The 576716-nt window shown below is 44.2% G+C and overlaps 8 protein-coding genes, 3 non-coding genes and 3 pseudogenes across 28 annotated transcripts; 8 read left to right on the top strand and 6 right to left on the bottom strand.

Annotated features, from left to right (window-relative positions):
• The first annotated feature begins 2347 nt into the window (after positions 1–2347).
• LOC100385770 (lysosomal-associated transmembrane protein 4B) lies at positions 2348–63300 on the top strand. Its single transcript, XM_008982944.5, is given in 8 exon segments — positions 2348–2483; positions 2486–2862; positions 32469–32580; positions 41856–41929; positions 42626–42748; positions 45672–45770; positions 48586–48681; positions 62088–63300. Coding segments are annotated over 8 exon segments (1095 nt in total). The 3' UTR covers positions 62166–63300.
• A 148632-nt stretch (positions 63301–211932) lies between these two features.
• Positions 211933–254411, top strand: LAPTM4B (lysosomal protein transmembrane 4 beta). Its single transcript, XM_054246390.2, has 6 exons — positions 211933–211974; positions 223752–223825; positions 224493–224615; positions 229597–229695; positions 235796–235891; positions 254216–254411. The coding sequence occupies exons 1-6, from the start codon at positions 211962–211964 to the stop codon at positions 254291–254293; spliced, it is 483 nt and encodes a 160-aa protein (XP_054102365.2). The 5' UTR covers positions 211933–211961; the 3' UTR covers positions 254294–254411.
• LOC103788696 (cytochrome c oxidase subunit 7A2-like, mitochondrial pseudogene) lies at positions 231628–231971 on the bottom strand (annotated as a pseudogene).
• A 5962-nt stretch (positions 254412–260373) lies between the features above and the next one.
• On the bottom strand, positions 260374–261445 carry LOC108588602 (small ubiquitin-related modifier 2-like; annotated as a pseudogene).
• An 11000-nt stretch (positions 261446–272445) lies between these two features.
• MATN2 (matrilin 2) lies at positions 272446–445989 on the top strand. 12 transcript variants are annotated; one of them, XM_035277626.3, is made up of 19 exons: positions 272446–272615; positions 285620–285778; positions 337836–338405; positions 350590–350712; positions 370976–371098; positions 388423–388545; positions 401229–401351; positions 411560–411682; positions 415270–415392; positions 415648–415770; positions 424456–424578; positions 426856–426978; positions 430542–430664; positions 436892–437305; positions 439591–439743; positions 441662–441733; positions 442462–442539; positions 442909–443007; positions 445440–445989. In XM_035277626.3, exons 2-19 carry the CDS (start codon positions 285637–285639, stop codon positions 445493–445495), a joined length of 2814 nt encoding a protein of 937 aa, XP_035133517.3. In that variant the 5' UTR covers positions 272446–272615; positions 285620–285636; the 3' UTR covers positions 445496–445989. The 12 variants fall into 12 exon arrangements, with proteins under 12 accessions (XP_035133517.3, XP_035133515.3, XP_035133518.3 ...); XM_035277624.3 differs by having other exon boundaries at positions 442405–442539; XM_035277627.3 differs by having other exon boundaries at positions 272446–272961.
• On the bottom strand, positions 344832–346639 carry LOC128929914 (developmental pluripotency-associated protein 4 pseudogene; annotated as a pseudogene).
• On the top strand, positions 409763–411075 carry LOC144579791 (uncharacterized). The gene is given in 2 exon segments (XM_078353489.1): positions 409763–409940; positions 409942–411075. Coding segments are annotated over 2 exon segments (1044 nt in total). The 5' UTR covers positions 409763–409892; the 3' UTR covers positions 410938–411075.
• Positions 445990–449405: 3416 nt separating the features above from the next.
• RPL30 (ribosomal protein L30) lies at positions 449406–455956 on the bottom strand. Its single transcript, XM_002759367.7, has 5 exons — positions 455927–455956; positions 455770–455822; positions 455364–455509; positions 453295–453425; positions 449406–452552 (listed from the first exon to the last, which is right to left on the bottom strand). Exons 2-5 carry the CDS (start codon positions 455788–455790, stop codon positions 452503–452505), a joined length of 348 nt encoding a protein of 115 aa, XP_002759413.1. The 5' UTR covers positions 455791–455822; positions 455927–455956; the 3' UTR covers positions 449406–452502.
• Positions 452781–452912, bottom strand: LOC118148695 (small nucleolar RNA SNORA72). The gene has a single exon (XR_004735611.1). It is a non-coding gene; the product is annotated as a small nucleolar RNA SNORA72 (small nucleolar RNA).
• A 1151-nt stretch (positions 455957–457107) lies between the features above and the next one.
• On the top strand, positions 457108–457215 carry LOC118148677 (U6 spliceosomal RNA). Its single transcript, XR_004735596.2, has one exon. It is a non-coding gene; the product is annotated as a U6 spliceosomal RNA (small nuclear RNA).
• Positions 457216–471244: 14029 nt separating this feature from the next.
• ERICH5 (glutamate rich 5) lies at positions 471245–499123 on the top strand. 3 transcript variants are annotated; one of them, XM_008983430.5, is made up of 4 exons: positions 471444–471655; positions 492271–493224; positions 497067–497179; positions 499006–499123. In XM_008983430.5, the coding sequence occupies exons 1-3, from the start codon at positions 471598–471600 to the stop codon at positions 497177–497179; spliced, it is 1125 nt and encodes a 374-aa protein (XP_008981678.2). In that variant the 5' UTR covers positions 471444–471597; the 3' UTR covers positions 499006–499123. The 3 variants fall into 3 exon arrangements, with proteins under 3 accessions (XP_078209614.1, XP_008981678.2, XP_008981680.1); XM_078353488.1 differs by lacking the exon at positions 499006–499123 and having other exon boundaries at positions 471245–471655; positions 497067–497463; XM_008983432.5 differs by lacking the exons at positions 492271–493224; positions 499006–499123 and having other exon boundaries at positions 497067–497463.
• On the top strand, positions 489518–489624 carry LOC118148647 (U6 spliceosomal RNA). The gene has a single exon (XR_004735568.1). It is a non-coding gene; the product is annotated as a U6 spliceosomal RNA (small nuclear RNA).
• A 7752-nt stretch (positions 499124–506875) lies between the features above and the next one.
• Positions 506876–523449, bottom strand: RIDA (reactive intermediate imine deaminase A). Its single transcript, XM_035276505.3, has 6 exons — positions 523300–523449; positions 513522–513627; positions 511017–511071; positions 510684–510752; positions 508947–509002; positions 506876–507442 (listed from the first exon to the last, which is right to left on the bottom strand). The coding sequence occupies exons 1-6, from the start codon at positions 523362–523364 to the stop codon at positions 507380–507382; spliced, it is 414 nt and encodes a 137-aa protein (XP_035132396.1). The 5' UTR covers positions 523365–523449; the 3' UTR covers positions 506876–507379.
• Positions 523450–523565: 116 nt separating this feature from the next.
• Positions 523566–566509, top strand: POP1 (POP1 ribonuclease P/MRP subunit). 5 transcript variants are annotated; one of them, XM_078353482.1, is made up of 17 exons: positions 523566–524118; positions 529523–529666; positions 533484–533651; positions 534238–534413; positions 536137–536385; positions 539859–539946; positions 540386–540573; positions 542751–543007; positions 543130–543223; positions 546275–546386; positions 547001–547120; positions 552964–553079; positions 555214–555405; positions 556835–556989; positions 562758–562897; positions 562991–563120; positions 564312–566509. In XM_078353482.1, exons 1-17 carry the CDS (start codon positions 524103–524105, stop codon positions 564964–564966), a joined length of 3000 nt encoding a protein of 999 aa, XP_078209608.1. In that variant the 5' UTR covers positions 523566–524102; the 3' UTR covers positions 564967–566509. The 5 variants fall into 5 exon arrangements, with proteins under 5 accessions (XP_078209608.1, XP_008981675.1, XP_035132394.1 ...); XM_008983427.5 differs by having other exon boundaries at positions 523566–523663; positions 562758–563120; XM_035276503.2 differs by having other exon boundaries at positions 523566–523667; positions 562758–563120.
• Positions 566510–576716: the final 10207 nt, after the last annotated feature.

The raw sequence follows: 576716 nt of genomic DNA, 5'->3' as shown, positions 1-576716 counted from the left end.
TCCTGGGTTCAGGCAATTTTTCTGCCTCAGCCTCCCAAGTAGCTGAGACTACAGGCACGCACCACCATGCCCAGCTAATTTTCGTATTTTTAGTAGAGACGGGGTTTCACCATGTTGACCAGGATGGTCTCGATCTCTTGACCTCGTGATCCACCCACCTCCGCCTCCCAAAATGCTGGGATTATAGGTGTGAGCCACTGCACCTGGCCTGAAAAAGTATCTTTCAAGGTAGCATTTCCCATTCTGATCCTACATCTCTATTATTTCTCAGAGCAAAAATGCTGGTCCAATATTAAAAGTGGCTGTGAGCTGGGCACGGTGGCTCACACCTGTAATCCCAGCACTTTGAAAGACCGAGGCAGTTCCCAGTGGATCAGGAGGTCAGGAGTTTGAGACCAGCCTGGCCAATATAGTGAAACTCCATCTCCACTAAAAATACAAAAAATTAGCTGGGGGCCAGGCACAGTGGTTCACACCTGTAATGCCAATACTTTGGAAGGCCAAGGCAGGTGAATCATCTGAGGTCGGGAGTTCAAGACCAGCCTGACCAACATGGAGAAACCCCATCTTTACTAAAAATACAAAATGAGCTGGGCACAGTGGCTCATGTCTGTAATCCCAGCTACTTGGGAGGCTGAGGCAGGAGAATCACTTGAACCTGGGAGGCAGAGGTTGTGGTGAGCCGACACTGTGCCCTTGTACTCCAGCCTGGGCAACAAGAGTGAGACTTCGTCTCAAAAAAAAAAAAAAAAAAAAATTATCTCGGCGAGGTGGCAGGCGCCTGTGGAGCCAGTGTGGAGGCTGAGGCAGGAGAATTGCTTGAACCCAGAGGCAGAGGTTGTAGTGAGCCAAGATCGAAGGCACTACTGCACTCCACCCCGGGCGATGGTGGGAGACTCCGTCTCAAAAAAACAAAACAACAAAACAAACAGTGCTGTGAGCTGGTCTGAAGTGAGTTATCTCAATTGATTGTTCATGGTCAGTTACAGATGGAACTCCTTGTTCTACTCTTTCCCCTATTGTCACTACTGCATTTGACTAGGATATATATATCATATATATATCTCATATATATATATCCTATGTATATATCTCATATATATATCCTATGTATATATATCATATATATATCCTATGTATATATATCATATATATATATACATATCTCCTATTATCCTATGTATATATATGGCTTTAACAGTAGTTCGAGGGCTAATATCGGACAAGTGTGCTTCTAGACAAAACATGATTTGGGAGGAAATAAACTCCAAAGCAGAGCTATCTTTCACTATCTCTAACACTGTGTCTGTCTTGCAGAGACCTTGTGTAACTGGTTGGATGACTGTTTCTCTTTCTTATGTTTTGAGAGGGGTCTCACTCCCGTCGCCCAGGCTGGAGTGCAGTGGAGCAATGAGCCTCGAACTCCCGGGCTCAGGTGATTCTCCCGGAGTAGCTGGGACCACAGGCTCGCGCCACCACGCCCGCGTAATTTTGGTAGTTTTTGTAAAGCCGGGGTTTCGCCATGTTGCCCAGGTTGGGACTGAATCTTTAGAGCTGCACTCATGATTAAAAATGCTACCCTAAGCACAGCGAGGGTGTCCTTGAAACACATCCTATTTTCTGGGAAAAGATTACTATCACAGTAATTGAGCTGGGAAGCAGAGACAAATTGCTGTCGGCGGCGGTTCAAAGTACTGCAATTGACTGGAATCGCACCGCGCAGTCTTCCTTCGTCTCATGCAAGATAAGAGTGATAGGAACTGTCTGTATTGATTACCTGCAAGATAGAAGTAGAAGGGGGCCGCCGGGTGCGTGGCTCACGCCTGTAATCCCAGCACTTTGGGAGGCCGAGGCGGGCTGATCACCTGAGGTCAGGAGTTCCAGACCAGCCTTACCAACATGGTGAAACACCGTCTATATAAAAATACAAAAACTTAGCTGGGCATGGTGGCGCTTGCCTCTAATCCCAGCTACTCAGGAGGCTGAGGCAGGAGAATTGCCTGATCCCAGGAGGCGGAGGTTGCGGTGAGCCGAGATCGCGCCATTGCACTCCAGCCTGGGTAACAAGAGCGAAACTCCGTCTCAAAAACAAAACAAAACAAAACAAAAACCAAAAAATTAGGTGAGCGTGGTGGCGGGCGCCTGTAATCCTAGGTATTTGGGAGGCTGGGGCAGGAGAATCACTTGAACCTGGGAGGCGGAGGTTGCAATGATCGGGGATCACGCCCTTCCTCTCCAGCCTGGGCGACAGAGCGAGACTCCGTCTCAAAAAAAAAAAAAAAAAAAAAAGAGTAGTAAAAGGGAAGAAATCCACAAGGAACTAGACTAAAAGAATCTCAACACCGGAATGAAGTTACACGAATGGCCAGATGAAATAGGGAAGGCCCGTACCTACACGGCGGGCCGACACGGGGACTCAAGCACCCGGCGGAGGGTGCATCGCTGATGAATTTATTCACCCGGGATCGCAGCTCCTACAGCGGGCAGAAGCCCGCGGTGACGTCACGGGCCCGAGTCACGTGGCCGAAGCCGCCCCGCCCCCTCCCCGCCCGCGCCGCCGCAGCCTTCTGAGCGCAGGGTCTCGCAGCAGCAGCTGCTCGCAGCTCCCGGGGGATCGAGGAGGGAGGCCTGTGGGCGCACGGGCGAGTGGGCCGGGACCCGGAGCGGTTGAGGAGCCGGCAGCAGCAGCGCGGCGAGCCCCGGACGAGGCGATCGGCGCTCCTGAAAACTTGGGCGTGCGCTCGCGCCGCTGCACCCGCAGCGATGAAGATGGTCGCGCCCTGGACGCGGTTCTACTCCAACAGCTGCTGCCTGTGCTGCCATGTCCGCACCGGCACCATCCTGCTCGGTGTCTGGTACCTGGTGAGTGCGGGTCGCCCGGCCGTGGGCCCCAGGACCCGCGTTGCTTCTGCGCCCCCAGCTGGGCTCCTGGCCCGGCCTCGCGGTGGGGTGAGGCGCGCGCTCATCCGCCTAAAGTTGTATTATTAGAAACTTAATTCTCCAGGCGCCGCGTTCGCGCTTTCCCGGGTTAGGCCAGCGCCGACGGGGGGAGGCCGGGAGTTTGGGGCGCCAGGGGGCCGGGGTCGCGGGGTGTAGAACGGCACCCGACCCACGGCGCCCAGGTGGTGCGGGGATCCGGCCTCCAGCCTCCGCGCAGCTTCGCGGCGTCGCGCACGGCGCACCCGGGGCCAAGAAACTCTGAGCTTATCTGCGGAGCACGTGTTTCCTTTCTTCTTAAAGCCCGTGCGCTTTGTGTTTCGACGGCTGCGGGACGACCCAGCGGAGGTGACGGGGCATATTTTGAAACTCCGTGGTCAGGGTTGCAGTTCTCAGTGCCGCGTCTCCGCTCGGGTGTTGTCCTGCAGTTTCACGCCCGTCGCATGTTCGGATCCTGTGCTGAAGTAGCTGGGGGTTCTTGGCATCCTCTTTTGAATGGGTCCCCCGCCCATGTTTTAAAGCCCTTACTCCTGGAAGGAATGTGCGTGTGATATTCCATCTGCCTGGGGAAGCCATTTTACATCCACATTTTTCCTGCCCATGGGCAGGTGGTCCTCGGACCTTTTCTTGACAGACTGATCAGGCAGATACGGCATTTTTTTCCTGGTTGGAACGTTGAACATTTTCTTTATATGAGGAGCAGTGATTTTCAGAGGTAGGGAGGAATCCTGATGCAGTCTTGGTCTGCACCTGCCCTGCGTTAGTTGTTGGCACCCCTAGAGTGCAGCAGCACTTTGTCGGAGTCCACTGCATTTTGGGTTTTGTGCCATCATGGTGGAGAGTTAGACCCGAGCTGCTTTGCAGTGAATACCACTGCACCTCGAGGGAATGTCCTGAAAATGGTAGACAAATGGTATATATAACTTTTTTTATTGAGAAAAATTATTATTAGTAGTAGTATTTTTTTGAGACGGAGTCTCACTCTGTGCCTCGGGCTGGAGTGTAGTGCCGTGATCTCAGCTCACTGCAACCTCCACTTCCCGGGTTCAAGCGATTCTCCTGCCTCAACCTCCCGAGTAGCTGGGTTTACAAGCGCCCGCCACTACGCCCAGCTAAGTTTTTGTATTTTCAGTAGAGGCTGGGTTCACCATGTTGACCAGGCTGGTCTTGAATTCCGGACCTCATGATTCACACGCCTCAGCCTCCCAAAGTGTTAGAATTACAGGCAAGAGCTACCGTGCCCGGTGGAGAAAAATTAGTATCTCTTTAATAATGAATTAGGGGTGTGTGTGTGGTTTTTTTTGTTTTTGCTCATTCGATATACGGACTGTTTGTCGAACTGTGAACCCCTTCCCTTGTACCATTTTAGGCAAAACATTTCACCCCAGGCATATGGTGTTCACTGTGCTATTTATAGTTGCAGTTTCCTTTAGTCAGTGCCTATCATGGCCACACAATAGAAATTTTTGGCCGGAGTATATTTCAAACAGATATTTAGGGTCTGTGGGTTCTTCCTGTGCAGTGTAAATACAGATGTAACATCAGCGTATTAGCTCAACCTCGACTTTGCTAAAAGCCAAGAAATTCTTTACAGAAATTGAAAATTACAGCAAAAGGATAGTAGGTGGCTCAAAATAGTTGGTGTTTTTATTGATGATCAAGACAGACTGTTTTATACAAGTGTCTCCCTTCCTTGAAAATGTTCAAATCTTTCGACTTGCAAGTACATCAGTGAATGTAATTTGCAAAATCTAGGGCACTGCATTAGGCAAATGTACTACGTGATCTACAGGAAAGATAAATCCTGCTTGAGCCCAGTTGTTGGCTGCAATCCAACCAGACAGTGTTGGTGTGATAAAAACGAGGGTACTCAGCATGCTTTGTCTACTGTTTGAGCACACTCTGTGGAAAGTAGTTATTGGTGTGCTTGTCCTGGCTTTTGGAAAGAAATGGCCTTTTGAAAGATAATCAGAAAGCTTTCTAGCAGATGTGAATAAAAATGTTGCTGTAGGTAGACCCTATTTCTGCAAAACCTGGCGTAAGTACTGATAATCTCCTAGTCTTTTGCATTTCACAAGGCAATGTAAGCCTTTTTTTTTTTTTTTAAAGTAGTGAATTTCACCGAGACCTTTAAATATCATTTGCTTGTCCAAAACTTTGATTTTCGTGAACATATTTAAGACAGTGTTGTATGGCTAGGGAGCAGGACCACTGTAAAACAAGGCACCTTCCCTCGTTTGCCCTACCCGCTTCTCCCCAGCCATCTGGATGGACTGGGGTCAGTTATCAGAAAGTGGAGAGTTACAAATTAGCCAGATGTGGTGGCTCACGCCTATAGTCCCAGCTTGAGTCCCAGAAGTTCAAGGCTACAGTGAGCGGTGATTGGGCCACTGCACTCCAGCCTGGGCAACAGAGAGTAAGCCTTGTCTCTCTCTCTCTGGGTTTTTTTTTTTTTTTTTTTTTTTTTGCGCGACAAAGGCTCCCTCTGTGGCCCAGGCTGGAGTGCAGTGGTGCTATCTTAGCTCACTGCAACCTCCGCCTCCCGGTTCAAGCATTCTTCTGCCTGACCCTCCTGAGTAGGTGGGATTACAGGTGTGTGCCACCACGCCTGGCTGATTTTTGTATGTTTAGTAGAGATGGGGTTTCATTATGTTGGTCAGGTTGGTCTCAAACTCCTGACCTTGCTGTGATCCACCCGCCTCAGCCTCTCAAAGTGCTGGTATTACAGACGTAAACCACTGTGCCTGGTTGCCCTGTCTCTTAAAAAAGAAAAAAGGAGGCTGAGCACGGTGGTGAGCTCACGCCTAATCCCAGCACTTCAGGAGGCCCAGGCTGGTGGATCACGTGAGGTAATGAGTTCAAGACCTGCCTGGCCAACATGGTGAAACACTGTCTCTACAAAAAATACAAAAATTAGCTGGGCGTGGTGGCGAGCACCTGTAATCTCAGTTGCTTGGGAGGCTGAGGCAGGAGAATCACTTGAACCTGGGCAGCAGAGGTTGCAGTGAGCGGAGATCATGCCACTGATCTCCAGCCTGGGCGACAAAGTGAGACTGGTCTCTAAATAAATACATAAAATAAAGAATAAAAAAAAGAATAAAAAAGAAACAAAAGGGGAGCATTTTCACAAAAGGCAGATATTTAAATAAGAGTTCACAATAAGGGCTTTTTTTTTTAAATTGCATTTTAGGTTTTGGGGTACATGTGAAGAACATGCAAGATTGTTGCATAGGTACACACATGGCAGTGTGATTTGCTGCCTTCCTCCCCATCACCTATATCTGGCATTTCTCCCAATGCTATCTCTCCCCTAGGGCCTGTTTTAAATAATTTCCTGTTTTACAAGATAGGTAAAGTGGATCTTTTTTATTTGTTTTCTCATTGTTGATTCTTACCAAATACCATTTACTAGTGCTCTATCAGATACTTTACTATATAGTTTGCATAAGGTTAATTTTTACACATTCCTGGTGTGGTAGATTTTCTTATTCCCATTTTACAGATGAGAAAACTGAAGCTAAGGGAACTTCGGTGATTTACTTGAGATCTTCAAATGCCATGGTTGGTTTATGGTCTGAGTGATGTTTTAATCTGTTTTGTTTTCTCTGTTGTACTTATAAAAGTTGTGGATGTGTTTTGGTTTTGGCTTGGAATAATAAAAGTTTCCTTCAGTCCAGAAATAACATCTATTGGCTTCAGGTATTTATCTGTAAATCCCAGCACTTTGGGAGGCTGAGGCGAGCGGATCTCCTGAGGTCAGGAGTTTGAGACCAGCCTGGCCAACATAGTGAAACCCTGTCTCTATTTAAAAAATACAAAAAATTAGCTGGATGTGGTAGTGCATACCTGTAATCTGCTGAGGCAGGAGAGTAGATTGAACCCAGGAGGTGGAGATTGCAGTGAGCTGAGATTGTGCCATTGCACTCCAGCCTGGCAACAAGAGCAAGACTTTGTCTCAAAATAAATAAAAATTCTGTGCCAAGCTAACTTTGGGAGACTTCAGGTATTAGGGATCATTTTTTGTTTGTCTCTCTCTTTTAATTGAGTTGTGGTTTACATACTACAAAATTCACAGTTGTAGCAGTTTATTGAGCTGACAAGTGCCTGTGTAATGTAACTCCTGTTCCTTGAGAACATTTCCAAAACCCCAGAAGGTTTCCTTGTGCCATTTCCCAGTTAATCCCTGCCACCTGCCCCCATCATTGTAGGTAAGTTTTGCTTTTTCATGTAAATGGTTATGTGGTATGTACCCTTCTGTATCTAGCTTCTTTCACTTAGCATAACTTCTTTCAGATTCATTCAGTTTCTTGGAGTGTTGCTTTTTATTGCTGAGTATTGTTTTATTGTATGAATATACCAAAACTTGGTTATTCGTTTGCCGGATATTGGACATTTGGGTTATTTCTAATTTGGGGCTGTGATAAATAAAGCTGCTCCAAATAGTCTTGAACAAGACTTTGGGGATTTTTTTTTTTTTTTTTTTTGAGATGGAGTTTCGCTCCTGTTGCCTAGGCTGGAGTACAGTGGTGCAATCTTGGCTCACTGCAACTTCTGCTTTCCAGGTTCAAGTGAATCTCCTGTCTCAGCCTCTCAAATAGTTGGGATTACATGTGCCACTGTGCCCGGCTAATTTTGTATTTTTAGTAGAGGCAAGGTTTCTCTCTTTCGTCAGGCTGGTCTCTTAACTCCTGACCTCAGGCATGTGCCACTCTGCCCGGTTAATTTTGTATTTTTAGTAGAGGCAAGGTTTCTCCATTTGGTCAGGCTGGTCTCTTAACTCCTGACCTCAGGTGATCCACCTGCCCCAGCCTCCCAAAGTGCTGCGATTACAGGTGTGAGCCACTGCACTTGGCCACTTTTTTTTTTTTTTTTTTTATTATACTTTTAAGTTCTGCCATACATGTGCAGACCTGGTCTTTCAAGGAATCCACTTGTTCACATGAAAAGTCACAGCTTCCTTGTATACTCAAGTAAAGGAAACCAGAATATCTCACCCAAAAGTATACCTATTTGGTATATTTCAAGTTAGTGTTAGAGAAACTGCAAACAAGAATAGCTCTGAAAAGCTTCCTTTTGTGGAGATTTGCATCCTTAGGGAAAATCTACATTAAAACAGCCAGGCTTTCTCTGAGTACACCTCCTCCCCACCCCATCCCCCAGGTTCAGACCTAGGAAGGATTAACTCATGGGACAGAGAGATTGAGAGTCTCACACCTTTGGAGGTCTGATAGAGAAGTTTACCGTACTACAGGCTAGCAACTATTTTTTCTCAGGGCTGCCACCTGTGAGGTCTCATTTGCATAACAAGACCACCTTCCTTAGCCAGCCCTTTCCATCTCTCCCTCCCGTAACGTGTTTTGCCATGATCTAAACTCCTATTCTTTCTTTAACCTCGGGATAGTATTAAAACTTAAGCTATCTGGCCCTTCCTTTGAGTTTTCTTATTCCTGTGACTCCTGTGTATGTGTTTGCATGTAATACATTTGTATGCCCTTTTTTGCTGTTGATCTATTATCAGTTTGTTTTATAGGCTGAAATGATCAAAGCTTCAGAAGTTGCAGAGGGGAGAGAATTTTCTTTACCCCTTCACAAGCCTGATAGATTCTCTTCTTTGCATCCTGAGAAATTCAATAACTATTGATTGGTCTGAGTATAGGATAGTAAGACTAAGATCCTGTATTCGTAGAGTGGTTGATAGTTTTCAGTGTGCTTTCACATTTGTTCTTATTTAGACCTCAGAGCAACCCTGGGTCGGGCGTGATAGGTGGTGAGAGGTTCTTTTACGGTTAATCGCTTCTTTCCAACTGTCAGATTCTGTGATCAGCCCATAATTCTAGGGCTGCTTTGTGGTACTTGTATCATCTTTATTGCCTGGTGTTTTTTCTAGTATGTTAGATTGTAGAAGACTAAATAGTAGGCTAAAGAGTTTAGATTTTATTCTGTAGGCAGTGGGGAATTGTTGAAGAATTATGAACAGGAGTGACATGATGAAAGCAGTTTTTAAGTTAGATTAAAATGGCAGGCTGTTTCACATGGCTGGAAAACGAGACAGAATGTGTTCTATATAGCTCTCTAGACACAAGCTGTAGCGGGTATCAGCTCTTAATTGTGTGAATAATATGGATAGGGATTTTTACCAGTTAGTGATACAAGTCTCTCTTGCCACCTAGATTTTCTCCATCTGATTTAAGGAACTGAATAGATTTAGGGAAGGATGTTGGATTTTTAAAGTACAGGTTTTCCCTATCTAATAAAAGACCAAGGGCAGTTCTATAGAATATTCATTGGTGGAGATTTCAGTGGTATTCAATATCTTTTTAAGCTTTTATCACACTTTTTTTTTTTTTTTTTGAGACAGTCTCACTGTGTCACCCAGGATGGAGTACAATGGGGCCATCTCGGTTCAGTGCAGCCTCTGCCTCCTGGTTCAATCGATTCTCCTGCCTCAGCCTCCCAAATAGCTGGGATTACAGGCCCCACCACTACACCCAGCTAATTTTTGTATTTTTAGTAGAGACGGGATTTGACCATGTTGGCCAGGCTGGTCTCCAACTCCTGGCCTCCTGATCCACCCGCCTTGGCCTCCCAAAGTACTGGGATTACAGGTCTTAGCCACCTTATTACACCATTATGATAAATGTTCATTAGCCAATAAATAAAGATTGCTATCAAAACTGTTTATTAATACTCTTCTCTCTGGGATTTCCTTTAAATATGTCTAATGTAAGTAGCCAGTTTATTTGGGCCAGGCTTGAGGATTGCAACCCCAGAATATAGATTGGTGTTGCCCTGACTACACACACAGGTTAGCAGCAGTTATAAGTTGATTTTTAAAGACTGAAGGGAGGGATAGGAAGTGTGCTGATACAAAGTTGTTTGTCAGGAATTGTTCTTGGTTTATAGAAACAACATTGGTTCCTGATTGTCAATCCATTGTTGAGCTATGCATTGTTAGGTTAATTTGTAGCTACTTGTGGCAATAGCAAACAGTTTCAAGAGATGAAGATAGAACTCAAAAGGGAGGGAGGGGGTGTAAAAAGTGATTGCTGTATCATTTTAATGTTTCTCTGGGCCTGATAATAAAGACTTGCATTCCTTAGATGAAAGTTCTTTTCTCAGTAACTTAACAAAGCATGAAGTGTTACATATTAACATGAGTTTTGCGCCCTACAACTCAAACATAATACAATGTTTGGGTGAGTAATATATTTGTTTTGTCAATTTAACTTTGAGTCTTGGCCCTGAAGGAAGAGGGCACAGTCATAAAGGAATGCTACTGGGAGTGATGTGTGAACCCTGGCAGCATAATTCACTGCTTTGCCCTTTTCCTCCTCCTGGTTCCTAAGACTTTTAGTAGAGCTTTTGGAGACTTAATGAGAGTTGTTGAGTTATTGGTCAACTCATTTTGCTTGAAGCAAAGTAAAAAGCAAGCAAAGACTACCCTTCTTCAGTTGCTCTTCACATTTTAATAGTTTAGAGTTGTCTCTTTGCAGTTACAGCTTCCAAGGGAAAGTGTTTCACAGTCAGGGAAATATGTGGGAGGTTAAAAAAGAAAAGAAAACATACTTGAGGAAATGTAATTTCAAATTATTAACAAAAATAAGATTGAACTAAAAAAAAAAAAAAAAAAAAAAAGGCCGGGCATGGTGGCTCACACCTGTAATCCCAGCACTTTAGGAGGTCGAGGCGGGCAGATCACAAGGTCAGGAGTTCGAGACCAGCCTGGCCAACATAGTGAAACCCTGTCTCTATTAAAAGGAATGCTAGTGGAAGTAATCTGTGAGCCCTAGCTGTGTAATTCACTGCTTTGTCCTTTTCCTCCTCCTGGTTCAAACAAACAAACAAATTAGCCAGGCATGGTGGCGTGTGAGATCGCGCCACTGCACTCCAGCCTGGGAAACAGAGCGAGATTCTGTCTCAAAACAAAAAAAAAAAAAAAAAGAAAAAGAAATTAACCTTGAGCTACTAAAATTATGCAGCCAGTTGGTTCTATGGTGCAGAGATGGTGAAGCAGTAACCCTTAGTGTATAGTAGGTACTGAGATCTGTGTTGCTCCTGGGGGTTGCAAAACTGACTCACCTCCAAAAAAAATGGCTGAGGATGATGGTATGTGACTCTAGTTCCAACTACTTGGGAGGCTGAGGTGGGAGAATCACTAAAGCCAGGGAAGTGCTGAGGTTCATACCACTGCACTCCAGCCTGGGTGACAGAGCAACACCCTGTCTAAAACAAACAACTGGAGGTGTCACAGGTTAGAAAGAAAGAAGCACTTGAGGGAGTCATCTAGGTAAGGCCAGATGAAATGCATCAGTTTGGCTCTCCCTTACTGATCCCTCAGTCTTCCTGAAGAAGGTTTGATCTTGTCAGCACCCTAAAGTTAAGGCCTGATTCATACTAACTAAACTCATAGCAGATTGGCATGTAAAGCCAGAATGCCAAATATTTAGTAAGAAAATATAATTGTCATTAAGACGAATACTCTAATCCTTAGGCTTATGTATTCTTTTAGTGGACACCAATCATTTGAGTAGTTAATGGCTTTTCATTAAAGCAGCCTTGGTGAGTCCAGCTTCACAAGAGGTAACAAGTCTCTAGGCCTGGATCTTCTAACGAACATCCTTAAAAAGGGGGTTTGTCTCTTGTACATTCTTGTTGTCAGGTTTTTTGTTTGTTTGTTTGTTTGTTTTGTTTTTTAGGGTTTTCTTTTTTTGTTGTTGTTATTTTTTGAGACAGAGTCTTGCTGTCGCCCAGACTGGAGTGCAGTGATCTGATCTTGGCTCACTGCAACCTCCGCCTCCCAAATTCAAGCAATTCTTGTGCCTCAGCCTCTTGAGTAGCTGGGATTACAGGCATACACTACCATACTTGGCTAATTTTTGTATTTTTAATAGAGATGAGGTTTCACTATGTTGGCCAGGCTGGTCTCGAACTCCTGTCCTGAAGTGATCCACCTGCCTAAGCCTCCTGAAGTGCTGGAATTATAGGCGTGAGCCACTGTGCCCAGCCCAGGTTCTTAGTTTTGAACCCCATCTTTGATCTAGTTGCTGGTCTAAGAGTTTTTTTATTTGTATTTATTTATTTATTTATTTATTTATTTTTGAGTTGGAGTTTCACTCTTGTCGCCCAGGCTGGAGTTCAATGGTGCAGTCTCAGCTCACTGCAACCTGTCTCCCAGGTACAAGCAGTTCTCCTGTCGGCCTCCCAAGTAGCTGGGATTACAGGTGCGCCACCATACCCAGCTAATTTTTATGTATTTAGTAGAGAGGGGGTTTCACTATGTTGGCCAGGCTGGTCTCCAGCTTCTGATCCACCTGTCTCAGACCTCCCAAAGTGCTGGGATTCCAGGCTTGAGCCACTGAGCCTGACTTATTTTCCTTTTTAAGGTAGTATTGGCTTCTCTGAGAGCTGTGTTTTTTTCTCTCTTTTGTTTTAATATTTACTGTTTTTGTTTTTGTTTTTTTTAAGATTTTAAGACAGAGACTTGCTCTGTCACCAGGCTCCAGGCTGGAGTGCAGTGGCTCAATCTCTGCTCACTGCAACCTTTGCCTCCTGGGTTCAAGCAATTCTGCCTCAGCCTCGCGAGTAGCTGGGACCACAGGCACATGCCACCATGCCCAGCTAATTTTTGTATATTTTAGTAGAGATGGGGTTTCACCATGGTCTCAATCTCTTGACCTCATGATCCGTCCACCTCGGCCTCCCAAAGTGCTGAGATTACAGGCGTGAGCCACCGCAGCCCCCCCATATTTACTGTTAATATCAGTTATGGTATAGATAAAGTTGCTATAACAAAGAAATGTAAAACTGCAGGAAGATAGAAATTTATTTCTCTCCTATTAACAGTGCAGGGAGTGTTGGCCAACATTGTTCCTTGTGGCCATCCAGAGACCCAGGCTGGAGGTCAGGTGTAGCTCCACCATCCCAAATATTGTGCATGGGTTCCTTCTCTGGTTCAACGCAGGCTGCTTTCTTTGTTTGTCTTCATGGCTGGAGACGTTACCAGCACCATGTTTGTGTCCTGGCCTGGTGAAGGGAGAGAGGCGCATCTGAAGGACAAAGAGCTTATTTTCTTTCTTTCTTTCTTTCTTTCTTTCTTTCTTTCTTTCTTTCTTTCTTTTCCTTCCTTCCTTCCTTCCTTCCTTCCTTCCTTCCTTCCTTTCTTTCTCTCTCTCTCTTTCTTTCTTTTCTTTCTTTCTTTTTTTGATACGGAGTTTCGCTCTTGTTACCCAGGCTGGAGTGCAATGGCGCGATCTTGGCTCACCGCAAGCTCCGCCTCCTGGGTTCAAGCAATTCTCCTGCCTCAGCCTCCCAAGTAGCTGGGATTACAGGTGTGCACCATGATGCCCAGCTAATTTTTGTATTTTTAGTAGAGACGGGGTTTCACCTTGTTGACCAGAATGGTCTCGATCTCTTGACCTCGTGATCCACCCGCCTTGGCCTCCCAAAGTGCTGGGATTATAGGCATGAGCCACCACGCCTGGCCGGAGCTTTATTTTCTTAATGATGTGAAATGGAAATTGCATGTGTCACTCTAACTTACATCCTGGTGACCAAAAACAAGACATGTGACCTTAGCTATAAGGGAGGCTAGGAGATGTTTCTTTAGCTGGGGAGTCATACAACTGATAAGGGAAAACAGTCCCAGAGGACATCAGATGCCACTTATTCTGGACCGAGCATAGAGAGTCAACACCTAGACAAAAGTATGCCAAATTGCAGGGTTTATTGCCGGCGACCACGGAGGACTCACGTCTCTCCAACCCATGGCAGAGAAAGAAGGGTGACAAGACCTTTTTAAACCCGTAAAACCACCTTGGGAGTGGGGGTGAGGGGCGGGCATGGGTGTGAGGGGCTTCACACATTCCTAGGGCTAGTGGATTCTGCAAGCCACCTTCTGGGCAGAGATGAGAATGAGGGGTTTCCAGACATTCTGAGGGCCAGGGGACTATTTGACATTCTGATTGTAACTTAAGTGGTTCACAAAAGCCAAGATTAGCATTCATCTACACATTGTCTGGGTAGGGTGGAGAAATCACAGTCCTTAATTACTTATTCACATTTGGGTTATAGAGAGCAGTTTCAACCGAAAGCTGAGGCATGGTTGAGGTATGCAGTTTTATGGGGCTTTTACCATGTCACAAGGGCAGCCTTATTTCTTATTTGTTTTTTGTTTTGAGGTAAGATCTCACTCTGTCACCCAAGCTGGTCTCAGACTTGTGGGCTCTAGCGATCCTCCTGCCTCACCCTCCCAAAATGCTGTAAATCCCTGAGGGTCCACCCCGCTGTTGCCCAGTGAACGTCCTGTGCTAACTACTAGAGGCTTTAATTCCAGTCTGTAAGGTAGTACTTGTTGATTCTTAGGACTTCAGTTTTCCTCTGTAAATTGGAGTTACTAATTCTAAAAATAAATAATTCTAAATAAATAGTTATTTTAAAAGTAACTGTAAGTCGGGCGCAGTGGCTTATGCTTGTAATTCCAGCACTTTGGGAGGCTAAGGCGGGCAGATCACGAGATCAGGAGTTTGAGACCAGCCTGGCCAACACAGTGAAACCATGTCTCTACTAAAAATACAAAAATTAGCCGTGCGTAGTGGCGTGTGCCTGTAATCTCAGCTTCTCAGGAGGCAGAGGCAGGAGAATTGCTTGAACCCGGGAGGCAGAGGTTGCAGTGAGAAGAGATAGCGCCTCTGCAACAGAGCAAGACTCTGTCTCAAAAAAAAAAAAAGGAGGGGGAGGGGGAAGGGAGACTGTAAGAGGGCCAGGTGTGGTGGCTTGTAATCCCATCACTTTGCAAGCCTGGGGTGGGCGATTCACGAGATCAGGAGTTTAAGATCAGCCCGGCCAACATGGTGAAAACCTGTCTCTACTAAAAATACAAAAGTTGGCTGGGCATGGTGGAGGGCACCTGTAATCCTAGCTACTTGGTAGGCTGAAGCAGGAGAATCGCTTGAACCCAGGAGGTGGAGGTGTAGTGAGCCAAGACCGTTGCACTCCAGCCTGTTCGACAGAGAGGGATTCTGTCTCCAAAAAAAAAAGTAACTGTAAGAAAATAAAATCTCAGGAACCACCCTGCCCTCCAACTAGTTATGCCAAGAGGAGGCTTAAGCCTGAGAACTGAGTCACGCAACACTACTGTGCTTTTTCCCAAACAAGTAACTGTAATTTCACCACCTTGTGTCACAGGATCATGCTGCATAAGCCAGGTTCTCACAATAAGGGGTGTGCGACCCCCTTGTAGACCCCTGCCCGGTACCCGACCCCAAATAACAGCTCGAGAGTTGGAAGCCGAGTTCAGGTTTATTGGGACCAGCGGGCAGGCCAGGAAAGGAAGGAGAATGGGGCTGGCTGCGACTGCGCAGGTGGGGTAGGAGGGTTTTATAGGGGGGGTGGACGGGGCGTGGACACAGGGCTGGCGGAGTGTTGTAGGAGCTTAGGATAGGCTGGCCATCTCTGGGCAGACTGCTGAGGTGGCTCAGAGGGTTACGTGTCGGTTCAGGATAGGCCGAGGCTTGGCAGGCTTTTCTCAGGGCAGCAGGAAGCCTGGGGGGAGGGTGGGGGCAAGAAACCTGGGGGAAAGATGGCAGGACTTTCTACCGAACAAGGGGGAAGGCCTTACGCCTCTCCCGATGGTTGCTTTCACAAATTGCTCCCCAGGAGATTCCTTGCTGGACCCTAAATGTTTCAGGATACATATCCCCCCTATAAAACAAGCACCTGCCAGTTGTAACCTTAGGTCTGCAACACAAGTTTAACTCCTAAAACTGAGTTCTGTTAAATCTCACGCTGATAATGTTGATTACAAGCTTGTCTTCTCAGGTACAGAACAAAGACAAGGGGGTGATCACTCACTTTGAGGTGGCTGCATAATTGACTCCTTCCTCTACTGGTCTTTTCCAGTGTTTACCTTATGTATAAGGTAGATGGCCAGGTGCGGTGGCTCATGCCTGTAATCCCAGCACTTTGGGAGGTCGAGGCGGGTAGATCATCTCAGGTTGGGAGGTCGAGACCAGCCTGACCAACATGGAGAAACCCTATCTCTACTAAAATACAAAATAGCCGGGCATGGTGGCACACGCCTGTAATCCCAGCTACTCAGGAGGCTGAGGCAGGAGAATCATTTGAACCCAGGAAGCAGAGGTTGCAGAGAGCCAAGATTTTGCCGTTGCACTTCTGCCTGGGCAACAAGAGCAAAACTGTGTCTCAAATAAATAAAAAAATAAAATAAAATAAAATAAATATATTTACTGAGCACTAATTGGAGCCTCAGAATCATGTAATCATTTACCTCACTGCTTGCTCCACCTCCCTTTTTTTTTCCTACTTGCGCTGTTAAATACTGAGTTCCCAAAACCCTCTTTGGAAAGCGTAGGCCACAGATGTTTCTGTGGCTCCTGTTTTTCCCAGGCATGCTCTTAAACTTTGGCTCAGTAAACCTTGACTGCTTGAGATACTTGCCTCAGTTATTCAGTTTGGGCCTAACATTTCACAGAGTAGCTTAAACAAAACATATATTTTTGATTGAAACAGAGTCCGCTCTGTCCCCAGGCTGGAGTACAGTGGCAGGATCTCAGATCACTGCAACCTCCACCTCCTGGGTTCAAGCCATTCTCATGCCTCTTCCTTCTTTTTTTTCTTTCTTTTTCTTTTTTTTTTTTTTTTTAGACAGTTTCGCTCTTGTTACCCAGGCTGGAGTGCAATGGCACGATCTCGGCTCACCGCAACCTCTGCTTCCTTGGTTCAGGCAATTCTCCTGCCTCAGCCTCCTGAGTAGCTGGGATTACAGGCGTGCACCACCATGCCCAGCTAATTTTTTGTATTTTTAGTAGAGATGGGGTTTCACCATGTTGACCAGGATGGTCTGGATCTCTTGACCTTGTGATCCACCCACCTCGGCCTCCCAAAGTGCTGGGATTACAGGCTTGAGCCACCGCGCCCGGCCAGCCTCTGCCTTCTAAGTAACTGGGATTACAGGCGTTTACCACCACACCTGGCTAATTTTTGTATTTTTAATAGAGACGGGGTTTTGCCATGTTGGCCAGGCTGGTCTCAAACTCTGACCTCAGGTAATTCTCCCACCTCAGCCTCCTGAAGTGCTGGGATTACAGGCGTGAGCCACCACACCTGGTGAAATATAAAATCAAAAACATGAAATTATGTATAAACAGAAATCAAAATTTTTTAAATAGCTGTGATTATTCATGAAATGAAGTATCCAATGAGAATGCACTTTTCTTAGGGTGTGTCCATTAATGGATTCTTAATTGACTGCTAAGAATTTTTAAAAAGATGAAATGAAAGTAACATGAATAGTAATTTCAGCAGGAGAGCAATCATCTCTGTAAGACACAATGCATCTAATTTGTGAATCAGAGAAATTATGGATAAGGACATTCCATCTCAGAAGAAAATAATTGCAGACAGTTGAAGTCTGGAAGGAATGCTGATGCAGATTCAGTTTCTTGCCTCCTTCCTTCTCTTTCCTCCTCCGTCAGCAGATTTTATGGAGAACTTCCTCTATGTTAAGAACTATGCTAGGTGTTCATGATGCAATGGTGATTGAAAATAGACCCAGTCCTTGCCAGTGTCGAATCTGTGTTGAAGTAGAGGAAATAAATATTAACCAGTAATTAATATATATTAGTAATGTACAGGATCACAGGTGTGGTAAATACTACAAAGGAGAGTGTGTGGCACTATGATAAGGCATACAGGAGAGTTTGAAGACGGGAGGGACAGTGTTAGGCAGCCTGACAATGCTTGTCTTTAACTGGACAAATTAATTCACTAAGATTTATTTCAGTCAGTTTCCGTTTTTCTCTCCTTTGTTGCCATGTTTCAGATTGACTGAAGTTTTTCCTAACCATTTTCCTCATCTACTCTTTGAGAAGTCACACTCTATTTTTCTTTTTTTCTTTTTGAGATGGAGTCTTACTCTGTTGCCCAAGCTGGAGTGCAGTGGCATGATCTCCACTCAGTGCAACCCCCGCCACGCAGGCTCAAGTGGATTCTCCTGCCTCAGCCTCCCAAGTAGCTGGGATTACAAGCATGAGCCACTGTGCCTGGTTGATACTTTTTTTTTCTTTTGGTAGAGACGGGGTTTCACCAGGTTGGCCAGGATGCTCTTGATCTCTTGACTTTGTGATCCTCCCACCTCGACCTTCCAAAGTGCTGGGATTACAGGTGTGAGCCACTTCACCTGGCCTGGGTACATTTTTTTTTTTTTTTTTTAAACAGAGTCTTGCTCTGTCACCAGGCGCCAGGGTGGAGTGCAGTGGCATGATCTTGGATCACTGCAACCTCTGCCTCCTGGGTTCAAGGGATTCTCCTGCCTCAGCCTCCCGAGTAGCTGGGACTACAGGTGCCTGCCACCACACCCAGCTAATTTTTGTATTTTTATGGGGTTTCACCATATTGGCCAGGCTGGTCTCAAACTCCTGACCTTGTGAACCTCCCGACTCAGCATCCCAAGATGCTAGGATTACAGGCATGAGCCACTATACCTGGCTGGAGTTTTTCTTAACAGTCAATTCTTTTTATTTTTTTTGAGACAAGGTCTCACTTTGTCACCCAGGCTGAAGTGCAGTGACACCATCTCCATTCACTACATCCTTGATCTCCTGGGCCCCAGGACCCTCCCACCCCAGCTCCCCAAGCAGCTGGGACCACAGGTGCAAGCCACCACGACTGTATATATATTTTGAGATGGAGTTTTGCTCTTGTTACCCAGACTGGAGTGCAATGGCACAATCTCGGCTCACCGCAACCTTTGCCTTCTGGGTTCAAGCAATTCTCCTGCCTCAGCCTCCCGAGTAGCTGGGACTACAGGCACGCACCACCATGCCCAGCTAATTTTTGTATTTTTAGTAGAGACCGGGTTTCACCTGGTTGATCAGGATGGTCTCGATCTCTTGACCTCGTAATCCACCCGCCTCGGCCTCCCAAAGTGCTGGGATTATAGGCGTGAGCCACTGCACCCGGCCTCATAATATGTTTTTTTATAGATATGGGGTTTCACCATGTTGCCCAGGCTGTTTTCAAACTCCTGAGCTTCAAATGATCCACCTGCCCTGGCCTCCCAGTGTGGCTGGTGTGAGCCACTGTGCCCAGCCTAACAGCCAATTTTTTTTTTCTTTTTTGAGACAAAGTCTCACTCTGTAGCCCAGGCTGCCGTGCAGTGGCATCATCTTGGCTCACTGCAACCTCTGCCTCCCTAGTCCAAGAGATTCCCCTGCCTCAGTCTCCTGAGCAGCTGGAATTACAGGCATGTGCCACCATACCCGGCTGTTTTATATTTATAGTAGAGACAGGGTTTCACCATGTTGACCAGGCTGGTCTCAGACTCCTGATATCAGGTGATCCAGCCACCTTGGCCTCCCAAAGTTCTGGGATTATAGGTGGGAGGCACCATACCCAGCATAACAGTTAGTCACTTAATCTGTTATCTTAAAATTGTGCTGTAATTTTTCTCTCTCAAGATGTTTAGGTTTGTTACTTTCTGGTGTTAATAATGTCACCTCAGGAATCATAAAAAGGATATGGCAGATTTGAAAATAATAACTATAAACTCTAGAATGAAAAAAATACTGTTGTTAGTAACACAACAGAATTTGTTTTCACTCTAAATAGAATATCCCATTTATTATCTTCCTTGCTTAGATAATAGGCTGCCTTGAGGGCATTGCCATAATATATATTTGTTGCTTAATACTCTTTGAACAACTGAATGAATTAATTAGTGAATGAGGTAGTGAATATAATAGCATTTATTCTAAATTTTACTTGGCTGTTGATGTATGTTTCTCCCACTGGGCTACTAATGTTGGGCACAGGTACCATGTCTTTTTTTTAACTGTTTTTCTGTTCACAAAAAAAGAAAGGTACAGCTTGCTGCCAGCGCTCATTTAATTTTACATAAACACCCTATGAGGCTGAAGCACATCTACGTGATTTTCATCGTGAAAATAAAATATAAACACTGTTCTTGGAATTATTTCTAAACAGAACATCAGTATTGTCTTTCAGAAAAATCATTGTTCAAATGAATCTTTGGCCAACAACCGTTCAGGAATGATGTTAACATCACCCATAGGAATGCTGTGTTTTCTAGGATTTGACACTTTCAGTAATAGAGAATTATTATATTTTGTAAACAGAAAAAAACACTACTAAAAACTGAATGCTGTAAACAGAATGTCTTTTGCTTCCCAAACTGATGAACTAGAGCAATGTGAAAATAATAATAAAAGCAAGGTATTTTGTGGCAAAGTTATCTCAGGACAAATGCTGCAGCTGTAAGGGCTGCTGGCAAGTATTCTTGGGACAAATGGGAAAGGGGTTAAGAGTTGGGAATCTTGCTCTATTGCCTAGGCTGAGGAGCAGTGGCACCATCATAGGTCACTGCAGCCTTGAACTCATGGGCTAAAGCATTAACTCTCACCTCAGCCTCCCAAGTAGCTGGGACTATGAGCACACACCACCAAACCTGGCTGTGTGTGTGTGTGTGTGTGTGTGTGTGTGTGTGTGTATAAAATTTATTTATTTTTTTGGTGAGACGGAGTCTCCCCCTGTTGCCTAGGCTGGAGTGCAATGGCACAATCTCACCTCACCACAGTCTCTGCCTCCTGGGTGCAAATGATTCTTCTGCCTCAGCCTCCTGAGTAGCTGGGATTACAGGCACTTGCCATCATGCCCAGCTAATTTTGAGGTTTCGCCCTGTTAGCCAGGTTACTCTCGAACTCCTGAGCTCAGGTGACCTGCCTGCTTTGGCCTCCCAAAGTGCTGGGTGTACAGGAGTGAGCCACTGTGCCCTGGAATTACAACTTCTTACACTGTGCTTTTCTTTTTTTTTTTTCCCGAGGTTTTTATTTTTATTTATTTATTTTTTTTTGAGACTGAGTTTCGCTCTGTTACCCAGGCTGGAGTGCAATGGTGCGATCTTGGCTCACCACAACCTCCGCCTCCTGGGTTCAGGCAATTCTCCTGCATCAGCCTCCTGAGTAGCTGGGATTACAGGTACGTGCCACCATGCCCAGCTAATTTTTTGTATTTTTAGTAGAGGCGGGGTTTCACATGTTGACCAGGATGGTCTCGATCTCTTGACCTCGTGATCCACCCGCCTCGGCCTCCCAAAGTGCTGGGATTACAGGTGTGAGCCACCGCGCCTGGCCCTTTTTTTTTTTTTTTTCTTAAGACAGAGTTGCGCTTTTGTTACCCAGGCTGGAGTGCCATGGTTCGATCTCAGCTCACTGCAACCTCCGCCTCCTGGGTTCAGGCAATTCTCCTGCCTCAGCCTCCCGAGTATCTTGGATTACGGCACTTGCCCCCACTAATTTGGTAGTTTTGTAAAGATGGAGTTTCTCCATGTTGGTCAGGCTGGTCTCGAACTCCCAACCTCAGATGATCCACCCACCTCAGCTTCCCAAACTGCTAGGCTTACAGGCATGACCCACTGTGCCCGGCTTTAAGGGTCTTTTATTGAGGCTTTTAAAAAGGAGAGCTGACAATTACATTTTCAGTTGTTTAGATTCAAGCTCCAAGTCTCTTATTTGGGATCTGATAGATGACTTATGGGGTGAAAAGCACTTTGTATTCTTGGGGCATTTTTAGGAGCCTAACACTACTTAAGAAATTGGACAGAAACTGGATTTATTTACGTGTAAAAGTAATCATTGTTAAGAACAAGGAAAAATAGGTGACATCACAGGAACAGTTTATAAATAGAACAGGAACAGTTTGTATAGGACACAACAAAACAGACAAAGAAAGCCCAAATATAAGTGAGCATTAACTGAATTAGAGCATAAGTTTGTCTTCTCTTTTGCATTTAGATTAGCTGTGGTCATTACATAATGGGCGCCTGGCAAGCCTGAGCAGTCATCTTGTTTCTCATTTGTGGTGATGTTTTATTCTTGGTTAGAATGGATGATTGGGTGATTGCTATTTTCTCTCTTTCAGGAAGTTCTTCTTACCCAGTGTTGTTGGGGCTTTGACTCATGTTTGACCTTTTCTGTCTGTCTGGGTTTGGTAGCTACCATGGCTAATCCTCACCCTAACCCCTTTGCACAGAAATAGGTCCTCTTGTCTCCCCATTTTATTTCTTTTTTTTTTTTTTGAGACTGAGTTTCGCTCTTGTTACCCAGGCTGGAGTACAATGGCGCGATCTCGGCTCACTGCAACCTCTGCCTCCTGGGTTCAGGCAGTTCTCCTGCCTCAGCCTCCTGAGTAGCTGGGATTACAGGCACGCGTCACCATGCCCAGCTAATTTTTTGTATTTTTAGTAGAGGCGGGGTTTCACCATGTTGACCAGGATGGTCTCGATCTCTTGACCTCGTGATCCACCCGCCGCCTCGGCCTCCCAAAGTGCTGGGATTACAGGCTTGTGTCTCCCATTTTCTATTCACATCATCCATGGTGTGCCAGAGTCCCATCTAGCAATTGAGGTTTTATATACTACAGTAGCTACCTGGTGGCGCACAGACCTTCTATTAGGAAAATTCCACGCTGATTGAAAGCCACGATGGTGAGTCATTTGTTATGTGTGATGAGCCTACCTGTCATATCTTTGTTTTATCTGTGTCTCCTCTAACTGGACTGTCTCACAAGAAACCAGGATACCTGGAAGGGGACTTGTCCCCCGCAAGAGAAGCATCACAGGGCTTGAGGTACAGAGTGGGTGATAATACTTTCTACATCATTTATGACACCAGCAGGCATAGGACCCAAGACCCACTCTGGAGTAAGAGGGACACACACACTGAGCTGGCAGCCAGAACTCTGTTGTCAGACACCATGTGATATGTTACAGAGACGGAGCAGGAGAGGGCAGAAAGGCATGTAAGTATCTGACAGCATCAGGCTGTCAGAACTCCGGTAGCAAACAGAAAAACAGGACATACATGAATACCACAGAGCGAATACAAAGAGAAAGATTAGAGGCCAGATGGATAAGCTAAAAATAGGATTATTTGGACATTCTGCAAGTACTTTCAGCACAGTGTATCTAAAATCGATGTTGTCATCCTTTCACTGACCTTCCCTATTTCTGATAATGACAAGATGCATCCTGTCACCAGGTTTGAAGTCTCAGGTCTTTTTTGCTTCTCTTTCTATGTTCTTTGCATCTAGTCAGTTACTGTATCTCTAGTAATTCTACCTCCCATGTGGAAAGGTCTTGGAGTTCCAACCTTGGCTCTCTCTCCCACACATAGGCCCTAAGATAAAGTCACTAAACCTTTCCAGCTAACATAGAAGATGACCATTTCACAGGATTGTCATGAGAATTAGAGATGAAATGCCCTGTTACTTCTTGGCCAGACTATTGTGCTTTCAGAGTCAAAGGACAAAATTACAACAATTTTAGTTTAAAGATCTTTTTTTCTTTTTTTTAAATAAAGATGGTTTCACCATGATGGCCAGGCTGGCCTTGAACTCCTGACCTCAGGTGATCCACCCACCTTGGCCTCCCAAAGTGCTAGGATTACAGGCATGAACCACCGCACCCCGCCTAGTTTAAAGATCTTAATTAGGCAACACTTCATCCTATAAAATAGAGTATCCCATGAGCTAAGCAGAGGAGTTTGGCTGTATAGACAGAAATAGGCTGAAGAGACCAGTAACGAAGAACTAAAAGCAGATGCGTTGTGTCAAAGGGACTTTTCTTGTAAGGCAGGGGCAGGGAGACAGAACAATACAAAAATAATTGATTATTAGCATTGTTATAACCCAGGAGGGCAAAATCACCACTGAGACAAAGACTAGGCCAAATTAAAGGGTCTTTATTCCCTGCAGCCATGGAGGACTCTCTAACCTGTGGCCCCAAAAGGAGGGTGTCAAGGCCTTTTGTGCCTGTAAACCACCTCCTCAGTGGGAGTGGGGGCGAGGGGCTTTAGACATTCCCAGGGCCAGCGGACATTGGACATTTCTATTGTTACTTGAGTGGTTCACAGAAGTCAAGGTAAGCATGAGTTTATACATTGTCTGGGTAGGGTGGGAAAATAGACCTTAAGTTACTACAAGTCTCAGTTTTTCTTAAAATGGTGCAGGGGCCAAAATGGCATTGGTTTGGATTGCTTGCCTGTCACATTAGGGTTACAGAGAGCAGTTTCAACAGAAAGCTGAGATATGTCAAGGTATGCAGTTTATAGAGCAATTTCTATGTCACAGCATCGGGTGACTTCAGATTATCATCACCCTGAGCATGGGTGAGCGCATTTTGGTTTGGATTCTAGTCTGTTGGGGCCTTTTGTGCAGGAGCTCAGTCTGCAACTGTGGCCACCTATAATTTTTTATTTAACACCACATTGGATTCTTGCATCTAATTTAGCCTTTCCACTTCGACCAGTTTGATCTTTCTAATAACAGAGCTCTGATCAGGTCATATCCTTCCTCAAAAATCTTTATGGCATTGTCATTAACTATTGGAATTCCTCTCCTGGTTTCGAGGCCTCTTCACCCAGCCCCGTCCTACATTTCAGATTCCATCCTCTACATTTCCTTTCATTCCCCCTCACCCGGGTGTTCCAGCCACATTGAACTTGATGTCTTCAGGACGCACCCTCATCTCAGTGGCATTGCTGATACTTGGAATTGTTCTTTTCCACACCTTTCAGGCTCCACATCTTCAATTGCTACCATCTCTGTTGCAGGTCCGTGCAACCCCTGACTGGACCTCTCCTTAACTTGCATGATTCTTTCTCTGAGCTCTTGTCTTATTCACTGCTTTATGCTTTGTGTTTTTTGGGGGCCGGAGGTATTTAACTTCATGTTCTGAGTCTTGGGGAGTTCTTCCTAAGCACTTAGCAAGTATGTGTTACAGGCAATTAGTAACTGTACATGATGAGTAGACCCCACAGGGGAAGAATAACAACCTGATTAAGAGTTGACAGGTCCCTAGGGACTGAGAATACAAGGACTGAGCGTACACTGGCTTTAGAAGATCTAGAAAACTAGTAAACAAAAGCATTAATATGGTTCTTGTTAAGGTGTGAAGAGGTAAGATAGTTAGAGGGGCTATTGTATGCCAGTCTAGGTATTTTTTTTTTTTGAGGAAGGGAGGGATGAAGGAAGGGAGGAAGGGGGGAGGGGAGGAAGGGAGGGAGGGAGGGAGGGAGGGAGGGAGGGAGGGAAGGAATTCAAGCAATGACAGAGACATTGCCGACCTGGATCTAGAGGTTTACAAGTTGATTTCTTTTTTTTTTTGAGTGAAGGAAAGAAGAAAAAAATGAGTAAAGGAGAGGAAGAAAGAGGGAGAGTGAGTGGAAATATTGCTTTATTCTTAAAAAAACTGGGTATTAATAATGGCCAATCAATGTTTCATTTAAACCTATGAGTACGTGTGATGTGGTATTGACTAGAATGTTTATTTTGTGTATTTGAAGTGGAGAGCTCTATAAATATTTATTAAGTTTACTTGTTCTGGATCTGAGTTTGAGTCCTTGATATCCTTATTAATTTTCTGTCTCATTGTGTCTAAGTCTCTATGTATCTGGGTGTTAGGATAGTTAGCTCTTGTTGTTGCATTGATCCTTTTACCACTGTATCTTTGTTGCTTTAAAATCTATTTTATCCGATACGAGAATTGCAACTCCTGCTTTTTATTTATTTATTATTTATTTTTGCTCTCCATTTGGTTGGTAAATCTTTCTCCATCCCTTTGTTTTGAGTCTTTGTGTATCCTTGCCTGTGAAACAGGTCTGGATGTAACATGCCATTGAGTTTTGGCTGTGTCTTTTGATTGAATGATTTAGTCGATTTAAATTTAGGGTTACTGCCATTTGATGTTAACTGGCTGTTTTATCCATTCATTGGTGTAAATTCTTCTTTATGTTGGTGCTCTTTACTTTTTGGTGTATTTTTAGAAAGGCTAATACTGGTTGTTTCTTTCTGTGTGTAATGCTTCTTTCAGAAGCTCTTGTAAAGCAGGCCTGGTAATAAAATCTCTGAGTTCTTGCTTGTTCATAAAAGATTTTATTTTTCCTTCAGTTGTGAAGCTTAGTTTGGCTGGATATGAAATTCTGGGCTGAAGGTTCTGTTCTTTGAGGATGTTGAATATTGGCCCCCACTCTCTTCTGGCTTGTAGAGTTTCTGCTGAGAGATCTGCTGTAAGTCTGATAGGCTTGCCTTTGTGGGTAACCTGACCTTTCTCTCTGGCTTCCCTTAGTATTTTCTCCTTTGTTTCATCCTTAGTGAATCTAACGATTATGTGGCTTGGGGTTGCTCTTCTTGAGGGAATATCTTTGTGGTGTTCTCTGTATTACCTGGGGTTGAATATTGACCTGCTTTGCTAGTTTAGAAAAATTTTCCTGAGTAATATCCTGAAGGATATTTTCCAGCTTGGATTCATTCTCTCCGTCGCATTCAGGTACACCTATCAAACGTAAATTTGGTCTTTTCACATAGTCCCACATTTCTTGGAGACTTTGCTCATTCCTTTTTATCCTTTTTTCTCTAATCTTTTCTTCGCGTTTTATTTCATTAAGTTGGACTTTGACCTCTGATATCCCTTCTTCTGCTTGAACAATTCGAGTGTTTAAACCTGTGCAGACTTCTCGGAGTTCCTGTATTGTATTCTTCAGTTCCATTAATTCACTCATACTCCTCTCTAAGTTGTCTATTCTCAATAGGATTTCATCAAACCTTTTTTCAAAGTTCCTAGTTTCTTTACGTTGGGCTACAACATGTTCTTTTAACTCACCGAAGTTTGTTATTATCCATTCCTTGAAGAGTGATTCTGTCATTGGGATGCGCTCGTTCTCCATCAAGCCTTGTTCCATTGTTGATGTGGAACTGTGATCATCTTTAGAGGGAGAGGCGTTCTGATTTTGAGTGTTCTCAGCTTTTTTACGCTGGTTTCTTCCCGTCATTGTAAGTTTATCCTCCTGTCGTCTTTGAAATTACCAACTTTCAGATTAGGTCTCTTGAGTGGGCGTCCAGGTTGTTAGTTCCCAGGGCCAGAGCAGCGCCGTTAAAACTGATGGTGCTTTTCTGCCCAGGATTCTCCTGTCTGGCTTCCTTCCTGTGTCCGTAGTGGGTGACTCTGCCTTCCCGGGGCTCCAAACCTCGTTCAGAAGGGGAACCAGTCTCGTTTACTCTGTGCCAAGCCCTGCCGCGCCGAGGTGCCGTCACTGCCGCTGCCCCGGGCTCTGGTGTTGTGCTGGGCTCTTGTGGGTCCTCCGAACCTGTTTACTCTGCTCCGAGAGCTGCCGCGCCGAGGCGCCGGCGGAACCGCTGCGCTGGCCACAAAAGTTGCGCTGGTGACCTGTGTGATTCCTCCACTGGGGATCTTCTGCTCCGTGAGTGACCAGAATTTGTCTGAAAGTGCGGCGTTGTCTAGTTCTCTGCGCCTTCACTGAGAGCTGCAGTCCCGAGATCGGCCATCTTGGATAGGTCCGCCCAGTCTAGGTATTTTATGTATATTTGGTCATTTGAACCCTGGCCAGATGACATTCTTCCCTTCTGTAATAACATGCATGACTTCTTGTTATATTTAGAATAAAATACAAAAGACCTGGCCAGTTGGTGGCCTCCATAAGTAGCCCTACAGGATCCCAGACTGACACTGCACTCTACCTCATCAGCTTTCCATTTTCTCTGACCAACTCCTTACTCCACTCCCCTTTAAAGCTTTTTGCTCATGAATCCCAAATTTATGCTTTTTCATTTTAACTTTAAAACCCTACCCCATTCCAATAACAATAATAGAGTACATTGCCCTTGTGTGGTTCTTTATAGTTTTTCAAAGCACATTTTTCTTAATTCATTTGATCTTATTTCAGTCCACTATTTTCCACATACCTTTTCTAGAGTATCGAGGAGTTGGGTGCAGTGGGTCACACCTGTAATCCCAGCACTTTGGGAGTCTGAGGTGGGTAGATCACTTGAGGTCAGGAGTTTGAGACCAACCTGGCTGACTTGGTGAAACCCTGTCTCTACTAAAAATAAAAAAAAAAAAGTAGCCAGGTGTAGTGGCAGGTTCCTGTAATCCTAGCTACAGGTGCCCATGAGGCTGGAGAATCACTTGAACCCAGGAGTGGAGGTTGCGGTGAGCTGAGCTTGTGCCACTGCACTCCAGCTTGGGTGACGGTGCGAGACTCTATCTCAAAAAAAAGGGTATAGAGGGATTGAAATGCCAAGAAACCTCGGCAGTTTATCAAATAACATCTTTGCCAAACATCATAATGCCAGTTGTGGGACTGGCCTGTGCTTCCTTTAAGCCTTGGAGTTGTTATGAAAAGTTTTCTCCAAATAGAGTTTTGTTAATCATACTCTTTAAGATGTGTTATAAAATTTCTTAGGTCTTTGGAGAGAGATAAACTGTTATAATAATTACTGTGGAGATGTTACTGGAAAGGGGTCCTGATCCAGATCCCGAGAGACTGTTCTTGGACCTCATGCAAGAAATAATTTCGTTGGAGTCCATAGAGTAAAGTGAATGTAAGTTTGTTAAGTAAGGAAACAAAAGAATGGCTACCCCATAGGCAGAGCAGTAGCTTGGGCTGCTCGACTGATAATACCGTAATTATTTATTGATTATATGCTAAACAAGGGGTGGATTATTCATGAGTTTTCCAGGAAAAGGGTGGGCAATTCCCAGAAATGAGAGTTCCTCCCCCTTTCAGACCATGTATGGGTAACTCCCTGATATTGCCATGGCATTTGTAAACTGTTATGGTGCCGGTGGTAGTGTCTTTTAGCATGCATGCTAATGTATTATAGTTAGAGCATAATGAGCAGTGAGGACAGCCAGCGCTCACTTTTGTCACCATCTTGGTTTTGTTGGGTTTTGGCCGACTCCTTTACCATCACCTGTTTTATCTGCATGGTCTTTGTGAATTGTACCTTGTGCCGACCTCCTATCTTATCCTGTGACTTAGAATGCCTAGCTTCCTGGGAATGCAGCCCAGTGGGCCTAAGACTAATTTTACCAAGCCCCTATTCATAATGGAGTCGCTTTGGTTCAGATGCCTCTGACAGAGAGGGTAGCTTTTTGTTATATACTCTTTTTTTGTTTGTTTGTTTGTTTGAGACTGAGTTTCTCTCAGTTACCCAGGCTGGAGTGCAATGGCGGGATCTCGGCTCACCGCAACCTCCACCTCCCGGGTTCAGGCAGTTCTCCTGCCTCAGCCTCCCGAGTAGTTGGAATTACAGGCACACGCCACCATGTCCAGTTAATTTTTCGTATTTTTAGTAGAGACGGGGTTTCACCATGTTGACCAGGATGGTCTCGATCTCTTGACCTCGTGATCCACCTGCCTCAGCCTCCCAAAGTGCTGGGATTACAGGCTTGAGCCACCGCACCCGGCCCTTATATACTCTTTTTGTACCTTCAGAAATTTGGTTAAACGCATGCTTGTTGTATCTGTTTAAATTAGTTATATGTATATATAAACGCTGGAAAGTTGCTGTTCTCATTATAGTTTTTTCAAAAAGCAGCCAGCTTGTATTTGACAATTTGGAAAATACAGGAGAAAAAAGTTATTCCAGCTGGGTGTGGTGGCTCACCCCTGTAATCCCAGTACTTTGGGAGGCTGAGGTAGGTGGATCACGAGGTCAGGAGTTCAAGACCAACCTGGCCTAGATGGTGAAACCCTGTCTTTACTAAAAATACAAAAATTAGCTGGGCACAGTGGCAGTCACCTGTAATCCCAGCTACTTGGGAGGCTGAGGCAGGAGAATCACTTTAACCGGAGGGTAGGTTGTAGTGAGCCGAGGGTGTTTCCACTGCACTCCATCCTGGGCCACAGAGTGAGATTCTTGTCTACAAAAAAAAAAAAAAAGATTACTCCAAATCCTACAACGAATTGGGATTGTCATTAAAAATGAACTTTTTTTTTTTTTTTTTCCCAAACAGGGTCTTGCTCTGTCACCCAGGCTGGAGGGCAGTAGCACAATCTCAGCTCACTGGAACCTCCCGCCTCCCAGGTTGAAGTGATTCTCCTGCCTAAGCCATCTGAGTAGCTGGGATTACGGGCACCCAACACCACACCCAGCAAATTTGCATTTTTAGTAGAGACAGGGTTTCACCCTGTTGGCTAGGCTGGTCTTGAACTCCTGACCTGAAGCGATCCACCCACCTTGGCCTCCCAAGGTGGTGGGATTACAGGTGTGAGCCTCCGTGCCCGGCTAAAAATAAACTTTTTTTTTTTTTTTTTTTTTTGAAACGGAGTTTTGCTCTTGTTCCCAGGCTGGAGTGCAATGGTGCAATCTTGGCTCACTGCAACCTCCACCTCCGGGGTTCAGGCAATGCTCCTGCCTCAGCCTCCTGAGTAGATGGGATTACAGGCATGCGCCACCATGCCTAGCTAATTTTTTGTATTTTTAGTAAAGACGGGGTTTCACCATGTTAAGCAGGATGGTCTTGATCTCTTGACCTCGTGATCCATGATCCACCCGCCTCGGCCTCCCAAGGTGCTGGGATTTCAGGCATGAGCCACTGCGCCCAGCAAAAATAAACTCTTGAGTAGACGTTCTGTAAAACATTTACACTTCCTATAAACAGATACTTCTAAATATGTGGATTTTTGTTTATTTGTTTTTGAGGAAAGGTCTTACTGTGTTGCACAGGTTAGAGTGCGGTGACCACATCAGCTTACTGTAGCCCAAACTCCTGGGCTCAAGTGATCCTCCTACCTCAGCCTCCTGAGTAGCTGGGACTACAGGCATGTGCCACCATGCCTGGCTCATTTTTTGTTTGTTTGTTGAGATGGGGTCTCATTATGTTGCCTAGGCTTCTCTTGAGCTCCTGGGCTCAAGTGGTCTTCCCACCTCAGCCTCCCAACATTCTGGGATTTACAGATATGAGCCACTGTGTTCAGCCCAAATATGATTTTTGTGGTAGGAATGCTGATAGTGTTAGAAGGCTTTTCTCTGTGTATCAAGGTTTTTCATATCTGCACTCCATTTGAGAAGCGTAAAACATAGAACTCTCATAAGTTTCTGAACTTAGAATAAATAGCGAAGAAGTAACAAGCCAGTCTTCTTACTTGTTACAGGTGCTATGCACCTGTAGTCCCAGCTACTTGGGAGGCAAAGGTAGAAGGATTGCTTGAGCCCAGGAGTTAGAGGCCAGCCTAGGCAATATAGATTCTCTCTCTCTCTCTGTTTCGTATGTTTGTTTTTTGGAGACTGAGTCTAGCTCTGTCACCCAGGCTGGGGTGCAGTGGCACAGTTTCAGCTCACTACAACCTACCCCTCCCAGGTTCAAGCAACTGCCCACTTCAGCCTCCTGAGTAGCTGGGATTACAGGCACATGCCACCATGCCCAGCTACGTTTTTGTATTTATAGTAGAGACGGGGTTTCACTATCTTGGCCAGGCTGGTCTTGAACTCCTGACCTTGTGATCCACCTGCCTCAGCCTCCTAAAGTGCTGGGATTACAGGTGTGAGCCACCACGCCTGGCCAACACCTTGTCTCTTAACAAACAATAACCCGCTCTTAGCTGATGCCTCACTTAAACTCTGTGATCCTTGCTACCCCAGCCCCATCAAAGTTGATACGCTGTGTATTATTCAGCAATGACAGTTAGGAAGAATAAAGGAAATAGAAATGAAGAGGTAGAATGGTCAGTGTTTTGCAGTTGGTTTTGTGTGCAGCATAAAGATGGTAAACTCAGATGATGAAGTTTCATGTATGGACGGTAGGCTTGTAGAGATTAGGCTTTGGAACTAGATTCCTGGATTCAGATCCCATCTCTACAGCTTCGTAGCTGTTCCTGGGCAGCGTTTTTTAACCTCTGAGCCTCAGTTTGCTGTGTATAAATGGGAATAATTTAGTACCCACTTCATTAGGTTATTTCGGGGCTTTAGAGAAATTCCACATAAAGCACTTAGCTTAGTGCCTGAGTGTTTTTTATTAATTATTAATAGCAAGGCCACTTTTTAAGCTAGAGAACAAACAAGGAGGAGCAGAGGTAAGAGATGTTAAAGAAGACGATTTTCGTTTGGAGGAGCTGAGTTTGAAGCAGCCAAGGGCAGTATCCAGAAGACAGGACTGCTGGCCTGGCCTGGAAAGGGAATTACTTGGGCTGTTGCAGGAGTGATGATGCTGGATCCACTATGTAGCTTTGCATTCATTCTCTGAAACTGCTTCCTAGATGGCTTCAAAGCTCCCAAAGCTCCACTGGTTCGAACCTGTGAAAAATGTTTGATGAACTGAGACAACTTGGGGGTTACTCACCTTTAGCTCCAGATCATAGTTGACTAACTGGAAAGTTTTTGTGCTTTTTCCAACCACGGGCACCAGGGCTGCTGCCTGTGTGTGTATGTGTTCCCTGCTCTGTGGTGCCTGGGCCAGGGGAGAACGAGGTGAAATCCCGCTGTTGTCTTCACTCCAAGCCTTGTGCACCTGGCTGCAACTGAATGGGCTGGCAGGATTTCTGCCTTGGGAATGTCTGTCTGCTCCCTCCATGGGTGGGGCTTGAGAGTCAAGCCACCGAGGATGTTGCCTGGCACCAACCTGACTATGTGGTCAGCGTAGTTTTCTTTGATAAGGACCGCATCCTGGAGTTACTTACATTCTCTTTTTCTTATTGCAGATCATCAATGCCGTGGTACTGTTGATTTTACTGAGTGCCCTGGCTGACCCGGATCAGTATCGCTTTTCAAGTTCTGAACTGGGCGGTGACTTTGAGTTCATGGATGATGCCAGTAAGTAGTAGATACTTTGGTATTTTCAAGGGCGGGGAATCTGACTCCAGTACTTCCTATTAAATTACAAATATTGACTCGTGAGCCCATTTGAGCTGATACATAACTTTCTGTCATCATAAATCAATAAATACTTATGTGGGTCCAACATTCTGACTGTCTTCTAGGTGCAAGAGTCTAAATAAGATCTTTTCTCATCTCATGTTAACTTACTCATTTAAAAAACTTGCATTGTCGTAGACTTTCTACCATGGGCCTTTTGGCCTTTTTTGAGAGGACGAGGTATAAATGGCAGGAAGGAAAGTGAAAAGCTCATGCTTATCTCCTTGTGTCTTCTATTATGTTTCAGTATTTGTTTTTGTTCTAGGACGTGATTCTTTTCCATTCTAGAAATGACGTTGCAGATTATTTGGGGGAATTTAGGATGTGTTTCCAGTGAATGGAAATATGTACAGAGGTGTGGATGTGGGGTAAGTAGGGAGGAAGCTAGGCTCCCAGCTTCGAGATCACTGCAGCCTAATCATTTTATAATCATAATCATGCTGAGTCCATGGCAAAGGAGAGGGGCAGTGCTGTGCATGATCTGAGACAGAAGAGAGTACAGATTTATTTCTCATTGGCTTTGGAGACTTCAAATGAGTTTTTCGTAAAAAGAGTTGGAGCAAATAAGAGGAGAGTGAGAGAGTGGCTCAGCACGCAGTTTTAGAGCTAGATAGGAGGCATTCGAAAGACATGGTGAGGGCTCTGTTTCTCCAAGTGAGAAAAAGCTGTTCAGTGGTTTTAATTAAATGCATTAACTAATGTGTACATTTAAAATCCCTTTTGTTGCTGAGTGGAGGGTGCATTTGGGGGACTGTGTGTGAGCACAAAGGCTGGGAGAGTGGTATTGGGGATACCACCTAGGCTGCACTGGGGATAGAGAACAGGGAGGGATTTGGCAGAATTTGCTGGTTTGGGCGGTGAAGGAAATGGAGGAATCAAAGATAATTTCTGCTTTCGAGCTTGAGGAGGTTACCTGCATCTTTACTCAGCTGAGAAAGTCCGGAGTCAGGAAGTGGGGCAAAACTAGACTTTAATTTCAGTAACTAGCTGAGCACGGTTGTTAGGGATTGATAGGTACATTGTGTTCCCACCCAAATCTCAACTTGAATTGTATCTTCCAGAATTCCCCTATGTTGTGGGAGGGACCCACGTGGAGTTAATTGGGAGCTGGTCACGTTGAGTCATGGGAGCCGGTCTTTCCTTTGCTATTCTCGTGATAATAAATAAGTCTCCCGAGATCTCATAGGTTTATCAGGAGTTTCCGCTTTTGCCTCTCCTCATTGTCTCTTGTCATCGCCATGGAGGGAATGCTTTTCACCCTCTGCCGTGATTCTGAGGACTCCCGAGCCAAATGAACTGTAAGTTTAGTTAAACCTCTTCCCCAGTCTTGGGTGTGTCTTTATCAGCCCCGTGTAAATGGACTAATACAGTAAATTGGTACCAGTAGAGTGGAGTGTTACTGAAAAGATATCTGAAAATGTGGAAGTAAGTTTGGAACTGAGTAAAAGGCAGAAGCTGGAACAGTTTGGAGGGTTTAGAAGAAGACAGAAACATGTGGGAAAGTGGCAAGGTGCGGTGGCTCATGCCCGTAATCCCGGCAAATTGGGAGGCCAAGGTGGGTGGATCATGAGGTCAGGAGTTGAAGACCAGCCTGGGTAACATGGTGAAACCCCGTATCTACTAAAAATACAAAAATTAGCTGGGCGTGGTGGTGCAACCTGTGATCCCAGCTACTCAAGAGGCTGAGGCAGGAGAATTGCGTGAACCACAGGGGCAGAGGTTGTGGTGAGCCCCAGAGGCAGAAGTTGCAGTGAGCAGATATCAAGCCACTGTACTACAGCCTGGGTGACGGAGTGAGACTCAGTCTCAAAAAAAAAAAAAAGAAAGAAAAAGAAAATATGGGAAAATTTGGAACTTCCTAGAGACTTGCTGAATGGCTTTGACGGAAATGTTGATAATGATGTGAATAATCAGGTCGAGGCTGAAGTGGTCTCAGATGGAGATGAGGAACTTGTTGAGAATTGGAGCAAAGGTGACTCTTTATAACCATCTGATTTTTTTTTTTTTTGAGATGGAGTCTTGTGCTGTGGCTGTCTGAAGTACAGTGTATTTCAACTCACTGCATCCTCGGCCTTCTGGGTTCAAGAGATTGAACGCTTGCCTCAGCCTCCCTGTGGCTGGGACTATGTGCCAAGCTATTTTTTTTTTTTTAAATTTTAATAGAGTGGGTTTTTGGCCATGGTGGCGATGATGGTCTCGATCTCCTGACCTCATGATCCCCCCACCTCCTGACCTCATGATCCCTCCACCTCGGCCTCCCAAAGGGCTGGGATTACAGGCATGGCGAAACCCTGTCTCTACTAAAAATACAAAAATTGTTTGGATATGGTGGCCCATGCCTGTGGTCCTAGGTACTTGGGAGGCTGAGGCAGGAGAATTGCTTTAACCTGCGGGGGGCAGAGGTTGCAGTGAGGTGAGGTAATGCCGCTATACTCCATCCTGGGCGACAGAGGAACACTCTGTCCGGGGGTGGGGGAAAAGAAAGTAATTACAAACTATATATTCAGTCCTTTCAAATATATAAAATACAAGAGAAACCACAAATTTACTGGAATTAACATCCAGGACATTGTAAAACAATTACTATTTTGAAGTCTTAAGTACCAGCAAGCCTTTCAAGGTAGCTAAACTTAGCCTATCATGTCAGATAGTCATTACCCAGCTTAATCTCTGGTGATGAGAATAAGGCCTGCAGTGTTACTATTCGATCCAGATAGAACCATAGCATTAGCATTTAAACTTCTTTTCCTAACTTCAATTACCTAAGAAAGGGAATCCTGCTACTGGAATTGTGTAGCTTTAATCTGAGAGGAAAGAAAGCAGAGTGACATTCATTTGGCCGGGCGCGGTGGCTCAAGCTTGTAATCCCAGCACTTTGGGAGGCCGAGGCGGGTGGATCACGAGGTCAACAGATTGAGACCATCCTGGTCAACATGGTGAAACCCCATCTCTACTAAAAATACAGAAAATTAGCTGGGCATGGTGGCACGTACCTGTAATCCCAGCTACTCAGGAGGCTGAGGCAGGAGAATTGCCTGAACCCGGGAGGCAGAGGTTGCGGTGAGCTGAGATCGCGCCATTGCACTCCAGCCTGGGTAACAAGAGCGAAACTCAGTCTCAAAAAAAAAACAACAACAAAACAGTGACATTCATTTATCATTAATTAAACTCACTATTCTTTCTGGAAGAATTCATATGAGTAATGGGGGTCATTCAGAATAGAGAGAATAAGAAATGTTAGACCAGGCACAGTGGCTCACACCTATAATCCCAGCACTTTGGGAGGCTGAAATGGGTGGATTGCTTGAGCTCGGGAGTTCGAGATCAGCCTGGGCGAAACCCTGCTCAACTAAAAAAAAAAAAAATAGAAAAATTTGCTGGGTGTGATGGTGTGTGTCTGTAATCCCAGCTATTTGGGAGGCTGAGGTGGGAATTGCTTAAGCCTGGGGACAGACATTGCAGTGAGCTGAGATTGTGCCACTGCACTCCAGCCCAGGCGACAGAGCCAGACCCTGTCTCAAAAAAAACAAAACAAAAAAAATTATGGAAGTTAATACAGCAATTTTATCTTGATATGTTTTTGCTGTGGTGACACCTATCTGAAGATTTCATCCAGCCAGACAGAGCACAACTCTTTCTCTCTTTTACATGTGATTCTTTCCCCCCCTGTGATCTGGTAGAAGAAAGCTAATTTGCGGTTTATATTAAAATGAGGTGTATAGGAGAATCTACTGGAATAAAAAAAGAAAATACAAAGAAATAGCTTAAAAAACTTTTTTTTGAGACAGGGTCCCACTTTGTCACCAGACTGGAGTGCTGTGTGACACACAATCTGGGTTTACTGCAATCTCTACCTTCTGGACTCAAGCGATTCTCCTACCTTTAGCCTCTCAAGTAGTTGTAACTAGAGGCCTGAGCCACCACGCCTGGCTAATTTTTTGTAGAGATGGGCTTTTGCCATGTTGCCCAGGCTAGTCCTGAACTCCTGAGCTCAAGCAATTCGTCCTCCTCGACCTCCCAAAGTGCTGGGGTTACAGGCATAAGCCACCCTACCCGGCTTCAATTGACTATACTGGGAAAGAATGTGAAACTGTCATAGACTGGAAGAGACACAGTTAAATGCAGTGTGGGGTCCTGGATTCGATTCTGGAAAAGAAAAAGAACACTGAGGGGGAACAGATGAAATTCAAATTAGTTGGCTGGGCGTGGTGGCTCACGCCTGTAATCCCAGCACTTTGAGAGGCCAGTGCGGGTGGATTTTGAGGTTAAGAGATCGAGACCATCCTGGCCAACACGATGAAACCCCGTCTCTACTAAAAATACAAAAACATTAGCTGGGCGTGATGGCACGCGCCTGTGGTCCCAGCTACTCGGGAGGCTGAGGCCCAGGAATGACTAGAACCCAGGAGGCAGAGGCTGTAGTGAGCTGAGATTGCGCCACTACACTCCAGCCTGGTGACAGAGCAAGACTCCATCTCAAAAAAAAAAAAGAAAAGAAAAAAAAAATGAATTCAAATTGGTTGTTCAGTTTACTTAATAGTGTTGTACGAATATTAATTTCCTGGCTTTGGTGTTATGCTAGAGCTAGGTAAATTGTTAATAAGGGAAGCCGGGTCAAGGGTATAGGTGAATTCTGCTGTGTTTATAACTTTCTTATATGTCTAAAATGACTTTAGAATAAAAAGTTAGAAAATGTAGTTCAGTCCACTGACTTAGAAGCTCAAAGAGTAATGATTGAAAAGCATGTATGTGTGACATACGGTGTTACACACTCAGCTTTGAGTAGAGGTAGATTTCATGAAATTTTATTTGTGAAATTTTGTTTGGCAAAGATTATAACCTCAGATGTCCGTGCTATGCATAATATCAAACAGCAGTTCATCCAGATTAATTTCTAATTAATTTTGTGGCAGATTTGTCTTTCTAGTCAAACTTATCGTCTTCTCTGGGCAGACAAAGTTAGCCTGAAGAAAGAACAGCCAGATAGGTTGTCAAAAAATGATGGCTACTTATATATACAGTCCCTGGGTTTAGGCTAAAGACACCACTGCGTTTACTGGAGAAAGGATGGTCTTTTTAATAAATGGTTCTGGGTGAAATCAATAAGAGAAAGATACACACCTCCAAAAGAAGATATCCATACAAGAGTATTCTCCACATATAAGTTTCAGGGAATTGTAAATTACAACCACAGTAGTAAATTACTGTGCCCCTTCAAAATGACCAACATTAACACAGTTGACAAAAACCAATTGGTGTCAATGCCGAACAACGGGAACTCTCAAATCATGGCTGGGAATGTAAACTAAATCAACCACTTTGGAAAAGTAAAGCTGAATATGCATCGACATTATGGCCTCAAATTCCATTCCTTGATACATGTACACTCTAGGAGTGAGCGCCACACAACCCAGCCCTAGACATACACCCTGGAGAAATGGCTGCTTCATAAATCCATCATCAGCCGTGTATAAAAGTGGTCATAGTAGCTTTATTTCTAATAGCCAAAAGTTGGAAACAATCCAGATTTCCACCAATGGTAGAATGGGCACAAATGAAGCAATCACAGATGAAACAACATAAGCAAAAGGTGATGAGATTCATTGTACTTCTGTGTGTATGCTTACACGTGTATGTGTATGTTTGAACGTTTTGATAATAAAAACAGAAATAGGAAACGGCAACTAAAAAGGGTGACGAGCCTGGGGAGGGCCGGCTTTCCTGATGGCGCTCAGCATCACAAACTAAAGCTCACTGTTCCCGGGCATGGAAAGAGCCCTGGGCTGCCTCCCTGCTCTCTACTCACATACCGTATCTCCCTTGGCAGCCTGCACAGCTTGCCGGCTTGTGCACAAAGATCCTGACGACCTTGAGGAAATGGAACTACAGCAGCAGGGGAAGCTGAGCCAGGGGAACCACCCTGGCCCTTTATTTTCATGACTTTTTAATTTTATTTTTTGAGACAGGATCTCGCTCTGTCGCCCAGGCTGGAGTGCACTGGCACAGTCTCAGCTCACTGCAGCCTCTGCTTTCTGGGCTCAGGCAGTTCTCCCACCTCTGCCTCCCGAGTAGCTGTGACCATAGGTGCACACCACCACACCTGGCTAATTTTTGTATTTTTAGTAGAGATGGGGTTTCGCCCTGTTGCCCAGGTTGGTCTTAAACTCCTGGGCTCAAGTGATCATCCACCTTGGCCTCCAAAAGTACTGGGATTGCAGGAGTGAGCACCGTGCCTGGACTGGCTCTGTATTTCCATTCATCCTCCTTCCTATTCTTTCAACTGTTTATCTTTTAAACCACATGGTTCAAAAGGAAGCATACTTTACATCTTGACTTTTATTTTCTTTTTTCGGACTTAGAACAATTCTAACTTGACTTGCTTTAAAAGGATAATTCAATGAATTTTTTGTTTTCTGTTTTTTGTTTTATTTTTGGGTTGAAGTCTCACTCTGTCACCCATGCTGGAGTACAGTGGTGCCATCTCGGCTCACTGCAACCTCCACCTTCCAGGTTCAAGTGATTCTCCTGCCTTGGAGAACGGAGCTACTCCTCCCGAGTAGCTGAAATTACAGGGGTGCCCCACCATGCCCAGCTAATTTTTTGTGTATTTTGTAGAGATGGGCTTTCATCATGTTGACCAGGCTGGTCTTGAACTCCTGACCTCAAGTGATCTACCTTCCTTCCCCCCGAATTTTGGAATTACAGGCGTGAGCCACTGGCTCATGCTCAGCCTGGATACTTACTTTCAAGGAGATTTTTGCAAAGGTATACCTTTTTCGGTATGAGAAAACCACTAGAGATGGTAACTTGGATAATCTTGGAAGGCCATAGTTACTGGAGCTGGGAATGAGACAGCCACCTAGGTTTAACCTTTTTGTGAGGAGCAGTGACATTTGGACTAGGTCTATCACCAACCCAAGACGAGCTCAGAGTGGAAGGCACCCTCACTCTCTTCCCTCATCTGATCTCATTCCCTCACCAGAGGGTGGAGGGCAGAGGAGCTGTATGTGGAGATGCCGCACAGATCACTGCCTGGGGCAGAGAACAGGGTGTTGAAGAGTGGATTTGGAACAGCACTGGAAGCCAGCTGGTTGAGCCACTCCACTACTTATCTTGATGTTCCGCCTAACCAACCAGTTTTCTTGGTGTATATTTCCCTACATTGCTTACAAGAATACTATATAAAGCTCTGCTTAATGTCTTACTGAAATCCTAGGATGCTGTATTAGGGTTCTCTAGAGGGACAGCACTAATGGGATATATTTAAGGGAGTTTATTAAGGAGAATTGACTCACACGATCACAAGGTAAAGTCCCATGATAGGCTGTCTACCAGTTGAGGAGTAAGGAAGCCAGTGATGGATCAGTCTGAGTCCCAAAACCTCAAAAGTATGGAAGCCGACAAGGTGGCCGTTAGTCTGTGGCCAAAGACCTGAGAGCCCCTGGCAAACCACTGGTGTAAGTCCAAGAGTCCAAAAGCTGAAGAATTTGGCTTCTGATGTGCGAGGGCAGGAAGCATCCAGCATAGTAGAAAGATGAAGGGCCAGAAGACTCAGCAAGTCTGCTCGTCCATCTTCTCCTGCCTGCTTTATTCTAGCCGGGCTGGCAGCTGATTAGACGATGCCCACTCAGATTGAGGGTGGGTCTGTGTCTCCCAGTCCACTGACTGAAATGCTCATCTCCTGTGGCAGCACCCTCACAGGCACACCCAGGAACAATATTTTGCATCTTTCAATCCAGTCAAGCTGACTCTCAGTATTAACCATCACAGATGCACTAAGCCTATTTGCCACTGGCTGAGCAGGAGCTAGATCAGCTCTGGTGTCCAGTATTCCTCTCTTCCTGCTCCTTTCCTCACCAGCTGCTTCTCCGATGCATATTGTTGTTGTTGTTTACATTTTAATGTTTCTGAAATCAGGATGTGATTTGCAATTTAGCAGAGATTTAGTGTAAGGATCCTTTTTTCCCCTCTAGATCTTTATGTTGAAAATATTCAAAGCTTTCATTTAGAAAAGTTGCATGTACAATGAAAACCAATATTATTTTTCTCATTAACAATAATTTGTTCTGCCAGATCTAAGAAAAGGGGTTTAAAAAACCCAGTAGTTTGGAGTTCATTTTTATAGAATTATTTCTTATTAAATATTGAGTAGGTATAAAAGAATATTTATTAAATATTTATTACCTGTAGCAACTAATGGTGCTACAAGCACTTGTGTACCTGGTAAGTTGTTTTAAGAAATGTTTGGCTGTGTGCAGGGGCTCATGTCTGTAATTGCATAGTGCCAATGCCCAGGCAATCGAGGCTGCAGTGAGCCATGATCGCACCACTGCAACTCCAGCTTGGGAGACAGAACAACACCCTTCATTTATCAGAGACTGACTAAAGAAAAAAAGAAGGCTGGGGTGGTGGCTCATGCCTATAATCCCAACACTTTGGGAGGCTGAGGCTAGCAGATCACTTGAGATCAAAAGTTCACGACCCACCTGGCCAACATGGTGAAACCAAAAATACAAAAATTAGCTGGGAGTGGTGGAGCACACCTGTAGTCTCAGCTAGTTAGAGGGCTGAGGTGGGAGACTCACTTGAGCCTGGGAGGTGGAGGTTGTATTGAGCTGATATTGCACCTCTGCATTCCAGCCTGGGTGACTGAGTGAGACTCCATCTCAATAAATAAATAAATAGATAGGTAAATGGATAGATAGATAAAAATTAAATAAAATGAATTAGATGGTATGACTCTCTTATAGTGAGCAAGAGTGGGACAAAGTGGGACAAAATGAGAGAGGTAGACATGCTCTGAAATCAGAACATCAAGGCCTTGATAAGTGGAGATTTTATTTTAAATAAGATGGGAATCTATGAAGACTTTTATTAGAGCTCTGAGGCACACATGGATTTATAAAACAGCAGTTAGACACCTATGTATCTCTAAAGTAATACCTAATCATTATTTATATAGTTTAGAGGACGAGAAGACCAAACATTAAAAAATACCTCTAAACCTGTATCCTTTTCTCTATTTTCAAATAATCTCTTACCTAATATAAAGTTTTTACTAACTTTTTACCAGTTTATTTACAAAACACCTTTGGGGAGAGACTAAAAGTGTTCAAACAGTGGATCCACTACTGACTGCCTTTTTAAAAAATTTCTTTTTACTGTTTTGGCAGACATGTGCATTGCCATTGCGATTTCTGTTCTCATGATTCTGATATGTGCCATGGCTACTTACGGAGCATACAAGGTAAGCAGCTTCCAGTACGATGCTGGCCTTTTCCTCGGTCTCTTACATGTTTCATCTGTGCTGCTATCTATAGTAAGAAAGAAGTGACTTTCCAGCTTTATGTAAGAATCTCTGAATAATGTTTAAATCTCTTCATTTGTATTAGATGGTACTAGGAAAAGCAATAAAATCAGTATTATAGTCCTGGAAATTTTTTTTTGTTTGTTTTTGTTTTGTTTTGTTTTTGGGGACAGACTCTGTTGCACAGGCTGGAGTGGAGTGGCAGAATCTCAGCTCACTGCTACCTCCGCCTCCCAGGTTTAAGCAATTCTCCCAAGTCAACCTCTAGAGTAGCTGGGACTACAGGTGTGCGCCACCACACCTTGCTGATTTTTGTGTTTTTTTGGTAGAGACCTGATTTCACCATGTTGGCCGGGGTGGTCTCGAACTCCTGACCTCAAGTGATCCACCCCCCGCTCAGTCTCCCAAAATGCTGGGATTACAGGTGTGAGCCACCACACCCCACCTCCTGGAAATGTTCACTGAAGCTTGTTTGTTGACTGCTTGTATTTGGCATAGCAGTTTACACCATGACCTGGTTTAATGAATTTCAATTTTTCCATTTCCTTTTAGAGTAATAAAATATTTCTTTGTATTTAACAAAATAGTATTTTACAATATTGAACATATTAACTTTCTGTTTTCTGTTCTTTTTAGCAACACGCAGCCTGGATTATCCCATTCTTCTGTTACCAGATCTTTGATTTTGCCCTGAACACCTTGGTTGCAATCACTGTGCTTGTTTATCCAAACTCCATTCAGGAATACATACGACAACTGGTATGTGGGCCTCTTATTTGCCGCTGCTTTTCATTAGGGAAAGCTGGTTAAGTAAGGGATGTAGAGTTATAGAGACACAGACATTAATTTCAGAATTTTTAGCTTGCAGCTGGGTTACTGATAGAATTATTTATTTATTTAGTGATTTATTTTTAAGATAGAGTCTTGCTCTTGCCACCCAGGCTGGAGTGCAGTGGCGCGATCTTGGCTCACTGCAACGTCTGTCTCCTGGGTTTGAGTGATTCTCGTGTCTCAGCTTCCGAAGAGGCTGGAATTACAGGCATGCACTAACATACCTGGCCAATTTTGTATTTTTAGTAGAAATGGGGTTTCTTCATGTTGGTCAGGCTGGTCTCAAACTCCTGACTTCAGGTAATCCACCCACCTCGGCCTTCCAAAATTCTGGGATTACAGGCCTGAGCTGTGCCTGGCCTGATAAGAAATTTTTGAGGGCTGGGGTTATTATTGGTGGCAGTAATGGTGGTGTTTGGTGTACCTACCTAAATTATAGTCTAGTTACTGAGAATCTTGTTTGGTAAAATGTAATTTTCTCAGTTATGAACAAAGGATAGCTTTTTGCTCTGCTAGTGTATTGAAAGTAGAACTCTGCTCAAAAACAAACAAAATAATTAGCTGGGAGAGGTGGCACATACCTGTTATCGCAGCTACTCAGGAGGCTGAGATAGGAGAATTGCTTGAACCTGGGAGGTGGAGGCTGCAGTGAGCCAAGATCACGCCATTGTGCTCTAGCCTGAGCAATAGAGTGAGGCCACATCTTAAAAAAGAAAAAAAGAAAAAAAAATCAAAAGAAAGTGGAACTCTGCTTTACACTAGTTCCCACATTCGTTTGACCCTAGAGTCCCGTCTTTCCCAAGCATTATTTTGGGACTAGTTTATGGTTAAATGTCCTTTGTGACCATATGAGTGAATATTAGTGGCAGGGTATTAAGAAGCTTATAGTGGTTATGAGGTTGGAATACCTCTGTAATTTTATTTATTTATTTTTTTGAGATAGGGTCTCTGTCACCCAGGCTGGAGTGCAGTGGTGCTTTTTGGCACACTGCAGCGTTGACCTCCCAGGTTCACATGATCCTCACATCGCAACCTCTTGAGTACCTGGCACTACAGGCATGCACTAGCATGCCCAGCTAAATTATTTTTGGTATGTTTTGTAGAGATGGGGTTTCACCATCTTGTCCAGACTTGCCTCAAACTCCTGGACTTAAGTGATCCTCCAGCCTTGGCCTCCCAAAATGCTGACATTACAGGTGTGAGTCATTGTACCACGCAACTTTATTTTTATTTTATTTTTTTATTTCTTGAGGTAGAGTCTCGCTCTGTCACCCAGGCTGGAGTGCAGTGGTGCAAGCTCAGTTCACTGCACCTTCCTCCTCCCGAGTTCAAGTGATTGTCTTGCATCAGCCTCCTGAGGAACTGGGACTACAGGCACGTGCCGCCATGCCTGGCTGATTTTTTTGTATTTTTATTAGAGACAGCCTTTCACTATTAGCCAGGCTGGTCCTGAACTCCTGACCACAGGTGATCCCCCACACCTCAGCCTCCCAAAGTGCTGGGATTACAGGTGTGAGCCACCGTGCCTGGCCTAATTTTATTTTTTGAGATGGAGTCTTGCTCTGTTACCCAGGCTGGAGTGCAGTGCGTGCAACTGATCTCAGCTCATTGCAACCTCTATCTCCCTGGTTCAAGCGATTCTGCTGCATCAGCCTCCCAAGTAGCTGGGATTACAGGCGCCTGCTAACATGCCTGGCTAATTTTTCTATTTTTAGTAGAGATGGGGTTTCACCGTCTTGGCCAGGCTGGTCTCTAACTTTTAGCCTCAAGGGATCCACCCACATCAGCCTCCGAGGGTGCTGGGATTTCAGGTGCTAGGTCCCAGCTAATTTTTGTACTTTTAGTAGAGATAGCATTTTACCATATTGGCCAGGCTGGTCTTGACCTCTTGTCCTCAAGGGATCCACCTGCATTAGCCTCCCAAAGTGTTAGGGTTACAGGTGTGAGCCACCACTCCCGGCCCTTTCTTGTTTTGTCAAAGAATGACCAAAACACCCAAACTCAGCCAGGCATGGTGGCTCATGCCTATGATCCCAGCACTTTGGGAGGCGGAGGCCTGTGGATCACGAGGTCAAGAGATCGAGACCATCCTGGTCAACATGGTGAAACCCCGTCTCTACTAAATATACAAAAAATTAGTTGGGCACAGTGGTGCGTGCCTGTAATCCCAGCTACTCAGGAGGCTGAGGCAGGAGAATTGCCTGAACCCAGGAGGTGGAGGTTGTGGTTAGCCGAGATCGTACCATTGCACTCCAGCCTGGGTAACAAGAGCAAAACTCCGTCTCAAAAAAATAAAAAAAAAAAAAAAGAAGAAAAAAGAAACTCCATCTGAAAAAAAATAAAAAAGTATAGATGAGACCGAGACAGACAGCAGCTGAAGCCAAACGGAATTCTAAAGTATTTGGAAGATTCTCTATCCAAGTCTTTTTTCTTTTTTTCCTGAGACATGGCCTAGCTCTGTCGCCCAGGCAGCTGGAGTGCAGTGGCATAATCTCGGCTCACTTCAACCTCCGCCACAGAGGCTCAAGTGATTTGCTCACCTCAGCCTCCCAAGTAGCTGAGCTGGGTGAGAGAGAGAAACTCCATCTCAAAAAAAAAAAATTCAGAACTTGCAGAGAATCCACATTTCAGAGGTCCCTGGATATACAAAATGTCCCTGGATCCAGGCTGGTGACTTCTAACTTGTATGTGGTAGGAGGGCAGAGTCATGCTAGAACTTTTGTATTGGTCCTAAATAATAGCTGTCTGCTTTAATCCGTTGCTTTCTGAGAAGCGTGTCTGAATTGCTGCCCAAGGAATACTCTCTGGAATGATGAACGAGATTTGCTAATGAGGCCTTTTTCTTTTGCAGCCTCCTAATTTTCCCTACAGAGATGATGTCATGTCAGTGAATCCTACGTGTTTGGTCCTTATTATTCTTCTGTTTATTAGCATTATCTTGACTTTCAAGGTAAGCATGAAGATTTTACTTATAGTCTAAAAGTATTCAGTATATTCCTGAATGCCAAAGAGGTAAACAGACTTTGGTCAGTTTGTTGTCTTTCTTTGGACATCCAAATTGCTTTTTGATTTCCTAAGATGACAGTTCTTTATGTCTACATTAGAGGAAAGCACTAACCAAAATTCCACAGCTTGATCAAGGGGTCCACAATATATTTGGACAGAGATAAGTTAACATAATGTTATACATTACACAGTATATAATACTGCAACATCCATTATGAAATCTGTGTAACAGATATTCTGTTTTAATTTTTTTGCTAAAGTGTAGTGTTTTCTGAATATTGTTCTGTCTCAATCCATTATATGAATATAATTATTTAATGAATTACCTGTTGTTGAACATTGAGACATTTTTACTTTTTTACTTAATAGGGCTGCAGTGAATATATTTAAGTACAACCATATATTTATGCATCTGTTTCCTCAAGGTAAATTTCTTAAAATCCAGTGTACTGATGGTTGGAAAGCCTTTGATAGGTTGTCAGATTGATGCCCCCCAACGTTAAATGACTTCTACTTCCAGCAGGAGTGCATCAATTCTTTTTCATCTTGGTCAGTCTGTTTGTAAAAACATCACGATAACTTGTGCTCGTGAGCTACTAAAAGGTAGAAAACTCCCTGATTGTTTATGCTTTGAACTGTTGTTTCCTTTACTTGTTTCTTATTTATTTTTTGTGAGGCAGGGTCTCTCTGTGTAGCCTGGGCTGCCTCCTGTCTTGGTCTCCCAGAGTTTTGGGATTACAGGTGTGAGCCACTGCGATGAGCATGCTTTGAATTTTTAAATCTCAGTGCCTTTCATTGTCTTAATCTTGGCATAAAATTACCTCCTTCTTCAAAAATCATTCCTCAGTAAACTTTAGAAAGCTGCATTAAGGCAGAAAATTCATATAGGTACTATGATGAAAAGGAGTAGTAAGACAGTGGTTCATTGGAAATCATTTGGCCAGGTGAGATGGCTCACACCTGTGATGGCAACACTTTGGGAGACTGAAGTGAGAGGATCCCTTGAGTCCAGTATGTGAGGCTGTCGTGTGCTACGACAGTGGCACTACACTCCAGCCCAAGGAACAGTGAGACCCCGTTTTTTTTTTTTTTTGAGACAGAATCTATTGTCCAGGCTGCCCAGGCTGGAGTGCAACAACCTCTGCCTCCAGTGTTCAATCGATTCTCCTTCCTCAGCCTGCCAAGTAGATGGGATTACAGGCATGCCTGGCTCATTACTGTATTTTCATAAGAGATGTGGTTTCACCATGCTGGAGAGAGTGGTCTCAAACTCCTGGGCTCAAGTGATCCACCCACCTCGGCCTCTGAAACTGCTGGGATTACATGTGTGAGCCACCATACTCGACCCCTTTATTTTATTGCTGTTAATACCGCATTGTATGTATGGTGCCACATTTTGTCTATCCATTCATCAGTTGAGGGGCATTTGGGTTGCTTCTGCTTTTTGACTTTTATGGATCATGCAGCTGTGAACATTCAAGCTTTAGGTGGAGGTATATTTTAATTTTCTTGGGTATATAATATATTTATGTATTTTATTCACACACGCACACTATATATATATATATATATATGTAATACGGGTGGAATTGCTAGGTCATCTTGTAACTCTGTTTAACCTTTTGAGGACCTGCCAGACTCTTTTCCACATTGGCTACAACTATTTTACATTCTCATAAGCAATTTATTTCCTTCATTTTAGCAATCTGGTTTCTCTGTGTGTTTAAACTTCTTTTAATCAGATAATTTTAATGTTAAGGGATTTTGATACTGCAATTACAAATGGTGAAAGTACAGAGCTCATAGCTTAATCATCTCCCATGGACTCACGTTTTATTTCTAAGCAGTGTTTATTTTTGACATTATTTTTAAGTATCTTTGTCGGATATTTCATTAATAAAAGGGAAATGTTTTAGTGAATTTTATTGAGTGAGATAAATTTATATGCTATGAAATTTTATAAACAAAATTGGTTATATTGGCTGGGCGCGGTGGCTTAAACCCGTAATCCCAGCACTTTGGGAGCCCGAAGCGGGCAGATCACGAGGTCAAGAGATTGAGACCATGCTGGCCAACATGGTGAAACCCCATCTCTACTATAAATAGAAAAAAATAAGCTGGGCATGGTGGTGTGCGCTTGTAGTCCCAGTTATCCAGGAAGCTGAGGTAGGAGAATTGCTTAAATCCGAGAGGCGGAGGTCGCAGTGAGCCAAGATCATGCCACTGCGCTCCAGCCTGGCGCCTGGTGACAGAGTGAGAATGTGTCTCAAAATAAATAAATATGTAAATAAAAGAGTGAAAAATTTAAAAAAAAATTGTTGTATAATAAAATTGCAGATGATCATGTAGAATAAAAATTTCCAAAGAAGCAGTTAAAGTATGGTGATAAATGGATTAATACATTCGATGGTTCTGTGAATTCAGGAGCAATAAATGTTAATTGTGTGCTAGTTCTTTCCAGACACCTAGTCTTAGAAATTTCTTGTTCAATTCTCAACCCCTCTCCCTGCCACCTTCCCGCAGTACCCTCCAGGCACCCCCATTGGTGTGATAGAATACGGCTCCAGTAGCACAGTGCCAAGAAGTTACTATGTCCAATATTTGTACTTTTAAGGACTTCTGGTTTAGTAGAGTTGTTACAACATGTGAATTTATTGCTTATGTCAATAAAAGTTTTATAATATGGCTTTATCTGTGTGGTATTTGAAATTACCTGCAGTTTGAAAATTAAAAATCTGATAATCACTCGTCATTTTCAGGGTTACTTGATTAGTTGTGTTTGGAACTGCTACCGATACATAAATGGCAGGAACTCCTCCGATGTCCTGGTTTACGTCACCAGCAATGACAATACGGTAGGTTTGATTTCACTTATGGTAGAGATCTCACCCACACCTCTGCTGTATGATGATCTTTAAATGTTTCTAGTGTCTGCTACATTTTCATTGTTACTGAAACATACTCATGAGCTGCTTAGTTATCAAAAGATTCATGCCCGTTATCAAAACATTTATTTAACTTTAAAGTGGAATGAAATGTATTTTATTTTTCTTACAGGACATTAACATGTAGGTGGCTCAACTCTGGTTTATTTTAAAACATATTACAGATAGTATATATACCTTACCATAATTATGTATCTTAAACATGCATTATTAAGCCATGATATATAATTCTACGTATCACTTCTGCATTGTATGACGTTATCTTATGTCACTTTATATGTGAAGATAAACAGATACGATGCTTAGAGGTAGGTTAAAAAAAAAGGAAAACTACAAGGTTACTATGTCTTCATAACTTACCCTTTGTATGTATTCTTAGTAAAAGAATTTAGATGATCTCTGTTCTACTACTAGTTGTTCATACTTTAAAATGACAAACCTGCCATAAAAGATCTTTGAAAATGTGTCTTTACTGGAAGAGTCCATGAAAACATACGGACTTTATGTAGATTTTCTTGAAATTTCCTGGTACATGGTAAGCTGAAGGTATAAGTCCTCAGGTGTCTCCATCATCAGTGTTTTCAGCATAGGGCCTGATGTCATGCTCAGGACCAGGAAGTGCTCCATGTGCAGTTAGTGACAACAATGGCAGTGGATGACTTGTCACTGTGTGGCACAGGACAGGATGGGTGGGTCAAAACAGGATCAGACAGGACAGGATGGACTGGACATGTGAAAGGAACACAAACGGTAGGAGGTCACATTTATGCTAGAGCAGAGTTTTATCTTTTTTTCTGGTGACTTGCTCACTCTGACCTTACCAAAATCATCCAGCCTGTTCCTCACTTTACTTGTGTATAAAATGAGAATAAAACAATTACAGAGTTTGTATGAAATATATAGGTGTAAGCTGCTGTATTACTGAGAACTCTGTGGGATTTTTAAAGCATGTTATACATTATCAGTTTTCCTGTATGCTCACCACACATTTCTTGAGTTCAATCAAATATGCATGAGCAATGGTTTGATAGACAGCCGTGACCAGATTCACAAAACCTGGCACACCCAGATGTTGAGGAGGCTTGGTTTTGGAGTCCGCAGAATTCTGTGTATAAATTACAGTAATCACGTGTTCTATTCATCCCCTTTAAAAAATCACTCCTGGGTCTGTAACTCTCTTCAAAGAAATATCTACTCAAAATTTTTGGTGTGATTTTGATTAAATTACTGGTTTAGGAATTTTTCCCCTTTTCTCTGCGTTATCAGGTATTTTTGTTTTTTCATTTTACCCATTAAACTGTTTGAGTCTCGCCCAGGCTGGACTGAAGTGGCTCGAACTCGGCTCACTGCAACTGCAACCTCCTCTGGGAGCCCCGCCCAACTGATTCAAGTGATTCTCTCCTGCCTCAGCCTGCGGAGTAGCTGGGATTATAGGTGCCTACCACTGTGCCTGGCTAATTTTTGTATTTTTAGTAGAGGCGGGGTTTTCCCAGTTTGGCCAGGTTGGTCTCAAATTCCTGACCTCAGGTGATCCACCTGCTGCAGCCTCCCAAGGTGATAGGATTATAGGTGTGATACTGTGGCCGGCCTGTTTTACCCATTTTTTGCAGAAGGCAAATTGTTGGGTGGTTAGCTGTCTATATATTTTTTTCCGCCTTTTTCTTAAAAACAAAACAAAAAAACTCCATAATTAGTATCCTACTGAACTAATGAAAAATGTAACCAAGGTTTGAGATTTTTAAGTTTGAGGAACCAATAAAGTTGTGAAACAAAATACATCAGAACCTCTTCGTAAGTTTCATGGCGCATAATCTCTTTGTAAGTTTCAGTGCTTATAAAGCCACCATCTTTTAGAATTATGTCAGAGCAGAGAATAATGCCCATATTGCAGGTGCTTGTTTTGATATTGTGGTGTTATGAAGTGAAGGAGATGCATCCACAGTTCCTGACTCACAACTTCATAGCCATTGTTAGTCTTTGGTTGTCTACCCTAGGTGTGTCCGGCCCTAAGGGATCTCTGATTTACTCCTCCCCTAAGGCAGGATTCTAATCTCCCTTCCTTTCTAACTGTGGGTCTTAACACCTTGCTTAGAGACAGTCCAGCCTCATACCCTCAGGGAAGGAAAGCTGATCATCCTTAGGAACCTGGAGGTTCCTTGAGGGTGGTACACCCAGAAAGGGCATTCCACGCCCTTACCCCATAACTACGAATCTCTTCATCTGTATCGTTTGCAGTAACCTTTATAATAAATCAGTAAACCTTAGTAATGGTTTCTCTGAGTTCTGTGAGCTGCCGTAGCAAAGTAATCGGATCCAGAGTCCAAAATGTCATGGGAGCCTCAACTTGAAGGCTGGTTGGTCAGAAGCTCCTGAGGCCCAGACTTGCAGTGTGTCGGAGCGGGGAGGGAACACTTTTGAGGGCTGAGCCCTTAACCTGTGGGATCTGACTCTATCTCCAGGTAGATAGACCCAGTTGCTGTCTGCTGCTTGTTGGAGATGCAGTGGTGTGATCTCAGCTCACTGCAACCTCCACCTCCCGGCTTCAAGTGATTCTCCTGCCTCAGCCTCCCTTGTAGCTGGGACTACAGGCGTGTGCCACCACGCCCAGCTGTTTTGTATTTTTAGTAGAGATGGGGATTTCACCATTGGTCAGGCTGGTCTCAAACTCCTGACCTCATGATCCACCCACCTCAGCCTCCCAAAGTTCTGGGATTACAGGAGTGAGCCACTGTGCCCAGCCAGTCTATGATCACTTTCTTACTGTCTGATATGACAAGATGCTCTAGGCTCATCTTGTCTCTTTCTTGCCCCAGACGTGGAATGAACCATTTCTCCAGGCAGCCCTGCCTATGTTTCCTAAGAAATGACCTCTGGAGACCATAATCTGGATTTCTAGGGTTAGAGGACCGGCTTTTTGTTTTGCTTTTGGCTTTTTAAATCAGGGCTCTGCATGTTTAAAGATTGCCTAGGACTAAAGTAGTTCATGTTAGTATTATCAATTAAGAAAACCAAAGTTACTGAAGCCTCCCCCTGAGACTCTAATGGGGGCTGGAATGATCTAGAACTATCATTTTCCCTGGTCTCGGTAGCTATGTGAAGAACCTCACCATGTGTAATAATGTTTGTCTTTTGTTCACATCTTCGTTGGGAATCCACAGTTACATAGTAACATGTCATGCCTTGCTTTCACTTACTTTTAAATATTAGGCCAGATAGCTTTTCTCCCAGACTGAATAGTTTCAGGTCGACCTCTGTGGAAGATACTGGGTTCTTGCTGGTAGAAAATAAAAGTGCTTTTTTCTCCTCGTCTCTAAAACAGTATGCATATTATTACGCAGATGTGTTGTTTCCCAGATTCTTCTCGGAGGGAGGATGGAGAAGAGTGATTAGGTATCGGAGGTCATTCCCCGGGTTAATGTGTCCTCCAGTTTCCCAGCTAAACCAAACCACATGCTTTGAAAGGAATGCCTAACACAGAAGGTCACAAACTCTGTTTATGATGCTTTAGAGTCATCCCCTGCCAACCGGCCCCCAGCACCCTAGGCCTTTGAAATCAATACCTAACTATTCATTTTATTGAGTAATCATCTCCAAATGACTTAATAGTAGTCCTTAATAGTAGCACTTGTCAGTACCTAACAAGTGCTGGCGCATTTTCCTTGAACATTTAAGGTATACCAAGGTGCCCTTTGAGTCCCTGCAACTCCCTGGGGCCTCAGCAGTGCCTTGGAGGACGCTTCCTCTTAGGGAAGTGTTATGGAAATGACATGGTGGGTGTATATTTTGTAAAAGGACACTCTCTACTGCTACCAAAATTTGGCCATAAAAGGAAAAACATTTAAATACAAATCATACAAATCAGGGTTCCCCAAGTCCCGGGGGCCCCTCACAGCAGGAGGTGAGCAGCGGGCCAGCAAGCATTACAACCTGATCACCACCTATTAGATTAGCGGCAGCATTAGATTCTCATTGGAGCACAGGCAATATCGTGAACCACACATGCGAAGATCTAGGCTGCATGCTCCTTATGAGAAGCTAATGCTTGATCTGAGGTTCATGAACCTCAGAATCAGTTCTGAATCTGTTCCATCTCGAAACATCACGCCCTCTCCCCAACAACCCCTTGGAAAACTTGTCTTCCATGAAACCAGTCCCTGGTGCCAGAAAGTTGAGGACTGCTAATATAGATTATGGTAACTTAATTTCATGCAAATTAAGTTTTTTGGGTTTTGTTTTGTTTTGTTTTGTTTGAGTCTTCCTCTGTCAGGCTGGAGTACAGAGGTGCATTCTCTGCTCACTGACACCTCTGCCTCCAGGTTCAAGCAGAACTCTGGACCTCAGGTGGTCTACCCACCTTGGCCTCCCAAAGTGCTGGGATTACTGGCGTGAGCCACCACAGCTGGCCACAAATTAACGTTTTGAAAACTATTTTTTTTTTCTTTTCTTGTAGAGACGGGGTTTTCACCATGTTGGCCAGGATGATCTCGATCTCTTGACCTTCTGATCCACCTGCCTAGGCCGCCCTAGGTGCTGGGATTACAGGCGTGAGGCACTGCGCCCGGCCTTGAAAACTATTTCTTAAACCTATGCTACCTTGTTTACTAACACTAATAAAAGGCCTAGATAGTGGTAAGATTCAATACTGTTATAGAATATCCAGGAGACTGGAGAGACCAATGGGAGAAGCAGGAGGATTTTATTAAGGTAGCTGATGGCTCAGCAGATTAGCATCCCAAGGTTGGGCCCCGATAAAGAAAATGGGGTACTTTTTATACATCCAGGATGATGTAGCAACTAACAGGTTTGAAGAAGCCAGAACAAAGAACACTTAAGTAATTTGTAACATGTCCTGTGATGTACATTTAAAAAATAGCATGTTTAGAAATGCACTGTACATTCTTTGGGTGTTATCGTGCCCTGTGACCTTGCAGCTGGTCAGCAAGAAAAACTGGAGCCTTGAGATGCCTGGGAACTTTGCTGAGAATGTGGGGAGAACAGATAAGGGAGGTTTTCCAGGAAATCAGTTAATTTTAAGCAGAGGTGGGGGTTAGGTTTTCTATTAAACAATACACTACACAGCAAAATTTATTATATTGCAATTATAAATTATAAGGTTTGTTTTTACTATTACTGCTATTATCTTCTTCAGTATTATGTTAAATCTAAATGTAGGGAACCGGATTCCTCTGGAATTGTGGTGCTGAAAAAGCAGTGAGATTGATATTTAGCCAAGATGGTGTAAGAATTCTGATTCCAGATAAAAGAATCATAGTCTTGGGTAATAACAGGAAAATTAAGGGAAAAACAGAAAAATTTTAACTTCATGGCATTTATTATTCTGTGTCATGTTGTAGGCACTTATCCAGATTAACATTACATGCAAACATACTGTTTTGACTGCAAAAATCAAAACAATTCAATTCAACCTTGAATTCAAAGGCCTTTCAATACATATGGGCCTTCTTTTGCGTCTAACAGTTTGAAAGATGCAGTTGAAAAAGGTGAGTGTGGCTACTTTGGTTTCAGAAAATAAATATAAAGAAAAAACATGTATATATATATATATATATATATATACACACACATATAAGGTGAGTGGTGACTGAGGCAAAGGCCACATTATCTTCCCAGTATCTATTTCCCAATAAATTCTCTTTGAGGCACCTGAGATTAATTAAGGCTGACCTTGGAATGTCAAAAACCACAGAACAAGGTGTTGCCTGACTAAGGGGAATGGGAGGGGAGTCGGATTTAGTAGTGGTCACAATGACTTTCAAAATTGTGCGTGAAAAATTTGATGTTTTCCCTCCTGCTACTTTTTTTTTTTTTTTTGAAATAAGAGTCTCACTCTGTTGCCCAGTCTGGAGTGCTTGGTGTGTTCTTAGCTCACTGCAGCCTCTGCCTCCCGAGTTCAAGCTGTTCTCCTGTCTCAGCCTCCCCAGTAGCTGGGACTACAGGCCCACACCACCACACCTGGCTAGGTTTCACCACATTGGCCAGGCTGGTCTCAAACTCCTGACCTCAGGTGATCCGCCCAACTCGGCCTCCCAAAGCACTCCTGCCACTTTTAGTAGCAGGTTATTACTTCCTAGTGTAGGGTGGATATGATTAGAAACAAGTTCTTGACTGCATAATGTTTATTTTTTTCACATCATAAAAGTCATAATTAACTTTCTGAAATGGTTTGAAGAAGGCTTTGTCTAAGAGTGGTTACTAGGTTGTCTGTTAATTTAACATGCCTTTCAGTGTTGTACACACCAAATTCATGCACATTAAAAACAGCTCACAAAGAGACAGAGTTTTACCACTGTTATCTGTGTAAATGAAGCAGAGGGCCGAGGGGGCAGTGAGGGGAGCGGGGAGAGAAAGAAGATTCTTCAGGAATTGGACTGGAGGAGTTTGGAACTCTAGCCCATCATTATTGCCTTTCAGGCTTCTTGCCTACTAAGTACTGTAATATAGAAGAGAGATCTAATTACCAATATCTCAATTTTAGGTACTACTTTTTTCTTGTAATTTAGTAACGTAATCTCTCTAAGCATTTTCTTTTCTTTTGAAAAGCCCAAAACAAAAGTGATAGGTTGATATGGAATGGATTTGGTAAAATCCCAAATAAGCTGAGAGAGCACTAGGAGACTGTTTTCAGAGGCAGGGTTAGAGGCTTCGAAGGTGTGGCCCAGGGCAAGAGGGCAGGGAGTGAGGCGGGCAGATGGGAGAGCTGTTGGAGGTAGTTAATAGTTGATCATTGAGGGAGCTGGAGTGACAGGAGCTGTCTTGTGTGTGACTATCACTTAACATATATAATCATGCACTTGCAGGGTAGGGTAACACCTTGAACGTCATCTGACCCAGCCATCTCTTTTTGAGATGGAGTTTTGCTTTTGTCTTCCAGGCTGGAGTCCAATGGCATGATCTTGGCTCACCACAACCTACACCTCCTGAGTTCAAGTGATTCTCCTGCCTCAGCCTCCCAAGTAGATGGGATTACAGGCATACACCACCACGTCTGGTTAATTTTGTATTTTTAGTAGAGATGGAGTTTCTCCGTGTTGGTCAGGCTGGTCTCGAACTGACGTCAGGTGATCTGCCTCCCTTAGCCTCCCAAAGTACTGGGATTACTGGTGTGAACCACCAGGCCCGACCTCCAGCCACCTTTTGATGCCCTCCCCTCCTCAACAGTTTGCCCACTGGTGCCATCCAGCGAGGGCTGAGTGACTGCAGTGATACTCTGCCCCTCTCTGCATCTCTTAAACCTCCCTGCTCTAGCATTTGTGTCGTAGGTTTTTCCACAGCCAGGGGGGTGCTGCCTGCCAGGCCCTGTGCCGAGTGCTTTATGTAGATTAACTCAGTCATACAAGAGTCCTTCACGTACTAGGTCTTATTTCTGCATTGCAAAAGAGGAAACTGAGGCACCAAAAGGTTAACTTCCTCAGGTCACCCTGCTAGTTGAGTGGCAGGAGGGGGACTACCACCTTAGCAGCCTGGCTGCAGGCTATTCTGACCCACTCACCACCTCCTGTTTTCTAGTTGGGACTGCAGCTGGGGCCACGTGTTCTCACTGCAGTGTCTGGCTGTATTGCCCAGGATGAGGAGTGCAACATGTAGACCCTTGTTCATTTAGACAGTTCTTGAGTACCGTCACAAACTTTAAAAGCAGTGGGGTTTTCTGGATTTTGTTTGTTTGCTAGTTTTTAACTTTTCATGCAATAGAAGGGAGGGGTGGGTGACTCAGAGAAAAGAGTTGGGAGAAAAAGAAAAGTCAATTTTTAGGGCAAGGCGGGTGGATCAATGAGGTCAGGAGTTCAAGACCAGCCTGACCAACATGGTGAAACCCCATTTGTATTAAAATTACAAAAAATTAGCTGGGTGTGGTGGTGGGCATCTGTAATCCCAGCTACAGCTGAGGCAGGAGAATCGCTTGAACCTGGGACAGTAAGTAAATAAGTAAATGTATGTAAATTTCGCATACCAGGGCAGCTTTCTCATCTATATAGTTGTGCTCCACAGTCCTGCCTCCCATACCCCAGCCCCTCCATCTCCCAATGTTGTCATACATGCACACAGCTTCAGATAGACTTACCTGTTGGTTCCAGTATCAAAGCATCGTGGTGAGATTGGTCTACATGCCCCTGAGATTTTTCTCCCAAAACCTTTTCCTTGGCTGTGATTCCGAGGTTGAAGCTGACAACATGTGATGTTAACTCAGCTCCCATTTCTTTCCTTCTGCATAATATCCTTCCAACAATAAAATTTTTTAAAATCCTGGTCTGCTAGAAATTATCTCTGAGCCGTATAACTTTCCAATTATTTCATCCCAGAGCAACATAGAGAAAACTACATGAGCCCTTGTAAACGCCTGGGGGATCCCAGTGTGTTAGAGAAGACGTCTGGAGCAGTCGGACCAACACATGGATGTTTGAAAGTTATTCTGGAACTTGAAATAAACTTAAGTTTTCATTGTGAACCATTTTACTATAAAACACAGAACTTATTTAATAAGGTGCCTCAGAGTCCACATTGATTTTACTCTAGGGACAAATGAGGCATGGAATTTTATCTTTTTACAGTTTAGGAAAGGTTTCTGGGAATGTATTTCCCTTTCCATTACTACAAGGGAGGTGGCAGGGAAGGATGTGGGGCAGGGAGGCAGGTGAAATGGGAGTCTGATATCCACAGTTCTGAGCAGTCCCTGCACCCCTCCTTTTCCAGCCAACATTTTGCGCCAGCAGCTGGGCGTGCTGGGATTGGAGTCCCCTGGAACGGTTGTTGTCATGTACAGTAGGTGGCATAGCGCATTTGGGTTTTGGGAACATGGAGAGGCAGCTGCTCTGGGATGCCTTTGATAGGGTTACCGAGGTGATAGTGCACTGCTTATTCCATTTCCTCAATATTTAAATATCCAATATTTACTTAACTATTAAAATACTTAAGTGTGAAGAATCATTTTAACTTAGTTTCGGTCACTATTTTGGTATTTTCTAATTTTTGGATCCAATTGAAAATATTTCTAATGTGAATTCTATATTTTGGGTACAATCTATATCAAATAATTTGGAGAGTTCCTTTGCTGAGAATTAAAGTTCCTTACATTTAGATTTAATAGGCTGCCTCCTATTATGAAGCGAAGAAAACAGTTTTACAATAAACTAAGGATAAAATCAACCTCTGCCTTGTTTGCCTTGGAAATGATTCTTTATTCTAGGTGAGAGGAGAGTTTCTCGTTAGAACTCCCCAAAATGTGTTTATATTCTCATCTCCTGGTGTCTTAGATTCATGAATATAAGATGTGATCAGTTGTCAATAGCACTATTATTTTAGGTGCTTCTGTGAGGTGCTGTCAGTTACAAGATACAGCCAAAATTCCGAGATGTTAAGATGTACAGAAGTGTATACATTAGAATAAAGAAATACAGAGTTGTGTGTCTGTATTTACTTATAGCATATATCATAGGTGGCGGCATTCAATAAGTTTGGAAAACTTATTGTAGATACCTTTTTTTTTTTTTTTTTTTGGCACGATGGAGTCTCTCTCTGTGTTGCCCAGGCTGGAGTGCAATGACGCACTCTCAGCTCACCGCAACCTCCACCTCCTGGGTTCAAGCAATTCTCCTGCCTCAGCTTCCTAAGTGGCTGGGATTACAGGCATGCGTCATCACGTCCGGCTAATTTTTGTATTTTTAAGTAGAGATGGGGTTTCGTCATGTTAGTCGGACTGGTCTCGAACCTCTGACCCTTTAACAACACGTCAGCCTCCCAAAGCACTGGGATTACAGGTGTGCGCCACCATGCCTGGCTTATTGTAGATGTAATAATAATAATAATAATAATTTTTGAGACAGTTTCACTCTTGTTGCCCAGGCTGGAGTTCAATGGTGTGATGTTGGCTTGCTGCATCCTCTGCCTGCTGGGTTCAAGTGATTTTCCTGCCTCAGCCTCCCGAGTTGCTAAGATTACAGGCATGCACCAAATTTCTATAGTTTTCGTCCAGATGGGATTTCACCCTGTTGGCCAGGCTGGTCTTGAACTTCTGACCATATGGCATCTTAATGGGCACATTCTGTGTTCATTGATCCTATAGTTATTTTCTCAGATTTTGGAGTACTTTACATATCCTTGTAGTAAGGAGAAATAGCAAGTGCTTTTAGTCAGTAGACTGCAGTGGAAACTGGCAATGCTTCCTTCACCAGCCCTTCTTTTATATCTCACTAGCATCAGCATCACTTAGATAAAAAGATTTACAACCAATTCCATGTGGAGACCTTTTGAAACTAGTTCAAAGGCATCATCTGGAGAATATTTTGCAATCAGTATTTAGTACGTGTTGAAGGAAAAGTGAAAACGAGGGTGTCAGAAAGTTTCACGAAAGGAGAAATTCTTCTCCAGGCCTCTTGAGCTTTGGATTAAGGGTCAAGGCAATAGAATATTTGAAAGAAAAGACTATGAAGATGTTAAAGTATTTGCTGGGTGTGGTGGCCCACGCCTGTAATCCACGCACTTTGGGAAGCTGAGGTGAGAGGATCACTTGAGGTCAGGAGTTCTAGCCCAGCCTGGGCAACAGGGAAGACTCCATTTCTATGTGTTAAACATTTAAGTCACTCTACTGTGTTTTAGGATAGTTTATCTAACGGTAAGTATATGAGTCAGTTAATTGTTTAATGCGGTGGTGGTGCATTGTGCTGAAGCTCAGTCATGCTAAATTTAATATTTCTGGTGCTGGACACAGCTGTTTCCACTTGTTATAAGTTGCTGTATCTAATGTACACACATGTATGTGCACTGGAGGCTCAGTCCTAGAGTCAAATAAGCAGAGACAGAGAAGAGAGCTGTTGCTTAGTTTTAGAGAATACTTTTTTCTTCCCTCAGCTCAAACTGACCCTGTGGAACTGCTAGTGGAGATGCTCTTGTTAGATACTGGCTAGAACTTGTCAAGGTCGTCCATGAGGCTCTCTTCATGTGCTGACCCTCGCCCATCTTTCCAACTTCATCTCTGCCACATTCTCCCTTCAGTGTTGACTGTAGCAGACCCCTTGCACTTCCCAGAAAGTGCCTGGTCGTGTGCTTCCCTCTTCATTCCCTACCGGAATGTCATCCTCCTTACGCCACGCCACACCAGGTAACCTCCTTCTCATCCTCCTGAGCACCCATCCTCGACTCTGCAGCCTATATTAGTCATCCCTGTCTCCTTGGTTCATATCTTGTCAGTATCCACACGTGGCTCATGTTGAGTCTTACTGTGTCTGCCGTCTCCTAGACTGCAGGTCCCTGAGCAGACAGAGACATGCCTTCAGGCTCGAGTTGCTGTGACTGAGTGCCCTGGACACATAGATGCTCAGTGGGTGCTGGTTTGTTGGGCGTGGTTTCCTGTTGTGCCTCCAGCATGTGTTCTATCCTGAGCCTATCTTGCCTACTCCATTCCTTTTCCACGTGGGCAATTCCGAACATTACCCCAGTGTCTGTACCTTGGGTAGTACCTGATGTATAAAGTATTTAGCACATAGGCAAAGGTCACTACCTCTTTCAGGAACAAAGGCTGGGGAGCTCCTGGGCGTGACTCTAGCGCATTACCTTTGCCTGTGTGTTGCCTGCTGGCCATTCATCTGCTTCTTGCATCCCAGTTCCAGAGTCCTATTTAGCTTGACTTGGGCTGGGCCTTGTGGATGATTCTCCATTACCTCCTGACCCTGTTCAGCCAGGCCAGCAGAGGTCGCTGGAGGAGGAAGTCCCTCTCCCGTTCCTGTGTGCTTTTGTGGTGTTCAGACCTTGTTGGCAGTGCCCCCCAGGGCCCAGTGCAAGTGGGGACAGCGGCAGCAGCACCTTTTCATGACAGGCCTGCCAGCATCCCCTGCCTCTCAGGTGGCTTCCCGCAGATGCTTCTGTGCACACCTGGTTCAGCCGGAGGCTTCTCCACGTCCAGGGGGCTTCAGCCACACCTTCCCCAGCCGTGTTTCAGCCCAGCCTCAGGGACCTCCGTCCTAGCATGTTCCTTCCCTGAGTGCCCTCCTTCAATCCTATATCCATTAGTGCTCTCTTTCCACCGTTAGTCAGTTCCCTGTTCCTCAGTCCCCTGTTAATAATTCATTAAACTTCATTCACATCACTGTGCGGCTTCTGCATTCTGATTGGACCCCAGCTAATACAGATGCCCTCTGCCTAGTTGGCTGAAGGAACCATACAGGCTTTTCAGGGGCCAGCCTAAATGGCACCTCTGTCACTCTGCAAACATCTGAGTTCCTGCTGTCAGATAGGCACTGGACCACCCTCAGGGAAGTGAGACCCAGCTTCAGCCCCACAGGAGCTCCAGGCCTGGGAGGAGAGCAGTAATGAAGTGTGTAGAGCTAGAGAGGAGGGGCGTGTGTGTGTGTGTGTGTGTGTGTGTGTGTGTGTGTTTCCGAGAGTGCAATGTGACAGAAACTTGAAACAAACTTAAAATTTTAGTGTTGTTCTTGTAGGAGCTAAAGGGACAGATAAATGAAAATTCATGAAATTGATGAATACCACTTTGAGCATAAATGACATCCCTAATAGAAAATCCAACCATGTGTGGTTTTGTTTGTGGCTAGTCTTTCCCTTTCCACCAATCACTTGAGGTTAGTGAGGTTTTATTTTGTCTTCTCATCTCTGAACTCCTAAAGGGCAGGGACTGTCTTTTACATTAATTATCTTGTACCTACAATGATTGTTATGTACTAAATGTGTAATAAATGTTAGTTTACTGAATGAAGGGTGATTATATTGAGTTGACATTCTATTCTATATTTCATTTCTACTCCAAGAAAGCCCAAATCAGCCAGTGTGTAGACCGCTAACTCTCAGGTATCCCTATTTCATAGTCATGAAAACTGATGTTAAGTAACTTACCCAAGGCTACGCTGATAACGTGTGACTGACCCAGGTTTTGAGTCCAGGCTGATACCAAAAGATTGGTGTTTTCACTACACTTTGCAGCTCTCGCCATGAGTGTTTGCCGGTGGTCAGTCAGGTGCCTGTCGTATTTGTGTGTGCACACTGACACACTCACCTAGGGGTCCTTTTTCCTCTTCAGAGCCATGACCATTTCTTTATTCCTAGAGTTAAAGCCCACTGGGCATCCAGGTACGCATGGACAAGATTCGAAAAACTCAGGGCTTGAGAGTGTCTCTCCATTTGCTTCTTGAAGGTTTCAGAAAGTCTTTTAATGAAGTGTATCCACTTACTAGAAAATCAAACTTGGTACAAGTTGTGGAATGTGTTTACTTGCATAAAAGTTCAGTGACAGCTAAGCCTCAGGAACGTGCGTGCTCTTTAAACACTAACTTACTGTCCCTCTTTCTTCTCAGGTGCTGCTACCCCCGTATGATGAGGCCACTGGGAATGGTGCTGCCAAGGAGCCGCCGCCACCTTACCTGTCTGGCTGAGCAGAGCTGAGGGCAGCAGCTTGACTTTTTTGACATCTGAGCAGTAGTTCTATTATTTCACTTTGCGATGAGCTCTCTGAGCTTGTTTGTTGCTGAAATGCTACTTTTAAAAATTTAGATGTTACGTTGAAACCTGTATTTTTCCGCATATGCTTTACTAGAACACTGTGATAGATGAGCTGTTGTAGAATTCTTTCTATAGGATTTGGGGTGTAATGGGCTTCACTAACCTTCCCTATGCACTGAAACTTCCCCCAAATCTGATGAACCCAGAGTCAGAGAAGTTCGCTTTTGTACCTGCTGGGCTCCAAAGTTAGGCCGTTAGTCACACTTTTTCTCTCTACTGCCTGTATTTTGAAAGTGTAAAATAGAACCAAAAATAGACAACATTTTCTTAAGCCATTCCAGTGCAGAGAACAAACCCTTATGGAAGCAGGAATGTCAATTGTGTGATCATTGTTCTAATTAGGTAAATAGAAGTCCTTATATATGTATTACAAGAATTTGCCCCCTAGCATCATTTATGACTTAAGTTCAATGACGGTTTGCACTTGGTAGTAAAGGACTTTTCTCCATGGCCTAAATTAAGACCATTAAAAAGTGCTAGGCTGTGGGAGCAGTAACCATCTGATGACTATTCTTGTGCATCCGGGTCCAGGGATATGGGCGACGTGCCTCGTCTGTATTAGAGGGTGTGACGGGTGTGTTTGGCGCTGCATGGGGTCTGGTGCTCCTCTCCTGGATTCACATCCCTACCCAGGGCCCGCTTTCACAAGTGTTCTGCCCTATCCTGGTTCAAGGAGGTCATCCAGCTGACTTTACCAAGCGGAATTGGGATAGATTTGATACAAATTTGTATGACAACATGGAAAAGGGTTTTCCTCCTCCTTTCCCTCCAAGGTACATTCTACCGCTTTAAAATTCCAAGTATACTTAGTGACCTTTTAAAATGTAAACGTTTTCAGAAAAATGAAGGTTGCTTTCCTTGTATGCGTTTATTATCTTGACTACCTGAACTGCAAGGGATTTTTATATACTCATATGTTCCTAAGTCAGCAGCTCTCCCGTTGGTTCATTATTGAATGTGCTATAAATGAAGTCTTTTGCAATTAAAAAGAGGTTTGCCCACATCCAAGACGACCTTGTGACTCTGGTGATTGTGTCTGAGGACCTTTCCCCCAACATGTGGCCAGGCAGATGCACACAGTTCAGCCTAAGGGGTAGGCTTTATGGTTTGATTGACACACAGTGTTTTTAATATCCCAGTGCTGATAAAATCAGCATCTTAGGTCAAGAGGAATGGAGGACAAACAGACTCGAGCTTCCAACATTCCTAACCATGTGTTCAGCTGTTTTGCATATGATTGCTTTAAGTCCATATGCACTTTCAGTAAGCAGGTAAGATTTTGCTACATTCCAAGGGAGATTAAAGTAAGAAACGTAACGGGTATTTTTTATCCCAAGGAATCAGCCTAAGTTATTTTTTATTTTTTGGTGTATCTCATTGGCATTCAAGAGTTAAATACATGAGTTATTGGGAATGGAGAGGTTACGGGGCAGTGGCTCATGCCCATAATCCGAACATCTCGGAAGAACACGGCAAGAAGGTCAATTGAGCCCAGGAGTTAGAGACAAGCCTGGCCAACATAGTGAGACTTCATCTCTATGCAAAGAGTAAAAATTAGCTGTGGACAATGGCATGTTCCTGTAGTCTCAGCCTTTCATGAGGCTCAGATGGGAGGATAGCTTGAGTCCAGGAGGTTGAGGCTGCAGTGAACTGTGGCCTTGATTATGCCACTTGCACTCCAGCCTGAGTGACAGACTGAGACCTCATCTCAGAATGGGAAAGGCCTATCAGGTAGTTCATGATTCCTGAGAAGGCACATAGGAAATCACAGTTGATTGCATGTTGCTCTCCATGATTTTATAGCTCTTTGCCTAATCATTTTTGCAGTATGAAAAATGGTACAGGCAAGCCTCAGTGGCTCATGCCTGTAATCCCAACACTTGGGGAGGTCGAGGCGGTGTATCACCTGAGGTCAGGTGTTCGAGAACAGTCCGACCGACCAACATGGCAAAACCCCGTTTCTACTAAAAATACAAAAATGATCTGGGCTTTGTGACCTGTAATCTCAACTAGTTGGGAAGCTGAGGCAGGGGAATCACTTAAATCCAGGAGGTGGAGGAGGTTGCAGTGAGCTGACTGCGTTGTTCAAGTGCCACTGTACTCCAGCTTGGGGACAGAGTGAGACTCCATCTCAAAAAAAAGAAAAAGTATCCAGTTTTCAGCAAACGATGAGCAGCAGAGGCAGTTTTTTTTTTTTTTTTTTAAGTCATCAATAGTGTAAATACAGCTTTTATTAAGACAGAAACCTCTTAACCCAGGAAATAAAAATTGTATGTCCCTTGATAATATGTCAACATGTAGCAGGTATATTGCTTTGATAGAGGAAAGTCAGTTTAGTAAGGCACTGTGAGAGTCAGGGTGGGTTGCACATAGTTCACCAGGAATGAGAGTTGGAGCTGTGTTTGTCTCAGGAAAGGCTGAGTGTGGCATCATCCTGGCTGCTACTTGCTAGTCACCTGTCTGGGCTGCGGTGTCTCAGCCCCTGCTAGCCAAGAGACACGTTCCACTTCCTGGCCTTGATGGGAATGTCAAAGCTAGGCCTACTCAGGGGCAGATGAGGCTTCACCTGTGCCTAAGGAAAGTTCTGGCTCGGAGAAGACAAGGAACAATGGGTCTGCTGTCTGACCAGGAACAGCATAAAGGACCATGTTGTCACTTGTCTCAGGGACCCCCCTTGCACCTGGTGTGGTAGCCTTTGTGTGGTGTCCATTTTATACTTTATATATATATATATATATTTTTTTTTTTTTAATTGCAGTTTAGGTTCTGGGGTACATGTGCAGAACATGCAGGATTGTTCCATAGGTACATACATGGCAATGTGGTTTGCTGCCTCCATCCCCATCACTTATATCTGGCATTTCTCCCCATGTTATCCCTCCCCTACTCCCTACCCCCACTGTCCCTACCCTAGTCCTCCCTAACAGACCTCAGTGTGTGATGCTCCCCTCCATGTGTCCATATGTTCTCATTGTTCAACACCCGCCTATGAGTGAGAATATGCGATGTTTGATTTTCTGTTCTTGTGTCAGTTTGCTGAGAATGATGGTTTCCAGATTCATCCATGTCCCTAGAAAGGACACAAACAGTTTTATGACTACATAGTATTCCATGGTGTATATGTGCCACATTTTCCCTGTCCAGTCTATCATGGATATTTGGATTGGTTCCAGGTGTTTGCTATTGTAAACAGTGCTGCAGTGAACATAAGTGTGCATGTGTCTTTATAATAGAACAATTTGTAATCCTTTGGATATATACCTAGTAATGGGATTGCTAGGTCAAATGAAATTTCTATTTCTAGGTCCTTGAGGAATCGCCACACTGTCTCCTACAGTGGTTGAACTAATTACACTCCCAGCAACGGTGTAAAAGTGTTCCTATTTCTCCACATCCTCTCCAACATCTGTTGTCTCCAGATTTTTTTTTTTTTTTTTGAGACAGAGTTTCGCTGTTGTTACCCAGACTGGAGTGCAATGGCACAATCTCGGCTTACCACAACCTCCGCCTTCTGGGTTCAAGCAATTCTGCTGCCTCAGCCTCCGAAGTAGCTGGGACTACAGGCAGGCACCACCATGCCCAGCTCATTTTTGTGTTTTTAGTAGAGATGGGGTTTCACCTTGTAGACCAGGATTGTCTCAATCTCTTGACCTCGTGATCCAACTGCCTTGGCCTCCCAAAATGCTGGGATTATAGGCGTGAGCCACTGTGCCCAGCTGTCTCCAGATTTTTTAATGATCACCAGGCGTGAGATGGTATCTCAATGTGGTTTCGATTTGCATTTCTCTAATGACCAGTGACGATGAGCATTTTTTCCTGTGTTCGTTGGCCTCATATATGTCTTTTGTTTTTTTTATCTTTTTTTAATTTATTTTTTCTTTCTTTTTGTATTTTTAGGAGAGACGGGGTTTCACCATGTTGGTCAGGCTTGCCACAAACTTCTGAGTTTGTGATCTGCCCACCTCGGCCTCCCAAAGAGCTGGGATTACAGGCATGAGCCGCCACGCCCAGGCTATGTCTTCTTTTGAAAAGTGTGTTTATATCCTTTGCCCACTTTTGAATGGGTTTCTTTGTTTTTTTCTTGTAAATTTGTTTTAGTTCTTTGTAGATTCTGGATATTAGCCCTTTGTCAGATGGGGAGATTGCAAAAAATTTTCCATTCTGTTTGTTGCCAGTTCACTGTAACGACAGTTTCTTTTGCTGTGCAAAAGATCTTAGGTTTAATTAGATCCCATTTGTCTATTTTGGCTTTTGTTGCCATTGCTTTTTGTGTTTTAGCCATGAAGTCCTTGCCCATGCCTATGATATTACTTAACTCTTTTCAACATCCGAAGGGCACAGCAACAGTTGTTAGATTTTGCAGGAAGAGAGACAGTTGAAGAGGGGTTGAAGGAATTGCTAAGGTCACGCTGATGCACTGCCTCACCTGAGTTGAAAACCAGCTATCCATGACTGCAGGTGTCTTTCTTGGTACCACACAGACTCCCTAGAGGCTGGTCCCAAGTCTCCTCTTCTGTTAATAGAAAAATAGGATAGTCATCATTTTATTTTTCAATTCTAAAATTTTGGGCAGCTTCTCTAGTTTTATTTTGCAATCCCACTGAGAAATCTAGCAGGTTTGTATGTTACATCTTTGCTTACTCATTTTAGAAAATGGGTGAGTATATTCAGTCTCAAGCTGGTTGGCTGACTTTTCAAAAGCCGTAGTCTCCCATAGTGTAGAATCCAAAATGATAATCAGGACCTTAAGAGACATGAAGATGAAGAAAAGACAGAATAATAATAATTGTTCTGTTGACCTCTTGGCCAAGGAGCAAGACAAAAATCAAGTATAAATAACAATAGCTTTTAACTCATTGAGTTGTCTTACCTCTTAAGATAAAAGCCAAATCGTAGATGGCTAGATATAGAGTAAATTTTAGTTTCCAAAAAGGCTTCTTCAGCAGTCATATAAGTAATAAATAGATTGTATCAGAGTTCAGAACACTGTGTTCCAAAGCATGGCACCTTGGCATGCTGAGTACTTTGAACTGAAGGAGATTGGAAGGACTCAGAAGGAAGGTTTCTCTGACCTTTTCCTGCCCTCCTGTCTCCCATGCCTCATTCTTTCCTGAATTGAGTCATAGAATCCAGAGTTTCTCAGCCAGGTGCAGTGGCTCACACCTGTAATTAATTCCCGCATTTTGGGAGGCCAAGGCGGGCAGATCATGAAGTCAGGAGTTCGAGAGCAGCCTGGACAACATGGTGAAACCCTGTGTCTACTAAAAACACAAAAAATTAGCTGGACGTGGTGACAGGCACCTGTAGTCCCAGCTGCTCAGGAGTTTGAGGCAAGAGAATCACTTGAACCCAGAGGGCGGAGGTTGCAGTGAGCCAAGATCTTGCCATTGTACTCTAGCCTGGGCGACAGAGCAAGACTCTTGCCTTGAGAGAGAGAAAAAAAAAAAAAATTTAGAGTTCCCCTTCCCAAGAGTTGATTGTAGAAAGTAGAATTCCTCTCCCCAGAAACAAGCCATAAAACCTAGAAAGGTCACTCTCCTCCTTCTCCCTTGAAGCTTCTCATTCCAGATGGATCCTGCCCAATACCCAGGAGGAAAGAAATGCTACTCAGAGAGGCCAAGAAGAATCTGAACACACAGGCCTTCTGGGGTTTCCCCTCAGTCTATTATCATTAGTTCATAACCTTTTGTCCAATCACATTTCTACACGGCTATCCATTCTTCATTGAATCTAAGCTTAAAAATGCAGTTTTCCCTGGGTCTTTGTATATCTCAAGGCTCCTGTGTCACATAAAATTTCGATTGAATAAATTAGTTTTGCATCTCTCTCATTAACCTGTCTATTTCTAGAGTGTGGATTACCCCTTATTCTGGGGAGGAAAGGCACACCTCCCTTGTTTACCTGGCCTCTAGTTATCTTATTTACCTGGGCTCTTAAAAATATCAGCTACAATCAAAGGTTTAAGAGAGCCTCAAAAAATATGGTCGTTCCAAAAGTATATTTCATCAAGTGGGAGCTTCTTATATCTTCTTGGCTTCTGTTGAAACTTTTATAGTTAAATGATGTGACAAGATAATGACTCTAACTTCTGTTTTGATGATGAGATAAGATAATGATATTCTGTTTTTCCTTTCTCCCTTCCTTACTAAGAGAATTGTATTTTTCTATTGTTTGTGAATAAAAGCCTAGAAGTTTCAGAATCTGGGGAGGCAGCCAATAAATGTCACCCTCTGAAAAACAAAAATTATCTGAATAAAAAAGGATGACATGAACTGACTTCTGAGGAAATAAAACATTGACGCGATGATTGGTAAGTGGGAGGCAGTTTAGATCAGAACATTTCTCAAAGTGAATTGTCCCTAGAAACCTTCCTCAAAGAAAGAGCTCCGCGGTCAAATATTTTCTCAGATGCTGGGTTAAATAATGTTGAAACACTTTTTTTTTATTGCAGTACTTCTTGAAACCTTTAGTATGTTAATGTACATTGTGGGCTTCTAAGAGAGTCTATGGTATACACTATTTTCCAAATGTATTTTACCAGAGAATTAATTTTTGTAGAGAAACCTGCTTTGTAGAGAAACTCCCAACTAGCCCTACTAGAGTGTTTTCTAAATTTCACACTAAAGGAGTCACATTATATACCTGTTTATATTTCTATAAAGAAATCTATTTATAAAAATAAATTTTTGTTTATTCAATTAAGTTTATACAAAAGGTTTATTTATACAAATGAATTGTCACATGTCTCAGTTTGTGCTGTAATTTCAATCTGAGAATTAGGGTTGACAAGGAGAGAGAGAGTAGGAAGAATTGGTGCCAGGCTCCCTAGGAGCTTCTCTATAGCAGATGTATTATTAGTCTGCTCAGGTTATCAGTCTAAGTGGCTTAAACAACAGAAATTGTTTTCTCAAGTTCTGGAGTCTGGAAGGCCAGGATGAAGATATTGGCAGGGCTGGTTTCTTTTGAGGTCTCTCTCCTTGGCTTGCAGGTGGCTGCTTTCTCCTTGTATTTTCACGTGGTCTTTCTTCTGTACATATCTGTGTTCTAGTCTCTTCCTTTTAAAAGGACACCCACCAGTCATATTGGATTAGGGCTTACTCTAATGACTTCATTTAAACTTCATTAATGATCTGCAAATACAATTACATTCTGAGGCACTGGGGAATCAGGACTTCAGCATATGAATTTTGGATTGACTCCTTTCACCTCATAACAGTGAAACCACCTTTGCAAGATTATGACTGAGAATGAAAGAGATCTAACCTAACCATCTCCATCTTGGTTTTAACCTTTAAGCTACCCTTGTTTCTTCCTGGGTGTAGGCTGACCTAATTTAAGAGGAACTTAGTTCAAAGATAACAGCCCTTTCCCAAAACAAACTGCCTTCCTGCCTGGGGACTTATGCTTTGTAGGACTAACAAATTAGCCTCATCATTAGAAATTATGGTTTAGGAGTCATGCTGTGGGAAGCTACAAGATCTGCTGCTAAGATCAATGCTTCAGATACTTTGCAGACCCTGCACTTGATGGATCAGCTGGCACTACCCAGATCGATAAATTGGCTCATCTGATCTTGTAGCCACCACCCGGGAACTGACTCAGTGCAAGGGGGAAGCTGCAACATCCCATGATTTCATCTCCTACCTAACCAATTAGCACTCCTGGCTTCCTTCCCTTCCCCCACCAATTGTCCTTAAAAACTCCCTGAATGCACGGGGAGATTGATTTGAATAATAACAAAACTCCTGTCTCCCTGCACAGCCTGCTCTGTGTGAGTTACTCTTTCTCTATTACAGTTTCACTGGCTCTGTCTAGGCAGTGGGCAAAGTGAATCCATTGGGTGGTTACAGCAGTGGGCCCGGTACATAAAATACCAAAATCGCTACACATTCCATAGAGACCCTAACATTTCTGCACTCCATCTGGTCCTTCTTGAGCAGACTCTGAGCCTGAGTTGTTTTTTGATGAGGATGTTTCAACTAGGCAGAACCAGCCTCACAGCCAGACACAATCTCTTGAACTGTCACATTTCCCCAAGAAAATACAACAATTAATGATTCAGCCTGCTTTGTGAGAGAATCTCTTGAATATTTGGCCAAGTTGATTCCGTTTCCCTGGCCCTGATCACATTAACTGCCTTTACCTGAGAGTCCAGGGGAATGTCTTTAAGGATCAGTGACATGAGAGGGACTATTAACAATAATGGTTTCTGTGTCCCAAATCATGTTGGGAATTCTACATCAGTGCTGTCTCAACTGTTGCTTGTAACATCTCTGAGATAAAGGCGCTATTACTGCCTCTAGATTACAGATGAGGAAACTGAATCCTAATAAATGTAACTGCCATAGTGTAACAAATAGGAAACAATGTGAAGTTTCCTATGCTCAGTGCTACTATGTTACCTACAGTTTAAATGATCTCAGTTGGTTTTGTAGGGAAGGAAAAACTTCCCTTCTACTCTCTTGGGATGTGTTCCTGGGAACTATGAATTGAACTGACAAGACAGATTAACAGGAGAAAAGGCATACAACTTTTATTAACATTTTTACATGCACAAGAGGTTACAGACCCAGGGCTTGTATATCATTTTAACAAAATATACTAAGTTGTGAAGGAACCAGATAAAGGAAAAGAGGGTTAAGCCCCTTAGGCACAGTGAATTTTGGGAAGGTGATGAGGAAATGTATGGCATATAAGTAGTGTTTAGTACAGCTTGTTATGCAGATTTATTTGATGCCAAGAGTCAGGCTCCTCTCTCTGGTATGGTAGAAGGCCATACCTTAACAAAGGGAAATCTATACTTTTTTTAGGCAAAACGCGGGAGGGCAGAGAGGTCTTCCCACGTCTGCTGTTTTGCGATTACTTTCAGCTAAAAGTGATTTTTATGCCAAGGTGGTATATTTTGGGGTAACATTCATATTCCCTTCAGTTTCTGCAACACTTTGAGACAGGTCTGATTAGTCCCATTTTTTTCCTTCTGTTATTTAATTTTAATTTTTAATTTTTGTGAGGACATAGTAGGCATATAGATTTTTGGGGTACATGACATGCTCTGATAAAGGCATGCAATGTGAAATAGTCACATCATGGAGAATGGGACATCCAATCCATCCCCTCAAGCATTTATCCTTGGTGTTACAAACAATTCAGTTATACCCGTTTAGTTACTTAAAAATATGTAATTACTATTGACTATAGTCACCCTGTTGTGCTATGAAATGGTGTAGGTCTTATTCATTCTTTCTAAGTATTTTTTGTACCCATTAACCACCCCCATCTCCAGCTCAGCCCCCTACTGCCCTCACCAGCCCCTGGTAGCAATGGTTTTACTCTCTATCCCCATGAGTTCAGTTGTTGTGATTTTTAGCTTTCACAAATAAGTGAGAACATGAGAAGTTTCTCTTTCTCTGCCTGGCCTCTTTCACTTAACAGAATTACCTCCGGTTCCGTTCATGTTGTTACAAATGACAGGATCTCATTTTATTTATGGCTGAGTAGTACTCCATTGTGTATATGTACCACATTTTCTTTATCCATTCTTCTGCTAATGGAGTCTTAGGTTGCTTCCAAATCTTAGCTATTGTGAACAGTGCTGTAACAAACATGGGAGTGCAGATAGCTTTTCAAAATACAAACTTACATTCTTTTGGGTATATAACCAGCAGTGGAATTGCTGGATCAAATGATAGCTCTATTTTTAATTCATTGAGGAAACTCTAAACTGCTTTCCATAGTGGCTGTACTAATTTGCATTCGCACCAACAGTGTACGAGGGTTCCCTTTTCTCCACATCCTCGATAGCATTTGTTATTGCCTGTCTTTTGGACATAAGCCATTTTAACTGGAATGAAATGATATCTCATTGTAGTTTTGATTTGAATTTCTCTGAGGATCAATGATATTGAGCACCTTTTTATATCTGTTTACCATTTGCATGTCCTCTTTTGAGAAATGTCTATTCAAATCTTTTGCCCATTTTTTGATCAGATTATTAGATTTCTTCCTACATAGTTGTCTGGGCTTCTTATATATTCTGGTTATTAATTCCTTGTCAGATGGATAGTTTGCAGATATTTTCTCCCATTCTGTGGGTTGTCTCTTTACTCTGTTGATTGTTTCCTTTGTTGAGCAGAAGCTTTTTAACTTGATGTGATCCCATTTGTCCATTTTTGCTTTGGTTGCCGGTGCTTGTGGGGTGTTTACTCAAGAAATTTTTACACACAACAAATCCTAGAGATTTTCCCCAATGTTTTCTTGTTGTAATTTTATAGTTTTAAGTCTTATATTTAAGTCTTCAATCTATTTTGATTTGATGTTTGTATATGGCAAGAGATAAAGGGCTAGTTTCTTTCTTCTCCATATGGATCTTCATTTTTGCTAGCATCATTTATTGAAGAGAATGTCTTTTCTTCAGTGTACGTTCTTGGCACATTTGTAAAAAAAGATGCGTTCACTATGGAAAAATAAGTTCATTGTGGGATTATTTCTGGGTTGTTTATTCTGTTGCACTGGTCTGTGTGTCTGTTTTTATGCCAGTTCCATGCTGTTTTGGTTACTATAGTTCTGTAGTATAATTTGAAGTCAGGTAATGTGACTATTCAGTTTTGTTCTTTTCGCTTACCTTTATTGGTTCTATATAAATTTTAGAATTGTTTTCTCTGTTTCTGTGAAGAATAATTTTTTTTAAAAATAAAGAAACCATTAAATCTGTAGATTGCTTTGGGTTATATGGACATCTTAATAATATTAATTCTTTCAATCCATGATCATGGTATTTTTAAAATTTTTTGGTGTGCTTTTCCATTGCTTTCATCAGTATTTTATATTTTCGTTATAGAGATCTTTCAGTTCTTTGAATATCTAATTCCTAGATATTTAATTTTATTTGTGACCATTGTAAATGAGATTATTATTATTTTTTCAGATTGTTCATTGTTGGCATATAGAAATGCTATTGATTTTTGTATGTTGATTTTGTATCCTGCAAGTTTACTGAATTTATCAGTTCTAATAGTTTTTTTGCAGAGTCTTTAGGTTTTTACAAATATAAGATCATATCAGCAGGACGCGGTGGCTCACGCCTATAATCCCAGCACTTTGGGAGGCCGAGGCGGGTGGATCATGAGGTCAGGAGATAGAGACCATCCTGGTCAATGAGGTGAAACCGCGTCTCTACTAAAAATACAAAAATTAGCTGGGCATGGTGGTGCACGCCTATAGTCCCAGCTACTTGGGAGGCTGAGGCAGGAGAATTGCTTGAACCCGGGAGGCGGAGGTTGCGGTGAGCTGAGATCACGCCATTGCACTCCCGCCTGGGTAACAACAGCAAAACTCTGTCTCAAAAAAAAAAAAAAAAAGATCATATCATCTGCACACAATGATGATTTGACCTCTTTTATTACAATTTGGATACTGATTTTTTTTTACTTTCTTTTTTTACTTTGTCTTGTCTATTTTTGCTAGGACTTCCAGTACTCTGATGAATAACAGTGGTAAAAGTGAGCATCCTTGTCATGTTGCAGGCATTAGACATAAGACTTTCAGTTTTTCCACATTCAGTAAGATGCTAGCTGTGGGTCTGTCATGGATGGCTTTTATTATGTTGAGGTATGTTCCTTCTGCATCCAGTTTATTAAGGATTTTTTTTCATGAAGAATATTGATTTTTATCACCTGCTTTTTCAGCACCATTTTAGATAATCATATGGTTTTATCCTTCTTTCTGTTGATATGATGTATCACATTAATTGATTTGCTTATGTTGAACCATCATTGCATCCCAGAGATAAATGCCCTTGGTCATGACGAATGATTTTTCTAATGTATTGCTGAATTTGATTTGTTAGTATTTTGTTGAAGGTTTTTGCATCAGTATTCATGAGAGATATTAGCCTGTAGTTTTTATTTTTTCCTGTGTCTTTGTCTGATTTAGGTATCAGGATAATACTGGCCATATATAAAGAGTTTTGAAGTATTCTCTCCTTCTCTGTTTTATGGAATAGCTTGAGTAGGATTGGTATTAGTTCTTCTCTAAATGTTTGGTAAAATTCAGCAGGAACCCATTGGGTCCTGGGTTTTTCTCTACTGAGAGCATTTTTATTATGGCTTTGATCTAGTTACTTACTATTGGTCTGTTCAGATTTTTTATTTTTTCTGGTTCAATCCTGGTAGGATGTATGTGTCTAGGAATGTCCATTTATTCTATATTATCCAATTAATTGACATATAGTAGCTCAGAGTAGCCACCAATGATCTTTGAATTCTGTAGTATCTTTTGTAGTGTGTCCTTTATCATTTCTTTTTTTTTTTTTTTTTTTTTTTGAGATGGAGTTTCGCTCTTGTTACCCAGGCTGGAATGCAATGGCATGATCTCGGCTCACCACAACCTCCGCCTCCTGGGTTCAAGCAATTCTCCTGCCTCAGCCTCCCCAGTAGCTGGGACTACAGGTGCGCACCACCATGCCCAGCTAATTTTTTGTATTTTCAGTAGAGATGGGGTTTCACTTTGTTGACCAGGATGGTCTCGATCTCTTGACCTCGTGATCCACCTGCCTTGGCCTCCCAAAGTGCTGGGATTATACGCGTAAGCCACTGTGCCCGGCCCCATTTCTGATTTTACTTATTTAGATCTTCTCTTTTCATCCTTCTTCTCCTTCTCCTCCTCCTCCTCTTCCTCCTCCTCCTTTCTTCTTCTTCTTTCTCATTTTGTTAGCCTGGTTAAAGACTTGTTGATTTTGTATAACTATTAAAAAACCAACTTTTTATTTCATTGATCTTTTGTATTGTTTTCTTCATTTCAATTTTATTTATTTCTGCTCAGATCCTTATCATTTTTCTTCTATTAATTTTGGGTTTGGTTTACTCTTGCTTTTCTAGTTTCTTTTTTTTTTTTTTTTTTTTTTAATTTTTTATTGGATTTTAGGTTTTGGGGTACATGAGCAGAGCATGCAAGACAGTTTCATAGGAACACACATGGCAGTGTGCTTTTCTTTCCTTCTCCCCTTCACCCACATTTGGTATTTCTCCCCTGGCAATCCCTCCCTACCTCCGTCTCCCACTGGCCCTCCCCTTTTCCCCCTATAGACCCCAGTGTTTAGTACTCCCCTCTCTGTGTCCATGTGTTCTCATTTTTCATCACCCGCCTATGAGTGAGAATATGCGGTGTTTCATTTTCTGTTCTTGTGTCAGTTTGCTGAGGATGACGTTCTCCAGATTCATCCATGTCCCTATAAACGACACGAACTCATCATTTCTGATTGCTGCATAATATTCCATGGTGTATATGTGCCACATTTTCCCAATCCAGTCTATCATCGATGGGCATTTGGGTTGGTTCCAGGTCTTTGCTATTGTAAACAGTGCTGCAATGAACATTCGTGTGCATGTGTCCTTGTAGTAGAACAATTTATAGTCCTTTGGATATATACCCAGTAATGGGATTGCTGGGTCAAATGGGATTTCTATTTCTAAGGCCTTGAGGAATCGCCACACCGTCTTCCACAATGGTTGGACTAATTTACACTCCCACCAACAGTGTAAAAGTGTTCCTTTTTCTCCACATCCTCTCCAGCATCTGTCGTCTCCAGATTTTTTAATGATCGCCATTCTAACTGGCATGAGATGGTATCTCAATGTGGTTTTGATTTGCATCTCTCTGATGACCAGTGACGATGAGCATTTTTTCATATGATTGTTGGCCTCATATATGTCTTCTTTCGTAAAGTGTCTGTTCATATCCTTTGCCCACTTTTGAATGGGCTTGTTTTTTTCCTGTAAATCCGTTTGAGTTCTTTGTAAATTCTGGATATCAGCCCTTTGTCAGATGGGTAAACTGCAAAAAATTTTTCCCATTCTGTTGGTTGCCGATCCACTCTAGTGACTGTTTCTTTTGCCGTGCAGAAGCTGTGGAGTTTCATTAGGTCCCATTTGTCTATTTTGGCTTTTGTTGCCAATGCTTTTGGTGTTTTGTTCATGAAGTCCTTGCCTACTCCTATGTCCTGGATAGTTTTGCCTAGATTTCCTTCTAGGGTCTTTATCGTGCCAGGTCTTATGTTTAAGTCTTTAATCCATCTGGAGTTAATTTTAGTGTAAGGTGTCACGAAGGGGTCCAGTTTCTGCTTTCTGCACATGGCTAGCCAGTTTTCCCAACACCATTTGTTAAACAGGGAATCCTTTCCCCCTTGCTTGTTTTTGTCAGGTTTATCAAAGATTGTATAGTTGTATGTATGTTGTGTTGCCTCCGGTGCCTCTGTTTTGTTCCATTGGTCTATATCTCTGTTTTGGTACCAGTACCATACTGTTTTGATTACTGTAGCCTTGTAGTATAGTTTGAAATCCGGTAATGTGATACCCCCGCTGTGTTCTTTTTGCTTAGAATTGATTTGGCTATGCGGGCTCTCTTTTGGTTCCATATGAAGTTCATGGTGGTTTTTTCCAGTTCTGTGAAGAAAGTCAATGGTAGCTTGATGGGGATAGCGTTGATTCTGTAAATTACTTTGGGCAGTATAGCCATTTTCACGATATTAATTCTTCCTAACCATGAACATGGAATGTTTCTCCATCTGTTTGTGTCCTCTCTGATTTCGTTGAGCAGTGGTTTGTAGTTCTCCTTGAAGAGGTCCCTTACGTTCCTTGTGAGTTGTATTCCAAGGTATTTTATTCTTTTTGTAGCAATTGCGAATGGCAGTTCGCTCTTGATTTGGCTTTCTTTAAGTCTGTTATTGCTGTAGACGAATGCTTGTGATTTTTTTCACATTGATTTTTTATCCTGAGACTTTGCTGAAGTTGCTTATCAGTTTCAGGAGTTTTTGGGCTGAGGCGATGGGGTCTTCTAGGTATACTATCATGTCGTCTGCAAATAGAGACAATTTGGCTTCCACCTTTCTTATTTGAATACCCTTTATTTCTTTTTCTTGCCTGATTGCTCTGGCTAGAACTTCCAGTACTATATTGAATAGGAGTGGTGAGAGAGGGCATCCTTGTCTAGTGCCAGATTTCAAAGGGAATGCTTCCAGTTTTTGCCCATTCAGTATGATATTGGCTGTTGGTTTGTCATAAATAGCTTTTATTACTTTGAGATACGTTCCATCGATACCGAGTTTATTGAGGGTTTTTAGCATAAAGGGCTGTTGAATTTTGTCAAATGCCTTCTCTGCGTCAATTGAGATAATCATGTGGTTTTTGTTTTTGGTTCTGTTTATGTGGTGAATTACGTTGATAGACTTGCGTATGTTGAACCAGCCTTGCATCCCCGGGATGAATCCTACTTGATCATGATGAATAAGTTTTTTGATTTGCTGTTGCAATCAGCTTGCCAATATTTTATCGAAGATTTTTGCATCTATGTTCATCATGGATATTGGCCTGAAGTTTTCTTTTCTCGTTGGGTCTCTGCCGGGTTTTGGTATCAAGATGATGTTGGTCTCATAAAATGATTTGGGAAGGATTCCCTCTTTTTGGATTGTTTGGAATAGTTTTAGAAGGAATGGTACCAGCTCCTCCTTGTGTGTCTGGTAGAATTCGGTTGTGAACCCGTCTGGACCTGGGCTTTTTTTGTGTGGTAGGCTCTTAATTGCTGCCTCAACTTCTGACGTTGTTATTGGTCTAGTCATAGTTTCAGCTTCCTCCTGGTTTAGGCTTGGGAGGACACAGGAGTCCAGGAATTCATCCATTTCTTCCAGGTTTACTAGTTTATGCGCATAGAGTTGTTTGTAATATTCTCTGATGATGGTTTGAATTTCTGTGGAATCTGTGGTGATTTCCCCTTTATCATTTTTTATCGCATCTATTTGGTTGTTCTCTCTTTTCTTTTTAATCAATCTGGCTAGTGGTCTGTCTGTTTTGTTGATCTTTTCAAAAAATCAGCTCTTGGATTTATTGATTTTTTGAAGGGTTTTTCGTGTCTCAATCTCCTTCAGCTCAGCTCTGATCTTAGTTATTTCTTGTCTTCTGCTGGGTTTTGAGTTTTTTTGATCTTGCTCCTCTAGCTCTTTCAATTTTGACGATAGGGTGTCAATTTTGGATCTCTCCATTCTCCTCATATGGGCACTTATTGCTATATACTTTCCTCTAGAGACTGCTTTAAATGTGTCCCAGAGGTTCTGGCACGTTGTGTCTTCGTTCTCATTGGTTTCGAAGAACTTCTTTATTTCTGCCTTCATTTCATTGTTTACCCAGTCAACATTCAAGAGCCAGTTGTTCAGTTTCCATGAAGCTGTGCGGTTCTGGGTCGGTTTCTGAATTCTGAGTTCTAACTTGATTGCACTATGGTCTGAGAGGCTGTTTGTTATGATTTCAGTTGTTTTGCATTTCTTGAGCAGTGCTTTACTTCCAAATATGTGGTCAATTTTAGAGTAGGTGTGATGTGGTGCTGAGAAGAATGTGTATTCTGTGGATTTGGGGTGGAGAGTTCTGTAAATGTCTATCAGGTTTGCTTGCTCCAGGTCTGAGTTCAAGCCCTGGATATCCTTGTTGATTTTCTGTCTGGTTGATCTGTCTAATATTGACAGTGGAGTGTTAAATTCTCCCACTATTATTGTGTGGGAGTCTAAGTCCTTTTGTAAGTCATTAAGAACTTGCCTTATGTATCTGGGTGCTCCTGTATTGGTTCCATATATGTTTAGGATCGTTAGCTCTTCTTGTTTTGTTGATCCTTTTACCATTATGTAATGGCCTTCTTTGTCTCTTTTGATCTTTGTTGCTTTAAAGTCTATTTTATCAGAGATGAGAATTGCAACTCCTGCTTTTTTTGCTTTCCATTAGCTTGGTAACTCTTCCTCCATCCCTTTATTTTGAGCCTTTGTGTATCCTTGCATGTGAGATGGGTTTCCTGGATACAGCACACTGATGGGTTTTGGATTTTTATCCAATTTGCCAGTCTGTGTCTTTTGATTGGTGCATTTAGTCCATTTACATTTAGGGTTAATATTGTTATGTGTGAATTTGATACTGCCATTTTGATGCTAAGTGGCTGTTTTGCCTGTTAGTTGTTGTAGATTCTTCATTTTGTTGAAGCTTTTTAGCATTCAGTGTGATTTTGGAATGGCTGGTACTGGTTGATCCTTTCTGTGTGTAGTGCCTCTTTTAGGAGCTCTTGTAAAGCAGGCCTGGTGGTGACAAAGTCTCTGAGTATTTGCTTGTTCGCAAAGGATTTTATTTTTCCTTCACTTCTGAAGCTCAGTTTGGCTGGATATGAAATTCTGGGTTGAAAGTTCTTTTTTTTAAGAATGTTGAATATTGGCCCCCACTCTCTTCTGGCTTGTAGTGTTTCTGCCGAGAGATCTGCTGTGAGTCTGATGGGCTTCCCTTTGTGGGTGACCCGACCTTTCTCTCTGGCTGCCCTTAGTATTCTCTCCTTTATTTCAACCCTGTTGAATCTGACGATTATGTGCCTTGGGGTTGCTCTTCTTGCAGAATATCTTTGTGGTCTTCTCTGTATTTCCTGCATTTGAGTGTTGGCCTGTCTTGCTAGGTGGGGGAAATTTTCCTGGATGATGTCCTGAAGAGTATTTTCCAGCTTGGATTCATTCTCTTCGTCCCCTTCTGGTACACCTGTCAAACGTAGGTTAGGTCTCTTCACATAGTCCCACATTTCTTGGAGACTTTGTTCATTCCTTTTTGCGCTTTTTTCTCTGATGTTGGTTTCTCGTTTTATTTCATTGAGTTGGTCCTCGACATCAGATATTCTTTCTTCTGCTTGGTCAATTCGGCTATTGAAACTTGTGTTTGCTTCGCCAAGTTCTCGTATTGTGTTTTTCATCTCCTTTAATTCATTCATATTCCTCTCTAAGTTATCCATTCTTGTTATCATTTCCTCGAATCTTTTTTCAAGGTTCTTAGTTTCTTTGCATTGATTCAATACATGATCTTTTAGCTCACAAGAGTTTCTCATTATCCATCTTCTGAAGTCTAATTCTGTCATTTCTTCACAGTCATTCTCCGTCCAGCTTTGTTCCCTTGCTGGTGAGGAGTTTTGGTCCTTTCTAGGAGGCGAGGTGTTCTGGTTTCGGGTGTTTTCCTCCTTTTTGCGCTGGTTTCTTCCCATCTTTGTGGATTTGTCCGCTGGTCGTCTGCGTAGTTGCTGACTTTTCCATTGGGCCTCTGAGTGGACACCCAGAATGTTGATGATGAAGTATTTCTGTTGCTTGGTTTTCCTTCTACCAGTCTAGCCCATTCGCTGTACGACTGCTGAGGTCAGCTCCAGACCCTGCTTGTCTGGGGTGCACCTCTAGCAGCTGTGGCACAGCGAGGGATGCTACCAGTTTCTTTTTCTGCTATCTTTGTCCCAGGATGATGCCTGCCTAATGTCAGTCTTTTGGATATAGAGGGGTCAGGGAGCTGCTTGAGGAGACACTTTGTACTTTATAGGGGCTTAATTGCTGAGCTGTGCGCTGTGTTGTTCCTTCAGGGCTGTTAGGCTGCTATGTTTGATTCTGCTGCAACAGAGCTCATTAAAAAACCCTTTTTTTTTTTTTTCCTCAAATACTCTGTGTTGAGGGGTTTGGGCTTTATTTTTGGCTGTTCGATGAGGTGTCCTGCCCAGCTAGAAGGCAGACTAGCCACTGTTTGGCTGCCGAGGCTCTGCCCTGCTGTTGTGTGATTCGCCCTGTTCCTGCAGGCTCTGCTGTGGTCTCCGCCACGCCCTGCAGCGAAGTCTCTTTGTTGTAGCGTGTTGCCTCAGCAACGGCAGGATGCGTCAGCAGTGGGCGTGTATCTCAGTTGGGGCGGGTTGTCTCGGCAACGGCTGGCTGCGTCAGCAGTGGGCGTGTATCTCAGTTGGGGCGGGTTGCCTCGGTAGTGGTGGACGCCCCTCCCCCACAGAGTGTCTCGGACCGTCTGCTCAGGATAGTTTGAAATCGCGGTTTTGTTCGTCCCACTGGGTATTCCAAACGATCTGTCCCTGCAATCCCCTGGGCTGGGCTACTGTCCAAGTCTTGTTCAGTCTCAAGTCCAGCCCTCTCAAGTCTCAGGTTGCCGGTTCAACAAGGCACCTGGACAAACGCGCCCTGTGGGGATTGCTGGGTAGGGCCGGCCGCCATTGCCCCGGCTGCCGGCTTTGCCAGGTAGGCCTACTGCCTGGCGTCCCGTGTCTTTTTATACTTGGGAGTTTCCCCGTTCTGTGGGCAACAAAGATCAGTCTGGAAATGCAGCTCCGACTCACCGTTTGCGGATTCAACGCGAGCTCCAATCCTGGGTTGTTCTCACAGCGCCATCTTGAGTCCTCCCCAGATTTTATTTTTTAAGTCAAGTCTGAAGTCCAGATTTCTGCATGTCTTCCAAATTTTACATGTTGACTCAATTTATAGACAAACAAATCTGTGCACATTTAGAACATAGACCTTTTGTTTTTATATTTGCTATGAATGTGTAACTAAATGGTTTTGCATAATTCAAGTATTTGTAAGCAAAATATTTTTTCTCTAGTATCGTATTTTACCAAAAACATTAGGCCCTCATATATAACAAAAATTGCTATTAAGACTCATCATACCCACTTCAAGAATTTTTCCAACATGTATTCATTTACAATCTATTTGTATATACTTTTCCCAGATTGTTAGCCAAACAGATAGTTTATATGACTGCCAAAACTAAATTATTAAAATAATTTTCCTATGAAAATTCTTTTAATCAAAATAATTTTGATTTAAATCAAATTTATATCAACTTCACAGATTTCAGTGTATAAAGCTGACATCCTGGTTATGCCCAAGATCTATAAACTTAACAGACATACTGAGATAGTTCAAAATATAACTTCAACTAAAAACAAAAATTTAGTGTTGGCTATTATTTTAATTGAGAAAACCCAACTTGTAATGAACATTTGTTGACACATAATCACCTGTATAGTGACAAAGGGACATGAAATCATTAAAGAATCAGCTTCTACTTATTGAAAGATTACCCATAAGCAAATTTTTAAAAATTTTCTAAATGGCAGTGAATGATTAATGGTGGGAAAAAAAGGTGTTATTCTGTAAGCTGAGAGATACTGCCAATAATACTCCCTTTCACTTTCCAGTCACAGATAGAGAAAGACAGGTAAGTCAGGCTAACATTACTGAAAAGGAGAACTTTGAAGAAAGCAGCACCTAGCAAACGTCAACTCTTCTAGAGATTTTTTACATTTTTTGAGATACAGAAATGTATATATTGCACTTATCTATTCTGGGGTTCTTAAACAGGAGTGTATCCAAACCTGGAGGTTTTGTTTGTTTGTTGTTGTTGTGGTTAGAGGTAAGAGTCTCACTATGTTGCTCAAGCCGGACTCAAGCTCCTAGGCTCAAGCCGGGACTAATAGAACATGCCACTGTGCCCAGCTTCAAGAAAACATTTTTAAACATACACATTCAGGCCTTATTAGATTTATTATATTAAAAGCTTCAAGGGAAAGCCTAAAATTTTAGATTTTTAACAAAATTTGCTCAGGTCATATAATGCACAATTCTGAGAATTAGTGCAGCAAGCAATCACTTCAGTCTCATCCCTCACCCACGGCTAATTCCTTTTATCAGTTGTAGATGTGGACAAAAAAAAAAAAAAAGAGAGTAAGAGACAGTCATTTATTAAACCTACATTTAATTTTCATGGGTATGAGAACAGGAAAAAATAAACTCAAAATCCAACTTTATTTTGCTATTAATAAGCTCCTTATCTCCCACCTTTCAATCAAGACATTCTAGATTTGAGAATTTTAGACTCTTAGATCTAAGTGGCTGTTTCTGCCCAGATGGGTAATAAGTCAGTTAATAATTTGTTTCATCTTCTGTTGAAGTATTTTTCATTTTGTCACCACATATTCACTGTCAATATGGTTTCCTCAGAGTCCTTTTAAAATTAATCTCTAGGCAAGTTTCAACTCACTCTTTTTCAAACCAAAATTTATTAGCCCCACAGCTAAAGAGTACCTTGTCTCAACACATAAACTGGAAGAACAACAAACTAAAAAAAGCCTCTTCTTGGCATTTTTCCTTATTACCTAATTTCCAAATGACCTGCCTATTCCTGATGGCTCTCCTTTTCCCTTCCCATTTTTCCCTCTTAAGCCTCTCCACTGAGAGATGATACATCAGGTTTTTAGAAAACTGTCAGCAGCATCAAGATGTCTATTTATTCTAAGTTGCTTTAGGCTTTTTTTTAAAAGATGGGGTTTCACCATGATGGCCAGGCTGGTCTTGAACTCCTGACTTCAGGTGATCCACCCACCTCAGCCTCCCAAAGTGCTAGGATTACAGGTGTGAGCCACAGTGCCTGGCTGTTGCTTTAGTTTTGTTTGAGTTTTAAGATAAAGCCTATTTTCAGGGCATATTTTCTTTCCTGTGTTGTTTTACATTAATTAGAAAATTTAAAAAACCCTGCATTTAAAAAAAATTAGAAAGGTTTTTACCTTTAAGAAATTCACAGAAGGCCAGGCACGGTGGCTCATGCCTATAATCCCAGCACTTTGGGAGGCCAAGGCGGGTGGATCACAAGGTCAAGAGATCGAGACCATCCTGGTAAACATGGTGAAACCCCGTCTCTACTAAAAATACAAAAATTAACTGGGCATGGTTGTGTGTGCCTGTAGTCCCAGCTACTCGGGAGGCTGAGGCAGGAGAATTGCTTGAACCCAGGAGGCGGAGGTTGCGGTGAGCCGAGATCACGCCAATGCACTCCAGCCTGGGTAACAAGAGCGAAACTCCGTCTCAAAAAAAAAAAAAAAAAAAGAAATTCACAGAAGGAAAAAAAAATTAAAAATAAACAAAAAAAGAAATTCACAAATATTTTCCAAAGTGTATTTTTAAAAGTTGTGCCCTTTAATGCTTCTTTCAAAGTATAAGTATTTAAAATACAATTTTAAACAATTACATTTTTTCAATATAACTTGATTTGTTTGCATTCAGCGAATGCTTGAGCTTTCAAATATAAAAAATTGACCCTTACCTATGTCAAGGTTAAAACAAATATTTTGAAAAGAAAGTTGATTGATCTACATCTTGTCCATTACTTCAATATTTGCATCACGAGAAAGCAGTTTTTCTGCCAGTAACATACTCTAATTATACCCAGCATAATGGAGGCAGTAACGTCATGGATATCCTTAAGATGTGGGTTGGTGCCATGTTTCAGCAGAATGATGGCACAAGTCTCTTCCTGGCAATGTACAGCCTGTCCATATTAGATCAAGAAATAGATTGTAAATTCTAAGAATTCAAAATACACATTCCACAGGTTTCCCCAACTAGTCATATTGAAATAAGATACATTTATTTTAATTATATATATATAAATCAAACTCATGTCATGCTGAAAGAATTAACTACTATATACCTATATTAAAGGTGTTCTGTTTTGCTTGTCACAAATGTCAACCTGGCATTTTCTGTTCACCAGGAGAGTGACCACTTCCACGCAGCCACTGGCACAGGCCAAATGTAGAGCAGTAGTACAAGAGTAAGAGGACTTTTTAGGAAACTGTAGTGCAATTATCTTAAAACATACAGTCATTCATGTAATTGTAAACTTTGAATAGCATGTTTTTCCTCTTCCTTGTTTTTCTTGAAGAAAGTACAATACTTATTAGCTTTTATTGCTCACTACCTTAATAAAAACAGCAGCCTATTTCAATAGAAAGAGCTCAAAATTTGGATTCAGTTCAACTAGGGTTTCAGTCCGACTTTAAACTCTGAAATTTACCAGCTATTACTTAGCCTTTCTGTGCCTCAACTTCCTCATTAATAAAAACAACAGTAATAGCTATCTCATAGGACATCATAATGCTTAAATGAGAAACTATGTAAAGTAATTAAAATAGTTCCTACAGCAACAACTCAAAATTGTTAGATTTTTGTTTCTTGAGACAAAGTCTCACTCTTTTGCCCAGGCTGGAGTGCAATGGTGTAATCATACCTCACTGTAGCATGGAACTCCTGGGCTCAAGCGATCCTCCATACCCAGCCTCCTAAGTAGCTGGGACTACAGACGTGCACCAGCATGTCCAGCTACCAATTTAAATTTTTATGTAGAGCAAGAATCTCATTTTGTTGTTCAGGCTGGTCTCAAACTCCTGGCATCGAGCGATCCTCCCACCTCAGCCTCCCAGAGTTCTGGGATTATTTCTATTACTACTACTTAAAAATTTTTTTAATTAAGTAATATAATACAATTTTACCTACTTTGTAGGATGACTTAAAGAGAAGGTCACATTTTAACACCTCTGATGTTTAAACGCCACTTATAATTCATGATTTATTACAACTATAATTGGTAGCATTTAAAAAATTATTTTATATTGATATATATAATAATGGGGCATCATGCAATCCATGAGTTCTTACATTAAGTAACATATGGTATACACATCAGGTCTAGGGCAGTTCTAGGGATATAACTAACACTTAATTACATTTCAGTTCTTAAAGTCACTATGGGAAAAAAAAACACTGAAATAACACTTTTTTTTTTTTTTTTTTTTTTTTGAGATGGAGTTTTGCTCTTGTTACCCTGGCTGGAGTGCAATGGCGCGATCTCGGCTCACCACAACCTCTGCCTCTTGGGTTCAGGCAATTCTCCTGCCTCAGCCTCCTGAGTAGCTGGGATTACAGGCACGTGCCACCATGCCCAGCTAATTTTTTGTATTTTTAGTAGAGACGGGGTTTCACCATGTTGACCAGGATGTTCTCGATCTGTTGACCTCATGATCCACCTGCCTCGGCCTCCCAAAGTGCTTTAATTACAGGTGTGAGCCATCACGCCCAGCCGAAATAACACATTTTTTTAAACAAATTAATTCTTGGATTTTTCAAACTTGAAGCTAAAGGAAACTCATAATTCAAATAAATACATATGGATCATTTAATTCAGACTTATATTTAGAGAATACATGCAAATCAGACTTTCCTATGATTAGTATTAGTGTTTAAGACTGATAAACTTTTAAAAGGGCAGTTAAAGGTTATCTTCTACTATTTTCTAACTTCCGAAATTCTTTTGTTTGAAAGATGGGGGATAAAGTTTAAATGAGATTAAGTCCTAATATCCCCATTTCAAATCTCTCAGCTTGTGCAGACAGGGCAGGTAAACACGAAGTTTTTAAAGATGGAAGGGTCCTGAGAGATAACAGAATATGTTTGCTACATAATAGGTACTCAGGTTATGTTTGATGAATAAATTGAATGAAAGAATAGATAAATACAGATGGGGAGTTGGATTTTTAAATAAACTCCTATAAAAAATATACCGGTATATTTGATACCGAATCTCATCAAGATGAGATCCAAGATGGCTGATCACTAACAGCTTGGGATTGTAGCTCCCAGTGAAAGTGCAGAGAATGAGAGGATGCCACACTTTCAGACGAATTTTCATCGCTCATGAACCAGAAGATTCCCAGTGGAGGAGCCCCATGGGTCGCCAGCACGACTCTTGTGGCCGGCGCAGCGGTTTTGCCGGTGCCTCAGCACGGCAGCTCTTCATGCAGAGTAAACAGGAGGAGATTCCTGGGCAGAAGAGCACCATCAGTCTTATCGCTGCTGTTTTGGCCAGCACAGTGGGTTGCTTAGATTCCAGCGCTGGGAATCAATAAATTGGGCGTCTCCTCAGAAACCCAACTAGAAAGGTGGTAATCGTAAAGATGATAGATGGATAAATTTATAACAAAGGGAAGAAACAAGCCTAAAAAGGCTGAGAATACCCAAAATCAGAACCCCTCTGCCTCTACAGGAGATTACAGTTCCTCATCAGCAACTGAACAAGCCCTGATGGAAAAGGACTGTGTGCCATTAAAAGAAGTAGGCTTCAGAAGGTGGATGATAAGAAACTTCTGGGAGAGAACGATCCAAGATGGCTGATCGCTAACCTCCTGGGATTGCAGCTCTCAGGGAAGGCGCAGAGAACTAGAGGACGCCACACTTTCAGACAAAGTCTGGTCGCTCACGAAGCAGAAGATCCCCCAGTGGTGGAAACACACGAGTCCCCAGCGTGACTCTCATGGTCGGCGCAGTGGTTCCACCAACACCTCGATGCAGCAGCGCTCAGCACAGAGTAAACGGGACGGTTCCCCTTCTGACCGAGGTTTGGAACCCCGGGAAGGCAGAGTCACCTACTACGGAAACAAGAAGGAAGCCAGACAGGAGAATCCTGGGCAGAAAAGCACCATCAGTTTTAACGCCGCTGCTCTTGCCCTGGGAACTAACAACCTGGACGTCCACTCAAGAGACCTAATCTGAAAGTTGGTAATTTCAAAGACGACAGGAGGATAAATTTACAATGACGGGAAGAAACCAGCGTAAAAAAGCTGAGAATACTCAAAGTCAGAACGCCTCTCCCTCTAAAGATGATCACAGTTCCACATCAACAATGGAACAAGGCTTGATGGCGAACGGGCGCACCCCAATGCTAGAATATTGCTTCAGGGAATGGATAATAAGAAACTTCGGTGAGTTAAAAGACCATGTTGTAGCCCAACGTAAAGAAACTAGGAACTTTGAAAAAAGTTGATGAAATCCTATTGAGAATAGACAACTTAGAGAGGAGTATGAGTGAATTAATGGAACTGAAGAATACAATACAGGAACTCCGAGAAGTCTGCACAGGTTTAAACACTCGAATTGTTCAAGCAGAAGAAAGGATATCAGAGGTCAAAGTCCAACTTAATGAAATAAAACGCGAAGAAAAGATTAGAGAAAAAAGGATAAAAAGGAATGAGCAAAGTCTCCAAGAAATGTGGGACTATGTGAGAAGACCAAATTTACGTTTGATAGGTGTACGTGAATGCGACGGAGAGAATGAATCCAAGCTGGAAAATACCCTTCAGGATATTATTCAGGAAAATTTTCCTAAACTAGCAAAGCAGGTCAACATTCAACCCCAGGTAATACAGAGAACACTACAAAGATATTCCTCAAGAAGAGCAACCGCAAGGCACATAATCGTTAGATTCACCAGGGTTGAAATGAAGGAGAAGATACTAAAGGCAGCAAGAGAGAAAGGTCAGATTACCCACAAAGGCAAGCCTATCAGACTTACAGCAGATCTCTCAGCAGAAACTCTACAGGCCAGAAGACAGTGGGGGCCAATATTCAACATCCTCAAAGAACAGAACCTTCAGCCCAGAATTTCATATCCAGCCAAACTAAGCTTCACAACTGAAGGAAAAATAAAATCTTTTATGAACAAGCAAGAACTCAGAGATTTTATTACCACCAGGCCTGCTTTACAAGAGCTTCTGAAAGAAGCATTACACACAGAAAGAAACAACCAGTATTAGCCTTTCTAAAAATACACCAAAAAGTAAAGAGCACCAACATAAAGAAGAATTTACACCAACAAATGGATAAAACAGCCAGTCAACATCAAATGGCAGTAACCCTAAATTTAAATTGACTAAATTCCCAATCAAAAGACACAGCCAAAACCCAACGACATGTTACATCCAGACCTGTTTCACATGCAACAATACACAAAGACTCAAAGGGATGGAGAAAGATTTACCAACCAAATGGAGAGCAAAAATAAATAATAAATAAATAAAAAGCAGGAGTTGCAATTCTTGTATCAGATAAAATAGATTTTAAAGCAACAAAGATATAGCGGTAAAAGGATCAATGCAACAACAAGAGCTAACGATCCTAACACCCAGATAGTAGACTTAGATTCAATGAGACAGAAAATTAATAAGGATATCAAGGACTCGAACTCAGATCCAGAACAAGTAAACTTAATAAATATTTATAGAGCTCTCCACTTCAAATACACAAAATATACATTCTTGTCAATACCACATCACACCTACCCATAAGTTTAAATGAAACATTGATTGGCCATTATTAATACCCAATTTTTTTCAAAATATAGCAATATTTCCATTTACTCTCCCTCTTTCTCTTCCTCTCCTTTACTTATTATTATTTTTTTTCTTTCCTTCTCTCAAAAAAAAAAAAAAAAAAAGAAATCAACTTGTAAACCTCTAGATCCAGGTCGGCAATGTCCCTTTCATTGCTTGATTTTCTTTCTTCCCTTCCCTCCCTCCCTCCCCGCTTCCTCCCTTCCTTCCTTCCTTCATCCCTTCCTTCCTCCCTACCGTCCTTATTCCCTTCCTTCCTGCCTTCCTCCCCCCCCAAAAAATAAAAAAATTTAAAAAATTAAAAAAAAAAAAAAAGAAACTTCTGGGAGTTAAAAGAACTTGTTCTAACCCAATGTAAAGAAACTAAGAACTTTGAAAAAAGGTTTGATGAAATACTAACAAGAATAGACAATATAGAGGAATATAAATGAACTAACGGAGTTGAAAAACACAACACAAAAACTTAGCGAAATATGCGCAAGTTTGAATAGCCAAATTGATCAAGCAGAAGAAAGGATATCAGAGGTTGAAGACCTATTTAATGAAATAAAATGAGAAGACAAGAATAGAGCAAAAAGGATAAAAAGGAATGAGCAAAGTCTCCAAGAAATATGGGACTATGTGAAAAGACCAAATTTACGTTTGATAGGTGTACCTGAATACAACGAAGAGAATGAATCCAAGCTGGAAAATACTCTTCAGGATATTATTCAGGAAAACATTCCCAATCTAGCAAAGCAGGACAATATTCAACCCCAGGTAATACAGAGAACACTACAAAGATATTCCTCAAGAAGAGCAACCCCAAGGCACATAATCGTTAGATTCACCAGGGTTGAAACGAAGGAGAAAATACTAAGGGCAGCCAGAGAGAAAGGTCAGGTTACCCACAAAGGGAAGCCTATTAGACTTACAGCAGATCTCTCAGCAGAAACCCTACAAGCCAGAAGAGAGTGGGGGCCGATATTCAACATCCTTAAAGTACAGAACTTTCAGCCCAGAATTTTATATCCTGCCAAACTAAGCTTCACAATTGAAGAAAAAATAATATCTTTTATGAACAAGCAAGTACTCAGAGATTTTATTACCACCAGGCTGGCTTTACAAGAGCTTCTGAAAGAAGCATTATACATAGAAAGGAAAAACCAGTATTAGCCTTTCTAAAAATATACCAAAAAGTAAAGAGCATCAACATAAAAAATAATTTACATCAACGAATGGTAAAATAGCCAGTTAACATCAAATGGCAGTAACCCTAAATTTAAGTTGACTAAATCCCCCAATCAAAAGATACAGCCATACCTAATGGTATGCTACAGCCAGACCCATTTCACATACAAAGATACACAAAGACTTAAAGAAATGGAGAAAGATTTACCAACAAAATGGAGAGCAAAAATTAATAAATAAATAAAAAGCAGGAGTTGCAATTCTCGCATCTGATAAAATAGATTTCAAAGCAACAAAGATATAGTGGTAAAAGGATCAATATATCAGTATAAATATACTGGTATTAAAAAAATACCAGTATTTTTGCAATAGTAATCATTTATATGTTATTTTTACTTTCAAAGAATAAAAGAAAATGAAATTATTAATCTATCATTGTTTGCATATATGAGATAAATATACATGTAAGAAAAATATATGTACATAATAAAATATATACATAAAATCTGGAGACATAAAAAGATTTCCTTTTTATTTCTGAAGAGGATAAAAGTTCAAAGATAATAACACACAATAATAATAATAATGATGATAAAAAATAGAAAGTGAGAGATTATTTTTATCTGGGCAATATTTATATTCCTCTTCCCAAGAATTATTCCATTAATAATAAACTTGTACTAAAAGTGCTGCACATGCTCACTGCAGCAATCACAGATAAGAAAAGCTTTACTTAAAATGTAAATGCCCAGAAATTAGCAATGTTATCATATTTTGTGCACATTTTTTATTAACACAAGACCATAGAATGTTTCTGTGTATGTATAATCAAACTGATCCTTTTTTCCTTGCTGGCTATAACAAAATTCATCTTTGCACATCAACATACTTCTATATCTATTGTCACATTCAGTGGTCACATATTAGGCCATCCTATGGTTGCAACAGAAATTTATTTATAGAATTCATTCTATCTGTTCTTTTTAAAATAAGTACTGCAAAAAACCAAGTGCATGTATCTCTATTTCCTAAGGGTATTTTAGTATAATGGAATTGATGGGCAAAGAGTATACACATTTTTTAAATGTAGTACTTACCACCAAATAGTCTATTTAAAAATTTATCAGCAACTTAAACTTTAAGCAGCAGTAGAAAACATCCTCACATATAGTGTGGACAGAAAACGGTTTCATTCCTCTTTTAATTTAAATTCTTGTATCAGAAATGCAAAGGATTCTTTCCTAGGTACATAAGTAACTTGTAAATCTGCAAAAAAGTTCTTTGCCCACTTTTATTCGTTTTTATTTGATTTGAAAGAATTTCCTATAAAATGAAGATACACTTTTCATCTAATGTGTATATATGTAACTTTTTGTCTAATTTGTATATATAACTGATATACTTATAACATTATATATGTAATATATATGCTATACGTACCAAGAGTATACATATCACATGATATATAATGAATTCCCTGTGAAACGAAAACACTCTTCTCATCTGAATATATATATAATACTTTTCAAGTATGTTTAATTTCTCATTTTTTTCCTGATACACAGGCAGTTTTAATTTTCAGTTTGCTAAATCAACCTTCAGAATGCCTACCTCTGAGGCCATTCTTAGGAAGGCCTTTGTCAACATAAAATATACCTGTAAAATAAGCATTTGTGTTTTCTGATACTTTTCTCAGTTGCATATGTAAAAGTTTCAATCTGTGTTCCATCAGGCACTCATGTTTGTGATAAAAATTTCATTAGTTTTCTTCAAAGAGCAGGCATTTTTTCATTAATAATGAATCCTTTCCTTTTCACAACTGTTAACATTATCAATCCTTACATATATCTTATATCAGTGTTTCTGGATTTCCTATTCTGTTCCACGTATTTATCTGTATTTTCAGCTGTTATTAAACAATTAATTACAGAAATTAATAGCATATTTTAATATCTAGAAAGCCAGTATTTTTTCAGTCCATTATAAAATTATTTAAAATGTCATCACGATAGTAAAAGACAGCAGGTGTCATGCAAAAATGTTAAAACCTTGATATTTTCATTCGGTTGATGTAAAATTGATAAACAGAGAAAGAGCTCACATTTTGAGAAAAATGTGTCTTCTCATTCAAGAACACAAAACCCACCTCCCACTTCCAAGTTTCCTCCTAAGACCCTTCAGTCTTAGCGGGAAACTTGGAAACTTAGCGGGAAAATGTAGCATATATATTACATATATAATGTTATATGTATATCAGTTATATATACAAATCAGACAAAAAGTTACATACATACACATTAGATGAAAAGTGTATCTTCGTACCGTTATGTAAAACGGGCAGTTTTATCTGAGAAATTTTCGCCTACTGAAAATGACTCCCAGTATTTTTGATAGCGGAATGAGTTCTCTCAGTAGGGACCTCCTGTAATGTATAAAACACCATGTTTTAAACGTGAACGTTAAAAATAACAACGCCGTATATGCCTAACTTTGTGAGTTAAATCACTCACATTCTCCACCAGGTGCTCCAGCTGGGGAATTAGGAGGGATAAAGCAGCTGAGGCTCATTTGGATCCGAGGGTGCCCCGTGCCTTCCAAGGCCCTGTCCCAGGTGGGAAGCCGGGCCTAGGGAACCCTCCCACCCCGGGCTGGGCCCCGCTACCTGTCCCAGGTGGGAAGCCGGGCCTAGGGAACCCTCCCACCCCGGGCTGGGCCCCGCTACCTGTCCCAGGTGGGAAGCCGGGCCTAGGGAACCCTCCCACCCCGGGCTGGGCCCAGCTACCTGTCCCAGGTGGGAAGCCGGGCCTAGGGAACCCTCCCACCCCGGGCTGGGCCCCGCTACCTATACGGCTTGTCCCGGGCGTCCAGGTATCCGCTCCCACGCGCCAGGCAGCTCCACCTTCACGGCGTCGCCCCTGACAGCCGCCCTGTGAAGCTTCCATGGTTCCACCTCCCAGATTCGGAGACCGGAAGCGGTGTAGACGTGGTCCAGGGAGCCCAGGACCTGAGGTTCTGCTCTGCCTTGGCCCCTAGCTCCCGAAGCCGAGGAACTTCTTCAAGGTGGTGACTTCTCAGATCCCCAACAACCAGCTTCTGAGCTCCGGCTCCTCGCATCCCCGCCCAGAGCCAACCCCCAATCTGCGGTCCCAAATCCGCTTTCTAGCCCAGAACCTGCGATCCAGCTGGGTCCATCACAGCCTCCGACCTCTCAGACCGACTGAGCCCCGCAAAGCCTTTAGGAGCGCGCTGAGCCACGTGGCCGCCAGGCTCACGCACGCGCAGGCAGGTGGGGTTGCAGCTCGGGGCCGGCGTCCCTGGGCCCTGGGTTCTCCTGGGCTCGCCCCGGCTGCTGGAAGACCACAGATGCAGGATCGCAGGCGCGCATTTCATATCGCAAACATGAGTTCCTAATGGAATATTACCAATCCTTACATATGTCTCACATAATGCAGGAGGAGGAGGCCGGTCTGACCCAGTGGCCGCCCCATTCCTCCTCCTCAAAGGGAGATCGGGTCTGGCACGAGCACTCCTTGGCACTGGAGCGGCCTCGCTGATGGCCTGGCTTCAGTGCTGAGACTCTGGCCCTGAGGTCTGCCTAGCGGGTGTCAGGGAGCAGGAGATGGGAGATGCGTAGAAAGTCAGGGGTTGCTCCTTCCCCCACCGGCCCCCACTGCTGCCCATGCCGGATGCGCAGTGTGCAGGTGCAGCTCTGGTACTGGTGTGGGATGGTGGCTCTTCCCTTGGGTAGCGTCAGGGTCGCCGAGTGCACAGCCCATCTGGCCTGAGGGTCCGCTCCTCTTGGACACCTCTCCGGTTCCTGGGCTCCTGCGCTGGGCACTCTGCATCCACACCGATGAGACTGAGAGGCTGCTGGCAGGACTGACTGCCTGACTGCCGCCTGGGTGCCCAGACTCAGGATTCCTGCTGCTGGGGTAATGGGCCTGGTCTGGGGTGTCCAGCCACTCGCTGCTCCCATGCCACGTCTAGGCTGCAGGGGTGACTCGGGTGCCTGCGGTGGTAGGGGGCCTGGTACCTGATGTCCTCAGGGTGAAGTGCATTGCCCGCCCACCTGAGGGTCTGCTCTGCCTTGGCCTCCTCCAAGAGCGCAGGGCCCACGAGGCGCAATTTAGGAATGCTTAAATTGAAGGAAATACTCTTTCTCTCTCTTTGAGAAATAAGTGGTGATTTTGTTTTGTTTTGTTTTCTTTTTGACACTCAGCTACAGCACAAAACAAAGGTGATGCAGAGGTGAAGGCCCACAGCCAGTTTATTGATTACTTCCAGACATAAATGTTCAACATAACTGCTTTGGTTGTCACTTTCACCTCAACACTTACATATGCCTACAGATCTGTTCAATCACAACTGTGGGATTTAGAATTATTTAACACACAATTAGTTCATAATATTTTAATACCCAAACTACTTTTAATAGTTTACCATCTCTGCAATACTGAATTATTCATTATTTCTTTGTTTATAAAACGATTGCTCTAGTAAGATCAAAATCACAAAACTCATATTTCAATGGGTTAAAAAAACGTTAAAACATATTATACATAAAAGATGATAAAATGTATTTGTTTCAACATAAAAATTATGGTTTGCAAAATTTTTATGTTTAGCTACATTCCTATGATTCTTTAACTTTGACCCCTCAAATCTTATGTCCTCGCATTTCAAAACCAATCATGCCTTCCCAACAGTACCACAAGTCTTATTTCAACATTAACTCAAAAGTCCACAGTCCACAGTCTCATCTGCGAAAAGGCAAGTCCCTTCCACCTATGAAGCTGTGAAATCAAAAGCAAGCTAGTTACTTCCTAGATACAATGGGGATACAGGCATTGGGAAAATACAGGTGTGCCAAATGAGAGAAATAAAGGGGTTACAGGTCTCATTCAAGACAGAAATCCAATAGGGCAGTCAAATTATAAAGTTCCAAAAGAATCGACTTTGACCCCAGGTCTCATAACCCTAACACTAACCCTAACTCTAGCCCTAACCCATAACCCCTAACTTTAAGGCTAACCACGAACCCTAAGCCTAACGCTGCCCTAAACTCTAACCCTAACACTGACCCTAACCCCTGACCCTCTAACCCTAACCCCTAAACCTTAACCTTAAACATAGCCCTAGCCCTAACTCTAACCCTAATGCTAAGCCTTGCTGTAGGCCTAACTCTAACCCTAAATCTAGCCCTAATCCTCATCCTAACCCTTAACCCTAACCCTAAATCCTAAACCCAACCCTAACACCTAACCCTAAACCAACCAACTCTACCCTCAACCCTAATCCTAACTTTAACCCTCAACCCTATTTCTAAACCTAACAACCCTAACCCTAAAACGCTAATTCTTACCCTAACCACTGCCCTAAACCCTAACCCTAATTCCTACTCTAAACTGTAAACCTTAACGCTAACCCTTAATCCTAATCCCTAACCCTAACCTTACTCCAATTAACCTTAACTCTAAATCTAACCTAAGATTAACTCTCAGTCATGATCCCTAATGTTACTTTTACCCACTCTAATCCTTACCCTAAACTAAACTTACTCTAACCTATATATAACCCCAATCCAAAATCTCACTAAAACTTTTACCCTAACCCTTCACTGTAATTCTGACCTGTCAACCTAACCCTATTAGTCAGCCTAATCTCTCCCTCTAATATCTACTATGGCGCTCTCAACCACCAACCTGAACCTCCTATCTTGGAGCCCTTATACCATGATCTTTAACTGGTAAACTTAGCCTGTAAAGCCCTATGTCCTGATTATGTAATACCCTTACATACTAACTCTGTAAATACTAACTGCAATCTATACCCAGTCCCATCCTGATCCATCCTACACAGTGTCACACCATTTCAAGGACTAGAATCTACAGATCTATGACCTCGGAAATGCAGACTTAGTAAACCTCAACAAAATAATAGTAAATTTAAACCAACAGTATTTGGAAAGGATCAAACACCACGAACGTGATTTCTTTATCCCAGAAAATCAACGCTGGTTCCACACACTAACGCCATCCATGTAGCACATCGTATTATTAGAATGAATGGAAAACGCCCCGTAATTCTCTCAACTGATGCAGAAAGGGCTTCCAACAAAGTTCAACACATGTCACGATAAAAAAACACTCACAAACCTAGAAATAGAAGAACGTTTCTTAAACATGATAAAAAGCAATTTTGTAATACCAACAGTAAACATACTCAATTGTCTTCACTGAAAGGTTTACTCCTAATAGAAATAACAAGGCACAGATACCTACTGTCACTCTTGTATTCAATAGTATACAGGTAGGACAATTATACAAGAAAATAAAATAACAACTATTCAAGGATCGATTATCACCTGATTTCAAACATAGAAATTCCCAAGAATGTTTAAAAATTATTAGAGATTGTAAACAAATTGGGTAAACTTACAAGCACAATACCAATACAAAAATCCATTTTATTTTATTTATTGTTATTGTTTCTTTTTGAGATGGAGTTTTACTCTTGTTACCCAGGCTGGCATACAGTGTCATGATCTTGGCTCACTGAAACCTCCATCTCCCAGTTTGAAGCAATTCTCCCACTTCAGACTCTTGAGTAGCTGGGATTACAGGCATGCACCACCACACCTAGATAATTTTTGTATTTTTAGTAGAGACAGGTTTTGTCATGTTGCCCAGGCTGGTTTCATACTCCTGACCTCAGGTGATCTGCCCACCTTGGCTTTCTAAAGTGCTGGGATTACAGGTGTGAGCCACCATGCCTGGCAGAAAAATTTATTTTATATGTTTCCACTAGCAATGAATAATCTGAAAAGGAAATTATAAAAATTTAACTTTAAGTAAGACCAATAACAATAATAAGGAATAATAATCAAAGGACAATATTTAGATAAGAAAAATTATAAAACATTGCTTAAGGAAATTAAACAAAGCCCAAATAAATGTAAAAACATGTTACGTTCATGGATCTGAAGATGGTATTTGTCAAGTTTGCCGAACTGCACAGAGTAAACTACAGATTCAATGTTATTCCTACAAAAATCCCAAAGGCCTTGGGATGGAAATGGGAAAGCTAATCCCGATGTTCATATAGAATTTTAATTCACCCTCAGTAGCCAAAGCAATCCGGAAAAATAACTCCAAATGTGGAGATTCGTACATCCCAATTTCAAATCTTATTACAAAGCAATAGTAATCAAAACACTGTCATACTGGCGCAAGAATAAACAGAAAGATCAATTGAATTGGGTTGGAAGTCCAGACGTAAAACAGTATCTCCATGCTCAGATGATTTCACACAAGATCCATAACCATTAAACTAGGGGAACAATGCTGTTCTCAACAAGCCATATAAGGCAACTTGCTATCCCCATAAAGGCACAGGAAATTGTATCCTTACCTCATATCACATTAACAAATTAACTAAAATGGATCAAAGACCTAAAGATGGGAAAACTAAAAAGTCTAGAAGAAAACACAGTTAAACCTTCATGACCTTGGATGTAGCAATGGTTTCTCAGATCTGACACCAACAGCACAAACCACAAAAGGAAAAATAAGTAAGATGATTTCCCCCAAATTCAAAACTTTTATGCCTCAGAAGACACGATGAAAAAAGTTAAAAGATAAAATTGTTAGAAAAGGAAAAACTATCTTCTCCTAGTACGCTCTCAACACTCAACAGAGAACACTTCTGTTACCAGATGTGTGGGTTTTTTCCCCACACAGACCAAATCCTGGGTACCAGCCGGGTGCCCTGCCGTGCAATCCAATTCTGACACTAGTGGGAGAAAGTGTCAGACCCCACAGGCTAAGGGCACAGTCCTAGGGAAACAGGTCATGCAGCTTGTTGCTTGCAACACACAAAAGGATGGTGAACACGAGGATGATAATTTTAAAAAAAGTGACTTTATGCCAGAGCTTAGCTGAAGGAATGCATAGGCTCCTGACTTAAGGGAACAGCATCCACTTTCAGGGCAGAAAGCAGGAGCTTTGTTTTTCTTTTTCTTTTTCTTTTTTTTTTTTTTTTGAGGGAAAAAGAGAAAAAGAAGGGGAAAAAAAGAAAAAGAGGGAAAAAGGAATATTACTTCATTCCTAAAATGGGTTTCAATAATGGCCGATCAATATTTTGAGTGTTTAAAGTGGTTAATGCATATTTTATGTGTTTAAAATGGAGACCTCTATTGTGTTTATTTGTTCTGGCTCTGAGTTCAAGTCCTGGATATCGCTATCAATTTGTTGTCTCATTGAATCTAAATCTCATTATGTGTCTTATGTATCTGGGTGTTAAGATCTCTTATTGTTACATTAATCCTTTTACCCTTGCATCCCTGTAGCTTTGAAATCTATTTTATTAAGTGTGAGAATTGCAACTCCTGCTTTTTATTTATTTATTTTTGCTCTCCATTTGGTTGGTGAGTTTTTTTCCATCCCCTTGTTTTGAGTCTTTGTATATCTTTAGATATATCGTTAGATTTTGTGGATAATGAATATTTTGTGTGTTTAGAATGGAGAGCTCTATTGAGTTTATTTGTTCTGGATCTTAGTTCCAGTCCCGGATATCGTTATCAATTTTCTGTCTCGTTGAATCTAAATCTCATTATGGGTCTTATGTATCTGGGTGTTAAGATCTCTTATTATTACATTAATCCTTTTACCCTTGTATCCTTGTAGCTTTGAAATCTATTTTGTCAAATGTGAAAATTGCAACTCCTGCTTTTTATTTATTTATTTTTGCTCTCCATTTGGTTGGTACGTTTTTTTTTTTTCCAACCCTTTATTTTGAGTCTATGTATATCTTTGGATATACCGTTAGATTTTGTCTGTCTCTTTTGATTGGGAGATTTGGTCGATTTAAATTTAGGGTTGCTGCCGTTTGATATTAACTGGCTATTTTGTCCTTTCGTTGATAAAAATTCTTCTTTATGTTAATGCTCTTTACTTTTTGGTGTATTTTTAGAAAGGGTCATACTGGTTGTTCCTTTCTGTGTATAATGCTTCTTTTAGAAGTTCTTGTAAAGCAGGCCTGGTGGTAATAAAATCTCTCAGTACTTGCTTGTTCCTTAAAGATTTTATTTTTCCTTCAAATGTAAAGCTTAAATTGGCAGGATATGAAATTCTGGGCTGAAAGTTCTGTTGATTAAGTATATTGAATATTGGTCCCCACTCTCTTCTAGCTTGTAGGGTTTCCGTTGAGAGATCTGCTGTAAGCCTAATAGGCTTACCTTTATGGGTAATTTGATCTTTCTCTCTGGTTGCCCTTAATATTTTCTCCTTCATTTTGATCTTGGTGAATCTAACGATTATGTGCCTTGGGGTTGGTCTTCTTGAGGAATATCTTTGTGGTGTAAAGCAGGAGCTTTGAAAGGGGACTTGGCAGAATGGCATGAAGGGGATGGAGTAAGGAGGTGCAGGGTCTATGGGACTTGCTTTGATGTTTATCCATTAGGTGGTCTTGCTAGTACCACCATGGGCAGAGCTAGGTTGTAAACGGACTGTTGTATCCTGGCAATCTCCTGGTAAGGGAGAGTTCTGGAGGTTCCTAGTTTGTTTCAAGTTTTCGTCTCCGGAACTTATAAGTAAACACGCAGTTTAAAAAGCTTGCAGTGTAGGAAGTGTCTGGTGGAGAGAAGGTAAAGCCTATAATCGCATTCCTAAAAAGCTAAGGAGGAAGTGTGGGAAAAGGAAAAATGTAAAAAGTAATACATTTCTTCTTTAAGAAAGTGAGGGTACTCAGTTACAAAACTGTAACCACTTCAGATGCCAATCACAAACAGTAGGTTCCCAGGTTAACTTCTGTCAACTTGGCTACTGATTGGAGGTTCCCACAACACCCTTATTTGGTTCAGCAATTTGCTACAGCACATTATAGAACCCATGAAAACAGTGTACTTACTATTGCTGACTTATTACCAAGGATATTTTAAAGGCTACAAATGAACAGTCAGATGAAGAGATGCACATTGTGAGGTGTGTGGAAGGGGTGCAGGCCTCCCATGTCCTCTCCATATATGATGCTCCCAGCATCTCCCCATGTTCAACCACACAGATATCCTCCCAACCCCATCCTTTATTACGCAGGCAGATTGGTTACAACAGCGCCTTTAGGTATTCAACTCAACCAACAGCACCTCTACCTTTCACAGAGATGGGAGGGAGGCTGAAATTTCAAATCCTCTAATAACGAGCTTGGTTTCTTTGTCAACCAGCCCCACTGAGGCTGTCCAGGTGCCCCCAGCCATCAGTCATCCCATTAGTATACAAAAGATACATCACTTCATACATTCCAAAGGCTTAGCACTCTGCCTCAGGACACCAGGGCAGAGACCACACAAAAGCTCTTATTACATTCCAGTAACCCACAAAAGGGAAGAAAAAATCTGCACAATAAATACTTCATAAGTGTCTATTATCCAGAATGTATAAATAACTTTTTTTTTTTTTTTTAATAAAGACAGGGTTTCACCATGTTGGTCAGGCTGGTCTTGAACTCCCGACCTCAGGTGATCCACCTGCCTTAGCCTCCAAAGTGCTTGGATTATAGGCATGAGCCACCACGTCCAGCCTGTATAAATAAATTTTACAACTCAATAACAAAGACGAGGACTTTAATACACACTTCACCAGCAAGCACTCGAAAGATGCTTAATATCATTAGTCATAATTAAAACCATAAAGAGATACTCCTTAACTCACACTAGAATAGTTATACTAAAAAAAAAAAGTTGACAAAGAAGTGCAGAAACTTGAACTATTAAACACTGCTTGTGACAATATGAAATGGTGCAGCATATGTGTAAAATAATTTGGTGTTTCTTCAAACAGTTACAAATAGGTTTACAGTATGACTCAGTGATTCCATTCCTAGCTATTTACCCCAAAGACCTGAAAGCAGGTGTTCAAACAAAAACTTGTATGCTCTTTAAATGTGTCAAGATCGTAAATATGCAGGAAAGTCTTGGGAGCAGTGTCAGGAAAACTGGATCAGAATGAAAAAACACATTATACACCAAGGTGGGGCAGGAGGTAAAAGTGAAATGAGTTTGTGAACTGAATTATCACAGAGGAACCGTGCTGATTTTCTGATCTAGGGGTTATGTAGTGGTAACCTGGGAGAGTTTCCAGGCTTTGGGTAAAATATACCAGAGTATTTTGTAGGGCATTGCAAACCTGGTACAGCAATAACTGCTGAGGAATCTAAGAAAAGAAACAGGTTATATTTTGTACTGCTACTGGAAGTTTTCTAGAAGTATGACATTATTAAAAAGTAAATTAGTTTTTAAAATGACTATATCAATAATATTCCAGAAAAGCAGAGACATCATCAAAATCCGCTATAGAGGCTACGCTTCATTTAAAGCTGTGAACCCTTATAAAAGCCTCAATGTCAACAGACCCACTTAGTAGATATTATTATATTTATTACTATTAGAGGCTACTTACTGTGTGGATACATTAGTGTTACAGCACGGTGTGGATATTAGTGTTAGGGCATGGTGTACATATTATACTGGTGTTGGAGAACACTGCAGATATTCCATTAGCATTAGGGCACAGTGTGGAGAGTATTACATTGTATTAGAAGCAACGGTGTGGATATTAGATTAGCGTTAGGGTACGGTGTGGATATTATATTGGTGTTAGGGCACGGTATGGATATCATAGGAATGTTAGCGCACGGTGTGATTCTTATATTAGAGGCCACTGTGAGAATATATCTTAGCAGCCATATAAGGGTATAGTCATAACAATGAGATTTGGGGATTTCCTTTTTCTAGATGAATTTCTTTTTTTGCTGAGTACTCTAAAGACTCTCTTGTCTGCTATCAGGGCCGTGGAAAGGAAGCTTTTTACTCACCAATGAACAACACTTAGTTGACACGACCCTCGTGCCCTGAGGAAGTCGCAGCTCCTTGCTGCTTCTGGCACCTCAGAGGGAGGTTGGTCATGGGTTGGTTCGCGCGCCCTCTGGTGGCGCCAGAGCTCAGCACAGACACTTTTACTCAGTTTCTCGGCAGACGTGCACCCCCGCCTGGCTGCCCTGAAATACCTATAAAATTCAATATTCAGTCTATTCAATGTAATAATTTTGGAAATTCAAACAAAAATGAAGCCCACCGCAGCCATATCCTTTCCAAAAATGGTGATGGAAGACTTTGGAAGCCATGTAGAATTAAATGGATATATACACAAATTCAGAAAAATAAAAACTTACTCAAAATAGTCCAGAGACTATAATTTGAAATGCAAAACTATAAAAAATCTAAAAGAAAAATCTATGTGACATTGGGTTTGGTGTTGAGTTTTAACACACAACATCAAATGCCAGTTCACGAAACTATTGATAACACAGATTTTATAAAATTAAGTATTCTACTGTGAAAAAATGTATTCAGCATCATGCAACACACCCATGTAACAAAACTGCACATGCATCTCTTCAATCAAAATAAAATTTTAAAAAACTGTATTCAGAGAACAAAAAGACAAGATAGACTTGAGAAGATATTTACAAAATACATACATGATTCAAAAACTGGGTAAATATCTGAACAGACACCTAACCAGAGCAAATATACCAGTAGTAGGTGGGGCATGGTGGCTCCTGCCTGTCATCCCAGAACTTTGGAAGGCTGAGATGGGTAAATCATCTGAGGTCAGAAGTTCCAGACCAGCCTGGCCAATGTGGCAAAAACCCATCTCTACTAAAAATTAAAAAAATTAGCCAAGTGTGCTAGTGGGCACCTATAATCTCAGCTACTTGGAGGCTGAAGCAGGAGAATCGCTTAAACATGGGAGGTGGAGGTTACATAGAGTCGAGATCATGCCATTGCATTCCAACCGGGGTGACAGAGCAAGACTCCATTTCAAAAAAAAAAGATGTTAATAACATATCTGATACATGTTGATATGTTAATATGAGGGGAAACTAGGTTGCTTCTACATAGGAAACCTGCATTTTCTTCTCAATTTCAATATGAATCTAAAACTAATTTAAAATAAAATATTTTAAAATTGTAATTTTTTTCAAATATCTGCTTAATTATTTGTACTAATAATAAGTAGTACCTGACACTAATCAAGAGCATTCATGATGCTGCAAAGCAAATTATGCAAACAAATATATCATTTCAATGAAATGCCTTTTACACGTCTTATTTTAAAACAACACATACATGTAAACATATTTATCAGATCCTTTTTCTTGTGGTGTGGTTCACTTTCTAGGAAAGCTGGTCACCGTAGAACCAGGGAAAAAATTCATATTTTGGAGACTATTTCAATTTACAGCTGGACATTTTCACAAGTATAACTTTTTCAAATAAGTTATAATATCAAATCGATTGTGACTGAATCACTTGTTCTAATGAATGCTTGTCTTTGTTTTGTTTTCCAACATTCCTTTTAGCTACAACACAACAAAAGCAAATATTTGCCATTGGAAAAAATATTCAAAGACAGGAGGACTGTAAATGGAATTTGTGACTACAATTATTCAATGTTTCATCAGGATGCTTTCTAATACGGAGGAGTTTAAAGGGATAGTCAAAGTTATTCCCCCAAAGATGCTTTGCAAAAATTGATGAAACTAGAGAAACAAAAGTGGCAGGACATTGAATGTGACTTTAGGTGTCACTGTGTCTTGTGAGAAAAAATAATTTACCTTTTAGAGGATCACAAAATATTACTGGAAGCCGAGACTCTAGAATGTTTTTAAATGTAGATGTCATTATCACTAGCAATGAATATGATAAAAAAAAAGGACCCGTGTTTTATTTGTGTAATAAAATACCAAAGCATTATTTAATGCTCCAAGGAAAACAAGTTATGCCTGAAATACAGTTGACAATATCAGAATCAAAATAAGCTCTCTGGCCAGGCATGGTGGCTCACATGTGTAATCCCAGCACTTTGGGAGGCCAAGGCAGGCGGATCACCTGAGGTCAGGAGTTCAAGACCAGCCTGACAAACATGGAGAAAGCCCATCTCTACTAAAAGTACAAAAATTACTGAGGTGTGGTGGTGCATGCCTGTAATCCCAGCTAGTCGGGAGCCTAAGGCAAGATGATCGCTTGAACACGGGAGAGGGAGGTTGTGGTGGGCCAAGATCACGTCATTCCTCTGCCCTACTGTTTATGTAAAAATGCAGATTCCCTGAACCAGACGAAATTGTATTCAGTGGAAGGCTGATCAAGGATTCCCAAGAATGCAACATTTTGTTTTATCTACTTCTGACCTAGAAGCACCCCCACTTCCTACTTCTAGTTGTTCCACCTTACTGGACCAAACATCTTACACATATTGATTGGTGTCTCCTGTCTCTCTAAAATGTATAAAAGCAAGCTCTACCCTGACCGCCTTGGGCTCATGTTGTCAGGACCTCCTGAGGCTGTGTCATGGGCATGTTCTTAACCTTGGCAAAATAAGCTTTCTAAATTGACTGAGACCTGACTCAGATATTTTGGGATCATAATCCACAATCACCATGGTGTGACAGTTGACCACAGGATTCAGTACAGAGATGTGCTATACAGGTTTGTAGCCTGGGAGCAATAGGCTGTACCATATGACTTATGTGTGGAGTGGGCTATACCATCTAGGTTTTATGAGGACACTCTATGATGTTTGCGCAAAGATGAAATCATTAAGGACAAATTTCTCAGAAAGTATCCACATCTTTAGGAGATGCTTGAGTGCATTTTAAATAGCTAAAGCCTAGGAGAAAAAAAAAAAAAAAAGAAACTCAATTCCTGTTATGGTTTAATAATACAGCTTAATAGAGTTAACATATTTCATCTAATCTAAGATGCTAATGATTAACAGACATTACTTTATGCACCATCACAAATAAGTTGCCAATTAAATTGACTTTCTGAATAACAACAAAAATGTGAATTTACCTCTATTAATGCCAGTAAAGTAAAATGAAAATCAATTATAATTTTGATGTTTTTTTAATTTTTATTTTTTATTGCATTTTAGGTTTTGGGGTACATGTGAAGAACATGCAAGATTATTGCATAGGTACACACATGGCAGTATGATTTCCTGCCTTCCTCCCCATCACCTATATCTGACATTTCTCCCCATGCTATCTCTCCCCAACTCCCCACGCCCCACTGTCCCTCCCCTATTTCCCACTGACAGACCCCAGTGTGTGATGCTTCCCTCCCAGTGTCCATGTGTTCTCATTGTTCAACACCCACCTGTGAGTGAGAACATGCGGTGTTCGATTTTCTGTTCTTGTGTCAGTTTGCTGACAATGATGTTTCATCCATGTCCCTACAAAGGACAAGAGCTCATTGTTTTTGATGGCTGCATCGTATTTCATGATGTATATGTGCCATATTCTCCCTGTCCAGTCTATTATTGATGGGTATTTGGGTTGGTTCCAGGTCTCTGCTATTGTAAACAGTGCTGCAATGAACATTTGTGTGCATGTGTCCTTATAGTGGAACGATTTATAGTCCTTTGGATATATAGCCAGTGATGGGATTGCCGAGTCAAATGAATTTCTATTTCTAGGTCCTTGAGGAATCGCCACACTATCTTCCACAGTGGTTGAACTAATTTACACTCCCACCAACAGTGTAAAAGTGCTCCTCCTTCTCCATATCCTCTCCAGCATCTGTTGTCTCCAGATTTTTTAATGATCGCCATTCTAACTGGCATGAGATGGTATCTCAATGTGGTTTTGATTTGCATTTCTCTAATGACAGTGATGATGAGCATTTTTTAAATGTATTTGTTGGCCTCGTGTATGTCTTCTTTTGTAAAGTGTCTGTTCATATTCTTTGCCCACTTTTGAATGGGCTTATTAGTTTTTTTCTTGTAAATCTGTTTTGATTCTTTGTAAATTCTGGATATCAGCCTTTTGTCAGATGGGTTGATTGCAAAAATTTTTTCCCATTCTGTTGGTTGCTGATTCACTCTAATGACTGTTTCTTTTACCGTGCAGAAGCTGTGGAGTTTGATTAGGTTTCATTTGTCTATTTTGGCTTTTGTTGCCAATGCTTTTAGTGTTTTGGTCATGAAGTCCTTCCCTATGCCTATGTCCTAAATGGTTTTGCCTAGATTTTCTTCTAGGGTTTTTATGATGTTAGGTCTCATGTTTAAGTCTTTAATCCATCTGGAGTTAATTTTAGTGTAAGGTGTAAGAAAGGGGTCCAGTTTTTGCTTTCTGCATATGGCTAGCCAGTTTTCTCAACACCATTTATTAAACAGGGAATCCTTTCTCCATTGCTTGTTTTTGTCAGGTTTGTTGAAGATCAGATGGTTGTAGGTGTGTGGTGTTGCCTCTGAGGTCTCTGTTCTGTACCATTGGTCTATATCTCTGTTTTGGTACCAGTACTAAGCTGTTTGATTACTGTAGACTTGTAGTATAGTTTGAAGTTCGATAGTGTGATGCCTCCAGCTTTGTTCTTTTTTGCTTAGAATTGACTTGGCTATGCAGACTCTCTTTTGTTCCACATGAAGTTTAAGGTTTTTTTTTTTTTTTCCAGTTCTGTGAAGGTCATTGGTAGCTTGATGGGGATAGCGTTGAATCTGTAAATTACTTTGGGTAGTATGGCCATTTTCACAATATTGATTCTTCCTAACCATGAACATGGAATGTTTCTCCATCTGTTTGTGTCCTCTCTTACTTCGTTGAGCAGTGGTTTGTAGTTTTCCTTGAAGAGGGCCTTTACATTCCTTATTGGTTGTATTCCTAGGTATTTTATTCTCTTTGTAGCAATTGTGAATGGCAGTTCATTCTTGATTTGGCTCTTTAAGTCTGTTATTGGTGTAGACGAATGCTTGTGATTTTTGCACATTGATTTTGTAACCTGAGACTTTGCTGAAGTTGCTCATCAGTTTCAGGAGATTTTGGGCTGAGACAATGGTGTCTTGTAAATATACAATCATGTCATCTGCAAATAGAGGCAAACTGATTTCCTCCTTTTCTATTTAAATACACTTTATTTCTTTTTCTTGCCTGGTTGCTTTGGCTAGAACTTCCAATACTATATTGAATAGGAGTGGTGAGAGAGGGCATCCTTGTCTAGTGCCAGATTTTAAAGGGATGCTTGCAGTTTTTGCCCATTTAGTATGATATTGGCTGTTGGTTTGTCATAAATAGCTTTTATTATTTTGAAATACGTTCCATCAATACCTAGCTTATTGAGGGTTTTTAGCATAAAGGGCTGTTGAATTTTGTCAAAGGCCTTCTCTGCATCAATTGAGATAATCATGTGGTTTTTGTCTTTGGTTCTGTTTATGTGGTGAATTACGTTGATAGACTTGTGTATGTTGAACCAGCCTTGCATCCCCAGGTTGAAGCCTACTTGATAGTGATGGATAAGCTTTTTGATGTGTTGTTGCAATCGGTTTGCCAGTATTTTATTGATTTTTGCATCTATGTTCATCATGGATATTGGCCTGAAGTTTTCTATTTTCTTCTGAGTCACTGCCAGGTTTTGGTATCAGGAGGGTGTTGGTCTCATAAAATAATTTGGGAAGGATTCCCTCTTTTTGGATTGCTTGGAATAGTTTCAGAAGGAATGGTACCAGCTCCTCTTTGTATGTCTGGTAGAATTCGGCTGTGAACCCATCTGAACCTGGGCTTTTTTGGGTGGTAGACTCTTAATTACTGCCTCAACTTCTGCCATTTTTATTGGTCTATTCAGGGTTTCGACTTCTTCCTGGTTTAGGCTTGGAAGGATGCAAGTGTCCAGGAATTTATCCATTTCTTCCAGGTTTACTGGTTTATGTGCATAGAGTTGTTTGTAATCATCTCTGATGGTGGTTTGTATTTCTGTGGAACCTGTGGTGATATCCCCTTTATCATTTTTTATTACATCTATTTGATTCTTCTCTCTTTTCTTTTTTATTAATCTGGCTAGTGGTCTGTCTATTTTGTTGATCTTTTAGAAAAACCAGCTCCTGGATTTCTTGATTTTTTGTGTCTCTATCTCCTTCAGTTCTGCTGTGATCTTAGTTATTACTTGTCTTCTGCTAGGTTTTGAGTTTTTTAAATCTTGCTCCTCTAGCTCTTTCAATTTTTTTTTTTTTTTTTAAGACAGAGTCTCGATCCATCACCAGATGCCAGGCTGGAGTGCAGTCACACGATCTCAGCTCACTGCAACCTCCGCCTCCCGGATTCAAGCAATTCTTCTGCCTCAGCCTCCCAAGTAGCTGGGACTACAGGCACTCACCACCATGCCCAGCTAATTTTTGTATTTTTAGTAGAGACAGGGTTTCACCATGTTGACCAAGATGGTCTCAATTGCTTGACCTCGTGATCCGCCCTCCTCAGCCTCCCAAAGTACTGGGATTACAGGCATGAGGCACTGCACCTGGCCGCTCTTTCAATTTTGATGATAGAATGTTGATTTGATATCTCTTCTTGGTTCCTATATGGGCATTTATTGCTATATATTTTTCTCTAGACGCTGCTTTAAATGTGTCCCAGAGATTCTGGTATGTTGTGTCTTACTTCTCATTGGTTTCAAAGAACATCTTTATTTCTGCCTTCATTTCATTGCTTATCCAGTCAACATTCAAGAGCCAGTTGTTCAGTTTCCATGAAGCTGTGCAGTTCTGAGTTAGTTTCTGAATTCTGAGTTTTAAATTGATTGCACTGTGGTCTGAGAGACTGTTATGATTACTGTACTTTTGCATTTGCTGAGGAGTGATTTACTTTTAATTATGTGGTCAGTTTTAGAGTAGGTGTGATGTGGTGCTGAGAAGAATGTATATTTTGTGGATTTGGGGTGGAGAGTTCTGTAAATGTCTATAAGGTTTGCTTGGTCCAGGTCTGAGTTCAAGTCCTGGATATCCTTGTTAATTTTTTGTCTCATTGATCTGTCTAATATTGACAGTGGTGTGTTAAAGTCTGCCACTATTATTGTGTGGGAGTCTAAATCTCTTTGTAAGTCATTAAGAACTTGCTTTACATATCTGGGTGCTCCTGTATTGGGTGCGTATATATTTGGGATCATTAGCTCTTCTTGTTGCATTGATCCATTTACCATCATGTAATGTCCTTCTTTGTCTCTTTTGTTCTTTGTTGGTTTAAAGTCTATTTTATCAGTGATAAGAATTGCAACTCCTGCTTTTTTTTTTTTTTTGCTCTCCATTTGCTTGGTAAATCTTCCTCCATCCCTTTATTTTGAGCCTTTGTGTATCCTTGCATGTGAGATGAGTTTCCTGGATACAGCACAACAATGGGTTTTGGCTTTTTATCCAATTTGCCAGTTTGTATCTTTTGATTGGGGCATTTAGCCCCTTTACATTTAGGGTTAATATTGTTATGTGTGAATTTGATCCTGCCATATTGATGCTAGCTGGCTGATTTGCCCATTAGTTGATGTAGTTTCTTCATTGTGTCAATGCTCTTTACCATTTGGAATGTTTTTGGAGTGGCTTGTACTGGTCGTTCCTTTCTATGTTTAGTGTTTCTTTCAGAACCTCTTGTAACGCAGGCCTGAGGGTGATGAAATCTCTAATTGCTTGTTCGTAAAGGATTTTATTTCTACTTCACTTATAAAACTTAGGTTACCTGGATATAAAATTCTGGGTTGAAAGTTCTTTTCTTTAAGGATGTTGAATATTGGCCCCCACTCTTTTCTAGCTTGTAGGGTTTCTGCTGAGAGATCTTCTGTGAGTCTGATGGGCTTCCTTTTGTGGGTAACCTGAACTTTCTCTCTGGCTGCCCTTAGCATTTTCTCCTTCATTTCAACCCTGGTGAATCTGATGATTATGTGCCTTGGCGTTGCTCTTCTTGCGGAATATCTTTGTGGTGTTCTCTGTATTTCCTGGACTTGAATATTGGCCTGCCTTGCTAGGTTGGGGAAGTTTTCCTGGATAATATCCTGAAGAGTATTTTCCAGCTTGGATTCATTCTCTCTGTCACATTCAGGTACACCTATCAAATGTAGATTAGGTCTTTTCACATAGTCCCATATTTCTTGGAGACTTTGTTCATTTCTTTTTTACCCTTTTTTCCCTAATCTTGCCTTCTTGTTTTATTTCACTGAGTTGATCTTTGACCTATGATATCCTTTCTTATCCTTGATCAGTTCAGCTGCTGAAACTTGTGCATGCTTCACAAAGTTCTCCTGTTGTTTTTTCAGCTCCATCAATTCACTTATATTCCTAAGTTGTTTATTTTCATTAACATTTTGTTAAATCTTTTTTAAGGTTCTTAGTTTCTTTGCATTGGGTTAGGACATGTTCTTTTAGCTCAGAGAAGTTTCTTGTTACCCACCTTCTGAAGCCTGATTCTGCCAATTCATCACACTCAATCTCCATGCAGCCTTGTTTCCCTGCTGGTGAGGAGTTGTGATCCCTTGTAGGAGGAGAGGCATTCTGGTTTCGGATGTTTTCATTTTTTTTGTGCTGGCTTCTTCCCATCTTTGTGGATTTATCCACCTGTCGCTTTTGCAGTTGTTGACCTTCAGATTGGGTCTCTGAGTGGACGTCCAGTTTGCTGATAATAAAGTTATTTTTTCTGTTTCTTATATTCCTTCTAACATTGAGGCCCCTCTGCTGAAGGACTGCTGAGGTCCATTCCAGGCCCTGCTTGCCTGGGGATCACCTGCAGCAGCTGCAGAATAGTAAGGGTTGCTGCCAGTTTCTTTTTCTGCTATCTTTGTTTCAGAAGGATACCTGCCCAATGTCAGTCTGAGTTCTCCCTTATGAGGTGACTCTTTGGATATATGGGGGTCAGGGAGCTGCCTGAGGAGACAGTCTTTCCTTTATAGGAGCTCAAGTGCTGAGCTGTGAGCTCGTTGTCCATTCAGAGCTGCTGGGCAGGTACGTTTAAGTCTGCTGCAGCAGAAGTCATAAATGTCTTTAATTTTTCCCCCAGGTGCACTGTCCCGGGGAGTTAGGGCTTTATTTACAAGTTTCTGTCATGTTGCTTCCTTTTTACAGGGCTGCCCTGCCCAGTGAGGAGGCAGCCTAGTCACTGTCTGCCTGCAGAGGCTTTGCTGAGCTCCTGTGGGCTCTGCCCAGCTGCCGTGTGAACTTCCCTGTAGCCCTGTTTATGAGTATAGTTCAAACTGCCTCAGCAATGGCAGCCCACCTCTATAATGGTGAACTCTCTCTGTAATGGCAGACTGCCTCGGCAATGGCAGGCAACTACCTCTGTAGTGGTGGACTGCCTTGGTAATGGTGAACGCCCCTCCCCCACAGAGCTGGACTGTCCTGGGTTCAGCTGTGCTTGCTGTCAAACACTCAATCCAGAGCATTTCAGATTGCTGTTTTTTGTGCGGGTAGGACCAGCCCAGCCTGATCACCTGGTTCCCTGCCTCAGACCCGTTTTTTCTTTTTTTTTCGGTTGAACAGGTGACTCTGTCTCTCAGGTGTTCCAGTCACCTGTTGAAAAGTTGCCCATATCTGTTTGATTTCCCATGTGGTAACCCACTGTGCCAGCTGAAACAGCCATGCTCAGATTTGTGGCACTTTTTTGCCGGGGACTTTCCTGGCCTGGCTCCCTGTTTCAGTCCCCTTTTTATCAGTTGAATGGGTGACCCTGTCTCCCAGGAGCTCCAATCGCCAGCTAAAATGGTGCCCGGACTCGTGTATTTTGTGCGGAGATCCGCCACGCCAGCCAAAACAACTGCGCTGGTGACCTGTGGGGTTCCTCCGCTTGGGAATCTCCTGGTCTGTGGGCAATAAAAATCCATCTGGAAATGTGGCATCCACTCGCCCTTTGCCCTTTCGCTGGGAGTTGCAATCCTGAGCTGCTCCTAATCGGCTATCTTGGATCCCTTAATTCCATAATTCTTTTTGATCTGCAGTCTCTATTTTCACCCACAGCTGCTTCAAAATCTATTTTCTATTTTTGAAATTGGTGCATGTTTGAGAGTTTCTGTTTAATGTGTGTATACTTGGAGGACATCTTTCTTGGGAGAATATTCTTGATTCATTTTCCCTGTTTTTAGTTCCTTCCTTTTTTTTTTTTTTTAATTGCATTTTAGGTTTTGGGGTTCTTCTTTCTTTAAGTTCTGACTCTATTTTCTTTTTTTTTTGAGACGGAGTTTCGCTCTTGTTACCCAGCCTGAAGTGCAATGGCGCGATCCTGGCTCACCGCAACCTCCGCCTCCTGGGTTCAGGCAATTCTCCTGCCTCAGCCTCCTGAGTAGCTGGGATTACAGGCACGCACCACCTGTAATTTTTTGTATTTTTAGTAGAAACGGGGTTTCACCATGTTGACCAGGATGGTCTCGATCTCTCGACCTCATGATCCACCTGCCTTAGCCTCCCAAATTGCTAGGATTACAGGCTTGAGCCACCGCGCCTGGCCTGACTCTATTTTTATCTGGTTCTCGCTGGGGCTATGGGAAGGTCGGAGGCTGGCTGGAGGTTCTTCTCACACATGCCTTATGTTGTCCTGTTGAAAGTCCAGAGGAGTACTTTTTTTTATCATTGAAGTTCATACCTTAGCCAGATGGCTCTAAGGCCAGTTATTCTGTATTTTTTTTTTTTTTTTTTTTTTTTGAGATGGAGTTTCACTCTTGTTACCCAGGCTGGAGTGCAATGGCGTGATCTTGGCTCACTGAAATCTCCGCCTCCTGGGTTCAGGCAATTCTCCTGCCTCAGCCTCCTGAGTAACTGGTATTACAGGCAAATGCCACCATGCCCAGCTAATTTTTTGTATTTTTTAGTAGAGATAAGGTTTCACCATGTTGACCAGGATGGTCTCGATCTCTTGACCTGGTGATCCACCCACCTTGGCCTCCCAAAGTGCTGGGATTACAGGCTGGAGCCACTGCACCTAGCCCTCCGTATTACTTTTTCCAAGTGTATGGTGTGCCCTTTGACTACTGATTATGTACTTCTCTATCTCTGTATTCTTTCCTTTCCTTCTTTCTTTTTTACTCTCTCTCCTTTCCTTCCCTCTCTCCATCCCTCCCTTCCTCCCTTCCCTTTTTTCCTCCCTTCCTTCCTTCCTCCCTCCGTCCCTTATTACATTTCTTCCTTTCTTGCAAGACAGGGCCTTGCTCTGTCACCCAGGTTCTAGAACAAAGTGGTTTCATTATAGCTGACTGCAGCCTCAAACTTCCCGGCTCAAAAAATCTTCCTGCCTCAGCCTCCCACGTAGCTGGGACTACAGGCATGCACCACCATAGCTGGCTAATTTTTGTTACTTTTCTAGAGAAGGAGTTTTGCTATGTTTCCCAGACTTTTCTTGAACTCCTGGCCTGAAGCTATCCTCCCCCCTTGGCCTCCTAAAGCACTGGAATTATAGGTGTGAGCCCCATGCCAGTCTGTCTTTTTTTTTTTTTAGGTTCTCTAATTCAGGGTCACCAATTGACAACCCAGTGTTAGACTACTATCTCTAATTTCCATAACTTTTTTCATTTGCTTTAATGTAGTTCATTTATCCTCTGATTCACTTTGTTTTTTTTTTTTTTAAGACAGAGTCTTATTCTGTCACCCAGGCTGAATTGCAGTGGTACAATCTCAGCTCACTGCAGCCTTTGCCTCCCAAGTTCAAGCGATTCTCCTGCCTCAGCCTGCCAAAGTAGCTGGGATTACAAATGTACACAACCACACCTGAATAATTTTTGTATTTTTAGTAAAGAGGGGGTTTTTCTATGTTTGCCAGTCTGGTCTCAAGCTCCTGACTTCAGGTGATCCACAGGCCTTGGATTCCGAAATTGCTGGGATTACAGGTGTGAGCCACAGTGCCCAACTGCCATATTTTCTTTATTTTTTCTATTGATGGAAGGAAACTGAGGTTGATTCCAATTCTTCACTGTTGTGAATAGTTGTCTGAAAATTTTTTTACACTTGTCATCTCTCCACTTGAATATGAACTTAGTGCCCCACTACTGTAAGTAGAATACAGTGGAATTGTTGCTTATGACCTGCCAAAGTTAGATCATAAAAGATGATACTGTTTCCCCTTGGATCTCCTTCTTCGGATGGGTGCACTTAGAACCCATTCACCATTTTGTGAGAAAGCCCAGACCATGTAGGGAGGTTACATGTGGGTGTTCCACCAGATAGCTCCAGCTAAGGCCCTGGCTGACAGCCCACACTAACCAGGAGATATTTGAGTGAGAAAACCTTCAAGACTATTCTAACTCCATACTGTTTGAAGGCAACCACATCCTGAGCCAGAACTGCCTAGGTGAGTCTAGTCAGCCTCCAGAATTGTGAGAAGACTAATAAGCATCCTTGTAACTTTACACCTTGGGGTGTTTTTTGTTGTTGTTGTTGGTGGTGGTGGTGGTGTGTGTGTGTGTGTGTGTGTGTGTGTGTTCGTTTGCTTTCTGAGGTGGAGTCTCACTCTGTCCCTTAGGCTGGAGTGCAGTGCTGTGATCTCAGCTCACTGCAACCTCTGCCTCCAGAGTTCAAGTGATTGTCCTGTCTCAGCCTCCTGAGTAGCTAGGCATGTGCTACCACATCTTGTATTTTTAGTAAAGGTGAGGTTTTATCGTGTTGGCCAGGCTGGTCTCTACCTCCTGACCTCATGATCCACCTGCCTTGGCCTCCCAACTGCTGGGATTACAGGTGTGAGCCACCATACCCGGTTGGTATGTTACACAGCAATAGGTAGCAAATACACAAAGTCATCTTCCAAAATAATATGTCACTTCTCCACTTGACAGCATTTAACGGTTTAGAATTGTGTGTAAAATAAAGACAAAACCCAATCCTGAATCTGACAAGGGATTAATAACCCTTGAATATATAAGGTGCTCAGGAGAAACAAAACCAATAGAAAAACAGTTCTAATAATCTGATTTACATGGGCAATAGATCAGAATAGACATTTCCCAAAAGAAGACATACAAATGGCAAACGAGTATATGAAAAGGTGCTCAACATCACTGATCATCAGAGAAATGCAAATTAAAACTACAATGAGCGATCATTTCACCCCAGTTTAAATGGCTTATATCCAAAAGTCAGGCAGTAACAGATGCTAATGAGGATGTGGAGAAAAGGGAACACTGGCACACTATTCGTGGGAATGTAAATTAGTGCAACCACTATAGAGAATGGTTTGGAAGGTCCTCAAAAAACTAAAAAGAGTGCTACTTTATGACACAGAAATTCTACTGCTGGGTATATACCCAACAGAAAGAAAATCAGTATATCTAAGAAATATCTACATTTCTATATTTATTGCAACACTATTCCTAGTCACCAAGATTTGGAAGAAATCTAAGTGTCCATTAACAGGTGAATGGATAAAGAAAATGTGATAAATATACAACATAGAATATTATTCAGCCATGAAACAGAATAGAATCCTGTTATTTACAACAACATGGGTAGAACTGGAGATCATTATGTTTACTAAAATAAGCCAGACACAGAAAAATAAATTTTGCATGCTCCCAGTCATTTGTGGGTGCTAAAAATTAAAGTAATTGAATTCATGGAAATAGAGAGTAGAATGATAGTTACAAGAGGCTGGGGAGGGTAGTGAGCTAAAGGGGGTGCAAAGAAGTAATTCATAGGTACAAAAATACAGTTAGAATGAATAAGATATAGTACTTGGTAGTACAACACAGTGACAATGGTAAACAATAATTTATTGTATATTTTAAAATAGCTAAAAGAGGCCAGATGTGGTGGCTTATGCCTGTAATCCCAGCACTTTGGGAGGCCGAGGCAGGAGGATCACCAGAGGTCAGGAGTTCAAGACCAGCTTGACATGGTGAAACACTGTCTCTACTAAAAATACAAAAATTAGTCGGTCTCTGTGGTATGCACCTGTAGTCTTAGCTACTCAGGAGGCTGAGGCTGGAGAATCACTTGAACCTGTGGGAGTGAGGTGGATGATGCAGTGAACCGAGATTGCACCACTCCAGTCCAGCCCAGGAGACAGAGCTACACTCCATCTCAAGAAAGAAAGAGAAGAAAGAAAAGAAAGAAAGAAAGAAAGAGAGAAAGAAAGAAAGAAAGAAAGAAAGGGGGGAGGACTCAAGATGGCGCTGTGAAAACAACCCAGGATTGGAGCTCTCATTGAATCCGCAAAGAGGTGAGTCGGAGTTGCATTTCCAGACTGATCTTTGTTGCCCACAGAACGGGGACACTCCCAAGTATAAAAAAGAAGCTGGCAGCTGGGGCAGCGGCGGCCGGCCCTACCCAGCAATCCCCACAGGGCGTGCTTGTCCGGGTGCCCTGTTGAACTGGAAACCTGAGACTTGAGAGGGCTGGACTTGAGACTGAATGAGACTTGGACAGTAGGCCAGCCCAGGGGATTGCAGGGACAGAGCGTTCGGGGTACCCAGTGGGACGAACAAAACCGTGATTTCAAACTATCCCGAGCAGACGGTCCAAGACACTCTGTGGGGGAGGGGCGTCCACCACTACTGAGGCAACCCGCCCCAACTGAGATACACGCCCGCTGCAGACGCAGTCTGCCATTGCCGAGGCAACACGCTACAACAAAGAGACTCTGCCACAGGGCGTGGCGGAGACCACAGCAGAGCCTGCAGGAACAGGGCGAATCACACAACAGCAGGGCGGAGACTCGGCAGGCAAACAGTGGCTAGTCTGCCTCCTAGCTGGGCAGGACACCTCAACGGACAACGAAAAATAAAGCCCGAACCCCCCAACACAGAGCATTTGAGAAAAAAAGGGTTTTTTTAATGAGCTCTGATGCAGCAGAATCAAACATAGCAGCCTAACAGCCCTGAATGAACAACAGAGCTCACAGCTCAGAAATTGAGCTCCTAAAAAGAACAGACTGTCTCCTCAAGCAGCTCCCTGACCCCTCTATATCCAAAAGACTGACATTTGGCAGGCATCATCCTGGGACAAAGATAGCAGAAAAAGAAATGGGTAGCATCCCACACTGTGCCACAGCTGCTAGAGTTGCACCCCAGACAAGCAGGGCCTGGAGTGGACCTCAGCAGTCGTACAGCGAAGGGGCTAGGCTGGTAGAAGGAAAACCAAGTAAGAGAAATACTTCATCATCAACAATCTGGGTGTCCACTCAGAGACCCAATCGAAAAGTCAGCAACTACGCAGACGACAAGCGGATAAACCCACAATGATGGGAAGAAACCAGCGAAAAAAGGAGGAAAACACCGAAACCAGAACACCTCACCTCCTAGAAAGGACCAAAACTCCTCACCAGCAAGGGAACAAAGCTGGACGGAAAATGACTGTGACGAAATGACGGAATTAGACTTCAGAAGGTGGATAATGAGAAACTTTTGTGAGCTAAAAGAACATGTATTAAATCAATGCAAAGAAACTAAGGAACTTAAAAAAAGATATGAGGAAATGATAACAAGAATGGATAACTTAGAGAGGAATATGAATGAATTAAAGGAGCTGAAAAACACAATACGAGAACTTCGCGAAGCATGCACAAGTTTCAATAGCCGAATTGACCAAGCAGAAGAAAGAATATCTGAAGTCGAAGACCAACTCAATGAAATTAAATGAGAAACCAAGATTAGAGAAAAAAGTGCAAAAAGGAATGAACAAAGTCTCCAAGAAATGTGGGACTATGTGAAAAGACCTAACCTACGTTTGATAGGTGTACCAGAAGGGGACGAAGAGAATGAATCCAAGCTGGAAAATACTCTTCAGGACATCATCCAGGAAAACTTCCCCCACCTAGCAAGACAGGCCAACACTCAAATGCAGGAAATACAGAGAACACCACAAAGATATTCTGCAAGAAGAGCAACCCCAAGGCACATAATCGTCAGATTCAACAAGGTGGAAATAAAGGAGAAAATACTAAGGGCAGCCAGAGAGAAAGGTCGAGTTATCCACAAAGGGAAGCCCATCAGACTCACAGCAGATCTCTCGGCAGAAACACTACAAGCCAGAAGAGAGTGGGGGCCAATATTCAACATTCTTAAAGAAAAGAACTTTCAACCCAGAATTTCATATCCAGCCAAACTGAGCTTCAGAAGTGAAGGAAAAATAAAATCCTTTGCGAACAAGCAAGTACTCAGAGATTTTGTCACCACCAGGCCTGCTTTACAAGAGCTCCTAAAAGAGGCACTACACATAGAAAGGAACAACCAGTACCAGCCATTCCAAAATCACACTAAATGCTAAAGAGCATCAACATAATGAAGAATCTACAACAACTAACAGGCAAAACAGCCACTTAGCATCAAAATGGCAGTATCAAATTCACACATAACAATATTAACCCTAAATGTAAATGGAAACAATATTAACCCTAAATGTAAATGGACTAAATGCACCAATCAAAAGACACAGACTGGCAAATTGGATAAAAATCCAAAACCCATCAGTGTGCTGTATCCAGGAAACCCATCTCACATGCAAGGATACACAAAGGCTCAAAATAAAGGGATGGAGGAAGATTTACCAAGCAAATGGAGAGCAAAAAAAAGCAGGAGTTGCAATTCTCATCTCTGATAAAATAGACTTTAAAGCAACAAAGATCAAAAGAGACAAAGAAGGCCATTACATCATGGTAAAAGGATCGATAAAACAAGAAGAGCTAACGATCCTAAACATATATGGACCCAATGCAGGAGCACCCAGATACATAAGGCAAGTTCTTAATGACTTACAAGGAGACTTAGACTCCCACACAATAATAGTGGGAGACTTTAACACTCCACTGTCAATATTAGACAGATCAACCAGACAGAAAATCAACAAGGATATCCAGGGCTTGAACTCAGACCTGGAGCAAGCAAACCTGATAGACATTTACAGAACTCTCCACCCCAAATCCACAGAATATACATTCTTCTCAGCAACACATCACACCTACTCAAAAATTGACCACATAATTGGAAGTAAAGCACTGCTCAACAAATGCAAAACAACTGAAATCATAACAAACAGCCTCTCAGACCATAGTGCAATCAAGTTAGAACTCAGAATACAGAAACCGACCCAGAACCGCACAGCTTCATGGAAACTGAACAACTGGCTCTTAAATGTTGACTGGGTAAACAATGAAATGAAGTCAGAAATAAAGAAGTTCTTCGAAACCAATGAGAACGAAGACACAACGTGCCAGAACCTCTGGGACACATTTAAAGCAGTCTCTAGAGGAAAGTATATAGCAATAAGTGCCCATATGAGGAGAATGGAGAGATCCAAAATTGACACCCTATCGTCAAAATTGAAAGAGCTAGAGGAGCAAGATCAAAAAAACTCAAAACCCAGCAGAAGACAAGAAATAACTAAGATCAGAGCTGAACTGAAGGAGATTGAAACACGAAAAACCCTTCAAAAAATCAATAAATCCAAGAGCTGGTTTTTTGAAAAGATCAACAAAATAGACAGACCACTAGCCAGATTGATTAAAAATAAAAGAGAGAACAACCAAATAGATGCAATAAAAAATGATAAAGAGGAACTCACCACAGATTTCACAGAAATTCAAACCATCATCAGAGAATATTACAAACAACTCTATGCGCATAAACTAGTAAACATGGAAGAAATGGATAAATTCCTGGACTCCTGTGCCCTCCCAAGCCTAAACCAGGAGGAAGCTGAAACTATGACTAGACCAATAACAAGGTCAGAAGTCGAGGCAGCAATTAAGAGCCTACCACACAAAAAAAGCCCAGGTCCAGACGGGTTCACAGCCGAATTCTACCAGACACACAAAGAGGAGTTGGTACCATTCCTTCTAAAACTATTTCAAACAATCCAAAAAGAGGGAATACTTCCCAAATCATTTTACGAGACCAACATCATTCTGATACCAAAACCCGGCAGAGACCCAACAAGAAAAGAAAACTTCAGGCCAATATCCATGATGAACATAGATGCAAAAATCTTCAATAAAATATTGGCAAGCCGAATGCAACAGCAAATCAAAAAACTTATTCACCATGATCAAGTAGGATTCATCCCGGGGATGCAAGGCTGGTTCAACATACGCAAGTCTATCAACGTAATTCACCACATAAACAGAACCAAAAACAAAAACCACATGATTATCTCAATTGACACAGAGAAGGCATTTGACAAAATTCAACAGCCCTTTATGCTAAAAACCCTCAATAAACTCGGTATCGATGGAACGTATCTCAAAGTAATAAAAGCTATTTATGACAAACCAACAGCCAATATCATACTGAATGGGCAAAAACTGGAAGCATTCCCTTTGAAATCTGGCACTAGACAAGGATGCCCTCTTTCACCACTCCTATTCAATATAGTTCTGGAAGTTCTAGCCAGAGCAATCAGGCAAGAAAAAGAAATAAAGGGTATTCAAATAGGAAAGGAGGAAGCCAAATTGTCTCTATTTGCAGACGACATGATAGTATACCTAGAAGACCCCATCACCTCAGCCCAAAAACTCCTAAAACTGATAAGCAACTTCAGCAAAGTCTCAGGATATAAAATCAATGTGAAAAAATCACAAGCATTCGTCTACACCAATAACAGACTTAAAGAAAGCCAAATCAAGAACAAACTGCCATTCACAATTGCTACAAAAAGAATAAAATACCTTGGAATACAACTCACAAGGAACGTAAGGGACCTCTTCAAGGACAACTACAAACCACTGCTCAACGAAATCAGAGAGGACACAAACAGATGGAGAAACATTCCATGTTCATGGTTAGGAAGAATTAATATCGTGAAAATGGCTATACTGCCCAAAGTAATTTACAGAATCAACGCTATCCCCATCAAGCTACCATTGACTTTCTTCACAGAACTGGAAAAAACCACCATGAACTTCATATGCAACCCAAAGAGAGCCCGCATACCCAAGTCAATTCTAAGCAAAAAGAACACAGCGGGGGGCATCACACTACCGGATTTCAAACTATACTACAAGGCTACAGTAATCAAAACAGCATGGTACTGGTACCAAAACAGAGATATAGACCAATGGAACAAAACAGAGGCACCGGAGGCAACACAACATATCTACAACTATACAATCTTTGATAAACCTGACAAAAACAAGCAATGGGGCAAGGATTCCATGTTTAACAAATGGTGTTGGGAAAACTGGCTAGCCATGTGCAGAAAGCAAAAACTGGACCCCTTCCTGACACCTTACACTAAAATTAACTCCAGATGGATTAAAGACTTAAACATAAGACCTGGCACCATAAAAACCCTAGAAGAAAATCTAGGCAAAACTATCCAGGACATAGGAGTAGGCAAGGACTTCATGAACAAAACACCAAAAGCGTTGGCAACAAAAGCCAAAATAGACAAATGGGACCTAATCAAACTCCACAGCTTCTGCACGGCAAAAGAAACAGTCACTAGAGTGGATCGGCAACCAACAGAATGGGAAAAAATTTTTCAGTTTACCCATCTGACAAAGGGCTGATATCCAGAATTTACAAAGAACTCAAACAGATTTACAGGAAAAAAACAAACAAGCCCATTCAAAAGTGGGCAAAGGATATGAACAGACACTTTATGAAAGAAGACATATATGAGGCCAACAATCATATGAAAAAATGCTCATCGTCACTGGTCATCAGAGAGATGCAAATCAAAACCACATTGAGATACCATCTCATACCAGTTAGAATGGCGATCATTAAAAAATCTGGAGACAACAGATGCTGGAGAGGATGTGGAGAAAAAGGAACACTTTTACACTGTTGATGGGAGTGTAAATTAGTCCAACCACTGTGGAAGACGGTGTGGCGATTCCTCAAGGCCTTAGAAATAGAAATCCCATTTGACCCAGCAATCCCATTACTGGGTATATATCCAAAAGACTATAAATCGTTCTACTATAAGGACACATGTACACGAATGTTCATTGCAGCACTGTTTACAATAGCAAAGACCTGGAATCAACCCAAATGCCCATCGATGATAGACTGGATTGGGAAAATGTGGCACATATACACCATGGAATATTATGCAGCAATCAGAAATGATGAGTTCGTGTCGTTTATAGGGACATGGATGAATCTGGAGAACGTCATCCTCAGCAAACTGACACAAGAACAGAAAATGAAACACCGCATATTCTCACTCATAGGTGGGTGATGACAAATAAGAACACATGGACACAGAAAGGGGAGTACTAAACACTGGGGTCTATTGGGGGGAAAAGGGGAGGGCCAGTGGGAGGGGGAGGTGGGGAGGGATAGCCTGGGGAGAAATGCCAAATGTGGGTTAAGGGGAGAAGGAAAGAAAAGCACACTGCCATGTGTGTTCCTACGCAACTGTCTTGCATGCTCTGCTCATGTACCCCAAAACCTAAAATCCAATAAAAAATTTAAAAAAGAAAAAAAAGAAAGGAAGGAAGAAAGAAAAGAGCATATTGAATTGTTTGTAAAACAAAGAAAGGATAAATGCTTAAGGTGAGGGGTATTCCATTTACCCTGAGGTGATTATTACACATTGCCTAACTGTGTCAGAACATCTCATGTACCCCATAAATATATACACCTACTATGTACCCATAAAAATAAAAGTAAAGGGCTGGGCACGGTGGCTCACGCCTGTAATCCCAGCACTTTGGGAGGCCAAGGCGGGTGGATCATAAGGTCAAGAGATTGAAACCATCCTGGTCAACATGGTGAAACCCCATCTCTACTAAAAATACAAAAAATTAGCTGGGCATGGTGGAGCGGGCCTGTAATCCCAGCTACTCAGGAAGCTGAGGCAAGAGAATTGCTTGAACCCAGGAGGCGGAGGTTGTGGTGAGCCGAGATCGTGCCATTGCGCTCCAGCCTGGGTAACAAGAGCGAAACTCCGTCATTAAAAAAAAAAAAAAGTAAAGTATTTTAAGCCCCCAATCTTGGCCAAATGTAGTGTGCAAACTTGTAATTCCAGTGCTTTTTGAGGTCAGGATGTGAGGATCATTTGAGTCTGGAATTTGAGACCCACCTAGGCAATACAGCAAGACTCCTGTCTCTAATAACAATGAAAAAAAATTAGCCAGGCCTGGTGAGGTTTATGCCTATAGTCCCAGCTACTTGAGAGGCTGAGATGATAGAATCCCTTGAACCCAGGAGAGGTTGAGGCTGCGGTGAGCTATGATTGCCCCACTGCTCTCCAGCCTGGGTGACAGAGTGAGACCATGTCTCTTTAAAAAACAAACCAATCTTAGCATGATCTGACCCTGCCTGCCACCTCTATGCTTTTCGTCTTGCTCATTGTGCATTGGACATCTGGGCTTCTTTTCTGCTCCTGTAAATGCCAAGCTGCTTCCCTCTTCAGGACCACTGCACATGCTCTTCCGTGCCTGAAATGGACTTCCCACACCTCCTGCCACAGCTGGATTTTTCTCATGTTCTAGACCTCAGCTCACACATCACCTCTGCAGAGAAATTCTCCCTCACCTTGTGAAGAGGGAAACATCCTCTGCATTGCCTTGTCCTGCCTGGTTCTCTCAAAGCAGGTATCACAGTCAAAAATCAGCTTGATATTTATAGAATTGCTAGTCTGCATGTTCTCCTCCCAAATTCACGCCGAATCAGAACAGAAGCTCCCTATGGTAGGAGTCTCATCTTCTTCATTCTCAGAACCTAATCTAGTAACTGCACATAGTAGGCACAAAATAAATGTTACTAGAATGAATAAGTATTACGGGGCCAGTCAAGGTGGCTCACACCTGTAATCTCAGCACTTTGGGAGGCCAAGGCGGGTACAGGAGACCAGCCTGGCCAACATGGTGAAACCCCATCTCTGCTAAAAATACAAAAATTAGCTGAGTGTGGTGGTGCGAACCTGTAATCCCAGCTACTTGGGAGGCTGAGGCAGGAGAACTGCTTGAACCTGGGAGGTGGAGGTTTCAGTGAGCCAGAGGTTGCAGTGAGCCACAATTGTGCCACTACACTCTAACCTGGGCAACAGAGTGAGGCTCCACCTCAAAAAAACCCAAACAAACAAACAAACAAACAAACAGTAAAAGGTATGAATAAGTATCAAGGACAGGAGATTTTGTGATTTGCCACCTTTTCATGGAAATCCCACTTAACATGAATATTTTCTATTTGATGGTATTTCTATAATAGGAAATTGAAACTGAGTTAATTTTTTTAAAAATGAGGCTAGGCATAGTGATCCATGCCTGTAATTCCAGCACTTTGGGAGGCTGAAGTGGAGAATCACATGAGGCTAGGAGTTCGAGACCAGTCTGGGCAACATACATAGACCCCTGTCTCTGCAAAAATAACTTAATTAACCAGGTATGCCAGGCGCAGTGGCTCAAGCCTGTAATTTCACCACTTTGGGAGGCTGAGTTGGGTGGATCACCTGAGGTCAAGAGTTTGAGATCAGCCTGGCCAACATGACAAAACCCCATCTCTACTGAAACATTAGTCAGATGTGATGATGAATACCTGTAATCCTAGCTACTTGGGAAGCTGAGGCAGGAGAATCTCTTGAATCTGGGAGACAGAGTTTGCAGTGAGCCAAGATCAGGCCATTGTGCTCCAGCCTGGAGAAGAGTAAAACTCAATCTTAAAAAAAAAAAATTAACCATATGTGGTAGTACGTGTCTGTAGTCCCAGCTCCTTAGGAGGCTAAAGTGGGAGAAGCACTTGAGCCCAGGAGATAGAGGCTGCAGTGAGCCATGATTTTAGCTCTGCACTCCAGCCTGAGTGACAGAGCTACACCTTATCTCTAAAAACAGAAAAACAAGCAAAAAAAAGGCTGGGCACGGTGGCTCACACCTGTAATCCCAGCATTTTGGGAGGCTGAGGAGGGTGGATCACCTGAGGTCAGGAGTTTGAGACCAGCCTGGCCAACATGGTGAAGCCCTGTCTCCACTAAAAAAAAATACAAAAATTAGCCCACCATGGTGGCAGGCACCTGTAACTTCAGCTACTTGGGAGGCTGAGGCAAGAGAATTGCTTGAACCCGGGAGGCAGAAGTTGCAGAAGATACAGGGGCAAGAGTGGGAGAAGGACGTCTCGTGAGGAGCTGCCACATCAACATCTTTTGATTATTCCAGGCCACATTTTGAGTGGGACCTCTGTAAGAATGTGGCCCAGCCTCAGATGCGTTGATTCTGACACTCAGTGCTGGTGGAGGCCTTGTGATGTCACACTGTGGAGGCTTCTTGGGAAAGCGTTGGCCTTCAAAATAAACATCTTAGTGTATTCCTTTGATGCTGCAGACAATGACCTGTTTTTTCTCATATGTCTGCTCAAGATAGTTACAAATTTAGTAAAGATGGGGTTTCACCATGTTGGTCAGGCAGGTCTCCAACTCCTGACCTCAAATGACGTCCCCCCCTCAGCCTCCAGAAGTGCTGGGATTACAGGTGCGAGACACTGTGCCCTGCCCTTCTTCCATTCTTGCTCAATTTTTTTTTTCTTCTCTTTCTGCCTCCTTTTTTTTTTCCTTGATATTCTGGAAACCATAGGGAATATATATGAATCTTAATTCCAAGGGCAATTAAAAAAATTGTTTTTAGAGACACGGTCTTTCTCTATCACTTAGGCTGTAATGCAGTGGTGAGATCTCAGCTGACTGCAACCTCCACCTCCTGGGCTCAAGCAATCCTCATTGAGTCCCCAGAGTATCTGGGACTACAAGTGTGCAGCACTGCACCTCGCTAATCTGAAAAAAATCATTTTTGGAGCAATAGAGTTTTGCTGTGCTGCCCGAGCTGGTCTTGAACTCCTGGACTCAAGCAATCCTCTGGCCTTTGCTTCTCAAAGTGTTAGGATTACAAGAAGTCACTATACCCGGCCAGTTTTTTAATGCAGAAGAATCCAAGAAACACTATCTCTGATGAAAACACCAGCTAAACTCTTGAAGTGTCATTTTTTCACTCTCCATTTTTTCCCTTTCCTTGACTCTTAACATCAACTGGTTGTCCTCTGAAGTGGAGACATTTCTATTCCATGTTGGGCTAAGATCTTTGAGAAAGCAGGCAAGGAACAAGTTTTACCAGTTTTCCAGTGAGACACCCCCTGTGGTGAGAGAGGCTCTTTACCTGGTGAGTTACTTCCTCTCTTTGGTACCCAATTTTCTCATGTTTAAAATTAGGGATCCAGGCACCTTTGCTCACACCTGTAATCCCAGCACATTGAGAAGACAATGTGAGCAGATCACGAGGTCAAGAGATCAAGACCATCCTGGCCAACATGGTGAAGCACTGTCTCTACTAAAAATACAAAAATTAGCTGGGCATGGTGGTAGGTGCCTATAATCCCAGCTACTCGGGAGGCTGAGGCAGGAGAATCACTTGAACTTGGGGGGTGGAGGTTGCAGTGAGCCGAGATTGTGCCATTGCACTCCAGCCTAGGCAACAGAGAGAGACTCCATCTAAATGAATGAATGAGTGAATAAAATAGGTAAGTAAAACCACATGCCCCTTAGGATCGTTTCACCTTAGTTTTTCTATGAATTAATTAAAGAGATGTGTTTTTCTCATAAGTAAACATCCAAAAAGTTACCCAAGGTAGGTTTTCCATGTTTTCTGGAATCTTGTAATTGCCCCAAAGGATGTGGGAGTATTTGGAGGAGAAGCTCTTCCTTGCTTCCTTTCTTTATTTACTTATTTATTTTTTTAATAGATGAAATCTCTCCTTGTCACCAGGCTGGAGTGCAGGTACAGACCTGGATCACTGCAACCTCAAACTCCCGGCCTCCAGTCTTCCTCCAATTCCAACCTCTGGCATAGCAGAGACAACAGAAACACACGTCCATGCCCAGCTAATTTTTAAAATTATTTTGTAGTGACAGGGTCCCACTGTGTTGCCCAGGCTGGTCTCAAACTCCTAGCCTGAAGTGATCCTTCTGCCTCAGCCTGTCTAAGGGCTGGGATTACAAGTGTGAGACATGGTGCCTCGTCCTTCACTACTGAAAATACAAATATTAGCAGGTCAAGGTGTGGGCACCCATGGACTCAGCTACTCAGGAGGCTGAGGCATGAGAATTGCTTGAACCCAGGAGGCAGAGGTTGCAGTGACCCAAGATCATGCCACTGCACTCCAATCTGAGTGAGAGTGAGAGTCCATCTCAAAACGGGAAAAAATAAAACCACAAAGATAATGACATGTTACAGGCTTTGTACTGTGTTTAAACTGTGCCAGTGCATCTGCTCACGTGCATGTACCTGCCCACAAATTAAACCTTATCGAGCAAGGTGTGGAGGCAAACATGTATAATCCCAGCACTTTGGGAAGGTGAGGCTGGTTGGATTGCCTCTGGAGCTCGACCAGCCTCGGGAACATGTTGAAACACTGTCTCTACAATAAAATACAAAAAGTAGCCCAGTGTGGTTGTGCACACCTGTAGTCCTGACCATCAGCCCTCCAGGCTCCTTATGCAGTTCAGAGACATGTATTTGGGACATAAGTAGGGCACTGACACCTGGTTTCAGGTGACTGCAAAAGGGAATGATTCCAAGAGTCTCCATCTCACAGTAGCCTCTTTCTGTGTGGCCAGGACCCTCTAGGCTGTCCTCCAGCCACTCCTTGCCATTTCTCAAGGCATGCTCGAGCCTCAGGGCCTTGGCACTACTGTCTTTCCCCACCAATAGCCCTGGGGCTCCCTCCCTCCTATTCCCTGTCTCTGCTCTGCTGCTGCCCTACCAGAGACTCTCCTGACACAATGGGGATCCCCCTCCCTTTTCTCCCTTTCCATTTAGGGCATGGACCCCTCCTGGCATCCTGTATATTTTAGCATTTATTCCTCCCTCACCCTACTAGAATGCAAGCTACAGGTGAACTGTGTCCCTAGAGCCTGTTAAGTGCTCAATGACCACCTTTTCAAGGACCACACTTGCATGCTATCTGCATTGGCCACATGTTGCATGAGCATGTCCCCCTCCCATGTGTGATTTTATTTCCCTGACTTTGTGGGGGTGATCTTATTGTAATTCCCAATTAACAGATGAAGAAAATGAGGAACAGAGAGACTTAATCACAGGTGGGGATTGTGCCTGACTAAAGCTGGCTAACGGACATTAACCATTATTTTGTTATGGAGATGGGTGGGGACCACGTAAAAATGCAAGGCTTCAAAAGTAGACAACAACCGTCTCACTTGGTGGGGTGGGGGGGGGGGGTCACACCTAACGTGTCACAAGAAAGCTTTGGATCTTCCAGATCAGAGCCACCTTTGGGAGAGTCCCCTGAGGGGAAGCTAGGCACTCCTGCTCAGCATGATTGACAAGGTCCTTACGCCATATCTAGTGCCCAGAAGGTGCAGGTGGTTTCAGGCACTGCCACACATGGAGTCTAGACTGCTGATGTAACAGGGCAGCGTCTGAGGTACCAGGGGTTGCAAGAGAACCAGCTTCTAAAAGCAGCACTGAAGGCCAGGCATGGTGGCTCACATCTATAATCCCAGCACTTTCAGAGGCTGAAGTGGGGAGATTATCTGAGGTCGGGGGTTTGATACCAACCTGGCCAACATGGCAAAACCCCGTCTCCACTAAAAATACAACAATTAGCCAGCCGTGGTAGCACACGCCTGTGATACCAGCTAGTCAGGGAGCTGAGGCAGGAGAATTGCTTGGGTCTGGGAGGTGGAGGTTGCACAGTGAGCCAAGATTGTGCCACTGCGCTACAGCCTGGGAAACAAGACTGAAACTCCGTCTCAAAAAACAACAACAACAAAAAAGCATTAAAGATAAAATAGCAAGTTAAGACTAAAGTCTTCAGAACCCTTGTCTCAGAAGATTCTAGGCTAGATCTGAAGGTTCTGAAATACTGACTCAAGGTTTTGTCTTGCTTTAACTCATCCTGCTTCCACTTTCTTTACCCACTATACATGATTTACCACGTACGTCCTCTTTTGCCGTTGTCTAAACTGATACTCGCAACCAATGTATCCTGAAACAGCAAGTCACATGCGCATTACTTTAAAATGAAAGCAAAGATTCCTGTTATTTTTGTAATTAATAAAACTTGTATGTGTTCAGCCAAATTCCCCTTGAGAATTGCTCTCAGAATTCCTGTCCTATCCTAAATGAAAACATTAGGACAGGAGATGCACACACTGATTTAAACAAAAAAGATGAAATGATCATTTACAAATTATACATTTTTGGTAAAACAGAAATTCTCCAAATTTTCTTACATCATCAATTTTCCTTGAGTCCACAACCAGCCTATTTCGCATCAAGAGAGTCTGCTTCTTTGCAAATGTGTGAGAAATTAATTGCACAAATCACAAGTCTGGCTTTAATACCAATTTTTTTTTTTTTTTTTTGAAATGTAGTCTTCCTCTGTTGCCCAGGCTGGTGTGCAGTGGTGCGATCTTGGCTCACTGCAACCTCTGCCTCCTGCGTTCAAGCAATTCTCCTACCTTGGCCTCCCTGAGGAGCTGGGACTACAGGTGCATACCAACACACTCAGCTAATTGTGTTTTTTTGTTTGTTTGTTTTAATTTTTAATATAGACGAGGTTTCACCATGTTGGCCAGGCTGGTATCAGACTCTTTTTTTTTTTTTTCAGACTCTTAACTTCAGGTGATTAGACAACCTCAGCCTCCTAAGGTGCTGGCTGGGATTACAGGCCTCAGCCACCATGCCCAGCCTGCAATACTAGTTTCATTCGGTGCCACCCAAGTCTTATCCAGCCTTGACTTGGCCCTGTTCCACCAGTCTTACCCTGTGCCTGCACATCTAGAAGGTTCACATGCACAAGTCAGCGATACAACAGTGCAGAAAACTTCAGCAGGAATGCCACTTCTCCATCACCAAACTTGCTCTTTTTTGTTACCCAGGCCCCATCACCCCAGGCCCCGCTGCCCACTTCCAGCCTTCTTTCCATCTTGAGAGCTCAGGGAGGGCATCTAACCTACTACCCAATCAGTGAGTAGGACCTCGACTTCCAGAAGCATCTGTGATTTCTCCTAGCCAACCTCATAGATGGGACCCAGGTATACTCTACTCTGCCCAGCACAAGCTAATGGCCTAACTCCCACATCTCCCTTTTCTGCTAACATGGCCTCACTCACAAATCAGGCTGAGGATTAAGTGAAGAAATATAAGAAAGGTATTAATTAGCAGTATTTTCTAATGTTTCCCTCCCTCTACATAACCACAGACAACCAGAACCAAGGAACATCAGACACATAGAAGAAAAATATTTGTGAGTAATGCTGAGAACAATAATACTTGCAGCAAATAGTGGCTTTTAAAAAACAGAAGGGAGGGCAGGGCACAGTGGCTCACATAACTGTAATCTCGGCACTTTGGGAGACCAAGGCAGGCAGATCACTTGAGGTCAGGAATTCAAGACCAGACTGGCTAACATGACAAAAATACCTTCTCTTCTAAAATACAAAAAATAGCTAGGAGGAGTGGTGCATGCCTGTAATTGGCTACTTGGGAGACTGAGGCAGAGTATCCCTTGAATCTAGAAGGTGGAAGCTGCAGTGGGTCAAGAACACACTACTGCACACCAGCCTGGGAGATAGAGTGAAACTCCATCTTGAGAGAGAGAGATAGAGAGAGAGGGGTGGGGGATAGGTTACCCACTATGTGCTAGGCACTGATTTACACGTATTTACTGGTTTACATAGAAGTGATTTCACGAGCAGCTCGGGATTTTAGCTCCCACTGAAAGCGCAGAGAACGAGAGGACGCCACACTTTCAGGTAAATTTTTTTTGCTCACAGACCAGGAGATTCCCAGCGGAGGAGCCCCACTGGTCACCAGCGCAACTGTTGTGGCCGGCGCAATGGTTTTGCCGGTGCCTCGGCATGGCGGTTCTTGGTGCAGAGTAAACGGGACTGGTTCCCCTTTTGGCCGACGTTTGGAGCTCTGGGAAGGCAGAGTCGCCTATTCAGCTTCCTTCAAGAAGGAAGCCAGACAGGACATTCCTGGGCAGAAAAGCACCATCAATCTTAACGCCGCTATTTTACCTGGCACAGTGAGTTGCTCAGATTCCGATGCTGGGAATCAATAAATTGGACGTCCACTCAGAAACCTAATTAGAAAGGCAGTAATTACAAAAATGACAGACGGATAAATTTATAATGAAGGGAAGAAACCAGCCTAAAAAGGCTGAGAAAACCCAAAATCAGAATGCCTCTCCCTCTACGGGGGATCACAGTTCCTCATCAGCAACTGAACAAGGCCTGATGGAGAATGACTGTGTTTCATTAACAGAAGTAGGCTTCAGAAGATGGATGATAAGAAACTTCTGGGAGTTAAAAGAACTTGTTCTAACCCAATGCAAAGAAACTAAGAACGTTGAAAAAGGGTGTGAGGAAATGCTACTGAGAATAGACAATATAAAGAGGAATATAAATGAAACAACGGAGTTGAAAAACACAACACGAGAACTTCGTGAAGTATGCACAAGTTTTAACAGCCAAATTGATCAAGGAGAAGAAAGGATATCAGAGATTGAAGACCTCTTAATGAAATAAAATGAGAAGACAAGAATATAGGAAAAGGATAAAAAGGAATGAGCAAAGTCTCCGAGAAATATGGGACTATGTGAAAAGACCTAATCTATGTTCGATAGGTTTACCTGAATGCAACGAAGAGAATGAATCCGAGCTGGAAAATACTCTTCAGGGTATTATTCAGGAAAACTTTCCGAATCTAGCAAAGCAGGACAATATTCAACCCCAGGTAATACAGAGAACACCACAAAAATATTCCTCAAAAAGAGCAACCCCAAGGCATATAATCGTTAGATTCACCAGGGTTGAAATGAAGGAGAAAATACTAAGGGCAGCCAGAGAGAAGGTCAGGTTACCCACAAAGGGAAGCCCATCAGACTCACAGCTGATCTCTCAGCAGAACCCCTAGAAGCCAGGAGAGTGTGGGGGCCAATATTCAACATCCTTAAGGAAAAGATTTTTCAACCCAAAATTTCATGTCCAGCCAAACTAAGCTTCACAAGCGAAGGAAAAATAAAATCTTTTCTGAACAAGCAGGTACTCAGAGATTTCATCACCACCAGGCCTGCTTTACAAGAGCTTCTGAAAGAAGCATTACACATAGACAGAAACAACCAGTATTAGCCTTTCTAAAAATATACCAAGAAGTAAAGAGCATCACCGTAATAAAAAGAATGTACATCAACTAATGGGCAAAACAGCCAGCTAACATCAAATGGCAGTAATCCTAAATTTAAATAGAATAAATCCCCCAACCAAAAAACAAAGCCAAAACCCTTCCATATGCCGCATCCAGACCCATCTCACATGTAAGGACACACAGACTCAAAACAAAGGGATGGAGAAAGATTTACCAACCAAATAGAGAGCAAAAATAAATAAATAAAAGCAGGAGTTGCAATTCTCACCTCTGATAAAATAGATTTCAAAGCAACAAAGATCAAAAGAGGACATAATGGTAAAAAGATCAATGCAACAAGAAGAGCTAACTATCCTAAATATATACACACCCAATATAGAATACGTAAGACTTATAGATTTAGACTCCCACACAATAATACTGGGAGACTTCAACATCAATATTAGATAGATAAATGAGACAAAATTAATAAGGATATCCAGGACTTGAACTCAGATCCGGAACAAATACACTTTAATAAACATTTATAGAACTCTCCACTTTAAATACATAAAATATGCACTCTTATCGGTACCACATCACACCTACTCACAGGTTTAAATGAAATATTGGTTGGCTACTCGTTTGTTATTTTTTTCCCTCATTTTTTTTCCTGTCTCCATTATTAAGCACAATTATTATCATAAAAGAGGTTTTCAACACCCAATTTTAGACTGCATTCTAGCCTGAGCAATAGAGACACTCCTGTTCTCTCTCCTTCTTCCTCTTCTTCATTTCTTTTTTTCCTTTCTCTCTCTTTCAAGAAAAATGAAAACTTCATGAGACAGACTTCTTCTTTGCCCCAAACCTTAGTAACTATGCTATTATCCTTGTAACATCGTCATTCACAGAAATGAGTTACCCTAACTCCTGGAGAGTCAGTTTGCTGATTTGCTTACTTATCTTCACTCATTGTCCTTATCCTCTCCTAATGTTATACTCCAAACTCACACCTTACATGTCTGACTCCCTTCTTATTTCTAGATCAAGTACATTCACAGAAACTCTTTTAAAAAAAAGTAATTTCACATGTATTTGTTTATTTGTATGTGTGTATATAGATGTACATGCATACATTATCTCAATAATGTCTGTGTGGCTCACATAACCAGGTGAAGATTTTTAGAGTGAAAACTGAGGTTTCTGGAACAAGGAATTCTGTTTTAAGGCATCAGCATCAAGATTTGAGCCATGCTAGCCTCACCCAGTCACAGACTAGTTCTTTGAAATGGATCTTTTCTGTATCTCACATCTCACATCTCTCTCAATGGCTGTTTCTTTGGAGAACGCTAATAGGTACAGGAGAAATCTGAAAATGGACCTCTCACAGGAGCAGCAGCAGAAGGAAGAGAAACAGAACAGTCCCTAAGCTCAACATGCTTCTGGGAGGCTGTGACGTGCAGAAACATTAGGAAAACCAGGTCTAGGACCCTGAAAAGGCAAACGATCTATCTGACAACACATTAATAACCAGAATATGTAAGAAGCTCGAGCAAATTTAGAGGAAACATTTTAATGATCTGATTTTGAAAATGGACAAAATATCTGAATTTCCAAAGAGGACATATAGATGGCAAACAGGTTTATGAAAAGCTGCTCTACATCCCGCCCAAGTTCCCAACAGGAGCAGAAGAGGACCCAGCTTCCCAGGAACCCTAGAGAAGTGACGAAGTAGGCAGTTCTGGCATCTTCTGAGCATGGTGATGTCATCCTGGCTTTTTGGGGACTGAACTCTTCCTGGAATTCTCTGGAGAAATTTTGAATCCATCAGTCCTGACAGCCAGAAAGCAACACTGAAGGGGCCTTGTGGAGGAGACAAAAAGACAGAAAGCAAAAAAAAAAAAAAAAAAAAAAGACTGTGAGTCCCCGCTCCAAGCCAGCCCATTCCCGGGGCTCCAGTCTTACTTTGGCCTATGCTTTCCCCACCCCTTTTACCTGGACAGCTTTTGTTTCACCTTTAAGATCTGACTCAATAGCTGGGCATGGTGGCTCACTCCTGTAATCCCAACACTTTGGGAGACTGGGGAGGGCAGATCATGAGATCTGAAGTTCAAAACAGCCTAACCAAACATGGTGAAAACTCTACTAAAAATACAAAAACAAACAAACAAACAAAAAACTTACCTGGGTGTGGTGGCATGCTCACCTGTAGTCCCAGCTACTCAGGAAGCTGAGGCAGGAGAATCTCTTGAATGTGGAGGCAGAGGTTGCAGTGAGCCGAGAGTGTAGCACTGCACTCCCACCTGGGCAACAGAGCAAGGTTCTTTCTCAAAAAAGGTCTGACTCAGGAAGGGGCTCTCCAGCTTTTTGAACTTTACTTACCAATCCAAGGCACCCAGGGCAGATGGTGATGACCTGTGAGCATGAGACAGACGCATCAAAGGACATTCCAGTGTGGGCTACCAGCAGGAGCCCACTGGACCCTTCATCTAAGGAAATACTAATAAGTAACCAAAGTGAGCAGCTCACAGGAGCTAGAACACACCCTACAGTCAAGTGCAAAACTCCTGGACTGGAAATAAAATGAATCTGCTGGCAAAGTCAGCACAGGAGGGTGAAAACAACCTAGGTGCAGCCCATGCTCTTATGCCTGAGGACAAGGGGACAGAAGAGCACAAAGGGTGGAGGGCACTCGGGGCCAGAACACAAGGAGAAGCAGTAATTTCTGATGAGGAAGCGCAATGGCTCCTGAGGCTCGGGGCAAGCAGTGTCTGTGCTGACAGTAACACCTGGGCTCCCACCTTGAGGCATCCTCAGGTCCATGCACGGAGTTCACTTGGGGGTGAGATGCTCCCTCTGGCACCCATGTCCCCACTGCGCAGAACAGCATCTGCTGGGGAAGTGAGGACTGCACACGCAACCAACACCCACTCTTAATTTTGTTAAAAATAATCCTCTCGAACGAACACACCAAAGTAACAGTGCTCACCTGCTTGGGTAGGAGGGAACAAGGAATGGAGCAGAGGGGGTATGTCACTGCACGTTTACAAACTTCAAAATGTTCAAACAACATGAGCATGTCACTTACTGTTTTAATGTAACTTTAACATAGCAGCTTCTGAGCTGTAAGTCAGATGAGATGGAGTGCTTGGGCAGGGATCCTGGTGCCTGGCAGGAAACAAGAGGGCACTACAAGGTGAGCTGCATGGGCTGAGGTGGTCGCTGTCCACTGACCTAGGGAGCACAGCTGACCTGTCCGGATGCTCAGGCGGAAGCAGAGCAGCCATGACCAACAACTGAGGCTGCAGAAACACTATGGATAAGCAAAAAGGGAGTTGAGATGTGGGGAACAGAAGGTTTTCCACAATGCAAGAAATTCACATGCCAGAGGATTTTATTTCCTAATCCCTCCATTTCAACTCTGGTTCACAATTGAATTCACTATAGGTTTAAGCACATATTTGTTAGAGGAATTTCAAAGGAGATAACCAGCGTGCGATCAGAAGAAAGCTTACTTTGGTAGATCTAGGTGATGGAGTTCAAAATCAACACCAGATGAGACTGTCATTTCCAAGGAAACGCAGTGGTGATCTTTTTCATTATTATTTCACCTTCATAACTTGAATAGAAGATGTTGTTTGAAATTTCTGAAAATGTTAAATGTTCAATTAGTTACACTGAAACAATTTCTCTCAAGCAGTCTGTGAATGCTACAGATCAAGAGGAGAAGCTTGAAAATACTGTACCTTCATCCCAAGAGGACTCTTTAAATGTAATCTCTATCCTTGGAAAACAAGCAGTGAAGGATCAAGGATCAGCCTCAGCAGGAAGGCAGGATCCACCATACCACCCCCACCTCCCCGCTGAAGGGAGCGCACAGGGAGGGCTGCCCACTTCTGGAGATTCAAGTCCAGGGGGACTAAGAGGCCAGAGAGATCTGTGCAGCACAGATCTCTCTAGCCACGCTGTAGGCCCAGCTGAGTGCAGTGTGGACTGCACTCAGCTGGGCCTGCAGCTCCTGACCTCTGCAAGGCACCAGAAGCTCCTTGAAGGCCAACACCTTGCTCAGGTCATGAAGCCAAGTCCTCAAAGCCTCTCTTCTCTGCCTGAGGGAAGAGATCCAACCAGGACTCAGGAAAGGGCCCAAGGAAGCATGTGCACCTGATTTCATGTGGACAGTGGTGGCTGGAGGTACATACCAAGCTTTCGTTTCCACATGAGTGCAGGGCAGAAAAGAATGAATAAGCAGGGGCACAGACATGGCAGAAGACGAGATGTAGTTACCTGGTCATAAATTTCCAACCTCCCCAAAGTCGAGAAACCACTTAGGAGCAGCTACTGTTCAGAGTAAAAAGATATTATGTACACAAATAACTAGAAAAATCAGAAATAATAATGCTTAAACAGAACCTAAAACCATGAACACTTCAAGGCCATTGGGCTCCTAGTCTGCCTGACACATGTGAGCTGGATGAGATGGCTCAGAGCACTCACAATGACTTGGCCTTCTGCAAGCCTACTCTTCTTAGGAAAGGTAGGCTTCTCCACAGGCTGATCTTTTACCCCCCAATATTATAACAGAATGCACTATAGTTTTCTCGTGCAAATAATCACAGCTTGATACCAATGCAGTCTTATGATGGGCGAGACAAAAGCAAGCAAAATAACAGACACATACAAAGATCCTCGTGGCAGTGGCACTTTTAGGCCTGAAATGAAATTTCTGCAAATTACAGGATCATTGATGAGCTGTGACTTTAACCTCTCCAGCTCAATTCCTCCTCAGATTCCTCAAGGAAAAGAAAAATATCAACTCCTTAAAATCCGCTACAGAGACTATTCATTGGCAAAGAAGATACCCACTTTGAATAAGCTGTGCATCGGGGCCCCTGGTGGATCCTTCTTTCATTTTAAATGGTACTGCCATCACTGGCCACACAGGATCCTCCTGGAAGAGTGCACAGCATTTGTGAGCTATTTATTATCATCAGGGGGAAGGTAAATAAATGACCTTTTCTTCTGTACCTTTCTCCTCATTTTCAGAACTTTTGCAAATAGTATATGTAACTTAGGAAAATGAACACAGCTACTGGTGTGCATCTGCAGGTGTCTTCTAAATGTTATGAGGCCCCAACATCACCTGTGAGGGTTCCCAGAGCAAGAAAACTCCTCCAGTGCTTGTTTCCATAGTGAACAAACGGCTACAACATGATCAAATACATAAATACATCAAACATAAAACATAGATCAGTAGACACAGTTTCAAAACAGGCTCACTTTCCCTTTCCGGGACTAAGGTTTGGTTTATAAAGACTTACCTCTTGGCAGGGCACAGTGACTCACGCTTCTGGTCCTATCACTTTGGGAGGCAGGTGGATGGTCTGATCTTGAGACCAGCCTGGGGAACATGGCAAAACTCTGTCTCTACCAAAAACACAAAAATTAGCCAGGCAGGGTGGCACATGCTAATGCTCCCAGCTACTCAGGAGGCTGAGATGGGAGGATTGCTTGAGCCCAGGTAAGTGAGACTGTAGGGAGCCAAGATTGTGCCACTATACTCCACTGGGTGACAGAGCAAGACCTCATCGCAAAACAAGTCTTGTCTATGGCATTCAATTAGACGAGCCTGCAGAAAATAACATTAACTAACAACATCTACAGGAATTATAAAGCAAACTTTTTTTTTTACCAAAATTATCTTTGTTAGAGGATTCTACAAAATATCATATAAAGACAAAAAGGTCACTGTCAGGCAGAGGACTCCAGCAACAACCAGGAGGACACCTAGGTCTTTGGAGCAATGCCAAAGCTGTGGTTACTTCCACTGACCAAAATGCCACAGACTTCTAAGAAGCAGTTACCATTTAGAGAATCAAGAGATGTAGTCAAGGGCAGGGGCATAAGGCCTAACACCTGAAATCAAGAGGTTATGGGCAGATGGCTAAACCCATTTTTTAAGGTCAGGAAATTAAGACCAATGTGAATAAGGTGGTAAAATTAATAAGGGCAAATTGGCTAACTCAAGAGGTAAAGTCCACATTGGTAAATCCAAGTGGACATATCCAGGCAGGTAAGACAAAAACGGTAAATCCATGAAGCTGAAGCCCTGGGGTTTGGTGTAGTATAAAGTCACAGGGGAAGACCAAGAAATTAAGGATAGGTGGAGAAATCCATGTTAGGCCACACATGACTAGTGTGAGGCCAGGAGGTTAATGAAGCCAATATTGAAGGCCACATGGTAGAAACCATGAAGATAGTATCTGCTGAGTAAGGCCTGGGGATTGACAAGACAAAAACATTAAGATCCAGTGCTAAAGCCAGAGTTCAATACTGTGTACCCAAGACAAGCATATTAACATCAGAAGGTTAATGCAGTAAATAAGCCCGGGTACCTAATGCTAGCTATGTGAAGCTAGGTAGCTGACACTACGTCTGTGTGTCTTCATGGGGAAGGCTAGGAGGCCACATCCAGGACATTAAGTGGAAAGATGGTAAGGCCGGTTTTATAAAACCAGGTAAAGAGGGACAGGTGCACAATGACAGGAGTATAAAAATAGAGGAGTAAGGCCAAAGAATCAAGGCCAGGGCACTAAGGACTAGTAGCTAAGGCCATGTAGATAAGGCCGTGTGTTAAGAACAATAAGTAAAAAGCCAGTAAATTAAGACCAGGAGTAAGGCCAGAGGATAATGATACCAGCTTGAGGCCAGTAGTGGTAGAATAGAAAAGACCGGAAAATGAGATGAACTGTGAATAGCAACTGGAAGTTTGTGAAGGTAAGATCAGTTGGGTACTACCGGTTGGTTGACATGAGCTTTACACCAGTGGGGTGTGGACAGGTGGGTAAGGCAGGTGCATAACACCAGGGGATTCATACTGAATGCAACAGGCTGGGAGGTTTATAAGGCAGGTAGCTAAATCTAAGTTGGCAAAACCGCAAGGTTAAGACTGGGTCAGGAAGCCAAGAGATTGAAAAGGTGGGGTGGCTGAGGCCAGTAAGTTAAGGGCTCCCTAAATATATCTAGGTAGATAACTCCACCTGGGTAATAGTAAGAGGTTAAAGCTAGGTCAGGTGGTTAAGTCCATATGAGTTGGAACAAAAGGTTAAGGATAGTTGTGAATGCCATGTTGGTAAGCTACATTGATCATCTAGGTGAATGAGGCCATGAGGTTAAGGCCAGGTGGGTAAGTCCAGGTGGCTAATTAGAGGTGTCTAAGTCTGGGGGTGGGGTGGAGGTAAGTCTGGGGAATAAGGGCAAAGGGATAATTCCAGGGAAGTAAACCTAGAGAGGTAAATCCAGTGGTTTAGACATGGTAGATAAAACTAGCAGTTTACGGACACTTGTGTAAACCAAGTCTGGAGGCCATGTGGGTCATGTAAGGTTGGTAAGACTAGGTGGGAACACTAGGTGGCTAATCCAGGTTTTTAGGGCCATGGGGTTAAGGTCCATAGAGTTAGGCCAAGTGGGTAAGGCTAATGGGGCATGGCCACAGCCGTAAAATAAGATTGGAAGCAACAGTGGAGTAAGGCCTCATGGGCAATATCACATGGGTCCTGAACAGAGATCAAGGACAGCAAATTGAAGCCAGGTGAGTAAGAACAGGTGGATAATGGCGAGTGGGGGAAGTTTTGCCCAGGTGAGTAAGGGCAGAATGATTAGGCCATGAAATTAAAACTCAGTGAGTATGACACCAGGGGCTTAATAAAGCAAGATCGATAATACCAGGTTCATAATACCATGAGGATAAGGTGCCGTGATGAAGCCAATGAGCTTAGGAAGTTCTGCTGAGTGCGGTCAGGTTGTTAAAACCAGGTGTTCAGGCAGGGCATGGTGGCTCCCACCGGAAATCACGGCACTAGGTGCATAAGGCCAGGAGATTCATACTGGAGAGTAAGGCCAAGAGGTTTGTAAGGCACGTAGGTAAATCTAAGTTAACAGATCCATGAGTTTAAGACTAGTCAGGAAGCCAAGCAATTAAAAAGGCTGGGTGGCTAAGTCAGTAAGTTAAGGCCTCCCTGAATAGAGCTAGGTGGCTAACTCCACCTGCTCAATACTTGGAGGTTAAAGCTAGGCAGATTAGGCCAGGAGGTTAAGGCCCTATGAGTAAAACCAAAAGCTGAAGGCAAGGTGGGGATGCTACATTGTAAGCTATGTTGGTCAGGCCATGAGGTTAAGGACACATGGGTAATGCAAGGTGTCTGGAATGAGGGCATGTAGTTGGGGGTAAAGCTAGGGAATATAAGCAGGGGGGTGATAAGGCCAGGGGTGAAAAACTAGGGAAGTAAATCTAGTGGTTTAAACCAAGTGGTAAAACCAAAAGGCTAAGGACAGTTGTGTTAACCAAGTGTAGAGCCCATGTGTGTCACAGATGGTTGCTAAGACTAGGTGGGAAAAAAAGGTGGCTAATCCAAGTTGTTAGGGCCATGAGGTGAAGTCGCACAGGGTTAGGCTAGGTGGGACTACAGGGTGGCTAATCCCACGTTGTTAGGGCCATGAGGTTAAGTCCCATAGGGTTAGACTAGGTGGGGAAGGCTAATGGGGTCTGGCCAGGGACCTAAAATGTGCTGCATAAAGCCAGGGGGTCAGTTAGGCAGCCGAATAAGGCCTCATGGACAAGATCAGCTGAGGGAGGTCTTGACCAGAGATTGAGGCCAGCAAGTTAAAGCCAGGTGAGTAAGAACAGGTGGATGATGGTGAGGGGAAGGGATGGTCAGGTGGGTAAGGGAAGGACCTTCAGGCCAGGAAATTAACACTTGGTGAGTATAGCCAGGACATTAATAAAGACAGGTAATGCCAGGCTCATAATACCATGAGGATAAGATAAGATAAAATGATAAAGCCAATTAGCTGAGTAAGTTCTGCAGAGTGCAGTCAGGTTGTTAAAACCAGGTGTTTAAATCCAGCAGAATAGAAGACTATTCCCAGGCCAAGAAATCAATGAGGGAAACACCCAGTCAGATTAAAGGCAATTCTCCAAGCCAGCCAAATGATGACCCAAGGTATCATTGGGTAATGGGACTGGGGCTGGGGCTGAGCCATAGAGTTAGGGGTAAAGCTGAGATGGGCTGGGCCTGCCATGGAGTTGGGGGTAAAGATGGGGCTGGGGCTGGGGATGGGGCTGGGACTGGAGCTGCGACTGGACATGGAGTTGGGTGTAAAACTGGGGATGGTGCTGTGCCTAGGCCTGGGACAGGGAGTTAGGGATAAAGCTGAGGAGGATAAAGCTGAGGATGGGTCTGGGGCTAGGCCTGGGCCTAGAACTGGGAAATAGGGTTGGGGGTAAAGCTAGGGCTGGCTGGTGCTGGGGCTTGGCCTGGGCCTGGTCCTTGGCCATGGGGTTGGGAGTAAACCTAGGGTTGGGGCTGGGACAGGGACAGGGATATGGAGTTGGGGGGTAAAGCTATAGCTGGGGCTGGGCCTGGGCCTGGGCCTGAGACATGGAGGTGTGGGCAAAGCTAGGGCTAGGGCTGGGGCTGGGGCTGGGGCTGCACCTGGGCCTTGGTCCAGGCCTTGGACATGGAGTTAGGGATAAAGCTAGGGCTAGGGCTAGGGCTGGGGCTGGGGCTGGGGCTGCACCTGGGCCTTGGTCCAGGCCTTGGACATGGAGTTAGGGATAAAGCTAGGGCTAGGGCTAGGGCAAGGGCTGGGGCTGGAGCTGGGTCTTGACCTGAGCCTGGGCCATGGATTTGGGGGTAAAGCTGGGGCTGGGCCTGGACCATGGATTTGGGAGTAAATCTGGGGCTGGGAGGTCCTGGGCCTGGGACTGGGACATGGGGCTGGAGGTAAAGATAAGGCTGGTGCTGGGCCTGAGCCTGAGCCAGGGTCTGGGCCTAGCCCTGGGCCTGTGACATGTAGGTGGGGGTAGACTAGGGCTGGGGCAGAGCCAGGGCTTTGGCCAGGGGCTAGGCGGGCATGGAGTTGGGTTAAAGCTAGGGCTGGGGCTGGGCCTGGGTGTTGGCCCAGGCCAGGGACATGGAGTTGGGGGTAAAGCTAGGGGTGGGGTGAGGCTGGGCCTGGGCCTGGAGATTGAGGCCAGTGAATTACAACAGGTAAGAACCCATGGACAATGGCAGGAAGTTATGGCCAGTCCAGAAAGGCCTGGATTTTTAGGCAAAGTCATGAAGACTAGGCGAGTAGGGCAAGGAGGTTAATAAGGCCAGGAGGGTAATGTCAAGTTCATCACACCATGAGGATAAAATAAGGTGATGAATGCAAACAGGTTAGTAAGGTTGGCTGACTTTGGCCAGGCTGTTAAAACCAGGAATCTAACTCCTAGGCTGGTGCAGGGGCAGGGGCAGGGGATGGAACTGAGACATGGTATTGGGGGTAAAGCTGGAGCTGGGGGTTGGGCCTGGGCCTGGGCCGTGGAGTTGGGGATAAATCTAGGGCAGGGGCTGGGGCTGGGCCATGGAGTTGGGGGTAAAGCTAGGGCAGGGGCTGGGGCTGTGACATGCAGTTGGGGGTAAATCTCGGGGTGGGCCTGGGCCTGGAACATGGAGTTGGGGGTAAAGCTAGAGCTGGGTCTGGGTCTGGGGCTGGGCCTGGGCCATGGAGTTCTAAGTAAAGCTAGGGCTGGGGCTGGGACATGGAGTTTGGGGTAAATTTGCGGTTGGGACTGGGCCTGGGCCTCAGCCTTGGCCTGGAGATTGAGGCCAGCGCATTACATCCAGGTGAGTAAGAAGATGTGGATAATGGCAGAAAGTTATGGCAGTCCAGGTGGTTAAAACCAGGTATTTAAGTCCAGCTCAGTAAAGGACTATTTCAGTCACCCAAGGCTGGGAAATCAACAGGAAAACCACTCAGTAGGATTAAGGGCCTGGGCATGGGACATGGAGTTGGGGGTAAAGCTAGGGCTGGGCCTGGGGCCAGGACATGGAGTTGGTAGTAAAGCTAGAGCTGGAGCTGGAGCAGGGACTTGGCCTGGGGCTGGGGCTGGGGCTGGGACATGGAGTTTGGAGTAAATATGGGGATGGGGCAGGGGATAGGACATGGAGTTTGGGGTAAAGATGGGGCTGGGCCTGGGTCTCATCCAGGAGATTGAGAACAGTGCATTACATCCAGTCAGGAAGAACACGTGGACAATGGCAGGAAGTTATGGCCAGTCCGGTAAGGCCAGGATTTTAGGCAAAGTCATGAAGACTGGGCGAGTAGGGCAAATAGGTTAATAAGGCCAGATGGGTAATGTCAAGTTCATCATACCATGAGGATAAAATAAGGTGATGAATGCAAACAGGTTACAAAGGTTGGCTGACTTTGGCCAGGTAGTTAAAACCAGGTATCTAAATCCAGCTCAGTAAGGGACTATTTCATTAACCCCAGGCTATGAAATCAACAGAGAAACCCACCCAGTAGGATTAACGGCCTGGGCCTGGGACATGGAGATGAGGGTAAAGCTAGGGCTAGGGCTAGGGCTGGGGCTGGGGCTAGGGCTGTGACATGAAGTTCTGGGTAAAGCTGTGGCTGCGGCTCTAGGACAAGGAGCTGGGACTGGGACATGAAGCTGGGACTGAAACATGGAGCGGAGGGTAATGCTGGGGCTGGGCCTTGGCCTGGACCTGGGCAATGGATTTTGGGGTAAAGCTGGGGATGGGGGTAAAGCTGTGGATCGGGCTATGCCTGGGATATGGAGGTGGGAGTAAATCTGGGGCTGGGACTTGGCTTGCCTGGGCCTTGACCTTGGACATGGATTTGGGGGTAAAGCTGAGGATGGGGATGGGGATGGAGATGGGGCCAGGCCTGAGACTGGGACATGGAGTTTGGATAAAGCTGGGTCTGGGGCTCAGCCTGGGGCTGGGACTTGGAGTTTGGGCTAAAGCTAGGGCTGGGGCTGGGGCTGGGGCTGGGACCTGGAGTTGGTAAATCTGGGGCTATTGCTTTGCCATTGCCTAGGCGTTTGACATGGAGATGGGGACAAAACTAGGCCTGGAGCTGGGCCTGGGCCCAGGCCATGGATTTGTGGGTAAAGCTAAGGCTGAGTCTGGGGCTGGGACATGAAGTTTGTGGCAAAGATGGGGCTGGGCCTAGGCCTGGGCCTGGGCCTGGAGATTGGGGCCAGTCAGTTATATCCAGGTGAGTAAGCACATGTGGACAATGGCAGGGAGTTATGGCCAGTTCGGTGAGGCCAGAAATTTTAGTCAAAGTCATGAAGACTGGGCAAATAAGGATATAGGTTAATAAGATGATAAAATAAGGTGATGAATGCCAAAAGGTTAAAAAGGTTGGCTGACTTTGGCCAGGTAGTTAAAAAGAGGTATCTAAATCCAGCTCAATAAGGGACTAGTTCATTAACCCCAGGCTGTGAAATCAACAGAGAAGCCACCCAGTAGGATTAACGGCCTGGGCCTGGGATGTGGAGATGAGGGTAAAGCTAGGACTGGGGCTGGGGCTGGGCCTGGGCAATGGAGTTGGGGGCAAAGCTGGGGATAGAGCTATGCCTGGGATATGGAGATGGGGGTAAATCTGGTGCTGCAGCTTGACCTGAGCTGGGCCTTGGCCTCAGACATGGAGTTGGGGGTGAAGCTGAGGATGGGGATGGGGATGGGCCTGAGACTGGAACATGGAGTTTGGGAAAAGCTGGGGATGGGACTAGGGCTGGGGCTAGGGCTGGGCCTGGGCCTGGGCCTTGGAGTTTGGGCTAAAGCTAGGGCTGGGGCTGGGACTGGGGCTGGGACCTGGAGTTGGGGGTTAATCTGGGGCTATTGCTTTGCCTTGGCCTAGGCCTGGGCCATGGAATTGGGGATAAAGCTTGTGATGGGGTGGGGCTGGGCCCAGGCCTGGGCATGGGACATGGACATGGAGTTGGGGGTAAAGCTAGGCCTGGAGTTGGGCCAGGGCTATGGATTTGCGAGTAAAGCTAAGGCTGCCTCTGGGGCTGGGACGTGGAGTTTGTGGTAAAGATGGGGCTGGGGCTGGGCCTGGAGATCAAGGCAAGCGAATTATGTCCAGGTGAGTAAGAACACGTGGACAATGGCAGGAAGTTATGGCCAGTCTGGTGAGGCCAGGATTTTTAGTCAAAGTCATGAAGACTGGGCAAGTAGGGCAAGGAGGTTAATAAGGCCAGATGGGTAATGTCAAGTTCGTCATACCACGAGGATAAAATAAGGTGATGAATGCAAACAGAGTTAATAAGGTTGGCTGACTTTGGCCAGGCTGTTAAAACCACGCATGTAAATCCAGCTCAATAAAGGACTATTTCAGTAACCTCAGGCTATGAAATCAACAGAGAAACCACCCAGTAAGATTAAGGGCCTGGGCCTGGGACATGGAGTTGGTGGTAAATCTGGGGCTGGGGCTGGGGCTGGGGCTGGGACATGGAGTTGGGGGTAAAGCTGTGGCTGGGTCTGGGCCTGGGCCTGTGCCATTGAGTTGGAGGTAATCCCAGTGTTGGGGCTGAGGCTTGGACATGAAGTTGGGGTAAAGCTGGGGATGGTGCTGGGGCTGGGACTGGGGCTGGGCCTGGGCCTGGGACATGGAATTTGGGGTAAATCTAGGGCTGGGGCTAGGCCTGGCCCTGGGCCTGGGACTGAACCTGGGCCTGGACCTGGGGCTGGGGTTGGGACATGGAGTTTGGGGTCAAACTGGGGATAGGCCTGGGCCTTGGCCTGGTCCTGGGTCTGGGACATGGAGCTGGAGGTAAAGCTAGAGCAGGGGCTGGGGCCTGGGGCCTGGGCGTGGGCCATGGAGTTGGGGGTAAACCTAGGGCTGAGGCTGGGGATGGGCCATGGATTTGGGGATAAAGCTGGGGATGGAGCTGGAGCTGGGATATGGAGTTGGGGTAAAGCTAGGGCTGAGGCTGGGGCTGGGCCTAGGCCTGAGATATACAGATGGGGGTAAAGCTATGGGTAAAGGGCAGTGTGCTGATTGTACCCATTGACAAAACTAAGGGAGGTAAACCCAGGGGCTTAATTTCTGTTAGATAAAACCAGAAGGCTAAGGACAGTTATGAAAACTAAGTGCGGAGGCCATGTGGTCATGTATGATCAGTAAGGGGGGAAAACCAGGTGGCAAATACAGGTTTCTAAGGCCATGAGGTTAATACCCATAGAGTTATATCCTCTGGGAAAGGTCACTGGGATTGGGCAAGGGCTGTAAAATGATGTGTAAGGTAACAAGGAAAGGGCATGGGAGCAGTGGCAAAAAATTTGTAAGGCAGGTGGCCTGGGCCTGGGCCTGGGACATGGAGTTGGGGGTAAATCTGTGGGTGGGGCTGGGGCTGGACCTAGGCGTTGGCCTAAGCCTGGGCGGGACATGTAGATAAGGGTAAAGCTGGGTCTGGGTCTGGGCATGGGTCTTGGCCTGGGCCTAAGACATGAAGTTGGGTTTAAAGCTGGGGCTGGGCCTGGGCCTGGACCTGTGCCCGGGCCTTGGCTTGGGACTTGGAGTTGGGTGTATGGCTAGGGTTGGCCTGTGCCTGGACCTAAGACATGGAGTTGGGGATAGAGCTAGGGCTGAGGCAGGGCCTTAGCCTTGCCCTGGGCCTGGGCCTGGATCTGGGACACAGATTTGGGGGTTAAGTTGGGGCTGGCCTGGGCCTGGGCCTGGGCCTGGGACATAGATTTTGGGGTAAAGCTGGGCCTGGGACATAAAGTTGGGGTAAAGCTAGGGCTGGGCCTGGGTCTAGGACATGGAGTTAGGGGTAAATCTGAGGCTGGGCCTAGGTTTGGGCCTGGGCCTGGGTGTGGGCCTGGGCCATGGAGGTGGGATTAGGCTAGGTCTTGGACTGAGCCAGAGCCTGGGCCTGTAACATGGAGTTGGGGGTTAAAGCTAGGAATGGGGCTGGGCCTGGGTTTTGGCCTGGCATGGGCCTGGGATGTGCAGTTGGGGGTAAAGCAGGGGCTGGGGCTGGGCCTGGACCTTGGCCTGGACCTGGGACATAAACTTGGGGGTAAAGCTGAGGCTGGGGCTGGGTCTGGGGCGAGGGCTTGGCCTGGGTCTGAGACATAGAGTTGGGGGTAAAGCTGGTGCTAGGGTAGGGTCTGGGGCTGAGTCTGGGGCTGGGCCTTAGCCTGGGCGTGGGACGCAGAGTTGGGGTTAAAGCTGGGGCTTTGGCTAGAACTTGGCCTTGGTCAGGGACTGGGACATGGAGTTTGGGGTAAAGCTGGGGCTCTCTCTGGGCCTAGGTCTGTACCTGTGCCTGGGACATGGAGTTGGGGTAAAGCTAGGCCTGTAGCTAGGCCTGGCCCTGGGCCTAGAACATGGAGTTGGGGGTAAAGCTGGCACTGGGGCTGGGCCTGGGGCTGGGCCTGTGACGTGGATTTAGAGGTAAAGTTGGGGCTGGGGCTGGGGCTGGGCCTGAGTTTTGGTAAAGCTAGGACTGAGGCTAGGGCTGGGATATGGAGTTGGGTTAAAGATGGGGCTGGGGCTGGGGCTGAGGCTGTGGCTGGGGTTGGCCTGGGCCTGGGCCTGGACGTGGGCATGGAGATTAAGGCCAGTCAATTACATCCAGGTAAGAGTAAGAACGTGTGGACAATGGCAGGAAGTTATGGCCAGTCTGGTGAGGCCAGGATTCTAGGCAAAGTCATGAAGACTGGGCGAGTAGGAAAAATAGGTTAATAAGGCCAGATGGGTAATGTCAAGTTCATCATACCATGAGGATAAAACAAGGTGATGAATGCATAAACAGGTTGGCTGACTTTGGCCAGGTAGTTGAAACCAGGTATCCAAATCCAGCTCAATAAGGGACTATTTCATTAACACTATGCTGTGAAATCAACAGGGAAACCACCCAGTAGAATTAACGGCCTGGGCCTGGGACATGGTAACTAGGTTAAAGCTAGGCCTGGGCCTGGGGCTGGGGCTGGGGCTGGGCAATGGAGTTGAGGTTAAAGTTAGGGCTGGGGCAGGGCCTGGACCTTGGTCTCATCCTGGGACATGGAGTTGGGAGTAAAGCTGAGTCTGGGGCTGGGATTGGGCAATTGAGTTGGGGGTAAAGCTAAGGCTGGGGCAGGGTCTGGACCTTGGCCTGGGTCTGGGACGTGGAGTTGGGGGTAAAGCAGAGGCCAGGGCTGGAGTGGGGGTGGGGGTGAGGGCAGGGGCTGGATCTGGCACTAGGCCTGGTCCTGGGCCTGGGACATAGAGTTGGGGAAATAGGTGGGGCTGGGCGTGGGCCTGGGCCTTGGAGTTGGGGGTAGAGTTAGGGCTGAGGCAGGGCCTTAGCCTTGCCCTGGGCCTGGGCCTGGATCTGGTACATGGAGTTGGGGATAAATCTAGGCCTGGGCCTGGGACAAAGTTGGGGTAAAGCTAGGGCTGGGGCTGTACCTGGGCCTGGTCCCGGGCCATGGAGGTGAGATTAGGCTAGTTCTGGGGCTGAGCCAGGGTCTTGACCTTGGCCTTGGCCTGGGCCTGGGCCTGCAACATGGAATTGGGGATAAAACTGGGGCTGAGGCTGGGCCTGGGTCTGGGCCTAGGTCTGAGACATGGAGTTGGGGGTAAATCTGCAGCTGGGACTGGGGCTCAGCCTGAGCCTCGAACATAGTGTTGGGGGTAAAGCTACAGCCAGGACAGGGCCTGGGGCTGAGGCTGGGGCTAGACATTAGTCTGGGCCTGGGACACGTAAAGCTGGGGCTTCAGTTGGAGTTGGGGTAAAGCTAGGCCTGCAGCTGGGCCTGGGACTCGGCCTAGGACATAGAGTTGGAGGTAAAGCTGGCACTGGGGCTGGGGCTGGGCCTGGGCCTGTGACATGGATTTGGGGGTAAAACTACAGCTGGCACAGGGGCTGGGGCTGGGGCCTAGTGCCATGGAGTTGTGGGTATGGCTAGGACTGAGGCTGGGGCTGGGACATGGAGTTTGGGGTAAATATGGGGATGGGGCTTGGCCTGGACCTGGACCTGGACCTGGACCTGGGCCTGGGCCTGGAGATTGAGGCCAGCCAATTATATCCAGGTAAGAGTAAGGTCATGTGGACAATGGCAGGAAGTTATGGCCAGTCTGGTGAGGCCAGGATTTTTAGTCAAAGTCATGAAGACGGGCGAGTAGGGCAAGGAGGTTAATAAGGCCAGAGGGGTAATGTCAAGTTCATCATACTATGAGGATAAAATAAGGTAATGAATGCAAACAGGTTAATAAGGTTGGCTGACTTTGGCCAGGTAGTTGAAACCAGGTATCTAAATCCAGCTTAGTAAGGGACTGTTTCATTAACCCCAGGCTGTGAAATCAACAGAGAAACCACCCAGTAGGATTAACTGCCTGGGCCTGGGACAAGGAGATGAGGGTAAAGCTAGGGCTGGGCAATGGAGTTGGGGGTAAAGCTAGGGCTGGGGCAGGGCCTGGACCTTGGTCTGGGCCATGGAGTTGGGGTAAAGCTGATCCTGGTGCTGAGGCTGGGTCTGGGGTGGGGGCTGGGTCTGGCAGTGACCCTGGGCCTGCCTGATTCCGGGCCTGGGACATAAGAGTTGGGAAAATAGGTGGGGCTGGGCCTGCGTCTAGGCCAGGGAGCTGGGGGTAAAGTTGGGGCTTGTGCTGGGCCTGGGCCTGGAACATGGATTTTGGGGTAAAGTTGGGCCTGGGCCTGAATCATAAAGTTGGGGTAAAGCTAGGGCTGGGGCTTGGCCTGGGCCCGGGCTCGGGCCCGGGCCATGGAGGTGGGATTAGGCTAGGTCTGGGGCTGAGCCAGGGCCTTGGCTTGGGCATGGACCTGGGCCTGCAACATGCAGTTGACATTAAAGCTAGGAATGGGGCTGGGCCTGGGTTTTGGCCTGGGCCTGGGCCTGGTACATGGAATTGGGGGTAAAGCTGGTGCTGGGGCTGGGCCTGGGTTTTGGGCTGGGCCTGGGACTGGGACTGGGACATAGAGTGGGGTAAATCTGGGGCTGGGGCTGGGGCTGGGGCTGGGGCTGGACCTGGGCCCGGGCCTAGCCCTGAGACATGGAGTTGGGGGTAAATCTGGAGCTGGGGCTGGGGCTCAGCCTGGGCCTCAGATATGGAGTTGGGGGTAAAGATGGGGCTAGGGCAGGGTCTGGGGCTGAGTCTGGGGCTGGGCCTCAGCCTTGGCATGGGACATGGAGTTTGGGGTAAAGCTGGGGCTTGGCTAGACCTTGGCCTTGGCCTGGGTCTGGGACATGGAGTTGGGGTTAAAGCTGAGGTTGGGGATTGGGCTGGACCTTAGCCTGGGCATGGGGTTGGGGGTAAAGCTGGGGCTGTCTCTGGGCCTGGGCCTGGGCCATGGAGTTGGGGCAAAGCTAGGCCTGTAGCTGGGCCTGGCCCTGGGCCTAGGACATAGAGTTGGGGGTAAAGCTGGCAATACGGCTGGGTCTGGGGTCTCGGGTCTCGGTCTGGGTCTGGGTCTGCATCTGCCCCTGCACCGTGGAGTTCCTGGTAAAGCTAGGACTGAGGTTGGGGCTGTGACATGGAGTTTGGGGTAAAGATGGGGCTGGGGCTTAGCCTGGGCCTGGAGATTGAGGCCAGCCAATAATATCCAGGTAAGAGTAAGATCGTGTGGACAATGGCAGGAAGTTATGGCCAGTCTGGTGAGGCCAGGATTTATAGTCAAAGTCATTAAGACTGGGCGAGTAGGGCAAGGAGGTTAATAAGGCCAGAGGGGTAATGTCAAGTTCATCATACCATGAGGATAAAATAAGGTAATGAATGCAAACAGGTTAATAAGGTTGGCTGACTTTGGCCAGGTAGTTGAAACCAGGTATCTAAATCCAGCTCAGTAAGGGACTATTTCATTAACCCCAGGCTGGGAAATCAACAGAGAAACCACCCAGTAGGATTAAGGGCCTGGGCATGGGACATGGAGTTGGGAGTAAAGCTAGGGCTGGGCCTGGGACCAGGACATGGAGTTGGTAGTGAAGCTAGAGCTGGAGCTGGAGCTGGAGCAGGGACTTGGCCTGGGGCTAGAGCTGGGGCTGGGACATGGAGTTTGGGGTAAATACGGGAATTGGGCTGGGGCTGGGACATGGAGTTTGGGGTAAAGATGGGGCTGGGGCTGGGGCTGGGGCTGGGCCTGGGCCTGGGCCTGGAGATTGAGGCCAGCCAATTACATCCAGGTAAGAGTAAGAACATATGGACAATGGCAGGAAGTTGTGGCAGTTCGGTTAAGGCCAGGATATTTAGGCAAAGTCATGAAGACTGGGCGAGTAGGGCAAATAGGTTAATAAGACCAGATGGGTAATGTCAAGTTTATCACACCATGAGGATAAATAAGGTGATGAATGCAAACAGGTTACAAAGGTTGGCTGACTTTGGCCAGGTAGTTGAAACCAGGCATCTAAATCCAGCTCAGTAAGGGACTATTTTATTAACCCCAGGCTGGGAAATCAACAGGAAACCCAGCCAGTAGGATTAAGGGCCTGGGCTTGGGACATAGAGTTGGGGGTAAAGCTAGGGCTGGGGCAGGGCCTGGAGCTTGGCCTGGGCCTCAGCCTGGGACATGGATTTGGGGGTAAAGCTGAGCCTGGGGCTGGGGCTGGGATGGGGGATGGCCCTAGCCCTGGCCCTGGGCCTGGGACATAGAGTTGGGAAAACAGGTGGGGCTGGGTGAGGGCCTGGGTAAGGGAGTTGGGGGTAAAGTTGGGGCTTGGGCTGGGCCTGGGCCTGGGCCTGGGCCTGGGCCATGGATTTTGGAGTAAAGCTGGGCCTGAGCCTAGGACATAAAGTTGGGGTAAAGCTAGGGCTGGGGCTGGGCCTGAGTCTGGGCCTGGTGTACATGGAGTTGGGGGTAAATCTGGGGCTGGGCCTACATTTGGGCTTGGGCCTGGTCCATGAGGTGGGATTGGGCTAGGTCTAGGGCCGAGCCAGGGTCTGGGCCTGCAACATGGAGTTGGGGTTAAAGCTAGGGTTGGGGCTGTGCCTGGGCCTCGGCCTTGGCCTGGTCCTAGGCCTGAGACATGGGAGTTGGGGGTAAATCTGGGGCTAGGCCTAGGTTTGGGCCTGAACCCAAGCCATAGAGGTGGGATTAGGCCAGGTCTGGGGCTGAGCCAGGGCCTTGGCCTGGACCTGGGCCTCCTATATGGAGTTGGGTTAAAGCTAGGGTTGGAACTGGGCTGGGACTAGGCCATAGAGTTGGGGGTAAAGCTGGGGATAGGACAGGGGCTGGGGCTGGGGCTGAGGCTGAGGCTGAGGCTGAGGCTGGGCCTGGGACATGAAGTTGGGGGTAAAGCTGGGGTTTTGGCTAGGCCTTGGCCTTGGCCTGAGCCTGGGCCTGGAACATGGAGTTGGGGGTAAAGCTGGGCTTGGGGCTAGGCCTAAGCCTGGGCATGGGGTGGGGGTAAAGCTAGGGCCTGGCCCTTGGTCTGAGACATGGAGTTGGGGATAAAGCTGGGCTTGGGGATAGGGCTGGGCCTGAGCCCGGACATGGGGTTGAGGGTAAAGCTGGGGTTCTTGCTGGGCCTGGGCCTGGACCTGGGCCTGGGACATGGAGTTAGGGTAAATGTAGGCCTGCAGCTGGGCCTGGGCCTGGGCCTAGGACATAGAGTTGGGGGTAAAGCTGGCACTGGGGCTGGGGCTGGGCCTAGGCCTGAGACTATGACATAGATTTGAGGGTAAAGGTAGGCTAGGGATGAGGCTGGGGCTAGGCCTGTGTCTGCACCATGGAGTTGCAGATAAAGATGGGACTGAGGCTGGAACTGGGACATGGAGTTTGGGGTAAAGATGGGTATGGGGCTTGGCCTGGACCTGGAGATTGAGGCCAGCCAATTACATCCAGGTAAGAGTAAGATCATGTGGACAATGGCAGGAAGTTATGGCCAGTCTGGTGAGGCCAGGATTTTTAGTCAAAGTCATGAAGACTGGGCGAGTAGGGCAAGGAAGTTAATAAGGCCAGAAAGGTAATGTCAAGTTCGTTATACCATGAGGATAAAATAAGGTGATGAATGTAAACAGGTTAATAAGGTTGGCTGACTTTGGCCAGGTTGTTAAAACCAGGAATGTAAATCCAGCTCAGTAAAGGACTATTTCAGTAACCCCAGGTTGTGAAATCAACAGGAAACCCACCCAGTATGATTAAGGGCCTAGGCATGGGACATGGATTTGGGGGTAAAGCTACGGCTGGGCTGGGGCTGGGGCTGGGACATGGAGTTCAGGGTAAAGATGGGGCTGGGCCTGGGCCTTGGCCTAAAGATTGAGGCCGGAGCATTACATCCAGCTGAGTAAGAACATGTGGACAATGGCAGGAAGTTATGGCAGTCCGGTAAGGCCAGGATTTTAGGCAAAGTCATAAAGACTGGGTGAGTAGGGCAAGGAGGTTAATAAGGCCAGATGGGTAATGTCAAGTTCATCATACCATGAGGATAAAATAAGGTGATGAATGCAAACAGGTGAATAAGGTTGGCTGACTTTGGCCAGGTAGTTGAAACCAGGTATCTAAATCCAGCTCTATAAGGGACTAATTCATTAACTCTAGGCTGTGAAGTCAAGAGAGAAACCATCTAGTAGGATTAACGTCCTGGGTCTGGGATAGGGAGACTAGATTAAAGCTAGGGCTGGGCCTGGGCCTGGGGCTGGTCAAAGGAGTTGCGAGTAAAGCTGAGACTGGGGCTAGGGCCTGGGGCTGGGGCTGGGGCTGGGCAATGGAGTTGAGGATAAAGCTAGGGCTTGGGCAGGGCCTGGACCTTGGCCTGGTTCTGGGATGTGGAGTTGGGGGTAAAGTAGAGGCTGGGACTTGGGTGAGGATGGGGGTGGGGGTGGGGGCAAGGTCGGGGGCTGGGGCTGGCCATGGACCTGGGTCCTGGGCCTGGGCCTGGGTCCTGGGCCTGGGCCTGGGACATATAGTTGGGGAAATAGGTGGGGCTGGTTGGCCTGGGCCATGGAATTGGGGATAGAGCCAGGGCTGAGGCAGGGCCTTAGCCTTGCTCTGGGCCTGGGCCTGGATCTGGGACATGGAGTTGGGGGTAAATCTGGGCCTGGGACATAAAGTTGGGGTAAAGCTAGGGCTAGGGCTGTGCCTGGGTCTTGGCCTGGTCCTGGGCCTAGGCCTAGGAAATGAAGTTGGGGGTAAATCTGGGGCTGGGCTTAGGTTTGGGCCTGGGCCCGGGCCATGGAGGTGGGATTAGTCTACGTCTGGGGCTGAGCCAGGGCCTTGACCTGGGCCTGGGCCTGCAACATGGAGTTGGGGATAAAGCTGAGGCTGGGGCTGGGGCTGGGCCTGGGCCTGGGCCTGGGTTTTGGCCTGGGACTGGGACTGGGACATAGAGTTGGGGGTAAAGGTGGGGCTGGGGCTAGGGCCGGGCTTGGGTCCAAGCCTAGGTCTGAGACATGGAGTTGGGGGTAAATCTGCAGCTGGAGCTGGGGCTAATGGGCCTTGGACATAGTGTTGGGGGTAAAGCTGGGGCTAGGGCAGGGGCTGGGGCTGGGACTGGGGCCGGGCCTTAGCCTGGGCCTGGGACATGGAGTTGGGGGTAAAGCTGGGGCTTTGGCTAGACCTTGGCCTTGGCCTGGGCCTGCAACTGGGACTGGGAGATGGAGTTGGGGATAAAGCTAGGGCAAGGGCTGGGGCTGGGGCTGGGCCTGGGCCTGGCCCTGGGTCTGGGACATGGAGTTGAGAATAAAGCTGGGCTTGTGGTTGGGGCTGGGCCTGAGCCTGGGCATGGGATTGGGGGAAAGCTGGGGCTCTCATTGGGGCTGGGACATGGAGTTGGGGTAAACCTAGGCCTGCAGCTGAGCCTGGGCCTAGGACATAGAGTTGGGGGTAAAGCTGGGGATTTGGCTAGACTTTGGCCTTGGCCTGGGCCTGGGACTGGGAGATGGAGTTGGGGGTAAAGCTGGGCTTGGGGATGGGGCTAGGCCTGAGCCTGGGCATGGAGTTGGGGTAAACCTAGGCCTGCAGCTCAGCCTGGGCCTAGGACATAGAGTTGGGGGTAAAGCTGGCACTAGGGCTAGGGCTGGGGCTGGGGCCGGGCCTGGGCCTGGGCCTGTGATATGGATTTGGGATTGAAACTATGACTGGGGCTGGGGCTGAGGCTGGGCCTGGAGATTGAGGCCAGCCAATTACATCTAGGTACGAGTAAGATCATGTGGACAATGGCAGGAAGTTATGGCCAGTCTGGTGAGGCCAGGATTTTTAGTGAAAGTCATGAAGACTGGGCGAGTAGGGCAAGGAGGATCTGGGCCTGGGAGGTCAAGATGAGGGTAATGGGCCTGGGCCTCTGGCTGCAGCTGGGCAATGGAGTTGGGGGTAAAGCTAGGCCTGGACCTGGGACATGGAGTTGGGGGTAAAGCTGAGCCTGGGGCTGGGGCGGGGGCAGGGGCTGGGACATAGAGTTGGGAAAATAGGTGGGGCTGGGCCTGCACCTGGGTCAGGGAGTTAGGGGTAAAGCTGGGGCTTTGGCTGGGCCTGAGCCTGGGCCTGGGACATGGATTGTGGGGCAAAGCTGGACTTGGGCCTGGGACATAAAGTTGGGGTAAAGCTAGGGCTGGGGCTGTGCCTGGGTCTTTGCCTGGGACTGGGAGATGGAGTTGGGGGTAAATCTGGGGCTAGGTCTAGGTTTGGGCCCCGGGCCCAGGCCATGAGATGGTATTAGGCTAGGTCTGGGGCTTAGCCATGGACTTGGCCTGGGCCTGGGCCTGCAACATGGAGTTGGGGTTAAAGCTAGGGATGGGGCTGGGCCTGGGTTTTGGCCTGGGTCTTGGCCTGGGACACAGAGTTGGGGGTAAATCTGGGACTGGTGTGGGGCCTGGGCCCAGGCCTAGGCCTGAGACATGGAGTTGGGGGTAAAGCTGAAGCTGGGGCTGGGGCTGGGGTTGGGGCTGGGGTGGGGGCTGCATCTGGCCCTGGGTCTGGTCCTAGGCCTGTGACATAGAGTTGGGTAAATAGGTGGGGCTGGGCCTGGGCCTGGGCCATGGAGCTGGGGGTAGAGCTAGGGCTGAGGCATGGCCTTAGCCTTGCCCTCAGTCTGGGCCTGGATCTGGGACATGGAGTTGGGGGTAAAGATGGGGCTTGGGTTGGGCCTGGGAAATGGATTTTGGGAAAAGCTGGGCCTGGGCCTGGGACATAAAGTTGGGGTAAAGCTAGGGCTGGGGCTATGCCTGAGCCTTGGCCTTGGCCTGGGCCTGGGACTGGGAGATGGAGTTGGGGGTGAAGCTGGGCTTGGGGATGAGACTGGGCCTGAGTCTGGGCATGGGGTTGGGAGTAATTACAGCTGGGGCTCTCACTGGGCCTAGGCCTGGACCTGAGCCCGGGACATGGAGTTGGGGTAAAGCTGGGCCTGGGCCTGAGCCTAGGACATAGAGTTGGGGGTAAAGCTGTCACTGGGGCTGGGACTGGGCCTTCACATGGGGTTGTGGGTAAACCTAGGACTAAAGCTGGGGCTGAGACATGGAGTTTGGGGTAAAGATGCAGATCAGGCTGGGGCTGGGGCTGGGGCTGGGGCTCAGCCTGGAGATTGAGGCCAGCCAATTACATCCAAGTGAGTAAGAGCATGTGGACAAAGGCAGGAAGTTATGGCCAGTCTGGTGAGGCCAGGATTTTTAGTCAAAATCATGAAGACTGAGCGAGTAGGGCAAGGAGGTTAATAAGGCCAGATGGATAATGTCAAGTTTGTTATACCATGAGGATAAATAAGGTGATGAATGCAAACAGGTTAATAAGGTTGGCTGACTTTGGCCAGGTTGTTAAAACCAGGTATCTAAATCCAGCTCAATAAGGGACTATTTCAGTAACCCCAGGCTGGGAAATCAACAGGAAACCCACCCAGTAGGATTAAGGGCCTGGGCATGGGACATGGAACTCCATGTTCCATGGGTAAAATTGTCAGTAAAGCTAGAGCTGGAGCTGGGAATTCACCTGGGCCTTGCCCATGGAGCTGGGGGTAAAGCTAGGGCTGGAACTGGGCCTGGCCCTGGGGCTGGGGCTGGGACATGGAGTTGGGGGTCACGGCTGGGGCTGAGGCTGGGACATGGAGTTGTGGGTTAACTCAGGGCTGGGGCTGGGGCTGGGACATGGAGTTTGGGGTAATGATGAAGATGGGGCTGGGGCCAGGCCTGGGCCTGGAGATTGATGCCAGTGCATTACATCCAGGTAAGTAAGAACATGTGGACAATGGCAGGAAGTTATGGCAGTCTGGTAAGGCCAGGATTTTAGGCAAAGTCATAAAGACTGGGTGAGTAGGGCAAGGAGGTTAATAAGGCCAGATGGGTAATGTCAAGTTCATCATACCATGAGGATAAAATAAAGTGATGAATGCTAATGGGTTAAAAGGTTGGCTGACTTTGGCCAGGTAGTTGAAACCAGGTATCTAAATCCAGCTGAGTAAGGGACTATTTCATTAACCCCAGGTGGTGAAATCAACAGAGAAACCACCCAGTAGGATTAACGGCCTGGGCCTGGGATGTGGAGATGAGGTTAAAGCTGGGGCTGGGCAATGGAGTTGGGGGTAAAGCTAGGGCTCGGGTAGGGCCTGGACCTTGGCCTAGGCCTGGGACATTGAGTTAGGGTTAAAGCTGAGCCTTGGGCTAGGGCTGGGGCTGGGATATCGAGTCGGGTAAACAGCTGGGGCTGGGCCTGGGTCAGGGAGTTAGGGGTAGAGCTAGAGCTGAGGCAGGGCCTTAGCCTTGCCCCGGGCCTGGGCCTGGGCCTGGGGCTGCATCTGGGACATGGAGTTGGAGATAAAGTTGGGCCTGGGCTTGGCGGATTTTAGGGTAAAGCTGGGCCTGGGCCTGGGCCTGGGTCATAACGTTAGGGTAAAGCTAGGGCTGGGGCTGTGCCTGGGCCTGGGACATGGAGTTGGTGGTAAATATGGGGCTGGGCCTAGGTTTGGATATGGGCCACGGAGGTGGGATTAGGCTAGGTCTGGGGCTGAGCCTGCAACATGGAGTTGGGGTTAAAGCTAGGGATGGGGCTGGGCCTGGGTTTTGGCCTGGGCCTGGGAAATAGAATTGGGGGTTAAGCTGGAGCTGGGGCTGGGCCTGGGTTTTGGCCTGGGACTGGGACACAGAGTCGGGGGTAAAGCCGGGGCTGGGGCTGGGCCTGGAGATGGTCCTTGGACTGGGCCTAGGCCTGAGACATGGAGTTGGGGGTAAATCTGGAGCTGGGGCTGGGGCTTAGCCTGGGTCTCAGACAAAGAGTTGGGGATAACGCTGGGGCTAGGGCCGAGGCTGGGGCTGAGCCTCAGTCTGAGCCTGGGACATGGAGTTGGAGGTAAAGCTGGGCCTTTGGCTAGACCTTGGCCTTGGCCTGGACCTGGGCGATGGAGTTGGGGGTAAAGCTGGGCTTGGGGATGGGGCTGGGCCTGAGCCTGGGCATGGGGTTGAGGTTAAAGCTGGGGCTTTCGCTGGGCCTGGGCCTGGAACATGGAGTTGGGGTAAAGCTAGGCCTGCAGCTGGGCCTGGCACATAGAGTTGGGGGGGTAAAGCTGGCACTGGGGCTGGGGCTGGGCCTGCACCTGTGCCATGGAGTTGCGGGTAAATGTAGGACTGAGACTGGGGCTGGGACACGTAGTTTGGGGTAAAGATGGGGCTGGGGATAGGGCTGGGGATGGGGTTGGGGTTAGGCCTGGGCCTGGGTCTGGAGATTGAGGCCACCCAATTACATCCCGGTAAGAGTAAGAACATGTGGACAAAGGCCGGAAGTTATGGCCAGTCCAGTGAGGCCTGGATTTTTAGTCAAAGTCATGAAGACTGGGCAAGTAGGGCAAGGAGGTTAATAAGGCCAGAGGGGTAATGTCAAGTTTGTCATACCATGAGGATAAAATAAGGTGATGAATGCAAACAGGTTAATAAGGTTGGCTGACTTTGGCCAGGTTGTTAAAACCAGGTATGTAAATCCAGCTCAATAAAGGACTATTTTAGTAACCCCAGGCTGGGAAATCAACAGGGAAACCATCCAGCCGGATTAAAGGCCTGGGCTTGGGAAATGGAGATGGGGGTAAATTTAGGGCTGGGGCTGGGACATGGAGTTGGGGGTGAAGTTGTGCCTGTGGTTCAGGATGGGGCTGGGGCTGGGATTGGGACATGGAGCTGGGAGTAAAGGTGGGGCTTGGCCTTGGCCCTGGGCAATGGAGTGGGTAAAGCTTGGGATCAGGGTAAAGCTCGGGATGGGGCAATGTCTGGGATATGAAGATGGGGGTAAATCTGGGGCTGGGGCTTGGCCTGAGCCTGGACCTTGGCCTCAGACATGGAGTTGGGGGTAAAGCTAAGGATGGGGATCGGGCTGGGCCTGGGCCTGGGCCTGAGCCTGGGACATGGACTTGGGGTAAAGCTGGGGCGGGGCTGGGGCTGGGGCTGGGGCTGGGGTTTGGTCTGGGCCTGGAGATTGAGGCCAGCAAATTACATCCAGGTGAGTAAGAACACCTGGACAATGGCAGGAAATTATGGCCAGTCCAGTAAGGCCAGGATTTTTAGGCAAAGTCATGAAGACTGGGTGAGTAGGGCAAGGAGGTTAGTAAGGCCCGATGCGTAATGTCGTTTGTCATACCATGAGGATAAAATAAGGTGATGAATGCAAGCAGGTTAATAAGGTTGGCTGACTTTGGCCAGGTTGTTAAAACCAGGTATCTAAATCCAGCTCAATAAGGGACTATTTCAGTAACCCCAGGCTGTGAAATCAATAGAGAAATCACCCAGTAGGATTAAGGGCCTGGTCCTTGGACATAAAGATGGTGGTAATTTAAGGCTGGGGCTGGGGCTGGGCCCAGGCCTGGGACGTGGAGTTGGGGGTAAAGCTGGTGATGGGGCTGGTACTGGGACATGGAGTTGGGGTAAAGCTAGGGATGGGAGTAAAGCTGAGGATGGGGCTTGGCCTGGGACATGGAGTTGAGGGTAAATCTGGGGATGGGCCTGGGCCTGGGCCTGGGCCTTGGCTAGGGCCATGGAGTTGGGGGTAAAGCTGAGGATGGGGATGGGGTTGGAGCTGGGCCTGGGCCTGGGACATGGAGTTTGGGTAAAGCTGGGGCTTGGCTGGGTCTGGGGCTGAACCTGGAGTTTTGGGTAACCTGAAGCTATTGCTGGGCCTGGGCCATGGAATTGGGGATAAAGCTTGCAATGGAGTGGGACCTGGCCCCACCTTGGGCCCAAGGCCTCAGCCTCAGACATGGAGTTGGGGGTAAAGCTAGGGCTCAAGCTTGGCCTGGGCCTGGACCATGTAGTTTTGGGTAAAGCTAGTGCTAGTGCTGGGGCTGGGACATGGCATTTGTAGTAAACATAGGGATGGGGCTGGGTCTGGCCCTGGGTTTGGGCTTGGAGATTGAGGCCAGCCAATTGCACGTAGGGTAAGTAAGAACTTGTGGACAATGGCAGGAAGTTATGGCCAGTCCGGTGAGGCCAGGATTTTTAGTCAAAGTCATGAAGACTGGGCAAGTAGGGCAAGGAGGTTAATAAGGCCCTACTTATTAACCTTATTAATAAGGCCAGATGGTTAATGCCAGGTTTGTCATACCATGAGGATAAAATAAGGTGATGAATGCAAACAGGTTAATAAGTCTGGCTGACTTTAGCCAGGTTGTTAAAACCAGGTGTCTAAATCCAGCTCAGTAAGGGACTATTTCAGTAACCCCAGGCTGGGAAATCAACAGAGAAACCCACCCAGTAGGATTAAGGGCCTGGGCCTCGGACATGGAGATGGCTGTAAAGCTGGGGGTTGGCCTGAGCCTGGGGCTGGGACTTGGAGTTGGGGATAAAGCTTTGTCTGTGGCTGGGGATAGGGTTGGGACTGGGTAATAGAGCTGGGGGTAAAGCTGGGGCCAGGCCTTGGCCTGGGCCATGAGTTCAGGGTAAAGCTGGGGATGGGGCTAGGCCTGGGATATGGAGTTGGGGTAAAGCTGGGGATAGGTCTAGGCCTGGGCCTTGGCCTGGATCATGGAGTTGGGGGTAAAGCTGAAGATGGGGCTGGGACTGGGCCTGGGCCTGGGCTGGGGCCGGGGCCTGAGCTTGGAACAGAGAGTCTGGGTAAAGCTGGGGCTGGGGCTGGGACTCTTAGTTGGGGCTAAAGCTAGGGCTAGGGCTGAGACTGGGACTCAGACCTGGAGTTGGCAGAAAGGCTGGGGCTATTGCTGGGTCTTGGCCTGGGCCATGGAGTTGGGGGTAAAACTTGTGATGAGGTGGGCCCAGGCCCGACTGAGGGCCTGGGACTCGGACATAGAGTTGAAAGTAAAGCTACGGCTGGAGCTCAAGCTGGGCCTGGGCCATGGAGTTGTGGTTAAAGCTGGGGCTGGGGCTGGGGCTGGGACATGGAGTTTGGGGTAAACATGGGGATGGGGCTGGGCCTGGGCCTGGGCCTAGAGATTGAGGCCATCAAATTACATCCAGGTGAGTAAGAACATGTGGACAATGGCAGGAAGTTACGGGCAATCCGATAAGGCCAGGATTTTTAAGCAAAGTCATGAAGACTGGGCGAGGAGGGCAAGGAGGTTAATAAGGCCAGAAGGATAATGTCAAGTTTGTCATACCATGAGGATAAATAAGGTGATGAATGCCAACATGTTAATAAGGTTGGCTGAGTTTGGCCAGGTTGTTAAAACCAGGTATCTAAATCCAGCTCAATAAAGACTATTTCAATAAGGCTGTGAAATCAACAGAGAAATCACCCAGTAGGATTAAGGGCCTGGGCCTGGGACATGGAGTTGGGGGTGAAGCTAGGGCTGGGCCTGGGGCTCGGACTGGGGCTAGGACATGGAGTTGTAGGTAAAGCACGAGCTGGGGCTGTGGCTGGGACATGGAGTTGGGGGTATAGCTCAGGCTGGGCCTGGGTGAATCTAAGTTGGTAAAAACTGAGGTTAAGACCAGATCGGGAAGCCAAGCGATTAAACAGGCCTGGTGGGTAGCGCTAGTAAGTTAAGGCCTCCTTAACAGACCTACTAGGTGGCTGCCTTCAGTGGACGTATCCCCGATTAGAGGTTAAAGCTAGGCAGATTAGGTCAGGCTGTTAAGGCCGTGCAAGTTACAATGAAAGGTTAAGGCTAGGTGGGAATGCCAGGTTAGTAAGCTATCTTGGTCATCCAGGTTGGTGAGGCCATGAGGTTAAGGCCAGGTGAGTAAGACACCTCATGCAAGGTGTCTTAAGTCGAAGGGTTGGGGAGCAATGGGAAATCCAGAGAATAGAAGCAGGGGGATACGTCCAGAGAAGTACACCTAGGGAGGTAAATCCAGTGGTTTAAGGCCTGGTAGATGAAACCAGAAGGCCAGGGGCAATTGTGTTAACCAAGTGTGAAGTCCATGTGGGTCAGGTGTGGTTGGTAAGACTAGGTGGAAAAGCTATGTGGTGAATCCAGGTTGTTAAGGCCATGAGGTTAAGGACCATAAGGATTAGGCCAGGTGGGGAAGCTAATGGGGTATGTCCAAGGCCCTAAAATGAGGTGGGTAAGACCATGGATTAACAGCAGTGCAGTAAGGCCTCACAGGCAAGATCACGTGGATCTTGACCAGAGATTGAGGCCAGAATATTGAAGCCAGGTGGGCAAGAACAGGTGGATAATGGTGAGTGGGAAGTAATAGCCAGGTGGGTAAGGCAAAGAGTTTTAGACCAGGAAATTAAGACTTCTCAGAATGTCCAGGAGATTAATAAAGGAGATAGATAAACACCAGATTCCTAAGTATCAGGAAGAGGAGATACGGTGATGAAGCCAATGAGCTTGGGAAATTCTGCTGAGTGCAGTCAGGTTGTTAAAACCAGGTGTTGAGATCCGGTGGAATAGAAGACTATTCCCAGGCTGGGAAATCAATGAGAAAAACACTCAGTTGGATTAAGCACAATTCTCCGAGCCAGACAAATGATGACCCAAGGCTAACATTAGGTGGGTAAGAAGTGTGGGGAAGGCGACCTTCTCAAGGAAGGTGAAGGCCAGCAGAATAAAACTCGGTGGTGAACACCAGCTAGGTATGAGGCCAGTAGATTACGTCTTGCTGGCTAATGCCAAGCATGTGAAGAGGGTATGTGAGTGTGGCCTTAAGGTTAATGGGGTCGGGTGGGCAAGGCCTACTGAGTAAGGGGCCACCGGGAGTGCGGCCAGGTGAAGACCCCAGGAAAGGAAAGCCGAAGGCCGAGACAGAGCATAATGACACCAGGTTAAGGCCAGTAGGGCTGGGACAGTTGAGGAAGACCAGAAGCTTGAGAGTAATCGTGAAGGCCAACTGGGTAAGCTGGAGAGGTGAGATCAGCTGGGTGATTCGTGTTGGTAAGGATGGGTCATTAATGGCACAAGGATAAGGGCAGGTGGGTATGCTAGGTGCATGAGACCAGGAGATTCATAGTGGATGAGTGAGGCCAGGGGGTTCCTGAAACAGGTGGGTAAATCTAAGTTGCCAAAACTGTGAGGTTAGGACCGGGTCAAAAAGCCAAGTGATTGAAAAGTCTGGGTGGCTTAGGCCAGTAAGTTAAGGCCTTCCTGAACAGAGCTAGCTGGCTAACTCCACCTGGGTAATGCCAAGTCATTAATACTAGGCAAACTAGGTGAGGAGGTTAAGGCCATGTGAGTTGGAATGAAAGGCTGAGGAGAGGTGACAAGGCCAGGTGGGTAAGCTGTGTTGGTCATCCAGATTGAGAAGGTCGTGAGGTTAAGGCCAGGTCAGTAATGCAAGATGTCTAATTATGGGGCTGGGGCATGGAGTGGGGAAAAAGGGCAGGGAGATGATGAAACAAGGGGAGAAAACCTAGGGAGGTAAATCCAGGTCCTTAAGGCTCATTAGATTAAAAAAATAAATGAGTATGGCATAGGATAATTGCGTAAACCAAGGTTGGGGGCCATGTGGGTTACATGATCGGTAAGACTAGTCGGGAAAACTAGCAGGCCAGTCCAGGTTGTTTAGGTCATGAGGTTAAGGCCCATAGTGTTAAGCCAGGTGGGAAAGGCTAATGGGGGCTGGCCAAGGTTGTAACATGAGGTGAACAAGGCCAGGGAGCAAGGGCAGAAGAGCACTGGCAGGAGCTTCATAAGGTGGGTGGGTCAATCTTAGTGGTTAAAATCAGCTGGATTTTGAAGGGAGATTGAAGCCAGCAAATCACAACTGAGTAAGAACAGGTAGACATGGCAGGAAGTTACGGTCATTTGGGTAGGGGCAGGATTTTTAGGCAGAGTCGTGAAGACTGGGTGAGAAAGGCCAGGAGGTTAATAAGACCAGATGGATGTCAACCCTTGGAATACATTTCAGAGGATGAGAGGGGACTACTGTACCTGTGAGGGGATCAGCTCCTCATCTTCAGCTTCCTCTACTTCTCATGGGGATGCTCCCTGACTCTGAACATGGGTCTGGGTGAGTATCTGTGAAGTTCTCAGTTCAGCATACGGCCATTTTTTCAAGTTAGTGCCCCTCATCATGGTCTACTTGAGTAACTTACCTTCACAGGACTAACTTACCTGCATGCTGGACAGACAATAGTAGCTGTCAAAGGACAGCGGCCTTCTCACTTGTTCAGTGTCAAGGCCCTGCCAGACCCCAGGTCCCCTGCAGATCATTGCTCCCCATGACAACACCATTTCATAACTCCATAAGAGGGTCATTTTGCTACTGACTTCTTTCATCATGACAACTTATGAATAAAGGAACACTTGTAAACTGAACACAGTCAGGGACTGCAGGTGGGAGGCATTCCCTGCCTTGGGAAGGAAATTGGCTTTACTCACTGGTGGAGACGGGTGAAGCTGGGGCTGCTCCTCATCCCTGTGGCAGCAAAACATGTAGAATATTCAGAAGACACCTCAGAAACAGGATCTGTTAACGGCCTGGTGCTGAGTCCTGCCTCAATGGAACCCCAGCAAGTTGGGCTCCATCACAGAGGGACAAAGCCTGAAGATGCAAGCGCACCCACACACAGCCCAGGCAGGAATACAGTGATGCCTGCTGTTGTACTCACGCTTATAAATCCCATTATGTTGTTGCTCACAGCAATCAGTTGCAGCCCTGGAAGGAGGTCCTATTACTGCCATTAAAAAAAGAAAATGCACAAGTGACCACAATTCTCATAACCCTGAAGTCGCATTCATGGCCCACACAACAGGTGCAAACTCTTAAGCAAGAGAGAGACTGTGCAGAAAGGAGATGGTGCCGCGTTGACCCTGCCTCCACCACTGCTCCCGCTCCAGCTTCCCCTACTAGCCACTCAATACCCTGGCCACATGGCCCTGTGGTGACTGTGCCTGTGTGCTCAGTTCAGGAGACTCTTCCTCTGGGGATCCATAGGCCCCCAAGGAGGGCACTGATGAGAAAAGGTGTGAAGACAGTCCATTACTGTGGAAGGTCCCTGTGTGAAAGGAAAGGTGGGGTCAGCACACAGGTGGAAGGGCAGCCAGGCTGGGCACAAACCCAGAACACCTCAGTGTGACCTGTGCCAGCCTCCCACTTGTACTCACCACTCCCGGCATGACTCTTCTCACATTTTCTAATTTACTGTACACTTTACTTACTCTTTATTGCCTATATCTCCCACCTAAGTATAAACTCTGTAAGGGCAGGAATTTTGCCTAAAAGTGCCGAAGCAAGTGCCCTTCAGTCTATAGGGCCTGGGGGTGGGGGCGGGAGTGGTGAGGGAGAGACAAGCAGAGGGTGGAAAAAACTTCTCAAAGGGCTGCTCCATAAATAGTTCAGGCTTGAGGGGCCTCTGGTCCTCATCACAAGTTCTCAGCTATGCCACTTTGGCAAGAAAGCAGCCAAAGATGATCCTAAACAATGAGGTTGAGTTTTAACATGAAATTAACATTCCAATAAAAAACTACAGGTAAGAACAGGAGGTGGGGGATCTGGCCCCCAGGCAGGGGCTTCCTAGCTGAAATGCAGGTGATGCTCCAGCACAGAAGAAAACACCAAGATGGGGCCAAACAACAGCATGGAAGAGGAGAGTAGTAAGTATAATAATGACACAAAAATCCGAAAACAAGGCCACAGAACGCGGACATTACAATCAACCTCATTTGTAGATATTTGTTACCAGGCACATTGAAAACACCTACTAGATGTTTTCGATGGTGGACTAGAGACAAAGCCACACATGGACATGATAGAAATCTGCACATATTACTGGCCACAACTGTCTCAGCAACAGACTTGATAAGGTTAACGCCCACGATAACAGAACAAGTTTTTACCCATGCGTACATCTCAGCTCCATAACCAGCACCACGAACCAGTCAAAGGGCAGAAGCACTGAGACAGGCAGGAATGCTGAAGCCACCTAGTGGCGGCTGAACCAGTTCCACAAGGGAACAGAAAGACACAAATTCACCACTCTTTGCCCCCATGGACATCAATAGAAAAAATAGTACATCAATAGGTTTTCTGTATGTGACCAATTACATGGTAGATTAAGTCATTTTCACAGTAGCCATTCAAATGCAAAATACCCAGGATTAATTGTGATACTAGAAAAGTATGCAAAGCCAAGAGGAAAGCTACCTACCTTCACTGAGGGACACATTTAATGACTAGAAGAAACATCCCATGTAAAGCAGAAAACAATAATACTGCAAATTAAAATGCTAATACATACACTTCAATCAATACACAAGTTTTGGGTGTGATTTTAAGCTGAGAAACAGATTTGGGGCATAAAGCAGAGAACACTAATATTGCAATTAAAATGCATGACACATGCACTTTTTAATCAATACAAGTTTTGGGTGTGATTTTAAGGAGCTGAGAAACAGATTTTGGGCTGGATGCAGTGGATTGCACCTTTAATGGCAGCACTTTGGGAGGCTGAGGAGGGCAGATCATTTGAGGTCAGGAGTTTTGAGAGCAGCCTGACCAACATGGCAAAACCCCATCTCTACTAAAATACAAAAATTAGCCGGGTGTGGTGCTGCATGCCTGTAGTTTCAGCTACTCAGGAGGCTGAGGCAGGAGAATTACTGAAACCTGGCAGATGGAGGTGGCAGTAAGCTGAGATTGTGCCACGGCCCTCCAGCCTGGGCCACAAGTGAGACTCCATGTCAAAAAAAGGAAGAAAAAAAAAAAAAAACCCAGATTTTGGAGACCCCTGGAAAGGAGACCCACCAAGCCTACAAATACAACTGCTTTATCGATGGGAACCTGATGCCAGTGCCTCAGCTGTTTGTGCCCCACTGGAGCCCCTGGCGCCCCCTGCCACAGCATTCAGATTCTCCTTGTGAGAACAGTCTCTGCTTAACCCATTCTTCCAACTCCTATGTAGGCATTTAAGACACTCGCTCAGACTTCAGAATGAATACAGCCCACAGACAAGAAGCATCTTCCTATCTGGCCATGGACCCAGGCAGTTCCAACATGAGTGAGGCTCTTGGAGGGGAGGTTTGCTGTGGGGCTCAGCTGTGAGAGCCCCAGCCTAGAGTGGCCAGTAGCTTTCTTGGCACCTGAGGAAAGCAGTCCTCAAAGAAATCCCATTCCTACAGGTAAGGTGTGGAGACCTCCAGGACGGCCTAACCATCCTGCCATCAGAATTCATGGCCTCATCTAAAGCCCTCCGTTTGTGAGAGCTGATCTACTGGTGGGCTGATCTATTGACTTGCTTCTAACTATGGGGTCTGGCAGAAATGAAGTCAGGTCTCAAGAAACAGACCATCACTTCTGTCTTACTGGTGTATGCTCACATTATTTGAGGAAGCCAGCTACCATAATGTGAGCCCCCGTATAGGGGGCATCCACATGGCAAGGAACCGAGAGAGATGCCCACTGCACATTGAATCCTGCTGGGAAACCTGGGGAGCTCAGAGATGAAGCCCCACATAGACCAAAGGAACAGAATCAAGGGACCAGAAATAAAGCCACACATTTAAAGCCATCTAAGTTTGGATAAAGGTGGCAAAAGCACACAATGGGGAAAGGACAGTCTCATCATAAGTGGTGTTGGGAAAACTGGACATTCACATGCAGAATGAAATTAGACCCTTATCACACACCATACACAAAAACGGAATCAAAATAGATTCAAAATGCTTAAAAGAAAGACCTGTTTGTGACAAGCTTGGCCAACATGGTGAAACCCCATCTCTACTAAAAATACAAAAATTAGCTGGGCATGGTGGCACACGCCTGTAATCCCAGCTACTCGGGAGGCTGAGGCAGGAGAATCAGTTGAACCCAGGAGGCAGACGGTGCAGTGAGCCAAGATCACACCACTGCACTCCAGCCTGGGTGACAGAGCAAGACTCTGCCTCAATAAAATAAAATATCCCGTCCGGGCGTGGTGGCTCACACCTATAATCCCAGCACTTTAGGAGGCCGAGGCAGGTGGATCACAAGGTTGAGAGATTGAGACCATCCTGGTCAACATTGTGAAACCCCGTCTCTACTAAAAATACAAAAATTAGCTGGGCATGGTGGTGCAGCCTGTAGTCCCAGCTACTCAGGAGGCTGAGGCAGGAGAATTGCCTGAACCCAGGAGGCAGAGGTTGTGGTGAGCCGAGATCGCGCCATTGCACTCCAGCCTGGGTAAGGAACGACATTCTGTCTCAAAAAATAAATAAATAAATAAAATATTCAACAGACAATGCAAAACTTCCCAAGCAGACAGGTAGGAAAAGTCATGACCAAAAGTACAACCACAGAAACAGACACATGGGGTTTTCAGGAGTAACCATAAAAAAAACCTATCATTAATATGTCCAAGATATTAACGCTCAGGGTTGAGAATTTCAACAAAGGAACTAAGACCATAAAAGCCATCTAAAGGAAGGTCCAGAGGAAAAAAAAATACATTAACTGTACAGTAAATCCTCACTTAATAGAAACTGTGTCTTTAAGCAAGCATATAAACAAAGGAATCTTAACGTAGACTAATTAATATAAAAACCAGAGTTAAATTCCTTCGGTATATTTCTGATCACAAAATGTCAGCAAACTTCCAAAAAAAGATTCAAAACATTTCTAACATTATACATTAAAATAAATGTGAGCTATATATCCACTGACTATCAATAGAAACAAGGCAGTTACCGAAGTTGTGATGAATGAGTCTGTGATAGAGATTTTTAGTGGTGGTAGGCTGGGCGAGGTGTCTCGGGCCTGTATAATCCCAGCATTTTGAGAGGCCAAGGTGGGTGGATCACCTGAGGTCAGGAGCTCAAGACCAGCATGACCAATATGGTGAAACTCCATTTCTATTAAAAATACAAAATTAGCCAGGCATGGTGGCATGCACTTATAGTCCCAGCTACTGGGGAGGCTGATACAGGAGAATTACTTGAACCAGAGGCAGAGGCTGCAATGATCCAAGATTGTGCCATTGCACTCCAGCCTGGGTAGCAGAGCAAGACTCCATCTCAAAGAACATATACATAAATATAAAATAAATGTTTGTAAAGCCTCAATTGGAGGGAGCACCTCCTACCACACCATACAGTCACGATCACAAATATGATGACTGGATACTTTCAAACGACATCATTTATTGTCATGCAATTCTATAATTACCTTATGTTTTAGAGATTTTTATTTGATGGTAGTTTGTTTTTATTGGTTTTTCACTTGCTTATATTCCACTTCAGGGTCTCAGGTAGCCAGACCCTCTCCTTGTGGCTCACAGCACAAGGCGCAAACCGATCCCGGCCAACACACCATCTCATAGCAGGGTGCGCTCACATATGCCCACCCTCACTGAGACTGTGACCACAGACCCACCAATTCACCTCAGGAGTGCAGTGTAGGATGTGGGAGGAAACTTGAGTACCAAAAGAAAACTCGCAGACAAGAGGAGAACATGCTAACAAAACCCAGACGGTGACCGTGGCCCTGGTGACAGCTGATTGGATTTCTCATCAGTGTTATAACAAAATTATTTGAGGACCTGCTGTACATGAGACAAAGCCAGAGAAAATACCCAGGTTTCGGAGTTCAAGATCAGCCTAGGCAACAGAATGAGATGCAGTCTCTGTAAAAATAGTTTTTTAGGCCAGCGACAGTGGCTCATGACTGTAATTCCAGCACTTTGGGAGGCCCAGGAGGGCAAATCACCTGAGGTCAGGAGTTCAAGACCAGCCTGGCCAACTCGGTGTAAAACCCTGTCTCTACTAAAATGTACCAACATTAGCCAGATGTGGTTGTGGGTGCCTGTTATCCCAGCTACTTGGGAGGCTGAAGTAGAAGAATTGCTTGAACCCAGGAGGTGGAGGTTACAGTGTGTCAACTGCACTCCAGCTTGGGTGACAAATGAACACTTTGTCTCAAAACAAAAAACCAAGAAAACAAAACAAAAAAATCTAAGGTACACAGAACAATATAAAAAGCCCTAAAAAATGTGTAATTTGAATGGAAGAAAAAAAAAAGATGCTAGTGCAGAAGCAATATTCCAATAGAAATAGGCAAATCAATAACCTCTTCATCAAAAGAAACCCTTAAAAATTTTAAAAAAGCAAGCCAGAGACAGGGAGGACATACTTGCAATACGTAGACATGACCCAGGTGTATGTCCAAAATAAGACAAAGAAGCCCTACAAATCACCACACCAAGACAAACAGCCCCGGCTTTTTTTTTTTTTGAGACGAAGTTTCACTGTTGTTACCCAGACTGGAGTGCAATGGCACACCGCAACCTCCACCTTCTGGGTTCAAGCAATTCTCCTGCCTCAGCCTCCCCAGTAGCTGGGGCTACAGGCGCGTACCACCATGCCCAGCTAATTTTTGTATTTTTAGTAGAGACTGGGTTTCACCTTGTTGACCAGGATGGTCTCGATCTCTTGATCTTGTGATCCACCCGCCTCGGCCTCCCAAAGTGCTGGGATTATAGGCGTGAGCCACTGCACCCGTCCTAGCCCCCGCTTCTTAAAGAGATGCAACCTGTTGCCCAGGCTATGGGCACAACATGGGGTCTCTATGCAGTGCTGACCAGCTGTTCATGAACTCCTGACCTCAAGCTATCAAACCTCAAGGCGTGAGCCACTGTGCCCCCCCCAAACAACCCATTCTTTTAAGTGGACAAGAGCCTCTAACAGGCATCTGACAACAAAGGATATTTGAAAACCAGCAAGCACAAGAAAAAGTACTCAGCATGCTTAATCACCACAAAAAACAAATCGAAACCCCAATGTAACCAATGCGCACCAAATAAAATGGCTAAAAGCTGTTATACAGTGACGTGGCACCCCATGCAGTTAACCAAGGAGCAGAAGGCTCCCACGTGCTGCGTGCTCTGGAAACTGCTGGGCATGAGAGGGAGACCCCATGGACTCACCACTTGCCCTACCACGCTGCTGTGCTGCCCTGTTAAACACTCAACAGGAGCACAAACAGATGTACACCAAAGTCTGTGGCAAGGTGTTCAAAACCAGTTTGTCATCATTGCTAAAAATGGAAAATAACCAAACTCAACTTTAACAATAGAAGAACAAGCCGGGCACGGTGATTTACGCCTGTAATCCCAGCACTTTGGGAGGCACCACTGCACTCCAGCCTGGTGGCAGAGTGAGACTCCGCCTCAAACAAACAAACAAAAAACAGTAGAACAGATAAAGGAGGCATGTTCAGTGAGCAAAGTATTGCTGTTGTAAGCATAGTTGACTACTCATAGGCTTGACATTGAGCCTGAGAATCCGAGGGAGGGCACTGCCCAGGAGGATCTTGTACGGTTTGTACCATCACCTGGGTGGTGGAGACACAAGTGTGCAGGGTTTTTATTTATTTTATTTTGTTTCGTTTATTTATTTTGAGATAGAGTCTCGCTCTGTTGCCAGGCGCCAGGCTGGAGTGCAGTGGCGCGATCTCGGCTCACTGCAATCCCCCTTCCCGGGTCCAAGCAATTCTCCTGCCTCAGCCTCCCTAGTAGCTGGGACCACAGGTGTGTGCCACCATGCCTAGCTAATTTTTTTATTTTTTAGTAGAGACGGGGCTTCACCATGGTCTCGATCTCTTGACCTTGTGATCCACCCACCTGGGCCTCCTAAAGTGCTGGGATTACAGGCTTGAGCTACCGCGCCCTAAAAATCACTGAGCGCTATACTTAATAGCTGTGCATTCCATAGTATGTGATCAATCACATTTAGGTTTTCAGTCTTAAGAATCCTTGAGAAAAACAGACAAATAGCTGCAAAAGCAATAATAACCAATGCAAAAATATAATGGGGAAAAACTCACTGATAACAGCACTTAAAATAAATATATATGGGCCGGGCATGGTGGCTCACGCCTGTAATCCCAGCACTTTGGGAGGCCGAGGCGGGTGGATCCCAAGATCAAGAGATCAAGACCATCCTGGTGAACATGATGAAACCCCGTCTCTACTAAAAATACAAAAAATTAACTGGGCACGGTGATGCGTGCCTGTAATCCCAGCTACTTAGGAGGCTGAGGCAGGAGAATTGTCTGAACCCAGGAGGTGGAGGTTGCGGTGAGCCGAGATCGAGCCATTGCACTCCAGCCTGGGTAACAAGAGTGAAACTCCATCTCAAAAAAAAAAAAAAAAAAAAAAATATATATATATATATATATATATATATATATAAAATAACCTATAAATGTTACATGCAAAGTCAACATTTACAAAATGTTAAAACTTTCCTGAATATCATTATTTTTAGAACTAACGAAAAACTGTACAGGAATGGATAGTCAGACCAGGCTTTGGATAAGAACCGTTAAGTCAATTAAAACACAAATGTCTCCTAGGATAATACCTATTTTATAAAACACCCTGAGTTGTGAACCCATAAGCCACTGCATTCCGTCCCTTCATATCGAAAGACATACAAAGGAAAACCTCCACTGCTGGACCTGCAGAGACGTGAGCAGAGACAAACCCAGCTCTGGTGCCCAGCTCCTGCCCAACCCTCCCAGTCCTTCCTCCTTCGTGACCCTGTAACTCCATCTCCTAGAAGCCAGCAAGAGGAGCTGTGATGTCCCCCAGTTCTCCCACTTTCTCTCCTGTCCTGACCAAGAAACGCCAGGTGCTTTGACTGCTCTGTGACCTGGGCAGCTCATTTCTCCTGCAGGCTTGAACCCAACCTGGGACTGTGAATATTCGCAGGCACTAAACGAAGATGTTAGAATTGTTACCAAAAATGCAGAAAGAAACTGGCACCAGCCCTGAGCCAAATACCTGAATCTTTCCTATAAACTCCATACCATGACACCCTTGACAGGGACATTAACTAAGCAGAACATCCTTTTCTCTCGGTGCCTATCCAAGCATAGGCTACCCCAACCCCACCTAAGTTCCCCTAATGAACACTGGACCAACCACCCTGGAGCTTGGTGCTTCCTTCTTTGGAGTCCCAACAAGTCCCATTTTCACAGAGACTAAGGCATTCCCATGTGGGAATTCCTCTGCCAACAATTTTAGGGCAATCCAAGCTGGAGGTTCAACCTCAGGAAATGAGAGCCAAACCCAATTCTAGTATATTCATCACAGATATGATTAAATAAAGGCAAACAATTGCAAACAACCTAGATGTCTCTTCGGGAAAGCACCAAAGCCATGGTGACTTACAAACATTTTTTCTCACCGTTCTGGAGGGTAGACGTCAGAGATCACGCCCGCTTTGCGGTTGCCGAGGCTGACTCCTCGCTGAGTCCTCACGAGGTAGAAAGACAAACTCTACACTGGGACCTCCTTTAAGAGAATGTATCTCATTGTGGTGGCTCCGCCCTCAGGACCTTATCCATCCCTAATAACTTCCCAAAGGCTCCACCTCCTAACACCACCCCTTTTGAAGGATACTGTTTCATTATGTAAATTACATTCAGTTCACAGTCCAGCAACAGGATGGATTAAATGAGGGTACATCCAAACAGCATACTCATGCAACCAGTGAAAAATAATTTAGGCCCTGATACAGACAAACTCTGCTAATTTTGAGACAACAGGGGGGCTCCAAACACTGCCTATGTGACAATAATAATGAATTATGATTGTTAACTGCTTGGGGTATTTTTTTTAAAGTTCTCTTTGAGGGCTGGTGCAGTGGCTCACGCCTGTAATCCCAGCACTTTGGGAGGCCGAGGTGGGTGGATCACCTGAGGTTAGGAGATTGAGACTAGCCTGGCCAACATAGCAAAACTCCATCTCTATCAAAAATACAAAAAAATTAGCAGGGTGTGGTGGCAGGTGCCTGTAATCACAGTTACTTGGGATGATGAGGCAGGAGAATTACTTAAACCCAGGAGGTGGAGGTGGAGCCTCCCAGGTTCAAGTGATTCTCCTGCCTCAGCCTCCCAAATAGCTGGGATTATGGGCACCCACCACCATACCTAGCCATTTTTAGTAGAGATGAGTTTTGTATTTTTAGTAGAGACAGGATTTCATTGTGTTGGCCAGGCTGGTCTCGATCTCCTGACCTTGTGATCCCGCCTTGGCCTCCCAAAGTGCTGGGATTACAAGCATGAGCCATTGTGCCCAGGCTTTTTATTTTTTTTTTAAGTGGAGTATCACTCTTGTTGCCAAAGCTGGAGTGTAACAGCAAGATCGCGATTCACTGCAACCTCCTCCTCCTGGGTTTAAGCCATACTCCTACTTTAGCCTCCCAAGTAGCTAGTAGCTGGGATTGCAGGCATGCGCCACCATGCTCAGCTAATTTTGTATTTTTAGTAGAGATGGGGTTTCTCCATGTTGGTCAGGCTGGTCTCAAACTCCCAACCTCAGGCAATCCACCTGCCTCAGCCTCTCAAAGTGCTGGCATTACAGGCGTGAGCCACCTGCCCAGCCTCTCCCAGACTTCTGGTAAGCCCTGTTCTGAGCTCCTAATTTTTTCAAAGCTTTGTATTTCCCTCTTTTGAATCTGTTCAAGTTCAGCCAGAGATAGGGACAAGCATCTGCTGTATTGCCACCTTTACCCCTCACTTTTCTGTGAGGAGGGTATACCTGGCACTCTTCTTTTTTTTTTAATTTGAGTCAGTGTCTGGCTCTGTCACCTAGGCTGGAGTGCAGTGGTGCGATGTCAACTCACTGTAACCCCCACCTCCAGCTCAAGCGATCCTCCCACCTCGGCCTCTGGAGCAACTTGGACTATAGGTGTGTGCTACCACGCCTGGTAATTTTGTAATTTTTGTAGAGATGGAGTTTCCCTATGTTGCCCAGGCTGGTCTGTCTCCTGGGTTCAAGTGATCTGCCCGCCTTGGCCTCCCAAAGTGCTAGGATTACAGGCTTGAGCCACTGCACCCAGCCTGTCACTCTCATTTTACAGAATAAACTGAGGCTCAGGAAAAGTGTTTGACTAGGGTCACAGCCTGGACAAGTGGCAGAGCTGAGGATTAAATCAAGCCATGTAGATCCACTCAGAATCCTCTGTCCCATGCAGTCTCCTGCTCTGCTACAAGCCATGTTTGTCCTGGGCAAATCATTCCTCCAGTGCAAGGGCAAACAGCCTCCATGGAAGGATGGAGGACCGTAGGCCTGGGGGCCTCAGAGGCAAGTTGTCTGCATGGCCCTCTCCTGAGAATACCACCAATCCAACCGCCAACCCGTCCCCTTTGTAGGGAGAGACAGTCTTTGTTTATCTAGTCTATTTATAATTTCATTAGATAAATCTAATGATAGCAACACACTATAATAACTTTTCTTCTGCATAATTTTTTTCCTCTTAGAAAATTTAAATTTCCATTTGAACAAAAACTAAGTCACTCGGCTTGTAATCTCAGAACTTTGGAAGGCCGAAGTGGGTGGATCACCTGAGGTCTGGGGATCGAGATCAGCCTGAGCAACATGGTGAACCCTGCCTCTAGTAAAAATACAAAATTAGCTGGGCATAGTGGCCATTGCAGTCCAGCCTGGGCAATGAAAGCAAAACTCCATCTCAAAAAACAACTAAGTCACTCAAGCATATACACTTTGGCAGAGTGACCTACCATCCTTCCTCCACATCTGTCTTCCAGGGGCTTCCTGAAGCCCATAGTCCAGAATCAATGCAGGGCAATAATCCTAGCCAAATGAGTGGTGTCTGACCACAGGACCCAGGGTGGGCAGTTCTGCTATGGTAGGCCATCACCATTTATTCTCTAGTAGGAGCCTATGACACTACAAAATGTGCCATGTGACAAGCTTAGGCTCCAATAAAGGAATGCATAATCTCCTCCCCATTAGCCTTTCGGACTAACCTCCAAGTTAACAAAAACAGGGACCCAAGGGAAGCAGTGCTCAAAAAACATGGACAAAGTAGAGTTTCAAGGATCAAATGTCACTCAAACGAAGGCCTATGATTTCTCGTTTATGCTGTACATTATTTCAAACCAGATGTTTCAATTAATAAAAGACAAATTTTCAAATAAAGCTCTAAAATGTTAATAACCTCAAAAATAAATAACTGGATTTTTAAAATCTTGATTATTTTAAAAGTCACACCAGACTGAAGCCAGGTATGTTTTTATGAGTGATCCCCAAACCCTGCCATGAAGACAAATTTAGAGGTTGAACACTCACCATAAACATCTCCCTCTTCATCCTTCTTTCTTTACTTTTTTTTTTTTTTTGAGATGGAGTTTCACTCTTGTTACCCAGGCTGGAGTGCAATGGCGCGATCTCGGCTCACCGCAACCTCCGCCTCCATGCCCAGCTAATTTTTTGTATTTTTAGTAGAGACGGAGTTTCACCATGTTGACCAGGATGGTCTCGATCTCTTGACCTCGTGATCCACCCGCCTCGGCCTCCCAAAGTCCTGGGATTACAGGACTCTGTAATCCACCGCGCCTGGCCTCATCTGTCTTTCTTACAAAATATGATTGAGGCTCCAGCAACACAGGTGGCATAAAATATTTTAATTCAAACTCTGATATTTCTGAAAGTCAAAAGAAACATCTGTCCAAAAAAGGAACCATATAAAATACTTCAAGTCAGCCGGGCGCTGTGGCTCACGCCTGTAATCCCAGCACTTTGAGAGGCCGAGGCGGGTGAATCACAAGGTCAAGAGATCGAGACCATCCTGGTCAACATGGTGAAACCCCGTCTCTACTAAAAATACAAAAAATTAGCTGGGCATGGTGGCGCGTGCCTGTAATCCCAGCTACTCAGGAGGCTGAGGTAAGAGAATTGCCTGAACCCAGGAGGCGGAGGTTGTGGTGAGCCGAGATCGCGCCATTGCACTCCAGCCTGGGTAACAAGAGCGAAACTCCGTCTCAAAAAAAAAAAAAAAAAAAGAAATCAAAACTGTATATTACTGGGATGGTTTAGACAAGAAACTGGAATAAGTGGACCCACTCTCTAAGAATGGGCTTTACACCTGTAACCAAAAGACTGCAAAATGAGACAGGGCGAGGTGGCTCATACCTATTATTCCAGCACTTTTGGAGGCTGAGGCAGGTGGATCACTTGAGTCCCGGATTTGAGACAAGCCTAGGTAACATGGCAAAACCTCGTCTCTATAAAATATACAAAAAATAAAAAATACACCTGTAGTCCCATCTAGTAGGGAAGCTGAGATGCGAGGATCATTCCAGCCTAGGAGTTTGAGGATGCATTCACCCGAGACTACGCCACTGCACTTCATGCACTCCAGCCTGAGTGACAGAGTGAGACTCTTATCTCAAAACAAACAAACAAACAAGACGACAAAAGATTGCAAAGTGAATAAACATACTGCTGTTTAAATTTATTTATTTATTTATTTTTTGAGACGGAGTTTCGCTCTTGTTACCCAGGCTGGGGTGCAATGGCACGATCTCGGCTCACCGCAACCTGAACCTCCTGGGTTCAGGCGATTCTCCTGCCTCAGCCTCCTGAGTAGCTGGGATTACAGGCACGCGCCACCGTGCCCAGCTAATTTTTTGTATTTTTAGTAGAGACGGGGTTTCGCCATGTTGACCAGGATGGTCTAGATCGCTTGACCTCGTGATCCACCCGCCTCGGCCTCCCAAAGTGCTGGGATTACAGGCTTGAGCCACCATGCCCAGCCCCTGTTTAAATTTAAAATAAAGTGTTTAGACATATATCATATTTTATTATTTTCCATATTAACTCACTTCTCAGTAACTAAACATCTACAATTCCCTAACATATAAAACAAATATAAACAGCTTCTAAAAACATGATACAAGGCCAGGCACAGTGGCTCACACTTGTAATTCTAGCACTTTGGGAGGACACAGTGGAAGGATTAGGTGAGCCCAAGAATTTGAGACCAGCCTAGGCTACACAGGGACATCCTGTATCTACAAAACAATTTTAAGAAAATTAACTGGCTGGGCACGGTGGCTCAAGCCTGTAATCCCAGCACTTTGGGAGGCTGAGGCGGGTGGATCATGAGGTCAAGAGATTGAGACCATCCTGGTCAACATGGTGAAACCCCATCTCTACTAAAAATACAAAAAATTAGCTGGGCATGGTGGCGCGTGCCTGTAATCCCAGCTACTCAGGAGGCTGAGGCAGGAGAATTGCCTGAACCCAGGGGGCGGAGGTTGCGGTGAGCTGAGATCGTGCCATTGCACTCCAGCCTGGGTAACAAGAGCGAAACTCCATCTCAAAAAAAAAAAAGAAAAAGAAAGAAAGAAAGAAAGAAAAGAAAGAAAGAAAGAAAGAAAGAAAGAAAGAAAGAAAGAAGGAAAGAAAGAAAGAAAATAAATTAGCTGATCATGGCAACATGCATCTGTGGTCCCAGCTACTTGGGAGGCTGAAGTGGGAGGATCACTTGAGCCCAGGAGCTCAAGGCTGTAGTTAGCTATGATTATGCCCCTGCACTCTAGCCTGGGTGACAGAGTGAGATTCTGTCTCAAAATAATAATAATAAGGCTGGGCACAGTGGCTCACATCTGTAATCCCAGCACTCTGGAAGGCCAAGGCAGGCGAATCATCTGAAGTCAGGAGCTCAAGACCAGCCTGGCTAACATGGTGAAACCATGTCTTTACTAAAAACACAAAAATTAGTCAGGCATAATGGTGGATGCCTGTAGTCTAGCTACTCCAGAGGCCGAGGCAGAAGAATGGCTTGAACCTGGGAGGCAGAGGTTGCAGGGAGCCCAGATCATACCCAGCGCCCTGCAGTGTAAGCAGCAGAGCAATACTTCGTCTCAAATGTGCCTCAGAACTTAACGTATAATAATAAATTAATTAAATTAAAACAAAGATAAAAGAGTTTTAAAAAATAAAAAATAATAAAAAAAAGCACAATAGAAAAAAATGACTGATATGCTAAAATACTGATAATACAATTAAGTGAAAAGGCAGGTTAGAACAAAATGTGCAGTACATTCACATCTTAGTAAAGTATGCCTTTGTTACATGTGACTAAGTAGAAATCCAAGAGGAGTCTACTACAAAATCCTAACAATTTTTCCTAGGCACGAATTAACAGATAATTTTATTTTCTTCCTTCTGCTTTCCAAGGATTTTCCGAATATTCTAAAACTAAGTTTACTTTTATTTCTTCCTTTAAAAAAAAATGGTCTTAATGTCACCCTGGCTGGAGTGTGGTGGTAAGATCTCTGCTCACTGAGTCACTTCCTCCCAGGTTCAAGCAATTCTCCTGCATCAGTCTTCCAAGTAGCTGGGATTACAGGCATGTACCACCACCCCCAGCTAATTTTTGTAATGCTAGTAGAAATGAAGTTTCACCATGTTGGCCAGGCTGGTCTTGAACTTCTGCCCTGAAGTAATCTGCTGGCCTCAGCTCCGGCAGATTACAGGCTGGGATTACAGGCGTGAGCCACTGAGTCTGACCCAAGATTATTATTATAATCAGAAGAAATATTACTTAAGTTTTTGTTAGTCTTTCCAACTTTTCATGTGGAAACGCTGCTAAATTGATAATCAAAAAAAATGATTGTGACAGAAAAGGCCTCTGGTGCTACATGAGCACATGGAAGCCACTCAGTGAGATAGAAACTCAGTTTCCATGGAGAATAGACTGCAGTGACACAGAATAAACCTGGGAATGACTGAATTTCCTGTGGAGGATAAACCACAGGGGAGTGTACAGCACCCCTGTCACTCGGGAGTCAGGGGACACAGCACGGATAAGGGGGGCAGAGCAGAGCTGGGGGAAAGCTCTGGAAGGGTCAGAGCCTGGCTTGATCCTGTTCAGATTTCTGACTTCTTTCTGCTCATCCTCTATCAGAGCTGCTCACACTGTCTCCTTTTCCCAGACACTAGTGCTTAAGTGACATGTTGTTATTTAATCAGAGACCAGAGTGCACAGGACAATCACCTGTGGTAAAAGGTGCTTATCAGCTGGACTCGGTGGCTCACGCCTGTAATCCCAGTACTTTTGGTGGCTGAGGTGGGCAGATCATGAGGCCAGGAGTTCAAGACTAGCCTGGCCAATATGGCAAAACCCCATCTCTAATAAAAATACAAAAATTAGCTGAGCATAGAGGCATGTGCCCAGTTCTCAGGAGGCTGAGGCAGAAGAATTGCTTGAACCCAGGAGGCAGAGGTTGCAGTGAGCCAAGATCATGCCATTGAACTCCAGCCTTGTGAACAAAGGGAGACTCGGTCTCAAAAAAAAAAAAAAAAAAAAAGGTGCTGCATCTTAGAACCACAGGGGACTCACAGTGGTTTCATTCCATCAAATAAATTATTTTTCAATTGTGTAAATACAGGATTTGATGAAAAGAGTCCTAGGTTCAAATTTTGATAGGAGGACATAGATACAACAGTTTATTTAGATTTTGACATAGGGTCTCCCTCTGTTGCCCAGACTGGTGTGCAGTGGCATAATCAGGACTCACTGCAACCTCCACCTCCCAGGTTCAAGTGATCCTCCCACCTTAGCTTCCTGAGTAGCTGGGAGTATAGGTGCTGTCACCACACCTGGCTAATTTGTTTTTCTCTTTCTTTCTTTCTCTCTCTCTCCTCTCTCTCTCTCTCTCTCTCTCTCTCTCTCTCTCTCTCTCTCTCTCTCTCTCTCTCTCTCTCTGTCTCTCTCTCTCTTGTCTCTCTCTCTCCTCTCTCTCTCTCTCTCTCTCTCTCTCTCTCTCTCTCTCTCTCTTGTCTCTCTCTCTCCTCTCTCTCTCTCTCTCTCTCTCTCTCTCTCTCTCTCTCTCTCTCTCTCTCTTTCTTTCTTTCTTTCTTTCTTTTTTTTGTGGAGATAAAGTCTCCCTATGTTGTCCAGTCTAGTCTGGAGCTCCAGGACTCGAATGATCTTCCTGCCTGTGTCTCCCAAAATGCTGGAATTGCAGGTGTGAGCCACCAAGCCCAGCCTTGAATTCTTAAAATTATCTGTAGCACATGTGAATAGTTTGTGAACAGTATATGAACTTTAAAGTAATAATTGGCATCTGCCTGAGAACAGTGTAGCAGTTAGGCTTTTACAGGAATCTCAGCCAGCCAGTAAATATTCACTAAACAATGACTCTTTTCAGGGCCCTGAGCTACATACAAAGATACAGATTCCTTAGTTGTCAAGAACCCATTGACTATGATCATTTGAATAGAAGGTGCCTGGAGGTGAGGGGTCATCAATTCCAGTATCTAATTCAGACAATGCTGACCTCCAGGCCCTCTGGCACCAACCCCATTTGCACTCTAAGCTATTGTTGCCAATTCTCTCTGAGTAACACTTTAGAAACATAGTCCCTAGTAAAGAACAGCAGAAAGCTACACTACAAGTAAAACTAAGTATCAATTCCAAATGTAAACTGTTTGATAGCAGGAATGGGCTGGGAAGGGCGGCTCATGCCTGCAGCCCCAGGACTTTGGGAGGCCAAGATGGCCAGATCACTTGAGATCAGGAGGTTGAGGCCAGCCTGGCTAACATGGTGAAACCTGGTCTTTACTAAAAATACCAGAGAAATTACCAAAGTGTGCCTATAACCCCAGTTACTCAGGAGGCTGAGGCCTGAGAATCACTTGAACCCAGAAAGCAGAGTTTGCAGTAAGCCGTGATTGTGCCACTGCACTCCAGCCTATCTCCAATAAATAAATAATACCAAGAGTGAAGAGCTTTGAAAAACAGATATATGTGAGGGTGAGCATGGTGGCTTGTGCCTGTTATTCCATCACTTTGGGAGGCCAAGGTGGGTGGTTAACCTGGCCAGGAATTTGAGACCAGCCTGGCCAACATGGTGAAACCCCGTCTCTACTGAAAATACAAAAACTAGCCAGGCGTGGTGGCGTGGGTTTGTAATCCCAGCTACTCAGGAGGCTGAGGCAGGAGAACCACTTGAACCCAGAAGGCAGAGGTTGTCCAGGGAGCTGAGATCTCTCTCCATTGTACTCCAGTCTGGGTGACAAAAGGAAAACTCCATCTAAAAAAAAAAATAAAAGTCTTTTACATTCTGTCTTTATTCATCCATTCTATAGAAATAAAAACTGGAGGCCAGGCGCCGTGGCTCACGCCTGTAATCCCAGCACTTTGGGAGGCCGAGGCGGGTGGATCACGAAGTCAAGAGATCGAGACCATCCTGGCCAACATGGTGAAACCCCGTCTCTACTAAAAGTACAAAAAGTTAGCCAGGCATGATGGTGCGTGGCTGTTGAACCAGCTACTCCGGAGGCTGAGGCAGGAGAATTGCTTGAAACCGGAAAACGGAAGTTGCAGTGAGCTGGGATTGCGCCACTGCACTCCAGCCTGGAAATAGAGTGAGACTGTCTCAAAGAAAAAAAAAAAAAAGAAAAAAAGAAATCAAAACTGGATATTACAAGGATGGTTTAGACAAGAAACTGGAATAAGTGGACCCACTCTCCAAGAATGGGCTTTACACCTGTAGCGAAAGACTGCAAAGTGAGACAGGGTGAGGTGGCTCACACCTATAGTCCCATCTAGTAGGGAGGCTAAACTGGGAAGATCATTCCAGCCCAGGAGATTGAGGATGCATTCACCCGAGACTGCGCCACTGCCCTCCACACACTCCAGCCTGAGTGACACAGTAAGAGTCTATCTCAAAAAAAAAAAAAGATTGCAAAGTAAATATGCTGTTGTTTAGCTCTGGCTGCGGTGGCTCACTCCTATAATCCCTGCACTTTGGGAGGCCCAGGTGGGTGGATCACGAGGTCAGGAGTTCCTGACCAGCCTGGCCAATATGGTGAAACCCCGTCTTTACTAAAAATACAAAAATTAGCCGGGCATGGTGACAGGCATCTGTAGTCTCAGCTACTTGGGAGGCTGAGGGAGGAGAATCACTTGAACCTGTGAGGTGGAGGTTGCAGTGAGCTGAGATTGTGCCACTGCACTGCAGCCTGGGTGACAGAGTGAGACTCCATCTCAAATATACATATATATTTATATATTTAAAAATGTATATATTTATATATAAAATATATGTATATATATATAAAAATGGATATATATACACTATTGTTTAAATTTAAAATAAAGTGTTAAGACATATATCATATTTTATTATTTTCCGCATTAATTCACTTCTTCAATAACTAAACATCTATGATTCCCTAACATATAAAATAAATATATACAGCTTCTAAAAACACGGTACATGGCCAGGCACAGTGGCTTACACCTGTAATCCCAGCAAATTGGGAGGCCACAGTGGAAGAATTACCTGAGCCCAGGAGTTTGAGACCAGCCTGGGTGACATAGAGAGATCCTGTCTCTACAAAACTTAAGTGGAAGTTTTGCCCAGGATTTTGTTAGTCAGCAACTCCCCTATTTTAAAATTGCCCCAGTTTTTCTGCTAATAACTACCTCTTTCGACTTCTGTACCTCAGCTTATTGCTTCCTAGCTAAAAACCTTAAGGAAAACTGCCATGTCATCTAAAACCTGCTGTGTTGTCTAAAGTTCTGAGTTACTTCTGCCCCTTCACCTATCAAAACTGTGTACTTTTCTTAGCCGGGGTCCAGACTTTTGGTTGTGAACCTTTCTAGGCCCACCGGCGTAATAAAGTATGTTCTTCCATTTCCCTGAGTACCGCTTGGGTTTCTTGTCAGGTAAAATTTTCTGCAACAAAACAATTTTAAGTAAATTAGCTGATCATGGCCACATGCATCTGTGGTCCCAGCTACTTGGGAGGCTGAAGTGGGAGGATCATTTGACCCCTGGAGTTTGAGGCTGCAGTGAGCTATGATTATGCCACTGCACTCCAGCCTGGGTGACAGAGTAAAATCCTGTCTCAAAAAATAAATAAATAAAAAATAAGAAAACATGGTAGAAAAAAATGACTGATATCCTAAAATACTGATAATACATTAAGTTAAAAAGGAAGATTAGAACAAAATGTGCAGTACATTCACATCTTAGTAAAGTATGCCTTGTTACACGTGACTAAATAGAAATCCAACAGGAGTCTACTACAAAATCCCGACAATTCCTCCCAGACAGGAACTAACAGATAATTTTATTTTCTTCCTTCTGCTTTCCTTGGGTTTTCCAAATCTTCTAAAACTAAGATTATTTTTATTTCTTCTTCTTCTTTTTTTAAACAGAAGGCTGGAGTGCAATGGGGGCCATCCTGGCTCACTGCAACCTCCACCACCCAGGTTCCTGCCTCAACCTCCCAAGGAGCTGGAATTACAGGTGTGTCTCACCATACCTGGCTAATTTTTGCATTTTTAGTAGAGACGAGGTTTCACGATGTTGGCCAGGCTTGTCTTGAACTCCTGGCTTCAAATGATCCACCTGCCTAGGCCTCCCAAAGTGTTGGGATTACAGCCGTGAGCCACAACATCTGGCCTAAAATTTTTATTTATCTATCTATTTATTTATTTATTTTTGAGACAGAGTCTTGCTCTGTCACCAGACTGAAGTGCAGTTGTGTGATCTCCACTCACTGCAACCTCCTGGGTTCAAGCGATTTACCTGCATCAGCCTTCTGAGTAGCTAGGATTACAGGCGCGTGCCACCATGCCCAGCTAATTTTTATTTTGTATTTTAGTAGATACCTGGTTTCACCATATCGGCCAGCATGGTCTCAATCTCCTGACCTCACAATCTGCCTGCCTCTGCCTCCCAAAGTGCTGGGATTACACACGTGAGCCACAGCAACCTGCCAGATTATTTTCATGATCAGAGGGAGTATTACTTAAGTCTTTGTTAGTCTTTCAAACTCTTCTTGTGGAAATGCTACTAAATGGAGAATCAAAACATGATTGTGACAGAAAAGGCCTTAAGTGCTACATGAGCACATGGAGGTCACTCAGTGAGATAGAAATTCAATTTCTGTGAAGAATAGGTTGCAGTGACACAGAATAAACCTGGGAATGACTGAATTTCCTGCGAAGGATAAACGACAGGGGAGTGCACAGCACCCCTGTCACTCGGGGTTCAGTTTGGGGGACACCAGGAGAATAGCAGGGCAGAGCTAGGGGAAAGCTCTGGAAAGGTCAGAGCCTGGGTTGATCCTATTGAGATTTCTGACTTCTTTCTGCTCATTCTCTATCAGAGCTGCTCACACTGTCTCCTTTTCTCAGACCCTAGGGTTTAAGTAACACATTATTATTGAACCAGATACCAGGGTGCACAGGACAAGTACCTGTGTTAAAATGTGCTGTATCCTAGAACCACAGGGGACTCACAGTGGTTTCATTCCATCAAATAAATTATTTTTCGATGGCATAAATACAGGTTTTGATGAAAAGAGTCCTTAATTCAAATAATAGAATTTGATAGCAAGACATAGATACAACAATTTATTTAGATTTTGACATAGGGTCTCCCTCTGTTGCCCAGACTCGAGTGCAGTGGTCATGGCTCACTGGAGTGCAGTGGCACAATCATGGCTCACTGCAACCTCGACCTTCCAGGTTCAAGTGATCCTCCCACCTTAGCTTCCTGAGTAGCTGGGACTACAGGCGCTGCCATCACACCTGGCTAATGTGTGTGTGTGTGTGTGTGTGTGTGTGTGTGTGTGTGTGTGTGGAGATGGTGTGGAGAGGGAGGGGGTCTCCCTGTATTGCCCAGGCTGGTCTTGAGCTCCTGTAATCAAATGATCTTCCTGCTTGGGTCTCCCAAAGTGCTAGAATTTCAGGTGTGAGCTACTTGTCCAGTCCTGAATTCTTAAAATTATCTGTAACACATGTGGATAGAGTTTGTGAACTGTGTAAGAACTTGAAAGTCATCATGGGCATTCACCTGAGAATGTTGTAGCAGAGTTAGGCTTTTGCAGGACTCTCAGCCAGCCAGTAAATATTCACTCATTGCTGACTCTTTTTTCAGGCTCTGTGCTGTAGGCAAAGATGCAGATTCCATAGGAGTTGTCACTATCTCATTAACCACAGTCATTTGAATAGAAGGTGCCTGGGGGTGAGGGGTCATCAACTCCAATATCTAATTCAGACAATGGCTACTCCCAGCCCATCTGGCGCCAACCCCATAGGCACTCTAAGCCATGATTGCCAACTCTCTCTGAGCAACCCTTGAGAAACCTAGTCCAAGATAAAGAATAGCTGAAAGCTATACTGCACCAAGCTAAATATCAATTGCAAATGTAAATTTTTTAATTGTCTGACAATGAAAAATAATACAATGTAAATGAATGCAGGAATGGGCCAGGGGTCATGACTCATGCCTGTAACCGCAGCCCTTTGGGAGGTTGAGGTGGGTGGATCACTTGAGGTCAGGAGGTCCAGACCAGCCTGGCTAATATGGCGAAACCCAGACTCTACTAAAAGAATATAAAAATGGCCCGGCATGGTGGCTCACGCCTGTAATCCAAGCACTTTTGAGGCCAAGGCGGGTAGATCACCTGAGGTTAGGAGTTCAAGACCAGCCTGACCAATATGGTGAAACCTCGTCTTTAAAAAAATAAAAATAAAAATAAATAAAAAATAAAAAAATTTATAAAAATTAGCTGAGTGTCATGGCATGTGCCTGTTATCCCAGTTACTCGGGAGGCTGAGGCCAGATAATCACTTGAACCCAAGAAGAGGAGGTTGCAGTGAGCCGAGATAGTGCTGCTACACTCCAGCCTGGGCGACAGTGAGACCCTGTCTCCAAAAAATAAGTCAATAAATAAATAATACCAAAAGTTAAGAGCTGTTAAAAACATTTATGTGAGGCTGGGCATGGCGGCTTATGCCTGTAATCCCAGCACTTGGGAGACCAAGGTGGGCAGATCACCTAAGGTCAGGAGTTTGAGACCAGCCTGGCCTACATGGTGAAACACAATCGCTACTAAAAATACAAAAATTATCCAGGCATGGTGGCAGGCACCTGTAATCTCTGCTACTCAGGAGGCTGAGGGAGGAAAATAGCTTGAGTCCAGGATTCAAATGTTGCAGAGTTGAGATTGTGCCATTGAATTCCAGACTGCACAACAAGAGCAAGACTCCATCTCAAAAACAACAACAACAAAAATAGGCCGGGCGCAATGGCTCACTATAATCCCAACACTTTGGGAGGCCTAGGTGGGCAGATCACAAGGTCAGGAGTTCGAGACCAGCCTGACCAACATGGTGAAACCCAGTTTCTACTCAAAATATATAAAAATTAGCCTGCCATGGTGTCACGCAACTGGAATCCCAGATACTTAGGAAGTTGAGGCAGGAGAATCGCTTGAACCCGGGAGGCAGAAGTTGTAGTGAGCCGAGATTGTGCCACTGCACTCCAGCCCAGGCGACAGAAGCTCAGAGTTCGAGACTAGCCTGGCCAGCTTGCTGGCAGGCACCTGCAGTTCCAGGTACTCTGGAAGCTGAGGCAGGAGAATCACTTGAACCTGGGAGGTGGAGGTTGCAGTGAACCAAGATTTGCACCATCACACTCCATCTCAAAACAAACAAACAAAAAGAAAACAACAGATATATGTGGAAAAAGTCACCAAAAGAGTGTCAAATGTAAAATAAAATGTTTAAACATGGATTTTTTCTTATTTCCCACATTACCTCAGTTCATCAGTAACTATCAGGCTGTGTGATGTCTCATGCCTGTAATATCAGCACCCTGGGAGGTCCAGGCGGGAGGAGTGATTAAGCACAGGAGTTTGAGACCAGTCTGGACAACATGGTGAGACTTCATCTCTACAAAAAATAAAAACATAAAAATTAGCCAGGTGTGGTGGCATACACCTATAGTCCCAGCGAGGGACCCCAACTTGGGAGGCGAGGTAGGAGGACACTTGAGCTGGGAGGTGAAGGCTCAGTGAGTCCTGATTGCATCACTGCCTCTGTGATGGAGTGAAATCTTGTTTCAAAAAACCAACAAACAAAAACCAACAGTCTGCAATTCTCCATCATGTCAAAGGAACATATTGGGAACAAGAAACAAAAAGGTGGAAGTCTAGTCTCACTTCAGGGGTAGCTATTCCTAGTATCTTGCTAGACTTTTAAAAGTACTCAGTAATATAGCTGAAGAGCAAAGCATATTTTGTTTGTTTTGAAACAGAGTGGAGTCTTGCTCTGTTGCACAGGCTGGAGTGCAGGGGCGTGATCTCAGCTCACTGCAACCTCCGCCTCCCGGGTTGAAGCAATTCTCCCGCCTCAGCCTCCCAAGTAGCTAGAATTACAGGTACCCACCACCACAACCAGAAATTTTTTTTTTTTTTTTTTTTTTGAGATGGAGTTTCGCTCTTGTTACCCAGACTGGAGTGCAATGGCACGATCTCGGCTCACTGCAACCTCCGCCTCCTGGGTTCAGGCAATTCTCCTGCCTCAGTCTCCTGAGTAGCTGGGATTACAGGCACACGCCACCATGCCCACCTAATTTTTTGTATTTTTAGTAGAGATGGGGTTTCACCATGTTGACCAGGATGGTCTTGATCTCTTAACCTCGTGATCCACCCACCTTGGCCTCCAAAAGTGCTGGGATTACAGGCGTGAGCCACCTCGCCCGGCCCCAATTTTTATATTTTTAATAGAGACAAGGTTCCACCACATTGGTCACGCTGGTCTTGAACTCCTGATCTCATGATCCGCCCACCTTGGCCTCTCAAAGTGCCAGGTTTACAGACATGAGCCACTGCACCTGGCCTGTTTTATTTTTTTCAGACAGACTGTCTCTCTGGAGTGCAGTGATGCTATTATGGCTCACTGCAGCCTTGACCTCCAGGGCTCAAATGGTCCTTCCCCAATTGGCTTCTGGAATAGATGGGATTACAGGCACATGGTACTACACCTGACTACTTTTAGTTTTTTTCTGGCTGGGCACAGTGTATAAGGCCTGTAATCCCAGTACTTTGGGTGAACAAGGCTGGTGGATCACAAGATCAGGAGTTCGAGACCAGCCTGGCAATATGATGAAACCCCATCTCTATTAAAGGGAAAACAAAAACAAAAATGAGCCAAGCTAGGTGGCCAGCGCCTGTAGTTCCAGCTACTCTGGGGGCTGAGGCAGAAGAATCACTTGAACCCAGGAAGTGGAGGTTGGAGTGAACCAAGATCTCACCACTGCACTCCAGCCTGGGTGACAGACCAAGACTTTGTCTCAAAAAAAAAAAAATTTTTTTTTCCTTAGAGACAAGATCTCACTATGTTGCCCAGGCTGGTCTTGAACTCCTGGCCTCCTCCTCCCGTAGCCTCCCGAAGTACTGGGAGTGCAGGCAGTACATGAGACCCCATGTCCAGCCAAGAGAAACATTTTTAAAATGAAATTTATCTATTAATCACCAAGGAGTTAGAATTATTTTCAAATATGGCTGGAAAATATGGTGTTTCTTTTTAAAAAAAAAAAAACTAGTGTTTTGTTTTCTCTAGATATCTTTTTCTTTTCTTTTTTTTTTTTGAGAAAGTCATGCTCTGTTGCCTGAGCTGGAGTGTAGTGACGCAATCTCAACTCACTGCAACCTGTCTCCCAGGTTCAAGTGATTCTTCTGCCTCAGCCTCCCAAATAGCTGAGACTACAGGCATGTGCCACCACGACGGGCTAATTTTTGCTTTTTTTTTTTTTGAGATGGAGTTTCGCTCTTGTTACCCAGACTGGAGTGCAATGGCATGATCTTGGCTCACCGCAACCTCCGCCTCCTGGGTTCAGGCAATTCTCCTGCCTCAGCCTCCTGAGTAGCTGAGATTACAGGCACGCACCACCATGGCCAGCTAATTTTTGTATTTTTAGTAGAGACAGGGTTTCACCTTGTTGACCAGGATGGTCTCAATCTCTTGACCTCGTGATCCACCTGCCTCGGCCTCCCAAAGTGCTGGGATTATAGGTGTGAGCCACCGCTCCCAGCCTGTGAATCTTTCAAAACACTAACAGCTGGGGTCCCAACCCACTGAGTTAAGTGACCTGGGCTTCCACTTGGGACTTCTGGCTTTTAAAAACTCCCTGGATTGGCTGGGCACAGTGGTTCATGCCTGTAATCACAGCACTTTGGGAGGCTGAGGCAAGTGTACCAGGAAATCAGGTGTTGGAGACCACTCTGACCAACATGGTGAAACCCCATCTTTACTAAAAATACAAATATCAGTTGGGTGTGGTGGCGTGTGCCTGTAATCCCAGCTTCTCAGGAGGCTGAGGCAAGAGAATCACTTGAACCTGGGAGGTAGGAGTTTCCGTGAGCCGAGATCATACCACTGCACTCCAGCCTGAGTGGCAGAGCAAGGCTCCATCTCAGAAAAACAAAACAAAACAAAACTCCCTAGGTGATTAATGTGCAGCCAAGTTTGGGTACTACTGGTTTAATTAAACATTTTTACAGGTTTGGTGAGGGTTAGAGGGACGGAGTGTGGGTGGGGAGTGGGCAGTGTGGGGTGTCACAGATGCTGAATTGGATGAAAGCTTTTGTCCCTCATTCCAGGCCCTTGCATTTAGATGTAAAACATGGCATAGTATTTCAGGAGATTTACAGATCCCAAGAAGAGAATAAGGGAAAGCCTGTGGGTCTTGTAGTCCCCAAGTGAAAAAAGTCCAGCTGCAGGAGTGTCTACCTCCATTCAGGGTGACGGGAGCTTTCTGTCCTGTCCAGAATGGTGCTGGCCCTTTGTGTCAATCTTTATGTGCTGTAATAACAAAATACCCAAGACTGGGTTATTTGTAAAAAACAACAACAACAAAAAACCCAGGAATGTATTTCTTACAGACCACCAAAGAGACCAAACTCCCTCCCTCAAGCTCTTTTACAAGAACACTGAGACACTGACAAGTGCTGAGCCCTCACCTCCTGAAGGCTACACCTCTAATACATATTGAATTGTTTTGAGGGAGACCCATTCAAAGCATAGCACCCTTTGACTTAAGAGAAGCTCCGGCTCTGCTGTCACCAAGCTGACTCCCCCTAGGCAGAGCGCCAAGAAGCAGCTCAGTTGATCCCAAGGTGCACAAGTGCGCTCACCAGGCTGTGCGCCGGTGGGTCGGTGCACAGGGGCAGGACGGCTGCCCGTGTGCACTTGGTTCAGGGAGCCCAGGCTGCCCCCAGCCACGGCTACAAAAGCACACCGAGTCTCCCTGTCCACCCAGTCGTCCCACCTGTCAGCGGTTGGTCAACTCGACCCGCGGTGCAGCGCTGGGCGCTCGAGCCCCTCCAGCTGCTATTCTCAGCGCAAGCACCAGCCCACAGCGACAGAGCTAAGAGCCACCGCCCCCCCCCCGCACCCCCCAGCCCCCGCCCAACGCCGCAGAGCAGGTGAGTGCAGCTTCCTGTCGGGGAGCCTTAGAGGAGAAAGGGCACCTGGGTCCCAGGGTCCCGCCAACCGGACTGGCTATATTCTTTCAGTACCCCCTCATCCCCGGCTCTGCTTCTTATCTAGGAATAAACAGGAAAGTCCTTAGTCTTTGAAAAGACAATTATTCTCAAATACAAAAAAAAAAAAAAAAAAAAGCTGAAAAGTTAAATATCACGTTTGGCTTAAAGTAATTATACATGCTTTTTAGTAGGGAAATTCAAAATTCACAAGCCTCTTGATTTAAAGTAATTTAAATATCTGGCTTGGGATTATGTGGTTACTATCCCTTCAGAAACATGTGCCAACAAAAACATACTAAGGCTGATGGGAAAGTGGTTTACTTCCCACTAGGTTGCAAATATCTTAGAAACACACTCTTGGACCACAGCTCCAAGCAATCACTTCATCTGCTGGTTTCCAAGCTGTCCTGCCAGGAGCAGGTCAGGGGCTCCACAGAGCTCCTCAGTAACCCCACAAAAGCCTCTCCCATCAGTGGCTCCACCAGAACATCCCTACTTTTGAGTGCTTTTCCAATGCAGGGTCCAGGTAAGATTTCCTTTCACAAGTGAGTTCTATGCTAAGGAAAAATTAAACACTCTAGAATGAGCCCAAGCCCTCTCTGCAGCGGTTTTTATAAGAAGCAGAACCATTTTGTGGATTTCTAAGCTTGCTGGAAAATAAAACACTGCTATAAATGCATAGGCCCTTCTTCCTTGTGAAAAGGAAACTCCTGCCAGAGGAGTAAGCAACAGTAAGAATGGCATTGCACAAAGTAAGGGTGGCTAACTCCAGGCTTCCTCCCTGGGGATTTACATCAGGATTGCAGCATATTAGATGTAAATCCACCTGTGGGCTCCAGGGTGAAGCTGGAGGTTCAAGTACCAGGAAGCTGGGGTCAAAACCAACGGAATAACAACTAAGGAATAGGATTTTTTTTTTTTTTTTTTTTTTTTTTTAGACGGAGTTTCGCTCTTGTTACCCAGGCTGGAGTGCAATGGCGCGATCTCGGCTCACCGCAACCTCCGCCTCCTGGGTTCAGGCAATTCTCCTGCCTCAGCCTCCTGAGTAGCTGGGATTATAGGCACGTGCCACCACGCCCAGCTAATTTTTTTGTATTTTTAGTAGAGACGGGGTTTCACCATGTTGACCAGGATGGTCTCGATCTCTTGACCACCCTCCTCGGCCTCCCAAAGTCCTGGGATTACAGGCTTGAGCCACCGCGCCCAGCCTGGTTTTTTTTTTTTTTTTTTTTTTTTTTTTTTGACACAGAGTCTCACTCTGTCACCAGGCTAAGGTGCAGTGGAACAATCTCAGCTCACTGCAATGTCCGATGCCCGGGATCATGTGATTCTCCTGTCTCAGCCTCCAGAGTAGCTGAGATTACACCACACCCAGCTAATTTTTGTATTTTTAGTAGAAACGGGATTTCACCATGTTGGCCAGGATGGTCTCTATCTCCTGACCTCGTGATTTGCCTGCCTTGGCCTTCCAAAGTGCTGGGATTACAGGTGTGAGCCACTGTACCTGGCCTAAGATGCTTTAAAATATGACTTGTGGCTGGGCATGGTGGCTCATGCCTGTAATCACAATCTTTTGGGAGGCTGAGGCAGGCAGATCACCTGAGGTTAGGAATTCAAGACCAGCCTGCCCAACATGGTGAAACCCCGTCTCTACTAAAAGTGCAAAAATTAGCTGGGCATGGTGGTGGGAGCCTGTAATCCCAGATGCTCAGGAGGCTGAGGCAGGCAATAGTTTTTATGTACAAAAATTAGCTGGGCATGGTGGCAGGCACCTGTAATCCCAGCTACTGGGGAGGCTGAGGCAGGAGAATTACTTGAACCTAGGAGGTGGAGGTTTCAGTGAGCTGAGATCACACCACTGTACTCCAGCCTGGGGGATAGAGCAAGACTGTCCCCCCCCAAAAAAGACTTTTAAGTAAATAATGACACAAAGAAGACACAGGAGCAGTGTCAAAAGGCAGGTTAATTTTCTTCCCTTCATCTATAATTTAGATATTTTTAAAAATAGTTTAAACAAAATATATCCAAGTTGTTAATCACCACATTCATGATGAGGGGTGACTAATTTAATTGGTGAAATGGTTTTGTTTGTCGGTAGAGTAGCAGTATCTATATGGACCAACAAAACCATTTCACCAATTAACAAAAGCCAGTGTGGCCCATTGTTCTCTGTGGCTAGTCTCCTTTAAGAAGTGGCATGCACCTGTACTCCTAACTGCTTGGGAGGCTTGAGGACTCCTTGAGCCCAGGAGTTCCAGGGTACAGTGAGCTATAATTTGCCACTGTGCTGCAACCTGGAGGACAAAAATCCTGTCTCTACTGGAAAAAAAAGAAGAAGAAGAAGAGAAGGAAGTTTAAACTACTTCTGTTGGCACTCTTCCCCAACCCCAAGAGTAAATGCTTCCATGGCGAAAGACAAGAAAAGAACTTCTCCAATGCGATGAGACCACCCTTGAGCTCGCATACCAACACTGCCAAGTGGCTGAGAATTGCATTCATTTCCAATCTCATGAGGTTTCAGTATCCCAAGACTAGATAGTAGAAAATCTCAGTAACTCTCCAGACAAAGCTGGCTGGGGGGTTCAGAATGTTCACCCACCATGTCTGAAAAGCATCCAGAGAGATCATAATGCTTTGACTTCTGATAACATTTTGAGGTGTTTATGTACTTTTATGTGTTTTAAGGAAAAAAAAGTCTAAATAGAACCCTAAATGCAAAATCTCTCTCTGTATTACTAAGGGTTCTCAGAAGGAACACTGCATTTGTTAACCATGGTAACAACATATGTAATCAAAGTTTTGCACTGTTTTGAGCTTGGTTATAACAATGTGCTACATCCATACACACACACACAGAAAGAGAAGTGCTTGAAAACCAGGATAGGTACACTGTGGTTTCCTGGATCAAGACCAGGAACAACCCCTCCAGCTCTCCCTGAGCTCTGCTTTCTCCCTTCCCCTCTTTGCTGGTTGAGCATTGCTGGTGTCCCAGCATTGCAGTGGTCCCCAGGACCCATGTTTCAGTGCCCCAGGAGGCTCAATGTTACCAGCCCTGTCTCAAGTACCAGAGTAACATGACTGCTCTCTTACTGAGCCAGACCACCTGCCTGGATCTTTTTTTTTTTTATTTTTGTGAGATGGAGTCTTGCTCTGTCGCCCAGGCTGGAGTGCAGTGGCATGATCTCAGCTCACTGCAACCTCCACCTCCTGGGTTCAAGCGATTTTTCTGCCTCAGCCTCCTGAGTAGTTGAGATTACAGGCATCCACTGCCACACCCGGCTAGTTTTTGTATTTTTAGTAGAGATGTGGTTTCACTACGTTGGCCAGGCTGGTCTCAAACTCCTGACCTCAGGTGATCCCCCGACCTTGGCCTCCCAAAGTGCTGGGATTACAGGTGTGAGCCACCGTGCCCGGCCTGCCTGCCTTGATCTTGACGTGCATGGTCTTCTTTCTTGCTTACCACAGCCCAGGATATAGGAGGACAAATTTCACAGACGGGAACAGAGAGGCTTCAAGTTAGGCTGAGACTTTGCTTACACTCCCAAAGCTAACGCAGCACTGGGGCTGGGCTTCAACCCTTCCTCCGACTCAGCTGCACACACCGTCCTTACTAAACCAATGCCAACCCTATGCTTGCCGTTGCGTTTGCACTAACTCTCTGAACCCAAGCTTATAAATAGCCAAGCAACACGTTCTGTACGATACATTTGTTATTCCCAAAGACACAGCTGATTCCAAATAAAATGACTGAGTTTATTTTTTGCTTACCTTACAGCACATCTTGGACTTCAAGAGAGATGACGTCTTTCCAGCACTTGTGTAAATTCTGTGTTGTGGCAAGGCTCTGATCCTTTTCTTGCTGCTTCTTCAGCGTCCTAAACTTGCACATGGTAACAGTTTTTTGTCCTCCAGCAGGTATCATTGGTATTGCTAATGCACAGTGCCAGGTTGGCTTTAGTGATTTTCATCCACTGGTCTCCATGTTCCCAGAAAAAGTATTCAACTTAGTATCTATTTGGGTGGTGGGTATTAGTCTTTGCTTCATCTAAAAGTAAATGAGGAATTCAGTAGTTCCTCTGACCACTTCAATCACTTATAGACATATACAATGAAAATATATTCTTACTTAAAAAAGATGACCTGAGGTCAGGAGTTTGAGACCAGCCTGGCCAACATGGTGAAACCCCATCTCTACTTCAGAAAATTGGAGGTGAGGAGGGGCTACTGGCCTCAGTGAAGTAGGAAAATGGTCTAGGACAAGCACGGTGGCTTATGCCTGTAATCCCAGCACTTTGGGAGGCCAAGATGGGCGGATCACCTGAGGTTAGGAGTTCAAGACCAATAAGAGGAGTTCTTTCAGACTTACTCTGGAGTGATTGATCTTTGATTGACTCTGATACCAAATTGGCTACTTGGTCCACAACAGAGCCTCCTCTTCCCAGAGCTTTTGGTGAGCTTTTTGGTCAAAGCAGCCCACCTGGATTTCTCTACCTAGCCTGATTGTGGGAAACCCAGAGAAAGAACCCTACGTTCAGAGATGGGGGCGTGGATGAAGGTGTGGTAACTTCTGCCTTCGAAACCACACCCTTCATGGACCCTGGAAGAGAAGTTTTTTTCCTTAACACAGTCCCCCAGTGCTAGGGATCACTCCATAGGCCATGCCAAATGGCACATCAGCGCTTTCTCCTCTGGGTCCTGATATTGTAAGCAAAGAAACAGTGCACCATTATGGGCCCTTGATTCTGTGCAAAGTGATTGATTATTACTCATCGATGAAGTGGAAATTTGGCCCAGGATTTTGTCAGCACAAAGTCAGCAACCGTCCCTATTTTAAAAACAGCCCCTGTTTTTGCTAATAACTGCCTTTTCTGCCTCTGTACCTCAGCTTATTGCGTACTAACTAAAAAAAACCTTAAGAAAAACTGCCACGTCATTTAAAACCTGCTGCATTGTCTAAAGTTCTGAGTTACTTCCCCTGCCCAGTTACCTATAAAAGCTATGTACAGCCAGGCGCAGTGGCTCACACCTATAATTTCAGCACTTTGGGAGGCCGAGGTAGGTGGATCATGAGGTCAAGAGATTAAGACCATCCTGGTCAACATAGTGAAACCCTGTCTCTACTAAAAATACAAAAATAAGCTGGGCATGGTGGCGCGCGCCTATAGTCCCAGTTACTCGGGAGGCTGAGGCAGGAGAATTGCTTGAACCCAGTAGGTGGAGGTTGTGGTGAGCCGAGATCGCACCATTGCACTCCAGCCTGGGTAACAAGAGCGAAACTCCATCTCAAAAAAAAAGGAAAAAAAGGGTATGTACTTTTCTTAGCCAGGGTCCAGACTACTGGGTGTGAACCCTTCTGGGCCCGCCGGTATAATAAAGTATGTTCCTCCTTTCCCCTGAGTGCCGCTTGGGTTTCTTGTCAGGTAAAATTTTCCAGAACACCTTGACTTTTTTTTTTTCGAGATGGAGTCTTGCTCTGTTGCCTAGGCTGGAGTGCAGTGGTGCGATCTTGGCTCACTGCAACCTCAGCCTCCCGGGTTCAAGCAATTCTCCTGCCTCAGCCTCCCGAGTAGCTAGGATTACAGGCACCACACCTGGCTAATTTTTGTATTTTTAGTAGAGATGAGGTTTCACCATGATGGCCAAGCTGGTCTCGAACTCCTGACCTCATTATTCTCCCACCTTGGCCTCCCAAAGTACTGGAATTACAGGTGTGAGCCATCGTGCCCGGCCCTATCCTTGACTTTTAACATGTACAGAGCAACCAATAATGAGTCCTTCCTCAAAGTAAAGCCAGTGAAAATGAATAATACATGTTGAAGACTTTGTGGTCAAACATAACTCCACACTGAAGTGGGTCCTGTCCCTGTTGATTTGAATTTTTCTCCACGGGAGGTCTAATTTGGAGCTTCCCTACAGAGGATTGTGTGCTGCATCCTCAGATCCATGTTGCAGGGTTTTTTTCACATGTGAAAAAAAGATAACAGATGTGAAAGAGATATCTAGAATTGGTGTGGGCCCTGGCACCAGGCCTGGCCATGAAGAGGACTGCCCCATATATAACCAAAGCCATGTATTTTCTGCAGCCTTGCTACTTAAAACGGGGTCTGGGAACCAAGGTACCGTGAGGATCAACATCAACTGAAAGCAGCTTGTTAAGATGCAAAATCTCAGCCCCACTCCAGACCTGCAGCACCCGAACCTGCCCTGACAGGATTTGAAGGCAACTTCTGTTCACATCGGAGTTTGAGAAACAACAGCTCTAGAATACACTAGGGAGCCATGTGAGATCTCTGGGTCAAGTGTAGCATGACTTGAGGTTTCTCCTTGCCTGAGAGCTCCTCAAATAAGACAGGCCTCCCAGATTAACTAATTTCAGGGCAATTTTGTAGATTTAGAAAATTGGGGCCAGCACAATGGCTCACACCTGTAATCCCAACACTTTGGGAGGCTGAGGTGGGCAGATCACCTGAGGTCAGGAGTTAAAGACCAACCTGGCCAAAATGGTAAAAACTCGTCTCTACGAAAAATACAAAAATTAGGCAGGAATGGTGATGTGCGCCTGTAGTCCCAGCTACTTGAGAGGCTGAGGCACAAGAATCTCTTGAACCTGGGAGGAGGAGGCTGCAGTGAGCCCAGATCATGCCACACTGCATTCCAGCCTGGGTGACAAAGCTCTCAAAAAAAAAAGAAAAAGTAAAGAAGATTAGGTTTATTTTGGGTTTTGTAACACGAATATATATATTTAAGCACCTGTTGGCATTATGGCCTGAGGGGAGGTAGTTTGGATATTCATAATGGAATGAGATTCCTAAAATATAGAACAAAGCTGCAATGTTTAAACCATTTTTCTAAATGTCTGTGTAAGTCAGCATGGAGGTCATTGAATCTCCTTTCTCATCTTTACCTGTTTCAAGTCCAGTTAGGATGGGGGTAGCCCTGGATGGTGAACTGAAAGAAGTAAAGTAGACCGATGCAATGGTAACTACAAATCACACTTTCAGAATTGAAATGAGGGTTGAGGCAGTTGAAAAATAAGGGTTAGGTCTATAGTGAACTGTCTTTATTGATGATCTACAGTTTGAGTAATTAGCACAAATTCAGAACAAGTACTATTATTTAATGAGTTCATGTTTTTAACAAGTACATTAAGTATTACAAAGACCTTATGCACACTTCCTGGGAAGCTAGAATAGCTGATCATATTCAGATAATGTGGAGGGAGGTTCCCCCCAGGACAACAGGGACAATGGCATGGGGAAGGCTGGATGTCTTTCCTAGCTGATGTTTTACACCTTTCTAATTGGGTTGTTTTTTTCCTATGTAGAAGATTTCCTTGGACTTGGCTTTCAGAAAACCCAAGTTTAAAGTTCAGCTTATCAAGGGAACCTGGACAAATGATTACGTTAATCTCTTTGTGGCCTTTGAACAATACATAGAAAGTATCAAGGGATAGTTGTAAAAATGAGGATGAAAACATCTGAAGTGCTGAGTAGAAAGTAACTGAGTAAAATGGAAGCCTGTACAGTAAAAAAGTTAGATTGAAGTTTGAGTGTGGCGGCTCATGCCTGTAATCCCAGCAAGTTGGGAGGCCAAGGTGGGAGGATTGCTTGAGCCCAGGAGTTCAGGATCAGCTTGGACAATTAGCAAAACCCTGTCTCTATAAAAAAATAAAATTTAGCTGGATGTGGTGGCGCGTGCCTGTAGACCCAACAATTTGGAAGGCTGGGGAGAGAGGATAGCTTGAGCCCAGAAAGCTGAGGCTGCAGTGAGCCACATCACTTCAGCCAAGGTGACAGATGGAGACGCTGCCTCAAAAAAATAAAGCTAGCTTGGGCCAGGCATGGTGGTTCACACCTGTAATCCCAGCACTTTGGGAGGCTGAGGCAGGCAGATCACCTAGGTCAGGAGTTCAACACCAGCCTGACCAACATGGAGAAACCCCATCTTTATTAAAATTACAAAAATTAGCTGGGTGTGTTGGTATGCACCTGTAATCACAGCTACTCAGGAGGCTGAGGCAGGAGAATCGTTTGAACCTGGGAGGTGGAGGTTACAGTGAGCTGAGATTGCACTCCAGCCTGGGTGACAGAGTGAGACTAGGTCTGAAAAAAAAAAAGGCAAAAATAAAGTTAGATTGTGTTTGCATGAAGGGCATGTAGTTAGCCTAGAGGTATGATGCTAGTGCTTATTTAATTTTCTGAAATCTTTTGGAAGGTTTCTGGTGCCATCCGGGGTATCTGTGTTCTTTTGTCTGTGGAGTTTGTGCAGGAAGAGGTTTGGAGATCCAAGAGTCAGTTGACAGGTGCCTTGGACTCTGTGGCATGTCTCATTGGACTCTCTGAAAGTTATTTCATTGCCGTGGTTTTCTAGAAGAATATGAATATAATTTTAAGGTGCCACATGCACTGCTTGGACATTACAGTTCTGAGAGTTATTCATAACAAATTTCAAAACCAAAGTCTATTTCTACTTGTAGGATATTCTAAGTCTGGAAAGCACTCCCCTAAGAAATTCATGATGATGGGGAAATCCTCTTGTTTGCCAGAATTTATTGTAGAATGGAAAGAAAACGGAGTGATGAGTGAACCAGAAGCTGTAATTACCCCAATAATACATATATTTATTTTTTATTATTTTTATTTTTATTTTTGCAACAGAGCCTTGCTCTGTGGCCCAGGCTGGAGTGCAGTGGCACAATCTTGGCTTACTGCAACCTCTGCCTCCTGGGTTCAAGTGATTCTCCTGCCTCAGCCTCCCAAGAAGCTGGGATTACAGGTGTGCACAACCACACCTGGCTAATTTTTGTATGTTTAGTAGAGATGGGGTTTCACTGTGTTGGCCAGGCTACTCTTGAACTCCTGACCTCAAGTAATCCGCCCAGCTCAGCTTCCCAAATTGCTGGGATTATAGGCGTGAGCCACTGCGCCTGGCCCAGAAATACATATTCTAAAAACCAACTTGGATTAGCAGCAGAGATGTGTATCCCTTATATGTGGTATTTTCAACGTTTCAAAATAGTGCATTATGTTCTCACATTTTATAATCTGATTTCTAAGAAAACAATTGTTTTGCTACCTTATAGCTTACTCCAAAGAAGCAGCTTTGGAGGACTTTGCAGAAGTGGAGTCATGGGAGGGCATTGTCTGAGCTCTGCCGGCCCTGAGGATCTTCAGAGACTCAGAGGATCCTTTAAAAGTTCCTAGGACTAGGAATTGAAAGAGAGGAGCCAGGTTAAGGCAATCAAGTGGTGATGGTGATGCCCCGTGCAATTAAGCAATTTGTTCCTGTATTTCTTCCAGACTTGCTGTCGAACCTGGAGAGGAGCCGAGGAGGTGGGAGGCAAGGGCCAGTGCATGCATTGGGGTTCAAATTTTGTTCCACTCCTTTCTAGAGGAGGATTTGGGCAAATGGAATAGCTCCGCTGAGGTTGTTGGTCCATAATATAGTGATAAGAGGGCTTTCAGGGGGAAGATGGTCTTCAATGAGGGGAGGTATTCAATGGTATTAACTTAGTTCTGTAAATGCTGAATCAAGTCCAGGTTGGAGAGTGATCCAAGCAAGCAAAAATGATGAGGATGTTGGGTCAGTGGGTGGTGAGTGTGCATTGCAGTTTGATAACACGAAAGACTGAAACTGAGACAGAGTGGAAAAATAAGGCCGGGCGCGGTGGCTCACGCCTGTAATCCCAGCCCTTTGGGAGGCCGAGGCGGGTGGATCACGAGGTCAACAGATCGAGACCATCTTGGTCAACATGGTGAAACACCGTCTCTACTAAAATTACAAAAAATTAGCTGGGCACGGTGGTGCGTGCCTGTAATCCCAGCTGCTCGGGAGGCTGAGGCAGGAGAATTGCCAGAACCCAGGAGGCGGAGGTTGCCGTGAGCCGAGATCACGCCATTGCACTCCAGCCTGGGTAACAAGAGCGAAACTCCGTCTCAAAAAAAAAAAAAGAAAAAAAGAAAAATAAGTCTTTAGAAAACTAGACTATTTTTAGGGGTTGGAAGCCTCAATAAGGTAGAAAAGCAGGATGGAGTAAGGAGGGGCTGGAAGCAAAAGAAAAGCATGTGTGTGACTTGTGAGAGTGAGATTTCCAAGGTCAAAGTTTCAGTTACCCTCAAGCAATCACTAAACCTTCTAAATTGTCACTGTTTCATATATTGATATTGTATTTTATCAATTAAAACGCTTTTTTTTTTTTTCAAGACAGAGTCTTGCTCTGTCACCTAGGTTGAAGTGCAGTGATCATGGCTTGCTACAGCCTCAACTTCCCAATTTCTTTTTTTTTCTTTTTTTTTTTTTTTTTGAGATGGAGTTTTGCTCTTTTTACCCAGGCTGGAGTGCAATGGCGCGATCTCGGCTCACCGCAACCTCCGCCTTCTGGGTTCAGGCAATTCTCCTGCCTCAGCCTCCCGAGTAGCTGGGACTACAGGCGCTCACCACCATGCCCAGCAAATTTTTGTATTTTTAGTAGAGATGGGGTTTCACCATGTTGACCAGGATGGTCTTGATCTCTTGACCTCGTGATCCACTCGCCTCAGCCTCCCAAAGTGCTGGGATTACAGGCGTGAGCCGCTGCGCCCCGTCTAAGTAAAATTTTTAAAATCTCGTTTTCTAAAGAAAACTAACTTTGTTGACAGTAAAGTTTTAAAATTGGGAAGTTATATTGAAATGTATCTGGTGCAACCAGTGGAGTTTAAATTATTTTTAATCGAAATGGATTCTGAGGAAATTGTATGTATAGAAAACAAAGAATATAAGTTTTATCTTGAATAAAAACTCCAGTTTTCAGGGTAAGGCGGGTGGAGCTGAGGGTCAATAAGGGTGACAAAGCAAATATAATAATTGTTTCATCTCTGTAACATTTAAAGATTTGATTAAGTGAAACAAAACCCCAGCTGCTGGAGCAGAGGTGCCCGCCCAGGTTCCACAGACACCCACAGCCCAAATCCCTAGAGATCAGTGGGGCTTACAGTGAGTGTGGGGATGATTCGGATAGTGGGCGTGTTCAGCCAGGAGTGGGTTTGGTTTGGTTCAAAGTGGGCAGAAGTCTGCATCTTAGCTGTCTTTTTTTTTTTTTAAGATGAAGTCTGGCTCTGTCTCCCAGGCTGGAGTGCAGTGGTGAGATCTCAGCTCACTGCAACCTCTGCCTTCTGGGTTCAAGTGATTCTCCTGCCTCAGCCTCTTGGGTAGCTGGGATTACAGGAAGCTGCCACTATGCCCAGCTAATTTTTTGTATTTTTAGTAGAGATGGGGTTTCACTGTGTTAGGCAGGATAGTCTCAAACTCCTGACCTCATGATCCACCTGCCTTAGCCTCCCAAAGTGCTGGGGTTACAGGTGTAAGCCACTGCGCCTGGCCTCAAACTTATATTTGAAATTTAGGAAGATTGCCAAAACCCGAGAGTTAGGCCTGTTCTCACAAATTGATTTTGTTAGTTCAAATTTCATACCACTTTTTCCAATTGATGGTTCTTACACCTTGACAGATGACTGAGTTCAATATGATAAGAATTGAACCATTTCAAAAAGCACAAGTGGTGACTGCCAGTAACCAGACAATAACTGAGTTTGATCGCCCTCTTCTGTTCCTTCCCTCTGATGGAATTCTCGTTTTCCCTGGCCTCCCCGCTTGACATTCACGCAGGGCCCATGCTGCTGGATCAGCCTTCCTGCAGCCACATCCAGCTTAGAAAGATGAAGGACTTCCAGCCTTTTGGGAGATGACAGTGGGTTACCAAAATCAACAAATTAACAGATTTGCTTCCTTTGTGTATTTTTCCAATGCTCTCATTGGCTCTTGTTAATCGGTAAAATGTGTTGTTTTGGTCTCTGTAGATATTGACACTACCTCAGCATCATGAATGTGGTGATTAATATTCTGGATATAGTTTACATTATTTGATCCATAGATTCATAAATCATGGATGATGGGAAGAAAAGGAGATCTGCTTTTTGACACTGTTCTTCTTTGTATTATTTACTTGCAAGTCCTATTTAGAGCATCCTAGTCCTTGGTTGTCATTCCTTTGGCTCTTTGGCAACAGTTGATTTTGATCCCAGCTCTCTGGCTCCTGGGTCAAGGCTAAATGAGGGTCAGCAGGGTAAACTAGTTCACCAGGTGTTCACACAGCTTCAGGGCAACCTGCACCGTCTCCGCAGCCCTTTCGCCACAGGAATAATTATGGTTTTTCTCCCTCCAACGATGAGAAGGTGTGTTTGTATTTAAAACCAGGGAGATTCCTATTTACTCCTCATCTGTGTATTTCTCTTGACAAGGGATTTTTCTGTACATAATGGCTCATAGTTGGTCCTTTTGCTGTATTCCTTTAGGGGAAATGTTTCCTCTTCCTGCTTTTTCATGAGAAAGCACACTTCTCTCCATTCTCTAAAGAGAACACCGCAGCTGCTGAATTTTTAATGCATTCCTGAGAGAATGGTGGTCTCCAGCAGTCAGGCTACCTCATGGCTCGTTTCCTGGAAGTCCTTCTTGGGTTGAAGCAGCACGCTGCTTGCTGAAGATCTTGATCGCAGGGATTCACTGCTGGAATCGTGTTTTCAGGTGACAGGTGTTCTCAGCCTCCTGCCTACATGTCAGGGTTTGAGAAGTCCTGATAATGACTCTGCAGCCAGTGATGCTAACTCAGGCCCTGGGGTTGAATTCCAGGCTCTGAGTTTTGAGGTTCCTCCTGCTTTTTTTTTTTTTTTTTTTTTTTAGATATCACCCAGGCTGGAGTGCAGTGGTGGTGCAATCTCGGATCACTGTAACCTCTGCCTCCCGGGTTCAAGCAATTCTCTTGCCTCAGCCTCCCAAGTAGCTGGGACTACAGGCGCACGCCACCATGCCCAACTAATTTTTGTATTTTTAGTAGAGACAGGGTTTCACCTTGTTGACCAGGATGGTCTCGATCTCTTGGCCTCATGATCCACCTGCCTTAGCCTCCCAAAGTGCTGGGATTATAGGCGTGAGCCACCGTGCCTGGCGTGATGATATTTATATGGTTATGAGGAAAGTGTTCCCTTCACTTACAGTGACTTTAACATGAGCATAGCTGCTGGCATAGGCTGAGATGAGGCAACTTAGGATATTAATCATGTGAGCTTGCATAAATCTTATTTTTTATTTATATTTTTTTAGAGATGGGGATTTTACCATGTTGTGCAGGCTGATCTTGAACTCCTGGGCTCAAGCAATCCTCCATCTTGGCCTTCCAAAGTGCTGGGATTTCAGGCATGAGCCACCACGCCCAGCCAACGTAAATAATATTCTTCACTTTCTACCTCCATAAAAAGGGTTATTAGGATGATTATGTTTATTTGTGGTCAACTCTTAGGGACATGACTGGTATTTAGGAATCATAACTGAGCAGTTGCTATTACTTTTTTTGTCTAAAACAGATTCCATAAATATACTGTTTTTGATATTATATAGATCTAATTCACACCTTGTTACATCTCACGCTTGTAATCCCAGCACTTTGGGAGGCCGAGGAGGGTGGATCACGAGGTCAAGAGATCGAGACCATCCTGGTCAACATGGTGAAACCCCCGTCTCTACTAAAAATACAAAAAATTAGCTGGGCATGGTGGCGCGTGCCTGTAATCCCAGCTACTCAGGAGGCTGAGGCAGGAGAATTGCTTGAATCCAGGAGGTGGAGGTTGCGGTGAGCCGAGATCATGCCATTGCACTCCAGCCTGGGTAACAGAAGCAAAACTCTGCCTTAAAAAAAAAAAGACCGGACTTAATCATAAAGCTGTTTTTGTGGCTGGTCATGTTTTTGAAGCATAACTCATACTAATTTCTAAAACAGAAGAAACACATGTATTCTTGGGTATAAATCTAGTCCATGGAAGACATAATCTCATTGTCTTTCCTTATTTCTGGGTCTAGACAATCAGTAATCACCATTCCAAGTGAGGAGCAGCTACAAATCTACAGCCCCGTTCTCTCTCCTCACTGTCAAAGCTGCTGAGAACCCACACTTGACACTTGAAAAAAACCCGTGTCTGAGAAGCACTTGTGGGGCACTCAAGATTTTGGAGAAATCACTCAAGAAAAGGATAGGTGATGGGATCTAGCTTCTGATGATTTCTATTTTATCAAATGTCTAATAGGGCAAAAATCTGAAAGACGAGAAAGTTTGTCACACAGGAGGACCGGGAAAGAGAGAATGCATTCTCCTCTCAATTCAGAGGAATAAAGATTGGGATTCAGTGGGGAGGAGTAACTGAGGAAAGGGGTCACTCTAAATATTGTGTGTTTTAGGTTCTTTTTCTATTAAGGAGGAATAAATTATCAAAGCCTTAACATTACATTGTATCCTGTCAGGTGAATTGCTATGGTTTGAATATGGTGTGTCCCCTCCCAATATCACGTTGATTTTTTTTTTTTTTTTTTTGAGATGGAGTCTTGCTCTGTTGCCCAAGCTGGAGTGCAGCGGTGGGATCTCTGCTCACTGCAACCTCTGCCTCCCAGATTCAAGTGATTCTCCTGCCTCAACCTCCCCAGTAGGTGGGATTATAGATATGCATCATCACACCCACCTAATTTTTTTTTTGATGGGGTTTCACCATGTTGGCCAAAATGGTCTCAATCCCCTGACCTTGTGATCCACCTGCCTTGCCCTCCCAAAGTGCTGGGATTACAGACACGAGCCACCGCACCCGGAATTTTTGTATTTTTAGTAGAGACGAGGTTTCACCATGTTGGCCAGGCTGGCCTCGATCTCCCGACCTCGGGTGATCCACCCGCTGGGATTACAGGCATGAACTACTGACCCCAGCCTCACATTGAAATTTAATTGCCATTTTAACAGTATAAAGATGTGGGACCTTTACAAGTTGATTAGGCAATGAGGACTCTGCCATCATGAATGGATTAATGCTCTTATCATGGGATTGGAGTCCTTAGAAAGGTACACATTCAGTGCCTCCTTGCTCTCTCTCTCTCACCTTCCACCATATGATGATGTGGCACAAAGACCCTCATCAGATAATGACTACTTGTTCTTGGACTTCCCAACCTCTAGAGTAGTAAAAAAATAGGCTTTTTTTTTTTTTTTTTTTTTTTTTACTACTAGGCTGCATGCTCCTTATAAGAATCTATGTAGGCTGGGCGCAATGGCCCATGCCTGTAATCCCAACACTTTGGGAGGCTGAGGTGGGTGGATCACAAGGTCAAGAGATCAAGACCATCCTGGCCAACAAGGTGAAACCCCATCTCTACTAAAAATACAAAAACTAGTTGGGCATGGTGGTGTGCACCTGTAGTCCCAGCTACTTGTGAGGCTGAGGCAGGAGAATCACTTGAACCTGGGAGGCGTAGGTTGCAGTGAGCCGAGATTGTGCAACTGCACTCCGGACTGGGCAACAACAGCAAAACTCTGTCTCAAAAGAAAAAAAAAGTTTGGGGGGTGATTCCAGGCCTCTACTAATCCAGGAAGAGGTATAAAATCACCTCTTCCTTGGTGATTTTATACCTCTTCCTTGAGGATCCTGGTTGAAAAGCATGAAAAAGGTGCTCTCACTGATAGAATGAAGTCTTACCTGTATCACCTTGTCAATAACTGCCAGCATGTTTTTTTTTTGAGACAGGGTTTCGCTTTTGTTACCCAGGCTGGAGAGCAATGGCACGATCTCAGCTCACTGCAACCTCTGCCTCCTGGGTTCAAGCAATTCTCCTGCCTCAGCCTCCCGAGTAGCTGGGACTAGAGGCATGTGCCACCATGCCCAGCTAATTTTTGTATTTTTAGTAGTGACAGGGTTTCACCATGTTGACCAGGATGGTCTCAATCTCTTGACCTCGTGATCCACCTGCCTTGGCCTCCCCAAAGTGCTGGGATTATAGGCGTGAGCCACTGCGCCTGGCTGGCATTGAGCTTATTTTAAGATTCATAAGGCAACAAGTTAGAAAATACTCACGAAAGATTTCCTAGAGAGCACACAGGCTTAGGACATCTTTATTTATTTATTTATTTATTTATTTTTGAGATGGAGTTTCGCTCTTGTTACCCAGGCTGGAGTGCAATGGCGCAATCTCGGCTCACTGCAACCTCCACCTCCCGGGTTCAAGCAATTCTCCTGCCTCAGCCTCCCAAGTAGCCGGGACTACAGGTGCACACCACCATGGCCAGCTAATTTTTGTATTTTCAGTAGAGACGGGATTTCACCACGTTGGCCAGGATGGTCTCGATCTCTTGACCTTGTGATCCACCAACCTCAGCCTCCCAAAGCGCTGGGATTATAGGTGTGAGCCACCAAAGGCAATGTTTTTTGCATTAAAATATGAAACCTAAAAAAAATGAACAGAGCTGTAAATAAAATTAGGTAACTCTTCCCTAGAAAATGAAGGCTACCTGTGTGCTGTCACAGTCCTCCCCGATATGTGTTGCTCCGAGGAGGACCTGTGTCACCAAGCAGAAGCTGGTGGGCAGCAGGAGGGACAAGGCTATTTCATCTTCATACCCCCTGTTCCCCCAACACAGAGTATGCACCCAAGTAACTATTTCTGGGATTGATCAGTGGTGTCAGTTAAACCGTGTGGACCTGACACAATTCTCTCTCTGTTGGCAGGCTACAGGAATACTGTAAATATCCACTTTACTCTGTGTAGACACAGCCAAAATCAATCAGTATAATTGATTACTACTCTTACTTTCTCTGGAGACACAATTTTACCATGACTCTCTAATACTTGGGCCATTTGTAAAGTTCCCTCTCCTGCTGTTGACAGCTACTAATGAACTTCTGCAATTTCTCTGCAGTTCCATCAGGTGCCAGAGGATAGGACCAGAGGCCCGTTCCTCAGGGAGAGCGCAGGTACGCAGTGAAAAGGACGGGAAAAGCTCACCTTCTGGAGGGTGTTGCTGATGGCCCTTAGCAGGGTTTGGGAGTGGTGAAGGCACAGAAATATTCCTGGGTCTGGGGTGGCCACGGGGAGGTTTCTGGCGAAACTGAGGTGGTCCAGGAGGACCAGGGTGGCCACAAGGAGGAGGCCTGGAAGGGAAGGGAAGGGGCAGGAAAAGGAGCTTCAGCCTGGATGGGCTGCTGCACCCCCTTTCCTCCATTCTGGTCACCTTCGCCCATCATTTTCTGCTTGGCACTCCCTAATCCAAAGACATCCTCCCTCTACCCATTTCCAACACTTTTCCTTCAACCCCTGAGAAATCACTTGAATTATTACAAAGCACCACTCTATTCTAGGACTAGAAGCCAGCTCCCTGTGAAGGTCTGGGGATGAGCTTGGACAAGGGTGTTGAACCCTGAGCTCACCCAGAGAAAGCCTCCATGTTTTGATCAGGGAAACCCAGACCAGATGGTGAAGTGGCTACCTCAGACTTGGGACCCAGTGTTTTAAAAACAGAGGGGTGAGAAAGTCTGAGTTTTTTGGTTGTTGTTTTTTTAAGATGGAGTCTTGCTCTGTGGCCCAGGCTAGAGTGCAGTGGCATGATCTCGGCTCATTGTAACTTCTGCCTCAGGGTTCAAGCAGTTCTTCCTGCCTCAGCCTCCAGTAGATTGGATTACAGGCACCCACCACCACACTCAGCTAATTTTGTATTTTTTAGTAGAGATGGGGTTTTGCCATGTTGGCCAGGCTGGTCTTGAACTCCTGATCTCAGGTGATTCGCCCGCCTTGGCCTCCCAAAGTGCTGGGATTATAGGCATGAGCCATTGCACCTGGCCAAGCCTGACTTTAGAGCTGGCTAGAATCTGCCTTCTATTTGTAGCTAAAGGACCCTAGGCTGGAAGGCAGGAAATCTCCCACTCTGGGCCTCAGTTTCTCCTCTATGAGTGGGCATAATGGTAGCTCATCAGGCTGTTTGAAGATGAAAAGAGACTTGCCCTATTTAGCGCATGGTGAGACCCCTATTTATTTCTCTTTACAAGAGACTTCTGCTGCTGTTCCAGTCTCTCCTTAGGCGGACCCTAGTTTCTACCCGCTCTTCCCAGGCAGCCGCCCCTCCGCAATGAGCGAGCGGGACCCAGGGCCGGCTTGGTTCTCACTGCGCGCTGGACACGTGCTGGACCAGCATTGCAGGGACACTGGCCGAGCTGCTGGATGCAGACCTGTGGCAGGTGAGGGCGGTGGCTGCAAGGCTGACCCAGGTGGCCACCATTTTACAGCTGTCTGGAGGCGCGGCAGGACTTTCCCGGGACTCTGGTCTCCTGCTTTCTTTCTCTCTCTGTCTCTCTCTACATCTGCTTCTTGGCGACACGTGCTGCCCGGCGGGCCCGCGGGGCTTGCGGAGCTTTCGGATTAACTCCAGGGGTGCCCGGCTGCAGCCGTTTTGGGACGGCCCAGCCACCTCCAGCTCAGCCCAAAGTGAAAGCGACGTTTTCGCAGTTACTGCGTGGGGTCCACAGGCGGGCGGGACACGGCGTCCACCACCCTGGGGCCCCGGGCCTCTGCCCGACGCCCCTCTTCTCAGCCGCTCCGCTCCGCATCTGTGCAGCGCCCCCTGCCGACGTAGTGAGAGTAGTGCCACCCGGGGTCCTTGTCCTGCGTAGGGATGGGCCCTAACCACGACCTCCAGCCTAGTTCTGGAAGGGTTGGGCAAATCATTCATTCATCATTCGTTCCTCCAAATGGCCCGCTGGATGCCAGGCCGACAGTGAGCCGGGCGCAGAACACTTAAGGAGAACAGAACTCTTAGGGGCACTGCCACACTAAATCAGACTCAATGAGTTTTGTTCACTGAGTCTTTTCTGAGACCTGAAAAGGGATGAGAGCTGGCTGTGTGGGAGAGAACGATGGGATAAATGTACAGGGTCCTGGGAGGAAAGACCTAGAGAAAGAGTCCACGCTCAGCTGGCGCAACAGGGTCCAGGAGGCAGCAAACGCTCCCGGGGGCCCCAGCCTGAGTGTTAAAAACAAGCAGGCATTAGACAGCTTCCAGCAAGATGGCATGCCAGGTCTAGCCAGGGGAAACAGGGATCCGAACCCAGTCATGGAGGATTGAGGGAGGTGGGGGTCTAGGTGGCCTTGCAGAGTGTGCGGCTGGAGAGCTGGATGTGGCCCTGCCATGAGGGCAGGGGATGCCATACTAAGGAGTGTACCGTCTGTGCTGAGAGTAGAGGGGAGTCTTCCTGGTTTTTTTGTTTGTTTTTGAGATGGAGTCTCACTCTGTCACCCAGGCTGGGGTGAAATGGCATGGTCTCAGCTCACTGCAACCTCTGCCTACCAGGTTCAAGCAATTTTCCTGCTTCAGCTTCCCGCAGCTGGGACTATAGGCATGTGCCACCACACCAGGCTAATTTTTGTATTTTTTTTTTTAGTAGAGACAGGGTTTCTGTATCTTGGCCAGTCTGGTCTTGAACTCCTAACCTCGTGATCCACCTGCCTCAGCCTCCTAAAGTGCTGGGGTTACAGGTGTGAGCCACCACGCCTGGCCAACACCTTGTCTCTTAACAAACAATAACCCGCTCTTAGCTGATGCCTCACTTAAACTCTGTGATCCTTGCTACCCCAGCCCCATCAAAGTTGATACGCTGTGTATTATTCAGCAATGACAGTTAGGAAGAATAAAGGAAATAGAAATGAAGAGGTAGAATGGTCAGTGTTTTGCAGTTGGTTTTGTGTGCAGCATAAAGATGGTAAACTCAGATGATGAAGTTTCATGTATGGACGGTAGGCTTGTAGAGATTAGGCTTTGGAACTAGATTCCTGGATTCAGATCCCATCTCTACAGCTTCGTAGCTGTTTGTTCCTGGGCAGCGTTTTTTAACCTCTGAGCCTCAGTTTGCTGTGTATAAATGGGAATAATTTAGTACCCACTTCATTAGGTTATTTCCGGGCTTTAGAGAAATTCCACATAAAGCACTTAGCTTAGTGCCTGAGTGTTTTTTATTAATTATTAATAGCAAGGCCACTTTTTAAGCTAGAGAACAAACAAGGAGGAGCAGAGGTAAGAGATGTTAAAGAAGACGATTTTCATTTGGAGGAGCTGAGTTTGAAGCAGCCAAGGGCAGTATCCAGAAGACAGGACTGCTGGCCTGGCCTGGAAAGGGAATTACTTGGGCTGTTGCAGGAGTGATGATGCTGGATCCACTATGTAGCTTTGCATTCATTCTCTGAAACTGCTTCCTAGATGGCTTCAAAGCTCCCGAAGCTCCACTGGTTCGAACCTGTGAAAAATGTTTGATGAACTGAGACAACTTGGGGGTTACTCACCTTTAGCTCCAGATCATAGTTGACTAACTGGAAAGTTTTTGTGCTTTTTCCAACCACGGGCACCAGGGCTGCTGCCTGTGTGTGTATGTGTTCCCTGCTCTGTGGTGCCTGGGCCAGGGGAGAACAAGGTGAAATCCCGCTGTTGTCTTCACTCCAAGCCTTGTGCACCTGGCTGCAACTGAATGGGCTGGCAGGATTTCTGCCTTGGGAATGTCTGTCTGCTCCCTCCATGGGTGGGGCTTGAGAGTCAAGCCACCGAGGATGTTGCCTGGCACCAACCTGACTATGTGGTCAGTGTAGTTTTCTTTGATAAGGACCGCATCCTGGAGTTACTTACATTCTCTTTTTCTTATTGCAGATCATCAATGCCGTGGTACTGTTGATTTTACTGAGTGCCCTGGCTGACCCGGATCAGTATCCCTTTTCAAGTTCTGAACTGGGCGGTGACTTTGAGTTCATGGATGATGCCAGTAAGTAGTAGATACTTTGGTATTTTCAAGGGCGGGGAATCTGACTCCAGTACTTCCTATTAAATTACAAATATTGACTCGTGAGCCCATTTGAGCTGATACATAACTTTCTGTCATCATAAATCAATAAATACTTATGTGGGTCCAGCATTCTGACTGTCTTCTAGGTGCAAGAGTCTAAATAAGATCTTTTCTCATCTCATGTTAACTTACTCATTTAAAAAACTGTTGCATTGTCGTAGACTTTCTACCATGGGCCTTTTGGCCTTTTTTGAGAGGACGAGGTATAAATGGCAGGAAGGAAAGTGAAAAGCTCATGCTTATCTCCTTGTGTCTTCTATTATGTTTCAGTATTTGTTTTTGTTCTAGGACGTGATTCTTTTCCATTCTAGAAATGACGTTGCAGATTATTTGGGGGAATTTAGGATGTGTTTCCAGTGAATGGAAATATGTACAGAGGTGTGGATGTGGGGTAAGTAGGGAGGAAGCTAGGCTCCCAGCTTCGAGATCACTGCAGCCTAATCATTTTATAATCATAATCATGCTGAGTCCATGGCAAAGGAGAGGGGCAGTGCTGTGCATGATCTGAGACAGAAGAGAGTACAGATTTATTTCTCATTGGCTTTGGAGACTTCAAATGAGTTTTTCGTAAAAAGTGTTGGATCAAATAAGACGGGAGTGAGAGAGTGGCTCAGCACGCAGTTTTAGAGCTAGATAGGAAGCATTCGAAAGACATGGTGAGGGCTCTGTTTCTCCAAGTGAGAAAAAGTGGTTTTTTTTGAGACGGAGTTTTGCTTTTGTTACCCAGGCTGGAGTGCAATGGCGCGATCTCGGCTCACCACAACCTCCACCTCCTGGGTTCAGTCAATTCTCCTGCCTCAGCATCCTGAGTAGCTGGGATTACAGGCACACGCCACCATGCCCAGCTAATTTTTTGTATTTTTAGTAGAAACAGGGTTTTACCATGTTGACCAGGATGGTCTCGATCTCTTGACCTTGTGATCCACCTGCCTCGGCCTCCCAAAGCGCTGGGATTACAGGCGTGAGCCACCGCGCTCGGCTTGTTCAGTGGTTTTAACTAAATGCATGAACTGATGTGTGCATTTAAGATCCCTTTTGTTGCTGAGTGGAGGGTGCATTTGGGGGACTGTGTGTGTGAGCACAGAGGCTGAGAGAGTGGTATTGGGGATACCACCTAGGCTGCACTGGGGATAGAGAATGGGGAGGGATTTGGCAGAATTTGCTGGTTTGGGCAGTGAAGGAAACGGAGGAATCAAAGATAACTTCTGCTTTCCAGCTTGAGGAGATGACCTGCGTCTTTACTGAGCTGAGAAAGTCGGGAGCCAGGAAGTGGGAACAGACCTGGGGGGCAAAACTAGACTTTAATTTCAGTAACTAGCTGAGCACAGTTGTTAGGGATTGATAGGTATGTCGTGTTCCCACCCAGATCTCAACTTGAATTGTATCTCCCAGAATTCCCCTATATTGTGGGAGGGACCCACGTGGAGTTAATTGAATCATGGGAGCCGGTCTTTCCTTTGCTATTCTCGTGATAATAAATAAGTCTCCCGAGATCTCATAGGTTTATCAGGAGTTTCCGCTTTTGCTTCTCCTCCTTGTCTCTTGTCATCGCCATGGAGGGAATGCTTTTCACCCTCTGCCTTGATTCTGAGGCCTCCCCAGCCAAATGGAACTGTAAGTCCAGTTAGACCTCTTCCTCAGTCTTGGGTGTGTCTTTATCAGCCCCGTGTAAATGGACTAATACAGTAAATTGGTACCAGTAGAGTGGGGTGTTACCGAAAAGATATATGAAAACGTGAAAGTGACTTTGGAACTGAGTTGGAGCAGTTTGGAGGGTTCAGAAGAAGATAGGAAAATGTGGGAAAGTGGCCAGGTGAGGTGGCTCATATCTGTAATCCCAGCACATTGGGAAGCCAAGGTGGGTGGATCACGAAGTCAGGGGTTCGAGACCAGCCTGGCCAACATGGTGAAATCCCATCCTTACTAAAAATACAAAAATTATCTGGGCGTGGTGGTGCACACCTGTAATCCCAGCTACTCAGGAGGCTGAGGCTGGAGAATTGCTTGAACCCGGGGGCAGAGGAAGCAGTGAGCCCGGGAGGCAGAAGTTGCAGTGAGAGGATATCAAGCCACCGCACTCCAACCTGGGTGACAGAGCGAGGCTCCATGTCAAAAAAAAAAAAAAAGTGGGAAAGTTTGGAACTTTTTAGAGATTTGTTGAATGGCTTTGACAAAAATGCTGATAGTGGTGTGAATAAGAAGTTCTGGGCTGAGGTGGTATCAGATGGAGATGAGGAACTTGTTGGGAACTGGAGCAAAGGTGACTCTTTATAACCATCTGATTTTTTTTTTTTTTGAGATAGAGTCTTGCTCTGTCCCCTGTCTGGAGCGCACTGGCGCTATCTCGGCTCACTGCAACCTTGGCCTTCTGGGTTCAAGCGACGGAACCCCTGCCTCAGCCTCCCTGTAGCTGGGACTATAGGCCCGGTCAGTTTTTTTTTGAAATTTTAGTAGAGATGCGTTTTCACTATGTTGGCCATGATGGTCTTGATTTCTTTCTTTCTTTTTTTTTTTTGAGACAGAGTTTCACTGTTACCCAGACTGGAGTGCAATGGCACGATCTCGGCTCACCGCAACCTCCGCCTTCTGGATTCAAGCAATTCTCCTGCCTCAGCCTCCCGAGTAGCTGGGACTACAGGTGCTCACCACCATGCCCAGCTAATTTTTGTATTTTTAGTAGAGACGGGGTTTCACCATGTTGATCAGGATGGTCTCGATCTCTTGACCTCGTGATCTCCCGGCCTGGGCCTCCCAAAGTGCTGGGATTACAGGCATGAGCCACCCCGCCCAGTCAACCATGTGATTTAAATGATAGAAAGTAATTACAGGCTGGGTGTGGTACTTTATACTTGTAATCCCAGCACTTTAGGAGGCCAAGGCCAGCAGATCACTTGAGGTCAGGGGTTCAAGACAAGCCTGGCCAGCATGGCGAAACCCTGTCTCTATTCAAAATACAAAAATTGTTGTATTTTGTATTGTGGCACGTGCCTGTGGTCCCAGGTACTTGGGAGGCTGAGGCAGGAGAATTGCTTTAATCTGAGAGGTAGAGGCTGCAGTGAGCTGAGATTATGCCACTATACTCCATCCTGGGCAACAGAGGAAGACTCTGAGGAAAAAAAAAAAGAAAGTAATTACAAACTATTTATTCAATCCTTTGATATATATAAAATACAAGAGATACCACAAATGCACTGGAATTAACATCCAGGACATTGTAAAACTATTACTATTTTAAAGTCTTCTTCTTTCTTTTTCTTTCTTCTTCTTTTTCTTCCTCTTCTTCTTCTTCCTTTTCTTCCTTCTTCGAGACAGGGTTTCACCTTGTTGGTCAGGGTGGTTTCAAACTTCTGACCTCAGGTGATCCACCTACCTCGGCCTCCCAAAGTGCTGGGATTACAGGTTTGAGCCAGACACCTGGCCTTAATATTTTAAAGTCTTAAGTACCAGCAAGCCTTTTAAGTTAGCTAAATTTAACCTATGATGTCAGATAGTCACTACCCAGCTTAATCTCTGGTGATGAGAATAAGGCCTGCAGTGTTACTATTCGATCCAGATAGAACCATAGCATTAGCATTTACAACTTCTTTTCCTAACTTCAATTACCTAAGAAAGGGGATCCTGCTACTGGAATTGTGTAGCTTTAGTCTGAGGAGAAAGAAAGCAGAGTGACATTCATTAAACATTAATTAAACTCACTATTCTTTCTGGAAGAATTCATATGAGTAATGGGGGTCATTCAGAATAGAGAGAATAAGAAATGTTAGACCAGGCACAGTGGCTCACACCTATAATCCCAACACTTTGGAGGCTGAAATGGGTGGATTGCTTGAGCTCGGGAGTTCGAGATCAGCCTAGGCAACATGGTGAAACCCTGCTCAACTAAAAATACAAAAATTTGCTGGGTGTGATGGTGCATGTCTGTAATCCCAGCTACTCAGGAGGCTGAGGTGGGAAGATTGCTTGAGCCTGGGGACAGACGTTGCAGTGAGCTGAGACTGTGCCACTGCACTCCAGCCTAGGCGACAAAGCCAGACCCTGTCTCAAAAAAACAAAAAAAAAACTATGAAAGTTAATATAGCAATTTTATCTTGATATCTTTTTGCAGTGGTGATAGCTGTCTGAAGATTTCATTCAGCTCGACAGAGTACAACTCTTTCTCACTTTTGCATATGATTTCCCCCCCCCATGATCTGGTAAAAGAAAGCTAAATTCCTGTTTATATTAAAACAAGGCATATAGGAGAATCTACTGGAATAAAAAAAGAAAATACAAGGAAATAGCTTTAAAAAATTTTTTTCGAGACAGAGTTACACTCTGTCACGAGGCTGGAGTGCTGTGTGGCAGACAGTCTGGGTTTACTGCAATCTCTACCTCCTGGACTCAAGCAATTCTCCTACCTTAGCCTCCCAAGTAGCTTGTAACTAGAGGCATGAGCCACCACGCCTGTGTAATTTTTTGTAGAGATGGGGTTTTGCCATGTTGCCGAGGCTGGTCTTAAACTCGTGAGCTCAAGTAATTCGTCCTCCTCAACCTCCCAAAGTGCTGGGGTTACAGGCATAAGCCACCCTACCCAGCTTCAATTGACTATACTGGGAAAGAATGTGGAACTGTCATAGACTGGAAGAGACACAGTTAAATGCAGTGTGGGATCCTGGATTAGATTCCGGAAAAGAAAAGGGACATTGAGGGGGAACAGGTGAAATTCAAATTAGTTGCACAGTTTAATTAATAGTGTTGTACGAATGTTAATTTCCTGGCTTTGGTAGTCATGCTAGAGCTAGGTAAATTGTTAATAAGGGAAGCCGGGTCAAGGGTGTAGGTGAATTCTGCTGTGTTTGTAACTTTCCTATATGTCTAAAATAACTTTAGAATAAAAAGTTAAAGTAGTTCAGTCCACTGACTTAGAAGCTCAAAGAGTAATGATTGAAAAGCATGTATGTGTGACATACGGTGTTACACACTCAGCTTTGAGTAGAGGTAGATTTCATGGAATTTTATTTGTGAAATTTTGTTTGGCAAAGATTATAACCTCAGATGTCCGCGCTATGCATAATATCAAACAGCAGTTCATCCAGATTAATTTCTAATTAATTTTGTGGCAGATTTGTCTTTCTAGTCAAACTTATCGTCTTCTCTGGGCAGACAAAGTTATCCTGAAGAAAGAATGGCCAAATAGGTTGTCAAAAAATGATGGCTACTTATATATACAGTCCCTGGATTTAGGCTAAAGATACCACTGCATTTACTTGAGAAAGGATGGTGTTTTCTTTTTTTTTTTTTTTGAGGGAAGGAGGATGGTAGGGAGGAAGGAAGGGATGAAGGAAGGAAGGAAGGGAGGAAGGAAGGAAGGAAGGGAGGAAGGGAGGAAGGGGGGAGGGAGGGAGGGAAGGGAAGGAAGGAAATCAAGCAATGAGAAAGACATTGCCGACCTGGATCTAGAGGTTTACAAGTTGATTTCTTTTTTTGAGAGAAGGAAAGAAAAAAAAAATAAGTAAAGGAGAGGAAGAAAGAGGGAGAGAAAGAGGGAGAGTAAACGAAAATAATTGCTTTATTCTGAAAAAAATTGGGTATTAATAATGGCTAATCAATGTTTCATTTAAACTTATGAGTAGGTGTGATGTGGTATTGACAAGAATGTATATTTTGTGTATTTGAAGTGGAGAGCTCTATAAATATTTATTAAGTTTACTTGTTCCGGATCTGAGTTCGAGTCCTTGATATCCTTATTAATTTTCTGTCTCATTGAGTCTAAGTCTTTATGTATCTGGGTGTTAGGATCGTTAGCTCTTTTTGTTGCATTGATCCTTTTACCACTATATCTTTGTTGCTTTAAAATCTATTTTATCTGCTACGAGAATTACAACTCCTGCTTATTATTTATTTTTGCTCTCCATTTGGTTGGTAAATCTTTCTCCATCCCTTTGTTTTGAGTCTTTCTGTATCCTTGCATGTGAAACAGGTCTGGATGTAACATGCCATTGGGTTTTGGCTGTGTCTTTTGATTGGGGGATTTAGACGATTTAAATTTAGGGATACTGCCATTTGATGTTAACTGGCTGTTTTATCCATTCGTTGGTGTAAATTCTTCTTTATGTTGGTGCTCTTTACTTTTTGGTATATTTTTAGAAAGGCTAATACTGGTTGTTTCTTTCTGTGTGTAATGCTTCTTTCAGAAGCTCTTGTAAAGCAGGCCTGGTGGTAATAAAATCTCTGAGTACTTGCTTGTTCATAAAAGATTTTATTTTTCCTTCAGTTGTGAAGCTTAGTTTGGCTGGATATAAAATTCTGGGCTGAAGGTTCTGTTCTTTGAGGATGTTGAATATTGGCCCCCACTCTCTTCTGGCTTGTAGCGTTTCTGCTGAGAGATCTGCTGTAAGTCTAATAGGCTTCCCTTTGTGGGTAACCTGACCTTTCTCTCTGGCTTCCCTTAGTATTTTCTCCTTTGTTTCAACCCTGGTGAATCTAACGATTATGTGCCTTGGGGTTGCTCTTCTTGAGGAATATCTTTGTAGTGTTCTCTGTATTTCCTGGGGTTGAATATTGACCTGCTTTGCTAGTTTAGGAAAATTTTCCTGAATAATATCCTGAAGGGTATTTTCCAGCTTGGATTCATTCTCTCCGTCGCATTCAGGTACACCTATCAAACGTAAATTTGGTCTTTTCACATAGTCCCACATTTCTTGGAGACTTTGCTCATTCCTTTTTATCCTTTTTTCTCTAATCTTTTCTTCACATTTTCTTTAAGTTGGACTTTGACCTCTGATATCCCTTCTTCTGCTTGAACAATTTGAGTGTTTAAACCTGTGCATACTTCTCGGAGTTCCTGTATTGTATTCTTCAGTTCCATTATTTCACTCATACTCCTCTAAGTTGTCTATTCTCAATAGGATTTCATCAAACCTTTTTTCAAAGTTCCTAGTTTCTTTACGTTGGGCTACAATATGTTCTTTTAACTCACCGAAGTTTGTTATTATCCATTCCTTGAAGAGTGATTCTGTCATCAGGAGGCCCTCGTTCTCCATCAAGCCTTGTTCCATTGTCGATGTGGAACTGTGATCATCTTTAGAGGGAGAGGCATTCTGATTTTGAGTATTCTCAGCTTTTTCACGCTGGTTTCTTCCCGTCATTGTAAATTTATCCTCCTGTCGTCTTTGAAATTACCAACTTTCAGATTAGGTCTCTTGAGTGGGCGTCCAGGTTGTTAGTTCCTAGGGCCAGAGCAGCAGCGTTGAAACTGATCGTGCTTTTCTGCCCAGGATTCTCCTGTCGGGCTTCCTTCTTGTGTCCGGCGACTCTGCCTTCCCAGGGCTCAAAACCTTGGTCAGAAGGGGAACCGGTCCCGTTTACTGTGCGCCAAGCCCTGCCGCGCCGAGGTGCCATCACAGCCGCTGCGCCAGGCTCTGGTGTCCTGCTGGGGCCCTTGTGGGTCCTCTGAACCTGTTTACTCTGCTCCGAGAGCTGCCGCGTCGAGGTGCCAGGAGAACCGTTGCGCCGGCCATGGGAGTCTCGCTGGCGACCTGTGTGTTTCCTCCACTGGGGATCTTCTGCTCCGTGAGCGACCAGAATTTGTCTGAAAGTGTGGCGTCCTCTAGTTCTTCGCGCCTTCACTGAGAGCTGCAATCCCGGATGTTAGCAATCGGCCATCTTGGATAGTTCCCAGGATGGTGTTTTCAATAAATGGTTCTGGGTGAAATCAATAAGAGAAAGACACCTCCAAAAGAAGATATCCATACAAGAGTATTCTCCACATATAAGTTTCAGGGAATTGTAAATTACAACCACAGTAGTAAATTACTGTGCCCCTTCAAAATGACCAACATTAACACAGTTGACAAAAACCTATTGGTGTCGATGCTGAACAATGGGAACTCCCCAGTCATGGCTGGGAATGTAAACCATGTCAACCACTTTGGAAAAGTAAAGCTAAATGTGCATCTACGTTATGGCCTCACATTCCATTCCTTGATACATGTACACTCCAGGAGTGAGCGCCACACAACCCAGCCCTAGACATACACCCTGGAGAAATGGCTGCTTCATAAATCCATCATCAGCCGTGTATAAAAGTGGTCATAGTAGCTTTATTTCTAATAGCCAAAAGTTGGAAACAATCCATATTTCCACCAATGGTAGAATGGGCAAAAACGAAGCAATCACAGATGAAACAACATAAGCAAAAGGTGATGAGATTCATTGTACTTCTGTGTGTATGCTTACACGTGTATGTGTATGTTTGAACGTTTTGATAATAAAAACAGAAATAGGAAACGGCAACTAAAAAGGGTGACGAGCCTGGGGAGGGCCGGCTTTCCTGATGGCGCTCAGCATCACAAACTAAAGCTCACTGTTCCCGGGCATGGAAAGAGCCCTGGGCTGCCTCCCTACTCTCTACTCACATACCGTATCTCCCTTGGCAGCCTGCACAGCTTGCCGGCTTGTGCACAAAGATCCTGACGACCTTGAGGAAATGGAACTACAGCAGCAGGGGAAGCTGAGCCAGGGGAACCGCCCTGGCTCTTTATTTTCATGACTTTAATTTTATTTTTTGAGACAGGATCTCGCTCTGTCGCCCAGACTGGAGTGCACTGGCACAGTCTCGGCTCACTGCAGCCTCTGCCTCCTGGGCTCAGGCAATTCTCCCACCTCTGCCTCCCAAGTAGCTGTGACCATAGGTGTGCACCACTACACCCGGCTATTTCTTGTATTTTTAGTAGAGATGGGGTTTTGCTCTGTTGCCCAGGTTGGTCTTGAACTCCTGGGCTCAAGCGATCGATAATCCACCTTGGCATCCAAAAGTACTGGGATTGCAGGAGTGAGCACCATGCCTGGCCTGGCTCTGTATTTCCATCCATCCTCCCTCTGATTCTTTCAACTGTTTCTTTTAAATCACATGGTTCAAAAGGGAGCATACTCTACATCTTGACTTTTTTTTAAAGGATAATTTAATGAATTATTTGGATTTTTTTTTTTCTGAGTTGAAGTCTCACTCTGTCACCCAGGCTGGAGTACAGTGGTGCCATCTTGGCTCACTGCAACCTCCACCTCCCAGGTTCAAGTGATTCTCCTGCCTTGGCCTCCCGAGTAGCTGAAATTACAGGGGTGCCCCACCATGCCCAGGTAATTTTTGTGTTTTTAGTAGAGATGGGGTTTCATCATGTTGACCAGGCTGGTCTTGAACTCCTGATCTCAAGTGATCTGCCCTCCTTGGCCCCAGAGTGCTGGGATCACAGGCGTGAGCCACTGGCTCACCCTTGGTCTGGATGATTATTTTCAAGAAGATTTTTTGCAAAGGTATACCTTTGTATGTATGAGAATACCACTAGAGATGGTAAAGTCACTTGGATAGTCTTGGAAGGCCATAGTTACTGGCGCTGGGAATGAGACAGCCACCTAGGTTTAACCTGTTTGTGAGGAGCAGTGACATTTGGACTAGGTCTATCACCAACCCAAGACGAGCTCAGAGTGGAAGGCACCCTCACTCTCTTCCCTCATCTGATCTCATTCCCTCACCAGAGGGTGGAGGGCAGAGGAGCTGTATGTGGGGATGCCGCACAGATCACTGCCTGGGGCAGAGAACAGGGTGTTGAAGTGTGGATTTGGAATAGCACTGGAAGCCAGCTGGTTGAGCCACTCTGCATCTTATCTTGATGTTCCGCCTAACCAACCAGTTTTCTTGGTGTATATTTCCCTACATTGCTTACAAGAATACTATATAAAGCTCTGCTTAATGTCTTACTGAAATCTTAGGATGCTGTATTAGGGTTCTCTAGAGGGACAGCACTAATGGGATATATTTAAGGGAGTTTATTAAGGAGAATTGACTCACACGATCACAAGGTAAAGTCCCATGGTAGGCTGTCTACCAGTTGAGGAGTAAGGAAGCCAGTGATGGATCAGTCTGAGTCCCAAAACCTCAAAAGTAGGGAAGCCGACAAGGTGGCCGTTAGTCTGTGGCCAAAGACCTGAGAGCCCCTGGCAAACCACTGGTGTAAGTCCAAGAGTTTAAAAGCTGAAGAATTTGGCTTCTGATGTGCGAGGGCAGGAAGCATCAATCATAGGAGAAAGATGAAGGGCCAGAAGACTCAGCCAGTCTGCTCGTCCATCTTCTCCTGCCTGCTTTATTCTAGCCGGGCTGGCAGCTGATTAGACGATGCCCACTCAGATTGAGGGTGGGTCTGTGTCTCCCAGTCCACTGACTGAAATGCTCATCTCCTGTGGCAGCACCCTCACAGGCACACCCAGGAACAATATTTTGCATCTTTCAATCCAGTCAAGCTGACACTCAGTATTAACCATCACAGATGCACTAAGCCTATTTGCCACTGGGTGAGCAGGAGCTAGATCAGCTCTGGTGTCCAGTATTCCTCTCTTCCTGCTCCTTTCCTCACCAGCTGCTTCTCCGATGCATATTGTTGTTGTTGTTTACATTTTAATGTTTCTGAAATCAGGATGTGATTTGCAATTTAGCAATTTAGATTTAGTGTAAGGATCCTTTTTTCCCCTCTAGATCTTTATGTTGAAAATATTCAAAGCTTTCATTTAGAAAAGTTGCATGTACAATGAAAACCAATATTATTTTTCTCATTAACAATCATTTGTTCTGCCAGATCTAAGAAAAGGGGTTTAAAAAACCCAGTAGTTTGGAGTTCATTTTTATAGAATTATTTCTTATTAAATATTGAGTAGGTATAAAAGAATATTTATTAAATATTTATTACCTGTAGCAACTAATGGTGCTACAAGCACTTGTGTACCTGGTAAGTTGTTTTAAGAAATGTTTGGCTGTGTGCAGGGGCTCATGTCTGTAATCGCATAGTGCCAATGCCCAGGCAATCGAGGCTGCAGTGAGCCATGATCGCACCACTGCAACTCCAGCTTGGGAGACAGAACAACACCCCTTATTTATCAGAGACTGGCTAAAGAAAAAAAGAAGGCTGGGGTGGTGGCTCATGCCTATAATCCCAACACTTTGGGAGGCTGAGGCTAGCAGATCACTTGAGATCAAAAGTTCACGACCCACCTGGCCAACATGGTGAAACAAAAAATACAAAAATTAGCTGGGAGTGGTGGAGCACACGTGTAGTCTCAGCTAGTTAGAGGGCTGAGGTGGGAGACTCACTTGAGCCTGGGAGGTGGAGGTTGTATTGAGCTGATATTGCACCTCTGCATTCCAGCCTGGGCAACTGAGTGAGACTCCATCTCAATAAATAAATAGATAAATGGATAGATAGATAAAAATTAAATAAAATTAATTAGATGGTATGGCTCTCTTATAGCGAGCAAGAGTGGGACAAAGTGGGGCAAAATTAGAGAGGTAGACATTCTCTGAAATCAGAACATCAAGGCCTTGATAAGTGGAGATTTTATTTTAAATAAGATGGGAATCTATGAAGACTTTTATTAGAGCTTTGAGGCACACATGGATTTATAAAACAGAAGTTAGACACCTATGTATCTCTAAAGTAATACCTAATCATTATTTATATAGTTTAGAGGACGAGAAGACCAAACATTAAAAAATACCTCTAAACCTGTATCCTCTCTATTTTGAAATAATCTCTTACTTAATATAAAGTTTTTACTAACTTTTTACCAGTTTATTTACAAAACACCTTTAGGGAGAGACTAAAAGTGTTCAAACAGTGGATCCACTACTGACTGCCTTTTTTAAAAATTTCTTTTTAATGTTTTGGCAGACATGTGCATTGCCATTGCGATTTCTGTTCTCATGATTCTGATATGTGCCATGGCTACTTACGGAGCATACAAGGTAAGCAGCTTCCAGTACGATGCTGGCCTTTTCCTCGGTCTCTTACATGTTTCATCTGTGCTGCTATCTATAGTAAGAAAGAAGTGACTTTCCAGCTTTATGTAAGAATCTCTGAATAATGTTTAAATCTCTCATTTGTATTAGATGGTACTAGCAAAAGCAATAAAATCAGTTCTGGAAATTTTTTTTTTTTTTTTGGAGACAGGGTCTCCACTCTGTCGCACAGGCTGGAGTGGAGTGGCACAATCTCAGCTCACTGCAACCTCCACCTCCCAGGTTCAAGCGATTCTCCCAACTCAGCCTCTAGAGTAGCTGGGACTACAGGTGTGCGCCACCACACCTTGCTGATTTTGTGTTTTCTGGTAGAGACGTGATTTCACCATGTTGGCTGGGATGGTCTTGAACTCCTGACCTCAAGTGACCCACCTTACCCTCCCAAAATGCTGGGATTACAGGTGTGAGCCACCGCACCCCACCTCCTGGAAATGTTCACTGAAGCTTGTTTGTTGACTGCTTGTATTTGGCATACAAGTTTCCACCATGACCTGGTTTAATGAATTTCAATTTTTCCATTTCCTTTCAGAGTAATAAAATATTCCTTTGAATTTAACAAAATAATATTTTGTAATATTGAACACATTAACCTTCTGTTTTCTGTTCTTTTTAGCAACACGCAGCCTGGATTATCCCATTCTTCTGTTACCAGATCTTTGATTTTGCCCTGAACACCTTGGTTGCAATCACTGTGCTTGTTTATCCAAACTCCATTCAGGAATACATACGACAACTGGTATGTGGGCCTCTTATTTGCCGCTGCTTTTCATTAGGGAAAGCTGGTTAAGTAAGGGATGTAGAGTTATAGAGACACAGACATTAATTTCAGGATTTTTAGCTTGCAGCTGAAATTGATAGAATTTCCATTTATTTATTTATTTATTTATTTTTGAGATGGAGTCTTGCTCTTGCCACCCAGGCTGGAGTGCAATGACATGACCTCAGCTCACTGCAACCTCTGCCTCCTGGGTTCAGGCAATTCTCCTGTCTCAGCCTCCCAAGAGGCTGGAATTACAGGCGTGCACTGACATACCCGGCTAATTTTATATTTTTAGTTGGTCGGGCTGATCTCAAACTCCTGACCTCAGGTGGGTGATTCACCCACCTCAGCCTTCCAAAATGCTGGGATTACAGGCCTGAGCCACTGTGCCTGGCCTGATAAGAAATTTTTGAGGGCTGGGGTTATTATTGGTGGCAGTGATGGTGGTGTTTGATGTGACTATCTAAATTATAGTCTAGTTACTAAGAGTCTTGTTTTGGTAAATGTAGTTTTCTCAGTTATCAACAAAGGATAGCTTTTTGCCTCTGCTAGTGTATTGAAAGTGGAACTTGGCTGGTCTGAGTGCAGTGGCATTTACAACCAATTGATCACAGCCAGTTACGGATTTCTTTGTTCCTTTTCCAGTCCCACTGCTTCACTTGACTAGCCTTTAAAAAAAAAAAAGGAAGAAGAAGGATTCTGCTCAAAAACAAACAAAATAATTAGCTGGGAGAGGTGGCGCATGCCTGTAATTTCAGCTGCTCAGGAGGCTGAGGCAAGAGAATTGCCTGAACCTGGGAGTTGGAGGCTGCAGTGAGCCAAGATCATGCCATTGTGCTCCAGCCTGGGCAATAGAGTGAAGCCTCGTCTCAAAAACAAAGAAAAATCAAAAGAAAGTGCACCTCTGCTTTACACTAGTTCCCAAATTCATTTGACCCTAGAATCCCTTCTTTCCCAAGCATCATTTTGGGACTAGTTTATGGTTAAATGTCCTTTGTGACCATATGAGTGAATATTAGTGTCTGGGTATTAAGAAGCTTATAGTGGTTATGAGGTTGGAATACCTCTATAACTTTATTTATGTATTTTGAGACAGGGTCTCTGTCACCCAGGCTGGAGTGCAGTGGCGTTATTATGGCGCACTGCAGTGTTGACCTCCCAGGCTCACGTGACCCTCCCATCTCAACCTCTTGAGTACCTGGCACTACAGGCATGCACCACCATGCCCAACTGAATTTTGTTGTTGTTGTTGTTTTGTATATTTCGTAGAGATGGGGTTTCATCATCTTGTCCAGGCTTGTCTCAAACTCCTGGACTTAAGTGATCCTCCAGCCTTGGCCTCCCAAAGTGCTGGCATTATAGGTGTAATCACTGTACCAGGCCAGCTTTATTTTTATTTTTTGAGATGGAGTCTCGCTCTGTCACCCAGTCTGGAGTACAGTGGTGCAAACTTGGCTCACTGCAGCCTCCTCCTCCCTGGTTCAAGCTATTCTGCCTCTGCCTCCCAAGTAGCTGGGACTACAGGCACATGCCACCATGCCTAGCTGATTTTTTATATCGTTAATAGAGACAGGGTTCACCGTGTTAGCCAGGTTGGTCTCGAACTCCTGACCTCAGGTGATTCCACCCCCCCACCTCAGCCTCCCAAAGTGCTGGGATTACAGGTGTGAGCCACTGTTTCTGGCCCTATTTTATTTTATTTTTTGAGATGGAGTCTTGCTCTGTTACCCAGGCTGGAGTGCAGTGGGTGCAACTGATCTCAGCTCATTGCAACCTCTGCCTCCCTGGTTCAAGCGATTCTTCTCTATCAGCCTCCCAAGTACATGGGATTATAGGCACCTGCTACCATGCCTGGCTAATTTTTCTATTTTTAGCAGAGACAGGTTTTACCATCTTAGCCAGGCTGTTCTCAATCTTTTAGCCTCAAGGGATCCACCCACATCAGGCTCCCAGAGTGCTGGGATTACAGGTGCCAGGCACCACACCCAGCTAATTTTTGTATTTTTAGTAGAGGTAGGGTTTCACCATGTTTGCCAAGCTGGTCTTGAACTCTTGCCCTCAAGGGATCCACATGCATCAGCCTCCCAAAATGCTAGGATTACAGGAGTGAGCCACCACTCCCGGCCACATACTTGCATTTTAATCTCTTTTAAAGATTAGATACATTCTGAAGCCACTTCAAGTGCTAAAGGACAAAAAAAAAAATTAGGCACAGGAACAGTGTGATTTCCCAACAATACCAAGTTATTTTATTCTTTTTTTGGGGTCCAGGGGACAGGGTCTCACTCTGTCACCCAGGCTGGAGTACAGTGGTGTGACCTAGGCTTACCGAAACCTCAATCTTCTTTTATTTTTCTTTCTTTCTTCTTTTTTTTTTTGAGACAGTCTTCGTTCTTTTTGCCCAGGCTGGAGTTCAGTGATGCAATCTTGGCTCACTGCAACCTCTGCTTCCCGGGTTTAAGTGATTCTTCTGCCACTGCCTCCCAAATAGCTGGGAATACAGACACCCACTACCATGCCTTGCTATCTTTTATATTTGTTTAGTAGAGATGGGGTTTCACCATGTTGGCCAGACTGGTCTCGAAATCCTGACCTCAGGTGAGTACCTGCCTCAGCCTCCCAAGGGCTGAGATTACAGGCATGAGCCACCACACCTGGCCTGCAACCTCAATCTTCTGGGCTCAAGTGATCCTCCCACCTTAGCCTCCCAAGTATTTTGGACTACAGACATGTGCCACCATGCCTGAATAAATTTGTATTTTTAGTAGAGTTGGGTTTCGTGATGTTGTCCAGGCTGGTCTCAAACTCCTATACTCAAGCAATCTGCCTGCCTCAGTCTTCCAAAGTGCTGAAATTACAGGTGTGAGCCACCATGCTCAGCCAATTTATTTGTTTATGTATTTGTTTGTTTGTTTGAGGCAGAGTCTCCCTCTGTTGCCCAGGCTGGAATGCTGTGGCGCAGTCTCAGCTCACTGCAACCTCCACCTCCTGGGTTCAAGCAGTTCTCTTGCCTCAGTCTCCCAAGTATCTGGGACTACAGGTGCCTGCCAGCATGCCTGGCTCATTTTTTCAGTTTTAGTAGAGATGGGGTTTTTACCATGTTGGCCAGGCTGGTCTCGAACTCCTGACGTTGGGATCCACTCACCTCTGCCTTCCAAAGTGCTGGGATTTCAGGTGTGAGCCACTGCGCCTGGCCTTTAATTCTTAATAAAAGAATAAAATTGCATGATCTGATCACAAAGATTGTCAATTTTATTTCTTAGATATTTTGTCCTAATATCTAAGATTATTAGGAAGTATATTAGATTTCCTTTCAGTGAAAGGAGACTCTGAAAACCATTAGATGGTGTTCACCCTGGTGAGCAGGAGCCAAACACAGGAGTCATGGGCTTTCTCCATGTTCTTCCTCAACATTGGAAACAACTTTGTTTTAGAATCTTGCTCATGAGGAATCCAAACACATAGTATTGAATGGTGAAGAGATGAAAGATGAGATAGCACAGTAGGCTGCCTTCCCATTCACTTCCCTAGGCCAGTGATGTAGGCGTTGATCAATGCTGTGTGAGTGTTTTGTGGGGAATGTCTGGCAACTCCCTCTAACCATAGTAGCAGACTTTGATCCTCCTGAAAAGGTTCCCTTTGACCTGGTGTTGTGGTCAGATGGTAGGACTTAATTGCCCCACCCTCACCACCCTGGACGTACTTGCTAGTTATAAGAGAATATACTCTCTTGAAGGAAGTATCATCAACAAAAATGCTTTTTGCAAAGAAAACAGGATTTTATTTTATTTTATTTTTTTTGAGACAGAGTTTCGCTGTTGTTACCCAGACTGGAGTGCAATGGCACAATCTCGGCTCACCGCAACCTCCGCCTCCTGGATTCAAGCAATTCTCCTGCCTCAGCCTCCTGAGTAGCTGGAACTACAGGCGTGCACCACCATGCCCAGCTAATTTTTGTATTTTTAGTAGAGAGGGGGTTTCACCATGTTGACCAGGATGGTCTCGATCTCTTGACCTCGTGATCCACCCGCCTTGGCCTCCCAAAGTGCTGGGATTACAGGCATGAGCCACTGCGCCCGGCCCGGAAAACAGGATTTTAATAGGTTTCTGTCCCTTGCCCTGGATACACCCTTTAGAATGGTTCAGAACTAGGCTGGGCATGGTGGCTCATGCCTGTAATCCCAGCACTTTGGGAGTCTGAGGTGGGTGGATCTTTTGAGGTCAGGAGTTCAAAACCAGCCTGACCAACCGGATGAAATCCCATCTCTAATAAAAATACAGAAAAATTAGCCACATGTGGGGGTGCATGCATGTAGTCCCAGCTACTTGGGAAACTGAGGCAAGAAAATCACTCCAACCCAGGAGGCAGAGGTTGCTGGGAACCAAGATTGTGCCATGCACTCTAGCCTGGGCTACAGAGTGAAACTCCATCTGAAGAGAAAAACAAAGTATAGATGAGGCCCAGATGGACAGCAGCTGAAGCCAATCACAATTCTTAAGTATTTGGAAGCTTATGTATCCACATCTGTCTTTTTTCTTTTTTCCTGAGACATGGTCTAGCTCTGTCGCCCAGGCAGCTGGAGTGCAGTGGCATGATCTCGGCTCACTTCAACCTCCGCCACAGAGGCTCAAGTGATTTGCTCATCTCAGCCTCCCAACTAGCTGAGCTGGGTGAGAGAGAGAAACTCCATCTCAAAAAAAAAAAAGTTCAGAACTTGCAGAGAATCAACATTTCAGAGGTCCCTGGATATACAAAATGTCCCTGGATACAGGCTGGTGACTTCTAACTTGTATGTGGTAGGAGGGCAGAGTCACGCTAGAACTTTTGTATTGGTCCTGAATAATAGCTGTCTGCTTTAATCCGTTGCTTTCTGAGAAGCGTGTCTGAATTGCTGCCCAAGGAATACTCTCTGGAATGATGAACGAGATTTGCTAATGAGGCCTTTTTCTTTTGCAGCCTCCTAATTTTCCCTACAGAGATGATGTCATGTCAGTGAATCCTACGTGTTTGGTCCTTATTATTCTTCTGTTTATTAGCATTATCTTGACTTTCAAGGTAAGCATGAAGATTTTACTTATAGTCTAAAAGTATTCAGTATATTCCTGAATGCCAAAGAGGTAAACAGACTTTGGTCAGTTTGTTGTCTTTCTTTGGACATCCAAATTGCTTTTTGATTTCCTAAGATGACAGTTCTTTATGTCTACATTAGAGGAAAGCACTAACCAAAATTCCACAGCTTGATCAAGGGGTCCACAATATATTTGGACAGAGATAAGTTAACATAATGTTATACATTACACAGTATATAATACTGCAACATCCATTATGGGATCTGTGTAACAGGGCCAGGCACGGTGGCTCACGCCTATAATCCCAGCACTTTGGAGACCAAAGTGGGTGGATCCTGAGGTCAAGAGATCGAGACCATCCTGATCAACATGGTAAAACCCCATCTCTACTAAAAATACAAAAATTAGCTGGGCATGGTGGCGCGCGCCTGTAGTCTCAGCTACTCAGGAGGCTGAGGCAGGAGAATTGCTTGAACCCAGGAGGTGGAGGTCATGCCATTGTACTCCATTCTGGGTAACAAAAGCGAAACTCCGTCTCAAAAAAAAAAAAAAAAATCACGATAACTTGTGCTCGTGAGCTACTAAAATGTAGAAAACTCCCTGGTTCTTTATGCTTTGAACTGTTGTTTCCTTTTCTTGTTTCTTATTTATTTTTTGTGAGGCAGGGTCTCTCCATGTAGCCTAGGCTGCCTCCTGCCTTGGTCTCCCAGAGTTTTGGGATTACAGGTGTGAGCCACTGCGATGAGCATGCTTTGAATTTTCAAATCTCAATGCCTTTCATTGTCTTAATCTTGGCATAAAATTACCTCATTCTTCAAAAATCATTCCTCAGTAAACTTTGGAAAGCTGCATTAAGGCAGAAAATTCATATAGGTACTATGATGAAAAGGAGTAGAAACACAGTGGTTCATTGGAAATCATTTGACCAGGTGAGATAGCTCACACCTGTGATGGCAACACTCTGGGAGACTGAAGTGAGAGGATCCCTTGAGTCCAGTATGTGAGGCCGTGGTACGCTACAATAGCGGCACTACACTCCAGCCCAAGTAACAGTGGACCCCAGGTTTTTTTCGTTGTTTTTTTGTGGTTTTTTTTTTTTTTTTTTTTTTTTGAGACAGTCTCTCTATTGTCCAGGCTGTCCAGGCTGCCCAGACTGGAGTGCAGTGGTACAATCGTGTCTTACTGCAACCTCCACCTCCCTGGTTCAAGCAATTCGCCTGCCTCAGCCTCCCGAGTAGGTGGGATTATAGGTGCCTGCCACCATGCCTGGCTAATTTTGTATTTTTAGTAGAGACAGGGTTTCACCATCTTGGCCAGGCTGATCTTAAACTTCTGACTTCCTGATCCACCTGCCTTGGCCTTCCAAAGTGCTAGGATTATAGGAGTGAACCACTGTGCCCAGCCTTGCACCATTTCTTTAAACAATGGCTTTAACTGTCAAATGAGCTCTGGCAAGCTGTATGCCTTTCATAAACAAACCAAAATATTGTCCTCATATTCTCCTATTTTTCTTGCAAAAATGTTAAGCCATCCAAGTAAAAAAAATTTTTTAGGCCAGGTTTGGTGGTTCACACCTGTAATCCCAGAACTTTGGAAGGCGGAGGCAGGCAGATCACGAGGTCAAGAGTTCAAGACCAGCCTGGCCAACAGGGTGAAACCCTGTCTCTACTAGAAATACAAAAATTAGCTGGGTGTGGTGGTGGACACCTGTAATCCCAACTACTCAGGAGGCTGAGGCAGGAGAATCACTGGAACCCAGGAGGCAGAGCTTGCTGTAAGCGAAGATTGTACCACTGTACTCCAGCCTGGGTGAAGGAGTGAGACTCCATCTCAAAAGAAATAAAAATAAAAAACTAAATTAACAATGAAAAGGAAAATTCAAAGGGTTTATGCCAAAAAACAACCAGTCCTCTGCAGCCTAACATTTGCTTTTGGGCTGCGAAGCCACTTAGAGGGCAATCAGGCAGGAGATGATCTCTCCGATGGTCAGCACCATGGTGGTTGGTTAAGTATTTGGTCAGGCAGGCCTCATTTTGGGTGGATGAGCGTACCATCAGCATTCTGGAAAAAATTCTGCAGCTCTGGAACTTTGTTTTTCCCAGCATAATCCTATGCTGTGGAATTGGAGGTCAGTTTAGTTGGTGTGGCAAATATGGTAAGTGGTGCTTCTGTGAAAACCACAGGCTTTCCCTGAGGGCTATAGGCCTCCGAAGCCCATGCTCCCACCAACTTCTGCATGAAGCCACTAAATTTGTAGTACATGATGCCTTGAATCTGGCTTCCCGTGTCCGCTGCCTGCATGACCGCCTCAATTTTTCTAGATTTTAAAAATCTTTGCTGCAGGAAGGTTTGTCTGACCGAGCTAACTGTGCCACTACCAGAAACTGGGAAGTTATAATCTCCCCAATTTTCTTTCCTTCCTTCCTTCCTTCCTTCCTTCCTTCCTTCCTTCCTTCCTTCCTTCCTTTCTTCCTTCCTTCCTTCCTTCCATCCTTCTGTCTCAGCTTCCTGAGTAGCTGGGACTACAGGTGCACACCACCACACCCGGCTAATCTTTGTATTTTTAGTAGAGACGGGGTTTCATGGCCTAAGCTTTTTTATTTTTAGTAGAAAAGGGGCTTCACCATGTTGGCCAGAATGGTCTCAATCTCCTGACCTCATGATCTGCCCACCTTGGCCTTCCACAATGCTGGGATTTCAAATGTGAGACACCATGCCTGGCCCAGTTATCTTTAAACAGGCTTTTAAAATCTTTTAAATAGTTGCACTTGAACTTACCTGAAATACCCACATCAGACTTTGAGTCAGAGGACCTAGGGTTGGCTTCTATCACTATGACTTTTATTTATTTATAAAGGTATAACCATGTTTATCATTACTAGTCATATAGTCTAAATTAGCAAAACCATAGCAAAATAAAATATAATATTAATAATATAGACATTAAAAGATATTTTTGAATACACTTAATTAAAAAAATTTTTTGGGGGTACATAGTAGGTGTATATATTTATGGAGTACATGCGATATTTTAATACAGTGCAGAATAATATGGAAAATTGGGTGTCCATCCCCTCAAGCATTTAGTTATACTCTTTTAGTTATTTTTCAGTTTTATGAGTACTACCTTTAGGTTTGTGGGCAGAGCCTTGGTTTCTTTATTTACTAAATAGCAATACTAATTAATACATTCTGCAGCATGACTGAGATAATGGATGGGAAGGTGCATTACACATTTATTCAGCAAATATTTATTAAGAAGCTCTCATGTGGCAGACTCTATTCTAGTACTGGGGTTTGGTAGTGAACAAGAAAAACCTGCCCTATGTTGCTTTTATAAGTTGCAAAACACAAATATTATCTCATAAATGGCACCATACAAATTGTTCACAGCAATGTCTCCAACCTGGGAGAAATGTGTACGTGTGTGTGATAAAATTTTATTTTATGTATTTTTATTATATATTATATAATATTTTTATAGATGAGGGGGTCTCACTAATGTCGTTCAGGCTGGTCTCAAACTTTTGGCCTCAAGTAATTCTCCTGCCTCAGCCTCCCTCAGTGTTGGGATTGTAAGTGTGAGCCAGCAGGCCCTGGCCAGTGCCTTCATTTTTACATCCCTCCTAGCACTAAACTGATGCCTTGCACATAAAGACTCAGTAATTATTAGTTTATTTTTTTATTTTTATTTTTCTCAAGAGAGGGTCTCCCTCTGTGCCCCAGTCTGGAGAGAAGTGGCCTGGTGCGATCTCAGCTCACTGCCACCTCTGTGTCCTCTGGTGATCCTCCTGCCTGGCCAGTAGTAGCTGGTACTGTAGGCACACACTACCACACCCAGGTGAAATTTTCCTTTTTTTTTTGAGACGGAGTTTCGCCCTTGTTACCCAGGCTGGAGTGCAATAGCACAATCTCTGCTCACCGCAACCTCCGCCTCCTGGGTTCAAGCAATTCTCTTGCCTCAGCCTCCTGAGTACCTGGGACTACAGGCACTCACCACCATGCCCAGCTAATTTTTGTATTTTTAGTAGAGACTGGGTTTCACCATGTTGACCAGGATGGTCTCGATCTCTTGACCTCGTGATCCACCCGCCTCGGCCTCCCAAAGTGCTGGGATTATAGGCGTGAGCCACCACGCCTGGCCGAATTTTTCCATTTTTATTAAAGATGAGGTTTTGCCATGTTGCCCAGGCTGCTCTGGAACTCCTGGGCTCAAGTGATTCCCCTGCCGCCTCCTCCCAAAGTGCTGGGATTATAGGCGTGAACCACATCGCCTGGCTAAGACTCAGTAATTGTTACTTTTAAATAGGCATATGCATGTTTTGGTTTCACATATCGGTTCACTGGATTAATGCCTCTCATCACCAAAATTTGCTCTTATTCTGTGATACATGTTACCACCACAACGATTCTTTGAAGCTCCCAAACAAGACACTTGTCAGCTTTGCTCTGTCCTGACAGAAAAGGACCTAACTGCAGATAGATGATGGGAAGACTATATCAGTGCCAGTTAATTTTGGAAATACACTAAATAGTTCTAATTCAATATTGCAGAAGTGTTAAATAAGAAATCAGGTCAATGAAAAAAGTACCTGGGCTTTACAGACAGCAGGTCAACATTTTTCTTCTTCGGAGTATGTAATAAGTGAATGCATGTGGCCTTGCAAAGTCCCTTGAGAATGCCTATTCTGGGCATTTCATGCAGATACAATATGTTGCCTTTTTTATTTTATTATTTCATTTTTGAGACGGAGTCTCTCTGTTACCCAGGCTGGAGTGAGGTGCAGTGGCACGATCTTGGCTCACTGCAATCTCTGCCTCCACGGTTCGATTGATTCTCCTTCCTCAGCCTCCCAACTAGCTGGGATTATAGGCATGCCCGGCTCATTATTGTATTTTCATTAGAGACAGGGTTTCACTCTGCTGGCCAGGCTGGTCTAGAACTCTTGGGCTCGTGTGATCCACTCACCTCGGCCTCTGAAAATGCTGGGATTACAGGTGCGAGCCACCGTACCCGACCCCTTTATTTTATTGCTGTTATACCATATTGTATAGATGGTACCACATTTTGCCTCTCCATTCGTCAGCTGAGGGACATTTGGGTTGCTTCTGCTTTTTGGCTTTTATGAACCATGCTGCTGTGAACGTTCAAGTTTTGTGTGGATGCATCATTTTCTTGGGTATATAATATGTATATGTATAATATATATGCACATATATATATATATATGTACTATATATGTAGTACCTAGTAGTGGAATTACTAGATCATGTTGTAACTCTGTTTAACCTTTTGAGGAACTGCTGGACTTTTCCAGAGTGGCTACAACCATTTTACATTCTCATAAGCAGTGTATTTCCTGGATTTTAGCAATCTAGTTTCTGTATGTGTTTAAACTTCTTTAATCAGTGAATTTTAATGTTAAGGTATTTAGATAATCCAATTACAAATGATGCAATGAAAGTACAGAGCTCATAGCTTAAGCATCTCCTGTGAACTCATGTTTTATTTCTAAGCAGTGTTTATTTTGGACATTATTTTTAAGTATCTTTGTCAGATATTTCATTAATAAAAGGGAAATGTTTTAGTGAATTTTATTGACTGAGATAAATTTATATGCTATGAAATTTTATAAACAAAATTGGTTGTATAATAAAATTGCAGATAATCATGTAGAATAAAAATTTCCAAAGAAGCAGTTAAAGTATGGTGATAAATGGATTAATACATTCGATGGTTCTGTGAATTCAGGAGCGATAATATTAATTGTGTGCTAGTTCTTTCCAGACACCTAGTCTTAGAAATTTCTTGTTCAATTCTCAACCCCTCTCCCTGCCACCTTCCCGCAGTACCCTCCAGGCACCCCCATTGGTGTGATAGAATACGGCTCCAGTAGCACCGTGCCAAGAAGTTACTATACCCAATATTTGTACTTTTAAGGACTTTTGGTTTAGTAGAGTTGTTACAACATGTGAATTTATTGCTTACGTCAATAAAAGTTTTATAATATGGCTTTATCTGTGTGGTATTTGAAATTACCTACAGTTTGAAAATTAAAAATCTGATAATCACTCCTCATTTTCAGGGTTACTTGGTTAGTTGTGTTTGGAACTGCTACCGATACATAAATGGCAGGAACTCCTCCGATGTCCTGGTTTACGTCACCAGCAATGACAATACGGTAGGTATGATGTCACTTACGGTAGAGATCTTACCCACACCTCTGCTGTATGATGATCTTTAAATGTTTCTAGTGTCTGCTATATTTTTATTGTTATTGAAACATACTCATGAGCTGCTTAGTTATCAAAAGATTCATCTTCGTTATCAAAACATTCATTTAACTTTAAAGTGAAATGAAACCTGTAATCCCAGCACTTTGGGAGGCCGAGGTGGGTGGATCACAAGGTCAACAGATCGAGACCATCCTGGTCAACATGGTGAAACCACGTCTCTACTAAAAATACAAAAAATTAGCTGGACATGGTGGTGCGTGCCTGTAATCCCAGCTACTCAGGAGGCTGAGGCAGGAGAATTGCCTGAACCCAGGAGGCGGAGGTCGCGGTTAGCCGAGATCGCGCCATTGTACTCCAGCCTGGGTAACAAGAGCGAAACTCCGTCTCAAAAATAATAATAATAATAAAGTGAAATGAAATGTATCTTTTTTCTTCAGGACATTATCATGTAGGTGGCTCAACTCTGTTTTATTTTAAAACATATTACAGATAGTATATGTACCTTACCATAATTATGTATCTTAAGCTTGCATTATTAAACCATGGTATATTATTCTAGATATCACTTCTGCATTGTATGACATTATGTTATCTCACTTTATATGTGAAGATAAACTGAAATGTGATGTTTACAGGTAGGTAAAAAAAACTACAAGGTTATTATGTCTTCATAACTTACCCTAAGTATATATTCTTAGTAAAAGAATTTAAATCCCAGCACTCTGGGAGGCTGAGGCGGGTGGATCACAAGGTCAAGAGATCGAGATCATCCTGGTCAACAAGGTGAAACCCTGTCTCTACTAAAAATACAAAAAATTAGCTGGGCATGGTGGTGCACGCATGTAGTTCCAGCTACTCAGGAGGCTGAGGCAGGAGAATTGCTTGAACCCAGGAGGCAGAGGTTACGATGAGCAGAGATCGTGCCATTGCACTCCAGCCTGGGTAACAAGCGAAACTCTGTCTCAAAAAAAAAAAAAAGATCTTTGAAAATGTGTCTTCACTGGAAGAGTCCATGAAAACATATGGACTTTATGTAGATTTTCTTGAAATTTCCTGGTTCATGGTAAGATGAAGGTATAAGTCCTTGGTGTCTCCATCGTAACTGTTTTCAGCATAGGACCTGATGTCATGCTCAGGACCAGGAAGTGCTCCATGCACGGTTAGTGAAAATGATGGCAGTGGATGACTTGTCACTGTGTGGCACAGGACAGGATGGGTGGGTCAAAACAGATAGGATCAGACAGGACAGAATGGACTGGACATGTGAAAGGAACACAAACGGTAGGAGGTCACATTTATACTAGAGCAGAGTTTTATCTTTTTTTCTGGTGACTTGCTCACTCTGACCTTCCCAAAATCATCCAGCCTGTTCCTCACTTTACTTGTGTATAAAATGAGAATGAAACAATTACAGAGTTTGTATGAAATATATAGGTGTAAGCTGCTGTATTACTGAGAACTCTGTGGGATTTTTAAAGCATGTAGGCGGGTGTGGTGGCTCAAGCCTATAATCCCAGCACTTTGGGAGGCCGAGGCGGGTGGATCACGAGGTCAAGAGATCAAGACCATCCTGGTCAACAAGGTGAAACCCCGTCTCTACTAAAAATACAAAAATTAGCTGGTCATGGTGGTGCGTGCCTGTAGTCCCAGCTACCTGGAGGCTGAGGCAGGAGAATGGCTTGAACCCAGGAGGCGGAGGTTGCAGTGAGCCGAGATCGCGCCATTGCCAGTCTGGGTAACAAGAGCGAAACTCCATCTCAAAAAAAAAAAGCATGTTATGCACGAATAGTTTTCCTATATGCTCACCACACATTTCTTGAGTTCAATCAAATATGCATGAGCAATGGTTTGATAGACAGCCATGACCAGATTCACAAAACCTGGCACACCAGATGCTGAGGAGGCTCGTTTTGGGAGTCTGCAGAATTCTGTGTATGCATTAAAGTAATCACGTGTTCTATTCATCCCCTTTAAAAAATCACTCCTGGGTCTATAACTCTCTTCAAAGAAATATCTACTCAAAATTTTTGGTGTGATTTTGATTAAATTACTGGTTTAGGAATTTTTCCCCTTTTCTCTGAGTTGTCAGGTATTTTTCTTTGTTCATTTTACCCATTAACTGTTTTTGAGTCTCACCCAGGCTGGACTGAAGTGGCATGAACTCGGCTCACTGCAACCTCCTCCGCTACCCCCCACCTCACCCCCGCCGATTCAAGTGATTCTCTCCTGCCTCAGCCTGCTGAGTAGCTGGGATTATAGGTGTCTGCCACCATGCCTGGCTAATTTTTGTATTTTTAGTAGAGGCGGGGTTTTCCCAGTTGGGCCATGTTGGTCCCAAACTCCTGACCTCAGGTGATCTACCTGCCTCAGCCTCCCAAAGTGCTAAGATTATAGTCGTGACACTGTGGCCGGCCTGTTTTACATGCTAACTTTTGCATAATGCAAATTGTTTGGTGTTTAGCTATCTATATATTTTTTTCCTGCTTTTTCTTAAAACAAAACAAAAAACTCCATAATTAGTGTCCTACTGAACTTATGAAAAATGTAACCAAGGTTTGAGATTTTTAAGTTTGAGGAACCAATAAAGTTGTGAAACAAAATACATCAGAACCTCTTTCTAAGTTTCATGGCACATAATCTCTCTGTAAGTTTCAGGGCTTATAAAGCCACCATCTTTTAGAATTATGTCAGAGCAGAGAATAATGCCCATATTGCAGGTGCTTGTTTTGATATTGTGGTGTTATGAAAGGGAAGGAGATGCATCCACAGTTCCTGACTCACAACTTCATAGCCATTGTTAGTCTTTGGTTGTCTACCCTAGGTGTGTCCGGCCCTAAGGAATCTCTGATTTACTCCTACCCTAAGGCAGGATTCTAATCTCCCTTCCTTTCTAACTGTGGGTCTTAAGACCTTGCCTAGAGATAGTCCAGCCTCATACCCTCAGGGAAGGAAAGCTGATCATCCTTAGGAACCTGGAGGTTCCTTGAGGGTGGTACATCCAGAAAGGGCATGGAAACTCCATGCCTTTCCCCCGTAACCATGAATCTCTTCATCTGTATCCTTTGCAGTAACCTTTATAATAAACCAGTAAACCTTAGTAATGGTTTCTCTGAGTTCTGTGAGCTGCCGTAGCAAAGTAATCGGATCCAGAGTCCAAAATGCCATGGGAGCCTCAACTTGAAGGCTGGTTGGTCAGAAGCTCCTGAGGCCCAGACTTGCAGTGTGTCGGAGCGGGGAGGGAACACTTTTGAGGGCTGAGCCCTTAACCTGTGGGATCTGACTCTATCTCCAGGTAGATAGACCCAGTTGCTGTCTGCTGCTTGTTCTAAGTGCAGTGGCATGATCTCAGCTCACTGCAACCTCCACCTCCCGGGTTCAAGTTACTGTCCTGCCTCAGCCTCCCTTGTAGCTGGGACAACAGGCGCGCGCCACCATGCCCAGCTGTTTTTGTATTTTTAGTAGAGACGGGTTCACCATGTTGGTCAGGCTGGTCTCAAACTCCTGACCTCATGATCCCCACCTCAGCCTCCCAAAGTTTTGGGATTATAGGCGTGAGCCACTGTGCCCAGCCAGTCTATGATCACTTTCTTACTGTCTGGTATGACAAGATGCTCTAGGCTCATCTTGTCTCTTTCTTGCCCCAGACGTGGAATGAACCATTTCTCCAGGCAGCCCAGCCTATGTTTCATAAGAAATGACCTCTGGAGACCATAATCTGGATTTCTAGGGTTAGAGGACAGGCTTTTTGTTTTGCTTTTGGCTTTTTAAAGCAGGGCTCTGCATGTTTAAAGATTGCCTAGGACTAAAGTAGTTCATGTGAGTATTATCAATTACGAAAACCAAAGTTACTGAAGCCTCCCCCTGAGACTCTAATGGGGGCTGGAATGATCTAGAACTATCATTTTCCCTGGTCTCCGTAGCTATGTGAAGAACCTCACCATGTGTAATAATGTTTGTCTTTTGTTCACATCTTTGTTGGGAATCCACAGTTACATAGTAACATGTCATGCCTTGCTTTCACTTACTTTTAAATATTAGGCCAGATAGCTTTTCTCCCAGACTGAATAGTTTCAGGTCGACCTCTGTGGAAAGATACTGGGTTCTTGCTGGTAGAAAATAAAAGTGCTTTTTTCTCCTTGTCTCTAAAACAGTATGCATATTATTACCCAGATGTGTTGTTTCCCAGATTCTTCTCGGAGAGAGGATAGAGAAGAGTGATTAGTTATCAGAGGTCATTCCCCGGGTTAATGTGTCCTCCAGTTTCCCAGCTAAACCAAACCACATGCTTTGAAAGGAATGCCTAACACAGAAGGTCACAAACTCTGTTTATGATGCTTTAGAGTCATCCCCTGCCAACTGGCCCCCAGCACCCTAGGCCTTTGAAATCAATACCTAACTATTCATTTTATTGAGTAATCATCTCCAAATGACTTAATAGTAGTCCTTAATAGTAGCACTTGTCAGTACCTAACAAGTGCTGGCACATTTTCCTTGAACATTTAAAGTATACCAAGGTGCCCTTTGAGTCCCTGCAGCTCCCTGGGGCCTCAGCAGTGCCTTGGAAGACCCTTCCTCTTAGGGAAGTGTTATGGAAATGACATGGTGGGTATATATTTTATAATACTACACTCTCTACTGCTACCAAAATTTGGCCATAAAAGGAAAAACATTTAAATACAAATCGTATAGATCAGGGGTCCTCAAGTCCAGGGCCCCCTCACAGCAGGAGGTGATCAGTGGGCCAGCAAGCATTATAGTCTGAGCGCCACCTATCAGATTAGTGGCAGCATTAGATTTTCATAGGAGCACAGACCGTATCGTGAACTGCACATGCGAGGATCTAGGCTGCATGCTCCTTATGAGAAGCTAATGCTTGATCTGAAGTTCATGAACCTCAAAATCAGTTCTGAAACTGTTCATCTAGAAACTAACATCACGCCCTCTCCCCAACAACCCCTTGGAAAACTTGTCTTCCATGAAACCAGTCCCTGGTGCCAGAAAGTTGAGGACTGCTGATGTAGATTATGGTAACTTAATTTTATGCAAATTAAATTTTTGGGGGGTTTTTGTTTTGTTTGAGTCTTGCTCTGTCAGGCTGGAGTACAGAGGAACCATCTCCGCTCACTGCCATCTCTGCCTCCCAGGTTCAAGCAATTCTCCTGCCCCAGCCTCCCGAGTAGCTGGGACGACAGGCATGCCACCACCATGCCCGGCTAATTTTTGTATTTTTAATAGAGACTAGGTTTCACCATATTGGTCAGGCTGGCCTTGAACTCCTGACCTCAGATGATCTACGTGCCTTGGCATCCCAAAGTGCTGGGATTACTGGCATGAGCTACCTGTGCCCAGGCACAAATGAACATTTCGAAAACTGTTTCTTAAACCTGTGCGACCTTATTTACTAACATTAATAAGAGGCCTAGATGGCGCTAAGATTCAATATTGTTATAGAATATCCAGGAGACTGGAGAGACCAATGGGTGAAGCAGGAGGATTTTATTAAGGTAGCCGATGGCTCAGCAGATTAGCATCCCAAGGTTGGGCCCCGATAAAGAAAATGGGATACTTTTTATACATCCAGGATGATGTAGCAACTAACAGGTTTGCAGAAGCCAGAACAAAGAACACTTAAGTAATTTGTAACATGTCCTGTGATGTACATTTAAAAAATAGCATGTTTAGAAATGCACTGTACATTCTTCGGGTGTTATCTTGCCCTGTGACCTTGCAGCTGGTCAGCAAGAAAAACTGGAGCCTTGAGATGCCTGGGAACTTTGCTGAGAATGTGGGGAGAACAGATAAGGGAGGTTTTACAAGGAATCAGTTAATTTTAAGCAGAGCTGGGGGTTAGGTTTTCCATTAAACCGCACACATCACAGCAAAATTTATTATATAGCAACTACAAATTATAAGGTTTGTTTTTACTATTACTGCTATTATCTTCTTCAGTATTATGTTAAATCTAAATGTAGGGAACCTGATTCCTCTGGAATTGTGGTGCTGAAAAAGCAGTGAGATTGATATTTAGCCAAGATGGTGTAAGAATTCTGATTCCAGGTAAAAGAATCATAGTTTGGAGTAATGCAGGAAAATTCCTATTTAGGGAAAAACAGAAAAATTTTAACTTCAGGGCATTTATTATTCTGTGTCATGTTGTAGGCACTTATCTACATTAACATTACATGCAAACATATTGTTTTGACTGCAAAAATCAAAACAATTCAGTTCAACCTTGAATTCAAAGGCCTTTCAATACATAGGGGCCTTCTTTTGCATCTAACTGCTTGAAAAATGCAGTTGAAAAAGGTGAGTGTGGCTGCTTTGGTTTCAGAAAATAAATACAAAGAAAAAACATGTATATATATACACATATAAGGTGAGTGGTGACTGAGGCAAAGGCCACATTATTTTCCAGTATCCATTTCCCAATAAATTCTCTTTGAGGCACCTGAGATTAATTAAGGCTGACCTTGGACTGTCAAAAACCACAGAACAAGGTGTTGCCTGACTAAGGGGAATGGGAGGGGAGTCGGATTTAGTAGTGGTCACAATGACTTTCAAAATTGTGCGTGAAAAATTTGTTTTCCCTCTTGCTACCTTTTTTTTTTTTTTAAATAAGAGTCTGTCTCTGTTGCCTGGTCTGGAGTGCTTGGTGTGTTCTTAGCTCACTGCAGCCTCTGCCTCCCGAGTTCACGCTGTTCTCCTGTCTCAGCCTCCCCAGTAGCTGGGACTACAGGCCCACACCACCACGCCTGGCTAGGTTTCACCACATTGGCCAGGCTGGTCTCAAACTCCTGACCTCAGGTGATCCGCCCAACTCGGCCTCCCAAAGCACTCCTGCCACTTGTAGTAGCAGGTTATTACTTCCTAGTGTAGGGTGGATATGATTAGAAACAAGTTCTTGACTGCATAATGTTTCTTTTTTTCACATCATAAAAGTCATAATTAACTTTCTGAAATGGTTTGAAGAAGGCGTTGCCTAAGAGTGGTTACTAGGTTGTCTGTTAATTTAACATGCCTTTCAGTGTTGTACACACCAGATTCATGCACATTAAAAACAGCTCACAAAGAGACAGAGTTTTACCACTGTCATCTGTGTAAATGAAGCAGAGGGCCGAGGGGGCAGTGAGGGGAGCGGGGAGAGAAAGAAGATTCTTCAGGAATTGGACTGGAAGAGTTTGGAACTCTAGCCCATCATTATTGCCTTTCAGGCTTCTTGCCTACTAAGTACTGTAATATAGAAGAGAGATCTAATTACCAATATCTCAATTTTAGGTACTACTTTTTTCTTGTAATTTAGTAATGTAACCTCTCCAAGCATTTTCTTTTCTTTTGATTTTAAAAGCCCAAAACAAAAGTGACAGGTTGATATGGAATAGATTTGGTAAAATCCCAAATAAGCTGAGAGAGCACTAGGAGACTGTTTTCAGAGGCAGGGTTAGAGGCAGCGAAGGTGTGGCCCAGGGCAAGAGGGCAGGGAGTGAGGCGGGCAGATGGGAGAGCTGTTGGAGGTAGTTAATAGTTGATCATTGAGGGAGCTGGAGTGACAGGAGCTGTCTTGTGTGTGACTATCACTTAACATATATAATCATGCACTTGCAGGGTAGGGTAACACCTTGAACGTCATCTGACCCAGCCATCTCTTTTTGAGATGGAGTTTTGCTTTTGTCTTCCAGGCTGGAGTCCAATGGCATGATCTTGGCTCACCACAACCTACACCTCCTGAGTTCAAGTGATTCTCCTGCCTCAGCCTCCCAAGTAGCTGGGATTACAGGCATACACCACCACGTCTGGTTAATTTTGTATTTTTAGTAGAGATGGAGTTTCTCCGTGTTGGTCAGGCTGGTCTCGAACTGACGTTAGGTGATCTGCCTCCTTGAGCCTCCCAAAGTGCTGGGATTACTGGTGTGAGCGGCCGGGCCCGACCTCCAGCCACCTTTTGATGCCCTCCCCTCCTCAACAGTGTGCCCACTGGTGCCATCCAGCGAGGGCTGAGTGACTGCAGTGATACTCTGCTCCTCTCTGCATCTCTTAGACCTCCCTGCTCTAGCGTTTGTGTCGTAGGTTTCTCCACAGCCAGGGGGGTGCTGCCTGCCAGGCCCTGTGCCGAGTGCTTTATGTAGATTAACTCAGTCATACAAGAGTCCTTCACGTACTAGGTCTTATTTCTGCGTTGCAAAAGAGGAAACTGAGGCACCAAGAGGGTAACTTCCTCAGGTCACCCTGCTAGTTGAGTGGCAGGAGGGGGACTACCACCTTAGCAGCCTGGCTGCAGGCTATTCTGACCCACTCACCACCTCCTGTTGTCTAGTTGGGACTGCAGCTGGGGCCACGTGTTCTCACTGCAGTGTCTGGCTGTATTGCCCAGGATGAGGAGTGCAACATGTAGACACTTGTCCATTTAGACAGTTCTTGAGTACCGTCACAAACTTTAAAAGCAGTGGGGTTTTCTGGATTTTGTTTGTTTGCTAGTTTTTAACTTTTCATGCAATAGAAGGGAGGGGTGGGTGACTCAGAGAAAAGAGTTGGGAGAAAAAGAAAAGTCAATTTTTAGGGCAAGGCGGGTGGATCATGAGGTCAGGAGTTCAAGACCAGCCTGACCAACATGGTGAAACCCCATTTGTACTAAAATTACAAAAAATTAGCTGGGTGTGGTGGTGGGCGCCTGTAATCCCAGCAATGGCGCACTCTTGGCTCACCACAACCTCCGCCTCCCGGGTTCAAGAAATTCTCCTGCCTCAGCCTCCCAAGTAGCTGGGTTTACAGGCACCCACCATCACGTCCAGCTAATTTTTGTATTTTTAAGTTGAGATGGGGTTTCATCATGTTGATTAGGCTGGTCTCGAACCTCACCTCGTGATCTACCCACCTCAGCCTCCCAAAGTGCTGGGATTACAGGTGTGAGCCACTGCGCCTGGCTTATTCTAGATATCTTATTATTATTTTTTGAGACAGAATTTCACTCTTGTTGAGCAGGCTGGAGTTCAGTGGCTACAGCTGAGGTAGGAGAATCGCTTGAACCTGGGACAGTAAGTAAATAAGTAAATGTATGTAAATTTCGCATACCAGGGCAGCTTTCTCATCTATATAGTTGTGCTCCACAGTCCTGCCTCCCATACCCCAGCCCCTCCATCTCCCAATGTTGTCATACATGCACACAGCTTCAGATAGACTTACCTGTTGGTTCCAATATCAAAGCATCGTGGTGAGATTGGTCTACATGCCCCTGAGATTTTTCTCCCAAAACCTTTTCCTTGGCTGTGATTCCGAGGTTGATGCTGACAACATGTGATGTTAACTCGGCTCCCATTTCTTTCCTTCTGCATAATATCCTTCCAACAATAAAATTTTTAAAAATCCTGGTCTGCTGGAAATTATCTCTGAGCCGTATAACTTTCCAGTTATTTCATCCCAGAGCAACATTAGAGAAAACTACATGAGCCCTTGTAAACGTCAGGAGGCTTTGCGCCTGGGGGATCCCAGTGTGTTAGAGAAGACGTCTGGAACAGTCGGACCAACACATGGATGTTTGAAAGTTATTTTGGAACTTGAAATAAACTTAGTTTTTGTTGTGAACCATTTTACTATAAAACACACACAGAACTTATTTAATAAGGTGCCTCAGAGTCCACATTGATTTTACTCTAGGGACAAATGAGGCATGGAATTTTATCTTTTTACAGTTTAGGAAAGGTTTCTGGGAATGTATTTCCCTTTCCATTACTGCAAGGAAGGTGGCAGGGAAGGATGTGGGGCGGGGAGGCAGGTGAAATGGGAGTCTGATATTCACAGTTCTGAGCAGTCCCTGCACCCCTCCTTTTCCAGCCAACGTTTTGCGCCAGCAGCTGGGCGTGCTGGGATTGGAGTCCCCTGGAACGGTTGTTGTCATGTATAGTAGGTGGCATAGCACACTCGGTCTTCGGGAACATGGAGAGGCAGCTGCTGGGATGCCTTTGATAGGGTTACCGAGGTGATAGTGCATTGCTTATTCCATTTCCTCAATATTTAAATATCCAATATTTACTTAATTATTATAATACTTAAGTGTGAAGAATCATTTTAACTTTCAATTTGGACCACTGTATTATTTTGGTGTTTTCTAATTTTTGGATCCAATTGAAAATATTTGCAATGTGAAGTCTATATTTTGGGTACAATCTATATCAAATAATTTGGATAGCTCCTTTGCTGAGAATTAAGGTTCCTTACATTTAGATTTAATAGGCTGCCTCCTATTATGAAGTGAAGAAAACAGGAGTTTTACAGTAAATTGAGGATAAAATCAACCTCAGTCTTGTTTGCCTTTGGAAATGACTCCTTGCTCTAGGTGAGAGGAGAGTTTCTCATTAGAACTCCCCAAAATGTGTTTATATTCTCATCTCCTCGTATATTAGATTCATTGAATACAAGATGTGATTAGTTGTCAATAGCACTGTTATTTTAGGTGCTTCTAACTGTGCGGTGCTGTCAGTTACAAGGCACAGCCAAAATTCTGAGATGTTAAGATGTACAAAAATGTATACCTTAGAATAAAAAATACAGAGTTGTGTGTCTGTATTTACTTATAGTATATATCATAGGTGGGGACATTCAAAAAGTTTGGAAACCTTATTCTAGATAGCTTTTTTTTTTTAGATGGAGTCTTGCTCTGTCACCCAGGCTGGAGTGCAATGGCACACTCTTGGCTCACCGCAACTTCCGCCTCCCAGGTTCAAGAAATTCTCCTGCCTCAGCCTCCCAAGTAGCAGGGTTTACAGGCACCTGCCATCACGTCCAGCTAATTTTTGTATTTTTAAGTAGAGATGGGGTTTCATCATGTTGATTAGGCTGGTCTCGAACCTCACCTCGTGATCTACCCACCTCAGCCTCCCAAAGTGCTGGGATTATAGGTGTGAGCCACTGCGCCCGGCTTATTCTAGATATCTTATTATTTTTTGAGACAGAATTTCACTCTTGTTGCTCAAGCTGGAGTTCAGTGGTGCAGTGTGGGCTTGCTGCGACCTCTGCCTGCTGGGTTCAAGTGATTCTCCTGCGTCAGCCTCCTGAGTTGCTGGGATTACAGGCATGTACCAAAATTTTTGTAGTTTTGGTACAGACGGGGTTTCATCATGTTGGCCAGGCTGGTCTTTAACTTCTACCTTAGGTGATCTGCTTGTCTTGGTCTCCCAAAGTGCTGGGATTAGAGGTGTGAGCTACTTCAACCAGATATCATAAAGAGAAGCCCAGATATTGTATACTTACCTCCCCTTTCCTGTTTGGCTTGAGTAAAGGAATCTCACATCAAAATAGGCAAATGTGGTATAAGGAATTTACTTTTTTTTTTTTTTAGACACAGTCTTGCTTGTTTGCTCAGGCTGGAGTGAAGTGGCACAGTCTTGGCTCACTGCAACCTCTGCCCCTGGGTTTCAATCAGTTCTCCTGTCTCAGCCTCCCGAGTAGCTGGGATTGCAGGTGCCTGACACTATGCCCTGCTAACTTCTGTGATCTTAGTAGAGATGGGGTTTTGCCATGTTGGCCAGGCTGGTCTCAAACTCCCCACCTCAGGTGATCTGCCCGCCTTGGCCTCCCAAAGTGCTGGAATTACAGGCTTAAGCCACCTAAATACATTTATTAACGATACTTAGGCTGGGCACAGTGGCTTACCCCTGTAATCCCAGTACTTTGGGAGGCTGAGATGGGTGGATTACGAGATCAGGAGTTTGAGACCAGCCTGACCAACATGATGGAACCCTGTCTCTACTAAAAATAAAAAAATTAGCCAGGTGTGGTGGTGGGTGCCTGTAATCCCAGCTACTCAGGATGCTGAGGCAGGAGAATTGCTTGAACCCCAGGGGCGGAGTTTACAGTGAGCCGATATCATGCCACTACGCTCCAGCCTGGGTGACAGGGCAAGACTCTGTCTCAAAAAAAAAAAAAAAAAAAGAAAAGAAAAGAAAAAGAAAATGTTGCTTTTAACACCATATTGCACACACATCCCTAAAAATCACAGAATCAAAAGATTTGTTTTTTGATCACCCCTGTCACTCCTTCCCCTATCCTCCACGTTTTCACCCCAGCAGAAAACTCTTTCATGCATTTCTTCTGTACTTACCTCCATATTTTAAAATAGTCTCCTTTGCGAGTTGCTGATGATCAATGTGCGATGCCTTTTGCATAGGATGTAACTCTCATCCTTCTCATTTTCTCTGCTGCGTTATCCTCCTCGTTTAGTTTCATCTCACGCTTTGCCTGCGTCATCAGCTAGTGCTTACTTTGCCTCTGAATATGTGAGTATCGTTCAGCACAGAGCTCTGTAGTGTACATTTCCTTCCTCATGCAACTCTCGATTTTCCAAGATTATCATTTGCTTTGTTTTTTTTCGATCTCATAATTTTATTTCTTTATTTTTTACCTTTTACCTAGCCCCAGACTTTTTTAGGTGGCTCTCAGAGCTGTGAGTTACCTATTCATATTATTTTCCAAAGGTTTGATTCTGTAAGACACTTTGTGAGTTCTCTTTCCCGAGGCTTCGCCTCAGCCTGTTCCAGACCAGATGAGGGGCCACACAGTTGTCATCTGGGCATTGATTTTGTTATAGCTTTGCCTCACCCTTATCAGGATGCGGGGGACCAGTGAACAGACTTTCGGTGCAATTACCTTGTGCTTTATACTGCCCCCACACCTAGTGTTAGACCTCAGAATCTCCAAGGTGGTTCTTTGAAAGTCTGATGAAAACTCTAGACACCCTTCCTGGGAAAATAAACACATAGATGGAAAATTTGGCCTGCAATTTCAGGGAACTTGTAGATTGTACGGACTTGCAGTCCGTTTGTGGATCCCCAACAATCCATGATCACAATCAGCATCTCTTTATTTGTCTTTCTTTTTTTGACACAGGATCTTGCTCTGTCATCCAGGTTGGAGAGCAGTGGTACAATCATGGTTCACTGCAACCTCAACCCCTTGGGCTCAAACAATTCTCCCACCTCAGCTTCCTGAGGCTAATTTTTTTATTTTTTGTAAAGACAGGATCTTGCTATATTGTCCACACTGGTCTAGAACTCCTGAGCTCAAGCAGTCCTCCTGCTTTGGCCTCCCAAAGTATTGGAGTTACAGGTGTGAGCTACCACACTAACACAATCATGTCTTTTAACGTTTTATGATATATTCTTCTGAATGTCTGAAGACCCCTGCATAACTTAAACTTCATACTTTGGGGAATGTAATGCTAGCAACTGTAGAATTCCAAATAAGCCCTTAAAGTAAAAGTCCAGTTCCAACCATAGTATCCAAATATTTTCTCTTTTTACCAGTAAATAGTTCTTTCCTCCTGAGCATGTTGTTATTTATTATTATTTGATGGAGTGAATTCATTTTCCCAAAAATGTTTTACAATTTAAATAGAGATGGAGTCTTGCTATTTTGCCCAGGTTGGTCTCTAACTCATGAGCTCAAACATACACCCACCTGACTCAACCGCCCAGACTCCTGGGATTATAGGCATGAGCCACCATAGCCAGCCGGTTCCCCCAAATTATTAATATCTTATAGATTTTTGCCTAGTTAGAATCACTTTTATTCTAGGATGTCAGATTTTGCAACCTTTGACTTTGACTTATTTCTCCGCTCAACTGTTGTATATGTTGATGTAACTGAGGAGAATGAAGTTACCTCTGGTAATACGCTGAACCTCTGTTGAGTTGAATTGAAATGAATGATGAGTTTCTTTCCCACCAGCAGGCTGTCACCTAGCATGACAACTTCAATAGAAGAGGCATTATGTATAGATAGAAGGTAGTCTTTCTTTTTTTTTTTTTTTTAATTGAGACGGAGTTACGCTCTTGTTACCCAGGCTGGAGTGCAATGGCGCGATCTCGGCTCACTGCAACCTCCGTCTCCTGGGTTCAGGCAATTCTCCTGCCTCAGCCTCCTGAGTAGCTGGGATTACAGGCACACGCCACCATGCCCAGCTAATTTTTTGTATTTTTAGTAGAGACAGGGTTTTACCATGTTGACCAGGATGGTCTTGACCTCTTGACCTCGTGATCCACCCGTCTCAGCCTCCCAAAGTTCTGGGATTACAGGCGTGAGCCACCACGCCCGGCCGAAGGTAGTCTTTCTAATGAACTTCTGAGGTCATTAGCAAGAGGGATTTTCCCTTTTGTGTGGAAGAGAGTTCCACTGTCATCCAGCCATTGCATAACTGAACTCATGTTAAGATCAACTCCAAGAAGCTGAACTTAGATTAGAATTTGATTGTATTGAGCATTGCTTGACCTAAAGCAGTCTGTGGTTGTAGTATTAAGCTCATGAGTGTGTTGATCTAGATGCCCCTTGAGTAGCTGCTGCTTTTTAGGAAGTGACTTCAGGAGTAGGACATGACCTATATTCTTAGTTCTTGAAGATTATTTTCAGTCATTCATTGTGAATGGTTAAGTTTTTAAAAACAAAATTAAAAAGAATGGTTTTAAGTAACACCAGCTTCCACAGATGTCAAAATAATAGAGTTGTCACCAGTTTTCTTATATGGCATCATTTTTTTTCCCCTGAGACACAGTTTTGCTCTTGTTGCCTAAGCTGGAGTGCAATGGTGCAATCTCAGCTCGCTGCTACCTCTGCCTCCCGGGTTCAAGCGATTCTCCTGCCTCAGCCTCCTGAGTAGCTGGGATTATAGGCACCCACCACCATGCCCAGCTAAGTTTTTGTATTTTTGCTAGAAACAGGTTTTACCACGTTAGCTAGGCTGGTCTCAAACTCCTGACCACAAGTGATCTGCCTGCCTCCACCTCCCAAAGTGCTGGGATTTCAGGTGTGAGCCCCTGCTCCCAGCCATATGGCATCTTAATGGGCACATTTTATGTTCATTGATCCTATAGTTATTTTCTCAGATTTTGGAGTTCTTTACATATCCTTGTAGTAAAGAGAAACAGCAAGTGCTTTTAGTCAGTAGACTGCAGTGGAAACTGGCAATGCTTCCTTCACCAGCCCTTCTTTTATATCTCACTAGCATCAGCATCACTTAGATAAAAAGATTTACAACCAATTCCATGTGGAGACCTTTTGAAACTAGTCCAAAGGCATCATCCGGAGAATATTTTGCAATCAGTATTTAGTACGTGTTGAAGGAATAGTGAAAACAAGGGAGGGTGTCAGAAACTTTCATGAAAGGAGAAATTCTTTTCCAGGCCTCTTGAGCTTTGGATTAAGGGTCCAAGGCAACAGAATATTTGAAAGAAAAGACTATGAAGATATTAAAGTATTTGCTGGGTGTGGTGGCCCACGCCTGTAATCCCAGCATTTTGGGAGGCTGAGGAGGGCAGATGACCTGAAGTCAGGAGTTTCGGACCAGCCTGGCAATATTGGCGAAACCCCATCTCTACTAAAACTACCACAGTTTACAAAAATTAGCCAGTTGTGCTGGCTCATGCTTGTAATCTCAAGACTTTGGGAAGCTGAGGTGGGAGGATCACTTGAGGTCAGGAGTTCTAGACCAGCCTGGGCAACAGGGAAGACCCCATTTCTATGTATTAAACATTTAAGTCGCTCTACTGTATTTTAGGATAATTTATCTAACGGTAAGTATATGAGTCAGTTAATTGTTTAATGCGGTGGTGGAGCATTGTGCTGAAGCTCAGTCATGCTAAATTTAATATTTCTGGTGCTGGACACAGCTGTTTCCACTTGTTATAAGTTGCTGTATCTAATGTACACACATGTATGTGCACTGGAGGCTCAGTCTTAAAGTCAAATAAGCAGGCACAGAGAAGAGAGCTGTTGCTTAGTTTTAGAGAATATTTTTTACTTCCCTCAGCTCAAACTGACCCTGTGGAACTGCTAGTGGAGACGCTGTTATTAGATACTGGCTAGAACTTGTCAAGGTCGTCCATGAGGCTCTCTTCATGTGCTGACCCTCGCCCATCTTTCCAACTTCATCTCTGCCACATTCTCCCTTCAGTGTTGACTGTAGCAGACCCCTTGCACTTCCCAGAAAGTGCCTGGTCGTGTGCTTCCCTCTTCATTCCCTACCGGAATGTCATCCTCCTTACGCCACGCCACACCAGGTAACCTCCTTCTCATCCTCCTGAGCCCCCATCCTCGACTCTGCAGCCTATATTAGTCATCCCTGTCTCCTTGGTTCATATCTTGTCAGTATCCACACGTGGCTCATGTTGAGTCTTACTGTGTCTGCCGTCTCCTAGACTGCAGGTCCCTGAGCAGACAGAGACATGCCTTCAGGCTCGAGTTGCTGTGACTGAGTGCCCTGGACACATAGATGCTCAGTGGGTGCTGGTTTGTTGGGCGTGGTTTCCTGTTGTGCCTCCAGCGTGTGTTCTGTCCTGAGCCTATCTTGCCTACTCCATTCCTTTTCCACGTGGGCAATTCCGAACATTACCCCAGTGTCTGTACCTTGGGTAGTACCTGATGTATAAAGTATTTAGCACATAGGCAAAGGTCACTACCTCTTTCAGGAACAAAGGCTGGGGAGCTGCTGGGCGTGACTCTAGCGCATTAACTTTGCCTGTGTGTTGCCTGCTGGCCATTCATCTGCTTCTTGCATCCCAGTTCCAGAGTCCTATTTAGCTTGACTTGGGCTGGGCCTTGTGGATGATTCTCCTTTACCTCCTGACCCTGTTCAGCCAGGCCAGCAGGGGTCGCTGGAGGAGGAAGTCCCTCTCCCGTTCCTGTGTGCTTTTGTGGTGTTCAGACCTTGTTGGCAGTGCCCCCCAGGGCCCAGTGCAAGTGGGGACAGCAGCAGCAGCACCTTTTCATGACAGGCCTGCCAGCACCCCCTGCCTCTCAGGTGGCTTCCTGCAGATGCTTCTGTGCACACCTGGTTCAGCCGGAGGCTTCTCCACGTCCAGGGGGCTTCAGCCACACCTTCCCCAGCCGTGTCTCCGCCCAGCCTCAGGGACCTCCGTCCTAGCATGTTCCTTCCCTGAGTGCCCTCCTTCAATCCTCATATCCATTAGTGCTCTCTTTCCCCCGTTAGTCAGTTCCCTGTTCCTCAGTCCCCTGTTAATCATTCATTAAACTTCATTCACATCACTGTGTGGCTTCTGCATTCTGAATGGACCCCAGCTAATACAGATGCCCTCTGCCTAGTTGGCTGAAGGAACCATACCGGCTTTTCAGGGGCCAGCCTAAATGGCACCTCTGTCACTCTGCAAACATCTGAGTTCCTGCTGTCAGATAGGCACTGGACCACCCTCAGGGAAGTGAGACCCAGCTTCAGCCCCACAGGAGCTCCAGGCCTGGGAGGAGAGCAGTAATGAAGTGTGTAGAGCTAGAGAGGAGGGGCGTGTGTGTGTGTGTGTGTGTGTGTGTGTGTGTTTGCGTGTTTGCGAGAGTGCAATGTGACAGAAACTTGAAACAAACTTAAAATTTTAGTGTTGTTCTTGTAGGAGCTAAAGGGACAGATAAATGAAAATTCATGAAATTGATGAATACCACTTTGAGCATAAATGACATCCCTAATAGAAAATCGAACCACGTGTGGTTTTGTTTGTGGCTAGTCTTTCCCTTTCCACCAATCACTTGAGGTTAGTGAGGTTTTATTTTGTCTTCTCATCTCTGAACTCCTAAAGGGCAGGGACTGTCTTTTACATTAATTATCTTGTACCTACAATGATTGTTATGTACTAAATGCGTAATAAATGTCAGTTTACTGAATGAAGGGTGATTATATTGAGTTGACATTCTATTCTATATTCCGTTTTCTACTCCAAGAAAGCCCAAATCAGCCAGTGTGTAGACCACTAACTCTCAGGTATCCCTATTTCATAGTCATGGAAACTGATGTTAAGTAACTTACCCAAGGCTACGCTGATAACGTGTGACTGACCCAGGTTTTGAGTCCAGGCTGATACCAAAAGATTGGTGTTTTCACTACACTTTGCAGCTCTCGCCATGAGTGTTTGCCAGTGGTCGGTCAGGTGCCTGTCGTATTTGTGTGTGCACACTGACACACTCACCTAGGGGTCCTTTTTCCTCTTCAGAGCTATGACCATTTCTTTATTCCTAGAGTTAAAGCCCACTGGGCATCCAGGTACGCATGGACAAGGTTAGAAAAACTCAGGGCTTGAGAGTCTCTCTCCATTTGCTTCTTGAAGGTTTCAGAAAGTCTTTTAATGAAGTATATCCACTTACTAGAAAATTGAACTTGGTACAAGTTGTGGAATGTGTTTACTTGCATAAAAGTTCAGTGACAGCTAAACCTTGGGGAACGTGCGTGGTTCCCCAGGAACAGCTAAACCTTTAAACACTAACTTACCGTCCCTCTTTCTTCTCAGGTGCTGCTACCCCCGTATGATGAGGCCACTGGGAATGGTGCTGCCAAGGAGCCGCCACCACCTTACGTGTCTGGCTGAGCAGAGCTGAGGGCAGCAGCTTGACTTTTTTGACATCTGAGCAGTAGTTCTATTATTTCACTTTGCGATGAGCTCTCTGAGCTTGTTTGTTGCTGAAATGCTACTTTTAAAAATTTAGGGCCGGGCGCGGTGGCTCACACCTGTAATCCCAGCACTTTGGGAGGCCGAGGCGGGTGGATCACGAGGTCAAGAGATCGAAACCATCCTGGACAACATGATGAAACCCCGTCTCTACTAAAAATACAAAAAATTCGCTGGGCATGGTGGTGCGTGCCTGTAATTCCAGCTACTCAGGAGGCTGAGGCAGGAGAATTGCCTGAGAACCCAGGAGGCGGAGGTTGAGGTGAGCTGAGATTGCGCCATTGCACTCCAGCCTGGGTAACAAGAGCAAAACTCCGTCTCAAAAAAATATATATATATATATATTAGATGTTAGGTTGAAACCTGTACTTTTCCGCATATGCTTTACTAGAACACTGTGATAGATGGGCTGTAGAATTCTTTCTATAGGATTCGGAGTGTAATGGGCTTCACTAACCTTCCCTATGCACTGAAACTTCCCCCAAATCTGATGGGCCCAGAGTCAGAGAAGTTCGCTTTTGTACTTGCTGGGCTCCAAAGTTAGGCAATTAGTCACACATTTTCTCTCTACTCCCTCTATTTTGAAAGTGTAAAATAAAACCAAAAGTAGACAACTTTTTCTTAAGCCATTCCAGTGCAGAGAACAAACCCTTATGGAAGCAGGAATGTCAATTGCGTGATCATTGTTCTAATTAGGTAAATAGAAGTCCTTATATATGTATTACAAGAATTTGCCCCCTAGCATCACTTATGACTTAAGTTCAATGACGGTTTGCACTTGGTGGTAAAGGACTTTTCTCCATGGCCTAAATTAAGACCATTAAAAAGTGCTAGGCTGTGGGAGCAGTAACCATCTGATGACTGTCTTGTGCATCCGGGTCCAGGGACATGGGCAACGTGCCTCGTCTGTGTCAGAAGGTGGGACGGGTGCGTTTGGCGCTGCATGGGGTCTGGTGCTCCTCTCCTGGATTCACATCCCTACCCAGGGCCCGCTTTCACAAGTGTTCTGCCCTATCCTGGTTCAAGGAGGTCATCCAGCTGACTTTACCAAGCGGAATTGGGATAGATTTGATACAAATTTGTCTGACGACATGGAAAAGGGTTTTCCTCCTCCTTTCCCTCCAAGGTACATTCTACTGCTTTGAACTTCCAAGTATACTTAGTGACCTTTTAAAATGTTAACGTTTTCAGAAAAATGAAGGTTGCTTTCCTTGTATGCGCTTATTATCTTGACTACCTGAACTGCAAGGGATTTTTATATACTCATATGTTCCTAAGTCAGCAGCTCTCCCGTTGGTTCATTATTGAATGTGCTATAAATGAAGTCTTTTGCAATTAAAAAGAGGTTTGCCCACATCCAAGATGACCTTGTGACTCTCTGCTGATTGTGTCTGAGGACCTTTCCCCCAACATGTGGCCAGGCAGATGCACACAGTTCAGCCTAAGGGGTAGGCTTTATGGTTTGATTGACACACAGTGTTTTTAATATCCCAGTGCTGATAAAATCAGCATCTTAGGTCAAGAGGAATGGAGGACAAACAGACTCGAGCTTCCAACATTCCTAACCATGTGTTCAGCTGTTTTGCTTATGATTGCTTTAAGTCCATATGCACTTTCAGTAAGCAGGTAAGATTTTGCTACATTCCAAGGGAGATTAAAGTAAGAAAGTTAAGGGGTATTTTTTATCCCAAGGAATCAGCCTAAGTTATTTTTTATTTTTTGGTGTATCTCATTGGCATTCAAGAGTTAAACACATGAGTTATTGGGAATGGAGAGGTTGTGGGGGCAGTGGCTCATGCCCATAATCCCAACATCTTGGAAGAACACGGCAAGAAGGTCAATTGAGACCAGCCTGGCCAACATAGTGAGACTTCATCTCTATGCAAAGAGTAAAAATTAGCTTGGGACAATGGCATGTTCCTGTAGTCTCAGCCTTTCATGAGGCTCAGATGGGAGGATAGCTTGAGTCCAGGAGGTTGAGGCTGCAGTGAACTGTGGCCTTGATTATGCCACTTGCACTCCAGCCTGAGTGACAGACTGAGACCTCATCTCAGAATGGGAAAGGCCTATCAGATAGTTCATGATTCCTGGGAAGGCACATAGGAAATCACAGTTAATTGCATGTTGCTCCCCATGATTTTATAGCTCTGCCTAATCATTTTTGCAGTATGAAAAATGGTACAGGCAAGCCTCAGTGGCTCATGCCTGTAATCCCAACACTTTGGGAGGCCGAGGCGGTGTATCACCTGAGGTCAGGTGTTCGAGAACAGTCTGACAGACCAACATGGCAAAACCCCGTTTCTACTAAAAATACAAAAATGATCTGGGTGTGGTGGTACATACTTGTAATCTCAGTTAGTTGGGAAGCTGAGGCAGGATAATAATTTGAACCCAGGAGGTGGAGGTTGCAGTAAGCTGAGATTGCACCATCATACTCCAGCTGGGGCAACAGAGCCAGACTCCATCTCGGAGAAAAAAAAAAGAAAAACGATGCATGGTCAAATGGAAGGAAGTGCTGATTTTCAGAGTCCACATAGGGTTCTTGGAGAGGAAACGACTGCTGATCTTGTTCATGCAGCACTCAAATAGCCCCATAGACTCAGATATCCCTTTGTTCTTAGAGATCCCTTATGGTGGTGGTGATGCTGGCTTTTCCTAACTTGTTGCATAACTGAGGCTAAGGTCGAGAGCTGCCTCCATATTTACCTCTGCAGAGTAAGGAATTGTCCCCACTATGGGAAGGTTGTGATGTTGGATTAAAATGACCTAGAGAGCACATTACGTGCCTTAGCAGTTCACTGTGTCTATTTGTCTCATTGCTAATCCAGATGACTCTTCAATGTATTTCAAATACATTTTGATATCTAGCCCCTTTTTCCTATTTTGTTGTCCACAGAGAAACAAGCAGTTATTTCCTCAGTTTTTCAAGTCTGTTTGCTGGGGTAGAAGGAAGAGGAAAACACACACACCCTCCTACTTAAATTATGATCTGTCCACCCTAGCTAGAAACAGCTTCCGTTGAACAAGCTAGTCAGATTTCCAGGATGCCAAGTTATATAAAAGAGGCTTAAGGCCAATAGTCCCTCTCCTTCCTGCACCCTCTTCCCACATGAATACTGTGTGCAGCAGCTTCTCCAGAGTCTGATGTCCTTGTTCCCGCCCCCTTCCTTTCATCGTCAAGAATGAAAAAACCAGCCAGGTGCGGTGGCTCACACCTGTAATCTCAGCATTTTGGGAGGCCAAGGCGGGCGAGTCATTTGAAGTCAGAAGTTCGAGACTAGCCTGGCCAACATGGTGAAACCCCGTCTCTACTAAAAACGAGAAAATTAGCTGGGCATGGTGGTATGCACCACCTATCCCAGCTACTCAGGAGGCTGAGGCTACTCTAATCCCAGCTACTCAGGAGACTGAGGCATGAGAATCGTTTGCACCTGGGAGGCCAAGGTTGCAGCAAGCCAAGATCACACCACTGCACTCCAGCCTAGGTGACAGAGTGAGACTCTGCCTCAAAAAAATAAGAAAGAAGAAACTTCCGCTACTCGGAGCCTGTCTGTCCCCTTCCCGTTTTTTTTTTTTGTTTTTTTTTTGTTTTTGTTTTTGCTGCTGTTGTTGTTTGTTTTTGTGATGGAGTCTTGCTCTGTTGCCCAGGCTGGAGTGCAGTGGTACAATCTCGGGTCACCGCAACAACCTCTGCCTCCGGGTTCAAGTGATTCTCCTGGCTCAGCCTCCCGAGTAGCTAGGATTACAGGCATGTACAACCATACCCGGCTAATTTTTGTATTTTTAGTAAAGAAAGGGTTTCACCATGTTGGTCAAGCTGGGTCTCGAACTCCTGATCTCATGATCTGCCCATCTCAGCCTCCCAAAGTGCTGGGATTATAGGCGTGAGCCACCATGCCTGGCCCCCCCTCCCCATTTTTTATTCTAGCCAGGAACATTTGTGTAGTTTGACTGCTTAGCCAAACCACATCTCATTCCGTTTGTCTTTCCTCTCTACCCTCAGTTCATTAAGCAACAATACTGATTATTAATGATCTCGATAAACCATCTATATAAACTGCAACTATTAAAGTTTTCTCCATAGACGGATGTGTTGTATTTGAACTATTCATCATTTGAGGAAAGTCTTGCTGTGCGAAGTGAGCATTTTTCTGTGGTAGGAAAACTAATGAGGCTATAAAAACATGTATTTTCCCTTTTTGTTTTTTAGAGATGCGTTTAGGTTTTGCAGCTGGTCTTGAAGCTGACTTAAATATCATTTTAAACTGCATTGGTGCTGGTCACATGGGCAGTCGCAGGTTCTGGAGGGGAGAGGGCAGGTGTCTTTGCCAAGGTGTTAAAGAGCAAGTCATGTAAAAGAACGGCCAGCAGAAAGTGCAGGCTAAGGCTTTTCAAGGTTCCCCCTTCAGACCTAACAAACACCAAAAATAGTGCCCATGGCCCATATTAAAAAGGTTTTTGGCAGCTCAGATACATGTTTTAAAAGGAAAGGAAAAAGGAGGCATTGCAAGGATGTCTCCACACCCATGGAATCACTTAAAGTGTTTCTGCACACTGGCCATGTTTTTTGCTAAGTGGCTCATGGTGTGTGGAAACCAGCCAGATCTGCAACCTTCTGCCCAGAAGCCCATGCAGACCTTCTGCTGACTGGAGTACCACACGGCAGGCGAGCAGCTGTCACTTGGCCAACCCAGAAAAGGTCTTAGCACCATCTACCCATCTCTGTGACCCTTACCAGCAAGTGCAGCTGCTGCTTTAGAATGAAGAATTTGGCTTAAAACAGCACAACAGACTTAAGTTTTCTTTTATTTCATTTAAAACTTAGATTTTAGGCCGGGCGCAGTGGCTCAAGCCTGTAATCCCAGCACTTTGGGAGGCCGAGGCGGGTGGATCACGAGGTCAAGATATCGAGACCATCCTGGTCAACATGGTGAAACCCCGTCTCTACTAAAGATACAAAAAATTAGCTGGGCATGGTGGCGCGTGCCTGTAATCCCAGCTACTCAGGAGGCTGAGGCAGGAGCATTGCCTGAACCCAGGAGGCAGAGGTTGCGGTGAGCCGAGATCGCGCCATTGCACTCCAGCCTGGGTAACAAGAGTGAAACTCCGTCTCAAAAAAATAAAAATAAAAATAAAACTTAGATTGTTTTTAAACAAGAAGTTTATTTAAACAATAAGATACTTGGCTTGAAGGGAAAACTATTTAGGATTCTTTTTTTAGAGTAATTTATCCCTACTTAAAGACAGATTGCCCTACATGTAACAGCTATGTACAAAAAAGTTATAAAATTGTCATTGGTTTTAAAATTAAAATTCTCCAGTTGAAGAAGGTATGCAAGGATTTTTGTTTTCGTTGTTGTTAAAACAAGAGCAAAGTGACTTACTGGAATATAAAGAGTTGAATGAGCATGCCTCTAATGGAGAAAGGGTATATTTTCACAGAAACAGTATTTTTCCCCGTCCCATATCCACTTGATGTCAATCAAAACATACCACTGGCTGTTTAGTTAAAAAAAACACACATACACACAACAGGCAGGGTGTGGTTTCCCATGCCTGTCATCCCCGCATTATGGGAGGTGGGTAGATCACTTGAGTTGAGGAATTTGAGACTAGCTTAGCCAGCATGATGAAACCTCGTATCAACAAAAAATTAGCCAGTTGTGGTGGGCAGCCTTTAGTCCCAGCTACTCAGGAGGCTGAGCTGGGAGAACTGCTTGAGCCTGGGAGGTGGAGGTTGCAGTGAGCCAAGATGGTGCCATAGCACTCCAGCCTGGGTGACAGAGTAAAACTTTGTCTCATTAAAAAAAAAAAAAAAAAAATGCTTGTGCACATGCAGCAATTTATGTACAGTAGGGGAATGAGGAAGGGGTAAATGAAATAGGGAAACCTACACTGTAGTAGTCAGGATGTGGTGGAACCAAGTTGCAGTTTTCTAATTGGGAATATAATCTTGGTCTGTAAGAACAGAGTTCTGGAGTAAAGAAGCAGTTCCCTTTTCAGTAGACACCTCCTGTTTGCTGCTGCAACACATCAATTGTATCTTCATCCTCCATTTCCAAGTGTGCAAGTGTGTCTGTTTCATTGGTTGCCTATCAAATTGGAATCTGAACTCCCTCATTGACAAACCCTGTCCTTGACAATAAGCTTCCATTAGTTTGCTAAGGTGTATGCCTCTTTCCATTTTGTTTTTTGGGTTTTTTGTTTTTTGTTTTGAGACAGAGTCTCATTCTGTCACCCAGGATGGAGTGCAATGGCATGATCTCTACTCACTGCAACCTCCACTGCCCAGGTTCAAGCGATTCTCATGCCTCAGCCTCCCAAGTGGCTGGGATTACAGGCATATGCCACCAGGCCCGGCTAATTTTTGTATTTTTAGTAGAGACAGGGTTTCAACATGTTGGCTAGGCTGGTCTCAAACTCCTGGCCTCAAGTGATCTGTCCACTTCAGCCTCCCAAAGTGCTGGGATTACAGGCATGAGCTATTGCACCTGGACTAGTTTACTAAGTGGTGTATGCCTCTTAAACTGCACCACAGGCTGGGCACAGTGCGCAGTGGCTCATGCCTGTAATCCCAGTACTTTGGGAGGCTGAGGCAGGCAGATTACTAGAGGTCAGGAGTTCAAGACCAGCTTGGCCAAGATGGTGAAATCCCATCTCTATTAAAAATACAAAAATTAGCCAGGTGTGGTGGTATGTGCCTATGGTCCCAACTACTCATGAGACTGAGGCAAGAGAATCACTTGAAGCCAAGAGACAGAGGTTGCAGTGAGCCAAGTTTGCACCACTGCCCTCCAGCCTGGGCGACAGAGCTAGACACCATCTCAAAAAATATACATATATACAAAAATTAAACTTGTACCACAGAACCATCCTGCCCTGCTACCTTCTATATAATATAATAATTGCTCTATCTTGACTCCTTCCTTGGGCTTTTCATTGGCCATGGCCAGCATCTCCTCAGCTGCCACTTCACAAAAGAGATATCAGGTCACAGCCAGGAGCGGTGGCTTACGCCTCTAATCCTAACACTTTGGGAGGCCCAGGTGGGTGGATCACCTGAGGTCAGGAGTTCAAGACCAGCCTGGCCAACATGGTGAAACCCTGTCTCTACTAAAATACAAAAATGTAGCTGGGTGTGGTGGCCTGTAGTCCCAGCTGTTTGGGAGGCCGAGGCAGGGGAATCACTTAAACCCGGGAGGTGGAGGTTGCAGTGAGCCGAGTGCAGTGTTTGAGTGCCACTGTACTCCAGCCTGGTGACAGAGTGAGACTCTGTCTCAAAAAAAAAAAAAAGTATCAGGCTTTCACCAACCCAGGAGCAGCAGAAGTAGTTTTTTTTTTTTTTTTTTTAAGTCATCAATAGTATAAACACAGCTTATATTAAGACAGAAACCATTTAACCCAGAAAATAAAAATTGTATGTCTCTTGATATATGTGAACATGTAGCAGGTATATTGCTTTGATAGAGCAAAGTTAGTTTTGTAAGGCACTGTGAGAGTCAGGGTGAGTTGCACATAGTTCACCAGCAATGAGGGTTGGAGCTGTGTTTCTCTCAGGAAAGGCTGAGGGTGGCATCATCCTGGCTGCTACTTGCTAGTCACAGGTCTGGGCTGCGGTGTTTCAGCCCCTGCTAGCCAAGTGACACGTTCCAATTCCTGAGCTCCTAGATGGGGATGTCCAAGCTAGGCCTACTCAGGGGCAAATGAGGCTTCGCCTGTGCCTAAGGAAAGTCCTGGCTCGGAGAAGATAAGGAACAATGGGTCTGCTGTCTGTGACCAGCAACAGCATAAAGGACCATGTTGTCACATGTGGCAGGGACCCCCCTTGCACCTGGTGTGGTAGCCTTTGTGTGATGTCCATTTTATACTTTTCTCTTTTCTTTTTTTTTTTTTTTTGAGATGGAGTTTCATTGTTGTTACCCAGACTGCAGTGCAATGGCACAATCTCGGCTCACTGCAACCTCCGCCTTCTGGGTTCAAGCAATTCTCCTGCCTCAGCCTCCCGAGTAGCTGGGACTATGGGCGTGCACCACCATGCCCAGCTAATTTTTGTATTTTTAGTAGAGACAGGGTTTCACCTTGTTGACCAAGATGGTTTCGATCTCTTGACCTCGTGATCCACCCGCCTTGGCCTCCCAAAGTGCTGGGATTATGGGCATAAGCCACCGCACCCGGCCCTCTTTTTTTTGAGTCAGAGTCTTGCTCTGTCACCCAGGCTGGAGTGCAATGGTGTGATCTTGGCTCACCACAGTCTTCGCCTCCCAGGTTCAACAGATTCTCCTGCCTCAGCCTTCCAATTAGCTGGGATTACAGGCATGTGCCACCATCCCTGGCTAATTTTGTATTTTTAGTAGAGACAGGGTTTCTCCATGTTGGTTAGGGTGGTCTTGAACTCCCAGTCTGGGGCGATTCGCCCACCTCAACCTCCCAAAGTGCTGGGATTACAGATGTGAGCTACCGTGCCCAGCAGTCTTCCCTATCTTGATGACCTGTTGATATTTTATATTCATTGTGCCCAAAATGGAAAGTTGTCCTCCCTTTTGCCCAGATATGCTCCTGTTGATTTTGTGTGTCTCTGTTGGTGCCCTCCCCGTCATTTTCATCTTCCTGACTTAAGATCACAGGTCCTCTTTGCCTCGCCGCTCTTTCTTTGTCTGTGACTTCTACCCTTTCATGAGGTAGAATGACATTTACCATTTACCGAGCCCTTCCTGTGTGCACACATGCTGCATAGCACTTCAGATATACTAACTCTCTCCCCATTTTGCAGGTGAGAAAACTGAGGCTTTTAGAGAAAAATAACTGGGCCAAAGTCATATAGTAAGCGGCAGAGGACTTAAAATGCAGACTGAATGCATCAAAATGGTTAATGCATATCTTTAAGACATTAGAATTTCAGAATCCTGTACAGATAACTTCTTGCTTCTTGTTAATAACCATCGATTTCTACTAATTTGACTTAATACATCCCAAGAAGGAAAGCAGTTTGTGCAAAGCTGTGTAAACTGTAAACGTAGGGTAGATCTTCAACTTGAGGTTCGTATTACATAAGCAAAGTGGTCACTTTCCCATTTAATTATACTGGAAAATGCTCTGCAAGTATCAGCTTTCCTTGTTATAAAGAATGTATTCAGGCAGGAAGAAGGATCAACAGAGGTGAGCCTTTTAGAATGGTTAATTGTTTTCAAATGAGCAATTTCCTTTTGAGGAAATTGGGCACCATTTTAAACTGTACTGGTCTATCTTTGTTGAGAAGAATACACATATTAAGATTTAAAGCATAATTCGGGCTAGTAAGTAAGAAGAACAGTAATACAATTTGTACTGTCTTGGAGGAATAGTATAGAGCCAACTTATGACCCAACTTCCTTGCCTGCCCCTGCCCCAGAAAGCCAGTATTGCTGTCTATTTTCACACCTATCCAATAAAGACAGAATAGTCATTTCCCATGGGAGTATAGGCTTTATTCTGCCCTCTTGAAGTTAATGCACTGTATCATCTGTGTCCCTGAGAGTTAAACTTCCTTAAATATCTTAATAGAAAATCCAGGTATGAGCAGGCATCAGGACACATTGCAAACTTGTTGATTTTAATAAAATTACATAAATAATGCATTGCAAGAAAGAACAGAAAATATAGCTGGGCATGGTGGCAGGGGCCTGTAATCCCAGCTACTTGAGAGGCTGAGGCAGGAGAATCACTTGAACCCAGGAGGTTGCAGTGAGCCAAGACCACACCACAACACTCCAGCCTGGGCAACAGAGTGAGACTCCATCTCCGGAAAAAAAAAAAAAAAAAAAAAAAAAAAGAAGCAAAGAAAAGAAAAAAGAAAAAAAGAAGAGAAAATAAAGCCTCATCCTTTTGGTGTCCATCTGAAAATGACTTCCTTCTAGAAGCCTATGGCCTACTAATCTGGGTGGCATTCTTTTTTTTTTTTTTTTGAGATGAAGTCTTGCTCTGTCACCCAGGCTGGGGTACAGTAATGAAGTATTTGGATCGAGTATAGAATTAGAACCAAGACAAAAGTATGCCAAATTGCAGGGTCTTTATTGCTGGTGACCACAGGGGACTCACGTCTCTCCAACCCGTGGCCCTGAAAGGAGGGTGACAAGACCCTTTTATGCCCGTAAACCACCTCCGGGGTGAGGGTGTGGGGCGGGATGGGGGTGAAGGGATTCAGACATTCTGAGGGCCAGGGGATTCCGTAAATCACCTCCCGGGCAGAGAGGAGGGTGCAGGTCTCCGGACATTCCAAGGGCTAGGGGACTTGTTGTCACTTCGATTGTTACCTAAGTGGTTTACAGAAGTCAAGATTAGCGTTAGTTTACACATCATCTGGGCAGTGGTGGAATCCACAGATCTTAGTTACTTATTACAAGTTGCAGGGGCCAGGATGGAATTAGCTTGGGCTGCTTATTCTGGTCATTACCGGTAAGCAAAGGCCAGCAATTCTGTCAGTTACTGATAAGAAAAGGTAAGCAGTCATTGTGAGGAGAATGTGGCAGCCGTTACAACTTATTTTTGGAAAACAGCTTTGTCTTTTATAAAATGGCGTTGCTCAGGTTCCAGATATAGCATAGTAGCACGATCTTGGCTCACTGCAATGGCTTTCTACCTGGTTCGGGTGATTCTCCCACCTCAGCCTCCTAAGTAGCTGGGACCACAAGTGTGTACCACCATGTCCTGCTAATTTTTGTATTTTTAGTAGAGACGAAGTTTTGCCAGGTTGGCCAGGCTGGTCTCGAACTCCTGGCCTCAAGTGATCCACCCACCTTGGCCTCCCAAAGTGCTGGGATGACAGTCATGAGCCACCGCACCTGGCCCTGGGTGGCATTCATTTTATGTTCTCCCATGGCATCCTCAGCATCCCCAATCAAGGCATATCTTACTCTCTATGGTTATTGCTTTTCTTGTCTATAGTCCCCCAATAGATTATGAACTCATAGAGAATCTATGTGTTACTTACTATTCTGTTGGTATATGGCACATGTCTGGCAGATAGAAGGAACTCAAAACATATTTACTAGAATAAAATAAGCACATAAGGAAAATTAAAGCCAGCTGTAATCCCACCCCAGTGACTGCAACAGATTATTGAAAACAACTCAGTGGAGCTCAAATTCCACAGAGAAAACTGACAGAAGAGCCCACTAGAACAAAATTCCATTCCATTGGGCATGGTGGCTCACACCTGTGATCCCATCACTTTGGGAAGCCAAGGTGGGCAGATCATTTGAGGCCAGGAGTTCGAGACCAGCTTGGCCAACATGGCAAAACCCTGTCTCTATTAAAAATACAAAAATTAGGTGGGGCACGGTGGCTCACACCTGTAATCCCAGCACTTTGGGAGGCTGCAGCAGGGAGATCACCTGAGGTCGGGAGTTCAAGACCAGCCTGACCACACCTGGGGTGTGCGCCTGTAATCCCAGCTATTAGGGAAGCTGAGGCAGGAGAATCGGTTGAACTCTGGGGGTGGGGGCGGAGGTTTCGGTGAGCCCAGATCATGCCATTACACTCCAGCCTGGGCAACAAGAGTGAAACTCTCTTTCAAAAAAAAAAAAAAAAATTAGCCAGGTGTGGTGCATGCCTGTGGTCCCAGCTACCCAGGAGGCTGAGATGGGAGAAACCTGAGCCTGAAAGGTTGAAGCTGCAATGAGTCCACTGCACTCCAGCCTGGGCAACAAGAGTGAAACTCTGTTTCAAAAAAAAAAAAAAAAAAAAAAAAAATTAGCCAGGTGTGGTGCATGCCTGTGGTCCCAGCTACCCAGGAGGCTGAGATGAAAGAAACCTGAGCCTTAAAGGTTGAAGCTGCAATGAGTCGTGATTTTTTACAGAAGGAGACCCTGTAAAAAAAAAAAAAAAGAAAAGAAAAAGAAAGAAAGACAAAAAAAAGAAAAAGAACAAAAAAGGAAGAAAGAAAGAAAATCATTGATTCCTATAGATGATGCAAGGAGACCATGGGAGGGTCACTGCTTCAGCAAGCCTGCCAAAACCACAGCTAGCGTAGTGTGTACTGGGCTGGGGGGCTTCTGGGGGAACATCTTGACTTTTAGAAGAACGTTGTAAAGGTGATAATAGCAACACAGTCATAAAAGGATTGCTTTCCGAAGAAAGATTAAAGGCCCACTAAGATGAGAGGCTACCTAATAGTCTGCCTAAGTTTGAAATCAAAAGGAAACTGGCATTGTTAGCTCTTACTATTCTTGTGATCAAGTCCCTTTCATGTGAACTTAATTCAGTGGGAATCTGAATAAAAAATTAAATTGCTAGATGTGCCTCCTCTTAGGAGCTTTCTCTTTTCCCCTTCTTTTAAATCACTGTCATAGCAATAAATGACCAAATTTAAGACCTGTGGAATCCCAAGACATTGAATAAATGGGGGTAAATTGTCTGTAGCTGAAATGCAACTTAAGTATAGCAACCTACTTCCTGGTCACTTCAGATTTAAATGAAATCCGTGTAAGAACATGCATGATAAACGTTTGTCTTTCATCCTTTATAAGAATATCACAAAATTCCAATAGTAAAAGCAATGTAAATTCCTCTGTGGTGGGTACCATAGACTCAAGCACAGAAATTCCCACTGCAGGCAATTTCTGCAGTGGAAATGATTTTTGTTTTTTTTTCAGACCCTGTCTCACCCTGTCACCCAGGCAGGAGTGCTCACTGCAGTCTCAAACTCCTGGGCTCAAGTGATTCTCCCTCCTCAGCCTCTCTTTTTTTTTTTTTTGAGTCAGAGTCTCACTCTGTTTAGTGCAGTGGCACGATCTCGGCTCACTGCAACCTCTGCCTCCTGGGTTCCAGCAATTCTCCTGCCTCAGCCTCCCGAGTAGCTGGGACTACAGGCGCACGTCACCATGCCTGGCTAATTTTTAAAAATGTCTTGTAGAGATGGGGTTCTTGCTATGTTGTTCAGGCTTGTCTCTAACTCCTGGCCTCAAACAATCCTTCCACCTCAACCTTCCAAAGCACTGAGATTACAGGTATAAGTTACTGCACTTGGCCTTCCAACTTTGTTCTTTTTTATCAAGATTACTTCGGCTACTCTGAATCCTTTAAACTGCCATATGAACTTTAGCATTAACTTGTCAGTTTCTGCAAGCCTCTGTGACTTCAATATGGATTATGTCGAATCTGTAGGTCAATCTGAAGATATTGCTATTTTATTAAATCTTCCAATCCATGAATATGGAATGTCTATTTGTTTAGATCTTCTGTAATTTCTTTTAATAATGTTTGCAGCTTTTAGAGTATAGAGTTTGCACTTCATTTGTTGAATTTCTTTTTTTCTTTTTTTTTGAGATGGAGTTCAGCTCTGTTGCCCAGGCTGGAGTGCAGTGATGCAATCTCGACTCACTGCAACCTCTGTCTCCCGGGTTCAAGTGATTCTCCTGCCTCAGCCTCCTGAGTAGCTGAGACTGCAGGCTTGTGCCACTATGTCAGGCTAATTTTGTATTTTTTGGTTTTTGTTTGTTTGAGACAGAGTCTCGGTCTGTTGACAGGCTGGAGTGCAATAACGTGATCCTGGCTTGCTGCAACCTCTGCCTCCTGGGTTTAAGCAATTCTCAGCCTCCCGAGTAGCCGGGGCTACAGAAGCCTACCACCATGCCCGGCTAGTTTTTTGTATTTTAGTACAGATGGGTTTTCACCATGTTGGCCAGGATGGTCTCAATCTCCTGATCTCATGATCTGCCTGCCTTGACCTCCCAAAGTGCTGGGATTAAAGGTGTGAGCCACCACACCCGGTCTATTTTTGTTATTCTCGAATCTCCATTTATGGAGCTCTGCCAGCATGCTGGGGGATCTTATAGGGTAGAGGCACACAGACATTGCCCAGGTGTCTGGCAAACTGATTTAACACCAACATCCTTGAGAGAAGGTAGATAGTTGAGTATCACAAGAATGAGGCTATTGGCTTCTGATAGCAGACCACTTCGTGCCAGTTTCTAGGTTTAGGAATGAAAGAAGCAGCAATCTGTGTTGCTGAGCCATGCTTCCATAAATAGCAGGTCCATGCTCCACTCCAAAGTGAAACCTAGTCTGCCGGTAGACAGGCAGCGTTTCAGCCTTGCCAGGATCCAAGAAAACAAGTCAAATTTGTACTCACTATTGCCTATGCCTTAAGGCTCCTCACTTTATTATCTCACCCTTTAACATTAAAAAAAAAAAAATCACCCATGTCGATGAGGTATCCTGAATAGGTCAAATGAGTTGTTCTACCTTGTGGGATGATCTTCAGGTCTGCCAGAAAAAAATGAAGCAAAAGCAAGTTCAACATTCTGAAATATGAAGTCACAATAAACAAGGAAATGATTTCTGGGTTACGTTCTGGATGAATTGCAAGTTGATACTGCCCTGCCTACAGGGTTCCCCTCCCTAGGCTGGAGTCCAAGATAATCCACTACCTTGCAACTTTCCCTTAACCCTGCACCTCCAGCTCCAACACATGGGCAGCTGGCCAGATATGAAGATGTTTCCTCTCCTGCCCATGTACTTCAGGGGGATGGGGAGAAGCTCCAGTAGTCTACATGGGACTCAAACACTGTCTGTCACCAGGGAAACAGTGCAGGTGAGATGACATTGCAATTTTACATGTCTCCTCATGCATTCAGCAGAGCTTTATTTTAGGTTATAAATCCGCGAAGCAACCTGTCTGTTCTTCAGTTTCCTCATACTGTACTCTGGTCCCCTTTGGATTTGACAGTCTCATTTCAATCTGCCCTCTAGGCCAGATAGCTAGATCTCAAGTAAGAAGGATTCTAATGCAAAACAAAAAGTTCTAATGGTTACAAGGAGCGAAGGGATGCTTGTGTTTAAAGTCTAAATTCGAGACTGTTCATGAGTGTGAGGCCTGGGTCAGATGACTCCTCCGATCCAAATCCTCACTCCACAATAGACTACATGGAGACAGAAACTGAGAGTTGGTCCCAAGTATAGCTACTCGGGTTGTGATTCGTTTAAACAGATGTCAATTCCAGTTAACTCGTGAGCTCTTAGGAGCTCTCAGATAATGCATACCTCCTTTGGGAGGTCGAGGTGGGTGGATCACGAGCTCAAGAGATCGAGACCATCCTGGTCAACATGGTGAAACCCCGTCTCTACTAAAAATACAAAAAATTAGCTGGGCATGGTGGTGCGTGCCTGTAATCCCAGCTACTCAGGAGGCTGAGGCAGGAGAATTGCCTGAACCCAGGAGGTGGAAGTTGCGGTGAGCCGAGATCGCGCCATTGCACTCCAGCCTGGGTAACAAAAGCGAAACACTGTCTCAAAAAAAAAAAAAAAAAAAAAAAAAATAATGCATGCCTCATTCTTGTCTGCTTGCATGAGTGCCCACGTAAAAACGAAAAATCTTTTTTAAAAAATGTTATTTTTTAAGAGACTCACTATGTTGCCCAGGCTGGAGTGCAGTGGCTATTCATAGGTGTGATTCCACTAATGATCAGCACGGGAGTTTTGACCTGCTCCGTTTCCAACCTGAGCCTGTTCACCCCTCCTTTGGCAAACTGGTGGTCCCCTACTCCCGGGAGGTCACCATATGGATGAACTTAGTGCGGACACCCAATGGACACAGTGCACTACAGCCCAGAACTCCTGGACTCAAGCTATCCTCCAGCCTCAGCTTCCTGAGGAGCTGGGACTACAGGCACGTGCCACCACACTTGGCTGAAAATCTTTTTTTTTTTTGAGACAGGGTCTCACTCTGTCATCCAGCCTGGAGTGCCAGTTGTGATCTTGGCAAACTGCAACTCCGCCTCCTATGTTCAAGTGATTCTCTAGCCTCAGCCTCCTGAGTAGCTGGGATTACAGGCATGCACCACTATACTCAGCTAATTTTTGTATTATTATTATTTTTATTTTTACTTTTTGGAGTCTGGCTTTGTTGCCCATGTTGAAGTGAAGTGGTGTGATCTTGGCTCACTGAAACCTTCGCCTCTCAGGTTCAAGTGATTCTCCTGCCTCAGCCTCCTGAATAGCTGGGGTTACAGGCTCCTGCCACCATGCCCGGTTAATTTTTGTATTTTTGGTAGACAAGGGGTTTCACCATTTTGACCAGGCTGGTCTCAAACTCCTGACCCAAGTGATCGTCCACCTCAGCCTCCCAAAATGCTGATTATAGGCGTGAGCCACCGCCCAGTCCCAGAACTAAAAATCTTAACTCTACAGTTCTGAATAAGGTTGTTTGTACAGCTAGCACATGGCAGGACCTCTAGCAGAAAAGGCAATTTTGGCCTTCTCCTAATCAAGAGCCTTAATTATCAACTTGCAATTCATCCTGAAGGTAACCCAGAAATCATTTCATTGTTTGTTCTGATTTCATATTTCAGGACATTGAATTTGCTTTTGCTTCATTTTTTTTCTGGCAGATCTGAAGATCATCCCACAAGGTAGAACAACTCATTTGACCTATTTGACTTGGCCCCAAGTGTACTTCGTAGGTAGGTTTCCTGTTCTCAAGAATTCCAGTAGAACTCCCTGGGGGAAAAACACCCATTTTAATTGGCATACAGGAAGGAGAGTCACTGGAATCAGTTAGTAAATTACAATTTCCTTACAATTTGGAAGGGTTGGGGATTGCTATTGTTTTCCTGGTAAATTACTGGATCACACTGGTGTCTTGGATTAAGGCAACACATTTTAAATATAACTTTCCATAAACTGGAGCTCAACTTCCCCAGTTCCTAGGGGATTTTCACTGGCCCAGACTCAGGAAGAATTTTCTTCTATGGGATCCAAGACTTCAGAGACCAAACATTTCCTGAAGACTTTCCTCTGCTTTCTGACCTCCACCTACCTCCTCCCAAAGACATAACAAAAAAACTATTTCTCATCAGTGCAGGCAGCCAAGAGTGCCCAGAGAGCTTAAGGTACTGGGTAAAGGAACAGGAATCCACAATTCTTTCTCGGTATTAAGGTGCCATTGAGTTGCCTGATGGCTTGAGTATGTTAACCCCTTGCTTCATGGCTGGAATTTTAATTACCCCTCCTGGAGCTTTCCTGAAGAATTGATTTTGTACATGACGTTTATTCGTATTTCAGAAACCAACTCTATCATCAAATAGGAGTGTTGGTTAATTACAAAATGATGTCGGCCCAAAGCACCAAATTATCAGTCTGTGGCATGTCCAGAGGTTTTGAAACTAGTTAGCGCTGCTTCCTCTCCTGGTAGCTTGTTAACACCTGAACGGGGTGCATTGGTTAGTGGTTTGGGAATGGAATTTTGGAGCATTGTAGGAGATGTCTTGGTCTGTTGTAGAGCCACTCACCCGGCCTTCAGGAGCTGGGGAGTTGGTAGAGCGGGGTGCCGGCCACTTTGACTGTCACTAGCCAATCCTGTCTTCTGCATCCCTCCAAGGCTCCGTGGGGACATCTAAGGTGAGGTTCCTCCAATTTGCAAAGTTGCAAATGTCTCAGCCCATAATTTCAAAAGTCTTGTCTGAACTAGACTTCCCCTGCTCCCTCGGGGAAGGAATGTTGCCTTCTCTCCATCCTGGCATCTTTACCCCCTCCCCACCCCGGGGCCTGGTATCCAGCCAGTGGACGCTCTGTTAATATGAACTGGCACTGGTGGGGTGCTGTGGGCACTGCCAAGACAGCTCTTGGCCCTTGTCATCTGTTAGCCCAGTCCTCACCACTTTTTTCTCCATCCCCGTCGTCAATGGCGTCTTGCAGATCATGACCCAAAGTTCTAGATATAAGATTCCTGCCATGTCTCCTTTCCCCCAGAAGACCCCTCCTCCCCGCACTCCCACCTCGACAGGCCCCTAAAGCTGCCTGTGTTCTTAGCCTGCGGCTTCCGACCCTTGAGTGATGCCCGCCCCAGCTCGGGCACGGACTGCGTGGAGCCAGGTGGCAGCAGGCAGGGCGTGCCGCCAGAATGCCCAGCTCCCGGGGCTGCCTGCAGGGTGGGGCCGCCCTCGCCGCCGCGCTCTCTCGGCGCCTTCCCCATCCCCAAAGAGGACACCCCTCCTTCCCCACCCGCGCGCGGCACCGCCTCCCTCGCCGCCCGCCCGCCCTGGCCCAGCGCCTCCCAGGCTGCCGGCAAGCGAGGGGAGAGCTCTGGGATGGGACTTGGAGCAGGCGGCGGCGGAGACAGCGGCAGTGGCAGCGGCTGGGGCTCAGTCCTCGCCTCCCACGAGCGATCCCCGAGGAGAGCCGCGGCCCTCGGCGAGACGAAGAGGCCGACGAGGAAGACCCGGGTGACTGCGCCCCTGCTTAGCTTCCCAGGCGCGGGGGGCTGCAGGTGAGCGCGGCCGGGCGGCCCCGAGGTGCAGGCGGACCGACCCACAGACAGACCGAGCCCGGGCTGCCCCGCGCGCAGGCGCCTTCCCAAGCCCCGCACTGCGGCCCCCAGGGCCTCGGGGACCCGGCGCCTCAGACCCCCTCCGACCCCTCCGAGGACAGCGGAAGTGGGAAGGCGGCGCTGCCCGACCCCTCGGCCGAAGAAGTCCCTCCACCCCGGCCCGGAGAACTGGGCGCGCTCCCTGCGCAGGACGCGCCGGAGTGCCCCGTGGAGGCGCTGTGCCCCGCAGCGGGGACGCCCAGACCCGGGCCACCCGGACCCGGGGAAAGGGAGACTTGTTGAGCAGGTATGCGGGGTGATTCCTAGTCCAGGGACAGCCGATGGCTCCCGCCTACCTCTTTGGAACCTGGTATTTTCATGCCCGTGTGATCTGGATTTTGTTCTTGGGTCTCTATGGCAGCCAAAGCTCCAGCTTCCCTATACTGTGGAAGAGGGAGAGAAAGGGGAAGGCATTTTGTGGTAGTTGCTAGAAACCCCAGGACAGTTTGGAGCCGTTTGGGGAGAGGACAGAGAAATGGGGGCTGTCCCTGGTAGGGTCTCCAGGACTGGGGGCACAGGAAGGTGCTCTCCTCAGAGACACACACGCCCACCCTGATCAAACCCAATTGACCAAGTTTCAAATTGTCATAAATCAGGAAGCCACAATGCATCTGCACCAAGCTTGGGTCAGCCTGCTTGGTTTCCAACCCCAGCTGTGAAGTTTACAGAATTGGTAACTTGAAGCTACCCAACTACTGTATGCCTCAGTTTCCTCATCTGTCTAATGAGGATGGTAATATCCATAGGGCTGTGAGGATTAAATGAGATGCGGCAAGTGAAGTCCTTAGAACTTCTCCAGTAGCATCCTAAGATTAGGTGAGCTCCATCGCTTATCTTTCCAGAAATAGCAAGAGCTGCTATGAGCAATGAATGCACCTCTTCTCCACTTCAGAAAGAGAGGCTCTCCATGGATACGCGAGGGTGGCAGATAAGAACTGGCCTGTGTTCAGATGCCATTTCCTTGCCGGAGTCCACTCTGGCACAGTTCTCCCTGCGTGCTTCCAAAGGGATAACCTCATGAAACCATGTCAAAATACCAGATGGGTTTATGATCTGGAACGTTTCCTCTCAGCCCCTGAAACTTGGTGCTTAGAATCCTCCTTGGAGAAGGAGATACTTGTGGCTCTTCACCTTGCATGTTCCTATCTGTCCAAACTTTTTACTTTTATTTCTGCCAGTAGAATTCAATCTCAGGCCCCCAAGTTACCAGGACACTGTCTTCTATAAATCGGGGCTCTGGGGTTCCTTGTTCCCAGAGTGCAGACCCAGGCAACCTAGAGCCACAAAGGCGTGAGCTCGCTTGCTGGAGGTGTCAGTGCAGAGTCCAAATCTGAAACGCCCTTGAGCAGCTGTCAAGCCCTAAGCTCTTATCAGCAAATGCCACATGTCTTTGTTTAGCAAAAGGTAGTTAAAAGTGTGGTAGTTAAAAGGTTGTTTGAAACTGAGATTTAAAGAAAAGGAGAGATATTTGCTCTTTGAAATAAGAGAGCCACTGGAAGTTTCTGGGGGGAAACATTCCACAGTTTATATAAAAATAGTTCTAGCTGGCACCTAAGAGAGGACAAGGGGTGAGGTGGGGAGAGGAAAAGGGGAAGAGACAGGCTTAGAACTCAGGAAAAACTGGCTGAAGAGGGTGTGGAGGGTATAACACTGGCTTGAGCAAGGTGTTGGGGTGTGAGGCTGAACAAGCAATGGGAGAGGTGAGCGGGAGAGGTTTAAGATCAGTCAAGTAGCGGGGTGCGGTGGGTCCTGCCTGTAATCCCAGCACTGTGGGAGACAGAGGCGGGTGGGTCACCTGAGGTCAGGGGTTCAAGACCTGCCTGACAAACAGGGAGAGACCCCGTCTCTACTAAAAATACAAAATTAGCCAGGTGTGGTGGCGCAGGCCTGTAATCCCAGATACTCGGGAGGCTGAGGCAGGAGAATCACTTGAATCCAGGAGGCAGAGGTTGTGGTGAGCCGAGATCGCGCTCACCATTGCACTGCAGCCTGGGCAACAAGAGCAAAACTCCGTCTCAAAAAAAAAAAAAGTCCTGTGCTGTTCCTGGGACTCTCTGCCCTCTGGTCTGTAGCACATGCAGTGTCCGTTTCAGGGATTCCCTGTCTTCTATGGAAGCTATGGAGGACTCCCCTGCTTAAAGCATATGGGGAGGTAACTCAAGAGGGCCAGGAAAAGAGGGAGGCTGAGCATATGCCAAGGGGAGAGTGGGGCATGTGGTTGCTGTGGCTAGTGAACAGTGCCAGGGAGGTCCTTCCAAGGGCCCCTTGCCACTTGGAGCTTCAGCCCATGAGGCCATCCTTGAACCCGGGCTTGCATTCGGCAGACAGCACTCACTGCCTGAAGGGGGCTCAGGTGGAATGACAGGGCTGGGCTGAATTCCAGAAGCCTGGGCTGTTGTCAGTAACTTGTGGTAATGACTATGACAGTGGCTTTGATGTGGATGAGATGGAGTGGGGGTACAACCCAAAGCACACTGCTCTTGGCACCCCAACAACCTGGGTTCCAGTCACAGCCCCTTATACATACAAAGATTTTGGAAAGTTACTTAGACTCTCCGTGCCTGACATCTGTTTCTTCATCTGTAAATGAGGAATAGGATTTTTGGGAGAATTAAATTAACACGTGTTACAGTTCCCAGATCAGAATAAATGCTCGATATTTGTTAGCTTTGCTTACTATCTTTGTCCGAGCCTTGGTTTTATCATGTCAAATGGGTGTGATACTATGTCATAGGTTTGTTGTAAGGGTTAAATGAAATAATTAATGTGGATTTGTACAACAGTGTGTGAAGGACGTAAAGTACTCAAAGTGAGTCAATTGAAATGGAAAATTTCACAAAATACCTGCATGTAAAAATCAGTGGCTGAGCAGGTGAACCAGCTAACATTTTTGGAAAGTTATTCCAAAGGTGCTGTCAGAGGAACCTTTATCTACTTATAGAAAGTGGGGCTCACTGCCCATGGGGATACACTGTAGTTATTTTATGTTGTTGTATCAGTTACCTGTTGCTGGTATAACAAATTTCACAAACAGTGGTTTAAAACAACCCAAAGTTGTTGTCTTGTATTTCTGGAGTTCAGAACTCTGAAATGGGTTTCATAGAGTTAAAATCAAGGTGTCAGCAGGGCTCTGTGTTTCCTTTTTGTAGGCCCTTGGGAAAATGTTGTTCATTTTCTGACTTCTAAAAGCTGACTTCATTTCTTGGCTCCTGGTTTCTTCTTCCATCCTCAAAGCCAGTAACAGCATCTTCCGGCTCTTCTTCCCATTCTGACTCTCCTGTCTCCCATTTACAAAACCCTACCCAGAAAATCTGGGCTAATCACTACATCTCAGAATTCCTAAGTTAATCACGTCTACAAAGTTCCCTCCACCACCACCTTTTTTTTATTTCGAGACAGAGTCTCGCTCTAACACCCAGGCTAGAGTGCAGTGATGTGATCTCAGCTCACTGCAGCCTCCACCTCCCAGGTTCAAGCGATTTTCCTGCTTCAGCCTCCTCAGTAGGTGGAATTACAGCCATGAGCTACCACACCCAGCTAATTTTTTGTATTTTTAGTAGACAGGGTTTCACCATGTTGGTCAGCCTGGTTTCGAACTCCTGACCTCAGATGATCTGCTCACATTGGCCTCTCAAAGTGCTGGGATTACAGGTGTGAGCCGCTGTGCCTGGCCCAAAGTCCCTTTTGCCATGTAAGGCAACACAGTGACAGATTCTGGGGATTAGGCCATTGAAATCTTTGAGGGGCATTATTCTATCTGCCAGAAATATTAGAGTATTAGACTGGGCATGATGGTAAGAAAAACTATTTAGAAAAAAGAAATACTAGAGTATTAGAGAAAATGATCTAAATCAAAGAGTTTTAGCTCACTTCTGTTTAGGGCTTCTCCCTCTACCCTCCCAGTTAGGTGAGTTTGTTTTCATATGTCTTTTTTTTTTTCTTTTCGAGACGGAGTTTTTCTCAGAGTTGCCCAACAAATTTTTGTATCTTTAGTGGAGACAGTTTCACCATATTGGCCAAGCTGGTCTCGACCTCCAGACCATGTGATCTGCCCGCCTTGGCCTCCCAAAGTGCTGGGATTATAGGCATGAGCCACTGCACTCAACTGTATTTGCCTGTTTTTTTAAGCAAACTATTTTTTTTCCTTTTGAGACAGGGTCTGACTCTGTCACCCAGGCTGGAATGCAGTGGTGTGATCCCAGCTCACTGCAACCTTGCCTCCTGGGCTCTAGCTAACCTCCTACCTCAGCCTCCTGAGTAGCTGGGACTACAGGTGTGTCCCATCACGCTCGGCTAATTTTTGTATTTTTTTGTAGAGACAGGGTCTCACTATATTGTCCAGGCTGGTCTTGAATTCCTGAGCTCAAGCAGTCTGCTCACCTTGGCCTCCCAAAGTGCTAGCATTACAGGCTTGAGCCACTGTGCCTGGCCTACAAAATTCTTATTGAAGTTTACATACAGAAAGTGTGTAAGGATGCAGCTGGAGTAATTTTCATGACATAAACCCATGTGTAACCAGTATTTTGATCAATAAATAGAACATTGCCAGCATTCAGAATCCCCCCTCAGCCCCTTTCTGTGCACCAACACCCCAAATATAACCACAATCCTGACTCCTATGATTGTAGATACATTTTGTCTATTTTTGAATGTTATTTTGTTGAATATTGTATTTGTAAACTTCTCATGTTATCATATGCCATAATTAATTCTTTTTTATTGCTGTATAATATCCCATTTTATGGCCACACCACAATTTTTCTGTACTATTATTATGGGTCATTGAGATTGTTTCCACTCACACTTTTTTTTTTTTTTTGAGATAAGATCTCTCTCTGTCACCCAGGCTGAAGCGCAGTAGCATGATCATAGTTCACTGCAGCCTCAACCTCCTGGGGCTCAAGGAATTCTCCCACCTCAGCCTCCCAAGCAGCTGGGACTGTGTGTACCACTATGCTCAGATAATTTAAAAAAAATTTTTTTATTTTTGTAGAGACAGAGTCTCACTATATTACCTAGACTGGTCTCAAACTCCCGGCCTCAAGTGATCCACCTTCCTTGGCCCCCCAAAGTGCTTACAGGGATTACAGGCGTGAGCCAACATGCCTGGCCTGAAAATCTCTTTTTCTTAACGAGTGGACTGACTGCCTGAGAGGGGCCAGGGTAGAATCTTAGTGTTCCATCCACAAAATTTGAAACTCATCTGCCTCACAGAATGATTGTGGGGATCCAATGAGATGATACTGTCCAAACTGCCCAGTTCGCTGGCCGGCCCATCACAGGCACTTGACAAATGTTAGTGTCCTGTCTCCTTTCTCTTCTTGTCTCCAGGTGGGGTTACCACTGGACAGGGGATCTTGCCACCTTCTTTTGGATGGCAGGATCTTGCCATTGGTCTGGTTTAGTCTGAGAAACTTGGCTTCCAGGCCATGCCTCTCATTTTATGGATGACTAGTGAAAGCCCAGAGAGTTGTCACCTAGGTAAGGTCACACAGGTGTGCAGAACCAGGCCTCTGGTCTCAAGGCCCACAGCATACAGTTTTGGCTCCGGAAGGAATTCTCGCCTGTTAGTTTACTGCAACAGTGATGCTTAGAAGAACCCGTAGCTGAGACAGAACAATCTCCTTCCTGCTCTTCCCCTACCCCCTTGGTAAAGTTAAATGAAAAGACTCATTGTTCCATGGAGAAGAGAAAAATCGCTGAAACAAAAGTCAAAGCTGTTGTATTATTTTAAAATATTCTTTCCATGTTCCCAAATGCTTCATGGAATCTGTTCAGATTGAGTTAACCTCTATTTCTCAGCAATTCTTCTCAGAGGCCCATACATGAAAGGAACCGTTCTCAAACATCATTCCATTTTCCAGTTAGAAATGGGTCCTGATCTTCAAATGCTGACAGCTGTAAATGCCAAGCTAAGAAACAACCATTGAGATGGATAAATGCACTGATTTAATTTTTTTCTCGTTACATTGCCATTGCAGTTTTTAGGAAAAAAGTCTATCTTGTCTGGTATTAATATTGCCATACTGATTTTATGTTGGTATCTATATTGTATCCTTTTCCCCATTCCTTATTATTTATCTTTTTTTTTTTGAGACAGAGTCTCACTCTGTCACCCAGGCTGGAGGGCAATGGTGCAATCTTGGCTCACTACAACCTGCTCCTCCCAGATTCAAGCAATTCTTCTGCCTCGGCCTCCCGAGTAGCTGGGATTACAGGCATGTGCCACCATGCCTGGTTAATTTTTTTGTAGAGACAGGGTTTTGCAATGTTGGCCGGGCTGGTCTTAAACTCCTGACCTCAGGTGATCTGCCTGCCTCAGCCTCCCAAAGTGCTGGGATTACAGGTGTGAGCCGCCATGCCCAGCCCTTATTATTTACCTTTTTTTTTTTTCTTTTTGAGATAGGGTTTTGCTAATTTTGTATTTTTAGTAGACATGGGGTTTCTCCATGTTGGTCAGCCTGGTCTCGAACTCCTGACCTCAAGTAATCTGCCCTCCTTGGCCTCCCAAATTGCTGAGATTACAGGCATGTGCCACTACACCCAGCCTATTTATCTTTTTTATAAGCCCACAGCTAATATCATAATTTCTTTTTAAAATTTATTATTTTTAATTTACATTCTTTAAAAATATTTTATATGAAAATTATTCCTACTTAAAGGAAACTTAGAAGAGTTCATGTTAGTTTTCCAGTCACTGTAAGATTTTCTTTTATTTGAGGCAGGGTCTTGCTCTGTCACCCAGGCTGGCGTGCAGTGGCGGCGATCCTAGCTCACTACAGCTTCAACCTCCTGGGCTCAAGTGATTCTCCCACCTCAGTCCTGCCCCCAAGTAGCTGTTCTAAGTTTTCTTCCTTTGTGCCACCATGCCCGGGTAATATTTGTATTTTTTGTAGCAATGGGGTTTTGCCATGTTGCCCAGGCTGGTCTCAAACAGGGAGCTCAAGGGATCACTTACCTAGACATCTGAAAGTTCTGGGATTCTGAGTATTCACCACTGTGCCCAGCTAAGGTTCCAGCTTCTTCACTTCCTCACCAAAACTTGGTTATATCAGTCTTTAAAATTTTTTTAAATATTTTTTTTCATATTCCCAGGTCACTATTATACTCTTAATTTTATTTATTCTAGGGGATTTCTTGTGGCATCTTCTTATTGTGCTTTTAATTTGTATTTTTCTAATGACTAAAGATGTTGACCATCTTTTCAAATGTTTATTTGTCATCCAGATATCTTCTTTGGTAATGTGACTGTTCAAATCTCTTGCGCATTCTGAAGTGGGTTGTTTGTCCTCTTCTTGAGTGATAAGGGTTTATATAGTCCCAACCGGGCAAAGTGGCTCACACCTGTAATCTTAGCACTCTGGGAGGCCAAGGCGGATGAATCATCTGACGTCAATAGTTCGAGACCAGCCTGGCCAACATAGTGAAACCCCATCTCTACTAAAAATACAAAAATTAGCCAGGTGTGCTGGTGCACACCTGTACTCCCAGCTACTCAGGAGGCTGAGGCAGGTGAATCACTTGAACCCAGGAGGTGGAGGTTGCAATGAGCCAAAGTTATACCACTGCACTCCAGCCTGGGTGACAGGGCAAGACTCCATCTAAAAAAAAAAAAAAAAAGTTTATATAGTCTGAATAGAAATAATCGATCAGATACATATTTTACAAATATTTTCTACTAGTCTGTGACTTGTCATGCTATTGCATTTTGTTTGTTTTGAGACACAGTCTCATTCTGTTGCCTAAGCTGGAGTGCAGTGGCATTATCATGGCTCACTGCAGCCTCGACCTCTCAGGATCAAAGCAATCTTACAGTCTCAGCCTCCCAAGTAGCTGAGACTGCAGGTGTGTGCCACCCCATTCAGCTAATGTCTGTATTTTTTGTAGAGATGGGGTTTTGCTATGTTGCCCAGGCTGGTCTCAAACTCCTGACCTCAAGTAATCTGCCCTCCCTGGACTCCCAAAGTGCCAGGATTACAGGTGTAAGCCACTGTTCCCAGCCAATAGTATATACTATTGATTGGTTTGATTACAGAATAATACCAATAATAATAACAGCAAGAACAGGCTGAGTGTAGTAGCTCATGTCTGTAATCCTAGCACTTTGGGAGGTCGAGGTGGGCGGGGAGTTCGCAACTAGCCTGGGCAACATGGTGAAGCCCTGCCTCTACTAGAATACAAAAAATTATCTGGGCATGGTGTGGCACACCTGTAGTTCTATTTACTAGGGAGGCTGAGGCATGAGAATTGCTTGAACCTGAGAGGCAGAGGTTGCAGTGAGCCGAGATTGTGCTACTGCACTCCAGCCTGGGCAACAGAGTGAGTCTCTGTCTCCAAATAACAACAGCAAAGAGCCAATGCTTATTCAGCACTTACTATATGCCAGGCAGTGTTTGAAGTGCTTTAAATACATCTAAATACGAACCTATTTATTCTATATAGCAATTACGTCTTCTGTTATGCCCATTTTAAAGATGAGGAAACTGAGGTCAAGAGAGGGTAAGTAACCCTCTCAGAGTTAGACAGCTAGCATTATTTTGCTTTATTTTTCTCTGTATCGTTCCAATTTTACTATATGTGCTGCCAAATCGAGCACTGCTTTATTTTTAAATCCTCACTCTTCAGCTATCCTCATTGCCTTTTGGTTAGCAATGGTGACTTGAAAGTACAAACATTTCTTGAAATCCACAGTAAACCCAAACCACATGCAACGGTGCTTGTTTTTTGGAAATGATCACACACCACATCATATTCCAAGGGTTTAAGTGCAAATGACTCAGAGTGGAAGTGGGCCTTGAGAGCATGTTGTATACATTTTGAAACAAACAAGCCTGGACTTTTCATCTGCTCAGTTTGGAGAAACGAGAATAGCAATCAAATAATAAATCACATATAAATGATGTTACACACTGAATCGTGTTTTGTAAAATCAGTTGAGGAGGTGTGATGGCGCACACCTGAAGTCCCAGCTACTCAGAGGCTTACGTGGGAGGAGCACTGGAGTTCAGGATTTCCAAGAGGCAGTGAGATATTGTGCCACTGCACTCCAGCCTAGGTGACAGAGTGAGACCCTGTCCCCCAACCCCTAAAAAACACCCTAAGATGTTAAATTGCAAAGCAGCTTGAAAGTAAATAGTAAGTTCAGGATTTGAGAAAGAGGCAAGATGTTTTAAGTTTTCTTCCTTTGTTAAGAAGGAATCTCAAAGCTATGAAAAGGGACCAATCTAATTAGTGAAGAGTTTAAATAGGCTGGGTGTGTTGGCTCACACCTATAGTCCCAGCTACTTGGGAGGCTGAAGTGGGGGGATTACTCGAGCCTGGGAGGATGAGGCTGCAGTGAGCCATGATCACGCCACTGCATTCTAGCCTGGGTGAAAGAGTGGGACCCTCAAAAAAAGTGGGACTCAAAAAAAAAAGAGATTAAATGGTTTAAAAAGTGGGGTGAGCTGGGCACAGTGGCTCACGCCTCTGATCCCAGCACTTTGGGAAGCGGAGGTGGGCAGATCATGAGGTCAGAAGTTCGAGACCAGCCTGGTCAACATATGGAAAGCCCATCTCTACTAAAAATGCAAAAATTAGCTGGGCGTGATGGCGGGTGCCTGTAATCCCAGCTACTCAGGAGGCTGAGGTGGGAGAATCACTTGAACCTGGGAGGTGGAGGTTGCAAAGTTAGCAGAGATTGTGCCACTGCACTGTAGCCTGGGCTACAGTGTGAGACTATGTCTCAAAAAAAAGCGGGGGGTGAGGAAAGTAGTTATTTGTTTTTAATGAACTAGTACAGGGGTCCCCAACCCCACGGAATCCGTCCGTGTTCTGTTAGGAACCAGACTGCACGGCAGGAGGTTAGCAGTGGGCCAGCTCAGCTTCACCTGTATTTACAGCTTCTCCCCATCGCCTGTGTTACCACCTGGGCTCTGCCTCCTGTCAGATCAGCAGCACCACTAGATCCATTTGATTCTTTTTTTTTTTTTTTTTGAGATGGAGTTTCGCTCTTGTTACCCAGGCTGGAGTGCAATGGCACAATCTTGGCTCACCACAACCTCCACCTCCTGGGTTCAGGCAATTTTCCTGCCTCAGCCTCCTGAGTAGCTGGGATTATAGGCACGCACCACCATGCCCAGCTAATTTTTTGTATTTTTAGTAGAGATGGGGTTTCACCATGTTGACCAGGATGGTCTCGATCTCTTGACCTCGTGATCCACCTGCCTCAGCCTCCCAAAGTGCTGGGATTACAGGCTTGAGCCACCACGCCTGGCCCCATTAGATTCTTTTTTACTTTTATTGCTGCTGCACAAATTAAGGCATTAAGTTCTCAAAGGAATGTCAGCCCTACTGTGAACTCCCTATGAGAATCTAATGCCTAATGACATCTGTCACTGTCTCCCGTCACCCCGAGATGAGACCATCTAGTTTCAGGGAAACAAGCTCAGGGCTCCCACTGATTCCTACATTATGGTGAACTGGACAATTATTTCATTATCTATTGCAGTGTAATAATAATAGAAATAAAGTGCACAATAAATGTAATGCACTTGAATTATCCCGAAACCACCCCCCACAGCCGGGTCTGTGGAAAAATTGTCTGCTGGGCAGTGGCTCATGCCTGTAATCCCAGCACTTTGGAAGGCCGAGGTGGGCAGATCACCAAATTAGGCCTGACTAACATGGTGAAACCCTGTCTCTACTAAAAATACAAAAATTAGGCATGGTGGTGGGCACTTGTAATCCCAGCTACTGGGGAGGCTGAAGTAGGAGAATCACTTGAACCCAGGAGGCAGAAGTTCAGTGAGCTGAGATCTCGCCACTGCACTCCAGTCTGGGCAACAGAGTGAAACTCTGTCTCAAAAAAAGAAAAGAAAAGAAAAATTGTCTTCCATGAAATCGGTCCCTGGTGCCAAAAAGATTGGGGACTGCTGAGCTAGTGGGTTCTGGAACTTTACCTCTTATGAGCAATGTAACCTTGGGCAAGTTACTTAACTTCTCTGAGTTACTCTATGAATTCAATCACTTCATACATTGAAGTCATTTGGCCCAGTGCCTGGTACATAGGAGATGCTGAATAAGCATTTGCTATTTTTCATATAATCTTAATGTATAGTAAGATTATATGAAAAATAGTGAGCTAGTTCAATACAGCAACTGTGAAAAACTGGGCTCTGAAGGTTGACAACCCCAGGTCCATTTCCAGGTCAATTCCTGGAAGCAATATGCTAAACGAATACCTCGCTGAAATAGGGAAGTTTTTTTAATAAGCTTTGAAACATGGTCCCTGCCCCATCCCTGCCCTGTCCCTGCCTCTGACAGGAAAACAACTATGGCTTTCCATGACTTGATTTATGGGGATTTTCCTTTCAGATAATTGAGTTTTCCACTAATCAATGCATTGGAAAATTGACCTGCTAGTCCTGGGTTTGATTTTTTACGTTTTTGTTTGTTTGTTTTGTTGAGACAGAGTCTCGCTCTGTCACCCAGGCTCGAAGAGTAGTTGTGCAATCTCTGCTCATTGCAGGCTCTGCCTCCTGGGTTCAAGAAATTCTTGTGGCTCAGCCTCCTAAGTAGCTGGGACTGCAGGTGTAAGCCATCACCCCCGGCTAATTTTTGTATTTTTAGTAGAGATGGGGTTTCTCCATGTTGACCAGGCTGGTCTCAAACTCTTGGCCTCAAGTGATCTGCCCGCCTTGGCCTCCCAAAGTGCTGGGATTACAGGTATAAATCACTGTGCCTGGCCTTTTTTAACTTTTTAAATAAATTAACCTTTTTTTTTTTTTTTTTTTTTGGTAGAAACAGCCTTGCTACGTGGACCAGGCTGGTTTCAAATTCCTGGCATCAAGCAATTCTCCTGTCTAGGCCTCCCAAAGCACTAAGATTACAGACATGAACCATGGCACCCAGCCTTGACCCTAGGTTTGAATTCTGTCTCTGACACTTGCTAACTGTGTGTGATCTTGGGTGGGTCACCGAATCTTCCTGAGCCTTATGAGAATGCAGGAATAATATTAGGTAGTCGAGCAAGTTACTATAGGTAAAGAATTTAGAATAGGGCCTGGCACTTGGCCTCAGTCTAGTACCAGATTCCAAGTCCATAACCACTGTGCCAACACTTGTAATAAATATATGTGGGAGGCAGGGAGGCAGGGAGGCTGGCTATGTGAGGCTACTTTATGTCAACTACACATGAATTTTTTTTTTTTTTTTTTTTGAGACAGTCTTGCTCTGTCACTCAGGCTGAAGTGCAGTGGGGCAATCTCAGCTCACTGCAACCTCCGCTTCCCAGGTTGAAATGATTCTCCTGCCTCAGCCTCCCAAGTAGCTGGGACTTCAGGTGTGCGCCACCATGCCCAGCTAATTTTTGTATTTTTAGTAGAGATAGGGTTTCACCATGTTGGCCAGTCTGGTCTCAAACTCCTGACCTCATGATCTGCCCGCCTCAGCCTCCTAAAGTGCTGGGATTACAGGCGTGAGCTACCACGCCCAGCCATGAATTTTATATATATAATTTATATAAACTAAATGTAGACTGAACGAGTATTGTTACTTGGAACTCTCAGATATAGAATAGTTTTTTCTTGTTCAAATCCAAAATGTAAAATGTGACTATGAGTAATTGATAATGAACTTAACCGATAAGAAATTTCAGGACAGATTTTTCTCAAGTTTTCCTTTCAGTCTTATAGTGATTAAAGGGATGAAAAATTCCAACTATGCATGCCCTGTTCAGAGTGTCCAAGCAGAACCAACCAATGGGGGCTACTGAAGCTCTCAGAGGCAAAACACACAAATGGCATTTTGAGTACAAGTGGCCTGTCTGAACTCTGAAAAGGTGGGGCAGCGGGCCTGCAGCTCCTGGAGTTCAGGGAGACCCAGAAATCTCACCATGCCCCCTTCTCATGTTGTGTTTGTCACAGCCTTGCTCGTCTTGAAAATGGAAAAGATGCTCGCAGGCTGCTTTCTGCTGATCCTCGGACAGATCCTCCTCCTCCCTGCTGAGGCCAGGGAGCGGTCACGTGGGAGGTCCATCGCTAGAGGCAGACATGCTCGGACCCACCCGCAGACGGCCCTTCTGGGTGAGTGATGGCGCCCACCCCCAGAAGTGGGCAGGCGGGGGTGGCTAGGGGAGGGCTTAGGGACAAGGATTGGTGACTGTTGGAGAAGCTCTCCTTTCCCTGGGTACTCATTGGATGTATTGGGCCTGGGGTCCTCGCTGGTGGTGAGGACATGGACTGTGTCTGGAGTTGAGGACGTGGTTGCACACGGGCTTTCAAAATAAACTTTTTTTGAAGCCTTCAATCGATTGTGAAGCTCATGACTTTTTTCCAATATTCAGGGCAAGATTCTCATCTGAAAATATCCTTGTTGTTGGACCTATCTGGGCAAAGGTGTTATGAAAATTTTGTATTGGGTTTGCCCAGCTAGATCTGTTAATGCTTTCCTGCATGGCAGCAGGGAAGAAAGAGCTGGCCCAGAAGAGAGGTGCGACATTGTGAGCTGAATCAAGTTATTGGAATGGAAAATGCCAGGGGTCTATTCGTCTGTTCCAGTGACCATGTTTCTTAGAGAAAGGAAATGTCATGAAGACGCACAGAATACATGTAAATCAGCTGATTCTAAACACGGGCCTTGGTAAGCCTTGGAGGCAATAGGAAGGCTGAGTAGTGCAAAGAGAATGAGTTTTGGCATTGACCTGGGTTCAAGTCCTGCCTCTGCTACTTTCCAGGTGTGTACACATAGGTGATATAACCTTCCTGAGGCTCAGTTTTAGCATCTGTAAAATGGAATGTTAATGCCAAACCTTGGAACATTTCTGTAAGGAATAAATGAGGTAATATACATAAATTCCAGGTACACAGTAAGTAAAAGCTTTACCACAACTATCATTCTATGATGTTCTCTGAAACTGTATTTGACATTTGTATCTTTGGCTAGCCCCTCGAATCTGACCCTTTATGAAGGCGACTGAGAGAACTACCCAGTGACCTGGTAGCCTCAGCGGCATCTGAAATTGCAATCAGGGAACACAGGGACCCAAAGAGCCATTTTTTCAGAGGTCAGAATCTTTATTGATACTAACTAAACGAGGACCCCAGGGATAGGCCTTCCAGGTTCCTGAAAGTCCTTGTTTCCATAGTGATATAAACAAGACTTTCGCAAATGTGAAAAGGACTGGGAAGGGTTTAGTATGTTAATTGAGCATTTTAAAAAACAAATTCCAAGGCGTTAAACAACACACACACACACACACACACACACACGCACACACACGCACACACACATGCACCTGAAGAGCCTGATTTATTTATTTATTTCTCTTTCTTTCTTTCTTTCTTTCTTTCTTTCTTTCTTTCTTTCTTTCTTTCTTTCTTTCTTGTTTGTTTGTTTTTCTTTGAGACTGTCTTGCTCTGTCACCCAGGCTGGAGTGCAGTGGCACAACTTGACTCATTGCAACCTCCTCCTCCAGGATTTAAGTGATTCTCCCACCACAGCCTCTTGAGTAACTGGGATTACAGGGGCAGGACAACATGCCCAGCTAATTTTTGTATTTTTAGTAGAGATGGGATTTGGCCATATTGGCCAGGCTGGTCTCAAACTCTTGGCCTCAAGTGATCCACCTGCCTTGACCTCCCAAAGTGCCAGGATTACAGACCTGAGCCACTACACCTGGCCAAGATACCTGATTTCTAGATCATCAGCAGTGACTGCACAGTTGGGTTTCTGATGGGGCTGGCCTCAGGAAAAGCCAGGACACACTTACCTGGAAAAGCACACTGCTTTTTTTCTCCAAGTCTCTCTCTCCCTCCATTCCTCCCTCTGATACACGCACATAGAACCACATCACCCCCGCCTTCCCTGGTTGTCAGCATTCAGTACTCCTTTGCCTAGAAGCCCATTTTGCTAAAGGCAATCCTGCATCCAGCATTGATTCCTTCTCATTTTTCAAGAGAATGTATCAGGGACAATGAGGAGCATGGGACACAGCCTCTTTCCCACCCCAAGACTGAAAGTGGTGCCTGATGCAGTGGCTCGTGCCTGTAATCCCAGCACTTTGGGAGGCTGAGGCGTGTGGATCACTTGAGTCTGGGAGTTCAAGACCAGCCTGACCAACATGGAGAAACCCCATCTCTACTAAAAATACAAAATTACCTGGGTGTGGTAGTGTATGCCTGTAATCTCAGCTACTCAGGAGGCTGAGGCGGGAGAACTGCTTAAACCTGGGAGGTGGAGGTTTCGGTGAGCCAAGATTATGCCATTGCACTCCAGCCTGGGCAACAAGGGTGAAACTTCATCTCAAAAGAAAAAAAAAAAGACTGGAAGTGGGTGTCGGTGTTTTTACTCCATGAGCTGTGCAAGTGGCTGCTCCCAGATATGCCGGAGGGCTGCTTGGCTATGAAAATGGTGGAATGGCCGGGCACGGTGGCTCACGCCTGTAATCCCAGCACTTTGGGAGGCCGAGGCAGGTGGATCACGAGGTCAAGAGATCGAGACCATCCTGGTCAACATGGTGAAACCCTGTCTCTACTAAACATACAAAAAATTAGCTGGGCATGGTGGCGCGTGCCTGTAATCCCAGCTACTCAGGAGGCTGAGGCAGGAGAATTGCCTGAACCCAGGAGGCGGAGGTTGCAGTGAGCCGAGATCGTGCCATTGCACTCCAGCCTGGGTAACAAGAGCGAAACTCCGTCTCAAAAAAAAAAAAAAAAGAAAATGGTGGAATGACAGTCATGTAACCAGAAGGCCAACACTACAGCTGTGGCCTGATTCTCAAGTGCAATCTGCTTTTGTTCCTATTTTGATGGGGAACAAAGATGGAAAAGCATGCTCATTGGTAGTCCTTGGCTGGAGGGTAGGACCTTCTCTTCATTCTTGGAATAATGCAGTGTTTTGTGTTTTATGCATGTTTGCTTCTCTTGGCTTTTTGGCTATTTGTTCAGAATATGGTGCAGGCCACGTTTTATTTTTTAGTGGCAAATCATTGTGGCTGTAGTTATGGCATCCACCAGCATGATGGGTTTTTACTGGTTATTTGCTTGCAAGTATGTTCCTGAAAGTTTAACAGAGTAGAAACAGCACAATTGTTTCTTAGGTTAATTTTTTATTTGAACTTTCTGAATTTTAAAAATGTTTATCTTTTATGTTTAAATTCAAGTCAGAGTCTCAGTAACAACTTGAGCCAGTTTGAAAAAATAATGCATGTATTTCTCCATTCATCCCGTGAACAACTGCAGGCTGTTCACTCGGCAGCCTGTCATGTCTGTCCAGACGGGCTTATCTCTTACCTCATTCATTGATCTGGAATTTCCACTCTGTGCCAGATACTGGTTGGGGGGCGGTGGTAGTGTTTAAGATGCATGGACATCATCAGGAGATGCACACTGTAGTGGAAGAGATAGCTATGAGAAAAGATCATTAATTTGATAGAATTGGTGTACAAAAGTAGAGGCATAGCTACATCATAGCTCAACTCTACCTGCTGAGCAGGCTTGGTATAAGGCAGTGGTTCTCAAGCTTTGGTCTCAGGATCCTTCCTTTTACACTAAAAATTATTATTTTTTTTATTTTATTTTGAGACAGGGTTTCACTTTGTCTCCCAGGCTGGCATGCAGTGGCATGATTATGGCTCACTGCAGCCTTGACCTCCTGGGCTCAAGCAATCCTTCAACCTCAGCGGCTCAGGTAGCTGGGATTACAGGCACATACCACCACACCTGGCTGATTTTTGTATTTTTTGTAGAGGAGACAGGGTTTCGCCATGTTGTCCAGGCTGGTCTCGAACTCCTGGGCTCAAACTATCCTCCCCTCTCAGCTTCCCAAAATGCTGGGGTTCTAGGCATGAGCCACTGTGCCCAGCCAAAAATGATTAAGGTTCCCAAAGAACTTGTGTTTGTTTGTTTTTTAAGAATCCTGAGGACAATCAAGGGAGCTTTTGTTTATGTGGGTTGGATCTATTGGTTTCTACTTGATCAGAAATTTAAAAAATAAAAATAATAAAATCAGAATGTGTTAACAAATTATATGTGTATAAAAAACTATATTTCCTGGCCAGGTGCAGGGGCTTATGCCTGTCATTCCAGTACTCTGGGAGGCCGAGGTGGGAGGATCACTTGAGCCCAGGCATTTGAGACCAGTCTGGGCAACATAGAAATATCTTGCCTCTATAAAAAATTAAAAAAATTAGGCTAGGTGTGGTGGCTCACACCTGTAATCCCAGCACTTTGGGAGGCCAAGGCAGGTGGATCATCTGAGGTCAGGAGTTTGAGACCAGCTTGGCCAATGTGGTAAAACCCCATCTCTACTAATAATACAAAAATCAGCTGGGCGTAGTGGTGCATGCCTGTATTCCCAGCTCCTCCAGAAGCTGAGGCAGGAGAATTGCTTGAACCCGGGAGGCAGAGGTTGCAGTGAGCCGAAATCATACCACTGCACTCCAGCCTGGGCAACAAGAGCAAAACTCTGTTTCAAAAAACAAGAAAGGAAAAAAAATTTAGCTGCCTGTGGTGGTGCACACCTGCAGTCCCCTGCTTGAGATGCTTAGGCTACAGGATCACTTGACCCCCAGAGGCTGAGGCTACATGAATGAGCCATGATCGTGCCACTGCACTCCAGCCTGGGCAACAGACTAAGACCCTGTCTCACCAAAAAAAAAAAAAAAAAAAAAAAGGAGCACTGTTTTACAGTTTTTCAAATGTTTTAAATGTCTGGCTTAAGAGAGGACAGCTGGACTGTTATTTCTTGACTATTCAATCTGTCATGAAATGTTTTGGTTAGATTATATGAAAACAGCCTTGTGTGGATATGTAGTTGGAAAAAGGTTTTAATAGCCTTTTCATATAATTGTAAATGTTCTTTGATACTACACCAAAACTTGACAAAGAGTAGTTTCTTAAAGGTAGTGGCAATGTGGAATCTAAAACCAAATCAATCAACTTTTTGTTCTCTATATACTCACAAGAGAATGGCAGTATGAAAGACAAACTTTCATGTTATTATGAGAATAGTTCTGACCTCATGGATCCTCCGAAAAGGACTCAGGGACCCCTAGGATTCCCCAAACCACTCTTAAGAATGGCTGGTTCAAGGGAATCATTTCCAGTGAAAGTCGTGGTCATCGAGAGCCCTCTGGGACAGCAGGCGGCAGAGGCGTGAAGATGGAGTGTGGCCGTGGGGCTCCAACGTGGCACTGGGTCTGCCAGGCAGGTGTTCTGAGCTGGAGATAAGCCAGCAATCATTTAGGAACTAGAGGGCTCCAAGGAAGATTTTGAGCTGCATTTTGCAGGGGTGGGAGCCGTGGAGGGCTTTAAGCTGGCAACAGTGGGTGTCACTTTGTCTTTGTACCCACTGTACTTTCTGGACAGACCCGACCTTCCTGGGTTGTGGCAAAAGGCAAGGATCTAACTAGCAGGCTGCAACAGGAGAAGGAATGAGCACCTGTTGTAGCTCAAAGGCCTCTCATTGGCAGGTAGAGTCAGAGAAGCTGGCTGTGCTGTACCCAGAACCCTTTGGACTTCAGATTCTTCCCCTTACCCAGCCTTGTGGGTGGTACCTATCCCCTTCCACACTCCTCCCTAGGTCCTCCTCCAGCGGGCGCTAACTGGGAGGCATACCACCCCACCGCTAATGGCTGCTTGCTTCATTTGTGCGCACTTTTCTTCTTTGTTACACCACTGTCATATGAGGGGGTGGACCTGTTTCCAGGCCGACCAGTGGGGTATATCAGCCTTTTTGGAAACCTTATCCTCCTTGCCCAAACTCCCACTGTATTTTTTTTTTTTTTTTTTGAGACGGAGTCTTGCTTTGTTGCAGTGGGGCGATCTCTGCTCACCGTAACCTCCATCTCCTAGGTTCAAGTGATTCTCCTGCCTCAGCCTCTGGAGTTGGGACTACCGGCACGTGCCACCACACCGAGCTAATTTTTGTATTTTTAGTAGAGACGGGGTTTCACCATGTTGGCCAGGATGGTCTCAATCTCTTGACCTCGTGATCTGCTCGCCTCAGCCTCCCAAAGTGCTGGGATTACAGGCATGAGCCACCATGCCTGGACCCCACTGTATTCTTGGCTGCCCCAACTCCGCAAACTACACTACAGTCACCAGCTTGTGGTCCCCAAGGTTGGTCTGTCTTACGAGAGCTTGTTACATGTGCATCCTTTTCTATATTTACCAACATTGCTCATTTTATTTCTGCTAACCAACCTTGAAATCTTTTTCTTTCTCTATTATGGATTCCCCTTTGGATCAATACTAGCCACTCACAAGTTATGTTTGTGTGGTTTTTTTTAAATTGCATTTTAGGTTTTGGGGTACATGTGAAGAACATGCAAGATTTTGCATAGGTATACACATGGCAGTGTGATTTGCTGCCTTCCTCCCCTTCACCTATATCTGGCATTTCTCCCCATGCTATCTCTCCCCAACTCCCCACCCCCCGCTGTCCCTCCCCTATTTCCCCTCAACAGACCCCAGTGTGTGATGCTCCCCTCCCTGTGTCCATGTGTTCTCATTGTTCAACACCCATGAGTGAAAACATGCAGTGTTTGATTTTCTGTTCTTGTGTCAGTTTGCTGAGAATGATGGTTTCCAGGTTCATCCATATCCCTACAAAGGACATTAACTCATCAATTTTGATGGCTGCATAATATTCCATGGTGTATATGTGCCACATTTTCCCTGTCCAGTCTATCACCGATGGGCATTTGGGTTAGTTCCAGGTCTTTGCTATTGTAAACAGTGCTGCAATGAACATTCGTATGCATGTGTCCTTATAGTAGAATGATTTTAATCCTTTGGATATATACCCAGTAATGTGATTGCTAGGTCAAATGGAATTTCTATTTCTAGGTCCTTGAGGAATCGCCACACTATATTCCACAATGGTTGAACTAATTTACACTCCCACCAACAGTGTAAAAGTGTTCCTATTTCTCTGCATCCTCTCCAGCATCTGTTGTCTCCAGATTTTTTTAATGATCGCCATTCTAACTGGCGTGAGATGGTATCTCAATGTAGTTTTGATTTGCATTTCTCTAATGACCAGTGATGATGAGCATTTTTTCATATGTATATTGGCCTCATGTATGTCTTCTTTTGTAATGTGTCTGTTCATATCCTTCACCCACTTTTGAATGGGCTTGTTTTTTTCTTGTAAATCTGTTTTAGCTCTTTGTAAATTCTGGATATCAGCCCTTTGTCAGATGGGTAGATTGCCAAAATTTTTTCCCATTCTGTTGGTTGCCGATTCACTCTAAGGACTGTTTCTTTTGCTGTGCAGAAGCTGTGGAGTTTGATTATGTCCCATTTGTCTATTTTGGCTTTTGTTGCCAATGCTTTTGGTGTTTTGGTCATGAAGTCCTTGACTATACCTATGTTCTGAATGGTTTTGCCTAGATTTTCTTCTAGGGCTTTTATGGTGTTAGGTCTTATGTTTAAGTCTTTAATACATCTGGAGTTAATTTTTGTGTAAGGTGTCAGAAAGGGGTCCAATTTCTGCTTTCTGCCCATGGCTAGCCAGTTTTCCCAACACCATTTATTAAACAGGGAATCCTGCCGAGCGCGGTGGCTCATGCCTATAATCCCAGCACTTTGGGAGGCCGAGGTGGGTGAATCACGAGGTCAAGAGATCGAGACCATCCTGGTCAACAAGGTGAAACCCCGTCTCTACTAAAAATACAAAAAGTAGCTGGGCATGGTGGTGCGCGCCTGTAGTCCCAGCTACTTGGGAGGCTGAGGCAGGAGAATTACTTGAGCCCAGGAGGCGGAGGTTGCAGTGAGCCATGCCATTGCACTCCAGTCTGGGTAACAACAATGAAACTCCGTCTCAAAAAGAAAAACAAAATAAACAGGGAATCCTTTCCCCATTGCTTGTTTTTGTCAGGTTTGTCAAAGATTGGATGGTTGTAGATATGTTCTGTTGCCTTTGAGGGGTCACACACACTTCAGGTCCTCTGCCAAAGTGCCAGCCCTGTCTGCTTTACATTCCACGAGGTAATAGTGATGCCTACCTCAGAGGGATTCACATGTTAGTTATTTTTGCACTTGTCTCATTTTACTACTAGTAGACTATAAATCTCTTCCATATAGGGACTGAATATTTTTCATTTCTCATAGCACCTATGGAAGGCAACTCTCATGTACTGAGCCCCTGCTGTGAGTTGGGAGGTGTTATCTCACCTAATCCACAGCAGGAGCAAACACTGCAAGGTAATTATTGTTCTATTCTATTTTCAGACAAGGAAGCTAAGGCTCAGGTAGCTTAAGCAGTTTTGGCAAACTTGTTAAGACTTCTGCAAACCTAGACAGAAAAGGTGCCCAACCCCTATCCCCTTTAAGGAAAGGATGCATGGCTTAGGGACAGATATGCCTTGGAGCAAAGAGAAAGGCAGCTGTACTCTTGAATGTACTATTTTATCAGATGAGTAATTGGAAGACAAAACTGATTAAAATATATATATATATGTGTGTGTGTGTGTATGTATATGTATATACATACACACATACACACACCAGATTCTTCCTGCTGAGCCTGCTTTCTCCTCAACCCAGAGTTTTTATGTAGACCATAGGATGCCCTGCCCATCGGTATTTGGAGGTGCTGTTGCAGCCAGTCACACCTGGATTCTACTGACCTCCAGCCCTGGCTGTGATTCTGCCCAGGGCTCAGTGTGTATTGAACAAATGAGTGAATGAGATGTGCAGAAGGCTGATTTCATCCTTATTTGAATGACTCCAATCTTGATTAAACTTCTTCTTAGCAAGGGGTTATTTTCTTCTCCTGGACCTCAGTTCATTCATCTCTAAAAGAAGGAGTTTGAGGCCAGACACAGTGGCTCACACCTGTAATCCCAGCACTTTGGGAGGCCAAGGCGGGTGGATCTCGAGGTGAGGAGTTTGAGACCAGCCTGGCCAAGATGGTGAAACCCCGTCTCTACTAAAAATACAAAATTTAGCCGGACATGGTGGCACACGCCTGTACTCCCAGCTATTCAGGAGGCTAAGGCAGGAGGATCGCTTGAACCCAGGAGGCAGAAGTTGCAGTGAGCCAAGATCGTACCATTTCACTCCAGCCTGGGCAACAGAGTGAGAGACTCTGTCTCAAAAAAAAAAGGAGGTTGAAGTCAATGATCTCTCAGGTCTCATCTAGGATGTGGTGATGTCACTAATTCCCCTGACGCCCCTTCTGTGTGGGAACCCTGATGAAATCTGCAGCTTTTCCTCACTCTCTCCAGGTAGGAAAGCCAAGGAAGGACCATATTCTGGAAGCTAAGGAAGAAGAAGTTTTGAGACACAGGGTGGTCAGTAGGATCAAGCAGGACAGCAGGGCCGGGCACCGGGATCAGGCAACATGGCAGGGCCAGGCACCGGGATCAGGCAACATGGCAGGGCTGGGCACCGGGATCAGGCAACACGGCAGGGCCAGGCACCGGGATCAGGCAACATGGCAGGGCCGGGCACCGGGATCGGGCAATACGGCAGGGCCGGGCAGTGGGATCGGGCAACACGGCAGGGCTGGGCAGTGGGATTGGGCAACACGGCAGGGCTGGGCAGTGGGATCCGGCAACACGGCAGGGCTGGGCAGTGAGATCGGGCAACACGGCAGGGCTGGGCAGTGGGATCGGGCAACACGGCAGGGCTGGGCAGTGGGATCGGGCAATGAAGCAGGAGTTCTCAAATTTCACTGTGCACCAAAAGCTCCTGGAAGGCTTGTTAGAACACAGATTACTGGGCCCTGTGCTCTAAGAGTCTGATTTAGTAGGTCTGAGTTGGGGTCTGATAAGTAGTATTTCCGGAGACCACAGTTTGAGAACTAGTACTGTAGAGAAACCTATAAGGTTGGGTGGAATAGGCAGGAGGAAAAGATCTTAGGAGGAGATGCTGTGGGCCATGAGCTGGAAAGATGATACAAGATGAGTAACATCTGCAGAGAATTGCAGCTGCAGAGAAGAAACTAACTGTAATCTACGTCCTGCCCTTCTGAAGCTTTAAAAATAAGCTGCTAGCATTTTCCAGCCTTACAGGGAATTGACAAAAGGTGGGCTTCAAGCCTACATAGGAGCCAGCCTCTTACAGAACAGCAGTTAGCAATACACATCTAAAGAACTAAGCAGCTGGCCTGTGACTATATCATCAGAATTGATTATATGCATGAAGGTTGATGCATTGAGCTCATCAAATTGTTTTAAAGATAGCAAAGCCTTAAAAAAAAAAAAAAACCTTTTGAAGTAAAACCCCCTCTGTTTTAGTGCTCAGCCGCAGTGCATTGTGGACAGCGCAACGACAGTTGGAAATGTGGACCCCTTGGAAGGACTGTCATGGCCGCTCTCAGCATAGACTTGCTGGTCCCTATCAAATTCATCCTCTGTGCCTATGCTCTGTTTAATATAGAAATCAACCTCTCTGTTATCAATCATTTTTAATTAATTGTATGAAGTAAAATTCTTCATTCCTATCTTGTGATTAATGCTGGGAGAATCCAAAAAGCACAGTACCTGACCTCCAATAAGCCATAAAGTTAAAAGCTTTTCTAGGCAATGAATATATAACCTGATTTTTTTCTCTGACAGATTCTCTCTCTCCCCTTCTTTCTCCCTTTCTCATTCTGTGTGAAACTCTTTCTTTATCCCTTTCCATTTCTATGACCGTCCTTGATCTTTCCCTCTCCAGTGCCCGCCCCCACCACCCACATTCCCTGCTTCAGTTCCAGGATGTTCTCTCCTCAGCTTGCCCATGGGTTTTGCACCTGCAACTCATGTGTGTGTAAAGGAGTAGAGGTAAGGGGTTATCCCTTCCATGAGTGAGAGTCACCTTGCTTTTCTTTGCTGACTGGTGCTGTTAGGAGACAAGATACACAACCTTACCCCTAGGGAGCTAGTCACATCCCTCCTCCCTGATTAATGATAATAATGATAACAACAGTAGTGATGAGGCTGGGTGAGGTGGTTCATGCTTGTAATCCCAGCACTTTGGGAGGCTGAGCGAGTGGATCACCTGAGGTCAGGAGTTCAAGACCAACCTGACCAACATGGTGAAACCCCGTCTTTACTAAAATTAGCCAGGCATGGTGGTAGATGCCTGTAATCCCAGCTACTCGGGAGACTGAGGCAGGAAAATTGCTTCAACCTGAGAGGCAGAGGTTGCAGTGAGCCGAGATTGCACCACTGCACTCCAGCCTGGACAACAAGAATGAAACTGTCTCAAAAAAAAAAAAAAAAACTAGTAGTGATGACAAGCCACCATGAGCCAGGCACTGTGGTAGGGAGCTCACACTTCATTCTGCATGTCCTATTATCCCTTAACTGTCTCATACAAGGTCATTTAACTACTGAGAAGCCAGAGGCAGAATTAAAGAAGCAAACTTGCCATTTTCTCCACTTAAACTCTTGTCACCAGGCTGCAGTGCAGTGGTGTGATCATGGCTCACTGCAGCCTCGACCTCTGGGCTCAGGTGATCCTCCTATCTCAACCTCCCAAGTAGCTGGGACTACAGACATGCGCCACCATACCCAGCTAGTTTTTTCATATTTTTGGTATGTTGACAGGGTTTTGCCATGTTGCCCAGGCTTGTCTTGAACTCCTGAGCTCGAGCCATCCTCCTGCTGTGGCCTCCCAAAGTGTTAGGATTACAGGCATGAACCTCCACACTTGCCCTCCTCCTACTCTTTTCTATAACCCCACCCACCCCATTTTATCCAACCGAATTGGACTAATCTTTCAGGTCTCGATGGAAGTGCTTCTAATCTTCTAGGTTGGGATTTAATACCCTAACTATTGCATTCCCACAGAGTGTCGTATGTCCCCAACACTGCAGTTAGCCTGTACAGCAATTGCCTGCTGAATTGTCTATGTGGTCCATCGTCATACCAGCATGGCTAAGCAAGGTGCCTGGTACACAGCAGGTGTTCCATAAATGCCTATGGGAAAAGTGAACGAACTGACAAATGAACAAAGAGGAAGTATCTAGAGAGGAGCCACCATGCTGGTGAAGGTTTCCCAAGCCAGGGCTTGAGGAAAAGAGTTGAAAGAACTAAGGATGTTTAGCTTGAAAAACAGAAGATGTAGCAGTTCTCTGGAGGCTGCATTATGAAACAGGTTAGACTTATTATTAAAACCTTGAAGAGGAGACAGAAATCCAGACACCCATATGTTCAAGGAAACAGATGTTTCTTCTACATGAAACTTTGTAGCTATTGCATCAGCCTACAAAACAGCGAATTTCAGCCAGGTGTGCCAGGCGTGGTGCCTCATGCCTGTAATCCCAGCACTTTGGGAGGCCAAGGTGGGCGGTTCACCTGAGGTCAGGAGTTGGAGACCAGCCTGGCCATCATGGTGAAACACTCTCTCTACCAAAAACACAGAAATTAATACTGTTGGGTGCCTTTAATCCCAGCTACTCAGGAGGCTGAGGCGGGAGGATTGCTTGAACCCAGGAGGTGGACGTTGCAGTGAGCCGAGATCGCGCCACTGCACTCCAGCCTGGGTGACAGAGTGAAACTCTGTCTCAAAAAGCAAGCAAACAAACAAAGAAATTTCTTGCTGGTGCACAGGGGATATTGAACACCTTATACACAGAGGGTTTAATAAACCTCTAATCTGCAAATCTTGATATTCCTGGATTCCATGGAGGTGCCTGCAGAATTAGGAAATGAGCTGGCAGTGCCTGTAGTTCCCAGCTACTTGGGAGGCCAAGGCAGGTAGATGGCTTGAGTCCAGGAGCTCGAGACCAGCCTGGGCATCATAGCAAAACCCTGTCTCTACAAAATACAAAATTAGCCAGGTGTGATGGCTTACACCTGTGGTCTCAGCTACTTGGGAGGCTGAGATAGGAGGATTGCTTGAGCCTGGGAGATGGAAGTTGCAGTGAGCTGTGACTGCACCACTGCACTCCAGCCTGGACAACAGAATGAGACCCTTCCTCAATATATATATATATATTTTCTAGAAATTTGAGTTGTATGTTAGTTTCCTAGGGCTTCTATAACAATGTACCATGAATGGGGTAGTTAAACAGCAGGAATTTCTTGTCTCACAGCTCTGGAGGCTGGAAGTCTAAGCTCAAGGTGTCGGCTGTGTTGGTTTCTTCTGAGCCCTCTCTCCTTGGCTTGTAGGTGGCCATCTTCTCCCTGTGTCTTTACATGGTCTTTTCCCTCTGTACCTGTGAGTGTCCAGAGTTCCTCTTCTTATAAGGACACCAGTCACATTGAATTAGGCCTGCCCTAATAACCTCATTTTAACTTAATCACCTCTTTAAAGACCCTGACTCCAAATCTGGTTACATCCTGAAGGCCTGGCGGGAGGACTTCATCATATGAATCGGGGCAGGGAAAGGGACAGAAGTCAGCCCGTGACAAGTTGCTTTGCTTTTCACTTTCCCAGTTTGTGGAGGACAGTGTGTTATCTTTCAACATGTTCTTAAATAGCCTCTTTTTCCTTTCGGATTCACTTTATGTTCCCACTTCAGGGTGATATGACCAATGTTGGGGGAAGGATGTTCAAAGACTTGAGCAGTGTGTCACTTATTACCTTACCATCCCATATTTCAGAGTCATTAAAGCAGCTCCAGCAAGTGCAGTGGGCTGTGCAGCTGGCATCCTAGGGCTGCAGATGGGACCTGAGTGCAATCTAACCAGGGTGTGAAGTCAAGTTCGAGGTTTTTCAAAAGCCAAGAATTAGAACGACTAGCTTAGTCCTGTTTCAGTATATCCAAGGGAGGCTGATTTATTGGGAAAGATGAAAGGAGGTCAATGTGTGTATTTTGGCTGCTCAGAAGATTGTGGGGCCAGGAAGGGGAAAGGAGGAAGTTATCATAAACCTACAGCCAGCCAATGAGTAAGAACTTCAAAGAGGAAGCTGAATGGCCAGATGGACCAAGAGCTGGGGCACAGGCAGGGTCTTGGGGAGAAATCAGATAAATGCATGCTTTGGACAACTTGAGCTCAGAGCCAGGAGAGGCCTTTGGAAAGGCATGATGGATTATGTGTACTGTGGGTCATTATACCATGAGAGGTCCTGAGGGGATGAGCCCCAGAGGCCCTTAAAGTCAGGGCGGATCATTAAATAAACTGCACAGGAATTTCTTCCAGGAGGGCTCAGACTTGGCAAAGGTTGGGAAGGGCTGCTTTCCATCTCCAGCTCTTAATTCCCCAGACCTGATGCTGGGGCTCGCTTATTCCAGCCTACTCCATTCATTTATTGAATAAATATATACTGAGAACCCCCTTATTCCAAGGTCTGTGCTAGGCCCAGTGAATGATGAGGAATCCCTAAATCTTTGGGACTTGGTGAGGTCACTGGGGAAACGTCCTCTCCTTTCATCCGTTTGCACCAGATATGGCTGTCCCATGTGATTGTCCCACCACTGACTGAAGCAGGCCTCTCTACTCTCCTCTTCCAGTTAAACCTGAATTTGTCTCCAAAGTTCAGGTTTGGAAGAACAATGGGAAAACCATCAATTTTTTGGAGTTTTTTTTTTTTGTTTGAGCTGGAATCTCACCCGGTTGCCCAAGCTGGAGTACAGTGGCACAATCTTGGCTCACTGCAACCTCCACCTCCTGGGTTCAAGCAATTCTCCTGCCTCAGCCTCCTGATTAGCCAGGATTACAGGCACATGCCACCACGCCCAGATAATTTTTGTATTTTTAGTAGAGACAGGGTTTCACCACGTTGGTCAGGCTGTTCTTGAACTCCCGACTTCGTGATCTGCCTGCCTCAGCCTCCCAAAGTGCTGGGATTACAGGCCTTAGTCACTGTGTCCGGTCCCAAGCTTTTAAACTATACCAAAATGGTTTCATTCTGCTACACCTTTTTTTTTTTTTTTTTTTTTTGAGATGGAGCCTTGCTCTGTTGCCCAGGCTGGAGAGCAGTGGTGCATTCTGGGCTCACTGTAACCTCTGCCTCCTAGGTTTAGGTGATTCTCCTGCCTCAGCTGGCTGAATAGTTAAAATTACAGGCATGTGCCACCACAGCCAGCTAATTTTTGTATTTTTAGTAGAGACGGGGTTTCACCATGTTGGCCAGGCTGGTCTTGAACTTCTGACCTCATGTGATCCACCCACCTTGACCTCACAAAGTGCTGGGATTACAGGCATGAGCCACTATGCCTGACCCTGATATACTATTTTGTTTCATAATTTGCCTGGGTTTTATCATTGATTCATCCATTCAACAAATATATATTGAGAACCTACAGTGTGCAAGGCATTGCTTTGGGTGCCAAGAATACTGCAGGGTCAGGCCAGGGTCACATCTGGCTCACCATTAGTCAGGCTTTAGGGTTTGGTACAAATTCCATGGCCTCAGGCACTATGAGTGCATAGGATCAGCAAAAAAAAGTCCTTATAGAGATGGCAAATTCACTCATAAACCATCTGGGCTTGATGCCTTCTGTAGAGGGGACATATTTGACAACAAATTCAATATCTTCAAAATCCATTTGTGCATTTAAGTTTTACATTTATTCTTAAGTCTATTTTGGTCACTGTTATTTTTCTGAAAAATATTCTCATTTGTTTACATTTTCAAATCTGTTGTTATAAATTACTGCTCATAATACTAAACTGTCTAATAGGGAACATGTATTTTATTAACACATGTTTGTAAATATAGGGTCCCACTATGTTGCCCATGTTGGTCTTGAACTCCTGGGCTCAAGCAATCCTGCCTCGGCCTCCCAAATAGCTGGGATTACAGACGTAAGCCACTGTGCCTGAACAGGGGACATGTATTTTTTTTTTTAACAAAAAGTGCTCAGTGTTAGGCTTGGTGCGGTACCTCACGCCTGTAATCCCAGCACTTTGGGAGGTGGGCAAATCACTTGAAGTCAGGCGTCTGAGACCAGCCTGGCTAACATGGTGAAACCCTCTCTCTGCTAAAAATACAAAAAAATTAGCCAGGTGTGGTGGCAGGCGCCTATAATCCCAGCTACTTAGGAGGCCGAGGCCAGATAATAGCTTGAACCTGGGATGCAGAGGTTGCAGTGAGCCGAGATCTCACCATTGCACTCCAGCCTGGGCAACAAGAACAAAACTCAGTCTTTGGGAAAAAAAAAAAAGAGAAGAAAAAGTGTCCATTGTTTTATTCTCATGGATCACAAAGCTCTTAGCAAAAATTCTGAAGAAACACTGAGACCTGGGGGATGGATGTGTGTTGCCAGGAGAGGAATCTCTATTGCCTCTTGGGTTTCTTTGATAATACCTGGTATTTGTAGAAGAGCTTCACAGTTTTTCAAAGCACCTGTCTTTTGCCTTACCTCTCCTCTCTCCCTTGTCTCCCTGATGCCCCCAACTTCTTAGAATTGCCAGGGCCAGGGCACTGCTGGGCCCATGGTGTGGGTCTACATTCTAGGAAAAGCTTTGTTACCCCCTTCCCCCAACACGGGAGTCTCCTGTTTTTAGGCAGCTTAAGAAAGCAGTCTTGGCCAGGTGTGGTGGCTCACACCTGTAATCCCAGCACTTTGGGAAGCCGAGGTGGGTGGATCACAAGGTCCAGAGATCGAGACCATCCTGGCCAACACCGTGAAACTCTGTCTCTACTAAAAATACAAAAATTAGCTGAGCGTGGTGGCAGGCACTTGTAATCCTAGCTACTCGGGAGGCTGAGGCAGAGAATTGCTTGAACCCAGGAAGTGGAGGTTGCAGTGAGCCAAGACGGTGTCACTCTGCCCTGGTGACAGAGTGAGATTCCATCTCAAAAAGAAGAAAAGAAAGCAGTCTTATCCATGGAGGAATGTCCAGCCTGCTTGGTGCAGATGCTGGGTTTGGGGACCCAGCTGTTTGCAGGAGTAGTCAGGGACCGTGAGACTCCTGGGATGTTACAGTTCCTATGCTAGCAGGGGAAAGACACTGGGCCTGTGAGAAGTTGAGTTTAGGGCAGCCAGTCCTACTGGGAGAAAGGAGAGCCTCAGATGCCAGCTACCTTGTTGTCTAGGCAACCCAGAGTGAGTGTCCAGCCATTTTCTGACAACCCTGCTTATTACACCATGTATGGAAATCAGTGCAGACTTGCACCTGCTCTGAGGGGTGCAGGTGGTGCTCTGTGGAACACACACATGCACGCCTTCACCCACCCTTTCCTGGGCCTTTGGAATTCATGGCATGGGAACACTATATCTGTTGCATTTGGGTGTAGTTATAGTGCCAGTGTAAAGACAGGTTTGTCTGTGGAGTACCTGAATGACAAGAGCATGTGCTGTGTCAGTTCCACGTGGAAGGACTTCCTCACAGACATTGGAAGCGTACCAGTAGAATCTAAGCTCTAGGAAGGCAGGGTTTTGTTTTTTTGGTCTGGCACATGATAGACACTCAGTAAATACTTGCTGGACAGATGGACAAATGGAAACTGGAATGAAATGGAGATGCCTAGGTGGGTGGCATGAAGGACTCTGCCTCTCCTGGTCTTTGCCTTGTAGATGCCAAATATTCTAGGTGGGAACTGGGAAGTTGGAGATGCTGCTCTGTAGAGAGTCAGTGGAGCAAAGATTGGAAAACCATCCAGCCTGTGTCAGCTGGTGAAAGTGGGGTTTGGGGTCTATTCTGTGGTCAGAATATTAGAGGAGGTACCCTGATCCCTCAGGGACCAGAGTGTGAAAATCAAGGGGATGGAGGTAGGGCCACTTGGTCCATCCTTGTAGGTTCAGAGCTATGTCCTATCAAATGCTTTCCCTTCATGTATTAGCGTGATAAGGCGCTCTTTCTACTTCAGCTTGATAATCCAGTGGATTATATGGATAGATTTTCTAATGCTGAGCCAATCCTTGCATTACTGGGGTAAGCATTACTTGATCATAATGTACTTTTTAATACTCTACTAGAATTATTTTGCTAATCTATTTTTTAATTTAGATTCACAAATGAAACTGGCCAGCATTCCCTCTAATTTTCACTTTTTGCACTGTCTGGTTTTGGTATCAAAGTTAAGTTAGCTTCATGAAAATAAATTGTTTTTGTAAAGTAGGTATTAGCTATTCCTTAAAGAGCTGGTAAATTTGCTCATAAAACCGTCTGGGTTGAATCCCTTCTGTAGGGGAGATATGTTTGAAACTAATTAAATTTCTTTAGTAGACATTAGTCTATTTGACTTTTCTATTTCTTTTGAGTCTATTTTGGTAATTGATATTTTCCTTGAAAATGATGCCATTTGTCTACATTTTCAAATCTTTTGGCATATATTACAGTTCCTAATACTGAGCTGTATTTTAATAGGGCACATGTGATTCTTTAATAAAAGGTGCCAGTGCTTTGTTTCTATAGATCACAAAGTTCCTCGAAAAAATTCTGAAGAAACATTGAGACCTGGGGGATGGCTGTGTGTGCCACAGGGAGAGGAGTCTTGATTGACTCTTGAATTTCTCTGATAATATCTGGCATATGTAAAAGAGCCTTACAGTTTTTCAACACATCTATTGCTTACCTTATTTCTTTTGTCTTCTCAAAGTCCTTGAAATGTAGATTTTATGATAATTCTCAATTTATAGATAAGAAAAAGTCAATCAGAGGTATCAGTTTATCTATAATATAGATGAAATCAGAAGCCACTCCTGGATCACACCATTTTGTTTTTAAAGTTTTTTTAATTAAAAAATTTTTAAACTCAGTTTTTTTTTTAAATTTTTCAAATTTTAATTTTTAATTTTTTTAAATTTAGGGACAGGGTTTTACCATGTTGGCCAGGCTAGACTTGAACTCCTGACCTCAAGTGATCTGCCCGCCTCAGCCTCCCAAAGGGTTGGGATTACAGGTGTGAGCCACTGCGCCTGGCTTTAATTTTTTTTTAAGATGGAGTTTCACTCTTATTGTCCAGGCTGGAGTGCAGTGGTGCAATCTAGGCTCACCGCAACCTTCACCTCCCGGGTTCAAGTGATTCTCCTGCCTCAGCCTCCTGAGTAGCTGGGCTTAAGGCATGCACCACCATGCCCAGCTAATTTTGTATTTTTAGTAGAGATGGGATTTCTCCATGTTGGTCAGGCTGGTCTCTAACTCCTGGTGTCAGATGATCCACCTGCCTTGGCCTTCCAAAGTGCTGGGATTATAGGCGTGAGCCACTGAGCCTGGCTAATCATATCATTTTAATTAGAAGAGAGTTTAGAGATCATCTCGTTGAGAGATTCTTAACCTGGGATCCATGGACTCTCAAAGTGCCCTTGGGTAGACTTCAGTGGCTCCATAATTTGGATGAGAATGAAATTACATGGTTTTCACTAAACTCTATGGGGAATTTAGCATTTCCTTCTATTATGATTGCAAGCATCAAACACCAGAGTATTAGCAGTACTGCATCTCCAGTAGAGATCACAGATATTTTCTTTTTTTTGAGACGGAGTTTTGCTCTTGTTACCCAGGCTGGGGTGCAATGGCATGATCTCGGCTCACCGCAACCTCCGCCTCCTGGGTTCAAGCAATTCTCCTGCCTCAGCCTCCTGAGTAGCTGGGACTACAGGTGTGCACCACCATGCCCAGCTAATTTTTGTATTTTTAGTAGAGACGGGGTTTCACCTTGTTGACCAGGATGGTCTCGATCTCTTGACCTTGTGATCCACCCGCCTCGGCCTCCCAAAGTGCTGGGATTACAGGCTTGAGCCACTGTGCCCGGCCCCGATCACAGATATTTTCATGACATGTTGTAGTCATCAGAGATAACTCAAAATATTGTTTACACTCATCACTACCTCAAAATTACACTAGGTAGTAGACCCACCTCTTGATTTTGATATGTTGTTTTCAAAAGTACATATGTTACTGTATACCGGATTTGTTTTTAAAAATATATTGATAACTGTAGTTCAAATAATTGGCCTCCTTTCTAATCCTTTGCATTTTGTTTACTTGTTTATTGTGATAAAATATACACAAGATAAAATTGACTATTTTAACCATTTATGGTACATGTTTGATGGTATTGGGTAAATTTACGGGCCAGGCACAGTGGCTCATGCCTGTAATCCCAGCACTTTGAGAGGCTGAGGTGGGAGCCTCACCTGAGGTTGGGAGTTCAAGACCAGCCTGACCAACATGGAGAAACCCCATCTTTACTAAAAATACAACATTAGCCGGCTATGGTGGTGCATGCCTATAATCCCAGCTACTCAGGAGCCTGAGGCAGGAGAATTACTTGAACCCAGAAGGTGGAGGTTGCAGTGAGCCAAGATTGCGCCATTGCACTCCAGCCTGGACAAAAGCAAAACTCCGTCTCAAAACAAAAAAAAAGAAATTTACAATGGTGTGCAACTATTACCACTATTTCTAGAGCTTTTCATCATCCCAAATAGCAACTCTGTACCTAATTAAGCAATAACTCATCATTCTTCCTTTCCCCACACCCCAGTAACTTCTCTTCTACTTTCGGTCTCTATGAATTTGCCTAAATACCTCATAAAAATGAAATTATATCATATTTATCCTTTGGTGGTTGTCTTTTTTCATTTAGCTTAATGTTTTCAAGGTTCATCCATGTTGTAGCATGTATCAGAACTTCATTCTTTTTGTGGTTCAAAAATATACTACATTTTAATCTATTCTTCTGTCAATTGGCACAGTTGTTTTCACCTTCAGACTATTGTGGGTTGTTTGTTTTGTTTTTTGAGACAGGGTGTCATTTCTATCACCCAGGCTGCAGAGCAATGGCATGATCAGGGCTCACTGCAACCTCAACTTCCTCGGCTCAGGTAATCTTGATAACTGGGGATACAGGCACATATCATGGCTGGCTACTTTTTTGTATTTTTAGTAGAGACAGGGTTTCACCATGTTGCCCAGGCTGGTCTTGAACTTCTGGGCTCAAGCAGTGCACCTCCTTTGACCTCTCAAAATGCTGGGATTATAGGCATGAGCCATTGTACCTGGCCACCTTTGAGCTATTGTGAATAAGGCTGCTATGAACATTGGCATACAAATATCTGCTTGAGTTCCTGTTCTTTTGGATATACACTAAGGAGTGGAATTGCTGGGAAATATGGTAATTCTGTGTTTAACTTTCTGAGGAACTGCCTAACTGTGTTGTACAGAGGCTGCACCGTGCTGCATTCCTGCCAGCAGTGCACGAGGGCTCCAATTTCCCCATAGCCTCACCAATACTTGTTATTTTCATTAAAAAATAATAATTACTATCCTAGTGGGTGTTGCATTTTATTTTAGGCGTGTAAAAACTTTCTTCTGAGAAGGAGTCATGGGCTTCTCCAGACTGCCATGGGGGTCCCTGATACAAATAAAGGTTAGGAAGTTAGGATGAAGGAACTCAGAGCTCAGAGATACTGTCACATATCCAAGGTGAGGTGATGGACAAGCAGCAGCCCACACCTTAGAACTAAGTTTCCTGGGTCCCAGAGGAGCCCTTTTCCCTCCTACCAGATGGTATGTTCTCATGTACATGATCCACCCCAGCCAGGGGCCAGAACTGAGTAAGGGCTGGAGTTAAGCCATCCACCAAGCAGCCACCGAAGCTGAAGCCAGCACGAGACGCAGACTAGATTGACATAGTTAATTCCTGTTCAGAAGTCACTGCAGCGTAGATCTACCATGCACCACCACAGCAGCTAAATCCTTCTCCACCCTGCAAACATCCGCTGAATGCCTGTGTGCAGATAAAACTCCTTATTCAGTTGGAGTGTTTGGGGGACTTGTACGGGGACATCAACTGACAATTTGTTTTATAGGTATAAAGTTTGGGAGGGAGAAATCACCCTGTGTATGTTTCATTTAACTAAAGAATAGGTGTCTTGGTCTCTCGTTTCTTTGTGGGGACCCTCAGTTCTGCAGAGGCAGGTTCAGATGGCCTCTTTAGCCCCATCGCCTGTTTCCTTACTGAGCTCTCAGTGAGCCATGGCTCCTGAACCTTTCCACACCTGCCACCACACTTGTCAGCTCAGTTTTTAAAATAACCATAGCTGACTTTTTTTTTTTCTTTTTGGAGACAGAATCTCACTCTGTCACCCAGGCTGGACTGAAGTGGTGCGATCTTGGCTCACTGCAATCTCTCTCTCCCGGGTTCAAGCAATTCTCCCTCCTCAGCTTCCCAAGTAGCTGGGATAATAGGAGACTGCTGTCACGCCCAGCTAATTTTTGTATCTTTAGCAGAGACGGGGTTTCACCTTGTTGGCCAGGCTGGTCTCGAACTCCTGACCTTAGGTGATCTGCTTGCCTTGACCTCATAAGCTGTGGGATTACAGATGTGAGTCACTATGCCTGGCCATCATAGCTGACTTTTAATAAAATTCTGGCTCTCCACTGTGCAACCATGAATAAGTAACTTAACCACCTGAAGTTCAGTTGTCTTGTTTGTACAATGAGGATAATAATGATATCTCCTCATAGAGTGGTTATGAGGATGGAATAAGAAAATACACATAGAGGGCTTGGCACATAGCCTGGCACAGAGTAAGCATCCCATAAATGCTGTTATTGTTGATTTTAAAATTTATTATTAAAAGTCACTTTGACGCTTGTAATCCCAGCACTTTGGGAGGCCGAGGCAGGTGGATCACCTGAGGTCAGGGGTTCGAGACAAGCCTGACCAATATGGTGAAACCCATTCTCTACTAAAAATACAAAAAAATTAGTGAGGTGTGGTGGCAGGTGCCTGTAATTCCACCTACTCAGGAGGCTGAGGCAAGAGAATCGCTTGAACCTGGGAGGCAGAGGTTGCAGTGAGCCAAGATTGCCCGTTGCATTTCAGCCTGAGCAACAAAAGCAAAACTTCATCTCAAAAAAAAAAAAAAGTAACTTTGGAAGTTGCAAAGTGATGTTAACAAGTCCCACTCTACAAGATCTTTACAACTAGGAATTAAGCCGATTACGATGGCCCACACCTGTAATCCCAGCACTTTGCGAGGCTGAAATGGGAAAATTGCTTGAGCCCAGGAGTTCCAGACTAGCCTGGGCAACATAGTAAGAGCCCATCTCAAAGAAAACCAAAAAAACTTAGAGCTTCTCACCTTTGGGCCTAAAACATCTGGTGGAGTAGCTTCTCAGGAGCTGTATACTGAATAAATGAATGAGATGACCTGTACTAATATTATTATTATTATTATTTTGAGATGGAGTCTTGCTCTTGTTGCCCAGGCTGGAGTGCAATGGCTGCAACCTTGCCTCCCAGATTCAAGCGATTCTCCTGCCTCAGCCTCCCGAGTAACTGGGATTATAGTCACGCCATGCCCAGATAATTTTTTTGTATTTTTAGTAGAGGCAGGGTTTCACTATGTTGGCCAGGCTGGTCTCAAACTCTTGACTTCAGATGATCCACCCGCCTCCGCCTCCCAAAGTGTGGGGATTACAAAGGTGAGCCACCATACCCGGCCTACTAATAGTATTATTAACGTTTATCTTTTATTTACCTATTTGACCATATACTGTACTGATTTAAATATAAAATAGCAGTTTTTCTGTTTCAACCTGTTTGTTTTTTTGTTTGTTTGTTTTTTGTTTTCTTCGAGCAGAGTCTTACTCTGCCACCCAGGCCGGAGTGCAGTGGTGCAATCTTGGCTCACTACAACCTCTGCCTCCCAGTTTCAAGCAATTCTCTTGCCTCAGCCTCCCAAGTAGCTGGGTCTGCAGGCACACCACCATGCCCAGCTAATTTTGTGTTTTTAGTAGAAACAAGTTTTACCATGTTGGCCAGGATAGCCTCGAACTCCTGACCTCAGATGATCCACTGGCCTTGACCTCCAAAAGTGTTGGGATTACAGACATGAGCCACCATGCCCAGCCCCCCACCTTTTTTTTGAGACAGGGTCTCACTCTGTTGTCCAGGCTGGAGGGCAGCAGCCTGATCCTGGGTTACTGCAGCTTCTGCCTCCGAGGCTCAGGCCATCCTCTTGTCTCAGCCTCCCAAGTAGCTCGGGCCACAGGTATGCACCACCACGCCCAGCTAATTTTTTGTATTTCTTGTGGTAGAGACAGGGTTTCACTATGTTGCCCAGGCTGGTCTCAAACTCCTGAGCTCAAGCGAGCCACCCACCTTGGCTTCCCGAAATGCTGGGGTTATAGGTGTGAGCCACCACACCCAGCCTTTTTCAGCCTTAAATCAAATATCAGTCTTAGAATCAATTCTCTATAGAATTATCATATGAGCCATTCTACTGTCTATTCCTATGAGTTTGGCTTTTTTAGATTCCACGTGTAAGGGAGGTCATGCAATATTTGTCATTCTGTACCTGGTTTATTTCATTCAGCATACTATGGAGCTGCGGAAGTTTTTTCTTTTGTTTTCTTCTTCTCTTTTCTTTTTCCCTGCTCCAGTCAAAGAATGGGGCTGGGGAATTTTTAGATGAGTCACAGGGAGGCCCCACTGAGAAGGTGACCCTTCTTTGCATACCTAAAGGCAGTGACAGGATAAGGAACCAGAGTCATGCTGCAGGCAGAGAGAACAGCAGGCAAGGGTATGCCTGAATTGTGCGTTACAGCAGGGAGGCCTGTGTGGCTCTTGCCCAGTGAGTAAGGGGACTACAGTAGGAGATGAGAGCAGAAAAGTAACAAGGGGGCCTTTGGTAGGGCCATTGAAACAGCTTTGGATTTTCTCTGAGAGATGGGAGCCATTGCAGGGCTTAAAGTAAAAGAATGACATGATTTTGCTTTATTTTTTTTGAGATGGGGTCTCGTTCTATAGCCGACGTTGGAGTGCAGTGGTGCAATTTCAGCTCACTGAAACCTCTGCCTCCCAGGTTCAAGTGATTCTCCCACCTCATCCTTCCAGTAGCTGGGACTACAGGGGCGTGCCACCACATCCAGCTAATTTTTGTATTTTTTAGTAGAGACTGGGTTTTGCCATATTGGCGGGTCTTGAACTCCTGACCTCAAGTGATCCACCTGCCTTGGCCTCCCAAAATGCTGGGATTACAGGTGTGAACCACTGAGCCTGGCTGATTTTGTTTTTAAAGAATCACTCCTTCCAGGAGGAAAATGTTGAAGAAAGAGATTTAAAAAAAAAAAAAAAAAAAAAAGAATCACTCCTACTGGATTGGGAACAGTCTGCGGAGAGGCAAAGGCAAAGGCAAGCAGTGCTTAGGAGGCTAATGCCATCATCCAGGGGAGGGATGACGGAGGGTTGAATAATCTCTGGACCGTAACAAACACTGAGAATTATTTTATTTTGTGGCAAGTGTCCCAAAGCTTTCTTGAACAGCACCAGGTTGCTGGGAATGTATGGAGACAGCCTGGGGAGCACCCTACGGTTTTAGGGAACACGCCTGTAATATAAAGGCATGCAGGTTGAACTCTTGTAAAGTTGTGTGGAAGTTTGTTGTTTCTTGTAGCAAAATCAGAACAATACGAGTTCTAGATTCAAATCATGGTGCCACCAGTTACTGTGTGACTTTGGGTAAATAAATTACCCTAACTTCTCTGAGCCTCAGTTTTCCTTTGGTAAAATGGGGACAGTGGTTGCTGTGAGGAGTAATGAGTTACCGTGTGTACATTTAGCATTATACTGATATATAACATGGCGCAATAAAATAGTAGCTGTCATTATGGATATGGATATAACCATTTGTAAAGGTCAAGGAACATCTCTAACTTTTATTTATTATTTATTTTTTGAGACTGAGTCTAGCTCTGTCACCCAGGCTGGAGTGCAAGGGCACGATCTTGGCTCACTGCAGCCTCCACCTCCTGGGTTCAAGCAATTCTCCTGCCTCAGCCCCCAGAGTAGCTGGGATTTCAGGCATGTGCCACCAAGCCCAACTAATTTTTTTGTATTTTTAGTAGAGACAGGGTTTCATCATGTTGGCCAGGCTGGCCTGGAACTCCTCACCTCCAGTGATCTGCCCGCCTCAGCCTCCCAAAGTGCTGGGATTACAGGTGTGAACTATTTAACTTAGTTTATTTAGAGCATGCTAGAGCTGAAAGAGAACTAAGATGCTTCATTTAGTCCAACCCTCTCATTTTACAGGGGAGAATGAAAACTAGAGATCAAAAGTTACACAGCCAAAATAATATAAAATAAAGTTATGCGACCAGTGTCACCTAGCTGGTGGCAGAGTGGGGACCAGAACACAGGTCTCTGGACCCCCCGTCTGGTACTGTCTCTGCTCTGCCAGGTTGCTCCCATAGAACCCTTGGTGTAACATCAGGTGGGAATAATAATAACAACATTAAGGCTATTTGATTCTTACTTTGTGGCAGGCACTATTCTAAGTACTTTACACACATTTGCTCATTTTATCCTCATGACAACCCTATGAGGCAGGTACAATTATTGTCCCCGTCTTGCAGAAGAGGAAACTGAGGACGAGAGGGATAAAGCAACTTGCCCAGGGTGGAGAGTGAGTGTGGTATGTGGGTCATGGGCAGGAGGCTGCTGCCCCATTACACTGTACGTCCTGCTTCTCCCTTAATTTTTTAATTTATTTTTATTTTTTGAGATGGAGTTTCACACTTGTTGCCTAGGCTGGAGTGCAATGGTGCAATCTCGGCTTACTGCAACCTCCGCCTCCCAGGTTCAAGTGATTCTCCTGCCTCAGCCTCCTGAGTAGCTGGGATTACAGGCGTGTGCCACCATGCTCAGCTAATTTTGTATTTATTTATTTATTTTTAGTAGAGACAAGGTTTCTCCTTGTTGATCAGGCTGGTCTCAAACTCCCAACCTCAGGTGATCCACCCACCTCGGCCTCCCAAAGTGCTGGGATTATAGGCATGAGCCGCAGCGCCCAGCCTGCTTCTCCTGTTATAGAAAGGGAAATTGAATCCAGTCTTTCAAGTCCTTTTTCAACCTTAAAATTTGCAGACCCTAAATGCTTTTCTATTATCGGGTCTTGAAGAAATACTATTCCCCTTCATTACAACTGCTGTCTTTTTAACTAGTCTTCATCTTAATGATCATCTACAAGAAAGACTATTTGTAGAAGAGCCTAGAAACCAAAGTGACCAAGCCTGTGAGAGATTCCTGAAATGTTATTTCTGGCTTCCATAGCAACCCTAACAGAGGGCGTTAAGCTTAATGGAGTCAGCGAGAGCAGCTGGAGCCCGGCATTCAAGCACTGTAGCTCTGAGGAAACAAATCATTGGCTCAATAGTTTTCCTTTTGTGTAATATACTGTCCCAGTGTGTTTAGGGAGTTACGACTTCTGCCAAGTCAAGTAAGAATGGAGGAAATGAAGCATTGTATCAAACTGTACAGTGTTTCCAAGCGAATTGGAGTATGAGTACAAGTCTGTGTCTAGGGGAGTCTCTGCAGAAGATGAGGGTGGGCGTGCAGAGACTAGGGTGGGGAAGAGGGGCAGCTCCGCTTTCCCCAACCTTGGGTGACTAGGTCTTCAGGTGAGCTCAGTGAGGAGGACTGAGCATGCCCAGTTGCATTTTCTGTTCCAACCTGTTTGCCGACCTCAGCAGAGAGTGGGTTTGCTGTGTGAGTGTGGCATCAAAGAGGCCGAGATGCTGAGGTTGACAGAAGCAGAGATGCTGAGGCTGACGGAGCCACCAGGGCCAGTGCAGGAAATAGAGCTCTCTAGGTATTTCAGGAAAAAAAAGTTTAACACAGGGAATTTGGTTACATAGTTGTTGAAAGGGCTGGAAGAGTGGGAGTTCAGGGACGACCGCACAAGAGCACTTCGCTGGGATCAGGATGCTGCTGCCACCAGAACCAACATCTGTGCAGCTGCTGAGCAGACACCAGAACACAGAGTCTGGCTTTCCTCAACCTTGCTTGCCAGCAGAGCCAGCGTCCACCTCATCTCATCCTTTGTGAATGTATTGAATTGGGGTTCCCCAATTCTTACCCAGAACCCTAGTTGCCTGCAAGACAGTCTGGGAAAGTTTGGTTTTGTCCTTTTAGCTTCTGCGACACTGGAAGACTTATGGAGAGAGGTGGGAGTTCACACCAAGTGCCAATGGACATCAATCGATTTTTTTTTTTTTTTTTTTTTTGAGATGGAGTCTTGTTCTGTTACCCAGGCTAGAGGGCTGGAGTGCAGTGATGCAATCTCAGCTCACTGCCGCCTCTGCCTCTGGGGTTCAAGTGATTCTCCTGCCTCAGCCTCCCAAGTAGCTAGGATTACAGGCATGTGCCACCATACCCGGCTAATTTTTGTATTTTTAGTAGAGTTGGGGTTTTGCCATGTTGGCCAGGCTGGTCTCGAACTCCTGACCTCAGGTGATCCACCTTCCTCAGCCTCTCAAAGTGCTGGACTTACAGGTGTGAGCCACCATACCTGGCCTTTTTTTTTTTTTTTTTGAGACAGAGTCTCACTCTGTTGCCCAGGCTGGAGTGCAATGGCAGAGTAATGGCTCACTGCAGCCTCAGCCTCTAGGGCTCAAGCAATTCTCCTGCTTCAGCCTCTCATGTAGCCGGCACTACAGGCCTGCACCATTACACCCAGGTATTTTTAAAAAATCATTTATAGAGATGGGGTCTCAAACTCCTGAGCTCAAGTGATCCTCTTGCCTCAGCCTCTCAAAGTGCTGGGATTACAGGTGTGAGCCACTGTGCCCAGCCTCAAGTCCAGACTTCTTAGGTAGGAGGCAATGCCATCCACCCCCATGGCCCTATCTTCCCCAACTTGTTCTTTAGGACCCAGCCTTGTAATATCACCTGTGGTTCCCCGGGTACGTGTGCATCCCACTCTGTTCTGGCCTCCAGCCTTTGCGTATGCTGCCCTTTTACCTAAATGCCCACTCTGTTCTGGCCTCCAGCCTTTGCGTATGCTGCCCTTTTACCTAAATGCCCACTCCAACTTGTTGCCTTGTCGACACCTGCTCACCTTACAATAACATCATCCTATCATAACACTCATCACTTCATCCAGGGGTCTTCCCCCACCCCTGTCTTGGGACTGGTGATCTACTCCAGGCTCTAATTGCTCATCCTTTTGTTGTTGTTGTTGTTGTGTTTTGTTTTTTGGACAGAGTTATGCAGGCTAGAGTGCAGCAGTGTGATTATAGCTCACTGCAACCTTGACCTCCTGGGCTCAAGCAATCCTCCCACCTCAGCCTCCCAAGTAACAGGGACTGCAGGTGCATCCCACCATGCTTGGTTTATTAAAAAACTTTTTTTGGTGGTGATGTCGTCTCACCATGTTGCACAGGTTGGTCTCCAACTGCTGGACTCAGGAAGTCCTCCTGCCTTAGCCGCCCAAAGTGTTGGGACTATAGCTGTGTGCCTGGCCTGCTTCTGCTTTTTATGAATCTTAATGAACCTGTCTTCTCTATGGGGTTGTAAGCTCCTCCCCGGCTGAGATTGGTTCTCATATGGCATCCCCAGCACCCAGCACTGAGAGGGTGGGTTCCTGCAAAGTTGGTACAGCTTAACCAAAGCAAAATGAGCATAGAAGTGTCTCCAAAGACAAACTTTGCCTTGGCTGGCACAGGGGTGTGGAACCTTGTGCGCTGCCATCTAACTAGCCCCTTCCTCCTTGCATACCTGCACTTCCTCCTTCCAGGGAAAGGCCCCGAGGCGCTGTATTGTGGGGCCTCCGCCCCCTTCCTCTCCTCTTTTGCAGCCCGGCCCTGCATTGCTATTCACAGATCTCTGCTCTGTTCTGGCTTTCTTCTTGCTGAATTCTCAGAAAGTAGATGAAGCAATTTATTCAGTTAAAGTGCTCCTATGGGTCAAATGCCAGTTTGCTTTTTAAAACCTGCCTATGCTTGTTTTTTACTTTGCAGAGAGCAGAAATTACCTGTTTTGTTTCCTGGTGCTTTATGCAGTCTCTTGTATTGAGGGATGGGGTGTGTGTGTGTATGTGTGCTTGTGTGTGCGCACGTATGTACGTATTACGATTTTAAGATACATCTCATTTCTCAATTTGAGAAAGGAAGAGAGATAGTGAGGGGGTTTGAAAGAGAATATCAACATTATTTTGTATGTATTCAGTCAGTTCATTTTTTAGATAAAAGGTTTTAATATCACTGGCTATTTTTATTTTATTTTTCAAGACAGAGTCTCACTCACTCACCCAGGCTGGAGTGTAGTGGTACAATCTCAGCTCACTGCACCCTCCACCTCTTGGGGTCAAGCGATTCTCCTGCCTCAGCCTCCCAAAGTAGCTGGATAACAGGCATGCACTACCATGCTTGGCTAATTTTTGTGTTTTTAATAGAGACAGGGTTTCACTACATTGGCCAGGCTGTTCCCAAACTCCTGGCCTGAAGTGATCTGCCCACCTTCGCCACCTGAAGTGCTGGGATTACAGGCATGAGCCACCACACCTGACCTATTGTTTTTAATTTTAGCTTTAAGTTCAGGGGTACATGTGCAGGTTTTTTATGTAGGAAAACTCATGTGTCACGGAGGCTGATTGTAGATTATTCCATCACCCAGGTATTGAACCTATTACCCATTAGTTATTTATATCTATTTTTTTGAGACGGAGTTTGGCTCTTGTTGCCCAGGCTGGAGTGTAGTGGTGCAATCTCAGCTCACCGCAACCTCCGCCTCCTGGGTTCAAGCAATTCTCCTGCCTCAGCCTCCTGAGTAGCTGGGACTACAGGCACGCGCCACCATGCCCAGCTAATTTTTTGTATTTTTAGTAGAGACAGGGTTTCACCATGTTGACCAGGATGGTCTCAATCTCTTGACCTCGTGATCCACCCGCCTCAGCCTCCCAAAGTGCTGGGATTACAGGCGTGAGCCACTGCACCTGGCTACCCATTAGTTATTATTCCCGGCCCTCTCCCTCCTCCACCCTCTGATGGGCCCCAGCCTGTGTTGTTCCTCTGTGTGTCCATGTTTCCCATCCTTGTGCTCCCACTTATAAAAACCACTATTTCACAGCTTATTTATACCTCCCTTTATCAATTAAGAAGAAGACTGTTTGTATAGCAAACTCTGAGAGAGGATGTGAGGGGCATTTTTTAGTGAGACTTGAGAAAACTGCTTTATGTTGCAAGGAAATTCAATTCATTGGAAACTGTTTTCTCCAGGACTAAACTGGGGCAGCTTTCCTTTTGGCTTCCTCACAAAGAAAATTGTCCAGGGTCTGGAAACCACAGTTGTTGAACCTCAGACGATGTCTCTTTTCTTTCAGCTCATGCAACATTTACTAGAGGAGACTGGTGTGCTGTGGCATGTTTTTCCTTTCCTTTTTTTTCCTTTCCGTTTTGCTGGCTCCTTGGTGCACACTTCCTGAGGGCCTGAGAGGGCCATGTTCCTAAAGGAATTTATGACAGTTAGCAGGGACAACTGAAATTCGAGCTGGTGTGAACCCAGGATCCCTCAGGGTCCTACTGGCGGGGGTCTCTCCTTCTTAAAACAACAGCAAAAACTTATCATGGCATTGCCAAGCATATTTTGCATAAAAACTTCCCGGGATGGATTCTCTCTCCATGGGCAGATGGAATCCATCCCGAAATCATCCTTCTCTGCCAGCACACTCACCCCTCTCTGCTCCGCAAGTGCCCTTCTTGGTAACAGCTTCAAAGGTACAAAGGGAAAATCTGGCAGTTCTCAAGTTTCAGCTTTTGTTTGTGAACTTTGGCTCTGCCCAGGAAGAACTTGTTAGAATAAAGGTTGACATTCAGCCTGTTTCTCGTGCGTTCTTGAGAGAAGCACACGGTGCATGGCATCTTGAATGGCATCAGCCACTTGCTACCCAGCTCTTTGGGACAAGTGGGTCCATGAGAGAAAATACACAGAGCAGGGAGAAGACTGTGCCAGCTCTGGCAAGAGAGGGAGCCTGGCTACCCCAGTTTCTCTTTCCCCCTTTCTTCCTCTGCAACCAGGCATCCAAAGCCGGGCGTATGTGGGGGAAGACCTGGGAAATCGCCTCCATCTGAGTGTACCTTGCTGCTTTTATCCTCAGTAGTTGGTCAAAATGTAAGTGCATCTGCTATACATCTTTATTGGGTTCATTCCCCCCTTATTCAGAAGTAGAATCTCAAGGCTGGGCATGGGGGCTCATACCTGTGATCTCAGCACTTTGGGAGGCTGAGGCTGGCTGATTGCCTGAGCTCAGGAGTTCGAGACCAATCTGGGAAACATGGCAAAACCCTGTCTCTATCAAATCAAAATCAAAATCTCTATCACATCAAATCAAAATAAAAAATTTGCTAGGCATGGAGGTGTGTGCCTGCGGTCCCAGCTACTCAGGAGGCTAAGGTTGGAGGAGCACTTGAGCCTGGGAAGGGGAGGTTGCAGTGAGCCAAGACTGTGTCACTGCACTCCAGCCTGGGCAACAGAGTGAGACCCAGTCTCAAGAAAAAGAAGAAAAGTTTTTTAAAAGTTTAAAAAATACGAATTAAAAAAAAGAGTAGCGACTGTTCAGTGTGATCTGGAGTGAGGCCGTTCTGGTTAAGCATAGATTGTGCTTATTGAACAATAGTTCCTCTTAGCCTGCCTAGCTCTACAGTCGCCCCTAGACTTGTCTCAATGACCCCTGCACTGTGAGCCTCTTGAGGCCAGGGCCTGATGGTACACACCAACCATTGTATTTTGCCCATGGTGCCTTAGGTACAATGCCTTCTGTGTGCCAGCACTGAGCCAGGCATTGACGAAAGATGAATACGTCCAAGTCATGACCTCAAAGCCGGCTTATGGATTGATGGGACTTGCAGGCCAGTAAATACCATAAGTATCTGTGGGGTGACCTCACTTCACATTGTTACTCATTGGGTTTACTGTCATCACGACCTGGTGCTGAGATGGCACATTTGAACTCTGGTAGGTGCAGCAGGTGAGTCTCTGGGGCCTGAGCGATGCCTCCCAGGGCACTGCCCAGGACAGAGTGAAGTGGGGACATTTGCACTTAAGGGAGTGTGTCTTGAGTTGAGCTTTATCTCCTGGGTCTCATTCCAGGCTCAGCTGTCAGTCAGTGTGTTATCTGGTGATGGGGAGGGTAGGAGGGCTCTTCACTCTTGGCCACCTACTGGGAGCAGTGGCTAAAAGTGCAGGTATTAGAGTCAGGCCGACTTGGTTTAAACCCTGTTCCGCCACCACTCATTCACCCGTGGCTGTGCAATTGTCATTGAATCTCTCTGAGCCTCAGCTTCCTCATCTACAGGTGGAGGTAGCAGTGCCTATCTTATTTTCTAAACCTAAGTGAATGCCAGATACATGTGTCATGCACCTGATCTGACTCTGGAACAGAATATTCGCATCAGGAGACATAAGAGACTCCAGGATGTATGACTGCCGTATTTCCAAGGCCACGCCTGGTTTGGGGGAAGCAGGTGACAAGATATGGGAACGGGGTGCGCCGCCACGATCTTCTTTTCTAGACCCTTGGCAGATGGTCCCTCAGGCTCATGTATCCCTAGAGACAGAGTTCTCAGATTTGTTGTGCCTAAGAATCACCTGGAGCAATTACGAGTGCAGATTCCTGGCCCTTAACCCCAGAGGTTCAGATTCCCTGGGTCTAGGGTGCAGCTGGAGTGTGGTGGTGCAATCTCAGCTCACTGCACCTCTGCCTCTCAGGTTCAAGTGATTCTCCTGCCTCAGCCTCCCAAGTAGCTGGGATTACAGGTGCCTGCCACCTTGCCCAGCTAATTTTTGTATTTTTAATAGAGACAGTTTCACTATGTTGGCCAGGCTGGTGTTAAAGTCCTGAGCTCAAGTGATCCACCACCTCGGGTTCTCAAAGTGCTGAAATTACGGGCATGAGTCACCATGCCCAGCCGTCCCCACCTGTTTCAGATGTTTTTGACTGTTGAGAATCTCAGCTGTAACCTGTTCTTTTTTTTGTCAATAATGCCTGCCTTTTATTTATTTATTTTTTTTTTAATTTTTATTTTTTTATTTTTTTTAATTTTTTATTGGATTATAGGTTTTGGGGTACATGAGCAGAGCATGCAAGACAGTTGCGTAGGTACACACATGGCAGTGTGCTTTGCTTTTCTTCTCCCCTTCACCCACATTTGGCATTTCTCCCCAGGCTATCCCTCCCCACCTCCCCCTCCCACTGGCCCTCCCCTTTTCCCCCCAATAGACCCCAGTGTTTAGTACTCCCCTTTCTGTGTCCATGTGTTCTCATTTTTCATCACCCACCTATGAGTGAGAATATGCGGTGTTTCATTTTCTGTTCTTGTGTCAGTTTGCTGAGGATGATGTTTTCCAGATTCATCCATGTCCCTACAAACGACACGAACTCATCATTTCTGATTGCTGCATAATATTCCATGGTGTATATGTGCCACATTTTTCCAATCCAGTCTATTATCAATGGGCATTTGGGTTGATTCCAGGTCTTTGCTATTGTAAACAGTGCTGCAATGAACATTCGTGTACATGTGTCCTTATAGTAGAACGATTTATAGTCTTTTGGATATATACCCAGTAATGGGATTGCTGGGTCAAATGGAATTTCTATTTCTAAGGCCTTGAGGAATCGCCACACTGTCTTCCACAATGGTTGAACTAATTTACACTCCCACCAACAGTGTAAAAGTGTTCCTTTTTCTCCACATCCTCTCCAGCATCTGTTGTCTCCAGATTTTTTAATGATCGCCATTCTAACTGGCGTGAGATGGTATCTCAATGTGGTTTTGATTTGCATCTCTCTGATGACCAGTGACGATGAGCATTTTTTCATATGATTGTTGGCCTCATATATGTCTTCTTTCGTAAAGTATCTGTTCATATCCTTTGCCCACTTTTGAATGGGCTTGTTTGTTTTTTTCCTGTAAATCTGCTTGAGTTGTTTGTAAATTCTGGATATCAGCCCTTTGTCAGATGGGTAGACTGCGAAAATTTTTTCCCATTCTGTTGGTTGCCGATCCACTCTAGTGACTGTTTCTTTTGCCGTGCAGAAGCTGTGGAGTTTCATTAGGTCCCATTTGTCTATTTTGGCTTTTGTTGCCAATGCTCTTGGTGTTTTGTTCATGAAGTCCTTGCCTACTCCTATGTCCTGGATAGTTTTGCCTAGATTTCCTTCTAGGGTTTTTATGGTGCCAGGTCTTATGTTTAAGTCTTTAATCCATCTGGAGTTAATTTTAGTGTAAGGTGTCAGGAAGGGGTCCAGTTTCTGCTTTCTGCACATGGCTAGCCAGTTTTCCCAACACCGTTTGTTAAACATGGAATCCTTGCCCCATTGCTTGTTTTTGTCAGGTTTATCAAAGATTGTATAGTTGTATGTATGTTGTGTTGCCTCCGGTGCCTCTGTTTTGTTCCATTGGTCTATATCTCTGTTTTGGTACCAGTACCATGCTGTTTTCATTACTGTAGCCTTGTAGTATAGTTTGAAATCCGGTAGTGTGATGCCCCCCGCTGTGTTCTTTTTGCTTAGAATTGACTTGGCTATGCGGGCTCTCTTTTGGTTCCATATGAAGTTCATGGTGGTTTTTTCCAGTTCTGTGAAGAAAGTCAATGGTAGCTTGATGGGGATAGCGTTGATTCTGTAAATTACTTTGGGCAGTATAGCCATTTTCACGATATTAATTCTTCCTAACCATGAACATGGAATGTTTCTCCATCTGTTTGTGTCCTCTCTGATTTCGTTGAGCAGTGGTTTGTAGTTCTCCTTGAAGAGGTCCCTTACATTCCTTGTGAGTTGTATTCCAAGGTATTTTATTCTTTTTGTAGCAATTGTGAATGGCAGTTCGCTCTTGATTTGGCTTTCTTTAAGTCTGTTATTGGTGTAGACGAATGCTTGTGATTTTTGCACATTGATTTTATATCCTGAGACTTTGCTGAAGTTGTTTATCAGTTTCAGGAGTTTTTGGGCTGAGGCGATGGGGTCTTCTAGGTATACTATCATGTCGTCTGCAAATAGAGACAATTTGGCTTCCACCTTTCCTATTTGAATACCCTTTATTTCTTTTTCTTGCCTGATTGCTCTGGCTAGAACTTCCAGTACTATATTGAATAGGAGTGGTGAGAGAGGGCATCCTTGTCTAGTACCAGATTTCAAAGGGAATGCTTCCAGTTTTTGCCCATTCAGTATGATATTGGCTGTTGGTTTGTCATAAATAGCTTTTATTACTTTGAGATACGTTCCATCGATACCGAGTTTATTGAGGGTTTTTAGCATAAAGGGCTGTTGAATTTTGTCAAATGCCTTCTCTGCATCAATTGAGATAATCATGTGGTTTTTGTTTTTGGTTCTGTTTATGTGGTGAATTACGTTGATAGACTTGCGTATGTTGAACCAGCCTTGCATCCCTGGGATGAATCCTACTTGATCATGATGAATAAGTTTTTTGATTTGCTGTTGCAATCGGCTTGCCAATACTTTATTGAAGATTTTTGCATCTATGTTCATCATGGATATTGGCCTGAAGTTTTCTTTTCTCGTTGGGTCTCTGCCGGGTTTTGGTATCAGGATGATGTTGGTCTCATAAAATGATTTGGGAAGGATTCCCTCTTTTTGGATTGTTTGAAATAGTTTTAGAAGGAATGGTACCAGCTCCTCCTTGTGTGTCTGGTAGAATTCGGCTGTGAACCCATCTGGACCTGGGCTTTTTTTGTGAGGTAGGCTCTTAATTGCTGCCTCAACTTCAGACCTTGTTATTGGTCTATTCATAGTTTCAGCTTCCTCCTGGTTTAGGCTTTGGAGGACACAGGAGTCCAGGAATTTATCCATTTCTTCCAGGTTTACTAGTTTATGTGCATAGAGTTGTTTGTAATATTCTCTGATGATGGTTTGAATTTCTGTGGAATCTGTGGTGATTTCCCCTTTATCATTTTTTATTGCATCTATTCGGTTGTTCTCTCTTTTCTTTTTAATCAATCTGGCTAGTGGTCTGTCTATTTTGTTGATCTTTTCAAAAAACCAGCTCTTGGATTTATTGATTTTTTGAAGGGTTTTTCGTGTCTCAATCTCCTTCAGCTCAGCTCTGATCTTAGTAATTTCTTGTCTTCTGCTGGGTTTTGAGTTTTTTTGATCTTGCTCCTCTAGCTCTTTCAATTTTGACGATAGGGTGTCAATTTTGGATCTCTCCATTCTCCTCATATGGGCACTTATTGCTATATACTTTCCTCTAGAGACTGCTTTAAATGTGTCCCAGAGGTTCTGGCACGTTGTGTCTTCATTCTCATTGGTTTCGAAGAACTTCTTTATTTCTGCCTTCATTTCGTTGTTTACCCAGTCAACATTCAAGAGCCAGTTGTTCAGTTTCCATGAAGCTGTGCGGTTCTGGGTCGGTTTCTGAATTCTGAGTTCTAACTTGATTGCACTATGGTCTGAGAGGCTGTTTGTTATGATTTCAGTTGTTTTGCATTTGTTGAGCAGTGCTTTACTTCCAATTATGTGGTCAATTTTAGAGTAGGTGTGATGTGGTGCTGAGAAGAATGTGTATTCTGTGGATTTGGGGTGGAGAGTTCTGTAAATGTCCACCAGGTTTGCTTGCTCCAGGTCTGAGTTCAAGCCCTGGGTATCCTTGTTGATTTTCTGTCTGGTTGATCTGTCTAGTATTGACAGTGGAGTGTTAAAGTCTCCCACTATTATTGTGTGGGAGTCTAAGTCCTTCTGTAAGTCATTAAGAACTTGCCTTATGTATCTGGGTGCTCCTGTGTTGGGTCCATATATGTTTAGGATCGTTAGCTCTTCTTGTTGTATCAATCCTTTTACCATTATGTAATGGCCTTCTTTGTCTCTTTTGATCTTTGTTGCTTTAAAGTCTATTTTATCAGAGATGAGAATTGCAACTCCTGCTTTTTTTTGCTTTCCATTAGCTTGGTAAATCTTCCTCCATCCCTTTATTTTGAGCCTTTGTGTATCCTTGCATGTGAGATGGGTTTCCTGGATACAGCACACTGATGGGTTTTGGATTTTTATCCAATTTGCCAGTCTGTGTCTTTTGATTGGTGCATTTAGTCCATTTACATTTAGGGTTAATATTGTTATGTGTGAATTTGATACTGCCATTTTGATTCTAAGTGGCTGTTTTGCCTGTTAGTTGTTGTAGATTCTTCATTATGTTGAAGCTCTTTAGCATTCAGTGTGATTTTGGAATGGCTGGTACTGATTGATCTTTTCTATGTGTAGTGCCTCTTTTAGGAGCTCTTGTAAAGCAGGCCTGGTGGTGACAAAATCTCTGAGTACTTGCTTGTTCGCAAAGGATTTTATTCTTCCTTCACTTCTGAAGCTCAGTTTGGCTGGATATGAAATTCTGGGTTGAAAGTTCTTTTCTTTAAGAATGTTGAATATTGGCCCCCACTCTCTTCTGGCTTGTAGTGTTTCTGCCGAGAGATCTGCTGTGAGTCTGATGGGCTTCCCTTTGTGGGTGACCCGACCTTTCTCTCTGGCTGCCCTTAGTATTCTCTCCTTTATTTCAACCCTGTTGAATCTGACGATTATGTGCCTTGGGGTTGCTCTTCTTGCGGAATATCTTTGTGGTGTTCTCTGTATTTCCTGCAATTGAGTGTTGGCTTGTCTTGCTAGGTGGGGGAAATTTTCCTGGATGATGTCCTGAAGAGTATTTTCCAGCTGGGATTCATTCTCTTCGTCACATTCTGGTACACCTATCAAACGTAGGTTAGGTCTTTTCACATAGTCCCACATTTCTTGGAGACTTTGTTCATTCCTTTTTGCGCTTTTTTCTCTGATCTTGGTTTCTCGTTTTATTTCATTGAGTTGGTCTTCGACTTCAGATATTCTTTCTTCTGCTTGGTCAATTCGGCTATTGAAACTTGCGTTTGCTTCGCGAAGTTCTCGTATTGTGTTTTTCAGCTCCTTTAATTCATTCATATTCCTCTCTAAGGTATCCATTCTTGTTATCATTTCCTCGAATCTTTTTTCAAATCTTTTTTCAAGGTTCTTAGTTTCTTTGCATTGATTTAATACATGATCTTTTAGCTCACAAAAGTTTCTCATTATCCATCTTCTGAAGTCTAATTCCGTCATTTCGTCACAGTCATTCTCCGTCCAGCTTTGTTCCCTTGCTGGTGAGGAGTTTTGGTCCTTTCTAGGAGGCGATGTGTTCTGGTTTCGGGTGTTTTCCTCCTTTTTGCGCTGGTTTCTTCCCATCTTTGTGGATTTGTCCGCTGGTCGTCTGCGTAGTTGCTGACTTTTCGTTTGGGTCTCTGAGTGGACACCCAGAATGTTGATGATGAAGTATTTCTGTTGCTTGGTTTTCCTTCTACCAGTCTAGCCCCTTCGCTGTACGACTGTTGAGGTCCGCTCCAGACCCTGCTTGTCTGGGGTGCACCTCTAGTAGCCGTGGCACAGCGAGGGATGCTACCAGTTTCTTTTTCTGCTCTCTTTGTCCCAGGATGATGCCTGCCTAATGACAGTCTTTTGGATATAGAGGGGTCAGGGAGCTGCTTGAGGAGACAGTTTGTACTTTATAGGGGTTTAATTTCTGAGCTGTGCACTCTGTTGTTCATTCAGGGCTGTTAGGCTGCTATGTTTGATTCTGCTGCAACACAGCTCATTAAACAACCCTTTTTTTTTTTCTCAAATGCTCTGTGTTGAGGGGTTTGGGCTTTATTTTTGGATGTCCGATCAGGTGTCCTGCCCAGCTCAAAGGCAGACTAGCCACTGTTTGGCTGCCGAGGCTCCGCCCTGCTGTTGTGTGATTCGAGCTGTTCCTGCCGGCTCTGCTGTGGTCTCCGCCACGCCCTGCGTCGGAGTCTCTTCGTTGTAGTGTGTTGCCTCAGCAACGGCAGGCTGCGTCAGCAGTGGGCGTGTATCTCAGTAGGGACGGGTTGCCTCGGCAACGGCTGGCTGCGTCAGCAGTGGGCGTGTATCTCAGTTGGGGCGGGTTGCCTCGGCAACGGTTGGCTGCGTCAGCAGTGGGCGTGTATATCAGTTGGGGCAGGTTGCCTCCGTAGTGGTGGACGCCCCTCCCCCACAGAGCGTCTCGGACCGTCTGCCCGGGATAGTTTGAAATGGCGGTTTTGTTCGTCCCACTGGGTATCCCAAGCGATCTGTCCCTGCAATCCCCTGGGCTGGGCTACTGTGCAAGTCTCGTTCAGTCTCAAGTCCAGCCCTCTCAAGTCTCGGGTTGCCGGTTCAACAAGGCACCCGGACAAGCGCGCCCTGTGGGGATTGCTGGGTAGGGCCGGCCGCCGCCGCCCCGGCTGCCGGCTTCGCCAGGCAGACCTACTGCCTGGCGTCCGGTGTCTTTTTATACTTGGGAGTTTCCCCGTTCTGTGGGCAACAAAGATCAGTCTGGAAATGCAGCACTGACTCACCGTTTGCGAATTCAACGCGGGCTCCAATCCTGGGTTGTTCTCACAGCGCCATCTTGAGTCCCCTCCCCAACCTGTTCTTTATTATGCCTCTGCTGACCAGCTTTCCCAGCCCATTCCAGCTCATGGCAGGGTAACTGCAATCTCTCTTCCCTGCCCTCCCACAGCACCCCCCTCCCACCAAAAGCCTTACCTGGAGGCTCATGTACACACCAAAGGAAATAAGCAAGGACCCAGACAGGATAGCCAGATACCTGGTACTAGGTCGGGTACTAGGGATTCATAGAAGACACTGAGTATGGCCAGGTAGCTGCATGTCTGAGATACTAGCGGAAGACGTTCAGACAGAGGTATGCAGGGAGTGCTGGGGCTCAGAGGAAGGCCACTGAGGCCAGTGGAGGGTGGCCCATCAACGAAAGGTTTTCCAAATGGGGGACAACAACAGGGCTGAGTCTTAAGCTGAACTGGGAGCTGAGGGCATTCCTAGCAGAGAGGGCATGTAGGGACTACAGACAGGCAGTTTGACATTGTTGGGGTATAAGGTATAGGGCAGGGAGTGGTGGGCCAGTGGAGGAGTCTGAGTTCATGGGTTCATTCTTCCTGAACATCAGCAACCTTGCCATTAGTGACCCTTAGATGGTGGCTTTTGAAGAAATTGCTCTGATAGAATTGCTCCCTGAGACTCATGGATACTGGGAATTTATTTATTTATGAGACAGAGTTTCGCTCTGTCACCCAGGCAGGAGTGTAGTGGCATGATCTCGGCTCACTGCAGCCTCTGTCTACTGGGTTCAAGCATTTTCCTGCCTCAGCCTCCTGAGTAGCTGGGATTATAGGGGTGCATCACTACACCCAGCTAATTTTTGCATTTTTAGTAGAAATGGGGTTTCACCATGTTAACCAGGCTGGTCTCAAACTCCTGACCTCAGGAGATCCACTCACCTCAGCCTCCCAAAGTGCTGGGATTATAGGCCTGAGTCACTGGGCCCAGCCTGATACTGGGAATTAAAAGCTGTCATTTGCAGCTCGTGGGAATCAAATCAATGAAACTCACCAAAATATTCATTCATGGGAAAGTTCTGGCAGAAGGAGGAAGATTAAGGTCCATTTTTGTCAGGAGAGTCTCCAGGAAAGCCGTCGATGAGATGACTGGGGCATAGGTTGGGAGGAGTCTAATGGGAGTGATTGGAAAGTGACATCTTGAGGAAAAATCGGTTTCTTTTCATAAGCTCCCTCTAGTCTATGGGTGATGAGAGCTTGGGGTGCTGTGTCAAGAGGAATTTGTGGATGAGCTTTGATTCTGAGACCAGGACTGATTAGGGGTGTTGGCCACAGGTGCCAGGGCTGGGGACATGGGGGTGACATGCAAGGCTTGGACTTGCCATCCTGGCTCCAGATTTTATCATGTGACAAGCTGTCTCCTTTGCTTGGGTTTATACAGTTGATTTCATACCCTATATGCAGGCTTGACATTTACCAGCTACACTTCATCTTATTGGTTCCTACTCATGACTCCAGCCCTCAGAAACCCTCTTCCAGCCTCTTACTCAGCTTATTAGCGGTTCCTGCCAGCCTTGTATGCAGTGGTGTAGGGAGAGCCACAGATGCCTCCAGAATTTGCAAAAATGTTTGGAAAATGTTACTAAGTGGGAAATGATTTGCTAATGAGTTCACAATATGTCTTAGATCCATTAAGTAGTTTGGGGTGTCTCCCTAATATAGTAGAAGCGAGTTTTCAGAATATTCCCCAGTGGTTCTTTCAGAAAATATGAATAGAGCACGACTGAGTCAAAGAGAGCCCTAGCTCATCAACTGCATTCTACACTGTCAGGCTGATGCAATGTCGCAGCTGGCGGCTGACTAATAAGGGAATTGGAGAGGGAAGAATTGATTATTTCCTGGCCAAGGACCATGGTGCCCTAATCAAGTGCCCTAAATGCAGGTGATGCAGGGGAAGTCGCACTGGGGTAAAAAACAAAGATAGCCTAAATTACATCTGAAATATCCTTTCAATTACCCGTAAGCACTGAGAGCTGGTCACAGTCTGGAGGCAAGCAGGGACAGAAGCACCTGAGGGGACTCAGGGGCCGCATCTCAGGTGTCTGTGGGTGGGATCCCAGGGCTGTGTTGCATTGTCGTCTTTGCTGTCAGTCCATCTGTCTCTCTGTCCTCTTTGACAAGCCCATGTAGTTCAAGTCTCGTAAATCAAATGCTTATAGCTGGGGTTTTTAAGCTCCAGGCTGTGGACCAATATCAGTCCATGCCTGTTAGGAACCAGGCCGCACAGAGGAAGTGAACGACAGGTTAGCATTACCGCCTGAGCTCCACCTCCTGTGAAATCAGTGGTGATGTTCAATTCTACCAGGAGTGCAAACTCTATTGCAAACTGTATGTGCAAGGAATCTAAGTTGAGCACTCCTTGTGAGAAGCTAATTAATGGCTGATGATCCGAGGTGAAGCAATCCCCATTCTGTCCCTGGAAAAATTGTCTTCCATGAAACCAGTCCCTAGTACCAAAAAGATTGGGACCTGCTGGCTTATCGGATGCAACTTCCTTGTATTCTGATGTGCTAATTTTATATTCTTTTTTTTTTTCCCCCAAGACAGAGTCTGGAGTGCAGTAGCATGATCTCAGCTCACTGCAACCTCCACCTCCTGGGTTAAAGTAATTCTCTTGCCTCAGCCTCCCAAGTATCTGGGATTATAGGCATCTGCCACCAGGCCTGGCTACTTTTTTTGTATTTTTGGTAGAGATGGGGTTTCACCATGTTGGCCGGGCTGGTCTCAAACTCCTGACCTTGTGATCCACCTGCCTGGGCCTCCCAAAGTGCCGAGATTACAGGTGTGAGCCAACATACCCGGCCTTTCTTTTTCTTTTTTAAAGATGGAGTTTTGTTTTTGTTGCCCAGATTGGAGTGTAGTGGTGCAATCGCAGCTCACTGCACCCTCCACTCCTGGGTTCAAGTGATTCTCCTGCCTCAGCCTCCCGAGTAGCTGGGATGACAGGCATCTGCCACCAGGCCAAGCTAATTTTTTGTATTTTTAGTAGAGACAGAGTTTCACCTTCTTGACCAGGCTGGTCTTTAACTCCCAACCTCAGGTGATCCACGGGCCTCAGCCTCCAAAGTGCTGGGATTACAGGCCTGAGCCACCGCGCCTGGCTTGTTTTATATTCTTGTAGTGGAGGATCCATACCGCTCTCACGGTTTGATGAGAATTGTCTCTTACGATCTTTCTGTTTGCTTTGCTCTGACCCCATGCCCACCTGGCAGCCCTTGATCATGAATGTGGCTTTACCTGGAAGCTCAGGTGCTAATCCTTCACATGGCCAGCCTTGTCTGCCTGCCCTTATTTCTCACTGAAGAAGAATGTTAGCACTTATAATCAGACAGTGTCTCATGTGATTAGCTAGTTTATTCAGTTTTTCAGACATGGGTAAAATTGAATACTTCAATCTTTGTTGCAGAGCACCAGGCTCTAAAACTAGGTTGGCAGAAAGATTCTATTTCATGTGCCAGTTCTCACACATTGTTTATTGGTACTTGAAGTGCCATGTTGAAAGAATCCAGAAAAAAAAAAAAAGTCCCAAGAATATTTAGTTCAAAAAAAGAAAAAAGAAAAAGAAAAAAAAAAAAGCCAGGCTGAGGGGGACAGGGCCATAATTGATTAATAATGTCTACCAGGGACTGAAAATAATGGCATTGCTAAGCTTGCCATAGAGCCTGAGATAGCCAACCATTCCCTCTCTCCTTCTCTACCGAGGGATAGTCAACCATTCCCTCTCTCCTTCTCTACCAAGGGATAGTCAACCATTCCCTCTCTCCTTCTCTTTTTTTTTTTTTTTTTTTTCTTTTTCTTTTTTTTTTAATTTTTTATTGGATTATAGGTTTTGGGGTACATGAGCAGAGCATGCAAGACAGTTGCGTAGGTACACACATGGCAGTGTGCTTTGCTTTTCTTCTCCCCTTCACCCACATTTGGCATTTCCCCTCTCTCCTTCTCTACCAAGGGATAGTCAACCATTCCCTCGCTCCTTCTCTACTAAGGGATAGTCAACTATTCCCTCTTTCCTTTTCTACTAAGGGATAGTCAACCATTTCCTCACTGTCCTCTCTCTTAGCACATATCGTTAGAGACCTCCTTCCAGACTGACTTGATATGTTTATATTTGTCAACAACAACTCTGCAGCTTGTTGGTCTGCCTGCTTCATTGTGTCACATTATTCTTTGTGTCTCTTTCAGGTGGGGGTCTTTTCCTTCCGTGTACCCCAGGGCCTGACACACAATAGGTAGTCATTAAGTATTTGTTGAATGACTGGCTCTACCTAACAGTTCTACCTGATTGTTCTGTATACAAGGAATCTGCCTCATTAGGGTCAGTCATTTGCCTGACTGAGATCCATACTATAGAGTTCTCTGGATCCTCTTGATCTGTTCCATCTAGGAATAAACATACATTTTGCATGCCCTGGTTTTTTTTCTTTCTTAAACTACTGTGGCTCATTATGATCATGGCTTGCCATCTCTCTCTCTCTCTCTCTCTCTCTCTCTGTGCTTCACTCATCATAAAACAGCTTTAATTTTTCTCCCCAATGTCCCTTTGAAACTCTTCATGAGCTAGTTTTTTTCTCTGTCCCTTCAGAAAATTTTAATCATGTTTTTAATCATGTTTCATAGTGTTTTGGGTCACCCTTAGGTAATTTTTAAAAATTCTCTGGTTATCCGTAGTTCCAAGAACAGTTTTAGCTCTTGGCTTGCTGCTACTCTGTCCAGCATTACTCTTGTCATAATTATCATGAATCATCCTTTAATAGTTTTGAGATTCTTTTCTCCAATATTCTTGTCTTCCACCAGACCACTCACTTATCTCTCTCTCGTTTTTGTTTCTTTGTTTGTTTGTTTGATTTTCTGTTTGAGGCAGAGCCTCTTTCTGTTTTCCAGATGGGAGTGCAGTGGCACAATCTTGGCTCACTGCTACATCTAGCCTCCTGGGTTTAAGCCATTATCCTGCCTCAGCCTCCCAAGTTGGGATAACAGGTGCCTGCCACCATACCTGGCTAATTTTTGTATTTTTAGCAGAGACAGGGTTTTACCATGTTTGCCAGGCTGGTCTTGAACTCCTAACCTCAAGTGATCCACCCACTTTGGCCTCCCAAAGTACTGGGATTACAAGCATGAGGCACTGTTCCAGGCTAGATCTCAACCACCCTATTCTCTTATCTTGACCCTATAATTACAGTAACTTTAATCCTGCCATAAATTCAGTTTAAGCCTCCTATCTTCCCAGTTCACCCCTACTAGTATTCCAACTCCAGCAATTCTGTGACCTCATCTGGACTTTCAGTTCATTGATCCCACTCTCTTTTCACCATCCTTCACCTCAATTCCTCTGTTCCCTGCTTCCCCAGATTTAATTCCATTGGGAATCACTGTAGTCACTGCCACTACCTTTGTCCCTTTCCTGATTCATCATTCTCACTTGGCTACATGATAACCCTGGTTAAATTCAACTTTTGCCAGCCTTTCCCACATATCTGTGTAGCTGAATGTGGCTCCAGCAAAACATAAAGCCGCGTGGATTGGTCTCATGTAAATTTCATAATAGCAGCCTTCAAGTAGGCCTTAGTGCTGCCTGGAAATCATACGCTAGTTCCCTAATCCCTTCACTCTTCCACTGTCCTAGAAACTATTACAGTTTTTTTTTTTCACTTGTATCATTAAATTTTTCACAGTTCTCTTATTAAGTGCCCACAAACCATCTGCTCGTGGGAACTTTGCTGGGAATTGATATGGAGCATCACATTTTCTGAAATCCATTTTCCTGGGTATTTGCCTAATGTCCAGACTGTAGTCCGTCTATTCCCAAGAGCCCCTCAAAGATCGGTGACTTTTTCTTTCTGTCACACCTGTCCCATCCTTCATTCTCCCCTGGGCCCTTGCTCTTACTGAGCTCTCCATAAGTGCTTATCGAGGAGTAAGAATGGGAACCACCAGCGGCTTGATTTACTGGACTGCTGCTGACTGCAGCTATCCAGGGAGGCAAGCATCTGTTTTTATCATATTATTAAGTGGTTTTTTTTGCACTTGGCAGGAGTTAGGCAAGTTTGGACCACAGCTCTTAGGCCCTGAATCCAGGCAAGGAAAGAACTGACCCCAGAGAGCCAGCGCAGTCCTGTGTGTCTTGAGTATTTTGGAAATGGCAGATCTAAAAGCACAAAATCCTTTCATACTCATCTTGAGTATAGCTTGGTGGTTAAGAGTGCGGGCTACGGAGCCATCACAATGGGTTCAGATCCCAGCTCCTCTACTTCCTAGTGACAAAAAAAAAAAAATTCAACCAAATTAAATTTAAAGGAGTTTAATTGAGCAATGAATGATTTGGGAATCGGGCAGCCCCCAGAATCACAGCAGGTTTCCAGAGACTCCAGTATAGCCGCGTGGTGGAAGAAGATTTATAGACAAAAAACGGGAAATGACCTACAGAAATCAAAAGTGAGGCACAGAACGGCTGGATTGCTTAGAGGCTGGCATTTGCCTTATGTGAACACAGTTTGAACCCTCAGCAGTGTATGAATGGTAGAAGTATGACTGCTGGATTAGCCAAAACTCAGCTATTGTTACAGGTGATACTCCTAAATTAGGCTTTTAATCTTGTCTACTTACTAAACTTGGTTGCAGTTTTTCGACAAGGACTGAAATATAGAAGTACCGAGTCCTTCTCAGGCCATATTTAGTTCCCTTTCACACTAGGTAGGAGAACTCAAGCAAGTTTTCTAACCTCTGTAGACTCACTATCCTCACCTGTTAAAAAAGAACCGTAACAACACCTACTTTCTAAGGTGTGTATGAAGAATAAACAAGCCGACACCTGTAATGCATTCAAACAGGGCCTGGCGCTAAGTGCTCAATAAATATTAGCTATAAATTATGATTATTTTCTCTTTTGAGTCTCACAACAGTATTGTAAGGTATTATTATCCCTATTTTGCAGAAAAGACTGAGGGTCAAACAGGTTAAGGAGAGGCTTAAGATCATTTGGACAGAGGCTGGGCTTGCATGGGGTCAGAGGACTCTGATACTGTTTCACTTAGGATTCCAGAGCCCCCTTTAGTCTCCAGATGAAATAATTTTTCCCTTGTCATGGAAGGTAAAATTCAGATCCCTTCCTTCTCCAAATGTGTCCTAACTTCCCTAGGCAGACGGCACCAAATGTTTACAGGATGATTTCATGGCAGTGATTGAATTCAGCCAGAATGGGGGAGAGGCTGATGAGTGACAAGGCTGCAATCTTGAGAGGAGGAAATAGTTCTGAGGTTGTACCTTGTCATTCTGCTGAAGTAGGAATGTTGCTTGAAATTGTCCTGGCTCAGTTCTCTTTCTCTGAAAGGGTAGAAGACACTCATTTGCCCAATACGTGGACTTTGGAGTCAAGCTGACATACCAGAAGAGCTGTTAACAGAGTCCAGATCATCACTTTATGGTCGGAGTGATGGCGTTTTATTATGGCCCCATAAACTCTCTTCCAACTGTGGCTGAAAATCCTGTCATGAGAGGCATTGTGTGTTCTTCTGCCAGGCCAAGGAGACAAGGATGTCTTTTATCAGAACCAATTGTCAGCATAAGAACACACACAAAGGAAGTTTGTTTTCTGGAAACATCTTTCAACAGTTCCCATGTAGAGAAGCTGTGAGGCTTTTCACAGCAAATGTTTTAGGGCATTCCCAGGTATTTGCAAAGCTCCTATCATAATGCTGGCTGTATTGATAATTTCCTAAGGGTACCTGCCATGAGATGATGGAAAGGTTGTCAGGTCTAACCATGGGGAGCCATGAGGGCCTTGCAGAGATAATCAACTCTCTGAGCCTCAGTTTTCCTTTCTATAAAGTGGGTGACTTGGACTCTGTTGCGACCCCTCCACCTTTAAGATTCTGCTAGTTTATAATTCCATGAAGCAAACTTCAGAAGAGGTTGTGCTCCCTCATAACATGGCAAAGATTTGGGTCCTAGAGTCTCCAGCTCCATTAGAAGGACCACACCTTCTCTAGAACTGTTTGGCTCTGTGTGTCATCATCTTCGTCAACTAATGGCTCTGATTCAATCTCTTTCACGTGAAGACTCGCTTCCACCTGAATTCCATTTAATTCTACAGATGTTGACTGAAGACTTTCTGTGTTTCCAACTGCACGCCTACAAAGATAAATGAGACTAGCTTCCTAACCTTGGGGAATTCCCAGTGAGATAGTGAGGACAAGACTTTAGAAAACTTCTTTTCTCTGAGATCTCTTTGTTTCTTGGACTCGTGTGTGTCCCTAGACCAGTAACATTGACTTCGCCAGGGAACTTGTTAGAAAGGGAAACCCACTGAATCAGAAGCTCCGGGGTTGTGGTGCACTGGCCTTGGTTCTTAACAAGTCCTCTAGAGAAATGAAATGTACCCGCAAGTTTGAGAACCACTGAACTATCCCTTCCAGGGACAAACTACGAGACTGTGGTTCTGAGCCCTCAAGGGACCTAAGGAGACATTTTGAAGGAAACTCAGTCACTTGGGCTGCTAGGACTTGCTGTTTTCAACTCAGAATTACAGCTTTCTTGGAACCTCCAACAACATTTTGAGCCTTTGTGGTGTTTTTGTAAATGTACAAATGTGGTGGAAACTACCCATTTGTTTACAAGGGAAAGAATCCAATTTAGCACACGATTCTCCATGGAACTTCCAGGCTTCCCTTTAAATTGATTGTGATGCTTGCTCATGACTAAGACCCATAATAAAAGGACCAATCCAAGGAGGTTCCCCTACTTCCAAAGATCTCCAAAGGAACAGAATTCTCAGAGTGCGAGTCTTGTGTGAATTTTCCTCCCTTCACAGGTGCCTGAATTAATATCCTCCTCCATGGTAGGGTCTAAGCCTGGCCCCTCTTCTCCTCAGCTGGTAAAGATTATTGGGTGACATTCTCCCTGCAGTAACTTCAGACATGAAGGGTGGGGCAGGGGCGGCTCTTGCAGAGGGGCCTGGCTGGGTCCTGGGAATGTTCCCTCTTGTCCTCCTTCCTGGGATCTGCTGGTCCATCATCCACTGCCCCAACCAGGACTACATACTAAACCATAGGAGCCTTCAGGAAAATTAGAAAAGCACCCCCTTATGGTGCCTCTTAGGGTAGGTTCAGCCACTGGGACTCATTTCAGTTCTTCTCACCTCCTTGGGCAGGCGCCTGTGCGCAGTACCAATCGCACAGCCACAGCTGCAGCCCTGCCCCTAACCGGCCTAGGGCTGGACAAGAGTGAGGGCTGGCGGAGGGGTGGGCAGGGAGAGGCTGAGGCTGTGCATGCAGCCAGCAATGTCAGGGGTTCCCACTTGCTGGCTCTTTCATTACATCATTTCTGTAAATTCTCACAGCTACCCAATAAGGTGGATATTGGGGGCACCTCTATATTTTTTTTTTCTTTTTCTTTCTTTTTTTGAGACTGAGTCTCGCTCTGTCGCCCAGTCTGGAGTGCAATGCTGCAATCTCGGCTCACTTCAACCCCCGCCTCCCAAGTTCAAGTGATTCTCCTGCCTCAGCCTCCCAAGTAGCTGGGACTATAGGCATCTGCCATCATGTCCGGCTAATTTTTTTTTTTTTTGTATTTTTAGTAGAGATGAGGTTTCACTGAGTTAGTCTGCATGGTCTCCATCTTCTGACCTCATGATCCGCCTGCCTTGGCATCCCAAAGTGCTGGGATTATAGGCATGAGCCTATAATATATATATATATATATAAAATATAGTGCCTAGTCTAATTTTTTCTTTTTCTAAGTTATGAAAGTTTTCAAACTCCCAGTGCTCCCATGTTCTCATCTATGCAGTGGGTATGATGCTCCTAACTCCTTTCTCAAAAACTTGCTTTGAAAATTAAATGACAAAGTGCTCCTGAAAAAAAGATGTTAACACATCCTGCAAATGTTAGATTTCATGTAGATTTTATCGCTAAGCCCTCAAAGGCAGTTTCTGGGGCCTCTGTTTCGAGACATTCACCCAGGACTCACCCAGCCCCCAGGGTTATTCATGGGTATGGCAGAAGGTTGGTTTCCTGCCAGGCTACTGGTGTTTGGGGGTGCCTCCTCCCCTAAAATCATTAGACTTGTGAGGTGGCAAGGATGAGGTGTGTGTGCAGGCACTCAGGGACGAGTCACCGCCTGGCGAGCTGGCCTGGACAGGATGACCTCACAGGCCTTTCCCACTTCTCATTTTTATGACTGGCTTCACTGTTTCATTTTTGGCTTTCTCTCTCTTTCTTGCAGCTGTGGTGATTGGGATTTAGGACAAGCATTTGGGAAGCCTTTTCTAATCCCTTTCAAATCCTGATTCAGCTGCAAAGTCCGGGAAGGGGAGAGAGAACAGTGAAGGCGGGGGTTGGGGGGGCAGGGGGGGCTCACCCTGGTGAAAGGCAGTAGCTCAGAATATCTGAGAAACTCCACAGGAATGCCCAGCCTCCACCCACTGAGGCAGGAGGCCTCTCATCTCATCTGAAAGCATCCTGTTGCTAGAAACACGAAAGGGTTTTTTGTCTATGAACTCAAACCCTTTACAGCCTTCTTGCTTAGATGCTTAAGACGTAAGTATGGTAGTCATTGTGGTAAGGGAAAGATTTAACATTTGCCCTTTTCCAGTTTAACTGTGTCCTTTGTTGAAATATTTCTTAGGTCCCCTTTTCTCCATTTCCACTACTGTCTCCTAGGATTAGATGTGAGTCCCCCTCTTGACCAGATTAGTCCAGAAATTGTGTAGCCCATCTGTCTTGCAAACCACTGCCAAACTCTGTTGACTTTTCATTATGTAACTTCCCTATGGGAGAGGTAAGTTACCTAATATGATGCCCCTCACTGGTGGCATCACATACAAATTTCTCAGTCTGAATGTAAAGGTCTTTTTTTTTTTTGAGATGGAGTTTTGCTCTTATTGCCCAGGCTGGAGTGCAATGGCATGATCTCAGCTCATTGCAGCCTTTGCCTCCCAGGTTCAAGTGATTCTTTTGCCTCAGCCTCCCAAGTAGCTGAGATTATAGGTGCCTGCCACCATGCCCAGCTAATTTTTTGTATTTTTAGTAGAGATAGGGTTTCACTATGTTGGCAAGCTGGGTCTTGAACAGCTGACCTCATGCGATCCACCCACCTCGACCTCCCAGAATGCTGGGATCACAGGCGTGAGCCACTGCACCCGGTCTAAGGGTCTTTTTTAGCTGGCTTCAGGCTATCTCTCCAACTAATTTCTGCCTGTGACTCCTAGTGCTCCCTCTGCTATAGGGTCCCCCCACTTACTGTCTTACCCACCATGTTGATTCCATCTTGGGCTTCGGTTCGTGTCATCCGCTCCATGTGCTCATTCTCTGTAATCCAACACCACACATCGTTAAGATCAGCTCATGTCTCATCACCTTGACCGCAGCCCATTCTATACCTATTCTCTTATCAGCTATTGTCAGGACCACACAGTTTTCATGCCAGTTATTCTTTCATGGTTTTATTAGTTAAGTCTCCCCAGGTAGACATGAAGCTCCTTGACTTTGGACCCTGTCCTAAGCTTCTGTTATATTCTTTGTAATGCCCAGCCAAGCTTATGTGCCATGCGGTAAAAAAAAATAAAATAAAATAATTTTGACCCTGATCAGGTGTTTGACTACCTAAAAGCTGCATTGGCACCATTTATTTATTTGGGACAGAGTCTCACTCTGTCGCCAGGCTGGAGTGCAGTGGAGCAATCTCAGCTCATGGCTACCTCCACCTCCCAGGTTCAAGTGATTCTTTTGCCTCAGCCTCCCAAGTGGCTGGACTACAGGTGCACACCACCACATCCAGCTAATTTTTGTATTGTTTGTTTGAGACAGAATCTTGTTCTGTCACCAGCCTGGAGTGCAATGGCACAGTCTTGGCTCTGCCTCCCAGGTTCAGTCGATTCTCCTTCCTCAGCCTCCTGAGTAGCTGAGACCGCAGGTGTGTGCCACCAGGCCTGGCTAATTTTTTGCATTTTTAGTAAAGACAGGGTTTCACCGTGTTAGCCAGGATGGTCTCAATCTCCTGACCTCATGATCTGCCCACCTCGGCCTCCCAAAGTGCTGGGATTACAGGCGTGAGCCACTGTGCCCAGCCTCTCTTCTAATGTGTTTGACTTCTCCTCTTTCCCCAGAGAGCTCCTGTGAGAACAAGCGGGCAGACCTGGTTTTCATCATCGACAGCTCCCGCAGTGTCAATACCCATGACTATGCAAAGGTCAAGGAGTTCATCATGGACATCTTGCAGTTCTTGGACATTGGTCCTGACGTCACCCGAGTGGGCCTGCTCCAATATGGCAGCACTGTCAAGAATGAGTTCTCCCTCAAGACCTTCAAGAGGAAGTCCGAGGTGGAGCGCGCTGTCAAGAGGATGCGGCATCTGTCCACGGGCACCATGACGGGGCTGGCCATCCAGTACGCCCTGAACATTGCATTCTCAGAAGCAGAGGGGGCCCGGCCCCTGAAGGAGAATGTGCCTCGGGTCATAATGATCGTGACAGACGGGAGACCTCAGGACTCCGTGGCCGAGGTGGCTGCCAAGGCACGGAACACGGGCATCCTAATCTTTGCCATTGGTGTGGGCCAGGTAGACTTCAACACATTGAAGGCCATTGGGAGTGAGCCCCACGAGGACCATGTCTTTCTAGTGGCCAATTTCAGCCAGATAGAGACGCTGACCTCTGTGTTCCAGAAGAAGCTGTGCAGTAAGTCTGCTCCTCTGTCACTCTTCTAGAGGAATCATTAGAATTCATTCATTCATCTTCAAGTGTTCATTCTGTGTTACTGTGTCCAGGTGCTGTGCTGGTAATGAGTTTCAACGAAGGCCAACATAAACACCGTGTGCTCTGGGAGCTTACACTTTGGCCAGTGAGACAGATATTTTTATTTATTTATGTTTTAGAGGCAGGGTCTTGCTCTGTCACCCAGGCTGTAGTGCAGTGATGTGATCACAGCTTACTGTAACCTCGTACTCCTGGGCTTAGGTGATCCTCTTGCCTTAGCCTCATGAGTAACTGGGACTACAGGTATGCGCCACCATGCCTGGCTTATTATTTATGTATGTGCGTATTTATTTATTTATTTATTTATGAGCTGGAGTCTCACTCCGTCACCCAGGCTGAAGTACAGTGGCATGATCTCAGCTCACTGCAACCTCTGCCTCCTGGGTTCAAGGGGTTCTCCTGCCTCAGCCTCCTAAGTAGCTGGGACAGGCATGTGCCACCATGCCTGGCTAATTTTTTGTATTTTTAGTAGAGATGGTGTTTCACTGTGTTAGCCAGGATGATCTTGATCTCCTGACCTCGTGATCAGCCCATCCCAGCCTCCCAAGTGCTGGGATTACAGGCATGAGCCACCGTGCCCGGCGATTTTAAAATTATTTATAGAGACAAGGTTTGCCATGTTGCCCAGGCTGATCTGAAACTCCTGGCCTCAAGTGGTCCTCCTGCCTTAACCTCCCAAAGTGCTGGGATTACAGGCATGAGCACCCAGCTGAGACAGACATTAAATATCTAATTACACAAATAAGTAGCTATAGTTGTACCAGTGTAATGGAGGAAGAATTGAGAACATGATGGGAGTGTGCAACCCCAGGACCTGAACTAGGCCTGGGAGCTCAGGGAGATTGCTCTGGGGAAGGGACACGTAAGCCCAAGCCACAGAATGAGGAAGAGTAGATAGACAAAGTTTTTCTTCAGCACACTGAGCTGCCCTGGAATTCCCTAAGTTGGAATTCCTGAGTTGGGATAGGGATAGGAATGGAAGGGGAGGAAAAAGTAACATAACCTCTCCTTGGATGGTGTGGAATACTGAGGCATTTTTGTCCCATGGTGGTGCTAGCAGAGGACGTTTTCTCAGCTGACAAAGAGGTCCAGTGTACACAGAGGACCAAGGTGTGCTCCTGGAAGCTCCCTGCCTGTTCAGATTGTAGGGGCCGCTCTTCACCCTGCCAAGTCTTTCTGCAGAAAGATGCCTTTCGGAGCCCCTGAGCTGCATTCTTCTACGCTGGAAGCTTTCCTCCCTCCTTTGCTTTCTAACCGTCTTTTCCACAAGGCTTCTCTGTCCCTTCCTTCCCTGCACTTTCCAGTTATCTCCACTCCTAGCTCCTGCCCCCACCGTTCTCAGCAGGCCAGCCTGCATTCTCCCTGTTTCCTGCTTCTGCGCCTGCCTTTTTGATCCTTCCTCTTCCAGGAGGGCAGCGGCCCAGTGGCCCAGCGGCCCAATCCAGGAAACTCACGTCCTGATTTGGTAAACAGTGTCCCGCCCTGACATGTCCATTCCCAGTGGTTCCTGTCCCCTCCAGCTACCATGAATCTTTGACGGGGAAATAAAGGGAAATATCTATTTGTAAATGGTCTATATGTAAATATCTATTTGTAAGATATCTTTTCCTAAAGCAGAGTGGAGAATAAGCTTTAGAGCCAGACTCCACACCAGCTCCCCAGGAAGGGGCACCCAGGAGGGGGCTCTCAAAATGGGACATACTCTAGACCTCTAAGATACAGGCCCCGGGGAAGAACAATGTGCTTTCTTTTTTTTTTAAAGATGGGGTTTCACCATGTTGATCAGGCTGATCTTGAACTCCTGACCTCAGGTGATCCACCCGCCTTGGCCTCCAGAGTGCTTCGATTACAGGCGTGAGCACTACGTCCAGCCACAATGTGCTTTTGATTTGTAGTAAACAAAATCCCCTGCTGATAACTAATCTCAAAAAGCAGAGATCCCATTTGTTCTTGACTCCAGAATCAAAAGATTTACTTAAGAAATGAATGCCATGAAGGAAAGAGAACATGCAGTGTCACTTGGAAAGTGTTCAGAAGTGCCATTTCCCTGGTGCTGCAGAGCTGTGTTGTGGTAGTGGCGTGGCCTAAGTCAGCTGGAACACTTCAATCAGCAGAACACACTGCAAACATTTTTAAGGTTTATGACTTTAAATGACTTCTGCAGAATTTGTGTTTCCCTTTTCCTGGAAATATTAAAAGGGAAATTGGTTCTGTAACAGTTTGACAGTTTATTCATTTGTGCTGGAAAATTTTAATGGAGGGGTTCTTTTATAAGCATTCTGGATTTATCAGAAAATGGAAAGATAATATGATAAGACTGAGGAGCTACACAGTGGGACTGCCCCCTCTCCTGTGGGGGATCCATGGAAAAATCATCTCTGTGTGCATTACGGCAAGGCAGCAAAATGAAGGTTTGGATTTTCCCCCGGTCATCTTCTTTGTTATAATCTGTAAGTTCTAAGAAAGCATCAGTGTTACCCCATTTGTTCCTGTGGCCTGAGAAATGAATTCCCTGTGAGAACCCCCACCTACTCTCTAGGAGACAGGGCTGCTCTCTCTCACTTCACTGCACCGCCAGGCTTTGCTCAGCAGACTCAGCAGCTATCTTGAAAGCTTAAAGAGGCCCCAGAGCCTCTTTATCGACTGCACATTAAGGCCACAGTAACTAACATTTATGAAGCACTTTCCCTTATGTTATCACAGAAAGCCCTGGGAGACGGGCAGCACACTCCTATCACTCTCTTTTTATAGGTTAGGAAACTTGCTAAGTGAATCACCCAGAAACAAACAGCCCACAGATAGCCACATGCTAATTCCAAATCTCTTGCTCATTTCACTCCTCTGCATGTCAAGAATTATAAATTCCTTTTTCAAGGTAAACCATTTTCTGATGACTACCTCCACAGTCCAGCCTAGCCAGATAAATCTGCCTTGCAGTTGGCATTCACTTGAAATAGGTGAAACTCTGAAGGGAGCCTTCGTAGGGGGAAGAGAAGCTGACTCCAGCTGTGCAAACTTGAGCAAATTCTTTGTGCTCTCTGAGCCTCAGTTGCCTCATCTATTAAGTGCGGATTTTATATGCTGAAAGTAGATGAGTGAACAGGTGTTATAAATGGTAGAGTCAGTGTGCACTCTCATGTATTATTATAAACAAATGCCCTGAGGACCCACAGGCGAGGCAGATGGCCTCAGTTTTGATCTGCACTCAATCAGACAACAATAGTGAGCGTCTTCCAAGTTGCACATGATGTCTCTGAGGTTTGGGAAGTCTCATTTGTCCCTTAAATGTTCATTGAACTTGTAAAGTATCTGAGACAGGTCTCGATCAATTTAAAAGTTTATTTTTCCAGCCGGGTGCAGTGGCCCATGCCTATAATCCCAGCACTTTGGGAGGCCGAGGCGGGTGGATCATGAGGTCAAGAGATCAAGACCATCCTGGTCAACATGGTGAAACCCCGTCTCTACTAAAAATACAAAAATTAGCTGGGCATGGTGGCGCGCGTCTGTAGTCCCAGCTACTCGGGAGGCTGAGGCAGGAGAATTGCCTGAACCCAGGAGGTGGAGGTTGTGGTGAGCCGAGATCATGCCATTGCACTCCAGCCTGGGTAACAAGAGCAAAACTCCGTCTCAAAAAAAAAAAAAAAAAGTTTATTTTTCCAAGGTTAAGGACATGCCTGGAAAAAAGGAACACAAAATCACAGAAACAATCTGTGGTCTGTGCCTTTTTCCAAAGATGATTTTGAGGGCTTCAGTATTTAAAAGGGAGAGAGGGAGGGCATGGTCACATTCCTGAATCCACCTGTTGCAAGAGAAAAGGTAGGGGAACAGTCAATTCTATATTCCTCTAGTGCTCAGTAAATCAACACTTGCATAAGGTAAGGTGAACATAGAGTAGCTACCTGTGGAGAGATTTGACCTTTTATCTGTAGCTATCTGCTTAGGAACAAAAGCAAACGCAGTCTCTTGCTTTACTCAGCTTTTGAGCTTAATTTTTTTTCTTTTAGCATAGTGAATTGGGTTCCTGAGACTTTATTTTCCTTTCACAAACTATACTCCAATAATAGCTAATGTTATCCTGTGCTAGGCACTTTTACACTTTTTTTTTTTTGTCTTTTCAATTTTTTTCCTTTTTGTGGAGAAGGGGGTTTTGCTATATTGCCCAGGTAGGTCTCAAACTCCTGGGCTCAAGCTATCCTTCCACCTCTGCCTCCCTAAGAGTTGGGATTACAGGTGTGAGCCACCATGCCTGGCACTAGGTACTTTTAAATATGTATTCCATTTAATACTTAAAATAGCTCTTTGAGGCAGGTACTATCATCCTCTTTTTCTTTCTAAGAGATAGGGTCTCACTATGTTGTCCAGGCTGGCCTCAAACTCCTGGGCTCAAGCAACCCTCCCACATCAGCCTCCCAAGTAGCTGGGACTACCTGTCACTATACCTGGTTCTATTCTCCCTATTTTACAGAACTGGAAATTGTCGGGGTCTGCCTGAGGGCCCCAGAAGAGCTTTAAAGAGAAGGTGATACTAATAATCACTAACATTTCTTGATATTAATGTATGCATGTGTTGTTGGAGCCTATTAGCATACGTTAACTCACTTTATTCATGCAACAAACCTGTCGAGTAGATGCTCTTATGATTCCCATTTCATGGAAGAGGAAATTGAGAAGCAGAGGTTAAATAACTTGTCCGAGGTCACATACCTGTAAGCACTGGAGCTTGTTTTTTTTGTTTTTGTTTGTTTTGTTTTTTTTTGAGCAGGGTCTTGCTCTGTCACTCAAGCTAGAGTGCAGTGGTATGATCATAGCTGACTAGTGCCTCAAAGTTTTATCCCAGCTTAGACTACAGGTGTGCACCACCACACCTGAAAAATTTTTATTGGAATCTATTTTTTTTTTTTTTTAAGAAACAGTGTCTTAACTATGTTGCCCAGGCTGGTCTTGAACTCTTGGGCTCACATGACCCTCCTGCCTCTGCCTCCCAAAGTGCTGGGACTACAGACATGAGCCACTGTGCGTGGCCTGTAAGTTGTAGAGTTGAGACATGAGCCCAGGCCTTCTGCAGGCAGAAGTGAAAATCAGTGCTGCATCTGCAGATTGGAAGGGACAGGCGGTGTCTGAGTGTGATCAAGGCAAGATCTTTATCATACAGTGAGGAATAGATTAGGCTGTGGAGCCAGACCTCGCTGGGTAAGAATCCTGGCTTTGTCTCTTTGGCTGTCTGGCTATAAACCTGAGCACAGTGGAGGCTTTATATCTGCAGGACTTCCCATACCAGCCACAGCACGGGGAATCCTGAGGTTGTATTCTCAGGCCACCGCAGAGACCACAGGTACCCCGTGGATTGAAGTCCTGTTTATGAGGCGACCAACACCCACACATCCTGGAGAATGCCATTTTTGCCACCCACTAAGAGAAAACACTGAATCTAGGGGCAGACAACGCTGGCCTGAGTGTTCTGGTGATTCTTGCCACCTGGGCAGGACTGCTTTTAATTAACCTCTAGGTGCTGACTTTATCAGCCTCGTCGGCATTTTGAAGCATGGAGCCAGGCTGTTCCTACCTTAACAGGCCCACCCCACCCAGGCCAGGCACAATTAAAGGCCCTAATAGTATTCCTAGGACACACCCTTCATGAACTGGCCTGGGCAAAGTCTACACTGATTGTACCCCTTTGAGGCCCTGCTGTGAAGTGGGGAGGCTGGACTGACTTCACAAATGTGGAGTCTACTGTACTCAGTAATACCAGACCTCCGGTCCACCTCCCCACACTGACCACTGCTTTAGTCATTCATACAATCATCAAAAAAAAAAAAAAAAATGGGCTGGGCACAGGGGCTCACTCCTGTAATCCCAGCACTTTGGGACGCTGAGGTGGGTTGATCATGAGGTCAGAAGTTCAAGACCAGTCCGGCCAACGTGGCGAAACCCCGTCTCTACTAAAAATACAAAAAAATTAGCCAGGCATGGTGGCAGGTGCCAGTAATCCCAGCTACCCCGGAGGCTGAGGCAGGAGAATAACTTGAGCCCAGGAGGGGAGATTGCACTGAACTAAGATTGTACCACTACACTCCAGCCTGGGCAACAGAGTGAGATACTGTCTCAAAAAGAAAACAAAACAAAGCAGAACAAAACAAAACAGCTGCTGAAGTCTTTTCTATTTTAGAAAGGTAGTATGAATACTTGTTCTACAAATTAACTACAATTTATGGTAATTTGCTAAATGTTTTTCTAATTTTAAATGCAAGAGTCTATCATATCTTTACTCACAAAACAACAGGCACTGCTAGGGGTCTTAGGCTAAGATTTGCCACCCCAGCAGTCTGCATGGCCCGTAAGCAGGTGTGGAGAGGACCAAGTTCACCTGTCAGCGGCACCAGGGAATCGACTCTCCAGCCTTTCTGCCATGAATTACCATAGATATGGCCTTTTTCCTGATATTCTATTCCCACTGGAGGCTTTTGATTAAGAGCTTGTTCCTGTGAACACATCTGGGGCACAACATATTATCTTCAAGGAGCGGGGCTGGAAAACTGGAAGCAGGACGAACAGTGCACTCACTCCATTCTTGCTCTTCTGGAACCCAGGCTTGACCAGCATGAAACTGCAGGTGAACCCAGCCATCGGTGTCTGCGGGGAGATTTTCCCATGGACCACATACCACCTGACACCGCTGGCTTCTTGTGGAGATTCCACTGCCTCTGGCATCCTCGCCCTGGCTGATATTCTCACCCAGGAGGCCAGCACAGCCTCTGGGGCAGAAATTGTCACCACAACTGTATTAACTCCCTCAAGGAGAGCAGTAGGCTCTTTCAGAGCAGGCAGCCCTTCTGCAGGGGAAGAGCCACTTGAGGAGGCTGTGTCCCAGAACTTTGCAAGCACATTTTCCCTTTCTCCACCTTTAATTTATTTTGCAATGATTTCTGGAGTGGGCCTCTTTTGCTGTGCTAGGAAAATCCTTTTGGTTTGGGTAAGCAAAGGCACACAGGCACTTAAATGCGTCCAGTTTCTGGCCTCTGGTGCTAAGCTTTAATTGTTGATACCAGGCCCACACGATGTCCTGGTGGATCAGATTAACAGGTGGCAGTTTAGAGGGTAATGGAGGGATTGGTGTCTTCTGAGGTCTGGGGCTGTCATACTCTGCCTGCCTCTTAGGGCAGAGCACTCTGTCACCTTTAACAGATATTTCTCCTTTGGTTTCACCCTTCGCTGATGTTCCGGGCAAAGCAATTGTGTTTGGTTGATTAGAAGCCCGCTGATCTTCTTCCCTCGCCTTCTCTGTGGAAGTCCACTCCTTGCCTTTTCCTTCTCCATATTCACATAGGAGGCGGAGCTTGGCCAGATGCTTCCAAAATGGCCCCTGGCGCACAATTCAATTTTTGTATTTTTAATAGAGATGGGGTTTCACCGTGTACGCCAGGATGGTCTTGATCTCTTGATCTCATGATCTGCCCACTTCGGCTTCCCAAAGTGCTGGGATTACAGGGGTGAGCCACGGTGCCTGGCCATCTGGCTTATATTTATATTTTTAGTAGAGATAGGATTTACCATGTTGGCCAGGCTGGTCTCGAACTCCTGGACTCAAGTGATCTGCCCACCTCAGCCTCCCAAAGTGCTGGTATTACAGGCATGAGCCACCATGCCTGGCCTAATTTCCCCATATGATAGGTAAAGAAAGTGGAGTTCAGAGAAATCAAGTCATTAGCACAAGGTCATAGGGAGTGGTCTGAGCCTTCAGGTGGTCTATTTCTAGCAGCCATGCTTTCCCCACAATGCTGCCTGCTGCCCAGCAGGTATTTTCTCTGCCTCACATCTCCTGTCTTTTTATTTTGTCTGTTAGGGTCTCAGCAAGAAGACAGGCAGCAGGTACATCACTTGGGCCTCCCACTCATGGCTGTGGGTGACTGCCGTGTACTTGGTTGCCTGGACACTACACTTCCTTAATTATGGAGAGAGACAGTGACATGCTGTGAGAGCCTCAGAAATGTCCTCTGCCTGTGGGTAATTTGACTTCAGCAGTCCAGGAAAAGACAGTATTCCAGGATGCAAAGCAAATGCAAATTAAAAGTGGAATAATGATTACCCCTCCCCACCATAAGATGGTCAAAACTTACCAAGTGCTGAAGTTTTGAGAGGATGGGCATCATTAGGACCATCATTGCTGATATGAGCTATCTTGGAAGGCAGTTAGACCATATCTGTGTAAACTGAGACCCAGTCCTAGAGAAACCATTGCACATGCCTTCAAGGAGACATGTTCAGGAAAGCACATCACAACACTGAAAGTGAAAACTTGGAAACCATCCAAATGCTGACTAATGAGGAAATGGCTAGATAAAATGAGGAAAGTCATGACCGATGGATAAATCAACTGGGAGGGATAAACTAAAGGTTTTGATTAAATCTGAAATAGTTAGTTTGCATTATCCACAATAATTATGTTTTATAAAGTCACTGCAAACACTGAGTTAGTGAATACTAAACCATTGCTTCTGTGGAAATCAAGGGTTAGGTACCTGCTATCCTCTGGTGCTAATATTTTTGTCAACTGATCAATCCATAGCCTTGTTTCATGTGTGTTTCTGTTTAAAGACATCTTACTTGTTTTGTTGTTGTTTGTTTGTTCTGAGACAGAGTCTCGCTGTGTCTGCAGTGGCACAATCTTAGCCCACTACAACCTTCGCCTCCTGGATTTAAGCAATTCTCTTGCTTCAGCCTCCCGAGTAGCTGAGATTACAGGCACCTGCCACCACTCCTGGCTACCTTTTGTGTTTTTTTTTTTTTTTACTGGAAACAGGGTTTCACCATGTTGGCCAGGCTGGTCTCAAACTCCTGACCTCAAGTGATCTGCTCACCTCGGCCTCCTAAAATTCTGGTATTACAGGTATGAGCCACCATGCCCAGCCAAAAACATCTTACTTGATATATACCATGGATTCATTAACATCAAACTCACAGGCAACGATAATATAACTCCTGACTGAATGAAACTTACCTAACACGCATTTTCCCTGTAAGGCACATCACAGCCTTTCTGCACTGAGAAACACTAGACAGCACGTGACCATTTTAAACAGCAAACTGACTTACAAAAAGCACAGAAATGAAAAAAAAAAAAGTGGCATTAAGTAGACTGTAGAAAGGATACTTGTTTACAGAGTGAAAGCTGAAACAAGAGGCAGAGTGGCTCCTTGTTCAACCTCAGCTGAGAATATCTGCACCAAGCAACATATTTTTCTGTAGTCTCAACTACTTGGGAGGCTGAGGCAGGAGGATCACTTGAGCCAGCCCCAGAGATTGAGGCTGCAGTGAGCTGTGAATGTGCCACTGCACTCAAGCCTAGGTGACAGAGCAAAAGCTTGTCTCACAAAAGAAACTAAATGCAGAGATACTTTATTTATTTATTTATTTATTTGAGATGGAATTTTGCTCTTGTTGCCCAAGCTGGAGTGCAATGACACGATCTCGGCTCACCGTAACCTCTGCCTCCCAGGTTCAAGCGAGTCTCCTGCCTCAGCCTCCTGAGTGGCTGGGATTACAGGCATGCACCACCACACCCAGCTAATTTTGTATTTTTAGTAGGGATGGGGTTTCTCCATGTTGGTCAGGCTGGACTTGAACTTCCAACCTCAGGTGATCCGCCCGCCTTGGCCTCCCAAAGTGCTGAAATTATAGGTGTGAACTACTGTGCCTGGCCAATGCAGAGATATTTTAAATTGAGTGCTCATGCACTCTGAGCCTGTTCACTAGTGACTGTGAAAACTCTGTGAATATTGGTTTGGGCTTACAGATACATTTTAGAGAGTAGGCAAATTCACAACTATGGAATCTGTGAAGAATGAGGATCAATTGAATGTGTCTTCACAATTTGACATCTCTGAAACTGGAGTGCATTTTAGATTCCATGAAATGCAGTACGTGTATCAATATGGATAGAATCTGTGGTTAATGCTGGGCGAAAACTGACTTGAAGGTCAATATACATAGGAGGAACCTATAGATGTAAAATAAGACAAAATGCCACCATAATTCTCTTTGCTGTAAAAAAGCAGGCATCTTCAGCATTCCCTAGTCACTGTTCTCAATACACTACCATCTCCATTAATTTAACCCTTTCGAGGTTTTTATAAGGCAGATGCTATTTTTATCCTCATGTTCTATAAAGAGGTTAAGAAAATTGCACAAGGGGCTGGGTGCGGCAGCTCAAGCTGTTGTCCTAACGCTTTGGAAGGCTGATGCAGGAGAATCACTTCAGCTCAGAAGTTTGAGACCACCCTGGGCAACATAGTAAGATATTATCTCTATTTGATATAAAATGAGAAAACTTCTACTTTATTTAATAATAATCATAAAAGAAAATTGTACAAGGTCACAAAAAAAGCTGTTTATTTTACCCTGAAGTAAAGAGGACTGATTGGATCTGCAAACCTTCTTAGTGTTATTTGTATCCTAACAGGAACCAAAACACAGACAATCAAACTCAGAACGGTACGTTCTAAATTGTATTATTGTGAAATAAAACGGTTTCACTTCCCTAGTTCATTTATTGCCCACCATATTTCTTACTTCAATGTAAAGGAACAGAAATTTTAGATGGATTTAATCATAGCTGAGTTTTCCAAAGCACCGGATTAATGGAATTGTTCTAAGCTTTTGATAGTTCCTTCAATTTTAGCTTCACAAAAATCCATTTCTACATAGACATCTTTTTTGTTTATGAGAACACTTGCATAACTTGTTATGTTTATACTGTTGCTTGTTAATTTTAAATACTATCAAGTTGTATTACGTTGGGTAAAGTCATAAATTTGCACATTAAAAAAAAAGAGAATTTTTATGAGCTACAAACTTATGCAAGAACTAATGTACCAAAAAAGCTGAGGTACTTCAGAAACTAAATGCAGAGGGCAGGTGTGGTAGCTTATGCCTGTAATCTCAGCTCTTTGGGAGGCCAAGTTGGGAGGATTGCTTGAGCCCAAGAGTTTGAGACCAGCCTGGGCAATGCAGTAAAACCCTGTCTCTACAAAACAAAATTTCAAAAACTGGCCGGACATGGTGGCACACACCTGTAGTCCCAGCTACTCAGGAGGTGAGGTGGGAGGATGGTTTGAGCCCAGAAGTTTGAGGCTGTAATGAGCCATGATTGTGCCACTGCCCTCCAGCCTGGGAGAGAGAGCAAGACCCTGTCTCAAAAAAAAAAAAAAAAAGAAAAAAGAAAAGAAAAGAAACTAAATGAAGAGATGTCTTAAATTGAGACATAAAGATTACAGAAACATGAAACATATGAGTGCATTTTTAACTCCAGAATTTTGTGCATACTTTTGCATGTTAAAAATTGCATTACTGTGGAAAGATGATTTTGAGAAACTGTTGGTTCCTTAACACATTCTTGTTTATTTAATAGCTTTTCCTCCAGCCCCACTGCTGCTTGCTGAAAATCCACACTTAAGCCAAAGCCCCTTCTGATGTTGGCAAACTTTTCTGATTCCCCTGCCCACCACATGGGTATTATTAAGTTAAATTGAAAATTTTCGTTTTGTTGTTATTGTTTTTGAGATGGCGTTTTGCTCCTGTTGCCCAGGCTGGATTGCAATGGTGCAATCTTGGCTCACTGCAACCTCTGTCTCCCAGGTTCAAGTGATTCTCCTGCCTTAGTCTCCTGAGTAGCTGGGATTACAGGCATGTGCCACCACATCCAGCTAATTTTGTATTTTTAGTAGAGATGGGGTTTCTCCATGTTGGTCAGGCTGGTCTCAAACCCCTAACCCCATGTGATCTGCCCATCTTGGCCTCCCAAAGTGCTGGGATTACAGGTGTGAACCACCATGCCCGGACCACTTTTTTTCTTTTTTTTTTTTTGGTAGATCAAAACCAATCAGTTATTCAGCAATTTCATATAGTTCAGCCTAACACCCTTTCTTTTTGACTTTCTGTGGCCCTTTATCTGGCCACTTTGGACTGTGAGCCCCCTTGAGGGTGGGGACTGCAGCTTATTTCTTGGGTTCTGCCCGCAGGATAGAGTAGGCTCCGAATAAATACTTGCTGGCTGGAATGGAGTGAGAGAAGGCACCACTGTTCACTCACCTTCCTGTGTCTTTCCTTTCAGTGGCCCACATGTGCAGCACCCTGGAGCATAACTGTGCCCACTTCTGCATCAACACCCCTGGCTCATATGTCTGCAGGTGCAAACAAGGCTACATTCTCAACTCGGATCAGAAGACTTGCAGAAGTAAGATTGCTTTGCTGATGTATTTGTGCTTTCTTGCTCTTCCCTCTTCCTCTCTCTTCTTTTATCTGGGCTTATTTTATTCCTCTGTGATCATCTTACCCCAGTTATCATCTCTTAGGGACAGAAACAAAGTTTAGTATTTTCTGTTGACCCCCATCACAGTGCCTCGTTCAGAGCTGGGCACAGAGTAGACCATCAAGAAGAGTTCGAAAGATGGGTGGAAGCACCATCTCAGAAATAGCCTCTTTGAATGTCTGAACTGGTCTCCTTTACTTCCAAGCTTGTTCTTTAGCAGGGACTCTGAAGAGCCTTTTAATCCACTGTCTTTATTCACTGTAGCCTAAGAAATTGTTTCTATATTTTATTATCTTCTATAAAGCATGGATTTAGGAAGAGTTATTAACCTTGGCTGGGAATGATTATTCAAGTTCTCTTTTAGAGAGGTGCAGGGACCTAGTTGTTTTGGTGTAGAACACCTTATAGGTCTTCTAGATTTAAAAAAAAGGGGGTAAACAGATGTAAGATATTAGAACTCCCATTTTCTTTTTTTGCTAAGCCCCAAATACCAGACAATATACTGATATTTGAGCCAGCATGAGGTAATCTGCTCCTTAAAAGACGGAATTACTCATATGTTGAGTACTGTGTCCTTACTTTTTGAAGTTATGGATAAAGCCACTGGGTTAATCCCCAGATGGTGAGGGTACCAAAAGCAAGGCATGAGGAAGACCAGCCTACATGGAAGCAAATACAGCTCAGCTAATCTGACACGAAATTCATGTAGTGCGTAACTGTTGCAATGTGTAATTGTTACAATGCATAATTGTTGCCATGTGTAATTGTTATAATACATAATTGTTGCAATGTGTAATTGTTATTGTACTTCATGGTAAGCAATTAAGCATTAATGGAAAGCAGTTTGCACAAATGGCTGTAATTAATGCTGCATTTATAGAGGCAAACCACCTTTTCCACATTTCTTTCACTTTTCAGTTTCAGGGTTGAGTGGGTGGCTGGAGGTCTCCCTGACCCTCAAGAATAGGTAACATCTGCTTGACCCTTCAGTTCTGTGTGGCCTGTGGAAGCCTAGAGCCCTCTGGATTCTGTGAATCCCAGGAGTGTGGGGCAGCGGCAGTTTGGGGGCGGGGGGTGTATGTGTTCTCAGGCTCCTCTCAGACCCCAGGATCCCAAGCTGAGTGCAGCCTGAATCATCCTCATCTTCCACTTGAAGATCTGATGCTTCCTCAAGATCCACAACAAAAAAAAATCACTTCCACCAAATACTCGTGGGTTCATAGAGTTTCCTAAAGAACTGGGGGAGCCTGGGAAAGGTCATCTCACACACTGCTCAGCAAACAACCTAGAGATCTCTTTAGACACCTCCCTTTAGATACCTCCACCTCTTCAGGTGTTCTGCCTCCCCACAACCATCCTCTAGAGGAACCCCTCATCCTCTTCAGGCATCGTCCCCACTGCCCAGATGCTTATCTGGCCCATCTCAGCCTCCCACCATCTTGCCCACTCTCTTCCTCCTCCTCCTCCTCCTCCTCCTCTTCCTCCTCCTCCAACTCCTCTTCTTCCTCTTCCTTCTCCTTTTCCTTTGGTTTGTGTTTTTTTGAGACAGGGTTTTTCTCTGTCACCCAGGCTGTAATACAGTGGCACAATCATGGCTCACTATAGCCTCAACCTCCCAGGCTTAAGTAGTCCTCCCATCTCAGCCTCCTGAATAGCTGGGACCACAGCTGCATGACACCATGCCTGGCTAATTTTTTTGTAGTAGTAAGGTTGCTCAGGCTGGTCTTGAATTCCTGAGCTCAAGGGTTGCATCTGCCTCAACCTCCCAAAGTGCTGAGATTTATGATAGTGAGCCACTGCACCTGGCACCCTTCTCTTCTTAGAAGCACAAGGAATTCCTTTCCTTGTCTCATGCCCCAGTGAGTGACTGGGATCTGGGAATCTGCTCATATTTATTTTCCGTGGGCTGGCTGAGCCAAGCCAGAGGAATTCTGACACTAGCAAATAAAAAATAAAATGTTCTAGCCCTGATTTTATGAGTAAGCCCTTCTCCACACAGCAGGGTTTGCCAGACCCCTGCCCGGGCCTGCCACAGGCCCTGATATCCCCTGGCTCTCAAGTACTGCTGTAGCCTTGGCTTCCTCCTGCCCAGGGCTGAGGCACAGGAAAACATGAAGTAGACCCTGCCTGGGCTTCATACAGACTGACCAGGTGGAGGGGCAGGGAGGCCCAGGCACAGGAGGGCTAAGAGCTTAGGGCAGAGGTTCTCAAACTCAGTAACTAAGAATTAGCCAACAAGTCAACTCCTGGGCTCACCCTCAGAGATTCAGAGTCAACAGGTCTGGATTTTCAATTAACTGAGGAATACTTCCACACGTTGAGATTCACTGGCCTCCGGCAGTGACAGGTCCCAGGGAAGGGCTTAGCAGAGCTCTGCTGTCCCATCTGACCCAGTCCACCGGTCACCTTGAAGCAGTTAATCCATCTTAACCTTCAGCCAGACTTAGTTTAATAAATGTGCAGTAATAAAAAGGCTGGGTATGGTGGCTCACGCCTGTAATCCCAGCACTTTTCAGAGGCTGAGGTGGGCAGATCATGAGGTCAGGAGTTCAAGAGCAGCCTGACCAATATGGTGAAACCCTGTCTCTACTAAAAATACAAAAATTAGCCAGGCGTGATGGTGCACTCCTATAATCCCAACTAATCAGGAGGCGGAGGGAGGAGAATCCCTTGAACCCAGGAGGTGGAGGTTGCAGTGAGCCAAGATTGGGCCACTGCCCTCCAGCCTGGGTGACAGAGTGAGACTCCTTCTCAATCAGTCAGTCAATCAATCAATCGATGTTCAGTGATAAAGAACAGCTCTTTCTCTTTCAGAAGAGGATAATATTAACAACTCCTTTGCTTTCCCAAAATTGGTGTACCAGTGTCCTTGGGGTAAGAACAAAGCCTTCACTGTCCACAGATCTAAGCTTGAACCCTGACCTTATCACTTACCAGATACAGCTGTTTCACTCTGAGCTGGTTATTTAAACTCCTTAACTCTCAGTTTCCTCACTCATAAGATGGGAAGGGAGGTGACAAATCAATACCTATCCATTGATTATGTCTTTGTTAGGCCCTGTTTTTGGTCTGGGGGACAGTTAAAAGCTGTGCCAAGTGACAGCTGTGCCATCTACTGACCCCTGCTGATGAGCAGGGACCTATGCCTGCCAACACCGAAAGAAACTTACAATGAGCCTGGAGAGGAGGGATGCACTCCACTTCTGGAAGCTATTCCACTTAATTTCCATGTCCTGGGCATAGCTGGATAGTCTCCCAGATGAAAAGCCATGTGGGTGACACCTCCTCCCCAAAGCATCTCTTACTCCCTAAGAAGTGCTGCCGTTCATTCTTCCGTACATTGATTGGTTCATTTATTTTTTCATTTAACAAATGTTTTCAAGCATAGAAATGTACCAGACAGCATGCATAGTACTGGAAATAAAATAGTGATGAACACAGCAATATACTTTCTTTTCTGGAGCTCACATTTTTGCATAGAAGTGAATCAAATTAATAATCAGGGTAATTTCAACCAAAAGTGATTGCAATCCATGTCCACCTTAGTGTGCAGCACATGAGGTCAGGCCTAACTATAGCCACTTTTTAGGTGTTTACCATGTGCCAGAAGCTCTCCTGAGTGTTTTATATCTGCTCTGTCACTTAATTCTCACAATGGGCTCTTTTTTTTTTTTTTTTTTTTTTTGAGATGGAGTTTCACTTTTGTTACCCAGGCTGTAGTGTAATGGCACGATCTCTGTGCACCGCAACCTCCGCCTCCTGCGATCAGGCAATTCTCCTGCCTCAGCCTCCCGAGTAGCTGAGATTACAGGCACGCGCCACCATTCCCAGCTAAGTTTTTGTATTTTTAGTAGAGACGGGGTTTCACCATGTTGACCAGGATGGTCTCGATCTCTTGACCTCGTGATCCACCCACCTCGGCCTCCCAAAATGCTGGGATTACAGGCGTAAGCCACCACTCCTGGCCACAATGAGCTCTTAAAGTGGGTTTTATCACTCTTATTTTATAGATAAGGAAAATAAGAAGCAAAAAAGTTATAAGATATACCCAATGTCACATGGCTAGCAATGTGATCGAGCAAGAATCCAAATCCTGTTATGTCCTAGCTCTTGGCCATCATTTGAGTCTGTCCCATGACCCTTGAGGACACCCAGATGGCAGCAGGACAACCCTTCAACCAGGGAACCTTCTCCAAGCCAGGAAGACAGACAGGTTCCACAGCCCACTAATCCCAGGGAGGCTTAGAGCTAATTCAGGACTAACATTCAACTGATTGTTATTTCCCCAAATCCAATGCCAATTGCTGTTCTACTGTCATTGCACAGAATAATAGTGGGAGGGTCTCTTCAGCAACTGCCTTCGAATACACACATGCACATACACACTATAGAATATATATATATATATATATACTCTCTTTATATAAATATATATAAATGAAATACATATATATACTTCCACCATTGTGTATTTGTAATTTGTATGGAGAGGGGAAACAGACACAGTTGATTCATACATTCTTTTATTTTTTGAGTTGAAGTCTCACTCTGTCACCAGGCTGGAGTGCAGTGGTGCCATCTTGGCTCACTGCCACCTTCTCCTCCTGGGTTCAAGCAATTCTTCTATCTCAGCTTCCCAAGTAGCTGGGACTACAGGCATGTGCCACCATGCCTGGCTAATTTTTGTATTTTTAGCAGAGACAGGGTTTCCCCATGTTGGCCAGGATGTTCTGTCTCTTGACCTCATGATCCACCCACTTCAGCCTCCCAAGTGCTGGGATTACAGGTGTGAGCCACTGCCTTAGACATGATTCATACATTCTTTGAATGGTAACGGACCTTGGCTATTAGACTTCTGGCTTCCTCTCCTATGGGACTTCAGAATTCTTTCCCCTCCCAGTGCTCCAAAGGGTGATGGTTCTTGAGAATCCGGTTATTACACAACACCTGAATCCCATATCCAGACAGCCTGGATCAGCGGTTGAGCTGAGATCCTACCTGTCTATAATTCTCACTTTTGATCCTATTTCTACCATCTGAAGCCATATACCAAAAAGTTATTTCCTTATCCAAATAAAAAGAGAAAGCCCTTCAATTATTGAAGAGTGTTATTCCCACACACTGACCCCACTCCTATCAATTTTCTCTTTTTCAAGGGAAAACACATCTTTTCATGACCTAGTTTTGGGTCTCTTCACTGTCCAGGTAACCCTCTCTGGGTGGATATTAGTTGTCTAAAAAGGGCCTTTTCATTCAAAGACTAGATCAAATGCATTCAAGAATCTTAGCTTCCATCACTTCTCAGCCTTTTGGCTAAGATCAAGGTGTAGAATTTTACCTTCCAAGTTGTGCCTGTATGGGCAGTTTTGAATGTACTGGATGTCAATATTGTGGATTCCTTCTGCCTTTCAGAAAGTCTTCCCTATCCAATACCATTATATGAGACATATGCAAAAGCATCAGCATAATACTAGAACAATGGAATATTATGTTCCTTCCTTTTCCCATTTTAAAAAAATGGGGGGAAAGGAAATCTCACGAAGTGTGCCCCACTTTACATGCTATTTATTCTTATCCTTCCCCTTCCCTAAATTCCTGTCCTACTAACAAGAAAGAGTGTTATCTTGCTTCTTTGTCTTGATATATTTTTCAAAATAAGGAATTCTCCCTTTCTTCTGGAGCATTTAATCTATTTGGAAGCTGGTGATAATATAGCATTGAGAAAACTTCATTTGGCAGAGAATGTAGACTTTCTGTCCAGCTTAACGTTTTTCTCTCAAGAACGATACCAAATGCATTTTACTGCTTTCATTCTTTGGAAATGTTCCTAAGATTATTTTTCCCAAGCTACATAAGTGATTTAATAGATTTATGTTGGAGTTTAAACAAGGAGCATGACCCAGAAAAACTATTGAATTATTAAAGAGAGAAAACTAGAACCAACATTCTTCATGAATTTAGATGTGAGAATTCTTAAAAATATAGCAAATAGAATTCAACAATATATGAAAAGAACAATACATCAAGACCAAATGGAGTTTATTCCAAGAATGTAAGTTTTGTTTAACATTCAAAAATCAATCAGTATGACTAATAATAATGTCCAGGTGCGGTGGCTCATGGCCGCAATCCCAGCACTTTGGGAGGCTGAGTTAGGCATATCACCTGAGGCCCACAGTTTGAGACCAGTCTGGCTAACATGGTGAAACCCCATCTCTACTAAAAATACAAAAATTAGCCTAGTGTGAGCCAGGCACAGTAACTCATGCCTGTAATCCCAGCACTTTGGGAAGCTGAGGTGGGTGGATCACGAGGTCAGGAGATTGAGACCATTCTGGCCAACATGGTGAAATCCCATCTCTACTAAAATAGAAAAAATTAGCCAGGCATGGTGGCGGGCGCCTGTGGTCCCAGCTACTTGGGAGGCTGAGATGGGGCATTGCTTGAACTCGGGTGGCGAAGGTTGCAGTGAGCTGAGATCACACCACTGTACTCCAGCCTAGGCAACAGAGCAACACTCTGTCTCAAAGAAGAAGAAAAAGAAAGGAGGAGAAGGAGGAGGAGGAGGAGGAGGAGGAGGAGGAGGAGGAGGAGGAGGAGGAGAAGGAGAAGGAGGAGGAAGAAGGAGAAGAAAACAATAAAAATTAGCCTAGTGTGGTGGTGCATGCCTGTAATCCCAATTACTCAGGAGGCTGAGGCAGGAGAATCACTTGAACCCAGAAGGTGGAGGTTGTAGGGAGCTGAAATCGCACCACTGCACTCCAGCCTGGGTGACAGAGTGAGACTCTGCCTAAAAAAAAAAAGCCACTAAAACTAATAAATGAGTTTAGAAAGGTTGCAAGATAAAAAGTCAATATACTTAAAAAAAAATTACTTCATTGTATTTCTGTATGCTGGCAACAAAAGTCAGAAAATGAAATTTTAAAATGCCAGTTATAATATCATCAGAAAATGTAAATTAGGGAGAAATTTTAAAGATGTGTATGATTTACACACTGAAAAACACGAAAGCCTTCTGAGATTAATTTTAAAAGACCTAAATAAATAGAGAGATATACCATACCATGAACTGGAAGACAATATGGCCAAGATGTCATTTGTTTCCAAATTAATCCATAGATTCAAAGCAATCCCCTTCAAAATCCTAGCAGACCTATTTTTTTTTTAGAAATTGACAACTGATTTTAAAATATATATGAACATGCAAAAAAACATAGAATAGTCAAATACCATCAATTCTCATTATTCCAAGTAGTTATGATCTATAAAATATCCACAGACACTAAATTGGAAATTCTGAATCATTACTCCTGGATGAAATACAGAGTTGGGTTCCTGAGAGCTTCCAGTCACAAAATTCACCAATAAATACATGAACTTGTTTGACGTTCTGTTTAAAAATACTTTCTTGAGTATATACTGTTGATTCATTAACATTGAAAGCTATTGTTCATGTCTAAACAAAGCTTACCTAACACATATATTTCTCCATAAGGCACATCATAGCCCTCTTGTACTTAGGAACAACAGACAGCATTTCAACACTATTCTTGGGGGCTATTTTCAACAGTAAAATCACCAACCAGACATACAAAAAGGCAAAAAATGTAGACCAGGCACGGTGGCTCATGCCTGTAATCCCAGCACTTTGGGAGACTGAGGCAGGCAGATCACAAGGCCAGGAGTTCAAGACCAGCCTGGCCAATATGGTGAAAACCCATCTCTGCTCCAAAAAAAATACAAAAATTAGCCAGGCATGGTAGTGGGCACCTGTAGTCCCAGCTACTTAGGAGGCTGAGGCAGCAGAATTGCTTGAATCTGGGAGGTGGAGGTTGCAGTGAGCCGAGATCATGCCACTGCACTTCAGCCTGGGTGACAGAGTGAGGATCCATCTCAAAAAGAAAAAAAAAAAGGCAAAAAATGTGGCACTACATTGACCACAGAAAGGATGCTTGTTTATGGGATGAGAGCTGAAATAAGAAGACAGAACATTGCCTCCTTTGACCTAACCTGGGAACATGTGTACTGGGTGACTCAAACTTTTTGCCACTCTGCACATGTCCATGAATGGCTGAGAGAGTGTCAAGGACATTGACTTGGGTTACGAGCACATTTTAGCAAGTAGGCAAATGCACAAATAGGAATCTGTGAATCATGCAGATTAACCAAAACTTTGAAAAAGATAAAGTTTATCTTTAAATTTTGTTTAAACTACCAGATTTCAAGACCAATTATAAAGCAACGGTAATCAAGACAGCGTGGCACTGGTATAAAGATGAACACACAGAGCAATGGAACAGAACAGAATTGAGAAATAAACCCATATGTATGTGGTGAAATGATTTTTGACAGAGGGGGAAGGCAATTCATTGAGGAAACAATAACATCCTCAGCAAATGGTGTTGTAGCAATTGAATTGCCATGTGCAAAGAAAGCAAGCAAACAAGCCAAAGGAAAATAGATCTTGTCTTTACCTCATACCATGTGTAAAAATTAATTCAAAATGTATTCTAACCCTAAATGTAAGAGCAGACACTGTTAAATACCTTGATGAAACTGTAGAAGACAAATCTTGGTGACCTCAGGTTAGCAAAGATTTCTTAAATAGTACACAAAAAGCTATAAAACATAAAAGAAAAAAACAATAAACTTCATCCCAATGAAAACATTTGCTCTTCAAAACACTCTGCTACTAAAATGAAAAGGTAAGCCACAGACTGGCATAAAACATTTGCAAAGCTTATGTCCAATGAAGGACCTTAGAATATAAGGAATTTGGCCTGGTGTGGTGGCTCACACCTGTAATTCCAGCACTTTGGGAGGCTGAGGCAGGTGGATCATGAGGTCAAGAGATCATGACCATCCTGGCCAACATGGTGAAACCCCATGTCTACTAAAAATACAAAAACTTAGCTGGGCATGGTGGTGCACACCTGCAGTCCTAGCTACTTGGGAGGCTGAGGCAGGAGAATTTCTTGAACCTGGGAGGTGGAGGTTGCAGTGAGCTGAGATCATGCCATTGCACTCCAGCCTGGGAGACAGAGTGAGTCTCCGTCTCAGAAAAAAAAAAAAAAAGAAAAGAAAAAAAAAATAGGAAATGATACCTACTCAATAATGACAGAGAGCCGATTAGTGGGTGCTTAGGGCCAAGGATGGGGAAGTGGCAGAGAGAGGGATTACAAAGCGGAATCAGGAAAATTTGGGGGTAACGGCTGCTCATTATCTTGATTGTGGTGATGATATATTAATATGCCCGAAAAATCAAACTGTACACTTTAAATATGTGCAGTTTAGTGTATGCCAGTTGTAACTTAATAAAGCTGACATTCATTAATCAGAACAAGGTTTCAGAAGTAAGTGGTGCCGAGACGAAAGGCTCTGAGAGAACAGATGGGACAGCCATGGCGCTAGACCAGACTACCTTTCTGGAATAGTGCGTCTGTGGCACCAGTGGAGGATGAGAGAAGGAATGTAAGCTGGGATACATTATGGAGCAATTTGATTCTCAAGCTAAGTTCCAACAGTGTCCTTTGTTGAGTAGGGGGAATTGAACATGGGGTGTCGAGGGCAATACCAGGTCATTTTACTAAATTGGGGCTGGCAATAATGTTTGTGCTGGATTAGAAATAGAGAGTGGGGCAGAGATACATTCACTCATCTGCTCATTCATTCAATACCTTTGGATTCCCCTCTGTGGGCCTGGCACTCTTATGGGGTATTTTTCTTACAAACTTGGGACCCAAGAAACATTCAGATCCTGGCTTCCCTTTCGCCCCCCACACAGAAAGCAGACTATGAAAGATGGAATCAGAGAACAAATCTAATCAGTCCAGTCAATTCAGTGTATGTTTCTTATGGCCACAGAATTAAGTAGGAGACCACAGCAACCATCCCAGCCCCAGGGAGGAGTTGATGACATCAGATAGGTGATAGCTGGTGGGGCTGGAGTAATTGAGACTGACAGACAACTTCAGAGAGGAAATCTAGTTTTGGGGCAAACGGATGTGTCCAGGAGAGAGCCCACACACGGGGCTGGGTGCAGCTGGAGATGGAGGAATTCGAGTTCAAGGAAAAGGCCTACGCAGTAGGTGGTTGGTGGTGGTCATTGACCCTGAAAATAGATGAAATCTTGGAGGGAGAACGCGGGTGTGGAAAGCGAAGGTCAGGGTGCGAGCTCTGGGGCAGCCCACAACGAGAGCGTGGAGCAAAGCTGGAAGGTGAGCAGGCCGCGTGCGCACACATGCAAAGCAGCTGCCTTCGCTGACAATCAGCAGCAGCCATGTGAGCTGCCTTCGCTGACAATCAGCAGCAGCCGTGTGAGCTGCCTTCGCTGAACCACCATGAGCCGAAGCAACGGGCTTGCTGAACACCGTCATCCAGCTTCCCCTTCACCCTGGCTGTCAGGCCTGGGTTTGGGAGTTTAGGCTGTGCCAGGGCACCGGGTTTTCTACAAAAGAAGGAATCTGGGGTGAGTAGAGCCCCATGGGAGAACTGAGCTGACTAAATGTGAGTGGAGAAATGCCAATCGTGAAGAAAATACATCAGCGGAACACGAGCTTGAACCTTGTACAGCTTTTCCTCCGCTTGGCTGTCTTTATGAGCACCCAGGCAAGTGGTTCTCAAAGTGTGATCCCCTCGGAAAACAACATCAGCTTTGTCCTGAACTTACTAGAAATGCAAGTTCCCAGGCTTACCCTAGATCCACTGAATCAGGACCTCTGGAACTGGGGCCCAGGAATGTGGGGTTTCCCAAGCCCTCCAGGGAATATTGGTGTAAGCTGCAGTTTAAGGATCACTGACTTAGATGTTTCAAACAAGATCTCTCTCTGGGGAGCGCCCACTCAAAAGGGGATTTATATTAACATAATGATGTGACAACAGTTTGGAAATTGAAAAGCACTCTACAAGAATATAACATTATTCTTGTTTGTTTATTATTTGTATCAACCTCATTCACTCAGATTGACCCATATTTTAAAACTTCATTTCAGAGATTCTCCCCTTCCTCCTTTTCCGTTCCCCAAGGAAAACCAAAATCTTGTTAGTGAATAGAATTGATTGAAAATATATTCAACTGCTGTGGGAAAGGAGGAGATGGGGCACAGCTGGAGTCTGCCTGAAAGGATAGTTTTTCTCAGTGACATTGGGTTTGTTTTGTTTCTTTCAATGTAGAAGCACGAGGCTGATGACTCATTCACCATTGGAAGTCTTTAAATCCAAACTGCAGTTGTCAAAATAAGATTAGTGCCTTCAGATATGATGAAAGAAAGGGCATGGTCTCGACAATGCAAGCTTGGGTTTTGCCTGCATTTATGGAGCCCCGACTCGTAGCAAGCTTTCCTGTGGGAATGGGCAGACCTCGTTTACCCAGTTGAGTTAAATAGCAGCCCTAATAACACATTTCTCCTCTCTTGCTGTGATAAACAATTTCTGATTTCTACATCTCGGGTTAAATAACAGCAAGAGCTATAAAAAGTGGAGGGTGTCTTCTAAAGGTATTAATTTACTTTAACTCCAAAGATGAGATTGAACTGTCATTGGTGTCAACAGCGTGCAGTGCAGCTTCTCTCAAATTCTGAAACGTCAGTAAAAACCCTTTGATTCAGCCCTGGATGATGGCCACAGCCTTCACCGCCTTGCTTGGTACTCCCTCTTTCCGGTGTAAGCAGATGAGTTTCCAAGTTCTCTGGACTAAGATACAGGCGCCAGGGTTTCTAAAGGAAGGCACTTAAATCTAGGGTGCATGGGAGCCTCTGAGGAAACTGTGGTGGGTTTGAGCACAGCTTTGGGGCTCTTGGCAGCAAATCTTCACTAATTAGTTTCACCTGGGAAGACTGAGTTATCCCCCTTAAAACTCTCCAGGCACTGAAAGAAGCAAGCACATTTTGCTGACTGTCAGATATGTGCTAATGGTTGGCCCTTGGCAAGACATAGCTCAAATTTAGCCAGGTCTTTTGTTTTGAAATTCAAAATTACCTACTTTGCTATATCACTTGAATTCAGCATAGAACTCACAAACCAAACTTAGCCAGAGATACTTTTTTTTAGAACGTTAGAATCTAATATTCATGTTTGTAGGTTTTTTTGATTTGTTGTTTTTTGAGACTGGGTCTACTCAGGAGGCTGAGGTGTGAGGATTGCTTGAGGTCAAGAAGTGGAGGTTGCAGTGAGCCTAGATTGCACCATTGCACTCTAGCCTAGGTGACAGAGCCAGACCTTGTCTCAAAAAAAAAAAAAATTAATTAAAAATAAATAAAAATATCTACTGTGAGACAGATCCTTTGTCCACCTACATTAATCTCACTCAACCCTGCAAATAAGATATTTAACCTCTTTACGATGACTGAATCTCTCAGGTCCCTTACTTGAAGTCATGCATGTCACTCAACTGGGGCCAAGTCTGGCTCCAAAGTCTATATTCTTTTCACCTGCCTGCTTCACCCCTCCCCTTTCTGAAGAGATATAACTGACATCCTGTCCTGTGGCTCCCTTCATCATTTTTCGTATCACCTCTTTCAGGTCCAAATAAAAATTTGGAGAAGGTCAAAATCATCTTTTCAGTTCATACTGTTAAAAATGGAAGCTCTGCTCTCTCACCACTCCCTTTCTTGCTTATAACATATCACATATTTTTACCTATTTGCTTTGTTTGCTATCATTCCCATCAATGGTCTTCTGCTAAATATGTAACAATCAGCTCTCCAGGAGACAAAAGCTCTGATTTGTAGTGTCTGCCAATTTCCATGGTGTAATTACTACCACTATGGACATTTCAAGCTACCAACTTGGCCTCTTTGAATGCAGATGTGGGAGGAGATGCTTGGCATCGTGTGAGTCAGTACAAGCTGCCTCTAGCACATGACTGATTCCCCCCACTGGACCATCAGCTCTATAAGGGTAGAGATTTTTGTTGTTGTTGTCCATTTACTCACTATTGTTTTCCCAGGACTCTGAACCATTTCGTGATTGAATAGATTTAATAAGTCAGTCATTCACAAATATTTTTAAAATATTTGTCAGCTGCTAGATATTTGAACTAGAGTGCTGAGCAAGACAAGCACCGTAGCTGCCCTATGTGACAGGGGAAATAGACATGAAATAATCAGTTGCAAATTAAGAATTAAATTATAATGGTGATGAGACGACAAAGGGAAACTCTGAGGGAGGACTTCACCCCTAGTGGCAGGTCAGAGTTTCCTGAGAAAGCAGACTTTCAGGTGAGTCCTAAAGAAGGTGAGGAAGAAGTTTGAGCATTCTAGGCAAAAGGAATGGCATGTGCAAAGGTCCCACGGCATGAAGAAGCTTGATTTGAAAATGGAGAGGGCAGTGTAAATGGTGCAGAGAAAATAAGAGGAGGCTTGAGATAAGACTGGAGAGGTGAAGGGGTGGGCCTTGTAACCCCCTTGGCCATCACATTAGAGTTTTTGGACTTCATCCTAGAAGAGTGATAAACCTTAAGGGTTTAAGCAGAGGAGAGGCAGGAGCAGATTACTCTGGCTACAGGAGAATGCTAGGCTGGGATAAGTACAGGGAGACCAGTTAAGAGGTTGCCATGGCTGCTCAGCCAAGAGCTGATGGTGGCTCCATGGTGGCAAGGGAGATGAAGATAAGTAAATCCAGGATTGACTGGATCTGAGGGGTGCAGGAGAGGGAGGAAGGCCATGACTTTCAAGTTTCTGTTGCCATCTTTGACCCTAGGGTAAAAGTTAGCTATTCTAAAAATTCATCTTTCTAAGGAGAAATTAAAGGATACTTCAGGATCATCCCCAGCTGTCCCATTTCTGCCCAGTGATATTTATTAATTGAGACAGTGCTCTAGGCTGGCCAGCAAGAGGGGATGCCAAGTCAAATCAATAGATAGCTACTAAGCATCGACTGTGTGAAGTGCATGGCATTATACAGGCACCATGAGGAACACCAAGACTTAGAGAGATGGCCCTGTCCTTCACAGACCTTACAAGAGTAGGTAAGAGAGATGAGTTAGGAACACCTGACAACCCTGTGTTTGCATCATATGAGCATGAGTTCATTCATCTGTTCAACAAGTATTTGCTGAGCAAGGACAATGTGCCAGGCACTGTGCTAGATGCCAGGATGCAGTGGATAGCAAGGCACACAGGTTCCCTGTCATGACAGCTTTTCTGGTGTCTGTAGCTGGGGGCTGACTCTGAGATGTCATTGTGCTCTTGATGCAGGACAAGTGAGCCCCAAAGTGGGGCTTAGCCCATGAGGGTTCTTGGCTTTATCCAGGAAAGAATTGAAAGCTGGGGTAGAAGAAAACAGCTTTATTGAAGAGAGAGTGTTACAGCCCTGGCAGTGTTATGCCTCCGTGACTGCACCTGCCGAGCAGGGCTATCCTTATAGGTAGAGAATAGGTAGTATAGCTCAGGGCAGTTTTACAGCCATATTTATACCCACATTTTTTTTTTCCTTTGCACGGCAGAGTCACCCAGGCTGGAGTGCAGTGGTGCAATCTCAGCTCACTGCAACCTCTGCCTCCAGGGTTCAAGTGATTCTCCTGCCCCAGCCTCTCAAGTAACTGGGATTACAGGCACCTGCTACCACACCTGGCTAATTTTATATTTTTTAGTAGAGATGGAGTTTCACCATGTTGGCCAGGTGGGTCTTGAAATCTTGACGTCATGTGATCCACCACCTTCCATCTCCCAAAGTGTTGGGATTATAGGTGTGATCCCAGTGGCCTATACCCACTTTTAATTGCATGCAGATTAAGGGGTGGTCTATGCAGACAGGAAAAGGGTGGTAACTCAGGTTATCAGGTCATTGACATGGAGAGGGTTGGTAACTCCTGGGTGTTGTCATGGCAATGGTAAACTGACATGTTACACTGGTGGGTGTGTCTTATGGAAAGCTGCTTCTGCCCCAGCCCTGTTTTAGCTAGTCCTCAATTTGGTTCCTTGTCCAAGCTCTGCCTCTGGAGTTGAGTCCTGCCTTCTACCTCAATCTGAGCCCTCTTCTAGTATGTGAATACCTCCTGCTGGGGATGAGGAGAGGCAGAGAGATTTGGAGAGTTTTGTTCCCATCTCAGTCATCTTCTGAGGACCCCACATCTGATGGAGGAGGGTATTATTAAGACTTTAGGACCATCCCTGTTGGGAGGCAGGGAATCTGGGCCTTTTTCATTGTTCATTCAGGAAATGAACTCTTTTTTTTTTTTGAGACGGAGTTTCGCTCTTGTTACCCAGGCTGGAGTGCAATGGCCCGATCTCGGCTCACCGCAACCTCCGCCTCCTGGGTTCAGGCAATTCTCCTGCCTCAGCCTCCCAAGTAGCTGGGATTACAGGCATGCGCCACTGTGCCCAGCTAATTTTTTGTATCTTTAGTAGAGACGGGGTTTCACCATGTTGACCAGGATGGTCTCGATCTCTTGACCTCGTGATCCACCCGGCTCGGCCTCCCAAAGTGCTGGGATTACAGGCGTGAGCCACCGCACCAGGCCTGGAAATGAACTCTTATGGAGACCAAATACACGTGCTAGGACACTGTGTTAGGCTCTGGGGAGACAAAACTGAGCCACTTATGATGGGGCAGACAGCCGTGATCAAGTCCTTCCAATACGATGGGATCAATGCCTAAATGCTTGAGTGGGGCCCTGTCTGTAGTGCTGTGGGGGCCCAGGGGAAGAAGCCTTAAGTCCAGCCAACTTGAAGGAGGCTTCCCAGAGGAGGTGACATTTGACAGGATTGTAAGCCATTCATGGGGGTCACCAGGTGGAGAAGGTGGAAAGGCTTTGCCGGGGCAGCGGGTAGCTCTGGACTCAGCACTTCTCATCCTTCAGTGAAATCCTCCTGGTCTCAGAGAGAAAAAGGGCTGTTTTTCAAAAGCATAAGGAATCATCCAAAAACATCTGTATTTGTTTCAAAAGGAAATGGCCACTGCCAGAAAAACAGCAAAGTTGTTTTGTCAGAACCCAGTCTGTATTTATTCCTTTGTCTTTGTTTAATTAGATTAATCCCTGAATGGTTTCCCTTGGGTCGGTACAAATCACTTGTAGCCATAAATCTCCAACATTTCTAAAAACAGAAAGGACAATCTGCATAAAGCCAGCTGGCAAGCTTGCTATTCGTGGGACAGTTGTGGAGTGCTAGCAGTAAGCTTGCATCTGCACGTAGGTGTTTGGGCTTCTTTTAGCCTCTTGGACAGGGTGGCAAGGGCAGCAGCCACTCAGATTTGTTTAAAAGAGGAAAGCTGAACCTTAGGGGCTCAGGCATTAAAGGGGGAGCCTGACTCCTGGATCTGGGCACCTTCCCCATGGAGGATTGTGGGGAGCTTTGTCTGTTAGGTTCAATGACATTCAGCCTGTCTACACACTCAGGCCACCTGGGGAGCTTTAACAAACACTACTACCCAAATCCCACCCCCGCCAGTCTAATTTAATTATGGTGGGAAGTACCTTGGCATCAAGATTTTCAAAGATCCCCTCTGCTTCTGTAGATGGGATCTTGCAGTTACGCACAGACTCTACTGTGGATATCCCAGCCTGCCCTGAAAGGAACAAGCATGTCCTTGCCTTTCTTTACCTACCCTGCACAGAGAAGCCTTTTGGAAAAAAAGATAGTTCTGTCGAGGTTCTGGTTCATTGCTTTGGAAATAGTACTTTCAAAAGGGTTCTTTTGACCAGGCATAGTGGTTCCTGGCTGTAATTCCAGCACTTTGGGAGACTGAGGCGGGCGGACCACCTGAGGTCAGGAGTTTGAGACCAGCCTGACCAACATGGAGAAACCCTGTCTGTACAGAATTAGCCAGGTGTGGTGGTGCATGCCTGTAATCCCAGCTACTTGGGAGGCTGAGGCAGGAGAATCGCTTGAATCCAGGAGGCAGAGGTTGTGGTAAATGGAGATCATACCATTGCACTCCAGCCTCGGCAACAAGAGTGAAACTTACTCTCAAAACAAAACAATATAGGTTGATTTTTTTTTCTTCCTTCATTATTATAAAAGTTCCTGTTAGAAATTTTGAGATCAGACAATTATAAATAAAAGAATGAAAATCACCTGTATTCCTGTCACTCCTTGGTAACCATAGTAGGCAGAGTTCCTGCCAGACCCCTGATAGGGGCAAGGCAGCATCTGCAGCAGAAATTGGGAGGACTCAGGTGGAGAAGCTGCTGCCACCCTCCCAGAGCTCATTCCAGCACGCTGGAGTGTCACCTCCCAGCCATCAGGACTTTGTGCAGGGATGCTGCCCATCCACTTAGGGAGCTTTGAGTCTAGTAAGAGAGACACAGTATGCTGGGCATGGTGGCTCATGCCTATAATCCCAGCACTTTGAGAGGTTGAGGCAGGCGGTTCACCTGAGGTCAGGAGTTCGAGACCAGCCTGGCCAACACGGAGAAACCCCGTCTCTACTAAAAATACAAAATTAGCTAGGCATGGTGGCACATGCCTATAATCCCAGCTACTTGGGAGGCTGAGGCGGGAAAATTGCTTGAACCCAGGAGGCAGAGGTTGCGGTGAGCCCAAGATTGTGCCATTGCACTCCAGCTTGGGCAACAAGAGCAAAACTCTGTCTCAAGGGAAAAAAAAAAGACACAATAAATCCATCACTCCATAAACACATACGTAGTTAACATTATGACTCATGCCAGGAGGATGACAGCTGATGGATGAGACCAAAAGTTTAAAGAATGATTAAAGGTCCTCATAGCAAGAGGTTAAATTTCTCATCATTCAGGCAACCCAAAGCTGCTTCAGCCCGGAACTCAGAAACCTACTGCTGTTCCCAGGAAAGCAATGCTTTTCATTGAATTTTGCTAGAGGTTCTTAAATTTCCCACACCTGAGAAGATCTGTGGCGCTTCCAGACTTACCTTCCAAAGCACAACTTGGGTAAATTGCTGCTCTCTCTTTTTAAGGTTTTTCTCTTGAGTGGTCCCCATTGCCCACTGATTGGAGTTCAGCCTACTCAGTCTGTGGGCCAAGGTCCCTCTGCCTCTGGTGTCAATGGTCTTTCCCATCCTCTCTTTTGCTACTTCTGGAATTTCCAGAGCAGAATTCAGCTGCCACGCCTCTCCTGCTTCCCTCTCTGTTTACTCATGTGTCCCAAGCCTGGAGCGCCGTTTCTCTTTCTCCATATCTACGAGCCTTTCCCAATCCCCGCTTGACTTGCAGTAATCTGTCCCAATTCTGAACTCCCATCATTTTCTTGGCAATTCTCTTAGGGATTTTTAATCATGTCCAACCTCACGTTAGTTATTTAGGTGGCATCTAACAGCCACTCTGGCCTTTCTGTTCCTCAAATGGGGTTGGTTTGTTCTACTTCACGACCTTTGTATTCACTGTTCTTTCAGCTGAAAATACTCTTCCTAAAGCTTCATGTTTCAAACCCCTAGTAGAATACAAGCTAAGTGACAGCAGAAACCCCTGGTCTGTTTTGTTCACCACAATATCCCCAATACCCGGGACATAGTAGATGCTCAACACCTATTTATTGAGTAAATGAAAGAATATTGTGAGATTCCGACATTTCTTAGATCTCTGGCCTAGCTTGTTTAGGTTTTCTCCTTTGATTACTCACTATGATTTTTGTATTAGCTGAAGTTTTCTTGTTTATGGCTGTTTTCCTTACATCTGAATCCATAGGAAATCTACATTGAACATTCTGGTTCAATTGGAAATCTAAGATATAAACATACTGGTGAGAGGTAAAAGAATTTGTGTCTATAAGGTTTTACCATCTGCTTTATTGATTTGGGAGTAAAAATACTTCTTTAGGATTTTAAAACCAGAATTTTTATTTGTAGAATCTTAGACCTAAATGTTTTTAAAATGTGATGATGTAAGTTTTAATGTTTAAAATTGTTTAATGTTAATGTTTAATAGAGATGCTGTATCAAATCAGCTTTTATGTTTTTAAAAATCCATTTGATATTTTGTATTTATCTAAAAGCAAAATAAACTATGAAACGCAAAGATCTAGAAGATAATATTAAAATGTAGCCATTGGATTCAGGAATTAATCAAACTCTCTAGGTAATTGAGTTTTTTTAAAATCATACCTGTTGTAGTGATAGCTTTTAACCAGAGAAAATTCTCTTTAATATATTCAATCCCTTTAATGCTCTCTGATGGTCTCCAGTTTTAATGGTAAAGACACTGGTACAGCTAGCTGTTTCGTGGTATCCGAGCTGTTCTCCTTGCTGGGAAATAGTGTCAGAGACTGAGTCAGTAATGGATGGAAGATGCCGTTAATCTTCTCATCCACCACTATATTCTTAGTTCTGTTGCAGTAGATACATACTGTAAGTCCATTCCTACATTGCATGTGAATAAACAGCCAGAGATTAGCACTTTGTGGACACGTAATAAATATTTGACCAAAATAAGACCACAAACAGGCATGTATCTATTTCTCCCTGGTAATATTTATCACCTCTACCTAGCCTCTTTTTGCTTCTCCATTTTCCTCGTTTGTTACTAGAATGAATAAATAGAGCATAAAGAGGGTTTCCAAAGAGCCTTGTCTCATTCTTCCTTATACCAGCAACAGAGTGAGACTCCATCTCAAGAAAAGAAATATTTAATGTGTGTCATAGAGGTGATGAGTAGTTCCAACTTTGAAAAATGTGTTTTTATATTTTTAATTATATTTATTTATTTTGAGATGGAGTCTCACTCTGTCACCTAGGCTGGAGTGCAATGGCATGATCTCGGCTCACTGCAACCTCTGCCTCCCAGGTTCAAGCAATTCTCCTGCCTCAGCCTCCTGAGTAGCAGCAACTACAGGCACACATGTCCAGCTGATTTTTGTGTTTTTAGCAGAGATGGGGTTTCACCATGTTGGCTAGCTGGTCTTGAACTCCCAACCTCAAGTGATCCACCTACCTCAGCCTCCCATAGTGCTGGGATTACAGGCATAAGCCATCATGCCTGGCTGAAAAATATATTTTTATATACATGCAGCAACTCAGCTGGAAAGAAAACTCACCAAAAGGTTAACAGTGGTTGCCTCTGGGTGGTAGGATTACAGATGTGGGGGATTACAGGTAGATTTTCTTTTATCTGTTTTTTATGTTTTCCAAACTTTCTACTATGATCACATATCAAATCTTACAATGTTTCTCAAACTTACTTTGGTGAGGGTTCTGGAGTTGCTTGTTGCATCGCCCTGTGCTGGGGGTGTTCTCAGGTGTGCCTGACACTGTGTTTAATGGCGTGACTTTGCCTCAGTCCAGGATCTGTGTGCCATGGAGGACCACAACTGTGAGCAGCTCTGTGTGAATGTGCCGGGCTCCTTCGTCTGCCAGTGCTACAGTGGCTACATCCTGGCTGAGGATGGGAAGAGGTGTGTGGGTGAGTACCACTCCAGCTAGGCTTGGGGGGGAAGGACAAGTTGAACATGGTGTGGAGAGGAAACCCACGCGTACCTCCCACATACTCATTTCCTCACCTTTGGGTTTCCACAAAGTGCTCAGTTGTTTGGTGTAGTTGTTAGGCAGAATTTGAACTTTAAAGGCTTCACTTATGGCTGAGGTCAGCGTTTTCTCATTCTGGGTCTCCAGTAAAAGGCACTCTTAGGATAATCCATGCAAATATAACTGCATGTTATTGCATCTCTTGAAAAAGACTGGGTGGATTTTCTTCAACTTTGGAGGGTATGTTTGGGATGGCCTGACTCACATGTAACTCGTGTGTTATACATAAAATTTACTTGGGTGGGTTACTGAGTGACACATCAAAGACACAGGCAGCCTTCCTCCCTAATGTCACCTATAGTTCAGTGAGAGGCCAAAGTGACCATCAGATGGCAAAACCCAGCTATATGAGCTCAGTGTGATCAGACAGCGTGGTCAGTGGAAACTAGCAGTATCCTCAAACACAAGCCCAGGAAATGAGGCTCAAGGGCAGTGCCCGATACTGCAGGCATCCCCAGCTTGTCTACAAAGCCCTTGCAACTTGTGTGGTCTCATTCCTCCTTATCCTAACAAACAGTGCCTGGTGGATAGTAGGTGTTTCCTAAACTGAACTGAATACTTATGAGGCAGAAAATCTGGAAGGAAAAGAACTTGACAGACATCAAAACTAGAATGTACATTTTTTTCCTAAATCCTGCATTTTGTCTTTTGTGTTCTATTGTTTTCAGGGGCCCTGTTTTATTTTGCTTCTCACAAACAAAGTATGCTATTTTTTTTGCACATAGAATTTGCATTTTCCGGCACACCTTCATTTTTAGCTAGGGATATGGAAAGTAAAAATAAAAATCAACAAAACAAAAATGTAGGTGGTAGCCTGCAATTGGCAGGTGAGTGATGGGAGTATCGTGGGTTTGTTTTTACGCACTGATAGGGAGGAAGGCAACTTCTGCCTCTGCCTCTCACCAGAGGCCCACAAACGCAGCTGGTCTCCTGGGCCTTGGGTTGTTTTTTTCTTAATCTGCTGGTGGTGGCCATGATAGAGTGGCAGATACCACGCTCACTACCACTAGCAAAAAGGAAGCCAACATGTATCACCCATGGTTATTTTGGCTTCATTAATTGTTATTATGCAGGTAATACCCATTCATAGAGAAATGTAAACAGATGAGAAAAATCACTATTAATAGATTATTGTGTTTTCTACCAGACTTTCTCCATATAAATATCGACTTTTTTTTTTTGGAGACAGAATCTTGTTCCGTCACCCAGGCTGGAGGGCAGTGTCATGATGTCAGCTCACTGCAACCTCCACCTCCTGAGTTCAATCAATTCCCCTGCCTCAGCCTCCTGACTAGCTGGGATTACAGGTGACCACCACTGCAAATTTGTGTATTTGTGTAGAGTCGGGGTTTCACCATCTTGGCCAGGCTGGTCTCGAACTCCTGACCTCCTGATCCACCCGTCTCAGCCTCCTAAAGTGTTGGGATTACAGGTGTGAGCCACTGCACTGGCCAAATATCTACTTTAAAATATTTTGTTGACCAGGCACAGTGGCTAATGCCTGTAATCCCAGCACTTTGGGAGGCCAAGGTAGGCAGATCACTTGAGGCCAGGAATTTGAGACTACCATGGCCAATATGGCAAAACCCCTTCTCTACTAAAAATACAAAAATTAACTGGGTGTGGTGGCATGTGCCTATAGTCTCAGCTACTTGGGAGGGTGAGGCAGGAGAATCACTTGAACCCGGGAGGTAGAGGTTGCAGTGAGCTGAGATTGTGCCACTGCACTCCAGCCTGGGCGACAGAGCAAGACTCCATCTCAAAAAACAAAAAAACATTTTGTAAAGATTTAACAAAATGAGGTCACATTATCTATTTTATTTTTTAACCTGCTTTTCCCCTTTACTATTTGTTAAATAGGTAGAAACTTTGGGTGCTATTGGGTCAGGAGGAAATCAGGCCGTTGGGAGTTAAGCCAGTGGGGGAGCTTCAGGAAACAGGATGAGGGTGACTGGTTGATTAGGACAAGGAAAGGGACAGTAGAAACAGGGCTCACATTGGTCACAGGGAGTAGATGGGGCAGGAAGCCCGCCTTGGCCCGTGGGAAACTGGAGGCCACTGAGGAACCCAGTTCTCTAAGTGTTTCCAAATAATTACCTGCTAGTCCATGTGTGGTAGAGAACCTTTGTATCTCTGAGAATTTTGCTGTAACTTTTGGAATCTGGCATTTATTGAAGAGCTACAAGCATGAGAGGGTAGATGCTGTCATTGCCAGAAAGCTTTGGTGTGCTGTTTATTGGAGATAGGCATTGCTCTTGCTGCTGCTTGATTGTGAATAAGAATGCATTTGCGCAGAGGCGATCCGATCTGAAGAGTGGGAAAATGGGAGAGACTGTGCATCCCAGTGCAACCCAGGTCTCCTCTGCCAGATGATCCTAGCATCACCAGCCTCACCACCTTTTCCCCAGTGCTTGTTACAGCGGTTCACCAAGCACCCAATCTGTTAGAGGCTCAAGTGAGATATGAAGCAGCCAGGGACCTTTGTTGCCAGTAGCCTTTCTTAGGGACTCCAAACGAATTCCCACAAACGTAGTTACTGCTTGATAGGGCTATGGTGAGTGCAAAGCAAATGATAGAGAAAATAGAGGCCACAGAAGGTCAGAGAGAGATACCGTAATGGCTAAGCTGGAAGATCTGGTGTGGAAGGAAGCGTAGCAATTGGATAAATGTCCAAGGCAGGGGGAGATATGAAGGGCAGTGACTGTGGAGGTGACAATGCTTTTCAAGCATGGGGGCTGAGTCTGGCCTGGGAGGGGCAGAGCCAGCTCCTGGAAGCTGGTAGGTCAGAGGGAGACTTACAGTGAGAAGGCCAAACTGAAAGCTAACCAGGCGGCCTAACCTGAGGGCCGGAAGGGGGCTTATCAGAGATGGAGACTCCAGGTACCAGGCTTAGAGCAGGAGGTTTAGAGGAGAGAAGAGGCTGGTGAGGACTCTGGACATACTCCATTAGTAGCTGATCTGGGGTGGCCTGTGGGTAGATGGGCAGGGGACATTAAGAACAGAGTGATCATACCTCCCAAGTAATACAGGACAATCCCAGTTTATGCCCTGTTGGTCCAATTTTTTTTTTCTCTTTTCTGAGACAGATTCTTGCTCTTTTGCCCAGGCTGTGACCACAGCTCTGCAGCCTCAACCTCCTGGGCTCAAGCAATACTCCCACCTCAGCCTTCTGTGTAGCTGGGACCATGGCTGTGCACCACTGTGCCAAGCTAATTTATCTTTTGTAGGGATAGGGTCTACCTACATTGTCTAGGCTGGTCTCAAGCTCCTGGACTCAAGTGATCCTCCTGCCTTGGCATCCCAAAGTGTTGGGATTACACGTGTGAGCCACCTCGCTTGACGCCATTTCTTTTTATTTTTAGACAGGGTCTCACCCTGTCATCCAGGCTGGAGTGCAGTGGCGCCACCTCGGCTCACTGCAACCTCCGCCCCCAGGCTCATGAGATCCTCCCATCTCAGACTCCCAAGTAGCTGGGACCACAGGTGCACACCACACGCCTGGCTAATTTTTTTGTATTTTTGGTAGAGATGGGGTCTCACCATGTTCCCCAGGCTGGTCTTAAACTGAGCTCAAGCAATCCACCTGCCTCAGCCTCCTAACGTGCGGGGATTACAGGCATAAGCCACTGTGCCCGGCCACATCTTTTCACTTTGAAAGGGGTTCCAGTTTGGATGATAAATTACACAGTCACCCTAGTTAGGGCTGTCCAGATTGACTTAAACAAACTGTTAGGTTCAGCAGAGAATTCCTGTAGGCATGAAGTAGGAGGTGGAGTTGAAGACAACAGAAGGAACCAGATTGTTCAGGGCTTTGAAAATCAGATGTAGAGCCTGGATTTTATCTCTGAAAAAGAGCCACTGGAGGGTTCATATTTGAGTGACAGATGCAAAGCTTCATTTTAGGAAACTTACCCTCATGGGGAACTGCAGGTTGTGTCCCGGGAGAAGAATGGCAAGAAGTGGGAAGACCAGGTAGGAGACTGTGGCAGTTACCAGGTGAGAGGGGACAGGAGCCAGCCGGGATTTGAGGTGTGACTGTAGGAAAGGAGAGGAAGACAGTCGAGAATGAAAGGGGGTGCTATACATAAAAGGAACAAGGAAAAGTCAGAAGTGACTAGGCCAGGTATTGTGGCTCGTGTCTGTAATCCCAACACTTTGGGAGGCCAAGGTAGGAGGACTGCTTGAGCCCAGGAGTTCAAGACCAACTTAGGCAACATGGTGAGACCCCATCTCTATCAAAAAATTAAAAAATTAGCTGGGCATGGCCGAATAGTATGGCTCATACCTGTAATCCCAGCCCTCTGGGAGGCTGAGGCAGGCAGATCACCAGAGGTCAGGAGTTTGTGACCAGCCTGGCCAACCTGATGAAACCCCATCTCTACTAAAAACAAATACGATATTAGTTGGGCATGGTGGTGGTCACCTGTAGTCTCAGATCCTCCACAGGCTGATGCAGGAGAATTGCTTGAACCCAGGAGGCAGAAGTTGCAGTGAGCCGAGATTGCACCATTGTACTCCAGCCTGAGCAATGAGAGCAAAACTCCATCTCAAAAGAAAAAAAAAAAAATAGCTGGGCATGTTGGTACATTCCTGTGGTTCCAGCTACTTGGCAAGCAGAGGTGGGTCAGTATTAATGTCACGCTCCGGCATGGCCAAAGGCACCAGGGCTTACAGAAAACCATGAACTTGAGTCACTGATTCACCTCTGCAAACATTTCAGAACTCTGCCAAGGGCTCTGCTAGGCTTGACGGACACAAAGGTGGCCAGGAGGCCATTGATAATGGCAAAGCGGGGGAACAGTAAAGGGCAGATTTCAAGAGGCAGGGAGGGGGTGATGAGAGAGTATGGGAAGCAGGTTCAAACTATTTATTTAAATAAATTTGGTAAAAGTTAAGCATGTCCAGCTGATTGCAGGGCAGGCAAGTCCCCAAGTGAACCTTAGCCTATCTGGGTTCTTGGCTTTGCCCCGGAAAGAGGTGGAAGAAGACAGCCTTATTGAAGAGGCAGCGTTACAGCTCTGGCCATGTTGCAGCTCTGTGACTGCTCCTGCAGAGCAGGGCGACCCTGTAGGCAGAGAATAGCAGCTTAGGGCAGTTTTACAGTCATATTTATACCCAGTTTCAATTGCATGCAGATAAGGGGAGGTTTATGCAGAAATTTCTAGGGAAAGGGTAGTAATCATTGGGTCATTGCCATGGAAAGGAGTGGTAACGCCCAGGTGTTGCCATAGCAACAGCAAATTGACATGGCATACTGGTGGACCTGTCTGATTGAAGACTGCTTTCACCCCAGCCCTGTTTTAGCTAGTCCCCAGTCTGGTCTGATATCTCAGCCTTGCCTCTGGAGTCAAGTGCTGCCTCCTACCTCACAGCTACTAGTGAATTGATGCAGTGAGTTTTCATTTTTAACCCTTTCATGGTTCTAGTACTTCTTTTGTTACCAAAACATTAGGAGTTCAGTCAAGGTCCTGCTGCTTGTTGCATAGAAAGCCAATCACTGAGACAAGTATTGCCAGGAACGAAGGCTTCAATCAGGTGCTATAGCCAAGAAGATGGGAGATCAGTCTCAAATCCATCTCCCTGTCTGACTAAAATTAGGGGTTTAGGCTGGATGTGGTAGCTTATGCATGTAATTTTAGCATTTTTAGAGGCCAAGGTGGGAGGGTTGCTTGAGAGGAGTTTGAGACCAGCCTGGACAATGTGGTGAGACTCTTGTCTCTACAAAAAATAAAAAGAATTGGCTGGGCACCGTGGCTCTCACCTGTAATCCCAGCATTTTGGGAGGCTGAGGTGGGCAGATCACAAGGTCAGGAGTTCAAGACCATCCTGGTCAACATGGTGAAAACCTGTCTTACTAAAATCCAAAAAATTAGCCATGCGTGGTGGTGGGTGCCTTTAGTCCCAGCTACTTGGGAGGCTGAGTCAAGAGAATCACTTGTACCTGGGAGATGGAGGTTATAGTGAGGTGAGATCACACCACTGCACTCCAGCCTGGCAAAAGAGCGAGACTCTGTCTTAAAAAAAAAAATCATCTGAGTATGGTGGTGCACACCTGTAGTCCCAGCTACTCGGGAGGCTGGCCAGGAAGACTGCTTGAGTCTAGGAGGTTGGGGCTTCAGTGAGCCATCATTGCACCACTGGATTCCAGCCTGGGTGACCGAGTGAGACCCAGCCTCAAAATAAAATAAAATAAAAATTAGGGGCTTATATAGCAGGGAATAAATGGATAAATGTAACAATGTGGGGGAAAACAGGAATTAGGGAGGAGTATGGAAGAGGAGTTGTTCAACAGGCAGCAGGTGGTTGGTTAGGCAATCATAAATGGTGAGGGGTCTGGCATGTCGTTGCCCAGATGCGGGGATCTGGTAAGTTTCAGCTCCTTTATACTGCCTAGAAGGCCTGATGGTTTGTTTCTTAAGAAAGGTTCTCAGATAAAACAAATGTAATTTTCTCAAGTTTCAAGACTGGAAAGGTAAATTTCTATGTTTATTCAAAATAAACCATAAACATCATTTCTATGGGACAATTGGGCTGGTTTCACTTTGACTCATCCCTGAATTACTATGTGACCTGCATGAAAAGTCAGTTCTTAGTCATGGACTCAGCATTTTGTATAGATTTCCACACATTTGAGTAAGTGGAACGTTCAATTCCAGCACCAGAATTCCAACTCCCTAACTCATTTCACCATTGACAGTCCTGAATTTATTTTCATATTCAATGGTAGATTGCTGACTAAGAACCTCCTTTGCTTTAGCGGAGTCCCTGAATTTGTAATTCATCAGCTGCCACTGAAGTCATGCCATCCAAAACTATTTTTCAAAGGCCATTAATATAGATCTCTGAACATGAATTTTCTGCTGTACTTGCTCACCTGGTGTTTACAAACTGCCTTTTATTTTGGTGTGACTTTGGTCCTGCTCGCATCTTTTCTACCCAGGCAGACTGTAAACCCTTGAGGGCAGAACCACTTGTACTTTTCATCTTTCACAGAATGGACTTGAAATACATTTTTCCTGAAGGACTGACTGAAGTTGATCGCAATCTCATGCATTCATATTTTGTGAAAAATATTTTCCCCATTGACTGATTTTTAAGTTATAAAGTCATTCTTGCTTATTAAAAAAAAAAATATATCAGTCCGGGCAGGGTGGCTCAAGCCTGTAATCCCAGCACTTTGGGAGGCCAAGGTGGGCAGATCTCCTGAGCTCGAGAGTTTGAGACCAGCCTGGTCAACTCTACAAAGAAATAAGAAAAATTAGCTGGGGGTGGTGGTACACACCTATAGTCCCAGCTATTCAGGAGGCTGAAATGGGAGAATTGCTTGATCCCAAAGCTAAGCCATGTTTGTACCACTGCACTCCAGCATTGGCAAGGAGAGTGAGATGGTACCTGAAAAAGAAAAAGAAAAAGAAGTTAGAATACAGATGTGTATAAAGTCAAAATCTGAACATCACTTCTCCCCAGTTTTACTTCCTAGAGGTGATCACTGCAAACACCATGGCTTGTCCTTCCTGTGTTTCTTCTAAAACATCTTATATATGGCATTTGCTTGTCATTACCATCCAGGGTTTAGTACAATGCCTTTTACTAATTGGTAATATTAATATAGTAATTGCTGAATAAGTGGTTGTGGAATAAATGAATGTCATTTAGATATCTAAAGTCTCAAATTCGACCTTATCTAATTAGAGATGGCAGTGTAAAAAATATACAAACTACATTTATTGAATGTTATTATGTCTGAGGATCTGTTTGAGATATTTGATCTATATTGCAACAACCTATGAGATAGGTACATTATCCACATTTTATAAGTCTCTCAACTGCTTTATGTTTCAGTTACTTTCATAAATTGAGGGTAAACTACCTGCCTCAGATGTTTTTGTGAGGGTTAAATGAGTTAATATGCATAAAGCATGTAGAACAGTGCTATATAAGTGTTTGTTAATATTATTACTATCTAATAGCTGGGCAACCTATAAACAGTTGAATATTAATTTATATATGAATTTTGTCTTCTTATGAACACTTAAATCTACAAGTATATTGAAAGTATGGTACGTTTAAAAACTCATATTGAAGTCCATGAATACCCAGAATGATGGTGGGTGGGACACAGCATGGGATTTTGCTTTTGGATGGCACAAACGGGAGCCACCACACCCCACCACACTTCCTCTTCTTATAAGGATACCAGGCATTAGATTAAGGCCACCCTAACAACCGTGTTTTAACTCAGTCTCCTCTTTAAAGCTCCCATCTCCAAATATAATCACATTCCGAGGTATTAGGGATTAGCGCTTCAACATGTGATTTTGGGGGCAAGGGGATACAATTCAGCCCTTAACACTCCTCCGTTGTTATCAATATCAACAAGAAATTTCTCCTGATTGGGCATGGTGGCTCATACCTGTAATCCCAGCATGTTTGGAAGCCAAGATGGTGAATTGCTTCAGTCTAGGAGTTCGAGACTGCTTGAGCAACATGGCCAAACCCTGTCTCTACTGAAAATATATAAAGAAATTAGCCAGGCCTGGTGGCTCGTGCATGTGGTACCAGCTACCTGGGAGGCTGAGGTGGGAGGATGGCTTGAGTGTAAGGGGCAGAGGTTGCAGTGAGCCTTGATTGTGCCACTGAATGTCAGCCTGGGTGACAGAATGATACACTGTCTCCAAAAAAAAAGAAAAGAAAAGGAATTTTCTCTGGGTTTTAAATCCTGCATTTGGAATTTCAGTCATGGCTTGGAGGGAGAGGTTTTGTGAGTCTGACTCTGTGTGTGTGTCTAATGTATGCTCAGCAAGTAAATTAGTTCTACCATTTCTCAAAATGACAAATTTTGATTTTCTTCTTTTGTTACCAACAAACTTTAAAACCCAAATGCTCCTCTCTAAAATATCCTATTTCTGCTAATGCCATCCCCTTGCAGACTGATTCCTGCTGAGAAAAACCTTAGAAGAGGACCAGGTTGTAAATCAGAAATCATTGATTTTAGGGTTTTATTACCTGTAGCAAGATATCATTTATTCTTAGAGACACTGGAGTGATTTCTCCCATGTTGGGCAGAGAATGAATGTAGCAAGACTGACTTCTGACTCTGGGATCTTAGTACTTGTGATTTGGAGGGCCAAAGAGCTACTGCTGGAGAATTACTCTTTCCATTTATAAACAAGAGTGTAGCAATTTCAGGCAAAAAATGACTGAGAACAGATTTTGTGGAACTAGATGAGAACTTGGAACAATAGAGCCATCATTGATTTATATACGAGGTCACCTCCATACATCTGCTTCCCTAATCTTGACCTCTCTTGACCTACCAAAACTATAAGTACAGTTTTGCAACCAAGGAAGTTTTGCAAAGAACCAAACCATCTGGCAAATAACATCAGAGCTGAATGCACTAGAACTCTTGTGGCCATAAAAAAACTGTTAAGGTCACGTGACTGGCAGTGGTTTCTTCCACGTCCAACCACTGCACTGATGGCCTCATTTGCTGTCCCCAGAAGCCTAGCCATGCGTCAGTGGGTGGATCTCAAATCAAGATGGGATTTGACACCTTAAAGTTTTACAGACCAGGGACTCGGGACCCAGGAATGCATGAATCCTGCCTTGCCAATCACCTCCCCAGAGAGCTATGTACACAAAGAACAAAAACATCATGAGAGTCAAGATTCAGAGAAGCTCTCTTATCCCATGAATTGGGCCTGTGGTTAGCAGATTAATGAAAAACATCATTCAGAAAGAGGAATCCTAAAAACCTGCATATGCAAACCCACCTTAGTCATTTTATTTTATTTATTTTTTGAGATGGAATCTCACTCTTGTTGCCCAGGCTGGAGTGCAATGATGAGATCTGAGCTCACCATAACCTCCACCTCCTGGGTTCAAGTGATTCTCCTCCCTCAGCCTACCGAGTAGCTGGGATTCCAGGCTTGCACCACCACACCTGGCTAATTTTGTATTTTTAGTAGTGATGGGGTTTCTCCATGTTAGTCAGGCTGGTCTTGAATCCCGACCTGAGGTGGTCCATCCACCTCGTCCTCCCAAAGTGCTGGGATTACAGGCGTAAGCCACTGTGCCTGACCCATTTTATTTTTATTTAAAATGCATAAATGTATGCTTAGTAAAAAATTACTTTTATACTTTTAAAAAATACTAATTTTAAGTAGAAGAAAAAATATGACATTTACAATCTTTTTTTTTTTTTTTTTTTTTTTGAGACAGGGTATCTGTTGCCTAGGTTGGAGTACAGTGGTGTTCATTTGATCTCCCAGACTCAAATAATCCTCCTACATAAGTCTCCCAAGTAGCTGGGATCACAGGTGCATTCCACCATGCCTAGCTAGTTTTTGTATTTTTTGTAGAGATGAGGTCTCACTATGTATCCCAGACTGGTCTCGAACCCCTGGGCTCAAGCAATCTTCCTGCCTTAGCCTCCCAAAGTGCTGGGATTACATAAAAATCTTTTTTACATAAACCATACCCAAAATGTGTTGTCTATGATATTTTAGTTTTGGTTTCTTTAAATTGGAGCAACGATTTCAAGACAGCTGAAAAGCAATCTAACAGCAGAACTCTTGTAAATTTTAATGGAAAATTTCCCAATATTTTACATTTGTTTCATCCATGCCTGGTTCTACAGCAATTTTGGTTAGCAGATTGCTTTAATTTTTTGAAAGCTTTCAACATCATTTTTATTTTTAAAAACTCAATTTATTTTAGTGCTAATATTTTATTGGTTTTGATTTGATTTGTTTTGATTTATATTTATTTATTTTGAGACAGAGTTTTGCTCTGTTGCCCAGGCTGGAGTGCAGTGGTGCAATCTCAGCTCACTGCAACATCCGCCTCCCAGGCTCAAGCAATCCTCCCACCTCAGCCTCCCAAGTAGTTGGGACACAGGCGCCCACCACCACACCCGGCTAATTTTTGTATTTTTGGTAGAGATGGGGTTTCACTGTGTTGGCCAGGCTAGTCTCAGGCCCCTGGACTCAAGCAATCCACCTGCTTCGGCCTCCCAAAATGCTGGGATTACAAATGTGAGCCCTCATGCCCAGCCCAGTTTTTATAATATCTAAATTACTTACAATAACATGTACAAATGACATACACAGGTTTGGAAACAAAAAAACAACCTTGACTCTTTAACAATGGCTCTCAAATTTTAGCATGCCTTAGAATCACCTGGAGGGCTTGTTAAAGCACATATTCCTGGGCTCCACTCCCAGAGCTTCTGATCAGTAGGTCTGGGGTAAAGCCTGAGAATGGGCATTACTGACAAGTTCTCAAGTGATGGTTGATGCAGCTGGTTTACAGACCACACTTTGAGAACCAGTGTTTATAAGCATACGTCTCAGTCAATGGTGGAAGTACACAGGTGTCCTAGAGCCCGTGTGTTCCACCACGGCTGCTTTATTAGCATACAACCTACCAGTGATAGACATGCACAGGCGTTTTAAAACACAGGTGTTCTAACTGGCTTGAACATGTAGCATGCCCTGGGTTATCAGGATTCATATGGTCAAAGGGAATGAAAGCGTTGCTTGATCAGGAGTTGGTTAAAGAGTGGTCAGTTAAAAGCATCTTTGGACTGGGCATGGTGGTTCATGCTTGTAATCCTAGCACTTTGGGAGGCCGAGGTGGGTGGATCACCTGAGGTTAGGAGTCGAGACCAGCCTGACCAACATGGTGGCATCTCTACTAAAAATACAAAAAATTAGCCAGGCATTGTGACATGCACCTGTAATCCTAGCTACTCAGGAGTTTGAGACAGAAGAATTGCTTGAACCCAGGAGGCGGAGGTTGCAGTGGGTCAAGATGGCACCAGTGCACTCCAGCCTCCAGCCTGGGCAACAAGAACAAAACTGTGTTTCAAAAAAAACAGCATCTTTGTACAACCTTTTTTTTTTTTAACTCCTGAGCCAATTTGGATACTCTATTCTACAACATTCTGGAAAAGGGGAAAGTTTGGAGTATGTGGCTTAGACTCAAGGCTTAAGCCAAGCCTTCAACACCTCTCTAAATTATTACATTAATCTAAATTATGGGCCAGCATGATTACAGGGTATCCCTCTGAGGGACAGAAATGGCTGGGCTCAGATTATACCCCATGGTGTGAGAGGGGACATTCAAGAGAGAGGTAGAGTCTGAGTTTCTGACTTTCAGATGTCATGACTTGACCGCTCAACATTGCAGTGCCACCAACATCCTGCAAGTTGGAAGTCAGATCATCAGCTCCTCTCTTTGTGGGGGATACCAAAAAGTGGGTGGTCATAGATAGGACTGGCTGACTGACAGCAGGCACCCATATCCGAGATTGGGAGATTTTCATGATGGTGAGTCAAGCCCAGCATGAGGAAGTTGAAGGTGAGGCTTGGATTACTGACTGCTAATACAGGCCCATGACTGGACCATGTGCCAGGGCTTTGCCTTCCTTGATCTCAATGTTCCCAGTGTCACCATTGATTCATTTAATGATCCCTTGGTTCTTGAGAAATGAGAATTAACTATTAGAAGGATTTGGTGCTAGCTCAGTCTTTCTGTTATGACTCAACTCTAGCAAACAACTAATGTCCCATGACGTTCAGACCCTGAAACATCATTAATGCCCTATCCCCAGGATAATGACTTGTGAATTAAACCTACAAATACTAGGTTTAATTTAGGGAGGTGAAGTTACAAAAACAATATTTAGACTGAAACTTTTTTTTTTTTTGAGACAGAGTCTTGCTCTGTCTCCTAGGCTGGAGTATAGTGGCACTATCTTGGCTCACTGCAACCTTCGCCTCCTGGGTTCAAGCAATTCTCCCTGCCTCACCCTCTCGAGTAGCTGGGATTACAGGTACCCACCGCCATGCCCAGCTACTTTTGTATTTTTAGTAGAGACAGGGTTTCGCCATGTTGGCTAGGCTGGTCTTGAACTCCTGAACTCAGGTAATCTGCCTGTCTTGGCTTCCCACAGTGATCTGATTATAGGCCTGAGCCACCACGCCTGGCCTAGACTGAAACTTAATGAAGCTTTAGAGCAAAAGAATAAACATAACACAGATTATTACCCTTTACAAATCTTAAGTGTTTCTCTTTGCATCTTTTTATTACTATGCTAAATATGTCGTTACCTTCTCCATCCATGGTTTTGCTTTTTAAATTTTTACATATGTATTAATTTTGTAGATTCTGTTTCCTTGTTATTATTTAAGTACTTTTAATACTAATATATCCTAAAACAATGTAGGGGGTACTTTTTTTTTTTTTGAAAAGGGGCTGGTCTTGAGCTCCTGAGCTCAAATGATTGTCCTGCCTCAGTCTCCCAAGTAGCTGGGATTCCTGAAAACATTTTTTTTTTTTTTTTTTTTTTGACACTGAGTCTTGCTCTGTCATCCATTGTCCAGCCTGGAGTTCAGTTGTGTGATCATAGCTCATTGCAGCCTCCAACTCCTGGGCCCAAGAGATCCTTTCACCTTAGCCTCCTAAGTAGCTGGGACTACAGGTACATGTTACCATGCCCCACTAATGATTTATTTGTGTGTGTGTTTGCTCATTTTTATTTATTTATTTTTGAGATGGAGTTTCACTCTTGTTGCCCAGGCTGGAGTGCGATGGCATGATCTTAGCTCACCACAACCTCTGCCTCCCGGGTTCAAGTGAGTCTCCTGCCTCAGCCTCCCAAGTAGCTGGGATTACAGGGATGTGCCCCCACACCCAGCTAATTTTGTATTTTTAGTAGAGACAGGGTTTCTCCTGTCGGTCAGGCTGATCTCAAACTTCCAACCTCAGGTGATCCACCTGCCTTTACCTTCCAAAGTGCTGGGATTAGAGGAGTGAGCCACTGGGCCACGCCACATTTTTTATTTTTTGTAAAGACAAGGTCTCACTTTGTTGCCCAGGCTGGTCTCAAAGTCCTGGACTAAAGTGATCTTCCTGCCTTGGCCTCCCAAAGTGCTGGGATTACAGGAATGAGTCATTGTACCTAGCCCTGGAAAACATTTTTAAAGGAAAAAAATCATCTATAATCCTACTACCCTAACACAGCAAGCATTTTAATTTATAATTTCTAGGCTTTGCCTTAGAGCTATATTCTACATAGATATAATAATCACTGTGAATCCAGAATTTTGAGATACACTTTATTCCACAAATTCTTCCTATTTACAGTTATGCTGCCATAATGATGATATTGGTGGCCGCTTAATGTCCAAAATGGAACTGATTTTTCCTGCCAAACCTGCTCCACCTGCGCCTTTCCCATCTCAGGTACTGGTAGCTCCATCCTTTCAGTTGCTTACATCAGAATCCCCAGAGTCAACCCTAGGTGTGCTTTTTCTCATTTCACCTCTAATCCAGCAGGAACCCTGTTAGCCTCGCCTTCAATATTTGCCCGGTGTATTCGTGTGCTAGGGCTATGCTCCGGCTCGGATATGGTTTGTTTGGCCTCACCAAGTCCCATGTTGAAATTTGACCCCTGTGGCCAGGCATGATAGCTTACGCCTGTAATCCCAGCACTTTGGGAGGCCGAGGAGGGTGGATCTGTTGAGTTTGAGACCAGCCTGGCCAACATGGCAAACCTCATTCCTACTAAAAATACAAAAATTAGCCAGACATGGTGGCGCACGCTTGTAGGCCCCCCGCTTGGATGGCTGAGGCATCAGGATCGCTTGAACCCAGGAAGTTGAGGCTGCAACGAGCAGAGGTGGTGCCACCGCACTCCCTCCTGGGTGACAAAGTGAGACCCTGTCTCAAAAAAAAAAAAAAAAAAAAGCAAAAGAGACCAGGTACGATAGCTCATGCCTGTAATCCCAGCACTTTGGGAGGCTGAGGTGGGCAGATCACCTGAGGTCGGGAGTTCGAGACCAGCCTGACCAACATGGAGAAACACTGTCTCTACTAAACATACCAAAAAAAAAAAAAATTAGCTGAGTATAGTGGCACATGCCTGTAATCCCAGCTGCTTGGGAGGCTGAGGCAGGAGAATCGCTTGAACCTGGGACATGGAGGTTTCAGTAAGCCAAGATCAAGCCATTGCACTCTAGCCTGGGCAACAAGAGCAAAAAACTCTGTCTCAAAAAAAAAAAAAAAAAAAGAAGAAGAAGAAGAAAAGAAATTTGATCTCCAGTGTTGGAGGTGGGGCCTGCTGAGAGGTGTTTGGGTCATAGGGACCGAGCTCTTCTCATAAGAACACCAGTCCTATTTAAATAGAGCCTACCCTAATGAGCACATTTTAACTTGGTTACTTCTGCAAAGACTCTATTTACAAATAAGGTACTAGGGTTTGGGACTCCAACATACCTGTTTTGGGGACATAATTGAACTCATAATTCCCGGAACACCACTTCCCCTCATCCCCTGCAACAGCCTGGTTTAAGCCTCCACCCTTCCTCACTGGGATTACTGGAATTGCTTCCTAACTGGTTTCCACTCTCACATTGCCCTCTAAGTCTATTCTTGACCCCTAGTCCAGTGACTAGGGTGCAGTGACTCCCAACTCATTCAGACTAAAAGCTGAGGTCCTTGCATGGCCCAAAGGTCCATCCGGACTGCCCCCTTCTTGTCTCCCACCTCTCTCCCCACTCTAGCCGCCCTGGCCTCATGGCTGATCCTCCAGCCCACCGTGTAGAGTCCCACCTCCTGGCCTTTGCACTTCCTGTTTCTTTTGCCCAAGATACTCTCTCCCAGATATTCTCATGGCTTATTTATTTTTTCTTTTTGAGATGGAGTCTTGCTGTCACCAGGCTGGAGTACAGTGGTGCAATCTCAGCTCACTGCCACCTCTGCCTCCCAGGTTCAAGCAATTCTCCTGCCTCAGCCTCCTGAGTAGCTGGGACTACAGGCGTGTCCCACCACGCCTAGCTAATTTTTGTATTTTTAGTAGAGATGGGGTTTCACCATGTTGGCCAGGATGATCTCGATCTCTTGACCTTGTGATCCGCCCGCTTTGGCCTCCCAAAGTGCTGGGATTACAGGTGTGAGCCACCATGACCCGCTGTATTTTATTTAACACTCTGACTAACCACCCCTTCTCGAGGGACCACCTCTGTTACATCCCACCCACTCCCCACTCCCCAACTGACCCTACTCCTATTCATTGTTTTATTTTTCTCCGGAATGCTGTTTATCTCTTAATAGACTATGCTATTTACTTATCTATTTTATTTCTTGTCTGTTCCCCACTCCCACCATTATTATCCAAATATAACCTCCTTGGGGGCTGGAATTTTTGATATTTTGTTACTTGCTCTATCCCTAGCACCTAAAACGGGACCTTGGCCATAGTAGGTACTCAGGAAATATTTGTGGTACTAATGAAAAATCAGCCAGTGCATTTTCTCATATGTAGCTAAACCATTTACCCTTATTCAATGTTCATCTTATTGTATAGGATTTTTGTTGTCGTTGTTATTGTTGTAAAGAATGCTGTTAATAGCTTATTGCATATAATTCACCCTTTCCCCAGCTATTTCTTTGGGTTTCATATCCACGGTGAACACTGTCAAATTGCCTTCCAAAAGGATCCTTCTCAATTTACAATGCCCCCACCATTAATTACGCTGCTGCTTTTCTACCACTGGGTTTTATCTCATCTTTATTTTTGCCAGTTTACTAGGTGTAAGTGTGCCTTGTGATCATTTTGATTTGTAGTTCTTTAACTTTTAAATACAATTCTTCACATGTTCTCTCCTTTTTTTTTGAGACAGAGTCTCACTGTGTCACCAGGTGCCAGGCTAAAGTGCAGTGGCGCAATCTTGGCTCACTGCAATCTCCGCCTCCTGGGTTCAAGCAATTCTCCTGCCTCAGCCTCCCAAGTAGCTGGGACTACAGGCGGGTGCCACCACGCCCAGCTAATTTTTGTATTTTTTAGTAGAGACGGGGTTTCACCATGTTGGCCAGGATGGTCTCGATCTCTTGACCTTGTGATCCGCCCGCTTCGGCCTCCCAAAGTGCTGGGATTACAGGCATGAGCCACGGCATCCAGCTGTTCACATGTTCTTTAGTTTATCTTCCTATATGAATTGCCCAATATAGACTCCTAATTTTTTTTCTTTTTTGATGGAGGCAGAGACCTTGGGTTCATATCTATTTATCCTACTCTTTTTGGGGGCAATAATATTAATCCTAATTAATATCTGTTATGAGTATGCCTTCATCTTACCATTCCTCTTTCCTCTGTTTGCATTTCTAATTCTGCATATGTTTTATTCTCGCCAGCTGTGGACTACTGTGCCTCAGAAAACCACGGATGTGAACATGAGTGTGTAAATGCCGATGGCTTCTACCTTTGCCGGTGCCATAAAGGATTTGCTCTTAATCCAGATAAAAAAACATGCACAAGTAAGTTAAATATACACATGCACACACACAGAAATATTTGATGTTATAGCTGTGATGACTGTGACCATGGAAATCTCTCAAGTATAGATGAGCATATAATTATGCCATGGGGGTCGAATACCTTTTGCTCCATTCCTCCTCTGTTAGGCCTTTCTTGACTTGTCTTAAGACCATGAACCACTATATCTCAACATCACTATTCAAGGAGCATGATGAAGGTACCACGTGTAGGACTGTTCCTCCAGCATCTGCTGAGCCTGCCGATGATCAGACCAACTTACTTCATGCTAACTCAGCCTGACTGTGGCCATCAGCACTAACAGGGCTTGAGATGTTTTCACTGAAGCTTTGTGGCTTGTGGGCTTTAGCTCTGACTCCACACAAGAAAATCGCTGAGCCAAAAAGAATTGAAAGCAGTTTCTTCTGGTGGACAGCAGTTTGCAGAGAACTGCTCATTTTTAGTTTGAGCTATTTGGTTCAATTTGATTTTAACTATAGATATATAAAAATCAGAATTAATTTTAGTTCCTAAAATCTGAACATAAAACTCTGTAAACTAAAGATGATGATTAGTTTCACAAAAGAGATTATCACTAGTTGCAAAAAGATTCCAAAAGTTTTCTGTTAAATATAAAGGTAGGTCAGGGCTCCTAAAGGATTGTGTGTAGATTATGATCCTTCTGTAGGGAGGATCACTTGAGAAAAGCTTGTTTATTAGGGCCCAGTATTTATAAAAAGTGAAATTTAATCACAATCTAGAATAAGATAAGGCACCTCAGAGGCATGTATCAGTGAGAAAATAGGATTTTAATTCATAAAAATTTCATGTACTTACAACTTTTCTAAAATGTATTCATTATGTATACAGGATACATTGGCACAAAACCTCTTTAAACATAAACTTACCTCCTAGTCTTTAGTACCTAAATATCAGCAGCTTACAGGCACCAGAGCTGGAGGTGTGGGTGATAGATGAACTGTAAGGGAAACATTAGGTCAAAACCATCCATTTCTGGAGCTCCAACCATGTGCCAATAGAAATGGATAAGGCAAGGTCCCTAATGGAGAATATACTGTGGCTAAGCCTTGGAGGTGGAGCTGTCATTCACTAGGCAGAAAAGGGTGAGATGGGGGTTCCCAGAGAAGGAAAGAAGTCGAAGATGTGGACCAGGCAGAGAACTGGAGTCTCCATGCCCAGTGCATGACTGGCATGTACAGTCGTTTATTTGTTTTGCTTATTGAGAGGGTAAGTAAATGATTGAGTGGTCTGCTGTGTTTCTTGTCTCCCTTCCCTTCTGAATATTCTAAACTGTAAAATAGCAGCCTGGGCTGTCGTCAAGGTTGGGGAGTCGTGGTTGCTGGGCTGATGAGTCAGTGTTCCTCATCAAAGAGGAGGCTGTGTGCTGCCAGCAGCCGGCCTTGGCTCCCGTCCCAGCTTCTCTGCTTTTTCTCCAGGTGATCTTGGGCAAGTTATTTATGCCTCAGTTTCCTCAGTTATAGTAGAGGATGATAATACTGCCTACTGCCTAGCATTATTCTTTCCTTTTTTTTTTTTGGACACAGGGTCCTACTCTGTCACCCAGGCTGGAGAGCAGTAGTGTGACCTCGGCTCACTGCAACCTCCACCTCCTAGGTTCGAGAGATACTTCCCCCTCAGCCAGCTGGGTGGCTGAGACTACAGACTTGTACCATTACACCCAGCTAACTTTTTCGGTATTTTTTGGTAGCGACAGGGTTTCACTATATTGGCCAGGCTGGTGTCAAATCCCTGACCTCAAGTGATTCGCCACCTCAGTCTCCCAAAGTGCTGGGATTACAGACATGAGCCACTGCACCCGACCGTAGCATAATCTTGGAGACTGAATGAGGCTGGGCACAGTGGCTCATGCCTGTAATCATAGTACTCTGGGAAGAGAAGCAGGAGGATTACTTAAGCCCAGGAGTTGGAGACCAGCCCTGGTGATATAGTGGGACCCTATTTCTACAAAAACAATTTTTTTTTTTTAATTAGCCGGGGTTGGTGGTACATGTTTGTACTCCCAGCTACTTGGTAGGCTCAAGTGGGAAGATCACTAGTTGAGCCTGGGCGGTTGGGGCTGTAGTGAGTATGACGGCACCACTACACTCCAGCCTGGATGACAGAATAAGAGCTTGTCTTTAAAAAAGAAACTCTAGCCAGGTGCAGTGGCTCATGCCTATAATCCCAGCACTTTGGGAGGCTAAGGTGGGTGGATCACCTGAGGTCAGGAGTTCAAGACCAGCCTGACCAATATGGTGAAAGCCTGTCTTTAAAAAAAAAAAAAAAATCTAAAAAGGGACAATGCTAGCTTCAAAAACTTTATTTTATTTTTTATCATTATGTTTTTTAGAGATAGGATCTTGCTCTGTTAAAGGAGGGCATTAGTAAAATTGAGGACATTAGTAAAAGGAGGACAATAATATAAAACAAAACTTTATAATTTGTAGTCGCTATATAATAGTTGCTATGTAATAAAGTAAATTCACATTAAATAAAATTCTCCTGCGACCCCATAGATCTCTCCAAATCTCTAATTTCCCGCTATACTGTCACCCATGCTGGAATGTAGTGGTGTGATCCTAGCTCACTGCAGCTTCCAATTCCTGGGCTCAAGCAGTCCTCCCACCTCCGCCTCCCAAAGTGCTGAGGTTACAAGTCATGAGCCACCACACCTGGCCTCCAAAACTCTAAAAAAAAAGAATATTTATTGTACATATACCATATGCCTGGGCTAAGTTTAAAGGTGCATAAACCATTCAAGACTTCCACGGCAAGCTGCTGAGAGACACTAGCCATAGTCACACTGAGTAGCTGAGTCACGGTGCCAGGAGTTATGTGACCGAGGGCACATGGTGTGGTGCAGCCAGGACCGTAGCAGGAGATAGGGGAAGGAGACCAGTTAGACCAGAACAGGTGAGCTACTGCCTTGCAGGGATGAGGCCTGCAGAGAAACACATATCCTAGCCAGTCTCTTTCCTGCCTCTCCAGACTGCACCCCCTGGCTGGGGTCACCTAATTTCTACCCCAGCACCAGCCCTAGTTCCCAGAGTGGCATCATCTTCCCCACCCTGTGGCTTGGCATAATTCCTGTCCCAGATCCCCAGCCCAGGGTGGTGCAGGCAAGGAGGGTGTTAGAGCCGGGTATCAGACCCTGGAAGTAGATACCGCAGGCAGTGTAGGGGGACTAGAGAGGAAGTTTGACTAGGAGCCGAGGGAGGGGCTGATCCAGCTGTGAGGTCTCAGCAGCTAGGCAGCAAGCCCAGCAGTGCAGTTGTCAGAGTCAAGACCCAGAAATGGGCTGCCCCAACACGTGGGCTGGGAAGAGTGCTGGGAGATTGGAGGGTTCGGGCAGGTAGCCTCAGGGATATATCCCTTGGAAGGGCCCTCTTTCCATCATGCTTGGGGTGGGCAGGTGTCAGGAGGAGGGAGACAAGAGAAAGAAAGGAGGCAGAGTACTTGGAAAGTTGGGAGTAGAAAATAAGGCAAAAGCCCAGTCGTAAGAATTAAACACTCAGGAGTGCTCCAGATCCGTGGTAGGGACAAAAACTGAAAAATAGGGACCCATTAAAAGGACAGAAACAGGATGGAGGCACAAGCTCAGAACCAAGGCAGCCACCCTGTTAGTACCAAGGCCTCCCACCGGCTTCCAGCCAAGTCAACCTGGCTACGCTGTGATGGTGAAAGATTTTTTTTTTAATTCTACTTCTTATAAATGTGCAAAAAATAAACTCAATTCCTTAAATTTCAGCCTATATTTTAAAACAAAAGTGTATTTGAAAGCTAATCCAATTAGTAAGTAAGTGTGCAATTATTATCTTAAAAAGGTAGACTAGTTGGCCAGGCATGGTGGCTCATGCCTGTAATCCCAGCAATTTTGGGAGGCTGAGGTGGGTGGATCACAAGGTCAGGAGTTCAAGACCAACCTGACCAACATAGCGAAGCCCTGTCTCTACTAAAAACACAAAAATTAGCCAAGTATGGTGGCATGTGCCTGTAATCCCAGCTACTCAGGAGGATGAGGCAGGAGAATCACCTGAACCCAGGAGGCGGAGGTTGCAGTGAGCTGGGACCATGCCATTGCACTCCAGCCTGGGTGACAGAGTGAGACTCTGTTTAAAAAAGGTAGACTAGTCAATGTAATAAACCAAGCATGGTTAATTTATGATTAAGCCAAAATGTACATAATAGGGCTTTATGTTCATGAACCAGTACTACAATTTGAAATATGTAAGTGGTGTTCAAAAAAGCAGCACCTTTATGTCAATTTCTTACCCTAGAGCAGCCCATCCAAATCTAGAGGGGAGAAAGGTAGAAACACAAGGTACCATCAGTTTGCAAAATGTTAGGGAGACTTTTTTTTTTTGGTACAGTTGTAAAACATACATAATATAAAATTTACCACTCTACCCATTCAGTGGCACTAAATACATTCACATTGTGAAAAATATATATCCTAGCCTGTTTCCTTCCTGCCTTTCCAGACCACATACCCTGGCTGGGGTCACCTGATTTCTCCCCCAGTTATAACTATCCTCACCGTCCATCTCCAGACCTTTCCATCATCCCGAACTGAAGTGCTATACCCATTGAACAGTAATTCCCCCCTGCCTGCCCTGTCAACCACCATTCTACTTTCTGTTTCTGTGAATTTCACTACTCTCGCTACTTCATGTAAGTGGGATTGTATGCTATTTGTCCTCTGCTGTCTGACATATTTCACTTAGCATAATGTTCTCAAGGTTTATCTGTGTTGTACTATATATCAGAATTTGCTTTCCTTTGAAGACTGCATAATATTCAGTTTTACGTCTATACCCCATTTTGTTTATTCATCTGTTGATGGACATTTGGGTTACTTCCACCTCTTGCGTACTGTGAATAATGCTATTATTAACATGGGTGTTCAAGTCCTTGCTTTCAGTTCTTCTGGGTTATGATACCCAGAAGCGGAATTGCTGTTCATATGGTAGCAAGACTTTTTGAGACTAGATTGAAACCCTTACAGTTGAGCCAAGCATGAGAAAGAACACTCTCAGATATCCAGGATCTCTTCACCAGAAAGATCTATAGAGGACTTCAGTCAGTCGGACAGGGATTTATGTCTTTGGTATCAAGGAGACTGTGGGCTTTGAGTCTAAAGCTTAATTGTCTAATGCCTGTAGTGATGAATAAAGGCAATTGTGGACACCATCTTTTTTTTTTTTTTTTGAGACAGAGTCTCGTTCTGTTGACAGGCATCAGGCTGGAGTGCAGTGGCGGAATCTCAGCGTACTGCAACCTCTGCCTCCTGGGTTCAAGTAATTCTCCTGCCTCAGCCTCCTGAGTAGCTGGGACTACAGGCGCGTGCCACCACGCCGAGCTAACTTTTGTATTTTTTTAGCAGAGATGGGGTTTCACCTTGTTGGCCAGGATGGTCTCGATCTCTTGACCTTGTGATCTGCCCACCTTGGCCTCCCAAAGTGCTGGGATTACAGGCGTGAGCCACTGCACCCAGCCAGACACCATCTTTTTCATGTTGCCATTTATTATTTTCATACTTGGAGGTCATTATGCTCACTGTTTTTCAGTCTCCAATGATAACTTGGTTGACATTTCCATCCTTATTTTTTTTTTTTTCCTGAGACGGAGTCTCACTCTGTTGCCCACGCTAGAGTTCAGTGGTGTGGTCTTGGCTCAATGCAACCTCCACCTCCCAGGTTTAAGCAATTTTCCTGATTCAGCCTCCTGAGTAGCTGGGACTACAGGTGTATGTCATCACGCCTGGCTAATTTTTGTAATTTTAGTATAGAGACGGGGTTTCACCATATTGGTCAGGCTGGTCTCAAACTCCTGACCTCAGGTGATCTGCCTACCTCAGCCCCCCAAAGTACAAGATTACAGGCATGAACTACTGTGCCCAGCATCCATCCTTATTTTTCTTTTTCTTTTTTTTTATCCTTATTTTTCAAATAAGAATGTGTTGCACAGAGTAAGGCACTGAATGAATATTTTGTGTTTGCATTAAAAACAAAACACAGAAGGAAAAACACTTCTTTAAGTAGAGATGGGGACTTGCTCTATTGCTCAGGTTGGACTAGAACTCCAGACCTCAAGCAGTTCTCCCAGCTTGGCCTCCCAAAGTGCTGGGATTACAGGGTGAGCCACCATTCCCGGACAGAAATAATGTTATACTGAATCAGTAATAGAAGAATGACATAGTATCAGTTGTCAGGTTTTTTTGCCCAGGGCAAAAAAATGCCAAGTGCCACTACGTTCCTACAGCCTGTAATATGCCACTTTAGTGAGGGCCTATGTGTATGAATCAAAGGCTCTTAGTTGGAAGAGGCCTTAAAGTTTAACCTAGTTCTTGCCCAACTATCTATCCTACAATATCCTCACTGAGCCGTCATCCAACCTGCACTTGAATATCCCCACTGACAGGATATTCACTGTACCCCACGGCAGTTTGTTCCACTTTGTACAGCTCTGAATCTTAGAAAGTGATTACCTAGACTGAGCTGAGATCTAGTTCCTTGAGCTTAGAAATGAACAAAACAAGGCTAGGCGTGCTGACTCACACCTGTAATCCCAACGCTTTGGGAGGCTGAGGTGGGTGGATCACGAGGTTAGGAGTTCGAGATCAGCCCAGCCAATATAGTGAAACCCCATCTCTACTAAAAACACAAAAAGTAGCCAGATGTGGCGGTGGGTGCCTATAATCCCAACTACTCAGGAGGCTGAGGCAGGAGAATCGCTTGAACCTGGGAGGCAGAGGTTGCAGTGAGCCAAAATTGTGCCACTGCACTCCAGCCTAGAAGACAGATGAAGACTCTGTCTCAAAAATAATAATAATAATAAGATAAAATAAATGAATACAATGAATTTGGTTACTTGCATTCTTTGTGGTCACTAAGAATGAGTCATATTAGATAGAGTAACTATTTCATTTAGTAGACTAGCCAGGCATGGAAAATGTAGTAGTGGCCCTCTAGACTTTAATAGGCATTTAACCAATTTGTATATGGACAAATTTATGCTCAATGAATGACTGGTTGGGTTTGTAACTAGCCGAATGTCTGTACCCAGAGCATGCTAATTGTTGAACTGAGATCCTCCTAGAAGGAGATGTTTAAACAGCTTGCTGGGAAGAAGCCTTATGGAGGGCATGAGAACTGTCTTCCATTCTTAATGTCCCCCATGTTGGTTCTTGGTGTGCAATGTTTATGCATTGAAACCCTTACAAATATACTCCAGTAAGAATAATACCAGTAACCTTTTATTCATTTCACAAATATTTGTTGAGTATCTACTGTGAGTCAGATATGATTGTAGATACTGGGCATGTCTTAATAAGTTAAACAGATCAAAAAAACCCCACCAATATCTGTCCTTATGGAGCCTACATTCTGTTGGAGCAGGATAAGAGAATATGATAGGTCTCAACAGCAAAGTAATACTGGTCTTTGATTAAAGACTTGAAGGCAGTGAGAGGGAGGAACTCTGAGGCAGAGGTAGAAATAAAATTCTATGAAGTAGAATGATCTATGATACTATCATACAGCACCAGTACAAAATGGATATTATTTTAGTCCATTTGTATTGCTGTAAAGGAACACCTGAGACTGGGTAATTTATAAAGAAAAAGAAAGGTTGATTTGGCTCATGATTCTGCTGGCTGGAAGATTAAACATCTGGTGAAAGCCTAAGACTGCTTCTACTCACGGCAGAAGGTGATGTGGAGCCAACGTGTGCAGAGATCATCACATGGTGAGAGAAGAAGCAAGAGAGAAAGGATGGGGAGGTGCTGGGCTCTTTTTAACAACTAGCTCTCATGAGAACTAAGAGAGCAAACGTACTCATTACCATGAGGACAGCACCAAGCTATTCATTAGAGATTCCCCACCATGACCCAAACACCTCCCATTAAGCCCCACCTCCAACACTGGGGATTGAATTTTAACGTGAAGTTTATGGGACAAACATCCAAACTGTAGCAGATATGCACATCTGAGGATGTATATATTGTTTTCAGCAATGTTCCCTCATTATTTTCTTCTCCAAATCACTGGACACATCCCACATTGTTCTTTTTTGTATATTATTTGGGCCGTTTTTCATAGCAACTAGCTTCACAATTACAAATGTGTACATTTATTTTTAGTACTTTTTCTGATTACAAAAGTAATACAGGCTCATTGAGGGAAACTGGTTCCTATAGAAATGAAATTCCAAAATACACACACCCACACACACACATATATATACAGAAAAATAATGAACAAATTTATGCCAATAACTTTAACCACTTAGATAAAATGGACAGATTCCTTGAAAGACACAAACTCCTAAAGTTTGCCCAAAAAGAAACAGAGGTTGGACATGGTAACTCATAGCTGTAATCCCAGAACTTTGAGAGGCTGAGTTGGGAGGATTGCTTGAGGACAGGAGTTAGAACTCTAGAGACCAGCCTGAGCAACATAGTAAGACCTCATCTCTACAAAAAAATAAATTAACTGGGCATGGTGACAAGTGCCTGTAGTCCCAGCTACTTGAAAGGCTGAGGCAGGAGGGTTGCTTGAGCCCAGGAGGTTGAGGCTACAGTGAGCCGTGAGCACAGTGGGAGACCAAAGCGGGCAGATCACTTGAGGTTAGGAGTTTGAGACCAGCCTGGCAAACATGGTGAAATCTTGTGTATATTAAAAATACAAAAATTAGCCAGGAGTGGTGGTGGGGCCTGTAATCCCAGCTCTTGGGAGGCTGAGACAGGGGAATTGCTTGAACCCAGGAGGCCGAGGTTTTAGGTGACAGAGCAAGACTCTGAAAGGAAAAAAAAAAGAAGAACAAACCATTCAATAATATGGGCAAAATATTTGAATCAACACTTCATCAGAGAATATATGGAGGGCACAAAGAAGCATGTGAAAATATATTCAACAACAGTAGTCATTAGGTAGATACAAAGAAGTCATAATGAGATAATTACGGCATTTCCACTAGAATGACTAAAACTACCAAGTGTTGATGAGGATACGGAGCAACTGGAACTCTCATAAACTGCTGGTGGGAATGTCTAAGAAGTTAAGCATACATGTCCCATTTGGCCCAGCCATTATGCAAGAGGAATGAAAGCATCCGTCTACACAAAAACTTGTGCATTCATGTTCATAGCTGCTTTATTTGTGATCGGCCCCAACTGGAAACAGGTAAACAGTCCTTCAGCAAGCGAGTGGATAACACTCTGCGGTATAATCACATAGTGAAATACTACTCTGCAACAAAAAGGAACAAACTATTGACACATATATGAATGTGGATGAATCTCAAAATGATTATGCTGAATGAAAGAAACCAGACCAAAAAGAATACATACTATATGATTACATTTATTTAAAATTCCATGGGGAGAAAAAAAAGATAAAAAATAAAATTCTAGAAAGTATAAACTGATTTATCTGAATAGAAGAGAAATGATTATTTGGAACTGGAGAGAGTGCAGAAGAATGAATTAGAAAGGGGCAGGAAGGAAGTTTTGAGAGTAACGCATATGCTCATTACTTTGTGGTGGTGGTTTCACAACAGGATACATAAACTGCATCAGATTGTTTTTCTTGAGTATGTGCAGTTTGGGTTTTGTCAATTATACCTCAAAAAAAAAAATAACAAGTAGAAGAGTCTATATTATTTCAAAATTCCTATGTCATAAAACACAAAGAGAGGCTGTGGAAATGTTCTGCCATCACTATCCAGTGGGACACTCTGGTTGATGGGAATGCTTTGTTTGCACCGTACAGTACAGTAGTCAGAAGCTATGTGTGGCCATTGAGCACTTGAGATACAGCCAGTGCAACCAAGGAACTGAATTTTTGTTTCGTTGTGTTTTCTTGCTAGAGACAGGCTCTTGCTTTGTTGCCGAGGCTAGAGTGCGGTGGTACAGCCATAGCTCACAGCTCACAGCAGTCACCAACTTCTGGGCTCATGCAATCCTCTGGCCTCGGCCTCCCAAGTAGCTGGGGCTACTGGCAGGTGCCACAATACTCAGCTAACTTAAGAAAAAATCTTTTTTTAGAAATGGGGTCTTGCTATGTTGCTTAGGCTGGTCTCAAATTTCTGGGTTCAAGCAATTCTCCAGCCTCAGCTTTGCAAAGCATTGGGATTACAAGCATGAGCCACCACCCCTGGCTGAATTTTTATTGTTATTTCATTTTAATTAATTTTGATTAAAATAGACATATTAGGCAGCATGGTTCTAGATTAAGGGAGGCTAAGCAGATATGAAAATGAAATACAATTTCTGACCCTAGGCAAGATCCTGCACTGGAAGGTGAAAAATGTTATGAAGAACATTAAGTCAACTGACAAGATTAGAATATGGATGGTAGATTAAATCAAAGTATTGCATCGATGTAAACTCGTGAAATTTATAACCACACTGCAGTTATATAAGGGAATATCCCTCCCTTAGGAAACACAGACTTTTTTTTTTTTTTGAGACAGAGTATTGCTATTGTTGCCCATGCTGGAGTGCAGTGGCATGATCTCGGCTCACCGCAACCTCTGCTTCCCAGGTTTAAGCGATTCTCTTGCCTCAGCCTCCCAAGTAGCTGGGATTACAGGCATGCACCACCACACCCAGCTAATTTTGTATTTTTTTATAGAAACTGGGGTTTCTCCATGTTGGTCAGGCTGGTTTTGAACTTCCAACCTCAGGTAATACATCTGCCTCAGCCTCCCAAAATGTTGGGATTACAGGTGTGAGCCACAGTCCAGTCAGGAAACACAGAGTGTTTTAAGGGAAAGGACTGGAGTGTATATAATATGCCCTCAAATAGGTCAGAGAGATGATCACAGGAATGGGGTAAAATGTTAATGTAGGTGAATCTGGGTAAAGATATGCAAGTGTTTCTTGTACTCTTTTTATGTTTGTAACTTTTTGTAAGCTTGAAATTGTTTTCAAATAAATAGATGTTTAAAATTATTGCAGTTATGTTGTTTATAAAGAGTCCCAGTGTTTTAAAGCTACATTATGAAGTACTTATGGAAAAGATAATGCAATTTCTGGTGCATGCGCAGTGGCTCACGCCTATAATCCCAGCACTTTGGAAGGCTGTGGTGGGTGGATCACTTGAGGTCAGGAGTTCAAGACCAGCCTGACCAACATGATGAAACTCCATCTCTACTAAAGATACAAAAATTAGCCAGTGTGGTGGCACGCACCCGTAATCCCAGCTACTTAGGAGGCTGAGGCAGGAGAATCACTTGAACCCAGGAGGCAGAGGTTTCAGCGAGCCTAGATCATACCATTGCACTCCAGCCTAGGTGACAGAGCAAGACTCTGTCTCAAAACAAAAACAAAATAATAATAATAATAATAATAAACGTCTGGAGTTTGCTTCAAAGTAATGTAGGACCTAACTATGGAGAGTGAGAATGTAGCTGAAAGAAGAGCCGCCATAGATTGATTCTCTTGAACCTGGGTGCTATGTACATGGATTTATTATACGACCTAGTCCATTTTTGAAAGTGGACATTATTGTATATTTTGCGTAGCATTTCCATAAGTTTAAATTAGGAAAAATTGGCATCTTACTCAACATTTCTTCCTTTTAGAAATATTGTATGCCTTTCTCTTACACAGTTTCTTTCCTTCGGTATGGACTGGGAAAACTCTCATCTATACCAAATTCTTTATTAGGAAGATTATGCAGTTCAAATGTTTCTTAAAACAATAAAAGCCCTCATGAAAACAAAGATTCCTTTTAAGATTTTGTCAGTGGTCATTTATTTCAAGCAATTTTAAACAATGTGTCTAAGTTCCACTATGGAAAAATACTTTGCTCAGATTCTGCAATAAAAGTTTCTTTCCATATTTAAAAATGCTTATACAAAAAAAAGAACAAAAAAAGAAATAAAAAAGAACAAAGACAAAATAAAAACATTTATGCAAGTAAAATTCCATTATAACAGATTTCACGAAATACTTAAAAACATTTTTTTTGGTTTAAATTACTGTATCCCTAGAGATCACATTCTCTGTGAATCTTGAGGTAAAGATCTTATTTGTGCAGCTGAGCCTAATGACGTAACTAGGATGTGTTTTGAACTTAGAGTATTTACGCCTTTGACTCCTAGGCCTTATTTTTCCCAGGATATGATTTTGTGTCTTATTGTTTGGCTCATTGTTTGACGGGTTTAAGTGGTTTGGAGTTTGGCTTTGGGAATGTTTAATTGCTTTAATTGCTTAAATTCCATAAAACACTCAGCTAAACTCTTCTCAGCCTACAGTCTGGCAAATACCCCATTTTCATTTTAGTGGCTCTTCCGTGAATAAAGACAAGGAAAACATCTTTACAAATTTGTTGCATAAACATTTTGTAATATGTCAGAAAGTTTCTCTTTGCCTAGCAGAAAAGTCCAGGTAATAATAATAGGAAGAAAAAGAGGAGGAGGGGGAGGAAGAGGGAGGAGGGGGAGGAAGGAGGAGGATAAGGAAAAGAAGAAGTTTCTCTTAGGAGAGGCCATATCTCTAAACATGGAAGTAGCTTTATTGGGAGACCCCTTTATGGTGTGACTCTTTGAGGTATGGCATTTTACCTGTTTGGGAAGATGAAGACTGGAAATCCATAGTTTTCGTGTTGCTAGCTTTATTGATTTATTTGCCATTCTTGTGATTTTTCCTTCTTGCCAGAGATAGACTACTGTGCCTCATCTAACCATGGATGTCAGCACGAGTGTGTTAACACAGATGATTCCTATTCCTGCCACTGCCTGAAAGGCTTTACCTTGAATCCAGATAAGAAAACCTGCAGAAGTAAGTCACAGTGGGAGTTGGAGAAGGGCCTGTTCCGCTAAATGCTCTTTGAGTTAGTTTTCCTTTCCTTGCAAATCGTAAGCAAGATGTGGTTGTATTCAGCATTGTGACTATTAACATTATTCTGCCCTTCATTTTACTTTTTGGCTCACTAGGTCCTATTATGTGGATGATTTTAGAGACTGAAGGAGTCTGGCCATTGGATTCAATTAGCCAAGTGGGGGCCCAAGCTGAAGCTCCCACCTATGTGAAATGCAGGTGCACTTTCCCTCCCCCCTATTCCCATAGCATTGGAGTGTGGGAGAAAGAAAAGAATGGGCCCAGAGATGAGAGGTAGAAGGAGCTGGTTTCTTCTAATCCTACAAGATAAGACACTTGATGGATGCTAAGAGCAGGGACACTGCAGCTCTACTCCCTTTGATGGGAAAGAAGAAAAATGAGACTCTAGGACATCCCAGCAGTATTCAAGGGGTACAGGGTGTCAGTGGGGTGGTATTTAGGGTGTGCTGAGTTCCTCAAATGCCTGTCATCTGGCACATCAAGAGGCATGAGTGGGGATCTGAGCACAGGCCCCAGAGGGCACCTGTTTAAGACAAACCATTCATGGTAGAACTGCTAGAACGGATGGCTTTTCTCGCTGCTGAATTCTCAAAAGCTCAAAGAGTGCTTGGCATTCATAGATGTGCACCATGTTTGCTGAATGGGAATGAATAAGGGAATCTTTCCAGGATGCACCATCCTGAAGAAGTTGCAGGTATTATTTGAATCCTTCAATCTTATTAGAAACAATAGCCTTTTTTTAGGCATGCAAGTTGTGCATTGTTTTTGAGAAAGTCTTTCCCTCATCAATCCACACTTATGCACACTGAATTGTTTGGGGTCTGCTGACAATGCCATTCGTAGAACTCTCTGGAGCTGCCATTGAGGGATGTCATTTCCTGTATGCTCCTTCACCTGCTTCTTCCTGACGGTATGTACAGCAGCATTCTGCATGGCAAGACTGCGTTTTCAAAGGTTTCACATCTATCTTTTTTGAAAAGCACCATGAGCTATTTAACTGAATCCAGATGAGTCACATTCTGCTCATAGCACAGATTAGCTTGCATACTCATTTTAGCAAGTGTTAAACTGTGTATAGTGGCAGATGGTTGCAAATCCTCGATTTTGAAACTGAGCCTCTCTTATAAAACTATTCCCACCACCTTTCAAGGGTACAAACTCTGGACACATTCAAGCATTAAATGGAAATTTTAATTGAGAGCATTCAGAATGTGAAAACAATTAGATAAGCTATTTTCCATAAGACCACACATGCCTGCAGTAGGTCAGAGGGCCAACTTTTCTGGTCTGGCCCCTCCTGTCTGTGCTATTTACACCTTTTGCTAGGAGTGGGTGTGTGAGGGACTGGCTGCACCCAGGGAAAATCACTGACAGGTGGACTCGTATTTGCAGACCCAAAGCTTCTCTGTGGGCAGTGATTCGATCTGGTTCAGCTCAGATGCTCATTGCGGTTTCAAGCTTCCTCAAGCGTTACTAATTCAGGGAAAAGAGGAAACAAGTTAGGCTTGGGGCCAGGGGTGGAGGACATTTCCTTGAAATTCTGCATCTCTTACCAATAGTCTGAGTCCCTTAAATTCTGCTACTCCCTCCACACCCTTCCTGGAGAAGCACTTGGAATAAGAGAAGGTCCAGGGCAAGGCAGGCATCATTATCAAGGGAAAAAGAAGGCTGGGAACAGAAGGGCAAGTAGAGAGGGAGTGGCCATTTGGGAGTGGTCTGAGCACTGCAAATTGGGCCCTGAGTGGGCCTGTTTGCAAGCTAGCCATGGCCCAGACCAGAGACCCCAGTGCTCATCCATGTATATTCAGTGGGTATAGCACCTCTTCAGCCAAACGCCCTACTTTTTCATCCAGAAAAAATGACATTTGTTCCTAAAAGCCCATGTCCTCCTCAGCCCTCACCCAATGTCCCACCTCATCATTATATTTTCCATTGTCTGCTGTGAACCCAGCCCTGACTCCTGAGGTCAGCCTGCGGGAGCCGCCCCTGACTTCATGCTTACACTCAGCCCATTAGGACAGACAGCTGTAAACGGAAGCGAGTGCTCACTGTCTCTCTGGAGCATTATGTGGATGAGGGTAGCCAAGAAATTGGGTTTAAAAATCTGGAGTTTGTTATTAGAAGCCTGAGGTCTCTCGAGCGATCTGCATATTACAGACCTGCAGCCCAGGGTACGGCCATTTACATTTAACAGGAGGTTGAGGGATGTGGGCAATTTTCAAATCTAATATGAAATGTCTTTTTAAAGGAATTTGATGTCATCCAAATTAAACTGGGGAAAGGATGAAGGCAGAATCCTACTAGGAAAAGACTCTTGGCCAGGATTTGTTCTTGCTCCTCCTGAAGATTGCGGTCATCAGTTGAAGGCATGAATTATTAAAGCAGTAGTGCTAAGCACAGAAACTGCGATTGCCCTGGCTGCCCGTTTAGAGCCATTGGGCCTAATTAGGTGTGGGTGCATTCCCTCTGCTGGGCTCCAGGATCCCTGATTCTGGTACCATGATGGGCACTCTCAAAAATCAGTGTGAAGCCTGCGGGTTGGATTGAGCCAGGAGGCATGAGGCTCAGCCTTGGCAATGTCACTCATATTGGTTGTGTGACCCTGAGCAGCTACTTTCTACTTCTCTGGAGCTGGATTTCCTAAACTGTAGGAACACGACTTCCTGCCTTAACACCCTGTTGCCGCTCCAGTTTTTTAGAAACTATCTGTGCAATCAGCTGGTATCAGAATGTACGGCCTGGGGTCACTGATCTTTCATGGTTTCAGTCTTACCTCCTCAGGGCTCCAACTGTTTCACATGTTAGCACTCAGAAAGATTGTTTGATTTGTTATCTGACAGTCCTGCCATCTGACCCCACAGAGCTTTAGTGGACACTCTGGGCCTTACCAGATTAAGTTGCGTCCAAGCCTGACCTGTGGGTACCATGTCAGAACACCATGGTACCAGATATAGGATGCATAGTAGGTCTTCATTAAATTTTTAGTGAATGAATAAGTGAGTGAGTGAATATCTGAGAAGCACACACATGAGGAAATATGACAGGCGTGTGGTGAGAAGGCAAAAAGACAGTTAAACCTCTGCTAAAAAGAATCATTTGGGAAAGGGTCTTTTTTTTTTTTTTTTTTTTTTTGAGGAAGAGTCTTGTTCTACCACCCATTTTGGAGTACAGTGGAGCAATCTTGGCTCACTGCAACCTCCGTCTCCTGGGCTCAGTGTTAGTCTCACTTCAGCCTCCCAAGTAGCTGGGACTACAGGCGAGCGCCAACAGGCCCGATTAGTTTTTGTATTTTTAGTGGAAATGAAGTTTCACCATGTTGTCCAGGCTGGTCTCAAACTCCTGGACTCAAATGCTTCTCCCTCCTCAGGCTCCCAAAGTGCTGGGATTACAGCATGAGCCACCATGCCCAGCCGAAAAGCATGGGTTTTGGATTGCTGTCTGCCAGGTGGCTGGGTGATAACCTCTTTAAGAATCTAAATGTTTTCCAGTTGAATTATCTCATGTGTAAATCATTCTTTTTTTAAAAAAATATATTATTTGAAACCTTAATTACTAACTTATTTTAATTTTTAAAAAATGTTTTCCTTTTTATGTTTTTATTATATGTACTGCAGAAGCAAGCACTCCTTTCTGAGGTTTTAAAATTGATATAACATAGTTGTATATCTTTTTAGTATTTATTTTTTTAATTGACAAATAAAAACTGTATATTTTTTATTGTGTACCATATATTGTTTTGAAATATGTAAATATAAATCTTTCTTAAAGACAACATTGGCTTTTTTTTTGAGACAGAGTTTTGCTCTAGTTGCCCAGGCTGGAGTGCAATGGAGTGATCTCAGCTCACTGCAACCTCTGCCTCCTGGGTTCAAGTGATTCTCCTGCCTCAGCCTCCCAAGTAGCTGGGACTACAGGCTTGCACCACCACGCCTGGCTAATTTGATATTTTTAGTAGAGATGGGATTTCTCCATGTTGGTCAGGCTGGTCTCAAACTCCTGACCTCAGGTGATCTACCCACCTCAGCCTCCCAAAGTGCTGGGATTACAGGCATGAGCCATCATGCCCGGCAACACTGGCATTTTTATTGTGGCAAAATCTATATAACATGAAATATACCATTTTAACTCTTTGTGAGTATACAGTCCAGTGGGATTAAACACATTCACATTATTGTGTAACCATCACCACCTTCAATCTTCAGAACTTCTTCATCACCCCAAACTGAAGCTCTATACCCATTAAACAATAATTCCCCAGCTCCCCTTCCTCCATCTCCTAGCAGCCAGCTACCAATCTACTTTTTGTCTATGAATTTGATTATTCTAGGTGCCTCATATAAGTGGAATCATAGAATATTTGTCCTTTTGTAACCAGCTTATATTGCTTGACATAATGTTTTCAAGGTTCATTCAGTTGTAGGACGGGTGAGAATTTCCTTGTTACGGCTGGATCATAATCCATTGTATGTATACATCACTCGTCCTTTGATAGACCCCGCGGTTGCTTCCACCTTTTGGCTCTTGTGTATTAATACTGCTGTGAACTTGGGTGTGTATACCCAGAAGTGCAATTGCTGGATCATGTAGTTAATTCTATATTTAATTTTTTGAGGAACCGCCATGCTGTTTTCCACAGTAGCTGAATGATGGGTTTTAAGAGAGTTGACTGCCAGCCACGGTGGCTCATACCTGTAATCCCAGCACTTTGGGAGGTTGAGGTGGGTGGATCACCTGAGGTTAGGAGTTTGAAACCAGCCTGGCCATCATCATGAAACCCCGTCTATGCTAAAAAATACAAAAAAAATGAGCCAGGTGTGGTGGCAGATGCCTGTAGCCCCAGCTACTCAGGAGGCTGAGGTGGAGAATCACTTGAACCCAGGAGTTGGAGGTTGCAGTGAGCTGAGATTGCACCACTGCACTCTAGCCTGGGTGACAAAGTAAGACTGTCTTAAAAAAAAAAAGAGAGAGAGAGATTGTTGGCTAAAGATTGTTCACCTTTCCCTGATAATGTAATGGAGTGATTCCCAAAGGCCCCAGACTATGGGCCCTTCATGTTCTGTGTTTGTCCGTCTGTCTGTGGCTGGTGTTTTACTGCTAGGCCTGTTTTTCCTCCATCGAAGCTCTTGGCTTGTTTCCTGGCACTCAGTTATGACCTGCACAGAGGTTGTTGATGAGTGTCAGGTAGATGAACAGAAACTGCACACAGCTAACAATATCCCCCCTCTCCTCACATAGGAATGAGTTCCAGAGACAATGCCAAGGGTCAGTGACACAGCAAGGTGATGTGGCCAGCCCTGCTTGCTGCGGCCTTCTCTCCATGGATTCTGTCTGCAGGTGTTCTGCTCATACTCTGGGCATGAAGGAAGCTTCAGCCACCAATTACCTGGGAGGGCACATTGTGGATTCTTTTTTTTTTTTCTTTTTAAAGACGGAATCTCTGTCACCCAGGCTGGAGTACAGTGGCATGATCTTGGCTCACTGCAACCTCCATCCCCTGGGTTCAAGTGATCCTCATACCTCAGCTTCCCGAATAGCTGGGACTACAGATGTGTACCACCATGCCCAGCTAATTTTTGTATTGTTAGTTGAGGCGGTATTTCACCATGTTGGCCAGGCTGGTCTTGAACTCCTGACCTCAAGTAATCCACCCACATTGGCCTTCCAAAGTGCTGGGATTATAGGCATGAACCACTGCACCCACCCAGATTCTCTAACAGACCCTTTGAGGGGTCCCTCAGGTCTGGGCCCCACTCACATCTCTGTTCTTACTAGCAGTGGGTCTTGATCAAGTGGTTAACCTCAGTAAACCCCAATTCCTCAGCTTTGAAATATGGATAACAATCACACACATCTTACAAGGTCAAGTGAAGTCGTGTTTGTAAAGTAGGTGGCACAGCATCTGGCATTTAGCAGGGTTTAAGAAATGATAGCAGCTATGATTATCATCACGAAAGGTACTATTAGACTGCCACTGATAGTGAGAAAAATAAAGATGGCATGGTTCCTGCTCGTGGAACTCAGTCTAGTGAAAGAAACAGACTTTGAAGTATCACAGATACAAAACACACTACATAAGCATTGTGGTGAATGCTATGACAGAGTGGTCCTGTAGAAAGAACTGACTCCATCTGGGAGGTCATATAGGATGACAAAATGACGTTGAGCTGAACATGCAGGAAGATGGAGGGGTTAGCCTGTGCTAAGAATGAGCCACTGAGGCAAGAGGGTGACATCATACCTTCAATTGATTTGTAGATGTGAGCTTCCTGAAAGAATTTTTGGGGAGATACATGGTAAAAATAAAATGTATTCATTACTTTATGATTTTAGATTATTTCCCCTGTATCAGTTATGGTGCTTTTTGATCACACAAAACAGGAAATCCAATTAATGGTATCTTAAGTCAGAAGGACATTTACTTTACTTTTTGTTTTGTTTTGAGATGGAGTGTCGCTTTATCGCCCAGGCTGGAGTGTAGTGGCGCAATCTCAGCTCACTGCAACCTCCACCTCCCGGGTTCAAGCAGTTCTCCTGCCGCAGCCTCCAAGTAGCTGGGATTACGGGTGCCCAGCTAATTTTTGTATTTTTAGTAGAGACAGGGTTTCACCACATTGGCCGGTATGGTCTCCATCTCTTGACTTCATGATCTGCCCACTTCGGCCTCCCAGACTGCTAGGATTATAGGCATGAGTCCCCTCGCCTGGCTACTTTTTTACCTAACAAGTCCAAGGGTGGTTGGTCCTATGGATGGCTCAGTGACTCAGTGATATTATCAAGAACCCAGATTCTTTCTGTCTTTCAATTCTGCCAAAGCATGTTGCATTTTCGTCTTCATGCTTGTCACCTTGTGGTTGCAAGATGGTTGCTGCAGCTCCCAGCATTATATCCTCACACTGCTAGACTTGAAGGCAAAAAGGACAAAAGACAGAAGAGAAAAGCATTTCTCATTTCTCTTCATACACCTTTGTCTTTTTTTTTTTTTTTTATATGGAGTCTTGCTTTGTTTCCCCGGGCTAGAGTACAGTGGCATAATCTTGGCTCACTGCAACCTCTGCCTCCTGGGTTCAAGCAATTCTCATGCCTCAGCCTCCCAAGTAGCTGGGATTGAAGGCATGTGCCACTGTGTCCTGCTAATTTTGTTTTTTGTTTTGTTTTGTTTTTTAGTAGAGTTGGGGTTTCGCCATGTTGGCCGTGCTGGTCTCAAACTCCTGGCCTCAAGTGATCTTCCCACCTGGCCTTCCAAAGTGCTGAGATTGCAGGCGTGAGCCACTGTGCCTGGCTGCCTTTGTCTTTTCAGGAAGAAGAGAGGTGCCCCAGTAAACTTCTTATGTCTCATTGGCCAGAACCAGGGCATATTCCCACCCCTTGACCAATGATTGACAAAGAAGAACATGGTTGCCATGCTGGCTTAGACCAACCATGATTCATGCTTGGGGGTCATGAGATAATGGTTATTGGCAAGACAACCAACAGTGTCTGCCACATCCCCAGAAACAGAACAATGCTGTGCAGTTAAACTGATCCAGCCCAGCCAATGAGGTTGGTGGTGACCTTTTCCCACAACACCAGTCTCATAAAGGCTCCCCACAAGCTCATTTTGTGCCCTTTTCTCTGTCTCCCCTGGAGCCTGCTATGTGTGGGGTCCTATGGCTTTAGCATTTTCTACCAGGAAAGGAATTGCTTATTGGCTGCTGGTTGTGACACAGTTTTTCCATCTGCTGGCCTTTCCATAGAGTGACAGGACTGCAGTAGCCTGGAGCAGCATCAGAGATGCGCCTCCTCCAGTCCCATGATACGATGCCAGTGTGATCTGAACAGAGCAAGGCAAAGCATCCGGACCCTTCATGAAACTGCTAACTCCTTCCTCCCTAAGTAGCTGGATATTTTGCAAGATCACCTTTTGTTTCTTCTGCTTCATGCCGCTCGATGTCACTGTCAGATGTCACTGTAGACAGAAGCTGTCTACATGCTTTGAGCCCTAGTGATCAGGTTAACTTGAGAGAGACACTGGATTTTCTTAGCTTTTCCATCTTTCTTTTTTTTTTTTTCCTCTTCTTTTTTTACTATCATGCGCATAGAGAGCTTTTCCATCTTTTTTGGAAGGAGGTCGGCTGGGGAGTGTGGCTTTTGCCCCGGTTCTCAGCTCTTTGGCCACTGACTCAGTTCAGTTCAGCTCAACTGAGCCTCGGCTTGCTCTTTGTCCATCAAAGGGGGAAATGCTGGAGAATTCACAGGTACACTTCAGGTACCAGGCTCCTTTAAACAAACTCTCAGAGAGCAGGAACTGTTGTCTCTGTCCTATAGAGCACCTGGTTTCCTGAAGATTTAGTGAAGTTTGCCTGCCTTTCCGCCTCTACTGCAAAGTCTTCTTCAAGGCATAACCTTGGCCTTGTCACTTCCACCAACATTCTTACCTCCAGTCACCTGTTCAGAGCCTTCACTGCTCCATCCTGGGGCTTGCAAGACCCTGCACAACCAGCCATGCTCAGCTGGGCCAGCTCACTCTGCCTCCCAGCCTCATCTCTCTCCTCACACTCCAGCCATACTCAGCTTCTCACAGCTCCCCAGGCGTGCCCCTCTCCCTCATCCCCAGGCATTTGTGTACACTGTCCCCTCGTCCCCAGGAATTTGTGTTCACTGTCCCCTCATCCCCAGGAATTTGTGTACACTGTCCCCTCGTCCCCAGGAATTTGTGTACACTGTCCCCTCGTCCCCAGGAATTTGTGTTCACTGTCCCCTCGTCCCCAGGAATTTGTGTTCACTGTCCCCTCGTCCCCAGGAATTTGTGTACACTGTCCCCTCGTCCTCAGGAATTTGTGTTCACTGTCCCCTCGTCCCCAGGAATTTGTGTTCACTGTCCCCTCGTCCCCAGGAATTCGTGTACACTGTCCCCTCGTCCCCAGGAATTCGTGTTCACTGTCCCCTTGTCCCCAGGAATTCGTGTTCACTGTCCGCTCGTCCCCAGGGATTCGTGTACACTGTCCCCTCGTCCCCAGGGATTCGTGTTCACTGTCCCCTCGTCCCCAGGAATTCGTGTTCACTGTCCCCTCGTCCCCAGGAATTCGTGTACACTGTCCCCTCGTCCCCAGGAATTCGTGTACACTGTCCCCTCGTCCCCAGAAATTCGTGTTCACTGTCCCCTCGTCCCCAGGAATTCGTGTACACTGTCCCCTCGTCCCCAGGAATTTGTGTTCACTGTCCCCTCGTCCGCAGGAATTTGTGTACACTGTCCCCTCGTCCCCAGGAATTTGTGTTCACTGTCCCCTCGTCCCCAGGAATTTGTGTTCACTGTCCCCTCGTCCCCAGGAATTTGTGTACACTGTCCCCTCGTCCCCAGGAATTTGTGTTCACTGTCCCCTCGTCCCCAGGAATTTGTGTTCACTGTCCCCTCGTCCCCAGGAATTTGTGTTCACTGTCCCCTCGTCCCCAGGAATTTGTGTTCACTGTCCCCTCGTCCCCAGGCACTTGTGTTTGCTGTCCCCTCTTCCCCTGGTATTTGTGTTTGCTGTCCTCCCCTAATCCCTAAGCATTTGTGTTGGCTGTCCCCTTATCCCCAGGTGTTTGCATTCACTGTCCCCTCATGCTTAGGCATTTGTGTTCGCTGTCCCCTCATCCCCAGGAGTTTGTGTTCACTGTGCCCTCATCCCCTCGTATTTGTGTTCACTGTCCCCTAATCCCCAAGCACTTGTGTTTGCTGTCCCTTCATCCCTGGGCGTTTGTGTTTGCTATCCTCAAGTCCTCACGTTCTCCTTCCTTTGGACCCCGCTTGCCTATGGAACTCCTCCTCCTCCCTGGGGCCTCCAGTTGGCCTCATCTCCTCTGGGAAGACCCCCTCACCCCAGGACTCAGGGAGGCCCCTGCTCTATGCTCTGCATTGTCTTATGGTTGCCATTCCCTTGCCTGTCTCCTTGCCAGAGCCTGAACACCTCAAGGCAGGCCTCCATCTTAATCGCCATTACATCCCCGCGTCTAGCTCAGGGCCTGGCACTTGGTTCGTGGATAAATGAATGAATGATCTGTTCCAGCTTACCTCAGCACCCAGCACCCACCAGTCCTCTCCATGGGGGCTCACAGGAGCCCCAAGGGGCTGCCCTCAGCCCTGGAAGAAGCCCAGAGTCTGAAGGAGGGTCTGCCCTTCTTCCCCTCAGGGATCAACTACTGCGCGCTGAACAAACCGGGCTGTGAGCACGAGTGCGTCAACACGGAGGAGGGTTACTACTGCCGCTGCCGCCGAGGCTACACCCTGGACCCCAACGGCAAAAGCTGCAGCCGTGAGTGTACCCTAGGGGCGGGGTGCTGACGGAGGGTGAGGTCCACTCACAGGCACCAGGCGGGCTCACTAGCAACCAGTCATGTCTGGAGCCCCCTGGGGTTTCCTGATGGTCTGTCAGGTGTAGCCTTCCTTACCTTTAGTTTCCTCATCCGTAGAATATGACTATTAATACTAACAACTACCCAACCCAACAGACTGGGTTGCAAGGATTAAAAGAATGAATAGGGGCTGGGTGTGGTGGCTCATGCCTGTAATCCCAACACTTTGAGAAGCCAAGGCAGGTAGATCACTTGAGGTCAGGAGTTCAAAAACAGCCTGGCCAACATGATGAAACCCTGACTCTACTAAAAATACAAAAAATCAGCTGGGCATGATGGCAGGCACCTATAATCCCAGCTACTTGAGAGGCTGAGGCAGGAGAAATGCTTGAACCTGGGAGGTAGGGGTTGCACTGAACAGATATCACGCCACTGCACTCCAGCCTGGGCAATAGAGCGAGACTCCACCTCAAAAAAAAAAAAAAGAATAGGAGTAAAACTACTTAGAACAGTGCTGCTAGGCATAAGCACTCAATAAATGTTAACTAATATTAGTATTTGCTGTTGAGAGCATTTCCTAGGTCAGACAGGCCTGATTTCAAATCCAGCCTCTTCCCCCTACTAGACGTGTATGACCTTGGACAAGTTATTTACCTTCTCCATACTTTGACTTCCCATCTATGACAAAAGGTGAAACTAATGTTGGATTGATCCCACAGGTTCTTACAGGGAGAAATAGGAGCCATTTTGCTATCTTAGCCTGGTGCCTGACATAGGGTGAACTTCTAGTCAAGGGGAACAGTTCCTATGGTGGAGCCTGTGAGAGTGGCCAGTGCCCGGCCCCAGATTGGGACAAGAGGCCAGAGGGAACAGATCTTAGAAAGCAAGCTACAGAGGTTGATCTGAGGGCAGAGGCAAGAAACATGGGACTTTCTGCGAAGGCTTATCTTCATTTTCTTGTGTCAGAGCCACAGCGAAGCTCCACTTGGTGATGTAAATGTGTAGGAACTTGCAGGCTCTGCCAGCTGGGTGGCTCCATGGTTTTTTATGAGGCACCATCCCCACGGGTCCTGGACAGCAGGGTGGGAGTGCCTGAGTGTGGCTGTGGAGCCTGTGCCCTTGGCATGCGGGAGAGGGGCCCATCTCCATGGCACGGCACATGCAGAGGGGGCCCTTTGTGTGCCTTTCCACTCAGCAACCCCACATCTGCTCCCCTTGGAGACAGAGAGAGATTGTGAGTGAGGACAGTGCAGCTGTTGAGCACTGGGCTCCACACTGCCCACAGGGAAGTTTCCTACATGAAATATGAGGGCCAGGGCAGTCCTCAGGAAAGTGTGGCCCTCCAGTGTCTAGAGAGAACAAAGGAACAAAGTGCCACAGTGAAGTCTCACTCTGTTGCCCGGGTTGGAGTGCACTGGCGTGACCTTGGCTCACTGCAACCTCCGTCTCCCGGGTTCGAGTGATTCTCCTGCCTCAGCCTCTCGAGTACCTGGGGTTACAGGCACATGCTACCATGCACAGCTAATTTTTCGCATTTTTAGTAGAGATGGGGTTTCACCGTGTTAGTCAGGATGGTCATAATTTCCTGACCTTGCTGATCCACCCACCTCAGCCTCCCAAAGTGCTAGGATTAGAGGCCTGAGCCACCAAGTCCAGCCTCAGTTAAGGCTTTATAAGGACTGATCTCAGAGGCCAAAGGGCTTTTGAACTGGAAAGTTGGTACCAAAGTCAGCGCCTGCTGTACATTGCCTCTGCATGTCTCAGTCTAATGAGAGGCCAGCAGGGAGCAGGGCTCCCATTCAACAGGAGACGCCCTGGTTACCATGGATCTGTGCATATCTGGCATATTTCCTGGAGTGTCAGGTCTGCCAGCTGATAGCCCTGGCAGTTTTCCCAGGGCAGGTGGGCCTCACCTGGCCAAGCCCATGCAGGTCACCAGGGACATGGCCTGACCGCCCCTCCCAGCATGCCTCTGGGGGCCAGAAGAGCTCTAAGGATGAACCACAAGATATTGGGACCCTCCATTCTCTCGGGGATCTAGTCAACTCAGAGCAAGTATAAACCAAGCCATTTCTGTCTTGCAGTTTGTAGAGAAAGCCATGGGGTTCTGCTTTCCCTGAGGGATCAGGGACCCCAGGCCATAAACACAGCAAGCCCTTCTGAGGCGCTCACTCTGTGCTGGCAATGCCCTGAGCACGTTCCATGCATAAACTCACTGCATCCTCACAGCTGCCCTACTAGGCACCCACATTCTTGTCCCTATATGAAGAAGGGGAAGCTGTGGCACAAAGGGATTAAGTCACTGTCCTGGGGTCCTGAACTAGTAAATGGCAATACCAGGATGTGAACACAGGCATGGAGCTCCCAAGATCCAGCAAGTGTTTGCATCCACTGGTGGAATGTTCCAGAAGGCACTAGTCCCAGGCTCTGCGGAGTCAAGAGGCCCACTTGGCAGCCCTGCACAAGGCCTCCAGTGTCTGTCCAGTCTCTGGAGGTGCATTTTCTCCATAAGGAAAGCCTGGGAGGCAGCCTGCAGGGCTGTTGGTGGGAGCTGTCCACCACAGCTGTGTGTTCATTAGCCTTTGGTGCTTGCTGCCCGGAGGACCAGCTGTGCAGTGTTCTGATGCCAGGATGGGCCACACATGCAGGCCCAGGCGTTGGTTTGTTTTTTGAATCTGGATGTCCTGATGATGGGGGTAAAAAAAAAAAAATCGAAATTGATTTTACTGAGAAGGACAATTCTTTTTCATTTTCAATTAGAAATGAAACTATAAAACTAGTTATTACTCAGCACTAATTGATCATAATAGTGTCTTCATTAAGTGGTTGCTGTATGCTAGCTACTGTTCTAAGCACTTTACATGAATCAACTCCTCTTATTCTCACCCTATTCCTGTAAGAAAGCAACCATCTTCCTCCACATTCACAAGTCAGAAACAATGGCTAAGAGGCCATGGAAATGCCCAGCATCCATAGCTAGGAAGTGGAAGAGGTGCGGTGTGAGCCCAGGTAGTTTGATGCCAGAACCTGCATTCTAAGCACTGCCCTATCAGCTGTGTGGTTTTGACCTTGACATTCCTGAGCCTCACTTTCCTTTCTGTGAAATGAGAATTGCACCTGCTCTCAGAGGTGCCCTGAGACTATAGATTCTGTGTGCCATGGTCCTGGCAGAGTGCCGCTGTCATCAACAGGGATAGCATTTCCCAGCCGTTGGGGTTATACACTTTACTCTTCAAACAAAGAAATGGGAAAAAAGGCTGGGCGTGGTGTCGAGCACCTGTAACCCCAGGCTGAGGCAGGAGAATCGCTGGCACCCAGAAGGCAGATGTTGCAGTGAGCCAAGATCTCACCACTGCACTCCAGCCTGGGTAAAAAGGGAAAGAAAACCAACAAGCCAGGCTGATTTTCTAGAGGGGCCAGGGACGTGGGATAGAATGACAGCTTCCCTGTGGCTCGTTATGTCTCCAGTTTTGTTTTTCAATCTCGGTTACTGGTGGGGTGTTGCCCCCTCAGCTCCTCTATGGTTTTGTGTGTGTGACAAATGCAGGGGTGGACCACTGTGCACAGCAGGACCATGGCTGTGAGCAACTGTGTCTGAACACAGAGGAGTCCTTTGTCTGCCAGTGCTCAGAAGGCTTCCTCATCAACGAGGACCTCAAGACCTGCTCCCGTGAGTCCCTCCACGCTCCTCTCCTCCTAGGGCAAAGTTTACACCAGGAGTGAAACCTATGTGACTGCAGAGGGTGCAGGTCATGCTTGGGCAGCCCTCCCCTGCCCCCTTGCCCTGCTCCAGGAGACAGTGGGGATGTCCACTGGGAATGCATGCCTTCAAGGGAGGGTGGGGTGAACCTGATGGTCGCTTCATCCCATCACCATAGCCCAGAGGTCTCACTGATGGAGGACTGCTTGGCTATTGGTTTTGCAGGGGTGGATTACTGCCTGCTGAGTGACCACGGTTGTGAATACTCCTGTGTCAACACAGACAGATCCTTTGCTTGTCAGTGTCCTGACAGACACGTGCTCCGCAGCGATGGGAAGACATGTGCAAGTAAGAAGGATAAGTGGGACTGTGGGTGTGGGTGTGGGTGCCCTGCCAACGCGTACGTGTATGTGTGCCTGTGTGTCCTGTCTCCAGGCTTTGCTGGGCCCGCATGAATGTGCGTGACAGCATCTCTTAGCCATTGAGCCTTGGTGGCTGCTCCTCCCCCTCCCCTCAAACTTCCTTTCCTCATCCCCTGAAGCAGCTTTTTGCTGTTTCCACAGCCCACCTCCGTGTCATTCTGAAGCTGGACAGAGCCCTAGTCCTCAGCTCTCTCTGCTCTATCCCAGTCAGCTAGTATGGCACATGAATAATAATAATGTGGACCCCTCGCTGACTGCTGGCTGCATGCTGGGTACTGTGCTAAGCACACATGCTGTTGCATTCAAGGGACAGATGAGGAAACTGCAGCTTAGATTAAGAGCCTAAGGTCACCAGCTAGTTAGTAAGTGGTGGGTTGAGATTCTGCTGGGTGTGATTCCAGTGAGTCCTGGGAGAAGAGGACGCTCCTGAGAGAGCCTTTGCTCTGCTTTCTGATCCTGGTGACCTCACAGCACATGGTGAGGCTGGCAGTGATAGGTCCTGGGTATATATTTCCTTGCAGCTGGTCTCAATTAAAAAAAAAATGCTCCCAGACCTCCTTCCCTCCATCACTGAAGAATGCTGCTGTGTTTGTTGCCCTGCAATTCTGTTTCCAAGTGGACCAAGATAAAGAATTAAAATATAGTCATTTTGAGAGAAGGGATCAGAAATGGAAGAAAAGCACCATAATTTACCTTCCCCAGCCTGCTGGTCTTTCTAGTTATAGGGCCAGGGTCCCTGAGCACTGGTACAGTTGTAGGCACAACCTAATTTATCCACCTTTTTATATCATCCATTCATCTAGGCAGATGAGCTGGCTGCACAGCTGGGTGTGCCTCTCTATGCTGCCTGTGAGAAAGTATTTCCAGTTTGGGACAGATTCTTGAATCTCAGCAAATGGGTTATCCATGTTATAGCTTTCGGTGGCTCCCTGCCCAGCTGCCTCCCAGACTGCTGCTGCAGCCAGCTCAGGGAGGGATTGGGCACAGGGGATGCAGAAAGGGTATGTCGAATCGCATGGACATTGACTGCATGCCAAAGCCAGAGGCAAGGGGTTTGCTGGTTTGTTTAATTCGCCATCATTTTAGATTATTCATGTCCTCTATCCACCTCATTCCTGTGATAATCAAGAACTGACTATAAGATGGTTGCAGGGCTGGGCATGGTAGCTCACACCTATAATCCCAGCACTTTGGGAAGCCAAGGTGGGCAGATAACCTGAGGTTGGGAGTTCAAGACCAGCCTGACCAACATGGTGAAACCCCATCTCTACTGAAAATACAAAATTAGCTAGGCATGGTGGCACATGCATGTAATCCCAGCTACCTGGAAAGCTGAAGCAGGAGAATTGCTTGAACCAGGGAGGCAGAGGTTGTGGTGAGCCATCAAGCCATTGCACTCCAGCCTGGACAACAAGAGCAAAACTCCATCTCAGCAACAAAAAAAAAGCTGGCTGCAGGACCTCTAAGAAATTCTCATGAGCCCTTCTAAACAAATGTAGTCCTATCTCCTTTGAATCATGTGCCCCTTTCTCTCCCCTGCCTAGGTCCACATCTGGGTTATAACTCAGCCAATTTTAAGTGTTGCCCATTTTCTCATTTAAAGTGGGTTTCTAACCAATGGCACAGTGGAACCATCTACGTGAGTAAATGTCCAACAATGCAATGAATAGTGATTTTTGTTATTTATACATGGTTGTGTCTAGATGAGAACTTGTGAGATAATCAGATAAGTTAAAATTGTCCTCAGGAACTATACATGAGAGATGCATTTAACCCACCCGCTGATACATACGCGTTGAGCTATTCCCCTAATTGAAGACTTTCTGCCTGCCCCAGAATGATTCATTCTGACTGTCCTGTCCTGTAATAATGGGCTAGGTTTTCAGTGTGGCCACAGCTAACCGGAGGTTGGGATGTATGTCCCCGAGCTCTACTCCAGATGACAAAGAGCTAGATGGCATGACTGTACCTTTTTGGAAAAGCCTGTTGGGGATCAGCCAGGCCTGGCTCAGCAGATAATAGTGTCCTTGGTTCTTTATATAGAGGCAGCCTTCACTTAGAGCTTTGACAGCAAGTGGTCTTAAGAATGTGCCACTCAGCCGGGGGCAGTGGCTCACGCCTGTAATCCCAGCACTTTGGGAGGCCAAGGCAGGCGGATCATGAGGTCAGGAGATCAAAACCATCCTGGCTAACATGGTGAAACCCTGTCTCGAATTAAAAAAAAAAAAGGAATGTGTCACTTACCTTCTGGAAAGTTCTCTAAAGTATGGAGGGGCTTCTGCAGCCCAGGGATGAAATGGGCTGCCATCCCCCTACTCCTTCCGGTGCCTTGGGCTCCCTGCCTCTGGAGTGATGTCCCCTCCCTTCCTCCAGCCCCCTGATCCCAAGCTCTGCTTTCCCAAATGCTCCCTAGCAGCCCTCTTACCTCTGACAATTAGATGCCCAGACTCAGGGTGTGGAGGGGAAGGGATGGGGCAATCGCTTGTACCAACTGCAGCTGAGAGGAGTCCTTCCCTCTCTAGACATTTCCCTGAGACTGACCTTGTACAAGGGCATCCCAGTACTGAGAAAGACTCCACAGGCCTGATGTGCATGGAGCACACTGCCTACTGGCCTGCAAGCTCCTGGAGGTTGGAGGTCAGAGGCCAACATGAAATGACTGGAAGGGTGAATGGAGAGGCCACCTGTCTTCTTGCCCCGTGGCCCCAGTGCAGGGTCCACTCCCCACTTGATAGCCTTTAGTGGCTCCCCACTGTCTCCCAGAATAAATTTCCATTGCATTCCTTGACTTGGCGGCATGCAGAGCCCCCCTTCCACTTCTTTAGCCTTGCCCCAGATCCTCCTGAAGCCTCTTGTTCTTCAGCCAAAGTGGCAAGTCCCTTATTCTCTGAAGGCCCTGTGCCCCAGTGTCACCCCCATGGGCAACCTTCTCCCCCACCTGATAGGCTCTGCTCTCCTCTTCCCAGCCCAGGCTCTGTTGGGGCCTCTCTGCAGAGGTCTCCTGCCCAGCCTTGCCCTGCAGCTCTCTGTGCACAGGTATGAGAAACCGTGTGGCAGAGCAGAAAGAGTACTGCACTGGAAGCCCAAAGACCATTTAAATCATGTCACTTCTACCCTAGGCAAGGGAATTGGCCCTCTCGGGGTCTGACTGCTCTTCACCAAACTGAGAGTAGTCGTTGCTGCCTTTGAACACCACTGTGTGGCCCAGAGAGACTGCTGTTGCAGTGCTGTGTGAACTTGCAGACTGCCATGACCCCTAAGGGATTCCTCCTCTTGTCTACCCGCCCCAGCATCAGAACGCCCTGCACTGAGGAGACTCGGAAGGGAGCTCCTGGCATTGCTGCCTGGAGACCCATCTTCCAGGGCCGGTCCTGCTTTCCTTGGAGGGGCCCCAGAGATGCACAACTCTGGACAGGGGCTGGACTCAGGAGTCCAGGGGCTGTCATAGGAGGGACCCTCCCTTCTGCAAGCAGAGAATGCCAACCCAAATCAGAGCAGTCAACCTAGGGCACTGGGGGATCACTGTTGGTCATACTCCCAGTCCAGCTATCACGGGCAGATCTGCGCAGGCCTGTTAGGCTACCTGAGGACCTGAGCTTGGCCTTCCGAGGCTGAGGCAGCCCTAGGCAAGGCTAGGGGAGTGTCTTAGTCTACTCAGGCTCCCATCACAAAATACCATAGACTGAATGTTGTTTCTTAACCACAGAAATTTATTTCTCACAATTCTGGAGGCTGGAAGTCCAGGATCTGGCCTGGCTGGGCTCTGGTGAGGGCCTTCTTCCTGGTTTACAGCCAGCCAGCATCCAGCTGTGTCTTCATATTACATGGGTTGTAGGGGGTAAGAGAGCAAAAGAGTGCAGGCAAGCTCTCTGGTGTCTTCTCTTATAAAAACACTAATCGTATCAGGTCAGGATCCTGCCCACACGACCCCGTCTAAACCTAATTACCTCCCAGCCTCCACCTCCAAATACCATCACATCAGGGGTTAGGGATTCAGATGTGAATTTTGGGGGAAACACTCTGTAGTAGGGAGTAGGGGAGGGCCACCCTCACTCTCATGTATTCACATTACAGGCTTGATGCAACAGAAGGAAGTTAGAGATTTTCCCTTATTTTGTGGGAAACGGACACAGGGAGGAAACTGATGCCTCCAAGCCAGCCCTGGTCGGGGAATCAGTGGTAGAGCCGGGACCAGCGCCCGAGTCCCGATTTCAGGATCTCTTGCCCAGGGTGAGATGCCCTGGAAAAGTACATCTCAATTCTGCTGCTGCTTGGTTTGTCTGAGAAAAAACCTAAATGGAGTTAGCAAAGGATTGGCTGCTCCTAGTTTTATTACAAGAAAATCAAGGAAGCAGTGTAATTCTATCGTCGGTTACTGTCTTGGCAGATGGCCGCTGTGGCTTTCTCTCTCTGGGGTTGGGGTTGGTTTTAACAACGTCTTACGTGGAGTCCCAAATGCAGGATTGCTGTCTGTCATCACAGCAGATGTGCAAGTCCACAGAACATGCTGCCCCACAGTTGCTGTGCCACAGACACATGTGACTCACCTGTGTCAGCATGCAGGGCTGCTGGACATGGACCCTAAAGACCTGTGCTACATCCTAAAACTTCTAACCATCCTGAGCACATGCTGCAGACTTCATTATGAGGGTTTAATTAAATATGTAGGCCTGGGTCCTTATATGTAAAAGGAAGAGAACCCTTCTTTGAGAGGAAAAACGTTTTCTTCCTCCCTTTTGAAATTTCTCATATGTCCTCCCACCCATTTCACTTAAGCAATGGTTCCTAATGGAGTCTCTCTTTACTCTTCTCTCAGTTTGAATCTAGGTACTTCCTTTAAGCACTTGGTTCCTTCACCCTCATTGTCTACAAATATTTACTGTGTACCTGCAGTGGGCAGGGTGCTGGCAATCTTTAGGGTTGACACAGATTCCACTTGCTCCCTAGGGAAGAAGGATAACAGATGGAGCAACCATTCCACGTGGTGAGCGTGGTGATGTGGGAATGAGGGTGCTGCGGGACCCTCCCCTAGTCTAGAGAAAGATGTTTGATCCAACACCCAGAGAGCGAGTACAGTGAGCCAGCCAGAGATGGAGGGGAAACGCTTCCCTAGGAGCCAGAGAGTGAACCACAGGAAGTTCCATTTTCTGAGTATGGGGTACTGAGTATGAGAGGGAGGCAGGCAAGAGTCAAGCCTGGGGATGCCGGTGGGACCCATCACCTACCTACAGCCCGGAGAGGTACGAGAGACTTCCTGGCCGGCCTCCCTTGAGAAAATGACTTTTGTCTAGTTTGTCTTCTGAGAATCTTCCAGGCTGTCTCAGCACACTCTCTTAAGCTAGGATGATCAGTGGATGTGCAGCTGGACCAGGGACACGGAGGTGACAGACTTGGATATAGTCCCATCTCTGCCCTCAGGACAGCTAAGACCAGTCACCTCTGAAGGTTAAGGGACATTGGGAAAGTCACTTCCCCTCTCACCATCAGACATTCTCATCTCTCTTTTTATTTTATTTTATTTTTTTTGAGATGAAGTCTCGCTCTGTTGCCCAGGCTAGGGTGCTCAGACTGAAGTGCAGTGGGGTGATCTCGGCTCACTGCAACCTCGGCCTCCTGGGTTCAAGCAATTCTTCTGCCCCACCTTCCCAAGTAGCTGGAAGCACTCACCATCATGTCCAGCTAATTTTTTTTTTTTTTTTTTTTTTTGGTAGAGATGGGGTTTCATCATGTTGGCCAGGCTGGTCTTGAACTCCTGACCTCAGATGATCTGCCAGCCTCAGCCTCCCAAAGTGCTGGAATTACAGGCGTGAGCCACCGCACCCAGCCGTCTCATGTCTAATGAAGGATTGGACTGCTTCATCTCCAATGAGATGAACTTCCAGCCCCCAGACAAGGATATTGCCTGGCTCAGATAAGTGTTTCATAAACACTTGCTGAATGAATGAACTTACTGTGGTGCCCACCAGTCTCCCAGGCTGAAGACACCGCATGGTAGTGAGTCAGGGGTGGTGGCTCTCTTTGCCTGGTAGGGGACCACTGAAGCATTTTCCTATAGGGGAGTATCATTGCCCTGGGGAGAAACTGACACCATGTTGGTTTCCAGACTTGGTGGATAGAAGGCTAGTGCCTGTGGTCAGGAGGTTAATTATTGTCCACCTTTGGCATTCTCTAATTCCCCATCCATGGTTCTCTGAATTATTAAGTGGCCCAGAACATCACTGACAGGCAGAAACAGGACACTTTGCTGAACAAATGTGAGTCGTGCATTTTGCAAGGCGGGCTTGTTGGGGGGAGTGGGAAGCCTAGCTGGCCACAGCAGCCACATACCCCATGGGGTTCTTATTTAAAACATCTGCACAACAGCCCTGTCAGGTGGACCTAATTACCCTCAGTTTTCAGAATAGAAAATGGAGGAAATAGGTTGGACATGGTGGCTCACACCTGTAATCCCAGCACTTTGGGAGGCTGAGGCGGGTGGATCACCTGAGGTCAGGAGTTCGAGACCAGCCTGACCAACATGGCAAAACCTTGTCTCTACTAAAAATACAAAATTAGCCAGGAGTGGTGGTACATGCCTGCATTCTCAGCTACATGGGAGGCTGAGGCAGGAGAATCACTTGAACCCAGGAGGCGGAGTTGTGGTGAGCCAAGATCGCTCCATTGCACTCTAGTCTGGGTGATAGAGTGAGACTTTGTCTCAAAAAAAAAAAAAAAAGTTTTCTTTTGCTCAATGGGTCTTTCTAGAGGTCTGTTAGGCACCAGGAATTATGGCCACTGCCAACATCTCACCTCTGATGATTCATCGAAATCATCTATGGGACTTGGAAAAAATATAAAGGCCTAGGCAGCACCCCAGAAACTCATCAGAAACAGAAACAGAGACTGTCTTACATTGTTGGTGAGAGTAGAGATTGAAATAATCTCTTTGGAGGATGATTTGGAAATATTTATCTGCCTTTAAATACTCATACCCTTTACCTAGGCAATTCTGCTTCTGGATGTGTAACTGTCAGATATGCCTCCACATTGTATGTAAAACTATAATGCACAAGAATATCCATTACAGATCAGGTGTGGTGGCTCATGCCTGTAATCCCAGCACTTTGGGAGGGCAAAGCAGGAGGATCACTTGAGGCCAGAAATTCAAGACCAGCCTGGGCAACATAGTGGGACCCTATCTCTACAAAAAATATGAAAATTAGCTAAGCCTGGTGTACCTGTAGTCCCAGCTACTCAGGAGGCTAAGGCGGGAGGTTCACATGAGCCTGAGTTGAGGCTGCAGTGAACTGTGATGACACCACTGCACTCCAGCCTGGGCGACAGAGCAAGACTCTGTCTCAAAAAACAAAAAGGCTGAGCTGAAGCTAAGAGGATGGAACTGGGCACAAGGGAAGCTCCAGGAAGGAAGGGCGTGCTCAGAGGGCTGTCTGGATTATGGCTTGACAAGGCTGACACAAAAGAGCTATAGCTATTTTATTATCATGGAAAATGGAGTAGTAGTATTATAAATTCATGGCAGGGGAAAGGAAAAGACACCTCACCTCCATAGCCAGCTAGTTGTCTGTATTATGAATCACTCAGTTGTACTTTCCACTCTTACACTACACGAGGAACTACCCAAGCCATCGGGAAATGTTCTGCATTCAGAGTGAGTCTAGATTTGCAGTAGCTTCAAAGGAAAAAAGAAGAAAAAAAAAAGAGTGAGTCTAGAATTTGCTGAGAAAAGTAAGCCGTGTTCAGGGCAGGCAGGAGGATCCAACCCGGCCTTGAGCTTCCTCTGCAGCTGTAATTGGAGTTATCAACCTTTTCCCGTTCTTCAGAGATTTTGGCAGTGCTTCTGCCCAGAGAAAGACAGGCAGAATTCCCTTCATGTTTGAAAGCTTGCTTTAGAATATAGCAATACAGTGTAGTAAAAAAAAAAAAACAAACGGATTTATTTGTAAGATTACAGTTTAAGTCTGGTTCTTCCTCTTGATAACAGCTGGTCTTGACAAGCCATTAGCCTTCCCAACCCTTAGTTTCCCTAGCTGGTGGGTGAGAATAACAATAGCCTTAACTCATCCAAAGGTGGTTCTGAGGAGGCCTCTCCAGAGAGATACTGCAAAGATGCTTTACCAAAAAAAAGTGTGTGGTTTGTGGCTGATTATGAAAGTCATTATCTAGGCTGGGCGTGGTGGCTCATGCCTGTAATCCCAGTACTTTGGGAGGCCAAGGCAGGCTGATTACCTGAGGTCAGGAGTTTGAGACCAGCCTGGCCAACATGGTGAAACCCCATCTCTACTAAAAATACAAAAATTGGCCAGGTGTGGTGGTGCACACTTGTAGTCCCAGCTACCCAGAAGGCTGAGGTGGGAGGATCACTTTAGCCCAGGAGGTAGAGGCCGCGGTGAGTTAAGACTGCACCACTACACTCCAGCCTGGGCGACAGAGTAAGACCCTGTCTCAAAAAAGAATTTTTGCTCCTAGACATGCTTTCTGTTCTGAAATGTGCACTGTAGGATAAGGCACTGTTTTAATTCAAGGTGTCTGAAATGTCTTTTATGATTGAATAAGCCACTAATATATGAGTCATTTTCTTCTTCTGTTTGTCTAATTCCCATTTGATTCTCAGAATTGGACTCTTGTGCTCTGGGGGACCATGACTGTGAACATTCGTGTGTAAGCAGTGAAGATTCATTTGTGTGCCAGTGCTTTGAAGGGTACATACTCCGTGAAGATGGAAAAACCTGCAGAAGTAAGTTTGTACTGGAGGTGGCTCCTACTGCTATGCCAGACCACTGTGTGAAATCACTATGCTCATCTCTGTATACCTCAGTTCCTCTCAGAAGTCAGTGCGACACAGTAAAATGTAATGTAGTGTCCTGCATAGGACCCCGAAAGAGAAAAAGAACATTAGGGAAAAACTAAGGCAGGGCTCGGTGGCTCACGCCTGTAATCCCAGCACTTTGGGAGGCCAAGATGGGCAGATCATGAGGTCAGGAGTTCAAGATCAGTCTGACCAACATGGTGAAACCCTGTCTCAACTAAAAATACAAAAATTAGCCAGGCATGGTGGCAGATGCCTGTAATCCCAACTACTGAGGAGGCTGAGGCAGGAAAATCACTTGAACCCGGGGGGTGGAGGTTGCAGTGAGCCAAGATTGCACCACTGCACTCCAGCCTGGATGACAGAGCAAAATTGTCTCAAACAAACAAACAAAAAAAAAATGAAAACTAAGTAAATGTAAATAAAAGGTAGACTTGGGCCAGGCGGGGTAGCTCATACCTCTAATCCCAGCACTTTAGGAGGCAGAGGTGGGTGGATCACCTGAGGTCGGGAGCTCAAGACCAGCCTGACCAACATGGAAAAACCCCATATCTACTAAAAATATAAAATTACCCAGGTATATGGTGCATGCCTGTAATCCCAGCTACTTGGGAGGCTGAGGCAGGAGAATGGCTTGAACCCAGGAGGCGGAGGTTGCAGTGAGCCAAGATTGTGCCATTGCACTCCAGCCTGGGCAACAAGAGCGAAACTCTTGTCTCAATTAAAAACAAAAATGTGTGTGTGTGCGTGTGTATACACACACACACACACGTAGACATTAGTTAATAATCATGTGTCAATGTGGGCTTATTAATAATAACAAATGGACTATACTAAGGTGAGATGTTAACAATAGGGAAAACCAGATGTAGGGTATATGGCAATCCTCTGTGCTTATCTTCTCAATTTTTGTGTAAATCTAAAACTGTCCTAAAAAATAAAGTCTATTAAAAAAATGGACAAACGAAAGAAGTCAACACCAGAGCTGCTACTGAAGTTCTTCGTTTCCATGCTGTGTGGCAGGAAACAGTGGTTTGGCAGTATGCTCTAGTGGGAAGACGTATAGTCAGAAATCCAAGATTCAGTCAACTTCTGTCTCTGCCATTTATTAGCTGGGAAAATTGCCTAACTTCTCTAAGCCCCTCTGCTTGTCTATCTTTAATAATGTTGTTGTTGTTATTTCTGGTGCGCAAATCCCTCCCAGAGGGCACCTTGTGAAGCCATTTTTACGTTTCAGAAGGCAAAGCCTCTTAGATAGGGCTGCAGCTAGCCTGCCCGGGACAAGCAGCCGTAGAGTGAACTGCTGCTGTAAATCTCAAGACACATCTCTGAATAACCAAAGGGGACTGTGTGACCCTGATTGCCATCCCTGTAAGTTATCTTCTTCTCAAACTTCTCAAAGCACTTTATAAAGAGCAACTCACATTGACACTTTTGGAAGAAAAGACGGGTAACTGGAGTAATTGCTCTCATTTTTTGGACAGCAAAGCTAAGACTCCCAGAAGTGATTCTCCTAAATCATACACGATGTCAGGGACAAAGCCAAAGTTAGATTTCAGTGCCGCTAATCTAAATTGAGGTTTAATCGCCTGAGGCATTGTATCAAGTGTTTCCATTCTGATGTCAGAAACTCTGTCTACAGAAAGCTGATGATGGACTGCTTTTTTTATTTTTTTTGAGACAGAGTCTCGCTCTGTCACCAGGCTGGAGTGCAGTGGCACAATCTCAGCTCACTGCAACCTCCACCTCCCAGGTGCAAGTGATTCTCCTGCCTCAGCCTCTCAAGCAGCTGGGACTACAGGCATGCACCACCACACCCAGCTAATTTTTTTTATTTTTAGTAGAGAAGGGGTTTCACCATGTTGGCCAGGATGGTCTCCATCTCTTGTCCTCATGATCCGCCTGCCTCAGCCTCCCAAAGTGCTGGGATTACAGGCGTGAGCCACCGCACGTGGCCAATGGACTGCATTTTAACACTAAAGTAGTGCTGGTGAATGATGATAGTGAAGATAGTGAAACAGTCTGAGTTAGCCTGAATCAGAGCCACTGAACTTTGTTCTCAATTGTATGTTTATGCTCCATGGATCACCAAGCTCAGGTGGCAGTAGAGTCTACTGGCTGACTCTAGTGGATGGGTCCTCCAAAATGAAGTCCATGCGAAATGTATGTTAGTGAAATTGTTGTAACTTGCTCTCCTGTCTTCAGGGAAAGATGTCTGCCAAGCAGTAGACCATGGCTGTGAACACATTTGTGTGAGCAGTGAGGACTCATACACATGCAAGTGCTTGGAGGGATTCTGGCTCGCTGAGGATGGGAAACGCTGCCGAAGTAAGTAGCCTTGAGGTAGAGAAGAACTTTTCCCTCTGTGGACTCAGTTAGAAAACTTCATTTAATCCTTAAAGTCCTCCTTTACTACCACTGTCACAGTGTCAGTTCCTGCCTTAGGTGCTCTGAAAGTGTTTAGCTTGGCTGGGCATGGTGGCTCACACCTGTAATCACAGAACTTTGGGAGGCCAAGGTGGGTGGATCACCTGAGGTCAGGGGTTCAAGATCTGCCTGGCAAACATGGTGAAACCCCGTCTCTACTAAAAATACATTAGCCAGGCATGGTGGTGCATGCCTGTAGTCCCATCTACTTGTGAGGCTGAGGCAAGAGAATTGCTTGGATCTGGGAGGCGGAGGTTGCAGTGAGCCAAGATTGTGCCACTGCACTAGAGATCGGTTCAGTAGACCCATGCTTCTTCAGCAATTTCTCAGTCAAGGTCCTGAGTTGTTGGGTTCTTTGCTTCTCTTCATTTTCTGCCAGCTGTTGGCCCTTTCTATAGCAGTTGTGTGAAAGCCCAGAACCTTGCACAGTGCCTGGCTAGTCACTGGACTGAATTAGAATCTCTGCCAGCAATCACTATAAGGACTGAAGGTTAATTACAGAACTTTCTCCTCTTGGTAGGCCTTATGAGTAAGGGTAAAGGGTGAAAGGGTGTATTAGTCCATTTTCACGCTGCTGATAAAGACACACTTGTGACTGGGCAATTTACAAAAGAAAGGGGTTTGATGGACTCACAGTTCCACTTGGCTGGGGAGGGCTCACAATCATGGCAGAAGGTGAAGGGCATGTCTCACATGGTGGCAGACGAGAGAACTTGTGCAGGGAAACCCCCCTTTATAAAACCATCAGATCTTGTGAGACTTACTCACTAATCACGAGAATAGCACAGGAAAGACCTGCTCCATGACTTAATTACCTCCCACCGGCTCCCTCCCACAACACCTGGGAATTGTGGGAGCTACAATTCAAGATGACATTTGAGTGGGGACACAGCCAAACCATATCAGAGGGATTTCCTGTGGGTTTTATTTTTTTATTATTTGTATCATTTGCTTCTATAGGTCACTCAGACTCTGAGAGTTTTCATTAGAAGGCATATTCACCAGAGTTCTGCAGAGAAACAGACCTTCTCTATGTATATATTTGTCTTCTATTATATATAAATATAATAGAAGACATACATGTCTTCTGTGGTCTGTTCTATTAATATATATATATATATATCATAGAAGGTATATATACATACATATGTATACAATGCTCTGTTTCTATCTTCTATGAATATATCATCTCCACCAAAAAAATGAACATATATATATATAATAGTGAGAGAGGAAAATATTGGCTGATTTTTAAGGGATTGGCTCACACAGTTGTCATGGGCTGGCAGGTGCTAAATCTGCAGGGCAGCCTGGAGACCCAAGCAAGAGCTGATGCTGCAGCTCAAGTTCGAAGGGAATCTGGATGCAGAATTCCGTTTTCCTCAGGGGACCTCGGTCTTTTTCTTTTTAGGCCTTCAAGTGATTAGATGAGGCCCATCTACATTATGGGGAGGGATCTGCTTCACTCAAAGTCTGCTGATTAAATGTTAATTGCAGCTAAAAATTAGCTCACAGCGTCATCTAGACACTGTTTAGATGTCCTGTTGTTTGACCAAACAACCGGGCTCTGTAGCCTAGCCAAAGCGACACATAAAATTAACTTTCACAGTGCCCAGAGAAAGAGAGGGATGTGGTCAGAGCTCAGTGAGGTGGGCATTAGGAGAGTATGGGGCAGTGATTTTTCCCCGCCTTGAGATTCTGAGCTGGTAACTCCCTCTTTTGGGGGAAGGGCGGTTGACAGTGTCGACTTGCTTTTGTGACACTTGGCCGCAGTGGGCCAAACAACCCTTTTTCATATAAGGCAAAATATGTTCAGTTGCTTTCGAGGTTGGTTTTTGGGAATTTCCTCACATACTCCTTTGAGATAACTGGGGACATTCCACACACCAACAAGATTTGGTTGGATGGCTCTCAATGACCACTTTTCCCGCCGGGAAGAGGGACTCCTACCTTTAGCAAGAAGTTCTGTGTGAATGACTGATGCCTAGGATGCCTGTGTACCCTGGCCTAACTCTGCAGGGATTCCCCTCATGACTGTAGGTTCAGCATGATACCTTAGCGGCCCTCTTATGGAGACTTTGTCTATAATTCTGCCCATTGTGTCTGCCTGTGCTGCTTATTCATGTTTTTGTTTTTGTTTTGAGACAGGGTCTCATTCTGTCACCCAGGCTGCAGTGCAGTGGCATGATCCTGGCTCACTGTAACCTCCACTTCCTAGGCTCAAGTGATCTTCCCACCTCAGCCTCCTCAGTAGCTGGGACTACAGCTGTGCACCACCACACCTGGTTATTTTTGTATTTTTTGTAGAGATGCAGCTGCCCAGGCTGGTCCTGAACACCTTAGCTCAAGCGATCTGCCTGCTTCGGCCTCCCAAAGTGCTGGGATTACAGATGTGAACCACCATGCCCAGCCCTCAGGTTTTTCTTTTTGCAAACATCTGCACACTCACACACACTGTTTATTCATTCAACACATTTGTTGCTCAGTAAATTAAGCTACTGTACACAAGGCACAATTTCTACCTCTGGAATTTGATCCTAAATCATATTTCACCATTCCTGCTTCCTAGAGGGATGTGTACTTACTGATTCCATTTTTGTGTGAAGCCTCTCCGTTTAAGGGCTAATGACAGGAAAGAGCCATAGGCTCTCATGCTGTGCAGGAGCACTCAGGAGACAGCTGTGTCATCAACCTGCCAGATGAACATGGGCAACAGTGAAGCTTTCTAAGGATCTGATTCTTCATTTATACCTTGACTCTAAGTATCCCTATCTTCCTCCTCTCACAGGATGTTGTGAGGTTAAAGGGCTGTAAGTAACTCGAAGAGTTTAAAGTACCTCACACATGAGAAATGTTCATTAGACAATCCCACTTGGAGTGTTTGGGATGTCTATGGCAAAAAAAAAGAATTAGAAATTTGGCTAGGAGCGGTGGCTCGCGCCTGTAATCCCAGCACTTTGGGAGGCTGAGGTGGGTGGATCACCTGAGGTCAGGAGCTTGAGACCATCCTGGCCAACATGGCGAAACCCCATCTCTATTTTAAAAAATAGTAATAAAAATACAAAAATTAGCTGGGCATGGTGGCATGCACCTATAATTCCAGCTACTCAGAAGGCTGAGGCAGGAGAATCGCTTGAACCCGGGAGGCAGAGACTGCAGTGAGCTGAGATCACACGTCTGCACTCCAGCCTGGGCAACAGAGCAAGACTCCATCTCAAAAAAAAAAAAAAATTAGACTAAAGCACATCTAACAATAGGATAGTAAATCAAGGACACCTAATCACCCATTGTACCATTCAGACTCATGGGAGCTGGAGTTTTCTAAGAGGAGCTTTTTCCCCATCTTGACTATGAGACTAAAAAAGACGTTATGAAGGAGGTTTGAAGAGAGGCATTTTCTTCTACTCACATGACTATTCAATATACCTCGTTTCTACACTAATGGGATTGTTCACTTCCCTCAGGGAAAGATGTCTGCAAATCAACCCACCATGGCTGTGAACACATTTGTGTTAATAACGGCAATTCCTACATCTGCAAATGCTCGGAGGGATTTGTTCTAGCTGAGGACAGAAGACAGTGCAAGAGTAAGTGATCTGAACTTGGCTCTCTGCTTTAATTTGGTTTTGGAGTATTTTCAGGCAACAAATTCCTCACCTCTGGTTCTTGCATAAATATAAATGCATAAACACAAATACAGAATGGGGAAGGGAGGGCTTAACTGCAGCACCTGTGAAAACACTTTGTTTTAATTGACAGTAAATTCATTATCAGCCAAGAGGCCAGGGTGATTGTAGGCTGAAGAGCAGTATCTGGATGAAGGAGGTAGACAGAGCTGTGCTCTGCTCTGTGCTGGAGAATTACATTCAGCTCTGGGCATGGTACTTTAGGAAAAGAGAGATGGATCAATGGTTTAAACATTAAAAAAAAAAAAAAACCCACAAAATAGCAAAAGGAGTCTTGAGAAAATTATTTTATAATCTGAGAGAATATCTTTCTAAACATGACATGAAATTTAAAAGCCATAAAAGAAAAACAAAGGAAAAATACATAGTAAGACAGTAAAGCTGTGATAACCTTTTTTAACCTATTAGTTACCAGAGATCGAAAAGTTTGATTCCTTATGTTGGCAAAGGTATATTGTGGTAGGGAATTATAAATGGATCAGTGGGTATCTGAATTGGTACAGCCTTTCGGAGGGCAATTTGGCAATGTTTTGAATCCAGTTCCACGTCTAGCAGTTTACAGATATATGCATGTTTACAAAACCATATATATAAGGAGATTTTATAGCACTATTTGTAGCAGCAAAAAACTGGAAACATGCTAAATGATCACCCATTAATCTGGCTGAATAAATTATGGCACATGTATGTAATAAAATATGTTGCAGCTGTTCAACAAGCAGGTCTGGATGTGTCCCCAAGATTTTTTTTTTTTTTGAGATGGAGTCTCACTCTATTGCCCAGGCTGGAGTGCAGTGGCACAATCGTGGCTCACTGCAACCTCCACCTCCTGGGTTCAAGCAATTCTCTGCCTCAGCCTCCCAAGTAGCTGGGATTACAGGTACTCGCCACCGTGCCTGGCTAATTTTTGTATTTTTAGTAGGGATGGAGTTTCACCATCTTGCCCAGGCTGGTCTCGAACTCCTGACCTTGTTGTGTTCCACCCACCTCGGCCTCCCAAAGTGCTGGGATTACAGGTGTGAGCCACCACACCTGGCATCCCCAAGGTATTTTAAGTGAAAAAAGCATGGTGCTGAATGGTTTTTATAGTATGTTACTATCGAGATATTTTGTAAAACCCTCTAACATACAGTCTTTCTCTATATATGAATGTGTGTGTATACCATTATATACATATATAATGTGTAAGTCTGGGCGTAGTGGCTCACTCCTGTAATCCCAGCACTTTGGGAGGCCGAGGTAGGCAGATCACCTGAGGTTGGGAGTTTGAGACCAGCCTGACCAACATGGAGAAACCCTTCTCTACTAAAAACACAAAAAATTAGCCGGGTTTGGTGGCGTGTGCCTGTAATCCCAGCTACTTGGGAGGCTGAGGCAAGAGAATCACTTGAACCCAGAAAGCAGAGGTTGTGGTGAGCTGAGATTGGCCACTGCACTCCAGCCTGGGAAACAAGAGTGAAACTCCATCTCAAAAATAATAATAATAATGTGTATACCCTTATACACACACACACACACACACACACACACACACACACACACACTCTTTTTCTAATTTTAAGTTTTGCTCCAAATCAAATACAGGTATTATTTTTTAGGAAAACAGATAAACACAATTTAGAAAGAATTAAGCATCATGTGAGGAAGTTCAGTATTATGTTAAGCAGAAAAAAATTAGGAAACTGGGGATCTTTGTAGAAAAGAAAGTTTTGAGGTACCAAATACCAATGTGACTGTCATCTCACTCATGATTTGTATGACACCCCCCTGCCACCACACCCCACCCCAGAAAGAAAGGACACTGGGGAGAAGCTACAGTTCAGCACAAGGACAAAGGAGTTTTCTACCAGGGAAGCTGCCCGCCTAATTAGTTCAGTGCATAAGCTTTGGCTCAGACAGATCTGGATTTGAACCCCTATTCATACTACCTGTGTAACCTTGGTTGAATTATTTAACCTCAGCCGGGTGTGGTGGCTCGCACCTGTAATCCCAGCACTTTGGGAGGCTGAGGCAGGTAGATCACCTGAGGCCAGGAGTTGGAGACCAGCCTGGTCAACATGGCAAAACCCTGTCCCTACTATAAATAAAAACAAAAATTAGCCAGGTGTGGTGGCATGTACCTATAATCCCAGCTTCTTGAGAGGCTAAGGCAGAAGAATCACTTGAACCCTCCAGGAGACAGAGGTTGCAGTGAGCTGAGATTGTGCCACTGCACTTTAGCCAGGGTGACAGAGCAAGGCTCTGTTTCAAACAAACAAAACAAATCATTTAACCTCTCAGAGTCTCAGTTTCCCCATCTATAAAATGAGGATAATATCTCACAAAGCCATCACAAGGAATACACAAGATCACGTATCTAAAGGTGATGAACAGCTGGGCACAGTAGCTCACGCCTGCGATCCCAGCACCTTGGGAAGCTGTAGCAGGAGGATGGTTTGAGCTCAGGAGTTCAAGACCAGCCAGGGCAACTTGGTGAAACCCTTGGCGAAAATGAGAAAAATTAGTCTGGGCACAGTGGTTCAACACTTTGGGAGGCTGAGGTGGGCAGATTACCTGAGGTCGGGAGCCTGACCAACATGGAGAAACCCCATCTCTACTAAAAATACAAAATTAGCTGGGCGTGATGGCATGCACCTGTAATCCCAGCTACTCAGGAGGCTGAGGCAGGAGAATTGCTTGAACCAGGTAGGTGGAGGTTGCAGTGAGCTGAGATCATGCCACTGCACTCCAGCCTAGGGAACAGAGCAAGACTACATCTAAAAAAAAAAAAATTTAATTTAAAAATAAAAATAAATAAAGGTCCTGAGCCCAGTGCTGACATACACTTAAGTGCTCAAAAAATAATTGTTCTTCACAGTAGCAAAGATATGGAATCAACCCAAATGCCCATAATGATAGACTGGATAAAGAAAATGTGGGATATATATACCATGGAATACTATGCAGCCATGAAAAGGAATGAGGTAATGTCCTATGCAGGGACATGGATGGAACTGAAGTTGTTATTCTCAGCAAACTAACACAGGAACAGAAAACCAAACACTTCATGTTCTCACTTCTAAGTGGGAGCTGAACAGTGAGAACACAGGGACACAGGGAGGGGAACAAGACACATGGGGGCCTATTGGGGGAGTGATGAACATAAGGATAAAAAGCTAATGCATGTGGGGCTTAAGACCTAGGTGATGGGTTGATAGGTGCAGCAAACCACCATGGCACACATTTGCCTGTGTAACAAACCTGCACATCATGCACATGTACCCCAGAACTTAAATACAATTTAAAAAAACAACAGACAGGCCAGTTATGGTGGCTCACACCTTTAATCGCAGCACCTTAAGAGGCCAAGGCGGGCAGATCACCTGAGGTCAGGAATTCAAGACCAGCTTGGCCAACATGGTAAAACCCTGTCTCTACTAAAAATACAAAAATTGGCTGGGTGTGGTAGCACTTGCCTGTGATTCTGGCTACTTAGGAGGCTGAGGCAAGAGAATCACTTGAACCCAGGAGGCGGAGGTTGCAGTGAGCCAAGATCACGCCACTGCATTCCAGCCTGGGTGAGACAGCGAGACATCATCTCAAACAACAAAACAACAAATAAACAAAATGATCACTATTGTAATCATCAACAGCAGAGATGTCCAAAGATGGGGCTTTAGTGGTAAGGTGACAAATTCCTCATCAGTAGAGGTGTTGAGGCCCAGGCTGAGTGGTCACTGGGTGGGAAAGTTGTAAAGAGGATGTAAGCAACAGCAGGAGTGGAGCAGATGATCTTTAAAGGGCCTATCCAAACTTGAAGTTCTAGAACTTTTTGAAAATTACGTTCTGAAAGGAAGTCACAGCTCCATTCCAATCTTATCGACTTAACTGCTAAAAAGAAAATGCCCACGAAAATTGGGAATTACCCTCTGGCAAACAATAGCTAACAAGTGGGGCTGTCTGTCCTTTGATAGTTGAAAGCAAATATCTGGGCCCTGCTCTCCCTGATGCTTCTCCACTCTACCTTGTTTTTTGTTTCCTGAGAAGCCTTCTGGACCTCATTCGGTGTGTGTGGGGGCCAGGGTGGGGGTGGGTTGCAAGTGCTAGGTTTGTTCTGTAAGAAAAATGTGTACAGGGAAGAGGGGAAAACAGACTCACTGCTGGAAAGTTATTTCGGTATTTTTGAAATTTGCTGAAGAGCCACATGCATGCTGCCTGAATCTTTTTTTGGTTCACTCAGGAACAGACGATGAATGTAAATGAAGCTTTGAGTGGCCTTTTCCTCTTTCACTAATAAAAGATCGATAGGTTGAGTGATGAGGATAAGCACTTAATGGAGAAACAGAAGAACCCAACCCCCCGACATGCACGCGCATGTGCATACACACACTCTCTCTCTATGATGTTAAGCATGTTATACTTGCCAGGCATATAAATATTTTTGCATGTGTGTGTCTTTACTTATATTGTTGTGCCTCACTTTGAAAGATTAGACAGCTGCTTGATATATAAAACAGAATGTTTATCAAAGATAGTAGATTGTTTGAAATGAGATCATCTATTTTGGATCTGTTCATTTTTCTTATGCAGTCCTAATAACAAAAAGTCTCCCCATACCCAAATTGCTTAACATAAAGCTTTTATCTCTGACTTACTGTCAACCATCTATTAATAGTTGCCTGAGACCAGGCACAGTGGCTCATGCCTATAATCCCAGCACTTTGGGAGGCCAAGGCGGGTGGATCACCTAAGGTCAGAATTTCAAGACCAGCCTGGCCAACATGGCAAAACTCTGTTTCTACTAAAAATACAAAAACAATTAGCCAGGCATGGTGGCGCACTCCTGTAATCTCAGCTACTTGGGAGGCTGAGGCAGGAGATTCAATTGAACCCAGAGGCAGTGGTTGCAGTGAGCCGAGATCATGCCATTGCACTCCAGCCTGGGTGACAGAACAAGACTCCATCTAAAAAAATAAATTTTAAAAAGTTGCCTGAAAAGCTTCCATGTAAAGAACTTACTGTGATAATTTTTTTTTTTTTTTTTTTTGAGAGATACAGGGTCTTCCTCTGTCACCCAGACTGGAGTACAGTGGCAGTCATAGCTCACTGCAACCTACAATTCTTGGGCTCCAGCAATCTTCCTGCCTCAGCATCCCAAGTAGCTAGGGCTACACACATGCATATCATGCCCAGCTAATATTTCTTTTTTTAAGAAAGGCACTGTCACTATGTTGCCCAGGGTATTCTCAAACTCCTGTGCTCAAGCCATCTCCTGCCTCAGCCTCCCAAAGTGCTGGGGATTACAGGCGTGAGCCACTGCACCAAGGCTAAAAAATCTTTCGTTAAGTTTTACTAGGTCAGTAGAGTACTTACAGGTATGCTACCCAATGGACATTACCTCATTCACTTACTCTGTCACCACACATTTGTTGAATACCTTTTGCATGCCAGGTATGGAGGGGACACAAAAATGAGTGAAACACATCATTAAATAATTATCGTACAATGTGGAACATCACATAGAGTACATTAGATTGTAAGCAACTTGGTATTAAGGATTGTGTCTTGGTCACTATTGCAATCCTACTATGCCCACTGCCTTGTACAGAGCAGGTACTCAATAAATTTTTGGTTAAATAAATGAGTAGTTTTAGGAGTAGATAGAAAGCAATACAAGCTGAGTTACTAGGAAAGTTCCCTGGCAGAGGTGATGGCTGAGCTGAAGAAATCTCCTTTTCCATTGTCTGTCAGAATGCCAGTACTCGGGTGCTATCACCCTCCTGGAGTAAGGTTCTAGGAGTCTTTTGGGTATTGTTAGACTCCTCAGTGTACTCTACACCCAGCTTCTCCCAGACGTGGCTGTCAGTGTTCCAGGGTACAATGTAGACTTGGTTTCCTAGACCATTATACATCTGCTGTTTTGCTTCTGAAAAATACGATTTTTATCAATAGACAAGCCAAACATAAAAGCACATGTGAAAGCTATTACTTGTGGCCCTCCCAACACCTCATCTGTCCTGTGTATTATCTAAAGAACACAACTGGTTCCCCAAAGTGGTTCTGCCTCCAACTGAAGCATCATTTTATTCTGTTCTTGTGCATAAATGATTTTTTATCTAACTATGTCAACTTTCCTTTTGTTCTTATAGGATGCACTGAAGGCCCAATTGACCTGGTCTTTGTGATCGATGGATCCAAGAGTCTTGGAGAAGAGAATTTTGAGGTTGTGAAGCAGTTTGTCACTGGAATTATAGATTCCTTGACAATTTCCCCCAAAGCCGCTCGAGTGGGGCTGCTCCAATATTCCACGCAGGTCCGCACAGAGTTTACCCTGAGAAACTTCAACTCGGCCAAAGACATGAAAAAAGCCGTGGCCCACATGAAATACATGGGAAAGGGCTCTATGACTGGGCTAGCCCTGAAACACATGTTTGAGAGAAGTTTTACCCAAGGAGAAGGGGCCAGGCCCCTCTCCACAAGGGTGCCCAGAGTGGCCATCGTGTTCACAGACGGACGGGCTCAGGATGACGTCTCCGAGTGGGCCAGTAAAGCCAAGGCCAATGGTAATATGGGGTGAAGGCGCGGTTTACACCACTCAAGGTTTCCTAAACTCACTCAGGGTCTCAGCTGGCCATAGGGGTAAGCTGCTTTGAGGGTACAGAAATACCTCGTGGCCACTGCCATTATACACCTTTACTACCCTGCCACCTAGAGGCCACCTAGAGACCCCACAGGAGTTAAACAGGAAAAAGGAGTCTGGCGACTAGATTAGGCTAAGCTGACCACAGATGGGTAATCTCACTGTGAGTTACTAGCCAGTGTGTGATCTCCAGTACGAGAATCATCCAGCACATACTATTCAACCACAAATACACAACAGTTCCGAAACACTGGTCTAGTTGCTCTAGAATCACCTGAAGAGCTTGTTAAAATGTTCCTGGTGGGAACTTTTACTGATTATATGTATATATGCATATATTTTTTAACCAATACTTCAAGTGAACATTCTGAAAATGCAATAGCCTTAGGATGGATAATCCTCTTGTGTTTGCAGGAGGCAAAGTTAGCTTTTCAGAAAATCAAACGATGGAAGAGATTGTCACTCTCAGGTCTTGTTGCTCAGTAAAGCCCAGCCTCTTCTCTGAGGTTTTCCTGACGTGAGGGTTACTTCAGTTGTACAGATGTGAAGTGTGCTTGAGGAGTATGACCCGTGGCTAAAGGAAACCCAAAAGCTAGGATGATTGGTAGAGACAGTTGATGGTGAAGTTTCTAGATTCCCTGAGGGAGATAAGAAAACTTGAGGTTGTGGAGTAGTTTGCTTGAAAGCCACCTTCTTTAAGGACTTGTTGAGGACACACTGCTCTAGCAAGTCCTTTAAGAGGAAATAAGGTATGCACAGATCAAGGCCTCACCCAAGACTTTATGGACCTGGTGCCTAGATCAGGCCTGGCACATAGTAGAAGTGTGACAACTACTTGCTGAGTGAATGAACAAGAGTGAGAGTGCTGGCAGTCCCATTAGTGAACTCCGTTCCTCCTCACAGAAAGGTTGGTTCACATCCACATTCCACTGCTCTCTGTTAAGGAGGTCGTTTTACTGATACTGCTTACCTTCCTCTTTTTCTAGTCCGAGAGTAGTAGCCACAAAGTGTCCTGCCCTGACTCATTTGGATAGATTGTAAAACGGGCTGTTCACATTAGCCTAGATTGCTAGAGCTCATGTCAAACTCATAGGCCCCCTAGCCTGCATTCTTAAAAATAAGGGGAAGTATCTTGGTCTTCAGAGACAGTGGTTAGCCCTTTCGTTTCACTTAGACTGATCTACCTTACACTTTGCTCCAAATTTCTACACATTACCCAAAGGCAGGTGGTAGAGAAACAGATGTTTAATTGATTCTTGAATCAACAGGATTTATTTGAGGTGACATCCTCATATGAATTTAACTATTCTTATGTATAGCAAACAATCTTAAAATAGTATCTATCCTTTTTAGGAAGTTGTACATAAAATCACTGGGCTCCCAGACAAATATGCTGAACTTGGTTACTGACCTTACATAGACTTAGACCAAGGCATTGTAACTCTTGCCCGTTGTCTTGAAGAACGATTTTTAAGTGCATTTTTAGGAATCTAGTCTAAAAATTAGCTAGAATAAGTTATCAGTGCTGAAAAATGTTTGGACTCAAGCAGAATATAATTGTTATTGTGTTTTACTTTCAAATGAAGAGTATATAGGGGAAGGGAGTCTAGTGACTGATGTAAGAAAAGCTTTTGAAGCAGAAATTTCAGGCTGATCTTGGGGTTTTTTTTCCCTGAAATTGGGGTTTCCAATGGTCTGCAGATTCTCTTTTCAGCTTAGCACTTCCTCACAAGGTTGTGTCATCTTAAGAGAGGTAGGCAAAGAGCAGCTTCACTTGGCTCCAGGTCACTTAAGTTTCCTATCCAGTAGCTTTCAGTTAGAAATTAGGTTATTAGGTCATAAATTGACTTGATTCTTAGAATTCTTCCAGAAGAGACTGCCTTAAGACAGTGCTCTTTTCTATGAATCCAGAAGGCTGATTGAGGGGGAAGTTGCAGATTGGTTAAATGGCCCAGCCCAGAGCTGAGAAACAGGTTAGTAGTTTAGCTCCCCAGCCTCTCCCAGGTACCTCACTTCTCTCTTGGATCCCTCCCTTTTGCTCACAGAACCAAAACAAAAATGGTGGAAAAGTAAAAAAAGGAAGGTTGGTATGGACCCTTCAAATCATACCACTTAACATCTAGCTGGCTCTGGGTGCAGAACACAGAACTTCTAGACCCTGGGAACACAACTCTAACAAGCTTGCCCTTAATTTTTTCTGCACCCTAGGTATCACTATGTATGCTGTTGGGGTAGGAAAAGCCATTGAGGAGGAACTACAAGAAATTGCCTCTGAGCCCACAGACAAGCATCTTTTCTATGCCGAAGACTTCAGCACAATGGATGAGATAAGTGAAAAACTCAAGAAAGGCATCTGTGAAGGTACTATAGCTTACACCGAAGATCTCAGCAAACAGAGCAGCATGAACTCTATTGAGATGGAGTCTCTGTTGCCTAGGCTGGAGTGCAGTAGCACAATCTCAGCTCACTGAAACCTCCACCTCTTGGGTTCCAAGTGATTCTCATGCGTCAGCCTCCCAAGTAGCTGGGATTACAGGCATCCACCAGCACACCAGCTAAGTTTTGTATTTTTAGTAGAGATGAGGTTTCACCATGTTGGCCAGGCTCGTTTCAAACTCCTGACCTCAAGTGATCCACCCACCACAGCCTCCCAAAGTGCTGAGATTACAGGGGTGAGCCACTGTATCTGGCCAGCAGCATGAACTCTTCAGTGATAAATTCTCAACCAAAAAAAGTGCCTCCCTCATGGACAGGGCCAGCAATGCCTAGAAACAGTACAGAAAGAAGGGCTGGGCATCATGGCTCCTGCCTATAACCCAAGCATTTTGGGAGGCTGAGGTGGGAGGATTGCTTGAGCCCAGGAGTTTGAGACCAGCTTGGGCAATAAAGTAAAACCCTGTCTCTCCAAAAAAATTTAAAAATTAGCTAGGCATGATGACACACACTTATAGTCTCAGCTGCTTGGGAGACTGAGGTGAGAGGATTGTTTGAGCCCAGAAGGTCAAGGCTTCAGTGAGCCATGACTGTGCTCCAACCTGGGTGACAAAGAAAGACCCTGTCTCCAAAAAAAAAAAAAAAAAAAAAAAAAGGTGGGGTGAACGGGGAGGGGGGAAAGACAAAAGTAATAGCTACCATTGCTTGAGCACTTGCTATGCGCTGAGGGCAGTGTGGTGTTTTGATAGCATGCTTCATCCTCACAAACACCCGAGAGAAATGATCATTTAGCTAAAAATCCATCATTATATAAATCAGCAGAGCTGAGGTGCAATTTCAGAATATGCTTATAATTGGAGTGGAACAAGACAGTAATCCTTCCAAGCCCACTGTTAAAATTAATGCCTCTCTGCATGGACTACTTGTTTACAGAATATTAGAGTACCATTTAGATTTCAGATTTTGTTATGCATGTTTTTCTCCAGTTTACTAATTGTGCCAGATACGCTTATGGATAGCAGTTCTGCCTATTTTTCCCTTTACTCATGTCCCTGGTTCACCCGTTAGATCCCAGTTTAAGTGCTGTGCCTCACTCCTCTAAAGGAAAGAACCCTGAGATGAGGGGGAACAGGGAGGGAAGGCCTTTCAGATTTCTGTGAATAGAGAACGTTTTGCCTCAATGGTTCTAGTCAAATTAAAATGACTCATGTGGAGCTGCTGCCATGCAACTAAAATCCCTCGACAACTTCATTTTTTCTGCCCTACTTTCTAGATGTGACATTTTTGAGAGCATTCCTTTTTTTTTTTTTTTTTTTGGGATGGAGTTTCGCTCTAGTCACCCAGGCTGGAGTGCAATGGCGCGATCTCGGCTCACCGCAACCTCCAACTCCCGGGTTCAGGCAATTCTCCTGCCTCAGCCTCCTGAGTAGCTGGGATTACAGGCACGCACCACCATGCCCAGCTAATTTTTTGTATTTTTAGTAGAGATGTGGTTTCACCATGTTGGCCAGGATGGTCTCGATCTCTTGACCTCGTGATCCACCCACCTCGGCCTCCCAAAGTCCTGGGATTACAGGTGTGAGCCACTGCGCCTGGCCGAGAGCATTCTTAACTAAAATATATTTAAGGGGTCCAGGCTTCTCTTTACAAGACAGAATTGCCCTAGAGTGGTTCCAGGTATCATGGTAACCAACTGCTGTTTTGAATCTTTGGTGTTACCAAACAAAACCAAAAAACCTTAGGTTATGGCAGGTAGGTAAGGAGGTTGTCTAGGACCAGCTTCCTGAAGAACACACACATGCTTGTGGACAACCGTTACTCCTTTTGGTCATCTTTTTCTGCTCAGCTCTAGGAGACTCTGATGGAAGACAAGACTCTCCAGCAGGGGAACTACCAAAAAGGGTCCAACAGCCAACAGGTAGTTTTTAAGGTGGTGTTTTCAGAAATTTTGGTGGGTGCTTCTACCATGATTTCTCTCCAGATAAAAGTTGTAAAGAAGTAAATGTAAGTATGTTCAAATTATAATTAAGGCCTTTTTTCCCTCAAAAGATAGTTAACGTTTACTCTTACATTAAGCCATATTTGGTAACTAGCATTTCAGGTGATGGTGTTATTTATTTATTTATTTATTTATTTATTTTTGAGACAGTTTCATTCTGTTGCCCAGGCTGAAGTGCAATGATGCAATTACAGCTCACTGCAACCTCCACCTCCTGGGTTCAAGTGATTCTCCTGCTTCAGCCTCCCAAGCAGTTGGGTTTACAGGTGCCCACCATCATGCTGGGCTAGTTTTTGTATTTTTAAGTAGAGATGGGGTTTTACCATGTTGGCTGGTTGGTCTCGAACTCCTGACCTCAAGTGATCCACCTATCTCAGCTTCCCAATGTGCTGGGATTATAGTCATGAGCCACTGTACCCAGCGGGTTTTGTTGTCTGTTCCACTGAAGGTGACAGTCTTTTTGTCTCAGTGTGTCCCAAAGTAAAGCTCTATACTAAGTGCTAGGAATACCAGGTACCTTACTCTGTTGATAGCTGTTTTATAACCAAAGCGTTAAGCAGGTTTGATTGCAGTTTTCTCTCTCTTTACAGACTCTGAGCCAGTCACCATAAATATCCGAGACCTACTTTCCTGTTCTAATTTTGCAGTGCAACACAGATACCTGTTTGAAGAAGATAATCTTTTACGGTCTACACAAAGGCTTTCCCATTCAACAAAACCTTCAGGTAATTCCAAGTAAAATACTACTACAAGATAACTCGATTTCAGCCTTTCAGCTTTCCAACCTTAGCTTTAAAGAGGAAAGGAAAGGAAGAAGTAGAAAACAAGTTAGAGGAAAAGAAAGAACTTAAGTTAAAATGGGAACTAAAATATAAACTGAAAGAAATTAGAGTAGTGTTCCCCACTAATCCACAATAAGGGCCACTTCCAGTGGTGGAAGCATACCCTTTCCTGGTATTTACTGGATCTGGCTACATGGAAAAAATGGAACATTTCTTTCATTATGGTTTCCTTCATATGCTGATTCATTCCTATTAAGCATCTGGGAAGTCTGGTGGACTGTAGAGGTGAACACTTTCCATCTGCTTTCTCAGGAAGCCCTTTGGAAGAAAAACACGATGAATGCAAATGTGAAAACCTTATAATGTTCCAGAACCTTGCAAACGAAGAAGTAAGAAAATTAACACAGCGCTATATCCTTTTCTTGTATTATGCTTCTGTATGGAATGCAAAGAATATTATCAAGACTGGCCGGGCACGGTGGCTCATGTCTGTAATCCCGACAATTTGGGAGGCTGAGGTGGGAAGGTCACCTGAGGTCAGGAGTTCAAGATCAGCCTGACCAACATGGAGAAACCCCATCTCTACTAAAAATACAAACATTAGCTGGGCATGGTGGCATGCACCTGTAATCCCAGCTACTCGGAAGGCTGAGGTAGGAGAATCGCTTGAACCCTGGAGATAGAGGTTGCAGTGAGCCAAGATCGTGCCATTGCACTCCAGCCTGGGCAAAAAGAGCAAAACTCTGTCTCAAAAAAAAAAAAGAATACTGTCAAAACTTCACACACTCTATGTAGGTTTTATCAACTGAAGTCAACCCCATAAGGTCATGAAGAACAGTGAACTTCAGAAAAGGCTTTTTGCTTTAAAAAGCAGCCTGACAGGTGTTTGAGAGCCAAGGGCAAGCCAAGCTTAGTAGTAACAGTCAAGCACTTAGTTGCCATCTGCTGTTCTGGGGGCTCAGCAGTAAGACCCGATGGTCAGTATACAAAGGAAAAAAGAGACTGACTTAACTCCTTCTTTGGTAGGAGGGTATATAGGACATGAATGAGGTCTGCAGTGCATCAAAGGTACAGTAAGTATAGGCAAAGAATGTTGTAGAATGAAGAGGATTCAAACTCACTCTAAACCCCAAACCTTTCCTTTAGCCCCAAGCAACTCAACAGCCACATATGGATTCAGTGTGTGTAGTTTCCGTAGGACAGGGGTGTTTTTTTTTCTTGGCAGCAGAGATCTTCTCTATCAGCATTCTAAAAAATGAAACATTCCACCAAGGGAACAGCAGGAACCAATGATTCATTAAAACAATATTTATTACAAATAAAAGGAATGGTTTGGGATAATGAAGAAAAAAATGATTCGATGCTTTTACATATTGAACACCCTGCCAACTGCTCTAAACTTAAAATTATAGTAAGCTTACTAAAGCTGGCTGGTATCTCAACTGCATCAACTAGTCTATAGGGAAATGGCTTAATTCTGAACTACCTCTGTGCCAGTGGGCTTGTGTAATAAGGAAAAACAGCACAAAGCAATTCTTTCTGAAAGCTGGAAATACGCTCCCCTAAGTAAAATAAAATAATCTGAGAGTGGTTAATATACGTGATGAATCTGGACTGTCACTCAAGAGGGCAGATAGAGGGTACTGAGAAGCTTACAGAGCAGATCAATACTTACTAATGCCCTTTTCCTTTCCCTTTCCTTGTCCCACCCCAAAGTTCTACTCACAAGAGACTAAAAAAGTACATAGGTCAGAGTTCCTCAAAACTGTGGCCTTATGTGGCATCATGGGTGAAAACTCCCTATCTCCCTTTGCTTCTGACTTTGTATCTTACTTTCCAAGGTCAAATTCTTTCATTTTCTTCTCTTCACCACATTCCCAACATTATGAATTCTGGCTCCTAGCAGTGTGCTATGGGAAACTAATTTACAAGCAACAAGGGTGGAAGTGGAATTACCATTAAAAAAGACTACAGCTGGGTGCAGTAGCTCATACCTGCAATCCTAGCACTTTGGGAGGCCGAGGTGGCCTTGCTTGAGCTCAGGAGTTCAAGATCAGCCTACACAACATAGTGAGGCCTTGTCCCTAAAAAATAATAAATAAGGTCAGGCATGGTGGCTCACGCCTATAATCCCAGCACTTTGGGAGGCTGAGGTGGGTTGGTCGAGTTCAAGACCAGATGGAGAAACCCTGTCTCTATCTAAAATACAGAATTAGCCACGCATGGTGGCGCATGCCTGTAATCCCAGCTACTCGGGAGTCTGAGGCAGGAGAATCATTTAAACCTGGAAGGCAGAGGTTGTGGTGAGCTGACATCGCACCACTGCATTCCAGCCTGGGCAACAAGAGCAAAACTCATCGATAAAAAAAAAAAAAAATTAAAGTCACAGTTTTTTGTTTTTTTTTTGAGATGGAGTTTCGCTCTTGTTACCCAGACTGGAATGCAACGGCACGATCTCGGCTCACCGCAACCTCCACCTCCTGGGTTCAGGCGATTCTCCTGCCTCAGCCTCCTGAGTAGCTGGGACTACAGGTGCACGCCACCATGCCCAGCTAATTTTTGTATTTTTAGTAGAGACGGGGTTTCACCTTGTTGACCAGGATGGTCTCGATCTCTTGACCTTGTGATCCACCCGCCTCGGCCTCCCAAAGTGCTGGGATTACAGGTTTGAGCCACCGCGCCCGGCCCTAAAGTCACAGTTTTAAATACTTGACAGAAATTGGAAAAAAACCCAAAACCTTTTCAAATTTAGTAGCCAAAATTTTATGTGGATAAGTCAAGTTATATTTAAATGTAAATAAAAATAGACAATTCATGTTCCTCTTCCTTAATTTGAGATTTACTAGAAGAAATGACACAGAGAATGGAAGCCCTGGAAAATCGCCTGAGATACAGATGAAGATTAGACATCGACACATCTGTAGTCATTGTATCAACGATTAAAATGAAAGCAGTGCAGAGCCCCAAAGCTCAGGCTATTAAATCAGCAATGTTGTGAAATAAAACAGCACTGAGAAAGCTGGTTTGCCATAGAACAAGACAAGAAGTAGACACCAACTTGTATAAATTTATCTAGGAAAAGAAATCCTTTAGAATTGTAAGATGGATTTACCAGGTGAGAACGAATAAGCTATGCAAGGTATTTTGTAATATACTGTGGACACAACTTGTTTCTGCTTCGTCCTGCCTTAGTGTTGCAATCTCATTTGACTATATGATAAAGTTTACACAGTCTTACTTCTGTAGAACATTGGCCATAGGAAATGCTATTTTTTGTATTGGACTTTACCTTGATATATGTATATGGATGTATGCATAAAAACATAAGACATAAGTACTTGTGGAACAAGTTGGATTTTTTTATACAATATTAAAATTCACCACTTCAGAAAACAGTATTCTGTGCAAAATTCTTAGTTTAACTTTAAATGGAAGATATGTATACATGAGAAATGGCCGATATGCCTATGAAAAAAATGTTGAAACTCTCTAGTAATCAGGAAAATACAGGTTAAAACAATACCATTTTTTACCCATCAGCTTGGCAGAAATGAGTATGTTTTAACAGGGGTTGGTAAGGATGTGAAAATGTGGGGCTCTTGCAGAAGGAATGCAAATGGCACTCTTTGTAGAGTAAATCTGTTGACATCTCATAAAACTGCAAATACACACAACCCTGTAAATCTAGCAACTACACTCAGTTATCAAACTAGATGATATGCAAATACGTACAAAGAGACCTATGTAAGAATGTTACTAGACTTTGTAAAAGCAACAAATAAGGAACAACTTAAACATCATCAGAAGGGGAAACTGGTAAACTGTGGTGTAATCCATGCCACAGAAATACACCACCACATGTACAGGCATGTGCTACATCTACACAAACACACAGACACAAAAAGAATACTTTAAAAAGAATGACAGACTGTTTAGCATGATACTGTTCCTGAAAGTTAAAAAAACAACAAAATGTCACTAGTTGTTCAAAGATGTGAATATGTATATTTAAGTACAGGAAATGTTCTAAAAGGATATGCCCAAATTGAGAAAATAGAGAAGTGAGAATAGGGACAAAAAGTTCAGCTTTATCAACTCAAGGACCTTACAGCAACAAACACCCTAAGTGGCAGCTTCAATAAAAAGCAAAGATAGCCAAAATGACATCCTTCCCATGGAAGCCACTGTATTTTAGAGTCCAAATGATGCTTTACAAACAAGCCATGTTGAATAAGTTTGTTTCCATATTTAAAGACAAGTATTTCCATCAGAATGTTCTCTTAAAAGACAGTGCAGGAGAGTTGGAAGAACATCTCCTAGTCCTCAACTTTATCTGAAAGTCATGACTATTTTTGGGTACATGAGTTTTGATTCAAAGTATTAAAACTTTATATTGCATTTGAGTAATCCATTTGACCCTGACAACACAAGTTTTTATTAGGAAGTAGTACTGGTTTAGATTGGTTATTACTTTTGAGGTAGTCATGCATCATTTAATGATGGGGATATGCTCTGAGAAATGCACCATTAGGTCATTTCATCATTGTGTGAACATCAAAATGCACTTAGAAAAACCTAGATGGTGTATCCTATGACACACCTAGCCTATGTTATATACCCTATTGCTTGCTCCTAGGCTACAATCCTGTACAGCACATCAGTGTACTGAACACTGCAGGCAACTGTCAAACAGTGCTATTTGTTGTATCTAACCACAGAAAAGGACATTTTCAGCCTTATTATAATCCTATGGAAGATTATAATAAATAATCTTGTTGTATATGCAGTCCATCATTAACCAAATGTCATTATGTGGCACATGACTATTAGTCTGGAATTGCTGCCAAGGTGGCTCAATTCTACTTTACTTTCTGTTGTGTTCAGGCTCCACCTAGCGGCTCAGAAGACTGCCTCTCCCTACTTTTTTTAGCAATTAAATACATTTCAACGTAACATTTTATTTACTTGCCATGAGAATATCATAACTTCTTTTTCTTTTTTAGCTATTAAACACATTTCTCGGGGGGAAAAAAACCTCATGGCAAAAAAAAAAAAAAAAAAAAAAAAAAAAAGGCCTCCAACCAATGCATTAAAATCTACAGATTATTTAAAGACTGTCTAAATTTCTCCATTTTCCTTGTTTTTGTCACTTGTACGTCTCAGTTTAAGGGTTCTGCATTCCATTTTCATCACTTATTGTGGTCTTTCCATATCTGGGATTTAACCCGCAATATAAAGCTAATAGTAATATCTTACTGAGTGGTCAGAGGACTAAATGAGTTAATATATATACACTATTTTGTAAAGTACCTAAAATGTTATTTTTTGAAACCGTGTCTCGCTCTTTCACCCAGGCTAGAGTACAGTGGTGTGATCTTGGCTCACTGCAACCTCCTCCCAGGTTCAAGTGATTCTCCTGCCTCAGCCTCCCAAGTAGCTGGGACTACAGGCACCTGCCACCACACCCAGCTAAATAACTTTTGTATTTTTAGTAGACGGGCTTCACCACGTTGGCCATGCTGGTCTTGAACACCTGACCTCAGGTGATCAGTCTGCCTCAGCCTCCCTAAGTGTTAGAATTACAGGTATGAGCCAATGCATCCGGCCATATTAATTTATTTTTAGAGACAGGGTCTTGCTCTGTCACCCATGCTGGAGTACAGTAGCACCATGATAGCTCACTGTAACCTTAACTCTTGGGCTCAAGCAATCCTCCCACCTCAGCCACCTGAGTTGGTGGCACAACAGCCAAAACAGGCTAATGTTTGTAACTTTTTTGTAGAAACGGGGGGTCTCATTATATTGCCCAGGCTAGTCTCAAACTCCTGGCCTTAAGTGATCCTTCTGCCTCATCCTCCTAAAGTGCTAACATTAGAGGTATAAGCCGCAGTACTAGGCCCTAAGACATTTTATTTTTTTTTTTTTTTGAGACAGAGTTTCGCTGTTGTTACCCAGACTGGAGTACAATGGCACATCTTGGCTCACTGCAACCTCCGCCTCCTGGGTTCAAGCAATTCTCCTGCCTCACCTCCTGAGTAGCTGGGACAACAACAGGCCCGCACCACCATGCCCAGCTAACTTTTGTATTTTTAGTAGAGACGGGGTGTTTCACCATGTTGACCAGGATGGTCTCGATATCTTGACCTCATGATCCACCCACCTCAGCTTCCCAAAGTGCTGGGATTATAGGCATGAGCCACTGCTCCCAGCTAGACATTTTAAATGCTCAGTATTAACTATTACTCTTTAGCAGCCAAGAGTATTGGACACAAAGATGGTGCTTGAGCTAAGCGTATGCTGAGTGAATGAAAGGACAGAATAAATTATTTGCTGACCTGAGGAAAGTAATCTGGCAGATTCCCACCCCTATCTTTTAAAGCAACCAGGCAGTAGTAGAATAATGGTAAATGCATAAGAAGTCTGAGACCTATTAACAAGACAAAGAAAATTCTGAACTAGAAAGCCACAAATGTTATAAGAGAATTAAATGTTTAAGCTCTAATAGTCATTATCCACTTTAATTTTTTGATAAGTGACACAAAGCTGAATACCTAGAGTCCCTGTCCTGTAGAACCTTTAGTGAGAGAGATGTAATCGATGCCATAAAAAAGGTTCTAAGGTAACTCAGAGGCACCTGTTTTAGACTGGGTGCTAAACTTGTCCTCAGCACAAGCACAGGTAGGCCCAGAAAAGAGAAGAAACCAGATTCCACTGCAGATGGAAGGAGTAGCAAATCTAAGGAGTAGTTGGAAGACAGGAGATGGCAAACTCTTCCATGACATAGATTATTATCTTCCAGATGATCCAACTATTTTTATTTATTTATTTATTTTTTATTGCATTTTAGGTTTTGGGGTACATGTGCAGAGCATGCAATACAGCTGCATAGGTACACACAAGGCAGTGTGTTTTGTTTCCTTTCTCCCCTTCACCCACATTTGGCATTTCTACCCAGGCTATCCCTCCCCACCTCCCCCTCCCCCTCCCACTGGCCCTCCCCTTTTCCCCCCAATAGACCCCAGTGTTTGGTACTCCCCTATGTCCATGTGTTCTCATCACCCGCCTGAGTGAGAATATGCGGTGTTTCATTTTGTTCTTGTGTCAGTTTGCTGAGAATGTTCTCCAGATTCATCCATGTCCCTACAAACGACATGAACTCATCATTTCGGATTGCTGCATAATATTCCATGGTGTATATGTGCCACATTTTCCCAATCCAGTCTATCATCGATGGGCATTTGGGTTGATTCCAGGTCTTTGCTATTGTAAACAGTGCTGCAATGAACATTCGTGTGCATGTGTCCTTGTAGTAGAACGATTTATAGTCCTTTGGATATATACCCAGTAATGGGATTGCTGGGTCAAATGGAATTTCTATTTCTAAGGCCTTGAGGAATCGCCACACCGTCTTCCACAATGGTTGGACTAATTTACACTCCCACCAACAGTGTAAAAGTGTTCCTTTTTCTCCACATCCTCTCAGCATCTGTTGTCTCCAGATTTTTTAATGATCGCCATTCTAACTGGCGTGAGATGGTATCTCAGTGTGGTTTTGATTTGCATCTCTGATGACCAGTGACGATGAGCATTTTTTCATGATTGTTGGCCTCATATATGTCTTCTTTCGAAAAGTGTCTGTTCATATCCTTTGCCCACTTTTGAATTAATAGTTGTATTCATAATAAGCCTAAAATTTGGTTTCTTCTCTACATTTCTTTTGCGCCTGCCACCATCCCATTCCAAATGCAATTCTTAACACATTCTACAATATCCAGTCTCTTCTTTGAGCTTTCTATTTCCATACCCCAGAGTTCAGTATGGAAATTTCTATTTCCATACCCCAGAGTTCAGCCAATACAATTGGCTGCATACAATCCTCTGAATATTAGAGCTACCCAAACAACTGCTTATAATTAGAAAAGAACATTTTAAATGTCACCTTACATTTCCCCAGATTTTCCTGGCCAGTGTCATTTTCTCTGAGAGCAGTTTAAGAGTACTTAATCAAAGGTAACACAGGCCAAAATGAGTAAGGAATGTTTCGCATCTACTAGGTTTAAACTTCTTGTCTCTCTACACTTGTTCCTTGCTGAAAAAAACAACAGTTGTGACCGCACAAAAAGAACAAATAATGAAAAGGCAAAAGCCAAATGATGTTATAGCATTATTATCAACTACCTAGAAGGCCCTAGAAATCATAAATTTTCTTAAAAACCATCATTCCAAAATGCCTGCAGCCAAAAAAAACCACACAACAGAAACCACACAAAGAAATGGTACACCAACATGTGCAATACTGTATTCTTCAGGTCACCACACCTTGAGAAATTAAATTCGAGTTAGTCAACCTGGAGGAAAAACTAACCCAAATAGTGTGAAAAGTCAACCTGGGGGAGAAACTGACCGAGTAGATAATAAACACACAAACTACCAGAACCATGAGATTGAAACATTTTGAATTATGGAAACAGACTAACGCTATTAGAGACCAGAAGTCAGACCAAGCAATTCTTACCAAAGATTAAGATTCAAATATTTTATATCACTTTGAGCACACTGATCTCTGGATATGTAAACATGAACACCTTAGAACACCTAAAATCTTTCATATATTCATCTTAACTAGGAGAGAAGCTGGTTTAAAAATGTGGTGACATTTGGGGCTGATTATTACAATGACATGGAAGGAAAACCAAGAATGAAAAATACCTTGCAGAATCCACAGCTTCCCACAACAAAGAACTGTCCCATTACACAATGTCAGTAGTGCTCCCAAACTGAGAAAGAGTAAATGAACCAGTACAACTATGAACCACCAGACTCTCCAAAGTATTAATATATCCACAACCTCAGATTAACTTCAAGACACAAACTAAAATCATGAGCTATTCCCTTGGACAAAAAAACAAACTCCTATCGCCCATCTATCAAATCGGGAACATGACCCACCCAGGGCTGTCATATAGCTATTAAGAGCTGGGGTCCTTTGACTCCAAGTGCAATAAATGCTTGATTTTCTGCATCCTATTTAGAAGGCATCCTCATTTAATGTCTCACTCATCTACCACCAAAAATTGCCTGAAAGAGAGGATGCAGAAATGAAGGGGCAAGGAGACTGCCTAGAACCCAAAAGACATTGTCTTTTCTGACACTTCTGTGGCCCTCTGCCTCAAAGCCCAGCTGACTTACATACAGTATACCTTATTAGCACCATTCGACTTTGTAAATTAAGATCTAACTAAATCATTATTTCCCCTCAAATTAATTCCTTTGAATGTTCCAAAGGATATTAACATATGAAAGAGGGTTTCCTGGGACATCCTCTTGGGGATGCAGTATACAGTTCCCAAAAATGTGAATACTTAACATACTTCACAGTACATTTTTTTACTAGTATATGATATAAAACTTGGACTTAACACCTATTGGTGATCTGGGATTACTCAGAAGTCGTCCAGGTATACCAACCACTTACAACCTTAGAAAAGATTATTCATTAAAGTAAAACTTTTCTTGACCTATGACATTTTGGATGGGGAAACACCTCAGCTAATCTTTTTTTAGCTACTCAGATTTGGAAAATTGCAATTCTGGCTAAATTCTGGGCATTTAACCTTGCTGCCAAAATGCAAACAATGTCCTGAGAATGGAATTATAAAAACTGAGCTTCCTAAAAATCTAGTACTAGAAAGGAACCCAGTGTACTCCCTTAGCAAAAACTAGAAGACAGAAACCAGGATGAGTAGCTCTTTACTGAAAAGTCTTGCCACATCTGCCTCATCCTCTCTAATCCAAGCTTCAGGAAATTGCATTAAAACAAAAATATACAGAGAACAAAACTGAAATGGATACAGTGTTTTTAAAACAAGCTCGGAAAAATTTTATTAAAGGAAAATTTTGCAAGGTTTACTTTTCACCAGTCTGTTCTGGCATGCTTCTAATGATGTCAGAATCACCTAAAAAATAAAAATACAGTAATTTTACAATTAATTTTAATAGCAACTGGTTCTATAAAATTTCTCTACTTTAGTTATCCCTTCTGTAGACAACAGTCTGCAAATTAGCAGTGATTTTTGCGAAAGTTATCACATTAGCTGTACTGTCATTTTTCTTAAGGTTGATCAAATATAACCTAAAATCACAGCCATTATATGATCACACAAAATGATCATACAATAAAATTGGTTTATCACCAGCATTTATAAAACCAAACCTAGGGAAAGAACTAGGTCTGGGGACACACGCATGGTCTTAATATAGCGAATGTTTAGCCTGTCCTGACTATTACAAAATCAGAACAGCGAGAATATTCGCAGTATTCTATGAATCAAAGATTCACAACTGGAAAACAAGATGATGTAGATTTTTAGGCACTTTTTCCCCCTCAACCTAATTTTACATGAATTAGGTTCCCCTTACAATTTCACCTTTTACCAAATCTCTAAGTCACTATTTCGCAGGTACTTCATCAAATGAAATTCATTATCTGACAGTAACAGTCTTAATTATAAAAGCCAATTATAATGTATTGGCATTTATTACCAATTCTCTACAAAATACAACTACAGGATATGCCTTACTATATTCATATTCTATCTGAACTTAGGAACAAAAGGTATTTGTGTAATAACAAATACTTGTCCAGACGTTACATTAGAAACGAAAAAAAAAAAAAGACTATGATTTTTAAAAGCATACCTGGATCAATGATAGCCAGTGTGCACACTCTGTAGTATTTTCCACATGCTGTGCCCAGTTCAATATTATTGCCACTATAGTGATGGACACCAGTTTTGGCTAACATTGCATAGTACTCTATTTCGGATTTCCTTTGGGAACCAAAAAGAGGCGATAAATAAATGCCATACCAAGTGACTGACAAACTGTTACTACCGCTTTTACTAGTTTTAATGTTGTTAATCAGTAATGTAGTCAATCAGTAACAAAATTACATACTCTTAAAAACATATTCATCATGTATCCCTTAAGACTGAAGGGGCAACCAGCAAATACCTACTCAACCCCTTAAAGGTAGTATCTATGTTCATGGAAGAGGGTAGGATGCAAATAAACAAAAAGCAAAGCATTATTTAGCATTAGTAAGGGCCACATACTTTGTATTTCCATGACAATCTTTAAATAAGGTATTACCTACTCTATTTTTTATTCTTTTAGCTAATGAAACTGAATCACAGAATAGTAAGTGGAAGATCTAGAATCCAAACCTTTAAAAGATAAGCCATTTCTGTCACATCGCCCAGGTACCCAGAATTCTAGATGGGAAGTGATGCTATTTTATAGTTAAATTTCCAGCTGGGCGCCGTGGCTCACACCAATCATCCCAGCACTTTGGGAGGCTGAGGCAGGCGTATCACCTAAAGTAAAGAGTTCAAGACCAGGTTGGCCAACCTGGTGAGACCCCGTCTATACTAAAAAATACAAAAAATCAGCCAGGTGTGCGTGGTGGTGCACACCTGTAATCCCAGCTACTCGGGAGGCTGAGGCAGGAGAATTGGTTGAACCTGGGAGGCAGAGGTTGAAGTGAGCCAAGATCATGCCACTGTACTCCAGCCTGGGCAACGAGAGCAAAACTTCGTCTCAAAAAAAAATTCTGGACTCACATCCTAGCGCTTTGTAAGGCCAAATCACTTGAGGTCAGGAGTTGGAGACTAGCCTGGCCAACATGGTGAAACCTCATCTCTACTAAAAATACAAAAACTAGCCAGGCTTGGTGTCAAGGCACCTGTAATCCCAGCTATTCGGGAGGCTGAGGCAGGAGAACTGCTTGAACCTGGGAGGCGGAGGTTGTAGTGAGCTGAGATCATGCCATTGCACTCCAGCCTGAGTGACAAGTGACTCCGTCTCTAAACAAAATAAATAAATAATTGGGAAATGGTACCTACTCCCTACTCAATAATGACAGAGAGCAGATTCCTCAGGCCCCATCCCGGATCCAATGAAATCAGAACTTGTATATTAACAAGACAACCCATGTCACTTCTTTGCACAGTCACGTTTCAGAAGCCGTACTATAGAAGACAGGCTTTAAAGTAAGTTTCAGAGAATGGTTAGGGAAAAGCCCAACCCACGGGATGGGACAGAAAGGGCATTCCAGGCTTTGACAGGAACAAGACACCCTATATAAAATGCTATAAGCAGCTTATGCATTACCTCAGGAAATTTGGTCACATGGCTTATATTCTGCAAGATCTGAGTTTCTTGAGTGTATTTACAATACCCCCTAAATTCAATTTCAAAACAGTGAGTCAAGCATAAACCTTGCCTCAGAACTGATTTAGTGGGCTAAACTGGGTTACTCTATGATAGACTGCAACTCCATAGCCCAACCTCAACTTTTCTTACCTGGTGTTTTGATACTGAAGTTCACACAATGAAGCATTATTAAAGCACCTCAAAGCTAAAAGAACCAAAAAAGCAGGACACAAAATACACGGAAAAACAAATCATGTGTCTGCAAGTCCATCAAACCTCGATATTCTGTTTTCACTCCTCCTACCACACACATTTCTCGCCCAAAAATAAGCTCACAGATGGGGAGCACATGATTTGGGGGTGGGTGGGAGAGACGGGAATGAAGAGCCAAACACCACAATCGGTACCGTAATTATCCTGCAAGTGTTCATTCGGAAAACGAGTTTTTCATAACATCCAATGCATGCCACTTAGATTACAAGTTTACACTCCTGTATACATTCTTTCACAATGAATTCGCCGTAGACGACGCCTGCTCAGGTTTTTCCGATTACCTCAAAGCTGGGCAGTTGTTAGCGAGAATGACCAATTTCGCTTTGCCTTGTCTGATCATCTTCAGAGTCTGCTTGTACCCCAGCACGTACTTTCCACTTTTCATAACGAGTTGGAGCCTAGAGTTGATCGACTCCAGCGACTTTTTCTACAAAGCAAACATTAAACACGGACCTGAAGACCTCGTTTGCAACCACCTCACAACTGGACCCAGCTTTTTGAAGCCGACCCCTTTAAACTTCCGAAGTCGAGGGGCCCAAGTCATTGAGAGGGCCTCTCGGATTCCCTTTGGGGTCCTCCAAACGCCAGTAGGCATGCTGTCACCCCAGTGGGCTCACATCGGCCCGCCCCGGCTGAGACTCATCTCTCCACGTGAATCGGCTTCCCGGCCGGGCCCGCCTCACTCACCGTCTTCTTTGCGGCCACCATCTTCCTGCCTTAGGTGCGGGACGGCCCCCAACCTAGAACAGAGAACAAGACAGGAAATTTAGGATCCGAAGTTCCAAATGGCAACCCGCAAGGCCCCCCGCACTGCCTAAACCACGGTCGGTAGGAGCCCACTCACCAAGAGCAGACGCTAAGATGGCCGGAGAGCGAGAAAGGAAGGAACTCCCACAATGCATAGCTCTTCATGGCAGAGCCGGAACTCCAGAACCGGAAGTGGAAACGATCGCAAGAGGAAAAGGCGGGGCAAAAAGCGGAGAGCTGCGGCCGCTTGCCATTGATAAAGCTGGCTAGAATGGCTGCGCAGGGGCGAACGCTGCGGCTCATTCTTCTAATCACAGCACTTTCGGAGGCCGAGGCGGGAAGTTCTCCTACGTCCAGCTCGACGCCAGCCTGGGCAACATAGTGAGACTACCCCCGTCTCTGCAAAAAAATAAAAAATAAATTCGCCCGGCCTGGTGGCGCGCTCCTGTAGTCCCAGCTTCTCCAGAGGCTGTATCAGCTATCGCACATCTAAGGAGGTCGCACCTCTAAGGAGGTCGCGGCTGCAGTGAACCGTGATCACGTCACTGCACTCAGCCTGGGTGACAGAGTGAGACTCTGTCTCGAAGAGAAAAACAGAATGGCGGCGGGTGTGTTCGCTTTCCTCCTTTGCGGACCTTAAGCCTCTCGGCGTTGTGTCGCTGTTCTGCAGCGAGCTGCAGCCTAACGAATCCGGGAGCGTAGAACCCAGAGGGAGGTGGGAGGGTCGGTGAGAAGAGGCTGCGACGGCTGCGGCCACGGTCTAAATGCCTGGAGGCGGGGCTCTCGGAGAACCTTGTGGATTACTCCGATGGGCCGCGGCACCTGCATTTACTCTCCGCCTGGTAGAAGCAGTTGTGTCCCCACCCCTGCGGACACTCAAGTTACCGTCCCTTGGAGAACGGTGGCACACTGCGCGAGTTCTCAAAACTCGCTTCCGTAACTGTGTTAGCTTTCGTAACTTGTGAGCCGAGTTTGCACTGAGAGCGCGATAAACCGGTCTTAATTTTTAAAAAATCTTTTTGCTGTTAACATTAGATCTTGGTATAAATGTCCAGAGACAGACCACTGAAAATATTAGGCTCTGGAAGCCCCCACCTAATCACCAGCTCCAAAAATATGTATGTCGTACATATAACCTCTAGGCATTATTCTTATTTTACAAGGGCTAAGATTGGAGAGAAAAGTTGTTCAATAATTTAGTCAAGCACTTTGCCGAATTAACTGAAATCAAGGAGGGGATGCATTCTAGTTAGAGAAGAGAAGCAGCAGAGCTAAAAGGTGCTTGCTTCAGCAGCACATATACTAAAAATTGGAACGATACAGAGAAGATTACCATGACCGCTGTGCAGTGATGACACACAAATTCGTGGAAAAAAAGAGAGCTAAAAGGGCACAAGAGTTACTAGTACAGTTTGGAATATAGCATTCATAAGAGGGAAGGAGAAAAAAAAGCAAAAGAAAAGTGGAACATTACAGATTTAAATGTTAAAATTGTAAGTTTGCTTTAGAGTGGAATTATAAGAAATCATTTTATGCTCAAATTACTGCCTTTTTAAATCTTTTCCCAGAAATGTATTTAAATCCCTGGAGATTCCTTGCTGAACAGCCTTTGGGGGAAGCTCTCTGAAGAGGCATGTTGATCAGTGATGCCATTGGGACCTGAAAACAATGAAGGCTCTAAAATTGAAGAGCCACCAGGAACATTAAAGTTAGACATAAAATAGGTTAGGAAAAAGGTCCTCTTGAAGGACAGATTGACAGTGTATCAAAACAGAATGAACATACCTATGTAAGCATTTTGCATGATGATATGCAAGATGACAGTGGCTTCCTCAGGAAAAGGGGATTGGAAGTTGGAAGGAGGTAGAAAAGCACTTTTTAATTATATTCCTTTCTGTGCTATTTTGAATCTTTTGGCCCAGTGATTCAACTTTTAGGAATTTATCCTACAGAAGCAGTCACAGAGTTGCTAAAGACATGGGAACCAAGAGTATTTATTTCAGCTTTGTTTACTTATTGATTAATTCATTTTTTTTTTTTTTTGACTGAATCTCCCTCTGTTACCCAGGCTGGAGTGCTGTGGTGTAATCTCGGCTCACTGCAACCTCCACTTCCTGGGTTCAAGCAGTTCACCTGCCTCAGCTGGGATTGCAGGCATCCATGCCCAGCTAATTTTTGTATTTTTAGTGGAGACGGGGTTTGGCCATGTTGGCCAGGCTGGTCTCCAACTCCTGGGCCCAAGCGATCCACCCACTTCGGCCCACCAAAATGCTGGGATTACAGGCGTGTGCCACCACACCTGGGCAGCATTATTTATAATAGCAAAAAATTAGACACATCAAATGCTCAACATTCTTAAACAATATACAGTCATACACTGCATAATGTTTTAGTCAATCATGGACAACATATACAACAGTGGTCCCACAAGATTATAATACCTCATTTTTACTGTACCTCTTCTGTGTTTAGATATACAGATACCACTGTGTTACAGTTGTCTACAGGTGTAGTAAGACGCTGTACAGATTTGTAGCCTAGGAGCAGTAGGCCATACCGTATAGCCTAGGTGTGTAGGAGGCTGTACCATCTCGGTTTGTGCAAGTACCCTCTTTGATATTCAAACAACGGTGAAATCATCTAATGATATAGTTTTCAGAATGAATCCATCATTAAGTAATGCATGACTATATATTTGCATAGGCACAGAAAAAAGTCTGGAAAACAAATCATCAAAACATATCTGAGAAAGGTGAGAAGAGTGGGCAGTGAGGAATGGACCTTTACTTTTTCTTTAGGTTTTTTAGTATGGTTTGAATTATTTTATAGTAAGTATTAATTATTGTTACATAAAAAGTTCATTTTAAATATTAATAATAAAGTGCTCTTTTACAATAAATGTCTCATGAAACATCAATTACACCTCAATGTAGTATTTTTTCAAAGTCTGGCTCTCAGATCACCTGTATCGAAATCAATGATTCAAGCTCCTGGACTCCACCTAGGCCTATGGAAGAAATTTCTGGGTGTGGGTCCTGGGAATCTGAGTTTAATAGGCATCCTAGATGATTCTTATAAATACTAAAATTTGAGAATGAGAGACCTACAGAATGAGACAGCCAAACTGGTTCTGAGCCTTGGTTGCTTAGAGATACAAAGTAAACAATACTCATCCCTTGTGTTGAGAGCTCTACTTTCAAAGCTTTGTTTGTGGCCCACTCCCTTGCTTCTCTCCCTTTCCCTCCTTTCCTTCCCCTCTCCTTCCCTCACTTCTTTCCTCCCCACCTCCCCTCTTCTCAGTTGCCTCCCCCACCCCCTTGACTCTCCCCTCCTGAAAAAAAAAAAAAAAAGCTTTGTTAGTTCATTTGAGACAGAGTCTTGCTCTGTTGCCCAGGCTGGAGTGCAATGGTGCAGTCTTGGCTTACTGCCATCTCCACCTCCCAAGGTCAAGCAATTCTCATGCCTTGGCCTCCCAAGTAGCTGGGATTACAGGCGCCCAGCCACGCCCATCTAATTTTTTGTGTTATTACTAGGACAGGGTTTCATCATGTTGGCCAGGATGGTCTCGAACTCCTGACCTCAGGTGACTGCCCTCTTCGGCCTCCCAAAGTGCCAGGATTACAGGCATGAGCTACCACACACAGCCCTTTTTGTTTTGTTTTGTATTTTTGAGACAGTGTCTTGCTCTTTCACCCAGGCTGGAGTGCAGTGGCACAATCATGGTTCACTGCAACCTCAACCTCCCTGGGTCAAGGGATATTCCCACCTCAGCTTCTGAGTAGATGGGACTACAGGTGTGTGCTGTCATGCACACACACACACACACACACACACGCGTATGTTTTAGAGACACTATGTTGCCCAGGCTGGTCTTAAACTTCTGGGCTCAAGCGATCTTCCAATCTTGGCCTCCGAAAGTGCTGGGATTACAGGCACTTGCCTCAAAGCTTTTGTTTTATATATTTATTTATTTTTAGAGACCAGTTCTCACTGTCATCCAGGCTGGAGTGCAGTGGCACAATTATAGCAACCTTGACCTAGGCTCAGGCAATCCTTCTGCATCAGTCTCTGCAGTAGCTGGGACCACAGGTGCATGCCAGCATCCCTGGTTAATTTTAAAATTATTTCTAGAGATGGGAAATCTGGGCAACTATGTTGCCCACGCTGGTCTTGAACGTCTGGCCCCAAGTGATCCTCCTGCTTCAAATTCTCAAAGTACTTAAGATTATAGGTGTGAGTTGCTGTGACATTTAATTTAGGGAAGAGAGGGAGAGGAGAAAAAGGAGTGCAAAGGTGTTTAGTTTTTAGTTAGTTAGTTTGTTTTTTGAGACAGGGCCTCACTCTGTCACCCAGGCTGGAGTGCAGTGGCAGTGAATTCTACTCGCTGCATTTCCCAGGTTCAAGCGATTCTCCCATCTCAGCATCCTGAGTAGCTGGGACTAGAAGCACCTGACATCATGCCTAGTTAATTTTTGTAGTTTTTGCTAGAGATGGGGTTTCACCATGTTGGTCAGGCTGGTCTCGAACTCCTGCCTGCCTCAGACTCCCAAAGTGGGATTACAGGTGTGAGCCACTGCGTCTGGCCACAAAGCTTTTATTTTATTTTTTTTTTATTTGCCTGTAATCCCAGCACTTTGGGAGGCCGAAGCAGGAAAGCTTTAAATACTCACTTTCCTCCGAAGAATCAGAATAGTTGCTGTCCCCGTTTCAGAGAATAAATGATTAAAGTGCATCAGTTAAGTTTTCTGAGGCATTTTTTTTTATATGATACCAGGTATCCTATCCTAACTATGTGCTATGGTTTGAATATTTGTGTCCCCTCCAAAATTCATAGGTAGAAATCTAACCAATCCCCCAATGTGATAGTGTTAGGAGGTGGAGCCTTTAAAAGGTAATTAAGTCCTGAGGGCAGAGCCCTGATGGACTAATTCCATAGAAAGGACCATCAGAAGGTTCATTGTCTCTTTTGCACTTCTGCCTTGTGAAGATGAAGCATTCCTACCTCCAGAGGATGCAGCTTTCCAGGCAGCATCTTAAAATAAGAATCACCAAACCTGCTGGCACCTTGCTATTGGGCTTCCCAGCCGCCAGAACTGTGAGCCAATAGATTTCTGTTTGTAAATTAACCAGTCTCATATGTTCTGTTAAAGCAGCAGGAACAGACTAGGATACTATGTGTCCTCACTATACTTTAAAGAAAGGACTTAGTTGCTTTGTCCCAAGGAATCTTATCATGATTTTGTACCGAAAACCAGTGAAGCCCAAAGCACTCATTTTGTGTATGAATCATGACCACAAAATGGGAATGCCTCCTTGGGACTCTTAACTGAACCCACTGTATCTCTCTTTGGAGACAGACTTGGGCCCTTGGTTTCCTTCTCCTCTCTCTTTTTTTTTTTTTTTTTTTTTGGTAGAGATGGAGGTCTTACTTTGTTGCCCAGGTTGATTTTGAACTCTGCCTCAAGAGTCCTCCTGACTCAGCCTCTCAAAGTGCTGGAATTACAAATATGAGCCACTGTGCCTGGTCGACCTTTCTCTTTCATACCTGCATGACTTTAGGCAATTTTTAAAATCCCTGTAAGCCCCAGTGTCCTCATCAATAAAACTGGATAAAACAGGCCAGGTACAGTGGCTCATGCCTATAATCCTAACACTTTGGGAGGCAGAGGTGGGTGGATCACTTGAAATCAGGAGTTCGAGATCAGCCTGACCAACATGGTAAACCCTGTCTCTACTAAAAATATGAAAATTAGTTGGGCGTGGTAGCATGTGCCTGTAGTCTGAGCTATTCAGGTGGCTAAGGCAGGAGAATTGCTTGAACTCAGGAAGCAGAGGCTGTAGTGAGCTGAGATTGTACCACTGCACTCCAGCCTGGGCAACAGAGCAAGACTCTGTCTCAAAAACAAAACAAAACAACAACTGGATAAAATAAAGATATGTACTTCATAGTATTGTTGTGAGGATCACAGTAGATATATAGCACTGAGCACAGGGCCCTATTAGGAAAACCAGGCAGTGGATGTTTCTCAATCCCACTCCTACCTCCACACCACCACAATCCACGCATACCTACTGCAGTGAATCACAACAGCACAAAACCTATACTCTAGAGGGAGAAGCACTTGCAATGCAAAAATGACAGCCAAATCCTTTGGTTCGTGAATATTTTGTGAATCTTTCCACACATGTATTTTTTTTTTTTTTTTTTTTTTTGAGACAGAGTCTCACTCTGCATACCCAGTGGTGTGATCTTGGCTCACTGCAACTTCCACCTCCCAGGTTCAAGTAATTCTCCTGCCTCAGCCTATCAAGTAGCTGGGACTACAAGCACATACCACCACACCCAGCCAACTTTTGCATTTTTAGTAGAGACGGGGGTTTCACCATGTTGGCCAGGATGGTCTTGATCTCCTGATCTCATGATCCAACTGCCTCGGCCTCCCAAAGTGTTGGGATTATAGGCTCTAGCCACCGTGCCCAGCCCACACACCTACTTATTAGAGCAGGGGCTGGCAAACTTTCTGTCGAGGACCAGACAGTAAATATTTTAGATCTTTAGATTCATATGGTCTCTGTGACTACTCAGTTGTGCAGTTGTAGCACATCAGCAGCCACAGACAATATATAAAGGAATGCGCATGAACGTATTCCAAGGAATGGGCATGAATGTGTTCTAAGGAATGGGCATGAATGTGTGCCAATAAAACTTTATTCACAAAATCAGGCAGCGACTGGATCTGGCTTGTAGACTAGTTTGCTGACCCCTGAACTAGAAGATTACTATTATTAAACATAACCACTTTTAAGTCATGTAGAAAATATCCTTATTTTAAAGAGATGTACATTGACATATTCAGGGTGAAATTTCATGATTTCTTCTATTTTTTTTAAATGGTTCAAATAAAAGTTTATGTAGATAGGCAGGTAGAACAAATGCAGCAAAATGTTAATTGTTGAATTTAGGTGGAGGGTATATGAGTGTTCATTTTACTGTTCAACTTTTTGTAACTTTAAAAACCTTCATGTCAAAAAGTTGGGATATGTATATGCTTTAAGAAAGGTCTTTGCCATCCAGATGTTCTTTTTTCTGACGCTAGTCTAGCATTTCAGCGTGATTTTGAAAGAACACCAACAGGTAAATGTTGGACAGAATTAACACAAGGCTCTCCTTTGGTTTTCATTCACCAAAATTGCTGCTCCAAGTTTCTGACAACTCTGCATGCACCTGAAATTATTGTGCTTCTGGCTTTTACTTGCTATGAGAATTAAAAGTGACAAGGCAGCATTTCCTGTTGGAGCAAGTACTAACAAGTTCATCTGCTTTGTATTGGCCCATCTCCTTATTGTCAAGCCTTGAAAACTATCATATTCATATCACCTACTATTTAGTGTTCAGCGTGATTTGGAACTGAATTTGCCTAACTCAGCCTTCATATTTACCAGTCATCCTGCACATTAAACACACTCACAATGATCAGGAGAGAGAAAGACAAGGAATCCAAGTGAAAGGACCTGTTAACTCAGTGAAAGCTGGTGGCCTTACAGCTAACTAAAACATACAGAGGCTGGGCACAGTGGCTCATGCCTATAATCCCGGCACATTGGGAGGCCGGAGTGGGAGGATCTCTGGAGCCCAGGACTTTGAGACCAGCTTGTGCAACATAGTGAGACCCCATCTCTATTAAAAATATATATATATATTTTTTAACTAGCCAGGCATGGTGGCATGTGCCTGTAGTCTCAGCTATTCTGGAGGCTGAGGAGGCAGGATTACTTGAGTCCAGGAGGTCAAGGATGCCGTGAGCCATGATCATGCCACTGCACTGCAGCCTAGGCAACAAAGCAAGACCGTGTCTCAAAAACAAAACCCAAAAAGCATATATGCACCTATATGAGAATTCTGAGTAGGGGACAAGAGAGAATGAAGGTTAACTATTCATCTCTACCATTTCTGCCTCCACAACAGTAAAGAATCTGAAATATTTCTTCTCTGTTTCTTTCTGTTCAGACTGGGGGAGTACTCTAGACTCTAACAGTTTTGTTTTCTGGCCTTCACACTCTACAAATCCTGCTGGACTTGGTTAAAAATAGGCCAAATAAATGCATTCTCCCATTTTTTTCTAAACCATTTTTTTTAATCCAAGGAAGAGTATGCTTTTTATATTATTGGATACAAAGAACTCTCAGTACTTTATTCTCTATTTTACTGTGGAGAAATGACACTTTTGGAAAGCAAAATAGTATCTAAAAATGTTGGTCTTTGGTTGATTATTTACATTTCTCAGAGTCAGGTTTTTAAATTTTAGTATAACTGATATTCCTGTTTGTCTCTCTCCACAAAAGTATGAAGTTTTATGTATCATTTTCGATAATTTGAAAGCCTGTGATGTACTCTTGTCCCTAATAAAGCCAGGAAGCACAGGCTAAGACATCAAATGTTTTTTGCTTTTAATCAGAATAATATTATTGTAACACTGTGTGTCATATTGGTTAGAAAATATCACTAATGACTTAATGGAGAAATACATAATAAATGCAATTTTGTGATAAAATCAAAACATAAGTATGTGGAAGAAAAATGATAAAAGGAGTCCTTGGAGGTGAAAAGATTTATGAATTACTATCTTTAAGATACTTTCGGCCAGGCACGGTGGCTCATGCCTGTAATCCCAACACTTTGGGAGGTCAAGGCAGGCAGATCATCTGAGGTCAGGAGTTCGAGACCAGCCTGACCAACATGGAGAAACTCGTCTCTACTAAAAATACAAAATTAACCAGGCATGGTAGCATATGCCTGTAATCCCAGCTACTTGGGAGGCTGAGGCAGGAGAATCACTTGAACCTGGGAGGTGGAGGTTGCAGTGAGCTGAGATCGTGCCATTGCACTCCAGCCTGGGCAACAAGAGCGAAGCTTCATTTAAAAGAAAAAAAAAAGATATTTTCAGCTATAAAAATCACAGTATCAGGCCAGCCAAGGTGGCTCACGATTGTAATTCCAGCACTTTGGGAGACTGAGGCAGGTAGATCACTTGAGCCCAGGGGTTTGAGACCAGCCTGGACAAGATGGCAAAACCCCATCTCTACTTAAAATACAAAAAGTTAGCCAGGTGAGATCCCAGCTACTCAGGAGGCTGAGGTGGGAGAATCACCTGAGCCCAGGAAGTCAAGGCTGCCGTGAGCTGTGATCACCCCACTGCACTCCAGCCTCGGTAACAGAAGCGAGACCCTGTCTCAAAAATAATAGTAATTAAAAAAATTTAAATCACAGTATCAGTTATGATCTGGTATTAAGCTAGTCATCAAGTAAGACTAAAGGAATAGGAACAGGTAAATGTTGAGAAGGAGAACAGTCAGGAAAAGGGGAGGTGGGGGTCAGTGTGTCTATTAGTTTGGAAACTTCTAAGCAACAGAAACAAAGTAGCTCAATTAAGCGGAAAAGTAATTTACTTTGTAGTTCAACAAATGGATAAGGCTGGGCGCAGTGGCTCACGCCTGTTATCCTAGTACTTTGGGAGGCCTAGCAGGGAGGATCCCGTGAGCTCTGGAGTACTTTGAGACTAGCCTGGGCAATATGGTGAAACCTCGTCTCTAGAAAAAAATACAAAACTTAGCCAGGCATGATGGCATGCCTGTAGTCTTAGCTACTTGGGAGGCTGAGGTGGGAGGATGGCTTGAGCCCAGGAGGTGGAGGTTGAGTAAGCCGAGATTGCACCACTGTACTCCAGCCTGGGTGACAGAGCCAGATCTAGTTTCATAAACAAAACAAAACCAGAAAAACAAAAAAACCCAAATGAACAAGAAGCCAGATCTGCATATACAGGTCATGGGAGAAGCGGCACAAGTTATTAGTCACGGATTCAGAGCATGCTATGCAAACTGCAGGATAGCACCCCAATGTTACCTTGTCTGGTACCATAATTGAGTAGTGTGTGTTTGTTTGAGACAGAGTCTCGCTGTGTCACCCAGGCTGGAGTGCAGTGGTGTGATCTCGGCTCACTGCAACCTCTGCCTCCCTGGTTCAAGCGATTCTCATGCCTCAGTCTCCAGAGTAGCTGGGATTACAGACATGTACCACCACTCCTGGCTAACTTTTGTATTTTTAGTAGAGATGAGGTCTTGTTATGTTGGCCAGGCTTGTCTTGGACTCCTGGCCTCAAGTGATCCGCCTGCCTTGACCTCCCAAAGTACTGGGATTACAGGCATGAGCCACCACACCTGGCCCATTTTTTTTTTTAAGACAGAATCTCACTCTGTCTCCAGGCTGGAGTGCAGTGGCACGATCTCAGCTCACTGCAACCTCCACCTCCCAGGTTCAAGCAATTCTTCTGCCTCAGCCTCCTGAGTAGCTGGGACTACAGGCAGGCGCCACCACACCCAGCTATTTTTTGTATTTTTAGTAGAGACTGGATTTCACCATGTTGGCCAGGATGGTCTTGATCTCTTGACCTCATGATCCACCTGACTTGGCCTCCCAAAATCCTGGGAGTACAGGCAGGAGCCACCGTGCCCAGCCTGTTTTTTGTTTTTTGGTCTTTTTGAGACAGAGTTTCACTTTTGTTGCCCAGACTAGATGGCGTGATCTCGGGTCACTGCGATCTTCACCTTCCAGGTTCAAGCTATTCTCCTGCCTCAGCCTCTGAGTAGCTGGGATTATAGGTGTGTGCCACCACGCCCGGCTAATTTTTTTGTATTTTTAGTAGAGATGGGGCTTCACCATGTTGACCAGGCTAATCTCGAACTCCTGACCTCAGGTGATCAACCTGCCTCAGCCTCCAAAAGTGCTGGGATTACAGGCGTGACCATCATGCCCGGCCCCGGCCAAGTGTTTATGTGCCATTCCACTACTGTATATGTTTGACTGCTTCTGGATGATGAGATAAGTGGAAAGACCAGTAAATTGCACAGAAATTAACCTATTACCTTACTTGTCTTACAATACCTTACTCATGATAAAATCAACTCCTCGATAAGATACAGTACAGTTATCCATCAGTATCTGTGGGGAATTGGTTCCAGGACCCCTTCCCCAGGATGTCAAAAATCCATGGATACAAAAGTCACATAAAATGGTGTAGTATTTGTATATATTTTATGCACACCCTCCTGTGTACTTTATTTTATTTATTTATTTATTTATTTTTGAGATGGAGCTTTGCTCTTGTTGCCCAGGATGGAGTGCAATGGTGTGATCTCTGCTCATCGAAAGCTCCTCCTCCTGGGTTTGAGTGATTCTCCTGCCTCAGCCTTTCAGGTACCTGGGATTACAAGCATGCACCACCACACCTGGCTACTTTTTAGTATTTTTAGTAGAGAATGAGTTTCTCCATGTTGATCAGGCTGGTCTCGTACTCCCGACCTCAGTTGAGCCACCCACCTTGGCCTCCCAAAGTGCTGGGATTACAGGTGTGAGCCACTGTACCTGGCCCCCTCCTGTGTACTTTAAATCACCTCTAGATTACTTGTAATACCTAATATAATGTAAATGTTATCCAAATGGTTGTTATACTGTATTATTTTTATTTATATTTTTTAATGTTATATTGTTATTTTTATTGTTTTTTCCCAATTATTTTAAACCACAGTTGGTTGAATCGGCGGATGTGGAACCTACAAATATGAAGGGCCCACTGTATCGAGTGTAACATCTTGGTAGTATGCACACTATTGGGTGATGCTGGCAGAGGCATGATAGGCAAGAAAAGTAAGTCTAGAACAGTGTCCATTACAGTAAAGAGCATCTGCTGTCCCCTTAAAGTATGGTACCATTTTGCCTCTTGCTGCTCCTGGCAAATTAGGCTCTCAGCCAGGTAAATCTTGGCAAATATGGCAAAGAGCATGGTTTTGAGCCCATAATTAAGGTTGTTCATCTAATTATCAAATGCTTGCTCTGAAGAAAATAGAAGATACTATGGCTTGGCTGACAAATTATCCCTGAGGAAAAGTGAGAGATCCCAGGGAACTCCTAAAAGATAATTGATGGGAAAATGGGGGGGAACTTAACTGGGCTCAATAAGCCGTGGTTTAATATGAAAGAGTAAGATTCAGAGAATTTTAAATTACATATTGACATTTAATCTGTGAGGTTATTGCATTCTTTTTTTGCGGGGAAGAATGGAGTTTTAAAAAATTTCACTAATAAAATTTTAATTTTAAAAAGTGCCCTCAAAAAGTGGGAGCCTGCTATGAACTGAATTGTGTCCCCCGCCAACCCAAGTTCATATATTGAAGTCCTAAACCCAGTGTGACTGGGTTTTTAGGAGATAACTAAGGTTAAATGAGGTCATAAGCGTATGACCCTAAATCTTTAGGACTGTGGTCTAGTAAGTACAAGACAGTAAGTATGAGAAAGAGAGAGATCTGCTATGAGAAATCAGAGCCAGCAGGTGGCTGTCTGCAAAGCCAGGAAAAGGGGACTCCTCAGGAACTGGAGTGACTGCCACCTTGATCTTGGACTTCCCAGCCTCCAGACTATGAGAAACAAAATTCTATTGTTTAAACCACATGGTCTATGGAATTTTGTTATGGAAGTCCGAGCTGACTAATGCAGGGCCTTTTGCAAGCATTTGTATCAAACACACATACTCCCCAAATCAGGGTTCACTCTGAAAGGTCCATCGAATTCCGTTCCCCTAAACTCCTTGTGCCAATCATATAATCTTGTTCCTTTCAAGTCTCTAACCATACAGCCAAATCATTAGCCACTTTTAGCATATTTCTCTTTCCTTGGGGCACAATAACCCTCAGTGGAAGGCTGGAAGGTAGAATCACTATACATATTGGTATTGTTATGAAGGACACTTCCTCAAAGGTACCCAGTCTCCCTGCATTCAAAGGGGTTAGTGATTCAATTGCTGGGTGGCCAAGACTTTTCCAGGCCTGAATTATATGAGAGAGAGGAAGAGGAAGACAGAGAAAGAAAAAAAAAGAAAAAACGGAGAGCAACAGGAGGAATAGAAAGAAGGAGAGAGAAAGGAAGGGAAGAAAAAAAGAAGGAAGGGACCTCTAAACATATAGTAAAGCCTAGGGCTGTGTATACCATGACCCATATAGGCAAATATGGCAAATTTTAGGCAATTTGAGCAACAAAAAAATAATGATGGTGTTGTAATCCCAGCTTTTAGAGGTCAAGGCACAAGAATCACTTGAGTGCCAAGAATTTGAGACCAGCCTGGGCAACATAGCAAGACCCCATCTCTAAAAAAAAAAAAAAAAAATGGCCAGGCACAGTGGCTTACACCTATAATCCCAGAACTTTAGGAGGCTGGGGCAAGCAGATCACGAGGTCAGGAGATTGAGACCATCCTGGCTAACACACTGAAACCCCGTCTCTACTAAAGATACAAAAAGTTAGCCAGGTATATTGGTGTGTGCCCTTAATCCCAGCTACTCAGGAGGCTAAGGCAGGATAATTGCTTAAACCCAAGAGGCAGAGGTTGCAGTGAGCCAAGATGAGACACTGCACTCCAGTCTGGGTGACAGAGGGAAACTGTCTCAAAAAAAAAAAAAAATGTAATTACCCAGGCATGGTGACACATGCCTATAGTCCTACCTGATACTGGAGCTGAACCTCAGGAGTTCATGGCTGCAGTGAGATGTGATTGCACCGCTGCACCCTAGCCTGGGGGACAGAGTGAGACTGTCTAAAATATATTTAAATGATGCCATTATGGGCTAAATTGTCTTCCTCAAACACTTATATGCTGAAGTTCTAACCCCTAAAACCTATGAATGTGACTGTACAATATTTGGAAATACAGGCTTTAAGTGGTTAACTAAGGTAAAATGAGATTATATGGGCCCTAATCCAATGTGACTGGTGTTCTTATAAGAGGGGGAGGTTAGGACACAGACAAAGGGAAGATTGAGTAAAGACATGATGAAGATGGCCATCTACCAGCCAAGAAGAGAAGCCCTCAGAAGAAACCAGTTGTGCTGACACCTTGATTTTTGACTTCTAATCTCAAGAACTATGAGGAAATACATGTCTGAACTTCAAGCCATCCAGTCTGTGGTACTTTATTATAGCAGCCCTAGCAAACTATCCCAGACGGTAACATACTACATCGGATAGTGTGAGAATTTATGATTGCTCACTGACGGAAGTGAATAAATGGGGGAAAGGAAAAGCACTTCCTTATCTCATAATAGAATGGCAGCTAATCAATATAGAAGGAATAATGTAATTAGAAAGTCACAGTCAGGCACGGTGTCTCATGCCTGTAATCCCAGCACTCTGGGGAGGCAGAGAAAGGAGGATCCCCTGAGGCCAGGAGTTCAAGACCAGCCTGGGCGACATGGCAAAACCCTGTCTCTACTAAAAAAAAAATATTTCAGAGTCTCACTCTGTCACCCAGGCTGGAGGGCAGGCTCTGCCAACTGCAAACTCTGCCTCCTGGGTTCAAGAGATTCTCCTATCCCAGCCTCCCAACAGCTGGGATTACCAGTGTGTGCCACCATGCCCAGCTAATTTTTGTATTTTTAGTAGAGATGGGGTTTCACTATTTTGGCCAGGATGGTCTTGAACTCCTGACCTCAGGTGATACATCTGCTTCAGCCTCCCAAAGTACAGGGATTACAGGCATGAGCCACTGCATCTGGCCTCTCCTCTCTCTTTAAAAAAAGGCTTGTTCTTGGCTGGGTGCGGTGGCTCAAGACTGTAATCCCAGCACTTTGGGAGGCCGAGGCAGGTGGATCACAAGGTCAAGAGATTGAGACCATCCTGGTCAACATGGTGAAACCCCGTCTCTACTAAAAATACAAAAAATCAGCTGGGCATGGTGGCGCGTGCCTGTAATCCCAGCTACTCAGGAGGCTGAGGCAGGAGAACTGCCTGAACCCAGGAGGCAGAGGTTGCGGTGAGCCGAGATCGCACCATTGCACTCCAGCCTGGGTAACAAGAGCGAAACTCCGTCTCAAAATAAATAAATAAATAAATACAAAAAGTAGCCGGGTGTGGTGGCAGGCGCCTGTAATCCTAGCTACTCAGGAGGCTGAGGCAGGGAGAACTGCTTGAACCAGGGAGGTGGAGGTTGCAGTGAACCGAGATCTGGCCAGTACACTCCAGCCTGGGCGACACAGTGAGATTCATCGTGGAAAAAAAATAATAATAATAAGCCTGTTCTCTTAATAAACGTCAAAGTTGTGAAGGACAAAGCAAGACTGGAGTAACTACTTCAGATTAAAGCAAACTAAAGAGACACAACTAAATGCAACGTGCAGTACTGGACTGGACAACTGGCAAACATGGAGAGTGGATTAAATCATACTATATCAAAGTTAAACTTCCTTGTGGTAATTGTAGTTATGTAAGAAAATAAGACTGTCGTCGCACGTCTAGTCTACCAATCAATAGCCACTATTCACAAGGCCGCCTCCCCTCCCTGGCTATTTAGTGATGAGACAGATGATACCTCCCATCACCCTCGCCTCTTGACATCCTCCCTATCCCTGCTTCAGGGGCTTTTCCTCTCTGACTGTGCCATACCCTCCACCTTCTCCCCTCCTGTCTCCCGGGTTCTATTCATCCCTGTTCCCTCTGCGTCCCGGTTCTCACGCTCTCTTCCGCTCTGCCCTCCCTGGCTCCTTCCACCTCCCGGCCGCTCCCTTCCCCCTCCAGGTGCGCACCTGCTACTGCTCGCTCTACTGCGCGTTTGCGCTCTACGCCCAAGGGAGCCGGGGCTGCAGAGCTGGAGAAACTTCCGCGGCTCCGGGCGCGGTTGGCTTAGGATCCGGGCTCCGGGGCTGAGACAGGTGTCTGTGCCACCCGCGATGGGCTGCTCCAGCAGCGCCCTCAACAAGGCCGGCGACAGCAGCAGGTTCCCCAGTGGTGAGCAGGGGAGCGGCGCCGCCCACGCCCAGGCTGGGGACTCGGGTGGGCTGGCTCCCCGGGAGGTCCAAAGGGTGTGCCCCGTGCCCACCCCGCCAGGCAGGGGCCGGGCCTCGTCCTGGAGCGATGCGAGCGGAACCCAGGACAAAGCGCGATTTCCTCCCAAATCTTGAGCGGCGCTGCTGTTACCTGGGGTGCGGCGGCCTTGGTGCCTGATGCGCGGGACCGGAGTCTGGGCGCTGGACTCACCCTGTCGGCTGATGGGATCGCGGGGAATTGGTGTTGAGCTCTAAGGACTTTCCCCCATTTACCCTCCCATTAGCATTTCAGCATCAAAGATGACAAAAGATGCGGAGAATCCAAACGAGCATTCACTCCATCAAGTAGGTTCCTGTACTCTGAATAGGTCAAACACACTTTCCCCTATCTTTGGCTTAAATATCTACTGAGAAGTATGTGCGTGACCAAAAGTGGTCATCACTGACTCTTTCTGAAGAAACTCAACAAGAACAGTTTTGAGCATCTACTATATAATATCTCAGTTCTTGGCTACATGCTGGAGATACAAGTGACCCTGTTTATGGAGATTGAGGGTGGAGATGAGACAGACAAGAAACACGTGAAACAATTGGCTAAGATTGTTTCTGACAGAGTATAAACGCAGATAGCCGAATTAGAGAATAACCGGGTTTTACACTTACTTTTCTTAGATTTTGAATGGCTAACATTTTGGACAATGCTATGGAGGTTAACCAAACTCCCTCAAGCTAGTTTACAGTCTTCTGCAGGGTGAAATTTAGAGGAGATTGAGTGAATTCCTTTTCACAGATCTCTTAGCACCTGTGTTACTGCAGTAACAGAAATCTAAATGTCTTTCTCTCTGATGTTGATAGAGTGCACCAGATGATTACGAATGCTTTTCAAAGCTCAGCTACTGTGTCCTAGTCAAAAATATGTGTTGCTGTTATTTTTGTGGTGTATGATAATTTATTTCTAGTTTCCATAGATAACAGAAAGCAACGGCAAGTCAGGAAGTAAACAAAAAATTAAAAACAATATAAAAGTGATTCTGAACCCCTTCTCACTGGCAACAATGTGAAAAGATGGAAAAAATCTTTTTTTTTTTTTTTTGAGATGGACTCTCACTCTGTTGCTCAGTAACTTTTCTCTTAAAGAGCCCAGAGTTTCCATACTCCTAACGAGAGGCCAAAGCAAGGAGCAATTTCTCTGATGTTTCCTGTTTTATGTTATGAAATTAAGTAGAGTTTTGCATTGTGTTCTATGATAAATTTTTGTGTTTTTCAATATGAAAAACTGAGGGAAAACTAATGCTTCAGGAAGATACATTTTATTATTCTGACTTCTCTTACCCACTGCTGTCCTTTAGTTATCCTAGGAGAAGCATCCTGGTTTAACAATGATAACTGAGTCATCATTACATAATTTAAAACTGATTAAAACATGTATTTCAGGGAATGGAATTCTTGGGGCAAAAGTATTCAATAGGTGGAATGCAATTTTTAATCCTCTCAGAAAATAATGAATAAACTTATCTTAAAAAATATTTTATTATCAATATTGATAACCATTCCACATGAGTTACACTCTTCCATTTTTTATTCTTGCTTTCATTGCTGTTCTGAGTTTTCACAGATGTTATGGAGGAAATGTTAAAACACCTGACAACCAGTTCTAGCCTTTAGAAAATTAATCTAATATGCTACAGAAATTGCTCAACGCACATGTTAAATCAATCAACAGGTCTATTTGCTTCTGATCTTTGATCAAACAATACTCTCCTGTAATTAGATACTGTTCTGTGTTTGCCAACATTTTAACTTTGTGATCTTGGAGGCCCAATAAATAATTCATTTCTGTTTCTGCAGCTTTAAACTTCTTTAAATCCTATACACACCCCCAAGTTTGTGTGTATGTACTTTTAGACAAAAACAGTCCAAATTTATTACATGTCTGGTACATGCATTTATTCACTGTACTCTCAGTGCCTAACATGTGGTCCTCAGTAATTATTTATTGAATGAATACTTCATTTAATCCTTATAACAATGCTATGACTAAGTATTATGGTTGTCCCATTTTTACAGATAGCAGTAAATAATTTACCCAAGGTCACAGGCTTCGAAGAATCAGAGCTGGGATTTGAACTCATATGCTTTGCTGGGCACAGTGGCCCATGCCTGTAAGCCCAGTGGCTCTGGAGGCTGATGTGGGAGGATTGCTTGAGCCCAGGAGTTCAAGGCTGCAGTGAACTATGATTCAGCCACTGCACTTCAGTCTAGACAACAGAGTGAGACTCAATTTAAAAAAACAAATGAACCTATATGTTTAAGCCAGCTTCTACTAACTAGATTTAAATCTGTTTTTGACTCAGATCACTCTGGATCCCCCTTAGGTGTGTGGTCACCCACTATAAAAACAATGAAATCAATACAATAAATGCATTATACTATGGTTGGTTTTTTTTTTGTTTTGAGACAGTTTCTGTCTTGTTTCCTAGGCTGGAGTGCAATGGCATGATCTTGGCTCACTGTAACCTCCAACTCCTGGGTTCAAGTGATTCTTCTGCCTCAGCCTACTGAGTAGCTGGGATTATAGGCATGTGCCACTACACCCAACTAATTTTGTATTTTTTATAGAGATGGGGTTTCTCCATGTTGGTCAGCTGGTCTTGAACTCCTGACCTCAGGTGATCCACCTGACTTGGCCTCCCAAAGGCTGGTATTATAGGTGTGAGCCACTGAGCCCAGCCTATACTATATATCTTATTTAGGGATAGAATAATCCCTTATTATGATTCTAAATATTAGTCTAATCCTTAAATAAGATATATGGTTAATGTGTTACACAAATATATATTTATTTTATTTTTTATTTTAAAAAATTGAGACAAGGTCTTGCTATGTTGCCCAGGTTGGTCTTGAACTCCTGAGCTCAAGTGATCCTCCCACCTTGGCGTCCCAAAGTGCTGGGATTACAGGTGTAAACCACCATGCCCAGCCTATGTTATAAATTTAAATCAGACAGCAGCTACTAGTAGGTAGACTATAATCTAGATAGGTAGAATAATCTATTCCATGGATTATATGGGGACATTTTCCCTGACCCATTAGATGCTGAATCTCACAGAACTCCTTCCCATCACCTCCTAAGATGACTGAGGAGATAGATGTGTGTGTTGGGGAGAACAGAGGTGGAGACTCTGATTGTAAACAGTTAGCAAAGTGTGTAACAAATATCAAAGTGCTGCTCAAAGTGTAGGACAGTGCCTAACATGTGGTAGTCACACATGGATTTTTATGAAGGGCCCTGAAATGTGTGAGGAAAGAGGTTTTTCTTTCCAAAGGATAATTAGACACATTGAGTTTGGAATTTCTTGTGTTTATGGAAGCAAGTTTTAAATAGTAGGGCAATTTCTGTTCTTTTGAGTGTCCTGAGGATTCAATATAATCTGAACAGAAATTTTTTTTTCCTTTTCTTTTGAGACGGAGTCTTGCTCTGTCGCCAGGCTGGAGTGCAATGGCGCGATCTCGGCTCACCGCAACCTCCGCCTCCTGGGTTCAGGCAATTCTCCTGCCTCAGCCTCCTGAGTAGCTGGGATTACAGGCATGCGCCACCATGCCCACCTAATTTTTTGTATTTTTAGTAGAGTCGGGGTTTCACCATGTTGACCAGTATGGTCTCGATCTGTTGACCTTGTGATCCACCCGCCTCGGCCTCCCAAAGTGCTGGGATTACAGGCACGCGCCACCATGCCCAGCTAATTTTTTGTATTTTTAGTAGAGACGGGGTTTCACCATGTTGACCAGGATGGTCTCGATCTCTTGCCCTCGTGATCTGCCTGCATCGGCCTTCCGAAGTGCTGGGATTACAGGCGTGAGCCACCGCGCCTGGCCAGAACAGAAATATTTTATTGGGCCGGGCGCGGTGGCTCACGCCTGTAATCCCTGCACTTTGGGGAGGCTGAGGCGGGTGGATCATGAGGTCAAGAAATCGAGACCATCCTGGCCAACATGGTGAAACCCCGTCTCTACTAAAAATACAAAAAAAAAATTAGCTGGGCATGGTGGTGCCTGCCTGTAATCCCAGCTACTCAGGAGGCTGAGGCAGGAGAATTGCCTGAACCCAGGAGGCGGAGGTTGCGGTGAGCCGAGATCGCACCATTGCACTCCAGCCTGGGTAACAAGAGCAAAACTCTGTCTCAAAAAAAAAAAATTTTATTGACTTCACAGAACTTATTGTGCCCAAAGTTGTCTAGACATTCACATTCAAACCCTACTCCCAGTACCTCTAGCTCTCTGTTAACATGGATAATCACTGCTCCATTCTTTACTAATAATATACGTGTGATCTGTTTTGGCAGACTTCTTCCCCAGGTACTGCCTAAGCACCAAACATGGACAAAGTAAATAGGTGGTAATTATTGACAAGTTCATTGCTAGGTTAATGTGTACATTTCCACTGACAGCTATAATCATTTACTTGCTCTAACCTGAACTTTCACTAGCTGCTTGCTGTCTGTGCTGCCCAGGCAATCGGATGAGGCTTGAATTTCACACAGTTCTGTGAATTGTTCTTTGTACTGTAGTCATACCTTCAGTCTTCACCCAATATTTCACACTGTGACACTAGCTAGGTCATCTGGTCCTAACTACACAAAGCTTTTCCTTTTGAATTGAAGAACAAACATCATTAACATTAAACTTAATTTGTATAGGCTTTTCTTGCATATAAAAGTTATACAAATGGGATTTTTTTTCTTTCAAATATGTGCCTTTGTGTCCTTTCTGGAATCTCGCACATAGAGAGCACTTGGTATGTCTTTGCGGTAGGCCTGGAGATTGCATACAGCTAATTAAAATGGAATTTTAAAAAAACTACGTATATGGTTCAAAAATGTGAAAATATTTGGGAAAGGCAGGGCGTAAAAAGTACGCCTCCCACCCTGTCCTCATCATCTGTTTAGTTTGAATCGCATCATGAATAAACACTTATTATTTTAGGTTTTTTGGGTATATTCTTCCAAAGTTTCTTTACACATTGCAAATATTGTTTCCTTCTCTCATCTTTATTTATAAAATGTAGGTTTCTATACCCACAGTTCCTCACTTCATTTTTTTCACCTAGCACCATGGAGATTTTTCCATATTGATATATAGAGAACTTCTTTCTCCCTTTTTATACTTGTATAATAATCTGCTCCTTGATTTATTTAACCAGTCCTTTGTTGAGGGCCATTTGATTTGTTTCCAGTACTTTCCTATTGCAGACAAGCCTGCCATGAATTCCCCTGTGCCTACATCCTTTTGAATGTGTGCAAGTATATCTGTAGGACAATTTCCCAGAAGTGGCATTACTAGGTCAAAGGGTGTATGCATTGATATTTTGATAGATAACAGCCTAAATGTGTTCTGTAAGAGTTGAACCAGTTTACTTTGTCATCAACAATAAAGTAAATCTTTTTCTAAAATGGAAAACGTTCAGACGTTTGTGCAGCCACATTGAAACATAGACATGGGACAGAAATCAGGAGACAAAGTCGAGAGCACACACTTTGTTTCAGGTGCTCTAGTTCATGATCTTATTTAATCCTTACAATAGCCTTAAAACATAAACATTCGTTGCACCAAATACAGCTAGAAAACAGAAGCTTAGTGCAGATAAGTCATTTGCCCAGGATCTCAGACCTAGTAAGTCTCGTAAGCTTACTGGATGGATGGAAGGATGGATGGATGGATGGATGGATGGATGGATGGATGGATGGATGGATGTACGGACCTGGGACACATGGCTAATGTATGTGACTCCGAAGCCTCTGTTCTTTTCACAACTTCCAGTTCCATCTGGGATCTTGTCCTAGTTCTGCTAGAAATTTGTAGTGTGACCTTATACATAGAATGAATGCAAACAGCTGAGTGTGGTAGCTCACAACTCTAATCCCAGCTACTTGGGAGACTGAGGCAGGAGAATCAGGATGTCAAATACCCTTGTACTTCAGCCTGGACAACAGAGTGAGACTTCTCTCTAAAGAAAAAAAAAATGGGCCAGGCGCGGTGGCTCACACCTGTAATCCTAGCACTTTGGGAGGCCGAGGTGGGTGGATCACCTGAGGTCAGGAGTTCAAGACCAGCCTGGCCATCAAGGTGAAACCCCTTCTTTAAAATTAAAAAATAAAACATAAAAAAAAAAGAAAAGAAAAATGGCAACCAATAACTGTTGGGTAGTTAGATGGGTGAATGGATGACTGACAGAGATGGGGATTCAGGGAGATAAAAATATGACTCAGAAAAGCAGAGGAAGAATCAGGACCTAAAGAGCAGCAGAAAATGAAAGGCAGCATTGGCCAAGATGGGCTTGGGAAGAGAGTGTTGGGTTGCGAGGAGGGCCTCCTAGCTATGCAGGAAAAGGTTAACACGGTAAAATGACATTTGATTGTCTATCTTTAAATCATGCTTCTGGGCTGGGTGTGTTGGCTCACACATGTAATCCCAGCACTTTGGGAGGCCAAGGCAGGTGGATCACCTGAGGTCAGGAGTTTGGGACCAGCCTGATCAACATGGTGAAACCCTGTCTCTACTAAAAATATGAAAATTTGCTGGATGTGGTGGCATCTGGTGGTAGTTGGGACCTATAATTCCAGCTACTTGGGAGGCTGAGGCAGGAGAATTGCTTGAACTCAGGAGGTGGAGGTTGCAGTATGCAGAGATCATGCCATTGTGCTCCAGCCTGGGTCACAAGAGGAAAACTCTGTCAAAAAAAAAACCTCATGCTTCTGTTAGGTGGGCCCACATCCAGCTCATGTGTACAGTTTCCCTTCTAAGTTAATGTTTTACGGTATCAAGTTGAAAGAAACCCTGAATACGTGTAGGTGTTACTGAAAGTCTCACCAAAGCTGATAAAAATTTGACTGGCTTCTAATCCTGGAGAGTGTAAGTATAAGTAGTACTAGGTAATTTTTTTTCCTTTTTTAGAGACAGGGTCTTGCTCTGTTGCCCAGGCTGGAGTGCAGTGGTATAGTCATAGGTCACTGCAGCTTGGACTCCTGGCCCAAATTATCCTTCCACCTCAGTCTTCTAACGTGCTGGGATTACAGGCATGAGCCACTCTGCCCATGGTAAATTTTTTTTTGAGATGGAGTTTCACTCTGTCATCCAGGCTTGAGTGCAGTGGCATGATCTTGGCTCACTGCAACCTCTGCCTCCCAGATTCAAGCCATTCTCCTGCCTCAGCCTCCCAAGTAGCTGGGACTACAGGTGTGTGCCACCATGCCCGGTGAATATTTTTGTATTTTTAGTAGAGACGGGGTTTCACTGTGTTAGCCGCGATGGTCTTGATTTCCTGACCTCATGATCCGCCCACCTTGGCCTCCAAAAGTGCTGGGATTAGAGGCGTGAGCCTGTAATTGTTTTTTTGTTTTTTTTTTTAAAGCAAAATGCCAGACTATAGCTCTCCAGGTGTGTGAATGTCTTGAAAGTCCTGTAATGACCCCAGAAGCTTCTTCACCCATCTCAGGGCTATTGCTGTTGTTCACAGTCCTTGAACCACTTCTTGGAAATGCCTTTGGGCTCTCAAGTTCACTCTTTGTATATATTTGAGGGTGTGTGAGCTTTGTCCTTTAAGGATGAATATTGAAAAAAACAACAATCCACAGTTTTTATTTTATTTTTAAATTTTTTTTTTTTTTGTAGACACTGGTTCGCACTATGCTACCCAGGCTGGTCTTGAATTCCTGGCTTCAAGCAACCCTAATACTTCAGTCAGCCTCCCAAAGTGCTGGGATTATAGGCATGAGCCACTGTGCCCAGCCCCACATTGTTTTTAGCAGCTAAACCCCCCAGGAGTTAAGCTTTATAAAGGAGGGTGAAATAAGACAGGCAATGCTGGTGTGCATTATATAGTATTACCTAAGTTGTTATATCAGAGTTTCCCAGCCTGTGAGAATGGATTACAGCCATACCAGCATTTCTCCTAGCCTTTAGGGCAGCCAGGTGGGATCTTGACAGCCTGAGCCGTCTGGAAGCAGCTTCCTCCATTTGTGGCAGTGTGATGCACAAATATATTCTATGTATGTCATGACACTGAAAAGATCAGGAAGTGGTGGTGGCCAGGTGCAGTGGCTCATGCCTATAATCACAGCACTTTGGGAGGCTGAGGCGAGAGGATCACCTGAGGTCAGGAGTTGGAAACCATCCTGGCCAATGTGGTAAAACCCCATCCCATCTCTTCAAAAATTCAAAATAAGTTAGCTGGGCATGGTGGCTTGCACTTCTTGTCCCAGCTATTCTGGAGGCTGAGGCAGGAGAATCACTTGAACGTGGGAGGCAGAGGTTGCAGTGAACCGAGAAGTCATCTGAGTTGCATGTGGGTCCCTAATCTGAGAGAGTGGCAGCAGCAATCAATCAGGTGAAAGACCTTCGATCTTTCTCCTCCTGGGTCTCCCCAGTGCTCTGTCTGGTGCCAGTGGCTCTCAGGGTACACACACTCTCCATGCTTGAGGCCCAAATATCTGGTGTGAATGTGACTGCTCTGCTGGAAGATTTCAGTCTTCCAGCCCAGCCACACGGTTGCTGACTGCTAACTCCCTTCTCAAGCACAGACACAGACACCTGCTTTTTTTTTTTTTTTTTTTAGACAGGGTCTTGCTCTGTTGCCCAAGCTGGTCTCCTGGGCTCAAGCGATTCACCTGCCCAAAGTGCTGGGATTATAAGTATGAGCCACTGCACCCAGCCACAGACACCAGCTTTTGACCACAGGCCTTTGTACTCTGTACTCAGAGTGAAACACAGACACAGTGACCCAGCCTGGAGAGCAGCGACATCACATTGGTGAGGTGGGTCTGTCTGCCCCTTTTAGAGTGCAAAGTAGAGCAAGTATTGACCTTTTTTTGTGAGATGGAGTCTTGCTCTGTCACCCAGGCTGGAGTGCAATGGGGCAATCTCGGCTCACTACAGCTTCTGCCTGCTGGGTTCAAGTGATTCTCCTGCCTCAGCCTCCCAAGTAGTTGGGATTTCAGGCACCCACCACCATGCCCAACCAATTTTTGTATTTTTTGTACAGTCAGGATTTCCCTATGTTGGCCAGGCTGGTCTCGAACTCCTGACCTCAAGTGATTCGCCCACCTTAGCCTCCCAAAGTGCTGGGATTACAGGCAAGAGCCACCATGCTCAGCTGTATTAACTTTAATTTCAGAAGAGAAATTAGAAGGGTTCTTATTTTTTTCTCTGATCTAGCCAAGGCAGAGGCTTAGCAAACCCAACTAATTCTGTGAAATAAAGAAAGGTTGGGAAAAAATCTCCCTCCCTAGTATGTAGCTCACTTAGACCAGCTCAGGCCTTTGATTCATGGCTAAATCAGTATCCTTATATTATCTCTTGTGCTGACCATGGCATGTTAGTGTGAGGATAGAGACCATACTAAAATAGGCAGCAATCCCTGTGGAGAATGAAGGATATCCTCATCCAGCAGTCCTGTATGTTCATATAGGATTGTTCAATCCAGTTCAGTCTCTCCAAGTAGCTCCTGGATGCCTTTCTCTGGTGACTCCATAGGTAACCTAATCATCTGGGGATCTTGTTAAAATACAGAAGAATCTGGTTCAGATTCTGGGGTGGAGCCCAAGATTCAACATTAAAAAAAAAAGAAAAAAATCCCAGGTCATGCTGATGGTGATGGTGCAGGCTCTGGGACCACAGTTTGATTTTAAAAGCAGCTAAATCTTCAAAGTGGAATCAAACTTCCTTGGGCTTAAGCCTAAGCTGTGCCACTCACTAGCTGCGTGCCCCTCTTAGATAAAGATGCCATAATGGTCGAGTATGGTGGCTCACACCTGTAATCCCAGCACTTTACAAGGCCAAGGTAGGAGGGTTGCTTGAGGCCAGGCGTTTGAGACCAGCTTGGCAACATAGTGAGGCTCTGTCTCTATTAAAAAAAAAAGATACCATAATTTTCTCAACTATATAATGGGGGTAACAATAGTCCCTCTTTAGGGAGCTGTTGGGGAGATTGAATGAGATAATCCATACAAAGCTCCAGGCTCAGTGCCTCAGTGAATGTCAACCACTGTTCCCTTTCCTAGAGAATCATGGTGGCAAGGCCCATTTGGGTTGGTGAGGTGTCATTATATATCCAGACAGAGACATCATCTTCCTTTCTGTCTCCTTTCCTTGTTCAGTGAGATGGGATTTTAGAGACTAGATTTCTATGCAAATATTGGATTCCCTTGTGCTAATAATGACTATCCATCAATGAAACTGTTTTTTTCAGTGGTGAATACTGTCAGTAATTTCAAAAGTGATGTTTTGTGCTATCATGTTTTTGAAATAAGAGTTTATCTTGTAGGATTCTAAAAGAAATTAAAGAAAATAAAATCAGGATAGCGTATCTGAAGGAGACAACTCTTTGTCATGGTTTGATGACATACTTGCCTCTGTAGCTCTTAAATGTCAGTCTTTCCCTTAGGCAAATGTCCACATCTCTATGCAAGTTCAACAATTGTTCCAAGAGTGCATTTCTTTCTTTCTTTTTTTTTTTTTTTGAGATGGAGTCTCACTCTGTTGCCATGCTGGAGTGTAGTGGAGCGATCTTGGCTCACTGTAACCTCCGACTCCCTGGTTCAGGCAATTCTCCTGCCTCAGCCTCCCAAGTAACTGGGATTACAGGCATGTGCCACCAAACCCAGCTAATTTTTGTATTTTTAGTAGAGTCAGGGTTTCACTATGTTGTCCAGGATGGTCTCGATCTCCTAACCTCATGATCCACCCTCCTTGGCCTCCCAAAGTGCTGGGATTACAGGCATGAGCCATTGTGCCTGGATCCAAGAGTACATTTCTAATTACATGTTCTTGTTTCTCTTTCTCTCTCTCTCTCTGTCTCTCTTTCTATTTGCAGAGATGAGGTCTCACTATGTTGCCCAGGCTCATCTCAAACTCCTGGGCTGAAACAATTCTCCCATCTTAGCCTCCCAAAGCATTTGGGATTACTGGCGTGAGCCACCTCGCCTGTTCTTGTTTCTCTATGTTTAAATTTCAACATTAAATTTGTCTTCAAACTTCATTGCATTTGCTTTGTGATGATCAAAACAAATTCTTGATATGTAAATTCAGGTGCTTTTATTAAAAAAGAGAAGTGGTCTGATTTTTATTTACCCTCAAATAATTTTTTGGCTGATGATTTTATATGTCAGTTACATGGAATATAGCTTAAGTTTGCCTTTCGCAAAATGAGTGCCCTGTTAGCATCTACCAGCTGATGGAATGCACACTTGGGGATTAGTATTTGTGCTGTGGTGCACAAGACAGTGTTTGTACATGCTTCAATGTGGGAAAAGGGCAAAAACATCTAGAATAACCCTGCTCCACGAATGTTGATTGGATGGGTGGATGAAGGATAGAATGGAATTGAAGCAAAAGCAGAGGAAGAAAATGAGAAGGAAGATGAGTGGACTCCTCCCCTAGAGTTGACTTATGCTACATTCTTGGTTCCAAAACCTCAAAAGCTCCAAGAATCTAGACATGGTGGCAGCAAGGAAAAATACAAGGACCCCCTTCCTTACAAATTTGCTCAAAAACCCAGCAGACAGGATGGTAAAGTCTTTAGGATGTCCAATATGGCAGTCATAGGAAATATTGACAAGATTTTCTTTTTATTGGGTAGAAAGTTTTCATTTCTGATTAGGGTAACGAACTGAGTTGAAAAGCTTCCACCATATCGTAAATTTCAGGTACGTTAGCTCTAGTTCTAATCCCTTCTGTTGTGTGGCCTAGTATTTAGTTTCTTTGTGTGCCTATCACAACGGTGCTTACAACAAGGGTTCTGTTAGTTCAGCTGTCACAGTGAATTTGTGCATGGGTCAATTTACACCAGCATCAAGAGAGATAATGAGCACCAAAGGATTAGGCTCAGAGCAGAGTATGATTTGATGAAATGTGGGGTTCAGAAAACAGACACATCTTTAAACAAATTCAGATATGAAAACAATGCATCTGTCTGCAATATTTATTACATAATAACATAGATTAGGCATAGAATGTTTCCTGTTTGTGGACAAAAATAGATCTCACTGCTTTTCAAGTTAGCCTGCTGGAAGAAATGATGCAGCACCCTTTTCTACCTTGAGGAGCTATGCTGAGGATTCACAAAGTCATATGGACAGAGTGTGTGGAAATACTTGGGTAAGAGGTAATGTATAGCCACCAAGTTGTGCTTAATGAAGGGCATAGCTATTTGAATTTCCCTGAAGACAGTAAACCCTAGAATACCAGGGACCACATTTTCCTCTTTTTTTTTTCTTTTTGAGACAGGGTTTCTGTTGCCCAGGCTGCAATACAGTGACACAATCATAGCTTACTGTATCCTTGACCTCTGGGGCTTAAGCAGTCCTCCTGCCTCAGCCTCCTGAGTTGTTGAGACTACAGGTGCATGCTACCATGCCCAGCTAATCCAGATCTTACTTGTTACCTGCTAGAACCCCTGTGCCCACCCAGATCTTGCCTGTAGTATGCACTTGATAAAAATGTGATGAATGAGTGAAATCAAAACAAGCAAACAGAATGAAACATTTATAAACAAATTACCAATGGCCTTTATTAACACCAATCAGGTTTAGTGAAATCATTGCTGACATTTTAAGTACCTTCCTTCCTCCCTCCCCTCCCCTCCTCTCCCCTCCCCTCCCCTCTTCTTTTCTTTTCTTTCTATGAAGTTTCACCCTTGTGGCCCAGGCTGGAGTGCAGTGGTGCCATCTCAGCTCACTGCAACGTCCAACTCCTGAGTTCAAGTGATTCTTCTGCCTCAGCCTACTGAGTAGCTGGGATTACAGGGGTCCACCACCAGCCTGGCTAATTTTTTATTTTTAGTAGAGACAGAGTTTCACCATGTTGACCAGGCTGGTCTTGAACTCCTGACCTCAGGTGATCCACCCACCTCAGCCTCCCAAAACGCTGGGATTACAGGTGTGAGCCACTGTGTCCAGCCTACTTTTCTATTACTTATCAATAATCGTATTTTAAACTATACCATGATAGCAATACAACTTTGTAGGTCAATACCGACAACTTCATAGTGTTTAGGAGACTGTATCTAAGCCCTTTAACATTGCAGGTTAGCTTTTCTATTGCTAATTTAGCTATAGTTTATTGACAGGTCACTCCTGGTACTCAAGGGACCTTTGTAAAATTAAAAAGAAGCCTTCCCCCCACCACCAACACATGCACCCTTGCAGCTGCACCCAGACTGGAGTTCTGCCCCGTGCAGTGAGAAGCTGGTATAGCTGTGCCCTGCGTCTGTGTTTAGTGACTAACTTCTCATGTCAGATACCATGCTGGGCAGATTACAGACATTATGCACTCAGTCATAACAAGCCTGAAAGGCAAACAATAGCCGCACTTTACAAATAGGGCCAGTGAGATCCAGAGAGGTTAGGAACTAACTTGTCCAGATTGCACAGTTAAGTAAATGTGAGAGTCAGGATTCACACCCAGCATCAGAAGAGTCTGTTGGCTAGAGGGAAGGGAGGGAAATCAAACACATAAAAAAAATGTACTCCCTTCAGCAGCTCAAGGGTAAGAATAAGCTGAGGGTTATATAATCTGGAGCCAGAAAAGGAAGCTTTAGTGGTAGTTGTAGACTTTATTGTGTTCTCTGAGAGATGGTTCACGGCAACTATTTGTTTTCCAATCTTTTTATTTATTTCCTCTAACCTTTCCTCCTCCTCCTCCTCCTCTTCTTCTTCTTTTTTGTTTTTTTTTTTTTTTTTTTGAGACAGAGTCTTGCTCTGTTGCCCAGGCTGGAGTGTAGTGGCATCATGATTTTGGGTCACTGCAACCTCTGTCTCCCAGGTTTAAGCAATTCTCCTGCCTCAGCCTCCAAGTAGCTGGGATTACAGGCACTTGCCATCACAGCCAGCTAATTTTTTGTATTGTTTCAGTAGAGATGGGATTTCACCATGTTGGCCAGGCTGGTCTCTAACTCCTGACCTCAAGTGATTCACCCGCCTCAGCCTCCTAATCTGCTGGGACTACAGGCGTGAACCACCGCTCCCAGCCTAATCTTTCTTCTTCCATAGAAAGGTACCAATATTGGAATGCATGAAATCACCTTACTTTTCTGTTTGTGCATCCTAATTTCTTTCTCTCTCTCTCTCTCTCTCTCTCTTTCTTTCTCTCTCCCTCTCTCTCTTTCTCTCTCTCTCTCTCTCTTTCTCTCTCTCTCCCTCCCTCCCTCCCTCCCTCTCTCTCTTTGAGAAAGGGTCTCACTCTGTCCTCCAGGCTGGAGTGCAGTGGCGCAATCATGGCACACTGTGACCTCAACCTCCCAGGCTCAAGCTATCCTTCCATCGCAGCCCCCTCAGTAGCTGGGACTACAGGCCAGCACCACTATACCCAGCTAATTTTTAAATTTTTTTGTAGAGACAAGGTTTTGCCATGTTGTCCAGGGTGATCTTGAATTTCTGGGCTCAGGTGATCCACCTGCCTTAGCATCCTGCAGTGCTGGGATTACAAGTGTGAGCCACCACCCCAGACACTGCATCTAATTTCATCCTTGTTTGGGCCACTATGGGAGTTATAACAATAGTGATGCTAAGATTGATAAGAGTAGTGGGTACTAGTCTCTGCACCAGTTCTTTCTGAGTATTATCTCATGTAATCCTCAAGACAGTTCCCTGGTTCAGTATTAACACTATTCCCACTTTACAGGTGATGAAACTGAGGCAGAGAGAGGCTTAATAAGGCTAGTAAATGCAGGAACGGGGTTAAAATCCACTACACTATAGGTGTGCTTTCCAAGTTCATAAGGTATCTGTCCTCTTAGAGCAGAATTTCTCATCTGTCACATAGGAAAAAGAACTTCTGAGTTATTCCTTCAGAGCTACTGTATCTGAAATACAGTCATTTCAAAATTTAGAGTGCAATTAATCAATATAAATTACAAAGTAATTGTGGTCTGCCCCTCTAGTTTTTTTCTCTATGTTGTATGTTTATGATCATTTTGAAGGTATTGTATGTCCTTTGGGCTACCATGAAAAAATGTTAAAAGACAATGGCATTTTTTTGTAAAGTTTCCCTACTTGATTGACTATTTTCAGATTGTGTTTTACAGAAGTACGTGTTGTGGACACTTGCGTAAAGATTGGAAAAGTTACATAAGGATGAAGATGGGCCGGACTGGGCAACATTGAAAACCTCTGTCTCTAAAAAAATTTATAACTTAGCCTTGCATGGCGGCACATGTCTGTGGTCCCAGATACTTGGGAGGCTGAGAGGGGAGGATCACTTGAGCCCGGGAGGTCAAAGCTGCAGTGAGCTATGGTCATGCCATTGCACTCCAGCCTGCTGACAGAGTGAGACTCTGTCTCAACAACAACAGCAAAAGAATGAAAGTGAATGGATATTGTGATCATGGGTATGAATCTCCTAGCTATGACAAAAATTGACAGATCTCTTAGACACCTATGACACCATTTGTGGAGAAATTAATTTTCTCAAAATTTCGCAAAGCTTTTTGTTGGGGGAGAAAACTTTGATAGCATAATATGTTTTTCAAAATGTAAAATTGTGTGGGTGTGTTTGGGTGTGTCGGCACATTTTTTTCCGCACAATTTGCGGAAAATGATGCCTTCAGAATGTACTCATGACTGGCACAGGTAGATGAAAATGGTTTGTCTCATTTAACCGACAGTACTAATCACTGTAATAACTATTTTACCAGAAAATAAAATTGGCAGCCATCTGTGATTAGTGCATTAACACATTTCCTGGTTTATTCCCTGAGGCAGTTATCATCAGATCATCCTTTGTGTGATATCTAAATGCACTGTCTTCTCATGATGAATTTCTTTTTAGACCTGAGAAATCACCTTGATTAAATCGCCTTACTTGCAATTAGTTTGAAGGCTTCATTCATGATGAGGCAGGAGTGGGAGGTGAAAGACAGCCCTCTCTCAATTCTGTCATATGGGCCCCCAAAGCCCACAGCTGGTGCCGAGTCTCATCAGGTTGTTCTTGAGTTCTGATTTTCTGCTTCCAGTTCTAATCCCTCTCTGCAGGAGGATTCAAACCTACTCCCCAAGGCAGGGTGGAGATGCAGATGCTGACACACACATACCTGCCCCCAACACTACCCTCCTCATTTCCCCCTCTCCTCACAGGAGCCTCTATGCAAAAACTACCCCTTTCTCAAAACACAAAACAAATTCGTTAATAAGATAGAGAGCTCAGCTGCAGGCTGTTGCATATATTTCTAGCCAAGATTGATACATCCAACAGCCTCCCAGATTTGCTACTAGGATGTACAATCTACAACCATCTCCAAGATGCCATGCCCCCGCACGAGCAGTTCATGTCTCTCTCACCGGCCCAAATCCATCTATACCCCTGCTCCTCCCCAAAACAAGTATTTTCAGAGACAGGGTCTTTGTCTCTTGCCCAGGCTGAGTGCAGTGGCATGATCACAGCTCACTGCAACCTCAAACTCCTGGGTTCAAGTGATCCTCCCACTTCAGCCTTCTAAGTAGCTGGTGTTACAGGTATACACCATCATGCCCAGCTAATTTAAAATTTTTTTGTAGAGATCAGGTCTCACTATATTGCCTAGGCTGGTCTTGAACTCCTGGCCTCAAGTGATCCTCCCGCCTTAGCTTCCCAAAGTGCTGGGATTACAGGTATGCTGTGCCTGGCCTATCCCATATTTTTTATCTCCAGCATTCTTGCTATAAACCAGTGTTTTTCTAGACCCTCTCCCTCTCTCTCTTCAGCCCTAAACTGTCATTATGTCCAGTCATTTTATTTCTCATTTCTGAGTTCTATTTGCCTGTGTCACTGGACACATTGACTTCTGTGTTGCCCACCTCTAATTCATTCTCCAGAGGGAGGTTTTTAAAACCCAGATTGGATTAATTCATTTCTCTGCTCCCAATTCTTTATTATCTTTTATTTATTTTTGTATTTCAAAAACGATTAGTTTTTGAAGGTATAATTGACACACAATAAACTGTACATATTTATAGTGTACATTTTAGTTAACTCTGGTATCTGTACACCATAGAAGCATCAGCACAATCAAGATTGTGCCCCTTTGAAATCTCCCCTCCCCTCTGCCGTCTACCCAATCCCAGTCTCCAGAGAGCCACTGTTCTGCTATCACTGTAGATAAGTTGGTATTTTTTAGAGTTTATATAAATGGAATCACAGGCTATGTGATCTTTTTGTCTTCTTTTCCTCAGCATGATTATTTTGAAAATCATCCATGTTGTTGCACTCATCAAGTGTTCATTTCTCTTTTATTACTGAGTCATATTCCATGGTGGAAATGTTCCAGTTTTTTTTTTTTTTTTTGCCAATCAGTTTGAGCTAATCAGGTTGCTCAGGTTAGCCTTGAACTGATGACCTTGCCTTCGCGAGCGCCATGAGCTCCGGCGGGAGCCACTTTGGACCCCAATGTTCCAGTTTTTTTGACCCATTCACCTGTGATGGACATTTGGGTTGTTTCTGGGTTTGGGCTGTTACAAATAAAGATGCTGGCTGGGCGTGGTGGCTCACGCCTATAATCCCAGCACTTTGGGAGGCCAAGGTGGGCAAATCACGAGCTCAGGAGTTCAAGACCAGCCTGGCCAACATGGTGAAACACTGTCTCCACAAAAAATACAAAAATTAGCTGGGTGTGATGGCAGGCACCTGTAATCCCAGCTACTCGGGAGGCTGAAGCAGGAGAATCACTTGAACCTGGGAGGTAGAGGTTGCAGTGAGCCAAGATCGTGCTATTGCACTCCCGCCTGGTAATAAGAGCAAGACTCCATCTCAAAAACAACAACAGAACAAAATGAATATTTGTGTATAAGTATATGGACATGTGCTCGCTTCGGCAGCCCGTATACTAAAATTGGAACGATACAGAGAAGATTAGCATGGCCCCTGCACAAGGATGACACGCAAATTCGTGAAGTATATGGATATGTACTTTCTTTTCTCTTGGTAAAATACCTATAAGTTAAATGTCTAAGCTATATGGTGCATGTATATTTATTTAACTTTTTTACAAGTCCTGCTTGAAATTCTTGTTCTTTGTGCTTTGAGGATAAAATCTAAACCCTTCAGCACCACCTGCAGGGGCCTCCATGACCAGGCTCCTGAGCCAGGCTCCAGCCACACTGTCCTTTCCTAAATCCTCCAGTTCCCTGTGCATTCTCCTCCTGGAACTCGCAGAAATGATCTCAGTATGCTGAACTTATGGGTAACTTCTTGCTGCTCTGCATACACAGTGGTCACAGCACTTATCACCTGGCATTGTTTCTGTTAGATCACTGCTTCTGATGGCTTCACCAGTGGTACCAGAGAGCAAAGCCTGTAGTTTTCAACTTGGTACATAAACGGCTTTTGTACATCCCATGTTTTCATTCGGAAGGTTTTCTTTTTTTCATTATAAATAATCATTAAGCATCTTTGGAGGTATTGGTGAAGGTGGTGGATTGAAGATATGGATCTCATTTTGTGCCTTCCTGAAACTCACTAAAATGACAGTAAAGAGATGTAAAAAATGGTTTAAAACCACAAAGATGGGAAGAACAGAAAAAAGACAATAATAGAAAAGAACTGGGGTTTAGGAAGCAGACAGACATGTAATAACTCACTTAGCATGCCAAGGAAAGCTCAATTTGATTAGCAGTAGTGAAAACTGAGAACCACCCTGGGTACTGCATGAGCCTTGGAATGCTCCAGAGTTGGTGGCTTGGTACCTCAGTAAGTCCTTCATCTTCATAAAGAGTAAATTAATAGACTGTTTGATATGAATACATGTGTTAAAAAGAGAGACAATTGGGAGTGAGTTGAATAAATGATAATATGTGACCTAAGGAAATGAAAAAGCATGACAATTATTAACTAGGGGAAAAAGAAGAAATTGTAATAGCTTAATATATGGCTCAGTTCTTCATAGCAGACACAGTCATTAAATAGACATATAATTGTCTATATATGTCTATATAGACACTTGAGCCACCGCGCCCGGCCCCCAAAGCATTTTTATAAGGTTTATGCTTTCAGAATAAATTTTCAAGAAGTAAAACCGGCTGGGCGCGGTGGCTCAAGTCTGTAACCCCAGCACCTTGGGAGGCCGAGGCGGGAGAATCATGAGGTGAAGAGATCGAGATCATCCTGGTCAACATGGTGAAACCCCGTCTCTACTAAAAATACAAAAACTTACCTGGGCATGGTGGCACCTGCCTGTAATCCCAGCTACTCAGGATGCTGAGGCAGGAGAATCGCCTGAACCCAGGAGGTGGAGGTTGTGGTGAGCCGAGATTGTGCCATTGCACTCCAGCCTGGGTAACAAGCGCGAAACTCCGTCTCAAAAAAAAAAAAAAAAAAAAAAAGTAAAACCACCGCAACAACAATCTCCAGAAGTAAAACTACTGGGTCAAAGAGTATCATCAACACGTTGCCAAGCTGCTTATCTTAAACTATCCACAGCATGTTTGCATCCACTATTTTATGTGACAGGATGCCTCATGCAACTCTGAGATTGATATGAGGAAGAGAAAAGAGATTCACTGCTGTTTTAGAGACAAGATCATTGGGAGCTAAGTTTCCAAGCTCTTACAGTTGGAACAACAGCCAGAAGTAAAATGCATGTTTCCCTACTTTCTGGTTGATTTCTTTTCTCACTGTGCCCCGCAAATGGTGTGAAACTCAGGCCGAACCTATCTCTGCTACTTTCCTTGCCTGACGTCTTAGCCTTTATCTGTTAGAGGTTCCCTGCCACAGTGCCTTTTCCCTTTGCTGGGGGCTTGTCTATGTTAGAAGGAAAGTAAGACCTCTCTCTCTTTTTTTTTTGAGATGGAGTTTCGCTCTTGTTGCCCAGGCTGGAGTGCAATGGCTCGATCTTGGCTCACTGCAACCTCCGCCTCCCAGGTTCAAGCGATTCTCCTGCCTCAGCCTCCCAAGTAGGGATTACAGGCACCCACAACCATGTTTGGCTAGTTTCTGTATTTTTAGTAGAGAAGGGGTTTCATCATGTTGGCCAGGCTGGTCGTGAACTCCTAATCTCAGATGATCCACCCACCTCAGCCTCCTCCCAAAGTGCTGGGATTACAGGTGTGAGCTGCTGCACCTGGCCGAAAGTAAGACCTCGCTAGCAGCCCAAGGACCTCACATCATGAAACCTTCTAAGTCTAGTTTAGGAGGCTTCTATTACCAAAAAAAAAAAAAAAAAAAAAAGGAAAAAAAAATTTTAAAAGGAAACCTTCTAAGTCTCAAGAGAAGAAAGGGTAAGACAAGGAAAAGAAGAGAAAGACAAAGTGGAGTAAGCTCAGTTAGAATCTGAGACAGGAACCATGAGAAGATGCACAAGAAGCAAACAGGAGAAAACTGTGGTTTTGTGGTTTTGGACTTCAGAGCTTAAGATGAGATGTGGGAGCTGAAGACAGTAAAGGGATTTGACTTAGAGACTGTTAGGGTCATGGTGTGGCCTTTCTGTACTCAGATATACTTTGAACTGTCTTGAACTGTTAAATCTACTTAGTGATGTCCATTCACTTTTCAAGATAAAACTAAACAATAATTTGTGTTTTCTCTTTTCTTTTTACTTTTCAAATGAATAATAAAAAGCAACTTCAAATGAGCATTTTTCAACCGCAGAAGAAAGTAAGTCCTGCTTTGCCCAACCAAAGCCATGTACACTGGGAAGAGAATCTACCCTTGACGGCAATGTACAAAGGGAAACCCATTCTCCATTACAAAAGCTCAAGGATTCAGCAGAGCCTACAGCTAATGGTGTTAAACCCCTTCAGGAACAGCCCCTGGCCAAGGATGTAGCCCCTGGAAGGGATGCCGTAGACCAATCAGGGTCCACAGAAAAGACCCAGCCTGGAGAGGGACCGGAGGAATCAGGGCCGCCTCAGCCAGGTAGCAAAAAGGATGCCCCAGCAGGGGAAGGAAAGAAGAAAGATGCAGGAGCAGGGACGAAGGCTGAGCCTCTAAAAGGAAATGCTGAGGCTGAGCCTTTAGGACCAGAAGCCAAGGGTCAGCCTTTGCAGACAGCAGGAAAGAAGCACTCCCTCAGAGCAGGGGAGGACACTGAGAATCCACAAACTGCTGCAGAGATGAAGCTTCTAGGAACAACTGAGAACATTCTGCCTCTGCAAACAGCTGGAGAGCTACAACCTCAGGGTGCAATGGGAGAGGATGAGCAGGCTTTGCTTCTAGAAACCATTTCTAAAGAGAATGAATCTCCAGAAATATTGGAAGGAAGCCAGTTTGTGGAAACAGCTGAAGAGCAGCAACTTCAGGCAACATTGAGAAAAGAGGAGCAGCTCCAGCTTCTGGAAACAATTCCCAAAGAGAATGTAACACCAGAAGTATTGGACAGAAGTCAACTTGTGGAAAAGCCTTTTATGAATGATCCACTCCATAAAAGTCCTGAAGGTCCAGGAAACATGGAGCAGATTCGACCTGAAGGAATAGTTGGAGGTATGGAGCGTCCAGCACGAAATGTAGAGACAGGAGCAGATGTGGAAATGGTAAGGAACATCCACACTAACGAAGAGGACCAACGCATTGAAGGTAAAAGTTAGTCTGGAAACCTTCTGGATGTTTAGATGTGCTCCATAGGAGACCAGCTCCAGGGGGTGGGTGGGGTGACTGATAAACAGTCCCTGAAGTCACTTTCAGGTGGTTGAAGTTCATTTCACCAAGCCAAAACAGCTTCTATGCCTGGGAAACAGGCATTCCATCAATGCTCAGCTTGTCAGCCAAACTTTTCTGAAACATCATCTCTGTCCAAAATGTTCACCCAGAGTTAAATAGTATCAAACATTGAAGGCAACATGTGAAACTTTCTGAAGTTTTTCAAGTTGATGCTTCATCAGGCCCCATGTATGAAGTAAGGATCCAAAGTCAAGGTGAATCGATGATTATTGGAGGAATTCACCTTCCAGTGAAAGGATATATACATAATGGATCTGAGAATGTTATCTTCATCTTTGTGAATCTTATCTTAGAAAATGACTGTCAGGGCAGGTGCAGTGGCTGGCACCTGTAATCCCAGCACTTCAGGAGGCAGAGGTGGGAGGATAGCTTAAGCCCAGCAGTTCATGATCTGCCTGGACAACATAGCGAGACCTCGTTCTCTTAAAATAAAAAAAAAAAATAAGAAGAATGTGACTGTCAGTCTGCTCTTGTTCTTCTGTAGTTTTAAAAATCTTTATGAGAAGACTAGAGAAAATGTGCTATGTCTTGACATATGGTGTTTTAAAATTTTAAATGTATTTTACCAGCATAAAACAAATGATGTTTACACTATTCTTTATTGGTGTTATAGTTTAAAAAAATATTTTCTTCTGGGGCATGATTTACATTTTGGTCATTTTTAGCTTCACAGTTCAGTATAATTAAGTGAAGCATTCATTATAATCATCCATCTGTTGTTCTTAAATTCTTTCTTTTTAAAAAAAAATTTTTTTTGAGACAGAGTCTCACTCTGTCACCCAGGCTGGAGTGCAGTGACGAGAACTTGGCTCACTACAACCTCTGCCTTCTGGGTTCAAGAGATTCTCCCACCTTAGCCTCCTGAGTAGCTGGGACTACAGGCGCACACCACCATGCCTGGCTACTTTTTGTATTTTTAGTAGACAGGGTTTCACTATATTGGCTAGGCTGGTCTCGAACTCCTGACCTCATGATCCATTTGCCTCACCCTCCCAAAGTGCTGGGATTACAGGCTTAAGCCACTGCACCAATTCTTTCACTTAACTCAGCACTTTTTGCATGTCTAAACATATGCTGGGTGCTGAGATGCAGACTAAGAGTCTCTGTCCTCAAGGGGCTCCCTGTCTAGTGGGGGAGGGCAGGATGTGCATGCATCACCACAGTCTGTTGCAGGAATTGCTTTCCTAAAGGCGTGTAAGAAGGGCTCTGGGAACAACATGGGAGAGGCAGTAAAAGCAGGTTGTTTTTACATCGGGATTGGCGAACTCAAGTCTTTAGGCCTAGGATACTGAAAATGAGTGAGGAGAGGGACATACGCCATACCGTGGGAGCCCAGGGAACCTTGGCAAACAGGAGAGCACAGCCTTGCTGAAAGAAGCAGCTCTGTGCAGCTCCAGCCATGGAACTAGGGCCAATGCCGCCAAGGCCAACTTCTCAGCAAAACAGGGTTGTGTGTGCAATGTCCAACCTTGTCAATATTGGCTGTCTGCAAATTTTTTTTTTTTAAAGATGGGGTTTCACCATGATGGCCAGGCTGGTCTTGAACTCCTGACCTCAGGTGATCTGCCTACCTCGGCCTCCCAAAGTGCTAGGATTACAGGCTTGAGCCACTGCACCCAGCCCTGTAAATGTTTAATGATTGTTTTTGAACACATAGTGGCCAAGCAAGACAGGTTTTTGGGCACCCCATCACTCTTTAATTTAGATATGAATGAAATTTTCCCTCCCTCCCTCCCTTTCTTCCTTCCTTTCTTCCTTCCTCCCTCCCTCTCTTCCTCTCTTTCTCTTTCCTTCTCCCCTGGCCCGCCCTTGGATTTACATACCAATGAAACTTTCCTTCCCCTCCCCTTCCCTCTTTCAACAGAATTTTGCTCTTGTTGCCCAGGCTTGAGTACAATGGCACCATCTCGGCTCACCACAGCCCCCGCCTCCTGGGTTCAAGCAATTCTCCTGCCTCAGCCTTCCCAGTAGCTGGGATTACAAGCATGCTCCAACACACCTGGCTAATTTGGTATTTCTAGTAGAGACAGAGTTTCTCCATGTTGGTCAGGCTGGTCTCAAACTCCGGACCTCAGGTGATCCACCTGCCTCGGCCTCCCAGAGTGCTGGGATTACAGGCATGAGCCACTGTGCCCAGCCTCTTTCTTTGGGCTCAAGGGATCCTCCTGTCCCAGTTCTCAAGTAGCCAGGAGTACAAGACTGTGCCACCATGCCTGGCTAATTTTTTTCTTTTTCTTTTTTTTTTTTTTGAGACAGAGTCTTAATCTGTCATCCAGGCTGGAGTGCAATGGCATGATATCGGCTCACTGCAACCTCCGCCTCCCAGGTTCGAGAGATCTCTTGGTTCAGCCTCCTGAGTAGCTGGGATTACAGGTGCGTGCCACCACGCCCAGCTAATTTTTGTATTTTTAGTAGAGACAGGGTTTCAACATCTTGGCCAGACTGGTCTCGAACTCCTGACCTTGTGATCCACCCGCCTCGACCTCCCAAAGTGCTGGGATTACAGACATGAGCCACTGCGCCCGGCCAACCTGGCTAATTTTTTTCTTTTAAAAAAACATTATTACCTTTTTTTGAGACAGGGTCTTGCTCTGTTACCCAAGCTGGAGTACAGTGGTGTATTCTTAGCTCACTGTAACCTCTGCCTCCCAGGCTCAATCCTTTCTCCCTCTTTAGCCTCCTGAGTAGCTGGGTGCTACCATGCCTGGCTAATCTTTGTATTTTTTGTATAGACAAGGTTTCATCATGTTGCCCAGGCTGGTCTTGGACTTCTGGGCTAAAGCAATCTGCTTGCCTCAGCTACCCAAAGTGCTGGGATTATAGGCATGAGCAACCACCCCCAGCTGCCCAGCTAATCTTTGAAAACTATTTTGTAAAGACAGATGGTCTCATTGCCCAGGCTGGTCTTGAACTCCTGGCCTCAAGTGATCCTCTTGCCTTAGCTTCCCAAAGCATTGGGATTACAGGTGTGAGCCATTATGCCTGGCCATGAAACTTTCAATTGTCATATGTTCTACTGCCATTTCTTTGGTAATTTTGCATCCTGATTTTATAGAGAGAATTTATTTCGTAAGAGTATGACAAAACTCGAGATGTTAACTGATCAACACCAGCCATTCAGAGGCTCTAAGAGGATTGAGATGATTACCTTTCTTTCTCTCTCTCTCTTTTTCTTTTTCTTTCTTTCTTTTCTTTCTCTTTTTTCTTTCTCTCTCTCTTTCTTTATTTCTTCTTTTCTTTTCTTTTCCTTCTTCTCTTCTCTTTTTTCTTTTCTTGTCTCACTCTTTTGCCCAGACTGGAGTGTACTGGCATGATCTCAGCTCACTGCAATCTCTGCCCCCTGGTTTCAAGTGATTCTCCTGCCTCAGCCTCCCGAGTAGCTGGGATTACAGGCTTGTGCCACCACACCCAGCTTATTTTTGTATTTTTAGTAGAGACGGGGTTTTATCACTTTGGGCCAGGCTGGTCTCGAACTCCTGACCTCAGGTGATCCGCCCACCTCAGCCTCCCAAAGTGTGGGATTACAGGTGTGAGCCACTGCACCTGGCTGAGATGATAACTTTTCTTGATTCCCCCCTGGGGAAACTTACTACTTAGAACTAAAGATCAGGAACTGTCCCCACTGGAGACAAGCTGTGGGATAATTTATGTTAATTCTAAATGAGTGTCTCTTAGTATCTCTTTGATTACTTTTCCAGGTGAGACAGGGGAAAAGGTGGAAACAGAGATGGAGAATGAAAAAGTGAGTGAAGGGACTGAAACCAAAGAAGAAGAAACAGGAGAAGCGGTGGACTTTTCAGCAGCCACATAGGTATGGTGACAGAAGAGTGAACTGACACAGCGTGTTATCATAGAGATGACAAAGATGGTAGTGAAGCTTGTGGTTATGTATCTTATCTTTCTACATCTATATGTTTTCTATAAGGAGTGTGGTTATAGAGAGACTGTTGGAACCATGAGAAGGATATTTCCATATTCTTGATTATTTTGTTCTGCAAAACTGCTAAGCCATAAACAGTTTTCCCAGCTACTTACAATGGCTATACATTTAAAACTATAAAAGTCAGAGCCAATAAAAATTATGTGATTATTTAAGAGTGTGAGGGTGACTTTCTTCATTGTGGCCATGAGTCCATTCAATACAGAAAATGAGACCCTAAAAAGAAGGCGTAAACCTTTGGGTACAGGTGGCTGGAGAAAGGAATTAGTAAATTTTAGGGAACTGACAATAATAAAGTCACACAGTTTTAATCATGATGCCATGAGAATGAACAACAGCTAAAATAATAGGATGAGTTATACCAAATATTTCTGTCCTGTTACAGAATTTAGAGCTGATAAGAACCTTAGGAAGTATGTCATCTACATACTTGCTCACCTTTAAGGTTGTCAACTATCACAGATCCTTATTTATCATGGAATATTAAACATGTCAACAGAATCCTTTTCAAAGGATTGCAAACTCTGGTGCTATTGAAAGGTCAGACATTTTTTACAATGAAAGGCTACACATTTTCCATGTGCCATTTTGAATCAGCTGTTGATTTTATACTCACATGAGGTTTTTCAATTGATGTTATACTTTAGAATAACATTAAAAGTATTTTAAGGCCAGGCACAGTGGCTCATGCCTGTAATCCCAGCACTTTGGGAGGTCGAGGCGGGTGGATCAGGTCAGGAATCCAGCCTGGCCAAATAGTGAAACCCTAACTCTACTAAAAATACAAAAAATTAGCTGGGCGTGGTGGTGTGTGCCTGTAATCCCAGGTACTCGGGAGGCTGAGGCAGGAGAATCGCGTGAACTCGGGAGGTGGAGGTTGCAGTGAGCCAAAATTGTGCCATTGCACTTCAGTGCGGGCAATGGTTCGAGACTCTGTATCAAAAAATATATATATAAATTAGTTGCCTTTTTAATGTATTTTGGAGACAATAAACAGCAAGGATTAAAACCCAGATTGTTGCTTATGTGGAATCTATTCTTGGGCTCTTTTTTTTTTTTTTTGAGACAGAATCTTGCTCTGTCACCCAGGCTGGAGTGCAATGGCGCTATCTCGGCTCACTGCAAACTCCAGCTCCCGGGTTCAAGCTGGGATTACAGGCATCTGTCACCACACCCAGCTAATTTTTGTATTTTTATAGAGACAGGGTTTTACTATGCTAGCCAGGCTGGTGTTGAACTCCTGACCTCATGATCCTCCCGCCTTGGCCTCCCAAAGTGTTGGGATTACAGGAGTGAGCCACTGTGCCCAGCTGCTCTGTTCTTTTTCAATTTAATGTGAGGCTTCAGCAGTGAAAAAAGGCTAAGAAATCAAGATTTTAGAAGCATTGATGACATTTATTTAGTGATGTACTGCAGAGTTAGTTTCTGAGAATTCTTCTGAAGTTGACCAGGTTTTGGCAGATGATTGTAAGTAATAAAAATAATAGCCAACTTTCCCACCAGTGAGTGCCTTGTGTTTATGAGTATCAGAATAGAATTCTGGAAACATTTGGTTTCTTTATCTTATTTGTAAATATGTATTTTTCTTTTTTTTAAAAAAATTCCTACTATTTCCTAAGTAAATATGTATTTTTAAGGTAACTACTCAGATGAATTAACTAATCTCTTTATTTTTTTTTTTTAATTTTTTGAGACAGGGTCTTACGCTGTTGCCCAGGCTGCTGTGTAGTGGTGTGATCATGGCTTACTGCAAGCTGGACTTCCTGGGCTCAGACCATCCTCCCACCTCACCTCCCCTGAGTAGCTGGGACTACAGGCATGTATTACCATGCCCAACTAATTTTTGTATTTTTAGTAGAGACAGCGTTTTGCCATGTTGTCCAGCTGGTCTCGAACTCCTGAGCTCGAGTGACCTGCCTTGGTCTCCCAAAGTGCTGGGACTACTGGGGTGAGCCACCTGGCCTACCTAGTTTCTTTTACTTTAGATTCTACATTAAAATAACTACTAAGATGGCCTATAATTAATTATAAGAATATAGGATACAGGGAAGAATATATTTTCTTGATTCTGATTTTAATATTAATTTATGTTCTGACTGTAAAGTGCTGAGGAGGACAATAAAAGGAGCTCCTTGAGGAGATGACACCATCCTTTCTGCAAAGCAAAGGCACTGGATTGTGATTGTATTGAAAGCAAGCACTGTGTTTTATGTATCTTTGAATTCAGGCATTTAGCTCCTTTAATGGAATGTGGTAGGTACTCGATAAATATTTGTTGAATCAATAAATTAATAGCAAACGCCATGGAGTCCCATTTATACTTAATTCATTAAGAAAAATACATATAAAATATAAATTTGGTTGGGCATGGTGGCTCGCGCCTATAATCCCAGCACTTTGGGAGGCTGAAGCGGGTGGATCTCTTGAGTCCAGGAGTTCAAAACCAGCCTGGGCAACATGGCGAGACCCCGTCTCTACAAAAAAATACAAAAACTTAGCTGGACATGATGGCATGTGCCTGTAGTCCCAGCTACTCAGGAGGCTGAGAGTCAAATCATTTATTCTCATGAAATTTTGGAAATTTATATAAATTTCTGGTACTTGCCCTACTTTTGTCTTGATCCTTTAATGTGGTTACTAAAACATTTTTGGAAACTCTATTTTTTATTCTTTTAGATAATATTAAGTTTTAACATTAAAATCTTATAAGGAAAATTAAAATATTTCACAATATATGAACATTTCAAAATTTAAATATTTCAAAATCTGTTAATTTTAAAAAGTAATAAATATCTATGGTAAAAGTCAAATATAGAAGGGCATAAAACAGATAGTGAAGTTTCCTTTCCATATCCTTTAGTCCTTCCATGAAAAAATAGTATTTCTTGTGTATACTTACAAAAAAAGTATATGTATATACCAGGCTATATGTATATGCTAAAATATAAGTGTATATTTACATATCTACATTTTAACGTTTTTTTTTTTTGAGATGAAGTTTTGCTCTGGTTGCCCAGGCTAAAGTGCAATGGCGCCAGCTCAGCTCACTGCAACCTCCACCTCCCGGGTTCAAATGATTCTCCTGGCTCAGCCTCCTGAGTAGCTGGGATTACAGGCATGTGCCACTATGCCAGGCTAATTTTGTATTTTCAGTAGAGATGAGGTTTCTCCATTTTAGTCAGGCTGGTCTCAAACTCCTGATCTCAGATCATCCCCCTGCCTGGGCCTCCCAAAGTGCTGGGATTATAGGCATGAACCACTGTGCCCTGGGGGTCTTGCTGTGTTGCCTAGGCTGGTCTTGAATTCTTGGCCTCAAGTGATCCTTCTGCCTCAGTCTCCCAAAGTGCTAGAATTACAGGCATGAGTCACTGGGACCAGCCTACATATCCACATTTAAAAACACAAATGATAATTTACACAGCCCTTGTACTGTGAAAGCTGCATGTAAAACCACTGATTGATCCTTTCCTATGTTAAAATGTTTTTCTTTTGCCTAAGACTGAGTCTTAACAGAGCATAATGTATTCTGACCCTAGGTCCCCAGACCCTGAAAGGTTTTGACCAGTTTTGCCTCCAGATTCAAAATGCGCAAGATGGACAAAAGATTTGAGTTGTTTAAATAGAGAAACTGCCAGTGGGGCTGGATTTTTCTAACCCTGAGTGCTGTGCAACCACTTTGTACCCCAGTTTGTGTTCTTTTAATTGAGATAATTTCAGGCCCAGTATGATGGCTCATGCTTGTAATCCCAGCACTTGGGGAGGCCGAGGTAGGCAGTTCATACGGTCAGAAGTTCAAGACCAGCCTGGCCAGCATAATAAAACCCTGTCTCTACTAAAAATACAGAAATTAGCCAGGTGTGGTGGCATTTGCCTGTAGTCCCAGCTACTCGGGAGGCTGAGGCAGGAGAATCATTTGAACCCAGGAGGTGGAGGTTGCAGTGAGCTGAGACTGTACCATTGCACTCCAGCATGGGCAACAGAGCAAGACTCCATCTCAAAAAAAAAAAAGGTAATTTTATTATTTCTGTACCTAATTGGGATGGAAATGAACAAATTTCGCAACTCTCATTCTTAGGAGTGAGCATAACATTTGTATTTATCAGCAGGGCGTGCCAGTTTGCAAATACAGGAAATACCCAGAGCAGACTCAAAGTCTTGGCCAGAAGTGCCAACGCCCCGAGGCAGCCAGAGGGTAGAAATGTGTGGTTCAGTGACTGGGTGTGGTGGCCCACACCTGTAATCCCAGCCCTTTGGGAGGGAAACCACTTGAGCTCAGGAGTTTGGGACCAGCCCAGGCAACATAGCAAGACCCTGTCTCTACAAAAAATAAATAAATGTTTCAAACTATTACCTTACTGCTTTTTCCATTTAGACTTTGGAGTAAAAGCTCTTACCATATTTTGAGCAGTCAAAACACCCACACCACTCTGAACAAATGCTTTATTCCACATTGGGCCTTGAAGTAAGAATTACTTAAGAAAATGTTTCTTTCCACATTTAACGAATCAAAGAATATTGGATGGCCATGGTCAAATAAACCTAGTAGGGTTTACACTGGACTCTTTTGGCAAATACAATAGCTTGTTAGAGATGGCAAGTATCCTTTTTTTCTTTTTTTGTCACCCAGGCCGGAGTACAGTGGTATGTTCAGCTCACTGCAAACTCTGCCTCCTGGTTTTAAGTGATTCTCCTACCTCAGCCTCCCAAGTAGCTGGGATTACAGGCAGGCACCACCATGCCTGGGTAATTTTTGTATTTTTAGTAGAGACAGGGTCTTAACTATGTTGGCCAGGCTGGCCTCGAACCCCTGAGCTCAAGCGATTCTCCTGCCTCAGCCTCCCAAAGTGCTGGGATTACAGGCTGAACCACCACACTTGGTCAAGTATCCTAGTCTAATGAAGATAGTTTGGTGATCCAATTCTGAAATTTTCACAAAGGCCAGTGATGTGGGCATCATAAAGCTATTCATTTGCTTGCACACATTTGTAAGGTAAAAGGAGAATGACCCTTCCCTTCTCTCTCCCCACACCAGATAGCAAGGCATGCCGTGTTTGAAATGTTGAAAGCATTTACTTATAAGATGTCATTACGTCTAAAACTATGTCAGCTTCTCACCTCTCCAGAGTTTATAAATTTATGTGTTTTGTTATAATCTCAGGGCTTTAATTGCCTATGCAGAATCAGTGTAATTTCAGAGAGCAGCTGACAAGCATGGATTTTCTCTTCCAGTTCCTGTCAGTACCAACAAAAGTTGGCAATAGTGATCCACGTCAGTCAAATTGCAGGCTTTTTGCTTCACTCGTCGGTACCAGCACTCAGCACATTTATGGGGGAGCACTTGAGGCGTTCAAAGTTGACAACCATATCATTATTCTGTGCATAATGAAAGAGGTCTCTGGACATCAAAGGCAGGCTTTAATAATCCCAAAGGTAGAAGGGCCAACCTACATTATTCTAAAGTACTCTTTCAGTTTAATAATATGCTACTGAAATTAATAAACATGCTACTCCCATCCACTACTGGGGATAGAGATAGGCAAACCTCACTAATTTTCCAAAAGAGTTCTGAGAAACCAACTGAGGATACCAGTTTTATTTTGAGATCTCTTTTTTTTTTTCCTCATAGAATATAGATATTTCTAAAATTTCTTTTTTTTTTTTTTGACACAGAGTCTTGCTGTGTCGCCCATGCTGGAGTGCAATGGTGCCATCTCAGCTCACTGCAAACTTTGTCTCCTGGGTTCAAGCCATTCTCTTGCCTCAGCCTCCCAAGTAACTGGGACTACAGCCATGTGCCACCACTCCTGGCTAATTTTTGTATTTTTAGTAGAGATGGGGTTTCACCATGTTGACCAGGCTAGTCTTGAACTCCTGACCTCAAGTGATCCATCCGCCTGCCTCAGACTCCTAAAGTATTAGGATTACAGGTGTGAGCCATTGCACCCAGCCTTAGAATTTCTTCTTAATAAAAGTAAGTATAGTGATTCATACTATCACATAAATTTAAAAATAATGCATGTTGTAAAGAATTGATTTGTGTGACCCTGATTCTTTTTTTTAATTTTTTATTGGATTATAGGTTTTGGGGTACATGAGCAGAGCATGCGAGACAGTTGCGTAGGTACACACATGGCAGTGTGCTTTGCTTTTCTTCTCCCCTTCACCCACATTTGGCATTTCTCCCCAGGCTATCCCTCCCCACCTCCCCCTCCCACTGGCCCTCCCCTTTTCCCCCCAATAGACCCCAGTGTTTAGTACTCCCCTTTCTGTGTCCATGTGTTCTCATTTTTCATCACCCACCTATGAGTGAGAATATGCGGTGTTTCATTTTCTGTTCTTGTGTCAGTTTGCTGAGGATGATGTTCTCCAGATTCATCCATGTGTGTGACCCTGATTCTAAACACTTTTTTTTTTTGAGACAGAGTCTCACTCTGTCACCCAGGCTGGAGTGCAGTGGTGTGATCTTGGCTCACTGCAACCTCTGCTGCCTGGGTTCAAGCAATTCTCGTGCCTCAGTCTCCTGAGTAGCTGGGACTACATGTGCACGCCAGTACACCTGGTTAATTTTTGTATTTTTAGTAGAGACAGGGTTTCATCATGTTGGCCAGGCTGGTCTCAAACTCCTGACCACAGGTGATCCACCCGCCTCAGTCTCCCAAAGTGTTGAGATTCCAGGCATGAGCCACCATGCCCAGCCCTGATTTTAAACACTTTTCAAAGAGTCATTCAATGACAAGAGAAGAGGCTTTCGATGGCAGCTGTACTGTTGGAGAGTAGCTTTGGGTTGGAGAGGGGGTGTGGGCCCCAGCACCTCACTAGGAAGTCACAAGGCCCACTGGTGACTTTTCTAAACACCACCACAACCCTAGCAGTTCAGTGGAGAACAAAGTGATAGTGATTTGAAGTAGTTATTTAGTGGATCAGTATAGCTTATCTTCAGGTTTCTGGATATAAGAGTTTTTAAATAACATTTTTTTGGGGGTAGAAATAAACATTTTCTGCCTAGGTACTTATATATGTCACAGAATGACTATTTAGGCAATAATTACAAAAGAAGGATTTGTTATTAAAATAATTATTTTTTCTTAGTATAAAACAATACATGTTCATTGTAGAAACTTCAGAAAATATAAACTTTAAAAGATGAGATCTAAATATTACCCTGATCACTGTTAGCATGTTGATGTATATAAGAGATTATTTTTTTAGTTGCAACACTTGTTGCAATAACAAGTTAGTCAAAGGACAACTGTCAGTAGAACTTTGAGTCTGTTGAGTCAATGAGCACAGCACATCTGAATTTTCCTCATTAGAATCCACTGCAAGTAATAGGTTATAGAGAATGTTCCAGTACTACTTGCTATATTCATAAACATTGATTGGTGCTACAGAGAAAGCAACTCTGCAAAGTATATGAGTGCTTAGCTGACCATAATTTATGATTTATGCTAGATGAATAATTCACTGAAATGAAATCCTTTATTTGGAATTATTATTATTATTATTTTTGCCAATCAGTTTGAGCTTATGAGGTTGCTCAGGTTAGCCTTGAACTGATGACCTCGCCTTCGCGAGTGCCATGACCTCCGGCGGGAGCCACTTTGGACCCCTATTATTATTATTATTTTTGAGATGGAGTTTCACTCGATCCCCAGGCTGGAGTGCAATGGTGCGATCTCGGCTCACCGCAACCTCCGCCTCCTGGGTTCAGGCAGTTCTCCTGCCTCAGCCTCCTGAGTAGCTGGGATTACAGGCAGGCACCACCATGCCCAGCTAATTTTTTGTATTTTTAGTAGAGACGGGGTTTCACCATGTTGACCAGGATGGTCTTGATCTCTTGACCTCGTGATCCACCCACCTCAGCCTCCCAAAGTGCTGGGATTACAGGCTTGAGCCACCACGCCCGACCTGGAATTATTTTTAATGCTTTCCAATTGCTAAACAATGGGCAGAAGTGAGTATTGTAAGCTCTTCGCAGGGCAGGAAAGTCAGCTCACACTTCATTCAGCTCCCCTCAAGTCTAGCACAAATTTGTCATTCTATAAATATTTGTTGGTAACAAATGCTCTTTATTCTTACGTAATCATGGCAATTTCCTTATAACTAAAAATAATTGACTTTAAGGGAAATTGTGGCCAAAAGTTTAACGAAATTATTTGTACTGCTGGCTTAACATTTATAATTTTGATTGAATAAATGTTATTAGAACTAATAAAATGTTAAAAAGCTTATCTTGGTGTATATTTTATCTGAATTGTTTTACAGAAACATACCATTTCTTTTGATTCATTGAGTCCTTCAGAAAAAAAAAAGCAGACTTTAAGGTGATCTTGGGAGGCTGAGGTGGGAGGACTGCTGGAGGCCAGGAGTTCAAGACTACCTGGGCAACGTAATGAGACCCTGACTCTACAAAAACATACAAATATTAGTCAGGTGTGGTGGTATGTGCTGTAATCCCAGTTACTCAGGAGGCTGAAGGGGGAGGAATGCTTCAGCCAGGAGTTTGAGGCTGCCGTGAGATATGATATACCACTGCACTCCAGCCTGGGTCATGGAGTGAGAGCATCTCAAAATAAAATAAAAGACCAACATGCAATGTCCGCCCCCACCCCCAATATTTTAACAAATTCTAGTGAGTCTCCTTCAGTGTGGAAAAAACAACTCCAAGCCCAGACCCAGCCATAAATTAATTAACTTGGGTACCAGGAACTTATTTCCAGGTCTTTGATTCTAGAGTTTGGTTTTGAAGTCATGACCCATGTATAACTATTCCTCCTAGACCCAATCTGGCCAAGGTGTCTAATTTCCTGGCTTTGGCTTAGCTGGACTAATCAGAGGCTTCCCTGAGATTCTCCTGCCAGAGAGATCGGGAAATGGTTATCTTTCTGCTGGGGTTAGTGCACTCACAGCCTGTATCTGGGCTCTGCAGCATTTTCCCCCAACAGAGAGATGGAGCCGTGAGGTTTCTGGACTATGTGTGCCTAAAGCCAGCTGTAATCTGGCCTCTGTGACCTGAGTCTATGCATTTATCTTTTATCCCCACGTAATACTAGTTTGAGTTGGGTTTCTGTCACTTACTAATAAAAGACTCAATATTAAAAGTAGAACAAAAGTGACTTGTAAATGAACTGGAGAAAATAATAAATATAAGAGCAGAAATAAAGATATAATAGAAAGGATCAACAAAGCCAAAAAGTGGTTCTTTAAAAAGTTGATACACTTCTCTTATAAAGAAAAAACAAAGAAGCCCTAATAAATCATATCAGAGATGAAAAGGGGGCACAGACATAGCAGAGATTAAAAAGATGTGTACAAATATGAAAATTTACATGCAAATTCTGCAACACTGTAAATGACCAAAACTGCGGAAGACCAGAAAGTTTAAATAAGGTTTCATGTAATAGTTGGCTAAAACTGTTGAAAAAAATAAACGGTTTAAGTGTATGAAGTCAGAAGTGGGCTTTGGGAAATGAAATAATTGGAGATTTTAACTTTACCCCCTGCCATTAGGCAATATGTTTTAATGTATAAACTGTTAAGAAATAAGTGAACAAAATCACACCAAAGGAAATCTGCATGTCTATTTTATTTCCGTTAGAAAAATATTATCTGTATAACATTTTGGTCCACTTTCTTCTCCTTGACCTCAAATTTAAACCCTTTAATTTTACTCAGGAAAAGCAGAATCACATACCTAACATGAGAATTAAATCGTTCACATCATTAGTTTGAATTAGATATGTTCTTGATTATTTCTCAGGAATAATAAGTCTTCTTTCCTGCCTGTTACTTCTCATTTATTTATTGAGTAACTATGTAATGAGTATCTCTTTCCTGTATTCAGGAATACAGGTGCACACAGGTGTAATTCAAAACAGTAACTGGATTCCTTCTCTAATCTTCAGTTCATGTTCAACTCTCCCTATTGTATGGTATTTCCATAATAACATCAGATATTTTCATCAGAGTCACACTGTCATCAATATTATGAAAATTAAAATGTTAATTAAGATATATCCATTGTAAAAATTAAAATGTTAAAAATTCCAGACTATACAGCACTGTGCCCACTTATAGTGATGCTGTTGTCAGAGGTCCTTGGACAGCTACTGCTTCAATTTCAATTCGGGCACCCTGTGAGGAAAATGTATAGAGCTTGCATTTTGTACAAATTGCAAGCTCTATAATGCCTACTAAAAACCTATAACTACAGCAATATAACATTTTTTTTTTGACACAGAGTCTCGCTCTGTTGGCCAGGCTGGAGTGCATTGGCATGATTTCAGCTCACTACAACCTCCGCCTCCTGGGTTCAAGCAATTCTCCTGCCTCAGCTTCCAGAGCAGTTGGGACTATAGGCACCCACCACCACGCCCAGCTAATTTTTATATTTTTAGTAGAGATGACGTTTCACCATGATGGTGAGGATGGTCTCCGTCTCTTGACCTCGTGTTCTGCCTGCCTCAGCCTCCCAAAGTGCTGGGATTACAGGAGTGAGCTACCATGTCTGGCAGTGTAACATTTTTAACATTAAACTTTTCAAAGAAGGAAAGGAGAAGGAAATATTCACCAAGAACCTATAACGGACCAGGTAACCATGCTAGGCATATCATATATAGTTTTAGCGCCTATGATTCTCACAGCAGCCCTATTAGAGAGACGTTTTCCCCTCAATTCACAGAATGATATGCTGAAGTGCAAGAGTAATTCATTCATCCCAAGTCATAGGCTAGACAGCACAGGTCGAACCCTTGTCTTGTGATTCCAAGTTAGAGCTCTTTCTACTATACCCAGTATCTTAATAGGTTTGATAATGATCATTCCAAGTAACAGTTAATTAAAGCAATACAAATGACACTCTTAGGAAATAAATTTTCTTCAGTAGAAACTGCAAGTGGGAGTCAGTAAGAGCTGCTTTTTTATATGCAGGAATATTTGTGCTGCTAAGCTTCGAGTTAGAGTACCAAAATCAAAGCAATGAGAAATACGTGTGCCCCTGGTTTACAGATTATTTTTCTAGTGGAAGGTTTAGATTTTTAATTATACAACAGCCAGGTGAAATTTTTATTGCAGAAGTCACAAACAACCCTGGCTCAAATTTATAGTCCTCTAAGTAACATTACAACAACACAGCTGCTATTCTGATTCTATGTTCATGTGTTGTCTTAAAAGGTTTCTTAATTTTTTTCATGCATGTAATATGGGGTATTTCCTTTCAGACTGTAAAGTCTTGGGAAGCAGGCTCTATTTTTTTTTTTTTTTTTTTTTGAGACAAGGTCTCACTCTTACCCAGGCTGGAGCACAGTGGCTCGATTATAGCTCATTGCAACCTTCAAATGTTACTCCTACCTCAGCCTCCCAAATAGCTGAGAGTTCAGGTGTCCACCACCATGCCTGGCTAAAGGAAAATTTTTTTGTAGAGACGGAGGTCTTGCTATGTTGCCCAGGCTGGACTAGAACTCCTGGTCTCAAGTGATCCTCCTGTGTTTGCCTCTCAAAGCACTGGGATTACAGGGGCAAGCCACCTGGCCCAGGGTACTTCTTTTAAGTTTCCTTTCACAGTGCTTAGTTTACTTATAGTTAGAAAACACTGTAGAAATTGAAAACTGTGTACATTAGTCATTTAAAGTATACTTACTTTGGGCAAAGCAGCAACTTGGTAAGCAGCTCTAGCAGGAAAATTACTCTTGAAATCTGAATTTAGAAGAATTTCAGTTTTTAATAGAGAAGAGTTGAAAAAATAAAGATCAAGTGAAAAATTTTAATTTAATTTTCAGATATTGTGCTGTCACATTCTATAATTAAGAATCTGGCAAGTGCTTGATATACTAGTCAGTTCTTAGATAGAAGCAACATTTTATTTTTATTTTTATTTTTGAGATAGAGTCTCATTCTGTCACCCAGGCTGGAATGAAGTGGTGTGATCTCGGCTCACTGCAACCTCTGTCTCCCAGGTTTAAGTGATTCTCCTGCCTCAGCCTCCCGAGTAGCTGGAATTACAGGCATGTACCACCACGCCCATCTAATTTTTGTATTTTTAGTAGAGATGGGACTTTGCCATATTGGCCAGATTGGTCTCAAACTCCTGATGTTAAGTGATCTACCCACCTTAGCCTCCCAAAGGGCTGGGATTACAGGTATGAGCCACTGAGCCCAGCCTTAAGCAACATTTTAAAAAAGAGAAAACATTTGTTTGATAAAACATTTTGCCATATAATTCCTATGATAGTTAATACTTTTCTAAATGTCTTAGCTTTCTGGCAAAGAAAATGAAATACTCTAACATTTTGATCTTGTGTGATGTGAATGGGGTTTTGTTTTTAAAGTAATATTTATAAACTATTTATCTAAATAGGGAACAACTGCCCATCTCCAGCAATTTTGGCAAGTACTTCCTCTGCCAACTTTGGTCTTTTCTGGTCATTTCTTCAGGAGAGAATAAGTAATAATGCATTTTCCATTTTTTTTTTTTTTGAGACAGAGTTTCACTCTTGTTGCCCAGGCTAGAATGCAATGGCGTGATCTCGGCTCACTGCAACTTCCACCTCCCAGGTTCAAGCGATTCTCCTGCCTCAGCCTCCCAAGTAACTGGGACTACAGGCACTCACCGCCATGCCCAGCTAATTTTTTGCATTTTTAGTAGAGATGGGGTTTCTCCATGTTGGTCAGGCTGGTCTCGAACTCCTGACCTCAGGTGATCCACCTGCCTCGGCCTCCCAAAGTGCTGGGATTACTGGTGTGACCACTGCTCCCAGCTGATGCTTTTTCCATGATATACCTTTGTCTCATCCCACTAGGTGGTAGGAACACTGATTTTCCCCACTATGACATTAATGTTACTAATAGCTAACATTTGCTCAGTGCTTCTAACACACCAGCTTCTGTTCTAAGTGCTTTACGTGTTGTACTGACTCATTTAATCATTCCAACAATCCTCTAAGGTAGGAGTATATTATCTCTATTTTGCATAAGAGAAAACCAAGGCATAGAAATATTAAGTAACTAACTAATGAGTCTGAGAGAGCCAGAATAAAGATGGTGGCTGGACCATATAGCAATAGTAAAGAAAACCTATGAATAAAAGATTTTTAGGAGTTTAAAAAGCCTGAGAAGGGTTTAATGAAATTAAGCTTTTGAAAAATAAATATGTAGTGCTCAGTACAATGTTTTAGGGAATGCAATAGAGATGTCTTAGAACTTTTTCATGGGGGTATACAACACATTTCCAATCAGATTATTCATTATTTTAGAACAAGATCTATAACCATTTCTTTAGCATCTCCTACCACTCTTAATTCATAATGGACATTCATTAATATGAACAGATTTATTTCTTTTTAAAAATGGAAAACAGGAATAAAACCAAATTACTTACACTGTTTGTAGATTTCATTGACAGTATTGAAGTCATTTATGTCAGCCAGAAGAACAGTTGTTTTCACCACTAGAAGATACAAACATTTTCGTTAGGTTTAGTTATTTGGTCTGATCCAAAACATTACTTAGAAAAAGAGTATATGATTCTGAGACTGTCTTGATTAAAATGGGACTGAAATGGGACCAAAGAAGTGAAGTAGAACAGTTGCTGTTCAAAACAACTTGAAACAGAAACAAAGGTATGGCACAGCGTATTACTGGATACCATGTACTTTTCAAGAAGACCAAAGAACTATCAAACAGAAATGTGAAATAAGATCAAATTGCTCACCATTAGTGAAGTCACAGCTTGCAGCTTTCAGAATTTCATTCATGTTTTTAAGAGCCTGTGAACCAAGCCAAAAAAGGCCTAAGTCACTGATGTTAGATTTAAAACTTTAATTAAATTCAATTAATCATCTTTTACTAATACCTCCTTAAATAGCTTATGTTGCAGAAAAATCCTCCCTACTCTTGTTAGGAAGCTTACAAGTGAATTCTTTCTTGGCTTTCCTTTCATAGAATGAGTCTTCCTGAAATACAATGAAAGGGTTGTCTTCTTTTGTGCTTAAAAAAGATTGGGTTAGGCCAGGTGAGGTGGCTCATGCCTTTAGTCCCAGCACTTTGGGAGACCAAGATGGGTGGACCATGAGGTCAGAAGTTCGAGACCAGCCTGTCCAACATGGTAAAACTCCGTCTCTACTAAAAATACAAAAATTAGCTGAGTGTGGTGGTGGGTGCCTGTAATCCCAGCTATTAGGGAGGCTGAGGCATAAGAATCGCTTGAACCCAGGAGGTGGAAGTTGCAGTGAGTTGACACCGCACCACTGCACTCCAGCCTGGTGACAGAGCGAGACCCTGTCTCACAACAACAACAACAACAACAACAAAGATTGGGTTAAAGTCCCTTCTTCAGTGACAAATGTGTTAACTGTTCAACCAATGTCCACAGAAATAATTTCTGGAGTTCTTCACTCGATATTGCTTCAAGGATAAGTAGGAGATAGTAAGCATTAAAACATGTTTTCTTTTAAAGCAATATTTGACTTTAAAGAGTTCTTTTTCCTTTTTCTCAAAAAACAGTAAATGAACTGACACACTAGCTTCTGGAAGAACATTTATTTTATCTTTATCTGTTTTTGGGTTCATTCTTCCTTCCCATTTTGCTGGTCATAATGTAATATTTGATTATATTCTTGTGTCTTTTAAAATAATCTTCTAAATAGGTAACATTTGGATATGGCAAAAAAAAAATTCAAAAGCTACTTAAAAAGCATTTACAGTGTAAAGATGTCTCTTACCCTTCTCTCCCTCTCCCCAGTTTTCCTCCTCAGAGGTAACCACTGTTTCGAATTGACTGTATATCCTTCTAGGTACAGTCAATGCTTGTGCTACACACTTTTAAACACACACACAAGAACACATGGTGGTATACTGTGCATGTTGTGCTGCATCTTGGTTTTATTTTACCATGGAACAATTAATTTAGTTATACTGATCTAGCATGATTTATTCAACCAGTTCTTTATGAGTGGCCATTTAGGTTTTTAAAAATCTTTGAGCATTATATGACTCAGTAAGTGGATTAAATTATAGTTTATTGATCAGGCGTGGTGGCTCACACCTGTAATCCAAGCACTTCGGAGGCCAAGGTGGGCGGATCACCTGAGGTCGGGAGTTCAAGACCAGCCTGACCAACATAGTGAAACCCCAACATAGTGAAAATATATTTAAAAAATTATAGTTTATTGTTTTATTTTATTTTTTGGGATAGTATCTTGCTCTGTTGCCCAGGCTGGAGTACACTGGTGTGATCTTGGTTCACTGCAATCTCCGCCTTCCAGGTTTAAGCCATTCTCCTGCCTCAGCCTCCTGAGTAGCTGGGACTACAGGCACATGCCACTGCGCCTGATTAATTTCTTTTTTCTTTCTTTCTTTTTTTTTGGGGGGGGTGTCTCACTCTGTCGCCCAGGCTGGAGTGCAGTGGTGTGCTCTTGGCTCACTCTACTTCCACCTTCTGACTTCAAATGATTCTCATACCTTAGCCTCGGCTGGGACTATAGGCACATGTCACCACACCCAGCTAATCTTTGTATTTTCAGTAGAGACGGGGTTTTGCCACGTTGGCCAGGCTGGTCTCAAACTCCTGACCTCAGGTGATCTGCTTGCCTTGGCCTTCCAAAGTGCTGGGATTATGGGTGTAAGCTACTGCGCCTGGCCTCCCCTGGCTAATATTTGTATTTTTAGTAGAGACGGGGTTTCACCATGTTGACCAGGCCAGTCTTGAATTCCTGACCTCAAGTGATCCACCAGTCTCGGCTTCCCAGAGTGCTGGGATTATAGGTGTGAGCCACCATGCCTGACCTAAATGATGGTTTAATTGTATTTATTGGATTAGAATTATATTCCCCATGCTTATTTTTAAAAAAGTTTACTGTTTACATTTTATTTCTGTGGTGGTAATTTTTTTTTTTTTTTGAAGTGGGGCAGGTAAGTGGCCCTGAAAAGAAATTTCCCAATCCATGTGGAAGTGGCAACATGTCATCTGACATTAATGGTTCAGGTTAAAGTCACTTTAGTGATAAGGAGGTAGAATCTCTTTTTTGGTTGTTAGATGATTCATGATCCACCAAATTTCCAACTCTTAGATCAAAAATTATGTTAAATCAAGCAGTAAATAGTTTAAAAAAATTTATCTGTTAATCTCTATAAAATAAATCAGGCAAGTGGATTCTTAATACTCTTTGACATTAAAAAGGTAGAGAAAAGGGAACCTCAAATGTGAAAAATGACTTACTTGTTTAGCTTCTTCTGCCACCCCTCCTGACACAAGCTGGCCACTTGAAGGGTCCATGCCTATCTGTCCTGAAACGTAAACGGTCCTGTCGACTAACACAGCTTGGCTGCAATAAACAGAAAGCTAGTGTATTCATATAAGTATAAAATACGAAATTCAATGCTAGAAGACTTTTTTGATAGGACAGAGAAGTACAAATTGTAAAAAAAAAAAAAAAGAAAAAAGATAAATTGAACTTCATGAAAATTAAAACCTTTTGTATATCAAAGATATCTTTAAGGAAACAAAAAGGGGCTGGATGCTGTAATCCTAGTGCTTTGGAAGGGTGAAGCAGGAGGATTGCTTGGGGCCAGGAGTTTGAGACCAGCCTGGGCAACCACTCTGTCTCCACAAAAATAAAAAATAAAAAACAGCTGAGTGTGGTGACGCACATCTGTAGTCCCAGCTACTCAGGAGACTAAGGTGATTGAATTGCTCGACCCCAGGAGTTGGAGGCTGCAGTGAGTCATGACTATACCACTGCGTTCCAGCCTCAGTGGCACTGGGAAACAGAGAGAAACCCCCCCCAAAAAAATGTGTGGGGGGCAAGTCATAGATTGGGAGAAAAATATTTGCAAAACATATACCTAATAAAGGATCTGTATCCAGAATATATGAAGAACTCTTATAAGTCAATAATGTGATGACAACCCAATAAAATATGAGTAAATGTTACGTCACAAAAGAAAATATACAAAGAGAGTACATTACATTTTCTCAACATGATTAGTCATTACAGAAATGCAAAGCAAAACCGCACACAATAAGACATCACTGATAAAACAAACATTGGCAATGATGTGGAGCAACCCTTATAGATTGTTGGTAGGAATAAAAAATGGTACAGCCACTTTAGAAAATAGTTTGGCAGTTTCTTTAAAAATTTAAACATATACTTAACATACAACCCAGCAAACTCCTCTTCTCTTAGAGACAGGCTCTTGCTTTGTTACCCAGGCTGGAGTGCAGTGGTAGGATGTTGGCTCACTGGAGCCTTGACCTCCCAGGCCCAAGCAATCCTCCCATCTCAGCCTCCTAAGTAGCTGGGACTGCAGGTGTACACCACCATGCCTGGCTAATTTTTAATTTATTTTTATTTGTTGTAGTGATGAGGTCTTGCTACATTGCCTAGGCTGGTCTCAAACTCCTGGACTCAAGTGATCCTCCTGCTTTGGCCTCCCAAAGTGCTGGGATTACAGGCTTGAGCCTCAACCCAGTAATTTATTTCCTTGGCAACTATCCAAGAGAAATGAAAACATATGTTCAAAGACTTTATGTGAATTTTCAGAATAGCATTATTAATAGCAAAAAAGCAAGACACTTACACACATGCACCCATTGATAGATCCAACAAATGACTATATACTGTCTTATTTCACTTAAATGAAATCTTAGAAATGACAATAGCAGCAGCTGATTAATTGTTGTTGTCTTGGGCCAGGGCTGACCATAAACGGGTACAAGGGAATTTTTTTATTGAGACAGAGTCTTGCTCTGTCATCCAGGCTGGAGTGCAGTGGCACAATCTTAGCTCACCACAACCTCCTCCCAGTTCAAGTGATTATACTGCCTCAGCCTCCGGAGTAGCTGGACTACTGGCATGCACCACTATGCCCGGCTAATTTTTGTATTTTTTTCAGTAGAGATGGGATTTCACTATGTTGGCCAGGCTGGTCTTGAACTTCTGACCTCATGATCCTCCTATCTTGGCAAAGTGCTGAGATTACAGATGGGAGCCATGATGCCTGGCCATGGTACAAGGAAATTTTTTGGGAGTGATGGAAATGTTCTAAAATTTGACTATGATAGTGAATGCATGATTCTATACATTTATCAAAACTCATGGAACACTACACTTAATTAAAATAGGTAGCTGGTTTATTTTTTATAAGACAGAGTCTTACTCTGTTGCCCAGGCTGGAGTACAGTGGCTTGATCTCAGCCCACTGTCCCTACAGCTCCCAGGTTCAAACAGTTCTCCTGTCTCAGCTTCCCAAGTAGCTAGGATGACAGGCGTGAGCCACCACACCCAGATAATTTTTGTATTTTTAGTAGAGATGGGGTTTTGCTGTGTTAGGCTGGTCTTGAACTCCTCACCTCAGGTGATCCACCTGCCTTAGCCTCCCAAAGTGCTGGGATTACAGACATGGGCAACTGCACCTGGCCATTGAAATGAGTAACTTTTCTTTTTTCTTTCTTTTTTTTTTTTTGAGCTAGAGCCTTGCTCTGTTGCCAGGCTGGAATGCAGTGGCTCGTTCTTGGCTCACTGCAACCTCCGCCTCCCAGGTTTAAGCGATACTCCTGCCTCAGCCTCCTGAATAGCTGGGATTACAGGTGTCTATCACCATGCCCAGCTAATTTTTGCATTTTTAATAGAGACAGGGTTTCGCCCTGTTGGCCAGGATAGTCTCCATCTCCTGACCTCATGAGCCACCCACCTCGGCCTCCCAAAGTGCTGAGATTATAGGTGAGAGTCACTGCGCCTGGCCTTAAAATGGGTAACTTTTATAAGTAACTTACAGTTCAATATAGCTGTAAAACAAACAAACAAAAAATGCAATGCCAAGAGTACTTTTTAAAAAAATAAGTAGTCATCCTCAGACAAGATTAGTCACTGCTTATTGAAAGATCAATTAAGAACACACTTTTGAGGGTACACTTCTGATATGGCTTGGCTGTGTCCTTGCCCAAACTTCACCTCAACTTGTAATACTCATAATCTCCACATGTTGAGGGTGGGACCTGATGGGAGGTGACTGGACCATGTGGCAGTTCTCCCATGCTGTTTTCATGATAGTGAGTGAGTTCTCACATGATCTGATGGTTTTATAAGTGTTTGACAGTTCCTCCTACACATGCACACTCTCTCTTGCCTGCCACCATGTATGATGTGCCTCTTCCTCTTCTGCCATGATTGTATGTTTCTTGAGGCCTCCCCAGCCATGTGGAACAGTGAGTCAATTAAACCTTTTTTCTTTATAAATACTTGAGTTGTATCTCTATAGCAATGTGAAAATGAACTATTACAACTTCATTCCTGCAAAGTGCTTACTACTGTAACTGACTTTTTTTGTCATGAGGATGCTAAATTTCAGAAGTAGGATAAAATCACAGGAAAAAGAATACAATATGTTGATACCCAAAGAAAAGCCAAACAATTCTACTTTTCATAGGAATCATACTGATTTTGGGATGAAGAAAGCCTGTTTTTTTTTCAAAAAAGATGTTGAAGAGAGAAGCCTTAATGTAAGTTTAATTTAGAAGTGAAACATGGTGGGGCATGGTGGCTCACACCTGTAATCCCAGCACTTTGGGAGGCTGAGGCGGGTGGCTCACTTGAGGCCAGGAGTTCAAGACCAGCCTGACCAATATGGTGAAACCCTGTCTCTACTAAAAAACACAAAAATTAGCCAGGTGTGGTGGTGCACACCTGTAATCCCAGCTAGCTGGGAGGCGGAGGCATGAGAATCACTTCAACCTGAGAGGTGGAGGTTGCAGTGAGTCTGGATTGTACCACTCACTGTACTCCAGCCTGGGAGACAGAGCAAGCCTCTATCTCAAAAAAAAAAAAAAAAAAAAGAAAGAAATTTGTTTTAAAATTTCCATGGTTATTTATACATTTAAGATAGTCTCATTTTAATCATCTTCTTTTAGTTCCCTAGTCTTCCATTTTCCAGCATGCTCCCAACTTTCCTCTTATTTCATGAAGTTTTCCCTGGTCTTCTTGACCATATGTATTTTTTCTCTTTATAATTTATTTTTGATTAGGAGTTCATATGGTTCAAAAATCCAGAAAATATACAAAGAATTGCAGTGAAAAGTCTTTATTTCATTCTTGTTCCCCATTTGCTCAGTTCCCAGCCCAGAACCATTGTTCTTTATGTAGTCATCCTGTTTCTTCAATGAACACATGATCAAAATAAAGATATATTTTCTCTCTTCTTTTACATATAGTATATTAAACATTCTTGTACACTTTGTTGTTTTCGCTCAACAGTATATCATGAAGATATTTCTGTAAGTTTATGTAGAGTGCTTCCTCTTTTTTTTTTTTGAGATGGCGTCTCGCTCTGTAGTCCAGGCTGGTGTGCAGTGGAGCGATCTTGGCTCACTGTAACCTCTGCCTCCTGGGTCCCGGTTCAAGCAATTCTCCTGCCTCAGCCTCCTGAGTAGCTGGGATTACAGGCACACGCCACCATGCCCAGCTACTTTTTGTATTTTCAGTAGAGACGGGGTTTCATCATGTTGGTCAGGCTGGTCTTGAATTCCTGACCTTGTGCTCCACCCGCCTCAGCCTCCCAAAGTGCTGGGATTATAGGCGTGAGCCACTGTGCCCAGCTGCTTCCTCATTTTTTTTTTTTAACAGCTACCTACATGTCACAATATAGATGTACTTTATTTAATTAGTCACCATTGCTTCCAATATTTTGTTATAAATAAAACTACAGTATACACACACACACACACACACACACACACACACACACACACACTTTCCCTAAGTAACTAAGCTTTCCTTTCCTCTGGATCCCAGGGGTGCTCTGGTGTGTCTTTCTTATACTATGTACAGGATCCTGCCTCATGTTGTAACTTGTCCTGATATTATCCTGTCTCCCAAGGTATCTTAGACTTTAAACTCCTTGAGGTAGGGGCAATGTCTTACCATGTCTCTGTAGCTGTGTAGGGTGTAGGTGATTCCTTGCATACAGTAGGCACACTATAAGTACTTGCTGATGTTTTCCTCTTTAACCACTTAGTAGCATAAATAATTTTGGTTGTCAATGAATCTCTTTTTAGCAGGACCTGTCCACTTACAGCGAATGCATTGAAGAGAGCTAAGGAGTTTAAACTTGGTAACATGATTCAGAAAATCTAGAAAGTCTTCTCAACTATCTGGCTTTCACACTGGTCCACAAATAGATAACTACTTAGTCTGTTAATTTGTAATCTTTTCTCAGGTTAAATAATACCATCAGTGATACTGTTTCTATTAACTGTCCTGTTTCTAACTATCCTGTGTCCTGTGTAATTAGGACAGCCCTAGGTCCTGTCCAAAGTACCTTCAGCTTTCTCCATATCTGAAACACACTTTAAGACCATATGCATTATTATTAATCAGAAACTTCACGATAGTACAAAGAAACTCTGTTATTTTCAGAATATAAAAAGTAAGCTCTGGAGCTGAGACCATCTGAGCTATATAAGTTATCTCATATAGATCTAAAGAGGCTTGTTTATAAGAATAATTGGCTAGTTGACATCTTCTGAGCATAAGAATCCTAGTATTCACAGATAAATGATAGTAGGATTCTTTAATTTAAAGAATTTTAAAATTTAAAAGTGCATTGTTCTACTTCAAGATTAAAGGGTAATCACACTTTCAAAAGCATTCTAATAATTCTCACATTATAATCTATGCCACATGGGCTCCCACTTCCAAAATTTGTAACTGTGAGGACGGTGTGCAAAATGAGCAATGCACTGTTGAAATTGTTCAAGGTTCTGTCTGGAAGTATTCCTAAAATGTGCTGAGCTGATTGGCTAATTAGTGACAACACCCCATCGATTCAATGCCGCAGACTGAAAGTTCCACACATTTGAATTCTCCCTGGAGACGACCCAGGATTTTCAAAAAGTGTACTCACTACACACTCCACGCACAGAAACTCTTGTTTCCAAAAGGTTTCTAAAACATGTCCAATTAACTCTATCAGGATAGAAGTAGTTAGTTGGAGTCTGCTTTTTGCTTAAACATTAAAATAAGCACCATTTCTAGTCACTTAGTGCATAAGAGGCACAATGTTCTGGAAGTCTCCACACCATGAAGTTGGTTGATGGCTTTTTTCTTGTTATACTGGCACATTCATATGATGACTCCCCTCTTTTTTGCTTTCAGCTTTATAAAGACAGTTGACTCCTACCCACCTTCAAGTCAGCCAGGAACATTACTGTTATGCTTTCTTTCTTGAACAAGTCCAAGGAGTATTTCTAAAAAGGTCAAGGAAGGGTATGCTCTTTAGCAGGCTCCAGGACAGTGTCTCTTATAATCACTTTGATTTGGTTGTGTCCCTCTTGTTCAGAAGAAAAAGTGTTTTTCTAAATGCTACCACTGTGTGATTGAGGGAAAGACATTAGGGCAGAAGGATAAAAAAGATTACAGATTTTTACTCACAATGTCCCGTTAACTATCCTCACTTTCTTTACCTGCAAATTTCTATCAGAATTCTCTTCTTAAAAGATCCGATCATGTCCCACCCTGCTTAAACACATTTAGCCTGGGCAACATGGCAAAACCCCAGCTCTACAAAAAATACAAAAATTATCTGGGCGTGGTGGCTTGAGCTTGTATTCCCAGCTACTTGGGAAGCTGAGGTGGGAGGATGGCTTGAGCCCGGGAGGCTGAGGCAGCACTGAGCAGCAATCCCAGCTCTAGCCTGTGTGACAGAGCAAGACACTGTCTCAACACACACACACAAACACACACAACCACAACAAAAAAACACATTTGATTGTTCCACATTATATATGAAATAAAGTTTATATTCTTCCGTTTAGTACTGGAATCCACTACAACCTGTACCCTGCTAAAATCTAATTTGTATTGGTCACTTTTATTTAATTCCCAAAATAATCTTATCAAGTGGGTATTATTTATGCCCACTTAGAAGACAAAGAAGCAAACTAAGAAAGGTTAAGTGATGCTGCAAGGTCATATAATTAAAAAGAGGCAAAACGAGAATTCAAATCCAAAGCCCAACTCTTAATCAGCATTTCTCAAAAGAGTCAGTCATACATAGTGAAACACTGTAAGAACATTTTCCAATTTTTGTTTTTCAGTCTACATAAGGGACAACAAACTAAATGATTAAGACGAGGCCCTAGAACCCATTCCTAAATTCAAATTTTGTTACATCACTTTTTAGTGGTGTAACTTTTGGCAAATTATTTAATTTGCAGACATCAGTTTCTTCATCTGAAGAATGGAGACTATAATATAACCATGCACATAAATCACTTAGAACAGTGCCTGGTGCTGGCTGGGTGTGGTGGTTGACACTTGTAATCCCAGCACTTTGGGAGGCCAAGGTGTGTGAATCACTATAGGTTAGGAGTTCAATACCAGCCTGGCCAATGCGGTGAAACCTTGTCTCTATTAAACATACAAAAATTAGCTGGGCATGGTGGCACATGCTTGTAATCCCAGCTACTTGGGAGGCTGAGACATGAGAATCACTCGAATCTGTGAGGTTGTGTGGTGTAGGCTGCAGTGAGCTGAGATTGCACCACTGCACTCTAGCCTGGGCAACAAAGTGAGACTCAGTCTCAAAAAAAACCCAATCAAACAAACAAAACCCAGTGCTGAGTAAGCAACAGTAAATGTTAGCAATGATGACTCTGCCCCATCTGATTACATCAAGGAGAAAAAAATTATCATTTTTAGAAAACAAATTTAAAAATCACTTAAAAATTTTTAATTAAGTATTTTTTAAAATAGAGATGGGGTCTCACTATGTTGTCCCAGCTGGTCTTGAACTCCTGGCCTCAAGCAATCCTCTTCACCTTGGCCTCCCAAAGTGTTGGGATTACAGGTGTGAGTCACATTACCCAGCCAAAGAAGCATCACTCTTAACAAAGAGAGAGCTGGCCTCAGGTTTTGAGCCAAATGCAATATCTAGCTAAAATGTAATAACACCTTTTTAAAAATTGAGTTTATTATTTACTGTTACTTTCTATTGAATTGGTTTTTATTTAGTGTAAAGTTTCCTTTTTAAATTAACTTGTTAAATACAGTGAAGTGAGCCATCTCAAAGAAATAGGTTAAGTAAATTATAAGTGATACATTTGGCAAACAAAAACAAAAAGAAGTAGCACTTGAATTATGAAAACTTTCTCCCCCAAATCTTTATACCATGAATTCTTCTACCTCATGCCCTCGCTCAAGCCATTCTCTCTACCTGACTTCCACCTCCATGCCCTTCACTCAATGACTTGCTGTTGAAATCCTTAACAAATTAATTTAAAAATCAAACTTTACAACACTACTACAAATGACAAAACCAAAGGACTATCTCTCACAAGGAAGCTTCCTAAATCTCCTTTTTCCTCTTCCACCTCAAGTTAAAATCAATGTGTCTTTTTTCTCCTTTACTCCATACCCCACTTGCCCTCTCACTCCTGCTGCATTTTATTTCCAAGTTTTCTATAATAATTCCTGTTCTGGCCAGGCACAGTGGCTCACGCCTGTAATCCCAGCACTTTGGGAGGCCGAGGCGGGAGGATCACCAGGTCAGGAGATCGAGACCATCCTGGTCAACATGGTGAAACCTCATCTTTTTAAAAAATAATAATAATAATTCCTGTTCTGTCACATCTCAGTGCCTTTTTTCACAGCAGTAGGTTTAAAGGAGGGAGCTAGGGCTTGACTTCAAATCAAACAGTCACTTTTAGACTCTCTGACCTTGACTTGGAGCTTGAGTTTTCTTTTTGTAAAATGGGGATGGGACTTAAGAGAAGGTGGTTGTCATGGTGTCTGGCATAGAGCATGCACTAATTAAAATGTCCATTTTTCTTTTCCCCATATATATGAATGTTTCTCACACTGGGTTGTCTTTATACATTTTTGTACTCCTAAGTGCTTGTCATATAGTAGGCATTCAATGCACTTTAGTGAAGAATTAAAAATAAACACAAAAAGTTATCTCAGAAAAAGGAAGGCTCCAATAATGCATACGATAAGATCCGATCGTTTTAAAGCTGAGACATTTTAAGAAAACGAAATTTAAAAATAAAATTAACCTTTCCATTTAAAAGCACTTCTGACAAGTAGAAACAAAAGCACACAGGGTAGACTTTCTGGCCAGTATATATATATTTAGCTAGAGCATGTTGGCACAAGCTTGGAAAATAATCTTTGCTATGATTTGTATTTATTAGTGGGAAATAAGACTGGGCAATGAATTGACAAACATTACAATGCATTTTCACATGTTGTAGAAACCAGTGGCTTGGGTAGATGTGCAGGGATTTGCTAAGCATTTCTGTTAAAAGAACTCAGCTCTCCACAGAAGAGACAACTACATCTGTTGATGGGGCTCTTTCCAATTGAGAGAGGGTTAGACCAAGTGTGAAGCTAATGAAAGAAGTCGGTCACAAAGGACCCCATATTTTATGATTCCGTTTATAGGAAATGTCCACAACAAGCAAATCCCTGAAGATGAAAGTAGATTGTTAGGGGCCGGGCAGGAGAGGAGAATGGGGGGAGTGAATGCTAATGGAGATGGGATTTATTTTTGAGGTGATGAAAATGTTCCGAAGAATGTGGTGATGGCTGCACAACTCTGAGTCTGGTCACAGCCATTGAATTGTACATGTTAAAAGGGGTGAATTTTATGGTACGTGAATTATATCTCAATAAAGTTGTTAACAAGAAAAAAAAAAAACAACGACCTTCTCCCCCAAAACAAAACGCAGGGTCTGAAGACTTCTAACCAGGGACAGCTTTCTGGCAGGGGGGGCTTCGCTGCGTGGCAGCCCCAGCCCGAGCGAGCAAAGTCCCTTGGAGCGCAGGCTCGCAGGTACCACCGCGGCTCCCAACTCGCTGTGGGTCTTCGGGGGCGTTGCCCGCTTTTCGGGCTGTTTCCTCGCATGTTCGCAGGGGCTCCGACTCGGAGTGGCCCCAAACCCAAATCCCCGAACCCGCACGGCCCGGGTCCGTCACTGCTCCCACCAGCCACGTTACCTGTAGGGTCCAATGGCCCCTGGGGCTTTCGCGGTGCTGATCACCCTTCTGATCAAGGACGACATGGCTAAGACTTTCCTCCTGCGGCCCTTTCTTCTTCAGGAGAAGAAGCCCCCGCACTACCCCTCCTTGCTGCTCACCGGACTGACCAAGCTTAGTAGCGCCTTTGCCCCAAGGCGCCCGCAGGGACGGGCTCGCGCGGCATTCTGGGAACTGTAGTCTCGGCGCCGCTCCAGGCCACGTGGAGGAAGCGCCCGGTCTGGCGCATGCGTCCTCCAGCGCGCTCGCCAGGCGCTTTTCCTTGGTGGGGACTGTCGCGGAGGCTTGTCATTCTGACCCGGGGAGTCCTCAGAGCGTCTGGCAGGTTGGTCGTGAGGGTGCCTTCCAGAGCTGCGAGTGTCGGGGGGACCGTGGGTGGCGGTCCCCGCTCTGCGCCCGCCTCTCCTCCTCCTCTTCTCTCCCTCAGACTCCGCTGACCTCTTCTTTCCTTAGTGCCTGTGCCCGGGGCCCCTCTTCCTGGTGTCGCATCTCCTTTGGCCCCTGCGCTCGAGACCCCTACGTGTGCCATTTTCCTTCATTGCCCCGCCGGGCGGAGGCCATCCTGGGAATGGACTTGTATCCCTCTTCTGCAGCCCCAAAGGACTAAGATGGGTCGGTCGGTCATTCAGGGGACCACCCTGAGATCTTTCCGGCTCCTACGGTGTTCCCTTCTGTAGGGTGCTCCTCAGGCTTTACAAGGTCACTATCTGAACAGAGCTCTAGTGATTGGGATATCACTTCAGAAAGTAAGATAGTGATCTGGAATGGCCCAGATCCCTCGTGAGTATTCTGCTGTGTCAGAAGGGATGATACTTGGCTAAATATTTCTTATCCTGTTAGTATTTGCATTATAAATACGCTTCGTTTCTTTATTTGTGCGGGCACTCACAGATATATAATGGGTCCCTATTGTGTGTAAGGCACTCTGCTAGGTGCTAGGAATGCAACAGAAAAAAAAAAAAAAAAAGACCTCTGCCTTCTCTGCTTCCTAAAGATAATATAAGAAAATCTCCTTTATTCCCTCTCATTTTGTCCTACAAGCTGCTAAGGTTTTGACCTTACTCGTTCCAGCTCAGGAACCCTCTGATCTTTTTCACTGGTTTGGGGCCTGGAATAAAAGACCTTCCAGTCTGGCCTCCCCTTGCCTATTCAAGTTTCATTGTTATCTACTCTCTCTTCCCTCTACTCTTCCCTATCTACTCTAGGCGAGCCTAGAGTCCTCACTCCTGTATTCACACAGTAGATTTCTGAATACTCTTTTTTCCTTATCTGCAAATTCCAGCTAATTGAAATCCTATTTTCTCTTACTTTTCCTACCAATTCACATTGATTTCTTTTTCTTCTTTCTTCATTTCATTTCCTTTTTTTTTTTTTTTAAATTTATCTTCTTTTTTTTTTTTGAGACAGGGTCTCACTCTGCCACTCAGGCTGGAGTTTAGTGGCATGATCTTGGCTCACAGCAACCTTGACCTCCTGGGCTTATGGGATCCTCCAGCTTGAGTGTCTCAGGTAGCTGGGATTACAGGAGCATGCCACCACACTTGGCTAATTTTTGTATTTTCTGTGGAGATGGGATTTCTTCATGTTGGCCAGGCTGGTCTCCAAATCTTGAGCTCAAGCAATTCTCCCACCTCAGCCTCCCAAAGTGCAGGGATTATAGCTGTAACCATCACACCTGGCCATATTTTTTTTCTTTCCTTTCTCCTGTTTCCTATTGTGTTGTACTGTATAATTTAGTGTTTTATTATGTGAGGTCTTGTTTTCTAATTGTTGTGTGTTTCAAGAATAGTGGATTGGAGAGAGAAGAGGTGGGGGGAAAAAAAGACGAGTGGATAGAGTAAGACTGCCTGGTTTGACCGTCACAAGCTTAGTAGCCTTGGGCTGGTATAGCATCTCTGTGCTTTAATTTCCTTTATAAAACGAGGATAATACCAGTGACCACAGAGTTGTGAGAATTAAATGAATAAGTCATGTAGAATAGTGCCTGCCACATCAAGTTCTCAGTGCTGCCTAAGATAATAAAATTCTTTTTTTTTTTTTTTGAGACGGAGTTTCGCTCTTGTTACCCAGGCTGGAGTGCAATGGCGCAATCTCAGCTCACCGCAACCTCCGCCTCCTGGGTTCAGGCAATTCTCCTGCCTCAGCCTCCTGAGTAGCTGGGATTACAGGCACACGCCACCATGCCCAGCTAATTTTTTTGTATTTTTAGTGGAGACGGGGTTTCACCATGTTGACCAGGATGGTCTCGATCTCTCGTGATCCACCCGCCTCGGCCTCCCAATAATAAAATTCTTATTCTACTTTGGTATTATATACAGCCTGAAACTATTAGGCACATAGTAGGTGCCCAAAAGTTTGTTAAATTTGATTAAACTAAATAGTTAAGAGATGCTTTTTATTTACAAAATAATTCATCATTTAAGTTTGTAAATAAGAAGCTACCCTGGAGCATTACAAATGATTCAACTTATGTGAAATATTTCTTGTGAAACAAGGTACTTTATTCTTTTTTTTTCTTTTTTAGACAGAGTCTCACTCTGTCGCCAGGCTCCAGGCTGGAGTGCAGTGGCGCGATCTAGGCTCACTGTACCCTCCACATCCCGGGTTCAAGCAATTCTCCTGCCTCAGCCTCCTGAGTAGCTGCGACTACAGGCACCCACAACCATGCCCAGCTAATTTTTGTATTTTTAGTAGAGATGGGGTTTCACCCTGTTGGCAAGGATGGTCTCGATCTCTTAACCTCGTGATCCGCCTGCCTCGGCCTCCCAAAGTGCTGGTATTATAGGCGTGAGCCACTGCACCTGGCCGGTACCTTTATTCTTAAGGCAGATTTTATATTAAGTCTGAATCACCAGCTTTTTAGATCTGGAAGAAAACAGAGATCATCTAGTTAATTCCCAGGTTCTGAAACTGGAGTCCATTATACCAAAGGGTGTGTCTGGTCAATCAGAGGATACTAAGCTGTATCAGAAAACATATCCATTTTATTTGAAGATTTGGGGAGAATATTTTTATAAAGGTGGCACATATTTAGTGCTTATTATTGACAAAACTGACTTGAAGGTGAAGATAAAAGTTAAGATTCCTTCTGGAAACTTTTTTTTGTTTTGTTTTTGAGACAGGGTCTTGCTCTGGATCACCTAGGCTGGAGTGCAGTAGAGTCATCAAGGCTCACTTACTGCAGCCTTGACCTCCCTGTCTCAAGTGATCGTTCCACTTCAGCCTCCTGAGTAGGTGAGACCACAAATGCATAACCATGCCCAGCTTATTTTTTGTAGAGATGAGGTCTTACTATGTTGCCCAGGTTGGTTTTGAACTCCTGAGCTCAAGCAATCCTCCTTGGCCTCCCAAAGTGCAGGCATTATAGGTGTGAGCCCCTACACCGGGCCTCTGGAAACTTTTAAACTAAATTCTATGACTTCATAAAGATGCATCTTATATTTATTCCCTTCTGCTGATAGAGGACCACTGCTAGTTTGATTTGCTCATATTTTAGTCTGGACCCAAAGCTCAAGGATGTTCCAAAGGTTATCCTAATCCTCCAGCACCAGCCTTTTCTTGGCGCATTCTAATCCTGAGCAGAGCTAGAGTTCCTATGGTAGTCTTGTCTAGTCTTGCTGGTGAGTTCTGATTCAAGCAGTTAATAGTAGTTTAACTAAGTTGTTTTGTAAAACATTTTGAATGGCTTTTAATGCTACCTGATCTCAATCATGTGCTTCACTAGCCAACCAGTTCTGCAGAACTCCATTTACTTCCTTCATACTCTTTAATTTGAAAAATGTTTTTGCTTGTAGATACAGTTGTCTTTCATTTGAAGCTGAAATTAGTGGAGGGAGACAGTAAAATGGCATCAATCCCTGTTATTTATTATTTAAGAATAATAGCTACCATACACCGAGCATTTAGTTAGCATAAAACCCCATGTTAAGTGAGTTGTGTATATGTGCTTTACAAAGCCAAAACTGTATACAGTGTGTATATGTTTGTTTGTTTATTTATTTTAAAACAGTCTTACTCTATCGCCAGGCTGGAGTGCAGTGGCGTGATTTTGGCTTGCTGCAACCTTCGTTTCTTGGATTCAAGAGATTCTCATGCCTCAGCCTCCCAAGAAGTTAGGATTACAGGTGCATGCCATCATGACGGGCTCATTTTTGTATTTTTTAGTAGAGATGGGGTTTCACCATGTTGGCCAGGCTAGTCTTGAACTCCTGGCCTCAAGTGACCCACCCACCTTGGCTTCCCATAGTGCTGGGATTATAGGCATAAGCCATCGCACCTGGCCTGTATATAATGTTTATTTAATTATCACAGCAACTTGTAGAGGAAGAGGCTGAGGCTGAAAGAGAGAAAGTAATTTTCCTAAGATTATATAACTAAAAAGTATAAAGAAGGAATTTGAACCCACATCTTTCAAACTCCATAGTGAAAGCCCTTAAACACTATATGCCAGTCTTAATTTTGTATGAGGTTTTGCATTGGAAAAGGAAGTAAGTGAATGGCGGGTAGTTAACTTAGTGGCTCTCAGTGGGAGTGGGCAAATCCTGATGTGGCTGGCGTTTTGGAAGTTTGTGCAGGTGTTTTGGTTGGAATAATAATTGGGCTAACATTGTTGGCATTTATTGGGCAGGAACAGGGATGTTAGCCTGCCGTGTGCAGAAAAGCCCCACAGTAGTCCAGTACCTAATTTATATAAAATTATTGGTTACACAGGTTTTTTGTTTTTTTGTTTTTTGAGTCAGAGACTCGCTCTGTTGCTGAGGCTGGACTGCAGTGGCGCAATCTCGCCTCACTGCAACATCCACCTCCTGGGATCAAGCGATTCTCCTGTCTTAGCCTTCCGAGTAGCTGGGACTACAGGTGTGCGCCACTGCACCCAATTAATTTTTGTATTTTTAGTAGAGATGGGGTTTCGCCGTGGTGGCCAGGCTGGTCTTGAACTTCTGACCTCAAGTGCGCTCACTTCAGCCTCCCAAATTGCTGGGATTACAGGCGTGAGCCACTGTGCCCGGCCCGTTACACAGTTTTAATATGCACTGAATTTTCCAGGAATGCAATAAATCAAGTTTGTCCTTTGGTTGAGGGGGCTACTTTCCTAAGGAGTGTTTACCAATTTGGAAAATTACATCATCAGTGGCATTGTTACCTTCTCTGTGAGGCACTGGTACAACACACCTGTGCTGCTTTGCCTTTGTGGCTGTTGAATTCATGGTAATTCTGTGTGTGGGTAGAAGTATAGACTGGTATTAAAATATTGAACTGCTTTGAGAACAGCTTGGTAAATATCAGCTGCTCTGAGTTCCCTGCCTCCTAGTGTTTCCATGTATAGGGCTCTTCAGATTTCCTACAGTCAGCAGCAAGAGTTAATGACTGTTACATCGGGGTTGGAGGGCTTCCAGGACCCTTATCCAGCTTAATGGATTGTGCCAATGCCTGTGCTAATGCCTATGGGGATGTCATTATCCCCTAGGTTCAAAATCTATTTCATACTATAATCTAGTATAGTTGTGGCAAAATAGTTACATATTATTTAATTAAAATTACTTCTTGGTTCTCCTTTATGTTACAGTTAGGGCATTTATTGTAATGTATGTCTTGATATGTGTCTAATAGGTTATAACATTCATTTTATTTCAAAATAGAAAACAGCTGCTTCAAACTGAATCAGTAAAAATAGGGGATGTTGAGTTTGAAAGCTGGGAACTACTGAGTGGTAAATCAGTCGGGCTCCCACTATGTTTTTGTCTTTATATTGCTTCAAATAGAAAGAAATCATCTATTAATATTATAAGTTAAATATATAGCTGGCCTCATCTGAGTAATAGAAATGAAAACGTCGTAATTTGCGTTGTTTTTAATAGAGTTTATCCTTTTGGAATAGGGTGTTCTATATTTCATTGATTCTAGTGGCTCTTATTTCACCCAAGAATCAAGATAAAGTGTTTGAACTAATTAAAAAAATTTTTTATCACCCATATCAATCTTATCTCATTTTTCATTCTTCTAACAGACTTTATGTGGTATCAACAGTTGTATACGATTTGGCAGTGCAAACTGGAATGTACTAATAGGGTCGTTCCATCAGTAGACTTATTTTGAATCACATGAATATTTATTCATTCAGTTTATTTTTATTTTCAAGTGGAAGTTTCCTTTCCCTGTATTAAATGTATTACTTCCTTTCTAGAAATGTCTAATGCAAAAGAAAGAAAACATGCTAAGAAAATGAGAAACCAGCCCACCAATGTGACTCTGTCCTCTGGCTTTGTGGCTGACAGAGGCGTAAAGCACCACAATGGAGGTGGAAAACCTTTCCAAGCTCAAAAACAAGGTAAGAGACACATGATGCTCTCTCCACTCCCATTTTGACCAAATTGCTTTTGTCAACTCTTTTGATAGTCATTATCTAAATAGTAAATGAACTGAATTATAAACAGTTAGAGTAGACCCTCATTATTTTTGAATTTTCTGCTTGCAAGTTTGCCTATTTGCCAAAGCTTATTTGTAATCCCAAAATCAGTACCTGTGGAGCTTTGGCTGTCATTCGTGGACATACATAAAGCAGGAAAAGTTTGAGTTGCCCCATGTTTACGTTCCCAGCTGAGCTTCCCAGCCTTCATCCAGAAATGGCCAAAGGATGGAGGCAGTTCAGGGGCAGGGCAGTACAGTGCAAGAAGCTCCAGCTTTACTGGGGTTTGACTGTCAGTCTTGGGGCGGCGTCATGCAAGTCACTTAGCATTTCTAGATTTCATTTTTTCTTTTATAAAATAAAGGAAATAGACTCTACCAGGATGAGTTGTTTTAAAGGACTTAAGATTATAATATGGCCAGGTGCGGTGGCTCTCACCTGTAATCCCAGCACTCTGGGAGGCTGAGACGGGCAGATCACCTGAGGTCAGGAGTTCGCGACCAGCTTGGCCAACATGGCGAAACTCCGTCTCTACTAAAAATACAAAAATTAGCCAGGCATGGTGGCGCGTGCCTGTTGTCCCAGCCACTTGGGAGGCTAAGGCAGGAGAATTGCTTGAACCTGGGAGGTGCATGTTGCAGTGAGCCAAGATTGTGCCACTGCACTCCAGCCTGGGCATCAGAGTGGGACTCTGTCTCAAAAAAAGAAAAGAATAAAAAAAGATTATAATCTATGACAGATGGAGACATATATGCATCCCCATAAAAGAATAAAAAAAGATTATGATCTATGGGAGATGGAGATATATATGTACCCCCAATAAATGGTTCAGTATTCATTAATTCATTGTCATAATTCAGTGACCATATGTAACATAAGTACTATAAATAATGAAAATTGGCTATGCATATTTTAGAGCTGATCTATTTTATTTCTACCTTAACATCAATTATTATTACACTTCTGTATTTCCGAAGAGAAATGTAGTATAGCCATCATATCTGTATTTCACTGGTATGCTGACTTTAGATCCTTATGAAGTGATAGGAAGATCACAATTGTTCATTCAGACAGCGGTAGAAAGTGCCAATTTGGGAAGACAGCAAAGCAAGGCCAAGAACTTGTTTGGAATGCTTTAAAAAGCTGTGGATCAGGTCTGATGAAGAAAATTTTAGAGTCAAATTCATAAGATCTAAATTTAGATCCTACAGTTGATGCCTACCATGCCATGTGATAAGCCTTTCACACATTTTATCTCATTTAAACCTCACAATGTTCTAAGATTACAGTGGCTTAATAATTAATAACACAATTGAAATAAGCAGGAACACTATAAAATTCTCTACTAATCCCTTAGTTTACATATAGTTGTTTTTCTTTTTTTGACACAGAGTCTTGCTCTGTTACCCGGGTTAAAGTACAATGATGCGATCTTGGCTCACTGCAACCTCTACCTCCTGGGTTCAAGTGTTTCTCCTGCCTCAGCCTCCCGAGTAGCTGCAACTACAGGCATGCGCCACCACTCTTGGCTAATATTTGTATTTTTAGTAGAGATGGGGTTTTACCCTGTTGGCCAGGCTGGTCTCTAACTCCTAACCTCAAGTGATCCACCTGACTCAGCCTCCCAAAGTGTTGGGATTACAGGCATTAGCCACCGCACCTGGCCACAGACCGATATTTTATGTTGTCTTATAGTCATAATGCCCAGACACTTGTCTGGAAATTTTGCATTTTTGTTTCTTTTTATGGAGAATGGAGTCTTGCTTTGTTGCCCAGGCTGGAGTGCAGTGGCATGATCTTGGCTCACTGCAACCTCTGCCTCCTGGGTTCAAGCAATTCTGGTACACGCTGCCATGCATGACTAATTTTTGTATTTTAGTAGAGATGAGGTTTCACCATGTTGCCTAGGCTGATCTTGAACTCCTGAGCTCAAGTAATCCACCTGCCTCAGCCTTCCAAAGTACTGGGATTATAGGTGTGAACCACCACGCCCAGCTGGAAATTTAGCTTTCTTAATTATATATATATATTTTTGAAACAGGGTCTCACTCTGTCACTTACACTGGAGTACAGTGGCACAATCATGGCTCACTGCAACCATGACCCTCTGGGCTCAGATGATTCCCTCTACCTTAGCTTCCTGAGTAGCTGGGACTACAAGTGTGTGCCCAGGAAATTTTTTTTTTGGAAGAGACAGGGTTTTGCCACATTGCCCCAGTTGGTCTCAAACTCCTGAACTCAAGTGATCTACCCACCTTGGCCTCTCAAAGTGCTGGGATTAGAGGTGTGAGCCACCACGCCCATCCTAGAACTTTGCTTTTAATTCTTTCTTTAGTATCGTGCTCTCAATTTGACTGTGGCAGAGCATTAGGATAAAAGACTGACTGACTATACGTAATCATGTGGATTAGAGTATTAAGGGGGTGTTGTTTGGGCTGCTGTAACAAAATACAGCTTGAGCATTCCTAATCCAAAAATCTGAAGTCTGAAATGCTCCAAAATCCAATACTTTTTGAGTGCTGACCTGACATCACAGGTGGAAAATTCCACATCTGATCTCATGTGATGGGGTCACAGTCAAAATGAAGGCACATAACACACAGTTTATTCAGCATTCCCACAGGAAGAAAGATGTTCCCAGCCCCCTTCAGCTGTGATGTATCTTTTTTCCAAGCACTCCCAGATTTCACCACCTAAACACACCCGTGAAGACAGATAAAATGGCATGCAATTTTTACTGTTAAATACTTACATGTGAATAAGTGTAAGAAAGTGATTATCAGTAGCATATAGATTCAGAATCAGGAAGGACGCTGATGCCAGCCAATCATAGATTGTCCTCAAGGGTGGCTGAGATCGTGACACCATGACACCTTTGCTTTCTGATGGTTCAAGTACACGATGTGCAAAAAATTTCATGCACAGAATTATTAAAAATACTGTATAAAATTACCTTCAGGCTATATGTTTAAGGTGAAAGAAATGTAACTGAATTTTGTCTTTAGACTTGGGTTCCATCCCCAAGTTCTCATTTTATACATATACAAATATTCCAAAATCTAAAAAAAAATTGGAATTTGAAACACTTCTGGTCCCAATTATTTCAGATGAGGGATATTCATCCTGTACCTTACTGGGTAGCTTATAAATAATAAATGTATTTCTCACATTTCTGAGGACTGAAAAGTCCAACATCAAGAAGCCAGCCTTCTGGTTCATATACAGCACCTTTTTACTGGATTCTCACATGGTGGAAGGAGTGAGGGTCTCTGAGTACTCCTTTATAAGGAAACTAATCTCATTCATGAGGGCCCCACCCTTGTGACCTAATCACCCCCTAAAGACCCCACCTCCTAATACTATCACTTTGGGGTTTAGGATTTCAACATTTGAATTTTGCGGGACCTAAGCCTTCAGACCTTAGCAGGGAGATTAGATTTGAAATTCATGTTGCACTGTTTATAGGAGAAAATTTCACCTGTATCTGTTATATCCAAGGTCCTTTATATGTCATCCTGACATGATTACCTTGTGTGCTATCTACTAGCTTTGTGATTTTGGACAAGTTAATTCACCTTCCTATGTGAGATTCCTCTTTAAAAATAAATAGTAATAGCCACCCTATACGGTGATTGTAGGATTAAAAACAAGGTCAATATTGCCACCAACAAATATTAGTTCTCCACGATCATTTTTATCTCTGATAAAGGTGACATGTTTCTTTTTGAAAATATACTAGAGCCTCATCCTGGAACTTCACGACAGTGGCAAACCAGAGTCAACCCCCATTCTCTGCCTGACCCTGATGTGAGTGAGCAGTCTTCCTCCAAAGTGATGTTTAGAAAAAAGGGAGGATGGAAAGCAGGTCCCGAGGGTACATCTCAGGAGATCCCCAAGTATATAACTGGTGGGTACTCATAAAGAAGTGCAGTCTGCTTGTATTTTGAGCTCTTCATGTCTAATGCAGCAGATAACTGCCCTCCTCGTGGTCCTGGCTCTACCTCCTCTGCCTCCTCTCTCCTCCCGCTTCAGACCCTTCTTCACCTCTAGCCTAGACTCGAGCCAGAGCTTCCTTGGACTTGGTGGCTCTCCCTTCTTCAGTTTCTCTTCCTGTCTCTTACTTGTCTTCTTACAAGTTTTAATGAACTGTTCCACTTTGTCTCAACCCCCATGCTCCTCCTATTTTAAATATGCCATCCACACTAGGCATGGCATTCTCCAAAGATGGAAAATTGAGAACGCCCTAATGGCAACCAAACTTTTATTTAAAGGGCCTGTCTCCAGGCCCTTTCCATCCTCTTCTCCTGTTCTTCACCCTATGATCCCCATCCACGTTAAACCCTATATTCCTTGTAAATACCTTAGCTGTGCTTTCTGGTCTCTCTTTATGCCTTCTTGGTGGAGGAATTCACTTAAGTTTCCCCAGAACCCCGTTTATTCTCCAATGTTAATTCAAGGTTTGTGTTTAATGACATTGTCATTTCCTTCAACAGCTTCTACTTTTGCTCAAGCACGAGCTGCTGAAATCCGTGCTATGTTAAAAGCTGTGACCCAGAAGTCTTCGAATTCACTGGTTTTCCAGACTCTGCCACGGCACATGCGACGAAGAGCCATGAGCCACAATGTCAAACGCCTTCCCAGACGGTTACAGGAGATTGCCCAGAAAGAGGTAGGAGTTCTAGTTAGTGTAAATGCTTAGGTTAGTAGCTCCTAGAAGAAATTGAGAAGTATTAACTTAATAGAATTTATTAAAAATAAAAACCAAGGCTGGGCGTGGTGGCTCATGCCTGTAATCCCAGCACTTTGGAAGGCTGAGGTGGGCAGATTGCCTGAGCCCAGGAGTTAAAGACCAGCCTGGGCGACATGATGAAATCTCGTCTCTATAAAAAAAATCCTAAAATTAGCTGGGTTTGGTGGTGCATGTGTGTCTGTTGTCCCAGCTTCTCAAAAGGCTGAGACAGAAGGATCCCCTGAGTTGCGGGAGGTTGAGGCTGCAATGAGCTGTGATTGTACTGCTGTGCTCCAGGCTGGGCGACAGTGATACCTTGTCTGAAAAAAAAAAAAAAAACCCAGAAAACAAAACACTCATGGTTTTTGCATATATTTGATTTAATAATTATCCAAACTTCTTCCCTCCAAGCCAAATTAGCAGGCAATTGATCATTATAGGTGCTTTGAAATATAGCATTTGATACTCCTCTCTTTTAAGAGTGTTGAATAGTTGATTTTCCTTGCCTAGATACTTAAAAAAAGAATCCTCTGACCTCTTACCAAGTGGTTTTGGGTCTGTTTTTGGGGTGTGGCCAGCTTTGGGTAGGAAGGTTAAAAAAAGCAGCATCAATGCTTAGCATTTGCCTTTTGACTTTTTCAAAGTTGAAAACTTGAACTGGGTTTTAATTTTTGTACAAGTCTAATTTGTTTTGGCTTCACCAGAATTCTAGACTTGAACATTCTAAGATTAATCCCATGACTTTACCACTTGGTTTAAAACCCATTTATTGAGCAACCTTCTGTTTACCATTGCTATGCTAGTAGTGGCGTTTGAGTTCAAGAGTGAAAACTAACAAGGAATTTTATACTTTCTAGATTTAATGTAATGTCTGTTTCCCAGTGATAACATTTAGCATGTGTCTGTAACCTAACTGAAATGAAATATGTGGGTTTTCCTCACTTGTATTAATTTTGGTCTTAAGTTTTTGGTTTCAGTTACAGTTCTACAGGTTAAAATGACAAGAGGCTAGCATTTGATTTCTTCTTTCTTGCTTTTTAATATTAATAGACATATTAAGCTGTGTTACTGTGTTGAACATTTTTTTTTTTTGGGACAGAGTCTTGTCCTGTCACCCAGGCTGGAGTACAGTGGCATGATCTTGGCTCACTACAACCTCTGCCTCCCAGGTTCAAGCAATTCTCCTGCCTCAGCCTCCCAAGTAACTGGGATTACAGGTGCACGCTACCACGGCTGGCTGATTTTTTTGTATCTTAGTAGAGATGGATTTTCACCATGTTGGCCAGGCTGGTCTCGAACTCCTGACCTCATGATCCACTTACCTCGGCCTCCCAAAGTGCTGGTATTACAGGCATGAGCTACCACACGTGGCTGTGTTGAACATTTTATAAGTATTCTGGTTTTCATATTCCATGAAACTTGCCCAGTTAGTGAGTAATAGAACTGTGCCTCCTTCCTAGTCTGCCTAGCTCTAAAATATTCACTCTTTCCATTGTCTTCCTTCTCTACTTACATTGGAGAAACCAAGTTAAATATTTAAGCAAACTAATGGGATCTGTAAAATATTCTACTTGGACTGAAGTTATTTGTTTGAATTCCTAGCCATTAACTCCGTTGTGAGATTCTTACAAACTGGGATATGTCTGTCTTATTGAACCTATAGGCGGAGAAAGCCGTACATCAGAAAAAAGAACATTCAAAAAATAAATGCCATAAAGCTCGAAGATGTCACATGAACCGGACGCTAGAATTTAACCGTAGACAAAAGAAGAACATTTGGTTAGAAACTCACATCTGGCACGCCAAGCGGTTTCACATGGTCAAGAAGTGGGGCTACTGCCTTGGGGAGAGGCCGACGGTCAAGAGCCACAGAGCCTGCTATCGAGCCATGACCAACCGGTGCCTCCTGCAGGTGTGCTTTTCCAGTGGGCTTTCTTGTTATTTTTGTTTGATCCTTTCCCATAGAGACCTTTGGAATAGTTTGTGGTTTGTCAAGCCCCGTTTATGTGGTTATTCATTTTATAAATGATTCCTGAGCATGAGGCCCAAGCCCTTTGCCAGACGCTGGAGATCAGGCAGCCTAAAGTTAGGGGGGGACTGACATTAATCAAACATTTTACCAGACAGGTGATTGAAGGGAAAAGCATACAGTACAATGAGCATTTCTAACCTGACTGGAAGGCATCCCCGACAAGTGCCGCTTGAGTTGAGCTCTCAGGGATAAGATGGGAGAGGGGGAAGGCAGAAGGAAGCCGGGTGAGAGTAAAGAACTGGAATCAGTTCTGTGTGACAGAGATGAAGAGAAGCAGAGCAAGGCAACGTCAGGGCGAGGTTAGGCTGGAGAAATGAGGAGGAACCAGATCGTGCAGGTCTCGTTGATCATGTCAAGCTTTATTCTGCATAGATTAATCTAGCAGTCCTTCATCAAAAACAGGTATTTGAGAATCTACTGTGTACCCTGAGCAGGATTCAGAATGCTGGTCTAGGTGTTTATGGGTCAGTGGGATGCTGGGCAGGATGTTTTAAATTTTAAACTCTTTGAGAGGACAGATTATTTTAGAGCCTCTTAGTAGTACTGATTGCTCCCTCCTCTTAATAGCTAATTCAGTTGCTTTCTATTTCTTCTAATACATATTTAGAAATTTGTTCTTTGCAGAAGAGCCTATCTTTCAATGGCCAAATTTTGAAAACCGTTATTATTGGTGTCCTTTGATACCCCTTGAGAGTAATGTAGTAGAATAATCAATACAGTAATATTTTTAAAAAAATTCTGGCAAAGTATCCATAACAAAACCATTGAACCATTTTAAATGTACAGTTCTGTGGCATTAAGTACATTTATGTTGTGTAATCAGTAACACCATGCATCTCCAGAAATTTTTTATCCTTCCACACTGAAACCCTGGACTCATTAACGGCTAACTCCCCATTCCTTCAGCACCTGGCAGCCACCATTCTACTGTCTGTCTATTAATTTGATCTAGCATAATGTCTTCAGATTCATCCGTGCTATAGCATGTGTCAGAATTGGTGTATACCATATCTTGATTGTCCAGTTATCTGTCAGTGGGCACTTGGCTTGCTTCCACCTTTTGGCTATTGTAAATAATGCTGCTGTGAACATGGGCATACAAATATCATTACAATCCCTGCTTTTAGTCCTTTTGAATATGTCCCCAGAAGTGTAATTGCTGGATTATATGGTAATTCTGTGTTCAATTATTTGAGGTATGGCCTTACCATTTTCCATAGCAACCATATCACTTTACATTCCCACCAGCAATACACAAGGGTTCCAGTGTCTCCACATCCTTATCAGTACTTGTTACTTATTTATTTACTTACTTATTCGATCAAAGTCATTCTAATGAATGTGAAGTGAATAAGAGGACCTTTTAGGAGTCTTTGATTTGAGAACTCAGCAGCCGAAATCATAGATTATAGTTGAATTCCTCATTCTCATTGATTCTAGAGAGATGAAGTGACTTCCCCAGGGTCACACAGCTTGTTGGTGGCCTTCGTAGCACTTGGGCAGCTGATTCCCCTGGACTGCACTTTTTCCACTGTCCACTGCTAGTGAGTTAGTTTTCATTTTGGGCAGAATTTTTGCTGAAATTATCAGATATTTTCTTTGAAATTTGATCAGCCCTAAGTAAGAAAATCATAGCTAATACTAACCAATATCAGTGAGTGCTTAACATATGCCCTATTCTGTTTTAAATGCTTTGCATGTCTACTCGTTTAATCCTCACAGTGGTATGAGGTAAGAAGTTACCATTATTTTCATTTTATAGATGGGGAAACTGAGATACAGAGAGGTTCGGTAATTAACCCGTGACCGTATGGCCAATGAGTATTGAGGTTGAGATTTGACCCCAGTTGCCTAACTCCAGGGTTCCACATTCATAACCATTAATCTCTGCTCTCACTTTGTACACATTTGGGTGAGGTTCCTGTGGCCGCTGAGAGCTGAGAGCTGGTCGCTGTATGGGAAGATTTCTTTGTGTGAATGATCATATCAATTAATATGTGTTGTCAGAATCATAGCTATAATTTGCCTTTTAGTTCTAGCTGCTGAATGTACTGAAATTGCTTGAAGGTGCTATAGCAGAGGGCTTGGTTTGACGGGTCACCGAGCCTGATTAGAATTCTGGCTTCTCCACTTAATGACTCCGTGTCTTTGTTCAAGTAACAGTCTCTGTGTCACAGTGTCCTTGTCTATCAGATAAGATAACCATACTTGGTACATCTGGTTGTCAGGAAGACTAAATGATAGCTCATGTAAGGAATTAACTCACTGCTGACACTCAGTAACCCCTCAGTGACTGTTAACTATTACAGACCAGGCATGGTAGCTCATACTTATACTCACAGCACTTTGGCAGGCTGATGCAAGAGGATTGCTTGAGCCCTGGGGTTCATGACCAGTCTGAGCAACATACTGAGACTCTGTCTCTACCTCTACAAAAAAAAAACGAACAACAAAAAACCTGGGTGTGGTGGCTCGTGCCTGTATTTCCAGCTACTTGGGAGGCTGAGGCAGGAGGATTGCTTGAGCCCAGGAAGTTGAGGCTGCAGTGAGCTGTGATTGTGCCACTGTACTCCAGCATTGGAGTACATTGGCAACAGAGTGAGACCCTGTCTCAAAAACAAAACAAAACTGACTACTATAACTATTATTATGGATACTATAACTATTCAGACTTTTAACATTCATTTCATTAGCTTAGTCTGATCTCTCTTCATCTTACTTAAAATTGTATGTTATTACTTTTACTTTCTGTGCTTAAATTTGCATATCATGGTCAGGACAGCATGAAAGAAATACAGGATGGATTAATTGTAATATTGTGTCTCTAGGCTTAGAGTTAAGTAATACGGGATGGATTAATTGTAATACTGTGTATCTAGGCTTAGTGTTAAGTAATTTTGAGGTCCTGAATTAGCTAGCCAGATTGAACAACCTGAGCATAATTTTGCAGAATTCATTACTGTTTTGCTTATTTTACTCTAGTTTCTTACCTTAGGTAGATTTCGGGGGTGAATGTTTCTTTACTTAGAAGCAGCAGTTATATATCCTCCATAGAACCTGTCTATGAATATGGGATAAAACATACTCTAAAAAGTAAGTAACTTACATTTTAAATGGAGATTCATTTTTATTTTGGTTCAGATTGGTTTAAAAATATTTGCTAAGGTAATAGGAATGGACAGGTTTAGATTTTTTTTTCCCTAAAAAGGTTTAGATTTTGACTTATGAGAATGTAGCTTTAGCCATTTGTTTTGTGTCTCAGGCCTTTAAAGGTTTTGTGATGTGGCTTTTGGCTTAGCAGTTTCACCTGTGTAAAGTCCTAAGTACTTAATTGTGTTTCCCCTTTTGTGCAGGATTTATCCTACTACTGTTGTTTGGAGCTGAAGGGCAAAGAGGAAGAAATACTAAAGGCACTTTCTGGAATGTGTAGCATAGACACAGGTAAACTTGTTTTAAAGCTGAGTTCTATTTTAGTCTTTGTATATTTATTCATTTCATAAAGAAGTATCTACTGTAAACATTTTGGAATTCAAACATATAGAAAAATGTATGAGACACTAATCATTCCCAATGGAAATGTTAATTTAAGAACAGTTGGGGTGGCTTTTCAATCACTTCTAACATTGTCTAGTGTAAAGTAATAGAGTCATTTTTCTGGTGCAGTGAACTTGACAGAAAGAAACTTGAAGCTCTCATTATTCATTTAACACATATTTATTGAGAACTTATTGTGTGCCAGGCTTTGATCTGAACAATCCTCAAAACCAAAATTTCACCTTTAATGGAGGCAGCCAGTAAATGACAGTGTGGCTATCAGGAAATAGGACTGCAGTCTCAGTACCTGGAATCATGGAATTTTGCTTTTGTTGATGCTGATCAGGGCTGACGTTTGCAGCAGTTCATTGCTTGTCTGGAAAACGACAAGGGAGCCTTGTGCTTTATCGGGCAAATAAATATCCCAGAGAAACGCTCGGGCCTGTGACATTTATCTGGAAGTCCCAGAGGACCCCTGGTGACACTTCTGAGAGCAGGCAGCTGTGGATCTGGCTTCATCCAACCCTTAAACAGGTATAACCCTTCAGGTTATTTCCCAACATTCTGAAACTATGTTTTTAATTACTGCTGGAAGTCAATACTGTAGAAATATAAATAGTGTAAAAGCTTGTCTGATAGTTTGATATTTGTCTATGGGAGGTTCTGTGAATATTGAATGCAGTGAAATTTTAAAAAAACTTTAAAAATTTTTATTTAAAAAATTTTATTAAAAAACTTTAAAAATGTTTATTTAAAAATTTTTATTTAAAAATGTAATTGACAAAAAGGAAATATATTCAAAGGATACAATATCATGATTTGATATACATGTTGTGTAATGATTACAACAATCAAATTAAGTAACACATTCATCACCCCCCATGTTGTACATTAGATCCCCAGAACTTGTTCATCAAATAGAATGAAGCCAGGGTGTGGCATCATTTCTCATGCCTGTAATCCTACCACGCTGGGAGGCTGAAGCAGTTGGATCACTTGAATCCAGGAGTTTGAAATAAGCCTGGGCAATATGGTGAAACCCTGTCTCTGCAAAAAAGACAAAAATTAGCTGGGAGTGGTGGCATGTGCCTGTAGTCTTAGCTACTTGGGAGGCTGAGGTGGGAGGACCGCTTTGAGCCCAGAAGGCAGAGTTGCAGTGAGAGGAAATTGTGCCACTGTACTCCATCCTGGGTGACAGTGAGACCCTGTCTCAAAAAAAAAGAAAGAAAGAATGAAACTAACCTTGACCTCTCAGTTTTTTAGTAAGTCATAGCAGAAGTAGAGGTAAAAACCAGCCTTATGCTAATTATTTGAAATGTTGAATTTGAACTAATGTTTCCACCAAGACTGAAATGGTTCAGTAGTATCTAGGTGCTAGTTGGAGCCTATTTGATAATGAGAAGCTGTTTTGAGTAATTCTTATGATTTTTTTTTTCTCACTGCATTTAGCTTAGCTTCCCTTCCTTGGCATACTCACTACTTAAAAAAAAAATTTAGTCAGAGTGATCATATTGTTTTCGTAATATTTGACTAACCCTACCCCTAACCCCAGCCCTAACACTTTTGAAATTTTAAGTTTCAAAATTTTTTTTTTTGTTTAAAGTGGCATACACTACTCAGAACCCAAAAAAGCTTTTTTAAAAAAATTAAAAAAAATTTTTTTTGAGCCAGGGTTTTGTTCTATCACTGAGACTTGAGTGCAGTGGTGCAGTCATAGCTCACTGTAGCCTCTACTTCTGAGGCTCAAGTGATCCTCCTATCTCAGCCTCCCAAGTAGCTTAGACTACAGGGGTGCACCACCATGCCCTTCAAATTATTTTTTTATTTTGTGTAGAAATGTCTCCCTAATGTTGCCCAGAGTGGCCTCAAACTCCTGGGCTAAAACCATCCTCCTGCCTCCGCCTTAAAGTGGTGGGATTACAGATGTGAGCCACCAGGCCTGGCCCAAAAAAGCTTTTTGATGATTAAGTTAATTTGTGAAGGGGTAAAATGTGAATTTTATTTATTTATTTATTTTTGACACAGAGTCTTGCTCTGTTGCCCAGGCTGGAGTGCGATGGCACGACCTCAGCTCACTGCAATCTCCACTTTCCAGGTTCAAGGGATTCTCCTGGCTCAGCCTCCTGAGTAGCTGAGATTACAGGCATCTGTCACTACACCCAGCTAAGTTCTGTACTTTTTGGAAGAGACGGGGTTTCACCCTGTCAGTCAGGCTGGTCTCAAACTCCTGACCTCAGGTGATCCACCCACCTCAGCCTCCCAGAGTGCTGGGATTATAGGTATGGGCCACCGTGCTTGGCCAAAAATGTCATTTTTTTTTTTTTTTTGAGACAGAATGTTGCTCTGTCACCCAGGCTGGAGTGTAGTGGCGTGATCTCAGCTCGCTGCAACCTCTGCCTCCCAGGTTCAAGCAATTCTGCTGCTTCAGCTTCCTGAGTAGCTGGGATTACAGGCGCACACCACCATACCTGGCTAATTTTTGTATTTTTAGTAGAGACAGGGTTTCACCATGTTGGTCAGGCTGGGTCTCGAGCTCCAGACCTCATGATCCACCTGCCTTGGCCTCCCAAGGTGCTGGGATTACAGATGTAAGCCACCGTGCCTGGTTAAATGTGAATTTTTAAGGTGATTAAAAAAATAACATAACCCAACTAAATTTGTCACAATCTATTTAAATTTCAAAATTTTAAAGTGAATGTTTATATTTTTAGGATATCTTAGAGGAAATAAAAGCAGTGTGCCAGTGTGTGGAACCCATCAAATCAGTTGTCTGCATCACTGACCCACTTCTGACACCATCCCAAGAAAAAAGCCAAACTGAATTGCCTGATGAGAAAATTGGCAAGAAAAGAAAAAGGAAAGATGACAGAGAAAATGCTCAACCGATTAAAAAAATTATTGGTGATGGAACTAGAGATCCAAGCCTACCATACTCTTGGATCTCTCCAGCCACGGGCATTATAATCAGGTATGAGTTGAATTTGCTTTGAACCTACTGAACATTTTTAGTGAAGACTTGCTCCATTTTCGTCAGTGGCACAAATGTTGTGTGATGGAAGTTTCCATTTTAAGATCCTTTTTCTTTTTCAGTGATTTGACGATGGAGATCAACAGATTCCGGCTGATTGGGCCACTTTCCCACTCCATCCTAATTGAAGCAATAAAAGCTGCTTCTGTCCACACTGTAAGAGTAAAAGTGACTGTAGTGTTTTATTCTAGTCATGTTTTTCCTGTCAAATTTGTGAAACCTCATATATAATTTGGTAACATTTTGGGCCATGGCTTTTAGATGTTTACTTCCCTACTTAGGCTTATTATCAAAGATTTTGTTATCTTTCACTTCTAGAAGACCACATCTAAGTGGATATGATAGTAAACTGACTGTTCTTATTTGAATACACACTGCTCTTGTAGCTGTGAGTCTTGTAGGTGGTCCTAACTTCTGCTTCATAGGTGGGGAGTCCCTAAAATCCCTGAAATTGTGTCCTAGTTTTTGTGCATTTATGCTTGTACCACGTAGATTTTTTTATTTCTTTTTTTTTTTTTTTCTGAGATTGCGTCTAATTCTGTCGCCCAGGCTGGAGGGCAGTGGTGTGATCTCGGCCCACTATAACCTCTGTCTTCCAGGTTCAAATGATTCACCTGCCTCAGCCTTCCAAGTAGCTGGGACTATAGGTGCATGTCACCAGGCCTGGCTAATTTTTGTATTTTTAGTAGAGACGGGGTTTCACCATGTTGGCCAGGCTGGTCTCAAACTCCTAACCTTAGGTGGTCCTCTTGCCACAGCCTCCCAAAATGCTGGGATTACAAGTGTGAGCATCTGTGCCCGGCTGGTTTTCTGGGACTAGTTTTAGGGGTCTACAATCTGTAAAAAGGTTAAGAGTGCTATGTCTAGGGCAGCACTTCCAGCAGAGCTTTCTGTGAGGATGCTGTTCCTTTGTGCTGTCCAATATAATAGCCACTAGCCACATATGGCAGAAAAATGCTTGAATTTTGGCTAGCATGACTGAGGGACTGAATTTATACCTTTACTTAACTTTAATTGACTAAAAATTAAATTTGTGTAGCTCTGTTGGCAAGTGGCTAGCATAGAGACTACATTAGGAATCCACACCCTGGGTTCAGATCCTGTTTGTTTTCTTGTCTTGGTGCAATTAACTTTTCAGTGCCTGTGCCTCTCACCAATTTGACATGGCCAAATACAATGATAGAACTGAACAGATTCTGAGGTTTTAGAAGAAAGATGCTTTAAAATATAAAAACAACTTTTCTCCCTCTTCACTGCCTCCGCTGTACTCCTTACCAGTGTTGTCTTCTGCCTGAACACTTGGGGGACCAGGAAGGGATTCTAGAGTGAACATTAAGTTTCCTCCATCCTTCCTCCTTTTCAGCCCATTCTCCACACAGGAGGCAGAGTGATTTTTTGATAATTTATTCACCTGTTGTTGCTTCCTGATGAAAAGTTTTTGGATAGCTTCTCATTGTAATTAAGATAAAATCCAAAGTGTTCAATGTGACCCATGTAATCTTTTGCCTTCTTGCCTCTGAGGCCTCGTTTCTCCTCACCCTTCTACACTTCAGCCACCCTGACCTTCTTTCAGGTTCTAGAATGTCAGTTCTTGTCTCCCTTACAGCCTTTGCACCTGTTTATTTTTCCTCCAACTACTGAGAATTCTGCCTCCACCACTCTTTGCTTGGCAGAAGCTTCCTCATTCTTCAGGTTTCAGTCTCTAGCATTTCCCTTTAGAATCCTTTCCTGATACCCCAAGTTAAACAAACTAGATCTCTCCTGTTGTTTCCAGAGCATCTTGCAAATGTCCTCAATTTATATGTATAGATTTGTGTGTTTATGTAATGAACGTGTCTCTCATCAGACCATGAGTTTCACAAGGGCGAGGACCGGGTTGGTCCTGTTTTTTACTCTGTCCCCAGTACTTAGCACCATGCCTGACACAGAGAGGGTGCCCCATAGTAGCTAATAAATTGTGGAGAAAAGATTTGAACCTATGAAGTTTTGTTCCAGAGCCTGTACTGTAAACCACTAAGCTGTGCTACCTGAGTTTCTGTGAGTAAATGGTACCTTTGTTATGATTACTGCTTTTTAAAAATTATTTTTTGAGACAGAACCTCACTCTGTCACCCAGGCCGGAGTGCAGTGGCACAATCTTGGCTCACTGCAACCTACATCTCCCACGTTCAAGCAATTCTCATACCTAAGCTTCCTGAGCAGCTGAGATTACAGGCCTGTACCACTACACTTGGATAATTTTTTTTTTGTATTTTTAGTAGAGACAGGGTTTTGCCATGTTGGCCAGGCTGGTCTCAAACTCCTGGCCTCAAGCGATCTGCCTACCTCGGCCTCCCAAAATGCTGGCATTACAGGTGTGAGCCACCGCGCCCGGCCATGATTGCTTCTCTAGGATCCTACTTCAGTGAACTTCAGCATGAGCTGTGTCTATAGATTCCCTTCTTGCCATGCACATGATGCTTGAAGGGCTTTTTTGAAATCTTGCTCAATTCCTAGTTCCATGTGGAAAAAATACACATTTCTAGGAATGCTCTAGTAGTAGTATATCCTTCATCTGGAGATGAAGGATACTGGTTTGATTTTCCTTTGGTGAGGAACATTTTATTGCTTACATTGGAGATGATGAAGTTAGCTCTAGTGGAAGAGGACCAGGCGTGGTGGCTCACACCCAAAATCCCAGCTCTTTAGGAGGCAGAGGTGGGTTGATTAATTGAGCCCAGGAATTCAGGACCAGCCTGGGCACCATAATGAGACCGTGTATCTACAAAAAATAAGTTAAAAAAATTAGCTGGGCATGGTGGCATGTGACTGTAGGTCCAGCTCCCAGCCACTTGAGAGGCTGAAGTGTGAGGATCACTTGACCCTGGGAGATTGAGGCTGCAGTGAGCCATGATTGGGCCACTGCGCTCCAACCTTGGCGACAGACTGAGACTCTGTAAAAAAAAAAATGTAGGAGAGAAGTGAGGCCTCCTTTGTTGGTACTGTGCTCTAGAAGTGTAATACTATATCCTTGCTGCTAATTGAAAGAGTAGTTAGTCTGGGTATTAATTACTCTGTTAAGTATAGTGGCAACTTCCCTGGTTCACCCCATAACACATTCATTCCCACACACAAAAGAAGAAAGAGTGGGGCTGATATCACAACTAGGACAAACTTATTAACTTGGATTCATTGTTTGCCTGGTGAATAGTAGTTGTTATTTTTCAGGTGGGAGAGGACACAGAGGAGACACCTCACCACTGGTGGATAGAAACCTGTAAGGATCCTGACAGCGTTTCCCTTCATTACAGACAAGAAGCCGTTTTCGAGTTGTTGGGAGGTATGCAAAGGGAAGACTGGGTTGTGTTGGGGAGGAAGGGGGCTAAGAGAGCCTTTTGCAGTTGGGCCTCCAACGTGTAGTATTGCTTTTTAACCTGCTGCTATTGTGAACAGCAAGAGGACCAAGTAAGAGAGGGACTGAACTCAGTGATTAAACACTGTATTCATGCTTGTTATGAAACATTGTATTCATGCTAGTTATGAAACAACAAATAAATGAGATGTTCCTATTCTAAGTAACTAGCATTCTGATAGCAGAGATAGATGCATATGCCAGCTGCTGACCTAAACTTTATGCTTACCCGCATACAACTGCATTTTTGCTCATTGCTGCTGTAGTTACCACTGATAGAAACATCGGTGTTCATTTCATAAAAGAACCTTTTATTATGTTGGCTTCATGTTTTTTGCAAGAAACCTTGTTCTTTATGAATGTTAATTTATTCTCTAAAAGTATCAGTGGGAAGAGAGAGAATACATATTTTTAAGTAATTAGCCCAAGGAGTTTCATTAGAAAATAGGAAAGATTAAAAATACAAGCAAATGTAGATGTATTATGAGTGACTTTCTGTAAGCTTCTTTTTGTTGTTTTTGTTCTTTTTGTTCTTGTTGAAGGAATAACATCACCAGCAGAAGTTCCGACAGGTACTATTCTGGGACTGACAGTTGGGGATCCTCGAATAAATTTGCCTCCAAAGAAGTCCAAAGCTTTGCCCAATCCAGAAAAATGCCAAGGTAAAGTTCTAAAAACACCCCAGATTTTCCTTACAGTTTTGAGCAGCCCAGTCTTATTAGAAGAGTTCTGACTCTGACACCTCTTCAGTAACTTCATCTGTAAAAAATTAGGGCAGTCTCCTTACCTGCCCACTTTACAAACTGATTATAATCTGAGGAAATGGTACATGTGGAAGTGTCTTTTAGCTGTAAAACATGTAGCCTGATACTTATATTCATTTTATTCTCCAAGTTCTCTTTTTTTAGTATCTAGTAAAACCTGTTTCTCTGCAAACTGCATTCTCTGAAAATGTCTGGTGTTTCAGAATTTTAATTGTGAGGAAGGGATCTGCACCCGAAGCTGGTCTTGTGCTCAGTGGAAGCCTCTGTCTGACCATACAGATGATCCAGGTTCGAATCCTGGCAAGGCCATCCCAGGTGCTGAAGTATAAGATGTCTTGGTTTAGATGAAGTAGAGCAGCTTGAGAAAGTTGTTTGGTTGGAGTGGCATAGGTAGTGGGTAGGGGGCTGGCTAAAATTTTGTTCTGATCTGAGATTGACAGCAATTTTGATAATGTCTCATTGTATTTACTGTCATTTAAACATGATTAATTGGAAGAATAATTAAAATTAGTATATGAATCTTTGGAGATAAAGTACAGGTTTGTGTTGTAACAACTTCAGAATTATTTATTTATTTATTTATTTGAGACAGAGTCTTGCTGTGTTGCCCAGGCTGGAGTCCAGTGCTGTGGCAACCTCTGCCTCCCGGGTTCAAGTGATTCTCCTGCTTCACCTTCCCTAATAGCTAGGATTATAGGCACCTGCCACAATACCCGGCTAATTTTTTTTTTTTTTGTATTTGAAATTTGAAACAAAAAAATTTACTTTTCACCATGTTGGCCAGGCTGGTCTTGAACTCTTGACCTCAGGTGATCCACTCACCTCGGCCTCCCAAAGTGCTGGAATTATAGGCATGAGCCACCATGCCCAGCCCAGAATTTTTTTTTAAATGTAGTTAGATAGCTTATTGAGGGGGCAATAATTACTCTGTCAGAACTTCACATAAAAGATGGATTGGATGAGAGAGGAGTTTGAAGATATATAGGTAAGTTAGTTAATTCTGAAGCCTAAGACTTTACTCAGTCAGTTGTTGCCTCATTTCTTTTTTAATGCCAATGTGGTCTGATGCAATGTAAAAGGACACCTTTAAATGTTGACTGTTATAATCACCTTAAAGCTGTAAACGCTACTTTGTTTCTCTTGCTACTTCAAATCCTTCTTTGGAATGAGGTGATTATTAAATCCTTTCTAAGGCTTTTGTTTTACTATGAATCAGCTCAAGGAAAATTAAAGTCTGTCTTGAAAAACATGATTTGACTCCTGAAGTCAAGCGATTCTTCTGCCTCTGCCTCCCAAAGTGCTAGGATTACAGGTGTGAGCCACCGTTCCCAGCTAGAGAGCTTGTAAAAGGGAGGGTACATGAAGAACCTGAAGTGATAATGCATATTCCTAGATGCTTTGTTTGAAAAGTTTTGCTTGATCAGTTGGTTCTAGAATTTGAATTAAATATTAATGTGTTGTTGCAAATATTTTCAACTTTATTAACACAATATTTCACTATATAGGTAACTGGTTTTTTAGGTGAGATTTAAAACTATAGTTTCTGTCATACTAGCTGTTATTTTATTTGCCATCCTTAGCATTTGCCAGTTTGCATTGATGGATTATTTTGATTAGTTCTTATCTGTGAGAGATCAATTTCCTTTAGGAAATAGTGAATTTACACTGTGCTCGTGGGCTTCTGATCTTTCCCTTTAAACACTCTTTGGTAGTATGACTTTCCCATACTACCCAAAACATGGAAGGAGTCCAGCTGCTTTTAGAGGGATAGGTCAGACATCATCCCTTATTATTTCATAGCTCTTGCAAGCACTTTGAGAGCACTGATCTGCAGTGGACTTGAGCAGTGCCCAGTTAGCAGTCATTTTCTCTGCTTCCCCTGGGCCCTTTTAACTGTTTTGCATATTTCATTTAACATAGAGTGAATCTGAAGGCTTGGTTTTATTTGATTTCCAAATGAGAAAGCCTTTTACTGGTTACCTTTGCTTCTCTGAGTAAAACTCATTAAGTTTTAATTTAATATCTGGTGATCTTTAAAATACATTTAAGAAAGGAGAAAGCAAGTTCTTTCCTTCATTCTTTAAGTCACATTCTGGAGTTAATATAACCAATTCAAGAACTTTTGTCTGCGTATGAAGGAGAACATGCTTTATATGAGTCTGGGGAAGGACTTAGAATTACATTCAGAAGTGGCAGTCATTCTAGGCATGCTGATGTGTGTGCTGACTCAGCTGGAGATATTCTTTTTCTCTTCCCAGTAAAGACTATTGACTTAAAAGGGCCTTCCCCTTTGCTTTCAGACATACTCCAGTTTGTTGTAAATATACTTTATTTTTTAGTGCAGCTTTAGGTTCACAGCAAAATTGAGCAGAAAGTACAGAGATCATGAGCCTCCATCCCCCTCCATGCACCACCCACACAGTCCATATCCTTACTAGAGTGGTACATTTGTTACAATCCATGAACTGACATTGACACATCATTATCACCTAAAGTCCTTAGTTTGTATTAGGGTTCACTCTTGGTGGTATATACACTCTATCAATTTTGACAAAGGTGTAATGAAATATTCACCATAATAGCATCATACAGAATAGATTCACTGCCCCCCAAATCTTCTGTGCTCTGCCTATTTATCCCTTCTTTCCCCAACTCCTGGTAACCACTTATCTTTTTCCCACCTCCATAGTTTTGTGTTTTCCAGAATATTATATAATTGAAATCATATAATATATAGCATTTTCAGATTGGCTTCTTTCACTTAGTAATATGCATTTAAATTTCCACTGTGTAGGCCAGATACGGTGGCTCATACATGTAATCCCAGAACTTTGGGAAGCTGAGGCGGGTAGATCACCTGTGGTAAGGAGTTCGAGACTAGCCTGGCCAACATGGTGAAACCATATCTACTAAAAAAAAAAATAGCTGGGCATGGTGGCAGGTGCCTGTAATCCCAGCTACTCTGGAGACCAAGGCAGTAGAATTGCTTGAACCCAGGAGGCAGACGTTGCAGTGAGCTGAGATCTCACTCAGTCTAGTCTGGGCAACAGAGCAAGATTCCATCTCAAAAAAAAAAAAAAAATTTCCTCAGTTTCTTCTCATGGCTCAGTAGCACATTTCTCTTTAGCTCAATAATGTTCCCTTGTCTGGACATACTGTCTACTTTGTTTTATATATTATTATTATTATTGTTTATTTTTCAGACAGTGTCTCACTCTGTTGCCCAGACCTGAGTGTGGTGACACAATCATGGCTCATTGCAGCCTTGACTTTTCAGGCTCAAAGCTTCCTCCCACCTTAGCCCCACCAAGTTGGTGGGACTACAGGCATGCACCACTATGCCTGGCTAAATTTTAACTTTTTGTAGAAACAAGGTCTCACTAAATTCCCCAGGCTAGTCTCAAACTCCTGGGCTCAAGTGATCCTCCCATCTCAGCCTCCCAAAGTGCTGGGATTACAGGCATGAGCCACTTTTACCAAGCCTATCTATTATTATCTTTTAGAACATTTGAAGATGAGGAAGTACTTTCCTGTGTCTTTACACTTTAAGTATCAGCTGTCTCTTGTCTGCAGCTTAGTTGAACTAAAATCCCATTCCTGTACCCCAATCTGTGGCAGTGCTCCGCAGGAAAGTGCTCTGTATACCCAGGCTTGGAAGTGGAGCTTGACTGCTCCTAGACAGGCTATGTGAACTTGCGCAGCACACAGCACTGTGGCTTGAGAATCTGATGGTTATCATCTGTGTGAGGAAGAGCAGTGTACTGAAGCTGCTGTGGCTTTCTAAAATTTTTTATTTTAGTTTTTTGAGACAGAGTCTGGCTCTGTCACCCACACTGGAGTACAGTGGCACGATCTGGGCTCACTGCAACCTCCACCTCCTGGGCTCAAGCCATCCTCCTATCTCAGCCTCTCAAGTAGCTGGGACTACAGGCGCGCACCACACACCCAACTAATTTTTGTATTTTTTTTTCGTAGAGACGGGGTTTCACCATGTGGCCCAGGCTGGTCTAGAACTCCTGAGCTAAAGCAATCTGCCTACCTTGGCCTCCCAAAATGTTGGGATTACAGGTGTGAGCCACTGCACTCAGCCTGTTGTGGCTTTTAAACAGTTTCCATTTCAGATCTTTTTTTTTTTTTTTTTTTTTTGAGACAGAGTTTCATTCTTGTTACCCAGGCTGGAGGGCAATGGCCTGATCTCAGCTCACCACAACCTCCGCCTCCTGGGTTCAGGCAATTCTCCTGCCTCAGCCTCCTGAGTAGCTGGGATTACAGGCATGCGCCACCATGCCCAGCTAATTTTTTGTATTTTTAGTAGAGACGGGGTTTCACCACGTTGACCAGGATGGTCTCGATCTCTTGACCTTGTGATCCACCCGCCTCAGCCTCCCAAAGTGCCGGGATTACAGGCTGGAGCAACTGCGCCTGGCCTCCATTTCAGATTTTTTTATCAGTTTAATTTTTTCTAACTTAGTTTTCCCCTAAAATTTGTCACACTATGGCCCAGTTGTTTCCAACTTATTTTTTCCTAGCCATCAGACCCATGCAGGCAAGTAAGTGCCTTTGAGTGATGTTTCTTTTGTGGACAGTTTAGAACCATAACTCAAACTCTCAAATTGCCTTTTTTAATGAAAATTCTTCAGTTCAACAAAATGAGATTTTGAAGATACTTTTCTCTAGGGATTAAATGACTGCATGTAGGAAGTTCCTTCTATCAATATAGAAGTTTGTCACTGATCAAGTTTCTTCCCCTTCCTACATGAGTACTTTCTAGCATGGTACAGCTTATAATAAAGGGATAAAACACTACGTTTCACTGAAAATACATTATTTTAAAGGGACGAGGCTGGGTGCAGAGGCTCACGCCTGTAATCCTAGCACTTTGGGAGGCTGAGGCAAGCGGATCTCTTGAGGTCAGGAGTTTGAGACTAGCCCAGCCAGCATGTCAAAACTCTGTCTCTACTAATAATACCAAAATTAGCCAGGCATGGTGGCACACGCCTGTAATCCCAGTTACTTGGGAGGCTGAGGCAGGACAATCACGTGAACCTAGGAGGCGGAGGTTTCAGTGAGCCAAGATTGTGCTGCTGCACTCTGTCTCAAAAAAAAAAAGATGAAAAAATACATTTTACAGAAAGGAATAAACAGTTCAATAGTGGGATAGAAGAGAAGATAATATCTGTTGGCTCACCAACATTGGATGAGGAATGATACACAAAGCCCTGAAGCCAGTAGCTGAAGTATGACAGGTATTTATAATATGGCATATCATCATTATTATATAGAGATGGGGTCTTGCTATGTTGCCCTGGCTGCGCTTAAACTCCTGGGCTTAAGTGACCCTCCCACCTCAGCCTCCCAAGTACATGGAATTACAGGTATACACCACCATGCCTGGCTTAATGTGCCATATTTGCCTTTGCAGTGGCTCCTAGAATTTGATTATCTTACATGTGGAATTAGGCAGTTATTTGGAGGCAATTTAATATTGTGATCTTTGCATCTTATACATGAAAAATCAGTACTAAAGAAAACTGCTTAAGAGCCTTTCCTATGTCGTAGACTATATAATTGACTATAAGAATAACTTAATTTCTTGTCAAGTAACTTAATTTCTTGTCTTTTAAGCTAAGTAAATGCCTATGAAATAAAATTTTGTAACAAAAGGCCTACTGCCAATGTTTGGAGTTTGACTTCATTGATCTGAAGAATGTGGTTTGAAGGCTATTTCTTTTCCCTCTTAGATAATGAGAAAGTTAGACAGCTGCTTCTGGAGGGTGTGCCTGTGGAATGTACGCATAGCTTTATCTGGAACCAAGATATCTGTAAGAGTGTCACAGAGAATAAAATCTCGGATCAGGTAACTAATAGTGAAAGGATTATTGGTAAAGTCATGAATGACAGGTTAAATATATCATTCTAGAGACCATAAGAAGTTATTTCATACTTCATAGAATCCCATAGACTTTCTTTTGTTTTCAAACAAGTTGTTGATCCCTGACTCATGATATATACTGTGGTTTTCTTCTGTTCTTAGGGATAATCTAAGAGTAAGGATAGGGATCTAAGAAAAGATAAGGATCATATCTATTAGCCAAGGATAAGAATCTAAGAATAAAGATACATACTATGATTTTTTTTTCTGTTCTTAGAGATAAAGTAAAAAAAATCTCTAGAAAATGTTAATACAAAGTTTTTTTCTTGAAATGATTTCATGGTTTAATTATGTTTTTCTTTTATTTTCTTTTCCCTTAAATGTTATCTGTCTTTAATTTTACTATGATTGGGGTCCTTCCAGGGCCAGACATTGTGCGAGATGCTAGGGTAGATGACTAGGATGTGGTCAAAGAAGTACAGGACACTCAGGAAACTTCTAGAAGGGGTACTGAGCTCAGATGAGAAAAATGAGACCAGCCTCCTGGATGGAAGAGCAGGCATTTGAGCTGACTCTCAGATGGGAGCCAGAAGTAACCAGAGTTCTTGGGGGTAGGGTGAAGGTTTCAGCGAAGATAAGATTGCAGGAAGTGAGAACAGCATGTGTAGGAGCCCAGGCAAAAACCAGGATGATGCTCCAAGTGGATTAGGACTCTGTAAATGGATCAGGAGTGAGGAATCAGGAATGGGGTGAAAGATGAAGCTGAAGACACAAATGGAGGCTAGAAGAACATGAAAGACCTTGAAGCCTTTTAACAATTTGTACTGGAAATGTGGGGCACCCTTGAAGGTTTTAAGGTTGGCCATGACATGATATTTCACATTGGCAGTAGTGTGGGGTCGGAGATGGGGGGCGAGGGAGCGGGAGAGAGACTGTGGGTTGGATGGCCTTAAAAAGACCCTTGACATATTCTAGGTATGACATCATGGGGGCCTGAATTGTGGCAGTGTGGCTGAGGTGGAGAGGTTGAGGTTTAACACATATTCCCAGAAGCTAAATTGACAAGGCTTGCTGGTTGGTTGGAAGATGGGAGGTAAAAAAGGGGGAGGCATGTCAATTAAGTGCTGATATTCTAGCTTGGATTTAGGATTTCAGCCAAAAGAGAGCCAGAGCCAAGTCTGACTTGCTCACTGATGTGTAGCAGGTACATAGAAGTGCTTAGTAAATATATGAATGGATGAATGAATGGAGTATGTAAATTGTGGTGTCATTCAGCTAGGTGGGGAATATAGGAAGAGAGCAAATACAGTGGGAAGGGTGATGAGTTCAATCTTGAGTTTGAGGGGCTGTGAGACTTCCCAAGAACAGAGGTATAGAAGATAGGTTTCGGTCCCAGGAGGAAAAGTCAGGGCTAAAGAGATATAGTTTGGAATTACTAACACATAGATGGTAGTGGAAACTCGAGTGAACGTGAAAAAGAAGAATCAGGATTGGACTTGGCTTGAAGAGCATTCATGAGGTAGCAGTTAGACTGTGGCCTGGAGGCAGTCTCTTGCATAGTTTTTCTAAACTGAGTGATAGCCCTCTTACCTACCTGTTAGTCTCTTTTTACAGCTCCAAGGAAAGTCTGAAAGGATGTTATCCACCTCCTATGTTCCCCTTAACAATAATTTTAAACAGCATCTATTTAAAATTTTTAAGACCTGGAGAGCAATTTTCTTAAGAACCAGTACATTTTTCTAGTTGCATATCTTTGAGAAGGTGTCACTTAATAGTTTATACCTTTTTTACTTCATGACAGCAAATCTTAATCAAAATCAATGTAGGGACAGAATATCAACATATAAGATGAATCTTGATATAAGAGATCAGCAGAACGAATGCTGATAATGAATGATATAAGATAATTTGGCATTTCTACCCAAGTACTTGAATAGAGGAAAATATATGTAGGAGGAATACCTTATACTTAAAATGACTTACATTTATTTATTGAGAACATTTTTCTCTTGCTTTTTAAAAGGAGCATTTAACTTTCTAAAGCTGCTTATAGGGAGACCCAGGAGGATCTCCCAGAAGACTAGGGCTGTTTGTCTTGAATTATTTTCTTCCACTTTAGGATTTAAACCGGATGAGGAGTGAATTGCTGGTGCCTGGGTCACAGCTTATTTTAGGTCCCCATGAATCCAAGATACCTATACTTTTGATTCAGCAGCCAGGAAAAGTGACCGGTGAAGACCGACTAGGCTGGGGAAGTGGCTGGGATGTCCTGCTTCCAAAGGGCTGGGGCATGGCTTTCTGGATTCCATTTGTAAGTTACTTTTTGATTCTAACAGTTGTAATATTTACAATATTCCTAATAAATGATAAGTACTCAAAATGTTCCAGACTTTATGTACAATTCAGGAGGAATTAGTAGTATATTTCTGCCCTTAGAGCTATAGTTCTGTATACAAGATACTTCATACATAGAGTCCTTGGAGCCAAGTTCTCATTATAAGACCTGTACTGACATATTGTCAATTGTTGAGGTTTTTAAACATGATTTTCGAATAGTAGCAACAAAAATGTCGAGGTATTTGATTTGAAGAAATTTGCTATAGTTTAGAAGCAAAGGACTTAATTTTTACAGATGGATAGAATACATTTTTAAAAAATGTTAACTATAACCATATACTCCTATTTATCAACTGTAGCTAAAAATTTTATTAGAATCGAATGTGTCTTTTTTTTCCTGGTTATTTTAAATATTACTTTGAGGGTCGGGTGTGGTGGATCACGCCTGTAACCCCAGCATTTTGGGAGGCTGAGGTGGGCAGATCACTTGAGGTCAGGAGTTTGAGACCAGCCTGGCCAACATGGTGAAACCTTGTCTCTACTAAAAATACAAAATTTAGCTGGACACGGTGGTGCATGTCTGTAATCCCAGATTCTTGGGAAGCTGAGGCATAAGAATCCCTTAAACCTGGGACATGGAGTTGCAGTGAGCTGAGATTGCACCACTGTACTCCAGCCTGGGTGACAGAGTGACAAAAATAAATACAAATAAATAAATAAATACTACTTTGATGATGAGAGTGTAAAAGGCATGTGAGACTTTTAGATTCATGCCGGTAATTAATTTTTAGCATGCCTAGTACAAGGGACACCCAGTTAATCATTCAGGAGTAGGAACACTTAAAAATAATCCTACTTAATTTTTTTACTATGAGATGTTTTCAAGCATACAAAAAGCCTGTGTGCTATTTAACTGCCATCCAGCTTAAGAAATAAAACGTTACAGATGTATTGGATGTGCTCTGTGTATCTCTCTCCAGTCTCATTTCCCTCCCTCCTTTTAAAATAATCACTGTTCTGATTTTGGTGTTTGCTACTACCATGAATACTTTTATAGCTTTATTAAAGTATGTTTGCATCCCACAATAAAATAACTATTTAGACTCAACATGTTTTTAAAGTATATACCTCAAAGTATACATGATTTTGTAACTTGCTATATTCACTTGGCATTGAGATTTTTTTTTCATATTGATTGATGAAACATGATGAGGATTGATTTCATTCATTTTTACTATTGCATGGTAATCCACTGGGTTTATTTATATCCATTCTCCTTCTGATGGGCATTTAGGTTGTTTCTCATTTTCCCCATATAAACAGTTAAGCAATCCCATTGGTAGAATGACAGTATCTTTTTGACATTTTGGTAGGTTGACAGTATCTTTTTGACATTCCTTTAGATCTATCGAGGTGCAAGAGTTGGAGGATTGAAACAGTCTGCAGTACATTCTCAGTATAAGAGGTCGCCTAGTGTCCCAGGTGATTTTCCAGACTGCCCTGCTGGGATGCTGTTTGCAGAAGAGCAAGCTAAGAATCTTCTTGAAAAATATAAAAGGTAATAAGCTGGCTTATCTAGCTTAATAATGTCTTAAGGAGAAGAGAAGTGCCGCTTATATTGGCATCCCAAACATTAGGATGACTTTGGTAATTCTTATTATGTATAATGTAGAGTTTTCATAGACTTTTCAATGGGTTCAGCATTACTGAGAAATAATTAAGAAGATATTAAGTGAGGAGATTGTCTTATATCTATTTGGCTTTTATAGGCCCATTTCAGTTACAAACTGTTCTGTTTGTTATTTGTTTCTATCAATAATGATGTACACCTAAACATGGACATGAGTTTCAGACACTTGTTAATAGATTCCTACTGCCAACTCCTTTCCCCCTCCAAGATGGAAATTATGTTTTTAAAACTTATAGAAGTAATACATAGTTATACAATTTTAATGAAAATGTAGAAAAAGATAAATCCTGCCATCCAGAGAGAAGCACTATTTGTTCTTTGAGATGGTGATCTTGCTCTGTTACCCAGGCTGGGGTTCAGTGGCGTGATCTTGGCTCACTGCAGCCTCTTCCTCCTGGGTTCAAGTGATTCTTTCACCTCACCCGTGTAGCTAAGAGTAAAGGCATATGCCACTGTGCCTGGTGAACTTTTGTATTTTCTGTAGTGATGGGGTTTTGCCATGTTGGCCCAGGCTAGTCTCGATACCAATTTTCCCTAGATCCACTGGCCTCGGCCTCCAAAGTGCCAGGCTTATAGATGTGAGTCACTGTGCCAGGCCAAGCACTGTTTTTCTATCTTAGTACCTATCCATTTAGACTTTTCTTTTTTCACTGGAAGTGTGGCCCGTGAGGGTCATGACTTCCTTTATATTGCTAAGTGTATTCTAACATTGGGAATCTGTTGCCCTCTAAATTGTAGCTCTCAGAAGTGTAGAAGCTTTTTCTCTTTATTGTGGCACTTGCAGTATCTAGCCACTGCCTGGTGCACAGTAGACTTAATAACCTTTATTTGTTGTCTAGTGAATGACTGGTTGAATGTTGTAGTTCCTTGATGGTGGGCTTCATAAGGGCAGAATTGTGTGTTTTTTTGTTGTTGTTGTTAATTGTTGCAACCATAACCGTAGAGACAGCCTGGCTTTTTTTTTTTTTTTTGAGACAGGGTCTCACTCAGTCACTCAGGCTGGAGTACAGTGGCATGATCATGGCTGACCACAGCCTCCACCTCCCAGGCTCAGGTGATCCTCCCACCTTAGCCTCCCAGGTAGCTGGGACTGCAGGTACCTACCACCATGCCTGGCTAATTGGCTAATTTTTTTTTTTAATTGTTAACAAATATTTGGTATTTTCTCAGCCTGGCTAATTTTTATATTTTTTTGTAGAGATGAGGTTTTGCCACGTTGCCCAGGGTGGTCTTGAACTCCTGGGCCCAAATGATCCACCTGCTTCGGCCTCCCAAAGTGCTAAGGTTACAGGTGTGAGCCACTCTGCCTGGCCTGTGCTTGGGTTTCAAACTGTTTGCTGAGTGGTGGATGAGTGAGTGACTAGTGATGTATTCCTGGATTGCTAGCTTACTAGCTCTTTGAGGGCAGCAATCACATGCTATACATCTTGTGCCTCCCATAATACATAGTTGAGAGGCTTCTATGTGTTTGTTAAATAATAGTTGACAGTAATTTATTTCTCACTTTTCAGAGTTTTCTTATGCTTGAAAATTTTCCGTAGACACACATGTGTTTTTAAAGAATGGTATTACATGTACTATTTTGAAACCTGTCTTTTTCCTTTAACAATATAGTATGTACAGTTTCACCATGTCAAAAAATATGACTCTAAACCAAGTGTTGACAAACTTTTTTGGTAGAGGGCCAGAAGATAAATATTTTTGACTTTGTGGAGCCTTTGGTCTCCATGGTAACTACCAGACTCTGCCACTGTGGCTGCAGAGCAGCTGCAGATGACATGTAAGGGGACGAACATGGCTGTGTTCTCATCACGCTTTATTTATGGACACTCAGATTTGAATTTCATATAATTTTCAAGTGTCATCAAATATTCGTTTGCTTTTTCAACCATTTAACAATGTAGAAATCGTTCTTAGCTCATGGGTCGTACAAAAACAGACAGCAGGCCACATTTGACCTGTGAATCAGCCTGCCAGCTTTGCTCAAAATGTCACTTTGAATAGTCACATACAATTGCAGCATGGATATCCTGTAATTTATCAGTGGCTCTTGAGGTTATTTCTGATTTTTTTGCTGTGTTTCTGTGAACATCTTCCTGTGTGCATCTTTATATATGTGTCTCATTTGTTCCTTCATTTAACACACATTTCTTTAGAGCCTACGGTGTGTCAAACACCATTCTAAGTGCTGGGGCAACAGTAGGGACAAGGCAGACAAGTCTGTGTCTACCTTCATGGAGCTTACATTCTTTTTTATTTTTTTAGACGGGGTCTCGTCTCACTCTGTCATGCAGGCTGGAGTGCAGTGTTGCCATCATAGCTCACTGCAGCCTCCAACTCCTGGGCTCAAGCAATCCTCCCACCTCAGCCTCCTGAGGAACTGGGACTAAAGGTGTGCACCACCACTCCTGGCTAATTTTTAAATTTTTTGTAGAGACAGGGTCTTGCTTTGCTGCCCAGGCTGGTCTTGAATTCCTGGCCTCAAACAGTCCTCCCACCCCAGCCTCCCAAAGTGCTGGGATTACAGGAATGGGCCACTATACCTGGCCATGTAGCTTGTGTTCTTGATGGAAGCACAAGTTTCTAGGCTGGTTGGGGGTACCCAGGAGAGGGGAGGGAGACTAAAAGTCCTTGAACAAGGAAGAAGAGGTGGGATTCAGGGCACAAGTGGAGAGGATTCAGGGCACAACTCAATCTGTTGGGATTGAGTTCAGTTCTTCTCAATATAAGGCTGTTAGGCTGCCACTGATACAGTGTTTTTTGTTTGTTTGTTTTGAGACAGAGTTTCACTCTTGTTGCCCAGGCTGGAATGCAATGGCATGATATCTGCTCACTGTAATCTCCGCCTCCTGGATTCAAGCCATTCTCCTGTCTCAGCCTCCCAAGTAGCTGGGATTACAGGCATGCACCACCACTCCTGGCTAATTTTGTATTTTTAATAGAGATGAGGTTTCTCCTTGTTGGTCAGGCTGGTCTTGAACTCCTGATCTCAGTTGATCCGCTGGCTCAGCCTCTCAAAATGCTGGGATTACAGGCATGAGCCACTGTGCCTGGCCGCCACTGATATAGTTTAATTTGCTTTTATGTCTTTGGCTATCTTCCAACTAGATTTGCTAACAGTTCTGACCCTTAATCCTATTTTCCAGACCACTTTCAGTAATTCTTAAGTTGGCTAGTTCTTCTTCCTCAGAAAAATTAATATAAGGCTGTTAGACTTCCACTGAAATCTGAACATGGATTTATTTAGCTAGGTTAGATTCTGTGGTGAGGGGATTAGGTAGCACACTCCTGGCTGTGACTGTCTTCATGAAAAAAGAGGCACAGCTATCAGCCAGCAGTAAGAAGTAGAGCCTGTTGGAGATTTGAGGAGAGAGGAATTGTAAGCAGTTTCTAGAAGAATGGAAGATAGAATTGAGAGGAGAAACATGGGATCTGTAAGATGTAGAGGACACCTACTCGAGATTTGTGTTTATAAAAGAAGACGGTTCAGGACCATTGTGAGTTCTTCTTCAGCTGTGCTCTGCAGCTCGGGCTGGCATGGGGTCACTGGAGAGTTGGCTGTACCCAGGTGGCTTTCCAGTGGAGGGAGTCAGGGTGTTTGTAGGGGACAGATGGTGGTGTGAGCCATGGAGTCTAGGCTGATAGAGAGCGAGGCAGCCTCTGAGAGCAGCAGGAGGTGCTAATGTAAATGTATGGTTGAGGGAATTGTTGCGGGAGGGTAAGTGGGTGGAAAACAGGAGGCATGGTTCTAGGAGCAAGATACTGACATCGAAGTTTTAAGCTGGAACAGGTGTTGGCAGTGACTACACCTAAGGTGTGACCAGGGATTGGGTGCTTGAGGTGGGCAAAGTAAAAGATCTGGAGTGAGGGTGGGAAGGTGACTGGTGGGATATTGGAAGGGTGATTTAGGCAGATGCTGAAGCCATTGGGAGTGACAAGAGTCATGGTAGTACAGAGCAGCGTGACCTTCAAGACCATTTATTGCAGCCTTGTTTCTAGGAACAAAAGCTTGAAGACAACCAAAATGTCCTTTAATAGAGGACTGTCTATTAAAGTAGGAATCAATTAGGCGTATTCATACAGTATGAATCAATTAGGCGTATTCATACAGTAGAATAAGCCACAAGATGCACAGCCTTTAAGAAAGAATGAGGGAGATTTTGGTACTGGCATAAAGTGATCAAGAGATTTTGTTAAATGAAAAAAGTAAAGTTAAGCAAAAACTACTGTACCCAGTATGCTGCTATTTGTGTAAAAATAAGTAAAAAGAAAAATATGTACATGTCTGCTTATATGTATATAAAATGTCTCTGGAAGGTTATATAAGAAACGGATGATGATATTTAATGTCTGCAGAGGGTAGCTGGGTCACTACAGGTCAGAGTAAGACAGAAACTTCATGTAACCTTCAACTTAGAAACTTGTAAGTATATAGGAAAATCCAGGCACAACTCCAGGGGAACCAGCTGCTTGTAGCTTTCAGGAATGGACCCCCTGGGGTGGTCCAGTGGCCACATGGGACTACATTGTTTATTGAAGACCAAAGAAAATAAAAAAGGTTAGCTAGTAGAGTTGGTTATTATTATTATTATTGGTGTTGTTGTTGAGACGGAGTTTTGCTCTTGTCGCCCATGCTGGAGTGCAGTGGCATGATCTTGGCTCACTGCAACCTCTGCCTCCTGGGTTCAAGCAATTTACCTGCCTTAGCCACCCTAGTAGCTGGGATTACAGGTACACAGCACCATACCTGGCTAATTTTTTTGTGTTTTCAGTAGAGATGGGATTTCACCATGTTGGCCAGGCTGGTCTTGAACTCTTAACCTCAGGTGATCCACCCACATCGGCCTCCCAAAGCTCCGGGATTACAGGTGTGAGCTACTGTGCCTGGCCTATTATTACTATTATTTTTTGAGGTGGAGTCTGGCTCTGTTGCCCAGGCTGGAGTGCAGTGGCGCGATCTCAGCTCACTGCAACCTCTGCCTCCTGGGTTTAAGCAATTCTCCTGCCTCAGCCTCCTAAGTAGCTGGGATTGTAGGCACCCTCCACCACGCCTGGATTATTTTTATGTTTTCAGTAGAGATTTCACCACATTGGCCAGGTTGATCTTAAACGCCTGACCTCAAGTGATCTGCCCACCTCAGCCTCCCAAAGTGCTGGGATTACAGGCATGACCCATTGAGCTCACCCTATTATTCTTTATCGTATGTTTCTTGGAAAGTTTTTTTGTGTGTGTGTGTTTTGTTAAAATAGAGATGCATTGACTGGGCATGGTGGCTCACACCTGTAATCTTAGCACTTTGGGAGGCCAAGGCGGGCACATCACAAGGTCAAGAGATCGAGACCATCCTGGTCAACATGGTGAAACCCCGTCTCTACTAAAAATACAAAAAATTAGCTGGGCTTGGTGGTGCGTGCCTGTAGTCCCAGCTACTCAGGAAGCTGAGGCAGGAGACTCACTTGAACTCAGGAAGTGGAGGTTGCAATGAACTGAAATCTCGCAACTGCACTCCAGCTTGGTGACAGAGTGAAACTCTGTGTCAAAAAATAAGAGACAGCTGCATTATAATGGTTACAATTATTTTAGTTTTCCATTCCTAAATGGTTCAACATTGGTTCTCCTCTTTGTTTTTCTTCAGACGCCCTCCTGCAAAACGGCCCAACTACGTTAAGCTTGGCACTCTGGCACCTTTCTTCTGCCCCTGGGAGCAGTTAACTCAAGACTGGGAGTTAAGAGGCCAGGCCCATGAAGAACCTTCTGTAGCTTCATCTCCAAATGGTAAGGAGAGTGACTTAAGAAGATCTGAGATGCCTTGTGCTCTCATGCCAAAGAAAACTCCTCAGCCATCTGATGAAGTGGGCACATCCATAGATCACCCCAGGAAGGCCGAGGAGGTAATGAACGCAGGGTGTCAAGAACCAGTGGGGCCTGAGAGCATCACAGACCAGGAGGCCAGTGAAAACCATGTTGCTGCCACAGGGAGTCAACTCTGCGTTCTCAGGTAAGTGCCGGTGACTTCTGGGTACATTTTGGATTATTTATTTTAATACTGAAGAGGCTACAGGATGTAAATGTCATCACTGTTTCTTTATGCAAAACCCAAGTGAATTTATAGACTTTCTAGAAGGAGAAGCTAGTTTTTTATATTTCGTAGAGAGCTCAGGGAAAGAACTTACTAATATTTGACATAGGGCATGATGCTAATTGATGAAATGATTTACAATATTGTCATCCATGGATCTAAGCCAAGGCAGTTTCTCCTGACATATTTTATGCAGTTTGAGCAAGCATTCTTTGCTTTAAATTACCAAATTAGATTTATTCTAGTTCCTTTTGAATTATATGGATTTGTGATAGAATAGCAACCCATTAGATGTAATATGGTTCTAACCAGAGAGGCTACCAGATACTGTATATTCTCCTCTCAGTATTGCTGTGGTCCAGGTTCTGTGTATTAGTGAACCTGCATTCTGTGCTCTGCTCTGAAGTCTTTTTGCGGGGGATGGAGTCTTGCTCTGTTGCTCAGGCTGGAGTGCAGTGGTGTGATCTTGGCTCACTGCAACCTCTGCTTCCTGGGTTCAAGCGATTCTCCTGCCTCAGCCTCCCAGGTAGTTGGGACTACTGTTGCTTACTACAATCCCTGGCTAATCGTCACCATGTTGGCCAGGCTGGTCTTGAACTCCTGACCTCAGGTGATCCACCTTCCTCAGCCTCCCAAAGTGCTAGAATTATAGGTGTGAGCCACCGCATGGCCTGTGCTCTGATTTTTAAAAAGTGCTTATCCTCTAGCTTTGTGCTTACTTTTCCATATAGTAGCCTCATAATTTCATATCATTCTTTCTTACCTTACATGTAACTGTCCCTCACAGTTCCTTTACTCATCAAAATCTTAGTGCCTCTTTATTTTCACCCTCACTGTGATTGCAATCCTAGATTCTATCTCACTGTCTTATTTTCCCTGTCTTCAACTTCTTAAACCCTGTATTTCCTGAGTTTCAGAATGGCAAACACAAAAAGAAAAAGGTCAGTACTAAAATGTACTACAGTGTATTTCTAATTTTTAAAAAATTGTAGTTTTGATGCTTTCTCAGTATAAAAGAGTCAGATTAATTCTCGCAGTGTCTAATCTTCTGATTGCGTATTTTTTTCTGGAACAAAATATCCTCAAATGTATGTCTCCAACTTCATGTAGGAGTAGAAAATTACTGAAGCAACTGTCAGCCTGGTGTGGGCCCAGTTCTGAGGATAGTCGGGCAGCCCGGCGAGCTCCCTGCAGAGCCCAGCAAGGGTTGACCAGAGAGGCCTGCCTGTCCATCTTGGGCCACTTCCCCAGGGCCCTGGTGTGGGTCAGCCTGTCCCTGCTCAGCAGAGGCAGCCCTGAGCCTCACACCATGATCTGCATCCCTGCCAAGGAGGACTTCCTCCAGCTCTGTAAGGACTGGCGCTACTGTGGGCCCCAGGAATCCAAACACAGTGACCCATTCAAGAACAAGATCCTGAAACAGAAAGAGAAGAAGAAAAGGGAGAAGCGGCAGAAGCTGGGACATACCTCTTCTCATGGCCTGGCAGGGGAAGAGCCCGTGGCTGGGCAGGAAGCTCTGACTCTGGGGCTGTGGTCAGGCCCTCTGCCGCGTGTGACGTTGCACTGCTCCAGAACTCTGCTAGGCTTTGTGACTCAGGGAGATTTTTCCATGGCTGTTGGCTGTGGAGAAGCCCTGGGCTTTGTTAGCTTGACAGGCTTGCTGGATATGCTGTCCAGCCAGCCAGCGGCCCAGAGGGGTTTAGTGCTGCTGAGGCCTCCCGCGTCTCTGCAGTATCGATTTGCAAGGATTGCTATTGAGGTGTGAACGCGCCCTCATATCTCAGCAGGGCATAGATATTAAGTTATTATTGTCTGCCAGGTTCCACATGTGGAGGGTCTGCTTCTGCTTCAAAATATCATGTGAAACCCCTTGGAAACAAGAATTAAAAATAACATAGTATGCAGATGATGAAATGTTTACATCCCAGTAATGTCGTTGATTTCCATCTTCCCCCATCCTTGCTGTAATACTTTTAAATCATTTGGCCAAAAGTTTGTATCATGATCTCTTGGTCTGTGTAGTTGTTGCTGAAAATAATTAGAAGCTCTGCAAGTTGTCCCCTATTTTTGTTAGGAACAAAGAGCTGTCAGGTCGATTTGAAAAACCTTGTAGTCATGCGATAAGCAACAATAGATGTTTAGTGATTTCACTGTTATGGCAGAAGACAAGACTAGACGCGTGGCCTCTGTACATGAAATATGGGCCCCTGATGGGCCACATTCAATTCTGTGCTGTGATTGCCATGCCGAACAACTCAAGCCTTAAAGAAGAAGTCATGGACAATTGATTGCTGCCTGTTTTCAGGCAGGCACAGTTCATGGCATCATTGCTGGGCTGGAATTAGAAAGGGGGGGGTCTATGAAATTGATTTCCTGACTCTGATCTCTTTGTTGTTGACCAACAACACATGATCCTAGGAGTTACTTTTTTAAGTAAAAAATTATAATTTTTGTGTTTCTGCAAAGAATTTCTCAAAGCCATAGAGGAGCATTTCTCAGAATGTGTTCTGTGAAATGTGCCACCTAAAAAAAGAGATTCCAAAGTCAAGTTGATTTAGGAAACTCTGGATTAAATAAAGTCAAGCATAGCTTTATGAAAGGACTTCGGGAAACTTCCATGTAATAGTGTGCATTGTGGATCTCCAGGAAGGAAACAATAGTGTATCATATTTTCTAAATACTTTGATCCCTCAAGTTCTCTTACAAGGAGCACTTTGTAGGACCAGTTTCTTAGGAGTGCGTCTTGGGCAGTGTGGCTGCACAGTGCCTAGCTACCTCTGCAAGGTGACACTAAGCCGGCAAGCTGCCCTTCCACACTCATGCAGTCACATCGTCCACCGGAGAGTCCCAGCAGGGTATAAAGGAGAGGTCTCATCCTGCCGCACAGGAAGGGTGGGTTCAGTACGGCTTGCTTCCATCGTGGAGAAACTCAGCGCTCCTCTACTTTTAGTTGCCACAGATGTCTCACTCATAGTCTTGGTCCTTAACTTTCCTGCTCTAAGTTTCTAGAAAAGCTTAAGTGGGATTTTTTTTTTCTAAAAAATGTCAATGTGCAGTTAGGCATTAGTTTATGTAAATGCATTGAGTTTTTGCAGTAGCGTTTGGCAGTAAATAGCTTTGAGGGTGATGAGGTGGGAAAAGATACGGGAGGTGATAGAGTCGTCAGAGAGTACCTGCCACCCGTGAGAGGTCTGACACTTTGCCTGTCACCCCTCCTCTAATATCTTTGGATCCAACCCAGATGAGACGGAAAAAAACAGTGTAACCAACTGGCATCTGTAAACAGAATAAATGAAAATGTCACCTGATGTTCAGTGTGAATATTTATTGGAGCATTCCTTATTTGTTTTCTGGGCTCTAAATCACCTCATTTGTGGCTGAGCTCACTTGATGGCAGAAGTCTGAGTGTGCTGCGCGGTCACCTAACCTCATTCTGTACAACCCTTCCTGGGGCCTGCTGCCCTGCCCTCATTACAGGGGACGTTTGCAGCCACTCTGCTTTGTGGGTGGTAGGTCAAAGAGCTGTGTACCAGAAAGACAGACTAGCATTTCCCAAAATGTATTTCTGGGAGTACCAGTCCCTGCAGCTATTCCTGAAGAAAAGTGTTCTATGGCTAAATACATTTGGGAAAAGCTATATACGGTATCTTCCTATTGTGACTCACAATGAATAACTGCATAGTCAAAGCTCTGCAAAGCTCTTTAGGAAAAAAATCTGTCTTTCAGGCTCCCACACACGCACCTTTTTTGGTTTTTGCATACCTGTTGTCCAGAGAACACTAGTTTCACAGAAGATGCTTTTAGAACTAACAGAATCTACAGAGGCAGTAAAGAATCCATGTTCTTTATGAAAAAGACTGATGGGGAATGGCTTACTCTGGCAGTTGAATTGATTAGCATGTTGATCTTGATCTTTCCAAGTGCCTGCCATGCTGTACTAGAGCCACATAGCTACCAAATAAGTGCATCATGGCCCTTGTCCTCTTGCTGAGGGAGCAATGCTTTTAGGGTTTTTGAAGCATCCTAAAAGGCAGAGTTGTGAGCTGAGCACTTACAGACCAGCTACACACTTGAGTTCTGTAAGAAATAATGGATTCTTTTTGGTGTTTATGCTCTGGTAATATTGGTCATGTCAGTCATCCGTATTCATCATAAAACAATTAGAAAATGAAGATAAGCAACAACAATAATAACATTTAAATCACCTGGATTTTCACCATCCAGTGTAACCAGTTACCTTCTGGTGTGGTGTGTCCTGGACATTAAGATGTATGTGGGTAGTTTTTTTTTTTTTTTTAATAACACAAGCCATTGCTTATATGAAGACTTACACCATTCAGGTGCAGCTAAAGTGCATGTTATCAGTTTTTTGTTGGTGCTTGACTGGCAAGAGCTTTGAGGATAATACTTTTTTTTTTTTGAAATGGGAAGTTTGTAGATAGCCACCATCAGGTACTAAATGTAACATTGCCATCTTGGCAGCTACGTGCCTTGCGTGAGTTCTTTCTTCCCAGCCAGTGGGAGGTGGGGCGGGGGGGGGGCAGCTGACAAGCTGTATGGACTCCCTCGTAGTCCTAACCGGCCTATTCATAGCCAGTCGATCTGAGACCTGGGGAGCATAGAGCTAGGTCCAGGACTGGGCTGCATAGCAGAGAATACAAAGCCTGTAGCAATTGTGGGTCACTCAAGCAGCAACTCTAGTTACGCAGTGGTTCTGGATGTTGTAGGCCTCCTCAGGACACAGAGGAACACAGGCGCTGCCTTTTCTTTGGCAACAGCAGCTTCCAGACTTGGCTGCATTTTTATTTATTTATTTATGACAGAGTCACACTCTGTCTGCCTAGGCTACAGTGCAGTGATGTGATCCTGGCTCACTGCAGCCTCCACCTCCCGGGTTCAAGTGATTCTCCTGCCTCAGCCTCCTGAGTAGCTAGGATTATAGGTATGTGCCACCACACCTGGCTAATTTTTGTATTTTTTAGTACAGACAGGGTTTCACTATGTTGACCAGGCTGATCTCGAACTCCTGACCTCAAGTGATCTGCCCATCTCAGCCTCCCAAAGTGCTGGGATTACAAGTGTGAGCCACCACGCCTGGCCTTTGGCTGCATTTTAGAATCACCCAACAGCCCAAGCTGCAGTCCAGAAATCAATCTTGGGTTGGGCCCAAGCATAAGTATTTCTTATGAGCTCCCCAAGCTGTTGTGATGTGCTGCTCAGCTGAGAATCGCTGCTTTAGGAGGTCTGGCTCTTGGACCCTCTGCACCTTGGGGAAGTGTGACTGAGTAATGAGGCCGTGGAAACCCCAGAACACTAGAGCCTATAGCAGGCCTGCTTGCCATTACGAAAAAATACATTTCTGCAAAGTCGGCTCACAGGGTCTGTTGATTGCATCGTGAAGCGTCCAGGTGGGAATGTAGTAAGAGCGTAGTGTTGAGGGCTGGGCGGCCCAGAGTAGGGGCTTCCACCTGGGGAAAAGACCTGGTCTTGGCAAAGAAAGCCTCATTACTTGTGTAACCTTCTCTACTTGAGAATATCAAATGAGGCCTCTTGTTCATTTTCTCCTGGTGAGGAGCCTTCCAGATCAGCTCTTCTCAGCCTTGGCTGCACCTGGGACTCACCTTCGGGCTTTCAAAGCATTGGTGCCCAGGGCCCACCTGCCTGGGATGAAGCTTTAACTGGTCAAGGGTGTGAGCTAGACTTTGGGGGTTTTAAGAGCTCCCAAGGTTTTTTTTGCAGCCAAGGTTGAGAACCACTCTTCCAGATTTTAAAAATGAGGTTCCAGTGTAAGTAATCAATGATGCAGCTTATCAGTAATGGGGACCCTGAAGAAGGGGCCAGGAGGGAGAGCAGATGCAGCTGTCTTGAGTGGGGCACACAGCTGTGACCCATGGCCCTGGTAGGGGCCTGCTGGAGCCGAGCACATGGCCAAGTTCATATCAAGGCATTTCTCCTCTCCCCGTGTTTTGAAGGTTTTAATTTAATCACGTATCGTTCTGGAAGAGCCCACCCTAACCATCTGTTGCTTTCACTTGAGGAAATATTTACAAACATGGAAATCCCCTCGTTTCTCTCCAGTCCCACAGCGCCTCTCCGGCCTTCCCCACTGTGCTCTGAACAGCCAAGCTCTTGGCTCCTCCATGATTGTCCATGTGGAGAGGCTTTCTCTGTTCACCATTTATTTTATTTTTTGAGACAGCGTCTCGCTCGATCACCCAGGCTGGAGTGCAGTGGCGTGAACACAGCTCACTGTTGCCTCGACCTCCCGGGCTCAAGTGATCGATCCTCTCACCTCAGCCTCCTATCTGGGAGCCACACAGGTGTGCCACCCCACCAAACTTATTTTTGTATTTTTTGTTTTTGTTTGGAGTGCAGTGACATGATCTCAGATCACTGCAGCCTCTGCCTCCGGGGTTCAAGTGACCCTTCCACTTTGGCCTCCTGAGTAGCTGGAGTTGGAGGCAGGTGCCACTATACCCAGCTAATTTTTGTGTTTTTTGGTAAAGACAGGCATCTCACTATGTTGCTCAGGCTGGTCTTGAACTCTTGACCTCAAGTAATTCACCTCTCTGGGCCTCCCAGTGTTGGGATTAGAGGCGTGAGCCACCGCGCTGGCCTTGCCAATCCTATTTAATACAGCCTCTTGCTTACATTACTGTGTATCACACAATGGGCTTATTTCCTGACATTACAGTGTATAATAATTATTTCGTTGTTTACTACTGAGTCCAGCTCAGCCGTAGAGACCCCAACCCAGGCGGCACTGAAGGAATTAAGAAGCAGACACAGATAGTGTGCAAAGTGAGACTCAGAAAGGCTGTGACTCTTCCGGGCTGAGAGCCTCGAGCAGACGCTGACCCACGTAGTCTCTCTGAACAGGTGATTATTATTAACAAACAGGTGTTCTGTGTTTTCTCATAGACCCAAGATAAACTAGGTAGGCAGCTGGAGCCTGCTTACCACTGATCACAGATTAACTAGAAAGTATTCTCCACGAGGGAGCCACGGGGGCCAGGCCATATATCCCAAGCTTAAAGAATTGTTTTAACCTGTGTATGATATACTGTTTTGCTATTTTAGAATACCCTGAGCAGTTTTCTGCTTGTGGGGGCTGGCTCGGTTTTTCTTGCCACTGTTCTTAGCAAACAATATCATTTATCATACACTCAGCATTTCTCAGCAGTTTACATGTTTATTGTTTAGTCCATTAGAATATGAGCCTCATGAAGGCGAGTCCATGTCTTGTTTGATTAGTGTTGCACCCAGGTGATAGCACAGTGCTTAAAGCATAACTTGTATTTAATACATTTTTGTTGAATTGTTGCATTAATCAAAAAGGGTGTATGTCTTGAATTTTACAATTCATACTCTTGTAGGCCAGGCAGACGTTGTAATGAACAAAGGAGCCCACTAGGTGGTGCCAAGACCTCATGAGTAAACAGCCCACTCTGGAGAAAACATCAGCGCGAAAGCACAATTGTCCTTGGACTGGGGGCGTTTATGAGGTCACATATCAATCAACGTTCTCCCTTTTTGGGGCAGATTCATACTAACAAAATTCTGATTTGAAAAGAATCCGTGATTTTCAAAGAGGTGCCTAGAAAAGGATTAACTTAAGGCCGACTTTAGGAGGCTGTCTCTACTTAAAATGCAAAAATTAGCTGGGCGTGGTGGTGGACACCTGTAATTCCAGCTACTCAAGAGGCTGAGGCAAGAGAATTGCTTGAACCTGGGAAGCGGAGATTGCAGTGAGCTGAGCTTATGCCACTGTACTCCAGCCTAGGTGACAGTGAGATTCCATCTCCAAAAGAGAAAAAAAGAAATGACTTTTTTTTTTTTTTCTGAGATAAGAGTTTCACTCTTGTTGCCCAGGCCAGAGTGCAATGGTGTGATCTCAGCTCAGTCTCCCAGGTTCAAATAATTCTCCTGCCTTAGTCTCCCGAGTAGCTTACAGGCATTTGCTACCGCACCTGGCTAATTCTGTATTTTTAGTAGAGACAGGATTTCTCCATGTTGATCAGGCTGATCTGAAACTCCTGACCTCAGGTTAGCCACCCGCCTTTGCGTCACAAAGTGCTGGGATTACAGGTGTGAGCTACTGCGCCCGGCCAGAAAGGAATAACTTTAAAAGCTTTATCCGAAGAACGAATCCCATCCACATTATCCCCGGTAAGTCCGCCCCTCTCCATCACAAGCTGAATGCCTCCGATGATGGGGAGCTTATTACTTCACCAGGAGATGCCATCTCCATTTCTGCAGCATACAGCTCGATCCTATCTCCCTGCATTCTTACATCAGCTAACATTGAGAACTACTCATGTATTTTTATGAAGTTGGTTATTAACCTTTTCTCTAGGCTAAACAAGCCTCATTTCTTTAGCCTTCTTTCTCTTATTTCCAACGTCGCATAGAGGATCTTAAATTATTTTTTGGACACAACATAATTTGTTCTCAGAACAACCCTGTGCAGCTGCAGTGAGCCTTGGGCAGGGGCTGTGGCTTTAGGGAGAGTGTCTCGTGTTCTGGGTCCCTGTGGGCCGGCCCTCTGTGAAGTCTGTGGCCTCCTCCTTCCTTATTCTGCAGGATTTAGCCACTACCCCTGGAGGGCATGGGTAAGCCAGGTTTTTCTTTAAAACAGAGCCTGGCCTTTCATGCAGGGAGTTTATTTTAGGGAGGCTGGGAAAGCAAACCAGGGAAGGAGGAAAGCCAATCTAAGGGCATTGTGAGCTGGTTGCTCTCAGAGGCAACTGGGGCTCCATCCTCTGGGGACAGTCTGATGAACTGAGTGCTTTGTCTACATGAGACCCAAGAGAGGAAAAATCTTTATTTATCAGCTCCCATTCCTACTGGCTAAGTGTTACCCCAGGGACTGTTCATTTCCGTTAGGTTTGCACAGATGCTAGAATGGCTGGGCCTGCTCAGTAAGCATGTCACGGAAGGCAGGCCAAGAAGCCCCAAGGGCAGAAGACTATGGGCGGCTAAGGCAAGGTGCCCTTGGCCTACACCTGTGCCCAGCTGGTTGCTGCAGCAAGGACTGAGCAAAGTGGGTCAAGCTGCCCAGAAAGCTTTCAGTCCCAGGGACCATGCAGAGTTCTAGTTCCTGTTATATGCCTGCAACAATCACTAGTAAACAAGCCCCAAGACTGTTGATAAGAAAATGACCAAGTGGAGTTAATGGAGCTGGCTTTGAAACCCGATACACCATCATTCTTTTTGGGGACGGGGCCTGAAGAAGGGTCTTGCTCTGTTACCCAGGCTGCAGCAGTGGTGCAGTCTTGGCTCACTCCAACCTCCACCTCTTGGGCTCAAGGAGTCTTCCTGTGTCAGCCTCTTGAGTGGCTGGGACCATAGGCATGAGCCACCATGCCTGGCTAATTTTTGTATTTTTTGTAGAAACAGGGTTTTGCCATGTTACCCAGGGTGGTCTTGAACTCCTAGCTCAAGCAATCCTCTTGCCTTGGCTTCCCTCCTAAGTGCTGGGATTACTATCACTCTTGACCAGCTAGCTTGCAGCTTCCTTTCAGCTCAGCTCCCACCCACATCATTTTTTTTTCTCTTTCAACTCAGCAGTTTTCCTCTCTTATATAAGGCATCCCTTGTATCTGCTGCTCAGTTTATCTTTTTCTCAGTCGAGTGAGGGAGGTTGGAGAACAGTCTGGATACTTCAAGTGTAGTCTTAGGACCAGTAGCATCAGCAACAGAAATGCAGAATCCCAGGCCCCACTCAGACCCGGAATAGAATGTGCATTAGAACAAGATCACCACCAGGTGGTTCCCATGCACAGAAGCAGTGGGCCACCTCAGTGGTTTGCAAACCTCATTATCATCAGAGCACCTGGGGAGCTTGCTCAACTCGCAAATGTCTTCCCATCAGCCCCAGAGATTCCAGCCTGACTAGGTCTGCAGGGTGGCCCTGAAACCTGTGCTTTTTAGGCTCCCTATGCGATTTCATGGGATCATGTTTGAGAAGCACAGGCAAGATAATCTTTTGATATTTTTTCTACTTGTAAGATTCTGATATTTTTGCCAGAATTGAATATTCACAGATTTGAATGTTACTCTTTTTGTGTGTTATGAATTAGGGCATAAAGATTTAAGAATTGTTTTTAACATTGAGATCTGGGTCACTGTAGGCCTTTTCTTTCTCTTTCCTTTCTTCCCTCCCTCCCTCTCTTTCTTTCTTTCTTTTTTGATGGAGTCTTGCTGTGTTGCCCAGGCTGGAGTGCAATGGTGCAATCTCAGTTCACTGCAACCTCCGCCTCCTGGGTTCAAGCGATTCTCCCACCTCAGCCTCCTGAGTAGCCAGGATTATAGGCACCCACCGCCACACCCTGCTAAATTTTTTTTTTTTGTAATTTTAGTAGAGATAGGTTTCACCAAGTTGCCCAGGCTAGTCTCGAACTTCTGACCTCAGGTGATTCGCCTACCTCAGCCTCCCAAAGTGCTGGGATTACAGGCATGAACCATTGCGCCTGGCCTCTTTTTTTTTTTTTTTTTTTTTTTTTAAACAGTAAGGCCTAGCTTCTGGTTGCTGAATATTGAATATTCTGGTCAGGAACTTGTTTTTCTTCTAATATCTAGCAGCTGCCCCTTTACATAACTTCTGGGTATTTCACCATGCCCTGTAAGCTCCCATGGCTTCACACTCCTGCAGGGTGGAGCCTGGGATGCCATTTTGCTGCCCTCGCTCAGCCACCGGGCACTGCAGAGGATGCTTCTGAGACACCCGGTCCTGACTCCCTGTGTGGCTGTCAAGAGATGAGGCCCAAGGGAACGGCAGAAGGCGGTCAGAGTGTGTTTTCCTCTGGTCTCGGCATCTTGGGGTCATTCCTGTCCCGTTGCCTCACCCCACACAAGCCTGAGTGGCCTTTGAGAAAGCAACCTCTATCCTTTGCCCTGGGAGCCTTGGCTGGGGCATTTGGAGGCAACCCTGTTGACTGGGCATCACAAGGGGAGAAAAGCCTGCTGGATGGGGCACTAACTGGCCCCAGGGAGCACAGGGTACTTCCAGGTGAGCAGAGAGTGGATGAAGACCTCAAGGGCTCCCCAACCAGGCTGAGGGGTTAGAGCATATTGGAGGCTCCAAATCGAGAGAAAGCCATCCTTAGAAGGTCCTCCTGGGGCTCATGCCTATAATCCCGGCACTTTGGGAGGCTGAGGCGGGTGGATCACTTGAGGTCAGGAGTTCAAGACCAGCATGGAGAAACCCTGTCTACTAAAAATACAAAATTAACTGGGTGTGGTGGCACATGCCTTTAATCCCAGCTACTTGGGAGGCTGGGGCAGGAGGAATGCTTGAACCCAGGAGGCAGAGGTTGCAGTGAGCCAAGTTCTGGCCATCGCACTTCAGCCTTGGCAACTAGAGTGAAACTCCATCTCTTAAAAAAAAAAAAAGGTTCTCCTGGAGTGGGGCTGTAGAGCTGTCTTTGTGGAGCAGGGAGAGAAGGTGGAAATTTCTTCTTACCCAAAGCAGAACTTGGCTCCCCAAACACTTGTCACTGGCTCAGGGGCACCCTCCAAGGGGAAGAAGGTGGCAACCACAGAGAAGCTGGCCTTCAGCATGGGGCCAACATCACTCACAGACAGAGCTCTGCCCCTTAGCCTTGAGGCCAGGGGCAGGGGTGGCTGCAATCTGGGCCTCTCCCGTGATCCCAGCAGAATCTGCAGACCCTACCCTAAGTCTGGAGGGCCCTGGGGAGGGGGTGGAGGGGAGTGTCTGTCCCTCCTGTGGTGGCCACAGAGTCAAGCTGGGAACAGGGACAGCTAGGGTTCCCCAAACGCCAGCACGAGACCCCTGTCCTGATGGTCACCAGTGCATCCTCAGCCTCCAGCTCCGTGTGAAGAAAACACAGCTGTTCCACCAGCGTGGCATTTGAAATGGCTTTTCACATGTCCAGTGGCTTAAATCAGTCATTAGGTATAGGAGACGGGACGCTGACCGAGTCTTCCCGACACAGGCTCCCACTTGTCCTCAGGCAGCTCAAGGCCAACACAGCTCCCTGCTTCGGGGCCACGTGAAGCCTGTCGAGGATTTTGACCCTTGGACTGGAACAGGAATCTGGTCTGTCTCATCCTGACATTTTCCTCGGAAAGATGGCCCTGCCGTCCTGATAGATTTATTTCACTTGCTTTTCTCTCTTTAATTCTGCCCTGATATTCTGTTATTTTCAGCTCTAGCACCACCCAAGCCATTCATCTTCCCCTAGTTAGGCGGCTATGAAAGGCCCGTGATTGCGTCTCCCAATTGGCCCGCTCATGTTTGAAACATCAGCCAAAAGCAAAACAATGAAACAGGCACACAGCCGTCCCATACCCAGAAAGGCATGGGTACACCACGTGGCGCACTCCAGTCAGCTGAGAGGTGGCAGGGAGCAGCGGCCTCTCCTCCTACTCTGCCCAGGGTCAGCCTTTGGAGCCTCAGCAGGTTGAATGTTTGTAATCTGGCTGGTGAACGGGTCAGCTCCCCGCCCTTGGCGCTCTGCGCCTGCCGAGCCTGGCTCTGCGTGCAGCGTTTCGGGCACAGTGATTCAGTCCCCACTGGGGATTAATGCTAATCTCCCGTTCATGTGCTTGAGTTAAGAGTTATTATTTCCATCTGTCACACCCTGGGGCACAGTTCTGGGTCCTTTCTTCCTCCTACTCGGAGGTCTCTGAGGGCAAATGGTCAAATGATGATACCCCCTGCCCATGGCACACGGTGGCGGCGGGCAGCTTCCCCACAGGGCATCTGAAAAGTATGTGGAGTGACCGGTGTGGGGCTGAAAGGCCCCAGAGCAGGCATCTTGACCCACCCTCTCCCTCATTTTGTCAAGGGGGAAACTGAGCCCCCGAGAGGGGGTATCATGTGTTCAAAGTCACCCAGTCACACCACTGCTTCGTAGCAGGGTGGGGACCAGAGCCCAGGCTTCCTAACAGTGCTGGGTGCTTCTCAGCACCAACCTTTTGTCTTTTTAGTCGTGTTTTTTTCTTTTTTTTTCCCTTGAGACAAAGTCTCACTCTGTTGCCTAGGCTGGGGTGCAGTGGCACAATCTTGGCTCACTGCAACCTCTATCTCCCAGGTTCACGCAATTCTCATGCCTCAGCCTCCCAAATAGCGGGGATTACAGGCATGTGCCACCACATCCAGCTAATTTTTGTATATTTAGTAGAGACAGGGTTTCACCATGTTTTTTCATTTTTTCTTTTTGTGTGTGTGTGATTTTTGTTGTTTGTAGAAATGCGGGTCTCGCTATGTTGTCTAGGCTGGTCTCCAACTCCTGGACTCAAGGGTTCTTCCGCCCTCAGCCTCCCACTGTGCCCTGTGCCCAGCTGAATTTTTTGAATAAACCTTTTCTTTTTTTTTTAACATCCACAAGGGAAGAGAGCAGTTTGCTGTCTTGGACTTGCCCTCTCTTTTCCCTCTTTTGACCTTCCCAGCTATTCCTCAGCATTCTGCACTCTGCATCTTCTTTCACGGGGCTCCTGGAATGTTGGGAAGCGCAAAAAGGGCTCAGCTTCAAGCCCATCGTTTCCTGG

This window comes from Callithrix jacchus, chromosome 16 (assembly GCF_049354715.1).
Source record: "Callithrix jacchus isolate 240 chromosome 16, calJac240_pri, whole genome shotgun sequence".
Lineage (NCBI taxonomy): Eukaryota > Metazoa > Chordata > Mammalia > Primates > Cebidae > Callithrix > Callithrix jacchus.
This window is presented reverse-complemented; position numbering and strand designations above follow the sequence as displayed.

What these genes read in the sequence shown, in the direction of transcription:
- LAPTM4B (XM_054246390.2), top strand. An exon ending in CTACTTACGGAGCATACAAG is followed by an intron (nt 223,826 to 224,492) that starts GTAAGCAGCTTC and finishes TGTTCTTTTTAG; the next exon opens with CAACACGCAGCCTGGATTAT. An exon ending in TCACCAGCAATGACAATACG is followed by an intron (nt 235,892 to 254,215) that starts GTAGGTATGATG and finishes CTTTCTTCTCAG; the next exon opens with GTGCTGCTACCCCCGTATGA.
- MATN2 (XM_035277624.3), top strand. Translation starts at nt 285,637, where the DNA reads ATGGAAAAGATGCTCGCAGGCTGCTTTCTGCTGATCCTCGGACAGATC. An exon ending in GTTCCAGAAGAAGCTGTGCA is followed by an intron (nt 338,406 to 350,589) that starts GTAAGTCTGCTC and finishes CTTTCCTTTCAG; the next exon opens with TGGCCCACATGTGCAGCACC. An exon ending in CGATGGGAAGACATGTGCAA is followed by an intron (nt 415,771 to 424,455) that starts GTAAGAAGGATA and finishes TTTGATTCTCAG; the next exon opens with AATTGGACTCTTGTGCTCTG.
- RPL30 (XM_002759367.7), bottom strand. Translation starts at nt 455,790, where the DNA reads ATGGTGGCCGCAAAGAAGACG. An exon ending in AACAACTGCCCAGCTTTGAG is followed by an intron (nt 453,426 to 455,363) that starts GTAATCGGAAAA and finishes TGGTTCCCAAAG; the next exon opens with GAAATCCGAAATAGAGTACT. An exon ending in ACTGGCTATCATTGATCCAG is followed by an intron (nt 452,553 to 453,294) that starts GTATGCTTTTAA and finishes TTTATTTTTTAG; the next exon opens with GTGATTCTGACATCATTAGA.
- ERICH5 (XM_008983430.5), top strand. Translation starts at nt 471,598, where the DNA reads ATGGGCTGCTCCAGCAGCGCCCTCAACAAGGCCGGCGACAGCAGCAGG. An exon ending in CAGCAGCAGGTTCCCCAGTG is followed by an intron (nt 471,656 to 492,270) that starts GTGAGCAGGGGA and finishes AATAATAAAAAG; the next exon opens with CAACTTCAAATGAGCATTTT. An exon ending in AGAGGACCAACGCATTGAAG is followed by an intron (nt 493,225 to 497,066) that starts GTAAAAGTTAGT and finishes TTACTTTTCCAG; the next exon opens with GTGAGACAGGGGAAAAGGTG.
- RIDA (XM_035276505.3), bottom strand. Translation starts at nt 523,364, where the DNA reads ATGTCGTCCTTGATCAGAAGGGTGATCAGCACCGCGAAAGCCCCAGGG. An exon ending in TGGCAGAAGAAGCTAAACAA is followed by an intron (nt 511,072 to 513,521) that starts GTAAGTCATTTT and finishes CTTGGTTCACAG; the next exon opens with GCTCTTAAAAACATGAATGA. An exon ending in CAATGAAATCTACAAACAGT is followed by an intron (nt 509,003 to 510,683) that starts GTAAGTAATTTG and finishes TTCTAAATTCAG; the next exon opens with ATTTCAAGAGTAATTTTCCT.
- POP1 (XM_035276502.2), top strand. An exon ending in AAGCTGCTTCTGTCCACACT is followed by an intron (nt 543,224 to 546,274) that starts GTAAGAGTAAAA and finishes GTTATTTTTCAG; the next exon opens with GTGGGAGAGGACACAGAGGA. An exon ending in AGTCAACTCTGCGTTCTCAG is followed by an intron (nt 563,121 to 564,311) that starts GTAAGTGCCGGT and finishes AACTTCATGTAG; the next exon opens with GAGTAGAAAATTACTGAAGC.